The sequence below is a fragment of the Ptychodera flava genome, chromosome 15 (assembly GCF_041260155.1).
Source record: "Ptychodera flava strain L36383 chromosome 15, AS_Pfla_20210202, whole genome shotgun sequence".
NCBI classification, from domain to species: domain Eukaryota; kingdom Metazoa; phylum Hemichordata; class Enteropneusta; family Ptychoderidae; genus Ptychodera; species Ptychodera flava.
Genome location: NC_091942.1, coordinates 812826 through 1375571, shown reverse-complemented (window position 1 = coordinate 1375571; position 562746 = coordinate 812826). Strand labels below are relative to the sequence as shown.

The window sequence follows — 562746 nt, the reverse complement described above, 5'->3', positions numbered from 1 at the left end:
ACTTTAAAGGTATACAGTCACCTGTAATCTAAATATGCCCATATATGGTCAAAGGGGCGTTCCTTGGTATTCAAAATGCCCATGTGAGGGCGCTGTTTTAAAAAGCGGCCACCCGCTTAAAATCTGTGATTGGTTAGATTTTCTCTTTCCATGGTAACTGTGGCAAAATTCGAGCAGGTGACAGTGTACCTTTAACAGAGACGCAAGACGTGTCTATCTGCAACTTGGGGTCGCTAACTTCTGCACACATAGCCAGAAGTTGTCCGAGTCAATGTTAATTGGCTGTGTAGCGTTTGCAGGATTGTAGAGGGGAAAAAACAATTTATATCCATAAATTAGCCTGCAAGTCACCTTTCGTGCTCCTTACTACTTTGTGTTCGATGCGAATAGAACTTTCCACCGGGAGCATAGTGTAACGAGACGTTGTTAATATACTTCCGTGATTATCTTATTCTATTCAAGTTCAGAGATATATTTAAAATAGTTCAACAGTACAATCATGAGGTATTTACACTCGGTTTCAAAGCAGCAAATTTAGTTGTTAACTTCCATGTAGAACTCTAACGACCCTGACAGCATCAGATGTTTTCGATCACAAACACTCGATAAGTAGGAACATGATTTGTTTTACATTTACGTTGAAGCGAAGTCTATAAATTACACTGCTTGTATGCTGTGCTTTTCTGTACATCCTAATCATGCGAGGTTTCTACTTAACAGTTTTCATTTGAATCCCATGTTTTGACGGCAGTCATATTATTCCCGTATAATGGCTACATTGATTACCATGGTACATCTCATGATTGAGGCATAAGTTAGTGTGCACATTAATGAATATGCAAATGTACACTATCTGTCGTCAAAGCCCGGGGAGTAGTCCCTCTGAAAGGTTTACGGGCATGTGCTTCCCGAATGGATCACTCTTTACGAAATAAGTCCCAAAACATGGGTCATTTTTCATCAAAAATTCCAAATATGGGTCATTAACAAAGGAAATGTCCCCCTATTCCAGGACAACATTCACATGCAGTAGAATAATGGTAAAAATTCCATACTTTGTCAAGAAAATCCCTAACAACAGATCATATTTATGAAATAGTCATGATAGATATTTTCAACTTGGGCGCTACAACCCCATGTGGAAATATTTGGAGTAACCCCCTCACCCTTCGGAGTCAAAGTCGGGTTAAGAGTAATATAATTGTGGTGGCCATAAATGTGTCGAATTCGTAAAGCCAGGTATAAGCTTATAAAAATGCGATAGGTCTCTGCAATCCAACAAAAGTAAGAAAACTGGTAGACCCCGTGGCATTTGACCAATAGGATTAGACATTGTATATGTTAACGACGTCTCCTTAGAACACACCTCATCCAAACTCTTTGTCGTGATTCATCAATTTACGGTAACGTCGTGTACTTCATTTTACCCGGCTGTGTAACATTCTTGACAACTATTACCTGATAACTTTGAAAGCGTTATCTACGCGAGCACACATTCCAGAAAAGATATAAAGAAATGGCACTGTCGTCTGCGTCATGGACCAGCAACAGTGGAGACAGTCTCTTGAATTTTCCGTTAAGAAAATGAATGATTTGTCTTACAAAGCACCTACTGACAAGGCCATATTCGTGTAACAATAAGGTTTTGTTGCCCCCCCCCCCACGGCCCGCAGGTCTCTCTACACTATCTGCACCGTGTTTGAGGTAACTCAAGCTCTCGTGAAACGAACCTAAGCTGTGGCCCTTATGTGCAATGTGTGTACAATGTCCTCTGCTCTGTTTTGTTGCGTTAAACACCAAGATGTTTGGGCAAAACATACATGTATCGTTTTGTGGGCTAGCTTACTTCTCAGACCGTTGTGGCTCACAGTCTTTGCAATTTTATCCTGGACATGAACTTAGTTCGCTAGATGAATTATATGTACGCAGACCGAAAGTGTTTCAGATGTTTCGATATTATTTCTGTCAAAAAGTCACGCACATTTTTTATCGACATTGGCGCATCTCACTCGTTTCTGATTTCGTCAACCGGAAACTTCTGATGCCAGTATTAAGCTTACTATTCTGTTGACACGAACTCACATTTAAATTGTAAAAATTATAATGTCGCAATTTTTTTCCATTCCGTTTAATTGAATAATAAAAGAAAATCGATGTACTTGGATATCTTATGTTTTTTACGAAACGGCAGATTTGCTGTGTAACGAAAATTGATATTTTTGCACTTACATCAATTGAGAACATATGGGTATTATTGTGTAAGGCGAGATAGACCTCGTGCTCTCCCACACTTAATAGTTTATCTTTCTTTCATAAATGCTGCTGCGCTATAGTCGTGATCTTGTTTGAGCTTTTTAAAGCGCAACACTAACACAATACATGGAAAGATACAAAATGAAAGTGGATCACAGAGAATCTCGTTCCGCATCAATAACCAAAAAAATAGAATTTCCATCGATCGAAGTAGACCACCAGCCTCACCAATGAGTGGTATCAAGATGTCAAAAACATGTGTTTTCACTCTTGTTACGGGGTACCGTGATCTATTTAAGGCATGGTGGCTCCAAGATTCAGGGACTGGATAATTAAATGATGAGATGGGTATCATTAATTTTCCCTGTTACCTCTGAGGAACAAATCGCCAACAAAGAAAATATTCACTGCAATGTCTTTTTAGAGGCGTAATAAATGTTAGAAGATAACGCCGGTTTGAATTCACGCGTAACTCACTACAATATTCAAATTTCACAATCTACAAGCACTGAATTATAGGCTGAGTGAATACTTTACACTGAATGTCTGTCTTGTTTTCTTCTAGGTATTTGAGCCATAGTGTGAATAGTCTAAGGATTTTACCACAGATCCTTAAAAAAAAACAAAGCATGCTTTTATATTGATGTTATCTGAAGGGTGGATCATTCGATGTGCATTTTACTTTATTTACGCTGTCATTCAATTGTAAGATACTTTGCCCTCTGTGCTATCAACTTAAACGAATACATCAACCATTTACTGATCAGAACTTATGACCATGTTGGTCTTACTGCATGGCATTTTAATGTTTCTGTAGCTAAGAGTCCGGTTGCCTAGGTAACACTGAAATCAAGGAACACACAGGCTGGCTTGTCGTACGAGTCAAGAATTTCGACGACTTTTGTGTAGAAACTGTTGACATTGCGTCTTGGGAATATTAATGATTGACAGGAGAACAATGTGTAATTGTCTTGAACACGTACTTCCATGATGACATTTTTTGAAATATTGTATGTGCTTGTAATTTATGCTCATTTCAATTCCACTGTATGAGATTATTGTGTATATTTTAATTTATTGCAACACGAGCTATCAAATAAATTAAGTGAAAAGGTATTTGTCAAAGTTCTCATTTATGGAACCTACAACCTACCATGTCTCCAGTATGGAGTATCGTTTTGTGAATATTTTTATCGTTTCGGAGTATCATTATAACTTTTTAAAGCCATGCATTTTTTTGTAATTTATCGCTGATCGAAGGGGAAAAGCGCCCTCTTTGAACATAACCGTACCTGTTTTGTATGATTTAGGAAGTCAATAATATTATTAGGCATCTTAAAACAAGCTGAAAACTGTACGTCGGTAAAACATTATTCTCACCTGCTAACAGAACAGATAATGGATGAAATTATACATTTTCCTGAATAATTTTTCAAATTTTTTATCCAGCCAACAGGCGAACGCCCATCTACAGGATGAGGTACCCATAACCCCATCACTCAATGAATCAATGAGCAGTAAAAAGCCTTGCTCAACAGCACAACATGTATATATATATATATATATATATATATATATATATATATATATATATATATATATATATATATATATATATATATATATATATATATATATAGACAGATAGACAGATAGATAGATAGATAGATAGATAGAGAGAACACACACACACACACACACATATATATATATATATATATATATATATATATATATATATATATATATATATATATATATATACTTGTTTAGTTCAAGATCAGCTGGAGTAGCGTGCTCAATGCTAGACTTATATATATAAGTGTATACCAGAAAAACATATGCTAATTTACCTATACCAGTTGTTCTACCAAATTATGTCTTACCGTATGATGCATCAATATTTTCATTTGAGATTTTGTTTCTTTCATCAACTGTGTGTTGTTTTAAAATCTTTTCTTGGTATGAAAAAATACATAAAACAGTGGTTCTATTCTCTGAATCATAACGGCGCATAGGTCCAAAATGGTCAATGTAGACTGCAGTGTTGTCGGGGCGGCTTCTTATATTATCTTTTTATCAAATTCATCGGCAATATCTGGTGAACCATGAGAGTATTATTAAATAATTGTTCAAAACTTACATGCAGTCTATATATCACATACAGTTGCTCTATCAACACAGCTCATTAATATTCAGCAAACTCATTGACATTCATGTAAAGCACATTGAAGCTCAGTCAGACGCGGAGAGATGGAAAACTTTGTGAATCAGATCAGCAACATCAAAAGTTGATCGACAACAGTTACTAGGCACATGGGAAGCAGTAGACATTTAAGATTCTGGTGAAGTGGCCCACAGAAGTGTTGTCCCGCGCTAGGTGACGTTTGTCGGACCATGATGCATTGCTTCAAATGTCAAGAGTCACCGACCTCAACAAAATATCATAGAGGAAATGCGAAAAGTAATAATTTCATTTGCGATTCGCGCGCTGCCACTCTCACTGTCTAAACATCCTTAAGGCTGCAAGGGGTAAAAATCCTTAATATAAGACGAAAGTACATACACATGAACGTGGTGGGTTTATGCACTGACATAACATCAGCGACATAACAATTTACGTGCTCTATTAACTGTGTTTTTGTTATGAAGAGCTGCATTTTACCGCTCTTTCAAGTGGCGTTTAAATGCAGAGGCGACTGGAAACTGGACACCCAATTTGCAAATTACCCAGCTGTATTGCTGGCCATATAGTGAATTCACTTGGTAATTAGCAAGCGACTTTGGTAACTTGTCAGCGATATCGTTTTTCATTCAGTCAGGTGCAGACACTTTGTGCAAGCAGGGGGTATGTTGCCATAAAGCTTATCTGGTTTGTATAATTCAGTGTAGGGGTGGCTGCTTGTTGCTTCATGGGATTCAAAATGAATAAAGATAATCACAATATCTGGAATAATATCATACAGTGGAGCCAAAGTAAACCCACTCAATAAAGATATTTCATCAAGCTACATTTGGTCTCATTACTGCTGTCTGAATTTCAACAAAATCTCCATCATGTTCATGAACTGTAAGTGTTGTGTTATGAATGAGTGGTTTCTTCCAAATAGAACAGCCAATGATTGGATATGACTTTTTGGCGGCAAAACTTCAGAGGCCGATGATCAGTCAAAACAATGTGTCCCAAGCAGACAGTGTGTCTGGGGAAATTGAAAACAACTGCACTGCAGACAGTCTGTCTGGGGAAATTAAAAACAGCTGCACTGATCTTCATATGTAACTAACAAGACACTGTGATAAGGTCAAATATGTACAAGTAATTTTGTTTGGTCTGCAGAGGATAAATTACAGTGACACCAGTTTTTTCCTTCGATTATGGTATAGGTAGGACAAATAAGTTGTCTGAATAAGACTAGTGCATGGACCAGTGCGTGGTAATGTTATCTCAATCTTCACCACAGAGTGCCAATCATCAACTCTCATTTATAACCCTTGGCAGAGCTGGTTTTTAAACTCGTTTGGGTTGTTTGGGTGTAAACTGAAACCACGAATGAGGCCAGACAAAGAGTCTCCACATGACTACACCCCACTCAGAAGGGAACCAGCTGCACTATTTGGAAGAAACCACTCATTTACAACACGTGAAATCGACACAAACAAAAATAATTTTATTGAAATTCAGAGAGCAGTGAATGAGACCACAAGTGTAGATTGAAAAATTATCTTCATTTCAGTAGTGTAGTATATTATATCCCCATTATATCAACACAAATATAATTATTTTTATTTTATTCATTTTGAATCCCATGAAGCAACAAGCAGCCACCCCTATACTGAATTATACAAACCCAGATAAACTTTGTGGCAACTACGCCCTGCTTGCACAAAGTGTCTGCACCTGACTGAAATGAAAAACGATATCGCTGGCAAGTTAACAAAGTCCCTCGCTAATTACCAAGTTAATTCGCTATATGGTCAGCAATACAGCTGGGTAATTTGCAAATTGGGTGTCCCATTTCCAGTCGCCTCCGCTGTAAATGCAGAAAGATCTTTAAAGTGAAAACGTAAGCAGAAAAGAGTTGAGCATTGTCGATCTCTCTCTCACCGGCGATATGCCGACACCTTGACAGTGCATCTGGTGTGCCGGCAAAACGGTTGAGATTTACATTTGATTGGCAGTAAAATTTCGATTGTATTTAAATCTCGTACTTTCTCCCTTCATGTCAAAGTATTTATATCTTCGGAAGGGTATACTTTAGTTCTATTTCCCCGTCACAGATATCAAACTCAAGTTTATTTCATAAAATAATGGGGTTGTAAACTCTTCAGCTCTATTTTATCCCGTCACAGAGATCAAACTCAAGTTTACTCCAAAAAAACAATTGGGTTGTGAACTCTTTAGCTTTATTGTATCTCGACACAGAGATTAAGCTCAAGTTTACTACACGAAAACAATAGCGTTTTACCAAACCCTGGTGTCGAAAATATCAAAACGTACCGTGCAATCGTTACAGTATTGAAAATACTGTATTAGGCCAAAGTAATTAAATTCTTTGTTTTGCGTCCACTCTAAATGGGAAAAGGTACGCGTCTAAGCAGCTGAAAAACACACACAAGAAAATTAACACAGTGTAATTTGATTGCAGCAAATAAAAAATTGTAACAAAATTTTAGTTCAGAAAAGCTAAGCGGTAATGTCCTAAAATTTCCTATTCAAATACAGTGTGTGTTTTTCATGAAAACCTTAAAAACCTACGCGGGTGGGGACGCAAAACAAAGAATTTAATTACTTTGGCCTTACTGCGGTGCATTGCATCAACCAATGCTTAAGGACCTTTAGCTCACCCTAACTATCAAATGCATGCAATCATGCGATAGAGTGATGAAAATATGTTTGTTCTGTATCACTTTAAGTTATTATCAAGAACTTACCGAGCTATTTATGGCGAGCAAGATAACATCTGTTATATCATTACATTCAATGCACAGACTTTTGTTACCGTTTACCTTGAATATTGCATTTGCCTTTGATGTTGAAGGGAACGCCATTGAAATCTCTGGGAGCCATGAAAATAAATAAATGATGAACATGTTTTATCGTGTATTTTTTTTCAATTGGGAAGGAAATAAAGAAAAGAAATAGTCCGTGGGCTAGAGGGGTCTACGTGCACCCCCCCCCCACAGGATAACAAACCTGTATTTTTCAGAACCCTTGGGATCCCTAGAATACGAAATGGAATTTTAACAGAAAAATATAGGGACGCAATAGCTGTTATGGTCATGTTTTGAAGGGTACCGCAAAATCACGATTTTCCAAGCCAAATGCATTTTCGTCAAATCTGTCTTCTTGTAAGTCATGTGCTGAGCTCATTTTTGAACATAACCTCACTTGTTTGGTATCATAAGAAAGGGAATTTATTCTTCTTTAAGATGACATATTGCAATATGCAATATCTTCTACAGTTTTTGTCAAATATAACTAAAACTTACCCCTTACCCAAAATTTAACATTACAAATTACAGAAAATCTCAAATTCTACCAATTGTTTTAGCTAGGCATAATAAAAAATGCAATGCTTTGTCTGAAATCTGTTTTATTTGATACAGGGACATGTCAGAAATATGAAATAGACTTTTAACAGAAAAAATATTGGGAATCTACAGCTGTAACAGTCATATTTTGAAGGGTACCGCAAAATAATAGTGTTGCAGATTTGCATGCATTTTTGTTAAAATTGTCTTCTTATAAGTTATCTGCTGAGCTTGTTTTTAAATATAACCTGGCTTGTTAGGTATCATTAGAAAGATAATTTACTAATCTTTAGAATGAGATATTGTAACATGCAATATCTTCTATAGTTTTCATGATATATAACCCATACTTACCCTTACCCAAAGTTTACATTGAAAATTTCAGTCATAGCTAAAACCAAATTCTACCATTTTTAAGCTTGACACAATACATCTGGCCGTTTTTGCTATTAAATCTATTTTATTTGGTACAGGGACATGTCAGAGATATGAAATAGACTTTAAACAGAAAAAATATTGGGAATCTACAGCTGTAACAGTCATATTTTGAAGGGTACCGCAAAATCATAGTGTAGCAGATTTGTATGCATTTTTGTTAAAATTGTCTTCTTATAAGTTATCTGCTGAGCTTGTTGTTGAATATAACCTGGCTTGTTAGGTATCATTAGAAAGATAATTTACTAATCTTTAGAATGACATATTGTAACATGCAATATCTTCTATAGTTTTCATGATATATAACCCATACTTACCCCTTACCCCAAAGTTTACAATGAAAATTTCAGTCATAGCTAAAACCAAATTCTACCATTTTTTTAGCTTGACACAAAACATCTGGCCGTTTTTGCTATTAAATCTATTTTATTTGGTACAGGGACATGTCAGAAATATGAAATAGACTTTTAACAGAAAAAATATTGGGAATCTACAGCTGTAACAGTCATATTTTGAAGGGTACCGCAAAATCATAGTGTAGCAGATTTGCATGCATTTTTGTTAAAATTGTCTTCTTATAAGTTATCTGCTGAGCTTGTTGTTGAATATAACCTGGCTTGTTAGGTATCATTAGAAGGATAATTAACTAATCTTTAGAATGACATATTGTAACATGCAATATCTTCTATAGTTTTCATGATATATAACCCAAACTTACCCCTTACCCCAAAGTTTACATTGAAAATTTCAGTCATAGCTAAAACCAAATTCTACCATTTTTTTTAGCTTGACACAAAAAATCTGGCCGTTTTTGCTATTAAATCTATTTTATTTGGTACAGGGACATGTCAGAAATATGAAATAGACTTTTAACAGAAAAAATATTGGGAATCTACATCTGTAACAGTCATATTTTGAAGGGTACCGCAAAATCATAATGTAGCAGATTTGTATGCATTTTTGTTAAAATTGTCTTCTTATAAGTTATTTGCTGAGCTTGTTGTTGGATATAATCTGGCTTGTTAGGTATCATTAGAAAGATAATTTACTAATCTTTAGAATGACATATTGTAACATGCAATATCTTCTATAGTTTTCATGATATATAACCAAAACTTACCCCATACCCCAAAGTTTACATTGAAAATTTCAGTCATAGCTAAAACCAAATTCTACCATTTTTTTAGCTTGACACAAAAAATCTGGCCGTTTTTGCTATTAAATCTGTTTTATTTGGTACAGGGACATGTGAGAAATATGAAATAGACTTTTAACAGAAAAAATATTAGGACTCTACAGCTGTAGCGGTCATATTTTGAAGGGTACTGCAAAATATCAGTGTTGCAGATTTGCATGCATTTTTGTTAAATCTGTCTCTTTATAAGTTATCTGCTGAGCTTGTTATTGAATATAACCTGGCTTGTTAGGTATCATTAGAAAGATAATTTACTAATCTTTAGAATGACATATTGTAACATGCAATATCTTCTATAGTTTTCATGAAATATGACCAAAACTTACCCCATACCCCAAAATTACATTGAAAATTGCAGTCATATCTAAAATCAAATTCTACCATTTTCTTTACCTAGACATATAAATTCCGGCATTTATTTGTATGAAATCTATTTCATTCTATAATGGGTCATGTCAAAAATATAAAATAGTAACAGAAAAAAGATTGGAATTCTGTAGTTGTAACAGTCAGATTTTGAAGGGTACAGCAAAATCTCAGTATTCCTGACTTGCGTGCATTTTTGTTGAATCTATCGTCTTTTAAGTCATCTGCTGAGCTTCTTATAGAATATAATGTAAGTTGTTAGGTATCATTAGTAAGATTATTTACTAGTCTTTAAAAAGACATATTGTAACATGCAATATCTTGTACAGATTTTTATGAAATATGACCAAAACTTACCCCATACCCCAAAATTTACATCGAAAACTACTGTCATAGCTAATGTCAAATTCAAGCAATTTTTTACGCAGACATAAAAAATTAGGCAATTTTTTGTATGAAATCTGTTTTATTTTGTACTTGGCCATATCAGAAATATGAAATGAACTTTTAACAGAAAAAATATTGGGATTCTATAGCTGTAACAGCTGTATTTTGAAGGGTACAGCAAAATCTCAGTATTCCTGATTCGCATGCGTTTTTGTTAAATCTGTCATCTTATAAGTCGTCTAATGAGCTTGTTATTGATTATAACCGGGTTTGTTTAGTATCATTGAAAATGTAATTAAATAGTCTTTACAATGACATATTGTAACAGGCAATATCTTGTATAGTGTTCATGGAATATGACCAAAACGTACCCCATACCCCAAGGTTTATATTGAAAGTACTGTCATAGATAACGTGATCAAATTCCGTGAATTTTTAGCTAGACATGATAAAAATAGCTCTGTTTCGGTATTAAATCTGTTGTATATGGTACTGGGTCATGTCAGAAATGTGAAATAGACTTTTAACAGAAAAGATATTTGGATTGTATAGTTGTAACAGCCATATTTTGAAGGGAAATGCAAAATCGCAGTACCGCAAATTGGCACCTTTTTTGTTAAATTCTTCTTCTTGTAAGTCATCTGCTGAACTTATTTTGTGACACAACCTGGCTTGTGAGGTATCATTAGTAGGGAAATTTATTCTTCTTTAAGATGACATATTGTAATATACAATGTCATTCATAGTTTTCCTGGAATATGGTCAAACTTTACCCCATACCCAAAAAGTTCAAATCGCAAATTACAGCGTATCTTAACTTCTACCATTTTTGCTGCACATAATACAAAAGGCAATTCTTGTTTAAAATCTGATTTATTTGTTACAAAAGTATGTCACAAGTATAAAATTAACTTTTAACGGGAAGATGATACAATTTAGTAGCCATTTGGATCATTTTTGGAGGGGGAACCCATATATTGCAAATGTATGTGTTTCGGCAAATTTGCCCTGATACCTAGGTACCCTTCCAAATATGATCCAAAAGGCTACAAAATTATATTATGTTCCTGTTAAAAGTTAATTTCATATTTGTAACATACTTTTTTAACAAAAACACATATTTCATAGATTACATACAAGCATTGCCTTTGGTATATAAAGTTAATAAATTGTAAAAAATGGTAGAGTTTCAGATTTGCAGTAATTTGCTGTGTAAACCTTGGGTATGGGGTAAGCTTTGGTCCTATTTTATGAAACCTAAACAAGACATTGCATATTACAATATGTCATTTTAAAGACTAGTAAATTACCTTTCTATTGATACCTAACAAGCCAGGTTATGTCAAAAATCAAGCTCAGCAGATGACTTTTAAGAAGACAGATTTAACAAAAAAGCAAGCGAGTTAGCAATACTGTGATTTTGCGAGACCCTTCAAAATATGACTGTTACAGCTGTAGAGTCCCAATATATTTTCTGTTAAAAGTCTATTTCATATTTCTGACATTCCCCCGTACCAAATAAAAAGATTTCATATAAAGCATTGCCTTATTTCTTATGTCTAGCTAGAAAATTGGTAGAATTTGACGATAGCTACGAAAGTAATTTTCGATATAAACTTTGTGGTATGGGATAAGTTTTCGTCATATTCCATGAAAACTATATAAGATATGGCATATAACAATATGTCATTTTAAAAAGTAGTAAATTAGCTTTTCAATGGTACCAAATAAACATGGTTATGTAATAAAATAAGCGCAGCAGATGACCTACAATGGGACAAAGTTAACAAAACACATATGAGTCTGCACTGCTGTGATTTTGCAGTACTCCTCAGAATATGCCTGTTACAGCCATAGAATCCCAATATTCTTTCTGTTGAAAGTCTATTTCATATTTATTACATGTTCCTGTACCAAATAAAATAGATTTAATAGCAAAAACGGCCAGATTTTATATGTCTAGGTAAAAAAATGGTAGAATTTGGTTTTAGCTATGACTGAAATTTTCAATGTAAACTTTGGGGTAAGGGGTAAGTATGGGTTATATATCATGAAAACTATAGAAGATATTGCATGTTACAATATGTCATTCTAAAGATTAGTAAATTATCTTTCTAATGATACCTAACAAGCCAGGTTATATTCAACAACAAGCTCAGCAGATAACTTATAAGAAGACAATTTTAACAAAAATGCATGCAAATCTGCTACACTGTGATTTTGCGGTACCCTTCAAAATATGACTGTTACAGCTGTAGATTCCTAATATTTTTTCTGTTAAAAGTCTATTTCATAATTCTGACATGTCTCTGTACCAAATAAAATAGATTTAATAGCAAAAACGGCCAGATTTTATATGTCTAGGTAAAAAAATGGTAGAATTTGGTTTTAGCTATGACTGAAATTTTCAATGTAAACTTTGGGGTATGGGGTAAGTTTGGGTTATATATCATGAAAACTATAGAAGATATTGCATGTTACAATATGTCATTCTAAAAATTAGTAAATTATCTTTCTAATGATACCTAACAAGCCAGGTTATATTCAACAACAAGCTCAGCATATAACTTATAGGAAGACAATTTTAACAAAAATGCATGCAAATCTGCAACACTATTATTTTGCGGTACCCTTCAAAATATGACTGTTACAGATGTAGATTCCCAATATTTTTTCTGTTAAAAGTCTATTTCATAATTCTGACATGTCCCTGTACCAAATAAAACAGATTTAATAGCAAAAACGGCCAGATTTTTGTGTCAAGCTAAAAAAATGGTAGAATTTGGTTTTAGCTATGACTGAAATTTTCAATGTAAACTTTGGGGTAAGGGGTAAGTTTGGGTTATATATCATGAAAACTATAGAAGATATTGCATGTTACAATATGTCATTCTAAAGATTAGTAAATTATCTTTCTAATGATACCTAACAAGCCAGGTTATATTCAAAAACAAGCTCAGCAGATAACTTATAGGAAGACAGTTTTAACAAAAATGCATGCAAATCTGCAACACTATTATGTTGCGGTACCCTTCAAAATATGACTGTTACAGCTGTAGATTCCCAATATTTTTTCTATTAAAAGTCTATTTCATAATCCTGACATGTCCCTGTATCAAATAAAACAGATTTCAGACAAAGCATTGCATTTTTTATTATGCCTAGCTAAAAAATTGGTAGAATTTGAGATTTTCTGTAATTTGTAATGTTAAATTTTGGGGTAAGGGGTAAGTTTTGGTTATATTTGACAAAAACTGTAGAAGATATTGCATAATGCAATATGTCATCTTAAAGAGGAATAAATTCCCTTTCTTATGATACCAAACAAGTGAGGTTATGTTCAAAAATGAGCTCAGCACATGACTTACAAGAAGACAGATTTGACGAAAATGCATTTGGCTTGGAAAATCGTGATTTTGCGGTACCCTTCAAACATGACCATAACAGCTATTGCGTCCCTATATTTTTTCTGTTAAAATTCCATTTCGTATTCTAGGGATCTCAAGGGTTCTGAAAAATACAGGTTTGTTATCCTGTGGGGGGGGGGGTGCACGTAGACCCCCTCTAGCCCACGGACTAAAAAGAATGAATGTTAACTTCAAAAGTAGGATCTAATAATCATTATCTGTATGGAAACATTTTATCAAGACTGGACTTGCAAAATAGACGGAAATGACTGCAAGAAATAAGCTTAAAAAGTGCCTTGGGAAGTGTTAGATAGCGAATTCCCCAGAGACAGCTGCGATCCCTCCAGCCAAGTACAGATCTTTTGTTAGATCTTGACTATTGATTGGCAAAATAACATGCTCAAGTTTAAGTGGCTTTTCAATCATCAATACGCAGGGATTGAACACGTTCTGATCCCCTTATCCCAAACGCATACAAACAGAGTTCAAATAAGCACTGTCCATGTTAATTTTCGTTTGTAATGATGAGTTTTATCAGAATTTTGAATTTACATGTCACCATCTACTACGACCGTTTTAAACAGAAAGACTTGTAATGTTCCCCCTTAAAAACGAGACTATGCAATGCATGTTCAGTATATCCATTGTAACATATGCCATAGCATACTATCTTGTCATCATTCCGATATTGAACAATGGAAGGGTCCTCTGGTTTTCATGCATGAAGTGACATTCTGAGAGAATTTTACGTGAGCTATATTTGATATGTTAAGGACTAAAACTATGACACAAAACTTTTAGTAATTAAAGTACAGTTTTGCGATGACCTCACCCTTCTTGTTTTGTAGCGAAGAGGAGTGGGAAAATCGCATACAGTACTTTTGCTCAGCAATGAAATGCTCAAAGATGGAAACCCTTTCAGTGTTATTGCCCTCAATTATATCGACCAATTAGGGTGTCCTCTTTTAAAGCTATTGCTTCCAACTACAGTGACCAATTAGGGTATCCCTTTTAAAGCATTGCTTACAACTACAGCGACCAGTTAGGGTATCCCTTTTAAAGCATTGCTTCCAATTATACCGGGCATTAAGAGCTTTCCTGTTTGAAACTATTGCCTCCAATTATGCCTACCAATTACAGCACCAATCTGAAGCCACTGTCCCTAATGATACCGTCCAATTAGGATATCCCTTTGTACCTTAATGCCTTCCATTGGTATCGAAAGCGGAGTTTGGGGGATTGTGGAAGAGAAAAATATCATATATTACTCGAACCAACTGAATTCCAGTCCTTCTGGGTAACATATTTATGGCACAAGATCTTTTAAGATCACGTGTCTGGAGAGTGATTCATACGTACCATACGGCCACACAATGATTTATAATGGTAATGTAGTGCTTCCGTCACTCGGCTATTACGAATAATTTTCCTGCATCTATCTACCATGCAGGGTCAGTGAGGTCATGGCGCGTAAACGTAATCTGGTGTAAGGCTCTCCAAGCCTAAGGATGTAGGCGCGTTGCCTGCAGGCGTATACAGTGCGGTGAGAGTGAAAATTAGGCTGAGACCATAAAAGTGACCACGATGAGATTAAATCGGTAGCGTGTTATTGCCTTTTTTACCTTTCATGGCATGTAATCTCCATTTTATTCCAACAGTCAGACGTCAAGATTTAAAATTGTTGCCAAAAGACCCGTGCTAAGCCACCAATACGAAAGCTTTCCCCGTCTAAGACACTTTTCTCGACAGATATTGTAAAGTTATCGCACTCTATTCAAGCTAAATTAATATCCCTTACTGTTATCAAATTATCATAATTCACGAAAAGGGGCGAATGAAGCGATTTATTCTTAGTTGACAAGTGGTATTATAAGGACAAAACATACATCGACACATTTCCAACTTCACCTTCCATGAAGTAAATATGAAGAAAGTAAGATTACGAATTGTGGATTGATTTTAATATATCCTTATAAATGTTACTTAGAATTTATGCCAAAGTGGTGTTTTGAGTTTTTAAATATCTATGAAAAATTACACAATATTTAAAGATATCAGTCGTCTCTCCCATTGCTATTTTAGGTTTTGTTTTTGCTATATCGCATTTTCATAAATTTTCACGACTGCTAAAAGGTCAAAGTTTTACGAGGTCAGCACCCTGCTTTTCTTCGTGATTGCCTCTGTTTTGACGTCGTCGTCATCGTTACCTCGTCGCCATCGTTACTGCGATTGCACTTGGTTGCCACATAAATAAGTTTACGTTGCTAAGTATTGCCAGTTCTGGGTTATCTCTGGATCATTGCTTGAACAGCCACTTTGGGTAGTGACAGATGTATCCGGCATGATATATCAGACAAACACCGCTATCACGCCGCCAGCTTCCGTTTTAAGCGCTGACTAACCGCTTTGACGTCAAACAGTTGAACTTGATATCAACGCAGCATTTACACTCTGTGTAATGTGTATGTAAATATGATTCTTGATAAGGAATTATAAGAGTTAAAGTTGATATGTCGATAAACTCTCTCTCTCTCTCTCTCTCTCTCTCTCTCTCTCTCTCTCTCTCTCTTGTGTTGTATAGTTCGCTTCAGCCAGGGGTGTGTCTGACACACATGAATATCGCCCGTGCTACAGCTTACATATCTGAACCTGGTTTCCAGTGTGCTTGCATATGTAGCGTCTTCGTAGTTCAAACCTCTGATGGAGTTTTGGGAATGCTAATCTCTTATCTTGCAATCCAATCACAAAGAAGCCTTGCATTGTACATGTAATTTCTTCCAGAAGACATCGTTTATTGAGTTTTCCAGCCGACGTTACCTTATTTGTCTAACCCCAATTATGGAAGCCGATTACGCGGATTTTGTGGATGATTGTGAATACCATAAATTTCAACAAATTCGTCGCGTGTGTGAGTTTCCGAGCTCATCGCTCCATTTCAGAACTTTTCCTTCATTTTTTTCACCATTCCCTTTAAAAAAGGCAAAAGCAGCGTGAAAGGTTGTGAAATTTCGTCAGAATGGACAAGGATATCTTCGAAGGGAACACCGCGCCGTATGCAGATCACCGCGCGTACTTTTTATTCACTGATAAGCTTATCCCAGTCCACAAGTCGGTGAAAATTTGCAATAAACATTATTTGTACTCACTTCATCGATGGCACAAACTGGTTAGATGATTTAACGACAATCAACGACGTAACAAATTGTACTTTTCTGTGGTTCAAATTTGGAGTGTTCGAAGGTACACTTGCAAAAGGCGTGGTATATCTCTAGAGGCACGAAGTTTATGAAAGTCAGTGAAGAAAGGTAACCGATCTCCCTGCCAAGTGTACTATGTATTGTACTATGTATTGTACTATGTATTGTACTATGTATTGTTCTATGTATTGTACTATGTATTGTACTATGTATTGTACTATGTATTGTACTATGTATTTCATGACGGTTGGAAAAGGTAAAACCAATAAAATAAAATTCAAAGTCACAACAAAATACAGATGTAAAAGTTCACGCTATAACCAGTATCCAACCATAGATTGTTTAACTTGGATGGGTATCATAACAGGGTTTTCACTAGGATATCTGACTGGGCAGACTTTGAAAGTACAGGGGAGAACACGCGAGAGGTTGAGGGGAAAAGTGTCAGAGGGACTGTCCCCTATCTTGCATGGAAAATTTTGAGAAATTAATGTGTGCAATGGTGCAGTCTGGTGTAATCTCAGAGTTGTTTTTAATTTTTGTTTTTTTTTTCCTACGTAAAACTGTTAGAACACCCCAAGGGGGAGCACGAGAGGAGGGTCCCCTCTCATATCAAAAATTTTAAAAATTGATGAATCTGAGAGGTGTTTCAATTTATTTCGCACAAAAAATTGAGTAACCCCTTTCTTCCTCCCCAGATTTTGAGCAACACCCTTGAAGTTTTCAACTTTTTTGGTGACCCCTCACATTTCTCCGACCCCCAGGCCGTAAATTATAACGGCTCCCTAAAATACCTGAAAAATGTAAACCTTTAGCACTCACAGCCACTCTACAAATGGCTACAATACCGTTCTTTTAAATTAAAGTTGTCTGCATATACTAGGAAAGGGATATTTTGTGTGGAGATATCAAAGACTGGCATTGGTTAAAAACCATGTCTTATTCAATGGACAAAGGTTTACGAGAGCAAATATTTCTGAAAGCACCCATTCAATTAATTTTGCATCCTTAACTTTTGATATCTCTTATGGAAATTACAATTACTCTATTGTAATCACATTAATCTCTTTAATTAAATAAAGTATAACAACAACAATAATATAATGTCAAGAAGTCTGATTATGCTGGTATATATTTTGCTCTTAATATTTGTGCCACCATTGCTACATTTCTGCTACTACTAAGTTTAAAGAAAAACTCATTGTTATTCTAACCAGATACCATGTTCCTGACACTGTATATCCAGAAAAAGTAGCTATTCGCTTGGAATTTAGCGACAATATTGACAAAATGGAATAATACATTGCAAATTTAATCACAATTGACAGATATTTGTCGCTAAAAATATGGGAAAGCATCTCTTGTCTGTGATAATTCACATAGATCCCTTGATAAATGCATCAGCTTGGAATACAGGTCTCATGGTAACCACAGATGACCTTCTTGCTACCCAGAGACATAGTAATTTGTTTCGGGGCAACACCATTTCTGCATATATTATCCGTAAGGCCATTGACTGACCAAGATCAAGTTCATTACAGTATATCGTTTTCTCCGTTTTTTTAAATGTACTTGAGTTCACGGCATTCATCGCAAGAATAAAATCTAAAACATCTTAAGTATAAGACAGATTTGAAATTTGAAATATTCTGCCTGCCGTTTACAGCACCTATCTACGCTGTTCTATTTACTTGCTAGGAGGTCAAGGTCACTTGAACTGCTATGACGGGTGTTTTAGAGGAAGTGCATAGATACTGATTACTGTTATCAGTTTACACACCTATGAATTCACTCGCTCATTTTAAACGATCCGATAGCAGATCGGAACTTAAAGCCCTCCATTCTTCCCGACGATTTGGAGAATCGTGTTTCTGCGACGGACCTGTCTTAGCAACGAATAGGGAAGTAAGCTTTATATCACGATAGAAAGATTTAGCATCGGAAATGATCTCTACTGAGCTCGTGACATCTTCAAATTTATGAAAATTCAAGTAAAAAAACTTCAAAGGGAACATGTAACTTTGAAATTTCAAACACAGCCATGATCAACATTTATACTATCGGTGGGAAAAACGTCAAATCAAATCAAAATGAACTTGCTTCTCAAGTTCATAAAAATGCTTTATTGGGCAAATTTTTTATCAATTATATAAAGGCTGGTCATTGTAAATCGCACCTCTGGGTGAAGACAGAGTAGAATTTCAATTACGTTAGTGTTGATTAAAACTGTTAAACGGTCACCATGTGTCTTGCCCAAAAATACTCCTGTAGGTGCGAGAAACTGAACATAGCATTCATTTTGACAAAATAATTAAACTATCCATGAACAACTTGTAATTGTGTCTAACTATCGAGAGTTAGTTTCGGGATGTTCGTAGGTAAACTGCAGATTGTGTAATGCTCTAGCTTGCAAATACGGTAAAATACATTGTTCGTGACAGCGGTGATGATAATGATTGCACAGACTTGTGAAAATGATTAAACACGTGATCATGCCATCAGTTTCTTGCCTTTTGACAAACAAACATGCGCTGATGTGGTATATGATATGTTTTGAAAGAATGTTCCACGACACTACGATATCACACTGTGCTACAATGACCTGAGCAGTGACACTGTAGTTAGGTATCTGAAAATCGTCTGCTATTTTAGATATGTATCAGTCTGTTTCAGTGATTCTGCCTCGGCAATTCGGAGAATGTTGAACATCGTCTCCTTGACGCTGTGTACGCATCCATGGAGCAAATGATACACGTTTGTGGTGGATCAGGGATAAATTCAGGTCGCGACCTAAAATTGTTTCGGTGTCAGGAAAAGCCATGAATGGCACCACGTGTATGTAGAGAACGTGAACAATGCTTTTTATATCTGAGCAATATTCACAAACGGCGCAGGCGGTAGAGAGATACATATCGCACTGTGAAAAAACTCATCGCAAAAGAACTGAGCCCCAAGGTTTCTTTCACAAACCGCGCAATGACAAATTTGAGTTTATAAGCTACTTTAAGAATAACCGCCACCTGGCCTCTTTAAACTGACAGGGTCACGTTGTAATAGATAGTTGGTCCGCATCAAGTGATCAATAGTGGTGTCTATTTTAGCATCCCTCATTAATTTGTCAGGTGTTGCAAATCCATCGGGGATTCGTATCTTTTTGAAAGTCAACTATTGTCCTTGATTACGTGTGTTTTCCCTTCCGCATCGGCGTCATCATATCATGAAATATTAACCATTTGATTTCCGGTGACGAGGCTTTGTATCCTCTCACAGTTATACATAATAATGCGATGCGATCACAATTGAACCACAGTCCCCTGTGATCTATTCCGCTCAGGACTATGCGCCTCATAGACGTGTGTACATTTCTCGCTTATGTACACACGTCTATGGGGCGAATAGTCCCAGAGCTGAATAGCTCACGAGTGACAGTGATTGAACCCTAGCGGAAGGCAATGTCCGCGGAGTCACTTCATTTGACAGCATAGTATAACACCAGTTTTATGCAAACATTCACTCTGTCATGGTCTGTTCGATGCAAATGGGGGTACAGCTATTAAACACAGATGACAAAAAAATTCAAGATGCATTTGTATTTTGTCAGATTGGAAGCACTAACAAAAGTTTTTGGGTTTTTTTTGTCTTTTATTAAAATACGTACTTCAAAAACAAAGGCTTGCATTTAACATCAAGTTCAGTTTCCAAATAGCAAATCAATTACATTTATAAGCTTAATAGGACTGTCTGAATTCCATTGGATAGTTGTACCTTTCAGAGTAAACTCTGTATTTAGTTCTGCAAGTAAGCTGGTATTTTAGTAGACCACCAATTGAAACATTTTTCTCCATTTGCCAATGTTTACGGATACTCCATTTACTGATCAGTATAAGAAAATTAACAAAGTTTTCATCATCTTCATAAACATTATTCAGACAACAATAAAGTACGCAATTTGACACCGTGAAAATCTGTGTTTGAGGGTACTTATCTCCTTACAAACTTTACAATCCATGGACGTTCTTGAAATTTATTACACGGGGTAATCCGTGACAAAAAATTCCAACTAAATTCTATTAATTTCAACTCTTTTGTTGCTGATTTCGAGCACTAACTAAAGTTTTACCACAGGGGGCTCTTACTTCTTGTTTATTTGTGTTTGTGTTTGTTTGTGTGTATACGTTTATGTTTGTTTATGTTATTTTTAATAAAATAACAGCGAAAAGCTGTTTTGCTAATATTTATCATTAAAGAGTAGTTCATTTATTTATTTGTTTGTTTGTTTGATTGTTTGTTGATATGTATTTCCAATGGTTAGGGTTAGGGTTAGGCTTAAGTTAGGGTTAGGGTTAGACTTATTCACTCCTTCTATATAGTCAGAGGGAGTGAATAAGTCTAACCCTAACTTAAGCCTAACTCAACCCTAACTTGAGCCTACCCTAACCATCAGAAATACATATCAACAAACAAACAAACAAACAAATAAATAAATAAACTGCTCTTTAAATACAAATATTAGCATAACAGCTATTCGCTGTTATTTTATTAAAAATAACAAATAAACAAATACAAACACATACACACAAACAAACACACACAAATAAACAAGGAGTAAGAGCCCCCTGTGGTTTTACTTTGATTTTATAGTCAGTGTATAGGCAGCGAACAGGTGTCCGGCAAAATCAACTTTGATTTAATCTTATTATTTGAAATGTTTGGAGGCAAAATCTTCTTAATCTGACATCACTCAAGGACAATGAACCTTAATGTTAGCAGATCTTCCAAACAGCTTGGCACAATTTAATGAACTTGATTGTAACTGGCAATGTTGATTGTGAAACTTTTCTAATTAAGATTATTACATCAATAATTGAGGAGAAGGGTCATTTCTGGCAAGACCAGCTTCTCTCTGATGCATATTATTACATCATCATAATGCAACAGAATTCTGAGCCAAGGTTTGTGTCTCTGTGCTAAGTACACCTGTACACTTCCTACTGATGACAAGTCAAGCATTGCATAGTTTATCAGCTCACTGAATAATCTATTTTCCTATAAGTCTTCTCTCACAGGTTGGCCCTTGCAAAGGCTATTATTTAGGGGAAGCGTGGCAAGTTCTGTAAGCACATATACAGTTCCATTTCAATGAGGTTTTCCATTTTGTAGTTACCATCTGCTCTTTGTTGTTACTATCTTTTCAATGGTCTTTAGAAATTCACAATTTTAATCACCATCTCTGGTAAAACGCATCCAGTTATGAATTGCTATAGAATTGATGCCATCAATGCCACACAATGCAGTACAATTTACTTGAAAATATAAACCTTGCAAATTTCACATCAAGATAAATACATTATTACATGCCTTGATGTGAGTGCAAATCAGTGCATTGATTTCAATAGGAACATCCGCGGAGTTAGCGGGCCGATGAACGATGCACTGACTGGTTTCCATGGTTACCCAGCCCAGTGAAGCCCTTCCGATAATTTTTCGACGTCAAAGTAGACACTAGATGTAAAATATCCATGTCAACACTGCTATTTTGACTTTTGTTAAAATCTGTTTGATGCTGGTCGATAATAGTAAAATTGTTTGCAAATACCCTGCATGTAACTAAATGTCATATAGCATTAACTGTGAAGAGGCATGTAATTAAAATATTATTGCCTGAATACATGGGTTTATGTGCCCTCGCAGCAAGAGACAATTTGCCCTCCTAGCATCGGGCAAATTGTCACCTGCTCTCGGGCACATAAACCCATGTAATCAGGCAATAATATAGTACTTCTTGGAATTTGTTTCCTGATGTCACCATTACACTTTGCACAGCAAAACTGCCGTTTCCTCATCAACACATCATAAAGGGTAAATTGCTTCTTTTATAATATCGGGCAAACAGGTAAATGATTTCCTTTTTCACTGAACATAAAGTCCACTAATACATGTAATGCATGGTCTGGCTAAACATTTACCAGGACAAGAATACCAAACTGTCTATGGAATTCAATTCGCACCCATAAGGCACATCATAACCGCCCTAGGGTGTCTTTCATTGACATCTAAATAGCAGTGTACTCCCTGGAATGAGGTTATTAATGTTGTTAGGATAAACCAAGAATGCTTCAGTCCTGCCAATGGCTTTGTTTTGTCAATATGAAAACTGAACAATTCATCCAAAAAAAACCACATCACACAAGATGAATGATAAATTGAAGACACACATGTATTTAAAAAGTCATTTTATTTCCACGTTTGCTCCTACCTACATTTTGCTCACGGATCATTGCTACTCTGACAAGATACACATCATGCAAAGTATTTAGAGAGAAACTTAACTATTCACATCAGCAAAGTTTGGTACAATCTCAGTGTATACTGATAAAGTCGTCGTACCATTCCATTGGAGACTGGAAATAGAAGGACTTCACAAAAGAGAAATGTAGTTTCATTGTCTCAAATCCAGAGTACAAGTAATTCGTTTCAATGGTTTTGGGGAAAACACAGCACTGCCCTGTTTGGAAAGCACTTATTTGTATACTCAAAGTGTTCTATGAAACATCAAAATGTCTAAAGTCTTGATTTCAACCAAACCTTCTCAGCATAGGTTACTAGTACTACGGTCACATTCTGTCTCATTACATGTCCCTGTTGAAATCAGCCTTCCCTATGACATGTACTCAAGGCACAGAAAGTACCAAGGGAGACTGGTATCTGTGAATTATTACTACTGTATGAACCACGAATGCTTTGCTGTGACAAGACAATGAACCCTTGTCAGTCTTGTTGTCTGAGTCATTCCTCCACAGCATCACATATCAATTAAAGATGTTTCTCCATTGCAGTACATGAGTACAGTAGGAATGGCAGTGTCAACATCATTTACCCACAATCCCCCATGACAGCAGTAGTGATGACATCATTTACCCACAATCCACCATGACAGCAGTAGTGATGACATTTACTGACAGGTCTTCAGTGATGGCTTAGATTATCTTTATACACTGTTCCACCATAACAAGACTCCTAAACCTGGTTCAGTAATGGATCCCTGCAGTGAAGAAAAGACATATGTGAAAAAAAAAAAATTGAAGAAAATTTTGGTAAGGCATTGAACACACAGCTAACAAGATACTTCCCGAGAATATTATTAAGTGTCAAGACGTTGTCACTTATCTTGTTGCTGTCAAAGATGTAGAGATCATGAAAATGGTGATCATGGGAAGAATTACTAGCATGCATATTGATGATGGGGAATTATAAATGTAAGCAAATTTGACAGGATAAACTGTACAGACTGAACAACTGAATGATGGAAAATATTTTTACACAATGATATAATGTGTTAAAAAGTACATAAATAGTATGTGAAGAAGCAGGTCTTGCTTCTACAGTCTTTGATAATATATACCCGTATTTTGTAATCTTCCTAAAAAGGATATTCCCACATTTTAATGGTTTCATATATTGATACTATTTGTTTAGTGTCACCATTGGTTGTTTTCCTTTTCTTATTGAGAAGTGGAGGGTAAAACATGAAACAGCTTTTGTCCTCAATTGTTACTGTACAGCACAACATTGAAATGATGAAGGTAGACTAAGATTCAAAAGCTGGATCGTGGCCAAATTGAGAAGAGAAGAGAAGATTTGATGAATTTCCTGACTGTCATGGCAAGGGATCCCTCGTTGCCTGGATATGGGTAAAATGACCACAGGGCTTGCAAACACACATTCTAATATATCATTACTGTATACAGTGAAAACTGTTTCCTCATTATGACCTACCATCTTGTTTAATCTCATTTAATTCTTTTGAAACTCTATTCAACAAAAATTTCAGAAACAGTTCTGTCTGTACTAAACTGAAGTAACTTCTTGCATTGATGAGGTCAGATTTGATTCCTTGAGAAAACATGCATGCCTAATATCTCCATACTTTGTATTTCATTTCAGATCTTTCTGAAATTTCTATTACACATACTGTGTATTGTACATCTCCATGTAGCTTTTGTGAAATTCAATTTTTTAAAGTTTGGTACAACACAAACGCAATTGATTCAACTTAGCTACATGCATGCAGAATACAGACATGAAGATTAAATTCTTCCGCTGGTTTCAGTGACACCTAAGAGAGGTGTGATAAAATTACAACAACGACAATAAACCAATGAGATATCTGTAATTTTATACTGATAAATCTTCACCCACATTACACAGATAACTTTACCAGTAACAGTCTAATCCATGCTTCACTTACTTCACATTTGGATTAGTAAATCATTTACAAGGACTGTCTTACAGTTTTATGCATTATCTTAACATTCTTTTCTCATAAAGTCAAGCATACATGTATGCATCACTTAAATTGTGCCACATTAAAAATTTAATCACAAACCCTTGAGAATGTCTATGGTTTAATATGGTTTAATGAAATGTTACATGAAAGAAACTCACACATGAAATATTTGAAGACAGCAACTCTACATGAGATTTCATTTCTGAAGATCTACTTTTAATGTTAACAGAGTTCATCATGGCAGTGTTGAAATCCAACTGCTTGTTTGAAGTCAACTCAAATTTCTAAGTGAGTCATTTTGTACTGGAAACATTTCACATATTTAGACGGACATACTACATTGACTATGCTATCAACTTTTGAGCATTTACATGCATGTATTCATATCCATTAGTTCCACACATAACAAAATAATGTACAAATTACAAATCAAAAGTATCACCGGTACTGTACAGTCTTTGTTACAGACCTGGGTACATGTACCGGTACATGTCTGTATCAGCAAAGACAGCAAAGGGCTGTAACAGTGCAATGACTCAGTATGTATGTGTTGCCATAGAGAGATGTGTGTATCATTGCTGGGCACTGGATTCCTTGCATCAATGTCTGTTTTACATGAATGGATACAGTGTAAGACCTCTGACAGCCTCACTGAGACCTGGCAATCATAAAACAGCTCTCAAATCTTTTCAAAACTATAGGCCCCATAATAGAGGCTATCCTACACAAATTCTGTAGCAGGGACTGGTGAGGGACTGTTATGGGCCATGTTCATACTCTGCCTATAGATTTCTTGCTGTGTTATGAAATATTATGTCATGATGAAAATTTTGTCCAGAATCCTGAAATAATGCCACTGTGACTGGATAAAACATGATTTTAATGGAATAAGAGGCTGTTAGCTGGCAGAAATTGACACATGCCTGTACATGATGTAAATATTCAACGGTATCACCAGCTCTTGCAAAGTTTCCATGATTTTAATATTCCTAGGACATTTAGCTGCCAAACAATCAACACCTTATAAATTTAATATGAACTGCTTCAGATAAATTCATGACAACTTGAAAACGCTGACATTTCTAACGCTTCCTTTGAGAGACTTTCCAAATCCTCATGACGATTTAAGATAGCATTTGATTTGTACATTTGATCTTTATCACTTTGGTTACCAGGTCAACTGAGAAAAACAAAATGCCCCTGATCACCTTAAATGCCTTATTTTTGTAAAAGTAGCCATCTGACATTAATTACTTTTGACTATGATTGTGAACACAAAAACTACAGGAAGGGCATGGACACTTTCACTGGTGATAGTGCATCAACTCCCAGGATATGAAATGGAATGACGATGATTCACTGTGAGCTTTATTATCTTCGGAGAATTCCTTTATTTCACAGCTCAAGGAGCATTTGGAATTGATGGTGAAGTGGCTAGATGAGACGCAGAGAACACTACAGACTGTGCTTGGATGATGAGCAGTCAGTGCAGGTGACTTCATTTTCACCCACACAGTAATGCATAGAATCATCAGAATGAGACATTATGCAAATAGTACTGTTTCCTGAATAATAAAGCTGTGTGCATGTCTGTGAATGTATCTGTCAATGTACTAGTACATACGATGTTTGTGCATGATATGTATGGGCACATCTGAATAACAATGGGCCCAACCCTTTTTGCAGAAATCACTCCTTGTCTGAGGGTGCCTTTCATTGTAAAGAAATGCAAACATAACTCTTAAGATGATGTTGAATTTTAGTATGGCTTTTAACAAGCAAAGTATTCTTCAGTCTTGAGATCTGTGTACATACATGTATATGAATATATATGTACCTGTATGTGTGTATACAAATTATCTATCCATTGTACATATGTGTGTACCTGTACAGATGTACATATTTTTTTTAAGCACATAAGGACGTTTAGGCATGCATGTACATACAAATGTATGAGAGCTGTATTTACATATGTACTCTAACCTATTGCATGTGTGTATTTGCAAATGCATTTACCAGTAGAATATATCAATGTGTGTGTGCTGGGTGGCAGGTACTTGAGTTTATGTATGAACACTGGATAGGTATGTCACGTGTAAATAATTTTTGCTCATATGTGCATGAACCATTTAATCCTATGCAGGCGTTTTGTGCTTGTTGGCGGAGCTGTCACGTTATTTTTCAGACCAGCAAACTCCAATCAGTTTATGGTGACACAGCATATCAACAGAGAATTATTTGGACACAGCGGGAGATGCTTTAGTTCCTTCATTGTATCAGACACCAAGGCTTGTAAACTTCACTTTAGTTGCTAATGTCATGTGATTGCTGAAGTTCAAAACAGCATGAGTCATTAATTAAATAGTCAGATATTTTCCAAACCAAATGGTACTGAACAATCGTGAATTCTAGAAGTTATAAAGGGACCATCTCAGATTGTCACATATACTCAAGAAATGAAATTCCTATGTTTACTGTAGATGAACCCCTTCCCCCTTCCCCTCCCCTTAAACAAAATTTCAAAAGTGAGAAATGATATTTGGTGTTAATATTCTGACATTTTTGCTGAGAATGATGTGCCTTGTGAAGACAGCATTATTCAATGTTGTTTTGAGAATACACAGAGTAAAATGTCATGGTGCATGTCGGGTTAAAGCAGGTAGACAGCATACCGGTAATTCGTTATTTGATTAATGAAATGTTTAGGATAAAGAGTTACAATAGTGTTAGGGAATATACACAATAGCATGATACAAACAAGTTTGAAACAGTTACATGTACAGTATTAAAGGCCTGTGCCGGTGTCAGATTGTCTTGCAGCCAGAGAAATCTACTTAGTAGATTACAATTTCAATGGAAAACAAAAGGCTATGACACTCCAAAATCCTCTTATACCGTAGACTAAAACAAACTTGATCCCGGCGATCAAGTCCTTGGCCTTTAAACATTTGTTTGTACTAGTGTGAAGTTTTTGTTTATTTTTATACATACTGTAAAGAGAACTTGTGATCACAAAATAAAAGTGTGAACATGAAGTTCACTAATTGAATGGTGGTCAAACACCCCCACCCTCCCCCCCCCCCCCACCCCCACCAAACAAACAAAATTTCACTTTTTGAACTTATGGGACAATTTGAGACGGACCCTAACCCTGATGACAATTTCTTCAAGGCAATTGTTCTGCCATCAACCTGGTGGTTTATGATTTTCCTGACATAAATCTTTGAAATCACCCTTTTACCATCATGGTATGGACCAAGCCCATAGTTTTATCAATGGTGAATATGGACCTGTTTACAGGGAATTAGGGTATAGGGTGAAGAGTAGTGTGCCACTGTACAACTACATGTATGATCGTTGAATCGTTGAAAAAATTGACATTTCATTGTTAATTACACCAAAACACCAATAACAACTCCCAGCCTGCTTTCCTTATCAAGAACATATCATGGATACAACAAGGTACCGACTAGTTGTAACTTGCCTCATTGCCACTGTAGCCTGCAGAGGGCATATTGTCCATTTCAATTTGTCAGTGAATCTCTTTAATCAAGGCCAAGAGATTAAAAATGTTTCTGCTCTGGCAATGAGGCGTGATGATGGAACAGCCTTTCAAGAAATCCATCAACACTTTTACTGATAAACAAGGCATTTCAAAGCTTTCGTTTCTAGTTTGCGGAAGGCCATCATAGGAAGCTAATTAAGTGGCTCTGTCTACACATGATATTGGATGTTAAACTAACCCGAGGACACAGCTATAACACACAAGCTGATGACAATGTCTCATTTGAGTACAACAAATTAGGTAAACAGATGACAGTTTGTGAAACTGAGTACAGCCTTAGCAGAGAAATTCATTACAATGTTTGCCCTGCCAGTCATTTAGAAATTCTTTGGAAAAGGACAATTAACAATGTTTGACATCATCTTAATAAATGTCTACCTGGATATCACCATGGCAACCACAAAATACATATACCATTTACCGTAGTGTATTCTCCAAAGATTTAGGGTAAAAATATTATTCAAAGCCCCTAAAAATTAATCATCCCTTTTGATCCAACAGCTCAACTAAGAATCATTTTGTAAATGAGAAAAAATTAGTTTCTGAAGTTTTAAACATTTGCGTCAACTTTTGTCACTGTCAGTTGATTTTCTACTTAATCAAATCTACTAATACCTAAAGACATAATCACTATAATCATTTACCAGATTCTCATTAGTTTAAATCTCAGAAACCAACACATTCTCCTCTTCTTTATTATAAAATATGCTGAAGTACCAAGTATCAACAACACATATGCAATGTTATTGTTAACAAATGAACTCTGGTCTGGACTGAAATCATATGTTAACAGTAATTTTGGACATCAAACATGCAGATTGAACAGACAAGATGAACATTGGGAATTGTGAGTCAAACAAGACAACTGTTGACAAATTGAAAAAAAATGCTGGACAATACAATGAAAGTTACAGTTTACAGAGCATTTAGGCCATGAACCCAAAATGGGGACTTGAACAATGCGTATCAATATTTCAAGAATAGAAATCCTATTTATCCTGGAATCATTAATCAACAACAACAATAATACTATCTCACAGTTAGCCTTTAGCATACATTGTACACCAGTAAGTGGTGTCTGGGGAAATCCTAGCAATGCAGTATTTTCATAATTATTGCAAACGCAAGGTCATTATCACCTCTATAGTTGATTCTTTCATTTCTTGTCTTTTAAAGCAGTAAAATCTTAACAACTTGCCTCTTGTTATTTGCTTTTATCAAATTATTTTGTCTTATTTGGGCAATATTAAAAAACAGCTTACTTCAGACAGTTGAAAATTACCAACAACATTATCAAGTTGCCATGACAATTCACAGAATTGCAAAGAATTCAGCAATGTTGCCAAAATTTGCCATGTATAAAAATGGGTTTACATCTTCATTATGGCAAGTATCACCATTTTGCTGACTCTATATTCAAATTTAGCCTCAAAATACTCATAAAACATTCTTGAGAAACAGTGTGATATGAGAATGTGTACATTTGCTGCAAAGATAGTGACTTAACGATGGTTAATATTCTAAATTTAAAAAAAAATCAAATCATTATCAGGACTTAATGTACTTAGCTCAGCTCACTATAGTATCATGATTTCAAATATACGTCAAAAATTGGAGAGAGAGCATGAAGTGAAGATTAAAATTACAGATACTGTCACCACGGTAACCGAACTACATCCTCTAAATGGAATCTTCATGTTTCAAGTGTGCACAGTCACCATTTATTCAAGATTTGATTGATTGTATCTGTACTTATACCACAGATTAAATGTTCTTTCTAGGAACACAGTCCATTTAATCACACGTTAGCTTTCATATTGTGGGCGTGGGAACTAGGCTGATGTGGGGATGATCGAAGGTTTTTGACACGACAGCTATCTTAAATGTTCAATGTATATCATTCCAGGGCATGATAGAACACTTTTGCGTCAAGACCTTGGCTACTTATCAGCAAGAACAAAATGGTCTGATGGTTAATTGCTTTCTCATAACCAGCAGGAAAGAGAATATTGTTAATATTGACTGCACAGGATGGAGTTTGTAAATCATGAATATTGCCTCGGGTCATTGAAAATATGCACTCCATTCTGGTTGCTAGGGGTGACGAGAAGTTGCTTTGCTTTCATCCGCTGCAGACGAATACTTTGTTCATATTTCATAAAATGTGACTTGTCTACTATGTGTCTGTCTGCAATGCCAAAGATGACTTGATGAGCATGGAAATTGATGAGCTTGGAAATTGATGGTCAAGGATAGACACCAAATCAGAGAAGAAGAAATGATGTGGAAGAATAATTCTTATCTTTGACATCTCTGGTTGGAGGAACTACTTCAAAAACAGAATTGACATTGATGACATACTACATAAACAATGAACAGGGTATGGATAAAGGTAGGAAGGGAAAATAGGACTTGAAGAGTATGGCACATCTTAAAGTGACGATTCAATTTATGAACCAACTTGCTTCATCTTATTAAAATCCATCCTCAATTAAAACTGATTAAATATGTCTCTATTGTCAAGGTTTGTTCAAACTGATAATTGAAGTACGCCTTCAGATATTTTTGTCACATACTAAGGTAGTGATGAAATGTTAAAATTTGCTACCCTGGTATACCATATTCAAAAACTCACTGTGAGTTCAAAGACTAAAATTGCATTGCACACGCAGAGTTTAGATGTCTACTTCATTAAGGCAATACCGAAGGATTCAAAGCGGGCTTTGGTTGCTATCGCCGGCAGCGTTCCAAACACGCACTTTTGCCCGTGCAAAATCTTACCGTTCCGTTATTTTCTATGGATTTTCGATTCCTAGTATATTAAAAATGCATAAAATCTGTCAACTCACTCAATTGTAAACCAATTTAGCTTTTTTTGGTAGGATTATTGAAGTCATAGATGAGAATATAGATAAGCATGCGTTTCTAACAATTTCGGACAGTTTATGAGATATCGCCGTAAAACCCTTCCAAATTTTACAAAATGACACAGTAGATATTTTCCTGTTCAAAAATCATTTGTACTCAAACAGATAACCTAATCCATGCTAGGGGCTCTAAAGAGGTATCTCATGTGTTACATTCTGAATTTTTGGAAGATTTGGTGCAAATTTGTAGGAGCTGAAAAGTTTTAAAATAGAGCTGTGAAAATTTGTATATGTGTGACGTCACTGACCAATCGCGCGACAGACCTGCGTCTTTTGGAATCGAATGGTTCTGTAAATCTTTATTATGCAAAGAAAACCATGAATATTTTGCATTTTGATTGATTTTGGATATCACCCTTAGCAACCATTGCTTAGCAATTTGAATCCTTCGGTATCACCTTAAAATAAACTCAAAGTTCAACCTTCTTGTTCATATATTCAGGCCTTTCCTTTAGACATTTTAAGAAAACTTTGGCAAGCAAGACATTTTCATTCCAATAACAAAGTGCTTTAGATGTTTTTTTATGAAACCTTTTAGAAACAAATTAATAACATGACAATTATACTGCATGAAGTTTTCTTTTTTATGAATTTGCAGCACAGTGTCGATTTATATCAACACAATCTGTCATAGAGATACATTTAGTTTAGTCCCAGTGATATTGTAGTGACACTGGACCTCTACATTGGGAAAATGGGGGGCCACAGGATGAAAAGACGATAATTTCATAAAGCTTGTTGACTTGGTAGCTGACATAAAATGTGACCTTTGATGAGTGCGTTGTAATGGTGTATAATTACTGACAAATACAACAACCAGAAATCTGGCTTTTCTGTTTACATCATGTTGGGCATTATCTTAATTGCATGATTAACTGACTCTTATAGAATACAATATGAAAGGTCGGTTGCACTTACAAAAATGCTGCAAATTTATGGTACTGAGCTCAGAGAGAGTTAACAAGCCCAGACTGAAATTCAGCTTATGTACCAGTAATCTGTACTATAAAACTACCAACATGGCAAAATTACCTTCAGCGATGATTATTCCTGATAATACCATGTTGTGGTTGGGAGGAGTCCTCATTTTCATACAAAAGATTCTCAGAAAATGGATGGAAAAATTCTGGCAAGATTGACTCACAACTTCCATCATCAAATCTAAAGTGCTCAAAGGCAGTTTACGCAAAAACCTGGCATGTAGGCTTTCAATGCATTCAAAAAGTGACCAATTTCTTGTCTTTTATTGTATAATAAGAATGGAAAGATTTGAATTGTTTTATGATCAATTGTGATCAACTTCATTGCCCATGTATGATAAATTACTATGAAGCAGTGTTAACCCTTTTCCTGCCAAGTCCATATTTCACCATCACCATTGCATCAAATTGACTTTTCTCACCGTTGAAGAGACTGCAATTATTCAGAGCATGTCTACACTCTTGCTTTGATGAACTATGATCATGCAACACTGTATGCATGCTCAAATTTACGACAACTGCAATAAATGGTCATCCAGCCAGCTGCATGGGGAATAGACAGCATGCAAATCCCATGATAGCATCATCCAATTACATCAAAGTAAAAGTTACGGCATTCTTGGACAAAAATTCACTTCATTCAATTTGTTTGGCAGGCTGTTTTGGAGATTTTTGAATTTTACACTGTGCATTCTCTGAAAAGATTTTCTGATTGCATTTAAGATGAATTTTTCTCTTTCACAATTTGTTTAAGATGGTTCACTACCAAATAAACATAACTGAACCTTTAGCCTTTGAGATATGATTCATTCAAGTACCTTTAATAGACTATTTTCTCTCCCTATACTCACACTCAATGAAAGTACAGCAGTTCATTGACAGTGTTCTATGCTGTCAAACAATAAAGAACAGAAAACAGAGCCTGAATGTGATGGTCCTTGACAAAGATCAACTTATCAAAACTATATAATGTCAGTTGTTTGTAAATTCTTGGGAGTTCTATAGTTCCTAAACTGCTCTTAAAATTCCAGATTTAAAAAGAGCATTATGAGGAATTTCTCGTACAATATGACAACATCAACATCAGATCTTTTTGAATATTAAATTAAATGCATATCACACTGCAATATTCAGATACACAGATTGTAAAACCTGACAATTATTGATATGGCAAATAAAGCCCTGAAAATCTTCTGCAGCTTTTCTCTGAATGTTACAAGTACAACAATATGTCAAAGTTTTGATGTTCACCATCACGGTCAAAGCAGCGTTATCATAAACATCCTCGACTGTTTTGTGAAATATCTAAGGAACACACAAACTCTGAGCCAGTGGTTTCAGAAAGCTCTGAAGTATCTCTGGTAATCAACATGTGATAGAGAAGTTCACTCTCTGAAAAGATAATATATCGTAATTGATCCCTCAAAGGAAGAGGTTTGTTATCAGCTTTATCATAGTTCAAATTGACAGTGATTAAAGTGATGAAAGTTTCAAAGGAATAGAAAGGATTATAACTCTGTAAACAGCCAATGTTCGCTAAAACTAATGCAAGAACCAGTGAAGACTGGATTTAATCTGTTCACCCCCAATTCCCCGTAAACAGATCCACAAACACCACTGATAACAATAGGTTTGGGCTAAACCATGGTAGTGAAAGGGTTAGAGAAATATTGCAAAATCATTAATTTTCACTGGGATTTAATTTCACGATTTTGATGTTTAAGACATTTCAAAAAAGCATTAAAAGCATTTCATTTCACTAGAGTGGAGGCATCATGGGCCAGTGGCTAGAGCAGTGGACTCACGATCAAAGGATGGTGAGTTCGAGCCCCAGCATGGCTGTGGTGTTGTGTCCTTGAGCAAGACACTTTATTCCTCATTGTTTCTCCCCACCCAGGAGTGATGGGTACCTGGTAGGACAGAGATTGTAATGTGTGCGTTTAGCTCTGCTGCGCTTATTGGCTGCACATGTGAGCTGTTGTTTGCTCCCCAGGGAGTTGAGTGGTATCATAGGTCCAGTGACCAGGGGTAATTATAATTGTAAAGCACCTTGATCACATATCACATGTACTTGTGGATATGTGCGCTATATAAGAACCCAATATTATTAAATATTATTATTTTATTTAAGTTCATTGTTTTTGCCAGTAAAAAACAGATTCTATAATTGTTGTTTAACATTTTCACTGGGATTTAATTTAGCAGATTTTATGTTTCAGCAAAAAATAGAGAAATTGAATCACAGTGAATAATTAATACTTAGAGTTATGCAAAGAGTATCATGAACACAACACACACAGAAAACATTAATCACAGTTCCAGCATATTTCAAATACCAATATCATACTTTGCAGATAAATGCTAGATGATACGTTGTACATGCCAAGCATACATATTAAGTGATCTATTCTTGGTGAAGTATATCTACACTGCTTGTAATTTGTTATTGTTTTCAAGCTTAATAACCTGAGATGCAATCTGCTTGGTCAACAAATTATAAACCATACCAAATTATTTCAACAGATATGAAGATCATGAAGTTCATGAACAGGATTATACTTGAGCAGTTGTGTGAGGAAAGGGCTCTGGGGAAAATTGAACACAAATGTGGCATACTATAACAGACAATATACAATGGAGGACTGGGAAATGAAATAAATGATAGATATGACAATTGGCTTGACTGAATATTTGATTTCTTTTTCAATCTTCACAGTGATTCAACATTTTGAATCGCAAATGAGATGACTGTCACACATAAACATTCAAGATATGTCCAAGGTTGTCGTCTCCACAACAACAGCGCCCTCAAACTTCTAACATGAGAACTTACCGTGAGCGAGTACGGCGACCTCTTTGCATCTTTGTCTGTGACCTCTGCCCCTTCACCTATGGTCTTTGGCCCAACAGGAGTTGTATCTACAAACGTCTCATCGATGACTCGGAAGCGGATTTCTTCATTAATGTCCATGAATAAATCATGTGTGCCCTCTTCTGTTTCATACTCCCACACCCATAACTGCTCTGCTTCGTCGCTGCGTTTAAGTTATTTAAGGAAAATCTTGGATAATCTCAAAGGAATTGTATGGAGATACTTCAACTAAAAACATAAAGTACATTCGTTGGCTGTGTTCTTGCAAATATCCAATATAAACCAACACATTGGTTATCGATATCAATTTATCTCTACTAAAGCCACAGAGAATTTACATAATTCATATTTCAAGCTGTTCCGATGGACTATGTTACGTCAGTGCAGAAATCTCAAATGCATCCTAATCTATGGTTAGGTTCTGATGCCATATAACACAGATTTAATACATGCACACAAACCACAAAAATCCTTTTTTGAGATTTCTGACAGATCCAGTTTATCATTAATCCAGTATTACTTCTATCATTCAACAATCATATACTGGCACACTAAAGATATTAATTTTTTGGTATATCTCATATTGTTTGACACTAAGATTTCTGTTCAATAATAATTTGGACCCTATTTTGACATACTGTTTCTATAGCAGACAGTATTCATGGCTGTATTTATGTATTTTGAACTCTATTTTGAAGTATTGCTTCTTCAGCAGCCACAGTATTCATTGACCTGAGAAGAACACGTACAATCAAGCATCGTAAAACAGATTTCCCCTCACTAATGCACACTAACAGATTTAATGGTGACATAAAATGGTGTAAGTCAAGCATGACACTGTGTCTTTTATGTTTGACAGAAAATTTGTATTGCAGGTACTCTAAATGCCACGTTCCATCTATGACTTTTGCTATGAAACAAGAGAGGCACAGAGTGATTAGACTGAGCAGGGTTGTATTTTGTGTATGAAATGGTTAGCCTCAAGTTGAACTACCACCAGATAAAAGCATTTATGGTATTTAATGGTTGCTATTTAACTCAAGCAAGAAACTGGAATGGCAGTGACATAATAAGCCAAGTTTATTAAATTATTTAAATTTATGGCAAATGTTTTGTGGATACCGTAGATCATTACTAGAGATCAACTTTGAGAACACAAATTATTTAAGTGACCTTAAATTATTCCAGATGTGTAGAGGTCATCCATGAATCAATTATTTGAATTTTGATTTAAAATTACTGTCTTGCACATAAAATGAGTTTACACAACTGGAAGACTGGCAAATTGACTCTTAACCTGATTACCCTGAAAACTGTTTAAGTAGCCACTTCTACCTTTGTCATTTTCATCAAATTTTGCACATTGCTAAGTCTAAAGCAATCAAATTTAATGGTCTAGTAAATATTGTTAATATCATCTGTGCTCCATTTTGATACAAATTTCATGAAATGTTTATGTCTGTAAGGAAAACCACTGTCAAAGATAAGCTTACTTTTCACATTTTTTATTTAACTGTTGAATTCTCAGCATGATCTTACATCAACTAGCGCAGTGATTGTCATTGCAAGTCATACATGGAACAAAGGCATTGCTGTGATTTAAAATCAAGTTCACTGCCTTCCTTGGATTGTCAGTCAAATCTTTGTTGGGAAAACAGGTCATGATGACTTGCAAGCCCCGGTTTCAAAATCCTCAAAGCTTACAGATGATGCCATCTTAAACTGTACAGCATAGCACTGGGGAGTTACTTAATTGGCTACTCACAGGCCATGCACAACCATGTAATAGCACTTATCAATCATACAATTTACAGGCCTGTTCCACCAAGGAATGTTTTGAGGGAGAGACCCTGCAGAAACACACCTTGACTAGCCTAGAGGGTAAGCAACAAATGTATGCAGGCAATAATGGTTGATCTTTCTCCATTCACAGCACACCCTATGTTAACAACTAAGAATTGCATACAGTTTGCAAGTGAGTATAGAAAAAACTATCGAGGGCAATAGAATTATTGGTGAGACTACCATCACTTCAGATACATTTATACACATGGCATACAATCATACCAGTACCATAAAAACATTTTCATAATAGAGTGAGCAAGGCTAGACAAATAAATGAACCAAAGTCATGTTGTGATCATCATTTTCAAAGTTTTTGGCATAACAGTAGCTAATAAAATAGGGAAGCATACATTTCACAACCAAACACGGGTATATTTTCGTGTACAAATATTGTGTAGACACAAAATTAGTATACCCTCTTGACCAATCTGATGTTTCACTACTCAAGAAAGTTCTGTTAGACCTGGCAAATTTTATGAATCATACGTACTAGTAGTCTAGAATTCACATGTACTGGTAGTGTACACATCATATGTACTGGTAGTCCTGAGGGGGCTAAAACAAATTTCAAAAACATTCCAAAATTGACACAAACTGTTTACAAATCTTAAATGAGAAGTTACAGGACTGTGTGTGCACAATAAAGGAATTACGATGACACAGCCATTTGCATATGGAGGTGTGAACTTTTGTTTTTCATTGAAATTGTAAGTTTGTGAATTCTCATAGAATCACCTTGACCATATGATAAATTTGAATAATCATGATGGGCACTTTCGTGACATATGCAAAGAGGGGTAAAATGGTCATACAGTTAACACATTTTGAAACACATGCGTTATCTCCAACAAAAATCAGAACATTTTTTAGTTTATTTTGCGACTCAAGTTTAGTTGATATATATTCACAGATATTATATGGAAGATTCAAAGACAATCAACGCCTGAAACATGGCAAAATTATGGGATTCTGGGACCTAACACAGCACGTCTGATCAGTAGTGTGGCTTTTTTACATTTGCATAGATTTACGATAAGCCGGCTTTTATAGCGGAAGTTTCTGTTTAAAACGTATTAATCGTAAAAAGTACAAGGCACACTACAAAGTATACATTGAGAGATTATACAAATGAAGGCTCATTTAGATGTCAGTTCAAACCATGCAATGTTTGGTGGTTGTGCTGATCCTCTGTATAAAACACCACCAATGATTTCAACATGAGACAAGCATGTGATACTGAAGCTGAGGTTGATACATCAGTAATGGAAATGTATTTGTTTCCAGTACTGTAGCTTCACAGATAATAAATTAAATATGGCCATCTATGCAAGTTCTCTGTGTTGTCAGTTTTATCAATAACTATATGCTTAAATAGTGTCTGCATATGGCTGCAGGCAAAGCATTATTCAAACCTTGGTGCTGATTAATGGGTACAACAGTCTCCTCCCAGAAGAGGGCGCTGTTTACTATTGCCTATCAACTGATAAGTGTATTCAGTTTCATGAACTTCCTTGGTTTCACACCAAACGTCATTGAATTCTTGTGAGATGCTTGGTGATGCTAGCACTACTGTTACTGTACAAACAGTCAAACAATACATATGAACTAAAAGCCTACTATAAACACTTTAAACACAGCCATCAAATGATCAATAACGATTTGATTTCTTTGAAATGTAAACTTAGCAATGAAAGATCACTAGGGTGGAGACAGCTCTATCAACAAGTACTTGTAGACAATACATTTGTTGAACTACTTGCCAAACAACTTCAAAGACATGGCAACTGAGATTTTATAAATTGATCAAACGTTATAAACGATGCATCTTTTCCATCTCTCCTGGGTTGCCAGGTACTTGTGAAAGGTCACTAGTATTGAAGTTGACTTTCACAGATCCCATGTCTCGCTGAACATCACATTAAACTGACCTTCACACTTATATTGAGTGATACATTAGTTACACCAGTTGTTAAAAATACAGGAAATAAAACTCAAATGAAAAAAACCAACCAAGTGTTAAAGTCAAGAGTTACTGCTACTGTCACAGATATCTGTGAAATATATGTATGTACCTACTGTATACCATACTTTATCCCAAATGAATTTAATATAACTTGGAAAAAGTCACTTAAAACAAAGGATACAATCGTTTTGGTTCCTGTAAAGAATCTGGAGCTATAAGGACATCATCAAAGAAACCTAAAGAAACTGAAAGTAGAAAAAGAATCACTACATCCTCAATTTCAATCCAATATTTGTACAAGTCTTGCTCCGAGACTGCTATGATATAATATGATCATATGACATAACACCTACAGAATATTTTACAGACTTGATTATAAAGGTTCTTCAGTGATACATACTGGCTTGGTGATTTCTGTTTGAATTCTGCTACATTGTGAAAATCATACAGAGTGTGTGTGTTGAATATTCATATCAAATGAGTCACAGCAGACATGTTGTTGTCATAATGTTGATTGTGTGTGCCAGTACAAAGTAGTACCTCATGAATTCATTACAGGTTCTGCAGCCTGTGCAATAGCTGACCAAGACAACTAGTGTCACATACATGTACATTGTGTGCATGTACATGCACAGTGGCTGTGTAGAGTCAGGCATGATCTGTCAGCTCTCTGTTGTGTTTTGAATTTTCAAAAAATTACTTCAACACTGTGTACAGCTATCTTCTAATGAACAATTGATTCTTTTGACGGGAAAATCATCATTTTCTGAAACTTGTTGATAAAATTACTGTAAAAATTCTTTTGATTCAACCAGAAATAATGGATTACAAATCTAGAATGGAAGTGATACATGTATGTGCTTACACATTGGCATATAGTGTCCATTTCAAACTGTAAGTTTGTTTGAAACTTGGCTGCAGTCATTTTAATAATGATTAGTACATTAAATATTTATATTCTTATATCTCTTCTTTGGTATCAGAAAAGGTACATTTATTTTATAATGATTTGTAAAACCGCTGATGTGACATAAAGTATACTTACCATGTACTCCATCTCTACTACAGCTTCTGATTTTTCCAATCAGTATTTCATCCATAAATGGTCTGAACACAATGTATCTGAAATGCACCTTGGTGTGTGAAGCCCCATCACCAGGAAATAAGTAGGAATCTTCTAGCTTTGTGATGTCATGTAATGCTATACACAGACCAACATTGTGTACCACCTGTGTACGCAAGCAGAAATGTACAAAGAAAGTTTTCATGGCAGGCTTGACTTAGAGGTATGATTAATACATTTTTCACTTATACAGCTACAGAAAGAAATGCACAAAGAAAGTTTTCTATCCAGGTTTGACTTGGAGATTTGAAAAATACTTTACTTCATTCATACGGACTGATAAAAATTCTGACACTTTACTGTTTGTGTTTGACTCATTCAGCAACAATGGTATTCGTTCTTAAGTCTCACCTCCTTGAAAGTACCAACCAATCAAAATGGATGATAATATGCTGTAGAATGGCTGGCTGTCAACACCAAATTTTCTTTGAGTTTGAAGATGTATTAACAAAAGTGATTTTGGTGCAATGAGCCTTGTTCTTCAAATTTAAGAAATTTGCATTTTGTATGGTTCACCACATGCATATTTGTAAATTTACAGGTATGGGTTTTATTGTTTTATTGAAGTCTCTGTTGAGATTCCTTACAACATCTTCGTTTTCTTTTCTTCTCTAATTCTGTCAAGGCATTCCATTATGAAATACTGACGTTACAAAAGTGATCATGTTAAATTCAATATGTTTGCAAGTGACAGATAAAGCAATCAGTGCAGGTAACATTAGCTCTTGTCTTGAACAGTTTCACGTTTTACTTTTAAAAAAATTCAAAGTGTCACAAACACTGTTGCAAATTCCCATCCCAAATTGAGTATAAACTCCCCTCCTTCCTTTGTGTAACAATCTGGGATGGTACCTTAGCTGATAGGTATATGATGACCGGTCCTTTATAAACATCAAAATCTCAAAATCTCTGTGCTGTACTACTGGAAGGACATTGCCATTTCATCTTAGTATCTTTGCCCTGTCATTTGTCCATTTGCAATGAATGGCCTTCATGTACTTGTCTTGTTTCAGATTTCAAATTCTAAATGTATTATGTACTTTGATAATTCTGTTCTGTTAGCATGTGCTTTGCTTTGGAAAGATTGGACATAGTTTGCATAACAGCCAAACCGATGTTGACAAGCACAAAAGACCGCCTGCAAATGTCAGACAAAGGTTCATACTGGTATGACCAAACTTGAATGCCAATGCTTGATGATTTGTTGTTCGATGATTTGTTGTCAATGAGAGCATTTGTAGCATCACAAAGTTTGCTAATTTATGTGATGTTGCTTTTACATTTAAAATCATACGTTTTTCATGTCCATGTAACTGATAATCAGATATCAATTTATTCATATTCAATTGTTGAGGTGTCACACTTTGATCAAAAAATCAGGCTGTCGAAGTAACGAAGTATAACACAATGTAATGTAATACATCATGTCTCCTTTAACAGGTACATGTACGGTAGTTGTACTGTTAGAACAATAATAAACAGTGGAGCGGCAGAATTTACAACTTCCACAAGTATTAATGTCCCTGGCCTGCTTCCTGCTGCAAATGGAGCAGACATTAACATTTTTGGGTAGCCATTTCAGTTAACTGGCCATTTTGGCGAATTGCTGGTCTGCTATCCTTCCTAAATAATCACATTCTAGATTTGTCAAGTTCTAAAGCTGCTCCATCCATAAAACAGCCATTTCAGGCATGAACTACCTTCTAACTAATAGTTCTGTATTGATATCCAGCCAATAATGAACTTGTGATCAATGTACCAATTCAACAACATAAGTATCCGTTCTGTGATGACCTAGACCTTATCATTTTTCCTGACTGCTTTGGATTGTAAAATTATCTGGTTGTCATGAATAAGTTGATGCTGTCTCTTGCAGGGAAAGTTATGAACAAGCATTTCCTGTCAACGAAATGCATTGCAGAGAGTACGATAAGTAGGAGGGTAAACAAAACAACAGAGAATATGTTGACTGGTTTTTAAAACACAAGCCCAACTGTCAAATCAACCATGAAATTTCAGTCAAGAGCATGGAGGAGGCCAGAGCCAGAGTTTAATTTGAAAAGTCTCTGCACAATTACAACGTTAGGTAAGAATTTAGAAATAAAATTGATTCAGTAGTTCAGATAGGTTCTAGCCAAGCATTTATGACACCTAATGATGACATACATAATATTGGCTGAAATGTTGTAAATCCTGTATCAAATTATCAATATCAGCCCAAGATGTTTCAAGGCAGACAAAAGAAGTGATATTACAGTGTGTGACAAGGAAGTTTTGTTAGGATTTTTTATATGTAGAAAAACGATGTTCTGTTCTCTACAGGCATACCCATTACATTGGTGACGGACACAGTTAAGCACACGCTGCAGTGAAATACACCTACCATGACGAAAATATCACAGTTGAAAAACAGGATTGTATAAAGAACACATCCAGAAAAGGATGGGGGACACACCTGAGGAAGTTTGTGGAGGAGCACAAAGGGCTTTCAAAATTTAAAACTTTAAAAAATTACATATTTTTATAATTACATACATGTAGTCCTGTAAAATGATAACATGTATCTCACTGACAGGTTCTAGGCAAAAAACTAGAGGATGGATATGCCTTGATGGGAAGAAATCGTTCGACAAATCATCTCATGAATGCCTTCCAAGTTTTCTATGGAATTACTCTGTGGAGCACATTGAAAACAGACCAGATATGAACTGAAAATGCTCACGTGTTTCATTATATATTGCAGTTATGTGTAAATTTTAACCTTTGCCACATGTTTGCAACTTCATTGAAAATATTATGATCAACGTAATGAACAATAATCACCGCCGATTAGGTCATGAAGTATACAAATATGTAATTAGCTGAAATAAAAATATCAAAGTTCTTTTACTGCTGTCATTGTATCACCACTTTATATAGCAAGTGTAATTACCGTTGGTCAAGTCCTTCAAGCCATATATTTGTGGTATTTCCGCAAACCGTCAGGGTTTTAAACAGTTTCGATATGGCGGTAAGTTGATTTTCGTTGAATATTTTGCTAGGCAGTGTCTAAACGTTGAAGTAACAGACCTCTGTGATTTTAGGTCGTCTTTATGAAGGTTTATTTTACTTAGAAAACATGATGGAAACTTTAAAAAAGACGCGATTTTGTCTGTGCCTGTGTTAAAGCTAAAGTTAAAGCTGTACAATTGTTGATACATAGGCTTCTGCGCTATTGGTTCGGTTGCAATTTTTTAAAGTTTAATTGGTTTCTATTGACAGTCTGGTCTTAGCTTCGATAAGGGTACATTTTAAATTTCGAAACTATTATCTTCTTGGTTTGTGTGTGTGTGTATGTGTGTGTTTGTGTGTGCATTTTAAGCATGCATTTCAAAACTGGCAGATCGTCCATGTAGCCGACACGAACATGAAGTGTCAAGAATGAGCTACAAAGTCACTATCAGTTTTAAGTTGCTGGTGGAATAAGTCTGTGCCTTTGTATAAATTACTATAAAAATAGTAGAAAATGAGCAACCAGCTGAAAGTTAGTCGAGGAGACCTTAACCGCATATCATTTGCATCTCAGTGTCGGCTACATGGACTGTGTGCCTTTCAAAACTGGCAATCACAAAGAGCTGGGGTAAACAGCTACACCTGGCAAGTTTCCTGTGTATTCTTTGAAAATAGTAACCCATTAACACGTCTTTGTATTAAACTCCCTTTCAATCAAGGTCCCTAAATGGAAAAAACGTTGTTTACAAAATTTGTTTTTGTAACCTTGTCTTTTAATTTATCAAATTTTTGTGATTAAATGCTGCCAAAGTGTCTGAGCAACCACAGTGTTTGTTTTTCTTGACAGATAAATTAAATTTTTTAAATAAATTTTTTGTCAGAATTACTTTTTCGTACACGTTTTCTACGATAAACTGCACTAAACAATACATTCAAGGAAATCATTTGTAATAAAGAATGAAGTCTGTTTAGTTTTGCTATAAAGGTAATACATGTAGTAATTGAATGTCACTTTGATTTCGAGTTCACGTAATATTGGTAAAAAATCACTGTTAATGTTGTTCTGTTTTTATAATTGCAGGGAGTTTACAGCCATGCAGATGACGGAACTGCCTTAGATGAAGACAAGGTTGATGAATACCTGTGTGTTTGGCAGTGGAAATACCAAGGCTACACAACAGTGCCTTTATCAACCAAGATGAAGGGGAAGAAATTACTGGCATCTTTGAAGAGGGATTATATCAATTTCCAGAGAGACGGCAGAGTAGTGCCACTGAATATAGGCATTAGTGCACCAAATCATCCCACTTCATCTTCCAGATTAACAGGACAGGATCAGCACCAGAAAAGAAAAAAAATCTCAGCATCTGTGAAGTCTCCTTCAACAATATCCCCGTCCTCATCTTCATCATCTTCATCATCCGCACCCACTACAGCATCATCTACATCATCTACGTCCCCTACAGCAGCAGCAGTAACACGGCCAGCAATCACAACTCGTATGGACACTCTTTTCAAAGAAATGAACACTGAACATGTACAGTATACTGAACGCTTTCGTTTGAAAGGATGTAATGTCCGACAAAGTTGCCAAAAGGCTTTGAAAAAATGCAGGGATCTAAAGTTGAAGAGAAATGAGATTGAAGTGGAATTGAAACCTGATCCACACAATGCCAGTGATTCTAATGCTATACAGTTCAGAGCATTAATTGATGGTAACTGGTGCCTCATAGGTTTTGTAGCAGTAGCAAAAATACCCAAAGTTAGAGCTGCACTAGCTAAGGGAGAAATCACAAAGCTTGAATTGACTATGCCACAATTTCAAGTAACAGCTGTCATACCAGGTTATTTTGCCTTTGTTTTTGTTACAAAGTATGGTCGTTGGTTGCCAACCGATCCAACTAACACCTATTCTACGCCATTACGCTCTATGAGCTGAGTATTTTGGAAAGTGAATCCAACTGAATTTGTATGCATTTTCTGTACAAATGAAACAGATTATTGCCATTTTCATGTAAATGTTTTATTTCTGTAATAAATAAATTATTGATGAATTCCATATGATATTGTTGCATTGTGAAAAGCAAAGGTGTACAGTATATATGCCACACTTGTCATTTACAGATCTGGTTGAAGTGATAGGGGATCACAACACAATTCTGTTAAAACACCAGTATGGACTTAGAGCCTGCAGCAGTTCAGTCAATTTATGCCACTGAATATGACGTACAACCCGTGCTGGAGGTTCAAGAAGATTCGTTGGAAAAGGTGTACCTGCTGATTTGTCTGATTATGACAACACTGGTATAACCTACAGCATCATCATGGGTTCTACCCAGCGGCAAAAGGAGAAGCTAATAGACTCCAATGGCTACTCTTACACAGTAAAGAGAAGAACTAAGAAAGGTGTCTTATGGAAGTAAGTTAACATTTTTAAACCGAGATTGGTTATTAGATATTTCTACTAGGAAAGCTATTTAGATAATAATTAAATTCAATGGCAAACAAAAGACTGAGTGTTGATTATCACTTCAAACATCCACTAAATGCAAAATCCAGTTATAGGGAGGGATATATATCCTGCACAGCTGACCCTTTGTATTCTGATGACTAATTATATGCTTATATATTAAAACGTATCGTTTATAGAAATAGACAGGAAAATGACCAGAAAGCACCTTTTATCAAATGACATATGGTTCCCATCTATTATACATTTTGTTTCAAAGCTTCAAAAATTATTATTGATCAGTGATTGTGCAATTAAAAAGGACAGTGCAACAAAACAAGTACAAGTAAGTATTACCGTACATTAATAAGCTTATATGTATTCGTATTCATACTTATTTATGTGAACATACTTTTTTTGTGTCTCTAGTTGTTTGAAATGTAATAGCCGTATTTTTTGTCATGAGACAGTTTGGCAACGTGGGAAAGAAGACTTTCAACGTGGCATCCATGACCACATTCATCCATCTCAACCTGGACAGGAAACCGTGTCAAAAATCGTCTCAAGCGTCAAGGCCAAAGCAATCCAGTACCTGTTTGATCCAGCTGAAGAGATTGTTGAGGATGCTCTGCGGATTCACAACATTGATGAGCCACTACCAACAATGCCTGAAGTCAGGAATTTGGCACGAGCTGCAGAACAGACTTCGCCAGAAGTTGCACCTGTAGGACCCATTCTATCTGATGGGATTTCAGCTGTGTGATGACGCTATACCTCCAGGTATTTATGCAGTTATATTCTTGTTACATGGTTATGATTATTTCCACATGATATAGTTATTTCAAAAGTAAAGCAGGGTGCTCACAGAAGCATTAGCATTAGAAAAGATTGTAAATTTGTTTAAGCTTGGGATACCTTTTTTTGTTCTGGAAGAAAGGTTTATGTAAAATTTATTACATCTTATAAATTTGTGCCTGCCAGTATAAATGATTTGATTTGTGTTATGTTCACTATTGTATTGAAAGTAGATTTCCTCAAAAAAGTTGGCAACCATGAACAGTTAGGGCTTATTATTATGCATTTTATTTTTGCATGATAAAAATAATTGTCATTTGTTTTCAATAGTATGCTCATCTGCATCATTTTCAGATTTTATCATTCAGGATGTAGTGAGGAATCGGGCTGGGAGATTACATGTTATCTGTGCAACTCAGCAGCAGTTGGACTTTTTATCTTGAGGGCGCCAATGGTATATTGATGGCACATTCAAGCTGGTAATTACTGAGTATACATTGCTTCTTACAAAAGGACAGCGAAACAAAGCAAGTAAGTAAACTATTGATCTTACCTTACCACTTACCTTACCTACCTATAATCACTTACCGACCAAATTCAGTCACTCAGGGTAATGAAAATGTTAGCTCCCTGTAACATGCTTCTAAATATTACGCCATGTTCGATTTTACTTTTTGTTTGAGAAACATTGTATTAACATTGTCTTGTATAACAGTTAAATATGTCAACACAAATTTCAAGACTTTTCAACTCACTATTCCAGCTTGATATCTGTACACTAATTCATTTAAATAATTCCAGCATATTTAACTCTCACACTGATGATTATTTCTCTCTTATAATATTCCAGGTTCCACTGTGCTTTGTGTTCATGTCAGGTAAGAGTAGGAAAGATTACCAGGCAGTTCTGAATCAAGACGATGCTACCTGAAAGCACTGCCTTACAAGAATGCATGTTGGATTTTGAGGAAGCAATGTGGAGGGCATTGCGGAATGTGTTTCCAGATTTGCAGCTGAAAGGGTGTGCCTTCCACTGGAAGCAGACAGTCTGGAAACACATACAAGCAGCAGGACTCAGACGATGCTACCAAGAAGATGATGCAAGGTTCACGCTTTTGCAGCAACTGATTTCACTTCCATGCCTACCCCATGAAGTCATACAAACATTGTTCTAGAAACTGAAATCTGGGGCTAACACTGAAAAACTTAAAAGAGGTGAGTTCTTAGACAAAAAATTAAAATGTACAGTATTCTGATTGATTGATAACATGACCATTAATTCATTTTCGCCATGGTTTCATTCAATTTATCTAAAATCGGGGTCAAATATATGCATGGTCACCCATTCATTCAGTATCTTTCAATATGTCAAACAATATACGTAGTATCTCGTATCAAACAAAATTCGTGAAAAATGGGCGACTTTGTCCCTTTAACATATTACAAAAAAAGTTCAATTGCTGCAACAATGGGTTGATACTGAAAGTGTCATTTTATTAATCATGAAAATAATGTGAACTTGGTGAGCTAACAAATACAAACACTATTACGACATTAGAACAGCCTGAACAGAGGGTACCCAATTAGCATGTATTTATGAGGATTACATTTGAATTCAGACAGCGCCCTCTAGTCAGAGACTGACCGTTAGTAATTTTTCACAGAGATTTTCATCACTGAATTTTACCGTCATCGTTGGTCAATCGTATCTACTTTGTGGTGATATTAAATGATATTGTTGGTAAGTATTTTGTTAGAATTTCTATGCTGCGAAACTCTCATTTTAACGATATGATGGATTTTTGGGGATTGACCGTAGGCCCAAGTTTAACGATGCCGCAAATACATGGAATGATATTTACGCCCAAAAGAAGTCCTGCGATCGATTTTTCGTGATTTTAGAAATGTTCAGACATAATTTCAGTTTGGCTGGATACAAACTTACAGACATTTAAACTTGACCCGTGAATCGACGTTTCCATCATGGCGGCCTTCACTTCGGACGTACTGTCAGAGCAGGTGTTGCGCTTGTGTAAGCGTTCTAAACAGCACGCTGCATGCTGCATGTGTACGTTGGTTTGGTGACAGCCTGTAGGCCTCAGCTGTAGAGCTTCAGGTGTGTAGGTATATTCCATTTTGAACTTGCAAACTGGGAGCATTAACCTGGTTTTAATAAGTACTTATTTGACTCGAAGCATTTCAAGATACATTTCAGGTTAGCTGTGTGCATGTGTTTCGTGAGCGGTTCGAAACGGCCCAGCAGTGATCACGCAGTTGCACGTGTTCGTATACAGGCTTACAGTGTTGCACTGTAGTCTGTATGTATGCATTTATTTAATTTCGGCCTTGCAAACTGGGAGCATCAACTCAGTTTTAATCAGCAGTTATTTTTATTAGCTATTTACAAAGACTGTGTGTTTCGTTTTGCAGGTACAAGTTGTTGGTTAACAGATACTGGGTTCGTTGTGGTTGAGCATTTCACCTTTCACTGAAAGCTCTCTTTCTCTGAGTCTTTTGTGTGGATGTGGAGAACTTTTTTCATCTGAACTGTGTTAGTTGCATTCAAGTTTTTGTTTGAAGAGTATTTTCTTGTCATTTTCTTTTCATTGATAAAATTATAGGATTTCGTTATCATTATTGGTGTTGTAATTTTCATTTGTTGTATGTATACTCTATAAATATGGTTCAATTAAAATATTCATCTGTTCTGTCAGCAAAAAGTAAGGCTGTCCTGAATAAATATGTGTAATGTATAAACAATGTACAGAATGCCTATCCACTGACATACCAAGGATATTGGGTATCATACATATGCTGGTGAAAACTAGACTGTTTGAAATGTCTCAACATTCGACACTGACAGCTAATTTGAAACTAGCAAAAAGGGCATTTGTCCAGTTTCTTAAGGGTTTCCATACAAGATTTGTCCACTTCCAAAACAACACGATTGTTATGAAAAGAAAATGCATGATAAAAATTTGTGAAATCGTTGGTGGAATGAAATACCATAAAAAATGTTGGAAGAAAGTCAGATCATGTGGTGGACACGGAATCATACAAAGGGCTATTGTGAAACATAAGCGGCAACAAATAGTTAGTTTTATGGGCAAATCAAAGATCCACAGAAAGATTTTCAAAAGAAATATAAACACATACGAAATATTGTTAAAAAAGTTAAAGAAATGTGACAAATATGACAAAACTATACTTAATTGTGGAGACAAGAGGGAAAAAATAAATATTGTTGACAGGAAATCAAGCACTATATACGCGTATGTTCAATCAAATTTGGGGCTACAATTAACAAGAGTTTAAACTGTTCTACCAAGGAAAACCACTATATGACAAAAACACCATTGTGGTCCCTTAATTTTGTGATGTCTATGTCAATGTAAGTGGCCATGGTAGTGGTTAAAGTTGCTTGGAGAACAAGCTCACCCAGATAAAGAGTGGGGCCCATGTTTGAAATGTGGTATTGACAAAGCATCTCCATGGTACCAGTCTACTGAATTTCTAAACTGGTTGATTGAAACATATAATATCGATAAAACATGTTGTCTCTGTCCAAAATGTGTCAGACAAATTGACAGAGCATACGAAGATCGAACTAGCAGTTCCGCTAAAACTGACGGCCGGAAACGAAAAGTCAATTGTCATGTTTTATTTGCTCTGATATTAGTTTGAATAACACAGATGTTGATGACAAAGCATTGTTCATATCTACTTTCAACTTGCAGGTTACTAATGAACAACATTCTATTCCAAGTTCTGTATCTCTCTGTAGAGGCCATTACCAGAGATGGAAGCGGAGATGTGAAGTTCATTGCTGCATGCCCAACTGTCAAATAATTATTGCCGGTAGAATAAGGAATCCACCAGATATAAACATTCTAAATATTTTTTACAGGAACAGGGGGACTATCCTGATCTGAAAATGGACGAAAACGGTACATTATGTCAATCGTGTTATATGAAATTATATTACTGATAGAATTAAAAAGCAACAGGGAAGTACGGTCTCCAAAACGGACGATTTACTTTGTTATAGTTGAAAGACTTAGAGAAAGATGTGAAAACTATTCCACATTAGGAGAATTACAGGAGTATGCTTATTGTAAATTGTTATTGTTTGTAGGCGACAAACTTATTTGTAATGAACCTATCTTGATGACTGAGGTGAAAGAAAAATATGTACAAATTGTAACAAAATTGTACAATGATGACGAACAACACAGTAAACCAATCTCGTACTTCACTGAAAAGTCCTTGTTTTCCCTGAAGAGTGAGTTAACAAAAGTATTCTCTCACCACATTCAATTTTCAACTTTGCAGGAAAAGGGTAAAGTGAACAGAAGATATAGCACTTTAGTTCTCAGATATGGTGTCAACATCAGAGAAGTGCTTCACATACAACATTATAACTCCCTTGCAACAACTCAAAAGTTGCAAGAAAATTGTGAACGTACAGTGTATGGCTAAACAGATCGCGGATGCAACACTGTCCAGGGCTCCCGAGTTTACCTCAATGTTAGGTCTTGTGTGTGATAATATCTGTGAAAGACTTTACGAACAGGCTGCACGAATGATTGAAAAATATAAATCTGTGTCATCCCTTGCTGATATACAATTTAGTGAAGTGGCAAAAGACATTGACCCTGTTCTGTGGAATTTTGTGTTCTTGCTAACACAAAACAAATCTGAAAGATCTAACATGTACTACAAAAACACATTCTGTTGGAATGAGCACTATACATGTATGGGTTTTTATAAAGAAGAGTCGGTGAACAAACACAAAAGATTTTTACGAATACTTTTCAGTGTTTGTCATCTTTTGCTTTTAACAAATAACGAGTGTTCATATTGTTGCTTAGTGATTGTGTTGATGCTTATTCAGGATCAACAAAGTTAATGTCACTGTTGAACTCTTTTGGTATTGTGTCATCCAAGGACACAACTATAGTCCAGTCAAAATAGGGTTAGACCCACCACAAATTGCAACAGAATTTTTTTCTTCAGAATGCATTTCAGAGAGGTACCCAGAACAACATATTAAAAGTTTACTCGAATCCACCTTGGGGAAATATGACTAATTTGCATAAATCAAATATGGCGGCCAACCATCCGACAAAATAACATAATTGGCCATATATCACATATTAAACAAGCTATTTCAGTGATTTCAAAGTCTGACACTAGTTATTAGGCTCAGGGAATCATTTTGGAGGTATAATGTTTCATATAGGCACTTCATTAATTTGCATAATTCCAATATGGCGGCCAACATTCCTACAAAAGACATTTTCGGTCATATACCACGTATTAAACAAGCTATTTCAGTGATTTTAAAGTTAAAAGTATATTTCTTAGGCATGGACAAACGTTTTTCGAGATGCAATGATTTGCATACATTAGGTAATTTGTTAATTTGCATAAATCCAATATGGTGGCCAGCATTCCTACAAAGGATATTGTCGGTCATATACCACGCATTAAACAAGCTATTTCAATGATTTTAAACTTTAATATATTTCTAGGGTATGAAGAAACACTTTTAGTGGTTCAATTTTTACAAAGAACCTTTGATAATTTGCATAAATTAAATATGGCTGCCATATTAATGCCCCATTGCTTAATAGCTTCTCATATAAATAAGGGTTTGGTATAGTGTTTAGCGCTAGGAAACTATCTAGAAGAAACTGTTAAGTCCTTCGACATTCATTTTTAGCTCATATTTGGTATTGATATAAATACCAAAAGAGCTTATATGGTGAGTCTATGGCGTCTGTATGTCTGTATGTAGGTATGTATGTGCGGATGTATGTCCGTCACACGCAAAGGCTCCCATACCGCCAAAGCTACCATCTCAGTATTTGGTGTACAGGTAGATGCAGGAGTTGAGATGTGACGTTGTTTCAGTGTCGAATATATGCCAATGAGGTCAGAAAAAGGGGAAATCCTGCAAATGTGCAGGAGTGGTGGCAATAACTGAAACAGCGCACACATCTGAGTAAGAGGTTTTTGACCTTTAACCTATTTGTATGCAGGGTATCTATTATGTGCGGGAGTGGTGGCAGTAACTGAAACAGCTTATTATTCATTTCCTGTGATTGTTTATGAACTGTGACATATTAACAGACCTGCTCAAACCATGGATGTCTATTTTTGTACATCCATGGTTGAAACATTCTCTGCTATGCATGTTGCTAAAGTTGACCTCCAGTACCTAAAGTTTCAGACGTTATTTACTTTTGTCATTCTTGTTTTTCTGGTTTAAATATTTCTTGTTGTTTTTCTGGTTGTGCAGAAATCATTGTCATAACATCAACGTAGAATTTTCCTGCACTGAACAGATAGAAACAACACTTATTGTTGATCTTTGGTATGTACAAATTCTGATCAAATTTGAGCGACACCGTATAATTGTGGTATTTTTAAAATTTTAATTTTTCTATATATGACGACTGTTAATGATTGTTAGTCTTCTGAATAATATATTCTCTTTCTGAATATAACATTGGATTCATCTGTGTACGGCATTTTCGTAATTTGTATGGGTGTTTAACACTGTACAGTGTCAAAACATGTAATCTGTAATGTTTACTGTTAAAAAAAGACGTGTTCAAAATCTTTAGTTTTTAATTTAGACTGAACCCCCTTTTTATGGATGGGTGCATCTTTCTAAGATCCCCTAGATGACAGGCAAGAAGTCATCACACATAACAGCAAAATACAATAAACACAACAAAGCTTAAAAACAGAAAAAATGATTTGACCAAAATAAAAATGCCATAATTCACACAAATTGAAACTTAGCACTACTGCAAACAATGTCAGATTCATTAAAACTTTACGGACACATAGACTCAAAAAAATCAGAAAACTGCATGCTTTAGCAAAGGCTTACAATTAATCCAAAAACAGAATTCAACTATTACACAGTACAAACAAGTACATCTTGAGTCATTTTTCCAAGTGTCATTTTCTAGATGTACATGCTTGTATCGTGTAACAGTTGGATTCTGCAGGGCTGATGAGTTGTTTGAATTAATTTTAAGCCTTTCTTGAGCATGCAATTTTCAATTTTTTGTGAGTTTATGTGTTGATCAAGTTTTTAAAAGTCTGACATTTTTTGCATCAGAATTTTATTGCAAAAAAATAGTTGTTTTGTTATATAGCATTTAAAAACAATGTGAAAATATTAGAAAATTTGACCCAGCCAGACTAGAGTTATATTCTTTGCAAATCTTGAAATTCTGATAAAAGGGAAGCAGAAATCGGGTGATTTGCATAAATTTGCATAAATTACCCCTTCCTTATCATGCAACTTGCGACTGCTTGCCAAGCTAAAAGGTTAGCCTAACCAATTTTTAATCTTTGGTTAACAAATTAATCAAATGGGATGAATATTTGCAAAAAAATTATTTTGAGCAAAATACGCTGCATTGGATGCAGTGCCCTCATAACAGTTTTTTTCTTGATATTCCGGTTGCTAAAATCTCTACAGAACCTTATTTATATAAGAAGCTATTTGGTCATTAATTTGGCAGCCATATTTAATTTCTTAAACTTATCAAAGTGTCTTTTAAAAACATTGAACCGCAAAAGTTGTTTCTTCATGTTCAAGAAATATATTTAAAACTTCAAAATGGCTGAAATAGATTGTTCAATACATGAATTTGTAGGTATATTGGCCGCCCTATCGGATTTATGCAAATTAACGAAGTGCCAAGGCAAATCATTGCACCTCAAAAATCATTTGTCCATGCCAAAGAAATATACTTTCAACTTTGAAATCACAGAAATAGCTTGTTTAACCCTTTGACTGCTGTAATTATTTACACAAAAATTTTAATGCAATATTTTACCAATTTCTGTGAACTTTTCTGTACGTTTTTTCATAATTTTTGACCAAATGGACATCATTTTCCAGCAGCTACATTTTTTTATATAAATTTTGGCAAAAAGCAGAAAAATTGACTGTGATACATTTTATATAGTTGACAATAATAGACTTTGGCGCCCAAAGGGTTAATACGTGGTATATGACAGAAAATGTCTTTTGTATGTATGTTGGCAACTCTATTGGATTTATGCAAATTAACGAAATACCTAAGTATGCAAATCATTGCATCTCAAAAATTGTTTGTCCATGCCAAAGAAATATACTTTTAACTTTGAGAAATCACAGAAATGGCTTGTTTAACCCTTTGACTGCTGTAATTTTTTACACAAAAATTTTAATGCAATATTTTACCAATTTCTGCGAACTTTTCTGTACGTTTTTTCATAATTTTTGACCAAATGGATATCATTTTCCATCAGCTACATGTTTTTATCAAAATTTTGGCAAAAGGCAGAAAAAATGACTGTGGTACATTTTATAAAGTTGACAAAAATAGACCTTGGCGCCCAAAGGGTTAATACGTGGTATATGACAGAAAATGTCTTTTGTAGGTATGTTGGCCACCATATTGGATTTATGCAAATTAACAAATTACCTATGCAAATCATTGCATCTCGAAAAACGTTTGTCCATGCCTAAGAAATATACTTTTAACTTTAAAATTACTGAAAGAGCTTGTTTAATATGTGGTATATGACCGAAAATGTCTTTTGTAGGAATGTTGGCCGCCATATTGGAATTATGCAAATTAATGAAGTGCCTATATGAAACATTATACCTCCAAAATGATTCCCTGAGCCAAATAACTAGTGTCAGACTTTGAAATCACTGAAATAGCTTGTTTAATATGTGATATATGGCCAATTATGCTATTTTGTCGGATGGCTGGCAGCCATATTTGATTTATGCAAATTAGTCATATTTCCCCAAGGTGGATTCGAGTAAACTTTTAATATGTTGTTCTGGGTACCTCACTAAAATGCATTCTGAAGAAAAAAATTCTGTTGCAATTTGTGGTGGGTTAGGTGCCAAAATCTCGTAGATTGACTGGACTATAAAGAACATATGAACAAAGTTGTATTGAATATGGTAGCTGAGCAATTTGCCAGCATGTTTACGCCTTTGTTGTCGCCTCCGTGGATAACATACCGGTAGACGTAGGACAGCCATATGCCGCTGTCACTCCAAATTTAAAAATAGGGGGATTCACGCTACATCGTATCAGGCTATTGAACCAAAACCACAGTCTTAAAGAATTCAAATGACGATTTTATTAGTGGTAGCACTAGAATTCACATCTATGACGAACTTAAGAAAATCCAGGTAAAACCAGATGCGTTAAATCTTTTTAGGTGTATTGCATCATGTCGTGAACAACAATTACGTCAATGTGTTTGTATGGACGATGGAGAACCTGCTGTGAGGTAATGGTTCAGTTAGAATATGATTTATCAATTATGATAAAACAAAATATTGGTATGGAGTTGGATAGGGATCAGAACATTACTTATTTTGAAGAATATCTTTGTGAAGCTGACCAGTTATTCCTCTTGTCTCATGAATTCCCTGATTTCGTTGCAAGAGCCAATAAACTCCAAACTGCCGTCATTAAAGGAGACTATATTGAACTGATTTGTTTGTCATATACCGGTATGCTTAAGTGTCCAATCAATGTGTTTGGCCCAGATAAACAATTAATTTGGACAATGGGTAGCAAGTTCAATGGTGTTGAGCCATTCTCTGTTCTGAGATATCCAAATGGGCAGTACACATTACTAGTATCTGAACAAAGATACCACAATACATGTAGTTTGATTGACAAAGACTGTACTCAGTTACTGCATCCATGGTAACAGTTAATGTAAGGCTTCTGGGAGTGCGGGATCGACAGTGTGGGAAAAATCGATCCCACACTCTCAGAAACCATCCCACACTCTGCAGTAAATATTACACGAGCTCTGATTGGATGATTTCTCACGTCTGTTTGTTCCACACGCAAAATGTTATCCAATGGCACGACGAGTAACACACGGACCAAAACTACAAAGTAAGCAGGTCAAAGTACAGTGGCGCGGCATGGCAGACGACAGACTTGTCACGATTTTGGATAATGTTGTACGTGTCCAATGTGAATTTAAAGCATTTTGTGGTCATGTGAGAAAAAGAATCTCTCACACCAAGGACCTGGGGTCAGATTTCTCACACTCGTTGGGGATATTTTACCTCACACCCGCCTGCAGCTCGTGTCAGACAAAATATCCCCAACTCGTGTGAGAAATCTGATCCCAGGTCCTTGGGGGTGTGAGATTCTATTAGTCCCTTTTTTGGGCTATAATGTTTTTGCTACATGCCTCTTACGTTTATCGACAAATTATAGTCAAATGCTTTATTTTCATTTTAGACGAAAAACGCTTAAAAATAGAACGATTTTCATCATTGAATGGCGCATTGATATATTTAAACTACTGTTATGCGGTTTATCAACATTTTTATACGAAATTTTCCAAAAACCGGATTTTCTGTGCAAAACATGAAATTTCAAGACTTTTACATCTAAAAGGTTTCAAGTTGAAAATACTTCAGGTTCACTTTCAGTCCAGAGATGAATATGCGGCCTGCGACGTCATCGGTGAGTTACCATTGAATCCTATGGAGCGTGCGACGTTCGATATACGAGGCATGTAATATATATATTATATATATATATATATATATATATATATATATATATATATATATATATATATATATATATATATATATATATAATATACAGCATATATATATATTTATTTATTTATTTATTAGCCGTGTTCACAATAATGACATTGGCTCAGAAAGAAAGAAAGAAGGGGAAGAAAATGTATAACACTGAAAAGTTTTCAGATTCACTTCATTCACATTAGCTCAGAAGTGATTAAACTTTCTGTCTGAAAATCTGTAACAACTCATTTATGTATTTTGCAACAACATGAACAATGCAACTGTCAGTACATGACAAAAAGTACTTAAAAAGAGAATCATTGTCAAAGCATTTTAGCTGGTTCTGAATGTTAAAAATTATTTCTAAGTAAATTGTTCGTACAGTTTGTGCTGGTTTACTTGGACATAATAAAATACAATGGATTTCATCACCAACACCAGAATGACAAAGGGTACAAAGTCTAAGATGTCTTGGAATGTTTTTAAAACGACCAATTTCTATTGCAAAAGTATGATCAGAAATTCTTGCCTTTGTCAAAGCAATTCTGTGAAATGGAGACTTAACAAGTGATAGATAATTTTCACATTTAAACATGTTTTTAATACGACAGTATACATTTAATTTGTTAGTTTTTGACAAGGCATTTTTCCAGGCTTCCTTAAATTTAGACTTGAAAGACTTTTTCACAAGTTTGATAACTGTTGAAGGTTTAACATTTCTCACAATTCAAAATGCTAGAATTGCACAGTAGAAGAACAGACTCAACAAAATGTAAGAAACACGAGAAACCTTTCTTGTGTAAGCTTTTTCGAGTTCAAATGCAGTATACAGCAAACTGCCCTTGGACAAATTCTTAAGGCGAACCCAAAATTTAATAACATTCAAAATAACTGATATCAGTAACGGGTAACGCCCAAGTTCACCAAGACAAGCATGGATGCTGGCAGTTTTACTAACACCAAGAATGTGTTTACATGCTTTCATATGAATTGACTCAAATTCACTGACAGGTTTTTCAAAATAATCTGTAAATCTTTCCACACTGACTTTTCTGAATAAGTAAGCACCCCACACCTCAGATCCATAAAGCAACACAGGTTTTACTAATGAATCAAATAAATGTAATTGAACCCCAACTGGTGTTCCATTGAGAGAGTTGAAAGCTTTCATGTAAGCGAACAGCGCCCTCGATGCTTTGTTTTTCAAAACTGACCTGGCTTTTTTAAAGTTCGCAGATGAAGTAAAAGTAATACCCAAGTAGGTATAGGAGGGAACAATCTCCAGTTTTTTCTTTTGGATAAAGATACTAAATTTGTGGGGATTAAAATTAGTTTTGTAAATCATAACTTTTGTTTTCTTGAGGCTTATTGAAAGTTGCCATTTACTACAATAAGATTCAAGCGGTTGAAGTGAATGCTGTAAACCATGCACTGTGGTTGATAAAAGTACAATATCATCAGCAAACATAAGTATTGGTAGTTTTCTATTGACTAGTAATGGAGCATCAATACATTCTCTGTTAAGTATAGATGGCAAATCATTCAAAAAGAGATTAAACAATGTAGGACTGAGATTGCAGCCTTGTCTGGTACCAATGTGTGAATGAAAATAATTAGTAAAACCAGATGGTAACTTGATACAAGATGTAATGTTGTCATACAGAGACTTGATAATATTTAAAAACTTACTGCTAAAACCTTGTTTAGATAACTTATAAAACAATCCCATATGCCAGACACTGTCAAAAGCTTTCTGGAGGTCAACAAAGCATGTAAATAAATGTCTAGATCTACTCTTGTGCTTGTAGTAATTGATAAGAGATTTCAATACAAAAATGTGATCTGAAGTGCGATGACCTTTTTGAAAACCTATTTGTTCACAATTAAGTAAATTATTCCCGTTAATAAACTTGTTTGCTCTGTTATTGAGAATCACAGTAAAAAGTTTACCAATACAACTACTAACAGTAATACCTCTGTAATTTGTAGGGTCATATTCTGACCCAGACTTGTGGATAGGCACTATATGTCCTTTGGCCCAAACAGTAGGAAAAAGTTCAGAACTCAACACAGTATTGAAAATCTTAAGTAAAGCTGGCATCAAAATAGCAGAACCACTTTTAATCATTTCATTTAAAATTGCATCATCACCACAGGCTTTCCCTGATATATATATATATATATATATATATATATATATATATATATATATATATATATATATATATATATATATATATATATATATATATATATATATATATATATATATATATCCAGGATGGCATCAACAGGGGGAATTTTCCCCCTTTACCAGAAAATTTAGGGGGGATTTCACCAGTTCATGTGCTCTACTTGTATTTGTAAGGTGTGACTGCCAACATTTCATGGGGCTGGTCCCCCCTTGACAAATTGTTGTCAAAAGCTTGGCAAAAGTTTTTGACATCAAAAATATGTCACAACATGATCGAATTGCAAAAATTAAAGTTACGGTTTATACTTACCTTATTGGCAAGCTTTTTGTTCAACACTTCTGCTATTGCGTCGTTTAGTTTTGTATTGAACTGCCAGGGTGCGATACGGACAGTGTCTGTCATCTCCGCGAGAACAAACATGATGACTCACTCACTTACTCACTCACTCACTGAGAAAAGCAGTCAACTGGGAACTATCAATGCATTGTTGTGAAGTTGTGTACGGGGTATCAGATGCGGCTTGGTACACTTGTTGCAACGTTCAGCCTGCACGACAGCCGCAGGAACCCAGCCGAATACGGTAACGGTAAAGTTATTCTTGCGATGTTGAGACGTTAATGTTCCTTATTGATGCGTCTAAAATGTCCAAAGTCGAACATGAATCGGCTCTTACCACAGGGGACTTGGCGAAGTCAGAGAGGAGGCCGTGCAATCACGCTGCCGCGACTTAAAATCTCGTGCTTGAATTTTGCAACTTTGATGACCATACCCTTTTGCGTCATCGTACACTTTTGGATGTCTCTGGGTGAATGAAACAATAATTTTAATCTTAGCTGTATCCACGAGTACTTTTGTTTCAATAACATTGACATCCCTTGCACGAAAGTATTAAACAGCGATTGAACTATTAACATGCACAACTTTACAATTGTCGTAATTACCGTCAAAGGGTAGATATGTTTACTCTGAACAATTATGGCGGCGAAAAGGCCACTGTGCGACGTGGCTTTACTTTTATTTATTATCCCCGTGCTTTATAGACCGATCTCGACAACCGTACCAGAAGAGCTTGATAATGGGGGCTGGTAAGATACAATAAATAACTACCGATGAAAAACATTTGAGTTACGATACCTGCGCGGGGACCGTATGTCATCAGACCGTCTGCTACTTCCGCAACATATGGCCATACACTATGGTTCAATTGGTTGACCTCGCTGTGTAGCATTTGTCATCAGGTAGCCCTTTCAAACTGAAGTAGGGTAAACTCTGTTTGAAATATTTAGTGTTAAACTGTTTAGAACTCCATGTACTATTTAATATCAGTCAAAGCACAATTTATCACACAGGCGCGTGTGGGCTGGGTAGTGTGCTTGATCGATCGAATGTCAGCTTGATCAATCGATCGCATACTCTTAGCTCTGCCCTCTACCGGAACTAAAATATTTTAGTTGCAGTGGAGGACAGATCAACGAGTATGCGATCGATAAGTCGAGCAAGCGATCGATCGATCGAGCAGACAAACCAGCCCACAAAAGCGCCTGGGGTATTCAGCAGCTGTTCAGACTGAGGCCACGTCATCCGAATAAATAATATCTACAGTATAATAAAATAAATATTGCCAAAATGAACCATGAATGCAAACACAATATTGTTTTATCGGGGAAAAATGGGTTTTTGAAAGAACTCTATCAGCTTAAGATGCAAATATTCCAATGATGAAAATGAAAAGACAAAAAATATGAACGATTTAATTAAACAGATAATTCATATTTAATCATGAAAAGCTTAGACAGACTGCTCAAGTGAAGCAGAATGTACCTTGATGATGATTAACATTTTCTCTGGTAGAATTAAACAATTTTTTGTGTATGTACTTCTGTTAGTGTGGACTCATTACAATATCATTAAAAACACCAAGGTTCACTTTCTTGTTTTCCATAAAGTCAGATAAATTCGAAATGTAATTTTAGCCATTTTTCCACACCATAAAAGCCTATGTGCATTTCCAGTAATTTTTTGTTTGAAAGCAGTAAGATAAATCATAATATGCTAAGCTGGAACTCGGCAATCTGATTGGTTGGAGCTGGGGTTTATATTCTCAACAAGAAGACCTGCGCATTGTACTGTAACATTTTTGAGCTTGCACAAAATTTCAAACTCCAGTTTTAGAGCTCAAGATGCCATAATGTGGAACAAGTCTACGGCTTGAGATTTATTTTTATTGTTAAAATTTTAGTATGGTGTAGCTCGATGAACCCACAAATGAAGAGTTTGTATATGCAACAATGGCAATGTAGCGACAAAATAATTGTTTAATGTTCTTTTTGAGCTTTTTTCAAGAAAAATTCTTCAAGTATAATGTGTAATCGTGACTTTGATGTGTTGAATTACCGTGTTGTATAGAATCAACTGTGTATGTGCACGCGTTCTGAAGTGTTCTTTCGAGCTTTCAGTGTTTGTGTTGAGGCTGGGTTCCTGAACCCTCATTCCAACTTCGCTCCTAAATAACGACATTGTCCACTTCTATTTAACTTTAGCATATTATAATGAGGTTATAAATGGTGCGCTTGGGTATTTGGTTGCGGATATAAGATCTATGGGGTGAAAATTAGCATATTTGGTTGAAGTAATCACCTCCTTTCACTCAGTCGGTGATTATTTCTTGCCAAAAATGCTAATTTTCATCTCAGAGGTCTTTAATCCGCAACCAAATACCGTCGCTTGCTGTTAAACCTCTAATTATAAACTGAGAATATAGAATTGAGTGTAGAATATAAGTTTTTCTGAATCCTGGCAAAAACCTTGATATCTTTATTACAGGTATGACAAGGCTGAAGATTTGATTGCTACAGCTGGGCCATGTGACATAGAAGTTAGAGATTCATCTCTTACTTATGAAGAATTTATGAAAACGTAAGAGTTACATCTAACTCATGTATTTGGAAATTATGAAACCAAATGGAAGGAGGGGGAGGTTATGTTGTTGGAATGACCATTGTAAGACATTGGCAAGTATCATGTTACAAACAGAACATTAATTTAACTTTTTAATGATATGTTCATGAAAAAATTATTAGCCTTTCACATGTTCATTGCAACTTGTCAGTAGGCCAAAAAAAATAAATTGTGCTGTTCCCATAACATGGTTTTCAAAATTAGGGTAGGTAGTTCAATAGGGATTTTTTTTCAAAATATTTTTATTTTTAAATACGCATTTTTCAGGGGTTCAAACTCTGTAGCTGTTAACAGTTCATTCATCAGATTGGATTTCTGGTTGACATGTATAATGTTTGTTTGAATGTCATAGAAACTGAACTGGCTTAATCATAATTCTTTGACGTTTGTGCAACGATGAATGATGTCATAGGTTTCACGCCAGTTCTCGCGTGATTTTCTCCTTATTTCTTGTGTGCGTTTTTTTTCTTTCTTTTTTTTACTTCCGAGTCTACATAGCTCATAAATGTCTAGGGTTGACAGGTAAAAAATAGGGTAGGTCGGGTTATCGGAACAGCACAATTATTTTTGTTTGGCCTTATTTAGCTTGGTCACTGTCCCTGGACTATGGCTTGGTGTATTGTATTAAGATTACAGTAGAGCACCCTCTATGGCAGAATGATGCAAAGAATACTGGTTGTACCAGAAGTTGAACCCAGGTCTACAGCGTCAATGCTTAGCACTGCAAACATAGTCAAGGCCTGTAGGCCATCTCCCAAAAAACGTCAGTGAGGTACTGTCTTTAACAACAAACTGTTTTTCCCATTTTATTCAGATATGCATACAACTATCCAGTGGTGTTAAAAGATGTCACCAACAACTCAGTATGTAATTTAGAGACTTTTTATACATCCTCTTTACACTCTATTTTACAACCATATACTTTAACAATATTATAAATGAATCAGATTAAGCACTATGGTATGAGGATAATCATTTTAAACTTGATTTGCTTCTAGTTTAATGCATGTACATTCTGAAAAATGATAGTTTGTTTTTCATCATTTCTGCGAAATTATATCACTGCCTTATGCTGTTGGTGTAATTGATATGGAGAAATTCTGTTCCTTCATTCTTCATTCAGGTTTTTCGAAAACTCTGCAGAAAAGATGCTCTCCTAAGGGAATATGGTGATAAATTTGTCAAGCTAAGCACTGCCAACACATATTCTTACGATAAAGGTATGTTCGTTTAGTGTTTTATGTCAAACAATTTTTTCACAGTATTGTTTTACTTGTCACATGAAAAAAGACAGTATATTCACTTTATCTCACTTAGAGAACTAAAATGCAATTCTAGTTTTGTTTCTATGCGCCTTGTCTTGCAGAAAGACATATATTTGTTTACAGCTGACTTTTCTTTATGATGTCCGTTATTGTGTTTAATCATAAAAGTTTTCATCATTTATTCAAGGGTAGCCTGCCTTTATACACATGAACTCTGAAATGTCTCTTACTGTCATTCTACCCCAACTGATGAGATGGAAGAAAGTGACTTTGCTTCAGCAACAATGTAGAATCTTTAATTAAAGTGAACAAGGTGTTCTTTTAATGAACTTCTATTTCACAAATTTCGTATACAAATTATGGAAAAAAAAACAAAGTATATTTATTTCATTTGAAGAAAACATTGCTTAAATTAATTTTGTATTTTTATTACAGCTATTGTATCATTTGCTGAATATGTTAGTAAAATTTTAAAGCCACAAAATGTCAGTTCTCTGGGCAATGGTAAGTCTTCATGTCAATTTCTGCTGATTTTATAGAATAAGTAATGTTCCTGTTGTCATGGTTATTCAACCACTTCTAGTAATACTACAACTCTCATAAGTTGGAAGAGCATTGAAAGATGGCAAAACGCTATCCAACTCTGGTCAGTACCCATGACTGCTGTAGTGGTGTATGTGTAATCTTTAAAATATTCATAGTATATGTACAGTGTCTTACACGTATAAAACAGGATGAAATGTTGCAAACACTGTATGTGGGGAACAAAGCTGTATTGAGAACATTTTATGTCTTGAGAACATTTTATGTCTTGTAGGACTTATAAAACCTGTTTGGAATTTTCAAAATCACAGCAAACATTACAAGTATACAATAATATCCTCATCATTGGTTAGTTAACAATTGTCCAATGAAATAGCTATTTACCGTAATTTATTCATGATATTCTGCAGATCTGCATATCTTTGAATTGAATTTGACATTTGATTGTAAAACCAGAAGTATATGTTTGTCTGCAGAATTTCAGACTACAACCAGCAAATGTGCAATGCCTTTTTGCCCTTGTTTCATTCTCACTTTGCTAAACATTTGCCATTCAAAGAGACATATCAGATATTGTCTGGAATTTCTTTCAGAGACACACTACATGTTTGGTGATAACAATTACACTGAATGGGATTCACTATTTAGTGAATATAAACAGCCGCCGTTCATCTTACCAGAGACTGAAGGTGTTCTCAGTTTTGGTCTGGCTGGTAAGTGATGTCAGTTTTGGTCTGGCTGGTAAGTGATGTCATTGCCATGTCATATCACATGACTGTACAGTTTTGGTCTGGCTGGTAAATGATGTCATTGCCATGTCATATCACATGGTTGTACAGTTTTGGTCTGGCTGGTAAGTGATGTCATTGCCATGTCATACTGTATATCACATGGTTGTACAGTTTTGGTCTGGCTGGTAAGTGATGTCATTGCTGTGTCATATCACATGGTTGTACAGTTTTGGTCTGGCTGGTAAGTGATGTCATTGCCATGTCATATCACAAGGTTGTACAGTTATTTGCATCCATCAATTATGATAATACAGAATATGATCTAACAGTTAGCTTGTTCTAAAGATTGCATTTTTAATATCCTAATTTGCACATCTCTTCAATGATCTGGCAGCTAGGCTGTTTAAAGATCACAAAGCTAATTTCAGTGTCTTAATTGGCTCTGTTTTACGTCAATGTACTTGTGACATTTAGAGGCCTGCCATTGAACTTGTGCAATTACAAATAGTAATGACCAAGTCAACAAAGAGTCCTCCATCATCATAGTCATTTGCTGTATCAGTTTAACCTTGACAGTGAAAACAACGGCCACAATTATGAAAGGTTGGCATTGAACTGAGTCAATGTCATTTTCAAAATGTCTTTTCGTCTACTAGAAAACAATTTGTTGATGGTAAACTAAAGTTTCACGGTTAGTGTTCTCACTCAGCTTTTGAATAACATAATTCTATATTTAATTCATGATAGTCTGATTCATCCAATCAATGTGGCTGACTCAGAAATGTTGTAAAATTGAAACCCTAGCAATGTTATTTTTCCATCATCAGGGCCAGGCACAGGTGTACCTTTCCATTGGCATGGTCCTGGATTTGGTGAAGTTGTTTATGGGAGAAAAGTAAGTTCTCTGCTGGACATCCATGGTAATTGGTCATTAGCTCTGAAAAACAAGCTGATGAAAGCCCAGCTTTTACTAATCACAACAGAAGACTCTATCCAAATGACTAAACTAATTTTGAAGTCCTTCAATGAAACATATTTTCCAGAGGCTCATCACCAGTATTGGAAATTTTCAGCAAACAACATCTGAGTAAGAATTGAACAGAATACTGAAACTGTTCCCGTGATTTTTCAGGGGGCAATATCTTGTCATAAATCTCTTTTTAGTAAATGCATTTAGCACAATTATAGTATGTGTATTTGCAAGTTTAAACAAACAGCTGTTCCTTCTGGAAAGGTCATGTATCAGAGTGTTGTAATTAATAGGACTGCTCATTCTGGTATAATTACAGAGATGGTTTTTGTATCCGCCACACAAGACTCCATCATTTCATCCAAACAGAACCACCCTACAGTGGCTAATGGAAGACTATCCCAACTTACATGAAGCTGATCGACCTATAGAATGCACCATTAATCAGGGGGAGGTAAGGATTGAAAGGGTCAATATGACAAATCTTGTGCCCTATACATACATGTACTGTGACATCAGAGCTCAAATACTTGTCTTCAATATGTCAAGCAATAATACAGCAAAGTTCGCATTCAAGTGTCTTTGTTCCATCAATTTTAAGATATTACCACTGACCTGAAATTGGCAACATTTTGCTGCAGGGCACAAAAATCTTTCAGGACCATTGCCCTGTTGTCTGTCAAGCTGTAAAATTTCTGCAGTTTCTATTGTCATGTTACAATAGCAATATTTAGTAGCTAATACTAGCTTTAACAAAATCCCAAACAATATCCCCACCAGTAATGTTATACACATTCTCTCTGATGAAATAAATCATTATCATTTAATTTCATTTTATCAATTCAACAATTGCAAATTTAACGGACATATTTCTCTTTCTTCACTCCTCAGCTAATCTATTTCCCAGATCGCTGGTGGCACGGAACTTTAAATATTGACACAAGTGTTTTTATATCAACTTTCTTGGGACCAAAAATGGAGGATTAAAATTTTACAAGAATTTTTATTAGGGGCCAAAGCCCACTGGAGTTCAACTTTCTTCTTCATCCATCTCTTCTTCTTCTGTAACTGTTTTGCTGAGCTTGATCTCCAAAATCATTGCATGCATCTTTTTCAAACTAGCAAGGCATTTAGCCTGGGAAGTACTGGTATATCTAACCCTTTTAATTTCAGTGGGTCATGTTGTAATTCAAATTGTGTACTCCACCTAATTTGCATAAAACTTGACCAATCATAAAACTATTAGCACCTATTTAGGTTACAGTTCTAAGATGCCATAGGCTAAATTTCAAGGTCATTGACCCCATCATTTTTTAGAAGAGTTTTTACGGATTGTTTTTGCATATTGCATTCACCATGTAAAATCAGTGTAGCTCAGCAACAGAAGCAGGGGCTTGAGGTCTCGCTCCTGTTGGATAATAGTAATTATGGGACCAATTTTTTTTCCTTTTTTGGTTGTCATGATCTTTCATGACAACCTATCTCAGTGTATCTCAGCCGCCATTGGAACTCTGTTGCACCAAATGGCTCACAATTTGGCAAATAGGTAAAACTTGTTGCAAGTAATTTTCTGATAACATGACCATAACAATGGGTCACATGACCTACATGTACCTGGCCATCCTGTTTTAATTTTAAAATTTACCTCATTTGAATAACAATTGATCAATGACATTTCTGTGCAGAGGCTTTGTAGACCATATAGCCAGGTTGCTACTTTCTGAATGTCAAAATTATAGGCCATGTCAATTTTCAGAAGATATTTAAAGTGTTATTTTTCACAATTTTCCATGTCCTTTGAATTGCCACATATCTTTGCAGCTAAGCTATGGCACCATATCTTATCCTGGCCTATACAATAGTGCTGAAGGGCTGCTGTCTGATGGCCAATGACCAGTAGGGGACAAAAGTGCACACCTAAATTTCGGGGCTACCCCATGACCTTTGACCCACCATGATCCGGTATCTAATTGTAGGCTAACTTATAGAACTGGGAGTCTGATTTTTGGTGGATAGGGGCAAGTATGGGAGAAAAGTATCTGCCAAAATGTCACATGACCAGGGTGACCTTTGACCTTTATTTAACAAACATGACTTTAAGTCACAAGCGTAAAGTTGGCGTCATACTCATTCTCATCCTCAGCCTCAGGGGTCACGCTAAATGAGGATGAGGATGACGCTACAGAGTCAGCTTCACCGGCGTCAGATCCGATTATTCCCGAATGCGTCTGATGGAATGATAAGTGTAAAAACGACTTTAAAAATGTGCTCCAAGTTTCATATCACTGAAAATGTTAATCAAAACACAGTTGGATTTGTATTTCATAATATTTAGTAGCCTCTCCTCTTAATATCTGTTTCACACGATGTAGTTACAACGCAACATTCTTAGCCCTCAACTCCCTTAAAGTTCAAAGGTTGTATGTTTATTACATTGACTTTTCAGGCCTCAAGTCATAGTTATACAAGTTAATTGTTTTATATGTCCTCTGAATAATTAGGGCTTTCATATCACCTCTCATGGTGGTGATTTTTACACATTTCGGACCATATATACCTTTTTTGCACCAATTTTTTGAAAATCTTAATGCAAGAGCTGAGAGGATACCAACAAACACATCCGCGGATCCATGGACTGAAAATTACGAACATTTCCGAAAAACTAAGTCTATATGAGATATTCTAACGATAAAATATTACCTGCAAACCAGTTTTACGATTCAAAAGAAAGTTGAGAAAGAATGGAGATGTTATTTTCTTAAGTTATGGGCGAATTTTATCATTTTTCCGTCATCGGTTAGCGTAACTTAGGCAATCTTCAGATGCGACGCTGAAGCTGACGCTGAGTAGCATCATTTTCAGCGTCAGCTAGAAAGGTCACATGAGGCTGAGGATGAGGATGAGGATGACGCCAACTTTACGTTCGTCTTTAAGTCAGTAACTTCAAATGCTACCTACACCTTTCATATTCAGTGGGTTGAAAACCTAATGGTTCCACATCCTGTACCTCATTAATTATGCACATACCTAATTATGGGCTTACCAATAGAGCTAGAGGTCTGAATTTTAGTGGAGAGGGAGAAGTGAGCAAAATTTTTCAAAATTGTCACGTTACGAGGGTGACTTTTGACCTTACTTCAACAAATGCTCCTACGACACAAAATTTGTTTGCTAAATGTTAGGATGACCATACATGACCTGTGACCAACTTCATCGTATCCCAGAAGCTTAAGCAACTACAGGTTTTATTTCTAATGTATACTGGTATACATCACACTAAATTTTTTTCAATTTGATTTTATGACCTTGGATGACCCTTATCCTACTTCAGTATATCTCAGGAACTACAGGGATAGGAAATGTCATTCTCATAGCTTTAGCCAATGTATGCAAGTACTTGAGCCAATGAAGCTGCTTGCAGCTTTAATTTCTGATTGTATTTTATTTAAATGCTTAAAGCATGAAATAGTGAAGTTTCAAGATTTTGCAAATGTAAATCTAAATAAGTTTATCACATTATGCAATCAGTACTCAATTTATTTACAAATCAAAATCTCAGCTCAAGATTACCGGTATTACTTTTCCTACTTTGATATTTTGCTTTAACTGAGCAATTATTACCAGCTGAACTTTCTTAAAAGTGCAGGAAAGGTTTCTGCCAGCACTGAAAGCTATAAGCAATGGCTGAAGATATATCTCTGTCTGTGGACCAAACTATACAAGTGTAACTTTGTCAACTTGATTTTGTCTTGTAGGAAATAATTACAGATTGATCACTTCGAAAACTTTCCATTGGAATGTCCTGATTGACCTCAGATTTTGAAGTGAACAGCATTAAAATCACAACTGCAATCTTGAGGAAACTGTGTTTTTATTTTTGACAAAGTCTCTTTCATCAGAAGCTAATATTTGTGTCTTTCATACATGCTCATGTGTGTAAAATTGGTTACAAAACTTGTGAAATAAAGTGTAATTCACTTTTAATCTCTGATCAGTTGCTGTGCAGATTATTTAGTATGTGTGGGATCTCATGCAGTGTGACTGTGAACAGCTCTTGATTTTTATGATGTGAGGAAAGTTTTGAGATCATTTCATGATCAATCAGCAATTCTTATAACACATACAATTCTACGTGTTCTCTGAGGTGTCCCTTGGATGTAATTCCAACTTCCAGACATGACAATTTTTATATCCAAATTTATTTGAATTGATCTACTGTCTAGAGCATTCAAACTTATTGTCTGTCAGTCCCCTTTGTGCATTGTTTGAAGTTTTCACAATGTAGTTTGAAGTTTTCACAATGTAGTTTGAAGTTTTCACAATGTAGTTTGAACAATTGCATGTACTCATGATATAGGGTCAGGGTTGTAAAATTTTTAATTAAAAAAGAATATGTTCAACTGTATGAAAAAAGTTTGTTTTAATGAAGTTTGGATACACGTTCCAGCCCATACTTTACAGTATTAAAAGCTACATATATACACTATATGTATCTAAAATGACAAATAAATACAGCTCCAACATTCCTACAGTACTGCATTGCATAAATGTGTATATGCATATATTTGATCATTCATTCATTTACATGATACCAAAGTAATCTGTGGAATTCAATCACATGATACATGTATCTTCTTAAATCTACTTACTCTACATGAAATTGTACAATGCAGCTTTCATTTATACATTTCATCATTGATTCTAAAGAAATAAAAAACATAAATTATTTTCCAAAAATATTTCATATTTTCATCAATACAAAATTAGTCCATCATTTAGATGTACATGCAGATACAAATCCATGGACAGAATGAAATCAATATTCCTTTGTAAATTTGACCCGAATGTTCATACAAAAATTGTGCACATCAGTTGTCATTTTAGACAGCCATTCCATCCTTGTAGTGGTATGAATAATGTGTAACATGTTCAACATGGTGATATCAAATTTCATGAATGTCTCAACGCTGATTGTCATGACATATAAATATCTACACAATTTCATCAGAACTGTTTCATAAATTTTAAACATTCCAATTGAAAGCAACTGAGTTTGTTGGCAAATCATACAGAAAAAATCAGAACACTGGATGTTTGAAAAGTCCCTCAAGCCTATTTTGTTTGTATTGTCAGAACTGATTGTACAGTATTTATTATAAGACAGAACTCTACAAAATGGATTCTCATACAGTCTGGTGCAGAAGGCAAGAACTTAGGCCAAGTACTTGCTCCAAATGTTTTGTAGCCATTGAAACAAGGTCAAAGGGCTAAAAACAGATTCGGTGGCTGTCCCATAGCTGTGGTTTCACTGCGAAGTAGATTAGGACAGTGGGAGTTTTGTTAATCCCTGCATTCACTCACTAATAATATGACAAGGCATTTGGTTAGAAGTAACACAGACACGTTTAGCCCAACTCTATCGTTAAGACAGTAATTTCTATATTCACTTCAGACAGACCTACAAGCCATGTAATACTTGAAGAGTAACACAGCAATATTTATACTCATCTGTGCAAAGTGTATTGATCACAATGGTTCTACTCAGGAATAAGACAGTCATGCAGTGTTTTACACACTCATTACGCCCAAGGGATCATGTGATGATGGTACAAACAAAGCATGTTAACAAACACAAACGGAAATACACGCATTTCTATGTGTGTCTGTCCACATGGTTTTGTTGTACCACAGTCGATTAAAATTCCGGGTTCAGTCTATTGTTCAGATAAGCTGCATTCAATAATAATATTATCCATGGCAAGTATCAATATATCATGTATTCCACAGCTTTAGCTGGGCAGTTTACTTGAAGAGGAAGCTCTTGACACTAATCATAGATTGATGCATTAACCCTTTCACTGTATTTTCCTATGTCCAACTTTTCCATACATGAGATTGGTTCAAACCATGGTGGTGAAACGGTTAAACAGCCCTTATTCTTGTGCATTCTCTGTTCAAATCATCCTCACTGCTGTCATCGATAGTGTATCCAGATGTGCTTTGTTCTGTTATGGCTTTCATCTTCCGTTTCTTCGAAAAGGAGAGAAAGAATACAAGGATGGAAAAGGACACGGAGAAGAGGCACATTTCACTACAGACACTAAAACAAACACAATAAGGAAAGCACAGCACAAGGAATCAAACAGGATTCCAGTAAGATCATGCAAGTCCAGGTTATAGAGTTTACCTTTTATGCTGAGGATAGAAATATCACACATAAAACAGACAGGGTGTGAGAAAGAGAGAAAAAACCAAAAACATTAGCAAAACTGGAGAGTTTTATCTTTTCAAAAGGCGTTTACCACAGTATTGATCAAACATACATACAATAACTGCAATATCCACAGGTGAATTTTCAAGGTTGGAAAGTGTATCACCTTGTTAAATACATAACATTGACATCTGTCTTGTTTTAAATGCAATGTCAAAGAAATACTGTCCTAGATATACACAAAGTGAAGAATACGGCATGAGGACAGTATTAAATTTCAGATACCCAAATTTTAAAATAATTGTTTTGCTTTTTGTGTGGACAAGACTGGAAGATGTGAAAATGTTTAACCTTTCAAAAGGTACTGGTTGTTGTTCAACTTTGACTCTAAAGAAACTGATTTAGTTGTTAAAACAGTCAAAGGGAAACAAACATCTAATACCATGTACTGAGTAGTAACTGTCCGCTGATACTAACATGAGAACCAGAGATTCTATTCCAACCGCTAGCACTGCTAATATCACTTCTTTAAGCATAGACCCTTGAGGGTCTATGCTTTAAGGTAGTATGTGCCTCGAAAGTGAAAGACTTAAAATTTTGCTCAAACTTTCCTTAAGGAATCTTTCAACCATTCACTTTCAAAATCAAGAATAAAAATCAGGGGTCACCGTGCAAATTTTGGTACTAGAGAAACAAATATCTCAAGATTTATCTCTACTAAAACTTCAAAATGGCTGCCATTAACTCTATGGAGAAAAATAAAGTGTTTGAATTTCAAAAAACTAAGCTGGTGAGAAGTTTTCTTACACAAAGAGTTTTAAAATGAACCCCCACAACAGGTATATCAGAAAAGAATTGTGAAAGTTTGAGAGTCAAAATATCTGTCCCGATACATTCTACCTTAAAATCATAAAAAGTCGGAATAAATATGAATAATGCAAGCTGCGTCATACCTTCAAGCAGTTGAAGATGACTTTCAGAAGGATAAAGAATATTGGGATTCCAAGTTGCATCTGGAATTAGATGGAAAAAAATGCGTAGACAGAGTTACTTGGAACATTACCTAGTTTATGTAAAGTTGTAGTACTGTACACACATGGTATTAAGTCATTTTAGTGTGAGACCTGGTTGTAAATGAAATTATGACTGAGTTATCATTGAACTTTTGTTCTCTGGTTGGCAGTTACATGCACCTGTGGTTGTGGGTTACATTCCCTCATGCCATAGGTTATCAAGGGTCATAGTTCAAAGGGTCAAATAGCAATCTCAGCATTACGGGGGGGGGGGGGGGGGGGGGGGGGGGGGGGAAGCTCCATTAACTTTGGAATACCCCACTTCCCTACTTAGTTATCAGAGGATTAATTTCACAGACCTGCCTTTCCTACAATGGCATCAGCTGGATTAGATAAACGTACAATGGAACATTCGCACCTTGAGGGATTAAAAGTCTTCTGTTTGTCACCAGAGTCGGTCAGGCAAGGACGCGGGTTCCAGGTACAGGCAAGATTAATGCAGTCTTTCCCTATATGCCCTAATGGAGATGTAAATGTTGCCAATTTCTAAATTATTCTATTGGGGTGTAATGTGAGATATCAATGGAGTCGTATCAAAGCTCTGATGAACCAGGTGTTTTTCCAAAATAGCAGAAAACTACTGTATTAGTAATCTTGATGTGCTTGGATTGTTGATAAAAATATAGTGTTGAAGTAACTCCTTACTTCACCATTTTAGTGTGACTTATTATTTTATATCATACATAAACAAAGTATCAAGAATTTAAAAAGTGAAAATAGCTTACAAAGTTAAACATATCCGTTGATAGAATGTCTGAGTGGAAGCTGATGAAGTAAATTAAAAGACTGCAAAAGAAAAATATATGACATCAAAAATATTTTGTTAGCATTAAAGTATGCCATTCCTTGGAGATTTTTGTCACTGTTGTCCCTGAACTTGCACAGCCATAGCTGGTGGAATATCAACACCCATCGACAGACCTCGAGTGGTTTTCCACATTGTACATGTAAACTGTTAATGACTGATAATTGAAAACAAAAACCATTCAATGTAACAACCACCTGTCTCTTTGACATAATGGTTTAAAGGGTCCAAGCAAAATTGCAGATGTCTTGAAAGTTGTATACAAGCTTTACATTTTCCAAATGTCTCCCTGATTGGAAATCTTTCTTAAACAGAAAATTGTTATGTAAAGAGAGACAAATTACCTTATGCAAGGATAAACAGACAACTTAGCAGTCAAATAGCCATGCTCTCTTCCATTGTAACTTGCACTTGGATGAATTCTATGTTGCCTGGTGAGGAAATACGGATATGCAGTGTTATGTTTGTACTTTCCATATACAAAAACAAAACAAAAAAAACTATTTTTTTCTACCTCCCAACTTGTTCATTCGAGAAGAGAATGATATATGTTTCTCCTTATGGAGGAGCACTGTGTGGTCAAAGGTGTCCCTTGAAGCACATCATTTCTCATGATGGTCACATGATGGCACCACCAATCATCCTTTACATGAGTGCTGGCTTGTCAACTTTTGATGTTGCCATTTTAAATATCCTAGTAATGCATAGGCAGGGGGATTAACTGATTTTACCTCAACAACAAATGAAACTTGGAAACCTGGTACTAGTACTGTGTCACTCATTAATATTAATGTATTTATATTTTTATTAAAAATATGAATTTCACCAAAAAAATTAACCTTTTTGAGTCAAATCACAAGTGGCCTTGTACTTACGGTTTGCAGAGTGCAGTGACAAACATCATCATCTGGAAGATACTGGCTAGGAATAAGATGACACAGTTGAATTGAATTGCTATTCTCTCATTGTGTGCATAGTCAGAGAGTGCAAACTGACTTGTTAACTTGAAACCCAATGGTGCTACACCAATGCATGCCAGTGACTAGGGAGAGAAAAGATGAGAACTGACTTAAGGGTCAAAAAATAATTACTGATTCTATGAGATGAATGGTGAAGATAACAAGTTAGTTGATGTCGCCATGTCTGGAATTGGCCAAATAGGAAATGAAGTAAAACAATATAATTACGGTACATTACTATGAAAACTGGACAAGAATGGACAGTGTAATTGGTTTAAATGTTATCACACTTGTGTAATTGGTTTGTAAAGTTGTTTCAAAATTTACTACAGGATCGGTAATTGTAGTTAAGTTGCGGCAAACAACAGATGGATGACAGTGTACAGTAGGCTAAAACTGTAATTGTTGATAAAGCAACAAAGCCTGTCAGCCAGTGGGAATTGATTAGTGTCTGTGTGAGTAGGGCAAAGATTTCCTGACTTTCCATCCCCGTACATTTCGACAACTTTCTCATGTACAGTTTCTGGCATATGTACACCTCTTTTCCCATGGATCATTATTTTTTGCAAAAGAACTGCATACAATGCAAAGGCAACAAAAGTCTAACGACAACTCTCACTCTGCTGTGATACAATGTAACTCAGGGCGGCGATATGGAGTGTATTATGTGAAGTGCACCACAAACTCTCCTGGTATGTGTTTATCATAGCTCATTGTTTTTCACTGCAGTTAAAACAAGTCAGTGCAACTTCTGAGGCAATTTTTGGAACAACTTTACGAACCAATTACACAAGTGTGATAACATTTAGATCCATTTCAGTGTTGATTCCGGTTTTGACTGTAAGTCTTCCTATATATAGTCCAACACAATTGAATCACAAATACTTATTAGGTTGATATTTATATTAGATTTTGTGAAACCAGAACACAATTTTATTCTTCTCTCTCAAGTATTTTGAAGTACAAAATATGAGTCTTGCAGGAACAACACATACCGGTAGTGTATGATATGAAAGGTAATTCTTGACAAATGAGTTTTGGTCAGGACTGAAATTCACTTGTCAAATATTATACATAGACACTGCACATATGCAAGCTGTGTTGATAAGTTGAACACTGAGTAACTTGACATGATTTTTGTAATAGAACATGATACTATATTTTGAAAACAGAACAAAAATATTGGAAGAAAGTAGATCAAAAGTAACAGTCCATGGAGTTTCCAGACTCAAGCAAAGCTGTCAGTATCACACCTTTGGTAATGAATCATGACGGTGATACCATTTGTATGTAATCCTCCTTATACTGGTATATCAATTCTCTCACTCAGTCACTGATAATTTCAGGAGTTTACATGAGTATTTCAGAATGTTTTCATGAGTATTTTGGACTATTTTCTAGCGTTGTTTGTATGACTAATGTGTGGAAAATCTCTGTCATTTATCGTATTTAAAATTATGGCGGATTTCACAGTTTTGACTCTGGATTAATTTAAACTTCTAGGGCTTTCAATGACTATTATATATTCTATCAGGACTTGATGGAAAGGTTGAAGGTTGTGGCACGAGTGTCTGTGAGTGCATACTCCTCATCATGCCAATGCATGTAGTGATTTTACAAATGTATCAGAATTTGAATTCTGTACTTACCCATGTATTGAATGATGACATGAGCTTGTTACATTCAAGTAGAAACTGTGAAAAGAATGGATGAATAACAATTTCCAGCTTGGTGAATATTGTCTTCAGAAGATGACAAATGATCGTAAGTAGTTTTTGAGGAATGACCCTGAAAAATGGAAAACTTTATTGATGAGTATGTGGAGGGACCATGCCATGTGTCATAATTAAGGTGCCTTTGATGAAAACTTTGGGAATGTACTTGTGACTGGCAGTTGAAATGGAATCATGTTACATGTTATCAATGAGAGTGTCACCAGTGATGTTCATCTTACAGTCACATGCCAAGTTTTGCAGATTTGTTGATTGATGTCACTCTGATGTGACTCTGTCAATCATCAAGTCTCTGTGTGACATTAATACTCACATGACAGACAGAATGGTGAACAAACCACAGCATTCCCACTGTGATAAATGTACCCAGATATGCCAGGTATACAGCCCAGTCTTTCTGTAGAGCCACAACCAGATCACCGTCATGATCCTTCAGTTCCTGTTGTGTAGGGACGTTGTCTTCACTGTGAGAACAAAATATTTCACAAATGCTAGTAGTTGGAATCATGGATGTAGGTAGACAAATTTTCATCAGAAAAAAAATATTTGCTGATCGATCACACATGTCAATGGCGACAAGTTTCTGTAACTTTCTGTAACTATCAGTAAGTTCTGACAGTTGCAGGGACTAAGATTTTGAGATGAAAGTCTGATGCCATACCAGATATCCAGAATAATTAGTGTTGCAACAATAGCAAAGACTCCATCACTGAATGCTTCCACACGTTCCATGGAAAGAACTTCATTTGTGAATTTGTCCGGAATGAACTCGGCATCTGGTAAAGAAGTCCTACCAATTCCTGCAAAATTATAAGAATCCATGAAGACTGTTCTCAGACATTTGTAATTTAACAAGCGACCTAGCGGCCGATATAGCTCCGCTGTGTTTATGTAGAGAATAACTATTTTTGACACATGTTGATGAAGAAGGAGGAAATCTTTGATAGCTCAATGCAGTGGCCAGAAAAAAGTGGCTAAAATAAGCTGCAAAAATACACAATTGAAGATTTCATCATACTTTGAATATATCACATCGGATCATCCCTAGGAACATGTCAACCAAAGCTATCTGATGAGTAGTGTTTTGAGAATAAAATTTTCTGACCAAAAATGGCAACAATTGCCCCCCCAAAATAAAAATTGCAGATTTCATCATAATTTCAAAAGATCAAATTGAGTTCATCTATAGAAACCTGTATACCAAATTTCAAAGCTGTTAGACCAGTACTTTTTGAGAAACACATATTTTGACCAAAAATGGGAAAAATTGCCACAAAATTCAAAATGCAGATTTCATCATTATTTCAATAAATATCATGTAGTTCATCTATGGAAACCTGTATACCAAATTTCAAAGCTATCAGATGAGCAGTTGTTGAAATACACATTTTTGACCTAAAATTGCAAAAATTGCCCCAAAAATACAAAATTACAGATTTCAGGAGAAATTAAATATATATTACTTAGCTCATCTGTAGGAACCTGTATACCAAATTCAAAGCTATCAGACCAGTACTTTTTGAGAAACACGTTTTTTGACCAAAAATAGCAAAAATTGCCCCAAAATTACAAAATCGCAGATTTCATCATAATTCTACAAATATCATTAAGGTGATCTGTAGGAACCTGTATACTAAATTGCAAAGCTATCAGATGAGTACTTTTGGAAATACACATTTTTGACCAAAAATGGCAAAAATTGCCCCAAAATACAAAATTGCAGATTTCATCATAATTTCAATACATATCATTTAGTTCATGTGTAGGAACTCTATACCAAATTTCAAAGCTATCAGATGAGTAGTTTTGGCAATACACATTTTTGACCAAAAATGGCAAAAATTGCCCAAAAATACAAAATTACAGATTTCATCAGAATTCATATATATTACTAAGTGCATCTATAGAAACCTGTATACCAAATTTCAAAACTATCAGACCAGTACTTTTGAGAAATACATTTTTTGACCAAAAATGGCAAAAATTGCCTTAAAAATGCAAATTTGCATATTTCTTCACAATTTGAACAAATCTTAAATAGATCATCCCTAGGGACATATGTACCAAATTTCAAAGCTATCTGACCGGTAGTTTTGAAGAAGAAGATTTTTAAAGATTTTTTTACCAAAATGACAAAAATTGCCTTAAAAATACAAATATGCAAATTTCACCACGATGAAGAAATCTGACTGAAGTCACCATAAGTAAACTGCATATTAAATTTCAAAGCAATCGGACAAGCGGTTTGAGAAAAGAAGATTTTTTTACCAAAAACACCAAAAAATGCCCCAAAAATACAAATATGCAAATTTCACCACGATTTGAACAAACTTAAGTGAGGTCACCCCAAGTGAACCGCATATAAAATTTCAAAGCAATTGGACTTGCGGTTTCAGAGGAGAAGGCAATTGTTGACGGACGACGACGACGACGACGACGACGGACGACGGACGACGACGGACGACGACGGAAAATCAACCTATTTGATAAGCTCCGCGTCGCTGACAGCGGAGCTAAAAAGCTGAACGGTTTTCATTTGAAACAATAAAACAATCTCTGAAAAACTGGACAAAACAAAATAATTAACATTCAGCCCTTTTTCACTGTACCAGTAGGTTCAATGTCAGATTTTGTCTGATACTGCAAATTTGAGAAAAAAATCTGTAAAACGGCAAAGAGGGTTGACTGCTTGGTAATTGAAAATCTGAGAAATTTTTCTGATAAAAGATTGTCATTCATCTACTGAACAAGGTGAATTCACAACTGAAATTTCTAACATATTCTGTCTATTGTTAGTAGATAGTAGTCTCTGCTTGTAAAGCTAATAAATGAATGAACCAGCAACAATGCTAACCCATTCACCACCATGGTTTGGCCCAAACCCATCGTTATCAATGGTGAATGTGGACCTGTGTACAGGGAAATAGGGGTGACCAGCTTAAATATGGGTTAGCAACTTACTAAATTTGCATTTGTTGTAAAACCAGAACACAGTTTTCCTGACTGGTTGTCCAAACAACAGCAATAAAAGCAATGCCTGCCCCTGAAATGATATAAGAAGAACAAAATGAAAGATGGCAACAATTTAAAACTTCTCAGGTTTTGTTTTGGTTTGGTGTGGCTTGTCACTTTGTGTATATTTTATGAATACTGGTTGCAGAGGAAATAACTGAATACTATTTCCTTCAAAACCTACATGGAATCTATCCAATATGATACATGTACATGCAGTACATAGAAAATGCTATAGTCTGGGGAATTTTTGACAACAAAAATGATTGAGCATTTGCCGTCGATGAAAATATCACTGAAAAGGGACATCTGATATTTTGTTGTTCTTGGCACGACGCTTATAGCCTGGTAGCGTTTTGCCAAAGTATAGCATCACACACACAATATTACTGCTTTTCAAAAGTCTCATCAATAAATTTTCAACAAATCCTTATATGGTATTGGATGTCATAGTACTTACTGCAGCACCATCTATTGCTCCGACAACCGTGGCAACAAGACAGATCATAGGATTGGTCAACAACACTTGAATCAACGCTGCTCGTTTCTTGTTCTGAAGTGATTGTAGACAAATATGACACAATCAAAATCATGTTGTATAGAGTACTACTGCCAATTTGTCTACCACTCAGTCTAAACCTGTTCATCTCCTTTTCCCAGTGTATAGAGGTCCTACTTTACAATTGCAATGACAGAAATGGGTCAAACCATTGTGGTGAAAGGGTTTATTGGTCAAGCTGGGTCACTATAAATAAACTACTTGAAATATCTGACTCTGCCTTTACAAGATACTGACGATGCAATGATTTGAAATTTACCTTTGATGGATCTGTATAGATCTCTTGGGTAAGAATTCTTTCACCTTCTTTGAATGCGTACACAACTGTAAAAGTCTTGAGGGAAATATAAAGCAAAATAAATAATGTAAAGTTGTTTTTGGCATTAAAAATGTAGTTAAGAGCCAGTAGCTAGCAATAACAATGGACTACTGAACCTTTACTGACCAATACTGTTTTCACATTGTATGCTAAAATTACTACTCAAACCACTGCCTCCAACGTCCAACATAACATGGACAAAAACAGATAAATAAAAAGTTAAATGACAGAAAGGAGTTAAAAAATCCAATTACACCAGCTTTTCCATAATTTACTATATGTGAAAATGGAAAAATTCAGAACTGCTGAAACAAGGGGGTTATCAGAGATATGCAGTCTACTGAGTAAACCCACGGACTTTTTTCTAAACAGTTCGTCAAATGTTAAAATCGATAAGTTAACAAACAAAAGGCTGTTACTTTGCACATGATTGTATGTGAAACCTGTCAATTTACGATAAACCTGATAAAAGCTTTTCTCATTGTCTTAAAAACATTCACAGAAAAATTAGACTAAAGATACGTACAACAAGTCATCGTTGATGACACAGTCCCCACTTGTTAATGGGTACTTTGATTACATGTCCTAAGAGTCATTAATTAGGTCTGCAGGGTTCTGCCCAGAGTTCCAAGAGTGCTGGACGGCTCATTAATATTCATGAGCATTAATATTCATGAAAACTGTAACATTTATATGCTTGTATTTTTACATTCTTAGGGCTTGATATACAAATAATAGCCAATTCCACTGTACCTTCAAAGTATTTTTTCAGTTTAACTGAACAAAACAGAAAGAAAACAATCTTTAGTAGTTGTAAAGGAATCTTTTGAAGCTTCTGAAAAATAATGTACCACTTTTTTGTCATCATTTTCCTGTGCTTATATCATCCCTCACCACTATGAAGTTTGGATTACCATTGCACTGTACCAGCATCCAGTGTTTTTTCAAATGACCTAGGTGGTCTTGTTACTGCTCAGCGCAGACTCTATAGAGTTTAAACCAAGAACTTAGGGGTTGGCTAATCGGCCATAGTTTTGAAAGTGGAATTTCTCGATGTCAAATTCACTTCAATTGCTTCTTGATAGTCATTGTAGAATGGGAAAATTCACAAACAGAGAGGCTTGTTGCCACGGACAAGTAACTTTTGGCTTATTGACCTGAAAAATAAGTGAGTGTTCATTGATAATTCAAAGACTGGATTCGTTGACACCAAACTTGCTCGTGACTTTCATTGCATGCAGTCTTTCCACAATGCCACTCATTGAGTTTGAACTGAACATTGAAGAGTACGTTTTAGTTAGAAGTCCTGTTTTTTGTGCTCATTTTCGCTTCCCTACTTCATTTTGTGGTGTTATAAACCTTGATACAAAGCAAAAAAACTTCAGTTTTTCTCCTTCTTTCGATCGAACAGAGATACTGTGTGACAGGAAAACCGTGTCTAGTTCATTAGGGCGATGATCTTGTGAACGTACGTTCAACAGCTGAACAGCTTTTCATATGCAAAATCAGCGTACGGTAATCAACCAGTGTATTGTTTAAATAGCATTTTATTGAAAGGCATTCTATAGTACCATTGTTTTCATCAACTCTTCATGCAATTTTATGAACTGCTTGACCTCAAAAGTGTCACTCATAGACATTCATGTTGATTGTTCAAAGCATTGAACTGCAAGTGCCGGTCGGTCACTTGTCAATGCTGGTCGGAAATTCTGATGCCGGACGGGCCCGTCCAGCGCCGTCCGGCGTGGGCAGAACCCTGGGTCTGTGATAAAATACTTTGATACAGATGGCGCTCAATGGCCAAGAATGAGTTCCATGGTGATGAAAACATAAAACCAATGTAGGCCACCATCCTAAAGTTCATAAAATGAGTCAACTAGGAATTAATCAACAGGATGTTGCAAAACATTTTGCATACGATTCTAACACTTGACAGATTATCACTGGTACCATATTTCATAAAGTTTGATGCAGTATTTACAACACTATGAGATCAACATCGTATCAAGTTTCATCACATTTGACGTTGTATTAATTTGTGGCTATATCACCCTAATTAGGAAAGTTCATTACTTATGCAATTACAAATTAATTAAAATGACACTGATAAATGTCTTTTTCAATGTTAAAGCAATGTGACCTTAACATCAGTTAACATCTGTATAAAGTTTCATGAATTTGATGCAGTACGTATTTCTTGACATATCAGCCTACATACGAAACTTCAATAATTGACATGTTACTGCTACATGACGTGAAACAAATTGACGAGCATATGTATGAAATAGGTCAATGTCCTTGTACCAACTTTGAATGATACTGGTGGAAATATGTCTGAGTTATGGCTCTGTACATCTGAAAATTGTAACAAAATCACCGCCATGCAGCGATATTTGATCTTACTGTTTAAAAAATCAACATGTATATGTATGACGTAAGTCAATGTACATGTACCAACTTTGAATAAGATCAGTTGAGACTTGCCAGAGTTATGGCTCTCGACATGAAACAACCATAACAAAATTGCTACCATGTGGCCATATTGGACCATCTTGTGAAACCAATCGACATACATATGTATAAATAAGTCAATGTCCTTGTACCAACTTTGAATAAATTCGCTTGATACATGTCTGAGTTATGGTTCCAGACATGAAAAAAATCGGAAAAAAATGGCCACACAGCGGCCTGTATCATAAAACAAATCAATGTGCATATGTATGACATAGGTCAATGTCCTTGTACTAAGTTTGAATAAAATCGGTGAATAAAATTAGTTGAGACATGCCCAAGTTTTGGCTAAGGACACGAAAAAATTGTAACAAAATGGCTGCCATGCAGCCATATTGGATCATATCAAGAAACAAATTGACATACATATGTATGTATGACATAGGTTAATGTCCTTGTACCAACTTTGAATAAAATCGGTTAAGATATGCCTTAGAGTATTATGGCCCTCGACATGAAAAAATCGTAACAAAATGGCCGCAAGGCAGCCATATTGGATCGTATCACATAACAAATTGACATGCATATGTATGACATTAGTCAATCTCTTGTACCAACTTTGAATAAAATACGTTGAAACATGTCTGAGTTATTGCTCTGTACATGAAAACATCAGTAATAAAATGGCCGCCTGGCGGCCATATTGGATTGTATCACATAACAAATCGACGTACATATGTAAGACATAGGTCAATGTCCTTGTACCAAACTTTGAATAAAATCGGTTGAGATATGCCTGAGTTATGCCTCTGCATATGAAAAAATCGTAACAAAATGGCCACACAGCAGCCATATTGGATCGTATCACAAAACAAATTGACATGCATATCTATGACATTGGTCAATGTCCTTGTACCAACTTTGAATAAAATCGGTTAAAACATGTCTGAGTTATGGCACTGTATATGAAAATATTGTAATAAAATGGCCGCCTGGCGGCCATATTGGATCGTATCACAAAACAAATTGATGTGCATATCTATGACATTGGTCAATGTCCTTGTACCAACTTTGAATAAAATCGGTTGAAACATGTCTGAGATATGGCTCTGTACATGAAAAAATCGTAATAAAATGGCCGCCTGGCGGCCATATTGGATCGTATCACAAAACAAATTGATGTGCAATCTATGACATTGATCAATGTCCTTGTACCAACTTTGAATAAATCGGTTGAAACATGTCTTGAGTTATGGCTCTGTACATGAAAAAATCGTAATAAAATGGCGCCTGGCGGCCATATTGGATCGTATCACAAAACAAAATGACGTGCATATCTATGACATTGGTCAATGTCCTTGTACCAACTTTGAATAAAATCGGTTGAAACATGTCTGAGTTATGGCTCTGTACATGAAAAAATCGTAATAAAATGGCCGCCTGGCGGCCATATTGGATCGTATCACAAAACAAATCGACGTGCATCTGTATGACATATGAAGTAATCCTTGTACCAAGTTTGAATGAAATCGCTTCTTGCATCTCTGAGATATCTGCGTGAAGGACGGACGGACGCACACACGCACGCACGCACGCACACACGCACGCACGGACGCACACACGCACGGACATGACCAAACCTATAAGTCCCCCCGGGACGGTGTCCGTGGGGACTAAAAAGTGACATCACAGAAAACAGTAAACAGGTGGTTTTTAACTGAAAGCGATGCAAATTTAAAATCTTGAATAAGAGCATTGCCCTCGCATAAAACAGGCGAGTCTGCGCTTGAATGTCATCGTCATCTTTTATTTCCTCATAAGATTGGATAATAACTCTTCATAAGTTTTGAAAATGAGAAATGAAGATTGTATGCATCATGATATCTTTCATTGTTATACATCTGCCATCGAGAACAATAGAATTTTGCATGCACTGAAAAAGCCGTATGGAACGCCTGTTCCGTAACATGTACGGTTTCAAGGCGCCCCATCCCCTGCGGCTTTATCTGCGTGTTCACTGTTGAATGGTTTCAAGGGACTCAATGGACGAGTGCTCTCCGTACGTACCAGTGCAGAGCCTAGGCGCGTCCCAGACAGTGTTGCACATTTGCGCTATAAATCAGAAGAAAAATTGTTGACATTGCACGAAAACGGTCACTACTCTAACAATTTGATGCCCCAGTCAGGAATGTGAGATGTATAATAATGAGGTTCTTGCGAAAATACCAAAAAGGATGCACTCTGACATTGGCACCGCACATCGCCCTCTGCTTTCATGCTTCGTGTCGGGCGATATATTGCGCCAATGTCCTTGCGCATCTTTTGTGGTATTTTCATGATAACCTCATATTACTCTGTCTGTTAACAGTAGATTGTTAGGCTCTTCCATGCTGAAAGACGGGTACTAGCAGTGGGTGATTAGCCTCTTCTATGCTGAAAGAGGGGTGCTAGTAGTGGGTGATTGGCCTATTCCATGCTGAAAGAGGGCTGGAAGGTATGCTTTTCAAGACTAACCTGGAGGAGTCCAATGATAATGATGCACAGTGAATAGATCCCTATGGGTAGTCTGAAAAAGACAAAATTACCCAGCAAAGTAAACTGGGAAGGAAAAATAATGAAATCAATTCAAGACATGATCGATGACTCTGATGTAAATACTAACAGGGTGGAAAAATTCTTACTTGTGTCAGTCTATTGCTTCAAGAAAGACTGCTGGAAATACTTAAGAAAATTGTGATGTAGAACACCAACACCAGCATGAGGTATTGATTGCTGTGAAGCTTTATGTAAAGGGAATTAAGGCCTGGCTATCAAGAACACTGAATTGTTGCCTTTGGATGTACCAGACTTCTTAGATTGCGTCTGGCAAAGCCAGGAGGAACAGATGTCAGAAACACTCTGATAAAACACACAAGGTACAACAACTTTTACATAATATCTTACACAGCCCTGAGGAACAGACAACAGGAACACTTGTTGACATGTGAATTAGAACTTTATAGTGAAATATCCTGTAAAATGACAGTTCTTTGACATTTAAGGAAATTTAAAATATCAAAAGACAAAGGTACAATGGTAGACTTTCATAATTATTTTTCTGTGCCTGTCACTGCAGAACACCTGTACATGGCAAACTTACCGTACTCATTGTAATGTGCATGCACAGGTAATGCTCCCTTGTTGACTCAGCAACATTGCAATTCATTGTCTAAACCACGGTCCCTCCAGGGACTGTGTCTAAACAATGTCTATGCTAATTGAATTTCACACATTCTGTTTGTGGTATATCGACCGAACAGTACAGCTACATATGCTGAAGAAAAACAGATTAAAGGGACAAAGTTGGCCATTATCTACATATTTTTCGATGGCAAAAATCCCCTGTCAAATCAATAGGCGACCCAAACAAAGACCATAGATGGCTTCAAGCATATATAAAACCGCCTCCCTGCTCTGTACAGCAATGTTCAATGTTTGTCTGGGCGTCCATGCGATTTGAATTAACCGCCATGGTTGAACCCCATCACATAATGAATTACTACGCCCACTGCTTCAGATCGTCGTTTTTTTCAGAGTGCATGAGTGGCTGTACCTTCATACAAACTTAAGCACAACGAATAACGAGAAGCACAAGCCAAAACAATTACTGTATTATATAGTGAAAATTAAAGAGCATTTTCTTGTAGGTTTAACTATCGGATGACACAGACTATGAAACAAAACATAGCATAATACCTGATGAAGTTAGAGCAGAGATCCTTTGGCAATACAGTGTATTCTTATGGCAGGAGAACTGTTTCAGTATGGCTCATACTTACAGTGTCCCCTATAAACACAGACATTCATCAATAGCCAGCATAGAAAACTGCCATCTATGCCTATAAAAATGGCAAAAAATTGCCAAAAAAATACAAAATTGCTAGATTTCATCACTATTTGATGCACTATAAATAAGATAACCCTACAAACCTGTGTACTAAATATCAGCAGTTTTTGAGGGACAAATTTTTTGATCAAAAATGGCAAAAATTGCCCCAAAATTACAAAATTGCAGATTTCATCATAATTTTGATATATCAACTTCAGTTCATCACTACAAACCTGTATACCAAATATCAAAGCTGTCAGACGAGCAGTTTTGATGAAATAACTTTTTGACCAAAAATGACAAAAAATTCTAAAAAATACAAATTTGCATATTTCATCACAATGTGAAAAAATCTAAGTTGGTCATCCCTAGGGACCTGTATATCAAATATCAAAGCTGTCAGACAAGCGGTTTTGATGAAATAACTTTTTGACCAAAAATGACAAAAAATTCCTTAAAAATACAAATTTGCATATTTCATCACAATGTGAACAAATCTAAGTTAGGTCATCCCTAGGGACCTGTATACCAAATATCAAAGCTGTCTGACCAGCGGTTATGAAGAAGAAGATTTTTACCAAAAACGCCTTTTTTGAGCTAATTTGCATATTTTCAACAATATCAAAAAACAAAAAAAGAGTTTCTCATAATCATATTTTCCATCTACACAACAAATATCAAACCTGTAAGTATTGTGGTTCTCAAGATATTTGAGTGGACGAACATCTTCACAAACCGACATACATAGATACATACATACATACATACATACATACCGTACATACATACATACATACATACATAGATACATACATACATACATACATACATACAGACTGACGACGGACGCCGGACGGATACCCATCCCAATAGCTTCTATAGACTGTAGTCTACAGTAGCTAATAAAACCATAGATCCAATGGTTCTATGATAGTAAGATCTATTGCTACAGTGATGTTGATAGTGAAACAGTTAGCAGAGTAAACTAGAGTGCATATTTTGTATTTTATTGTGAGCAAAAATTGATAAACCTACATCTTGGTAGAGTTTTAGTTAGGACATCATGCTGCTATTCCGTGTTTTTGCAAACATGACATGATCCAGATGATCACTTGTTGAACTTTGAAACATTGCGGCTGGAAGTGCAACTGAACATCGCCCATCGGTGACATCGTGTCACCGCAGAGCGATACTGGTCACGATTGTTGGTTACCTCTTAACACAAAATCTGTACGAATGTTATTGGATGGTGGATTTCTCTGGGCCTCATGTAATTATTTGTTAAGTTGAACGGTATTTTGAACCACAAGTGAGTACATGGATGGCAATGACCGCAGCAATGACAGCAGCAGTCCCCCTTGTCTTCTGGTCACTCGCATCGCATGGCAGTCTTTGCAGCATTTGCTGCACTGACTGATAGTGATTTGCCTGAAGTCAAAGACCGCTAAACAAACACAAACAGCCGCTTACAGGAAATCAGCCTCTATCAATAATTGCTGTGACTATCGTAAAATTCATGCCCCGAACACCAACATATTCTTCGAACTTTTATCTGTACATTTTTGTGTTTGCTGGTCCATGGGAAAGTCTCCATGGAGTTGTACGAGATGGAAACAAAGCTGCCATTTGGGCAATAGGTCACAGTTAGAGAGACTGTTGTTGTCGGCTAACAGCGCCGCGATTGTTGCAGCTTGTAGGTATTTGAAATGCCCTTTCGAAAAAGGTCCTTTTCGCAGCAAAGAACAGTATATTGAAGAATAGGATTGGTTGTCAAGTTCTGCATGCAAAGCTGACCGTCAAAATATAACTTCAGGACGGCATCGATTGTAGGGGAATCCCAAACACTGCATTGTCGATCTGGCGCCATATAATTATATGACATGACGTGAACAGTGTTTTTTTTTCACATGCGGATGCTCACAGCGGTGAACAGCTGAATTAATGGTCATGACCATTTACTCTTTCTCGCGATGGTTTTATTGATCGTGTCAAAAACCGGGGTCGAATATATGCATGGTCACCTATTCATTCAGTATCTTTCAACATGTCCAGACAATATACATAGTGACTCGTATCAAACAAAATTCATGAAAAGAGGCCGACTTTGTCCCTTTAATGGTACAGCAAGTGTCACTCAGTGGATATTGAAACATAATAGATACACTTACACTGAAAGGTAGGAATGTCACCACCATCAGGATCCCCTGAAATGAACATAGAAATAGACATGATGATATAGATAAAGATAACAATGATGGTGATGATGGTGATAATAATGATGATGATGATGATGATGATGATAATGCTGATGATGATGATGATGATGATGATGATGATAGTGATACTGATAATGATAATGTTGACAATGGCAATACCAATGAAGATGATATTCATGATTGAGATACCAGTGATAATAATATTGATGATGATGAAGCTGATGATGATAATACCAATGATGATGATGATAATAATGATGATGATGATGATGATATTGTACAGCACAGATTGTACACTTCTTTTAACAGTCTATTATATTACCATGCCCTGTCCATTGCGTTTTAATTGGTCGAGCTGAACCACGTGACTGCCCACAAATACACAGTAATGGTTTGTTTTCATGCCCGTGAATATGAATAATATCGTAAACATAGTAACTTTACAGGCTAAAACGAAAATTGTGATTTGTACAAAGATCATAATCAACCACAAAATAAAATGGAGCACTTGTGGGCCAAGTTTAGACGCTTTTTTCAAAAAAAATCTCCGGATTTGCAAAATTTTTGCAGTGCGCGCACTACTCACTGACATGTTCTGGGGCCCTGTTGTCGTTCACACGGGAAATTTTCTTAAATTTTGAGGGTTTTCGGGATTCGTTGATAATATAATTGAAAATAACAGAACTCCGCGCTGACCATAAACGTTTATTTATGGGCGCGGGCGAGAGGAAAGCAAAATTAACAGGCTCGGCAAGCCTCGCCCATTAATTTTTGGCTTTCCTCTCGCCCTTGCCCATAAATAAAACGTTAATGGTCAGCGCGTCGTCCGTTATTTCTATAACATTTCATGCATTTATTGACACTATAAACAAGATTCACTTAACTTTTCCAAACCATCACTGTTCAATTCAGGAGTATAGACATATTCCTGTGTTAAAGCCTAGCATATTGGCCAGTGTGTGCGACATTTTAGATTGAAACACGCTTACCAGGTTGAGAAGTACAATTGCATCATCTGCATTGGCAATAGTCTGGAAAACCCTGAAAATTAAAAAAAAAAAGAAATGTTGATGGTCATGTAACAGAAAATGCATTCCAAAATATTTACAGAATGCAAAGTGCTGCGATATTTTTCTCATTGGCTGCTGCGTTCCTAAATGATCACAACACTCCTCTTTCACTACATACAGCGCCCCCCACCATACACTGATGTGCCCTCAACAGTCTGCCCTAGCCAGGCACACAATCCAAGTCACATAATTTCATAGAAAAATCTGGCAATGCCAACTCATTGGACTACGTAGAGCTTACTATTGGAGGAACAGGGTTCAAAAGTAATACATTTTTTGAGTCAAAAAGCCACCAGTATTTCATTTTAAATCAATGGCTCAGTTTGTTGGCGGCTGTTATAGTCTGCCACTGTTTACCATGAACATCAAGGATTTGTAAACTGACACAGAAACACAGATGTTCTTTTCAAATGGATCATGCAAAAGTTCCTCCATCATGCAATCTGATTGAGCTAAACAACATTTCACTACTGTATGAGATTTAGGCAGTCTTTTCATTCAACAGTCTGTTAAAGACATTTAGTTCAAGTCTTCACCTCATAGTGAGAGCTAAACATTGTCAGCACTAGTCCAAATGTAATTCAAGTACACCCTCTCACAGTCATTGGGCCCTCTATGTCAGTGCAATAATATATTTCTGTCAGTATAGGTTAAGGAGAAATTTGTACCAGATGTTGTCATAAACAGAGAAACTTTGACACTTTTTAGTATTTGAAGTAAATCATATTTAAAAGGGAGTCACTTGCACTCTTGAAATTTGATGAATATCCTTCAATATTCAAATTACCATGTCGTACATTTTGATAAAAGCATGAATATTTACTTTACTTCTTTCATATCAAGCCCAGAATATGATATAATAAACACACTTTTGAACCCATGTTGTGTAACAATAAAGGTGGTGGCGCCAGATCTGTTATAAGTATGTGAAATCGCCCAGTTTGTAGTCACCTTGATGATAATGACCCACAGGTCAAAGGTCAACCTACCATACATGACCAGCCCAGGCAGCACTCACAACAAAGAAAGACATAAAGTACACAACAAGGAGAGGCGATAATTCTCCCAATGTTTCATACAGGCTCTGTTGAAAATAAGAAAGTACATAGATTTTGCTTATTGTTCGCAGAAAGAATTGCACAATGGGAAAGATAGAAGACATACCAATTAAATGAATCAGGGACAAATACAAAGAGAGTGGTTCGATTAAAACATTGAGCATCAGTCAACACACTGACTCTGTTATTATAGTTTACAATCACTGCCAAATCTGTAAAAATATTGATTCATCTCAAAATTGGATTTTATTCACTGAGATAGAGCCTAATCCTGAGTGACTGTGTTTAACAAGTCAACATGGCACTATGAATTGTACCTTATTCATTTAGCTTATTATTTTGATTTCTTTTGAAATATGGATATACTCCAAAAGTTGGGTTGACTGCATATAACAGATAAGTTGCACAATAAAGGCAAATATTTTGAAACAAAAGAACTCCATTGTCATGCATCTATTCTGAAACAGTCATTTCTGAATCACAACATATTAATGGGATACATTATCCTTTCCCCTCTTAATTAATAAGTTTAATAATGTATGCATATAAATCACACTTTAGATCTGCTAAAACATTTACTGAATCCTAAACTATCTATTGAATGTAATTCACCTCATGGGACTTGATTTCATGGTGAGCAATTGGCAGGATCTGTACGGCAGAAAAAAATAATTGAAAGTTAGAGTAACGCATATTTTAACAAAAGTCAAGAAATACCAAGTTATGGATAAAAATGCATAGCTTTTTGTTTTATAACTCTGACCAACAGTGAAGTTTCTAAACTTTCTATCATCCATGATAAAGCATACAACTTGTATATGAATGAAAGATGAAATTAAAATCATTTGTAATTGTTGTGTATTAGAAGGATGAAATATTTCAAGATAAATTCCAGCTGTTTCACAAATTAGTGTTCTGCTCAAATGTCAATAAATTATGCTGTTAGCTTGTAATTATGAGTAAATCAGCTGCGTTGAAAGGGAAAGCAATATTGTAGTCATTCTTCCAGCAAGTTTGTTCACCTGAAGTGACTCTATGTATCGTATCTGCATATCTTATCTACATCCAAACTGTTGGTTTAATTGTTATGTAAGTTAGGGGCAAATTACAGAGGGGAGGGCTTGTGTTTTTGGAGGGACTGTCGCAATTTATCACGCAAGCATTTTTGAAGAGATATGGTATTTCATACATTTGAGGAACGGTCACCATATTTTGTGCAACTAAGAAGGAAAGATGTGGCTGATTTAGTGCTTCATCCAAAAATATCAAATCATAATACATGGAGTCTATCAGGCAAATTATTGACAATTGACCCCTACAAAACATGTTATATCTGTATATTATATATGTTTGATAAAAACTTTGCTTGAAGTGGGACGTAACATGTGCATTTGTGTACAAGAAATTTGGTTTGGGAATTTCATCTAAAATGTTGGTTCACTGTACATGGCAGTCTATGATGAAACTATGAATAATTTTTTTCCAATTCAAAACTATATGTAAATCTGTGCACTTATGTACTAGATTATTGGTATTTAATGTTCTTGATTAGACTAGAGTGGTTTAAAGTCCATGGTTGTGCAAGAAATTTGATTGGAATTTCACTGAAATGTTGATTCACTGTACCATTACATGGTAGTCTATGAGAGAACTATGCACTAATTTCCAATATAAAACTAATAATATCTTTGCATTTATGTTTATTTGAAGATTGATATACACTTCATCACAATGTTGCATATTTTTTGTCTCTTGTCTTTCATCAGTTTTGTTCAAGGTGTTTTAGATACGGTGCATCTTCTTTAATTGTGAAACTTAAGGTTTGGCCATAAAATCAGCTTCTGTCAAAAGTGACCCCCCTCCCAAGATACGTTTATAAAAAATGACCCTCCCCCTTGAACAGTTTTCTAAAAAGTGACCCTCCCCAATCCCCCCTGTAATTTCTGAAGGTTCCCTAAATATGGTTGTATTGCACTATGAATTTAGGAATACGGAACGGAAACAGTTTTTGGAATCAAGGGGGGGATATATGTATAGCGTAAATATTTTGAAGCAAATCAGGCAAAGCGTCAGGAAAATTCAAAATTCCAAACGTCAGGAAAATTCAAAATTCCCGCTTTAAGTCCTACTTTATTTAATATTTATTTGAATGATCTTCCTGGGATTTTTGACTCTGTTAATGACTGCCCTATCAAATTTGGTACACTCTCTATTAGTTGTCTCTTGTATGCAGATGACTTGCTATTAATGTCTGAATCGCAAGCAGGATTACAAAGTTGTCTTGATAAATTGTATCATTTTTGTTCAAAATGGAAGCTTACAATTAGTACTAAGAAAACTAAGGTGATTATTTTTAATAAAACTAACAGGTTCTCAAATTATTACCTTACTTTATAATGGTATACCACTTGAGTTGGTGAATGAATATTGTTACCTTGGCTTTGTAACAACTCCTAATGGTAAATTTAAGGGCAATTTTCGCAACCTCAAGTTAAAAGCAACAAAAGCCTTATTTAGCCTTTACAAGGGAATGTCTCACAATAATGGTTTTCCTGTCAAAGTTGCATTAGATCTTTTTGATCGTTTGATCGTACCCATTATGACTTAAGGATGTGAAATTTGGGGAAACGAAATCAATGATAAGAAGAATTTTATGAATGATGTAAGTATTTCCTTTTACAGGTATTTAGGCTGCGTTCACAAAAAACCGTTAGGGGGGGCTGGAGGAATTCAGGGGGGGGATTCGAAAATTTTGGGGGTAGTGGAGGGGGGACTTGAAAATTTTGCTCTACCTGTAGGGGGGGGGACTTGAAAATTTTTGGGTCCCTTTTGAGTTTTACATTTTCCAATTCCAAGTTTTTGTAGGTAATTCAATGAAAAATGAATACCATTTTTTGTCATCAAAATGTTGTAATGTTAGTAATGATAAAACAAAATCTAGAACCATTTTGTCACATTTCATGACTTTTATCTCGAAAAATCTAAACGTGTGATTTGTCGTAAAAAACAAACTTGAGCCTCGTAACAGGGCAGAAGCTACAACTGTTAATGATTTCTGCAATATTCCAATGCAATATAACAACTGGAGTTTCTTGCTATCTCCCTACAGCATGCTCAAACACACAATATTTAGTTTGTCGACAAAGCCTGTATATATAAATATGAACATGTATTTAGTGATAATTTAATTGGAGTCTAGACTGACAGTCAGTTGTCAGTGATACAAATGCACGGTACACATACCAGTACATACATGTAGGCTGTGATAGCAAGCTGAATACGGGACAATTCAACATGCTGTAGGGAGTAGAACAAGAACGCAGTTGTAAAACTGAACAAAAATATTGCCAAAATCATCAAAGTTAATACAGCTACTGCCTACGGGTATTGTCACTATCAGATACTACCCTGCTACTGCAGTGTCACTGTCACTGCATACCTGAACAGTGACAGAGACAGCTCTGACTCTGATGTACATGGTAGTTGAAGAAGAGTTTTGGTCAATGACACTCATGACAGTGAAACTCACTTGTACACAAGATCAGGCCAGAGAGCAACACATGGAAGAAAACATAGAAATGTTTGAATTCTGGCATTTGAGAATAATCAAATAATAAAGAAAAAAGATATGGTCACCATGCTTGATTTTCTAAATTTTCACACTCTTATTATAAAATGATACAGAAGTAAAACTTTGAATAGTAAAGACTAAAAGAAAAAATATGTGACCAAATGGAATTATTTATTTTTTGACCAAATTTGCAATTATCACACCTAAAATTTCAGAGATTAAAACATTTATTTGATGGAATATTTTAACCTTCCGGTATTGTAAATTTTGATTAGCATCTAATTCATATATGTCTTGTAGTTTTGAAACAATTTTTTGGTAGGTCACTGTGTAATACCGCAATTAGCCAGAATTCACAATTTTCCTACTCTCTCATGATTGCATTTTGTGTGCTCTTCAACAGGAGCAATTGACCTGGCCAGAGTTGGATTAACTCAAGTTGGCTTTTAGACCAATACATCTAAAAATTCACTGATGCATTTAAAGAACTTGCCTTGGGAATATGACTATACAAAGTGCTAATAATGTTGAACACCTGTGAGCAGAACGGCGCAATACATGTTTATTTTTTCTGCGCTCACATCCTTACAAATATGCGGGCCTGTGATAGTTGGGGGGGGGGGGACTTGAAAAATTTTGACCATATAGAGGGGGGGCATTTGAAAATTTTTTAAGGGTACTTAGGGGGGGATCTGAAAAAAATAAGATTTCAATCGAGATTCCCCCAGCCCCCCCCCCCCCCCCTAATCGTTATTTGTGAACGCAGCCCTTGGTGTTTCTAAACAAGCTCCACGAGCTGGTATTGTTGGTGAATTGGGTAGATACCCCATTCAGTTCACTGTTATACCACATATGATAAAATATTGGCATAGATTGGTTTTATCAGATGATATTCTACTACGTGCTGCATATACAACTGCTAAGCACCACTCCCAGTGGTTTGAGTATATTCAGTATATTCTGGCTAATTACGGTATAGTGGAAGATCTATCTGGTCAAATATCTGTAACATTAATTTCACTGTTAAAACAGTTCACAGAGAACTGAAAGAAAGATATCGTGTCTCATGGATTAATGATTTACATAATGATGTAAGGACTCAGAGTGTGGACAAAAATAAACTAAGAACGTACAGAAAATTTAAAACTTTATTTACTTTTGAGGAATACTTGATGGATATTACAAATATTAACTGCAGGAAATTGATTACCAAGTTTCGTATTTCTGATCATAATTTACAAATTGAGATCGGCAGAAGGTCAGTCCCAAGAATCCCGTTAAATGAGAGATTTCGTACTTTTTGTAAGTCTTCTGTATGAGTTTCATTATAATATGCTTAGCTGGAATCCGGCAATCTGATTGGCTGGAGCCGGGGTTTATATCCTCAACAAGAAGACCTGCGCGTCGCGTAACATTTTTGAGCTCGCGCAATTTCGAACGCCAGTTTGAGAGTTCAACGCGTCAACGCGCCATAATATCGAACAAGTCTACGGCTTGAGATTGATTTTGATTGTTAAATTTTAGTCTGGTGCAGCTCGATGAGACACAAATGAAGAATTTCTGTAAGCAGCGACGGCTATGTGACAACAACATAATTTTTAAAGTTTTTTTGAGCGTTTTTTTCAAGTAAATTTCTTCAAATCGTTGTCGCAATATCGATGCGTTACCTTACCGTATTTTATTGAATCAACTGTGCACGCGCGCGTTCTGAAACGTTCTTTTCAGAGTTTGTGTGAGGCTGTGCGCTCTTGAACTCTCGTTCCAACTTCGGCCTAAAAGAACGACAATTGTCCACTTGTTTTTAACTTTGGCATTTTATAATGAGGTTATAAACGGTGCGCTCGGCTATTTGGTTGCGGATATAAGACCTCTGGGCTGAAAATTAGCATATTTGGGTGAAATAATCACCTCGCTTCGCTCGGTGATTATTTCCCGCCAAATATGCTAATTTTCACCCCAGAGGTCTTATATCCGCAACCAAATACCTTCGCTTGCCGTTTATAACCTCTAATTATATTATTAAGTGTGACAAATATGTTCATAATAGAAATATCTCTTTTCACTAGTATGAAATCACATTTTGAGAACTTTGAATACTTCAGTGACAGAGAGAAATTCCTGTACATCATGAATTTTGAGGACAAGAAGCCTCTTTTATTAAAGGTATATTTCTTACACTACAGATTCATCCCTAGCAGCAGTCTTACCTGAACATGTGTGTAATGTTTGATTGTTTTGCTCTACCGCACTTCCCGGAGTGTGTTGTTATGCAATAAAGTATTATTATTTAACTTACATCAATGAATGACACACATAGTTACTCTGCATGGCAGGGTATGTTACCGGCGTTATACGACCTATCTCCGATGGGAGACCGTATAACGCCGGTAACACACAGCCCTGCAATGCAGAGCTAAAACACACAGGGTGTGTGTTGCATCTGGAACAGGGTCACCTTGGCCGGAACCTTACGTTACACCGGCAATATAGGAGCTCACCATGACTGTTGCAATGATGGAAAATATGGCGTCACTGTAAGCTTGAAGGCGCGATGAAGCAGTGAGTGAATGGTTACTGTCCTGTCTGCTGTATTGTATCGTTCCGTGAGGCTCAGGTTCGTCCGTCTTAATACTGGGATCGTGTTCGGCGACATTGCTGTCATCTTCCGTACTCGGCAGGCTCGCCATGATTATTATGTGAAGCGCCCTCATACTTTAACTTTGAGTAAGGCCGGGTCAAGGACCTTTGCTTGTCATATGACGGTGATGTCAAAAGATGCGTGACACTCACATGACTGGATCAGCCCCATACCAAAAGTTAGCCGGGAAACCGATTTCACAGAGAAAAGGTGATCTAAATAAACAGAAATAAGGACTAAAGAAAAAGAGTTACCCGTACATTGCATTTGTCGTTTTGTTTTCATCGACTGAAGAGTTTAGTAGTGATACTATTGAATATGTTGCAAGCGTTGTTCAGTCAATTATCAATTCTTATTCAATTTGTTTCTCTTATATTTCTTTAGTTAATTAATGATTCGTTTATTTCTTGTGTTTATCCATTTATATGGTTTGTTTTTGGTTGTTTGGTTGGTTGGTTTTTCAGGGTTTTGTTTTGTTGGTTTGCCCTTAGGGCCTATACTGGTTTACCTGAGGGTTTCCCTGTGACAAAACAAATGACTAGCCATGCCCATTATATGCATTACGTTGCTTACATCGCTTTGCCAACACAAATCACAAGGTCAGTTTTGTCACTTAAATATTGTAAGAACTTGTCTTTACTTGTTGCAATACATTGTACGCTCGTCAATTTTTTTTTCGCCAGCGCAGTTACGTCACACAATTTCATTCTGCAGTTGAGTTCACATATTCCACTACATATCTACTTTTCAGGGTGGTTTAACGTTTTGCTTGCTGACTGAATTCTGTTTCCTCTGCTAAAGTCACAGGGAACTCCGACGGAATAACTGTAAACAAGTAAATAAAATTAGAAAAAAATAGAAAAAACTGTCAAAAATAGACAAATAAAAAAAACGAGTCCACAAAAATAAACAAAAACAAGTAAACAGAGGAGGAACATTCCATAGCAAGGTGAATCTAGTCTGTTTCATGGATGTCTCACAATTGATCCGTCAATAGTTTGTTTGTTTGCTTGTTTACTTATTTGTTTGTTTATTTTTGTTTACTTATTTGATTACCGTCGGTCCTTTGTTTGTTTGCCGCTTGATTGTCTTTGTTTATTTTTTATTTTTTTTTGACCGTTTTTTCAATTTGTTTTTATTTTCCGATTTTTAATTTACTTTTTTACTGTTATTCAGAGTTCCCTGTGGTACAGTATGTGTGACCGCCTCTCAATCGAAGTCGTCGTTGTATAGAACCATCGGGAAAAACTTTTAAAAGTCTACTCCTGCGGCTCTTTTCAGTCATTATAGTACATGAAATCTTTTTAATAGACGCAAACTCGGCACTAACACTAACCCTACAGGCTTTAAAGCTAACTTGTGTATTTGGAAGTCCGAGTGGTCAACCATTTCCGAAAACCAGTTACTCGATCTATTTTGAAATCATAAGATTACTGTTTCTGAAAACCGTACCGGACAAATGATCATATGTTATGTAGTTTACTTTTGGTACAATCAGTCAGTCAGGTAATATAGCTGTACAGTGACAGTGCATGAAGGCACTGTCAAGCCCAAATGTTGTGTAAAACTCTACTACAAAATAGTAAATTTTCTTGTTACATAAGTTAATCAAACTGACAGTGTGTGAAACAATCAAATACAAGACAAAGAGATACGCCATTTTCCGTCAAAATCATGTGTTTTTTATCATTCTCAATAACCATTTAAGATTACTTAAGAATAACTTACAGCTGATCATCGATTGATCATTGTTGTTCAAATTCACCAAGTTTACACTCGATACAGTCATTACTAACCGTTGTTCGGAAAATTTCTAGCAAGTTGTGAGCAAATACACCCCACTCAGCTGTGCATTGCAGTTTCATTTCATGACACACGTGATCACGTGATATTCCATGAGACAACCATTTCCGGAAAATAATAGTCACAAGGCAACGTTTGGTTGTCCTGGGACTAGGAACCATCGTCAATTTTGATTCCTGTCCCATAACTGTTCAAAGTAGGATTTGCAGTGTCTACGATGAGAGATGTACCCATGCCTCTTCCATATCAAATTAATGAATGACTTCTTGCCGAAATATCTACTAACTTGCATTTGAATACAATCATTATGTCGGGCAAGGCAACGTTTTGAACACAAAGCAAGAGAAAAGTCAAAATAACAAAATCAAAAAAACTTGCAATGCAGAGAAAGCAAGGTGATGGCTTTCTTGTCCGACGTCGCACGTCTAGGAGGAATAACACTGCTGTGTCTAAGTCCCTCCACATATGAAAGGACTGTGGTTGTGTTTGGTTTTCACGAGAGAATCACAGGTGCGGATCGATATCAGCGAACATCCAACGCCAATACATGCGATGTAGTTAATCCGACGTATATGAAAATGCCGACGATGCAAGTGGAACGGTGCTCTGTGGGATGTACAAGGAGATTCTTTTTAGCTTTTGTCTCTAAAGGGACTGCGATTGACATTCAGAGACTATCTGTTGTAATACACACACGTATAGAATGGTAGTCATTGTAAATATACGAAGTCCGTAGGGATATTCGACTGTCTCTTCCAAATTTGGCTTTCACATACTGTAGAAGCAAGTGAGTTGCTGTTGCTGTTTTCGTGACTTAAGTGTTAAGTTGTGTCAATGAACGACTGTCCTATGTGGAGGGATTGTGTATTACTTGTAAATTTAACAAAGAAAATGGAGATTATTTTGAATTTCAAATTTATAGCAGTAAATTTAAAAGTTAAAGGGATACAGTCATCGGATTGCGCTGAACGGTAATATGGGACCCACACGACCAATGTAAACGCTGTATCGAAGGTACAATAGTGAATGATGAACGTCTGTCATAATCTACATCGTATAATTTAAATGTTGCAGCTATGATGATAAGTTGCATCTAGATAGCGTGCACGAAATACATTGTTTGTAAACAAGAAACTCTCACTGGCGCAGATCTAACGACTGTTTCCCTTTCAGTTGCTTCTTTACTCCAAACTTAGTATCTGCTACTGCGATGGCCTCTGATTTTTTAACCTTGACTACAGGTTAAAGTTTAACGACAAGTATAGCATAAGTTTCTTGCTTTATTTCATCTTAGGGTTAGTATCATCGTATGATTTGTCTATTACAATTACCTGTCTTCTCATAAAGCAAAGAAAGTTTGCCCAGAGGAAAGCTGCAGTTCCTAAATACACAAGTCTATAGACATGAGGTACGAATAGAAAGTTTATTGTCTGTAGAAAAAGAGTTGAGAAAAGGTTCGTATGGTTAGTGTAACATACTGAAATTTCTACAAAAGTTTTTATCTTAGTGTCAAGAGTATGCAATTTGTTCCCTTTGACGTTTATGGATTGAAGCTATTCACGACAAGAACAGCCTTTTAGACGAATGACGAACTGTTGAACGTGAATTCGATAAGTGTAACATTTTGTATGGATCTGTCGCTCGAGGACGCTCTCTGCGCTCCCCAGACGGGAAAGTGTAGAGAGCAGGGGCATGGCAGGGGCATGCTAAATAGAAAGAACTTGTCAAACATACCGAGGTATCGAACAAACGTATGATTTAATAAGAAAATTTATTTAGTAAGGGTTAAAGTAATTTGGTTTGAAAGTGTATAGGTGTCGTATAGAATGACAGAGAATATCGCAAAGATACCAACCTGTGCTGGTATCCAGAATGCACAGCCGACAAAATAGGTCGGAACCATTTTCTGCTTCGCTTCCGCAAAGATATCCGGCCTCCTTTCTAAAATGGATTGCACTGTATGAAAAAGTGAGAGGCGATTACCCGTATGTTAGGGAGCATTCGTTTTTTACGGGGGTGGGGGGACGGTGGAATTTGAGCGTCGCGACAAATGAAATGTAAAAAGCGACCAACTCCTCCTCATCAAATTTCTAAAATTTCACCCCGCCCCCAATTCATCAGTTGTAAAATGGGACCCCCCCCCCAAAAAAAAAATCATCAGATTTGATTCATTAACCCTTCGCATCCTATGACCCTAGGCTTAAAAATTAGGCCCTTCAAAAGTGTTTGCAAGAAAAAGAGTTACCCATCCCTTGAATTTTCATGCACAAAAAACAGCGTCCCCCAGATATCATAGTCCGTATCAATAATATCTTAATTGGATAATAATTTCCCATTTGACTTTTGAACTTTCAAAGAATCCTTTTTGAACTTCACAAATAACCACTGGGTGATATTCCAATATCATACGGGTTTTTCAGATCTGCTCTTTCAAATATAATATTCTTGTCACGTACATTTATATCAATTGTCAACCTTTTTTAAAGCACTGATTTTAATAGCTAGTTTTGTATTGTAAAAACATATTCAAAGTTTCCTCACATACCACAATGTATAGAAAATCAACATTTTTGGTGAAATTCCAAAATCAAATTTCTTGCACACACAGAAACTTGTAATCGCCCTAGTCTAATCAAGTACACTAATATCAATAATCAAGAGTACATAAATACACAGATTTAGCTAGTTTTGTATTTAAAAAGAAATTATTCATAGCTTCTCTTAGACTACTCATAGATTATGTATGGAGGACCAACCAACATTTCGGTGAAATTCCAAAGTCAATTTTTTTTCCATAACTCCTTACAAACCTTTGTAAAATTTGCCCTCCTTGCAATCATTGATTGTAAAATTTGATCCCCCCTTAAAAGTGGTTTCGTAAAAGTCAACCCCCCTGATTTCTACCGACCCCCTCCCTGTAAAAAACGAATGCTCCCTTATATTGCATAGATGACTTTTCAACATACGTCACTGATAGAAATGTTTAGATCAGGCATATACATATCGCTAGCCTGTAAAACAACCAGGGACAGTAAATCCGTAAATCTTCCAAGCCCCTATTCCCCCCCTAGATGTAAAGCAGCCCGCCCTACCTTACAAACATCATCTCGAGATCTGACGCGAGAATACCCCGATAAGACGATACAACGGAACTTACCGATATAAAACCCAGCGCACCAAGTTGGCGACACTGTCAACTTTTCAAGCACAACTTTCTTCAAGGCGACCTGCAACGATTTTCCAGGCATAAAGCGATCTAGAAATTTGTACCAGATGTAATTGCCAGGTCCATAAATGCATAGTCCCCATATCGCCGAATTCTGCATTTTGGTGACGTCATAGTTCTCCCCGAGAATGGTTTGCTGGGCGAATTCTGACGTCGCGTACGTCCATCCAACAAAGACAGCGTTCCGTACCAAGTGACTTTGCCATATTCTCCGTATAACCTTCATTGTAACGTTGATTTATACAATCATTAGAATCGTATCTGTGTTCCCGTGCGTCGCTTTTCGCAAAGAAATCTCTGGGTAGTCAGTTAAGTCGTCGTGTATGCCATGACCTTAGGGAGAACCATTTGATTTCTGGGGGGGGGTATGGAGGATTTGAGAAAAAAAAATTTGTCACCAGGTGAGAGAGAAGAAAAAAAAATTGATCCTGTCATGGCCTGAGAAAAAAAATTGTCATAACAGACAGAAGAGAAAAAAAAATTGTCACAATGCACCAGAAATAAGCAAAATTTGGAAACTTATTCTCATGTATTCTTTGCCGGCGCGCCGCCATAGGCGGCGCAAATGTTTTACCACAAGCAATTCTTATGTTTCTTTCCCAGCACTTATGATATAAGCATGCACTACATAGGTCTACTTTACACCTCAGTACACTCAATGTTTTCCTTCCCTTTTCTGACCCAAGAAATCATATTTCAGGATTTCTGTTGCAATATCTCAATGGCATAGGCACTATCTAAAGGGGACTATTTGACTTTCTGTAAATTGTGAAAATTTAAAACACAAGACAGGAGTCAATAAACTAGTATTAAACCAATATATTATTTTCTTGATATAAATTTGTTAGAAAGATGTACCTTGACAATGAAAAATTGAGGAACAACAAATATAATGAAATACAATGTGTGAGCCTTGTTTTTCTGACCACAAACACCGGATCGCAAACATACCATATTCAGGCTTTTTCATTAGAAGCTGGCAGCTGGAGAAATGACACAAGAAGGTCACAGATTTTACGTTCCTGTATATTCATTTGTCTTCAGTCTCTGGCAAACAGAACTGTTTTTCACAAATTGTATTGTCATTGTTTGGTTGTTGAATATTGTGACTCAAAAACTGATCATGCAAAAAATGTAAAAAATATCAGTGTTCAATGTCATTTTCAAACAGTTTTACCGAGTGCAAAATAAACTGAAACTCCTCTCAGATTGCACCATTAACACATCAATTTCTCAAAATTTCCAATACGAGAGGGGGAACCCCCTCTCGTGCTCTCCCCCTTAGGGTATTCTAACAGTTTCACTTAGTAAACAAATTAAAAAAACTCTCAGATTGCACCAGACTGCACCATTGCACACATCAATATCTTAAACATTTCCATGCAAGATAGGGGAAAGCCCCTGTGACACTTTCCCCCTAAGCCTCTCTCATGTTCTCCCCCTGTACTTTCAAATTCTGCCCGGTCAGATATCCTAGTGAAAACCCTGTCATAATATCCATCCAAATTAAACAATATACTATATGATTAGATACTGCGTGATCTTTTATATCTTTATTTTATTGTGACTTTGAATTTCATTTTGATGTGTTCACCTTTGTTGAACCATCATGAGATAACTGATGATAGTCTAGCAGGGTACATCAGGATTTGATAGGTCTTTACTGTTGCTGTATTTTGTGAATTTTACAATTACATGTATTGGTATTTAACTTTTCTAAGTGGGGGATCGGTCAAAATTTCAGAGTTAGAGAGGGAGGTTACTCAAATTCATCATGGTTGGCGAAGGGCGGGGGTCACTCGAAATTTCGGAGTTTCAGGCCGTAAATAATGACGGCTCCCTTATATACAACGCATTACAAACTTGATGACCAATAAAAAAAAAATTTGCACTGCTACTCCATTTGGAAAAAAAAATTGATGCAGGTCTGACAGTAGAAAAAAAAATTGCTGTCACTCTGACAGGAAAAAAAATTTGCTCCCTACCCTCTTCCTCCATACCCCCCCCCAAATCAAATGGTTCTCCCCTTACCTCGCAGATCTCACACGTGTCAGGTCTGCATGAGCTGATACAGAAGCTCCGGACTGACGTTCCATTGGTAGAGTGACCTTTGAACTTGAAGTTTAATATTTGATCAAGTTTGAAATGTTATTGTCCTCCGGTAGTTTTTATGAACTCAAACAATTCACCCGAAAACGACCTACAACAAGTCAAAATCAATACTCGTGGTGGTATGAGACACTGTCGGCATCCCCTAAAAATCGAACTGTAATTCAACTTCATTTGTACGGACATGGACATGTCGCAGGTCACGTGGCATATTTCTGTTGTCAACTCGGACGATACACAATCCAACTAGTACTAACATCGAGCCCATCTGATTGAGGTTCAATAACCTGTAGTAATTAAGATATATATCATGGAAGGAATCTCTCAGTCTGTACACCTGTCTGTGACTAGCATTGCTGATTGGACGGTTGAATGTCACAAGGAAGCAGGATGACTCATCAGTTTCGTGCCTTGACAGCAAACAGGAATAAGCTTACACCGTCACTGACACATGTAATGTTATCGAGACACGAACGGAAAAAGCGTTACTGATTATACTTGTGGCTAAAAGATCAACCGTATGTATGTATGTATGTATGTATGTATGTATGTATGTATGTATGCACGCCTATATGTGTATGAGGGTATTATGCATATGATGCGTATATCAGGATATTTTTGTGAATAAGCATTTGAGCTACATCGTTATGTAAAAGAAAACAGACATATGAGAGAGAGAGAGAGAGAGAGAGAGAGAGAGAGAGAGAGAGAGAGAGAGAGAGAGAGAGAGAGAGAGAGAGAGAGAGAGAGAGAGAGAGAGAGAGAGAGATATGAGGGAGGGAGGGAGGGTATGTACAGACATAGTAGATAGAAGATAGAAGATAGATAGATAGATAGATAGATAGATAGATAGATAGATAGATAGATAGATAGATAGATAGATAGATAATAGATAGATGGATAGATATGTAGATGGATAGATAATAGATATATAGATAGATAGATAATCGATAGATAGATAGATAGATAGACGGATAATAGATAGATGTATAGATAGATGTATAGATAGATGTATAGATAGATGGGTGGATGGATGGATAGATAGATAGATAGATAGATAGATAGATAGATAGATAGATAGATAGATAGATAGACAGACAGATAATGGATCTATTTGGGGAATTAGCGGTAGACAAGTTGAATGAAAGACATTCAGTTTCAGGGTCTGTGACATCGCTTTCGTTTCGTTTCGTTTTTTTTGTTCTCCGAATCAGACATAGCAGTATGAGTTTGCAATACTTGGATTTTACACGGACAGTCTTTCAGTAGAAAATAAATTCCAAAACCAGAGTACTGTAACGCCCCTCCCTGTAGAGATTTTATCTCGAAGCGTCCCTCGCGTGGCCAAGGCGTATGAAGGTCATTGACTCAGATCGTACGAGAAGCAGATAAGAGATAGTTGATAGTTTAATTAATTATTGGTTAAGATTTCAATGAGAACAATCGAGAATGGGATGTTCCATGGTGTGATCTTATTTAATCTTAAGAAACAATCAAACACTGGCGGGAAAATTACCACGTGATAACTTTTGTAATTATGTAAGTTTGAAGATGTATTTAACTTTGTAGAGAGCTTAGACTAGGAAGACTTGAGATCAGACCGTTCGTTGACAGTGAACGACACGGTCGCCATCTTGCAATAAAGTACAAGGTTGTGTTTACAATCTACATCTTGGTGTGTCAGCTTCAGTTACTGAAAGCATTACGATCCAGACTGGTACCTCAACTCGTAATTCCCCTAACTACGAGCGTGACAGTACTGCAACGAATTTTCCGGAAAAAAAAACATTTTGTATCGTACGAACTAGTGAATAATGTTGTAAAATACCACCGTCGAAGTAAAAATTGATGAGCGGATGACATCAGAATACAGTAGATCATAGATACTTTATTGGCACTTGAACGAAACATGGAAAAGAAATCTGTGTCAAAAGTCGCACATTTTCACACCAAAAAATACAAGAAATGAAAGAAACACAACAGACTGAGATGGAGACCTCGGAAAATTATGAACAATACGCTACGTGAGATTCTTTGATTAATAGTACATTTGAAATTTTTATTTAAAAAATATCACCTGCATGGACCAGTTCATGAAATATGGTTTCTAAAATCCGTCACAGCTAACATCATGATCTATGCATGGCAGTGATTACATTGTAATCAGTTCTCGGCAATCACCGTTATATATTCATGTATTTATGGGTTTCACGGAGGGAAAAGTATTCATTTCAGTGATCAGCTGAGCGCGATTTTGGCAAAAATTAATCAACTATGCCATAATTTTCTTCCAATCAATTTCATATATCCAATGTTGTGTGTATTCTGGCATCTAAATAGTTCGTCTGCCAGTGTTGTCAAGTCTCAAACAGTAAAATAAATTATAGCAAACCACACACGCTTCCTGGATCAAACTTTACGATGACGCTCTAAAGAAAAATACGAGCAAAGGCGTCTCTGTTGCATATTAAAGTCTAATCTACACAAGCATTGTATAACTTGATTCATGCATAAACCTTGCTCCCTTTATGCTTTGGACCAAACGTATTTCTTTAGACCCATCTGTTGAGACACGTCAAGAACACAGATGGCAACTCATTGCGCATGATCAACGTTCGAGTTTACACAAAGTAAACACCGGTGAAGCTTTTAAGGAAACATCAATCGACTTAGAATTACATGGCTTATGCCTTGCGAGAATCTAAAAACAACTTTTTCTCGCGAAATATTGCAATATATACTAGTATACGACATTAACTCCCTCATAGAGACGCTTCCGCTCGCGCTCGATACGCATGTATGTACGCCCCAGATTGGGCGCTTCGCCATGAGATGCCTAACGTGTATTGTGCCCCTTGGTACAAACCTACAAATCACCTTGACTACATTAATCATGTTTTCCAGGAGCTCTATCATCACTTGAAATCTTTGAAGTGGATATACTACGCCCGCATTAATTGCCGATTAAATATGCACAAGCTACACATCACAGGAAAGGAAGGGTTCCGAATAACTGAGAAACGAGTTTCAGCAGAGCTAAAGTACGCCTAAAGTACAATCAACACACATTTTACAGTAATTCTCAAATATTTTTTGAATGACGCAAGCAGAAATTCTCTTACAAGCAGCATTTGGTCAGGCAGAGTGTAGAATACATTGGTAATGTGAGTAATATAATACAGAATTATAAAGAAGGGTCGTTTATGTAGACTGTTCTTCAGGAATGGTCGAGACAAAAATTTCGACCGGCTAAAAACTCAAAGGCATCACAATAAAACAGAGAAAATGACGATGACATCACGGACTGACCCACTGAGAGTTTTTAAAATCAGTGTTTTTTTATATGTCCTAGCTACGAAAATGATAGGTATATTAAGACAATACGTCGTTTTTGTTATTTTGTTGTTTTTTTCCAAACTTTTAATTTTATGATTGTGTGAGTGGGAGTGTTTACGCGATTTTCTCTCGAGTACGAGATATGAAAACGTGAGCGTTATTTCGCGTTTGTTCCGCTTGGCCACATCCCGGTTTACTAATACTGGAGTGTAAATCCGTGCACGTTGCTAATTCAGCTCCCTACACACAGTCCGACCGTGGGCTGTAACAAGGCATTAGTAGAATGTTTTATAAGACACCACATTCAGTGGTGCGTACTGGCTGGAAAGTGTGCTGATTTGTTTCCTTTTAGATCCACACAGAGCGTCACAGACTGAGCTATCCAACCGATGTCTAATCTCAATTTCTTCTGCGTGCAGTAATGTTATATCCACTTATTCCGAGCTGTAAGCAACTGTTTGTGGCCTTAAGGGGACCTCGTCCTGTAGAGAAAAAAAAACAAAGAAAACACTAATTCGTATTTAAAACCAACATTCACTCTGAGTCAGTCTTGTCCGATCTACCAATTAATCTTCATCCTGCCATGCAGACCTGTCCCTTTTCCCATATACAATCAGTAAAATGCGGTATTGAGCCAAAACCTAAGCGTATTTTCACACACGTGCACAATCATGTACTTGGCATTTTATAGCGGGTTTAGTCAGTAACAGTCATCTTTGTTTCCCGGGGGGGGGGGGTTAAAATTTTAAAGTCCTTGTTGAAATGCAACATATTTTTATGGGGCACGTTATGCCTCATTGGTTTTAACATAGACCCTATTCCGTTTGTAGGGTCTATGGTTTTAATCAAGAACTTGACCAGATGGTTACAAGCAAACTTGGCAGGATAGAGTGTGAGGTTACATCGTCCTCGTTCTCGGCAGATAAATCTGCCTGGCGTTTGAATTTCCATGCACTCGCGTTTGTCGCATGCTATTAAAACTGCAACTAAGCCAATCTTGAATTCTTCTCCTAGCCACTGTCATACAAAGTTGACGGTCGTGAAGCACTCAATCTTGAAAGGAAGTCTTCCTGCATCAACAACATACCTGTCTCTTCATAAAGCACAGGAAGTTGGCCCAGATGAAGGCGGCAGTTCCTACATACACAACTCTATATACATTTGGTACAAACATAAAGTTGATAGTCTGCAGAGAAAAATGGAAAGACGTAAGTTAGATCAGACAGGAAATGGAGAATCTTCAATGATCCCCGTGTCACATTCATTCGGTGTATACCTTTCAATGATAATATACTACATCGTAAAACCAGTCTGACACTGCGTCATTGTTATTAGCCAAGATTATCTGTCGATATCTATGACAACTATCTATGCCTAAGTTTGTCGTTAAAACCTGCCAGGTTCTTTTAAAGGATTTCGCCTTTTTCACTGATTAATCCCGCTACAGATGACAAGGTATGAGCCCATTATGTGTATAATCGTGTTGAAATGATCGCGTAGGTACTTTTGGAAAGTTGACGTAACTCTCTACAAAAGTGAAAACAAGCAGCAATGATTTCAAGCAAAAAGGTTACATCGACATTTGCACGTAAATTACACATGAATGAATTAATACTACGAGAACAAAGTTCTTGCCCCCTCCCATCCTAATGATTTGATTTTCGTGACATTTTACATGTTTTTAAGGACAAAAGTCAGCATCTTTGGACGCTATTTTGATAGTTTTAGTTTCATCAAGTGGAAAGTTTAATGGAGAAATTCTAAAGATTGAAATTCACAAATATGAGAATTTAGTCATTTTCTCCATACATCCAGTCAAGCCCCATTGGAAGAATGGGCGATAACTGACTTCCATAGTGGTAACTTTTAATGTATTTTCAAACATTTTTGACCAAAAATTAGTCCAGGCAAGAATGTTGTCAACAGTAACTTTGCATTTAGCTCGGAAAGAAATGCAATGGCTTTAATATTCTCAAATGTTACATGTATTGCCCTCTATAACGATTTCAGCAAACCGGAAATGATGTCATCGCATTGTTCTAGCAATTCAATAAATTGGCTGACTTCATTGCCAAACCTTGCAAGAATTAACCAAAATAGCATCCAAGGACAGTGACTGTTTTTTTTAACGGGATTTAATTTGAATGCAATTATTTCAATGTGATTGAAGTCACAAATCAGACAAATACAGAAGCTAAATATCAACCAAACGATCATCGCTTCAGTACAGTTCAGTAATGCTCTATGGTGAAGTTAAAGGGGTATATTCCTGGTGACATAGACACAAAATTGAACTTCCATCGAACACAAATATTTAATTTTAGAAACTTTTAATGAGGTTAGTTCAAACATATAAATGGACAATTTGATGTCAACGCAAAAAATATGCCCCTTTAATCACATTCTCTCAACTCTTATGTTGAACAAAACTCTTCAATTCTGATGTGTGTTGACCAATATTGAATGCCAGGGGAATAGACAAACCTACAATTATCTATTATTGTCTACACCGAGTACAACATTCTCCTGTCTTTGTATTCCGGCACTGATTCGAAAATTTGCAAGCGGACAAATCTATTAACTTAAATATCCCTTTACTACGTATACACATAACGGTGACCGCTAGCCTACAAAGGTAGGACAGTCACGTTGGCAAGACAACGCCACCACCAACCTGTGCCGGTATCCAGAAAGCACAGCCAGCAATATAGGTTGGCACTATTTTCTGCTTGGCTTCAGCAAAGATGTCCGGCCTCCTTTCTAATATTGACAGCACTGTAAAATCACAAAGCAAAAAGTACAGACAGCGGCAATGATGCAAATGATGCGTCACATTTTGTTAATTTTTACGTTTCAGGCGCTTGTTGTATGCTATCAAAATGCAATGTGGTAAATGCTACTATATATAAATCATCGTTAGCGAGTTTCATCGCACACAGAAAAAAAAAAATACAATTCTTGGGAGCTTAGAAGGTATAACATTTTAATTATAATTTTAACACAGTAAGACTTGGATGAGGTCAGTGATTTCACTTTGTTATTATGAAAATTTGATATAGTTTTACATTCCGATTTATTTGCATCTGCGTCGGTGATTGGTGCAAATTGGTTGAACGCAATACGTCAGAGTTCACGTTGGAAATCGATTGAAACTTGCTATATTGCGTTCTGTCAAGTGCCCATACGTGCAGACTCTATACAGCGTTAGTGAAAAATGATATATTCACCATATAACAAACCATTTTCACATGAAATGAAAAAAGATACAAGAGAAACTATTGCAAACGATGTTATTGGTTTAGAATTCACTGCCTCGGCCCAGGTCTTAATTATCAAGTTTTCACGGACGCTATGTTTCGCCATATTTTATCGGTTAGCCCAAATCTGTGACTATTGATTTGAGAGGGTCACTTAACTTTGCGTGACACCTTTTCTTAAAGAAGCTCGAAGTAGACAAGACGTATTCACACAAAGATGGGAGAGCAAACATATTTTGCGCACATTTCGGGTAAGGTTTTCACCATGAAATCTAAATTCAGAAGGTAGGATAATTCCTAGTCTTTACATTTTCAAAGGAAAAGTAACTCAGCCTAGATTTTTTTTCGTTTCATATTTGCGGTTATGTATGTCACTCTGTTAACTTATATACAATGATTTTTGTTGCCATGTTAATTGTTCCTACTCGAACTATGTTAACATAAGAGAAATCTGCAGAATGAAAACTTTGAATTTTTTTTCCAATCCCGTTTTCTTTTAATATATTCACATAGCCAATCCCGTTTTCTTTTATAATATATTCACATAGCCAGAACGTGATATTAAACTTGAATTGAATCTGTCATTGGGGCATGCCCTGTGAGTAAGCCTAAAAAGGTAGTCGTGTGACCTCCCTCGGTTTCCAATGGCATACTCTGTGGCTGAGATAGACATGATAGATCATAGACAAGATAGACCATAGACAGATAGACCATAGACATGATAGACTATAGACAGTCTTGCGCTCTACCGTCTATGGCTATACATAAATGTATAGACATCGGTGGAACTATATCAGAAGTTACGGTAATGTACACATACACAACATTGAAAATCTAATGTCTAGGATGATATATATTGACACAGACGATGTTACAGTGGAGATCTGATGACAAATGTTCATGCATGGTTCTGTCAATAAGATCACTACACAACATAACGCCGTACCGAAAGCTTGAAGACAGTATGATATCCGAAGACAGCAAATTTGTTTCACCACGAAGGTGGTAGCTCTCCATGGTTTAACTGACCTCGAAAATACTATCGATTAAACATTTTAGATCATTTTGCTCGTAAATATGGAGCCTTTTCAAAAGACGTTCTACATCTCAACGACGGAATGCGATTGCAAAACCCCCTCCACATGACCACGTTTCAAACAATCTCTCTCTCTCTCTCTCTCTCTCTCTCTCTCTCTCTCTCTCTCTCTCTCTCGGCAGAACGCGCCATGATTGAATTTCAGAGTCTAAAACCAACGTATTGTTTTCGCGTGAGAAAACATACCACATATACGTAATGAACGATCCGTTATACCACAGCCGTCATTATCATCACGTGATCAGGTCAGAACGAACGACAATGCAATTTTCTAAAAAAGCTAATTATTTTCAGCCTTAACACTGTATTGGTGTTTTTAATTTTTTCTCTTTACGTGTAGACGCGTGTCTAACGATGACAAATGCCGTCATAATGTTATAATATCATTTAGCCAACAATCAAATCATTGTCAACGTATTACGACTACATAACGATTTATTCGATCTATTGTTGCCTTTATTGATATTTATTGCAAAAGGAATTGGAGACGACTGCGATAAAAACGAGGGGGGAATAAGGGGAGCAGACGGCTGAACAAAGTGTATTTAATTGCAAGGTCTCGGCAGTTGAGAAATAAAAATAGTACAACGTCACTGGTTAGACCCGAGATTCTCAATATTTTCTCGTTGAAGTATTTTGTGAGTATTTGCAGTTTTAGGGTTTGCGATAATAGTTTACAATTCGCTAACACTCATGGCATGTCTACAGTCCCTCGTATGTGGAGAGACAAGCGCATTTAGTATTAAATGGCAGTCTAGTATGAACTTTGACACTGTTTATATAATTGTGGAAGTGTTCCGTTTCGGCTGTAACCATCAGGACAGTTGTAGGATTGGGCATTTAAGTAGATCTTGTTGTGTATGGATAAATTACGATTGATTTTTCAGAACGAAACCAGTGGCGGTTCTTCTGTGCGCTGCCTCTCTGCTTGAACAAATACAAGCGCCTCGGTCAAGGACACGCGGTTCCGGAGTTCCACGCACGCAGCGTGCAAGCAGCCTTGACTACAGGATAAATTGCAAACATGCATTGTGATATCGAGTAACACATTTTCATTTTAGTCGGGAGATTTAAATGAAAATTGAATTTGCATACAATCACTATCGTTAATTGTTTTTCATATGCATTGTCCGTGGAATAAACTTTCGCCCACGTTTTTCCTCTGTCAAATATCATTTTCTTCCCAGGGTCCTATCACATTGATAGCTTTGTGGTGACCGTTGCATCATCATGTAGTGACCTAGAATTTACACCTTGTTAATAGTTCGCTTGAGATTTCACATTGGGACCATACTTTCAGCAATGTCCCCGAGCTGTTTGCTTTACCGGGCGTGTTTGTAAAATGGCACTCGCACGGGACATCATTACAGAGGTACAGCCAGGTTATCAAAGGTCATTGACACTGGTTGAGATCGTGTTTTGTTCAGCACACTGGCACGTGTGCCGCGTTTTTTATAAACAATATTCGCTAACAATGAGCGTTCCTCGAATTGAAGTTGTCAAGCACTCATAAACTTATATATGCCATGTCAGAGCATGGAGCTACTTTTGGTTGCTCCATGGTCAGAGAAAAAGGATTTACGATCAAGTTCCATGCGAGTATCGCGGATAGGGAGTGATTAATATACTCCGTAAAACCGTGTATTTACGAGTCAGTTCATCGCACCCTTATCCGATCTTGCAGTAAAGCGCAGTGATGACAACATTGTATAATTATTAGAGTTATCAACCAAACGATATGAGTAAATACATGAATGAATAATTAATGAGGTAAAAAACAGGATGAATAGGTACATACATTCATTAACATTGAACGCTACACCGTATGATGAAAGGAAGTATAGGCTAGACGAACGTGAAGGTCGTCCAGATTAAAGCCTGGGCATGTATGTCGTTGTCGTCGGTTTTGCAGTTATCAGTTCATCTTGTTGTTTTATTTGTCAAATGATAAAACATAATTGCCCATCAGATACAGATCATGGAATAAACGACAGTGTGTTTACAGCTGGGCACAAACTGCAAAGCATTCATTTGCATACAATGACGGGTGTGAAATCATACGTACCTATAAAGAATCCCCCGTACCAGATTGGAGACATCGTTAGCTTTTCTAACACCATTTTCTTCAAAGCAATTTTCAGCGTTTTTCCAGGGAAAACGCGATCGAGGAATTTGTACCATACAAAGTTCCCGGGCCCGTTGAAGCAAAGTCCCCATATCGCTAGATGTTGCATTTTGGTCACGTCATAGTTCTCCCCGAGAATGGTTTGCTGGGTGAATTCTGACGTCGCGTACGTCCATCCAACAAATACAGCGTTACGCACCAGATGGCTTTGCGACACTCTCCGTAAAACGTTCATTGTTGCAGCACCGAACAAAAGCTGTCGTCAAAGTCTCCCTGTGTGAACTCCTTTTCTAGAAAACACTCTCAAAACGGCAAGAGTCCACGGGCAAGCCATGGGTTTTCCCTACAGTCAGTCACTGTTTGTCCGTCTCCTCGATCTGAAGGCCATCGACTCACTGGGTCCCTCTCACAATACGCGCTGAGCAGTTCTGTAGCTGTGCGCAGCTGAGCATTGTGTGCTTGTTTTGAATGACGTAATATACCACGGTGTGACCTTTGAACCTAGCAGCTGTTGTGGAGTATCTGAAAGCGAATGTCAGACACAGGATGTTATGTGGCGTTGTTTCTAGTTGAAATTTTAGACAAATAATTGCGAAATATTAGAAACGATTTTTTTGTTTATTGAAATCCAGAATCCAAATACTCAAAAATGGCAAAAGGCGCGGCTCTTGCAATTTGCATGTTTGCTTCCTGAAAACGACATTGTAAGCTTATTTGCGTTACATTTCTTGAATGTGCCACAGACAAGGAGAAAACATTTCTCCAATGTGCACAGTGCAAACGCTCATACTGCCCTTTTCGGGTACTGATGAGACACCCATGTCATAAAACGTGTGAATGTTCACTTCAAAATCGATGTACATATTCAATGGCCAACCCACATCAAGGACTTATAACACAGATTCAATCAAGAGATACTAGTAAATGGCAACCTGACACTAGTCTACTAGTCCCATAGCAACACATGCATTCGAGTTTGGACAAAATACAACGATTTCGGAAGATTATATGTCGGGCTATTTTCTTTTATTGATAAGGGCTGTTAGCATTCATTATCTTCCAATGTTAAAGTTACAGGTCTCGTTTTGTAACTTGGCAGTTTGTACAAATGAAAGTAGGCTACTAGGTACTGAAGACGAATTTTGTCATATTTGTCCAAAGTACAGAATTGGATTTAAGATATTGTACCGAATCAAAGCAGCGGAAGCACCTGCCGATTGACACGTGGTGCGATCATCTGTTTGTCTCTGTTTTGAGAAACGCATAGCTCATCTACAGACATAACCATAACATGTATACGCAGGGAAAACATTTCTTTTCGTGACGATAGGTGTAGTAGGCCTACCGATGGGAAAATGTTCCTCTGTAATTAGTAATTAGCTTTGTTCTTTTTTGAGATTTTTGCTCTTTATTTGAGCCCCGACGAAAATTACTCCTTAAGTAACTCGGTCGCTCAGTAAAAGTGTAAATAAATAAATAAATAAATATCACGTTCCGACAAAATTGTTGGCTGACATTTACGCGCCCTTGTTATTATCACTGGTTGTTAAATTTCAACCATAGTTTACTGCCTTTACTGAGAATATTACAAGATCGTTACATTTACCTTGTTATGTCAGGCTAGAAGTATCTATAGACCCAACGCTATATATCTACAGAGATGCTGTTGGCTGCTTTGTGATTGCGTATGCGTTCCACCGCGCGTTCGACAGATTCTGCTTCGAGAAACAGAATGTTTTATCCGCGAGATTTGAAAAGTTCTCCATTTACAAGCACGACGAGATCGCCCAGTTCGAGATACGAGATACAAGTTACGAGAACGTTCTCGTATCTTGTTCATTTGCTTTCGTTGACGAAACAACCGGTGACGTCATAATCGATGTCTATCAGTCTTGGTAGATTTGGATCAAAACTTCGGATGCGCTCTTCTGTGATCAAGCTTTCCCGTCGATCCAAAACGCCGTAACAATGTCGAGCGGAAAGCCTATGGAGTTTGGCTTTATTAACAGCGAGAACAAGTATCTGACGCAGGAAAAATTTGGATTGAAAATCAATGCTCAAGGGAAAGCGTTGAAAGCAAGACAGAAATGGACGATCGAACAACCTGAGGAAGGTGGAACGTATCTGCGTAGCCACCTCGGCAAATACATGTCCGCTGACAAACGCGGCAACGTTCGCTGTGAATCCGATGCACACGGCGCCGATGAAAAATTCACCGTCGAAGTCAAGAAAGATGGTCGTTGGGCTTTCCGTAGTACTCATGGCTACTATTTCGGTGGCAAGGAAGACGACTTGAGCTGTTTCAGCAAAACCATCACTGACAACGAGCTGTGGACCGTCCATGTCGGAATTCACCCCCAGGTTCAAATCTGTAATTATCGCGGTCGGTTCGCACGGCTTCTGGAAGATGGCCTCAGCGTGTTGGAAACGATGCCATGGGGCAAGGAATACATCGTTACGTTTGATTTCAATGACGGCAGGTATTCGTTCCGTGCATGTAATGACAAGTACCTTCATCGAGGAGGCAACCTTGTCGATGGACTAAGTGAAGATACACAGTTCATTCTGGAAGTCCACGGTGGAAAAGTGGCTTTTAAGGATTGTGAGGGACGTTTCCTCGCGCCGGCAGGTCCTAAAGCATTCTTGAAAGCCAAGAGCAAGGCGGTTGGCAAGGATGAAGTCTTTACGCTGCAAACAAGTAATCCACAAGGTGTCTTTCTCGCTCCGAGCGGAAAATTCGTCTCTCTGAGGCAAGGTAAGAAGAGACAGTGACTGTGTTTTAATTCCGAAAGATTACTCAGCAGCGGTGCTTGCCTATCTTTGGCGACGGCAAAGTTTGCAACGTCGTTTGCGACCATGGATGTTGGCATAAAGGATATTACCAAAACAGAACAAATTAACAAATTTACAGTGAACAGACTGGTCATTTTTTGAGTTTGCTACCTAAACTTATCTTAACTTTTTAAAAAATCGCGCCATTCTGCATTCTAGATATGTCATTGTCGGCTCTGAAAAGCTCCCAGCCTTAGCCTAAATTCATCTTGGTCGGTTCGAACAAATTTTGCTCCGTTTATGTACGTCGTCGGTACCTATCCCGTACGTACAACAAGCAACAGGTCAAGTGTTGTTTTTAGGGTCAACTTCGTTCAAAACTTATTTGAAACTGTATTAAAGATTTCGCATATTCCGCGCATCAGGAACTAAAGATGCATTTCGACAGAAACAACTCAAAATCGAACAACGGTTAAACAGCGACTTTCACGCGCAAGAGTGCGCATAAAGTTCCCTGCCTTGGCCACCCGCTGTCTCCGACACTATTATGCGCGCCCTGCTTCTCCTGATTTGTTATCTTCGTAGCTACTCAACTTTAGTGGCAAGATGGTATACTCTTCACAGTTATAGCTGAAGTGCCATGGCAACCCACAACTTTCAAATTTAGGGGTAGTTTTTCTTCATAATTGTGACGATCATAAGTTGGTATCTCAGCGAAACACGTCCATGCGACATGTACAAGACAGTATAAAACTGAATTCAACGAAATACTAATCGCTTTTAATCAAGAGCCTTGGAATGTCTTCGATACCTTTACATTTGCCGCAATGATGAAATATTTCCAAGACATGCACGAAATTTAGCCTTGTAAACGGTTTTTTTTTCATTTTTATACCCAGGTCAGGATTTGTCAGCCAACCAGCCGAAGAGTAGCTTCGGAGAGTTGGAAACTTTCCAAGTAGAATGTGTTGGTGATGGAAAATGTGCCATACGTGCCTCTTTGGATACCTACTGGCTCCTCACGCCCTCTTGCGGTCTACAAGCAACGAAGACAAGCCCGTGAGTATTAGAAATTGGCTTTCTTCAAGTTTAGCTTTTGTCCTCGACATATTGATGCAAAAAAGTTGTCGTTTTTCGACCAACTAGAAGTGGTGACAACTTTTGGAATGCAATGTACTATTAAACACAGAAAGTCTATGATGGATAAACACATTATGAAATTTCGCTGTCGTCAAATATGCCTTCATCATACCTGTCAGATTTTCCCATTTATTTCGGTTTCAAAGTTTACTTGAACACCGTAGCCTTTCAGTCTTCCACACTTAAGCCCCCACTCAATTATCAGATTTATCTAATATAAATATTATTTACTTGATGAGATATTCGGTGGAAAACAAAAGAATGACAAACTGTTAATGGGCTGTTGACACATTCGCTAATGCGAGAACCTGGGATTGAGAAGGGCGCCTTTTTAAACACTTGAAGTATTTGTATACGCGAATAAGTGTGGCTCTATGTCATTCCGATCAATGTGCCAGTTTAACACTAGCAAAAAAAAATTAGTGTTTATAGTCTCAGCGTGTACTACTGGGAACTTTGGCTCCTTGTTTGTTTGTTTGTTTGTTTATACGTATTTGTTTGTTTGTTACTTATAATTATTTTCATATAAAATAAAAAAAACAGTAAAGAGTTGTATCTTTGTTCATGTTTGTCGTTAAAGAAAGGTGATTGTTAGGGTTTTTTGTTTACGAGACTCAGTACAGTAAATAAATAATACTAGTATTTTAAACTTAGAAAGGGTGAGAATTAAGAAAGAGTGGTGGACACACATGAGTGCTTACCCCTCATGGCAAGGGCGCGGATATGCTTATCATTTCGTATGTTGGATTGTATTAGAAGGTTTTTGATTGTACTTGTAAACAAAAACGAACAAACGCCGTTCTTTATTGACAAACATGAACACAAATACAACTCTTTATTGGTTCTATATTGTGTATGGAAATAATCATACGTAACAAATAAACAAACACGCATTAACAAATAACTAAACAGACAAGGAGTCAGTACTGTGTGCGTGGCCTATTTCCGATTTCTCTATGCTGAATGTATCACTGAACCTTTTGTGCAATGGTGCTACGAAGGGAATTGTATCTATGAAGAAATAACACTAATTGCATGAGCATCTTTTAAAAAACATCAAAGACATTTTTCTAGAATCTACGATGAAATACTTCGTCTTGTAAAACTAAAAGGAGTTACATGTACTGAGCTCGTAAAGCTTCTGTTGAAAACTGTCCCCTAGATTGGTTGATAAGAGTGAAAACACTTCAAACCCTTGAACTTGTATTTCTCTGAGAGTCACTCAAGCCGCGGCCCCCTAGCCGGCAGGTTCATGTACCTGTCACTTATGAAGAGCCAAGATATACTTCCATGTAAACAGCGATAACAATGTCTTCGATGTGAAAACACCCAAAACAAACTGTGCAAATAAACCACTTCAAAGTGGGAGGTCTTCGGTATCACAAATTTACCTTACAGTAATACTTCCGACAATGTGCAACGACTCGGAAGGTAATATCTGATTGGTTGATCGTCACTATTTACAGTAACTTAAGGACTCTGAAACTAGGATGATTCTCTACCTGATTGGCTGTTTGAAAATAACTCAGTGAGAACAGAGAGTTTCAGCCAATCAATTGGCTAAATGCTTCCGAGACCTAATACTTTCTTGATTAAGAATTCATTTTGACAAAAATACAGGTTTGCCCAATGTTTAAATGTCTACATGCCAATCTTATCAATCTGTAGAACCGTTCCTGAAGCGTTATTTACGTTTGAATACGATGAGAATGACATCGCCATCAGGGCAAACAACGGCAAGTATATCATGGCCAAACCACAAGGTCATCTCTTCGCCATCTCTGACAATATCACCGAGAAAGAGAGCTTCAAGTTTATGCTGACAAACCGCCCTGTCTTTGTGCTCCGAGGCGAACATGGCTACGTCGGCGTTAAGTCAACCAATAAAATGGAGTGCAACTGCGCCAAGTTCAATCCCATTCATGTTACGTACAAGGATGGGGCTTACGAAGTTAAGATAAAAGGCAAGTTACCATATTTGTCTGTGTTGTTTTTGTTGTTAATTGTTTTGCTATGCATGTCATCAGCATATTCAACCACTAAAAGATTCAGTGAGTGCTCCATCTTCACCTGTGGAGTTGGAGTTGGCGGGGTGTCCATACACCGTCAAGGCACCCATACACTGTCAAGGTACCCATACACCATGGAGGTATAGCACACACCTCAATGCATACATGTACGAATTCAATCACGGTAAAGTTCATTGGATGTAACCCGAACTCGTAACAGCAAACAAAAACTTCTAGAGTGCAATTTATATGCGTATAACGTCAAATGTTACTGCCTTTCTTATCTTGGTTTTGTTTTTCACTCCCCAGAGTGTGCTGTTTAGCAACAAAACCAGTGTTGATAGTGGAATTCTAAATTTTAGTCCAGAATTCATTAATCAACTGTAACTTTGCATATTGCAAACAAATGTACGTGGTTATTGAACAAAACTACGGTGGAAATTTCATTAAAAGTAGCAGCTGCTTTGAAAGACATCTTGGTTTACAATTTTATTTCACATTTTTCCATTCTATGGATAAATTTTGTAGGTGCTGACGAGCAACTTTGGACCATAAATGAAGACGGTGATCCTCAAGTTTCCAGCCAGGCTCCTGACAAACCCGCCGCTCAGTATAGGTTCGAATTTCAACCAAACTGCAAAATCTGCCTCCGTGCGCAAAACAACAACCTGGTAAAAGGTGAACAGAGTGGCATTTTTCGTGCAAATGGGATTAAAGTTGAGCCAAATACGCTTTGGGAGTACTAGGAAAAAAATTGTGGTTGTCTAATAAAAACCAGACCGATGATAAGCTTGTTTTCGTATATTGATGCTGAAGTGTAGAGTGCTCTACCACAGTAAACATTACAAACCTCGTTACCTTTAACCAATACACCTTTGTTGCTGCTAGTACGACCAAAATAAAACATTATCAGCTGTAGATCTTCTAGCCAAACTTGAAGTGCTTATGTTACGGCAATGGCAACATTGCAAGCGCGCACGCACGCACACATACAAGTAATACAAGCTCATATACCATATATATATTATATATATATATATATATATATATATATATATATATATATATATATATATATATATATATATAAATTACTTCAAATACAAAGTAATAGTATCTGTTGTTTCACGCATCCTGCGATCTTCAGATAGTAGGCCTACTAAAAGTATCCATAGCTCTACACTCTCTCTCTCACACACACACACACCCCCCCCCCCCCACACACACATATATATATATATATATATATATATATATATATATATATATATATATATATATATATATATATATATATGTCATAAATACACATATAAACACATACGCACAATAGTAGAACAATATACAGCTGCGTGGAATTCTAAACATGGTACTATAGTTTACAGGACTGGTCAATTTCTTTGACCTGGGGGCGGTGGATTCACAGGTGTCACCCTGCTTATGACTTTGGTGAGGCGGGGGTGTTCACGATGTTTTTGAAATGCTCAATCGGTCGGGGATCGGCGTGTTTTTGAATTATAACATCGACTCATTTTTTTATCTACTGCTGTTCTCCTTTGACATCCATGATTTATATGCACAACAATATTGGACATCTGGTTATGCATAGAAAGTGTGAAATACATAAAGATTTCATTCAAAATACTGTAGCTGTATTCAAACCTTAAAATTGAAACCTTGATATTCCTATCTTATAACTGACATGTCAACAATTTCACAAAAATACAATTGAATTTACATTTCAACTTTTGATATAACATTTGTCGTGGGGTCACCCTGTTTTCGACAGTATGAAAATGGGGGGTCAGCCACTTTTTGACGTCTGCAAAAATAATTCACCCCAGACCGAAGAAACTGACCAGTCCCTTATACATGCCACCACGGGGGAGGGACCGTGATGCCACTTGGCAACACAAGCAGCGCCCATGTTGATCGCAAGACCTGTTTCACACACTGAACACAGGTCACCGTTATCTCATTATCATAGGAAAGTTCAGAGGTCAGTTGCAGGTTTTGTCATCGATAGTTCGATAGTTTATGTCGTAATCAAAAACACATTGATTAATCAAGGTTGGCAAAAAGAGTACATCATAGAGGTAAAATAACTAGATAGCAAATGTCAACTGAAATGTCTTTTCATCATTAGAAAAACCACGGTCCCTCTATATAGAGGAACCGTGGACAAGCCAAAACCTTTATATTATCAGAGATTTGAAAACCCATCAATTTGTCGCATCCGCGCGTTTCCTCGTTCAAATAATATCGATCATGACATTTTCACAAATCTTAGCACTGTGCTTAAATGTCCATGATGAAGTTAGCAATCCTACGCACTGAGCAGCTAGTGTGCGTGCCATGGTAGGTACACAACACACCGTTTTGACTGTTCATTGCAAAGTTATCGCGTTTTCCTCTATTACGTAACATCCGAACCTTGAGAGGGGGGGGGGAGCTATTTATGTCACATGTTGAGAGATGATCAGACAGATATTAGGCATAAACAAATTCGTCCTTACTCGCAGGCCTGATCCAAATCCAAAACTCTAAGCATGAAATGATTCCCAAAACTGCTCCTATTTAGTCATATTTATACATACCATAACTTACTTTTTGATGTAAGGTTGATGTTTCCTTCGCTGTCTTACATGTAGTCGAGACGCACCATATACAAAAACACCTATTGATCATCTGTAACAAACCATACTCTGAAACCTCTATGGTGATCTGTTCGGTAAGAGGCCATTACGTCTGTTAATTCTCTCTATTTGCCCATGTGTACCTGTGATAATTAACTCTTATCCAAGCCGTATTCCGATAGAGTGTACCTATATCAGTACACAGCCCGTGTCATTTGTGTATACCTGGATGGTGGCACATACCATTTTCACTCTGGTGATGGTAAATTCATTATCTTGGCTGAGAAACTGTAACTGAAGGCTAAAAACCTTGGTAACACACTAATCTTGTCTGCAGTCTGTTCCCTTAGCACCTTGGGTAATGTTCGCCGTGTCAGCAGGGAATTTACGCCTATTTACCTGGATGTTAAGTGTTTGAATTACACCTCCAAAATAATGAGACCGCCGAAGCAGGGTGGACGGTATCTCAATAACACCATGAAGTTGTGTCAACAATGGTCACTCCACATGAATGTTTCAACTGTGTATACTAAATCAGACAGCTCAGAGTGATTAACACACGAAAACAAACCAAATTTTAAGAAAATACGAAAAGTCTTGCGCAAGCTCTAAAGGGAAACAGTCGTTGGAACTGCGCCCGTGCAAGTTTCTTGTTTACAAACAATGTATTTCGTGCACGATATCTAGATGCACCTCATCATCATAGCTGCAACATTAAAATAATTATAAGATGCAGACACGGTCCCTCCCGTGATGCAGACTGTGACAGACATGTTTGAAGTTTCATTGATCACCATCGTAGCTTGGATACAGTGTTTACATTGGTCGTATGCTGGGGCCATATGGGTCCCATATGACCTTTGAGCGCATATCCGTCTTCTTTATCCCTTTAACTTATTTTTTGCGGTCGTAAATGTGTACGGGACATTTTTATTCGCATCAGCCCTTCACAGTGATTGTGAGATCGAATACCAGAGAGTGGAGCCCCAGTTACGTAATATCAGCGACAGTTATAGTACACGTGTGTATGACACGTGCACGGTCAGGGCATGGGTCAGGGTGACACGTGAAAGGGGACTGGACATCGTCGTGCAGGGTCAATGACCAGAGCAAAAATAACACAAGGCCGCTCGCGTCCTTGCCCTATTTCTGCCGCTGGCTGCGCTGTACTCAAGCCTTTTCGAGACAACCCGTCGCGGGAAGACTTGAAGGAGAAGAATGCATCCTGAATGCATTCATATGATGATCTTTGTAATTAATCAGCTAATTATTTGGGGGTTTTTTCTTCCGACAAGACGCATTGTAATTTTAATGTATTCACAGTTATGAAGATCTGTTTTATTTGTGACAATGTGGAAATAAATTTATCTTTTTCAAAAAAAAAAAAAACCGTCGCGGGAATGGAGAGCCGGAACCGGGGTACTGGCCCTTGGAATGGTGTACACATATTTACGGCAGTTTTGACACCATTATTTTCGCCTCTTGTAGACATTTTACAAACAGTGTAGAGTTTGACTCCTGTTTTTGACTCCAGAACAACTTTAAGTCCCCCAAGTGAGCACTTTTGAATAATAATTCAGAACCAATGGGGGGGGGGGGGCTGAAAACGTTTTAGTTCCCAACATTTTAGTGTCATCCAATGATTCTAATGTTAGTAATAATTAAAATCTAGAATCTAAAAATATCTGAATGCTGTTGAATTTTCATAAAACAAGTTGGCCTTATAATGGGGTAGAATCTGCTAAAGTTGATATTTTTTCAATATTTCTATGCAATATATCAAATACTATATATACTGCTGTCTCCCTACAGCATGCTGAAACACACAATATTCAGTTTGTCAACAAACCTGTATATATAAATATATGTAATTGAATTAGAGTCCAGACTGAAAGTCATTTGTCAATGATACAAATGCACAGGATATATACACAGGCCTTGTTTGCAAGCTAAATACTGGACAGTTCAACATTCGTCTGTATTGCGTAGAACAAGATGCAATTGTCAATTGTATAAACTGAACAAAAATATTGTCAAAACAAGTCATCGTTGATGACACAGTCCCCACTTGTTAATGGGTACTTTGATTACAAGTCCTCAGAGAGGATAGAGTCATCTTCATTAATTAGGTCTGTGATAAAAATACTTTGATACAGATGGCGCTCAATGGCCAAGAATGAGTTCCATGGTGATGAAAACATAAAACCAATGTAGGCCACCATCCTAAAGGTCATTTAATGAGTCAACTAGGAATTAATCAACACGATGTTGCAAAACATTTTCGCATCCTATCATAACACTGATGGATTATCACTGGTACCATATTTTATAAAGTTTGATGCACTGCTTCTGGACATTCACCCTAAAAACAAAAGTTCATCATGTAAATGCAAATTGGCAATTAATTTAATTTATTGGATCGTATCACAAAACAAATCAACATGCATATGTATGACATAGGTCAATGTCCTTGTACCAACTTTGAATAAAATCGGTTGAGATATGCCTGAGTTATGGCTCTGTACATGAAAAAATCATAACAAAATGGCCGCACAGCAGCCATATTGGATCGTATCACAAAACAAATTGACGTGCATATCTATGACATTGGTCAATGTCCTTGTACCAACTTTGAATAAAATGGGTTGAAACACGTGTGAGTTTAATGGCTCCGTACATGAAAAAAATCATAATAAAATGGCCGCCTGGCGGCCATATTGGATCGTATCGCAAAACAAATCGACGTGCATATGTATGACATAGGTCAATGTCCTTGTACCAACTTTGAATAAAATGAGTTGAGATATGCCCGAGTTATGGCTTTGTACATGAAAAAATCGTAACAAAATGGCCACACGGCAGCCATATTGGATCGTATCACAAAACAAATTGATGTGCATATCTATGACATTGGTCAGTGTCCTTGTACCAACTTTGAATAAAATCGGTTGAAACATGTCTGAGTTATGACCCTGTACATGAAAAAATCGTAATAAAATGGGCGCCTGGCAGCCATATTGGATCGTATCACAAAACAAATCGACGTGCATATGTATGACATAAGGAGTAATCCTTGTACCAAGTTCGAATGAAATCGCTCCAGGCATCTCTGAGATATCTGCGTGAACGGACGGACGCACGCACGGACGCACACACGCACGGGCATGACCAAACCTATAAGTCCCCCGGACCGTGTCCGTGGGGACTAATTACCAAAGTTAATACAGCTACTGGCCTGCTACTGTCATTGCATATACCGGCAGTGACAGAGATAGCTCTGACTCTGATATAGTGACAGAGATAGCTCTGACTCTGATGTAGTGACAGTGATAGCTCTGACTCTGATGTAGTTGAAGAAGAGGGGGTCCATGATATACTTGTACTCAAGATCAGGCGAGAGAGCAACACATGGAAGACCAAGAGACTTAACAGTTATCAAGGATTATTAAACTCTGGCAATCAAATTTTAAAGAAAAACGACGTGATCAACTTGTTTGATTTTCTACAAATGTACGATGAAAAGTCACCGTTTTTTCACGAAAATCACTTAAAATCAATTTATAAAAACATTCATATTAAGTTCATGCAGTGAATGAAATTTTCACTTGTCTGACTAAATGGAATTATTCATATTTTTACCAAATTTGCCAATGTTACGCCGGAAATTTCAGAGATTAAAACGTTTATTTGATGGAATATTTTAACCTAAGCTTCCGTTATGACCACTACAATTCAACTAATTCTACACTTTACTGCACAATGTTGTTGTTTGAAACAATGGAAGACTTAAAACTTTTGCTCAAACTTTTCTCAATGAAACTTTTACCACTCTCTTACTAAATCAAGAATAAAAATCAGGGGGTCACCATGCAAAATTTGGTGCAAGAGAGACAAATTACCTAAAGATTTCCCGATATTTGAAATTCAGAATGGCCTTCACCCTGCGTTAACTTTATGGAGAAACACAAAATTTTCCATTTTCGAAAAACTATGACGGTAAAAAGTTTTTTTTTTCACGAAGAGCTTCAGGCCTAAAGTGAACCCCCATATGCCATAAGTGGTAGATCAGAAACGAATTGTAGAAGTGAACTCCAAGCTTTTGAAGTTTTGTTGTACTGCGTAAGAAAATGTATGCAATAGTGGAACTGTTCATAGCCGAGAAAATTGACAATATTTATATGGTTCATGGAAAATGCCACTATTGATTTCGAAGTCTGTTGTCCTGAAAGTAAGTCAATGTCAGGTTCTAAATCCAACCTGCCTTGGCCTTGCCTCGTTAAATCAGCGAGTAATAAAAATGAAGCCAAGTAACAAGTTCCCGAGTTTCATGTGCTTCTTTCCCAAACACTCTATTTATATAGATATTTTATTTTGTTTTTCTTTATAAATATTTAGTTTCTATTTTATAAATGCTTTATCTTTATTTTAACACTTTACCTTGATGGTTATCATGAAATGGTTTCTACAAGACAGTGATTTACTCATTTAGTGTTAATTTGTAACTATTGAAACGCCACTTATTCAGGCTTTCTTTGAATATCGAGGCATCGTGTTGAACTGAACTGTCCGCAATCTGTACTAGAATAGTGGACCAAGGACAAATCTGACAATTCCCTCCTGCGTGCTCTGAGTCACTTTTTGCTTTACAACTACAATTAGAAAAAGTTCACAGCATTATTCTTACCAGGCTATTTTGGTATCAAGCGATTTTTCTTACTTCTACATTTTAGCATGATAATTCGTTTCCTGATCAAACGCACCAACCTTGGCCGATGGGGCAATTCGATCAGAAAGGCGAAATATTTCCAATCACTCTCCCCTTGGTGAGTACATTTCCTCAGAAGTACCTTGAAATTCTCTCTTTAGGGTTGCATTCAACCACTGTGGAATCACCTACATCAAACGGTTTTATTTTGTTCATAAATGAACTACTATACTTCTGTCTACTTGATATCTTACTTGATATTCCATATCTTGTCATGGAATCTTGCAAGTAATGAAGTATCTATAAGTATTTCCTTCACTTTTCAAACAGTAACTATTTAAACTCACTGACTGACTTTCACTCACTCACTCACTCACTCACTCACACACACACACACACACACACACACACACACACACACACACACACACACACACACTCTCTCTCTCTCTCTCTCTCTCTCTCTCTCTCTCTCCCCCCCCCCCCCATTCGACCTTGCGATGGCAATTTCACAATTTTGTTACAATCCATGCCCAGAGGTATAAATTGATCTGGAAGTCGTCCAATGATACAAACTGGCACGCTGGTAAACAGTGTAGTAGACAGTGAAGGTCAATCCAATTTACACAAAAAATATTTTCAATGACCAACTGCATGTACATGTTCTTATCATGTTGACTAAATCGGCAAAACATAATTGCCACCTTTCTGATTTACCCATCTTTCTTGGTAAACAATCTGAAGGAATTTGCACCAGAACATCAAGGATATCTGACACTCTTGTCACTGGTAGCAGATCATTCTTTCATGCAAGCAACCAACCTTTGATTTCTTTGTGTTGGCAAACAAGGCTTCTCAGAACTGAAACACAAAGCGACGGGCTCTAGGAAATCTGTTAAGTAAAATTTTAAAAAATTTTGGATGTTTGCTTGTAAAATTTGAATTTATTTCTCCATGCTCATCATTGACATTATACTTGGATATTTGTCGAACAATGAATTTCATGACAGATAACATAAACAGTAATGTTCAAACATGCACACTTATTTTGTTTTGAATCAAGCTGTGAAAAAAAGATAATACAGAGGAGCTAGGGGATAACATTACCAGTTTGTTGTCCATGCAGTCATGTGTGATCATTGCTTCTCAGAATGATGAAGGGTGGGGACAGACTCTCCATACCTTGGCTGGCTACATGTACACGTATGCACTCCTAAAGCCTGGCTCAGCACAAACGTTCGGCAAGCTGGAGAGCCCCGCTTGCAGCATCAGTTCAATGAGCTAGCTAGGTTACACCAGCCACAGAGTGTAGCAAACCAGTGGCTGCAGGAGACTTGCGGCAGTCGGCCCGGGGGGGGGGTGTCTTTGAGATGATAAAAGGAATACTTTGTTGGCCTATGTGGGTAGTAACTGATGGGTTTAGGTGTACATGTAAAAGTGGGTCAGACTTTGTTGTTCAGGCACTGTTTTTTAGAAGTGCCTTGAAAATATTAGACGAAAAGAAGAAAGTACTATTTCTGCAGGAGGAGCAGGAAATCATTCAAAAACATCCATCAGTCCCTCCACCTCCCCACCCCCTCCAAAATATACCCTGTGTAGTATTTCTGAACTAAATAGCCTTGTCAAACACATTATACTCCCCAGTACTAGTCTATCCAAGGACAGTTTATACCAAATTTATTATCTTGCATTTTCTTGGCACCATCAAAATATTTTGTGTATGTTTTTAGAACCAGTCTTCAATGGTTGAATGATTATAGGCTGTGAAATTTATGTTAGTGACATCCTTATCAAGATTTCAAAGTTGTTTAAAACAAAGTAGATTTTGTTATTCACAAGTTTGTAAGACCTGCATATACTCAAACATCCAACGCATCAACTTATCAAATTTATACAGATATGTAAGTCAAAAAACATCTTTTAACAGAAATGTAAACAGTCAAAAACTAAATTATTTTTATGGACTGATTTCATAAATACATTACATTTTCTGAATAAGGGGGAGAACCATTTGATTTCTGGGGGGGATAGAGGATCTGGGGGAAAAAAATTTGTCGGCAGGTGAAGGACAGAAAAAAAAATTGATCCAACAATGGCTTGAGAAAAAAAATTGTTCCAACAGACAGGAGAGAAAAAAAAATTTGTCGCCATGTGCTAAAATCACCAAAGTTTGGGACTGATTTAAAAAAAAAACGCTGGAGGGCGGCCGCCTACGGCAGCACTAATATTTTCAATATTTTAGAGTGAATCCTGATGTAAAAAATCTGGCATATAAATAAACTTCAATACTACACAATGTTCAAAGTTTCATTGTGATGACAGTGTTTTAAATATGTTGCAATAAAGCATTGACACAGTCAGTATTAAAAGGGGAACCATTGGACTTGCTGTGATCTGTATCTTCTGAAAATTTAAAACAAACGACACGATTCAATGAACTACTTTTAAAAGCGATATATTATTCTCAAAATATATGTCTTTCCTTGCAATGAAAATACAAAAACAAATAATGAAATACAAACACAACTTTTGTAAAACATGACTTCTTTCCTGAAAAGTTGACAGTACTGATTTTATATAAAACACAGCTATAGTACTGACTTTCACAACTGTATGATCACTACACTTCTATACTAGTCACTATCAGCCTGGTTTAACCAGACGGCTGATCTGTTCAGTGGATGGAACAGATCAGCCATCTGGTTTAACCAGGCTACAATTACTCTACTGGAGACTATGGCAGTGGCTTCATGGATGACAGTAGGCAGATCCCATATCTTTTTGGTTCGGTACATGCAGGTACCTGCTGAGCACCTGTAAGAAAGGAAAATTGTTATTTTTATTAAAAATTGTCTGCAGTAGTTTTGTGTTTGATTAAAAGGTTTCTCACTTTGGAAAGGGACAAGAAAAGCGTTAATATTGGTGATTTTTATATGCATTTTTATATTACTCCAACATAAACAAAGTCATCACTCAAAATAATCTGCTGATATGACTACCTTTGTCTCCCCTTTCTTGTCTGTTGAATAAAGTGACAATGTCAGTTGAGTGGATGTCCTTTGCCATCTCTCTTCGGCACCTTGCCTTGACATGTGGATTGGTATTGAGTGATGCTGATATCGCAGCTCTTTTCTTCTTCTTTCTTTTTTCGTTAGCAGCTCTCCTGTTATTGGCTGCTGCCTGCTGGCTAGCTCCGTACAGTTCTTTGTATTTCTCATGCACAGCTGATATGGTGGCCATTTTCTCATTTACCATTTGCACAACTGCCTTGACCTTCGCTTGTAGAGAGTGGTAGAAAACCATACTTTCTTGGTATGACGCAGATTTCTTGTTGAGTTTTTCCACGTCTGCTACACAGCTTGAGTACAGCTGGTCAAGTTTGTCAGTCTGGTTTTTTACTAGTTATTTGTTGTACATATAAAATTTTAATAGCAGAACCATGAACACAACAAGTTATTAAAACATCCGGTTGTGAACCAATAACGTGTATGTATAGCATATTGTATTAAAAATTGGCAAGCGAGAAAAAAAAAATTTGCTTTGCCACTGCATACAGAAAAAATAATTCGATGCAGGACTGACAATAGAAAAAAAATTTGCTGTCACAGTCATGGGAAAAAAAAATTTGTTGCCCCACCCATTTCCTCCACCCCCCCCCCAGAAATCAAATGGTTCACCCCTTAGATAGTCACTTGCTTGTTTGCAACGAATCAACTAGCTCTGTGGGTCCATAGCTGTGGTGTTTTCGGACGGGATTCCTGCCTTTTACGGACTGGTTTTGACTTTTTACGATTTTAACCCCGCCACGGTTAAAATCGTAAAAAGTCAAAACCAGCCCGTAAAAGGCAGGAATCCCGTCCGAAAACACCACAGCTATGGACCCACAGCTACGAATCAACTTGCACTACAATGTCACTATTCAAGTCTAACAAGCGATGATTGAAGTCCTACAAATAGAAATCACCTTGACGTGGCCGTTTGTTATCTGTTGCCGAGTATCGAATAAGAATACATAGACCTACTTACCTGCAGCGCGACACAGAGTGCACCGATCGCGAGGGGGGCCCTCAATGCACACATGAGGACTTTGACTTAATAAGTAATCGAGTACATACCTGAACACACTGCCTTGGAAACATAGCCTTGCGGAGAGATAGGCAAAACGCACACTGGGCATCCGCTGACATAGACATTCCTACATACATAGCGCTGTTTAGTTGGCTTGTTTCTATGAACACCTTCACAGGGTGAAATTTACTTTTATTTATCATAGGCGACTCGAATAAAACACTTAGTCTATTAAAATCTATGTTTTGGACGCATTTACCAGCGTTAACTCACTGAGTGTCATGCTTTCAAAGTCACGTCCACTTCCTAAATCGATAAATATACAATAAATAATAAAATATACAATACAATAATATATACAATAAAAATGTTACAATAAAAGAAACGCTACTGAATATTACTTGCCGAGGATTGCACAAAAAGTTAAAAACTTATTTTCATTGTGGTCCTCAAAAGAAAACACAAAAATCACATGAAAACAGTGTCACTCCGAATATCAAATAAATAACAAAATGAAACCACCAGACAAACAAACTGTACACGACAGATGGAGCAGGGCGTAGGTACCCTAGCCATCCAATTTTGTGTACAGATAGTATTTGACCTTCTTTTTAAAAACTTGAGAACAATGACTAGAGTTGTGAATACTCAAAGGAATGTTATTCCATAACTTAGCTCCTGTAATCTGAAACGAATGTTGACCGTGAGAATCAAAGGCAGGTGAACGAACAGAATATGAGCTTGATCTGGTATTTAATATACGTATGGCAGTTCGTTGTCAAATTGAAATGTTCAGAGAGATAACGGGGTGCAGTATTATTGATCGCTTTAAAAACGTGATTCAGTTTTAGCAGCTGTACTCTTTGTTCAACGGGCAGCCAGCCAATCATTGTGAAATGCTGGGTCGAAACATGTGTTCGTGGAGGTAAATTTAGAACGAATCTGACCATTTATTTTGTGAATATTGTAAACTCGATTTCGTACGCTTAGTTAAACTGGCAAACCAAAATGAACATGCATAGTCGCAATGGCATTGAATGAGAGAGGAAACTAATAATTTTCTGATGTCTGAGTCTAAATATTGAGATTTCCGATAGAGGAATTTAAGTCTGGCGTTTACTTTGCTCAAAACAACACTTGCAATAGACTCGCCATCAAGCGATTGATCAATTTCCGCTCCAAGGTATTTCACTGATGTTTTCTGTGAAATTTCTGTACCATTACACACAACTGACAATTTTGAGTTAATTTTCAGTTTGCGTTTAGAAGCAAATAAGATTGACTCTTTCTTTCCGAGGTACAGAGACAATTTGCTGTCGATAAGCCATTCGTCAATACTCGAGAGTTCATGACTCAGCTGCTGCTCTACCTCTGTAGTATTCTTACCCGAAACTAACAAAGCTGAATCATCTGCATATAAAAACAATTTACACGTCACAGTGCATTCCATATCATTTACAAAATCAAGAATAGCAAGGGCCCTAAAATGGATCCTTGGGAAACACCGCTTTATATAGTTATAGTTTGAACATCAGAAAAAACACCAGATACATCGACAAGTTGCTTTCTGTTTGAGAGATACGACGAAAACCTGTTAATGGCAGGATCTGACAAACCGATGGCTTTTAGTTTACCAAGTAAGATCGTATGGTCGACTGTATCGAACGCTTTCTGTAAATCTAACATGACCATTCCAACATAATTGCCCTTATCCATTTCCATGCGAATGTAATCTGTTAAGACCAGAAGAAAGTCATGTGTCTGTTGAATAAGATGTACGGAAACCTGATTGAAACTTATACAAGAGATTTGAATCTTCAATGTGCTTAGACAGTTGATCATGAACTACTTTTTCAATAACCTTTGAAATTACACTTAATGATATTGACACTGATCGATAATTGCTGACATCTGTTTTACAGTTCTTCTTGTGTAATGGGACTACTCTTGCTTTCTTCCAATCGTTGGGAAATTTCCCAAATTGAGTGACAGATTAATAATATGTGAGAGTGGACAAGCAATTACATCAGCCGCATCTTTCACAAACTTGGCTGGAATACCATCCAAACCAGTAGCCTTTGATAAATTGATGTATTGAAGAACTTTGCAAAGGTAGTCCTCACCAACAACAGAGAACTGAAAAGAATCAGTCAGAACATCCTTGTTGGAATAAAATAAGTGAGTTAATAATAGCTATGTTAAAACGACCCATGCCAAAAGGGAGTTTCTCAACAAGACTTGAAGCAATTGTCGTGAAAAAATTGTTGAATTTACTAGCTACTCTTGATTTATCGAAAATGATGGAAATACCATCACGAAGTCCAATGGATTGGTAGCCGCTTTTGACTTAGTTGATGAACCAAAGTCTTTCAGTGTTTTCCAAAGTTTTCCAGGACATTTTTTTCATCGAGAAGCTTCGAGCTAAAATAAGAATTTTTTGCCTTTTCTATCAATTGACGATTTGAATTTCTAGCTTTTTTGAAATCGGTGAAAACACTCAAATCGTTGGACTTTTTAAACTTGGCAAACAATTTATCTCTTTTCCTGATACTATTTAAAATATCGGCATTCATCCATGGCTGAGAATTTTGCTTCAGACGAACTTATTTCAAAGGAGCAACCAAGTCCAATATCCCAATAAAAAGTCTTTAAAATTATTCCAGGCAGAATCAACACTGTCACAGTCGACAACTTTAGACCAATCAACGCCCCGCAATTTAGTTTGAAAATCATGCTTTGTATAACTCTTTATGGATCGTAATTTGACTGTATTTTGACAAAATGATTTAAAGTGTGTTATTTTCCTCGTACCATAGATAAGGCAATGATCACTAATACCAATATCGATCACCCAAGACTGGCTGATTTTGTCGGGGTCGGATGATAAAATACTATCAATTATTGATTTACTATTCACAGCAACCCTTGTATAGTCTTTAATTAACTGTAGAACGTTTAACATACCACAACAATCTTTGAAAGCTCTGAGTAGACCTGTTGAGTTACAAGCATTAGCAACATTGGTGTTGAAATCTCCTATATAGGGGATGATCAATCCTGGATTCACACTGACATTATGACAACATTGCTGTAGTAAATCATAAAAATTCAATTGCTTAGGTGGACGATAACAAGTTTCGACAATGATTGGCTTTGTTTTTGGCAAAAGAATGTCAACCCAGATTGTCTCTAGATCATCTGATCTCTCATTGAATGCTAAGTCACTCCTAATGTCAAATGTAATTGGTTTTGGAAAATAAATTAGTCAAACAAAACATGAGGAAACAAATTTAGTCTGAATGGTTCTGCTCAATTAAGGCAAATTTATCTATAGCTCCAATGTTGAATTATATTCATAAAATTTGGTTTATTACTCAGGATGCTTGATATGGCATAATTGTCCATGTCGGAACTGTATTTCTCTCTCTCTCTCTCTCTCTCTCTCTCTCTCTCTGGTTCAAAATATCTCATAGAATAGTCTCAGACTAAGATTAAGGAGATCTCAATTTCTTTTAACATATTTATTAGACTAGTATACACAGAAACCATGATACAATTTACAGTCTGATTAATATATCACAGATTTTTAATTCATATTACTTACAATTAAATACATGTACCTGTATCCTGCCAACCTTTGTAAGAACTTTATTTTACAACAATATAGTAAAGCTGCAGTGCATATGGCATCACTCACATTAAATTAATATACATGTACTCATTATCAACTGCACAGTAAATTCCAGATCAGGCGCTACTATACTGTGTAACTGCAATATGGTTTGCAAACGTGAAAATGATTATTTAATAGTATTGTGCACATTTATATGCATATGTATTATAGCAGCATTATTACTTTATACTTAAAATGAAAACTTATTCAACCAAAAAAGGTTATGTCATGCACACAGTAAAATATAATTCCTACAATCATCAGCATGAGTGTTGCAATACGCTTTTTTGTTGTACAGAGATCTGTGCAGATTAAAACATTTTCTATATGGTGGTGCTCCATCACATATGTTATGAATAGCATCTTAAGTAAAAGACTCAACTAGGTAATTTCAACAGCTCTCCAAAGTATTGAGTATAAAATATCACATGTGATGTCATCAGTGGCAAATCCTGTATGTGGATATTTCAAATAAGTACCCACCCCATAAACCATGATCAGAAATACACATTTTGTAAAACGCGAAATTAATTGATTGCACCTCTCTCTTCTTTAAATACCTGCTGTAGATTTACTAACTCATTTCCAGTTTTGTACTTGTAAATCTATGAAATCTATCTGTTAACAAGTATGATGATCCCATACAATATCTTCCTTTACCTTCACCTCATCCTGTAGTAAATCAACATAATTATTTCAAAATTATCATCATAATATTTGTGAGTCTCATCAACTAGAAATTTAATTGTATTAACTTGCTTGTTCATAAAGCAGGAAGAGTTGTAGAGGGTAATTTATGTTTTTACTGACTTAGACGGAATCGGATTGGATGTGACTAAACATGATAAAAAGTGATCATCAAATCTGGCACCTATAGAAGAGGATACACCATTATTTCTGAGTTCTGTGACTATAATAAATCGTCATCTACAACACTGCTGCATTGGTCATTCACAGATGTACATGTCTTCTGAATGCAGTAGTATTTTCTGTAGGCTAGCTATTTTCTTGCATGTTCTCCTCCTGCATAACAGACAAGGTGAAAATGAACACATTTTTGGGTGTGCATATGTATGCTGAATATATATATATATATATATATATATATATATATATATATATATATATATATATATATATATATATATATATATATATATATATATATATATATATTGTATACATTTTGTATATATATATATTATATATAATATATATATATATATATATATATATATATATATATATATATATATATATATATATATTCAATAATCATAGAAAAGAAGCGCCACTCTCTCTTAAAGGGACATAAGCTGTAATTTGTTGCAAGTTATTCAGTATTCTGCTTCTGTATAATACCGTGTCTGACCCTTATTGGTATGTCATGCTGAAATTTCAAGTATTCTTTTTGTCAACACAGCTTGTATGTGTGTAGTGGTTATTGTTTATTGCTTACAAATGAATTCTAGTCCAGATTTGATGGAGATTATACTCATATAGATTGTGTTGATATGCTAAATACTTGGCATTAAATTACAGTTTCGGGATTCAATGCAGAAAGTACAGGGATTCAACCACAAAACAAAAGTTCTGAACAAATAGCCAAAAGATATGGAGCTTTATCAAATTTTGTATTATCTTGTGCTTAACTACAAAAACTCTACTGTAAATCTGGTTTTCTTGCCTACTGAATTGTACTGAATCACAATAGTGAAATCTGGTCTTGGGCGTAGTAATACATTGGTGGGCAAATTCTTTTCATATCAACAAAGCCCCTGATCTGGAAACAAAAAGGATCACAAACTCAATCTTAGTTTCAACATACTAACCTACCACTTCAAAGTATGTGTTCAAGCCAAATTAAAAAATCTGAAAAGCTAAAATAAATACCTAGTTTGTGTACTTGGATTGGCCACTCATGGGTCAGCTTACACAGGTCTCCCTGATCCTAAATTAATTATTGGCAGGAGCACTATCAACAATTCTGTAAAAATACATGTATTAACAGTTGTTAATAATATTCATACACAAAACTGCCACAATCTGATCAAAATTAGCTGTAGAGAATGTGTCTTAAACTTCACCAGGGGGCTATAGGTCTCTGTTGATCCTGTCCTCATAATACTGCTGTGGAAAGGGTTATCATCAGCAGAATTAGAAAAGAAAACACCACATGGAGGTAAAGACACTGCCATTTTTACGTTAATCATTGCCATGGCTATTGTCACAGTGGATCATTTACACTAAAACAATTAATTTATATTGCAGTGTTGTTGATGATGGACTGCCCTGTGTAATGTAGCAAAGTCAGTGCTTGTACTCTTCATTAGGTGGAACATCTTGGAATTTTTACAACTTCTACAATTGTAAAATTGAATTCACTTCTAGAAAATTGATTTTGCTCTTTCTATTGCTGAAAAATAATGAGACTCTGACACTGCTTAATGGTTTTTAGCTTACGTCTTCAGATGCGGGCTAATGTCATAGCAATGTCTGCCTGTCTGTCTATGTGTGTGAGTGTGTGAGTGTGTGTGTGTCTGTCTGTCTGGCTGTCTGTCTGTTTGTTTACATGATAACTCAAAAACGCCTGAACAGATTTAAATCAGATTTGGTACAAAGGTACCATATGCTGCTTGCAAGAACTGATTAGATTTGGTTAGTGTGGCTTGCATATTAATGAAGTTATGCAATATCGTTTTTTTCCGTACAATGGTTTCCCTATGGAGACGGTAATGACAGAGTAGACATATATCAAGAAATACTGCACAAAATTTCATGAAACTTTCACAGATGACAATCTCAGAACATTATGATGATACTGTGAGTGTCGAGTCAATTATCTGCTCATTTACATATTAAATGAACTTTTGTTATTGGTGACATAACTCTAAAATTCCTGCACCAAACTTGATGTAGGATTTGGTCTTTTGGCCAGAGGTCCATATATATTTCTTTCATGAATTTGATTTTGTTTGTGTACTGTCTAGTTACTGTATGTTCTGTGCTGTTTTGTGTCTACGTTTACAACTATTGTCTTACAAATTCTGACCTAATGTTATGGGATTATGGATAGGTATGATTGCAATTATTGATCTGATATACATCTAATTATACTTAGAAGCATTGGGCAGTGTCAAGTTAATAAATAGCTCATTTGCATATTTTATGAAGTTTTAAAATTAGTCATATAACTCCAGTATAAGTGCACCAAATTTGATGAATTCTGCTGCAGATACTGATCTGACTGATATCACTAGTACAGAAATTTGCGAGAAATTTTGGTTGATTCAAAAATATTTAAACCAGAAAAACAAGAATGACAAAAGCAAGACTGATCTGCAACTTAGGTACTGGAAGTCAACTTTAGGAACATGCATGTCAACTTCTATAGCAATGGACAGGCAGGTTCTACATACATTTATATGCAAATGTCCTATATATATGCAGCCTTAGAAGGCTTGACAGAAAGAAAAGGTGGGAGAGTGGGGAAAAATAATGATCAGGTAAAAAAAAAAATTCCACCTCATTAATCTTCAAGATCTCCCCCCCCCCCCCCCCCAATATCAAATTTTCCACCCCTTGGTATTGACCATGTTTACATAAAGAGCTACAATGTGGCCAGATGGCAGGAAATGTTAAAATATTTGAACTATTTACAACCTTTAGGATTTATGAATTAATGCTATCAGTGCTATCATTTGAGTATAAACAGCACTTAAATTAGTTACAGATAGTGAAATGCCTTCCACTGTAGGGGTGATTATGACATCTGGAATTATCCTGGATCCAAATTTCTTAATTAGATCTTTTTTGTCTTACATGGAAAAGTTGCAAAAATTGGTCCACAATGAAAACGTTACTCTCAGCTTTGCTTTTTTGATCAAATTTTACTACAAATTGATACCAAATATGACAAAATTATGTTCACAGCCTTCAACATTGTCCCAGAAGATATCCTGGGTTGGAATAGGTCAATTGAGGTCACAGACATAGAAAATTGCCTAAAATATATAAATTTGGGGGGTTTCCCGACACTTTTGAGTTGAGCAGTAGATGTATCTAAGAACATCACTCCAGACTTTTACATCAAATTACAAAGCTACCAGACAAGTAGTTTTTGAGAACAAGTTTTCTTTCTTTTCAAAAATGACGAAATTGTCTAAAAAATACATATTTGCATATTTCAGGACATTTTCCACATATCCAACTATTGTCATCCCTGGACATTTGTATACTGTATATAAAAGCTGTCTGTACAGCAGTTTTAAGGAAAAAAGAATTTTTAAGATTTCTTAACCAAAAATGACAAAAATTGCCCAAAACGGTAATTTTGCTAATTTTGCATAATTTCAACAAATAAGATAATTTCAACAAATAAGAAAGGTTACACCCTTGCAAACATCCAACCTAAACTTGAGAACAATTGGGCTAGCGGTTTCAGAGAAGAAGAATTTTTACTTAAAATGAGGAAAATAACCAAAAAATTTAGGAAAAATACAAAATTCAAGATATCTGCATGATATACATAAAATTGTATATTGTCCACCTAAGGTACATGGACATTAATTTTCAAAGCAATCAAACCAGCGGTTCTTGAGTCAGTAACTTTTGACCATTTTCACAGTTTTTAAGTTCATTTGCATAATTTTGGCAATGCAGACTATTGAACAAAATCCCATCTAGAGCCCAAGATGCATCCACACACTAAATACCAAGCTAAAAGGTGCAGTGGTTTGCATGTTTTTGATGTTGGCTGACATACTATACATCCACACATACATACAGTATTCACATACATACAGACGCCACCAACTTCAGCTTATACGATAACCTCACATTGGTATACCAAATGTGAGCTAATTAAAACATTTAAACGTGTATCAAAATATACTTCATAACTGATGAACATACTACTTCATACAATAACAATGTGGGAGAAATCTTGCAATGTACGCACCCAAACAATCCCAACAGTCTGGCTAAAAATAGACTATTGTCAGAGGTGTCAACTCGAATTGCTAATTGGCCCTGTATTTGCATAGAGCTTCTGTCCTGAAAAAGAGCTCTGATCTTGTTTTTGGTATAGCTATGGTGCTCTGAAACACTGCTAACACACATCAACGTCACAGTTAATGACCCCTTGAACCCTGAACCCCCCAGTGATGACCTCCCGTACAAAAGATCGAACTTGCTACACTAGTACATATATTACCCTGACCCTCAGTAATGACCAGTGCCTTGAGGACTTCAATCAGAGCTGGATGAAGAGGACTACATAAGTTGTGATTTTTAAATTTTTTGATCAAAAATCAGCAAAAATTGCCTGAAAAAACGTTACAGGTTTTTTCACAGTTTTTCAAAAGTGGTATTTTCCCAGTAGATATGCATATCTAACTTTTCGGCACTCTGATGGGTAGCTTCAGTAGAGATATTTCTACAAAAAATTACCCCAAAATACAAATATGCAATTTGCAGCATGATTTTAAACTATGTAAGCCTCATGAAATCAATCCTAGCTCCAAGTTTCAAAGCAATTACATTAGAATTTTTACCAAAAATGGCATAATATACAAACATGTGAATTCTTGCATGATTTGAAGAAACCTTACTGAGGTTAATCAAAGGAAACGTCTATATAAAATTTAAAAATTAGACAAACTGTTTCAGCAACGAAGATATTTGCAAAAAATTAAAATTTCATAACTCTTTGAACAAAACTGACTAAATTTACCCATAACAATCTGCATACAAAATTTTAAACCTATGGGACTAGCTGTTTTAAAGGTGAAGCCTTCAATGCCAAAAGTTGATGGATGCCGCCATCACTGTTGCCCATAATGATATCAACAACATGAGACAAATGACAATTGACGGCAGACAATTATTCATTCTGTAAATGTTACAGTTTTCTCATTGTTTGATACAAATTAAATGGATTACAAGTGATAGGATATGTAATTTTGTAACTAAACACCACCTTTACAGAACATTTCTATTATACATTAGGTAAGATAATCACAGTTTTTTTCAAACATAGCGTCAACAACACTTGGCTCACATTTTGTTTGGCAGGCCAGAGTGAGTATACTATACCCCTGGGAACATGCATACAAAGTATCAAAGCAATTGGATGAGCAATTTCAGAGAAAATGATTTTTTGACCAAATATGGGAAAAATTGCCCATACAAACATGAAAATTTCACCACAATTTTGACAAGTCCAACAGAAGTAAAACCTAGGATCGAGAACATCAACTTTCAAATCAATCCAACAAGAATTTGGGAGAAGATGATTTTTTGACCAAGAATGGGAAATATTGCCCAAAAATACAACTATAAGTATTTCACCACAATTTGAACGGCATCATTTTACAAGTGGTATAGCCAATGTGATGACGTCAAATCGCAAAACAAATTGTGTATGGTGACTTGACGTCATCAGTTTGTTGCTGAACAAATCTAATTAAAGTCACCTGATGATAAAGAACCTGCATACCAAGTTTCAACCAAATCTGGCTGGTGGTCGATTTGCAGGAAATTCACTTTTTACCTCACTTGCATATTTTTGACACTGACATGTTCACACTGCGGGACTAACGTATGCCTGAATGTTTCGTATTCCGCAAAGGATATATTCTACCTGAGAGCGCTTTCGGCCGGTTGCTAGTGGCAACAGCGAACATTGTATCAATTTATTTTCAATAGAATATCGATCGAAATCTGATGGCGTACGGGCTCATGTGTCGGGGTCAAATCATTAATATGTCCACATAACCCATACATATATATTGACTTAGATAGCATAAAATCAACGTATCAGTTGGTTTCTTGTACTTAGATTGAATCGTCGACATTTTTTTACAGTTTTGGCGATGCGTTCATGTTTCAGCACATTTTGGCGCTCTTTGCAAGTTTGGCGCCATTGTGAGCTGGGAATGACCTGCGAGTGAGCACGACAATAATGTATCAATTTCCGATAAAAAGAATATCGATCGATAACGTTCACTGCACGATTACAGTGGAGAGTCTGCGCCCGTTCGCCTCCGTTCTGTGTTATTTTTCAAATTTACTGGAATTTTCATCGTTGATTTTCGCCAAAATTTGGTATAAATTACAACAACATGACATGCATTTGGTCTGTACACCTTACGAGACGCATACTGATTAAAATGTGTCAATTCAAGGCCTGTGTTCTGCATGTGTACACGCTGTCAGCTCACAAAATTATTGACAGCAACAGTATATTTCAGTGATCGGAATGAATAAAATTCAAATAAAACAATTTTCGTGAAGAAATTCAAAAATCTAAAACAATAGGAATTTTCTATATTAGTCAAAGGATCACCATGTCAATTTTCATCATTATTTGTTCAAAATTGAGGAATTTGAACCAACGAGAAGTGTGCATTCTGTTCGGTATATTAGACGCCATTGTTTTCTATGGGAAATCGAGCTTATTCGCCGCGTAGTAAAATGAAAAATATATCTGAAAAAACCTGTTGGTTTAACTTTTTCATTTCGCTGTAATTTCTTACGATAATTGAAATAGCACATCTCATGAAGGTTAACTAAAACTCTATCGTTTTACTTTTTTGAGTTTCCCTCTTATCTTTGAACGATCGTTTGGCTGTTGACTGTGTTTTCACCTATTTTTTTCATATGAATAATTATCGCATGTGTATTTTCATAATTCGATCCTTCATGAAATTACTGCCAAAATATCATAAATGAAAGGTCAACATATGAGGAAATTGAATCTGCAACTCTTCCATCAATATTAAGCTGTGCAGCGTGGAAATTCGGTGAAATTTAATACATAGCGTCAAAGGTGGAGTTGACTCCCTGTACGCGTACACGCCGTATGTATGGCAAAAGAGTGACACGCTAATACGAAACAAAATGGAGGGCCTTTGGGCCCGCAGTGTTCATTTGAACAGATTTACATCTCCAACCCTGGGTGCACTTGTACACCAAATAAAAAGATGGTAGGTGCTGCAGTTTTGGAGTTTATAATGTGGATGGACGTACATACATACATATGTCACGGATTTACTATATAAGCTCTCTTTGGTATATATATGCATACCAAATGTGAGCTAAAAATTATGAACATATACTACTTCACAAGATCACTATCTGTGAGAGAAATCTTGCAACACACGAAAGCTGCCAATCCTAACAGTAATCAGCCAAAAATAGACCATTGTCAGAGGTGTCAACTTGAATTGTTAATTAGCCCTAAATTTGCATAGAGCCTCTGCCTTGAAATCTTGGTTCGACTATGAACCTTTGAAACAGTTTGCAGATATACTCCCACATACCTTGGTTTAACCTTTGAACTCTGACCCAGTGGTGACCTGTGATAAGCAGAGACTCATCTGAGCTAGGTGAAGAGGGCCAGATGTAACGTGCACTTTACATTTCAATATTCTCTCATATTCATTAACACACAATGGCAGCAAATTGTTTGACGTTACAACATTCATTTCTGGGCAACTTGATAACACAAGATTTTTTATATTTCCTCAACTGATGCAAATCATATTTGTCTCAATAAAATTGGCTATGATTATGGGTATGATTTCCCTCTATGTGAGACACTAACATAAATTAAACAAGAAATATTTTTGTTACCCTCAAAGAAAATACTGTATAAGTTCAACTATTAATAATGAATCTGATGAATTAATTTTCGTCACTACCTACCCACTTCAACAATCATGCATATTCCATAGGATTCCTATAATTAATGTTTTTCTTGACATGTATTTGAAACTCACAATTTCTTTGGCTATGAATTATTTGACAATTTTAGAAATTCTGTATTATTAAAATTATGAAAACTTTGAATCCTGGAGACAAACCATAAGCTGTGATATTAAAGATAATTAAGATAATGGGAGTGGCTAGTTTGTCAATCTAATAAGGGAAATGAATGAACATGGGACATATGTGGACAAGAGTTCCTTTTAGGCCCCCAATGCCAAGAAATCACTTTAATCGTGGACTTTCCCTGGAAGAAGCCCATGAAATACAATTTTGGCAGGGTTTAGAATTAGGGTTAGTTTAGGGTTAGCATTCTTTAGAGTGTTGTATATCCTAGCCAAGAAAAACATTGGGGGATGGCTTCAACTCTTTCCCATATTTGAGTATATTTGAAGCAAATTTCTGAAAGTGACATAGATTATTATGTATTTTGGGATGGAACAGTCCAATCTGTGGTCATTTGCTGTGATTGCTGTCATACTTTGCTTGAGTACTAACATTGAACATAGCCAAACTGTCCTGAACATTTTGTCAGACTATATGAAACCATCCAAAATTCATCAAAAATATAAGTTTGCAAGTTTTGTCATAATTTCAACAAACCTGAGTCAGGTCATAGCTTCAAACCTGCTCACAAAAGCAATCAGACTAAAAAATTCCAAGAAGGTGACTTTTGGAATAGTATGACCAAAAACAGGAAAATCTACCAGAAAAATACAGTTTTGCAAATTTTCACACAAATCTGGTAGAGATCATCCCAATGGACCTTCATATAAATTTCGAAGCAAATCTGACGAGCAGTTTCAGAAAAGATGATTTATTAAAAATAAACATAACAGAATGCTAAAATATGCATAACATTACTGTTTGAACAAACCCAGCTAAGGGACTGGTCAGTTTCTTGGCCTTGGAGGGGGGGGGGGGGCAGTGGATTCATTAGGGGTCACCCTGCTTTTAACACTTTCACTGCGTAATTAATTTTTATACGTGCATTCCTGTGCGTAGTTTTCTATGGGTATACGGCCTTATAAATATTGATTTACATGCATGTGCTATATCTTTGTAATTATTTGAGTATTCGGGACAATTTTTTCAGTGAGTATTGCAATATGACAGTGCATCATAAAAATGCACAAAAGGTCATGTGACACGCCTTGAAGATCACGTGATCATGGCGGCCATATTGGATTTTACAAAAAAAAAATCAAAAAATGTTGCATTTTTTGTTATTTCAATATATAAATGTATTTTTCTCAGCGAAACACTTTAAAAATTACCACTTACGTTTTATCAACTCAAATTCAGTAAGAGGAACACATACGCTGAAAACATATTCCACGTGAATGAGATTAATATTCATATTTATTACAAGTTCATCTTCGAACAACAGGTATCATCTGATATTCAAAAGACAGCTATGTTCTATGTAAGCTTATATACTGGTTGCCAGTCCGATGTGTAATTGACATTGATAGACTGATGCCGTAAAACATCCACAGGATACCCCATCAACGTTTGTGATGTCAGTCACCGGTCCTTTGTCGCACTTTGTCGCATGCTCAGATTGCCAACCTTCCTGTCAGTGTCTTGCTTGCGATCTCTGTGTTTGCTCAGCTGGTTTGGGAACATATTCAAGTTCTGTATTAGAGTTGTAATTTGAAATTTTACTTCCACCATCTCGTCGAGTTCAGTTTAAAGATCAGTGACAATTCCACTATTAGTGTCTAGAAAAGCATGCTCAAGGGCTTTGTCGGTGTTAAACTGTGCCCGCATCGCCATTTTTAAATACCCTCTGAGAGAAAAACAACCACCGATCACATGATCCTTACAAATCACGGCCGAGAAATGACCGAATATGGCGGCATTTGTTTACAAATTTGGCGCGCATGCTCATTTAGGTTTGACCTCTACCTCGTATACTACGCTAGGCTTGAGGAAATAGTCAACAAACATGATGTAGATCAAACAAAGCCAACGTTTATCGACCGCATATAAACGTGTACGTTCTTGGCGCGTTTACGCGCCTCCCGCAGTCTGGCCGTTGGCGCAGAATGCGCCCTTCCGCGGTGAAAGTGTTAAGGTGAAGTACTACGAATAACGTCAAAATTAAGTTGTGGTGTCATTTTCTTGAAACTTAGCACAAATATTCTTGGAAGTTGCGCAAGTGCAAAAATGAAATAAAAAATGGGGGTTGCCATGCTCGTTTCCATGAAAACAGACGTTAAAATGGCGTCGTTACAAATAAATAAAAATGACATAATTGGCTTAAACTAAAGAAAGCAATTATAAAAAGCTTAGCAAATGAATTAATTTGAATAAATACCAAGACTTAAGATCTATATATCTATCAAATGTATAGTTTTCATGATGTTTGTAAAGAATTTTTTACATAAGTATTGATTACAAAATGACGATATCGAAATTATATCACTACATAATTTTCGAACTTTCTTCCTGTCGCTTTGAATGGTGTCATTTTGACCAAACTTGGCGAATAAAATCCTGACATAATAACATTTAGTTTACACTTTAATAAAAGGGTGTCACCACGCTACTTTTTACAATATCTCCAGGTGAATGGGTAATATGCGCCATGTAAATGGGAGAGAAATGTTAATTTTTCGTTCATATTGAATAAAAACCGGCTTCCTAGGGGGTCAAAATATGACAAGGCGATAGGTCACATGTATTTCTAAGAGACTGGGTCAAAAAATTAGGTAAAAGCGCAATTTCAACAATGACAGGTGATGTTAAATACATGCGCTACAAAATAACCAATTTGCGAAAGGCTGAAGTTAAATCTGCGCAGAAACGTTCTAAAGCGTGTGCGCGTCCGAATTCGTCGCCCTTTACCTTAACTTTGGTGATAGGGGGTCACCATGTTTTTGAAATGCCCAATAGGAGGGGTCAGTGTGTTTTTCAAGTTCAACACGGGCTCACACTTGCATAAAATGCATTGTGCCAGCCACAAATTTCATCATTTAGTTGCATTTTTCGTTGCGCCCTTTGGGCGCGTAACTTTAATAATAATAAGACATATTTTTCAGAGCCCTGTCCTTATGCAAAACTTTAATATATCAGACATATATATCTGAGATATCTGTATGTTTAAAATTTCTTGGTGCGCCCTTTAGGCTCATTTCTTTAAAATATCAAACATATTTTTCAGCATGCCTTACAGCTGCATGACTTTCATATATCAGATATACATATCAGAGATATCTGGATGTTAAATATTTTTCAGCACGCCCTTTTGGCGCAGTAAATTAATATATCACAGACATATGTCAGAAATATCTTGATGTCTGTAAATTGAAAGTCTGTTTTGCAAAGTGTACTAATCATTATGAAATCTGCAGTTCATATGAAAAGCATGACATGTTCTTGATACTTTTCTGTTTTCTCTATGAGAATTCAGTATGAGAAAGCAACATGCACTAATATTTCACAATCACATTTTTCTTAAACCAGATGCAGCTCTGGACATCTGCTTATGCATAAAGAGAGTTGAAATACATACAGCTCATTCAAAATACTGTTTTGAAACTTTAGAATTGACACTTTTAAGTTCCTATCTTACAACTTACGTGACAACAATTTCATTAAATCAAAGAATGACTGAATGTTTAATATATATATATATATATATATATATATATATATATATATATATATAATATATATATATATATATATATATATATATATATATATTTATACACTGAATTATTCAATTTATATTCCAACTTTTGTTTTACCTTTGTTTCTCGCAGGGGGGTCACACTGTTTTCAAAAGTTGGAATAGGGGGGTCATCCTGTTTTCAAAAGTTGGAATAGGAGAGTCAGCCACTTTTTGACGTCGGCAAAAAATAATCCAACCCCCCCAAGACCGAAGAAACAGACCAGTCCCTTAGACCACCTCAAGCAACAAGCATACAAAATGTTGTACTTATCTGACAAGCACATTTATTTGAAGAAGATTTTTTTGGCTAGTACCAAAAACAGAAAATACTTGCCTAACCTGAAATATTTGGCCAAACCTGACAAGGTTTAGCCTTAGCAAAATACAAAATTTCAAACCAGTCAGGTGAGCACTTTCCAAGATTAGCAGCTTGGAATAGAAAAGCTGATGGATGCCTACAATCTGTGAGAGTAATCTTGCCACACACACTGACAGTCCAACCAACTAGACTAAAAATAGACCATTGTCAAAGGTGTGAACTTGAATCGCTGATTAGCCCTGTATTTGCATGCCTTGACAAAAGGTTCTCATCTTGCAACTTTTTGGTATAACTATGCTTTGAAATATGGCACTCACACATCCAAACTACAACACTGACTCTAGTGGTGACCCGTAATAAGCAGAGGCTTTCATAAGAGCCGGGTGAAGTGTATTTAGATATAATATGCACTCTCTTTTTTAATTTTCTTTAAAAATATGTTAATACAGAATGGAGACAAATTCTTTTAGGGTTCATTTCTTGGCCATTTGATATCACACTTTTTGTACTGATTTTCCTAACAAAACCATGTTCAATAAGGATACATCAGTGCCATCTCTCTAGTCAAATTTTAATGGCTGTAATACTCTTCATATGATTTTCCTCCCTATGTGAAACTTTTTTGCATTGACAATGTTTTTATTAGAGTCTTTTCTCGAAGGAAAAAAATAATATTACTGTCAGAAAGGTGGAATTACATGAAGTGGTTAACATGTTACTTCTGTACTAAATAAATGTTCCTATTGGCCAACTATTTGCAAGTATTTCCTCCTTTCTTTATGTGTATGTCAATTTTGTTTTTTCTGTTTGCAATATAAAATTCAATTTTTTGTAGATTTTGCACAAAGTCTGAAAAGTTTATGATGTACAATTCCTTGGAGTTAGATTTAGCTATGTAGATATACCTCTTGGCAGCCAAAATTAAAAAGTTAAGTAGCTTTGGAAGATAAGCCAAGGTATGAGGTCCTGAGTCCTAATGGTGTTCCCAGTTTTTAGCTCACATGTTCAGACATGTGAGCTTATGTCGCAGCGATGTCTGTCTGTCTGTCTGTGGGCTCAATATTTAAAAAAATGGCTAATCAGATCAAAATCAAATCTGGTACATAGATTTAGTTTGCAAATGGCAAGAACTGTAATTTCGCATTTTCATGTCAGCTTATTTATGATTTTTATATCTGATGAGCTTTCAAGTTTGGCATATACAGCTTGAAGGACTTGACAAAAAGCAATTACACTTGCTATATAAAGTGGTGATACAATCACAGCAGTCAGGGAAATTTACTATTTTTATTTCAGCTATAATTACATATTTGTATACTTAATGACCTTAAGAATTAATCTGTGGAGAATATTTTTCATGATGTTGATCATGATATGTTTAATGAAGTTCCAAACATGTGCCAAAAGTTTAAATGTACACATACTTGCAATGTACAATGAAACATGTAAGCATTTTCAGTTCATATCTGGTTCAATGAAGGTATTCTTAAAAACTTTTACATGGTTATAGTTACAAAACAATAAAGGAGAGACTCCTCTTCATTTTTACAAAATGTACAAGCACTTTATGGAACTCTGGGTGGAGTCATTTTATGAAGCAACACGATAGTTGGTAAAATATGGTGTGTTAATTTTCACTGGAATTTACGCAATTTTGTGTAAAGGTTTAATTTAAACGGTAACTGGTAAATAGATTTCCATTCCAGAAAAAGCTGTCCAGTGCATTTATGAAAAATATTTCAGACCTTGGAGAGATAAAATAATGTTTCACAATACCTGGGACTTTGTGTTTGGTGGTACATTAATTTGATTGAGATGATAGTAGATATCTTTATAGTGATCTTTAGATAAAATACCTAACATTGGTATACTCTAATCAACAGTAAGGTTCGACATATCAGGATTGTATTTCCAATTTTTGGCAGTGCTAAGACCATAGAATACCACCCAAGAAATTGCTGGTGTTGCGCTCCCCTGTCAATTACTTCAGCTCATTGAAGGATGTTGCCATGGACATCAAATAGGTGCCCCACATATCTGAATTAAACCCAATTCAAAAAGATTGTGATAGAAAATACTTTTCTCTCCCACTAAGATATTTTCATTATTCCATATGCATCAGTATAAGTAATGGACCTCCACTCCAGGAGCAGATGTCACCATTTTCCATGTTTGAAGCATATAATGCAGAGAAAAGAATTCATACAAACAGGCAGAGATTTTATTTTAAAATTTGAGCGCAGGACGAGTTCAATACCACCTATACGTTGAAGTTGTTTATGGATCGAGAAACAACTTCCAAGGTTATACAACAGAATTATCAAAAAAAGCGGCGCAGCCAGTTTATGCATTGAGCCTTGAAAATTGCGAATATATGAGGCATGCCCAGACCTCCATCTCATACCGGTATATGCTCCAAATAAGTTTTCCTGGCAGCTCTGTCAGGGCCATTCCAAAGAAACTTGAACAGGAGGATGTCAATTTCTTTGCCATATTTTCCTTGATTGTCGGTGAGATTTAGGACACACAGGACTTGACAGATTCCCAGTGCTTTGATAATTTGAACTTTTCCAAGTAAGGTCAGACCCCTCATTTTCCATAGGTTTAGAGACGCTTGTAACTTGGCCAAAGGACCCACAAAGTTCATCTCTAAAGCCAAGTTTCCCTAAAATTTTTAAAGGAGTATTTGGCCATTTAATTTTGAGAGGTTTCTGAACCTGTATTTTCCAAGCCAGAGGCTTCACTTTTACTAGATTAACTTTAAGTCCAGAAATCTCACTGAATGCATTATTCAGCTTTTCAAAAATGGTTTGACAAGAGGTAATGACACTGAGGAAACATGTCAGATCTGACATCTGCATATGGTGATGATTTAACTGAACCAAAACCTGGCACTTCTCTCCCATTATATACTTTGATCTGACTTCAGGGAGCATAGAAAAACTTCAAGCACTAAAATAAACAGCATGGGAGAGAAAGGGTGTCTCACTCCACGACCCAATGTAAAGCAGCCTGTACTGAAATGTTTGTTCATCACACAACTTGAGATGTCAGTGTACAAGACTTATCCACTGTTGCAAAAAAGGGGCCGAAATCAAAATGCAGAAAATAATTGCCATTCAACTGAGTCAAAAGCTTTCTCAAAATTGATGGTTAACATAATACCAGGTAGATTGAAATCTTTTGTATAATCTACGATGTTTTCAGCAAGTCTGACAACATCACCGATGAAGCGATTTTTCCTGCGTGAGACTTAGCCGAGTGCAATTTAAGGAATATAAGATTGTTTTTCTAGAACCACTCTTGATTCGATCCCAATGGCGACACTGAATGTTGGGTATGCAGTATCCAATTTCTTTTACAACCATCCATCCATCCATACAGCCAGCCAGCCAGCCAGCCGTACAGCCATCCATTCGCCCATGCATAGATCCATCCATCCCCCATCTGGACCAGTCCATTCTTCCATCCATCCATCAAGACCTTAATCTCTCCCTCCCTCCATCTGTTCATCAATCCTTCCTACCATCCATCCATCCATCTAATATGTTTGGAGGAATAATCCATCCACCCTTCTCTCCATCCATTCATCCATCCCTCCATCCATCTGTACTTTTACAGATATACAGATGCCATATTGACTTACCCAAAAGGCTCTCTTTTGTATTATACATATGACATATGCGAGCTAAAAACTAATGGCTGTGAATGGGTAAAACTTAACATGTTAATCTTACTAATGTTACAAGTACCTCTGAGACAGCTCAACCTCATCAAGGATCTGCAGCAAATCAGATGCTCTGCTTCATCAAGCCTTGCACTACAATATCAACAACATTTGTATGTCTTCTCTGCAGATCAGTGGTTGTTGTAAAGAAAGCCAGGCTCACACAGCTTCTACACGTCTGCTCCCAAATACTGTAAATTGAAAGGTCACAGGTCAAAAGTCAGAGTTCAGACTACTTTCCAATGTTGTACCTGTTTTATTATCATTTAGGGACTGGTCAGTTTCTTCAGCCTGGGGGGGGGGCCGGTGGATTCATGGGGGGGGTCACCATGTTTTTGACTTTGGTGATAGGGGGGGTCACCATGTTTTTGAAATGCCCAATAGGGGGGGTCAGTGTGTTTTTGAATTTTGACACAGGCTCATCATTGCCTAAAATGCTAGTGTCAGCCACAAATTTCATCATTCAGTTGTATTTTTCGGCGCGCCCTTCGGGCGCGTAACTTTAATAATCAGTCATATTTTTCAGCACGCCCAACTTTAACATATCAAGCATACATACATCAGAGATATCTGTATGTTCAATATTTTTCAGCGTGCTCTTCAAGCTCATTACTTTAATATATCATACATCTTTCAGCATGCCCTTCAGGTGCATGACTTTAATATACAAGGCATACATATCAGAGATATCAGGATGTTTCATATTTTTTGGCGCGCCCTTCGGGCGCCATACTTTCAGAGATATCTTGATGTTTGCTAAGTGAAAGTGTACCATTATGAAATCTGCATTTCATATGAAAAGGATGACAAATTCCTGATACTTTTCTGTTCTCTCTGTGAGAATTCAGTATGAGAAAGCAACATGCACAAATATTTCACAATATATATTTGATACAGTGACTTATTTTAGAGATAGAAAAATGACAAGATATCTTTCCTTCTCATTGATGCAATTATTTTCCTTTGTTTCATAGGTTTTCTGTAGAAAGATGCTTTTTATGAACAAAATAACAGTTAAAAAAGGCAGTTTTTGTCATTATTAGCTGTGCTTTTATGGTTCCAATGTTACACAAGGAAAGGTCCTCTCAGACACTGTACACATCAGATTTGGCTAAAAAAGCTCTCTATGGCTCCTCAGTAGATTTAATTGGATGGTTGGCAAGTCTTAACACCCATCAAAGTTTTTGATTCACTGCTTTTTCCTCTTTGATATTAATGATTGACATCCATTTCTGTACAACAGTTCAGGACATCTGGTTAAGCAGAGAAAGTGTGAAATACATTCACAGCTCATTCAAAATACAGCTCATTCAAATGTACCGTATTTACACTTTAAGATTGACACTTTGAAATTCCTATCTTACAACTGACATGTCAACAATTTCACTAAAACATAGAATGACTATTTAAAATATAAATATATGTAAAATGTAAAATATAAATATATATATATATATATATATATATATATATATATATATATATAATTTATGTCCATCTTTTGTTTTACCTTTGTCGCGCCCGGGGGGGGGGGGGGGGGGGGTCACCTGTTTTAGAAATTTGGAATAGGGGGGTCACCCTGTTTTCAAATTTTGGAATAGGGGGGGTCAGCCACTTTTTGACGTCGGCAAAAAATAATCCACCGGCCCCCCCCAGGCCGAAGAAACTGACCAGTCCCTTATGATATTTCTCCATGAAAAAACATCACAGAATCTAAAATCTGTTTTAATCAAAGCCTGTTGCACGGTACATAATATGACTGACAAAAAATTCTCTCTTTGTTGCAAAATTAAACAATTTACATTTCCCACAAGAAGTATGATAAATGTGACATTTTGGAAATGAAAGTTCAAAAAAGGGTGTGACTTACAAAATAGCAAACTAATAAAACCATGCAATGAGAAAGCTTTTATGTACAAGATGTTCAGCAAATAATGGCCTATTATAAACAAGGTGCTATTCTTTGCAGTCATTAGCTAAAAATTTGTGTCACTGGTAGCCTAGTAGTATACATTTACCAAATACTATTATTTTTCAGCGTGTGCTTTAAGACATCGTATAGAAGATTATGTTCCATTACTTTAACTGAGGACAGAACATTTTGTTTGTGCCGCCGTGTACATTAATTGATGAATTTTTAAAGGGATACACCAGTGAGGATTATGTCCTCTTTTACAACACTTCTGTACAGTTAATGTATAGTCTCCCTAGCTCTAACCTGTGAATCTACATGTATGACAGCATTCTGCAGTGCAGTGCCCCCTCATATGGAAATTTTTGTGAAAACCCTCACAGTATTTCATGAAAGTGGGTCACTACCTGTGTAGAACATTTTTATTAAGGCAAAAAGCACCACTGTAACAGATAAGAACCTTTAAACTTTTAAAATACTTTGTAAGTCTTGCTACTTGTGCTGAGTCATTTTTATGTTCACAGCTTAAATAAAGTTGTTGCACCTTTTTACAGTGAACCCTTGATATATAGGAAAGTAGTTGCATCAATGAGAATGAAATTTTTGTCATTTTTCTCTTTCTAAAGTATGTCACTGTAGCAAATATATTGTGAAAGAGTAGTGCATGATGCCTCCTTATACTGATTTCTCATTGAGAAAACAGAAAAGTATCAGGAATTTGTTATGCTTTTCATATGAACTGCAGATTTCATAATGGTTAGTACATTTTGCAAAACAGACTTTCAGTTTACAAACATCAAGATATTTCTGTTATAAATTGAAGGGTGCACTGAAAAATATTAAACATCCAGATATCTCTGTTAATGTATGATATTTAAAGTCATACGATTGAAGGGAGCACTGAAAAATATGCATGATTATTAAAGTTATGTGTGCCCGAAGGGCGCGTTGAAACAGTATGATGAAATTTGAGGCTGGCACAATGCATTTTAAGTATGAGCCCGTGTCGAAATTCAAAAAACACTCAGAACCCACTCTATCGGGCATTGCAAAAAGATGCTGAGCCCAAATGAATCCACCACCCCCTGCCCCCTGGCTGAAGAAACTGGTCAGTCCCTTATCACACAGGGATGGTGACCAATTTGAATTTCAAGAGTCAGGAAATATTGTAGGATTTGTTTCTCTGGTACTAAACTTTGCACAGTGACCCTTTAGTTTTTGTCATGATTTCAAAAGAGAATGGTTGAAAGTTCCCATATAGAGATTTTGAGCAAGTCTTATGATTTTGAGGCACATATACTGCTTTTGAAGTTTTCCAGGACAAACATTGTGTGGCTATAGGGACAATACTTGGTAGATAATATCTGCAAGATAAACAAATTGTTTGATATGATATACAATTTCTCCTAATCAACATGTATACTTACAAAGTAGTATCACCCAGCCTTTAGAGCAATGTGCTGGATCATGGTTGTCAGTCCTGTTGCAATAGTAACCTATCGTACAGTTAACACTCATCTAGAATTTTGCCTTCCAACTCATCACGATACGTGCCGCTGGAAAAAGTCCATTACAACTTCTCAAAACCTTAAGAGCTTAGTACGATCCTCAAACTGAATATTTGGTGTCACTGTTAACTATTTTCTGGGAATTAAATTTGCTATTTCCCTGATAGATGAAATCCCCTAGGTTAAAACCAATAGTGGCAAGTAATGTTGAATGGCTAATTCTTTTTTTTTCATTTGGAAAATCAATGCATTTCAATCCCAGTGAAAGCGTCTCTTTCATCAACATAGTTAAGTAAAACTTGGCAAAATTTAAAGCATTTAGAGTGAGATACATTTATTAGTGGAGTTAATATTTTTTGCTCATTAAGAAAATTAGAATTTTGTTGAGTTCATTTAAAATTCTACCATTGGCTAGCTGAGATCTCACAAGTGTTGCCATCTTTTAGTATTTCATTACACTGAGGCAATGACATGAGTTTTAAAAATATATCACAATTATACAGTCAAATGGTAATTATGCATTTCCTTACATTTCTCTTTAAAATACTGTGGGAACTATCAAATGCCTGTTCGATTTCATCAGTTCATCATAATTTTATTTGTAATGACCAAAATTTTACAATGGCACATGACAAGTTTGTTGTTGGCCCAAAGTATCTGGAAACTATATCAAGAGCTGTATTGTCAGCAGACACTAGCATGATGTAGTATTGACTGAATTAACACAGTTTAATAACAGTTTAGGTTTACATGTACGTAGGACAGCTAGGGCAAAGTGTTGAGAGGAACCGAGACAACAGTAATGTCTCTCTGAACACTGCTCACACACTTCCCTAGCCCTGCGTACGATGCTGTGTGTTCCGCTACAGCTATTCGCCCCGCTCACCACAGCCCTGCAAAGACCTGTACGTAGAGTTGGTGACTTCAAATCCATTTTTGGACTTGACGTAAAAAGCCAAATTACTGCCGAAATTCAGCGTTCTTGGGCCCAAGTCGTATCCCTGCCTACCTCAGCTACTCGATCGCTTCCAAAAATGCCAATATTTTATTCTTTTTTCGTAAATAACCGTCGATGTCGGCAACTCTCTCGCTAGCTCTGCGTACGTACGCAGTGTACGCTGTGCATTCCCTGTGTGCGTTCCTAACACACAGCGTACACTGCGTACGTACGCAGGGCTAGCGAGAGAGTTGCCGACATCGACGGTTATTTATGAAAAAAGAATAAAATATTGGCATTTTTGGAAGCGATCGAGTAGCTGAGGTAGGCAGGGATACGACTTGGGCCCAAGAACGCTGAATTTCGGCAGTAATTTGGCTTTTTACGTCAAGTCCAAAAATGGATTTGAAGTCACCAACTCTACGTACGGGTCTTTGCAGGGCTGTGGTGAGCGGGGCGAATAGCTGTAGCGGAACACACAGCATCGTACGCAGGGCTAACACTTCCCATAAGATATTTCCCTGTCTGTTGGAATAGGTACCAGCATGGCATGATGGATACTGGGTTCCGGGATGGCAATTTACAAAAGTGATGTTGTAAAAAGTCTGTCATTTTCTCTCTTAAAATTTTCCATCTTCAAAAACTTGTTTGGATGACAAAAGTTGCAAGCTCCAAGTTAAAGAAATCACATTTTCTATCTGATAATATCCCAAAGAAAGATGTGTTTTTACATTATTACATACATTCATAGAAGTTGTCAGCAAGGTTCTGTGTATGCACAGATCTGAAACAGTTGAAATTTTGTGGATATTTGGAGTGAATTGCTTGTGTGCATCCACGAGTATGTTGTTTGTTCAAATGTGCATACCATTTTTGTCCAGGTGATTTGTGCCTTGAAAGCAAACACTTAAACGTCCGCTCAAACTTTCCACAATGAAACTTTGAACCATCTTCTCATGAAAGCAAAACTAAAAGTCAGGGGTAACCGTGCATGCAAAGTTGGTACTTGAGAAACAAACTGTCTAAAATTTACTTATACATAAATTCAAAAGAGCTGTCATCTCTGTGTTAACTCTAGGCAAAAGTATAAAACTTCTGATCTTTGAAAAACCAAAATGGTGAAAGTTTTTCTCAGTCCAGGAGCTTTAAAATGAACCACTACAATCAGTAGCCCAGAAAGGCATTGAAAAATTTAGGAATCAGAATATCTCTCTGGTGGCACATTCTACCTTGAAGGAGGTTCCACCTTAAGCAGTCTGGAAAATTAATTTCAGTTTAGCGCTTTTGTTGGTGAAGAGGCATCTTTGCAGTCTTCATAAATATAATGATAATGAGTTTGAGAAGCACCAATATCTTTGGTTTCTCTTACATGGAAGAGAGTAATGACCTGTTGGACACACATCTGTCAATTTTGTTGATCTTTCCATACAGAAGTAGCCTTTGCTGTACATACAGCAATCAGAAAAACTTTCAATTCAAAATTGCAAGTTTGTGAGGCTGCTGTAGCTGACAGAAGGACAAGTGAACTACTCTGGGTACTCTGTGTCTTCTGAGCCTTAGTGACCAGAAGTGCAAATCTTATGTGGCCAGCAGTTGCCATAGAGATGTACACAGTTGTTATTTGTCTGACTATTACAGAAGGTGATGACATTGCTGTTCAATGACACAAACTGTATAAACCCTTTGAGCACTGTAATTTTCCCCATAAGTATTAGGGCAAGATTTTACGATTTTTTATGAAGTTTTCTATAATTTTTTTCCCCACGATATAGGACTATATATCGTATAAAGGCAAAACAAATCGACTTTGGCACGCAAAGGATTAATAAGTACTATTTGTGTATGCAAATCAAATATTGTAGACTCATTACAAATACATATTCATATACATAATACAAATCTTGCACACCATACACAATACCAGTGCGCAAATTATATTTCAATAACTGGTTTTAAAAGCCAAATTTTCAAAATCGCATAATATACTATTCAGGACAAAATCTGTTCATTCTCTGAAGTTTCTGTAGAAAAGAAAATGCTACTAAAGGTATTACTAAGTATAGCTTAAAATGTTGCTATATATTCTGCTTTAAGAGCAAAATCAGTATTTTCGCTATGCAGCTTGTATAAGTCGCCAATAACTTTGGCCATGCAGAATCCACAAGTAAAATGCATTTATTCATGAATTCATTTATTTATTATACTTCCTCACTGGCATACATATATTACAAGATATAACAGAGACACCAAAAAATTAAAAAAAAACAACTAGACTGAGAGAGAAAACCCTTTGCACCACAGTTGAGCAATACAAAGTCAAGACTAAAACCTAGCCAGTATAAACGGGTGTCGAACATCTCCAGCACAATCCCACCATACATCAAAAATGGAAAAAATGTAAAGGACAACAACAAACAGAAAACATGACCATCAAACATTCACATGATATAAACAGAAAAAGTCCAATAAAATCTCACACAGGAGGAAATTACGTTGGATGGCAACTGTGACAGCAGCATGTTGTAATCCATATACAAGTGTCGGTGAAATTGAAACTGATAAACAAATTTACTTTAGATTTAAAAAGAGATTCTCTGAAGATCGGATCTGAATATACTTGGTCTGTTCATAATTTCTGACTACCAAATATTGGTCCATAATTTTATAAGGATATCAAAAAATACCCTACTGATTGTGTGATCTGATATCATACTGAAATAATCACATGTACCGGTAGTTGTTCATGATATAAGTATATGTTCCAAAACCTCAATGCCTTACTCCTCTAGCCCTGCATACCATGCTGTGTGTTTCCGGCATTATACAACCAGGAACACACAGCACGGTACACCTGTATTGCTACAGGAAACATGTTGCAAATGATTTCAAAAAATTCAGGACCTTCAGAAACAGCATATAAAGCCAGTTTTAGACAGACTAATTGTCAGACATTTTGATGGGAATTAAGACACACACTTCATGCCTTCACACTTCATGGAGAGCGAGATACAGCATATAGCTGTATTGCTTATTGGCCCTGCCTATCAAATAAAGGACTTCGTCATTGGGTAGAACTTCACATGTCATCTTTGCAATAATGGCTGCCAAGAAGCGGATGCTGATGATGCGGTACTGTTGTAAGATTTCTCTTCAAAGAAAGCCTGGTTCAAAGGTGTTGTTGGTTAGCAACAGTTCATTTTTTTTTTATGAATCGGAAGTGGTAATATTTTAAATTTGATGAGAAAAGTGTGTATCAATTGATTTGTTTCATTGGACTTTATGGCAGTTTGATCACAGTTACTAATGTTGGACCCTGTATAACAGTATATACCACTGGCAATGTGATAGACCAATACCATATAACCCTTTATCATACATTTGTAAATTGATCAAGCATATCCAGGTGTGAAAGTGGAAATTTCTCAGTTTAAAACAACCAACTATATCAAACATTTGACTATTTTATTATGAGTCACTTGGAGTAGAGTAATCATGCTCAAATTCAGTGTTTACAATCACAGTTATGGATGGTGCAGACAGCCTAGTCAGTAGCACATAGGGCCATAATCTGCTGGCAGTACACGCCCGTAATCAGTGAACAATAATTGTTCTGTGCGTATCATTTGACTAAGTTGTTCTTTTATTCAATATAATGCTCAAAAATTGTTGACATGCTATTTGATTAGACTTGATGAGACTTAAAATGATGAGAGGGTCATGTTCTGTCAGTAGTATCAATGAAACTGATACAAATTTGCTGTACTGTGAAAATTACATTGTCAATTTTTTTCTTTTACTTTTCACCCCTTTACATTGCTTCAGTGCCTCATGAGAACTCCACATTGAGAAATATCAACCTTGGGACCATGTATTGTCACAATGGGGAGGAAATACTAAATGTACCAAGAGCAGCTGTTTATGATCAGGATGCAGTACATGAAACTGTTAGTGCAGTGCAAACATAATTAGAAGTCCTTGGTATCGAACTCGACGAAGAAACGGCAGCCCTGAAACTCTGTGATTATTATGATAACAGTGGCAGTGACATTTAGGATGAGACTGAAGATTGTACGGACATGGTGTAGTAGTTTGTTTGTGTTGGACTATTCTATAACAAAAACCAAACAGACATGAAACTGCCTCTACTTTGGTTTATCAGTTGAATCTTCAGGTAATTTGTGCATTCCTCAATACCTCAGCAGAAATTCCCTCTGACTACTCCATTTTCACTCGTAAATTACAATTTTTGGCTTCCACTCTCCTGCTCCCACTCTCCCGCTTTTAGCTGCATTCACTGCACTTGCTCATAGTTACAACCGCCTACATTTATTATTTACTCTCCTTTTAAAACTAAGAACATCATCAACATTGCAGAAACTAATATCAAATCATATCCTTGGTATATAAAAGGTGTAACATTTCTCTGACTGCGACCTCTCCATATCGGACACAAACTTTATTGAAGCAATGAATACATTGCTAAAATAGGTGCCAAAGCTGGTTTAGTTTCATTTAAAAGTAAACTATAGTTCAGCAAAACTGCAAAGTTTCACTCTCTTGATATAGCTAGATAAATAGACTGACCATTGATCTGCATTACTATGGTTCCTGCCCAAAACAGATTTAGAAGAGCTTACACTGAATGGGGCCCATGCCACGAATCCAAACCATGAGTGACTGTGGTCCAGACCATTCTCAATCATGTATGCAAAACTATGGATATACCATTGGACATCCAACGGATCACAATATCCAGCTGAGTATCATTATACAGCCCATAAGAAAATGTTTAAATTATTCTCACTCTTACCTAAATGGTCTTTTGGTTTCTAAAACAGCAGTGATGCTTAAACCATACATCTCTGTGCTGCCTTCACTCAAATAACAGAGCTCAGTCAGAAGGATGCCATGTTTGATTGTGTGATGCGTGGAAAAGCCAAAGGTCATCAACAGCGCCCCCTGGAGCCCAGAAAAGCAAATCTTTTCCCTTTAAAGAAAACAAAAGAACACTACTTAGTTTTGCCATGGGGGCGCACTATCCAATTCTTGGATCAGAAAACAGCCAAGTCTATTTAATTATATAGTTTTGCCATGGGGGGCGCCCTATAACATTCTTGGGTAAGAAATTTAAGACAAGCAGGGTCAGGACCCTTTATCAATACTCAAGTCTATTCTTTTTTTGATAGGGAGTGTACCATGGACTGAATGCGTGTGTGCGAGCAGTGACTCATCCCTATTGCAGCAAAAGCTAAGGGAGGGGTATACCGGATCCTAGGCCATCGCACATGCGTATCCCCTGAACCTGCCCTCGCGGTACAGGCCTGACTACAATAGATCCTCAGTGCTCATGCGTTCTTGTAGGTAACATGCATGCGAAAGTGAATGTGTGAAAGTGTCTGTCCGCACACGAGTACAAGTACAAGTGTGCGCATGTGTAGGATTATAATTGGCACGAACATGATGGTATGTTCGTGGGCTGACCAGCCCCAGGCAGCCGGCCAGCTGATCATGGAGGTAAACCCCCATGATCAATTGACAAGATGTGAGATGTACTGTTACTTTAACTGTATTATACCATCCCCTAAAAAACTTCATCTGTGGTTTTGGTAAAGTGGCATCGAACATCTCATAAATTCCAACTATTAGCTTCAACTTTTGGTGAATCATAAACCAATCGGGAGAAGTATATATAGCATACGGAATATGGAACAAATAACAAAACTAAAGAATTTATTCATGTGCTTGTGTCTTTTTAGCAGATCAATGTTTTTGAAAATTGGGTTTTTGGAAAATGGGCTCATGGGAACCTCTTCAGTATTCACAGCAATCTAACTATAACTGTTTCCCTGTGCAAACTAGAGTGATACTGAAAGATTTCATGGAAAGGAGCCAGTTGTGATTCTTTACTGACATTTACATGTGTAAGTGTCAAGCGTTTATCACAATAACATCTTTTGAATAGAGCCCACGCTCTTTGTTCTCTGTTTTAGCAGTGCATATCATTAACAACTATTTGTGAAATTTATGCAAAGAGCTTTCTTTCACATTACATATGAGATTCGAACTGTTCAGGACTCTGTAGATAATTCCCTGGCTGCTCCAAGGACGTCAAGAAGTCTATTTACAGTTTTACATTTTACAGAATTCATGAAAACTTGCATGCTCCATGAGAGGCCGATTCGATGGGATATACTCACGTAAATTGCACACAGCCCGGACAGTGGCTAGTGGTATCCACTCTACATTTTCATGACAGAAAATCGCAATTACACAGTTATTTGGTTTTACTTGTAAATATTTGTATTTGTACCCGTTTATAGTTGTTGGAAAATAACTTGTTTGAGAAAGAAAATATTGTAATTCTGAGATGATGAACACTTCTTTTGGACTATCATCATAGTATTTACCTTTTCCAAAGTTCTATCAGATATTCACTAAACTTCCACATTTCAATTGTGGGTTGTTTGTGTACTTCATTAGAGCAGAAAGAAATGATGCTTCTGCCTTACCATTGTGCCATATTGGACAGTTAAACGTTGTTTAGGAAGGACCATGTGCAATATGTCCTCGACAATGAAAAAATGTTCTGCAACTCTAAGTTGAATTCATTCAATCATAAACAGAACCATTTCGCTTTTTCATCAGACAAATCCACAAAGGGTTCCACCCACTTTATCATGTCTTGTCCCATTTTTCTCACATGTTTGATTTTCATCCCTGACATTCTCTTATTTATTTATTTGTTTATATTTATACAGAGTAGATCCCTCGGTCAAAATGTACTGATTTCCATGGAGGACCAATGTAAAATAAAAACTCAAAAGACATTTAATGGAATACAGGCAAAATATCAAACATGAATTGAAAAATTAAAGTCACGTGGCAAACAAAAGGTGAAAAAAGTCATATAGGAGGAATTTTATGAAATATTCAATAATATTTCCGTAAAGAAGTGATCTCATGAAAAACAGCAGGTAAACTGTTGAAATAATTAATTGCACGATAAATAAAGGATGTACATGCTGTAGAAGGTAGAGTAAATCTGTGAGCATTTCTTGTCTGGTGTTGATATGCTGGTTCGAAACAAATGGAAATGGTTTCTAAATTAGCTGCATGCTTTTTGGCGATTTCGGATTTTCATTGAAATTAGGCTTTTAATTTAGCTGAAAAGACACATTGACCATAGTAAATACGGGGTAAAGTTTAAATTAGCGAATTTAAAATCTTAGCTAAATTAGCTAGAAAACAATGCGAGCTAAAAAGACTTGTTTTACAGTATATCCCCTCGATTAGATTTTAAACAATTGAACATGTGATACACATGGCCTCGACCTCTAAACTCGATCGTAATCCAGCCCAATGTAGCCATTAGCTGAGGCCTAGGATTAAAAACTATGACCATCGCTAGTAAAATCATTTAGAAAAATACGGGCTGCTCTGTGACGAAGTAACTGTAACCTGTAGATATTGGTTTGTTAGCCCAGTCTTAACCAATGTTCAAACAAAGGTTAAATCAAAGAGTTGTACATGAAAAACAAGTTTTAGTGTCGGTATTCGATACATATCGAGACGTGCAGAAATCCAGCCATGCATCCATAGGTTTATTACAACTGGTATGTGGACAAAAAATTTGACTTTAGAATTTCACCAAAAATGTTCTTCCACTATACATGGGAGTCTAAGATACAATTGTGAATAATTTTTTCCAATGAAAAACTTGCTATACTTTTTCATATACAGACGTTGAATAATTAACATAATTGTACTTGATTAGAATATGATGGTTAAAGGTGCATATTATGCGTACAAGAAATCTGATTTTGGAATTTCACTGAAAATGTTTATCCACTATACATGGGAGTCTATGAGGAAACTATGAATAATATTTTTCCAGTACATATAAAAATAGGTAAACCTTTGTATTTATGTACTCTCGATTATTAATATTAATGTACTTGATCAGACTAGTTTGGAAAAAAAATGGATGTTATCACCAGAAATTGGATTTTGGAATTTCACCGAAATGTTGATTCACTATACATTGTAGTCTATGAGGAAACTGAATTTTAATCTAAATCTGTATCTATGGACATTTGATAATTCATTTTAGAGTACTTTGTTAGACTAGTATGCTTAAGGTTGATATGTGTGCAATAAATTTGATTTTGGAAATCCACCAAACTGTTGATTCACTATACATTGGAGTCTATGAATCATTTTCTTACAATGCTAAAGTAAATAATTTTGTGCTTTTATAGTGTTTAATAATTGAAACTGTTTAATAATATCCCCGACAAACTTGCTATATCTCTAATATGTAAGTAATATGAATTGTTCATTGCCCTCATTGAGCTCGATTTACAATGAGACAAGTCTCAGAGTTGCCAAGTCAAGATATTCATGTGACAGATAATTATACTTTTGTTCAGATTTACAGTTAAATGACTTCAGAGAATGAAATCATGCAGCGAATCATTTTTATCTCCCAAAATATTTCTGAACACTGAAACTGCTTTTTGACGGGAGGGATACTTATGAAAATTAAGTGACCCCCCTCTAAGATGTTTGAAAAATACATGACCCCCTGCAGTTTTCAAATTAAAGATGACCCCCTTGATTTTGCCGGCCCAACCCGGCCATAATAACTGAATGCTCCCTACGACCGTATCTAGCTGCAGCGAAACACTGAACTAAATTAAGAAAAGTCACATAGAGATCAGTTGCAGTATTTACTTGACCTCGGGTTTTATATTCACTTGCCTCTACGTCTACGTAACACAAAACTACTAAGGCTGCATTCACAAATAACAATTTAGAAGGGCTGAAGGAATCGCAGTTGAAATCTAATTTTTTTCATATCCCCCCCTCAATACCCACAAATGTTTTCAAATGCCCCCTCTATATGATCAAAATTTTTCAAGTCGCCCCCCGCCCCCAAACTATCATAATGTTTGTAAAGGATGTACGCGCAGAAAAAATAAACACGTATTGCGCTGTTCCGCTTGCAGGCGTTCAACACTACCTGCTATTAACAGTTTGTAAAATAATATTCCTAAGGCAAGTTTTCTCAGCCAACTTGAGTTAATCCAACTCTGGCCAGATCAATTGCTCCTGCCAAAGAGCACACGAAATGATGATCATGAGATAGTAGGCAAATTGTGAATTCTGGCTAATTGCCATATTGTAAAAAAAAAAAAAACTGAGCACAGTGACCTACCAAAAAGTTGCCTCAAAAGTACAAGACATATATGAATTAGATGCTACTGAAAATTGACAATACCAGCAGGTTAAAATATTCCATCAGATAAATCTTTTAATCTCTGAAATTTTTGGTGTATTAATGGCAAATTTAGCAACATATTTTTTCATTTAGTCTTTACTATTCAAAGTTTTACTTTTGTATTATTTTATGACAAGAACGTGAAAATTTAGAAAATCAAGCATGTTGACCCCATCTTTTTTCTTTAATATTTGATCAAAGTCAAATGCATGAATTCAAAAATTCCTGATAATTTTTTAAGTCTCCTTGTCTTATGTGTTACTCTCTGGCCTGATCTTGTGTGCAAGTATTTTTCACTGTCATGAGCGATCTCTGTAAATATACCTAAAAAATGTTAGCTGTTGTGTATATTTCGCCAGATAATACAGGAAATAATAGTTTTGAATGCACTTTTGAGATTTTAGAGCACGAGTTGGCTAGATTTGCCAGTGAATTTCCTAATGCTCAGTTATATGTTGTAGGCTATTTTAATGCCCGTACAGCCAACGAACCCGACACTCCAAGTGATTGTGTAATAAAATATGTGTGTCCTGAAAAAGCAATTTTGATTAATGGTGATGTAAATATTCCTGTTCGTATTAAAAGAGATAATACTTGTAATTCTGCTGGAAAGAGATTTCTCGAGTTCTGTAAAACCACAGACTTACGTATTGTTAATGTTAGGTTGTTTAAAGAACTGGGTAGTGGTGATATCACATTTATAACTGATAGAGGTCAAGTGTCATTGATTATCTCCTTGCACAGCCATGTCATTTTTGTAATATTGTTAAATTTTATGTAGATACCAGAATAGAATCAGACCATCAACCTCTAATTGTTTCGATTTGATGTGAATATGCCTCAGCAAAATCAGTCAGGTTTGAGCAATGTAACTTTGAACACCATTGATGACTCCACAAATACAGATGTTACCACGCCCATTGTGAAGTATGTATGGCAAAATGACAAACATGCAAATTACTTTGAGTATTGGAATTCTATTCAAATTAGAAGACAGATGTGTGATTTTCATGCTCTTGTTGATGAATTGAATGTAGAACAAGCTGCTGATAGTCTTTTGAAAATCTTTCAGACAGCGGCGGTTGGAATGAAACGTACAAATGAGTGTAGTTTTAGATAAAGTGGAAAATCGTGTTTTGAAAACTCTTGGTTTGATACCGAATGTAGAAAATCTAAACGTATTTTAAGTACACGGGTAACAGATTTAGAATAATAGATCCTTGTGTAATTTAGAAGAACTTATAAAGTGTAAACGTGAGTACAGAAAGTTGGTCGCCCACAAAAAGAAAGATTATAATAGTTCTAATTTAGATAAATTAGTTTGTGCAGCCAGACAAGTAAATTCCAAGTATTTTTGGTCATTGGTAAAGGGGAGGTCTACCCCGCCATCTTGTAATATAAATACTGATGACTGGTATCAGTACTTTGCAACATTATTGAATACACCAAGTGTACCTAATGATAATTATCATCAATTGTATGATGAAATTACAGATTTTGTTGACAACTTTGAGCTAGAGCTAAGAAATGAATCTGCTGATCTTGAGTCTTTAAATGCTGTAATTTCTTTAGATGAAGTTGACACATGTATTAACAAGCTCAAGTATGGCAAAGCTCCTGGCATTGATGGCATTTTCTTCAGAATTTTATAAGAATTGTCCACATATAGCAAGAGTAATGATGTGTAAACTTTTCAATTCTGTCTTTGATTCTGGAGTTTTCCCCTCATGTTGGTCACAAGGTGTTATTGCTCCCATTTTTAAAAAAGGAGACCGAGATCTTGCAAGTATTTATAGAGGAATTACTCTGCTGCCAATAATGGGTAAGATTTTCTGTAATATTTTAGACAATAGATTGCACCATTGGATAGATAATAACTATCCTATAGTGGACGAGCGAGCAGGTTTTCGCAAAGCTTACTGTACTTCAGATAACCTGTATATTCTCCATACAATCATTTCTAAATACTTGGCACACAAAAAAGGTCGACTGTATGTAGCATTCATTGATTTTGAAAAAGCATTCGATCAGATTGATCACTACTGTATGTTTTTTAAAATACTCAAATCAGGTGTACATGGTAAGATGTATAAGGTACTTTTCTCAATGTATCAACATGTCAAATCCTGTGTGAAAAAACCAAATGCAATTACAGACTTTTTCAATTGCAGCCTTGGTGTTTAACAAGGCTCAGTATTGTCACCTTTATTGTTCAATATTTTTGTCAATGATATTGGAGAAACATTACAGAACACAGAGTATTTTTCTGGGGTTGACATCGGCCTTCTCAAAATCATCTATTTATTATTTGCTGATGATTTAACCCTTGTTAGTAGCTCTAAAATTGGTTTACAGCGTTCACTAAATCAGCTGTATGAATATTGTAATACATGGACATTATCTGTCAATACTGACAAAACTGAAATCATTGTTTTTAGAAGGGGTGGAAGTCTCAAAAAGTATTAAAAATGGTTTTATAATGGGCAACTAGTGACAGTAACTTCCTTTCAAAGTTACCTGAATATTGTTCTTTCATGGACTGGACAGTGATTTCTAGCCCCAAAAAGTCTAAGTGAACTGGCCAATAAGGCTCTTGTTAGTTTGAAAAGCTGTCTATATAAATTTGGTAATATTCCAGCGTCAATGGCTTTAAAACATTTTGACTGTAAAATCATGCCAATCCTCCTGTATGGTTGTGAAATTTAGGGATTTCATCCTGCACCAGATGTTGAAAAAATCCATAACAGTATGCTGCGTTATATCCTCAGGTTATATCACAATACAGCAATTATTGCCATGAGAGGAGAATTGGGCAGAGTGTCTTTAAGAGTACCACGTTATCTTAGAATTGTTAAATATTGGCTCAGAATTGTAAAATGGATAAAAACAGACTTACCCACAAATGTTATGAATTTCAGTTAAGCAATATTGATGTTAACAGGTACGATTTTTGGGCAAAAATGTAAGACACTTATTACAGAGTTATGGTTTTGGGGAAGTCTGGAACCAACAAGGGGTAAGCAATGAATCTGCTTTTTTAAATATCTTCAAACAGAGATGTATTGATATTGACATGCAATCATGGCTAGAGGATATGAGTAAATCAAAGAAACTGAGTACTTATTCAACCTTTAAAAAGCAACTTATTTTTGGGCAATATTTGAACTGTATTGATAAACCTGTATTTAAAATAGCATTATCAAAATTTAGAATTTCCGGACACACTTTAAAATTTGAGACTGGCAGATGGAATGATATTCCTAGAATTGATCGAATATGTGAAGTGTGTAATTTGAATCTTGTCGAGGATGAGTTCCATTTTCTACTTGTCTGCCCAAAGTATAGAGATCTAAGATGTAAATATATTGCCACATATTATTACAAGTCACTGCTTGTATATAAATTTGCGATGCTTCTTTCCACTTGTAATACTGCTACTTTGAGAAATTTAAGCAGATATATTTTTTATGCCACACAATTCAGGGAAAATATCTTGCTTAACCAGGGAAACAATCTGTAACGTTTCCAATGTTTGTACTGTTGTATATAATGTTATTTACTAGCGATCCTTAAAAATAATGCTAATGTTTTTACTTCATGGCCGGAGGCCAATGGTACTGAAATAAAGAATCTATCACTCTAATCCATACTGCAGTGAGGGATTAACAGTTAGAAAAATATCGTGCATGAAATGCGTCTTTGTAAACAGTAAAAGAGGGATGCTCATCCCACGAGTACTGAATTCTAAATAAGTACAAGTTGTGATCTTTAAACATTGCAGAAAAAGACCAATTAAATTTTGATATCTTTCATGCGAATTAGACATCTACAGAATGACTGAAATTTAAGCATCCATTGTTACTAAAGCTGACCCTTGCCAAGCAGTATATTAGGGTGCAATATGTATGGTTTAACATTGATGTTCATTACACTTAAATTAATCATGGCATCTCTAGTACAATATCACAGCAATAGGTAGTGTTACTTTAAGTCATCAGATTTCGTGCGACTCTCATGCCATTTTTTGCTCATGTGTTCACACAAGTGAGCATATGTCGCAGCGATGTCTTTCTGTCTGTCTGTCTGTGTGTCTGTTGGTCTGATATCTCAAAAGCGGCTGATCAGATCAGAATCAATTCTGGTACGTAGATTCAATTTGCAAATGGCACGAACTGATTAATTTTTGGTGGGTGTGGCTTGCATACTTTTTGTTCATTTGCATAATTAATGGTTTTAGAAAAAAACGGATATACCTTAAAAACGACTGCACACAATTTTATGAGATTTGCTATAAATGTTGATCACACCAAGATATATCAGCAGTGGGAACCATTGAGGGGTGATGTGAAAAATAGTTGCTAATTTGCATATTTAATGAATTTTCCTAATTAGGGATATATACCTGATTTGACTAGATCAAAATTGACCAAACTTGGTATGTATATTGAAGATACTATGATTTAACATTATTGAAAGTCATTATGCATTTTACCTTCACCCAATTCCTAATTTCCATATTTAATGAACTTTGCTAATTAGGGATATATATCTGAATTGACTGGACCAAAGTTGATCAAACTTGCTACATGTATTAAAGCTACTATGATACAACATTCTTGAAAGTCATTACGCATTTTCACTTCAGCCAATCCCGAATTTGCATATTTAATGATCTTTTCAAATTAGGGATATATATCTGAATTAAATTGATTGTAGTTGTTGTAACTTGCTTTTATACATCAAAGGTACTGTGATACAACATTATCAAAAATCAAAAGCATTTTTACTTCGGCCAATTCCTAATATATATATTTCATGAACTTTGCTAATTAGGGATATGCATCTGAATTGACTGGACCAAAGTTGATGAAACTTGCTTTATACATTCAAGATACTATGATACAACATATTGAGAGTTATTAAGCATTTCTTCTCCAGCCAATTCCTAATTTGCATTTTCAATGATCTTGTTTAATTACCAATATATACTGGTATTGACTTGATCAAAGTTGGCAAAACATGCTATGTACATTGATGATTATACCAGGTTAAAACAATATCGAAAGTCATTTCACATTTTCATGTCAGCTAATTTATAATTTGCACATCTAATGAGCTTTCACAGTTCAGCATATATGGCTTGAAGAACTTGGCCAAGGGTAATTACAATTGCCATATAAAGTGGTGATACAATGACAGCACTCAAAGAAGTTTATTATCTTTTATTTCAGCTAATTACATATTTGTACACTTCATGACCTTTTAGAATTAATCGCTGGTGAATATTGTTCATTATGTTGATCATAGTACTTTCAATCAAGTTGTAAACATGTGGCAATGGTTCAAATTTACACACAACTACAATATATAATGAAACGCGTGAGCATTTTCAGTTCATATCTGGTTAGCTCATGTGTGCAGACACGTGAGCTTATGTCTCAGAGACGTCTGTCTGTCTGTTGGTCTAATATCTCAAAAACGACTGATCAGATAAGAATCAAATCTGGTGCAAATTACAAGAACTGATTAGTTTTTGGTGGGTGTGGCTTGCATACACGTTGCTCATTTACATAATTAATGATTTTAGAAAAAACATGTATACATTGAGAACGACTGCACACAATTTCAGGAGATTGGCTACAAATGTTGATCACATAAACATTTATCAGCTTTGAAAGGTATTAAAGTATGACATTAAATATAATTCCTAATTTGTATATTTTATGAACTTTCCCTAATTAGGGATATTTATCTGAATTGACTCAATCAAAGTTGCCGAAACTTGCTATGTACATTGAAGATACTATGATATAACAACACTGGAAGTTATTAAAAATTTATACTTCATGTAATTCCTAATTTGCATATTTCATGAACTTTTCTAATTAGGGATACATATCTCGATTGACTCAACCAAAGTTCACGAAACTTGCTACGTAAATTGAAGATACTATGATACAACAATATTCAAAGTCATTAAGCATTTTTTACATCGGCCTATTCCGAATTTGCATATGTAATGAATTTCTCTAATTAGGGATATTTATCTGAATTTACTGGACCAAAGTTGATGAAACTTACGAAAAGTATGTACATTGAAGATAATATGATATAACATGATAGACGCTAAACACTTTTACGTCAGCAAATTTGTTTGCATATTTAATGAAATTTCCTAATTAAGGAAATATACCTTGATTGACTCGATTAAAGTTGACGAAACTTGCTATGTACATTGAAGACACTATGATTACATTATTCAAAGTCATTTAGCAATTTTTTCAGCCAATTCCTAATTTTGCATATTTATTGAACTTTCCTGATTAGGGGTATATACCGGGATTTACTTGATCAAGTTGGTGAAACATGCTATGTAAATTGGTGATACCAGGTACAACAATATTGAAAGTCATTTTGCATTTCCATGTCAGGTACTTTATAAATTTGCATATCTGATCGATGATGATATGGTGAACATTGTTCATGGTGTTGATCATGAACACTTTCAATGAAGTTGCAAACATGTGGCAAAAGTTTAAATGTACTCAAAACTGCAATATATAATGAAACACGTGAGCATTTTCAGTTCATATCTGGTTAAAACATAAAATTTGAAAACATGGTAAAACATCGATTTTTTTTCTTCAAAATTTACAGACAACAGAGTTGTGAAATTTTCAAATAAGTGCTTCGTTCACTCACATTTTACAAGAATTTAATGATGTATCTATGATAGCTATAGAATCCTCCGTAGGTCATAAGCACTATACATATCTACGTAAAATACGAAATTCTTAACAGGCGATAAGTAAAAATAAACAAACTTCAACATGATAAAAAATTTAAGAAGTGAATGTTTATTTGAAAGAAAAGGTTGAAGAGTGACTACACATATTTCATACAAATTCTAAATAAGTTATCGATTAGCATTATTGACTCACTTAAATCGTGCCAAGGGACTGATAATTGGTAGCCATGTGTCAACTCAGTCATTTCTCTGTTATGGTAAAATTGTTTCCATTGCAATAAGTAAATTCATTTGGTTTTTCACGTGTTTTAAACCCTCAGCATTATGACATTTTAACGTTATTCTCGGGCTCAAGTTGTCACTGCCCTAAGATTGTCACTATACAATAAAAACATTTCTTGACTTTGAGAATTGTCGCTTAGCATTTGTGTTTATCACAATATACTAGTATGTTTCGGTTAATTACTTTTTCCGGCTTTAGGAAAGTTCAAAGCCATCGCGAACATTATATCAAATATATGCACCTATCGATTGCTAGACCGTTGCATTCATCATTATATGGCAGTACTGTAGTACAATCCGATTCCGAACTTGATGCTAAACGTTAGTCGATGTCATTTCCACTAGAAAAACTATTTCACTTGAGAATTAGTTTTTTGCGCAAGTCTTCTCCTATATGGGAACAGCAACACCAAGGCTGCGGCAAAAATATTTTAAAAATATTGAACGCATCTAAGGTAAGGTCAACCACTCGGGCGTTGGCCCAGAAAGTCACCATTCTCACTATTTCACACATAAGTTAGGCAGTTCCAACATGATCCTATAAACACCTTTTTTGTCTATACAACTTTACATCGATGATAATATGCAAAGAGACTTGACAGATGTTAACAAATGTGGTTTTAAATTAAACACATGCTCATGAATTAGCTACAAACTTGTAACTCTGCGGTGAGGCGGTCGGTGATTTTTTGCTCACGTGTTCACGCACATGAGCATATGTCGCAGCGATGCCCGTCTGTCTGTGTGTCTGTCTGTCTGTGTGTCTGTCTGTCCGTCCGTCTGTCTGTCTGCTCGATATCTCAAAAACGGCTCATCAGATCAGAATCGAATCTGGTACATAGATTCAGTTTGCAAATGTTAAGAACTGATAAATTTTTAGCTCCCATTTGAAATACACATATGGCAATTGGGAGGTTATATGGTTGAAAAAAGTCTGTATGTGAGATGTCTGTCTGTCTGTCTGTCTGTCTGTCTGTCTGTCCATCCATCGCAAAAACTCCCGTACCGCTGCATTTTTTATGCTGATTTTAATTTTGGTGTAGTGATGCCTTAGATGGTCTAGATGTGCCTTTGTTAAAATGAACTTTTTAGTCTCATGGATATGCAAATGAGGTAGAAAAAAGGCGAAAATGGTCAAAAATCAATAACTCAGGAACTACTCATCTGATCGTAGTCATATTTGGTCTTTAGGTACCTTAAGCCCCACTCATTTAAACATATATATTTGATGTCAATATTTGATGCTTTCTATTTTTAATGAATTTTTTTTGGCTATTTTAGTAAAAATTCTCTTTCTCTTGAACCAATGGTCCGATCGTTTTAAAATTTGGTGTGCAGGTGCCTTGTGATAACCCAAAATAGAATTCATCAAAATTATGGCAAAATTTGTATATTTGTATTTTTGGGCAATTTTTGCAATTTTTGGTTTAAAAAATCTTCTTTGAAACTGTGTATGCCATTAATTTCTAATTGGGTGTGCAGGTTTTGCAGTGAACTGAAGGCGAAATTTGCAAAGTTTTGGTACTTTTTGCCATGCTTTCAAATTTGGTACACAGGTGAAATGTAGTAGGTCATTCTAAGTCAAGTACTGCCTGTGTGAATAAGCAGATTATGATTGTACTGTTCCAGGCTGAGGTAGTATTTATTGATAAGAATGATGCAATGTTAGATGGTAATTGATGTTTTAACTGAATTTGACTTACATTGTATGTAACTCATGTACTGTAAAAACCCTATCAATTTGACCAGAAAAATGATTAATATGATTTTAAATAATCGAATTAAATTGTGAAACCAACAAAACTAAAATAATTTTAGTGTAGAATTATTAGAAAGTTCAACCTTTTTGACAGTTCATAGTGAATTGCTTACCATCATGGATGATTAAAACATATAGAGGCAACTTTCCTGAATCCCAACTTTGACATATTCAATATCATCATGTATTGTTCTTTGTATTTTATCTAAAACAAAATTGCTCAAAAAAGTTTTACATGATACGTTGGTCAATTGCATAAGGATAGAGAAAGTTCCAATTTCCATTTGTGGTCAACTTGATAAGGATAAAATAACATTACATTTTGAGTACAAGAACAGGGTGGTCAATTAAAGAGTGGTCAAAGTGATAGGGTTTTTATGGTAAAGCTGGGCTATAAGATTCCTTATGTGCTATTTATAGCAATTATGCAATCCGTGTAAACTGTGCAATGAAATTGTTAAATGATTCTTTATAATGGTTTTGATGACCTTGAACTTCTTAAGTTGCAAACATTTGTCTCTTCAGTGTACTTTATCCGAGTACCTACAGTCTCAACTTATTCAACAGGACTTACTTTGTAGTTCTTGAAAAAATAGCAATGGTGATTTGAGAGTGCTTGGTTACTAGGGTGAAAATACTGATAAAGATAACCAGCTGAAGATTCTTTATAACCTGACAGACATGTTGTTTTACTTATGATGTAATCTTGATAAGCAAGGCATATTTACTTTAATTAGAATGTAATTAACTCTCGTTTATATTATTATAAGCAGTAGTATCAAGTTGAACAAGCTTATATTTATAGGTTGGTCCGCTGTTGCAGGTGAAAAGCTGTAAAAATAAATGTATGTTTGTATGCATATATGCTTGTATGTATGTATGTATGTATGTATGTATGTATGTATATCTGTCTCTCTGTCAGTCTGTATGTATGTATAGATACAAGTATATATGTATATACCATTATGTATGCATGTATGTAGTATGTATGTATGTATGCATGTATGCATGTATGCATGTATGTATGCATGCATGTATGTATGTATGTACGCATGTATGCATGTATGTATGTATGCATGTATGTATGTATGTATGTCCATCCACAGCAAAATCTTGAAAACAGCTGCATGGGTCGAGCTGATTTTTGGTCTAGTCGTGCTGTATATAATGTAGATATTAAATGAACATGTCAGCATCGTTTAAATTTGAATGAGGGACAAAAAATGTGAAAATCGTCAAAAATCAAGAACTCAGGAACTGCCCATCTGACCATTGTCATACTTGGTTACTAAGTAACTTAGGCCACACAGGTTTAATCGAATTGATGTGATGCAGATATTGGCTATTTCCTATTTTTAAACAGGAACTTTCCCTACAAAACGGTAAAACCCGGATTATCATAAATTGAGCAAATATAAAAAAGCCATGCTACTGATAGGGTGTGCCTTGTTTGGTCCTAGAATCCCATAATTTTGCCATGTTTCAGGCATTCATTGTCGTTGAATCGTGCTTATGATGTTTGTGAATATACAGAGACTAAACTTGAGTCTAAAATAAACTGATAAAATGTTCCGTTTTTTTGTCCGAGAACACAGATGTTTCAAAATGTGTTCCCTGTATGACCATCTGACCCCTCTTTGCATATGTCACAAAAATGCCCATCATGATTATTTAAATTTATCATACAGTCAAAGCAATGCTGTGGGAATTCAAAAACTCCCGCCCAGTGTATGCAAATGGCTGCATCATCAGTAATCCCCCTATTGTGTGCCCATGGTCCTTTAACTTCCTGTTTAATGATATTTTTCTCTATTTTTCCATTATTTCTAAAACTAATAGTCCTACTGCTTTAAAATGTATTTAACTGTTCGTATGGATGACCAAAATAGGATCCATGGAAATCATGGTGAAATTCACGTACTTGTAGTTAGGGGAATTTTTTTGTAATTTTTGGTCAAAAACTCTTCTTTGAAAGTGTCAATCCCATCACTTTCAAAGTAGGTCCAAAAGTCATTTTGAGTTGGAGCATTTCATATTGCTAGGGTATAAGATTAATTTGCACTTGCAATGGAACTTCTGAGTAGTCATCCTGTATGCTGCAATGTCATGTGTAGTAGTTGTTAGTATTTCTGTAAAATGGGAGCACAGTGTGGTTTTGTTGGGTGTGGCTTGCTCACTTTTTGCCCATTTGCATAATTTATGATGTTAGAAAAAACATATATATTGACAACGACAGCACACAATTTGATGAGATTTGCTAAAAATGTTGATCACACCAAGATATATCAGCTGTGAAAGATATTAAGGGAACATAAAAGGTACTGAATAATTTGCATATTTAATGAACTTTCCTAATTAGGGATATGTATCTGATTTGACTCGATCAAAATTGACATAACTTGGTATGTATATTGAAGATACTGTGGTTTCACATTATTGAGAGTCATTAAAGCATGTTTACTTCATCAAACTCTTAATTTGCATATTTTTTAAACTTTTGAGGTTAGGGAAATTTATTTGAATTGACTTGACCAAAAATGATGAAACTTGCTATTTACATCAAAGAAACTATGATATAACATTGTTGAAAGTCATTAAACATTTTTACTTCAGCCAATTCCTTATTTGCATATTTAATAAACTTTCCTAATTAGATATATATATCTGAATTCACTTGACCAAAGTTGATGAAACTCACTATGTAAATTGAAGATACTATGATATAACATTATTGAAAATCATTAAGTAGTTTTACTTCAGCCAATTCCTTATTTACATATTTAATGAACTTCACTAATTAGGGATATATATCTGAATTGACGCGACCGAAGTTGATGAATATTGCTACACAACATTATTGAAAGTCATTAAACTTTTTTACTTCAGCCAATTCCTAATTTGCATATTTAATGAACTTTCCTAATTAGGGATATTTATCTTTATTGACTAGACCAAATTTGATGAAACTTGCTATGTACATTAAAGATACTATGTACAACATTGAAAGTCACTAAGCATTTTTACTTTAGCCAATTCCTTATTTACAATTTTAATGAACTTTCCTATAATTAAGGGTATTTATCTGTCTTGACTAGACCAAAGCTGATGAATTGCTTTGTACATTAAAGATAATATGATACGATATTATTAAAAGTCATTAACATTTTTACTTCAGCAAATTCATAATTTGCATATTTAATGAGAACATTTCAGACAATTGCTTATTTGCATATTTTAATGAACTTTCCTGATTGGAGATATATACTTGGATTTAGAATTAATCTGTTGTGAATATTATTCATTATGTTGATCATAACACTTTCAATGAAGTTGCAAACATGTGGCAAAGGTTCAAATTTACACATAACTGCAATATATAATGAAACACGTGAGCATTTTCAGTTCATATCTGGAGTGTTTCTGCGACCTCGCTCCCCAGTAGCGCTACAATGCCGTGCGTACGTTCGGCAAAGGTCTCAAAAACAAAAAAATCGCCGACCGCCTCACCGTAGAGCAACAAGTGTGAAGCTAGTTCGTTAATATGGATATTTTTCTACAGTTTCTGAAGGTTTAAGATCAGTATAATGAAGCCTTATAGGTAGTTTGGCGTCAATGTTTCGGTAATGAAGATCATCCTCAAGGTGTAGCCCTTTTTTACCTTTGATATCGTTGAATTCAACCGATTTAAGCGCCATATGCGACAACCCACGATTACTCGACACTAGCATATAGGTTCAGTCAATGGCCCGCATATAATAATTGCACAAATTTCCTACCAATAGGACTTGTTAGTTCATGGTAGCACACTCACCGGAACGGAACTTCTTTGAATGTCCACCACGATTCTTAGTAACAGTAGGCAGACCGTAACGGCCCCCAAATTATGTTCCAAGTGCCCATATACGTAGAACAGGTAGGCCTATACTGAACTTGCATCTATATTCCACATCAGATAGTTAACTGAGTTAAATGACCTCGATTCACGCTGATCTCAGCAATGACAGAAGAACACGGCGACGTGGCAGCAAGCGAGCTTTTAAACTGTTAGAAATGAATAATTAATTAGCACACCTGGTTCATGTAATACTGAAGGTGCAAAGCTTGTTCACCTGTATACTGAAATATCCGTCGCTCAAGGAGCGTAGAAAGCGCCCTTGAGCGACATATCTTTCAGTCTTCACCTGGTCATGATATAAATCTACGTAACGTAACACAAGTTAATTTAATCTGTTGATAAAGCGATGGACGAGAATCTTAAACACGCCATCATTGGAGTTTGAATGACTTTGTGAAACTTTTTGACAGTGTTGTACATTATACTTACTGAAGTCACAGCCCAGTTTCTCAATATGTCAAGGTTTTATATGTATTTAGTTTGACATCATTGTAGACCCTGCGCAATTTTATTCGCTGAAACTACGCCCGACTTAAGCAGACCCCTCTCGCCGCGACAGTTTGCCAACTTTAAACTGTGACACGTTCAATTTTCAGGAAAAAGTCCGTCCATTGTGTTTTCTGGGTGTGATCTTTAACCTCTGCGTAAATTATTAAAACGGGTAAATTGTGTCGCAAAACTGTCGTCTCTTGTCTCATGGCTCAAGTTTATCTTCTAATGTACTTGCGTACATCATTTCCGTATTCTAGTGACGTCGAATCGACCTGAAATATTATATCTGGGCGGAGGCAGCTCTTTTCAAAATACACTGCGGGTTCAAACTATTGAATCGATAACAGGAGCGCCACCGGTTTCGTAATGGCACAGAAGAACGGAACCTCAGGTAAACGTAGCAATATCGTGGATACATTACCGGTACATACTCAGAGAGCACGGACCCGAGATGGTTGGCCGTAAATTGCATAACTTCACACAGTTCAAATAATTAGTTTGCCGACTTCAAATTTGTTGTGTTCAACATATAAAACTGCCATCAACGATCCGCATTATCCACCAAAAACTGCATTACCGTTATATTTGTAAATGAATTGACGGTATACTCAGATCGTGCAGTTTGACCTTTCATGGCCGTAGACAGTGTTAGGCAGACGTGCCTTGACGAGGACCGAGGAAATTGCGACCCAGGCGAATTACTGGCAACCGGCCCGGATATGGTGTTGCCCGAAAGGTAATTCGAGGAGCCGCGTGAATCTGTGCGAGACGACAGATGTGTCTGCCGAGCAGACAGGACAGCAGGATGATCTGTGTGTGAAATACGACGTTTTTACGGACATTGACGAAGATAAAAGAAAACGGACATGTGTAATATTGTTGTGACAATACGAGAATTAACCCACTTGACAATGTGCGACAACTCTCTCTGTTTCTGGCCTTTGTGTCGTGAGTCGGGTTCGTACAGGGCTTTACACAGTGAGTATATCTTAAAGTTGCAATATGGATCAGAATTGACCTTCATATTTCGAAGATTTGACTTTATAGAAAAATCCATAACAATTTCATTTGCAGATTCGACCATTAACAGGAACACGGGGGTGGCTCTAATTCGAGTAAATTGATTTAATTACCGAATAAATTGCTGTTTTAGTACGTACCGTTTGCGAGAGTAAAGCACAAAATTTGAAACGTCATTTTTACTATTTGAATATGTACGCATGCGTATTTGGTGCATGGTAACGGTTTGCGAAATTGCAACTTCGTGTCAACATGCGTAGCTAGCCTTCCCACGGACAAGCGGTCAGGTCTCTGCCCGCGCCCTGCCTGGGTCTCTGCTGACTGATTCAGCCCAGTAAAAATGGAAGAAATTAGCCAACAATGTCAGCAAAATAAACAACGTTTAGTCAGATCGAAAGATGGAACTAGAAAAAAGAGTGACACGCGACTAATGCACCACGTCGAGGAGGCAGACTGTGTCTACAGTTTCTCGCGAAAGCACCAACGTCGCCACCGTGTGATGACCAACTTCGCTAGCCAGCGGTGTTTCCTCGGGCAATTAACATCGACCTACCATCACCGTGTGGACCCCACGATTTGTAATGTGAACCGGGCAGTAGTCCCTCCGCAAGGAAATAACTTAGATCTGTTAGCATTCATTGATAAACTATATCCTTCAGGTCAAAAATGCATTTTTCGGAAACAAAGAAAAACTGCAGTTTCCATCATGGCATGGTCTCATTTACGACACGACGCGTCGATCGGCGCGCTGACATGGCCATGCAAGACCTGACTGAGGGGCAAGGCAGTTGCCAAACTCTTGCAGTGGTGGATAAATATTATATAAATATATAAATAAATATAGCGTGCAGATACCTCGCCTTTTAACATGAAAAATGTAACATGCAACGTGGAGAGGATTTCGGAAACGCTGTCAGGCACGCGGTGAACACAACCAGATCGGTGTACGTGGTCTGGACGCTCGATCGATCGAACGTACACAGTAGGTGCACACTGCACTGCGTGTCACTGACATACATGTATATGGGTGAGAAAACGATCTTTTGTAGAGCTGTACTGTATCATATTGATATACTTATATTTCTGGAACATTGTGGTGCTACCAAAGTTAGGCAAACGCAAAATTTACAATGAATTATCATTATATAGGCCTATGTCAAGTTCTGTCATCGTGTCAACATCGCCCCTCCAACGTGCACTCTATTGAGACGTCATCACTCTTGGTGGTACTTGTCACGTGCACAGCAGAAAACGCCAATGTTTTTGTTTTGAAAGTTTGTTTACAAAACAGCTTTTCTAGGCGGCCGAAACGCATCAAAATGAACGTATTTGTATGCCAGGATTGGTAAGAGGCTTAGCTAAGAAGAGTACTTCAACGCAGTATGGTCTATTTGCTTTAGTTTTACGAAAAAAAATCGACAATTTTGATCCATATTGCAACTTTAACAGGAAAGTGGTAGCTGGCCTGAGTAATACTACACTGCTTAGAGGCCCCGTAAGGGATTCTGACTTAATGGTACCTGCCGGCGAAGTTCTGCTGGGGTTAACGGCCCAACCCAGGCCAATAAAACACTGGGAGTCGTGTATTACAGCTCTCTGCCATTCGGCTTATATTTCTTTAATGGTTAAATACAGCATTCAACAGGAACTACAGCAACAGCTTACTGGAACTAAAGCAACAGCTTTACTGCTAAACTCTCTGCTCTCTAAACTCTCTGCTTACTTTACTCAGGATCGTACCATTAAGGTGCGGAATTGTGTTTTTTATCGTTTTTAGAAAGTTTAGCTGGAAGTTTAGAAGCTAAATTAGAATTGTCTAAATCTAAATCTACTTAGAAAGTTTAGCCAGAAACGATAATTATCGCTTTCTAAATAGCGTTCTAAATTTAGAAATTAGCTGAAGTTTAGAAAGTCGGGCCTTGGGTGAAAAATTTCTTCCAAGGATATATCGGATAAAAACGATAATTATCACTTTCTAAATAGCGTTCTAAGTTTAGAAATTAGCTGAAGTTTAGAAAGTCGGGCCTTGGGTGAAAAATTTGTTCGAGGATATATCGGATAAAAACGATAATTATCACTTTCTAAATAGCGTTCTAAGTTTAGAAATTAGCTGAAGTTTAGCTGAAGTTTAGAAAGTCGGACCTTAGGTTGAAAATTTTTTTCCAAGGATATATCGGATAAAAACGATAATTATCACTTTCTAAATAGCGTTCTAAGTTTAGAAATTAGCTGTAGTTTAGAAAGTCGGGCCTTAGGTTAAAATTTTTTCCCAAGGATATATCGGATAAAAACGATAATTATCACTTTCTAAATAGCGTTCTAAGTTTAGAAATTAGCTGAAGTTTAGAAAGTCGGGCCTTGGCTGAAAAAATTGTTCTAGGATATATCGGATAAAAACGATAATTATCACTTTCTAAATAGCGTTCTAAGTTTAGAAATTAGCTGAAGTTTAGAAAATCGGGTCTTGAGTGAAAAAAATTTGTTCGAGGATATGTCGGATAGAATCAGGAAAATACTGTATCAGTTTTTGCCAAGCGGCAAATCCAAAGCTCAAATGTTTTTTTCCATAAAACTCGCGAGAAAAGCACCCCTTATTGAATTGACCATTGCAACGGGCAAGAATTGAATGTCATGAAGTAGAGAAATGTGGCTCTGAGTGAGCGATGACGAAAAATTGTGAATGTTTATTCTTTGACCGTCAAAAACAAAGACTGTCAAATAGCCACCGCTAGTGTTAATGACAAATAAACCAGATGTGTGACGTGAAGACGAATGTAAATAACCATACTGCCACAATTCGCATGACCAAGGTGTATTCAGACACAGACAAGAAGAGGGTCAGATAGTTCCACGACAATCGTGTCCATTGTGGTGCAAATTAATGCTAATAGCCTTATCAATGCCTCATTAGCATTAACTTGAAGCACAAATTGACGCGCGCGATCGTAATTGAACACACCTTGGTCATTAGAACTGTGGTAGTATTGTTCCATTTTTGGTTTATTGGACAAGCTCATTTGAGCTTTGGATTTTAAAACTTACTTCTGGGGGAAACGGATAGTATTTTCCGGGTTCTACAAGAAAACTCCTACATACTCACACTTTTTACTTTAATAAAAACACTTGGGATATACAGATGACAACAGAAACGTTGTATCAGCCTTTTTTCGAGTTAGGTGCGAATTGTGTCTTTTCCTGAAAGCCATTTCTAAACTACGTGTATTCCCTATGGGAGCTAAACTAGCTAAAAACGATAAACATGGCAAAAACAACGATAATTATCACTTTCTAAATAGCGCTCAAAGTTTAGAAATTAGCTGTAGTTTAGAAAGTTTAGAAAGTCAGGCCTTAGGTTGAAATTTTTTTTCCAAGGATATATCGGATAAAAACGATAATTATCACTTTCTAAATAGCGTGCTAAGTTTAGAAAATAGCTGAAGTTTAGAAAGTCGGGCCTTAGGTTGGAAATTTTTTCCAAGGATATATCGGATAAAAACGATAATTATCACTTTCTAAATAGCGCTCAAAGTTTAGAAATTAGCTGTAGTTTATACAGTTTAGAAAGTCGGGCCCTGGGTTAAAAAATTTTTTCCAAGGATATATCGGATAAAAACGATAATTATCACTTTCTAAATAGCGTTCTAAGTTTAGAAATTAGCTGAAGTTTAGAAAGTCGGGCCTTAGGTTGGAAATTTTTTCCAAGGATATATCGGATAAAAACGATAATTATCACTTTCTAAATAGCGCTCAAAGTTTAGAAATTAGCTGTAGTTTATAAGTTTAGAAAGTCAGGCCTTAGGTTGAAATTTTTTTCCAAGGATATATCGGATAAAAACGATAATTATCACTTTCTAAATAGCGTTCTAAGTTTAGAAAATAGCTGAAGTTTAGAAAGTCGGGCCTTAGGTTGGAAATTTTTTCCAAGGATATATCGGATAAAAACGATAATTATCACTTTCTAAATAGCGCTCAAAGTTTAGAAATTAGCTGTAGTTTATAAAGTTTAGAAAGTCGGGCCCTGGGTTAAAAAATTTTTTCCAAGGATATATCGGATAAAAACGATAATTATCACTTTCTAAATAGCGTTCTAAGTTTAGAAATTAGCTGAAGTTTAGAAAGTCGGGCCTTAGGTTGGAAATTTTTTCCAAGGATATATCGGATAAAAACGATAATTATCACTTTCTAAATAGCGCTCAAAGTTTAGAATTAGCTGTAGTTTATAAAGTTTAGAAAGTCGGGCCTTAGGTTGAAATTTTTTTTTCCAAGGATATATCGGATAAAAACGATAATTATCACTTTCTAAATAGCGTTCTAAGTTTAGAAAATAGCTGAAGTTTAGAAAGTCGGGTCTTAGGTTGAAAATTTTTTCCAAGGATATATCGGATAAAAACGATAATTATCACTTTCTAAATAGCGTTCTAAGTTTAGAAAATAGCTGTAGTTTAGAAAGTTTAGAAAGTCTGGCCCTAGGTTGAAAAAATTTTTCCAAGGATATATCGGATAAAAACGATAATTATCACTTTCTAAATAGCGCTCAAAGTTTAGAAATTAGCTGTAGTTTATAAAGTTTAGAAAGTCGGGCCTCAGGTTAAAAAAAATTTCCAAGGATATATCGGATAAAAACGATAATTATCACTTTCTAAATAGCGTTCTAAGTTTAGAAATTAGCTGAAGTTTAGAAAGTCGGGCCTTAGGTTGAAATTTTTTTTCCAAGGATATATCGGATAAAAACGATAATTATCACTTTCTAAATAGCGTTCTAAGTTTAGAAATTAGCTGAAGTTTATAAAGTCGGGCCTTAGGTTGAAAATTTTTTCCAAGGATATATCGGATAAAAACGATAATTATCACTTTCTAAATAGCGTTCTAAGTTTAGAAAATAGCTGTAGTTTAGAAAGTTTAGAAAGTCGGCCCTTAGGTTGAAAATTTTTTTCCAAGGATATATCGGATAAAAACGATAATTATCACTTTCTAAATAGCGTTCTCAGTTTAGAAAATAGCTGTAGTTTAGAAAGTCGGGCTTGGAGTGGAAAAAGTTTCCCAAGGATATATCGGATAAAAACGATAATTATCACTTTCTAAATAGCGCTCAAAGTTTAGAAATTAGCTGTAGTTTATAAAGTTTAGAAAGTCGGGCCCCAGGTTAAAAAATTTTTTCCAAGGATATATCGGATAAAAACGATAATTATCACTTTCTAAATAGCGTTCTAAGTTTAGAAATTAGCTGAAGTTTAGAAAGTCGGGCCTTAGGTTGAAATTTTTTTTCCAAGGATATATCGGATAAAAACGATAATTATCACTTTCTAAATAGCGTTCTAAGTTTAGAAATTAGCTGAAGTTTAGAAAGTCGGGCCTTAGGTTGAATTTTTTTTTCCAAGGATATATCGGATAAAAACGATAATTATCACTTTCTAAATAGCGCTCAAAGTTTAGAAATTAGCTGTAGTTTATAAAGTTTAGAAAGTCGGGCCTCAGGTTAAAAAAATTTTTCCAAGGATATATCGGATAAAAACGATAATTATCACTTTCTAAATAGCGTTCTAAGTTTAGAAATTAGCTGAAGTTTAGAAAGTCGGGCCTTAGGTTGAAATTTTTTTCCAAGGATATATCGGATAAAAACGATAATTATCACTTTCTAAATAGCGTTCTAAGTTTAGAAATTAGCTGTAGTTTAGAAAGTCGGGCTTGGAGTGGAAAAAGTTTCCCAAGGATATATCGGATAAAAACGATAATTATCACTTTCTAAATAGCGCTCAAAGTTTAGAAATTAGCTGTAGTTTATAAAGTTTAGAAAGTCGGGCCCCAGGTTAAAAAAATTTTTCCAAGGATATATCGGATAAAAACGATAATTATCACTTTCTAAATAGCGTTCTAAGTTTAGAAATTAGCTGAAGTTTAGAAAGTCGGGCTTAGGTTGAAATTTTTTTCCAAGGATATATCGGATAAAAACGATAATTATCGCTTTCTAAATAGCGTTCTAAGTTTAGAAATTAGCTGTAGTTTATGATATGTTTGATGAAAACGTTGGTTCAGCATTTGGTTTTAAATGTGTATTTTTTCCCATTGTTTCAAGGGAAAATATGTGAGCTTGTAAAAGTAGTCTCGTAGAACCAGGAAAATACTATTAGTTTCCCAAGAAGTAATTTTAAAATGCGAAGCTCAAATATGACTTATCCAATAGACCACCGAGATAGTCTACTTCCTATAAAATTTACCATTGGGCAAGAAGTTTAAAGTTACTAAGTAGGGAAATGTGACAGTGAGTAAGCACAAACACAATTTGTGAGGAGTAATTGTAAATGTTTGTTTTGTCCCTCAAAAACAAAGTCTGTCGAATAACCACCCGGCTATTGCTTATGACAAATAAACCAGTTGTCTGTCTTGAAGACAAATGTAAATACCGTAAAAGTAACCAGACTGCCACAGTTCAAATGACCAAGGTGTGTTGGGATTATCTTAGTTCCACGACAGGAGCAGATTAAGTAATGATGCAAATTAATGCTAATGGCCTTATCAAACGTGTTGCCCCTGTGGTTGCCATCACCTGGCAGCTGCGTGCTCGCAGTAAAATATGGCGTCATTAAGAAATCCGGGCCTGAAGTGAAACTTTTTTCCAGAATAAATCGGATGAAAATCTGCGAGCTTGTAGCAGAATTATTGTAGAACAAGGAAAATACTATCAGTTTTCCCCTGAAGTAAGTTTACAATCGAAATCTCAAATGTGATGCCCGAGATACTATACCTTCTGCTCATTGCATTAGGCAAGAAGTATAATGTTACGAAGTAGAGGAATATGACAGTGAGTCAGCTTAAAACAAAATTTGTGAAGAAAAATTGTAAATGTTTGTTTTTCAAGGTCTGTCAAGCAACCTCCCGGCTAGTGTATATTGCAAATAAACCAGCTGTGTGACGTGAAGACGAATGTAAATAAAGTGACCATATGCCAAACTTAAATGACCAAGGTGTGTTGAGATTATCTTTGTCCACAACGATCGCGTCCAATTTGTGCTGTGTTACGTGCAGAGAAAACGAACAAAAGGGTGAACTCAGCAGTTTACGTTTAAACAAAATTTATTACAAAAATAAAACTAATTGCTAAGTTAGGGATAGAGTACAAGCTTTAAAAGTGTACAGACTACTTATCTCAGCTGGGACGGCAAAGCTCCAGTCTCAGAGTTGTAACAGTCAGTTGGATGAATGAACAGTCCTTGCAGGCTTGAAGCTGCACAAAGTCCACAGTATAAATCCAGCGTTGGCAGTGAAGGTCTTGAAAAGTCTTGAGAATGACTACTGCTGGAGTTTAGTAACACACAAGAGACACGATCCCAAAAGTCTGACTGGAAGCTGTGCACGTCCCTTTTATAAAGGCATATAAGAACAATCTAGAACTTTTATTGACATGCTAATTACTGTTCTAAAATTATCTCCCTTACACAACTAATCCACTTTCCAGAACATTCCAAACATGACTAATTGAATTCAAGGTTGTGAGGTCATCAAGGGCAGTGACCTTGAGAATGTTCTAGACCTAATTGAACTCAGGTCATGATGAGTGTGGGGGAAATGACCTACATAACACACCCCCTCTTCAAAAAAAAAATTTTTCAAAGAAAAATCTTTCTTTTGCAAATGTAATCTTGAAAAAGATTCAAGTACTCAATTTTTTTTTCTTACTCTAAAGTAAAACTTCTTGAAAGTGAACAACAATAAACTCTAAATACGAGAGAGACAGTCTGCAATTAAATTGTCTCTGCCTTTGATATGTCTAATGTCAAGATTAAACTCCTGTAACATTAAACTCCATCTTAGCAATCTCTGATTTTTGCCTTTAAATTTCTGCAGAAAAACAAGAGGGTTGTGATCAATATAAACCACTATTGGCTGATTTGAAGAAGTAACATAAACTTCAAAATGCTGTAAAGCTAATATCAAAGATAAACACTCTTTTTCAATTGTAGAGTAGTTTCTCTGAGATTTGTTAAACTTGTGTGAAAAGTAGCAAACAGGATGTCCCATGACTATCTTCTTGCCATTTGTTGTTGGAAAACTTGAAATGGCACTGAATTTGGCATAAAGTATGCACGGCAAAGTCCGGTTATTTTTACTGAGTTCGATAAAGTCATTGTTCGGCAAATACTTGGCTTCCTCCTGGAGATATTCCGCTTTCGCAGGATTCAGTCTGTCTCGATGTTGTTCCATTGAATTACTGTCGCAGACATCTTCGTTGTGATAGATGATGTTTGTCCTTGTTGGAATGTCTGGGAACAAATGTTCATGGATTGGTTCTTTCAGCTGTTGTTGTTGTTCTGGCTGGAGGTGTGCCAACTTTGTAGACTCCAGCTTCTCCAGGATTTCTGAGTTCTGAAGCTTGACCGAGCCCAGCTTTGAGTTTAGAGTATTTTCACTCAAGTCAGTTTCAGTATCACTATCTTCATAATGGTTTGAACTGACTGCACTGACAGGCTGAGTTATAGTAGGATTATCCCTATCCAAATATGGCTTAAGCATATTATGTGACATAGCTGTTTTTGTTTTCGCCTGTCAGGTGTTGTTATGATGTAATTTAAATCACTCAATTTCTTATCAATTAGATATGGCCCAAAGTAACGAGCATGGAGTGGTTTGCCAGGAACCGGAAGTAGAACAAGAACTTTTTGACCTGGTTCAAACTTCCGTTTTGAGGTGTTTTTATCGTATTTGGTTTTCATTGACTGCTGAGATGACTCAAGATTTTCTCTGGCTAATTCACATGCTTTAGAGAGTTTTGTACGAAAATCTGACACATATTGCAAAATATTCAGACAATCATCATCGTCTGATAGGAATTTCTCTTTAACGAGCTTAAGTGGGCCACGGACTGTATGTCCAAATACAAGCTCAAATGGGCTAAAACCAAGAGACTCTTGAATTGACTCTCTAACAGCAAAGAGCAAAAAATGAATTCCTTCATCCCACTGCTTCTCTGTGTCAAAACAGTAGGTCCTAATCATGTTTTTCAAAGTTTGATGAAATCGCTCAAGAGCACCCTGACTTTCTGGATGATAGGCGGATGACCTATACTGTTTAATGCCTAGCTGATCCATTACTTGTTGAAAAATTCCAGACATAAAGTTGGAGCCTTGATCGGACTGGACACATTTAGGGAGGCCAAATAAAGTGAAAAATTTGACTAAAGCTCTCACTATAGTCTTTGTCTTTATATTTCTCAGTGGTATGGCTTCTGGGAACCGAGTTGATGTACACATAATTGTCAACATGTACTCATTTCCTGATCTTGTTTTGGTAGGGGCCCAACACAGTCTATTAGTATCCTACTAAATGGTTCTTGAAATGCAGGAATTGGTTGTAAAGGGGCCTTTGGAATGGTCTGATTTGGCTTTCCTACCATTTGACATGTGTGACAAGTTTTACAGAAATGTGCTACATCCTGCCTGAGATTAGGCCAATAAAAGTGACTGAGAATTTTATGATAAGTTTTCCTGACTCCTAAGTGACCAGCCCAGGGGGTTTCATGGGCCAGGCGCAATATTTCAGCACGATAGGGCTTTGGAACCACAATTTGATGTTTTATAGCCCAATCGTCATCAACCAAAACGTCTGGAGGTCTCCATTTACGCATGAGAATACCAGATTTTGTATAATAGGAAACAGAGCTATCTGAAGTTTTACCTTCATCATCTACCCTGTCAAACAAAGACAAAATATCTGGGTCTTTGTGTTGTTCTGCAATGAGATTTGATCCAGAAAATGTCTGACTTTGGTCAGCAGAAGTTTTACTGGAAGTTTCAAATCCACGAGGGATAACGGAATGATCCGTGTCAAACACCTGACTGAGAAAGGTGTCATTTAAGTCAACATCTGTGACATTATTCTTGAGAGTATTTTGATTCTCGGAAGTTTTCTTTGACATGGCTCGAGTAATAGCACACGAAGGAAATGAATCGGGTATCTCTTGTTCAATTGGCTCTGGATCCTGATCTAAACTAGGATTATCAGTCACAAGTGGATTAGTAATGACCTTGTCCCCAGCAAGGTCGTTTCCAAGAAGAAGGTGAATCCCTTCAAAAGGCAAAAAAGGCCTAATACCTAAAGCCACAGGTCCAGAAACAAAGTCCGAAGACAAATAGACATTATGGAGAGGAACAGGAATGTAGTCATTACAATCTACCCCCTTAATAAGAACTTTAGAACCTGAAAATGACTTTTCAGAAAACGGCAGGGTATCTGCCAACAAAAGAGACTGGGAAGCCCCGGTATCTCTTAAAATTTTGACAGGGGTAGCGGAAGAAAAATCACTAGAAAGTGATATAAAACCATACCGTATGAATAAATGGTTCGAAAATACCCATAATGCTATCTTGAGAAGAATTGACCTTGACCTCATTAATTGGGGATAAGAGGGGTTTAACCTCAGAAAATGTGTTGCACACATTATTAGACTCTAATTGAGTTGATGAAGAAATAAAGCCGGTGGGCTTAGATCCACTTTGACCACTTTGACCTTCACGTTTTCTTTTCAATTTGAAACAATCTGACATTAAATGGCCGTCTTTCTTACAATAATTACAAGAAAGTGTACCGAACTGTTTGTCAGAAGGAGATTGAGACTTGGGATCTGATGATGTGGGAGTGTTACTTGAACTCTGTGAACTGCTGTCATTTGATTTCCTACTCTCCTTTGAGAAATTCTTGGATGAAAAGGAGGAGTTAAATTTACCTGCATTGTTTCTGTATGAAAAAGACTGGGATGGTTTGCTGAGAAATGAAGATTTGTGGGTCAATGAATAATCATCGGCCAAACGTGCAGCAACCTCCAATGTATCTGCCTTTTGTTCATTGATAAATGTTTGATGTCACTCCGGATGCACCTTTTAAATTCCTCAATCAAAACAAGCTGTCGTAATTTGTCATAATTCTGACTGACCTTTTCAGAAGAACACCAACGATCAAACAGTTGTTCTTTTGTTCGAGCAAATTCAACATAAGTTTGATCCTTCACCTTCTCACAATCCCTAAATTTCTGACGGTAAGCTTCAGGCACCAACTCATAGCCTTGAGAATTAATTCCTTCACAGAATCATAATCTGAAGCCTGCTCTACTGACAACTGAATGTAAATTTCTCTGGCTTTACCCACCAAAGCACTCTGCAAAAGCATAGACCAGGACTCCTTAGGCCAATCCAGACTCTGAGCAATTTTCTCAAAATGAAGGAAATATTTATCAACATCCTTTTCTTGGAAAGGGGGAACTAACCTGAAATGCTTAGTGATGTCAAACTTGTCTGAAGGGAAGAATTTTCCTGACTGTCCAAGCTCTAAACGTTTATTTCTACCTGTAATCGCTGTTCTTCTAATCGCAATTCTTTTTCTCTCTGTCTTTCTTCCATTTCTAATCTTTCCTGCCTTTCTTTTTCTTTCTGTCTTTCTTCCATTTGCAATTCTTTTTCTTTCATTTCCTTTTCTAATTCCAATTTCTTAAGCTCCAAATCTGCCTGTATTTCTAATTCTAATTTTTTGAGTTCGAAGGAAGACTCAGGCTCATAATCTTTTAAGGCAGACTCCTCAAAATGGCCAGAATTAACTAAATGTTTTGCAATCTTGAACTGTATTTCGCTTGCGCATAGATCTTTTGACATCTACTTTAAGGAAATTTGCCAGTGCTATGAGGTTGTCTTTTCTGAGGGAATTAAATGTGTCCTGATCAAGGTCATCCATAATTCGTCTGGCTTGAATTCCGCCATGATTAATTTCGCTGAGTTCACAGTGTACAGTAGTTTTGAAAAGGTAGGCAAAATGTTGTCAAACGGCTCAAAATATTCGTATCCCGGACAAGCCCCCAATTTTGTTACGTGCAGAGAAAAACGAACAAAAGGTGAACTCAGCAGTTTACGTTTAAACAAAATTTATTACAAAAATAAAACTAATTGCTAAGTTAGGGATAGAGTACAAGCTTTAAAAGTGTACAGACTACTTATCTCAGCTGGGACGGCAAAGCTCCAGTCTCAGAGTTGTAACAGTCAGTTGGATGAATGAACAGTCCTTGCAGGCTTGAAGCTGCACAAAGTCCACAGTATAAATCCAGCGTTGGCAGTGAAGGTCTTGAAAAGTCTTGAGAATGACTACTGCTGGAGTTTAGTAACACACAAGAGACACGATCCCAAAAGTCTGACTGGAAGCTGTGCACGTCCCTTTTATAAAGGCATATAAGAACAATCTAGAACTTTTATTGACATGCTAATTACTGTTCTAAAATTATCTCCCTTACACAACTAATCCACTTTCCAGAACATTCCAAACATGACTAATTGAATTCAAGGTTGTGAGGTCATCAAGGGCAGTGACCTTGAGAATGTTCTAGACTAATTGAACTCAGGTCATGATGAGTGTGGGGGAAATGACCTACATAACAGCTGATTAATGCAAATTTATGCTAATGGTCTTATCAAATGTGTTGCCGGCCAGGCCGCCATCTTCCAGCTGCGTGCTCACAGTAAAAGATTGAATCATTCAGAAAATGGGGCCTGAAGTGAAAACAATTTTTCCTTGATATATCGGATAGAAACGATAATTATCGCTTTCTAAATAGCGTTCTAAGTTTAGAAAATAGCTGTAGTTTAGAGAGTCGGGTTGGAGTGGAAAAAGTTTTCCAAGGATATATCGTATAAAAACGATAATTATCGCTTTCTAAATAGCGTTCTAAGTTTAGAAATTAGCTGTAGTTTAGAAAGTCGGAGTCAGTGGAAAACATTTTCGAAGGATATATCGGATAAAAACGTTGGTACACCATTTCTGTTGTCATCTGTATATGCCCTAGTGTTTCAAGGGGAAAAGTGTGAGCTTGTAGGAGCAGTCTTGTAGAACCTGGAAAATACAATCAGTTTTCCCCAGAAGCAAGTTCTAAAAGCCAAAGCTGAAATGTGACTTGTCCAATAGACCGACGAGATAGTACCTCCAAATTAATGCATTGGCCCTATCAAAAGTGTTGCTGGCCAGGCTGCCATCTCCAGGCTGCGTGCTCACAGTGAAATGTGGAGTGCGTGAGATGAAGTCCCGCAAACTTTTCCAAGAATATGTCGGAAAAAAGGCTGATACAACGTTTCTGTTGTCATCTGTATATTCCCAAGTGTTTTTATTAAAGTAAAAAGTGTGAGTATGTAGGAGTTTTCTTGTAGAACCCGGAAAATACTATCCGTTTCCCCCAGAAGTAAGTTTTAAAATCCAAAGCTCAAATGAGCTTGTCCAATAAACCAAAAATGGAACAATACTACCACAGTTCTAATGACCAAGGTGTGTTCAATTACGATCGCGCGCGTCAATTTGTGCTTCAAGTTAATGCTAATGAGGCATTGATAAGGCTATTAGCATTAATTTGCACCACAATGGACACGATTGTCGTGGAACTATCTGACCCTCTTCTTGTCTGTGTCTGAATACACCTTGGTCATGCGAATTGTGGCAGTATGGTTATTTACATTCGTCTTCACGTCACACATCTGGTTTATTTGTCATTAACACTAGCGGTGGCTATTTGACAGTCTTTGTTTTTGACGGTCAAAGAATAAACATTCACAATTTTTCGTCATCGCTCACTCAGAGCCACATTTCTCTACTTCATGACATTCAATTCTTGCCCGTTGCAATGGTCAATTCAATAAGGGGTGCTTTTCTCGCGAGTTTATGGAAAAAAACATTTGAGCTTTGGATTTGCCGCTTGGCAAAACTGATACAGTATTTTCCTGATTCTATCCGACATATCCTCGAACAAATTTTTTTCACTCAAGACCCGATTTTCTAAACTTCAGCTAATTTCTAAACTTAGAACGCTATTTAGAAAGTGATAATTATCGTTTTTATCCGATATATCCTAGAACAAATTTTTTCAGCCAAGGCCCGACTTTCTAAACTTCAGCTAATTTCTAAACTTAGAACGCTATTTAGAAAGTGATAATTATCGTTTTTATCCGATATATCCTTGGAAGAAATTTTTCACCCAAGGCCCGACTTTCTAAACTTCAGCTAATTTCTAAACTTAGAACGCTATTTAGAAAGTGATAATTATCGTTTTTATCCGATATATCCTTGGGAAAAAATTTTAACCTAAGGCCCGACTTTCTAACTACAGCTAATTTCTAAACTTAGAACGCTATTTAGAAAGTGATAATTATCGTTTTTATCCGATATATCCTTGGAAAAAAATTTTCAACCTAAGGTCCGACTTTCTAAACTTCAGCTAAACTTCAGCTAATTTCTAAACTTAGAACGCTATTTAGAAAGTGATAATTATCGTTTTTATCCGATATATCCTCGAACAAATTTTTTCACCCAAGGCCCGACTTTCTAAACTTCAGCTAATTTCTAAACTTAGAACGCTATTTAGAAAGTGATAATTATCGTTTTTATCCGATATATCCTTGGAAGAAATTTTTCACCCAAGGCCCGACTTTCTAAACTTCAGCTAATTTCTAAATTTAGAACGCTATTTAGAAAGCGATAATTATCGTTTCTGGCTAAACTTTCTAAGTTTAGATTTAGATTTAGACAATTCTAATTTAGCTTTCTAAACTTCCAGCTAAACTTTCTAAAGACGATAAAACACAATTCCGCACCTTAATGCTTTTTTCCGACATATTCTTGGAAAAGGTTTGCGGGATTCATCTCACGCACTCCACATTTCACTGTGAGCACGCAGCCTGGAGATGGCAGCCTGGCAGCAACACTTTTGATAGGGCCAATGCATTAATTTGGAGGTACTATCTCGTCGGTCTATTGGACAAGTCACATTTCAGCTTTGGCTTTTAGAACTTGCTTCTGGGAAAACTGATTGTATTTTCCAGGTTCTACAAGACTGCTCCTACAAGCTCACACTTTTCCCCTTGAAACACTAGGGCATATACAGATGACAACAGAAATGGTGTCCAACGTTTTTATCCGATATATCCTTCGAAAATGTTTTCCACTGACTCCGACTTTCTAAACTACAGCTAATTTCTAAACTTAGAACGCTATTTAGAAAGCGATAATTATCGTTTTTATCCGATATATCCTTGGAAACCTTTTCCACTCCAACCCCGACTCTCTAAACTACAGCTATTTTCTAAACTTAGAACGCTATTTAGAAAGCGATAATTATCGTTTCTATCCGATATATCAAGGAAAAATTGTTTTCACTTCAGGCCCCATTTTCTGAATGATTCAATCTTTTACTGTGAGCACGCAGCTGGAAGATGGCGGCCTGGCCGGCAACACATTTGATAAGACCATTAGCATAAATTTGCATTAATCAGCACAAATGGACCGCGATCGTTGTGGACAAAGATAATCTCAACACACCTTGGTCATTTAAGTTTGGCAATATGGTCACTTTTATTTACATTCGTCTTCACGTCACACAGCTGGTTTATTTGCAATATACACTAGCCGGGAGGTTGCTTGACAGACCTTGAAAACAAACATTTACAATTTTTCTTCACAAATTTTGTTTTAAGCTGACTCACTGTCATATTCCTCTACTTCGTAACATTATACTTCTTGCCTAATGCAATGAGCAGAAGGTATAGTATCTCGGGCATCACATTTGAGATTTCGATTGTAAAACTTACTTCAGGGGAAAACTGATAGTATTTTCCTTGTTCTACAATAATTCTGCTACAAGCTCGCAGATTTTCATCCGATTTATTCTGGAAAAAAGTTTCACTTCAGGCCCGGATTTCTTAATGACGCCATATTTTACTGCGAGCACGCAGCTGCCAGGTGATGGCAACCACAGGGGCAACACGTTTGATAAGGCCATTAGCATTAATTTGCATCATTACTTAATCTGCTCCTGTCGTGGAACTAAGATAATCCCAACACACCTTGTCATTTGAACTGTGGCAGTCTGGTTACTTTTACGGTATTTACATTTGTCTTCAAGACAGACAACTGGTTTATTTGTCATAAGCAATAGCCGGGTGGTTATTCGACAGACTTTGTTTTTGAGGGACAAAACAAACATTTACAATTACTCCTCACAAATTGTGTTTGTGCTTACTCACTGTCACATTTCCCTACTTAGTAACTTTAAACTTCTTGCCCAATGGTAAATTTTATAGGAAGTAGACTATCTCGGTGGTCTATTGGATAAGTCATATTTGAGCTTCGCATTTTAAAAATTACTTCTTTGGGAAACTAATAGTATTTTCCTGGTTCTACGAGACTACTTCTACAAGCTCACATATTTTCCCTTGAAACAATGGGAAAAAATACACATTTAAAACCAAATGCTGAACCAACGTTTTCATCAAACATATCATAAACTACAGCTAATTTCTAAACTTAGAACGCTATTTAGAAAGCGATAATTATCGTTTTTATCCGATATATCCTTGGAAAAAAATTTCAACCTAAGGCCCGACTTTCTAAACTTCAGCTAATTTCTAAACTTAGAACGCTATTTAGAAAGTGATAATTATCGTTTTTATCCGATATATCCTTGGAAAAATTTTTTTAACCTGGGGCCCGACTTTCTAAACTTTATAAACTACAGCTAATTTCTAAACTTTGAGCGCTATTTAGAAAGTGATAATTATCGTTTTTATCCGATATATCCTTGGGAAACTTTTTCCACTCCAAGCCCGACTTTCTAAACTACAGCTAATTTCTAAACTTAGAACGCTATTTAGAAAGTGATAATTATCGTTTTTATCCGATATATCCTTGGAAAAAATTTCAACCTAAGGCCCGACTTTCTAAACTTCAGCTAATTTCTAAACTTAGAACGCTATTTAGAAAGTGATAATTATCGTTTTTATCCGATATATCCTTGGAAAAATTTTTTTAACCTGAGGCCCGACTTTCTAACTTTATAAACTACAGCTAATTTCTAAACTTTGAGCGCTATTTAGAAAGTGATAATTATCGTTTTTATCCGATATATCCTTGGAAAAAAAAATTCAACCTAAGGCCCGACTTTCTAAACTTCAGCTAATTTCTAAACTTAGAACGCTATTTAGAAAGTGATAATTATCGTTTTTATCCGATATATCCTTGGAAAAAAATTTTCAACCTAAGGCCCGACTTTCTAAACTTCAGCTAATTTCTAAACTTAGAACGCTATTTAGAAAGTGATAATTATCGTTTTTATCCGATATATCCTTGGAAAAAATTTTTTAACCTGGGGCCCGACTTTCTAAACTTTATAAACTACAGCTAATTTCTAAACTTTGAGCGCTATTTAGAAAGTGATAATTATCGTTTTTATCCGATATATCCTTGGGAAACTTTTTCCACTCCAAGCCCGACTTTCTAAACTACAGCTATTTTCTAAACTTAGAACGCTATTTAGAAAGTGATAATTATCGTTTTTATCCGATATATCCTTGGAAAAAAATTTTCAACCTAGGGCCCGACTTTCTAAACTTTCTAAACTACAGCTATTTTCTAAACTTAGAACGCTATTTAGAAAGTGATAATTATCGTTTTTATCCGATATATCCTTGGAAAAAATTTTCAACCTAAGGCCCGACTTTATAAACTTCAGCTAATTTCTAAACTTAGAACGCTATTTAGAAAGTGATAATTATCGTTTTTATCCGATATATCCTTGGAAAAAAAATTTCAACCTAAGGCCCGACTTTCTAAACTTCAGCTAATTTCTAAACTTAGAACGCTATTTAGAAAGTGATAATTATCGTTTTTATCCGATATATCCTTGGAAATTTTTTTTTAACCTGGGGCCCGACTTTCTAAACTTTATAAACTACAGCTAATTTCTAAACTTTGAGCGCTATTTAGAAAAGTGATAATTATCGTTTTTATCCGATATATCCTTGGAAAAATTTTTTCAACCTAGGCCAGACTTTCTAAACTTTCTAAACTACAGCTATTTCTAAACTTAGAACGCTATTTAGAAAGTGATAATTATCGTTTTTATCCGTATATCCTTGGAAAAAATTTTCAACCTAAGACCCGACTTTCTAAACTTCAGCTATTTTCTAAACTTAGAACGCTATTTAGAAAGTGATAATTATCGTTTTTATCCGATATATCCTTGGAAAAAAAAATTTCAACCTAAGGCCCGACTTTCTAAACTTTATAAACTACAGCTAATTTCTAAACTTTGAGCGCTATTTAGAAAGTGATAATTATCGTTTTTATCCGATATATCCTTGGAAAAAATTTCCAACCTAAGGCCCGACTTTCTAAACTTCAGCTAATTTCTAAACTTAGAACGCTATTTAGAAAGTGATAATTATCGTTTTTATCCGATATATCCTTGGAAAAAATTTTTTAACCAGGGCCCGACTTTCTAAACTTTATAAACTACAGCTAATTTCTAAACTTTGAGCGCTATTTAGAAAGTGATAATTATCGTTTTTATCCGATATATCCTTGGAAAAAATTTCCAACCTAAGGCCCGACTTTCTAAACTTCAGCTATTTTCTAAACTTAGAACGCTATTTAGAAAGTGATAATTATCGTTTTTATCCGATATATCCTTGGAAAAAAATTTCAACCTAAGGCCTGACTTTCTAAACTTTATAAACTACAGCTAATTTCTAAACTTTGAGCGCTATTTAGAAAGTGATAATTATCGTTTTTATCCGATATATCCTTGGAAAAAAATTTCCAACCTAAGGCCCGACTTTCTAAACTTCAGCTAATTTCTAAACTTAGAACGCTATTTAGAAAGTGATAATTATCGTTTTTATCCGATATATCCTTGGAAAAAATTTTCTAACCCAGGGCTCGAATTTCTAAACTCTATAAACTACAGCTAATTTCTAAACTTTGAGCGCTATTTAGAAAGTGATAATTATCGTTTTTATCCGATATATCCTTGGAAAAAATTTCCAACCTAAGGCCCGACTTTCTAAACTTCAGCTATTTTCTAAACTTAGCACGCTATTTAGAAAGTGATAATTATCGTTTTTATCCGATATATCCTTGGAAAAAAATTTCAACCTAAGGCCCTGACTTTCTAAACTTTCAAAACTACAGCTAATTTCTAAACTTTGAGCGCTATTTAGAAAGTGATAATTATCGTTGTTTTTTGCCGTGTTTATCGTTTTTAGCTAGTTTAGCTCCCATAGGGAATACACGTAGTTTAGAAATGGCTTTCAGGAAAGACACAATTCCGCACCTAACTCGGAGTACTGGAACGAACTGTCTGTTAAGACAGTCTGGCAAGGCTACAGCAGCAACACCAGAGTTTACGGTGATACTCTGGGAACAGGAACGAGCAGCACACAGCCATTAACCAAGTCCTTAACTGGACTTACCCCTCTGCTCTGCTTAACAGGAACCGGGTCTCAGTGGGGTTGGCTGTCGGCACACTGGCCGCTGGATCAATGCTGAAGCCCCTCGAGGCTAAGTCAGCAGCTGCTCAGGATATCTGCAAGCCTTGCCGCCGAGACGTTTGAGATGTCTCGTACTCATACAGCAACTCCGTTCTATCAGCAACTCCGTCTATCTGCTTACAAAACTCTAAGTCCAGAGCTAAGAGATCTCTGCTACTACTGCTGGGCATAACAGCATCCTTCCCCTGTGCGTGGAGTAGCGCCCGATGCTAACTCAACAAAATCACACAAAACACTGGCTTAAGTATGACTTCTCTGCCAATCAGAAGCTACTTTTGCACACGAACAAAGCCTTAAGCCAATGACATACAACATTTTGCTCATTATGATTGCCTAATCTGTATATTAATATCCCTACTTAATATCATCTTAATACTAATACTGCCACGTTGGCAAAAACAACTGTCAGAAGAAGTGATAAATGACTACACACTCTAAGACAAAGAGACGCATTGGAATGCAGTCCAGTCATGTCATCGGATATGTCTACTGACCTCTTTAAGTGCATGTACCAAGGACAGTGCGCTACTCGCTACTATAATTAAACGTAAACACAACAATTAAAAGACACTTAACTAATTAAGAAACCATTACAAAGACGTTTACACATCCAGAAACGTCACAAATGCAACTCCTGTATATGTAAGTACCTGCTTGCCAGTGAACTGTTAGAAGCGAATATAGTCCGCGTACGAGTGAGAGATATAAATGACACTGAAACCATCATCAATGACTTTGTAATTATTGTTTACGAACGGACTCTGTGATATTGAATTTGAATCATCATTTGCGAATATTGACAACATTGAATTTAAAAGCGAATATACATCGAACTCTTACGAACTCTGAGAAATGATTGCAACTTCAGTGAACTCTAGTAAATAGTGTTTTGTAACACTTGTTTTCATTGATTACTTTCTGTTTTATTCTTATGATTTTGGACTTTGCTGATTTTGTTTTGTTTTGTTTTATTGTTTTGTTAATTTTTGATTTGTAGATTGAGCGAGGACGCCTTTCGATCTTGGTTGGGAGGTGTGATGTAGCCACTCGATAGTTAATATTATATGATATTTTATGACTTGAATTTATTTTGTATGACTGACAATGAACGACCGACAGTGACCTATAGTAACCCCTTCTGCACGTGGTACATCGTGAGAACGACTCCCTTGTTTATTTTCGTGACCTTTGATGTAACCGTTCATCCGTCTTTAGTGAATGTATTGTTTTTAACAACAGCTTAAGTCATTAACACCGACTGGAGGCCCGCGTTATGTTGACAGATGTACTGATGACAGCGAGCTTCCTGTCCTTTGCACGTATGCCGACTGTCTTTAGTTAATTCTTTAGATAATGATAGACGCATACCAGTCATGACAAAGCCAGATATTCACCCAATATAAACTCTGCATTTTAGTGTGTTAAAGTAGAAGCCGTTCAGAACCTGTTGCGACGCTCGAGACGACGTTGACCGAGACAGACGCCTAAGTACTAGACTAGTGTGAGACATAGAAGTTTTACCGTGTAACCTTACGTTACTCAGCTGAGTAAAGTCCTACGACTTAAAGTGTATTTCGGTGTATCGTTGCCGTCTCTTATACGTCTACTGCTATATCACAGCCACGCTACGTGACAATATGTTGCTTTTTGGGTTGTTGACTCGTCACCACGTGACTTCCTTTTTGTTTAAATGTGTCCGATTTACTAGTAAAGCGGACAGCTTTTTACAAAAAGAACTATCCGAGTTACTTGAAAATAGGAAAATTTAAACAAAAGAATTTGTAAATCGGACACTTTTAAACAAAAGAAAGCCAGATGGTAATTATAAAATATTTATATTTATATAAAATATTGACTGATTGGTAGGTGTACCCGTGCTACGATATATTTTTATTCTTTTTCTCTAGTAAAGCGGACAGCTTTTTACAAAAGAACTATCCGAGTTACTTGAAAATAGGAAACTGTTTTGCAGAAAACGACCATTGACCAACCATTTTGCAGAAAACGACCATTGACCAACTGCAAAAACGACCATTGACCAATCATTTTGCAGAAAACGACCATTGACCGACCATTTTGCAGAAAACAACCATTTTGCAGAAAACGCATACTTTTCACCCCTAGCTTATTTCAGCAAATGGTGGGCCTAGAGGTTTGTACTTTGAACTGTCCAGGGTATACCAATGCCGAGCCGAGTGCTCCCATCTCAGTCCCGATCCTCCAATGACAATCCTTCTCACCCATACAGAATGGTTGTAAAGATGTAGGCTTTATGTTTTTTTTCACAGTAGCTTGTGGTTAATATGGCGAATGGCTCTCAGTCTTGTGACCAAGAAAATGTTCCTGGGTCACAGCGGCTGTCTTAGTGTCTGCCGTGTACCTTAATAACCACAAACCACTGTTGGTTTATCTTAGGGATGGACCATTAGACCTTGGGAGGGGGGGGTTGGTCACAATGAAATTGTGAAAATTTTTTTTTTACTATTGTAAATTTCTGAAATTTTTTTTTCCAATTGAGATTAGCTGTGCAAATTTTTTTTTTCAGAGTAAATTTTCAGATTTATAATTTTTTTTTAGTTCGTCGCTGTCTGAAGATAAAGAGGGCAAAGATGTGGTGCCAAGCACCACAAGCAGCCACGACGCGGTCACGGGGCGGGGGGGGTCAGGAGAGGGGTGTCCCCCTGCTGCTGTTGGAGCTTTTGAAAAACAGAGATTAAAATGGTGTTATTTGGTGGCACTTGGGGAGTATTTTTGCGGGGGGAGGTCAGGAGGGGGTGTCCCCCTCCTGCCGTGGAGCTTTTGAAAAATAGAGATTAAAATGGTGTTATTTGGTGGCACTTGGGGAGTATTTTTGCGGGGGGTGGTCAGGAGGGGGTTTCCCCCTCCTGCCGTTTGAGCTTTTGAAAAATAGAGATTAAAATGGTGTTATTTGGTGGCACTTGGGGAGTATTTTCGTGGGGGGAGGTCAGGAGGGGAGTGTCCCCCCTCCTGCTGTTGGAGCTTTTGAAAAATAGAGATAAAAATGGTGTTATTTGGTGGCACTTTGGGAGCATTTTTTTCGGATTACACATCTTCCTCTGAAACATGGTCTTCTTGCTCCTCAGTAGCTTCCTATAGTTTTGAAAATTGACTATTTTGGTTTCCTGGCTTCCCTTTCTACTGCGTGGTGGAATGCCTACATTCACCCCACCAAACATCATGCATATCTCATGATTTACAATTGATTTTGACAAGCTGAGAAGCTAAAATAAGCTAAATAATATACTTAAATTTGCAAATTTGTGTTTTTAGAGCAATTGATGCACTTTTTTGATCAAAACATCTATTTCGCTGTAGCAGCATGTCCAAATTGATTGGATGTGTATAGATGTGTTGAAATTTCAATATTTGTCTTTTTAGGGCAATTTATGCCATTCATGGTCAAAAAATCTGTATTCTCTGAAAGGGCTTGTCCAATTTCTTTGAAATTTGCTACACAAAAACGATTATTCATGCAGATTTATTCAGTATTTGCCATCGAGAAACTTTCAAAGTTCAACCCTTTTGTGTGTTTTTGTGTTGGGATTTGTTTGATAGATGGCATTCTACGTAGTGTATTGTTGAATGTTAAAACATGTGTTGCTGTTGTTTTTTGAGAAAAAAAATTGAAAATGCCTTTTTAAAAGCAAAATAATACATAATGACTTGATATGTTATTTTATCATTATTGACGTGTTTCTACTTGTTCACCCATTCTTGCATTCATCATTGCAATAAAATGCTGTGAAAAAAATGAAACTGATGTGGCCTGCATCTGTTTACCTTGATCTTAAAAGGCAAATACAACTTTCTGTCTAGACAACCATACCATAGTTTCAATGTTTTACCTAGTGTACCTGCTTGGTTTGTACGCAGGAAACAAGTAGAAAACAGGCTCTATAATTTCATAATTTTCAAGTGATCAGAATACAAAAGTCCTGAAAAGATAAGATAATCACAACTTCCAGTATAAGGGATACAGTCACTCTAAATGTATAAATTACAATTAAAAATGTGCCTGGAGGATGTACTAAAAAATACAGAAAGTTGCTTTCTGTCGGTAAAATCTAAAAAAAATTCAAAATTTTAAAGACTTTTGCAGATTTTTTTTTTACGCCTTTGTCTTCTGATTTATTTTTTTTTATTTTGCAAACTAGTTTGAAGATTTTTTTTTTTCCTAACTTTCTGCTCTGAAAATTTTTTTTTTCTGTTTTTGACCACCCCCCTCCCAAGATCTAATGGTCCGTCCCTTAGCTCAGTCGCTTCGATACATATCTTTAAGTTCAACTTACGGTATATGTTATTCCAGTAGAAGTGAGCAAAGAGATCAAGAAGTTGTTTCGTATAGTGCAGGCACTGCAGCTATGTTAGAACAGATATTGCCCCGCTCGAACAGCCCGACCATAAAGGTCATTTCTCCCTACTGTGACGTAGCACAGCCAAACACTCGCAAATAGGGCTAACGAGAATGCAAAGCACCGACGCATTCTGTATCATATCTCTGTCATATCATCTGTCCCTTTTCCATTTCTCTCGACCTTGTTCTGCATGTAATGTCTAGCTCAAATGATGGTTTGCAGCAGCCGGTGTTAAATACAGTATTCCACAAATTTGTTCGAAGTAGAACATAACCTAACTTTACAGAAAACCCAAGAAATAACATTTACCAATTCAGCCGAGGGGGGCAAGAAAATTAATATTTTTACATATGCATGGTTTTAGTAAGATTTTATTACACAACAATAAGGTACAAATTCCTTTACACTTATTTCATGACGTCATAAAGCCAATCATGCTTTATATTCAGAAACATTTGGACGGGACTGCTATGAGGCAGGATTACGAAAATTTGGACAAATCGGCGATTGAAAAAATCTCAATTTTTGAAGACATATCCTAGGCCCATAGTGTATACAGAAAAGTACGTAACGCCACTATTAGGGCTGAAGTCGGTCAATTAATATATACTTCTATCACTGGGTCATAAAGGATAGTTAATCATGATCAAGGCTTATATTTTCCATGTTGTTATTACTTTATTATACATATGAAAAGTTCCATAAAAACATACTAAGTCTGTGGTCATAGTAGACAAGTAAATACCCAAATGCACTTCAATCTAATAATGTTCAGTATCTATGCCAAAGTCGCGCTGTTACATGAAGCATACAATGCTTACGACGGGCGTTCACAGTATTGTCTACTACAAGGTTTGTAAACAGTACGGTATACTATGTTGCCCGTGTCAAGTATTATCAATAGGCGTTCGACTATTCCATTTGCCTAGACCCTACACATCGCTCACGGCCTCCGTGCCGCCGACCACCTGTTCAGTGATTTTTTCAAATATTGCAGAGCGAAAAGGAAACTTGAATCTGATCAAATACCAAACTGATTTTATTAATAATATTTATATTTTATTATTTGTCGTATGTTTTTCTTACACTATAAACACTTATTGGCTGGCACCTCTCCATCAAACCCCGCATCAAACTCAACATCAAATACTGACTACATATCGTACAGTTCCCAATCTAACAATCTGACCATAGACTGTTCTCCTCTGTCTATTCTCTAACTTAAGAGACTTTCATGAAACAAATATCAAACCATTCTAACAGTGCGCTATGGTTTTACCATAGACAGTAGAGAGTTTCTCTACTGTCTGTGGTTTACTGATTAAAATACTTTCAATAAAAAAGTGGCATGAACTTTCTCCTTAAAACGATACACTACTGAAGCTTAGTTTATTTGCAAAGCAATGCTGGGCCTTAGCCCATCGCACAAATAAGTTACAAAAATTGACATACAATGAGACGGTTCACAACCAGAAAGTTTAGACAGAAACGATTCAAAAATAGCAAAGTCAATTACAATGTGTTTAAATCAGCAAGGAAAATCAAAACACAAAAATACATGCAACGAGGAAGCTGTCAGACCTAGAAAGTCTTCTCGTTTCTCAAATGCTTTTAAAAGATAGAGTGATAGACAGGATAGAATTTGCTTATTTTGTGAAGCTAGTATTTCTGAAAGTCTGTTCACATAAATATTTAACCTCCATGGTAAAGGAAAGTAAGTAGTTCTGATGTCTTGATAAAGCGGGCAGATAAACACAAAGTGAAATTCATCTTCTAATGCAGTTATATTTTCCTCAACTCTACAGTATTCACAAATTCTTTGTTGAATTGGCAAATTAAGGTGACGACCTTTTTCAATATTAAGTTTATGAGTAGAACAACGAAAGTTGGCTGAAATTCTCTTTCTTTCATAGCTCAGAAAATTCAAATACCTCTCTGGTTCAAGTAAGGATTTAAAAGTACAATACAAATTTAGACGCGAAGAGCTAGTTATACTAGTATGCCATTCTTGATAACAACAATCCTTAACCCTTTGTGAAAAATTTAACAAAAATAATTCTGTGTTACCAACTTGTTGTTCAAACCATACAATTCCAAAACACTATTTAAAAAGTAAATTTTTAACACGTGTAGCTAGCCCATGTAACTTTACCAGATTCATCCAGTTGTTTTAACATAAGGTAACAAGCTTTAGGGTACCTATTATTTTCCATTTCAATCAATTTTAACCAATAAGCAATACATCTTTTAAAATAAAAACAACACAATGGATTCCTGCCACATTCACCAAGTACAGCCGCAGTGTTAACACTACTGTTTACACCAGTTAAAAATTTACAAAACTTGATTTGAACACGTTCAATACACTACTGAAGCAAATGTAACTGAAACTAAGTTAATTGACCATTATCAAACTTTTTAGAAATATAGTAATAATAACTTTCACATTAAAAGTATATGCCAAATAGAATTTCATTACCAATTAGAATCATGCCTTAATACAACTATAATAATCACACGGTGATAAAAAAAAGTCAATGATAAAACCGAGAATAATTAATTGCGACCTAGCAGTGGAAGAGATACAATGCGTTTTCCCATAACCTCAATCACTGAAAGCTGCTCTACGAATACTTGCAGTGTATAGGAAATAAATTGTACATTTTGCTAGTCTCTCCGGAACATTAAGTCGAAAGCGATATTTTTTCAAGAAAGATATTTCTTCTAACAAAACAAGAATTTTCATTCAGCGAACGACTCACGGACTTTATTTTCACATCATATAAACTAAGATATAAGCTTTAATCAAGACATATTTATTATTTTTCTACACAAAAGAGATGTAAACCTTTCTTTACTGGCAAGCAATAAAATACTATTATTATTCAGCAAATATTTGATGATACAAGTGATAATAACGAGTCAACAAAATATAATGAACGTGAATGATAAGGGGGTTTAGATTCTGATTCACACTCTCCAAAGAAACCGCGCCTTCACTCGCAGCGGTAATCTGCTGCATGGCCATGTTAAAGCGCCACCATGAGGCAATTTCTCCCGAAATTCGTGCGTCCTCATCCGCCCTTCGCCCGCTTGACTGTCTTACCGGAAGATGATTTCATAAACACGCTCACGATGTCAAAAGGAGTGACATTACTAAGGAGCATCGGGAAAAGTGGACTCATTCGAAATGCACTGTTCGTTGGTGGCATATTTTCAGCCTCCGAATTCACTCAAGAGACTATCATCGGGGTTGAAAAGTATGATTTCGTCAAAATTGCACGATTCGGCGTGTTCGGTTTGTGTTGCAGCGGCCCATTTAACTACACATGGTTCAGAGTGCTCGAATTTGCATTGCCTGGGTATGCCAGGAAGACCGTTCTCAAAAAGCTAGTTGCGGACCAGCTGTTTGCAGCCCCCTTAATCACAGCAGGATTTTTCGTAGGTAGGTGACAGTAGTTGTATTTATGACATGTTCCGGATATTCAACTTTGTGACTGCACGACATGATGACCCTGGGTCTTGAGGTCAAGGCCATACCGACAGTATGGCGGTCTCGTGTCTAGGCCTAGCTATGCTACGGTTTGTTCAGATTCAACTTCGCCAGCCAACTTTAATATATACGGGTGTTTATTCGGGCAGGGACCACATGTAATACTCAGGGCAATGGACGTACAATAGGTACATACGCAGGGAGACTATATACTTCGCCGACCCAATGGAGGTACTGTTAACAGTGTAGTAGCTAGCATAGACTTTGTCCTACATCCAGTATCTGAATTTAGGACTGAACAAGGATCCAATTAATTTATCAGACTTAAGGCTAAAAACGATAACCAGATGCTGGAGAGTATAGAAAGGGACCACAGGCGCTCCTTAGCTGGGTAGTCTGCTAAGTAGATCGATTTTTGGATCGATCTATTGATCCCGTAGTCGATATGCCTGCCACTGCAACCTAAATACTCACAAGGTGTGCAACACAATCACTCAAAAAACACACCACCCGATTTGTCAACTGGCCGTGCGCTCGCACAAAACATTCAGAACTACACTCCCATATACCTAGTCGGATCACAAATTTAACCATCTCCTCGAAAACCACGCCAATGAACGTGTTACTCGCATCATCTTGAAGAAATTGGCCGTGTTTTGAGACCAAGCGTAGAGAAATGTGGCCTGCAGAACAATTCTACCATATGATGTAATTTATTCCACTACTGATTGGCTAACCAACGGCCAAAACAAAGGTCCTGGCAAGACGTCACTGGTTGAATCAATTAGCAGTGGAAAAAATGACGTCATATGGTAGAATCGTTCTGCAGACCGCATTACACCACGCTTGGTCTCAAAACACGGCCAATTTCTTCAAGATGACGCGAGTAACACATTCATCGGCGTGATTTTTGAGGAGATAGTTAAATTTGTGATCCAACTAGGTATATGGGAGTGTAGTTCTGAATGTTTTGTGCGAGCACACGGCCAGTTGACAAATCGGGTGGTGTGTTTTTTGAGTGATTGTGTTGCACACCTTGTGAGTATGTGGCGGGCATATCGACTACGGGATCAATAGAACGATCTGAAAATCAATCTACTTAGCAGACTACCCAGCTAAGGAGCGCCTGTGAAAGGGACATACCCCCAGTAGGAATCTGATTAAAATCAGATGTAGAGTACGGCGACGTCTCTGTACTTGTGCGATTTTCTCTTGACCAGGGACCACATGTAATACTCAGGGCAATGGACGTACAATAGGTACATACGCAAGAGAAAACCTCAGTAGTACCATGCTTCATGCTGTGTGTTCCCGTCATTACTTGCCTCCATCACCTATAACATCATATGCAGAGCTACCCTCGGTAGCTAATCTACCATTTCTCAAATTTAGGTCAATGCCAACGATGATTTCAAGCTATTCCAAAGTATCATTACAGAGTATAACCAACACTAGCTGTGCATTGGTGCTTCAATTTCTAGTGATTTACACTTTGATGCTTTATAAAATTTCTGTGTTTGTTCGGTAGTCATGACAGTCAACATTAGAAGACTTATTATGTTAAAACCATCTTCTTTCAAGAAACCTAACTCTATCTCTATTAGCTTTTAACAATGATGGGCGGCTTTCTTAAAAGAGCTGTCAAATGAATCTCAAAACATGTTTCTCATCAGTCACATTTAGGGAGCCAAGCCTAATGGATGTGAATGCTTTGTATCTTGTTTCTCAATTACAGGCTGTTTGCAACCTTGGCTTACAAAATTGCAGTTCATTCTCACACTATTATTAAAAGCAGCGCCTATGAAATTCTCAAATTTGCAGCTCAAGTGTTATCCATTAATAATTGTAGAGTGTACAATATGTCCATGATGAAGATCAAGTGTACCTGAGATCCAGCCGTCATTGTCATGTGATACTTTAATTTCACATATGACAGAATTTTTATGAAATCCTATTTGTAACAGGTCATATGACACCAAAAGTTTTTAGATTTAGGTACTGTAATGACAGATCCTGCATAGCAGAAACAGTGACATGTTTGGTTTGTTTTACTTGAAGCATTTTACAATGACCATTTAAGTCCTTTATGATAACTGGTGGGCCATTGTACTCACTTTTTAGCAGAAATGTGCGATCAAAATCACATGAAAAAAAAAAAACCAAGACCAAGGCATAATGATTCACAGTAATCTAACAGACATTAAAGACAATGGTATGATACTGTCCATGTCATTTATTGCAGTTATGGACTTCTTGGAAAGAAAAGAAGATGTTTTTGCCGAGGCAAAGAAAAAGACAATACCAACCTGGATGGCAGGTTTAGTTTTCTGGCCACCAGCCCAAGTGAGAATAATTATTTATGTTATTTAATATTATGTTTTAAGGGGGCGCTGCAACCAACACAGCATATTTTGCTCAAAAATCACTTTTTGGCAAATATTTATTCAATTTCAATTAAGTTGTTAACCCAAGATTAAAATATTTGTGGGGTTCACCTTGTAGCTTGTAAAGCAGTCGAATGTTACGTGATAAAGAAGTGTTAATTTATGCAAATGTGTGCAAATCACCTGATTTCCTGGGTTCTTTCTCCTCCCAATTTCAAAATTTCCAAAGAATTTAACTCAACTCAGGCTGAGTCAAATTTTCTGAAATTTTCATATTATGTTCTTTAAATGCTATATAACAAAACAGCTATTTTGTTTGGCAATAAAATTCTTACATTTTGAATAAGAGGCATTTTAATTTTGCTTATCATGATTTTAATCAATTTTTTAGAGTGTCACTGTCAGTCTTTAAACCCCTACCATTTTAGAATGAGGATAGATAATGCCAAATAAAATAGTCGTTTTTTTCTGCATATACTCTTCTTTCAAGTGAAATATTACATTTCAGAAAATAGTGTCTAGTTTTTGATTTAAATTAATTTTTATCATTAATACAAAAATTGAGGTTTTATACCCCAAATATACACCCACTTCATCCTTTGAGTAAACTACTGCTACCATACAAAAATTTAAAGTCTCTGTTTTTTGAAAATATGTAGTATGAGGGGGTTTCCTTGTCATCTTTGATGAGAAATATTGCTTTGAAAAAAAACTGTGTTGACAACATGAAGCTCCACCTTAATTGCATTATCAAAGACAAACGTCTTTTTCAAATTATCCATTGCAAACCTCCTGTGATTTTTGATATTATAGTTTGTAAACATATTTGAAAATTAAAAACAAACATGCATGCAGGGGAGTATCCATAACATCATACAGTCATACTTCACTTTTTTTGGTTCAAACATTGAGTTAATTACTGTTTCAACAAGGAAAGTCAGTGTGACCTATTTGAGTTAATGACGGCTTCAATGAGAAAAGTCAGTGTGACCTATATTTGAGTTAATGACTGTTTCAATGAGAAAAGTCAGTGTGACCTATATTTGAGTTAATGACTGTTTCGATGAGGAAAGTCAGTGTGACCTATATTTGAGTTAATGACGGCTTCAATAAGAAAAGTCAGTGTGAACTATATTTGAGTTAATGACTGTTTCAATGAGAAAAGTCAGTGTGACCTATATTGGAGTTAATGACTGTTTCAATGAAAAAGTCAGTGTGAACTATATTTGAGTTAATGACTGTTTCAATGAGGAAAGTCAGTGTAACCTATATTTGAGTTAATGACTGCTTCAATGAAAAAGTGTGAACTATATTTGAATTAATGACTGTCAATGAGGAAAGTCAGTGTAGACTATATTTGAGTTAATGACTGTTTCAATGAAAGTCAGTGTGACGTATATTGTAGTTAATGATTGCTTCATGAGAAAAGTCAGTATGAACTATATTTGAGTAAATGAGTGTTTCAATTTTTGAGGCAAATTTTGCTATTTTTGGACAAAAATCTTCTCCTTAATGGCTTGCTAGACAGCTTTAATACTTGGTACATTAAAGCTGTTGTGATGAAATCTGCAATTTTGTACTTAAGGGCAATTTTGACTATTTTTTGTCAAAAAATATTGTTTCTCTACATTTCTGAAATATGTTCTTTTATATAGATTCATAGTTTCTTAATCAGTTTTATTTCCTGTGCATAATCATCAATGTGTTGATATTGTTAGTAACATTTAGGCATTATTCTTTCTCTTCACAGTTTATCAATTTTATGTTTGTTCCTCTTCACTATCGAGTGGTGTATGTTGGCATTGTAGCTTACCTCTGGGCAAACTTTCTGTGTTATATGAGAAGGAAGGTGAGTTGAGAAGCCCGTAATGGCATTTATAATTTGTTTTTTATTGTTTCTTATTGAACAAGACAACCAATGTTACCATAACACTCCAGAATGATGGTTTTTGATTTTATAGGCCCAAGCCCATAGGGGCTTCGACCCTTAGTGGTTTTACTGGAGTTCTTCTTCTTCCTTGTCTTCTTCTTCTACTTTTTCTAAATTATTTGCCCCTTGGAAGTCAAGAAACTGTTGCATGTAAGTCGTTCAAACTTACAGGGATTATTGATCCTTAGTATTCTTGCATGTGACTTTTTCAAATGGCTAGGTCATGTGACTTGGCTGCCATTTTGGATTGAAAATTTGTAATCCACCTAATTTGCATAAAATTTGACTAATCAAAAAACTGTTGGGAAGTTATTTAGGGCACAGTACAAAGGTGCCATGGTTTAGATTTCAGGCTTATTTTTCTGCATTCTGTTTTTATGACTTTGGATGAACTTTATCTTCTTCAGTGTATCTCAGGACCTACGGGGATAAACTATGTCATTTTTGCAGCTTTAGCCAATGTATGCAAGTGCTTTGGTCCATGTGAAGCTGCTTTCAGCTTTAATTATAGTTTCTTTCATTTATCCTGTAGATGCATTTTCAGAGATTGTGTGTATTAATAACTATATATTAATAATAATAATATAATAAACAGCATATTTTTCTTGTTGTTCCCAACATGTTTTAAATAAAGTATGATTGACATTTGACACTGTCAGCTCAGTTTGACATGACAAGCATAAACATAACTTTTCTAGAATAATTAGAGATTATTTAGGCAATAAACCACCCCATCAACAAGTATACCGCAAGATTTTGAACAGTTCCTATCGGCGGCATGATAGCGAGTGCATATATGGAGTGAACTGGTCAAAATTGAGTGATACCCATTAAAGGGACAAAGTCAGCTACTTTTCATGAATTTTGTTTGATACGAGATACCACTTATATTGTTTGACACGTTGAAAGATACTGAATGAATGGGTGACCATGCATATATTCGACCCTGATTTTAGACATTATACATGAAACCATCGCGAAAATGAATTAATGGTCATGACCATTAATTCATTTTTATGAAATCTTTAATTGTATATTTTTTGCAGCTATTTTTGCCATTTTATGGCAGACCATCCTGAAATAAGCTATCAAAGATTTCCACCTTCATCAGCACACGTATCACAAATAGTTATTCTTTACATAACATCGCGAGTTCTGTCGGCGATTAGGTTGCTTGTCTTAGAACAAAGTGATAATCGCACATAACTAATATCATTTAAACAGTCAATGACAATGTCAATAAGCTTTCAGTCTTAGAACCAAAGAATTGAAGACTGTAACTTTCACTACATATGACTCAAAAAGATGAAGCAGGGATGTAGAAAATAGCTGGCAGCCAGCAAAAACAACCGGCTACAGCTAAAATTTGCCGTCTTTGAAAATTTAGTTTAAGTAAAAAATCAGGCATTTTAGACAAACTTAATGTGCACATACATTACTTATAACCACCTGTACTTTTATTTTTGTCAGCTGTAACCAAAATTTTCTACATCCCTGTGAAGCAGCCATTTATCTCACCATCTGTAATATCAGTCATACTGAGAAGATAGATTGTCAATTTGATATTTTTGTTTATAGACTCTTTACGGCCACTTTGAACAGCAACTTAAGGATCCCTACCAACATCAAAAACAGCTGAGGAGAATTATTTTACAGCATGTATTGTCCTCATGATCTTCAAACTTGAATTCACTTGATCAGACTGTAATTTATGTTTTGTGTTTGTTTCTGTTTTTTTCACAGAAGGATGTGAATTTCCTCAGTATAAAGTAAGGCATCAACTGACAAAATGGAACAACAACCATCTTCACAATTTCTTTTTTATTTTACCTGGTAATGAAATAATTCTTAAGCCATACTTTCGATTTCCGAAAGCTGTAAATTCTGATGAATTTTCATGGATTTTTAAGTCTGTAAACTAAGTGTACTCCCCTATTCATGTTGAAATTCCTAGTTATCAACTTGTCAACACAGCCTGTATTTGTGTAATGACCAAGTTTATTGTTGATGACTAAATTCTAGTTAAACATGCGTGATAGGAAAGCCAAGATCATGTGTTACCCACCCAACCCAAGGGATGGTGCTCATGACGAAAATATTGACAATGCCGTGAGACGAGGCATTATCAATATTACTATCATTAGCACCAGCCTTTGGGAAGGTAAAAAAGTCATGATCTTACCATCACTATAGGGTGTTATTATTTGTAATTACACTGACCAACACTGCTCCATCTGACAGTTCATGAGGAGCATAGTCATGAATTGCTGCTGTGAACTGCTCATGCAGTTCTCCTATTTCCATAACTGATAATTTCTAAAAACAGATACAGCCTTGATTGTCACTGATCTCAACTCACTGCGATAGTTTTCTGACAGTCACCCAAAATTTGATAATTACCGATAAATACAGAGACCAGTTATAATGCTTGTTTTAATGTTATTGTTATTGTCTTGACAGGCTGACATGACAGTACTAGTATTTTGGGCAGTCAGAGGTCCCAAATTGTTTACATATAGTTGGGTACTGTTAACCCTTTTAGTGCCACTTAAGTCAATTTTTGTTGCCTTTATAAAATATACCCTAATCAATGTTTTCTGACTTTTGCCAAAATTTTGATAAAAAACTGGCCAATGACATGTGATGTCCATTTGGTCCATAATTATCAAAAACGTTACAGAAAAATTCATATAAATTGGTAAAATATTGCACTGAAATTTTGATGGGAAAAATTACAGGAGACAAAGGCAACAGATGTACTAAAATTGTAAGTTGTAGTGGGGCCTGATATTTGTGATAATTTTGAATTATTTCAAAACTAGCAACAATCACCTTGGTATAACCCTTCAAGATATGTGTTCTGTGTCTTTTTGATTTTTTTTATATTTTATGCACAGTGAACAGTCTGAATTTTGATGTGTGACACATACCATTTGACTGAGATACTCAATGGGTACTGTATTTGAGTTAAATAAGTAACAGAATTTTTGTCATTACTGTGTAAAATTAAAAAAGTCATGCAAAGTATTGTATCTAAAAGACAAATTTCAGTTTTTTTGCAATTCAACTATACTTAAATGAAGTTTTTAAAAATAACGTGAACTCTGCTTCTGCGGGGATTTGTTAATAATTAACTTAAGTGCTGTTGATTGATAGATGACAATTTGTTATCATCATTGTAGCACCCTACATTGCGACAGCCAAACAAAAACCTCAGAATGAGCCAGTGACACATCTATCTGATGTAGTCAAATGGAATTGCTGGGGAAAACATTTATAATCAATGGTCATGTTATCTTTTATCTGCATGCTGTGGCTGTCATAGTTACCGGTAGTGTACTTTACACTCAGTATGAGTTCATTGATAATGCCAGTGGGAAGCTATGACAATATAACAAATGAATGAATCTGTGCACTCCAATAGTGTGCAGTAAAGATAATCTCAAGGTATAAGCTCGTGCCTCAAAAATGAAAGATTTCAACTTTTGGTCATACAATTTTTAAACTTATCTTTTAAAATCAAGAGTAGAAATCAGGGATCACTCTCCAAATTTTGGTAATAAAGAAACAAATTACCAAATATTTACCAATATTTAAAATTCACAATGTTCGTCATCCCTCTGTTATCTCTATGGAAGAAAATAAAATTCCTGATTTTCAAAAAATTAAGCTGTTGAAAACCTTTTTTACCCCAGAAGCTTCCAACTGAGCTGATACAAGTGACAGGCCAAAAGATTTGTAAAAAATTTGTAAAAATTGGAGAGTCTGAATATACCAGTATGTCACTGATGCATGTATTCTACCTTATCAACATGAGTTTCCTGTTGGCAATATCACCTCACCTCAGTGGCAGGTTAATGTCTCTACAACTTTGTCATATCACACTTCTCACTGCATAATGTGACCATTAGTCTCAGCCAATCATGACGGCCAAATTAAAATTGGTATAAGAATCTGCAGCAGTATAAATACAACTAAAGTTACAGCTATTGTACCTTTGAACAAATGTGATTACAAAACCTGTGTTGAAGTTATCTTCTAGTGTGATATTGGCAGGTGAAATGTCTTTGTGCAATATGTTACTGAAATAAAATAAAATAATTTTACAACAAGGTTTAGAGGCTTCATTAAATAACACTTTCAGGAAAAATGTTCAGTGTAATATATAGCTTGTGTTTCCCATGTGTACCGGTATATGGAAATGAGAGGTATTGGAATAAGTGCATTTTACTTAAGTTTTATATTGCTACTACCACCCACAGGTTCTCAAAACACTGCTTAGATGAGGTATCTGTGAGGCCCAGTGTTTTAGTGCGTATTGGCACTCTAGGCTAGGGCTGCATTCACAAATACTGGTGGGGGGCTGGAGGAATCCCAATTGAAATCTTGTTTTCAGATCCCCCCTTAATACCCTCAAAAAATTTCAAATGTCCCACTTCTATTTGATCAAAATTTCTCAAGTACCACCCCCAAAAAACTATCATATAGTTATAGCCAACTATATATTAAACATCTACACAAAGATATAAATAAAACATGGAGTTCTATTTGCAGATGTTCAATATAGCATTTGAAGACACAAACATAAATATGCTGTAGTGGTTACAGAAATGTTGTCAGCAGTTTGTAGAGCTAATTAGGCAAGTTCTTAAATTGATCCACTGATTTTTAAATCAATCAGTGGGCTTTTTGGATTTATCCGTCTATACGCGCCGACTTGAGTTTATATCCAACTCTTGCCAGGTCAATGTCACCCGCTGAAGAGCACACAAAATAACGATCATGAGAGAGTGTGCAAATTGTAAATTCCTGGCTTTGCTTACCAGTGAAAACCAAAAAAGATTTTTTTTAAAATACAATATATATATGACCTCAATGCTGCTTATAAAAATTTTAAAAATTTGCCATTCTGGAAGGTTGAAATATTCCATCAAATAAAACTTGATTCTCTGAAATTTTGGTTGCAATAATGGCAAATTTGGTAAAATATAAAAAAATTCAATTTATTTATTCACTCATTCTTTCATTTAAAGTAAGAATCGTACAGTTTAGTTTTAAATTTTGTATTGTAGTATGATTGTACGATTAGAATGTGAACATTTCATTCACTGAAAAAAAGAATATTGAATAGTATCTATCTATCTATCTATCTATCTAATTATCTATCTATCTATCTAATTATCTATCTATCTATCTATCTATCTATCTAATTATCTATCTATCTATCTATCTATCTATATATATATATATATATATATATATATATATATATATATATATATATATATATATATATATATATATATATTTATATACATGACTTTTCATTGCAGCTGCATGTTTAGAAAATCAAGCATGGTGACGTCCCCATCTTTATCAACTGCGTTCTTATTCTAATCCCTACAGCATGTCGAGCTGTCAAATATTTAGCTTGCCAAAACAGCCTGCATGCATATAGTCCCGGCATATAGTACTGTGTATTGTGCATTTGTATCATTGAACCTATTTGAAACTGTATATTGTGTGTCTCAGGCTGTAGTGATCAAGACAGCACAAAACTGTATTTAATATATTGCATAGAAATATTGAATAAATTATCAACAGTTGGAGCTCGTGTCCCATAATACAATGTCTTCTTGTTGTTTTTCTTATGAAAATTATATGGCATTCACACTAGTTCAGATAAATAGGGTCGTTTGCAACGCAGCCAGCGGTAGAAATGGGTCAGGGAACAACAATTTACCAAAACACGGCGGTATAACCTTTGGCCTTTGAGCATGTCACTTGTGTCAGGTGACTTGATGCAAAACAAGGAAGAAGACCGGAAATGTCAACGAGGCAGCTGTGATAGAGCGATACGGTACGCTGAACAGTTGACGGAGAGGCGGGCCGTGTGTAGTCATCATGGTGATAGCGTCTACCTTTCGTAAGATATGGAAAAGTTATCTGTTCAGAAATTCCGCCATCTTCGGAGCTGTGATGGCGGCGTCAGAAGTTAGTCAGGAAACAGTTCTGAACTTTGAACACTACGATGCCGCGCGGATAGCCCGTGTCGGGTTTTACGGGTGTTCATTCCATGCTCCAGCGAACCACTTTTGGCTGGTGTTCATCGAGAGAATCTTTCCAGGGTCGTCTTTTAAGAGTGTTCTCTTTAAAACTGGAATAGGACAATTTACTATCAACCCGTTCTTGATTTCGACATTTTACGCCGGTAAGTAAACTCCGAACTCAGTTGCATAATGGGATGGGAGTGTAACATTTATATGGGGTTATGTACGTCTTTCCTAAGTAATGTACTCGTCAAGCGATCACCAGCGTCGTGTCGCTGTCGGTGGGAGTGTGCGGCAGGTATCTTATGTGCGAATTAACGATCTTAAACGCAAAGAGCTACCAGTGATCTTTAAGATTCCAGTTTATCGCTTTGTTTCCATGGGCGTCAGGTTTTCTCAGGTCACTGTGAAGGCTGGTGACCTACTTAATACTACTCTCATACTGTGGAGCATTTTTAATGCAATCATGGCGGCAGCTACATCTGGTGTGATACGTCGATTTGCAGTCGCTCAGTCGCCGAGGGCGGCAACTTAAAACAGTCCACCCGAGGGAACCGTGCTTGAAGTTGTTTGGGAGGGGGGGAGGAGACTGAACTTGACCTTGAACCATCTGACCTTCACTTTACGGTCACCCTGCCACGGTCAAATTGTAAACTCGTCATTCATTCCTGACGTCATATATTGGTGACGTAGCAGGATGACTTATAAAGTTGAGTTCATGGCCAATGAATGTCTCGGTTAATATGACCTAAATGTACTTTTACTCATCAAAGAAGTGATTTCAAAACCATTGTAATTGTAGTAAGATGGTTCTTGTACTTCTACTCCAGATTGACAATTTTTACAAAGAAAACTGTCAACCTCAAGAAATTGACTGAGTGCATAGTTGACGAGAGCAAAAATAATTGTTGCACATATTTAAGACACAAACACCTGTCCAACACTGAGTTTGTTATAAAACTACACTATTTTCAGACTTTATGTCATCAGTTATAACAATTATGAATATACACAATTATGCAAAGAATAATTCTTTCATGTATGTGAATTATGCCTGTTGTCTGTGTGTCTTTATGATTCCATATGTATGATGCACAACATTATATTTTGTGAAGAAACACTGAAAACTGAATATTCTTCCGATGTGCAATTTGTACTGGACAAGTTTACAAAGTTTACATTTATAAATTGCTTGACATTCTTATGCTGATTAATTTTTAAGTTATGCCTATTAGAAATTTTCAAAACGTCCTCTTTTTTCCTCTGAAGGTTGAGGGCAAAAATAAAATGAAGGAAAACAAAACTTGGTTATTTTTATTCGCAAATCATTTCTTTTAATCGTGAGGAAAATGTTGATAAATGTTGATTGACTGAAACATGCAGCAGATTTTACTGTGTGTTCAGATGTTGTTCCATTACATAAATAATGCAAGATATTTCAGACTGCATATGTTTTGCTGTTATAATGCTGTCTTGAAGTAAATCTATGGAGGCCCTCAAAGATACCTGTGATGGTGTATTATTAATTTGTTGTAGGAAGTGTATTGATAAGACTCATTGTGAGGTATATTTGGTATGCACTGTCAATAACTCTGTAATGTGTATTGTAGTGAAAGTCATGAATATGATCTTAAAAGGACAGGTTTCGCATCAGCTTTATCTCTGAAAAGAATTGGTTCACTGAACACAACTTTCACAGAAGAACAAAGGATTGAAATCACATAAACAGTTAATGTCAACAAGCATTAATCTTAGAACACTGGATCGAGGACTGTTGCTGTAAGGCCTTTCAAAAGTTTTATGTAATCACAGGTCTTTTCTAGGCTATGAAAATGACTAAGTCATGTTCATTTTATGTGTTTCTGATGCTAATATTACCTTGTGGAATATTTTACTGAATAAACAAGTAAATATGTCAATAAATCAATGAGATCAATATCAAGGATTGCTGCAGTCTCTGAAAGTCACTGCATTTGCAGGGCTCGAAATTAACTTTTTTCCCTGGTTTTCCACTTGGGCTACCATTTTCTGAAGTTGGTAGCCCAGTGACAATGGTTAGTAGCCCATGCATATTTTTAGTTCAGGGATATCTTTTTTCGTTAACCAGACAAAAAAGCTATTTTTCAAGATTCTGCCCATAAAGTGAATTTTGTAGTCATTTGATGTGAATTTTGCACACCTTTAATACTGAAGGAAACAGAGATAATGGACGTTAGTGATACTCAAAAGTTTGGTTAGGACCCTTCAGTAATTACAGGGGGGGGTGGGCCGGGGGAATTTCGCAAACACCTGTACCGTAAAATGTGACCCTCCCCCCAATCCTCCTTTCCAAAATGTGACCCTCCCCCTTGTCCGACATTCTAAAACTTGACCTCCCCCCCCAACCACTGCGGTATTCTCCCCGGGAATAACTAAAACAGTATCAGCCAATTTACATAACAATTGGTTCAATTGTTATGTTAGGGACAAATTACAGAGGGGAGGGCTTGTGTTTTTGGAGGGACAGTCGCAATTTATCATGCAAGAATTTTTGAAGAGATATGGTATTTCATACAGTTTAGGGAGGGTCACCATATTTTGTGCAACTATAAGAAGGCAAGATGTAGCTGATTTAGTGCTTCCGGTTCATCCAAAAATATCAAATCATAATACATGGAGTCTATCAGGCAAATTATTGACAATTTACCCCCACAAAACATGCTATATCTGTATTTTATATGTTTGATAATGTATTTAAATCAAATGTACTTTGCTTGAATAGAGAAGTAAAATGAACACTTGTGTACAAGAAACTGATTTCTGAATTTCATCTAAAAAGTTGGTTCACTATCCATGGTGTTTATGAAGAAATTATGAATAGTTTTTTTCCAATACAAAAATAGGTAAATCTTTGCAATTGTGTACTCTTGATTATTGAGATTAATTTTCTTGATTAGACTAGAGTGGTTACAAGTCTATGGTTGTGTAAGAAATTTGATTTTGGAATCTCACCCAATGTCAATTCACTATGCATGGAAGTCTATAAGTGTGTGCGTATTTTGTTGGTGATTTCCTTATGATTCAGGAAATAGCACACGGACAATCAAAGTTTTGGCCATAGTATCAGCTTCTGTCAAAAGTGACCCTCCCCCCAAGATAGGTTTATAAAAAGTGACCCTCCTCCTTGAACTGTTTTCTAAAAAGTGACCCTCCCCCCAATTCCCCCGGCCCACCCCCCCCCTGTAATTACTGAAGGCTCCCTTACCTATTGACAACCGGTTTCACTGTCAGAGTTGTATGCAAATTTTGATAGTTGTCATGACAACAATACAACTTTCACAGCATTTAGACATACTGTAGCAGGGTTAAAATAGACCATGGGCTTTCTGTAGGGAGGAGGCATATAATTTTTGTGTAATTGTGATTGATATATTATGATCAAAATGCAACAAAAATGCATTTTCATTGGCTATCATTTCCTGTACCTGTCATTCAAGTACGGCAGTTCAGATATGGAAACTTTGTTGCACAGTCGTCATCATAACTTGCATAACAAAGTCATATTCTGGCGTTTCTGTGTCTACCTGGGTTGGACTGCATTAGCTGGTCCCAAAGTGACATACCAGACATGGCATGCAAGTACTGACTGAATTTCAGGTCCAAGGCTTTGGTAGTCCGTGTGGGCTACCATTTCACACATTTTGGTAGCCCCAGAGAAAAGTTAGTAGTCTGTGGACGCGGGACTACCGCTAATTTCGGGTCCTGATTTGATGTCTGTCTCAAGTTGTTCATGCCAGTTTTGTCATACATTGATGACCTACTACTCTATTCTCTGCTGTACAATGAATGGCTGGTGGTCAGACTGATGAGAACACATCATTCAATGATGTGTCCTCAATTGTCTGGCCAGCCAAAGCTAAGAGACAGCTAGGCTTTGTCAATCAAAACATGGCTTGCTATGCTTGGCAGCTTGACTTACAGGAATACAATGCCATGTAGAGGCATAAAGATTTGCTCCATTGTATGCCAGTGAAGGACAAAGAGTCTAGATCATAATCACAGCCCCTTCTCCACCATGTGTAGTTGATACTGTATGTGGCACTCATAGCTTCTAACACTGTTTGTTCAGGTTCTTATATGCTATGTTGTATTCATAATGACCAGATACACCTTGTTTTTGTTTTGTTGAAGTGCCTCAATAGTGAACAAATAAAGGAATAGAGTAGATGATATAGGAATAGAGTAGATGATATAGGAATAGAGTAGATGATATAGGAATAGAGTAGATGATATAGGAATAGAGTAGATGATATAGGAATAGAGTAGATGATATAGGAATAGAGTAGATGATGTAGGAATAGAGTAGATGATGTAGGAATAGAGTAGATGATATAGGAATAGAGTAGATGATATAGGAATAGAGTAGATGATATAGGAATAGAGTAGATGATATAGGAATAGAGTAGATGATGTAGGAATAGAGTAGATGATATAGGAATAGAGTAGATGATGTAGGAATAGAGTAGATGATATAGGAATAGAGTAGATGATGTAGGAATAGAGTAGATGATATAGGAATAGAGTAGATGATATAGGAATAGAGTAGATGATGTAGGAATAGAGTAGATGATATAGGAATAGAGTAGATGATGTAGGAATAGAGTAGATGATATAGGAATAGAGTAGATGATGTAGGAATAGAGTAGATGATATGAATAGAGTAGATGATATAGGAATAGAGTAGATGATGTACATAGGAATAGAGTAGATGATATAGGAATAGAGTAGATGATGTAGGAATAGAGTAGATGATGTAGGAATAGAGTAGATGATGTAGGAATAGAGTAGATGATATAGGAATAGAGTAGATGATACAGGAATAGAGTAGATGATATAGGAATAGAGTAGATGATATAGGAATAGAGTAGATGATATAGGAATAGAGTAGATGATATAGGAATAGAGTAGATGATATAGGAATAGAGTAGATGATATAGGAATAGAGAAGATGATATAGGAATAGAGTAGATAATGTAGGAATAGAGTAGATGATATAGGAATAGAGTAGATGATGTAGGAATAGAGTAGATGGCACAAATCAGCTGAGGATCTCCAGTTTTGTGAAAGTTCAACACTGTATTGTCTAAAGGACCCTAAGGAACAGTAACTGTCATTTAAATTTCTTTTTATGGTTTTCATTTTTGATTTAACTAGTTTCTTTCATGTAAATGTAAATGTTGTTTTACTCGACTCTGTGTGAGAAGAGCCTCTGGCTCAACAGTTTATCAAGTTTAAATAAAGTCTAATAATAATACATAATACTTCCCAAAGCATGTTGAGATACACAGTGATAAAAGCTTGTCAACTCAGCATGTACATGTTTAGACCATATTGTTGATGTTGACAAGTAAATTCTGATACTGACTAGATTTCAAATGTGAACAATGATATATCCTGTAAGCTAAATGGCTGGTAGTTCACCATGATTTGGGATCAGATCAAGAACTTGCAGTTGATATACAAATAAGTTGCAGTTAATATAGAAATCAAAAATAGTGAAAAAATTATCAAAAAGTACAGCTACTGGAGCTTTAATGCAGCTTCTGCCCTTCTAGGTAGGGTAATTCAAAACATAACTGCTTAAGCCAAAAAAAAAATTGTTTCTTGTCCTTGATATTCAGTGAAAGTGATGTAGCGCCACCGTTTTCTTTTTTTTTCTTTTTCTTTTTTTTCCTTTCTCTTTTTTTATTCCTAACAATGCTGGTTTGGCGTTATTGAATTGAAGCAACTGTTATTGTCTTTTATCACTGGCTGCATAATACTTCAGTTTTTTTTAGCATTTTTGGATATGTACAGTAAACAGGGATATGAAGGATAGCTGAACTGATGAGTATGTAACCCAACAAAGACGTGATGCGCAGGTTCTGAAACGATGTGCATGTTGACCAGAAATTTTGCCTTACATTGTGTATTTATGATACATATTACCGAAAGCTCTATCCAGACTAGCAGTTGCTCATAGATGAGCTTTACAAAGGGATTTAAAAATTTGACCTTTAAAAAAATTTTTCAGGTATAAATTTACTGGAAGGAAAGTCAGACATCTTTACTGAACTCAGGGAGAAATTCTGGACGACATATGCAGTAGGATTTGTCTTTTGGCCTCCTGTATTGGTGAGTTGTATTGGTTATTACTGTATATGCGCAGTTTGTTTATCGTTTGTTTTGGTGCTGTGTACAATGTAGCTGTTGGTTGCCACAGTGAATTCTATTTCTATGTAAAGATCCCAGATGCTGTTTGCCAAGAGACCATCACGATAGTGTGGACAGTTATTCAAATTTTTTTTTTAATTGTAAAGTTTGGCACCTTTGCTTTGAATGTGTGAATATTAATTGCTTGACAATTTACAGATACTTCTTGTGGCATGTTTTTGGCAAACATGTAATTTTTCCAATAGGAAGATGTCATGGAAAAATTAATTTGGTCTTACAATGTTTGTTTATAAGAATTGATAAACTTAGGACAATCCAATCCCTTATAGCAATTGACAAGGATTTATATACATACCATCGAACATTAAACGTGACTATTCTTTTTATAGATGATGATTTGCCATTCTTTGATGATTGTAGCATTTTGAAATATCAATGGAATTTTGACCTGTATTTATAGTACTTGAAGGTCATGCAAAAATTTGCACTGCCAAAATAGTCAGGTTTTAATGAAATCCCATGAGTAAACATGAGTGACACGCCTCATTAATATTGCTGTATCCAAATTTGCTTTGTGTTTATAGAAGGACAGTCATTTCATTTACCTCATACAACATTTTCTCTAACAGAGTATTTTATTCTTTTTTCTTGTCTTTTCAGTTTGTAGTTTACAGGGTAATTCCATTCAATCACAGACTGGCAGTTGTTTCAGTATTTAGCTTTATATGGGGCAACTTTCTATGTTACATGAAAACATTGGTGAGTACAGTTCAGCATTCTCATTAGCAAGGTCAAATTTTTCCCCACACACAATTCATTTCAGTTCATGACATAAATTTGTACAACCAGGATAAGTGTCACTATAAGTCTAGAAAGGAGACTGTCATACTATTTTTCACATCCATGAGAATTCAAAAATTACAGTTTTAGTCAAAGTTTACAAGTCATTGTACCACCAGATATTCCTGTCATTGTTCAAAACTCCATCTGTGATCTATACTTTGTGAACTGGACAAAATAAGGAGATTATAAAGTGGTGCAGGCGTCAACTTTGTTACCTTGCAGTAGCTAACATGGCTGTTTACATCATAAAGCTAGCCTTGATATTGTAGAGAGTGTCAACCAATATCTCATGTATGGAGGATGTTTCTTGACAAGTCCTCAAACTTCTAATCAGGACATTTTCTGCAGAAAAAAACTATTTAATTAGCAGATCACATTTCTTTATGAAATTGGTTGCCAATCTGGATAGTGCATGGCTAATTGAAGTATTTTTATCATTCATGTTGCAGGACATGCATAAGAATGGTGTGAAATCTACAGAAAACAAACAATTAGATGAAGCTGCTGTGAAATCTACCAGTAGATGATGTTATTATGATATGTGTAATATGTTAGCTACACTTTATCTGTGACATATACTGGGCTGGGTTACTTTCCATCTCATGGTACCATAATGGTTCCATCAATTCTATCAACACCAATAATTAGGACTAAAAAAATGATAATTTATTAACATCAGCTAATTTACTTGTAAATTTGATAACTGAGATGCCAAATGAAAGATAGACCATATACTTTTGTTTCTGAACATGTTTGAAGTTGTTTCAGATACTCCCTGCCAGAGGTACATGTTCTGCATGCAAATACATGTATAAACTTATCCTGCATGCAAATACATGTATAAACTTATCCTGCATGCAAATACATGTCATTGTATAAACTTCCCTTTTGAAAATGATCATAATTATACAGCATTGCTTGGAAGATAATGCCATAAATATTTAAAAAGGAAAGTGGGAGTCCAGTTTCTGAACATGTGATAATGTTCATGCTTTGCGTTGTCAAATGTTGGCAAGAATTTAGGCAACTTCAGCCATATTTCATGAAACAAAGTATTATGTGTATCCTACGTTAACAGTTTGGCAAGGTGTGTATATCATCATTAAATTTACATTGAAATTGTCTACTATAGAAAAGAATTTCTTGTATTGTTTATTTGAAGAATGAATGAAACTTGTCAATTGAGTAAATCAACTCTTTGTGACAGTGTCCTAGACACACGGTCAGTTTGTTTTTAACTTTGACTTTCATGTTTCTATAATGAATAACTGCAATATTTTAGCAAGAAACAATAAATACAAAAAGTATATAAACTTTTTAAATATACTTTGTACTTGACTCAAAAGAGGTGTTGAATTGATGGTCTTATTATGCTAATTTTATTACTTTACTCATGGGAGAAACTTGTAATATTTTTAAGTTGTCTGGAATATGCAGGACTGTCTGTCCAAGGCACCACCGGTGTATCGTATAATGACATCACTACTAATACCTGTACATCCCACAGTCAGTGTTGTGGTCTGATCTGTAAGCTTTTACAATGCTCAGGTGATACCAAATTGTGCTGATAAGAAGTGTATGACCTTTGACCTAACCTTTTCCCTGTGTGTGCTGGTAGGCCTTGTCAGCCTGTGATAGATTGTGAGACTCTACCAAAATCTGATTGTTAAATTGTCAGCAAAAAATGCTGAATGAGCTGTTGACTGAAGCCTTTTCTCGTGGAGCCTGGTGACAGACAATTTTGTGTGTTGCAGACAGCAACACATTGTAAATAACATATAATATTGTAAAAAAATGAAAAATAGGATTCACTAAATCTTTTTAGATATTTTATGGAATAGATTATTTCTTGAAAACTTTAACATGTACTAAGCATTGCTGCAATGTGAGTTGACATTCTCAAATGACAAAAATTCCTCTTAGTAACTAAGTCTAAAGATCTTTGATTTGAGACTGAAATAGCAAATTGTTTATTACTAAATGAGAAATATATCTTAATTATAAATCTTTCTAGACAATGTAGTGCCTTTTATCTTCTGGGTATTCCTTGTAATTATTGTATTAATACAGTTTACAGAGGAGTTACCCAGAGGCATGGAGAATCGTAAATGGCGCCCTCTCAGGCAGCATACAATTTCAAGTCAAGCTATGAAATTATGTTGATTATAGATGTACATGATAGCAGCAGCGTTAACACAGAGCAGATGTGATGGGTATGACCAGAGTCACCACCTGGCAGGTGTAGGATTTTGACATTAGGTCAATAAGTATGCCTTTCAGGTATAGAAATAATAGGAAAGATGAGCCAGCAATGTTTTCTTGGAAGGGATCCTAACGACTTAGAGAGTCACCAACATGTGGGTGGGTACTCTAGGAATTTCAACCAGTGATTTAGGTCGGAGGTCAAGAGTACCAAACAGGACTGAATTTTTAAGTGGTTAGGGGAATGCATTATGCAAGATGGCTTCAAATTAGCATTATTGGTATGATGGAAAGGGGGTATATACAAAGTGGCTTAACTGACAATTTTCAGCAATTGTTCATATTTTTGCTATGCCTCTGTCTTGCAACGCTTTGACATTCATGTGTACAGAAAATCCAAAATGATCAGTGGTTTCCTTTAAACCAGACCATAATCAAATGATTAAAAAACACATCCTAACAAGACATAACTGAGAATTCATTTCTTCTAACAATCAGTGCACAACTTTCAAACAATCAATGTTATTGATGGAAAAGTCTCATTTGGGAATTTGTCTTCACTTAAACACAAAAAGATGAAAATATTAGTTTGTATAGCAATCTTTGAGGTCAAATCAAGGTCAGCAAAGAGTATGTTAGTGAAAGAAGACATTTCCATGCATCATATCACTATTGGTTCCTTTAGTGACATCACTGATTACTCTACTTTGCATATGCAAATCTTGTGTTCAACGGAGGTGTCCATATCCCTTTCAGAGAGAGAAAATTTTGTCTGTAATAGAACAGAGAAGAACTGCAAGAGTCATGTACACAACCTTTTTTAGCAATACATACATTGCAGCTAGGGGCATATGTAAACCAATGTGATGTTATAATCATGTTCAGTGAACATCGCTAAAGCATAGAGAGTTGAGTTGATGATTTGACCATGCCGTGGTGTTTTTCTCCAATAAGTACACATCATACCATCCATCTCACATCTGCTTTGTGGTGCAACTCACATCTGTGAAGTAAAGATCACTTTTCAGAACTCCAAGTCATCTTTGATATAATTCAATTATACTGAAATGTCGTTTTCTCATAGAGGAAAATTAGTATATTATCTGTCTGTGTACATTCGTCAATGCCATTGTCAATTAATACCTGTATATTGCTCATACATGTAATATCACATGTAAGTCCATTATCTTATGTTTTTGATACATGCATGGCCATTCATGCTGTTCATAAAGCCATTGTTCAGGGAAGTTCAAAGAATTTTGTTCTGTAGCTATCAAGGTATATAGTGATTCATGTAATTGATACATAGGGGATTCAATCTCCGATGATGACGATAATGATGATTAAATATTTCAAAATGAAGATAAATAAACATATATTTGGACTCAGTAAATTTGTTGTTATTGTTGTTGTTATTGTTGTTGTCGTTGTTAGTCCCCACGGACACCGTCCGGGGGGACTTATAGGTTTGGTCATGTCCGTGCGTGCGTGCGTCCGTCCGTCCGTGCGTCCGTCCGTCCGTTCACGCAGATATCTCAGAGATGCAAGAACCGATTTCATTCAAACTTGGTACAAGGATTACTTCATATGTCATACAGATGCACGTCGATTTGTTTTGGGATACGATCCAATATGGCCGCCAGGCGGCCATTTTATTACGATTTTTTTATGTACAGAGCCATAACTCAGACATGTTTCAACCGATTTTATTCAAAGTTGGTACAAGGACATTGACCAATGTCATAGATATGCACGTCAATTTGTTTTGTGATATGATCCAATATGGCCGCCAGGCGGCCATTTTATTACAATTTTTTCATGTACAGAGCCATAACTAAGACATGTTTCAACCGATTTTACTCAAAGTTGGTACAAGAACATTGACCAATGTCATAGATGTGCACGTCAATTTGTTTTGTGATACGATCCAATATGGCTGCCAGGCGGCCATTTTATTACAATTTTTTAGCTACTATAGACTATAGTCTATAGAAGCTATTGGGATGGGCATCCGTCCGGCGTCCGTCGTCAGTCTGTATGTATGTATGTATGTATGTATGTATGTATGTATGTCCGTTTGTGAGGCGTCCGTCCACTCAAATATCTTGAGAACCGCAGTACTTACTGATTTGATATTTGTTGTGTAAATGAAAAATATGATTTTGAGAAACTATTTTTTTTAATTTTTTGATATTGTTGAAAATAGGCAAATTAATGCCAAAAAAGGTGTTTTTGGTAAAAGATCTTCTTCTTCATAACCGCTGGTCAGACAGCTTTGTTATTTGGTATACAGGTCCCTAGGGATAACCCAACTTAGATTTGTTCAAATTGTGATGAAATATGCAAATGTGTATTTTTAAGGAATTTTTTTGTCATTTTTGGTCAAAATTTGACTTACATTGTATCTAATTCTTGTACTGTATAAACCCTATTAATTCACCCAGAAAAAAATAATTAATAAGATTTTAAATAATTGAATTAATTAGGAAATCATCAAAGCCAAAATAATTTTAGTGTGGAATTATCAGAAAGTTAAACTTTTTTTGACAGTTCATAGTGAAATGCTTACCATCTTGGAGGATTAAAACATGTAAAGGCAACTTTCCTGAATCCCAACTTTGATATTCTGAACCACCATTTATGTTATCTGAAAGAAATTGCTCATAATAGTTTGTCATGATAGGGTGGTCAAATAAATAGAGATAGAGAAAGTTCTAATTTCCATTTATGGCTGGCTTGGTAAGGATAAAATAAGATTACTTTTTGAGGAAAAAAATAGAGTGGTCAATTAAAAGAGTGGTCAAAGTGATAGGGTTTTTACGGTAAAGCTTGGCTGTAAGATTCCTCATGTGCTATTTATAGCAATTATGCAATCTGTGTAAACAGTGCAATGAAAGTGTAACATGATTCCTTATAATGCTTTTGATGACCTTGAACTTCTTAAGTTTCAAACATTTGTCTCTTCAGTGTGCTTTCTCTGAGTACGTACAGTCTTAGCTTATTCAACAGAACTTACTTACAACGTTAATTTGAAAGTTAAAATGTGCTCGGTTAATAGGATGAAAATACTGATAAAGGTAACCAGCTCAAGATTCTTTATAACCTGACAGATATGCTGTTTTTTTATGACTTAATCTTGATTTAAGCAAGTCTTGTTTACTTTAATTAGAATGTAATTAACTCTGGTTTATTTGCTATTATAGACTAATATAGTCTGATGAAATATGCAAATCTGTATTTTTAGGGAATTTTTTCCATTTTTGGTCAGGCCATCCTGAAATGAGCTATCTAAGATATCCACCTTCTTCATCAATACATGTGTCACAAAAGGTTAACACAGCAGAGCTCTGTCAACTGTTGAGTCGCTTGTTTTTTCAAAACCGCTGGTCAGACAGCTTTAATATTTGGTTTACATGTCCCTACGATGACCTTAGTGAGATAATTTCATACAGTCAGGAAATACTTAATTTTGTATCCATGTCTATAGTAGCTTCAGGGACTTTGGCCCTATGTTTCATGTACAGAGCCATAATTCAGACATGTTTCAACCGATTTTATTCAATGTTGGTACAAGGACATTGACCAATGTCATAGATATGCACGTCAATTTGTTTTGTGATACGATCCAATATGGCCGCTAGGCAGCCATTTTATTACGATTTTTTCATATACAGAGCCATAACTCAGACATGTTTCAACCGATTTTATTCAATGTTGGTACAAGGACATTGACCAATGTCATAGATATGCACGTTGATTTGTTTTGTGATACGATCCAATATGGCCGCTAGGCAGCCATTTTATTACGATGTTTTCATGTACAGAGCCATAACTCAGACATGTTTCAACTGATTTTATTCAAAGTTGGTACAAGGACGTTGACCCATGTCATACATATGTACATCGATTCGTTTTGTGATACAATCCAATATGGCTGCCAGGCAGCCATTTTATTACGATGTTTTCATGTACAGAGCCATAATACTCAGACATGTATCAAGCGAATTTATTCAAAGTTGGTACAAGGAGATTGACTAATGTCATACATATGCATGTCAATTTGTTATGTGATACGATCCAATATGGCTGCCGTGCGGCCATTTTGTTACGATTTTTTCATGTACAGAGCCATAATTCTCAGGTATATCTCAACCGATTTTATTCAAAGTTGGTACAAGGATATTAACCTATGTCATACATATGTACGTCAATTTGCTTCAGATATGATCCAATATGGCTGCATGGCAGCCATTTTGTTACAATTTTTTCAAGTCCTTAGCCAAAACTTGGGCACATCTCAACTGATTTTATTCACGGATTTCATTGAAACATAGTACAAGGACATTGACCTATGTCATACATATGCACATTGATTTGTTTTGTGATACAATCCAATATGGCCGCAGTGGTGTCATTTTTTTTCTGAATTTTTCATGTCCGGAACCATAACTCAGACTTGTATCAAGCAAATTTATTCAAAGTTGGTACAAGGACATTGACTTATTTATACATATGTATGTCGATTTGTTTCACGAGATGGTCCAATATGGCCACATGGTAGCAATTTTGTTATGGTTGTTTCATGTCGAGAGCCATAACTCTGGCAAGTCTCAACTGATCTTATTCGAAGTTGGTACATGGACTTTGACTTATGTTATACATATACGTGTTGATTTTTTAAACAGTAAGATCAAATATCGCTGCATGGCTGTGATTTTGTTACAATTTTCGAATGTACAGAGCCATAACTCAGACATATTTCCACCAGTATCATTCAAAGTTGGTACAAGGACATTGACCTATTTCATACATATGCTCGTCAATTTGTTTCACGTCATGTAGCAGTAACATGTCAATTATTGAAGTTTCGTAAGTAGGCTGATATGTCAAGAAATACTGCATCAAATTCATGAAATTTTGTACAGATGTTAAGCTCACATTGCTTTAACATTGAAAAAGACATTTATCAGTGTCATTTTCATTAATTTTAATTGCATAAGTAATGAACTTTCCTAATTAGAGTGATATAGCCACAAATTAATACAACGTCAAATTGATGAACCTTGATACAGATGTTGATCTCATAGTGTTGTAAATACTGCATCAAGAAATATGGTAACAGTGATAATCTGTTAAGTGTTAGGATTGTATGCAAAAGTGTTTTACAACATCCTGTTGATTAATTCCTAGTTGACTCATTTTATGAACTTTAGGATGGTTGCCTACATTGGTTTTATGATTTCATCACCATGGAACTCATTCTTGGCCATTGAGCACCATCTGTATCGCAGTATTTTTATCACAGACCTAATTAATGAAGATGACTCTATCCTCTCTGAGGACATGTAATCAAAGTACCCATTAACAAGTGGGGACTGTGTCATCAACGATGACTTGTTGATACTATTTGCAGAAAAGAACAAAGTATGCGCTGCAAATTTCAACACAGCCTAACTATACATGTGCGTCGCAAATTCAATACAGCCTAACTATACATGTGCGTTGCAAATTCAATACAGCCTAACTATACATGTGCGTTGCTGCCTAACTATACATGTGCGTTGCAAATTCAATACAGCCTAACATTACCCAAGGGGTGTCACTTCATTGCCACACACTTTTTTCGATCGCCAAAAATGCACCTAGCATGCATCGAAATCGGTAAAATTCGACGTAGGGTCAAAGCACATTAGTCCTCAATAATACTCCAACATTTTTACCTCTTACCGATGAAAAGTCGAGAAATCAGCAAGTTTTTCAGCGTATCTGGACGTCTCTTACATTTCAGATTTAAAAGGCGCGGTGGTGTATTGAGTCACGTGGGCGCTTTTCAAATCGAACCAATAGCAGAGCTGAATGGACCAGCGTGAAAACCCGGAGGCAACGTAAGTTTCTCACATCTTTGGAAAGAACGATCTCTTGCTGCGGGTGAACTGGAACTGTTAAAGTTACCAGAATTTCGTATGCAGACGCACGCAGACAGTGTCACCCATAGTCTTCCAAAGACGTGAGAAACTTACGTTACTGCCGGGTTTTCACGCTGGGCCCATTCGTTCAGTACGGGCTCTGACCCTACATCGAATTTTACCGCTCTCGATGCTTGCTGGGTGCATTTTGGCGGGCTCTGCTATTGGTTCGATTTGAAAAGCGCCCACGTGACTCAATACACCGCCGCGCCTTTTAAATCTGAAATGTAAGAGACGTTCAGATACGCTGAAAAACTTGCTGATTTCTCGACTTTTCATCGGTAAGAGGTAAAAATGTTGGAGTATTATTGAGAAGGACTAACGTGCTTTGACCCTACGTCGAATTTTACCGATTTCGATGCATGCTAGGTGCATTTTTGGCGATCGAAAAAAAGTGTGTGGCAATGAAGTGACACCCCTTGGGTAATGTTAGGCTGTATTGAATTTGCAACGCACATGTATAGTTAGGCAGCAACGCACATGTATAGTTAGGCTGTATTGAATTTGCAACGCACATGTATAGTTAGGCTGTATTGAATTTGCGACGCACATGTATAGTTAGGCTGTGTTGAAATTTGCAGCGCATACTTTGTTCTTTTCTGCAAATAGTATCAACAACGACAACAACAATAACAACAACAATAACAACAAATTTACTGAGTCCAAATATATGTTTATTTATCTTCATTTTTAAATATTTAATCATCATCATCATCATCGGAGATTGAATCCCCTATGATTGATATAGTGTGTTAAAGAGGGTAACTGTATGTACTTGTTTCACCCCTCAAAGTGTCTTTTCTCTTTTCTGTAAACAAGTATTTCTCGATGCGGCATGCAGTAGCACCAGGAGAATTGTAACTGGCTCACCAGGGTGACTTATCTAGTCTTGAGGGAGTGAGAATGTTATGTTTTATGTTTACTTGCTCTGCAACCCACAGTGAAGATGTCTGTAGAGAATTTTCTACATAAGTTGGTGATCCAGGGACTTGTGCATCAGGGTATGTCGGTGATCCAGGGACTCTAGTTTCAGGATATGTTTATGGTATTCTTGCTTAGTTTGATAGTTGTGTCTATTAAAGTTTAAAATGACATTACCTTTTACCTGGTGTAACATAGTTTACACCCTAGAGGGTCTGTGTTTACACATGTCATTTTTATACCAATGGTCAAATGCCTTTGCACTTGTGCATGAATCTTGCAAAATTGAAGAAAAATTATGTGAAGTTTGCCTGTCAAATGAATTTAATTTTCAAAGAAGGTGCATTCGTCAGTGAGCTAAGCAGTATGAACATATTAAAATGTGGTGCGTATATAGGATTGCTCTGTGAAGTGCTTTGTGTCTTGTGGACTCCCTAGGATAGTGTCAATCTGTAGCTTCGTATGGACTCCTTAGTGTAGTATCGATCTGTATGATAACACACCTCTAGACACAGATTCACTCAAAATTATAAATGTGCAGGAGACGTCATGGAGGCCTTTAAACATTCTTTTTTCTCAATTTTGCACAATTAGACCTTAATTATAGGGTCAAGTACAGACTGTTGGCATCAGAATGAGATTTATAAATGATATGAAAGGACAATGTCACTTTATCATCTTCACCAGACTAGACAAGAAATTTGTTTGTCATAGAAATTTGATGCTTACCAAGTAGTGCGCATATTGACTGCTTCCAATCAAACTAGGTAGCAGTTTAAAGACTGTTCACTGGCTGTCTCTGTTTTATGCAAAGTTAACACAATGGATGCCACATGTGTGATAACAGAGCTGAAAAACAGCTTTTTCAACTTTAAGCATATAATTATTAAGTGAGTTGCATTAGACCTGAAGTCCCTCCAAATTTTGTGCAATGTTCTTTTAATGTAGTCCTCATTTTACACACTTACTCATTTTTGCACCTTATTTATCCATTTAGCAGTGGTTCTAATGAGTTAATCTTTTAAAGTGTAAATTCCAAATCACATGAGTAACATCAATGTGCTTTCCTGTAATCAATCTGATACTAAACTCCTATGCATACACAGCACACAAAGTACACATGTTGTCTCTACTAGACATTGGTGTGCTCAACACAATTTTTTTGAGTCATGTGACACAAGATAAATTCCTACATCAAGGCAATGAGCTATGCCCTGTTAGTCAAATGATTAGAGTGCATAAATTCACTGCTATGGAGCTCACAGTAAGTGAGGCTTACCACAATTCTCTATGATCTGTACACACGGAGATCACACACTGAACTGAAGCAAATTTCTTCTGTACACAGAACAACTCGGTCCATATTTCAAAATTCCGGCAACATTGTTCTGATAATCATAATTTTCTGATTTCTCACTGTGAATAATGAGAAGATCAACCCCTTTTCCGCGGAGGAGATAGCAATTTTGTAATTTTCTCGACATAGATTTTTGACAGCCATACACAATATTTTCCAGAAAACTAAGGGAATAAGTTGCATCTGTGTTGGCAAAAGAAAGGGTATTGATTTTTTTTAATGTTCGTAACAAAGGAAATTTGCATGTCTGACAGGTGGTTTGATGAGACCATCTTAGTTGCTGATAACTTTATCTTGACAAGTGTGCAATTTTTAGCACCTCCAAACATTGACTTCTCATTCAATTTACTCTTGAATTTTAAACATAATCAATAATTTTTGAACATAGTTTGAACAAATAATCCTGAACTTAAATTGCAAGTTAAAAATTTTTAAGAAACTGATTAAATTGAAAAAGCCTTTAGCAAAAAATGTCTGAGTGAACAAATCAAGGGGAATTGTGGGTAGCCTCACTAACTGTGGAGTAGTCTGGTTCCCTGACCCATTTCCCCGGTAGAGGGCGTGGGGAAATATTTCCCCACGCCCTCTACCGGGGAAATGGGTCAGGGAACCAGACTAACTGTGGAGCTGTCTTTCTGTGGCTTCAAAGCTGTTGTATTTAGCCAAATCTTGTCAGCTGTTAGTTCTGCTTGTCCAGGTCATCTTAGAGCTCTGTCATACCATCAAAGTCTAGGTAAATTAAGGTAGAATGAGCCTCGGGGACAGATAGCCGGACTCTCAAATTTCTACAATTCTTTTCGAATGTACCACTTGTTGGGCTCATTTTAAAGCTCTTGGAAAGAAAAACTTCCACTGTCGTAGTTTTTTGAAAATTCAAAATTTATTTTTTCCCGTAGAGTTAACACAGGGATGGCTGCCATTTTGAATGCCAAATAGTTTATGTTGGGTAATTTGTTTCTCTAGTTCCGAACTTTGCGCGGTAACCCCCGATTTTTATTGCTGATTTGGTAACAGAGTGGTTGAAAGTTTCATTCAGGAAAATTTGTGCAAAAGTTTAAGTCTTTAACTTTCAAGGCACATACTACCTTAAACTATACAAATGAACATACGGTCACATTATGACAAACTATTGGGAATATTCTGGATCAAACATTGTCTGTTTACATTTTTGGTAGGAGAAACAATGTTATGTTAACTTTTTAAAGTACTAGTTCACTGTAACATTCCACTGTTTTATACCTTCATGTAGGAGATGATTACATTGTCTTTATAATTGTGTAAGTTTTGTTTAATGCCTGACTACCTTGAGTACTGTAAATTTCTGGCACTATTATAAATACCTTGAGTGCCAGCAAATTCTGGCGAAATTCTATATATGGTTTATTTGATACAGAAATATCACTTTGGTTGTCAAGGGGTCAGTGAGTGAGCTTTATTTCATGTATGCTTTGCCCAGTGATTGCAGACGATGTCAATAATGAAGCAGCCTTTTCTTTCTCCTGATGTGCAGCATGCTCTGAAGGTTATCTCTTGTTGGTCAAATGTCACTATTCACAATGAATTAGGGAGTCTATTTGTATTATTCAATGATAACGGCAAGATTCAACCATCAAATTGGATAATAGCTTCTGAGACACTGCACATCAGCCCTTTCTTTTGGAAAAGTTATGTTATTAATGCAGAGCGCCCTCTGTGGCAGACTATGCTATCACTTCAGGACCTCATTGACTGCGTCACAAACCAGGCAACTTTACTCCCCATGAAAGATGAATGGGCAGTAGTATCATCATAAACATCTTTATGTCATGTTCATGTATGTCAACTGAAATTCAAAGATAGTCCTTCCACTTAGGACCGTACATCAGGCACATAATTTACTGATTTTAATTTTTAATAAAGGTTGGTTTTTCTACCAATAAATCTTCATTTGTGTAGGTATATAAAATAATATTTTAAAATGTTAAATATGAAATATTTATTTATCAGAAAATATGTAACAACGTGTGTGCAACCTTCATTCTTAATAAATATTTCAAGAAAAAGTGAATGCCATGTCTGTGTTTACAATTTTGTCAAATCATAGACAGCATGAAGGGGAGTCCTTGTCTACTGTCTTTGGTTTTAATATGTTATGGAGATGAGTACTCTATGGCTATAATCATCAGAATTATGTGAGAAAATGTTTAACATTGCATTTTGTTGCATAACTGTGCATGTTTACTATTCTGTCTTTCCTTGCACCAGTTGGATAATGCAGTGACACCTATTTCACTTCCATCAGTCTAATCCAAGGAGCTTTGCCAAATATTGTGTGTAGCGTATTCAAAATGAGCAAATTCATTTGTTGACATTGTGAGAGGGGCCAAGATCCAGAGTCACTGTTTTCTCCAAAGAAATGTTAGAGTGAATTTGTTCGAAATTTGTACTGATGAAGTGTGATATGAGATGAGTTGATTGGCATTAAAGTTGAGAGATGTGCATAATATATCCTTTGAATACAGTTAATATTTAAACACCATCCAGCATAATCCCATTACAGGTTCCATGATGATTTGGAGCTAAGGCAAGTAACTTAACAGCATTTTGGCTGATGCTATCCTGGTTTATTCATTGAAACAAAAAGCACCAAACTTTACTCAGCATTACAGGACAATGTGAAGCAATAAGACTACATTAACAAATGCTCATATTTTCTTTATCGAGTCCATGTACAGTTTTAAATGATTGCAGCAATGCATTGTGGGTAACTGGAAAAAGGTGAATATTGATACATCTGCTGTGATTACAATATGTGACCTACCAATTTGTTACTATTTGTGACATGAATTTGCTACAATTCATGACATACAGCAAAAGCTGCAAGGCAAGTATTGTACGAGACAGACTACTAAATCAAAGGTATCCCACCTTTATCAGCTGTTATTGCTACTACATTTGATTACAATATGTGTTTTGGGCATTTCACAATGGTTTTCTCAGTACTTTGAACATCTGGAAAGTAAACTATATTAAGTAAAAACTGAGCGTTGTTGGACAGATAGGCGAGCGGCGAATCCACAAAAAGGGCCTTATTTTAGGAGTTTAATGTACCCACCTTACATACGGCCACATCATACGTCATTTGAAAGCTTATTATCTCTACTTTAAGAAAATGACGATGTGGAGCTGCCAAGTAGGGCCATAATCTCCTAATTTGCATAATTAACAAAGGTACCCAATTTGCATAGATGCGATATAATATTTGAAATTTATTGTTAACTTCTTTAACGATACGTTTAAACTATCGAGTGATATATCAAATGAAAGGTCTTTCCATGTAGAATACAAAATGGATATTCAAAGAGATATTGAAATTGATTATACTGAAATATTTTCATGTTTATATGGAAAACAATATTTTCCCGTATTGAATAACAATATTTTAAAAATTTGAACACATACAGCAACAACACACAGCCACACCATACGTCATTTGAAAGCTTATTATCTCTACTTCACGAAAATTAAATTTGGAGCTACCAAATCGGGCCATAACCCCCTAATTTGCATAATAAACACGCATAACCAATTTGCATAAATGCGATATAGTATTATAAATTTATAGTTAACTTTTCTAAACAAACGTTTAAACTATCGAGTGACATATCAAATGAAAGGTAGTTACATGTAGAATACAAAATGAATATTCAAAGAGATATTGAAATGGATTTCACTGAAATATTTTCATATTTATATGGAAAAAATATTTTCCCTTAAGAATAACAATATTTTAAAAATGTTAACATATAGAGTCCTATCATACAGCCACATCATACGTCATTTGAAAGCTTATTATCTCTACTTGAAGAAAATTGACAATGTGGAGCTATCAAGGAAGGCCGTACCCCTTTATGTCTATAAATTACACTGGTAAGCAATTTGCAGAAATGAGATATGAAATTAGAAAATTCATTGTTAACTATTCTAAACACACTTTTACACTATCGAGTGATATATGGTCTGTGGTGATGGTATTTGCATGTAAAACACAAAATTGATATCAAAAGTGATATTTAAATTAATTTACGGAAATATTTTCATATTTCTGTCGAAATAAATATTTCCTCTTTTTAATAATGGTATTTAAAAAAATAATTTAAGTATCAATGCAACAAAAAGATCCACACGAAAGACACTATTGTAGTTGTTGAAATGTAGCTTTGTAGCGGAAACAATGTGTCAGAGTAAGCTACAGTCAAAGTAATGGCATGATTTATGATCCAAATCATTCATGTCATTTCCAGTAAATCTAGTAATTGTAGGAATTCATCATCCTCTTCTTCACCAGCATTGTCATGAGTAAAAGGGTTGCCACAGTTATCGCTGCCTTGGCAGGAACAAAGGTCTGTGCAGGGAAGATTAATTCAACAGCAGACACAATTGGTGACATGTAATAAGAGAAAGCAGCTCCGCAAATCGTTCATATCTTAGTTGTTTGAATTTGTGTACGGTACACGTGTATTTGTAAGTGTATATTATCTTATGTTTGGCCGTTTTATGTATAGTGTTGATTTGCCATGGCGAGACGTAACCCTAATCTACGTGTTCTGCCCTATGGGGTAGCAAGACTAATGTGACACTGCGATATACTTTGATGCTACCTTTCGAGAGTACTGAGTTGTCTTATCAGTCCTTCATTTTCTTTTGGTGAAACATGTGCACTGATTGAATGATTGTAGGTGTTACTAATCGAGTTGTTCCACTGAAAGTTCAGTTTGTTCAAGTACGGAAGCTAGGATGTCTACTGTTCGTTCAGGCTGTATTTGTGTAAGCTCATTTGAATCGGAGATCGGACTGTTGTAGGTTTTGTGAAGTTTGGCATCATCGTAACGCTTATATTACCGTTTCTTAAATATGTGATTAGGCTACGCTCACAAATAACGGTGAGAGGCAGAGGAATTTGGGTTGGAATCGAAATTTTGGGAGATTGTAGAGGGGTACTTGGAGATTTCGATCAGCATTTAGGGGACCTGAAAATGTTTTGGTTCCCTTTTACTATTTACGATTCCAAGGAAATTTGAAATTATTTAATGAAAATTTAATAACATTTAAATGTCATCCGATTGTCCAAAGTTAGTAATAATTTAACAAGATTTAGAATCGTTTGGTCGCATTCATTACTTTTATCTCGAAAATATCTTGTATTCTCTATTGCCTTGTTGTTGCATGATTGTTCTAATGTATCGTAATGTTTCGCGTTTAACAAGGCCCTTCAATGTTGCCGTTTGGTTCGTGAACCGCAATACCGGTATATCTGTTGGTTTTGTCTGTGTTTTGCAGTCGAGAATGTCCTCTTTGTTCCACCGATGACCTTTATAGATAATGAGGTCTAACGATATGATTTCTTGAGAAGAGCTTTCGAAAATTTGAAAGTATGATGCATTTTTTCATGTTTGATATGAATTCATTAAGCTCGTGTTGAGTTCCAATGAGAATCATACATCGTTTCTGAATCTCAGTCAGAGCGATATTTGTTCAGTGTGTTGCTGAATTATTCTCATTTTGTCTGTGAAATGTAATGTCGGGAATTTCTGGTAAAACTTGAGATCTCGTACCGCACCCAAATACATGACGGTAAAATTCACTGTTGACTTGAAAGCGTGTTTTTCAAGATTATTTTCAGCATAGCTATCATGTATTTTGTTGTTGGTTGTTTGATTATGCAATCATTTGATGATCTTTCCTGATTTAATGCTCTGTCGACTGATTCCATTGGTTCATTGTGCGTTGTATTAGTGTACATTGAAACAATGTCTAGTGTTACCAATGTCGCATTGGCTGGAACTTTTATTGTCTCAATTTTCCGTGTAAAATCAGTCGTATCTTTGATGTATGTTGTTTATTTCTTCACGATTTATTTGAGAAAATAGTCAATGAATTTTGATCTGTGAAAGATTGGACTGCATCATCCACTTATAATTGGGCGGCCGACGAACTTTCCTCGTGGGCGTCATTTTATTCACTTGTATTTTTAGCATAAGGTACCAACTTGTAAGTGGTGCTAGTGTGTTTACTCTTAACTAGAATAATCGCCATGGCTAATTAACACTTTATATAAAACAGCCAAACATAATATACACTGACAATATACACAATATCATACACAAAATGCAAATAACGAAGATATGAACGGTGTGTTGAGTTGCTTTCCTTTTTTATATGACAATAAATACAATAAATGAAATATGGTGCCTTCCGTCTACATATTCCACATAACTGAACTGAAAATACAGATGTAACACAGATGTAGTAACCAATGATATCTCCATCAAACAAGATTTCTAGAGAAATTGAAACAAAAATGACATCAATAATACAAAAGGGTCATTCAACACACAGCTATTTATAACAAGATTGGAACTAATTTGGGATAATTGGATGGTCAAGTAATGTCGGTTTAATTTGCAAATTTAAGCTCATCTGCTTTTCTTTTTACTTGTAATGTTTTTAAGAGTAACTTGTTATATTTCAACACTCAACTATAGAGCACAAAACACGCTTTAGAAAATTTGCAAAATATGAAGACCCAATTATCCCAAAACAGTTCCAATTGGTTTTATGTATTCTTGTTGTTCAGCTATATGGAAATTAGACAGAAAAATGTTCCAGTTTTCGTATCCTTAATAAACAAAAAATCAATTGCAAAACAAATTCAGATATTTATCCCCAAAACTTTAGCATTATTCGTTATTAGTACACAATATTTTGAATATTATAAACTAGTCAAAACGTTTACGATTTAATTGAAAATATTCAATAAGAATATTTTGAATACACGTTTGGAGTTCATGATTCTATTCTACATGCAAATACCTATCATTTGATATATCATTTGATAGCTGAAAAGTAAGTTTAGAGTACTTTACAATTGATTTTTGTAATTTTATATTGTGTTCATGAAAATTAGGTACCCGTTTGTATTATGCAAATTAAATCATTGCAGCCCTATTTGTCAGCTGCATATCGTCTTTTTTCGTGAGGCAAAGATAATAGGCTTTCAAATAACGTTTGATGTGGTTGTGTGATGCGGTTCTATGTGTTAAAATTATTATAATATCGTTATTAAAACGGGGAAAGTATATTGTTCTACATTAGTACGAAAACATTTTAGTAAAATCATTTAAATATCTCTTTGGATATCCATTTTGTATTCTCCGTGCAAATACCTTTCATTTGATATATCACTCGATAGTTTAAAGTATGTTTATAGTAGTTAATAAATTTCTAATTTTATATCGCATTTATGCAAATAGGGTACCATGAAAATTATGCAAATTAAGGGCCACGTCCGTACCTGACAGCTCCACATTGTCAATTTTCTTGAAGTACAGATAGTAAGCTTTTAAATAACGTATGATGATGCTGTAAGATTTGGCTTTTTGTATGAAATTCTTTTAAATATTGTTATTGAAAAGGGGAAAATATCTTTTAATATAAATATGACAATATTTCAGTAAAATGAATTTAAACATATTTTTAGATGTCGTTTTAGTATTCTACATGCAAATACCTTTCATTTGATATATAACTCGATAGTTTAAAAGTATTTTTCGAGTAGTGAATAATAAATATCTAATATTAATCGCATTTATGCAAATTGGGTACCCATGGGACTTATGCAAATTAGGGGTTACGGCCGTACTTGACAACTAAAGTTGTCTATTTTCTTCAAGTAGAGATAGTAAGCTTTCAAATGATGTATAATGTGGCTGTATGATGTGGCTGTATGTGTTCAAATTTTTAAGATATTGTTATTCAAAAGGGTTAAATATTTTTTTCAGTATTAATATGAAAATATTTCAGTAAAACCATTTTAAATATCTTTTTGGATATCAATTTTGTATTCTACATGCAAATACCTTTCATTTGATATATCACTCAATAGTTTAAAAGTATGTTTAGAGTAGTTAACAATGAATTTCCTAATTTTATATCACATTTATGCAAATTGGGTACCCATGTGAATTATGCAAATTAGGGGGTTATGGCCCTACTTGGCAGCTCCACATCGTCAATTTTCTTGAAGTAGAGATAATAAGCTTTCAAATGATGTATGATGTGGCCGTATGTAAGGTGGGTACATTAAGTGTGAAAAATGGGTGTGTCTGCCGCTCGCCTAAGAAACTCAAAACCTGAATTAGACCATTATGAACGGTATGTTGTACATATATTCCAGCCATGATGGTGTGACAGGCTATCATAGCAGTCTGAAGGTAGATTACAGGCTATCATTACAGTCTGAAGGTAGATTACAGGCTATCATTGCAGTCTGAAGGTAGATTACAGGCTATCATTACAGTCTGAAGGTAGATTACAGGCTATCATTGCAGTCTGAAGGTAGTTGACAGGCTTTCATGGCCTTCTGAAGGTAGATTACAGGCTATCATTGCAGTCTGAAGGTAGATTACAGGCTATCATTGCAGTCTGAGGGTAGTTGACAGGCTTTCTTGGCCTTCTGAAGGTAGATTACAGGCTTTCATGGCAGTCTGAAGGTAGATTACAGGCTATCATTACAGTCTGAAGGTAGATTACAGGCTATCATTGCAGTCTGAAGGTAGATTACAGGCTATCATTGCAGTCTGAATGTAGATTACAGGCTATCATGGCAGTCTGAAGGTAGATTACAGGCTTTCATTGTCGTCTGAAGGTAGATTACAGGCTATCATTGCAGTCTGAAGGTAGATCACAGGCTATCATGGTAGTCTGAAGGTAGATTACAAGCTATCATGGCAGTCTTAAGGTAGATTACAGGCTATCATTGTCGTCTGAAGGTAGATTACAGGCTATCATTGCAGTCTGAAGGTAGATTACAGGCTATCATTGCAGTCTGACGGTAGATTACAGGCTATCATGGCAGTCTGAAGGTAGATTACAGGCTTTCATTGTCGTCTGAAGGTAGATTACAGGCTATCATTACAGTCTGAAGGTAGATTACAGGCTATCATTGCAGTCTGAAGGTAGATCACAGGCTATCATGGTAGTCTGAAGGTAGATTACAGGCTATCATTGCAGTCTGAATGTAGATTACAGGCTATCATGGCAGTCTGAAGGTAGATTACAGGCTTTCATTGTCGTCTGAAGGTAGATTACAGGCTATCATTGCAGTCTGAAGGTAGATCACAGGCTATCATGGTAGTCTGAAGGTAGATTACAAGCTATCATGGCAGTCTTAATGTAGATTACAGGCTATCATTGTCGTCTGAAGGTAGATTACAGGCTATCATTGCAGTCTGAAGGTAGATTACAGGCTATCATTGCAGTCTGACGGTAGATTACAGGCTATCATGGCAGTCTGAAGGTAGATTACAGGCTTTCATTGTCGTCTGAAGGTAGATTACAGGCTATCATTACAGTCTGAAGGTAGATTACAGGCTATCATTGCAGTCTGAAGGTAGATCACAGGCTATCATGGTAGTCTGAAGGTAGATCACAGGCTATCATGGTAGTCTGAAGGTAGCTAGATTACAAGCTATCATGGCAGTCTGAAGGTAGATTAGGGGTGGACCATTTGATATCCTGGGGGGGGGGCTTGGAAGATTTGGGGAAAAAACAGATGCCAGGTGGAGTTGCTCGAAAAAAAAAATCTGGCTTTAAGTGGCTGATGGAAAAACAATTATGGACCATTGCGACTTGGAAAAAAAAATCTTGGCAATTGTTCGATGCACACTGCAGCATCAATAAAAATCAAGCAGTAGCTCTGGAGTTATATAAAGCATAAACCATTTCAAGCTTGAGGAACAATAACTGAATATGAACAATTGTACAGTATACATGACCTTCTGATTAGAGGAAGTATGCTGAAATTGAAATTTCTCACCAGTGTTTTCCAGAAATGTGTAAATCTGAATGTATGGATTTTGTCAAAATACCACAAGAAGAGAGACAGCCTGCAAACATTTTACTATTATCGTTTGCGTATAGAAAACTCATAACAATGAAAAAATGCATAGAGACTCAATCCAATGCGTAATATTATTACGCATTGGATCGACTCTCTACACATTTTTTCATTGTTATGAGTTTCCTATATACGCATGTTTTATTCGTAAATGCGAACACTGTTATAGTTAATTATCTTACCAAAGTTTTTTTTAACAAAAGCGAATGTGTTTTGATTACAATTGAATGAGTTTGATGGTTTTGGGGAAACTACTATGTGGTAATGAAGAATGGGAAATGGGCAATGAAATGAGCAGACAGCAGGTGATTTAAGATTAAATGTTACATCTTCACTGCAAATAAAACCATAAGTGTGTCATAAATAATACAAACAAAACAAAATCATGTTTGTTTGTTTTGTTGTATGTGAGCCACGTCTAAGACACACAACAAAAGTACTGTTTCAGTCTGTAAATGTCACCTCAGATGCCACCAGAGAAAACCATTTCCACTCCAAAATTTCATTTTTCGCCTTGCAATAGGGGGAACACCCCCCTCTCGCGCTCTCCCCCCCTCGTTCGCTACGCTCACTCGCCCTCAGTCGCTTCGCTCCCTCGCAGTCCATCCGTCAACTTTCTTAAATTATCCAGCTACTTTCAATTAAGGACAACACTGACAAGTAAATGCCATAAATGTACATGATTTTACAAATATGTTTTTGTAAAGTGAGTCAAAAATGTACATGTATTTACATATCTTTATTTAGTTTCTTGAATATAGTCTGTGTGCGATAGAACAGCATCTTGTTACAGAGTGTGAAAAACCAAGCAAACAAACATTGCAACAAAAACAAAAATCAACTCATTAAATGAATTTTTATGTGAGTTATGATATTATTGCACTGTGATTACACTGGAATTTTCATAATACCTTGAAAACCCCTGCTTGCCAGTAATTAAATTAAATTAAATTAGATCAAATTAAATAACAGATAAATTTTTGCAATTTCTGAAGCAATTATAAATATATTTTTTCTCTTACAATATAATTTACATACAAATTAAAATGTTTACAGTCTGAATTTATCTAGAATCTTGATTTATACACTGCATATAAACAATGCACATACTGAAAAACCACCACTCTAGTTCCATTCTCCAGAGGGCCAGTAGCTTTAACTTTTGATGTTTTTCCACTGTTTTCATTTCGTCTGTCAATTGTTCTACTCTCCAAAACATGTTGAAACACCTACTATTTAGTTTGTCAACACTGTGTCTGTATGTTTCAATGCACTGCTGTTTCCATTTCAATTCTTGTCTAGACCAGAATTCATTTGTCAACAATGACGAAACAGTCTAAACATGTACATGTACATGCTGAGCTGACAAGCTTGACATTGTATGTCAATATGATGTGGGAAGTAGGATTAGGCACTGTAGTTGACTTTAAAAAACAAGATAAGTGAAAAACATCATTGGAAGTTACAGTTACTGGCCCTTTGATGTCATGGTAAGTTTCACAAAATGGTCAAATAATGGTCAAATGAATATGCACATCTGTGTGGTATTTGTTGTCTGTAAAATTTCAATAGATTGACATCTATCTTTGTTTCATGGAAATTTAGAAAACAAATATATTCAGTATTTATCTGGAAGGCATGCATGGTATGAGCTTAGGTAGGCCTAGATAAACTTTATAAATTCATGTGATCATTGTCTCTGTGCATTCCAGATACCTGTAAAGTTTTGTTTGATTTTATGTGCATTACATTCATACGGCAGTATTATGGAAATGACAAGTTGTTAAATAAATGTTGGAATGATGCCAGTTTCAAAGCTTGCTTACAGACGGTTATGACTGGAAAATATGCATGACTGGCAGCACTATCTGGCAGGAAGCTATCAATGGTGGATAAAGTGATCAAGTTGTAGATGGAATCTCCCTTTGAGTTGTAAGACCTTTGTCATTGAATACATTTATATTATGCATGTATTATTATATTTTATTACCCCTCACACATATATCATCTATTTGGCTCAGTACTGTTGCTGCCTACTGGGTATGAATTTTGGTAAATATACCATTCAAAATGCACAGGGTCATTTCCTTATGGAAGCAACATTGGGATCAACTGCTGCATATATTGTCTTCTCAGCATCAAATTCATGTCTGACAAAGACCTATCGCTTATAATGTTCAGAAACTTTTCAGCAGGCAAAACTACAATCCAAGTATGATGTGCAGTATGTATGGCTGTGGAACTGCACAATAGACGCTAAATCTGGTTTTGATAATATCTTTGGAATTCATGTATACATTGTTTGAGTTCATGCATATGCATGTTGCCTGGTTTATGATATCATTGGAGAATCACTCTGATAAAGAAATGATATAGAGATATAATAAACTACAGTATGAGTTCTGTGATTCTTGTTCATCCATAGAGTAAATAGCTCAACTTACATGATGACAAAAAGATATGAAAATATCAGTACTGGCATTGAAGTTGAATACTGAAAGTCTTCCACCCATTAGTCGTACATGGACACACAATAATTGAAGTTCAAATCTGCTTATTGCTAATGGACACTGGGCTTTGTACAACTTTAAATCCAGAAACTTACAAAAACTTGAAAAAATATTCCCACCTGGATAAAAAATCCCTTCGTAAAGTAGCTTTTAGACTTTATATATTCTGAAGAAGTAACCCAACCCAACATTTAACACTAATCAGTTGCTGTGGTTTCTTAAGTATTGCTGAATACATTGAAACTTACAAGATAAAAATCTTGCTTAAAGTTTTTCTCAAAAATCTTGAAAACTAAATTTATGTGACCATGCATGCAAAGGTTTTAAATCCAGAAAAACAAAGGTTAACCCTTTGAGTGCTGTTATGTTTCCTACCAGAATTTTAATGCAACATTTTACAAATTTTTATGAATTTTTCTGTAATGTTTTTGATAATTTTGGATCAAATGGACACCACATTTCATTGGCTATAATTTTTTATCAAAATTTTGGCCAAAAAATAAAAAAACCCTGACTTGGCTGATAGGGCCGATAAAAATTGACTTTGGCGCTCAAAGGGTTAAATCTTCTACCATAAACAATTTCTGCATACCACAATCACTTACTGTGACCAGGGGAATGCCTGACTTATATGTTGTCAAATAAAGAACTCAAAAATCTGAAGATGATGGATGCTTACTGATATTATCACGTTGTCCCCATTGCTGTATCAATGCTACATTTATGAATGGAAAGTATAAGAAGACAATTTATCAATCAAGATCTTGCTTTAAAGCATTGACAAGCCAGTCTCCGCTGTAAACATCCCTAGTATATTCATCATCACTGTCTTCATCATCATCATCATCCATATCATTGCTATTTTGAAGTAGTTTTGAGTAGCTGAGCCGTCGTTTACTCCTGGGTGCGTACTTCATTATTATAAGAAATGTCACCGCCCAGAGCAATGCCAGCAGGGAAACACTGCGAAACAAGGCTTGAGGGCTGAGGTATCCATAGACAAAACCTCCTGTGATTGATCCAATGGCAAAGCCTACCTGCCAGTATAAGGTCCAGAAAATTAGCTGCATCATTCTGTCAAGGCCTGGTGGTGCTGTGATTTCTGCATAGGTCATAGACAGGCTCAGAACACCAGCTACACTAAACATGCTCAGAATTTCTATAGGAACAACTGCCCATGGTGTCCATAGAAATGAGTAGTAAAGGTACTGAATTGCTAGTGTTGCTAGTGATATTGTCATTACTCCAACCTGAGTCAAATGTTTTGTAAACCAGCTTTGCAAATGCTGCATTGGAACCTGGGACAGGGAGCAGACTGTTATAGCTAAACCCATGGCAGTTTCTGAGCCATTGAGGTCCATCACCAACCAAAACAGAAACACCAGTTTAGTTGCATTGATCAGCCCTGTCATGAACATAGAGATCACATATGCAATGGTGTGTGAGTCACTGTAGATAAGCTTGAAACATTTCAACAACTTGTTGCGACTGTGGTCCTTGCTGGGTGTCTGCTGCACTGGAAAAAACAGAACTACAAGCAAGGCAAGTCCTATCAGCGCTGCAAAGCCATAGAAGTGAATCATGAAACGATTGATGTTGAAGTTCAGAAGACACGGTGTGTTGTCCACTATGATACATATGGTGACTCCCCACAATCCATAGCCTAGCAGACTCCATAATTTCTGCCGTCCATATTTTTCAATATAGTCCATGTCATCTAGAAATCCAAAGAAGGTGTCGTCAAGTAATCTCTCAAATGGTGATGACACAACTTCCCCAACAATACACAGTAGCAATACAGCAATAAACACTTTGTATGTCACTTCCTCAGATTCTCCATCCCCCGATTTGATATTTTTGTTTTCCTTAGCCTCATCAACCGACCTCCGTCTTATATTTCCCAATTGTGGATCCAGTCTCTTGTCCGACAACACACTTAGCATTTCCTTGCTGTGATCTTTGAGCCACTTGTAAAAGTAATTCTGAGTTGTCCTTTCAGGCTCCAAGTTCATAGGTCGATTGCTATCAGATTGGTAAAGTCCCTTTAACATTGATTTCTGATAGAAGTCAATGTCTTCCAACTGATCTGATCTCTCTGGCAAAAATGTGAAAACTTCTGTTGGGATTTTCAGAAGATCACCTACTTCTTCAGTTGACACTGACCTTTTCCCAATATCTCTGTAGTTTTTCATAAGGGTGTTTGTCTCTATCTGGTTTCGTTCATCATCTTCCATTTTTGCATTTCCATGATGAACTTTATTTCTGCGTGCTTCAGTTGATGAGTCCGTTAATATTGGTAGTGATGGTATTTTAGAACCACTGTAACTATCATCATTGCTCTCTGTACTGTCAGTCTCCCATTTTCCATTTTCGTGAGACAATTTTCCCTGGCCTATCCAATTAGTCTCACTGTATGGAGAAGCTGAAGCTCCGTTCCACACATTTCCCAGAAACTTTGGAGCATTTGTTGTTATCTTCTCTGGTAGTTTGTTAGGCACTGCTTGTAAATTGCTAGCGATAACACCAGAAGACCCTGCTAGCTGGCTGTCCAGATATGAGAATGTGGCATTGCTGACATTGGAGCACCATGTGACCAATGAATCTTCATGAACTGGTGGAACTAGCATTAGTGCTAGATGTGATGCATTTATTGCAAATAACGATCCTATTATGATGACTCTGTATTTGTCAAATCTTCTTGCAAACTTGCTCCAAAGAGGTGTTACCAAAAAAGCTACAAAAGCCTTGGTTGCGAAGATGATACCAGTCTGGGTAGCAGAAAGTCCAAGCTGTCGGAAGTAGAGGGTCAAAAATGGCAGCAGGCAAACCTTCCCTGAGTTGTAAATGAAGTAAAATATGTTGGCAGTTGCTAAGGACTTAGTCAAGTTTACTTGCTCTTGTTTGGCCATCATTCACATTTGGTCCATTCTCAATGAGTGTTTTAGTGTTGGTTATGGCTGTACATCCTCAATGAGTGTTTTAGTGTTGGTTATGGCTGTACATACTCAATGGGTATTCAGTAGTGGCACAGGCTGTACACTCATGAAGGCACTCTTTAACTTGGGATTGTTATGTACATTTAGTTGCCTGACCATCTTCACAACAACATCTGAAAAAGGCAAGAAAACAAACTCATATATGTAATTGAATGCAATAGAATCAAAAACTGAATATATTGTCTGTATTGTGTTTCCCTTTAAAGATTCTTTTTCCTGGTATACCTGTCAGTACATGCTAATACCTGTCACTATTTGTGAACTATTAGAATGACTTAATCAAACGAAAAAGTTTCATATTTTTGGATAGACTCGCTGATTTAAGAAATACTAGTATTATACAGAATTATTGTTATCTATAGGGTAATTTCACATACTTTCAAAAATCAGAGTCTTGATTGGAATTCCCATTTCTTGCATAGAACATCAAGTGTTTCTCCAGAAAAGTATTCCTTTTCCACATATGTTTAGTTCACCCTCTGATCACAGCATCAAACATTTATAATAAGCAAAGAAAAACTGTGTCAAAATTTTTTCATTCCTACTTTGCTAAACTTCTCTCCTGAAATCCATTATCAAAATTGTTGATACAATTCCATAATATTTTCAAGCATGTAATGGTATTTTTTGTTATTTAACAATTTCCAAATTATAATTAATACATTGTTGTTTTTTTCTGATAAAGTTCACTTCCTTCTCAGTATAAACATCACACATATTCTATTCATTACACCATGGAAGTCTGATAACTCTGCTAAAAAACTGTTAAGAAATGTGTTGCATCATTGAAATGCTGAACCTTTTTAACATGTATCAGGGAAACATATACACTGCAGAAATAAATTGTGTTATCTGGAGAAGAATAAGATTATTTCTACAAAAGTTTCGATCCTACTGAAATGATTGGCATAATCTGAAGTAGAGTCAATGTCACACCTGCAGTTGTTAGGGACTGGCCAGTTTCTTTGGCCTGGGGGTGGATTATTTTTTGCCAACGTCAAAAAGTGGCTGACCCCCCTGCCCTATTCCAAATTATTGAAAACAGGATGACCCCCAGTGCGTGACAAAGGTAAAATAAAAGATGGAATATATATATATATATATATATATATATATATATATATATATATATTATATATATATATATATATAATATATATATATATATATATATATATGTTACGTGCAGAGAAAACGAACAAAAGGGTGAACTCAGCAGTTAACGTTTAAACAAAATTTATTACGAAAATAAAACTAATTGCTAAGTCAGGGATAGAGTACAAGCTTTAAAAGTGTACAGACTACTTATCTCAGCTGGGACGGCAGAGCTCCAGTCTCAGAGTTGTAACAGTCAGTCGGATGAATGAACAGTCCTTTGGCTTGCAGGCTTGAAACTGCACAAAGTCCACAGTATAAATCCAGCGTTGGCAGTGAAGGTCTTGAAAGGTCTTGAGAATGACTACTGCTGGAGTTTAGTAACACACAAGAGACACGATCCCAAAAGTCTGACTGGAAGCTGAGCACGTCCCTTTTATAAAGGCATATAAGAACAATCTAGAACTTTTATTGACATGCTAATTACTGTTCTAAAATTATCTCCCTTACACAACTAATCAACTTTCCAGAACATTCCAAACATGACTAATTGAATTCGAGGTTGTTAGGTCATCAAGGGCAGTGACCTTGAGAATGTTCTAGACTAATCGAACTCAGGTCATGATGAGTGTGGGGAAATGACCTACATAACACACCCCCTCTTCAAAAAAAGAAAATTTTCAAAGAAAAATCTTTCTTTTACAAATGTAATCTTGAAAAGGATTTAAGTACTCAAATTTTGTTTTACTCTAAAGTAAAATTTCTTGAAAGTGAACAACAATAAAATTTCTTGAAAGTGAACAACAATAAATTTCTAAATACGAGAGAGACAGTCTGCAATTAAATTGTCTCTGCCTTTGATATGTCTAATGTCAAGATTAAACTCCTGTAACATTAAACTCCATCTTAGCAATCTCTGATTTTTGCCTTTAAATTTCTGCAGAAAAACAAGAGGGTTGTGATCAATATAAACCACTATTGGCTGATTTGAAGAAGTAACATAAACTTCAAAATGCTGTAAAGCTAATATCAAAGATAAACACTCCTTTTCAATTGTAGAGTAGTTTCTCTGGGATTTGTTAAATTGCGTGAAAAATAGCAAACAGGATGATCTACACCATGACTATCCTCTTGCAATAAAACAGCACCAGCAGCCGTATCACTAGCATCACAGCTAATTTGAATGGCAAAGTGAAATCTGGTGCAGACAACACTGGAGCACTTTGCAGTATGGCTTTAAGTGTATCAAATGCCTGTTGGCATTGCTCTGACCAAACAAACTTTACTTTCTTTTAAGTAAGTTAGTCAAAGGCTCAGTAATTGTGGAGAAATTTGGACAGAATTTTCTGTAGTAACCAGCCATACCGAGAAAGCGCATCAGTTGTCGTTTGCAGTTTGGTATGGGAAAACTTGAAATGGCACTGATTTTGGCATCAACAGGTTTTACCTCACCCTGTCCTACAGTATGTCCGAGGTAAGTTACCCTTGCCCAACCAAACTCAGATTTGGCAAGGTTGACAGTCAACATTGCTTTGCTCAGTCTCTCAAAGAACTTCCGCATGAGCTTGATGTGTTCCTCCCAGGTGTCACTATACAGGACGACGTCGTCAACGTAAGCTGCACACCGTCTAGCCCGGATATGACGTCGTTGATCATCCGTTGGAACGTTGCCGGAGAGTTCTTCATTCCGAATGGCATCACCTTGTACTGGAACAATCCGTCTGGTGTAACAAAGGCGGATATTTCACGAGCACGATCCGTCAGAGGGACTTGCCAAAATCCCTTCAGTAGGTCAAATTTCGTCACATACTTGGCTTTTCCCACTCGGTCGATGCAGTCATCAATCCTCGGGATTGGGAAAGTGTCTGTCTTTGTTAAAGTGTTGACCTTCCTAAAGTCCGTGCACATACGATAACTGTGATCTGATTTGGGAACAAGTATGCACGGCGAACTCCAGTTACTTTTACTGGGTTCAATAAAGTCATTGTCCAGCAGGTATTTGACTTCTTCCTGGAGATATTTCGCTTTTGTTGGATTCAGTCTGTATGGATGTTGTTTTACAGGCTTACTGTCCCCAACATCAACGTCGTGATAGATGACGTTTGTCCTCGTTGGAACATCTTGAAACAGGTGTTTATATTCATGGAGCAGTTCTTTCACCTGTTGTTGTTGTTCTGGCTGGAGGTGTGCCAACTTTGTAGACTCCAGCTTCTCCAGGATTTCTGAGTTCTGAAGCTTGACCGAGCCCAGCTTTGAGTTTAGAGTATTTTCACTCAAGTCAGTTTCAGTATCACTATCTTCATAATGTTTTGAACTGACTGCACTGACAGGCTGTGTTATAGTAGGATTATCCCTATCCAAATATGGCTTGAGCATATTAATATGGCATTACTGTTTTTTTGTTTTCGCCTGTCAGGTGTTGTTATGATGTAATTTAAATCACTCAATTTCTTATCAATTAGATATGGCCCAAAGTAACGAGCATGGAGTGGTTTGCCAGGAACCGGAAGTAGAACAAGAACTTTTTGACCTGGTTCAAACTTCCGTTTTGAGGTGTTTTTATCATATTTGGTTTTCATTGACTGCTGAGATGACTCAAGATTTTCTCTGGCTAATTCACATGCTTTAGAGAGTTTTGTACGAAAATCTGACACATATTGCAAAATATTCAGACAATCATCATCGTCTGATAGGAATTTCTCTTTAACGAGCTTAAGTGGGCCACGGACTGTATGTCCAAATACAAGCTCAAATGGGCTAAAACCAAGAGACTCTTGAATTGACTCTCTAACAGCAAAGAGCAGAAAATGAATTTCTTCATCCCACTGCTTCTCAGTGTCAAAACAGTAGGTCCTAATCATGTTTTTCAAAGTTTGATGAAATCGCTCAAGAGCACCCTGACTTTCTGGATGATAGGCGGATGACCTATACTGTTTAATGCCTAGCTGATCCATTACTTGTTGAAAAATTCCAGACATAAAGTTGGAGCCTTGATCGGACTGGACACATTTAGGAAGGCCAAATACAGTGAAAAATTTGACTAAAGCTGTCACTATAGTCTTTGTCTTTATGTTTCTCAGTGGTATGGCTTCTGGGAACCGAGTTGATGTACACATTATTGTCAGCATGTACTCATTTCCTGATCTTGTTTTTGGTAGGGGCCCAACACAGTCTATTAGTATCCTACTAAATGGTTCTTGAAATGCAGGAATTGGTTGTAAAGGGGCCTTTGGAATGGTCTGATTTGGCTTTCCTACCATTTGACATGTGTGACAAGTTTTACAGAAATGTGTTACATCCTGCCTGAGATTAGGCCAATAAAAGTGACTGAGAATTTTGTGATAAGTTTTCCTGACTCCTAAATGACCAGCCCAGGGGGTTTCATGGGCCAGGCGCAATATTTCAGCACGATAGGGCTTGGAACCACAATTTGATGTTTTATAGCCCAATCGTCATCAACCAAGACATCTGGAGGTCTCCATTTACGCATGAGAATACCAGAGTTTGTATAATAGGAAACAGGGCTATCTGAAGTTTTACCTTCATCATCTACCCTGTCAAACCAAAACAAAATATATGGGTCTTTTTGTTGTTTTGCAATGAGATTTGATCTAGAAAATGTCTGACCTTGGTCAGCAGAAGTTTTGCAGGAAGTCTGAAATCCACGAGGGTTAACGGAATGATCTGTGTCAAACACCTGACTAAGAAAGGTGTCATTTAAGTCAACATCTGTGACATCGTTTTTGAGAATATTTTGATTCTCAGAAGTTTTCTTTGACATGGCTCGAGTAATGGCACATGAAGGAAATAAATCGGGTATCTCTTGTTCAATTGGCTCTGGATCCTGATCTAAACTAGGATTATCAGTCACAAGTGGATTAGTAATGACCTTGTCCCCAGCAAGGTCGTTTCCAAGAAGAAGGTGAATCCCTTCAAAAGGCAAAAAAGGCCTAATACCTAAAGTCACAGGTCCAGAAACAAAGTCCGAAGACAAATAGACATTATGGAGAGGAACAGGAATAAAGTCATTGCAATCTACCCCCTTAATAAGAACTTTAGAACCTGAAAATGACTTTTCAGAAAACGGCAGGGTATCTGCCAACAAAAGAGACTGGGAAGCCCCGGTATCTCTTAAAATTTTGACAGGGGTAGCGGAAGAAAAATCACTAGAAAGTGATATAAAACCATCATGAATAAATGGTTCGAAAATACCCATAATGCTATCTTGAGAAGAATTGACCTGGACCTCATTAATTGGGGATGAGAGGGGTTTAACCTCAGAAAATGTGTTGCACACATTATTAGACTCTAATCGAGTTGATGAAGAAATAAAGCCGGTTGGCTTAGATCCACTTTGACCACTTTGACCTTCACGTTTTCTTTTCAATTTGAAACAATCTGACATTAAATGGCCGTCTTTCTTACAATAATTACAAGAAAGTGTACCGAACTGTTTGTCAGAAGGAGATTGAGACTTGGGATCTGATGATGTGGGAGTGTTACTTGAACTGTGTGAACTGCTGTCATTTGATTTCCTACTCTCCTTTGAGAAATTCTTGGATGAAAAGGAGGAGTTAAATTTACCTGCATTGTTTCTGTATGAAAAGGACTGGGATGGTTTGCTGAGAAATGAAGATTTGTGGGTCAATGAATAATCATCGGCCAAACGTGCAGCAACCTCCAATGTATCTGCCTTTTGTTCATTGATAAATGTTTTGATGTCACTCCGGATGCACCTTTTAAATTCCTCAATCAAAACGAGCTGTCGTAATTTGTCATAATTCTGACTGACCTTTTCAGAAGAGCACCAACGGTCAAACAGTTGTTCTTTTGTTCGAGCAAATTCAACATAAGTTGATCCTTCACCTTCTCACAATCCCTAAATTTCTGACGGTAAGCTTCAGGCACCAACTCATAGCCCTTGAGAATTAATTCTTCACAGAATCATAATCTGAAGCCTGCTCTACTGACAACTGAATGTAAATTTCTCTGGCTTTACCCACCAAAGCACTCTGCAAAAGCATAGACCAGGACTCCTTAGGCCAATCCAGACTCTGAGCAATTTTCTCAAAATGAAGGAAATATTTATCAACATCCTTTTCTTGGAAAGGGGGAACTAACCTGAAATGCTTAGTGATGTCAAAATTGTCTGAAGGGAAGAATTTTCCTGACTTTCTAAGCTCTAAACGTCTCATTTCTAACTGCAGTCGGTGTTCTGCTAATTCTCTTTCCTTTTCTTTTTCCTCTCTTTCTTTCTCCCTTTGTCTTTCTTCCATTTGTAATTCTTTTTCTTTCATTTCCAATTCCCTCTCTTTCTGTCTTTCTTCCATTTCTAATCTTTCCTGCCTATCTTTCTCTCTCTGTCTTTCTTCCATTTGTAATTGCATTTGTATTTTTTCTTTTTCTAATGCCTGTCTCTCTTTTTCCATTTGTAATTCTAGTTCTTGATCTCCAAATTTGTCTGCATTTCTAATTCTAATTTTCTTAGTTCAAAGGTAGACTCGGGCTCATAATCTTTCAAGGTGGATTCCTCAAATTGGCCTAAATTAACTAAATGTTTTGCAATGTGGTACTGTATTTCCCTCTTGCGCATAGATCTTTTGACTTCTACTTTAAGGAAATTGGCCAGTGCAATGAGGTTGTCTTTTTTGAGGGAATCAAATGCGTCCTGATCAAGGTCATCCATAAATTCGTCTGGCTTGAATTCCGCCATGATTGAATTTTGCTGAGTTCACAGTATACAGTAGTTTTGAAAAAGGCAGGCAAAATGTTGTCAAACGGCTCAAAATATTCGTATCCCGGACGAGCCCCCAATTTGTTACGTGCAGAGAAAACGAACAAAAGGGTGAACTCAGCAGTTAACGTTTAAACAAAATTTATTACGAAAATAAAACTAATTGCTAAGTCAGGGATAGAGTACAAGCTTTAAAAGTGTACAGACTACTTATCTCAGCTGGGACGGCAAAGCTCCAGTCTCAGAGTTGTAACAGTCAGTCGGATGAATGAACAGTCCTTTGGCTTGCAGGCTTGAAACTGCACAAAGTCCACAGTATAAATCCAGCGTTGGCAGTGAAGGTCTTGAAAGGTCTTGAGAATGACTACTGCTGGAGTTTAGTAACACACAAGAGACACGATCCCAAAAGTCTGACTGGAAGCTGAGCACGTCCCTTTATAAAGGCATATAAGAACAATCTAGAACTTTTATTGACATGCTAATTACTGTTCTAAAATTATCTCCCTTACACAACTAATCAACTTTCCAGAACATTCCAAACATGACTAATTGAATTCGAGGTTGTTAGGTCATCAAGGGCAGTGACCTTGAGAATGTTCTAGACTAATCGAACTCAGGTCATGATGAGTGTGGGGGAAATGACCTACATAACAATATATATATATATATATATATATATATATATATGTGGGTTGCTGGAGAATTGATTTTACAATTTCATCTCTCACTCTACTTTGTATGAGCACTTTGTAACCGACAAGTCGAACCGCATACTTCGTATATATATAGATATATATATATATATATATATATATAATATATATATATATAATATTATATATATATATATATATATATATATATATATATATATATATAAAAACAAATTACTTCAAGTAAAAAGTAATGAAATCTATTACTTAAGTTTCATGCATCCCTATCCGAGGATTGCAAGATGCATGAAACTTAAGTAATAGATTTCATTACTTTGTACTTGAAGTAATATATATATATATATATATATATATATATATATATATATATATATATATATATATATATATATATATATATATATATATATATATATATATATATATATATATATATATATATAATTTTTGGGGTATCTTTTAAACATTTAGTCATTCTATGTTTTAAAGGCATTGTCATTGTCAGTTGTAAGATAGGAACTTCAAAGTGTCAATTCTAAAGTTTGAATACAGTATTTGAATGAGCTGTGAATGTATTCCACACTTTTTATGCATAACCAGATGTAAAAAACTGTTGTAAGAAAATATGTTATTGTGAAATATTAGTGCATGTTGCTTTCAGATACTGAATTCTCATAGAGAAAACAAAAGTATTAGGAACTTTTCATTCTTTTCATATGAACTGCAGATTTCACAATGATTAGTACACCTTGCAAAACAGACTTTCAATTTACAGACATCAAGATATTTCTGATATATATCTCTGATATATTAAAGTACCACATCCGAAGGGCACGCCGAAAAATATTAAACATCCAGGTATCTCTAATATCTATGTCTGATATATGAAAGTCATGTGGCAGAAGGGCATGCTGGAAAATATGTCTGATATTTTAAAGTAATGTGCCAGAAGGCAGTGATTCTGCTGCTGAAGTATATGCTTAGGACATATGTCCTAAATCGAGAAAAATCTTTAGGACAATCCCATAATCCTTTGTGGTCACTTGTTTACCTAATCGCAGCGTTTGTGTCAGAGAATATTGTTTTTAACACACACATATACACCATAAAGGTACCAGCCTTGTTGGTAACCAACAAGGCTGGTATCTTTATTCAGAACCTACAATACACTTGGAAATCTGGAACACAAACAAATGAAACAATAAATTTTGAATGTGAATACATCTCTGAGCTGTTTATCCCGTGAATTGTCAGAAAGATGAAATTTCAAGTCTCAAAGTGAGGTTCACAGACAAATTACAGTGAGGATATCACATAACTGTGGTATCTTCACTGTTGTTTCTGAAAATTACTTTAGAACTTTAAATTTTAACTGTCAGACAGGGTCATCTGCAACAGAAAAACTTTTCCATAAGATGGCCCTGTCTTCATTCAAGACACTTGAGAGATCCATCTCAAATATTAGTATTCCCTTAATTTTAACTCTCATCACCATATCTTGATGGTTAACAGTTAAACGATTTCTGAGGGGTGTGAGAATATGATTTTGTTCAATAAAAACTTTTGTGAAACAAATACTGACACTGTGTTGAATCTAGGATCAGAGAGTAGGGGCATTTTGGCCCATGGACTTCAATTTGGGGCTTTTTTCATTCATTAATGTCCATAAGATTAATTAATATTTATTTTCTTACTGTTATTATTTATCTGGTATTATACTGTAATTAAGCAGTGTTTTAGCCAGGTTTTGCTAGCATGAGGACACAGTGACCCACAGTAGGTTTAAATGGGGACAAAGGACCCATAGTAGGTTTAAATGGGGACAAATTACATTTTTAAGGGACATAATATTTTTCAATAAAATAACACTGTACAGTGTAATTGTGTATCATCATCACCTGGTACTATATTTGGTGTTAAATAGACTAGTCAGGTGAGTGCATTAAAGGTAAGTAATAGACCACTGGTGTTGTGTCAAATTGTACCAACATAAAACCTTCAGTATCATTTAGTTTACTGCATTCGCATAAACTGCAGGACTTCCCTAGATCACCAAAATGATTAGCCAACTCGTTAGCCAAATCAAAAATCTTGTAGCCACTTTGAACAACTTTTAGACAGTTTACGATTTCAAGTGTGGCAATAGCTTTGTTGGCATTCAGAAGTTCCCAATTATACAAATCAAGATGTTTTGTATGTTGTTCATGATAATTTTTACAGTAAACAAATATTTGTTCAGTTTTTATTACATTAACTATCTGTGTTTTTATGACATTAGAAGGATAGAAATATTTTTTCATTTCTGGTGGTTAACTTTTTTCACCAGAAATAAAATTAGGTGGCAATTCTATAAGTCTGGTAGCAATGTGAAGTGTATATTACCACAGATACAGAATACTTCTTCAGCATTTATTCAGTATTCACAGTATGACAACTTATCATATATGTAAGCTAAAAGCTCCTCATGTGGCTAATTTATGCAGTCTTTAAAGTCATGTTGAAAATTTTGTGAGCCACACAAATAAAAATTTAGATGAAGAAAGCATTGGTAGCATAGTGGCAGTATAGATACAAGTATTGTGGTGTTTAAGGCCCTGGTGTTGTGTCATACGGTAGTTGTGATCAAGCAGGCTCAATAGCATCTTAAGCATAATATTTTTCTTGAGGACAAAAAGGGTCAGGCCCAAATTATGTAAGACAAGCAAGACACAATGATATCGTTCATTTAATTTCCCAATGTTTTTAAAAGTACATATGTAATCATTGTATTAATGATTATGATAACATTTTAGCCCAGAAATATTTTCATTTGATATTTTGATATCATCAAGAACTGTCTGGTAATGTTCACTATTGCGTCATTAAACTGTTGGAATCTGCAAAATATTAAAATCATCCAGAATCACATCATTTCTTGTAGAAGTTATAGCAATTTGAAATAGGCCAAATGGACAATTTTCATACCGGTAGTTCTACTTTTGAATTGTTGCTTTGATGTTAAGTTACCATGCAAAAATTGCAGTTCTCAAATGTGACGATTTGAAAATGGATATGCTTATTGCAACTACTGTTCACAATGTCCCTTTGCCATGACTCTTAATAAACTTTTGATTTAAAACTGACAGTCAAGCTAAATACCATTAAATTGGAAGGCACCAAGGACCTTTGAACATAAGATTGTACCTATTGGACCTCCATAGGTGGTTTCTTTTGAACCATAATTGTGTACTTAAAGGGTCTTCATTCATGACATCACATGAGATGACCCAGATTTGACCTTTGAGAAAACCTCAGTTTTCTCCTCTTCCCTTGTATTATGATTCTGTTTGTGAAAGTTTCCTTTGAAATTATGGTTTTTACTAACAAACTGAGTAGTTACAGGCCAAATTTTTATTCAAGCAAAGTAGGTAAAATTTGGACTCATAGATGACCGGGACTCACATAAGTGAGTCAGTGTATTCATGGACGTATCGAACTGCAACAATGTTTGCTTCACGTACCAGGGAATTTGTAACTTTGTAGAAAGGAGGGTAAACTGTTTCAACATCTTACAACATTTTACTTTTAGCTGTAGTTTTCTGTTGAGGAGGCAGCCACTAAACTATAGCCGACGGGGATTGCAACTTTGTGCCTCAGGGCCTGGCCGATTGAAGTTGGTTTGTGACAATTTTTTCCGGCCATTTGTCAGAAATTACAAAAAAACTTTAGGACATTTTGCAAAAAAACCGGCCATTTGCCGAAGGCCGGTGAGTAACTGAATCACTGGAAGGGTGCGCCAAAAAATTTCAAACATACAGATATCTCTGATATATATATGTCTGATATATTAAAGTTTCACGCCTAAAGGGAGCGCTAAAAAATATGTCTGATTATCACTAAAGTTACGCACCCGAAGGGCACGCCAAAAAATGCAACTGAATGATGAAATTTGTGACTCAGGCACATTATGCATTTTAGGCAAGTATGAGCCCATGTCAAAATTAAAAAACACACTGACCCCCTCCCATTGGGCATTTCAAAAACATAGTGACCCCCCTATCACTGAAGTCAAAAACAGGGTAACCCCTCCCAAAGAAACTGACCAGTCCCTTATGCATTAATTTGTTGCAATACAGTGACATATTAGATTAACTGATCAAATCACAGAAGAGTCATCAAATGAATAGCGGGAGACCTGACCAGTTTTTCTCAGTCCCAAAGAACGCACACAAAAATTATTTAAGTTTTAACAAATGAGTTTCCATTACCAACCCACCATTGAGCAAATATTACTGAACTTGTGCCTCAAGTTTTTATGTGTGCCACAGGACTATGGATTTCTTGATGGTAGACAACAAGGAAGAACTGTGATTTGTACCAATAAAGCAAGGTACCAAACGATATTCTGTAGATGTTAATTTATGTAAAACCACGGATGTTAAAAAATCACATCCATGGTAAAACTAAAAGTGAATATTACCCATGTTCTAACACACCTATATACATTACATGATGGTGAAGGTGAAACAAAATTTTAAAATCAGTGTATAGTTTGTCATGACAGACATATTTCAGAAGGAGAAAAATCGCTCACCACTATATTTGACTGGACATCGCGTGGTATTCTCATTGCTAAATTCGGAAGACGCCATCATTAAATTAAAATAGGATGACTGATAATGCAACACGAAGGAGGCAAATGTTTGGAGCACAAATCAGTGGGTCCACAACTGTTGCCAGCGCACGAGAGATTACCCTCTGACGTCATCAAAACTTACGCTGCGCTGGCTGTGTTGTGGAAACATTCCTCCGCATACAGTAAAAGAAAACATTAAAATGAACATTCAGGCATAAAAATAAATCTATATACATATGTGCCAGAAATATATCTAACCAATTGCAACCGAAGCCCCGTGCTGTACCTTTCAAAATCGATCATTCGCTGCCAGCCGCACAACGGGCCACACGTCTGCCGATCCACCGTGTCGTGCGTCCCATCCCACTTCGTGGCCTGACAGGCCTACTTAACTTGCTTGAAAAATGTATTTTGTAAAGTTTTGCTTCAATCCGAATATGTTTCTCTTTTTCATCAAAATTTTGGCATAAAAATTTACTGATATTTGAATTCTGTTAAGAATAGACTGCAAAAATATTTATCACCGAAAATGAAGACAATAGCTCTCGATAAGTTCTCATTGTATGCATTAGAAACAAATAAGCTAAGGGGTCGGTTTGCCAGCGTGGAATCAAACATGGCGACAAACATGACTCTTGGAGAGGAGGCTGCAGCTGCTGCACCGGTTTCACCGGCTAAAATGGAGAAGGGAAGCGAAAAGAAGAAGCCAGTGACTATCGAAGATAAATTCGCCTCAGTGAGTCACACTAAATTTGTAAATGTTTTCCACCGAATCCGTTAAATAGCCCAATTCACCACGAAGTTCCGGGATGGGATGTTTTCAATGTACGATTGATTACTCTGCGATTCGCGATTGCTTGTCATAGCACGATAACATCAATCGCTCTCAAGAACAGAAGAACTGTTCTTTTTCTTATCATAGTTTTACTCCCCTTAAGATTGAACAAAAAATTGCTGTCATCTGTATAAGCTGTCAATTTTCCCTTAGCTTGCACTGGCAAAGTTTCGCTTCGTTTTGTTGACCTTACACTTACAGAACGTGCAACGGAGTGTGGGTGTTATTCTGTAGAGTGTACAAAATATGAGATCCCTGTCACGTCAGTCTCAAAATGATAGTGACTAGATACTTAGTGCAGGTTTTACGGAAATTTGACTCCAGAATGGGGGTCTTGCAACTTCTCTCGCTACATGTTACCATGTTGCTTTTACATAAAAATAGTTCGTGCCATCGCCCTAATTTCTACCGCCACATCATCAGTTCGTCTGAAGAAACCCGACTGTGACTAGTGACGTACGTTGCATTCATTTTGAAAGTGTAAACAACCAACGAACTTCTGCCCAACAATCAACAAATTTGTTTGTCCTACATTATCCAAAGAAAGCGGTGCAAATGACAGGCATTAGAATACAAAGGCGAATCATTTTAAATGTGCGTTTTTCAATTATGTCAATAGTAAAAGTAAAAAAGAGTTTGTACAGAGATTTTCACTTTCTGTAATGTTTATAATTATTTATGTTCACATTGTGTATTGTTTATAATGTAGAGTATTTATACATTCAGCATTTTAAGTTGTGCCACAGTGAATTTACTGATGAATTATTAATGTTCCAGTGTAGGCATGATATTTTGGTCTTTGTCTGTATATCCTTTTATATTTTCCAACTCCCAGTGGTAACAAGTCACCAGTGATGTGATGGGGAGAATGCAAATTTTTTTTGTTATACTTTGCACCTCTTGATGAAAAATCTGATAGTTTAATTTGGACTGACTCTCTGTGAAGCACCAGTGAAAGAGCGCATGTATAATCACAAACAGACTAAACATGTAGAACATTGTTGTTATGTTACTTTGTGGAATACTCACCAGAAACAAACAGAAAGACTTGAACTTATGTGTAAACATTTGGGAAGGAAACTTGAAACTTATCTCTTTTGCAATCAAGATTACACTTGTGGGGAAGGGTGGATGGGGGTCATCGTGCGAAGTTTGTGATTAGAGAAAGACATTACCAGAAATTTACTGTTATTTGACCATATCATACTCTGTTTTAGCTCTATGGGAAAAATTTAATTTGTGATTATCACACAAAACAAGAGGGTGAAGCTTTATTTACTCCACAGTCTCCAAAGTTACTTCACACACAAACAGCAGACAAGAAAAGTTTGTAAAAATTTAACTTAATGAAAAGCTGTTCATGAGCCACATGGACACACCTTAGAGTAAGTTTGGATTTCCAAAGTTTTAGAGCATAGAAATTGACAAACTGACAGTACATATCCTAGCTGTCATTGCATCAACACACAGTGCAAATCTACTCGTTAATTTTCAATATATCCTGCCTGTACAGTGTTATGATCAGATTGACCCTTTTCCTGCCAAGCTCATATTTCACCATCAGGCCTAGCTTGTTAATAAGCTTGTGAAGCCTAGTATGTCCTATTTGGTGCATTTTAACAAAAAATTGAACATTTGAAGAACCCTGAAATCATAGATACTGTTGACATGATTTTTATGGACTAAAGCTGTTTGAATGGACCAAACCAAATGGGTTGAAATTTGTATGGTTTTGGCTCAATGCTGCTTTTCACTGAGTTGGCTGATGGGGAAGTGATACCGTCTAGCAGATAAAAGGTTAAACATTGCTGTAAGGTGAACACCTAAGGGAGAGAACATGCGCTATTATTTTTAATTTAAAAACAGGTTCAATAACAATACAAGACAGAATGTTGTGATGTCACTTTGCATATAATTACCCACCTGGAACTCTGTCTGTACATTCATCATTGACTTTTAAAGATTCCTGTAATTTTAATTATCTGACATTTGTCAGATAGAAAATGTTATGTCTATAGTCAAAGTAAGCTTAAGAGGAAACGATAAACTTTAAATGCAGACTTGTCAACAATAAAGAGCTTTGGATTTTTTTGATTGCTGTATTAGGACAGTAAACTGTGTAGTATTGTTAAGAGTGGGTCAGTTGACAAATTTGGAAATTCAACAGATGTTGTAGACACTTAGCTGAAAAATTACCAGATTATTGTCATTATGATTGAATACACATTTAGGTGATATGTCCACGTATGTGATGATTTAATAGCACAAGCTAAGGTCAACCATGGACAGAGGGGCCAGGATTACTTGACTGAATGGAGAACAGTGTGCTGGTTACCACAGAATGCAATTCATACAAACTTGCAGTTTCAATAGAAAACAAATTGTTTACACAGTGTTATTTTCTTATGTTGTGCATTTTCAGCAAATTCAAAATTCAAATGCTAGAAATATACTTTTTGAATTGAACTTTAGTTTTAACAAGTTTTCAATCATTGTGTTTTACTATAGACCCTAGAGAAACTTTCTCTTGGATCTTTTTAGTGAGTTGCAAAATTTCTAGAGTATAGATGCAAGGTGGATACCAGTACATTTTGAAATAGGGTATAAACTGTTAAAGTATAACTATCAAGTATCAAAATGCACATCAGCAGCTTATACTGATTCAGTGAACTCTGATCTGATTCAGTGCTCTGTTATTAATTTCACATAGCCAACAGTTTAATTCCAGTCTCCATATGAACAAAAGCAGACTTGTACTCAGATGATTATGTATCCAGCAATAGGATATTTATTTGTTCAAACAAGAATAGAAATCCTCCAAGCAAAATTGCTCGAGATAATGTCAAAATTTTCATCTTGATTTCTAAAAGTATAATTTTTTAATTTTTTAAAGTATCTGTTATTTTTTTATTTTCTACAGAGGGGGTCAGGGTTGGGATAGTGTACCATGAGAATTCGTATGCTAGTTTACGGATGTGAGGGGTCATCATCAAAGTCTTTACATTTCAGAAACACCCCTCTTCAATCTCATAACAGACAGAGTATTTTAAGTTTTAAAATTTGTTATTATTGATAACATAATTTCTAACATGCTTTTATTGAATCAGAATACTGTATTTCCTCTGGCTTCTGAAATTTTTTAGTAAATTTACGAATTGGGTATTGAAACTTTTCGTAAATTTTGAAATTCATAAGTAAACTTAACCGTTCCAATACGGAATATCATTCAATCAAATTCAAATTAAATACAACATGTGCTTAGACAGAACTATTTTGAGGTTTGGGGGCCTTCAGCTCTCAATCAACCAGCTGCTTCCTTGCATTCGTATATTTACGAATCAACAATGAAAAAAATTAGTAAATCATCTAAAAAATTAGTAATTTTACGAATTTGAGAGTGGCAGAGGAAACACAGGAATATTTAGACAGTACCAGTACGATGGATATATTAATTATTGTGGTCCTGTATTGCACACATCCTTAAAACAAGAATGTCTTGCCATACTTATGTTCAGCACTTTCACTTAAACAGAAGTAACAGTGATACAAAAAATGTTATTCATTTTTTCATACCATTATTCATTTCCCTGTGAACGCATATTAATGTAACAAAATCAATGTATTACACTCAACAAGAAAAAATAAAAAAAGCTTGCTATTCAGCTTGTGCCGGACACTGTACAACTGTCACACATTCATTCATATTACTGTAGCAGCTGCAATGATCATTGCCATACACTTGTGTTTGTTTCATTGGTTGTAAAACTTTACCACTATTTGTTTTCTGAAAGTCAGCTAGTCACAGTAGACATCATCAAACATGATCAAAAAAGCTGCATAGGATTGTTGTTCATACATCTTGGGAAACATTCTGTCTTAAGGTTCCAAGACAAGAAATGAACCTTTTTAATCTAACAATTCTCTGGTGGTTAATAAGCTCAGAACCTCTGTAAATTGTACATTTTCTGAAAACCTAGATTTAGGGGAATATTTTGGTAACAACACTGTCATTGCATTGGTGTAGGATATATCCAGCAGTTAGCCTTATTTTTGTAAGTGATGTTTGTGTTTGTTTTTGAGGCACTGAATGTCCATGTACCTGTACATCACTCCCACGATAGAGGGCGCCTCAGGGACAGATATTCAGACTCAAACTTTTAGAATTTTTTCTAATCTATCACTTGTGGGGGCTCATGGAGAAAGAAAAACTTTCACTGGCTCAGTTTTTCGAAAATCTAAAATTTTATTTTTCCTCCATTGAGTTAACACAGGGATGGCAGCCCCTTTGAATTACCGTTACATGTTTCTCTAGTACTAGAGTTTGCACGGTGACCCCTGATTTTTATTCTTGATTTTGAAAGAGAATAGTTGAAAGATTCCTTAAGGAAAGTTTAAGCAACAGTTTGTCTTTCACTTTTGAGGCGCATACTACCTTAATCATGAAGACAGGTGAATTGCTGCAAATGTCACATTTTAAAAATATTGAATAATTGAAATATGTTTCTTCTTTTTTATTTACAGTTATTTATTGATCCAGCAATAAATAAGATGAGTCAACAAATGCAGGGTGCATTTAAAGAACTTGATGCTCTTAGCAAGTAAGTGACAATTTTAAGAACAGCGGTCTTTTAGGAGTCTTACAAGATTGTATGGATCTATCAGAATCAAAGGTAGCAAATCTTATAAGAGTTTATGGATCTGTCAGTGGACTGGTTTGTGATTTACCGCTTGATGTTCACATTTTATTGAAGGTTTAAAATGGCATACTATAATGCACTTGGTATTGAATTTCACAGATGCTCATATATGCTGTATACCACAGATCAATATAGCCTTGAACTTGGTTCTAAATTAGTATACATGGATTTTTATAGTATCTATGTACATGTAAAGCCTTGGTTGTGAAAATATTAGAAAAACAAAGAGCTTTCTTATTTTTACGATGTAGTCATTAAAGTATAAGATGAGGAGGAGCTTTGAAGTTCCTTCAGCAGCAAAGATAGACTGGTGTCTCATCTTGGGATGTGTGTTTAAACACTGATACTCAACAAATTTTCCAGTTGTCTTGAAGTACCTTGACACCATTACCTCATACTGATGCAGACAAGGAATTCTGCAACATCAAATTTCATTACAGTGTTACACAAACCCCAAAACATCAAATTTCATTACACAAACCCCCACACATCAAATTCCATTACACAAACGCCCAAACATCAAATTTCATTACACATACGCCCAAACATCAAATTTCATTACACATACGCCCAAACATCAAATTTCAATACACAAACCCCCAGACATCAAATTTCATTACACAAACCCCCAGACATCAAATTTCATTACACAAACCCCCAAACATCAAATTTCATTGCACAAACCCCAGACATCAAATTCCATTACACAAACCCCCAGACATCAAATTTCATTACACAAACCCCCAGACATCAAATTTCATTACACAAACCCCCAGACATCAAATTTCATTACACAAACCCCCAGACATCAATTTCATTACACAAACGCCCAAACATCAAATTTCATTACACAAACCCCCAGACATCAAATTTCATTACACAAACCCCCAGACATCAAATTTCATTACACAAACCCCCAGACATCAAATTTCATTACACAAACGCCCAAACATCAAATTTCATTGCACAAACCGCCAGACATCAAATTTCATTACACAAACCCCCAGACATCAAATTTCATTGCACAAACCCCCAGACATCAAATTTCATTGCACAAACCCCCAGACATCAAATTTCATTACACAAACCCCAGACATCAATTTCATTACACAAACCCCCAGACATCAAATTTCATTACACAAACCACCAGACATCAAATTTCATTGCACAAACCCCCAGACATCAAATTTCATTACACAAACCCCCAGACATCAAATTTCATTACACAAACCCCCAGACATCAAATTTCATTACACAAACCCCCAGACATCAAATTTCATTGCACAAACCCCCAGACATCAAATTTCAATACACAAACCCCCAGACATCAAATTTCATTACACAAACCCCATGATATCAAATTTCATTGCACAAACCCCCAGACATCAAATTTCATTACACAAACGCCCAAACATCAAATTTCATTGCACAGTCCTCTCTTTCCTTTCAGTCCTCTCTGTGTAGTCTGTGAGATCACATGATTCAGGGTGTTGTCAGGTGATATAGGTCACTGAACCTAGTTATATCTATAATGATCAGTATTCAAGTGTGCCTGTCATTTCACATTTTCCATTCTTTCATTTCATAGACAAATGGAAAAAGAAAGAGAAGAAAAATGGAAAATGAGACATATCAAAGGTAGACAAGATATTCCAGGACCATTGGAAGGAAGGTAAGAACTTATGGAAAATCAAAAGGGAAGTGTATAACCTGAGAATTCCAGGAATAAGTGCCTGTTTGTATTGGTAATGTCTTTAAACCTGACTTTACTTTCTGTGTCATTGAGAGAATCGATCATTATCAGATAATTCTTAGACAGAACAGTGTGAGTAGATCACTGGGGAAAGCAGCTGTAAATCCCACTGCTCTCACATGGAAGGGAATGTCATTCACACATGCAGATTGTGTGACACATTCTACTGGCTTTGAAATCTTAGAAGACAAGTGCTTTATCTTTAACATCACAAGATGAGCTTACTGGTATTACCTTCTCAGCCAGGCAATTATCACAAATTGATGCAATGAATCATAGCATCAATATTTCCAAAAAAATCATGTCTTTTGCAATGGAAGTGTTCAATCACAAATCATAATCTCAATCAATAAAAATCCTTCCTTTACATTCAGGGAAAATGCAATGTCAGTAAAAGTGTAAGTTGCAAAATGAGATGTGAAATTTCTCTTAAGCCTCAAAATTGAAAGACTTAAACTGTAGCCCCAATATTGCCAAAGCAAAATTTACATCATTTCCTTTTGGTATCAAGAACAAAAATCAGAAGACCCATGTGATATCTGGTACTAGAGAAACAAATTACCCAATCTTTTCCAACATTTGAATTCAAAATTGTAGCCATCCCTGTGTTAACTCTGTTGGGAAAAATAAAATTTTCAAAGTTCACAATACGGTATAAGCAGTGTTCTCACCAGAAAAAAAATATTTTGTGAGACATTTTGTCCCGCTGACCAAAAAAGCGGGACAACAGATGATTTTTGTGAGACAATATATAAATATGTTAAAAAAGTCAAACTGCAAATACAAACCTTATACTATGCATGGAAAAAATAAAGGACTCAATAACTCTTTCAGCTTATCAACTTTTTTATAAAAACTCTGTAAACATATCAACTGATATTGAATATCAGTGCCTTTTAATGAAAAGTCTATGGGACTTTTGTTCTTCCAAGTGTTAAAGTCCATTTCGGGGCCCTGTACCATAATAGTTGCTAGAGTGTCCAGCCATTCAGCACCAAGTTGATTTCTGTCATAAGTTAAATTGTTTTGCACACTAAATCCCCTTTCACAGTCAGCAGAAGGAACAGGCCAAGTTGGTGCTGTGGCATCTATTTAGATTAGGAAACATATCCCTATGATGTTTATAAACAATCATTACATTTTGACGCGAAATTTCGGTTGCCAGCCAAGGCTACAAATTTTGCCAATTGATCGAAGCATGGAAAAAAAAGACATCCATGTTCTCACGTACCAATATAATATACTTATCACATGCGCAAGCCAAAAATTGATAATTATTTACAAAATAACAGAACTTTTCTCCAACTAGTCCAAATTTAAACCTCTAAACTACTTTTGGAATAATATCATCAATCGGCAGTGGGCAAGTTGTCAATCATGTCCAGTTGTAGGTAATAGGTCGCTTGGGCGAGGAATGGAGCAAATGCCTGATGACATCACACAACACGTACCTCCCACAATTTTTATACATGATTTCAAACATAGCAAAGACCTAAAAATTATCTCAGACAAAGTTGCGTTATTTTTCGACAACAAAAATCGACTGAATCTCAACGGCACGAACACTGTAACGTCATGCCCGTCCATGCCCTGGTTGCCATGCAGAACCCACGGTATAATGCGACCAGCTTCGAGTTCGCTGTTTTCGAAAAATGTTCATGTAATCAGTGTTCTCCCTGAATAAGGTAACAGGGGCGTGGCGCCCTCTTGTAAATTCCGAGCGCCCCCTTGCCAGAAATGAAAAAGATTTATTTTTTGAAAAATAAAACAATAAAATGTACGGGGAAAAAAAGTTGACAGTGATTTACAAGCAAAATGCGAGCGTGAGCGTCGATCCTGCAGACTGCAAACGTAATTCTCATCGATCTTGCAAATCTCGCGAGTTTGTGATGTCATCCGAGATCATAAGCCCATGTGCAACTCATCGAAGGCAGCCATATTTGCATGGCTCAGTCCGTAACGTTACGTTAGCCACGGTCCCTCCATAGGGACCGTGCATTAGGTAACCGACTTAGCTGAGTAAACATGGCAAGGAGCTGGAGGGTAACCAAGGACAGCAGAGTACACTGAAGTTTTTATAGGAGGTTAGAATTTCGTTTGTGTATTCCTTCCAAAAGCAAAACAACCTAATTTTAGGCTCGGTCGGACTTGTATCAGGATGAGAACACGTGAGTGATGGTGATAATTTTGCCATCGATGAATAAATGTATGTCTCTAGACTCGCTATATTTTCGTTTGTAATAAAAGTTATGGAACACTGTTTCAGATCTCTTTTCCTTTGAGTTTTTTGTACGAAAAAAATCTGAAAAAATGCTCCCCAAACCTGAGTGTTATGGTGATAATTTTGACATCGATGAATAAATGTATGTCTCTCGCTACGTTTTTGTTTTCAAAAAAATGAAATCTTCATAATTGAAATCAGTGAACTGTAATAAAAGTTATGGTACACTGTCTCAGATCTCCTTTCCTTTGAGTTTTTTATACGAAAAAAATCTGAAAAAAATACTCCCCAAGTGCCACCAAATGACACCATTTTAATCGCTGTTTTTCAAAAGCTCCAACGGCAGGAGGGGGGACACCCCCCTCCTGACCTCCCCCCGCGACCGCTAACGCGGTCGCTTGTGGTGCTTCGCACCACGTCTTCGCCCTCTTCTCACAAAATCCTGGGGAGAACACTGTGTAATTCCTTAGGGATGGAGCTTTCATTCTTGTGTTTTTGTAGTTCAGATTATTGTTGTCGTAGCCTATGAAAATATTGATCGTGCCCATGACGCCTCGAGCTTCCGCAAATTCCGTGGATGTACCGGTATGCATGCGACGCGAACACGTCCAGTGTGTCAGACTACCACTTTCAACACTTTTACTTGTGGTTCAATACACAACGGCTGTGTGGTATACGTAATGCATACTTCACATCGGCCATCGTGTATCGAATCACAAGTGACTGTGGTTTAAGTACGCCCTCTGATGGACATTACTTCCAGATTGCCTCGGTTCCAACCAGGAAGTGTAATTATTCTCATCAATTATTTACGTCCATGGTGAGAAGTACTGGCTGTATAATATGGCCCGGCCGGCCATACGGCTGGCTCCACGAAAGTTTATAATTTCAATGGCTTGCCACTATTGGTGCGCACGCACAAGAAATCCGCGACAAAACAGAAATATATGTGAGAATGTCGTGGAATAGCGGCCTGGTGAGAACGCTGTATAAGCTTGTGAAAACTTTATGTTCTTTATGAGCCCTCTCAATTAGCAGACCAAAATGGCATTGTAAAAGTTTGAGAGTCCAAATATCTGTCCCAAAGCACACACTACTTAAACGCTATCATTTTTCATTTTATCAATATTATATGTCAACCTAGACCGTGAACAGATTGGATCTTTATATCCTTCATGAAACAACATAATGATGTTGATTTTGAAAATCATTAATTAACATATTTGCATATTAAATCATTGTCTTTGCCAACACTTGAACTGTTTCCACACTATGTATTATCAGCATATGGTCAATCACAGCTGTCTCGGCCACACATGATTTTTTGTACTCCTACAATTTCAAACAACCCTTATGGTTTTGTCAACATTTTCATCTCCTGACAGTGGTCAAAAGCTAGAAGATATAATTAGCCTTATAGAAGATTTAGTCATGTATGAAGATGAAGAAAAGGAAAAGAAAGCGTGAGTAGAGAATATAACTTTGTATTCCATGCTGGAAATTTCATAACATCATCAAGATCTTACAGTCACTACTGTATAATATATCTCACTCTAACACGCGATATAAATTCACTGTCTGCAATTAATAATACTTAACATGCAGTGATACAAATGTTTCAACTGGACATCTGGTCTGTACATTTCATGGAATTCTGTTTTAATTTGTCCCATTGTTGAGCAGATGTGACAAGCTCTGTACCGCCATGTGTAGAGATTTCCTGTTACAGTGTCTGAGAGTTTTACTGATATGAAAAAAGGATTGTTGCAAGACAAATAAATATTGCTATATTTAACAGCTTGGTTATTCTCTGTACTGCTGTTTGCTTTCAGCAAATTTCATTTTTTTGATCTTCTACAATCTTCTTTGGAACCTCACATTACGCTTAATTAAAACCATTTATAACAAGCCAATCCCAAACCTGCTATTTATGTGCAGATATTGTCTCAATATTAATTGTCACTTTTTTTGCCAAGATAGTGGTTGTAAATATCTGTTTTATATCAATACAAAATATGAATTTCTGTTAATGCATTAATTATTAATTTAAACATGCTGTGTTTTTTTCATGTAATTTTATTTAAATGACTCTTATTCTTTCACAAATTATTATAATTTTATCCAATTGTTATTTTCAGAAACAATGTCCATATTTAGACCGATAATTTATAAAATTTGTTGTATTTGTGAATAAATAAACTTAAACAGAAAACAGAAAATTGACAAAATGTGAATCAGATTTAAAGATACGTGCTAAAGTTTCAACCTTTTAGGATAAATGAAATATTTCAGAATTAAAATAATGTATGTATGAATTGTTTTTTGTGTCCCTAAATACTAAGTACAGCAGAATGTTGGAGGAACAGAAGTCTGTAAAATGTCTGATTTTGACATGGATACATTTAGGAACATCTGTTGCAATTGAGACTGTTTAGTGTCCAAGATATTTGCATAGATTTATTTTAATGTGGACTGTTACTAATGCCAGCTGGTGCATCGCCGTGTGTGTATGAAGAGCACACACTCCTAAATACAAAGTCAGGCTATTCTATAACCACCTCAGCTCAGGGTGTAATTCTTCTTTCACCCCCACCGCAACCCCCACACCCTATTTCTAGTGTACAGATACTGTCTTAGAATAGCAAACAAAAGAACTAAATTGGTTTGGTTAGAGGGTGAAAGCACTGCCACTACAGTTCATATGATAAAATGCTAGGGTATAGGATATTTTTATGTGTACGTCTATTACTGGAGTACTTGAAAATTCATGTTTTACCATTCACACTGTTTATAGGACCAAAATGTTACAACATTGAGTATTAAATACATTAGTCACTAACTGAGTGGAGTTAGGAAATCTACCTGTGTATTTGATGTTTGTCTCTTGATATATGTACCTGCATCTTATTTCCTTGCTACACATCACATAGCTACTTGTCTCTGTGTTTGTATTTCTCTTCTCCCTGGGTCCCCCATGCATATGGATCCAATTTAACTATCATTTGAATATATGTAAACTTTTATCAGATTTTACTGTTGTGTGAAGATAAGAATGGACAGTGAAATTGATCTAAATGTTATCACACTTGTGTAATTGGTTTGTAAAGTTGTTTCAAAACTTGCCTTAGAAGTTGCACTGACTTGTTATAATTGCGGTGAAAATCAGAGAGCTTTTATGGACCCCTAATAAACACACACCATGGGAGTACACTTTGCGGTGCACTTCACATATGCAGAATCATATTACATTCCGTACCGCTGCCCTGAGTGTCACAGCCACAGCATTGGCAAGTCATCCTCAGAAATGAAGACGGGCACTATCCGTGTTTGGGAATAGTACGAGAACTCGACTTTGAACATATTCTCGGCCATGGCCACTACTGAAATACAAGTGTGTGTACACTTGTAGGAAACATTTATCCCACACATAGACACTAATCAGTTCCTACCGGCTGACAGGTTTTATTGCTTTACTTCAGCAATTACAGCTGAAGCCTGCTGTGAAACAACACTATCATCCGTCTGTTCTTTGCCTCAAGTTAATTACAAGTACTGATACTGCAGCAAGTTTTGGAACAACTTTACAAACCAATTACACAAGTGTGATAACATTTGGATCAATTTCACTGTCCATTCTTATCTTCACACGACCATAATAGTGTCTGACTTATTCACCACATTGCCTTTCATAAATATTTGTCAGACAGTACATTTCCAAATACAAAACACAATTTGTTGCTTATATCTTTAATTAATATTTTTATTTTCAATATATTCACAATAGTTTGCTAGTCAGACAACCACAGAATATAGAATATGTATTCATCGTCTTCCTTTATACAGATCAGTATCTGCTCAGCTCGATATCTAACTTGAAGTATATTATCTATCAAATGCGTGTTCAACTGGTTGTAATAAATCACTTGTTTAAAACTGCAACATGTTTCAGTACTACAATAAACTTTGTGACAATAATTCCCTCCTTCCCAACACATTCATGATGAACTTTATGTAAATTACCTTCAGCGTCAAATTTAATATTCTTTTCAGAATGGCATCACCAGAGCATTTGGATGATGCAGCACATATATCTATGATATCCCAGGGACTTGCTGCGTACATCTCAACACTTGACACTGACCAACTACAGAAACTCAGTACAAGAGTTCTCTCTGATACAACACTATGGTTGTCCAGACTTTTCAGGTATGTGTACTCATGACACACTTCCCAGAATGACTTATGGGAATGTCAAAGAAATTTTGCACAGCATAGTTGAGTAAATTTTCATGCCTAACATTCATCAAATATTAGAAATCATTGAAAGAATCAACAGAGACAACAAACTATGACTGAACAAGTGTGGGAAAATTATAACTTGTTGAGTAATTCATCTTAATGTTTGATTAATTAATGTAACCAACCAACCAACCAATTAAACCATTTCTTAGTTAATTTATCAAATGATTGATTGATAAAAAATTATTTGTCTCAATCTATTAATGATTGATTGACCAATTTATTGATAAATGAATAATAGTGTGGTTTACCATGTGTTCAGGCAGAGGTTGCATAATTTTCAAGGTATACATGGATATTGTCACATGATGTGGATACAGCCAATGAAAACCTTTACTTACATGTGACATAATTTTCCATCAGATTCAACGATGCATCGGCATACTACCACAATGATGACAGGGAAGGCTTGATCCGAATTTGTCGCTTAGTTCTACATAATAAATATGAGAAATATGGTAATGAGGGATTCAATGCTTTGTATACAAAACCACCAGTGATTTATGTGAGTGGGGCAGCCAGGCCAGGTCTGGGACAATTTATATGTTTTCAGGTAAGCCACTTGGCTCTGTTTGCAATATGACATCCAAGGAAGAATGTATTTTGTGATGTCATAAAAAGAAGGAAGTAGTATAATGTAATAAATAATGAATTGTGATGTGAAGGCAGCTTCCTAGATTAATGACAGTTCTTGAACAATATTTATTAACCTGTGTTGCAATGGCTGATAGTCCAGTGATATGTTGCTCTAAAGAGCAATACATATTGATCATGAGTTGACTGATATTCATATAAAGAGGATCTATTGGGTTCAAATCTGTTTTCTTTTCATACTGCTGTCGAGTTTTTTGAGCTCCATCATTATAGGAATGAAGAATTTTTATATGCATTCATTTCAGCTTGGTTTACCATTATCAAGTCTCTGTACTGTACCTTGCAACACAATGTTTGGTTCACAGCATACAATGGTGAGTTAGCTTTCCAATATGATAAATGATAGCAGTAAAATATAATCATTTAGGCTTCACTCTATTGTTATATTGTGCATTATATAGGAAGATATATGTACAGTGGTAGTTGAATGCTTCTTCAAGAAATAAATTTGTATTTTGAAAGGGTCTGTCAGTTGCCATCAGAAGTGGTAATGATCATACAGATGTACAATACCATCATATCAACAACGCCAATCAGTAGATAATGCATATATACTTCTGCAAATCTCTGCCTGTTTTTGTGACAGATTTTAATAATTACCATATAATTTTCAATATTAAACAATTTCTGAATGTGAATTTTTTCACTCATTCTATTGTTTTTTCAGGACATTGCATCCTTAGAGAGGCTTATAAAAGATGACGTAGCTTCATCCAAGATTCCCCTCTTACTAGTAGCAAATGCAGGCACACCTCTAGCTGGCCATACTGATAATATCAACCGACTTAGGGAGATTTGTGATGAGCACAAAATATGGTTACATGTCGAAGGGTAAGAAAGTCAGTATTTTGATAATTATACCAGCAGGTAACAATAGATTCTGCTTGCAGTGTCAAAACAGTTTTTCGTAAGATTGTTCAAAAGAAAATGTTAATGTTTATGTATAATAGTAAGATTGTTCAAAAGAAAATGTTAATGTTTATGTATAATATTATCTGTAGATAAACATCTTCATGATGCAACATGCAGCTACAGTAAATTGTAACACCGGTACTGAAGATAAAATCTGATTCCAATGTGTTATAAATGCATTGCACCAGTATTTCAGATATCATGTGTGGTTTTCTGTAACTGGTGATATCTCATGGGTTTATTCAAAGCTGTAGACATGACCATGCTGAGTTTTTGCCTTGTCTGTGTTATTGGCCAGTGACAGCGAACCAACACACACACACAATATTTAATTCAGTTTTAAATGATAATCTCAGTTTATTGTATTCTTTTTTGATACTGACGTACTTTAATTTTTATCCACAGAGACAATCTAGCAGCGTTGCCACTGGGGGCGCCACCATCATCAGTACTGGTAAGGCCTTCCTTTGAATTTACATTGAAATCACTGTGATAATATTGGTACAGTGTGAAGTTTTCTACTAAATACAAATGAATATGTACTGGATGCCAATGTTTTTCATATATAGTAACAGTGCTTTTGAATTATTTTTGGTAGTTTCTTGCCAGTTTTCTTAATACAATCATGTGTATTAGATGTAAATTGAGATGCCATACTAACTTTGTCATCTCTTTGTTCTGGATTGTAGTCTGCCAAGAAAGCTAACAGCATAACCTTGACACCAAGTGTGTGGCTAGGACTACCTGCAGTGCCTGCTGTTGTATCCTTTCCAAACATAGCCATTTTCACTCCTTGTTGATAGACAGACACATGAGACCCACTTCAGTGATGTAGACAGAGACAAGTCATTATACTCATGAACGGTACAGAGAGAACAGAACATGCAATAAACAGAAAATAAATTGAGCGTACTTCGATAAATAGAGCATTAGTATTGACTGTACACACTTAGTAAAAAGCAGAGAAAAACTTTATTTCATCTTATGCCGTTTTATCTCAAGTACTTGCATCTGTACGATAATATTTTGTTATGTATCTGCATTGAAGAAAATTCAAAACTGCTATTCAGTTTGATGTAGAATTAATGTTAGTACAAGTTAGCAGGTCAGATTTGGATGATTTTACCTTAACAGATTCTTGACAGACACTTTACAAAGTTGCTGATCCAGCCACCGTAAGTTTCAACATAAAAAAACTTAGAACTAAGAAAAAAAGAGATAAAACAACTTTGTTGTCGATTTTATTATAGACAAAATATTAATGGAATCGAAGAGAGCAATTATTTCAAATTTTACATAAATGGTTTTTACATGGTGCTTGTAAGTATGCTCAAGGTAATAGGAATACTCAAAAAACATAAGTAGATCGATGTTTTGTAAAATTATAACCTGATTTGAATTGCTGAACTATATATGTATGTGAAAGTGTGACATCCAGAAGAAATATCCAAATAGCATGTCTTCAAAATAATATGTTTTGATTTTGAATCACTGGACATTAAAAGTGGAATGCTTTGTAAACCTCATTGATTTGTGATATTTTAGCAGTTACAGCATTTCATAGTTTTCATGCATTGCATACCCAATAATATTTGTCCCTGTTCAATTTATTTCCAGTCACTAGCAGCAGGACTGAGTTCCTCACAAGTCCATGAAAAGTTATCAGCACTGCCACTCTGGGTGACACTACAATTCATGGGTCAGAAAGGGATTGTTAAGAAGGTCAAACATGCAGCTGATCTGGTAGGTCAAAGGTTAAACAAAAAATACAGTGCAAGGGTCTCCATTCAATGATACTAATAGGCCAGGATAAATAATTTCATTATTCCTCAGAATCTACTTTAGCTAATTTACAATATTTTTTTGACATTGTGGCAAATACAAACCACCGCACACATTGTATTTATGTTAATGCTGTCGGTGAATGCGTCTTTTAGTCTCTGGAGTTTTCACATCTGTGGGGCTTTGAATGAGACTTTTTTTATGAACTCTTAGGAAGGGTTACTATCAACTAACTGAATGGCTTCAATCTTTTTTGTACAATGCGATGGAAGTCAACTTTAAACATTGCGGTAATATCCCTGTTTTGTAAAGGTTAGTTTATCATGAGTATTGACCAGTAATTTGATCAACAGCATATGAAATGATAGCCACTATTTCTTGGAGCGTGCTCACAATTTATTCTGTCAACACTTCTAGTATTTGTACAGTGTTGCAGCCAGGACGCGACAATGTCCCCAAAACCACACCGGTTGCACCACATTCTCACACATTGTGGTTCAACTCGGGCACACATGATCTTAGCCAAAAGGCCGAGAAGCAATATTTTTTCTCTCTCTCTTTATGTGGATGCAATTATTGTATTGACTAGCAATCTGTAATCAACATTACTGCTAATATTTGTACATATTGGCTGGAGGCCATAAGTACTGAATAAACTGAATTGAATTGAACTCGGGCACACTCATGACTCTACTGTGTCACAGACATTCTCCTTGTCTGTGACTTTATTCAATGAGTGAAGTCTGAAAGTAAATATGAGTTACTGGCCTTTGTTTTGCATGATTACCTTCAGGCTTATATTAAAAAATACTTTCGAAGCTGTGATTAAAAGTAACTAAAATGCTGCATTTGGTTGTAGTCTGACTGAGCTCTAAATGAAGGCAGATATGGTATATACTGGGTTTTTTGCCTGAAATTAAAGCATAGAGATGTGGTCCCGGTAGCTTGAACTTTCTTTTGTGAAACTAATTTATGATAAAAAAATACAAAATTTGATTGACGACTGATGCATGTTGTCCCCAAAATATGCAAATATCCCCCAAAATAAACAATGTGTCCCCTGCTTTAAAATTCCTGGCAGCAACAGTGTTTGTTATGCTTCTATTATTGTGGACAGTTTGTAAATCTGAACTCCATGTCGTCAGTAACTAGTAACTAGTATTAGATTTCACGTATTCGTAAAAAAAGGAGACAAGATTTTGCTTGACGCTGCTGTAGCCTTGCCAAAAACAGTCTATTAAAGGAACAATAACAGTTTCTTCTGGCCTTCATAACTAAAATCTTATGACAATTTGTAAAGTTGGCTGTTCAATACATGGTGTAAAACTCATCTCCAGTAAGATTAGAGGAGCTGGCAGGGCTTATTTGATGTCTTTCACAAGTACAGTGAAATAAACCAGTGTAGTGATCAGTTGAGTTTATAAGTACTTGCTAGCTAAGTTATGTCTGTATACCAGATAACTTCCCTTCTATATAGGAACACCTTTTGTGATTGACTTGATTTTCTGCTTCTTGACAAGTTTTTCTGATGTTGTACAATAAATATTCTGGTGAAAATTAGAAGGTTTGCTAAATACAACAAAGACAACTGGAACTTTATCTCAATTCTGTGTTGAATATTTAAAGAATTGTTCCGGATTTTGACAGGTTACTAGTTCCAGGGTTTTCTGTACCTTTTGACAGCTTGGACTTTTGAAGGGAAAAACTTTCTTCAAAGTCAAAAATGAATAGATGTGGTAGTGATGAATTCTGGCTACCCTATAAAATAGCTTTTGTCTTGTGCTTAGGGGTCAAACTTCATGATATTGCAATGCATTGTGGGTAAAAGGTTGACTTCTCACCACAGCAAGGGTATGAGATGGTGATCTCATTTAAATACTTCTAAAATGAATGTAATCACTGTCACAGCAAAAGTTCTCTTTGTTTGTAGCTAAACTCATGCATCTTTTTATCTTTTTATGCATTTCTAGCTTTACATTCCTGTAAAACCTAAAACTTTACTGTTGCTTCTGTAATCTTGTTTGTTTTACCTGTAGAAATCTGCCATATTGAAAGTATGGTTGACCATCTGAGATTATGACTCACTTAGGGGGCAAAATCATACTGAGCTATTGAATATGAAAAATTGTAAATTTTTAACATGAAAGTGATTTCATAGTGATATACATGTATATCATAAAATCTATCAATCAAGTGACATGTCATTGTACAGATAAGAATAATTTCCATGAAGTACCGTATAGAAGGATGAGTATTGAAGTCTGTGTCTTTTCTCTGGTTTATATTCTTACAGAGTTTACAAATGGCGCAGAGACTGAACACTCTCAGTACCATACACTTGAACGTAAGTACATTCTTTCAGTTACTATGTTCATGCATGTAAATACTTAGTCTATGTATTCAGTTGGTTTGTCTGTGTGAGCCAAGCATGGGTTAGTGTATCTGTCTTTGTGAACAATGCCATGTGTTAGTGTGTCTGTCTGTGTGAACCTTGCCATGTGTTAGTGTGTCGGTCTGTGTGAAACATGCCATGTGTGTGTCTGTCTGTGTGAGCGATGCATGTGTTAGTGTGTCTGTCTGTGTGAACCTTGCCGTGTGTTAGTGTGTCTGTCTGTGTGAACATGCCATGTGTTAGTGTGTCTGTCTGTGTGAAACATGCCATATGTTAGTGTGTCTGTCTGTGTGAACCTTGCCATATGTTAGTGTGTCTGTCTGTGTGAGCCAAGCATGGGTTAGTGTATCTGTCTTTGTGAACAATGCCATGTGTTAGTGTGTCTGTCTGTGTGAACCTTGCCATGTGTTAGTGTGTCGGTCTGTGTGAAACATGCCATGTGTGTGTCTGTCTGTGTGAGCGATGCATGTGTTAGTGTGTCTGTCTGTGTGAACCTTGCCGTGTGTTAGTGTGTCTGTCTGTGTGAACATGCCATGTGTTAGTGTGTCTGTCTGTGTGAAACATGCCATTTGTTAGTGTGTCTGTCTGTGTGAACCTTGCCATATGTTAGTGTGTCTGTCTGTGTGAGCCAAGCATGGGTTAGTGTATCTGTCTTTGTGAACAATGCCATGTGTTAGTGTGTCTGTCTGTGTGAACCTTGCCATGTGTTAGTGTGTCGGTCTGTGTGAAACATGCCATGTGTGTGTCTGTCTGTGTGAGCGATGCATGTGTTAGTGTGTCTGTCTGTGTGAACCTTGCCGTGTGTTAGTGTGTCTGTCTGTGTGAACATGCCATGTGTTAGTGTGTCTGTCTGTGTGAAACATGCCATATGTTAGTGTGTCTGTCTGTGTGAACCTTGCCATATGTTAGTGTGTCTGTCTGTGTGAGCCATGCATGGGTTTGTGTATCTGTCTTTGTGAACCGTGCATGGGTTAGTGTGTCTGTCTGTGTGAGCCATGCCATGTGTTAGTGTGTCTGTCTGTGTGAGCCATGCATGGATTAGTGTCTGTCTGTCTGGTGGAGGGACTGTGGTCTGTGTGAGCGATGCCTGTGTTAGTGTGTCCATCTGTGTGAACATGCCATGTGTTAGTGTATCTGTCTGTGTGAGCCATGCATGGGTTAGTGTATCTGTCTGTGTGAACCATGCCTTGTGTTAGTGTGTCTGTCTGTGTGAACCATGCCATGTGTTAGTGTGTCTGTCTGTGTGAAACATGCCATGTGTTAGTGTGTCTGTCTGTCTGAAACATGCCATGTGTTAGTGTGTCTGTCTGTGTGAAACATGCCATGTGTTAGTGTGTCTGTCTGTGTGAAACATGCCTTGTGTTAGTGTGTCTGTCTTTGTGAGCCATGCATGGGTTAGTGTCTGTCTGTGTGAACCATGCCTTGTGTTAGTGTGTCTGTCTTTGTGAACCATGCCTTGTGTTAGTGGGTCTGTCTTTGTGAGCCATGCATGGGTTAGTGTCTGTCTGTGTGAACCATGCCTTGTGTTAGTGTGTCTGTCTTTGTGAACCATGCCTTGTGTTAGTGGGTCTGTCTGTGTGAACCTTGCCGTGTGTTAGTGTGTCTGTCTGTGTGAGTGATGCATGTGTTAGTCAGTGTGTCTGTCTGTCTGTCTGTGTGAGCCATGCCATGTGTTAGTTTGTCTGTCTGTGTGAACGATGCATGTGTTTTTGAGGACTGAGACCTGGAATTCATGAAAAATTTCAAAACAGTCAGGGGAATGATGGAATTTGTGAACAATTTCAAAAGAGTTGGGGGACTGAAAAACTTATACAACTTAGTACCCTTGAAAGCAACTGTGAAACACAAACAAGTACTTTCATTCACTACCATGAACATACCTGCTTGTATTCCATATCCATATAATGACAAATTTAGAATATGGTTTAAACAAAATTTATGATAGACTGCATGCACTTCCAAAAGCTGTTGTTTATTTGTTTATTTTACAAAATTCATTCATCTCTTTCTGTGTAACATTGAAGATATCAGAACTTACTGCTGTTGAGTGTTCCCTGTGTCACAGTCAGGTAGCACAAGACAACATGTTTCCATCTGTTTTAAGAGAGCGTTTCTGTAAACATTAGTATCAGCTTAGAAGTAGTATTGCTTACAATATTTATTTATGAAAGGGCAGGAGAACAGATGGAAGGTTTATATCAACCAATCAAAGGCCTGATTTATTTCAAAGCTTGCATTATTTAAAAGAATATCCATATGTAGTAACAAAAATGAAGTTTAGTTTGACAATGCGAAAGATGTTGCATTTCATTTCTGCTCTATCACTTTTATGTCCAACCAACAACTTTTGTGTCTGTTTCAATGTGATGACCACGGCTTTTGCATGACATTTCTGTTTTCATTTGCATAATATTCATTTTACCCTCCCATTGCTTTTTATCAAGCAGGACAGCTCTAAGCCGAATGAAAATGAAAATGAAATAGTCATGCAGGGTTCACTAAAAGAGGTGCTGGGTCAGACAATCAAGCTATTTGTAAGTCAGCATGATCCTTGTGTCAGTCATGTCCTCATCTCTCTCACCACTTCACCTGCATTTGACCTTTAACCTTTGACTGCTCCTCTCCTTCCCTTTCTCTGCCGCTCATAGAGGATGTACAGTATAGGAACATGGAGTACATGTTGGCCACATATGATGTGTTGTGATCAAAATCTTGAACAGAGTGCTTAGATCAGGTTTCATTTGCAAATATGCTTGTGGGTGTTTGGTGATGGACAGTACAACGGTGGCTTCACTGAGCGTTGTCACTGTGCGTGCATGGCTTCATATTGCGACTGCTTCTCATATTAATGTAAATTACACCAGAGAATTGTGTCGTTTTTAAACTGGCCTCACAATTTCAGAAAACCAAAATAGGCATTCGTCCAGTGTTTGGCAATCAGAGTGCACCGGGTCTTTTTTCACGTGTTATGTTCCAGGTAGGTCAAAGGTCACCCAAAGAATGATGACGCTTGAGGTTTAGGGTGGCCACATGTTCTTATGTTGGTGTGGTAGTGTTTTCTAAATCGCCTGGCAAGCATGCTTGAAAACAAAACTGAGTTGGTATTGAACTGTGGTATAGTCCCTGCTGATTAGGCAATGAAAAATGGGACACAATGGTGTATTTAGATAGAGTGAAAGTTTTTGTTGCCATGTCAATAGTAACCTGGTAATCCCCACCTCCACCTTCTCCCAATAACCCGGTGTGATCCCTTCAATGATATTGTGCCAGCTTGGTTTTACTAGGACAATTGGATGATAAAGAGAATCAATATTTGTTGATTCTCCATGGCAACGTACAAGTTTTCAAAATAAATATTTCAGTTTGGATGTCTCCTTTGGGAAAGGTATTGTGCATGCATATTCAGACGGGACTGGTTTCAATTTTGCAAAAACTATCTCCGTGTTGCTCTCTTCAAGATTGAAAACAAAATTGTTTATTCCAACTTGTTCATTTGAAACACTTCGATGGAATATTGTCAATGAAAGATTAATCTCTGAGCATTCCATTCATTTCATTTTTATCCGTAATTCTGTCATCTTCTATGTCATCTTTCTATTATCATCACAAAGCTATTTTGTTGTGCTTTTGTGACACATTGACTGTCCAAAAGACAAATTATTTCTTTGCTGTGTTTCGTCTTTCTTTCTCAGCTTGTTCATATCATCCCATCCCTTCAAGCACTGTCATCTTTTCTGTTTTGTTATATTTATTGAATGATTATTTGCATTTAAATGGTGCTGTTTACTGCTGAATTTGCTTGAGAAAAAAATGAACATGAACTCTTTATAGTGAATTGAATTACTGACTGATTGCTAAATATGTGCACTCATCATAACAATAGGGGGTGTAATTGTAATTTGTGAAAAAATATCATAGTTGTCCAGTATGCAAATGTACAGAAAGCTGTACAGGTTTTGAATCAGCAATACCAGATATATCCATTATCCTGTGACAAAGTGAATTCAAAACTGCATTATTATTGTAAATATATTTTGTCAACCATTGGACAACACATGTAGGCAAACAAAGGTTACAGTCTGAATACTGGACCAACAACATTTTTTTTATAACAAGTGCAAGAACTGGCAATTTTGATGTGCAGGATAAAAATACTGATCATATATTTTACAGCATTTAAAGATTATGAAGTCTAAATGTAGAGTAGTGTATAGATGTGAGATGTGCAGCATGTGACAATGTGGGTAAAAAGTTTAAAATATGTGATCATATTTGTCAGCTGTTCTAGTATCTTTATTCAAGTGAAGTTCTTTGGAACCCACTGTCTTCATGGAATATTGAAGCGCTTTAAAGAACATTAAATAGAATAGAGTAGCCTAGAATAAAAACGAGTAAGAGTCACCAAATTGCTTTGATTTTGGCATGATTTATCATTTCAGGTGAAGCTACTGTTTGTTCAAAGTATTGTGATTAGCAGTTACCATGCATGCATTGCAGTTTGTTCCCTTGCATGATTCTGGGTTGATGCAGCATAGATCATAGATCTATGATGCAGCATAGATCATAGATCTATGATGCAGCATAGATCATAGATCTATGATGCAGCATAGATCATAGATCTATGATGCAGCATAGATCATAGGGTCTATGATGCAGCATAGATCATAGATCTATGATGCAGCATAGATCATAGGGTCTGTGATGCAGCATAGATCATAGATCTATGATTCATGCATCCGTCATTCATTAAGTGGCAGTCACTCATACACATTCACTGTTGCCTCATGTCTGCAGCTTCAAGATGATGTGGTGTCTACAGTCGTCGTCTTCCGTTATGATGAAGACAAAGGAAAACCCGGGTTGGAGAAAGCTCCGTATTCTGGACAACAGGAAAATGAAAACCCTGAAAAGTCCATGAGAAGTACATATGATAGCTTTAATAGATGGGTAAGTTGACAAGTTATGCATAAACATTTGTGATATTCTGATTGGTCCTCGGACAGCCAATCAGAATTTGCATATAAATAGCAATACACTGGTAATATTATCTTTGTTCTGGCATAATTTTATCAAAGTTCCTTTTAATGTATCAATTCATCTATGTGTCAGGAGTGCAGAAATGTTACTGAACTTCTCAAAACATTTACTCTGCTGTTTGGTCATGAAAGTACATTTGCCCACCAGGTCAGCATTTGTACACATTGAATTTCCATTCACGTTGATGAAATAAATGCAGAGAAAACAAGATAGCCATACAAATACCTGCCTGACATTTCAGTTTAAGAATGAACTTAACAGAGTTTTTATGACCAATAAAACATAACTTGTGATCATGGAAAAACATTGTAGAATATTTTCAAGGTAACACTAACTTTTTTTAACATGAGGTTGATGTCTGCCTGGTCTTGTGATAACCTGTTTAGTGATGTTACAGTCATGTGTTTTGTCTTCAGTTGAGTGAGAAACTCAAAGCTGCATCACCCAAAGTGAAGATTGACTTGATAGAGACTGATCATGATGGTGTTTGTTTGCGATTCTCACCTCTTCAGTCCGTAGCCTGTGAGTGTCTTCTGTTATCAATGTTTCCGCTGTATTTCAGAAAATTATTTATGACTAGCAATGATTCTTGTTAACATGAGAGGATTTTTGTGAATGTACATTGTACTCACTGAAATATTATAAACTGATGACATCATTAGCTATTTCTCACTGCAATTTTTCCCTCCGCTAAAAGACGAATAGTTAATCACACATAATATCATGATGAGTAACAATTGGGTCATAAATGTCATACATGAAGAAGACCATTCATCAGATGATGTTTATTTTGCATGTTCCACTTGTATAGTGTGTTTTTACTTGATTCAGGATTTTGATCACAGTTCTGTTCATTGTAAGGGTGATATAATATTGATAATAATTGATGAATGTTCAAATCTATCTGCATCCCTATACACATCTGGTATTTGTTTTGTTGGCAATGTTAACCCTTTGAATGCTTTCATTTTCTCATCAAAATTTTCGTGAAAAATTTTACCAATTTTTGTGAATTTTTTACAAATTTTTTGATAACTCTGGACCACATATTTTATGGGCTAGTATTTGATCAAAATTTTGGAAAAAATCTAAAATTTTCTCGGTTACATTTAATAAAGATGACAAAAATTGAAAATTGGCAGTCAAACAGTTAAACCATTTGAGTTTCTTTTGTTTTATTGCTAGATAAGGGAACCACCAGTGATGATGTCAATGAGTTCATTGAAGTTCTGGAAAAACTTGTGGTGAGTAACAACACAATGTTTTATGTATTTGTTATAGTTATGATAGCTAGGAAACAAACATCATCAACAATAAGAGCTTGTGTGCTCAAAAAATAATACAGAGATGAATGACTATGTATTTGAGTGATCATATGCTAAAAAGTACTCTGCAGTCAACACAGACAGTTCTTGTTAAATAGCAGATGAGAAATTATGGCTTCTATAGCAAATTTTAAATGACCAATAAATTGGGCATTTCTAAAATCTTATTTTTTGCATAGTAATGTTGATAAGGGAATATGTTATATTTGTGTACAGAAATTTTTTACCGAACCAGTGTGTTTGATGCTGAGCTAACCAGTTGTTTGTTTGTTTTCTGACGGTGTAGGTGCAATTAAATAATACACTGAAGAGTCGTGAGGCATTTGAGAAAGAAATTGAAGAGAGAGAGAGTCTTGCAATTGTTGAAGTCCCTAACTTTGCAGGGCTTGGTGCAGTGCAGTAAGTAAAATGTCTACTTCCCTTTCTCAACCCAATTCAGTGTGTTCAGACACCAACTGTGCACGCTTTCTCAACCCAATTCCATGTGTTCAGACACCAACTGTGCACCCTTTCTCAACCCAATTCCATGTGTTCAGACACCAACTGTGCACGCTTTCTCAACCCAATTCCATGTGTTCAGACACCAACTGTGCACGCTTTCTCAACCCAATTCCATGTGTTCAGACACCAACTGTGCACGCTTTCTCAACCCAATTCCATGTGTTCAGACACCAACTGTGCACGCTTTCTCAACCCAATTCCATGTGTTCAGACACCAACTGTGCACGCTTTCTCAACCCAATTCCATGTGTTCAGACACCAACTGTGCACCCTTTCTCAACCCAATTCCATGTGTTCAGACACCAACTGTGCACGCTTTCTCAACCCAATTCCATGTGTTCAGACACCAACTGTGCATGCTTTCTCAACCCAATTCCATGTGTTCAGACACCAACTGTGCAAGCCTTGCAATATTCATTTCATATTTTGTTTCATCAAATGCAGAGTGAACTGGCAAACTTGATGAAAATAACAATAATTGAAGTGCGATATGAGTTAAAATTTGGAGATTAGATTATGTTGTATGGCAACAAGAGATGACAGTGTTCCGAGAAAAGGCTCACGTTTTTGAAGTTTCTATGCAAAGCCCTGGTAACCAAATTTTCTTGGCATTTGACCAGGCATGCCAGCTATCAATAGAAAATGTTATCAGTGAATAAATTGTACCATACAGTGTTTCTAACAATTATCTTGGTCAACTGATTTTGCCTTTTGTAAGTTTTGTCAAAGTCAAGCCTACACAAAGGAAGTGTTTCACACCCATTGGAACCTCCCCTCACTCTGTTCTGCACAAATGTATCTTGCTGTGTTTATGTTCCAAAGTATAGCTGAATGGTGCATGAATTAGCGCACAGAGACCATCATAGTGTACAAAGTTCTGTCAAACTACATGGTAGATAGCTAGCTGAGCTGTAAAATTACAAAATCCTTCCAAACCAGGTGGTGTATGAAATTACACATTATGAAAATGTGTATATTACTACTTTTCCATAATACAAACATAATTGTAATGTTCCTAGAAGGTATTTTATGCCTAGGAAAATGGATGGAGACATTCTGCAAAGTAGAGATTAGCAAACGCCAATTATTGTTAAAGAATGTTTTGTTACAATGCTGAATAAAAGGAAGGATGTACCTGTGCAAGTGACTGTAATTGATCAGTTCAATGTGTCAGTGGTAAATATTTTTACAGAACTGCTAGCAACAGTAACAGTTTTCAATCTTGTAAGACGTTTTTAGCTACTATAGACTATAGTCTATAGAAGCTATTGGGATGGGTATCCGTCCGGCGTCAGTCTGTATGTCCACTCAAATATCTTGAGAACTGCAGTACTTACTGATTTGATATTTGTTGTGTAGATGAAAAATATGATTATGAGAAACATTTTTTTTTAATTTTTTGATATTGTTGAAAATTTGCAAATTAGGGCCAAAAAAGGCGTTTTTTGTAAAAAATCTTCTTCTTCATAACCGCTGTTCAGACAGCTTTGTTATTTGGTGTACAGGTCCCTAGGGATAACCCAACTTGGATTTGTACAAATTGTGATGAAATATGCAAATCTGTATTTTTAAGGAATTTTTTTGTCATTTTTGGTCAAAACTTTATTTCATCAAAAGCGCTCGTCTGACAGCTTTGATATTTGGTATACAGGTTCCTACAGATGAACTAAATATGATATATTGAGTATATGATGAAATCTTCAATTTTGTATTTTTGGTGTGATTTTTGCCATTTTTGGTCAAAAAACGTCTTTCTCAAAAACTACTTGTCTAATGCCTTTGATATTTTGTATACAGGCTCCTAGGGGTTGCCATAGTGTGATATATTGAAATTTGATGAAATCTTCAATTTTTGTATGTTTGGGTCAATTTTTGCCATTTTTGGTCAAAATATTTGTTTATCAAAAGTTACCCATCTGATAGCTTTGATATTTGGTATACAGGTTCCTAGGCTTTATCTTGATGTAATATATTGAAATTATGATGAAATCTTCAATTTTGTATTTTTGCAGCTAATTTTGCCATTTTTGGTCAGGCCATCCTGAAATGAGCTATCAAAGATATCCACCTTCTTCATCAATACATGTGTCACAAAAGTTATTCTCTACATAACACAGCAGAGCTCTGTCGACTGTTGGGTCACTTGTTTTTTTCAAAACCGCTGGTCAGACAGCTTTGTTATTTGGTGTACAGGTCCCTAGGGATAACCCAACTTGTATTGTACAAATTGTGATGAAATATGCAAATCTGTATTTTTAAGGAATTTTTTTGTCATTTTTGGTCAAAACTTTATTTCATCAAAAGCGCTCGTCTGACAGCTTTGATATTTGGTATACAGGTTCCTACAGATGAATTAAATATGATATATTGAGTATATGATGAAATCTTCAATTTTGTATTTTTGGTGTGATTTTTGCCATTTTTGGTCAAAAAACGTCTTTCTCAAAAACTACTTGTCTAATGCCTTTGATATTTTGTATACAGGCTCCTAGGGGTTGCCATAGTGTGATATATTGAAATTTGATGAAATCTTCAATTTTTGTATGTTTGGGTCAATTTTTGCCATTTTTGGTCAAAATATTTGTTTATCAAAAGTTACCCATCTGATAGCTTTGATATTTGGTATACAGGTTCCTAGGCTTTATCTTGATGTAATATATTGAAATTATGATGAAATCTTCAATTTTGTATTTTTGCAGCTAATTTTGCCATTTTTGGTCAGGCCATCCTGAAATGAGCTATCAAAGATATCCACCTTCTTCATCAATACATGTGTCACAAAAAGTTATTCTCTACATAAACACAGCAGAGCTCTGTCGACTGTTGGGTCACTTGTTTTTTCAAAACCGCTGGTCAGACAGCTTTAATATTTGGTTTACAGGTCCCTAGGATGACCTTAGTGAGATAATTTCATACAGTCATGAAATACATAATTTTGTATCCATGTCTATAGTAGCTTCAGGGACTTTGGCCGTATGTTTCTAAAATATTGAAGGCTGATCTAAATGTATTATGTGTACTTCATGATGGTAATTTATCCGGATAGTTATGATACTTTATAGAAGAATAAAATCATTGAACTAACTTTATGGAATGACAGTAATGCCGTCATTTTACCGCTTTATTCACTTAAATTTAGTCTGAACTCTATGATTTACTGTTAGGAAGTTTAACCTGCACACGGGATATGAAGGACATGATGAACCCAAAGATGAAATCTTTTGCGATACTTTCTTCATTGATGAGAAATATTTTTCTGTCTCTATTACTTTACAGATTGACCCCTCAACTGTGGAAGTCACAGCTGGATGACCAGCCAGACAGTGGCAAATCAGAAATTGATGCTTTGAACTCTGATCTGGTTTCACGGCTACAGACGATGGACGATGGCTACTTATTCAGTTCTCAGAAGAGTAACAATGATACAATTTGTGTGGGTATCGGAGTATTAACCAGTGCAGTAGAGGTAGAAGACTTGGTGGACGTCATTCAAACTGTCGGCAAAGAGGTTGAGGATTCATCAAAGGTTTGTCAGGATGCATTGTTTTGAACAGTTTCTGCTTCTTTCATAGACATAGGATTCTAAGTTCATCATTAAAAATAATTTGTTGATTGCAAGTGAATATAGATGATAACAATTATGTTGACGGATGTATTTGTGCGTCTTTCATCGACAGTCTCTTCTTACTGTCATAATTTGTATTGTATTGGTATTGTATTGTATTATAATGGAAATATAAAGAAACAAAGTAAACATTTACAATGTTAATATCAACGTCATTAAATGCATGAAAAACATAGATGAAATCCTGAGAAAGGACAAAGAATGGCAGATGGAGAATTCTTGAAGTGCCAAAGTAAGTGCCATGTACCTGCACACATAATAAGGAAGATCTGGCTGACCATTTGTGTATAAACACGGTGGACAAAAAATGAACTTTGCTTCTTTTGCAGTTATCACACCCAATTATTACTTAATGTGTGAGTTTTTTGTGAATTATAGAGAAAAGAAAAGCTTGATTTTCTTGTGACTTTAGTGTACTCTTATAGTGTACTGTACTAGATTTTCCCAAGGACCAGTTTGTGTATTCACTCCAGAGATGGGCATAATATGTTTCTTGAGACATATTGGATAAAAATTACAGTATGCCCCATAAAGAGACAAAGTCTGACATATTGAAAATACTGGGAACTGAAAACTTGATGATGATCATTTCTGTAATTTTTTTTGCAGTTCTTGGAAACTATGGCAGAGGTGATCAGGAAGGGTATAGATGCTGCAAATGAAGAATTGAGAAAAGAAAATGAAGAAAAAATCATGGAGGAGGTAAGATTTGTGTGACTTTGATCACATCTCCCACCCTCAACCTGACCCCCCTCAACGCAACTGCCGATAAAATTTGCAACATCCTCTTTCTATTTGTCTGTTTGATGGCACAAAATGAGTCCCATACAATGAAGTTGCTAAATTATGCTGTTTGCGCATGCAGAGGTTGATTACAAAAGTCTGGGTAATGTTTTTCTGTCAGCTCAGCTGGAGATATTTCTATGTTACTGCCACTCATGCAGACTAATTTGTAGCTGTCAGTATGTGTGATGTACACAAACACTGAGAGGCACTTGTACTGCCAAGACAATGGAAGCTTTTGTCAACATCACTGTAGATATGAATATGAATGGAGTGTATTTGGCTCGTCATGCTTTTCTGATGTAGAATAAATTTTTTTGGTAAGAAAAATGCCCATCAAACATTCAACATTGTATTTTTTGTCTGTGTTAATTTTAGTGATAGACTAAGAGCATTTACAAGTAATAGTCGCGCCAGCGGCTTACTGACTACGCATGCGCGTATTCATAATATACTATGCGAGTAACCGGAAGTGTACCCTTCTTTGATGGGCGCCGCCATGTTTTTTTTGAGTGCTCGTAAAAAAACAATTTCGAAACGTGCTCTCTATTATTTTATAACATGCCATTAATAAAATATATCTTTTTTATTAGCGAGTAATTATTATCAACCCTGTCGCTGATACAAAATTTATTTTTCACGCTAAAATTAAAAGAAGAGAGAAAACTGTCGTGCATATGAACGAGAACATTCGCAAAGAATGCTGGGATTGAATCTTAGAAAGGCGCCCTCTGTGTTAAAAATTATGTGCAAAATTTACCCATTTTTAGAAGTAACGCTGGTTTTCAGCTTACAATATCGGAAGTTTTGCGGTACAGTTACTATTGCAAAGTTAATGATGGCACAATACGTCTCATGTTAAACACAATAGATAGTAATCATGGTAAAAATTGCAAATTTATGTCAAAGTTTTTTACACATAACAGAAAATCTATACCTACAGGGTCTGACATCGTGTACGTAAACTGTCATCAGAGGGTAAACCGGTCATACTTGTACAAACGTATATAGAAAGTAACAATTAATTCTATTTTATCCTTTATGATTACTAATCATGAATCGATACAAATAACATTTTTAATCTCAACGCCTGGCGCGACACCAAGGGCTGAGCCCTATATAATATTATTGATTGATATGTGTGTCATTTGAATAACTTGTATCATGAAAAAAACTGATATGATTTCTCTCCACTTGTCCTCCATTGGACACGACAGGGTGTACTGCGTCAAATTCCATGGGTAGGACCTCTTGTCAACTGGTGGTCACCACTGCCTAAAGATACTACATTGAAAGGAAGGTCACTCAATTTAAGTTCAGGTGGGTTGCTTCGGGTACAAACTTACATGTATGGGCTCAGGTGGGTTGACTAGGGTACAAATGTACAAACTTATATCCATGGCTTCAGGTGGGTTGACTAGGGTACAAATGTACAAACTCATATCCATGGGTTCAGGTGGGTTGACTGGGGTACAAACTTACATGTATGGGCAAGTAGGTACAAATATGTATTGGTTCTAATGGGTTGATCACAGTACAATGGTTTCAGGTAGGCTGATCAGGGTACTAATATATGTATGGGCTCCAGTGTGTTGATGTTGGTGCAAACATACATAGGTTAATATTGGTGTAACTTTGGTTAGTTTTGAGTAATTCTGCAACATATACTTGATGATGTGGTGTGTTCTTAAAGTGCAATTGTATTCCTTACCAAACTATGAGTTCAGATTGGTGTAATCAGTATAAATATCAGTTCAACTAATTTGAATAGAATATGTTTTCAATATTTGGTTAGGGCCAAGTGCGGTCACCATGAATAATCCAAATAAGTTGATGTTTGTGTACTAAACTCATGGTGTCAGTTGAAGCTGATCAGTGTGACTTCTTTACTTTGACTACCATAACACAGAAAATTGACCTTTTGACCTTTTCAACTCTTCAGGAGAATTAGAAAGTACAGAGTCCACATACAAATATCACATGCAAATCCAACAAGGCAGCCCCTCTCCATCTCCAAAGAAAGTATCAGCAGATAAATTTGAGGAATCACCAAGTTCTCCTGACAAGGAGGAAATTCCTTGTGAGGAACAAGAAAAGAGTAATCCAGATCAAACCAGTGAAGAGACAAAAGAAATAGAAGGAACTGTTGTCACGGTAACATCCAGCAATGACACAGAAGAAACTGAAGCCAACGTTGAAGAGGAGAGGTAAAAACTACAGTGGTATTTCTCTGGTAAGGGCTCCCTCTTTGGTGCCTTACCTGTCATCTTTTGTTTTTCTTGTACTCTATATGCATGTGTTGTTGACAGAGTAAGGATTTGAGTATATGCATGTGTTGTTGACAGAGTAAGGATTTGAGGAGAGTTTTTTATCCTGTTGACGGAGAAATTTCAATGTTATCTTTTGATCATTTTATTGTGACATGTCCATGATAAAGTCATAAATATGACAACTGAGGAAAGTAAATGATAAGTCAGTCTTTGCATACTTTATTACATGTCAAAACATAATGTGAAGTTCATACTATTTCCCATTTCCACAAATACCTATCATGCACAACGACTGATCAGATGCAAAACTAGCTTCTATATTAACTATTTCTGTTCTTTTGCCCCTCCAGTTTCATACTTGGCTGGGAGAAACCTTTGGCATCCTACTATGGCTGGCCGAATGTCTAACTCTTCATCTGCATGTCTGCTTCTTTCTCCTCTACTACTACCTCCTTCCCATGGTGTTGTCTGTCTCTAACAGCTTCTCCTTGGCGTCGGTATCTAAACACTTACATTTTATTCCTCGGGCGAGGCTTAAAGGTGATGGTGATTGAACTTTGACCTCCGACCTTGTATTTTGACAGTGATAGAGATGCCAATATGCCACAAACTGATGTTGAGAAGGCTGTTGAAGCTGTGGAAAATGGAGTTCCTGTACTTAACCACATATCTGCCAAGGAAGGATGAATTTGGTGATACCACTTGACTTGGAAGTTGATCATGATGTGACGGAACCACGCATAGAGATTGATGGAACCATGCATAGAGATGCAATTTAGCTTTCCATAAACCTTTTGTTATCGTTTCTGTTCTGCTGGTTTTTTTCACTATCTCTGTCATTTCTACAAAGGAATTCTTTCATTCAGGAATCCTGTACATCAGTTTTACAGTTGTACAGAGGAGCTTTTGTGGTTTAGGAAGTGAAAGCAATACAGGATCAATATGCAGATGCATGTAGAGGGGGTAGACTCTCCTATCCATTCCACCCATATTACAATGGAATAATCTTTCCATATACAGAGTACAGTGAACATACCAAAACCTGTGAGCAGATAGGGATGTACATAGAACCATGTAGAAGTGATAAAAGATTTCCAGGAATGCCTTAAAACACAGGACTTTATGTGGTAGAAGTAGAAATCTATTCCGGTGATAGTCAGCTGACACCAGTATGTAAATATTTGGGTTTTTTTATGCTGTTTTGCTGATATCCAGCCAATTTAACAAAATGAGCATTTTCCATACAAGCACGGTGAATATTGGTTTTTCTTCTCTGCCTATCTGTGTGTTGTTTTTATGTCAAAGTGCAATGAAATCCTGAATGTCCCACTTTCCTTAGATCATTGATGTAGCTTTACCCAAATACTGAAGACTTGAAACAAGTTTCTTCAAGGTATCTAAGCAAAAAAAACACCGCGTGAAACTTAACAGTTTGTCGTCCACGTTTCTGAATTTGTGAATTTGTATTCACACATTGCACCTTTAAAAGCAGGCCGACCCAGGGTAGTTGTTTATTGTAGACAGAATCACAGTGCAACAGAGGTTCATATTAAATTCCTCTTTCTTTTTTGCTGTAAAGTTGTTCTTAGAGGGGGTTACAGGGTTCTTTATTATATTTTGAGAATAATAAACAAAGTATCCTGATATTTTGCAAAAGCGTGCAATCGTCCCTACCCTGTGTCAGGTAGGACTTTGGATATATAGAAAGATATTAATCTCATTCCTTTACTTTGGATGATAAATCTTACCTATTAAAAAACACATCAGTCATACAAAACTTTTTATTTAATGGTGTTTAGATTTTTTTCCCTATGTATTTCCAAGTGGTATGGATGGCAATTTGTTAAAGAGTTTTATTTAATATTTGGTCATTTTGATTCATAGAGATGGCCGGATGCATGAGGAATTAGAGGAAGATAATAAAACTTCTGTTTTGGGATACAAATATACTTACTGAGCTAGTGTTTTTTCTTCCCTATACTATCCAAACATTTACAACTGATCTAGATGTCTGTGTACCCTGAAAGGTAACTAGTCAATGTGCCTTCTAAGCCTATATGACACTCCACAATGCAAACAAATTGTCTGTGACACAAACAAATATTTTGGTTTACATGTAAAGATATAGGCCCAATGCAAAGAATTTCCCACAGTTCCCCAAATTGACACAAAGTTTCCAGAAAGTCATATTTGTTAGAGGGCACACTGTAATTGGGGATGCCAACTTGGCCAAAATGTTGTGTTTAATACAAAATAATTGTTTATGCAATGTCATATTGGTTGGAGGGACCGTGGTTACAGGCTTGCAGAAAGTCAAAATCAGCCCTTGGGTCTTTAGCATTATTTGGTTTAGAAGGCACAAGACAACACCTTATTGCTTTGAAAAGTAATCAATATAACTGAGTGAATGTATCCATGCATGTGTGTGTGTGTGTGTGTGTAGGTATGTATGTGAAGGAAACAATTATAATAATAATAACACTTTATTACCATGTGTATAAAAACAAAAATACAATGGAATTCGGGGTGGATCTGCAGAGCTGTGGCCAAAAACAAATAACGTGACACATGGACAAGTTAAAAAAGGCACCAAAAGTAACACCACAACTCGTTTAAAAGTTGAACAGCTGTTGGATAAACTATATTTTGAAACAAGTGGTTTTTGTCCGAATTGATCTATAACGGGTGTCTGACAGTAACAAATCAAATAATGTATGTGCTGGATGAGTAACACCTCTAATTATGTTTCTTAATGGTGCTGGTCTTACAATTCGACTCCAGCAACATCACCGATAATTTTAGATGATATCTTAAAAAACCCTCTGAACCCGGCTCAGAAAAAAATGTCCTTATGATGTCATAGGTCACCATGGGGTCATTGTGCAAAGGGTTAACAATCCTATTCAGTTTTGCGTGATACTTTTGAGTAGTGTCACTATACCAAACTCTGTTTGAAAATGTAAGGACACTTTCTACAACAACCCGGTATAATTTCTGTAGTATTACTTTGTTATCAGGAAAGCTTTTCAAATGGCGAAGGAAATAGAGATGTTGTTGTGCTTTTTTGACAATTTGATCAACATTGTTATCCCACTTTAAGTCGTTTGATAGCGGCGTGCCCAGTAATTTAAATGTGTGAACAATTTCAACTACTTTGCTGAGAATCCGTAATGGTATATAATCAATCTTCTTTCTAAAGTCAAATATCATCTCTTTTGTCTTGTCTACATTCAATTGCAAATTATTATGATTGCACCAATCAACTACTTGTCCACCTGGTCTCAGTGCGCTGTGTCATTGTAAAGAATGAAACCTGCTGAAGTCATGTCATCTGTGAATTTGACAATCAGAGAACTATCATTTTATGAAGCGCAATCATGTGTGACTAGCAAGTATAGAATAGGGGAGAGGACACATCCTTGGGGGTACCTGTATTTAAAGTGATAGATTCTGAAAGAAACAACCCCATTCTGACCTTTTGGGGCCGGCTAGACTGGAAATCCAAAATCCAGTGACAAAATGAATTATCGAGACCAAGGTAGTGTAACTTTTGTAAAGGTTAGCAGGCATAGTGTTAAAAGCTGAACTGAAATTGATAAAGAGCATTCTGGCATAAGAACTGGCCTTTTCAATATGACTGAGTACATGGTGGAGAGAAACAGAAACAGCATCTTCAACACAATGATTGCTGCGGTAAGCAAATTGATATGGAAGAGCAGACTTTATGTACTGTAAAGCCAGACGTTCAAATGCTTTCATGATGATGGAGGTCAACACAACAGGTCTGTTACTCAATAAGCTGAGTGATGGTAGCTTTTTCAGGAACTGGTATGATGATTGAGTTCTTAAATATATTCAATGTAATAATAATTTGATTCCATACTCTGCTATAGAATACTGTAGCAGTTTGATATTTCCTATCAGTGAAACACAGAAACAACAGCAGATCAACTGATGAAAGTTGTTTGGAATACCTTCATTAAATGCATATGGAGACAAGTTGACTCTTTTAACAAGTCCAAATCAACATCAAGTGTCGTCTTTTGCAACAGAGAGCTAAATCCTGTAGTGCACACACTTGTTTAATAAGGGGAAACACTCCGAAACAAATTTACAAATCTGCAGCACAATAAAGTGCAGAAACTGAGATTTACCATAATATGTAGTGAGGGTTAATTTTTTATTATGCACAAAATTGGTGTTGTATATATACTTCTGATTGGAACAAGTGTGAACTTTAAATTTGTTAAAAATCCTTGTATGTTGCATCTACATACAGTCACTAATATGATTGCAAAAGAAGTTAGATATTTCAATATTTAAGGTCAGAGAAGGATAGATCTAAAATCATTTTCCTTCACAAATGTTTTGAAGACCAATAATCATGATTGACTATGACAACATATGCATATTGAACTTTGGGAAAATTAAAAGACTAACAACGATATTTGTTTTTATGACATGTTTATAATTATTTGTTGGAATATAAAGCTTAATTCTACCGAAAATGACTTTTGTGATTGTGATAGATTGTTTAGATGAGTTTTTCCCGTCTGCATGCTGAGTTAGTATAAATATGCTACAGATTCAATTGCTCACATCCAACATCAATTCAACGAAACAGTTAACCCTTTGAATGCTGTAATTTTTCCCAACAAAATTTTAATGCAACATTTTAACAATTTTTATGAAATTTTTCTGTAATTTTTTTATCATTTTGTACCAAACGGACGTCACATTTCATTGACTGCAGGTTTTTATCAAAATTTTGGCAAAAATCTGAAAAAATTTGACTGGGGTACATTTTATATAGGCGGCAAAAGTTGACTTTGGCGCTCAAAGGGTTAAGTGTTTCGTTGTGGCAAACATTGAATTTTCACAAAACTTCTGAGTGCATTCAAAATTCGGTAATATCAATCCATCAATCATGTTATCGCTCAAAACACTCTGGGGATGTGTGGTTAAATGCAAAAATTACAAAGCCATAAGTAAAATTGACTAAGTTGTACTTCTGTGTTTTTGTTGGAGTAAATTTGTCTGAAACCTCTCCATAGTCTTGGTATACTTCCCCAATTTGGTAAAATATATCAAAACCACAAATTATTCTTGGTATATACACTTGTCAACACTATCTGTAAAGTGATTTTTTCAATCACATGCAATTCTTTCCCTTTTTTGAAAAATCAATAAATCATTTTGATACTTTGTTAAAGTTGTGCTTATTTAATCTTGTTAAACAACAGGACATCCTAAAATGTATCGAGTACATTTCGGAATGACCGTGGTTTAAAATAGAAAACGGAAATGCATACACATCTGCCCTTCCTTTTTTTTGAAAAAAACAAATTTATTTCAATCAAGTCGCAAATAAAACAAATCTTTATAACTGTGAGTGTGTCAAAATTAAAATGCAACTTGTATGAAAAAAAAAGTCAGTCATTTAACAAAAAAGGTCATCATGCAAATGCATTCAAGATGCCAGCAGCAGATGTCTACCCTTCCTCTTTTATTCCTCAATGCTTGGCCTTTTTAGCGCCCTCAGGGGCAAGACGGTAACTCCCATCGTTCTTTGCGCAGGTTTCAATGCGCCTGCGTGTTATGGTGTTTCCCTTAGCAACTGTTCGCCTCAGAGCCCTAGTGCTGTTGTCTGCGGTGGACGAACGCTCGAACGCTGGTGTAGTTTTTCGTGTGTATTTTATTGTATAGTGGATAGTTGCATTTGAAAATATCCAAAATGGGAGAAGAAGCTTGCACTGACATTGAAAAACTCGAATTAGACGGTACAATAGGCTATAATGGTAAGTTACCGCACAAAATTCACTTCTACATCGTTTGTGATCATTGGTTGTGAAGGCGACCCTTCTCAACGTGTTACTAGTAGCAGAGGAAAGAAAGACAACGCTTTACGAGAAATTAAGAAGGCTAGAATTAAGAGTAACCTATGGCACATCTCTTCTTTTCCTGTTGTATGAGAAATCATGTAAGATTAAGAGGTTCAAAGGGATTTGTTTCATGCACCGTTACAATATTTTTGCTCGTGTCAACAAATTTTCATTGTAACTGTTGCACTTTTTGAATTCCCCACCGGTCTCTCCACTGGTTGCACAGTACCCATACTATAGATATGTCTGAGATAACTTAGTACAGTAATTACATTTGTTTCAAGAAGTAGTTGTAAGCACAACAATTTAACAAGCATCAAAGGAATTTTGAAATATGTACACTAGACTTGCAACAATAATTGTCTTTGCTTGTATTACTAGTTATTGTTGTGATGTAGCTGTAACAACAACTAACCTAACATCAGTTCATTAATAAAGCCAGAGCAAAGGTTACCGGTGACCATAGGTTTTAAAATACACTGATACTGCAAGAAGTGAACAGTTCTACCGAAAGGATCAAAGGGAATAATGAAAGATGCTTATCTGCTTTTTGGTGGCCAAACATTAAAAAGAACTTGGGGCCTATCATGGTGGAGATCTTCCATTCCACTGTCTGTATCGGTCAGTATAACATAGCATGGATATTAGGGTATTACTGACATAGGGTATTACTGACACAGGCTATTGAACTTGAAGGACAAGTTTGTTCCAGGAGTGCATATCATAGGTTTTTTATATTCTTATACAGAAGTGTCATTCAATTGTATTTTTTACAAAAAGCTTTATCACTTGAGAAAGTAAAATCATGCATAAATGCCTAAATTTTCAATTATTTGAATTTATATAATGTTCATAACTGTTTTCTTTGGTTACATTATAGGCAAAGTACCCAATGGATTGAAAGTCCATCCAGATTGCAAGAATTTGATCTACCCACTTGGGAACACAGTCATCATTGAAGACGTTGTCAGTCATAAACAGTCATTTCTCTCGGGACACACAGATGATGTTTCATGTATAGCAGTTTCAAAATCTGGCAATTATCTTGCATCCGGCCAGGTCACACATATGGGTTTCAAGGTAAATATAGTGTGGAAATGTTAAATAGATTGGTAGTAGTAAATGCCAATTTGAAGTATATAACATGCGGAAATATAACATGTTTATAATAGTTCATCAAAACATCCATCTGAAAAATTATCCTGCTCATCAGATCTCGCCAAGTTACAGTTATGAGCATATGAGAAATCTTCCAAACCATAAATTATGATTAGTGTAGTTGAGTTTATTCTCAAGAAATTTAAAGTTACACAATATTGAGAGAAAAAGGCACCAAAAAAATCTTTGATGTATGGCTTGACATCACCCATAAGTCTGATTATTGCATAATGAAAATGAAACAAGTTGTCAAGAAATCTATCTTAAAGGTATCAACCTTGAAGTGCCTTTGTCAGGGACAGCAATGGATGTAAAATCATGATGCACCATTTACCAGTCAATTAGCTCCTTCGTTTTGTTCTCAGAACTCAAATGATGATCTATTCTTGGCATCTTAGCATATGGAAAAATGTGAACTGTCCAACTTCAAAGAGATAGCACATACACACACCTCTATAAATCACCCCATGCCCAATGATTATAGCAAGCCATAATCATCCACAATATTTAAAGAATGTAAGCAGTTGCCGCCCTCATGCCTTACATCATGCAATAGTGACAGTATGCATTCCCCATCCATTTTTTATTCTAAAATAACTCTGAACCATCCAATCTGCAGGCGAATATCATCATATGGTGCTATGCAACCCGCAGCATGCACGCTATGCTTGCCCTGCATAAGGTCAAAGTGGAGTCACTATCATTCTCAGTCAATGACGAATACCTTGTGTCACTGGGAGGTAGAGATGATGGCAGTGTGGTTGTCTGGAATGTAAAAAAGAAAGAAGCCATTTGTGGCAGTCCAGCAGCTGTACTCAGTGCCGGTGTCAGCCACTGTGTCACCTGTGCTAATACCTCAGATGATATGTTTGTCACAGGAGGGGAGTGAGTAATCTTTGCTTTTTAAACCAGTCACAATCTCATGGTCTGGTCAAAAACATCTGCTCATTTTGTGAGATCTCTTTAATGTACATGCACACGTGACATTAAGGTGTTAGATCACAATTTGTGGAGGTATTGTGGCTAGATTGATTCAAAAATAACCATGGCAACCTCGGATGTTAAACAATAGTGAAGGGATACCATGTAATTAGACTATCAGTATCATTTTTGTATTCTCATTGATTTAATTGTAACATTTATGATTTAGAAGCCCCAAGATGACAAACCCTCTGTAGTTATTACATTGACATGACCACATATGGTTATTGTTGTGTTCAAAAATAAAATGCAAAAGATGGGTGTTCAAGTAGGCTAGTACAGTCATTTGGCTGAGTATGGTAGTCTGTCTAAACTCTTAAAATAATTGACAGTGTTCACACAAGTTGGTGTTTTGTCAGTAATTTCATCATTTCTGGAGTACCGGTAAACAGTTTGTGACAAGATTGTCTGAGAGATGTATCCCATTCAGCCCAGAACACCATGGGTAGATTACACTACCCATTCATTGCTACTTCAACTTTTATCAATGTGACAAGTCCAAATGTAGTGGGATCAATTGTCCCATTTTGGGATTACAAATGCAGCAATATTTTAATTTTTTTTCATTTTTGCATTCCAATATTACAGCCGTACACTAAGAGTATGGAAACTTGACTTACGAAACAGAAAGACTAATTGCGCTGATGTGCAGATGGGTCAGCTGAAACGTGTTGTCAAATGCATTGTGGTAAGTCAGATTAATAATGTAGGATAAAGTATGCAAGAGTACCAGCTGAAATCTACAGAATTGTAGGTACCTTTAGAAATGAGAGTAAGGCCTTTACAGTTTACTTCCGTGAAAAAGCAGTGTAACCTGTGTGATGTACATCCACATCTATAAGATGACTTTGCCTTCAGAGACTGTCAGCAATATCATTGTAGTTGGCTGGTCTTGCTTGCTTTATTCTCCATTGTTGTTCATTAGAGATGAAAGTCATTCATCAGCAACTTCATAATGAGAGTCACAGCAAGAAAGTCATTCAAACTGGTGTACCACATTGTTTAGAAAAAGTTCTAAATTAATCAACCATTGAATGTATTTCAAAGCACATACCTATGAAAGAACTGAACCTATACCTACTTTCATAAATTACAATTCTTACAACTAACTAAAACTGCCCATATGATCATTTCAAAAACTAGATCCGTACTGTTGATGGTAAACATTTTTCCAAATACCTACGGTACATGTTGTTGCATTCCATTCTGTCTTTGCCGTGCTAAAGATATCAGCGTCCTCATGTATTAATTATATGTTTTACTGCTTACAGATGGATCAGAATGACAAATATTTCTATTGCGGTACAACTAGCGGTGACATCCTTCAGGTGAACACAGAGAGACAGATATTGGCTCGCTATGGCCCAGTTAAGGACATGTTTAGCCTTGGGGTCACTTCCTTGGCCCTTTTGAAGACAGATGATATCTTAGTTGGAACTGGAAGTGGTACAGTGGCTGTTGTCAGGGGAGAAAAATTCAAAAAAGTGAAGTGAGTACCTGCAGTTAAAGCTTGTTAGAGTTTGCCTTGTCTGGAAAACTTAACAACTTGACTACAAGAATGCATTGGAATTCTCATTACCAAATGTACTGTCATTTGTAAACACGTATGGGATCTCACCGGAACTTTGGGGCACTCACAGTATTTGACTTTCAAGGTAATAATAGGCTTTACTTAATAACACTTTGGTTTCCTGAAATTGATCACTGATATTTCAAGTGGAAACTATAGTGTCCAAACATAAATTAATGAATTGTGTGTTCAACCGGTGGAACAGAGCTTACTTTGAATGTATGATAATAATAATATTTTTATTGCTTGCTTGTAAATAATGATTGTTCATAAATACATCAAACAGTTTGATATTGTGGCTGTTCCTTTAGCTTATATGATGTTTACAATGCAAAACATGGCCCAGTAAAAATTACCAAATCCAAAATGTCTGATAAGAAAATGATGTATTGTTATTCTTACATTACCTTGTTCTCTATCATGAACCTTGCAGGAGTAGTACCGTCAAAGGTGGTGTTTTATCTATTGGTCTCAGAGGTCACGGTCACCAGGTAGGTATTACTGGTGTTGCTATTATGTTAGGTTAACTACAGCTGGTACAGTCTTTAGCATTGAAGGACTTATAATTATGTGTCACATTAATGAAGTGTTAGAATTGTTCAGAAACACTCTGTGGCCCATTCATTGTAAAGCACATTTGTTTAACCCTTAAAATCCCAGCATTTAATTCATCCTGATGTTCCTGGATGGAAGTTGGATCAGTGCATTTCAAAATGGGAAGGAAAGGTTAGGTGGATGATCACAGAGAATTTAACTGCCAGGTCAACAATTGTTTATCACTGACTTTAATATGTAAAGCATGACACAAGCGGGAAATTCAGTGGCAATAAGCTTGAATTGAATATCACAATGCTCGCTTTGTTTCAAGTACTCACAATTTTTTGTTGACACACCATGGCATACATACCATGGAATATATTTAAAATACCATGGTAAACACACCATGCATACACATATACCGTGGCATACGCACCATGGAATACATACCATGGAATAGACACCATGGAATACATAGCATGGCATACACACCATGGAATACACACCATGGAATACATACCATGGAATAAATACCAAGGCATACACACCATAGAATACATACCATGGCATACACACCATGGAATACATACCATGGCATACACACCATGGAATACATACCATGGCATACACACCATGGAATACATACCATGGCGTACACACCATGGAATACATACCATGGCATACATACCATGGAATACACACCATGGAATACATACCATGGCATACACACCATGAAATACACACAATGGCATAATCACCATGGAATACACACCATGGAATATACATACCATGAAATACATACCATGGCATACACAGCATGGCGTACACACCATGGAATACATACATGTACCATGGAGTACACACCATGGCATACACACCATTGAATACATACCATGGTGTAGACACTATGGCATACGGGTACACAAAAGTGTTGCTACAAGAGGCAAGGATGGATAGAATCACTGATGTAACACCTATTACTGCCATAATATTTCTTGAAGGTTCACTTTATGGTTTTATTTGAATTAACAGTTCTTTGTTGGCACTGATTCGGCAGAAGTCCATAGGTTTGACTTTTCAGAATTTACCAGCGAGCTTGTGAAAACCTGCCACGACTTTCCAGTCAATGATGTTGCTTTTCCATTGTAAGTATGCTACAATATTTTGGTCTCTCTCTATCTCTGTCTCACTTTTTTGTCTCTGTCTGTCTCTCCATCCCCTTGAATCTCTCTCATTTTGCTGATTAAAAGGAAAAAACTTATTTAGGTTTGATTACACTATCAAAAGTACATAACACATTAATGAGAATGAAGAGTTCAATTTCATGATGCAATGTAGAATAGTTACAAATTGCATCATTGTAACATTAGGAAAAGAACATAACAATTAATACTATCCTGATACTATACCATTCATCAGTATCTTCTCCACAGTTAATTATTTATGTCTTTTCCCATTTTATCCATTTATATCCTTTTTACATTTGCAATACTGTCTAAACTCTCCTGCTTTGCACATAATGTTTATCTAACATCTTTGATCTGCTTGTGTTTCTTTACAGTGGATCCAGTGAACTGTTTGCAACATGCGCTAACAATGACATCCGCGTTTGGGAGACAAAGAGCGGAAAGGAATTGAGACGTATCGTTATTCCCAACATGAAGTGTCATGCCGTTGATTTGATGATGAATGGAACAACTATTGTCAGCGGTGAGTCGATGAAAATTTCTAGGTCTGACATGTTCATTCAACGCAAAAAAAATTTGGAATGCTGCCAGAAAGGTTTGATAGCCTGGAAGACAGCAGATCTTTCCCATACCAAACTCACTGCCCTTCTAAATTTACACCCTTGACAAAAGCATGGACATGTTCACCAGTGTGTTATTTATTTATTTATTTATTTATTTATTTATTTAAACTTTATTTAATCTCGATAAACTGTTAAGCCAGTGGCTCTTCTCACACAGTGTCAAGAAATCATTAAAATATACAAAATATACATTAAAACTTGCACACATCCATGAAGACATGACATAACATCACATCACACACACACAAATACACACATCACACACATCACATCACATCACATCACACACATCACATCATTGTATTAAACCTTGTTTAAGATGGGTAGCCTGGTAAGCTTCAGTAAGATGCTTATCTTTCCCAGGACCCTCAAATGAACACACAAACATCACATCACATCGCAGACATCACATACATCACATCGCATGGCATTGCATTACACGTGTTGCACAGGGCTTGTGGTTCACAGGCAGAGTCTGCCAGACAGATATTTCTATTTGGAAGGGGCAATTCTATTTGGTCAGTAGGCCCTTGGAGGAGAGGACTCTGAGAACAGACAATTGACAGTGGCTTAGTGCCTTCTTGTAATTCTTATTGTACATTCAGAGGCTATAAACAGTATTTCCCATGTTTTATTTATCACATGACATCACACACATCACATTACATCGCATGACATCACATCACAGTTGTAATTTGAGCTAGAATTTTATTCAGTGTTTAGAACTTTACGTGGTAGCACAGTATTTCGCTCTAAAGGGCACAATTTCTGTTATTTTGCATTACTTGAAAATATTCATATGAATACGTTTTCAATGCAAGTTTTCTATCTGGTAATTTCACGTGCAGTCTGTTAAATACAGTATTGTATTCATATATTTATTGTATGTTCTGTTTTATTCTTTTATTGTATTTTGAATTTGATCCAAAACTTACATTGTTTTTACTGTTTGTTTTTCCGGCACAGCCTGGGATGATGGAAAGATCAGAGCATTCATGCCACTATCTGGAAAACTCAAATTCACCATCAACGATGCACACAACAAAGGTGTCACAGCCCTAGCAACCACCTCTGACTGTTTGCGTATTGTCAGCGGTGGCGGTGAAGGTCAGGTGCGTGTGTGGGACATCACAACAAACACCACATCTCTCAAGGAAGCCATGAAGGAACACAAAGGGGCTGTTACGTGCATTAAACTCCGCAAGAACGATAAGGAATGTGTAAGTGCAAGCCTGGATGGAACATGCATCATTTGGGATTTAGTGTAAGTGACTTGTTTTTTAATGGTAGTTCTCAATCCCTGGTTTTGGCATTAGTGCTTGATGACATTGGCCAAGTATATGATATAAGTCCTGTTTTCTACCAAAAAGTTATGTCCAGTTAAAAGGTTCTGAGGTAAAGCTGATAAAAATCCTGCCCGGTTAAACGCTATAAATCTTTTCTGTGAGAGCTTGACCGAGTTTGATTCAGGTAGATTGCAAAATATTGATTTTCATGTAGTTCTGCATAATGAAAGCTTATGTGCAAACAATTGTTAGTGCTACATACATATTCATGTTGCACCATCAAGTCACTGCTATGTGTGATACTACTGTTTATTAACTGTATTACTCCTTTGTTTGACAGGCGCTTTGTCCGAAACCAAGTCATATTTGCAAATACTCTGTTCAAGTGTGTAAGCTACAACCCAGAAGAAAGCCAGATCATAACAAGTGGTTCTGATAGAAAAGTAAGTCCAATATTCATTATGTTCAGAAAAAGAAAGGGTTGACTCAACCATAGTATTCTGGGCAGAGTAGTTGCTTTTTTTTTATTTATTTATTTATTCAGCTTTGACATAAAGTCAGGATGAGTCGCACAGGTGACTAGCACCTATATAAAAGCAACCCTCCACAAAAGCACACATTTAACAAGTTACACATACAAAATTAAAAACAGAAAAGACAAACGCAGAATAAAACAATGATAAAACAAGCGACCTAGCGGCCGATATAGCTCCGCTGTTTATGTAGAGAGTAACTATTTTTGACACATGTTGATGAAGAAGGTGGAAATCTTTGATAGCTCAATGCAATGGCCAGAAAAAAGTGGCTAAAATAAGCTGCAAAAATACACAATTTCATCATACTTTGAATATATCACATCGGATCATCCCTAAGAACATGTCAACCAAAGCTATCCGATGAGTAGTTTTTTAAGACTGAAACTTTCTGACCAAAAATGGCAACATTGCCCTAAAAATACAAAATTACAGATTTCATCAGAAATTCAATATATATTACTTAGCTCATCTGTAGAAACCTGTATACCAAATTTCAAAGCTATCAGAACAGTACTTTTTGAGAAACACACTTTTTGACCAAAAATGGCAAAAATTGCCCCAAAATTACAAAATTGCAGCTTTCATCATAATTTCAATAAATATCATTAAGTTTATCTGTAGGAACCTGTTTACCAAATTTAAAAGCTATCAGATGAGCAGTTTTGAAAATACACATTTTTTGACCAAAAATGGAAAAAATTAACCCAAAATTACAAAATTGCAGATTTCATCATAATTTCAATAAATATCATTAGGTTCATCTGTAGGAACCTGTATACCAAATTTCAAAGCTATCAGATGAGCAATTTTGGAAATACACATTTTTTGACCAAAAATGGCAAAAAATTGCCCCAAAAATACAAAATTACAGATTTCATCAGAAATTCAATACATATTACTAAGTTCAACTAGAGGAACCTGTATACCAAATTTCAAAACTATCAGACCAGTACTTTTTGAAAAAAACATTTTTTGACCAAAAATGGCAAAAATTGCCTTAAAAATGCAAATTTGCATATTTCTGCACAATTTGAACAAATCTAAAATAGATCATCCCTAGGGACATATGTACCAAATATCAAAGCTATCTGACTTGTAGTTTTGAAGAAGAAGATTTTTAAAGATTTTTTAACAAAAATGACAAAAATTGTCTTAAAAATACAAATATGCAAATTTCACCACGATTTGAACAAATCTGACTGAAGTCACCCTCAGTAAACTGCATATCAAATTTAAAAGCAATCGGACAAGCGGTTTCAGAGAAGATTTTTTTACCAAAAACACCAAAAAATGCCCCAAAAATACAAATATGCAAATATCACCACAATTTGAACAAACTTAAGTGAGGTCACCCCAAGTGAACTGCATATAAAATTTCAAAGCAATTGGACTTGCGGTTTCAGAGGAGAAGGCAATTGTTGATGGACGACGGACGACGACAGAAAATCAACCTATTTGATAAGCTCCGCGTCGCTGACAGCAGAGCTAAAAATACAAAAAATTTCAAAACAGAAACAAAACAAAACAAAACAGAGAAATTAACAGAGACGGCAATTTTTACAGTGGCACTTTCCCACCCAAGTACAAGTGTTATCAGGATAAAAATTATTGTTTCACAAACCTGTGTAATATTTTAATAAAATAGACTTGTATGACCTAACACTTGTTGAAGATTTGCCATGAAAGGGCATAACACTACTCGAGTAAAAAGCTCTGTTAAAAAACAAGTAACGAAAACATTCAGTTTTAAAAAGTGGCATCTTCATGGAAGTGTCATCAGGAGATTTAAATGTGACAAACTGGCTTAAATTTAAGTCATACATACCAGTAAAACATTTAGCTAAAAAGACACAGTCATTTAATTCTCTCCTGTAGCTGGGCTGGGTAACCATTTTTTTCCAAGTTGAAGACATGAGGGGAGGCCAGTCAGTAACAAGTGGCAGCTAGCTATAAAGGCACCTATCTATGACTTCAATATTACATCAGCTATTACTAGCTACAATAGACTGAGTTATGTATGACCATTAGTATTTTCACTGCATTTCTTCATCTAGATTTTAAAAAGAATACTTCTTATTTAGTGAAGTTAATAGATGGGGAGGGTAGGGGGAAATAGGACCAACCATGTAATGTGATAGATTTGCATAAGTGAAAGCTGATGTTAGCATTTAACAGTTTATAATCTTTACCTTTCCTGTGTGTTTGATGGCATTCCCTTTGTCTGTATGATAATGGGTATTCTTGATTATATTTTGCTTATTCTGATGTGAACTGGTCCATGACAAATAATTTATTAATGACATGAAGTGGTCGGTTTCAAGTCTCTGTAACATCTATGTGTTTCCCTTATTTGCTCTTCACGATAGATTGGTTACTGGGAAACGTATGATGGCTCCCAAATCCGCGAACTGGATGGTTCCAAATCAGGCTCCGTTAATGCTTTGGATATTTCAATGGATGGTAGCAGTTTTGCCACAGGTGGTGATGACAAGATTATCAAGGTAAGGATATGATATTGCTGTCCCTTAGATGAAGTCACTCTTCAGAAAACCTGTATGATCAACTTACCATACTTGATTCTTATACATGTATTTGGTGTCTTGCCTCTGGTCTGCAGGCCACACAGTGCCAGTCCTGGTCTGCAGGCCACACAGTGCCAGTCCTGATTACCAACTCAGCAGACTACTACATCAATGTGTCTTTAAATCTAATTCAATGTGTCATTGATTCCACAGTCTTCTCTGTAACTCAAGATGATGTCACTGGCTTGATATAGGGCTGACCCAAGGAAATTTTAATTAATGATTCTAAAATTGACCGCAAAGAGTTCAGAAATTTTGACAGTTTGAGGAGAATGTGAACTTCATCTTACCAGGACTTCTATTTAACAAGTTGACTTTGGTGCAGCCATTTTGGAATCAGAACTAGAATAGTATTATGATTTCTCACTACCATTAATTTGCATATCTTTTATAAACAGGTTTGGAAATACAATGAAGGCGAAGTGACTCATGTTGGCATAGGCCACAGTGGCAACATCAACCGTCTGAAGATCAGCCCTAACCTTGATAAAATTGTCAGTGTCAGCCAGGACGGAGCCATACTCATCTGGAAATACCCTTACCAATCATAGAGAATAACATTGCAAACACATGCCCTTCAATGTCAGAGGAACTGATAAAAAGACAACTGTATCTCTATATTTAATATTCTACTACACAATGGGAATGTCATTTAATAGCATGTATCTGCACAGGACATGCATATTGTCAATTTTTACATTTAAAGACATACTTAATATTCAGTTGTAAAACTTGCAATTCAAAAAGAAGAGTAATTATTCTCACATTTTTTATTGTATATACTTAATTTGTGAGGACTGCTGTACAAGGAATGAAGTGGAATGAAATAGAGCATCGGAATAGGAAAAAGAAAACAATACTTTATTTTTAAGGACTATTTTAAGAAATAAAGGTTGGCAAACACTTAAACTGCGAGTTGACAGAGGTAGACTTACTGTTTTTTTGTATATAATGTTTATCATTTTCATTCTTTGCATAGTTAATTGTCAAATTCCAAATATCATAGCTTTCCAACTCCAGGTATCATGTTGTCATTTTTCATACCAACACATCAATTTTCTTTTCCTTTTTTACCCAGTTTTTGGCGTTTCTGATATTTGAGAACGATCATAAATTGATATTTCAGTCGCGTGACTTATATGATAATACATTAAAGAATATTAAATAATCAAGCTAGGTTCACATAGACATAGGGACTTTTCTTCCAATACTGTTACCTGGATATTTTGAGTGTTAATAAAGCATGGTTGCAAAGTTTACAAGTACGTTTGTATCTGTTTATATCCGTTGTGTATGAAAGTATATGTAGCTATGAGTTTGCATATTTTCTAAAGAGCACACCATCACTGAATTACAGTAATACATGCCTCAAAACTGAAAGATTTCATTTTTTGTCTATTACTCCGGGATTAATCATGCAAGGTTTAGGAAGTATCTAAAATTTACCAATATTTGAAATTCACATTGGCAACCAGTACTGCAGTGCAATATTGATTTGAAATTTTCACAAAACAAGATGTACATCGTCATTTCACCACGACTTAAGAATTAGTCTGCATGAGTAACAGATCAGAAAAGTATTGTAAATATCAGGGTCCCAAAAGTGTTTCAAATATGCATTTTCGGAATGAATTCCTATTCTGAGTGCTAAAAGACCTAGTGAGCTAATTATGGTGGGTTGACGCTTCAAGAACTTGCAAATGTCACAGCTTTGCCATTAGACTTGGCAGAGGTTACATGATAACATTGTGCTCTCGCTTGTAAAATACCAGGAAATTCAGTTTAATATTTATGCAACAATAATAATGATATATCTCTATATTCTAACAGCCTGAAAATTTTTGCAGCAGTTACATATTCCATAGATTTTCCAACAACTTCCATCAACTCAAAGAGAGTAGTGATCAAGACGCATGGTTTGAAAAAGGGATACACTGAAATCAATCGGGGCTTAAACACTTTTTTTTTTGTATTTGAAAAAATAAAGATGGCCAAACCCTACCAGAGTAAGGTTTACAGATACGAGAACAACGGCTCATATTTGCATGTAATAGTTTATAATGTACACACCTATAATGCACAAACACTTTATAATTTTCTGCAAATAGAACATGAAAATCACCTAAGAGTGAATGAAAATATTGCTGTGAAGTTTTGGAACAGTTGTGATTGGGGTTTCAAAGAATTGTGACTTATGATGTGACAATGTATGACAAGTACGTTGGTTATTTAACTTGAGGAAAGTCAGCAGATGTGATAGCATTCACAATCAGACCATGGTGCATTCTCTATTGATTTCAATGGGAGATGGACATATGTACAGCAGGGTAAGGTTAAAGGTCAGTTTATAGGTCTACAAACAAAACAAAACAAAACGAAGGTGTTTTGTTCAGAAATAAGTTGTAAATGTTTACTTTTAAAGCAAAATTACGAATACATCTGTTTGATAATACACAAGTTTCCTAAAATGTACATTTTCACATTTATGCTGACCCCGTTGTTGTTCACAGTTGCCCATGCAGATACAACAAACTTTGTGTTGAAATTAATCAATTGTGCATTTGATTGTATGGAACTAGACTGTCACTACAAGCATTGTAATTACGGTACTCAGCCACTGCAAATCTATAAATATCTATATATGGTAAAAGGAACATGGCAGCCATGTTCACGAATGGAAAGTCTTTTTCAGCGCTTACTTATAGTGATTTGCTGATTTATGAATAACCAAATTCCTTTCATTCATCCATGAAATTGCAAAAATGAAACATTCATTATTTTGATAAATATTCTCCTCTTTTGATATATAATTTGAATTTTTTGTCTTTGCCTTTGACATTGATAGGCCTTTTCCTGCCACACCTATCACTTCACCATCTGCTAGATCAGCACAATACAGTATCGAGCCAAAACCTACAAACTCTTATTTTCACTGAAATGGTACAGTACATGTACCTGGTATTTCATTGCTGGTTTAGTCTGTAAAAATCATGTTTATAGTATCCATGTTTCCTCCAACAGCAACATCTTGGAAATTTGATGGCTCTATGGTTTAACCAAGCTGAACTGTTGATACTCTGTTGTAACGATCAATGATAAACACTTCATGAGCTAGTACAGAAATACCCCAACAATTTCAAAAGACACCCATCCTTTGCTATGAGCTGGTATGGAAGTACTAGAATACCAACAATTTCAAAAGACACCCATCCTTTGCTATGAGCTAGTATAGAAATACTGGAATACCAACAATTTCAAAAGACACATACAGTACATACAGCATGTGTACCAACAAAATACTGCTTTGATGATGTCAAAAAAGATACAAACATTAGATATCAGATCTTCATCAATAAGATATTACAATACAAATATGCAAATGAACTGAAAATACAGAAAAGCTGAGTTCAATCATCCCCATGCTTGTGACTTGCAATAGTGAAGTATGAGTTTTCCATCACTACCAAAACACTGAGAAAAAATAGAAAGAAAAAAAATGATCAATATGAGAAATGTCTAGTTTAATCGACACATATTCATAATCTTATGAAATTGGTAGTCAACAGGAATGATGATTCATCGAATACATTATTGATCATCAATTATGATGTCAGTCTTTGAAAACTTGAACTTTTTGTACATGTCAGTGTGTTTAAGAAACATAAAACAAAGAAGTCACTCAAGAATTGTGGCATCAACGAGACAATAGCCACTTTTGTTATCCTTATATGTTAAACAAATTGTGACCATGTACAGGATCTCATCAGAATTTGCACTCAAGGTAACCACTGCAAGTTTTCTGCATTCACATTCAAAGGGTTAATGAAAATCTAGGAATAGAAATACTTTTATCAGGATTCATCTGAAACTATTAGCCTTCATTGCAATCACATAGATCCTATCTCTGTTGATATCAGTCATGGCTTGTTTTCAGTTGAATTTGTTTCTCACATTGAGGTTACAGAAAGCACTATCAAACATCATAAGGTAATATTGATGTTGCATGCACTTTTCTCATTGCATAGAAGTTCAATATCTCAGTACACTTACTTCAAAAAGAGATTTTAAGTCTCGGTCAGGTGCTGGTGAGAATGACTGATTGACATAAATGAACTGTAAGAGATGTGAAAAAATAGTGACAATGTCACTGTTCGCTCCCATATAGTTATCAAAACAAGCCAACAATTGTATGAAACATGGACATACATAGTACAGACAGACTGACATACACAGACTGGCACAGAATGATGACATTGACCCCAAGTGTGCCTTGGCCCATGGAGAGTGATAAAGATATAACAAACAGCTGAATGTAATGATAAAATAGTTAAGTATAGGCCTATACAGGCACTGAGAGTGAATATGTTATACAGCAATTTGATTAGTTTCTTTTCCTTTTCTACTTCTGTGATAATCTTTAAGACAATCAATCTGCAATGCAGGTTATGTATTGACAAATATGTTATCTTTTACAAGCACACAGCAAACTGTTCTTGATTTTTCATTTACAATATTTGACATAGACTGAAATACATAACATGCAACCAATGTTTACTTTTTGCCCATACATGTACACCAGATACATGGAGAGATTTCAACATACAATCATTAGCTCAGAAACACTACAGTGAAAGTAAACATTGTTTTCTTCCAGAACAACTGGTGCATCCACATATGAAACAACTTACAAACTTAACCAATTACACAAGGATGATGACACAAGAGATAAAGTTAAGAAATTTAACTGTGGTGAACTTGATTATTCCTTCCAAATCCTTACCTAGCTTGACATATTGACATGGGATATAAGATGGTCCACCCCTTTGTATTGACCATCTTTGCATGACATATACAATGATTAGATGGCAGGAAGTGTGTCAACTATTTACAACATTGATATTCTTAAATATTGAAAAAAGTTTTGGAATATATTTGTTGGAAACCAAACCTCCTAAAATCACCTCAGCTATGTTTTCTAATGAGTTTTTACCGCATTTCAACACGAAATACAGTTTACCATATCAAATGCTTACTAAATCACCACATTATATACTCTTAGTTCCAGTGGGTATAAAATTACCAAAGAAAAATATTAAAAATACAAAACGAAAGATATCCCTGTAAAATTGAGTTTCGCAAAGTTGACCCCAAAATTCAAAATGCCAGATTTCAACCTAATTTCAATATATCATATTAACATAAACCCTAGGAACCTGTTTACTAAATACCAAAGCAATCAAACTGGTAAATTTTGAGACACAAATTTTTTTGACCAAAAATGACAAAAATTGCCTCCGAAATACAAAATTGCAGATTTCATCCTAATTTCAATATATCTTATTAACATAAACCCTAGGAACCTGTACACTAAATATCGTAGCTACCAGATCAGTAGTTTTAAGAGAAAAAAATTGTCAGTTTCAACCTCACTTCAATACATTTTATCCAGATGAATCTTAGATACCTGTATACCAAATATCAAAGCTTTTTGGATAAAAAAATTGTTGACCAAAAATTGGGAAAATTGCCCCAAAATTACAAATATGATAATATCAATACAATTTGTACAAACTTGACTGAAGTCATCCTGAGGAACATGAATATTAACTTTCAGAGGGATCAGACAAGCGATTTCAGAGAACGGGAATTTTTTTACTAAAAACGGAAAAAAATACCCTAAAAATACAAACATGCAAATTTTACCCCAATTTATGCACACATCATTAAGGATATCTAAAGGAATCTGCATACTAAGTTTCAACCAAATCTGACCAATGCTTACTGACTTTTAGCCATTTGCAGGATTTTTTCCTTTTTTCCCCTCATTTGCATATTTTTGACACTGACATGTTCACTTGAACAAATTCAGATCTCCACCCCTAGGTGCACCTGTACACCAAATACTAAGATGGCAGCCATTGCGTTTTAGGAGTTTTTGATCTGGACGGACTAACAGATATACATAAATACATACACAGACGCCATTTTGCCACCTTATAAGAATACCTCCCATTTGCATATATACATATCCATATATGGGAGCTAAAAACATTTGTCAGATAATTTTGTATGTATCGGAACACTGAAGTCCTGAAGAAATATCTGTATTCAAAATTATTGACATTGAGACTGTGTTATTATCAAAGCCTCCAATGTTTGAGAGTGAGGTCACTGAACTTTTTGATAACTCATTATGATCACAGATATTATTCAAGACGTCTCGTTTGTTTTTTGTTTTCAAGCATCTACTTCCAGATTTTCTCCAAATGTTTGGTTTTCTTGAGCTGAAATTTCACAGTTTCCATTCAGTGTTTTCACAGGGTTTAGAAAGATAGCTGAATAGTGTGCAGACTTCGGTACCCTTCAGTTGTTCTCTGATATGATTCCATTGATATCAGAGAGGACCCTAGTAACATGACTGTGAACTGAGACAAAAATTTACTGGAGTAGTGTTATTAAGAATCTGATGCAAATGTACCATTAAAGGGCTGGTGAAGAGTAAAACTGAAAATTTTATTGCTTGTTCATTTTGACGACTTAAATGGTCAAAAAAACATCAGCATTGGAAATTTTCAAAACTGCCCTCCCAGTTCCGAATAAAGGCCCTAGCGACGCCCTTGGATACCAAGATACAAATCTTCGGTAATCTTCGGCAAATGTCGGGTATGACGTCATCCGTAGACATCGATCGCTGACGCAAGCTATTCACGCCAGTGCTTTTGCACGCATTCTCCAAATCCATTGTGAAAAGTTGTAAGGCAGGGCTAGGGACAGAGAACTGCTAAGCGTTGTGTCTCTATGCATCGTTCTCATTCAGAATCAAAATTGTTTCAATGGCCGAAGGATGAAAATCTGGCCAGAAAATGGACCAAGTTTGTGGAAGCAAAGCGGATTAATTTTACCCCTGTAGCCTCGAGCGTACTTTATTACAAACACTTGCCGATTGTTTTGCCAATCGCACGGAATACGATCACGGATTTTCCAGAAGGCAAGCCCTAATTTATAAGATTATTAAGAAAACTAGTGATTGGCTAGGTTATTTTGGTGGTTTAGTTCTACCTCACGAGTTCTCGGTAACCAAAGACAACGACGACTACTGTGTAACCAAAGACAACGACGACTACTGTGCTTGCTTTCCAAGCATTTCTACGTGGCCAAACCATGTGTTGTGCAACATCGTATATTTACTGCACAGCAAACGATCTCATACGCCCGGGATCATGCCATTCACACTCGACGACGAATTCAGTGTACAAGTTACAACTAAAACACGCCTAAGCTCAAATTGTCGAAGAAATTCATCTGTGAAAAATATCAGAAATTCATATTTAAAAACGTGAGCGGTAGAATGTTTGACTGTGCGTGGCAGGGCGTGACCTTGGACACAGTACAGTCGGTCAATCTACATTTACAGATTGCTGGGAATATAAATGTACAGTGAAATACTGAGACAGGATTATGGAGAACAATTTTCCAAGTTTTATACGGGCATAAATTTGAGGGTTTTGAATCTCATGACAAACTATGTCAATGATTTAAAGTTTTCGGCTGTATACATGATTGGATTCGGAAAACACCACACTAGAACACTAGCAATAGATCATACACATTTTCCGCCGGTTTCTCGATGTTTCGGCATGTAGTAGGTTTCGGCCGGAAATTTTCACAACCCCGATTTATTTGGCCCTGACAGCCTAGCCGTTTCAACCTTTATCAGCGTAGCCTATAGTCTATATCGTCTTGTCAGGACTGACATGAGACGACAGTACGATAATACGGGCAGTGCGAGCCAGTGTTCTCTCTGAAGCCAGTGAAGGACTACCATAAACAGTACCATAGAGCGTAATACGGACAGTACGACTACGAGCGAGTGTATTGTCAGTACGACTGACACAATTTGCTAGAGACTTACAGCTACCGCATTTGTTCGTCCTCAGAGGACAAATAGACACTGTTTTGGTCATGGTAATCGATTACTCTAGTCGCCATCGTATTACACGCAACCACAGATCATGCAGATAGGCTGTCCCCCTATTGACGTCACACATCTGGGTTTGATTTTTCGCGGCAAAATGTGACTTAGCTTCGGAAAATGCACTTTTTTCCAGTAAATAACGCTCTTAAACCATTTTCCTGCTGGAAATTTTTTGCTTTTGCCTTTCCAAGCATTATTTAACGAGTGAAAACAACCTTTTCAGCGATTTTATTTTTACTCTTCACCAGCCCTTTGATGCTATCATCTTTTATGATTGCTTTTAATGTATACCGGTACAAGCAATAACTCAGATAAAATGGCAGAGAAGCACTGGCAAAGTTTACTCTTTAAAATCCATCAAAAAATGGCTTGCATTTAAATCAATCTTGCTCATACATATTCACATATTACATTGATATTAGTGTACAGATAATATCTTGTATGTTTTGAGGAAATGCCGATAAAATTTCTACATCAAATCAATTATGCTTACCACTGATTCATGAGGCTCACACTTGATGTACTTTTTGATAAATTCTGTTACCCAACCAACTTTCTTGCTGGGATCCACTGCCCATTTCTTCTTCTTCATGATTGGCGCATCTCCCGCAGCCTTTAAGAGCAGATCAACTGAAAACAGATCTCAGTGTTAATTTTGAAACAGTAAGGACTGAAATTGAATCAAATGAAACTGCCATGCTACAAACATTTGATATACACAACTATCAAGGGAGAGTTTGTGTCTTAAAGTCTACAAAATGTCTTTTTTTCTTTTCTAATCAAATTAATAATTAGCACATAGGATATTTCGACACATGAATCTCATGCTGGCAAAGCTCTGGGTACAAGATCCACAAACACACATCTGTACACAGACCTCGCCTTGTGAAATGTAGATCCATCAGGTCATGACACATGTTAAGGTTTAAAACCATAGGGACTTGACTAGCAGCGGCTGTATATTTTGCCCTGTGATTGCAATTACATCATCTCATTACTGGTTGTAGTCACCTCGACCCCATACCCTATTCACTTCAACATTATCACACTTTTTCTGTTATATGATAACATTTTAAATTTATCATGCAACTTGCCTGGGGAATTAATGGTTATTTCTGTAAGAAAATCCACTCGTGTCAAACAATAATTTGGCCATTTTGATAAGCAAAATGTAGGTACCATGGCCTAGTGCCTATGTGTAAGTGGCGATGATTGGCTGTGTACACCTACACAATGCATCTGCCAACTCTTGGCCATCAAGGTTTTTGGTACATGGTGCATTCCCAGCATGCATAGCATCCACTATAGCTTTGTGTACAATTCTATGCATTCCCAGCATTGTACCACCTCGCACCACAGCCCTGCTTACTGCCATAGACAAAACCTGTAACATGCAATCCCAATTTGGACCACGCACAAAGATCTCCTTTTCTAACTACTTTCAGCTGGAACCAACTCAATTCCAATCTATGCCTACATGTACCTGAATAACTCAACCGCTCACAGACTGCAAAAAAAATTTGCTCTCATGATGTCCAAAACCTTTAGTCATGCATGGTCAAGGGCCCAGTGGCTGGCCATATTTTGCATGAACGTATACAACAGGGAGCCCCTGGGCCTTTGACCACGCAATGCTGGCAAACTAATGGTTCAAATGTCATGAAAGCAAATTTTTTTTTGCAGTCTGTAGGCCGTTGAGTTATTCAGTTCAGTTCAATAAGGTAACAGATATCCTAAAGCAAATTTTTTTGAGTCAGCAGGGTTGGCTGTGATGGGAGGCCGTTGTTCTGTCATCTATACTCATTGCCATCTATACTTCTTTTGATCTTGACACATGGTCTGGCATGTCACTCAATTGTTATGCAAACAACTGCCAGTGCAAGTGTTGATGGCAGGGTAAGGTGCCATCTATGCTGTCTTGTATACTCCACTTTTATTTTCAGAAGAATTATTTTTTTCTCAATCATCTCAATGTTAAAGAAATTTCAACAGGAGATAAAATTTTTGATTTCATTGCAGAACTCACTGTGCACACCTATGCTCACCGGTCTTCCAGACCAATCTCTATGTACGTACTTAAAGGGGTTTTAACAGCGCAGTGAATTGCTAGTGGGGTCCCATAGCTATACTGGCGATGGGTTGATCAGCGGTGTTTTTGTGTGAATTAAATCACATTCCGAAGTTTGTTAGTCTTTTACTGTATTGATTTATCATGTTTCCATTGTTTTTTGTCTCCGTAATGTATAACAATAACAATAACATAACAATTGGGTGATATGCTAGTGCATGTGTCAAAGGTCAAAGGGAATATAGATGGCAGAACAAGGGAACACACTACAAAGTGCTAGCGGACCTTGTCAAGTATGCTGCCACGGAAGTACCTAGCGGACTGTACCATTATTTTTTAGGGGTACCCAAAAGGTGTCAGGGCCTGAATTTAGCCATTAGACAACACTTTAGCCAATTATAACTATGTACAAGTTCAATAAGTCATAAATTTTGTCTTCTCATTCTCAACACTCTGAACTAAGTTCAACAATGTACTTGTTCAAGAAATCCTGCATGGGAACAGGTTATTTATAGTCGTTAAAACTTTCTTGTGTTCATGCACATTGTACAGGTGCTGTAATAGAATGTGTGAAGAAAGGTGCCAAACGGCAAAAGACATTACAGGACAATAAAATTTGCATGGAGTGAATATGTCTTTCACATCTTCAGAAATGGCACAATTTCTCAAAGATGGTCACTGGTCTCTTGGCCTTCAGTGCCAGTGGTATTCTTACAATAATTGGAAAGAAACAAACTGTCCTATGACTTATTTTTTAATCCTCCAAAAAATGATTTTCCATTAAAACAACTACTGCCACAAGCGCACTTTGTCTACTGCTAGTCCCCTTCCATAAGTATGCGTATTCTGTCCCTCACAACCATCGACCACCCCTAAAAACTGACAATGTGCTTTCGAGATAATAATACAAGTTTGTCTTCTTAAAACCACCGTCCCTCCACCCACCAAAAGAAAGGTATGAGTGGGGTCGACGTGACAAGGTGGAGGGGTCAAAATGGTTGGGGATCAAAGTGCCAGCCCCTGTGTCTGTACCACAGACACCTGTCGTCTATGCACCCCATAGACGTGTATACGTATGCCTGAGAAGAAGAAAGTCAGGAAATCAAATGGCTATTTCTTATGGGGATTATGCCACCATCTCATCTTCGGCGTACGATTTAGCTTTGAAAATTAGCAAGTTCATCTATCGTGTAACTGTCAATCGTTCCCTATCATTCTCAAAATTCATACCTGATACTTACTCTACCTCAAAAACATTCATTTCGTGTGATTTTCGGCTGAATTCAACAGACACATCGGCAAAACATACATGTGAGCAACATTCCAGTCACCTCGCACTGAACGTTAGGCACCTAGTACCTCCACTTTACTGACATTAGTGCCTCCTACCCATGCAGGGTGATTGGAATGTAGCTCACGCTTAATGTTTTGGAGAGGTGTCTTCCGAACTTGGCCGAAAAATCACACAAAAATTCATACCTGATACTTTTATCTGCTTACAAAATGCTCATTTTGTGTGATTTTCAGCCGAGTTCGAGGGACACATCGCCAAAACATTAAGCATGAGCAACATTACCCTGCATGGTTAGGTGGGCCAACGTCAGTAAAGTAGAGACTGTGCCCAAGAGGTGACTGGAATGTTGCTCACGCTTATGTTTCGGCGGTGTGTCTGTCGAATTCGGCCGAAAATCACATGAAATGAATGTTTTTGAGGCAGATTAAGAATCAGGTATGAATTTTAAGAATCATAGAGGAAACGAGCGACGGTTACATGATAGATGATCTTGCTAATTTTCACAGTAAAATCGAACGCCGAAGATGACATGGCATGGTTTATATAGCGATTCTGTTTCCTGACTTGGTTCCTCTCAGGCATATGTACACACGTCTATGGGCGCATAGACGAACAGCGGAATAGACCACAGGTGACTGTGGCCTGTACCAGGGCTGTAAAGTCACAGGCGCTCCTTAGCTGGGTAGTCTGCTAAGTAGATCGATTTTCGGATCGATCTTTTGATCCCGTAGTCGATATGCCCGCCACTGCAACCTAAATACTCACGCGGGCATATCGACTACTTAGCAGACTCTCCAGCTAAGGAGCGCCTGTGTGTAAAGTGCAGCAAGTAAACGCATCACTGTCAAATCTAAGACAACATTAATCGGGGTCGAAGTTACCAGGATCGCTGGGGTCGAAAAGGTCTCTTTTCCTTACTTACTCTTTTTCTTTTCTGTGAGAGTTGGTGACGTTGGCTCGGAAGTTTTTGGCTCGTCTTTTTCGGCCGTCGAGTGAGCCTGCTCTTCCGAGTCAGCCATAGTTCTGTTTGTATGTTGGTTCACTGTGTTCTCAGAAAGACGCTTTTGAACAGCGCCATTGTCAATTACATTGAATATGCTGTCGTTTTCATGAAGAACTTCGAGAAAAACGAAAGAATACGACGGGGGACCGAGTGAGGTTGATTTTATCCCGAAAAACTTGAGGGGGAGAAACAACGCGGTGTAACTGTCAATCAGGAGCAGACGGGTTGCCGTCCACTCTTTACAATTCAAAAATTGAACTAACGAATCTAGTTAACTGAGGTAAATTATGTTGCTGTTGATGCTTTATAAAACGGAAGTTTGTTTTACGGTAGTTGTTTATGGTGATTTGAAGTTTTAAGGATCCAATAGAAGACATGACAGACTCACCGTCCCGTACCGGACGTGAACAGTCCAAGAAATATCATATTAATATCGTAATTCTGATATACGAACATTTTTGATAAAATTTTCTTGGAATAAATCAGGGCAGTTGCTTCCTTTCTGCTCTATGATACTAGGCACTGACCGGGTATCGTACAGATCAGACTCGATAAAGCTGTTCAAAATGCAGTATACTTGTATATATTTACTCTATTTAGCAAAGATCGTGAGATAGAGTAAAACAGGTTTTCACGTACGGACACGTAGAGGGGAAGACTGGATGTCAAAGCTCTTGTCCTAGGGAAATTTCAACACTTTTTTAATTACTGTTATTCATATTTCATAATATTTCATAATATGACTATTCACGCATTGTGAGCGCACTTAAATGATTATTTTCAAATATATCACTCGAGCAACTACAACCTACAGATCCAATGCAACTCATTTGTAGTTTTCTTAGAAAGCAACATCAAAGAGAAAATAAATTTGGAACTCAGATGTATGGAATGAGAATATTGTGTGGTAGTACCCATTGATGTTCTAGAGAGCTGCTAATGCTACCCATACCCACAGCAATTATTACAAATGAAATCAACACCACAGGTCTAACAAGGTGTAGAGTACTGATCTCGTTTCTGCCTTGCCTATATAGCCTCTTAGGGACCGTTCAGTTTTTACGGCCGGGGGGGACCGGCAAAATCCAGGGGGGGGGGTCATCGTAATTTTGGAATCCACCGTAGGGGGGGTCATCGCTTTTTCACTGGTAGGAAAGGGGGGGGGGGTCACCACATTTTCAAAAACATAATACCAACAATAAAGTTCACTTTATGCCATGGCCATGATCGACCCTCTTTACCGGCGGGCCGCCGAAGGCGGCCCACTACAATAAATATACATTATGTATTACCCATGACCCTCTTAACGGGCAGACACCTTTGGCAGCCCACTCCAATTAGGTTTACTTCATGCAATGGCCATGATCCGACCCTCTTTACCGGCAGGCCGCCTGCGGCGGCCCACTACAATAAATTGACTTTATGTAATACCCCACGGCAATCTTACTGTAAAATTCCCAATTGAAGCCGCGGCTTGTATTAGAAACATTTTTGAGGGACCCCTGGGATCACGCACTGAATAATGGTAATGGCCGCGCGCCTTCAGCGGCCCTGTCCAGTAAAGTCTACTTTATGCAATAGCCATGATCGACCCTCTTTACCGGCGGGCCACCTTTGGTGGCCCAATAGAATAAAGTTGACTTTACGTAATGGCCCATGACCTTCTTAACCGGAGGGCTGCCTTTGGCGAACCACTCCAATAAAGTTTACTTTATACAATGTCCATGGACATGAGTTGTCTATGGAAATGAAGTTATTACAGTCGTCCTAATTAACAGACGTTTCAATGGATGTGGCTGAGAAGTTTGTGCACTGGCATCTCTGCTACACGAATAAAGTGCGCCGTGTACCGGAGTTCAAATCCAAACCATGCAGGTAAATTTGACATATGGGTTTTGGTTATTTTCAGGGGGGGGGTCGTCAATTTTTTTCGTCTGACAAAGGGGGGGGGGTCATCTTTTTTTCACAAAAAAATGCAGGGGGTCTTTATTTTTTTGAACACCGGCGACAAGATTTTGCCGGCCCCCCAGGCCGTAAAAACTGAACGCTCCCTTATAGGCAGCGGCGCCGATAGCTAGGCATTCCAGGTATAAACCTACACATAGCAAACCCAAGGAATATGCTAGGCTTGGTTCAAGTCTGTGATTTGTGAATGTTTGAGTGTAGTAAACACGATGATTTGTCTTCTGTTTTCATGTGAAACGCGTGAGTTGGGTGAACGTTATACAGGGGAGTTTCTCCCGGAATCCGGCAGAAACTACTGCGCAGACTCAAAGGTAACACGTTCAATCGCATGGAAAATCTGGCCTTAACTGCCAAATTCCAAATAGCTTTGTATAAAAGACGAGAGACTCAAGAGAAACTATAATAAATGATTTTATTTTTTTAAAATTCACCGATTTGAACAAAGTCTACGAATATGCCAATGCCCAAAGGCGTGTTCATAAATTGGTGGGGGAGGAAGGGGGGGAGAGGGGTGCTTGAACTGCTTCTGCCTGACGCGAGGAAGTATCAGCAGAGCCAAATTAAGTTATGAAATTTCCTTGTATTTCTAAAAAGGTACTTCGTCCTTCTGAGAGAAAGTGTAAATGAACTTTTCCTTTTTATAGAATCAACAATGTTAGAGTCGTACAAATTCATTAGAAACTAAAATGCGAATGGGCTATAATGTTTCAGAAGGGGCCTTAAATGCATAAACGTATGCAGAGACTTTTATTATTTGGTCCCAATTCATGCTAACGAGTAATAGTTTCCGTATCACGAGTGGTACGCTTTGGTGATACGTCTTTGCCTTAATTTTGTAAGAGTGGAAATATAAATTTGCCCCTTAAATACTCGTGGAAATACTCGGTAAATATTTGCCCTGGCGATTTTCGGAATGCGATTGCAAAGTTGTCATATCATGTTATGATTGCTTTGCCGTGAAGCTCCAAAAGAAACCTCTGTGCCAGTGGCAGTTCCCTTCTTACCATGAATCGGTTTTACGTTCCAAAACTTGCTATGCACATCGTTTATATATGCAATGCAAAACAAACCCAATAATGCAAATCATACAAAGTAATGAAATTAGCAGGTTGCACACACAAATTCCAATTTCAGGAAGTACCATCTTGAATCACGAATATAAGTAATACCATAGACAAAGAATTCTTTTTCTTTGTCTGTGGTAATAAGTAGTGGTATTCGTTCATTTGAGAGAGTCGTTGGGGTGTCTTTTTTTGAAAAAGATAAATTTATTTCAACAAAGTCGCAAATAAAACAAATCTACATAACTGTGAATGTGTCAAAAAATACAATGCAACTTTTCTGATTTTTAACTGAAAGATCATCATATAAATGCATTCAGGATGCATCCTTCTCCTACAAGTCTTACAAGGCTTGAAAACAATCCGTGACAAATTACGTCCACCCCTTCTGATGTCGTGATTGTCACGGATTGAAAACTTTGTGATAAAATCCTCAGTTTTGTTCATCATCTTATAAGTGAAATGCAATGTATTCATCCATCAGGAAAGATAACATTTTAATTGCATTACATAGGATTGAAGGGAAACTTTCATTCCATTAAGAGTGACCGAATTTCGAATATTCCAAATTGTGTATTTTACAAAGGAAGTAATACAGTATATAAATATCAGATTTTGCATTATTATCATTTTCGATTTCCGCAATTGCTAATCTTTTTATATTGATATTGTTATCAAAGTTGTTTTTTCTGACAAAGAAAGAGATACATTTCTGCCAGATTTCTTTTACATATTTGCACTCAAATAAGATGTGTTCCAGTGTTTCTTCTTAGCCACAAATATGGCACTTCCCATCACTTAAATTGAAAGCTTTGGCCAAGCTTCCTGCGACTAGGCCTCCATGGAAAATCTTCCGATTTAAATCATTTACTGAATTGCAAACAATTCCTGTTGAATTAAGACGACTGAATAAAGTAGCTTTTGTAATTGTGATTGAGGGTAAGATTCTCAGCCCATTTTGACCAATTTGATCTTTGACTGCATGCCATTTCCTATCAACTAATTTCCAATAAAGTGACTTGGTTTTGACATCGCTTTTTGTCAGACCATAATTCTCTAAGTCTAAAATATCATAGTTTTCTTCATTTTGGATGTTTGAAGTGATGATTTGTTTCCAGGAATCTGGAATAGAATTGAGGAGTGTTTCATACTCTGTCTTGATTTCCTCTTGCACATGTCTATTTGTACCTCCTCTAATTTTTGCAGTTATTTCTTATTGTCCAAGCCAGTCATCTCTGTTATCATTCCAGATGTCTTTAAGCCTTAAAATTCTACTCTTTGTCTTTGGCCATTTTTCATAAAAAGGACACTTCCTTCATTCCTGATATTGTCATTATACCACAGGACTTTATAAAGAAGATTCTGTTTTGATGTTGGTAAATTCACTCTTGTAAGTCTAAGTGACTTCCAGGAATTCAACACATTCCCATACACCATTGGAATTCGGTTGTTGTTGACATTGAAATTGAGATGAAGATAGTGATAATCACTGTTCAGTTTAGTGTCAAAATTCGCTATGAAATACTTTGATGAGCTGGCCCGGTTAGGGGTCCCTTTATCTGGATTTTTCTTAAATAATTTCGTAAGCCACTTAAATTGGAGTGCATTAATTTTTCTTTAATGTCGACAACTTTTTTGCCACAGTCATCATATCTTTGAATGAAATTGCCTCTTTTTATAACTTCTCGTTTGCCTCTCCAAATAAAATTCCATAAATTACTATTTGCTTCATTAATTATTTCTTTAGGTACATGGTCAAATGATGCCAGGTACCCATTATTTTGATGCGGCCAGCATATTAGCTATTATTGCCCTGCCTTTAAAGGACAGATTTCTTGTATTCCAGATCTTAAGGCAGTTCGTAAATTTCTGCATCACTGTTTTCCATGAAGTCCACGACGGCTACCAGTAGAAGGGTGCCACCAACGTTGGAAATATGAGAATTCTGCACAACGAGACCTCTGTTTGAGGCACATGAATCGCGTTATTTGACGAGAGCTTACATTACATTCAGCTTGAACAGACCCGGCGCATAGAGATTGGGAGCGAAACTTTACGGAAGTGCACAAGAGACTTATCAAGTATTAGAACTGAACCCATTTTTGATTACAGACTACTCATAGAGGATCGCCTAAGCATGTTGATGAAGGAATACCGAGTGTGCATGCCGCTGTCCGTTGAGGAGGTAAGCTCAATGCTCATTGACTACTTGAACATATGAGTTGTCGCACGTTGGTTGAACTTCACTCGGAACTTCCTGACATGACACATCGGAGAGTGACTCAACAGTCCCGTGTAAATGCAGTAGAGAGTTTGCACGCGGTCGGAGGGATAGATACAAATCAGCAGTCAGGAGGTCTGCTCGCTACATGTATTTGATCTTTTGGTATTTGACATTTACCCCACATGGGCATGCCATGAAGTTTGTATCGAATGTACCCTGTATGCAGCTGTCCCGTCGACCATCGATCTCGCTGACCCCGCGCTGCGACGTCGTACATGTACATGTATCAGTTGTAATCGATTGCCGTACGTACATACCTGCTCATCATGTACGTCAGAAAATGAAACTGAAAATATTTATGCAATGAATCGAATCTGCACACTATGTACGTAGCGTGTAATCCATTTTACATGCTGTTTTTTTTTCAAATCACGAGGAAAATGCACCACTATCAATGACATTCATGAAAATCGCGAATTTATAGGAAATTGTAAATAATCACATGCATGTAGCGATTTCCTATTGCACTGTGACACACAGCAAGTGTGTGACGACCCCATATCGTCAAGTGACAATTTTCATTCTCAGTCTGAGGTGGAAGAATTCAACGTACAAGAATGAGGTCATATTCAAGTAAAAAAGTAATAGGAAAGTCAAAATCATTAGTATAGGAAGAGTACAATGCTCAATATATGAATGTATGCACTTCGCAAGCTTTATACCTGGAAAATAAAGATATTGATAATGTTGTATTTGACGAAAGTTTCACAGAAAAATGTTAATAACAGTGACTGTTCAATAATTGCTGAAAAAACCTTGTAAAGTTAACTTGAATCAGACAAGGTAACTTCTAGGTTTAATTGGTGTCGTCACCAGTATCACCATCATTTATTGTCTGAGACATGAAAAAATTGTCTCCAGAACATTCCAGTCGTCTGAAGATGCTTGACATCGCAGATATCTGTGCTGAGGTGAATGCCATCAAAGGGTGTCTGACAATTGCACAGGAGGTCGGGGATTGTGTGGGCGTTGATAAAAAAAATTAAGGTGTATACATGAAAAATATGATAAAATTGATGACACTTATACCTTGTCATATATTTTATTTATGGCTTAAATGAATCAGACTCAGCAATTGCTTCCTGCAAAGCAATATAATTACATCAGAGGAGATTACATCAGTTACATAAAATATAGAGAGACAATCCTTGGGTCTTACATGTGCAGTGGACAAACACCTTACCATTTTATCGGTACAGTGCCACACCAGTATTGTGTATTTGTATGACAAAAATGGTGGAAAATAATCTCATATTACAGTATCTTTTCTAAGATTTTGGAAGACAGATCAATAGGTTGGGAACCTGTATATCAATATGTGTACTGTTGTCCCCTTATAGGATAATTCTGATTCTAATGGGAACCTTGGTAACATGACTTTTGAACCAAGGTCAAATTAACCAGGGGTAGCCAGCCATAACAAAAACACTGTCTGTAGTATGTATATGAAAGCATGGATACGGGGAAAGGTAATGATCAGCATTGATGGCCAAGTATGAAGAGAACAACCCTCAATGCAAGGTTTCTAAAGAACTTCTGTATTCACATTAGTCCGTATGATGACAGGGAGATATATGAAAACTTCTCAAATTTTGTGAAGATGATGACTTCTCTAATAATCATTGGCAATTTCTGCAAGCAATACAATCTAGATGTAATTATTGTGGACGTGATAAATTAGATCTTATTGATCGCATTGTAATAAGAAATAGAATTTCACTGATGAAGATTGAATTGTAGTTACTGCAGGCACTTCTCATTTTCACTTAACAATAAACAGAAATTGTTCAAATTATAAGGAATCATTCCTTGGTTCACATCTTGAAGAGTCACGCTTTTCATGTCATGGATTTTGTGAAAGTCCTGCCAGGTAGGCATATTGGCATTGGAATTAAGTCAATTTACCAAGCTCATTATGGTTTTTCTGTCTCGTGGAACTTTTTAATGGCAAGTAATAAATCTCTCCATTCCATGTATCATTATCATGGTTATTGATGGTATCTCTGGAGTCTAATTTCTTGGACTCATCTGTAAACTTCATTCTTTCATTAAATATCATCAATAAATAATCTCCATTAACGTTGCAGGCACTTTGTATATTTCATAACTGTGTGTATCACAAATACACAGTACCTTGGATGAACTTTGCTATGAGAAGTCAAATGTTTGGTAGCTTAATGCTGAAATCACCATAAATGATAAAACTCAGAAGACAAATGTTGAGGAGTTCAGCACATCCCAGTTATTATAAAAATGACTGTCAATTCTTCTATGCCATGATTAGTTAAGTTGTTTTCTTGTAAATCATGGGAATCTTATCAATACTTCAGAGCCTGCAAGGCCTGGACATTAAAAGTTTGTTACAGTTGTGAATTAACATCACTATGACACAATCATGGCTCCTGTCCTTTTCAATTACTGTAACACACAGGTGTTACATCGTACATCTGTTGATATGGTGAATGAAAACAGCATTGTGCAAGGAGTGCTCATAGAGCCATGATTAATATATAAACTGTGACATATTTCTGAAAACAAAGATATCTTGATGGAAAAAAATTTCATTTCCATTGGCTGTTCAGTGTCTGTTACAACACTCAGTGACTGTAATGGAGAAACAAGGTTTTTACTGAAGTTTCATATAATAACTATAAATTATAATGTTGCCATTTTGTGGTTAGCTCATTCAGCTTTGGCCAGCAACCATCCAAAGAATTTCATATGCATATGTGGATCTTTGTTTATTTAAAACACAAACAAACAACATTTATATTTTTGTTATTTGTTTCAAATACTCCATGAAGAACATTTGCCAGATGCATGAAACTTCAGCAACCGATATGGTTACCTTGAACTTGAAGTAATTGGTCTTATATATATATATATATATATATATATATTATATATATATATATATATATATATATATATATATATATATATATATATATATATAATATATTATATATACTGTGTTACGTGCAGAGAAAACGAACAAAAGGTGAACTCAGCAGTTAACGTTTAAACAAATTTATTACGAAAATAAAACTAATTGCTAAGTTAAGGATAGGATACAAGCTTTAAGTGTACAGACTACTTATCTCAGCTGGGACGGCAGAGCTCCAGTCTCAGAGTTGTAACAGTCAGTCGGATGAATGAACAGTCCTTTGGCTTGCAGGCTTGAAACTGCACAAAGTCCACAGTATAAATCCAGCGTTGGCAGTGAAGGTCTTGAAAGTCTTGAGAATGACTACTGCTGGAGTTTAGTAACACACAAGAGACACGATCCCAAAAGTCTGACTGGAAGCTGGCACGTCCCTTTTATAAAGGCATGTAAGAACAATCTAGAACTTTATTGACATGCTAATTACTGTTCTAAAATTATCTCCCTTACACAACTAATCAACTTTCCAGAACATTCCAAACATGACTAATTGAATTCAAGGTTGTGAGGTCATCAAGGGCAGTGACCTTGGGAATGTTCTAGACTAATTGAACTCAGGTCATGATGAGTGTGGGGGAAATGACCTACATAACACACCCCCTCTTCAAAAAAGAAAATTTTTCAAAGAAAAATCTTTCTTTTACAAATGTAATCTTGAAAAGGATTTAAGTACTCAAATTTTGTTTTACTCTAAAGTAAAATTTCTTGAAAATGAACAACAATAAATTTCTTGAAAGTGAACAACAATAAACTCTAAATACGAGAGAGACAGTCTGCAATTAATTGTCTCTGCCTTTGATATGTCTAATGTCAAGATTAAACTCCTGTAACATTAAACTCCATCTTAGCAATCTCTGATTTTTGCCTTTAAATTTCTGCAGAAAAACAAGAGGGTTGTGATCAATATAAACCACTATTGGCTGATTTGAAGAAGTAACATAAACTTCAAAATGCTGTAAAGCTAATATCAAAGATAAACACTCTTTTTCAATTGTAGAGTAGTTTCTCTGGGATTTGTTAAATTTGTGTGAAAAGTAGCAAACAGGATGTCCCATGACTATCTTCCTGCAATTTGTTGTTGGAAAACTTGAAATGGCACTGAATTTGGCATAAAGTATGCACGGCAAAGTCCGGTTATTTTACTGAGTTCGATAAAGTCATTGTTCGGCAAATACTTGGCTTCCTCCTGGAGATATTCCGCTTTCGCAGGATTCAGTCCGTCTGGATGTTGTTCCACTGGATTACTGTCGCAGACATCTTCGTTGTGGTGGATGATGTTTGTCCTCGTTGGAACATCTTGAAACAGGTGTTTATATTCGTGGAGCAGTTCTTTCACCTGTTGTTGTTGTTCTGGCTGGAGGTGTGCCAACTTTGTAGACTCCAGCTTCTCCAGGATTTCTGAGTTCTGAAGCTTGACCGAGCCCAGCTTTGAGTTTAGAGTATTTTCACTCAAGTCAGTTTCAGTATCACTATCTTCATAATGGTTTGAACTGACTGCACTGACAGGCTGAGTTATAGTAGGATTATCCCTATCAAAATATGGCTTAAGCATATTTATGTGACATAGCTGTTTTTGTTTTCGCCTGTCAGGTGTTATTATGATGTAATTTAAATCACTCAATTTCTTATCAATTAGGTATGGCCCAAAGTAACGAGCATGGAGTGGTTTGCCAGGAACTGGAAGTAGAACAAGAACTTTTTGACCTGGTTCAAACTTCCGTTTTGAGGTGCTTTTATCATATTTGGTTTTCATTGACTGCTGAGATGACTCAAGATTTTCTCTGGCTAATTCACATGCTTTAGAGAGTTTTGTACGAAAATCTGACACATATTGCAAAATATTCAGACAATCATCATCGTCTGATAGGAATTTCTCTTTAACGAGCTTAAGTGGGCCACGGACTGTATGTCCAAATACAAGCTCAAATGGGCTAAAACCAAGAGACTCCTGAATTGACTCTCTAACAGCAAAGAGCAAAAAATGAATTCCTTCATCCCACTGCTTCTCTGTGTCAAAACAGTAGGTCCTAATCATGTTTTTCAAAGTTTGATGAAATCGCTCAAGAGCACCCTGACTTTCTGGATGATAGGCGGATGACCTATACTGTTTAATGCCTAGCTGATCCATTACTTGTTGAAAAATCCAGACATAAAGTTTGAGCCTTGATCGGACTGGACACATTTAGGGAGGCCAAATAAAGTGAAAAATTTGACTAAAGCTTTCACTATAGTCTTTGTCTGTATATTTCTCAGTGGTATGGCTTCTGGGAACCGAGTTGATGTACACATAATTGTCAACATGTACTCATTTCCTGATCTTGTTTTTGGTAGGGGCCCAACACAGTCTATTAGTATCCTACTAAATGGTTCTTGAAATGCAGGAATTGGCTGTAAAGGGGCCTTTGGAATGGTCTGATTTGGCTTTCCTACCATTTGACATGTGTGACAAGTTTTACAGAAATGTGCTACATCCTGCCTGAGATTAGCCATAAAAGTGACTGAGAATTTTGTGATAAGTTTTCCTTACTCCCAAATGACCAGCCCAGGGCGTTTCATGGGCCAGGCGCAATATTTCAGCACGATAGGGCTTTGGAACCACAATTTGATGTTTTATAGCCCAGTCGTCATCAACCAAGACATCTGGAGGTCTCCATTTACGCATGAGAATACCAGATTTTGTATAATAGGAAACAGAGCTATCTGAAGTTTTATCTTCTTCATCTACCCTGTCAAACAAAGACAAAATATCTGGGTCTTTGTGTTGTTCTGCAATGAGATTTGATCTAGAAAATGTCTGACTTTGGTCAGCAGAAGTTTTACTGGAAGTTTCAAATCCACGAGGGATAACGGAATGATCCGTGTCAAACACCTGACTGAGAAAGGTGTCATTTAAGTCAACATCTGTGACATTATTTTTGAGAGTATTTTGATTCTCAGAAGTTTTCTTTGACATGGCTCGAGTAATGGCACATGAAGGAAATAAATCGGGTATCTCTTGTTCAATTGGCTCTGGATCCTGATCTAAACTAGGATTATCAGTCACAAGTGGATTAGTAATGACCTTGTCCCCAGCAAGGTCGTTTCCAAGAAGAAGGTGAATCCCTTCAAAGGCAAAAAAGGCCTAATACCTAAAGCCACAGGTCCAGAAACAAAGTCCGAAGACAAATAGACATTATGGAGAGGAACAGGAATGTAGTCATTACAATCTACCCCCTTAATAAGAACTTTAGAACCTGAAAATGACTTTTCAGAAAACGGCAGGGTATCTGCCAACAAAAGAGACTGGGAAGCCCCGGTATCTCTTAAAATTTTGACAGGGGTAGCGGAAGAGAAATCACTAGAAAGTGATATAAAACCATCATGAATAAATGGTTCGAAAATACCCATAATGCTATCTTGAGAAGAATTGACCTTGACCTCATTAATTGGGGATGAGAGGGGTTTAACCTCAGAAAATGTGTTGCACACATTATTAGACTCTAATTGAGTTGATGAAGAAATAAAGCCGGTGGGCTTAGATCCACTTTGACCACTTTGACCTTCACGTTTTCTTTTCAACTTGAAACAATCTGACATTAAATGGCCGTCTTTCTTGCAATAATTACAAGAAAGTGTACCGAACTGTTTGTCAGAAGGAGATTGAGACTTGGGATCTGATGATGTGGGAGTATTACTTGAATTTTGTGAACTGTTTTCATTTGATTTCCTACTCTCCTTTGAAAAATTCTTGGATGAAAAGGAGGAGTTAAATTTACCTGCATTGTTTCTGTATGAAAAGGACTGGGATGGTTTGCTGAGAAATGACGATTTGTGGGTCAATGAATAATCATCGGCCAAACGTGCAGCAACCTCCAATGTATCTGCCTTTTGTTCACTGATAAATGTCTTGATGTCACTCCGGATGCACCTTTTAAATTCCTCAATCAAACAAGCTGTCGTAATTTGTCATAATTCTGACTGACCTTTTCAGAAGAACACCAACGATCAAACAGTTGTTCTTTTGTTCGAGCAAATTCAACATAAGTTTGATCCTTCACCTTCTCACAATCCCTAAATTTCTGACGGTAAGCTTCAGGCACCAACTCATAGCCCTTGAGAATTAATTCCTTCACAGAATCATAATCTGAAGCCTGCTCTACTGACAACTGAATGTAAATTTCTCTGGCTTTACCCACCAAAGCACTCTGCAAAAGCATAGACCAGGACTCCTTAGGCCAATTCAGACTCTGAGCAATTTTCTCAAAATGAAGGAAATATTTATCAACATCCTTTTCTTGGAAAGGGGGAACTAACCTGAAATGCTTATTGATGTCAAACTTGTCTGAAGGGAAGAATTTTCCTGATTGTCCAAGCTCTAAACGTCTCATTTCTAACTGTAGTCGATGTTCTTCCAATTCTCTCTCCTTTTCTCTCTGTCTTTCTTCCATTTGTAATTCTTTGTCTTTCATTTGTAATTCTTTGTCTTTCATTTGTAATTTTTCCTGCCTTTCCCTTTCTTCCATTTGCAATTTTTCCTTTTCTAATTCCAATTTCTTAAGCTCCAAATCTGCCTGTATTTCTAATTCTAATTTTTTGAGTTCGAGGAAGACTCAGGCTCATAATCTTTTAAGGCAGACTCCTCAAATGGCCAGAATTAACTAAATGTTTTGCAATCTTGAACTGTATTTCTCGCTTGCGCATAGATCTTTTGACATCTACTTTAAGGAAATTTGCCAGTGCTATGAGGTTGTCTTTTCTGAGGGAATTTAATGTGTCCTGATCAAGGTCATCCATAAATTCGTCTGGCTTGAATTCCGCCATGATTGAATTTCGCTGAGTTCACAGTATACAGTAGTTTTGAAAAGGCAGGCAAAATGTTGTCAAACGGCTCAAAATATTCGTATCCCGGACGAGCCCCCAATTTGTTACGTGCAGAGGATACGAACAAAAGGGTGAACTCAGCAGTTAACGTTTAAACAAAATTTATTACGAAAATAAAACTAATTGCTAAGTTAAGGATAGGATACAAGCTTTAAAGTGTACAGACTACTTATCTCAGCTGGGACGGCAAAGCTCCAGTCTCAGAGTTGTAACAGTCAGTCGGATGAATGAACAGTCCTTTGGCTTGCAGGCTTGAAACTGCACAAAGTCCACAGTATAAATCCAGCGTTGGCAGTGAAGGTCTTGAAAGGTCTTGAGAATGACTACTGCTGGAGTTTAGTAACACACAAGAGACACGATCCCAAAAGTCTGACTGGAAGCTGTGCACGTCCTTTTATAAAGGCATGTAAGAACAATCTAGAACTTTTATTGACATGCTAATTACTGTTCTAAAATTATCTCCCTTACACAACTAATCAACTTTCCAGAACATTCCAAACATGACTAATTGAATTCAAGGTTGTGAGGTCATCAAGGGCAGTGACCTTGGGAATGTTCTAGACTAATTGAACTCAGGTCATGATGAGTGTGGGGGGAAATGACCTACATAACAACTGTATAATACCATATATATATTACAGCGTTTCCGTTAACGCAAAATCGTGCGTATGTTACGCAAAATTGTTTGGAAATACGCAAAAATAAAAAAAAATGACTGCGTAAACTTATACGCATTGAGAAATGCTGCCCCATGACACGGACGTACTTGGCCTGCACTACATTGCTTGAACGTGGTTCAATGCGGGACAAAAATAGAACACATGCACCTGCTTTGAAGTGACATTTATCATGATATTGCAACATTTTAGACTTTAGCAGCACTTTATGCAACATTGTATTTCATCATCACAAAGCATCATGTCAATCAGTTCTGTGAAGACAATAACACTACAGAATTTGATGCAAAAAATTCGAGAATCAATCGAGTCTACGTTTTTGGTAACACAATACGTCATTACGTTGCGTCGTGTAGTTGGAAAGTGTTTACGGGTGACGATTTAGACTCTGTCGGGTTGCATTCTTGAGAGGTCCCGCTGGACTTTTATCAGTATCTGCTTTTTGTTGGCCCTTTGAAAACAGTAATTCCATAGTCAGAAATTATTTTCTTTGAACATGAAGTCATATAGGCTGCTCATCGACCATGGATGCATTACGGCATTGCCAGCGTTCAGCTATGTATATCTTGAAGCCCCCCAGGTTATTGTTTTTTTGTTAACAGAGCATGCGCATTACACGATGCTGAAGTTATTTCGTATTCGTTTTCGTATTCGTTTTCGTATTCGTATTCGTATTCGTTTGGAGTCACTGACAGAAATTGTTATTTTTAGTCCAGGTTTCAGGTATGAAACGTGCAATATACGATATTTACTGAGGTTTAAATATTGTGATAATTTGATTCGTAATTTCATCTGCCAAATTTGGTTAAATTTACATAAATTTGCATTTGTAGATTTTAAAGAATTTTGTTCACTTCATTTTATTTAAAAAAAAAATACTTAAAATCGGTTGGGATCTGGTAAGGCAGCATCTTCGCTTGCCAATGTCTCTTGACCGGGCAGCTGGATGCACCCCGAAATCAGGTGGTCAGTGCCAAGTAATGGGACTCGTGAGAGCGGATGCAAAGGAGCTGCCCTGGACTGTACCATTGTTTTGCGGGGAGGGCAGACTTTTGTGAGGCGCTGCAAAACGGGTGACTGTTGAAAGCTATGATGAACGGGGGACTTGTCCAGGACAACCATCTGAATAAAAAAATGTGAAAATTGTTATATCCGGTCATCCTTTTGGACTCACTTTAGAATGATCATATCCATTTACAATTTGTATTTCAAGTATTTTACTTGATTTTGATATGGCTCTACGTAGACCTGAAATAAATTATAATAACAATACAATACAATACTTTACAAAACTCAGGGAGTGCGGTAAGGCAAAAATTACAAAATTGCAAGTTACGACTAAGTTGTACGTGCTGCTACAGGGGAGAAAGTAACATAAATCAATGACAATAGGTATTTATCTTTCAGAGTAAAGATGTGAGCAATATTATACATAAAACCGGACCGACCGATAATTCATGTATTACATTCAATCAGGGCTCAAAGTAGCGACCATTTTCAGTCGCATAGGCGACCAAATTTTATGAGATTGCAACTGAATTTTTTTCAAGACATTTCTCCATACCGTATACGTGATCAAATACAACATATATTCGCTCAGTGTTCACGGAGCATTGTCCTGAAAGGCCACGACCCCAAAATACGCATTGAATAAGCATAGCCGTTGAGCGGAGTTACTCAAAGGTTTGAGCGCGTTCTCTCCTCTGCACAGCGCTGCCAATGTGTCTGCTGATGTTATCTTGATCTGTCAAAATATCCCATGAATTTAATGATAAATTTTACTCCAATCAAGTATCAGAAGCAGTTTAGTGCTGTCACATCATTTCAAATGAACCAATCATAATCCCAGCATAAAATGTCATCAAAAATAGCTGACAAGGGAAAACAAGCAACCAGTAACTGCAACATGTTTCATGCGTTCACGTGCGTAATGAATATTTGCGTTAGTGGCATGTGACCGGCTAGACCATTTCCGGAAATCGTCCTTTGGAAAGCAGATCAAAGCATCGATTTCATCAAGCTTGGACTGGATTATCCTGTTTCATAAAGGTTTTTGTTTTCAGCTAGATCTAAATAACAAGCAACTTTATTGAAATATCATGGCAAATCTGCCGGGTAGCGACTGCAATTATGTAGAACCATGGAGGTAGTAGAGAACAGACCATGGATGGGACTGTGGCGATGACCTCAATGACCCGAGCGAGTTCGATACACGCCACAAGTACCGCTGCGATATCACAGCTAGGATTAAATGCGCATATACGTTTGAGTTTTGTTCTCTTGCCTACAAAATATCTATCGAAAGTTGATAGTTGCTGCATTTCTATTCAGAGTTTTTGTTGAAAAAAGGAGCTATCTACGGCTAGCGGCTTAATTGGTCCCCAAAAATAGTACTGCTGAAAGTTTTCGGAGTGACCTGCAGAACGGAGTTGTAGAGCGGAGCAAACTGCGTAACACTGGATCGCACAGTAACAAATGACGGAAACCGATCGAGCCAGTTGCGACAGCTACTAGACTAGCTGAAGTCTATTTATATCATAGAATACAGGTATTTCTCGATATTTCGCGATACAAATTAATTTCCATGCATTCTGGTGTATCTTATCATAACGCAAGTTGATCAACATGTTCTGGCAATGACAGTTGACGCAAACGCAAGGAAAGAAAAAGAGATGGGCCGTACTGAAATAAAGACTCTGGCAACAGCTCACACATTAATTTAATCTTTATTTAGGGAAACAAATGTACCGATCGGGACATAGGCCTATGATACCATTTTATTCATCTCGTTTTCTTTTATGACGCTTTCCCACATCATATGAGATGATATTTTCTTTGCGACAGCAGTCTAAATATAGCATGTTATCGACTTAGGGGCATGCGATAACGTTGAGCCCTGCATTCACTGTCGTTATGACGATCACTTTCTCAGAGATATCAGTTTAAAACAAGAAAATTACCTTTTAAGTTTACAACTCGTCAAATTGGCGGGTCAGCTAAATTCCATTATCGATACTAATGATGTCAACAGAATGTTTAAGTTGGTTGTTGCATGGAGTAGTAGTCTCTACTAACCCATGTTGTTGTGATAAAGTTAATACGAATACGAATACGAATACGAAAATGATGTTTGTTTAAAAAATCTTTCCTCCAAAGACTACTACTGGCCCACAGGCGCTAATAGCTTGGTAGTCTGCTAAATAGATCGATTTTCGGCTCGATCTATCGATCCCGTGGTCAGTATGCCCGCCACTGTAACCTAGTGAGTATTTTGGTTACAATGGCGCGCATATCGACTACGGGATCGATAGATCGAACCGAAAATCGATCTATTCAACAGACTACCCAGCTAAGGAGTGCCTGTGTACTGGCCGTTTGTTTTTAAAATCTCTCCTCTAATTATAGCAACGATATCTTTCAATCTAGGGCCTAAAAAGATTGGATCTTTTTCAACTTACATTCTCAATGTTGAAGTATTGATATATTGTCATATAAAAAGCACTTTAAGTTCTGTAAAGACAGAACTTTTATATAATACGTACGAAATTTGGACTAAAAATAAAAATTTTGTCAGTGACTCCAATACGAATACGAATACGAATACGAAAACGAATACGAAAACGAATACGAAAATAACTTCAGCATCGTGCGCATTACAGGAAAAACCCCAAGTTCTACAGAACAGACTGCCCAACTCACTTCAGATACCGATTCCTACCGTACGCATTTTGAATACATTACGCAAATAAAAACTCAGTTGCGTAAAATCGTACGCAAGTTTTGAAATTGTAACGGAAACGCTGTATATATATATATATATATATATATATATATATATATATATATATATATATATATATATATATATATATATATATATATATATATATATATATATATATATATATATATGGTATATATAAAGAAGTGTCAGTAGAAAGCCCTGTTTATCTGTTTATAGCTTCTGAGAATGGGAGAAGTGTTCTACTTTATACATTAACTACAGTAGGCGGTAAAATGTTACAAGATAAGACCAGACATTGATATCAATCCTGATTGTAGAATTTCAGTTCTTGAAGATTGGCCTGAAGGTTTGCATAGAGCTTAGTGCACTGGATCTAATAATAGTTTTAATCAGTCTGTAAATGTAACTGTAGCTTCATGCTCTACGCTGGCATGCTATATAGAGATTTATTATCCAATGGTGGCTCCTGTCAGTTGCATTGCTTCTAGCATCTAGTCTGGATGGTGTTACATTGCGTAGAACTGTTCCTAAAATACCTGATGTAACATTTAAGGATTGGCATGCTTCTGAGTAAAGATCTATTTTTATACATAAACCTTAAAGCAATATTTTCTTATATTCGTTGTTCAAAATTGTGTGAAATATATACAATAATTTGCTTTTGGATAATTTTTTGTGGAACATGGAATTAGAATTTCCAAGCGAGGCCAGCAATGTCTATTTTCAAGGAATTGAGTCACTGTTGGTGCACTGCAACATGTTGGAAACACAGTAGGTTGTAGATTTCATAAATCTTGAAGTGCCAAATGTCCATATCTGTCAATGTCATGTCGTGCTTGTATATTATGAACCTGAGATTAATAATATTTTTTATCATGACCGCGTTGCTCCAACTGTTTAATATTCATTTGTATTTTAAAAATGAAAATGAAAGAAGTTCATGTTTCTTCTTCTGTTATGAAATTTATCTGCTTATAGTTATGGTCTTTATTTTCCAAGTATAATAGAAGGAAGTGTATCTGTATGAGTGTATACCATAGTCCCAAGGTGTATACCATAGTCCCCTGGTGTATACCATAGTCCCCTAGTGTATACGATAGTCCCCTAGTGTATACCATAATCCCCTGGTGTATACCGTAGTCCCGTGGTGTATACCATAATCCCCTAGTGTATACAATAGTCTCCTGGTGTATATAAATGCCATGGTCCCCTGGTGTATATCACGGTCCCCTAGTGTATGCCAGTCTCCTGGTGTATACCATAGTCTCCTGGTGTATACCATAGTCTCCTGGTGTATACCATAGTCCCCTGGTGTATACCATGGTCCCGTGGTGCATTATTGACCAAAAAAACCAAACCCATAAATTCAAGAGTAGTCAGAACATTTTTCACAGTGGAATGTCTTTTGCAAAGTACACGCTTTCAGCTGAGCTGTGTGTTGAAGAGTGGCAGTTTGAGATTATGTTAGAGTGGTTTGTAATGTGAAGCAATGCCAAGGTAGGAAAACAAGCAACAAAACTCTCTTGCCTACTGACCATACATGTACTTCTCTAGCGCTATGTAGTGCAACCATCTTTATAAAAACTCATTGTCCAGTGAACACTACAACTGAAAGTGCATAGGTCAAGAGGAAATCTTACGATCGCAAATAAAACATTACAGATACCACATCCACTTCAAAACCAGAAATGAAAGTAAGATTCAGTAAAATAAATGCAAACATTTGAGAAGTAACATAACGTGTTGTGAATCCAAATTTCTGATTGGGGACAAATCATTTACATGATGGCATACTACTCTCAATTGTACAGCTGTTTCAGTTTAAAATCATATTACAAAGGTTGTTATGAAACTAAAAAATTAAACAAAATGTGATTAATTCTCTGGCAGAGGATGGCAGTAAAATTTCATATGGGTTAGACTTCCAGGAGGAGTAATTAAATGAGATCCTATGAGTTATAAATCATGTCAATAGTTTAGCCATTTTGATATTGAATGGCAATTCAGAGATGAAACCTATTCTCTGTGGAGTTATTGCTGTTTTCAAGTTGTTTCCTTTTAATACATTTTATGTCAGTGACAGTTTATGAATTAGAAGATATGGACTTACTTTTCTATTGATGTTAAATTAAAACTGCAGGTTAAAATGACCTGCAATTTTTGAGAGTTAAGTTTTCATGTTATAATACTTGACTGCCATGTTTGGCGTATTGGTTTGTTCTCAATGGCTCACATATTGGATCAAATAAACACATGGAGATAATTTGACTCAAAGGGTCATTGAATTTTGTAATTCCGAACCTGAACTAAATTGAAGCCGTAAATCGTGAACTGTTATTTCCTTAGGAGGAGGAGTATCAGGTATTTTTCTCTCAGAGTTGACAGCCATTGAAAACTGAATCTAATTATTATAGAGGAAGAAGTTATACAATGTTGTAAATTGTAGAACTGACTTCCATTACTTGAGGTTCCAAAGTTTAATTTCACTTCCACAATTATTTGGTGATGCAGTGTTTCAATGTCTTAAAATACTCTCTTCTGATTTGAGGAAACACCTGTCATACTACTCACAAGTGTAAAAAATTTCAATGATTCCAGATTGTGTAGATAATGTTAACGTGTTTTTGAATAAGAAGGAAGACCTATCGGAAAATACCTGGGTATATTGCTAATACAATACAGTCATATACATCTTTGTTTGATAATTACCTTTCCAGAAAATTTATATTCTTTGTTGAAAATAATGAAATTACAAAACTTCAATGATATTGATACTGACAAAGAAGTTCAGTCCATTCCTGGAAATAAAGATTTACAAAATTGAACGTTCTTTTGAATGTTAAATCTTAGGTCTTGTACATTCAGAACAGCTACATTCAGTACTACATTCAGTACAGCGACATTCAATACTACATTCAGTACAGCAACATTCAGTACAGCTATATTCAGCTTTATTCAGTACAGCTACGGTACATTCAGTACAGCTACATTCAGTACATGAATTATAACATAGTCTTTCTGTTTCACAGAAGAGAAAGTCAAACACTGATCAGAGTTTAGAAACAAGATAAAACAAATGTACGTTGAAAAGGTAGAAAGCCTTGTACTGTATTAGTTTGTGTTGACGTTGACGTGAAATGATCATGATATTAATGGTGATCAAACTTCAAGCAAAGACAATTTACGAATAGAGACTGTCATAGCATGATTGAGGTGATATTTTACAGCATTGCAGTCAATGACAATCTGTTTCAATGTTTGCCTTGGTGACATTCTCAGCCGTGCAATCTTCTCATTGTCAAGTCAAATGGATTTCACAAAACACTTGTCTCTAAATATTTCAGTTCAAGGATGAGTAATGACTTTTTTCAAATGGAGAATATAATGCTTATATGGAATAGAAAATTTGTGATCATTCCACTGAATTTTGCATTGTATAGAGTATAGTGAGATAGACCATAGACAGTGGCGCTGCTCCAGTGCCTATGGATAGATCTATGGTAGGTATAGACCATAGATAGTGGTGCTGCTCCACTGCCTATGGATAGATCTATGGTAGGTATAGACCATAGATAGTGGAGCTGCTCCACTGCCTATGGATAGATCTATGTTAGGTATAGACTATAGACAGTGGCGCTGCTCCACTGCCTATGGATAGATCTATGGTAGGTATAGACCATAGACAGTGGCGCTGCTCCACTGCCTATGGATAGATCTATGGTAGGTATAGACCATAGACAGTGAAGCCACTCCACCGCCTGTGGATAGATCTATGGTACTCATAGTGATGGATATTACCAAAGCTGTCATGGAACTTCTTGAGAAGTTCGTAGCAGATTTTTTTAATCTTGACTTTCTGAGTTTCTCCTTCTGTCTTCATGTTTTGTTTGTTTAATCTGATGTTTGTGTATTAAATTGTCAGGGCAGTTTCAGATTTCTTGAACAGGAAATTATTTTTATCAAAATGATTAAAACAGATTTAATTACACACAGTACACTTTGCATGAAAATCTAAAGCTGTTTTAAAATGAAAAGGTTGTGCTTAGGTACACGTACAAATCTGGTCAAGGAAGTACTATAATTATGGTCTCATTTCTCCAATGCCCAAATATTCAAAAAATCTTATCCAATCATGATACCTATAAACAATCAGTTTGTTTGGAGTATTGTGTCTAGTTTACATGTAACCATGTTACACATGTAAGCATGTCTAAACTCAGAGACAAAGTATAAATAAGTCTTTTCAAGGTAGCGTCCATGCTAAGTACTCCCCATACAATCAAATAATACACTTTTACAAGATATTTTCCATGGATCAGATAATACACATGATATTTTACACGGGAAAAATAATAAATAATCAGATAATAAATACACTATTAAAGGATTTTTCCATGGATCAGATAATACATTATATTACAGGATATTTTCTATGGATTAGATTATACACCATAAAAGGTAAATTTTATAGAGTTATTATTATTATTATTATCATTAGACTTTATTTAAACTCGATAAACTGTTGAGCCTGAGGCTCTTCTCACACAGAGTCAAGTAAAACAACATTTACAATATTTACATTAAAAAAATAATTCAGGAAGAAAACTTTATACTGAAAAAAAATGTAAAAATGCTACAAGTAAAAAAAATCTAAAAACAAATTAAAAAATTACATAAAAGTAAGATTCACCCATCTATTTAAAAATATGGCACTTGCAATTTCTTTTGAATGATAGAAGTGAAGAACTAGATTTGATCTCTCCAGGCAAAGTATTCCATATTTTAACCCCTTTGTTGTACATAAAACTTCTTTTGAAAAATTGGGTTCTATGCCCTGGAATATACAGATCTTCTCTGTTTGCAGACCTTGTGTTACGTCCGTGGATCTGCTTTACACCTCTAAAAACGTTAAGATAATCAGGAGCAAGGTTATTCAGAACTTTGTACATTAAAACTGATTCATTGTATGAAACTCTTTCACGAATTGGCAACCACCTTAAGGATTTAAATAAAACATAACTTGGAGTATTAAAATCTTGATCTAAAATCACTCTAGCAACAGTTTTCTGCTGTCTTTCTATACGAGATAAAAGAGTGGTTGAACAATGACCCCATATGTTCAAACAATAATCAAAATGAGGTAACATGAAACAATTATAAAATGTCAACATTGCTTTTTTAGTTAAGAGTGATCGTATACGGTTAACTGTAAAAGCTTAGAAGCAACTTTACCACATACTTTACTGACATGTTTATCCCAGGTCAAAGTATCATCAATTGACAGACCTAAAAGGTTTTCTCGCTTAACGCATTCAAGCTGCTCGTCATTACAAACAACGTTTATACATTTGTCTGTTCTAGATTTTTTTAGATTTTTTTTTTCCCTTTTTTCCCTGTCAGGTTACCAAGGCTCCTCCAATAGCATCAATACAATTACAATATTATTACTATTACAGCACAACAGAAATGATATTGGGGTACCCACACCAACTAACCTATCTTCCCATACCTTGGCAAAAAAAACAGTGGTAGAGTAGAGGAAACAGCAGCCATCTTAAATATTCATAATTTGTAATAATTCTATCAGTATGTGTATAGAGACAGATTTATGAATATTTATTCAGTTACCAAATTATTTTATCAACTGTGAACTCTTGAATAAAAAATGAGGAACCATAATTGGTGCACTTGTAATACACTACCAGTCTTCCTTGTTACAGCGCTGTAAAACCAACAGGATTTCTAAGAAGTTCTCCCATGTCTTTGTGAAGGAACATGATCTAACTGATTTGTAAAATTGTTTGGGCCACGGTATGGTATTCATCAATCGTATCACAGTGCTATACATGCATTTCACCATAAAACAAACCTGCAGGTAGTGTCAAATTTCAAACAGGATACCATTATGTTATGGAAACTACAGTTTACATTAGTAATAAAAATCTTGCGTCATATTCAGTCTTATACTGTATTTCATTATGTACCAGGTGAAAATGTTTTGGCAATGTAATGACAAATTCATATGGAATCATTTATTATGATTTATGAAAAGTAAAAGAATATTAAACATAAGTCAACAAAACTGACTGAAGGCAATGAATATTTAGTCACTGGCCCAACACTGCACCAGCTCAGAACCAAGCAATTTGCTTACTTGCAAATTGCTATTCTACCAGTGGTACATGTACATGTAACTGCAAAGCACTTGGAAATTCTAAATGCATAAATAAATTGAATTGTTCCAACTCTACACTCAGTTTTCTGTATAAATTTGATGCATTTTAATGTTACCATTTCACGGAAACAAGAACATTCGGTGTTAGTGAGCAATTTCACAATGCTGTGTTTTCAGGAAAGGCAGGTTGGCCGGTTGCCATGGTAACAGCTCACATGCAGAGTCTAGTCACACATGCTCATTGAGTGACACAAACCGTGCTGAAGGGTCAATGACCACCAACCTTTGCATGACCATGTATTGGTAAAGTAGTAGTTGAATTTCTGACAGTATTGTCACTTAGTTGCAAGTTGTTAGTTCAATTAGTACATCATGCTCTGAACAATTCTTTTTGCTCACTTTATTCACACCAGTGAGATATGATGTGATATCTAGTGAAGGATGATAAACAGTTTTACCATCAGTAAATGATACAGTGTCAGGTCTCAGGTCTCAGTACCACCACATATCACAAATAATACCTGTTCAAGAAAGAATATATCATGCATATGGGACTATACTACTAGTAGACTAAGAATTGATTGGTAAGGGCACTGCCAAATACTAAATTGATTCGGTAAGTCCTGCTTTCTATTGTGCCTGCATCAGAAAGATTCTCCAAATTTGATGAAATATGGTCTCTCTCTGGAATCATTGAATCTTCAGTCTCTACAAATACCTCATCAATCAGCTTCTTCCATCATTCCACTTACAATGTACCTCCAGGCACTTAAAGATGCATTTCTTTGAGTTTGGATCTGCCAAAGGCTATTCATATCTTGATTTCATCGTATTGCAGATTATCCTGCATGGCGGTAGATTTTAATGGATTCCACTTCCCACAATTATTAATAATTTGATTTAATACTACCATAGATGAAGAGTCCTTGTGTTTTGCTCAGAGCAAGGTCAAAGGTCATTGATCACCCTGGATCAATCTTGATCAAATCAGTGTATTCCTGCTACATGTAAGTTGAAGGGGAGATGAATGATATCAAATACCAGGCAGATTTTCTGTGGTATGCCTGTACATGACTACATTCACACACTAAGAAAGAAGCAAGTTGTATCATTTACAGGGCTCACTGCACTGTACCTAGTACCCAGAACTTTTTGTATTATTTTCGTTTTCCTTTTGTTGTATTACCAACATAATGCACCAGAAATGCACCTAAACATGGTGTGTATTAATGGTCTTTTCTGGCGCTACATATTGACATCACTGACTTTCAGTGATATGGTACATGTAGGGCAGTGGCAACTGTATATCAGCTTATAGCTACCCTATATGCAATTTGCTGTATAACAGCATCATATAAATTCTAATTTGGATTCTGAATCTGTCAACATTTGTCATTACAAATATACAGGGTGTTTTGACAAGTTGAACGCACTATTCATTTCACTGTGCTTTGGAGAGTAGAACAAGACACTGTATGTACTGTACATACGCAATAAAAATATAGAAAATAAAATACATCAAAGCAACGGTGATGATCTTGAACATTAACATAATAGTTCAAATACGGCCCTCTTCCTATGCCTTGTCTTCTTTGGTCCAATAGTGCAAATACGGCCCCCTTCCTATGCCTTGTCTTCTTTGGTCCAATGTTAGCTTTGCGTTCTTGTATAGTAGTTTATCACAAGTTATTGCAGGATTTGGACAGTCCTTATGTAGGTCATTTCCCCACACTCATCATGACCTGAGTTCAATTAGTCTAGAACATTCTCAAGGTCACTGCCCTTGATGACCTCACAACCTTGAATTCAATTAGTCATGTTTGGAATGTTCTGGAAAGTTGATTAGTTGTGTAAGGGAGATAATTTTAGAACAGTAATTAGCATGTCAATAAAAGTTCTAGATTGTTCTTATATGCCTTTATAAAAGGGACGTGCACAGCTTCCAGTCAGACTTTTGGGATCGTGTCTCTTGTGTGTTACTAAACTCCAGCAGTAGTCATTCTCAAGACTTTTCAAGACCTTCACTGTCAACGCTGGATTTATACTGTGGTCTTTGTGCAGCTTCAAGCCTGCAAGCCAAAGGACTGTTCATTCATCCGACTGACTGTTACAACTCTGAGACTGGAGCTTTGCCGTCCCAGCTGAGATAAGTAGTCTGTACACTTTAAAGCTTGTATCTCTATCCCTAACTTAGCAATTAGTTTTATTTTCGTAATAAATTTTGTTTAAACGTTAACTGCTGAGTTCACCCTTTTGTTCGTTTTCTCTGCACGTAACAAATTGGGGGCTCGTCCGGGAGACGAATATTTTGAGCCGTTTGACAACATTTTGCCAGCCTTTTCAAAACTACTGTACACTGTGAACTCAGCCAAATCCAATCATGGCGGAATTCAAGCCAGACGAATTTATGGATGACCTTGATCAGGACACATTTAATTCCCTCAGAAAAGACAACCTCATAGCACTGGCAAATTTCCTTAAAGTAGAAGTTAAAAGATCTATGCGCAAGAGGGAAATACAGTACCGTATTGCCAAACATCTAGTTGATTTAGGCCAATTTGAGGAATCCACCCTGAAAGATTATGAGCCCAAGTCTACCTCTGAACTCAGAAAATTAGAATTAGAAATGCAGACAAATTTGGAGATCAAGAAACTAGAATTACAAATGAGAGAAAAAGAATTACAAATGGAAAAAGAGAGACAGGCAGATTTGGAGCTTAAGAAATTGGAATTAGAAAAGGAAATGAAAGAAAAAGAATTGCAAATGGAAGAAAGACAGAAAGAAAAAGAAAGGCAGGAAAGATTAGAAATGGAAGAAAGACAGAGAGAAAAAGAATTGCGATTAGAAGAACAGCGATTACAGGTAGAATAAAACGTTTAGAGCTTGGACAGTCAGGAAAATTCTTCCCTTCGGACAAGTTTGACATCACTAAGCATTTCAGGTTAGTTCCCCTTTCCAAGAAAGGATGTTGATAAATATTTTCTCCATTTTGAGAAAATTGCTCAGAGTCTGAATTGGCCTAAGGAGTCCTGGTCTATGCTTTTGCAGAGTGCTTTGGTGGGTAAAGCCAGAGAAATTTACATTCAGTTGTCAGTAGAGCAGGCTTCAAATTATGATTCTGTGAAGGAATTAATTCTCAAAGGTTATGAGTTGGTGCCTGAAGCATACCGTCAGAAATTTAGGGATTGTGAGAAGGCGAAAGATCAAACTTATGTTGAATTTGCTCGAACAAAAGAACAACTGTTTGATCGTTGGTGTTCTTCTGAAAAGGTCAGTCAGAATTATGACAAATTACGACAACTTGTTTTGATTGAAGAATTTAAAAGGTGCACCGGAGTGACATCAAGACGTTTATCAATGAACAAAAGGCAGATACATTGATGGTTGCTGCACGTTTGGCCGATGATTATTCATTGACCCTTAAAACTTCATTTGTCACCAAACAATCTCAGTCCTTTTCATACAGAAACAATGCAGGTAAATTTAACTCCTCCTTTTCATCCAAGAATTTTTCAAAGGAGAATAGAAAATCAAATGACAACAGTTCACAGAGTTCAAGTAACACTCCCACATCATCAGATCCCAAGTCTCAATCTCCTTCTGACAAACAGTTTGGTACACTTTCTTGTAATTATTGTAAGAAAGACGGCCATTTAATGTCAGATTGTTTCAAATTGAAAAGAAAACGTGAAGGTCAAAGTGGTCAAAGTGGATCTAAGCCAACCGGCTTTATTTCTTCATCAACTCAATTAGAGTCTAATAATGTGTGCAACACATTTTCTGAGGTTAAACCCCTCTCATCCCCAATTAATGAGGTCAAGGTCAATTCTTCTCAAGATAGCATTATGGGTATTTTCGAGCCATTTATTCATAATGGTTTTATATCACTTTCTAGTGATTTCTCTTCCGCTACCCCTGTCAAAATTTTAAGAGATACCGGGGCTTCCCAGTCTCTTTTGTTGGCAGATACCCTGCCGTTTTCTGAAAAGTCATTTTCAGGTTCTAAAGTTCTTATTAAGGGGGTAGATTGTAATGACTACATTCCTGTTCCTCTCCATAATGTCTATTTGTCTTCGGACTTTGTTTCTGGACCTGTGGCTTTAGGTATTAGGCCTTTTTTGCCTTTTGAAGGGATTCACCTTCTTCTTGGAAACGACCTTGCTGGGGACAAGGTCATTACTAATCCACTTGTGACTGATAATCCTAGTTTAGATCAGGATCCAGAGCCAATTGAACAAGAGATACCCGATTTATTTCCTTCATGTGCCATTACTCGAGCCATGTCAAAGAAAACTTCCGAGAATCAAAATACTCTCAAAAATAATGTCACAGATGTTGACTTAAATGACACCTTTCTCAGTCAGGTGTTGACACGGATCATTCCGTTATCCCTCGTGGATTTGAAACTTCCAGTAAAACTTCTGCTGACCAAAGTCAGACATTTTCTAGATCAAATCTCATTGCAGAACAACACAAAGACCCAGATATTTTGTCTTTGTTTGACAGGGTAGATGATGAAGATAAAACTTCAGATAGCTCTGTTTCCTATTATACAAAGTCTGGTATTCTCATGCGTAAATGGAGACCTCCAGATGTTTTGGTTGATGACGATGGGCTATAAAACATCAAATTGTGGTTCCAAAGCCCTATCGTGCTGAAATATTGCGCCTGGCCCATGAAACCCCCTGGGCTGGTCACTTAGGAGTCAGGAAAACTTATCATAAAATTCTCAGTCACTTTTATTGGCCTAATCTCAGGCAGGATGTAGCACATTTCTGTAAAACTTGTCACACATGTCAAATGGTAGGAAAGCCGAATCAGACCATTCCAAAGGCCCCTTTACAGCCAATTCCTGCATTTCAAGAACCATTTAGTAGGATACTAATAGACTGTGTTGGGCCCCTACCAAAAACAAGATCAGGAAATGAGTACATGTTGACAATTATGTGTACATCAACTCGGTTCCCCGAAGCCATACCACTGAGAAATATAAAGACAAAGACTATAGTGAGAGCTTTAGTCAAATTTTTCACTTTATTCGGCCTCCCTAAATGTGTCCAGTCCGATCAAGGCTCCAACTTTATGTCTGGAATTTTTCAACAAGTAATGGATCAGCTAGGCATTAAACAGTATAGGTCATCCGCCTATCATCCAGAAAGTCAGGGTGCTCTTGAGCGATTTCATCAAACTTTGAAAAACATGATTAGGACCTACTGTTTTGACACAGAGAAGCAGTGGGATGAAGGAATTCATTATCTGCTCTTTGCTGTTAGAGAGTCAATTCAGGAGTCTCTTGGTTTTAGCCCATTTGAGCTTGTATTTGGACATACAGTCCGTGGCCCACTTAAGCTCGTTAAAGAGAAATTCCTATCAGACGATGATGATTGTCTGAATATTTTGCAATATGTGTCAGATTTTCGTACAAAACTCTCTAAAGCATGTGAATTAGCCAGAGAAAATCTTGAGTCATCTCAGCAGTCAATGAAACCAAATATGATAAAACACCTCAAAACGGAAGTTTGAACCAGGTCAAAAAGTTCTTGTTCTACTTCCGGTTCCTGGCAAACCACTCCATGCTCGTTACTTTGGGCCATACCTAATTGATAAGAAATTGAGTGATTTAAATTACATCATAATAACACCTGACAGGCGAAAACAAAAACAGCTATGTCACATAAATATGCTTAAGCCATATTTGGATAGGGATAATCCTACTATAACTCAGCCTGTCAGTGCAGTCAGTTCAAACCATTATGAAGATAGTGATACTGAAACTGACTTGAGTGAAAATACTCTAAACTCAAAGCTGGGCTCGGTCAAGCTTCAGAACTCAGAAATCCTGGAGAAGCTGGAGTCTACAAAGTTGGCACACCTCCAGCCAGAACAACAACAACAGGTGAAAGAACTGCTCCATGAATATAAACACCTGTTTCAAGATGTTCCAACGAGGACAAACGTCATCTATCACGACGTTGATGTTGGGGACAGTAAGCCTGTAAAACAACATCCATACAGACTGAATCCAACAAAAGCGAAATATCTCCAGGAAGAAGTCAAATACCTGCTGGACAATGACTTTATTGAACCCAGTAAAAGTAACTGGAGTTCGCCGTGCATACTTGTTCCCAAATCAGATCACAGTTATCGTATGTGCACGGACTTTAGGAAGGTCAACACTTTAACAAAGACAGACACTTTCCCAATCCGAGGATTGATGACTGCATCGACCGAGTGGGAAAAGCCAAGTATGTGACGAAATTTGACCTACTGAAGGGATTTTGGCAAGTCCCTCTGACGGATCGTGCTCGTGAAATATCCGCCTTTGTTACACCAGACGGATTGTTCCAGTACAAGGTGATGCCATTCGGAATGAAGAACTCTCCGGCAACGTTCCAACGGATGATCAACGACGTCATATCCGGGCTAGACGGGTGTGCAGCCTACGTTGACGACGTCGTCCTGTATAGTGACACCTGGGAGGAACACATCAAGCTCATGCGGAAGTTCTTTGAGAGACTGAGCAAAGCAATGTTGACTGTCACCTTGCCAAATCTGAGTTTGGTTGGGCAAGGGTACTTACCTCGGACATACTGTAGGACAGGGTGAGGTAAAACCTGTTGATGCCAAAATCAGTGCCATTTCAAGTTTTCCCATACAAAACTGCAAACGACAACTGATGCGCTTTCTCGGTATGGCTGGTTACTACAGAAAATTCTGTCCAAATTTCTCCACAATTACTGAGCCTTTGACTAACTTACTTAAAAAGAAAGTAAAGTTTGTTTGGTCAGAGCAATGCCAACAGGCATTTGATACACTTAAAGCCATACTGCAAAGTGCCCCAGTGTTGTCTGCACCAGATTTCACTTTGCCATTCAAATTAGCTGTGGATGCTAGTGATACGGCTGCTGGTGCTGTTTTATTGCAAGAGGATAGTCATGGGGTAGATCATCCTGTTTGCTATTTTTCACGCAAATTTAACAAATCCCAGAGAAACTACTCTACAATTGAAAAAGAGTGTTTATCTTTGATATTAGCTTTACAGCATTTTGAAGTTTATGTTACTTCTTCAAATCAGCCAATAGTGGTTTATATTGATCACAACCCTCTTGTTTTTCTGCAGAAATTTAAAGGCAAAAATCAGAGATTGCTAAGATGGAGTTTAATGTTACAGGAGTTTAATCTTGACATTAGACATATCAAAGGCAGAGACAATTTAATTGCAGACTGTCTCTCTCGTATTTAGAGTTTATTGATGTTCACTTTCAAGAAGTTTTACTTTAGAGTAAAACAAAATTTGAGTACTTAAATCCTTTTCAAGATATACATTTGTAAAAGAAAGATTTTCTTTGAAAAATTTCTTTTTTTTGAAGAGGGGGTGTGTTATGTAGGTCATTCCCCCACACTCATCATGACTGAGTTCAATTAGTCTAGAACATTCTCAAGGTCACTGCCCTTGATGACCTCACAACCTTGAATTCAATTAGTCATGTTTGGAATGTTCTGGAAAGTTGATTAGTTGTGTAAGGGAGATAATTTTAGAACAGTAATTAGCATGTCAATAAAAGTTCTAGATTGTTCTTATATGCCTTTATAAAAGGGACGTGCACAGCTTCCAGTCAGACTTTTGGGATCGTGTCTCTTGTGTGTTACTAACTCCAGCAGTAGTCATTCTCAAGACTTTTCAAGACCTTCACTGTCAACGCTGGATTTATACTGTGGTCTTTGTGCAGCTTCAAGCCTGCAAGCCAAAGGACTGTTCATTCATCCGACTGACTGTTACAACTCTGAGACTGGAGCTTTGCCGTCCCAGCTGAGATAAGTAGTCTGTACACTTTAAAGCTTGTATCCTATCCCTAACTTAGCAATTAGTTTTATTTTCGTAATAAATTTTGTTTAAACGTTAACTGCTGAGTTCACCCTTTTGTTCGTTTTCTCTGCACGTAAACACAGTCCTTATTGGTCCTTGTATGAATAATTTCACTTCTTGTATATGAAAAAAATCAATTTGTATAAGGTCTGGCACAAGTATTATTTGAAGCTTTAAATATCTCTAACAGTCCATGGTTTAGAGTCAAATTTGTGAAAAGAAATAAAAGCTGAAACTATCTGAGTGACGGTAAAATGTTGTCAAGTGTGAAATACATCGCTGTTCAAGTGCCTGTACAATTACAGGTGTATTGGTCCAAGGTGTCAACAAATTCACTAATTTCCTGGAAATTTGAGCTGTTCCTTCTGATTTCAAAGATTTCAGGGAAATTAAATCGTATTTTGATCACAGCTGCAGTGTTGTACAGTCATGTTAGTCATTCCAGTAGCTGTATCTTCTTTGACTTGACTTTTTAAAAAAATTTTTTGGCTGAAGAAGTCGGTGATGAAGAGCATTTTGATATTGAACCATGACAACCTAGAATGTATGGATGGATGTTATCTGTTTTCTGATAAGAATGCTGCCTCCAATGGTTATTTGAAATCAAAAGATACAAGTTACAATGTCCATGAGACATGATTTCTGTGGTGTCCATAAATATTGCTTGATATGAAAAGATAACACAGCAGTATGTTCATTATCAGCGTCTTTGCATGCCTTATTACCATTTGCTGATTTAGATTGCCCTTTACCCAATCCACCAACCTATCTTCGTCCTGTCACTAGAAATCACCCTTGATTGGAGGGTATTGTGTATTCTCCCAGTAGACTAAGATGTGTTCAAGCACACTGTGTTGCATTCAGTCTTCATGTACAGTAATTTCCTTATTTAACACGTCAATATACTCTTCAGCATAATCTCCATCCAATATCAAACTTCAAAGCACTCTAGGCTCCAGGCCTGATATTGATAATGTAATACCTGTAATGTATGTATCCACACACACACATACACACACACACACACACCCAGATACAGCCCATTACAATACAGTCACTGAGATACAAATAACAGTTGTCAGTTGTAAGATACCAAGTGCACTGACGTTCCAAATGAAAATAACTCTTTATGATGGCTTTTGAAACACCATGTACCTGACACTGACAGTTGTTTTCTTGCCATGAACACTGCATTAAAGAAACCTTGTGACTTTACACCTGTACTCTGATTCTGACTGACATTGACCGCACATGATTGACAGAAATGTATACTTTACAGTTATGAATGGCAAGTTGACCCGTAAAGGAGATGGAAAATGCCTTTACTTTTCAGCAAATGATTGGAAATTGCAATTGGCTTTGTTCAATACACTTCCACATGAACAATTGAACATCTATTGACCAAGCAGTAATGCCTTATGTATTTGTGAAAACTCTGTGAATGGGAAAGTCCGTTAATTTCATCATGTATTGGTAATTTGCATCACAGACCCAGCGCTCTCATTGCTATCTATTGATTTGATTCATTTAGACATCAGTTACATCATGGTTGAACATTATATGAAAGTGAAAACTTCCATACTTTCAGAAGGCAATAATGTTAGTGTATTGATCTACCTGTAATTCTACATGCCAGCAAAGTGTGTTAGGACATAATTATCAATGTGAAGATTAATGAATGGTACAATTGAATCTCCACTTACCCCAAAGAAAATTTAAAAAAATAGAAAAGAGATGCGATGTTCTCATGTTATTGTTATAATAACAGTTGTATCATTATTTTGATAATAAAAGTTATTCACAAAATACTGGTATTGATATCTTAATACATCATGCAGTGGGGGAGATATTATCTGAGACACATAGTATCAAGGACAGTACTTACAAGGACATAAATGAAGTTTTTAGTCCCCACGGAAACCGTCAGGGGGACTAGGTTTGGTCATGTCCGTGCGTGCATGTGTGCGTGCATCCTTGCGTGCGTGCGTCCGTCGGTTCACGCAGATATCTCAGAGATGCCTGGAGCGATTTCATTCAAACTTGGTACAAGGATTACTTCATATGTCATACATATGCACGTCAATTTGTTTTGTGATACGATCCAATATGTCTGCCAGGCAGCCATTTTATTACAATTTTTTCATGTACAGAGCAATAAGTCAAACATGTTTCAACCGATTTTATTCAAAGTTGGTACAAGGAGATTGACCAATGTCATAGATATGCACGTCAATTTGTTTTGTGATACAATCCAATATGGCTGCCCTGCGGCCATTTTGTTACGAATTTTTTCATGTACAGAGCCATAACTCAGGCATATCTCAACCGATTTTATTAAAAGTTGATATAAGGACATTGACTTATGTTATACATATGTACGTAGATTTGTTTCATGATATGGTCCAATATGGCCACATGGTGGCAGTTTTGTTATGGTTTTTTTCATGTCGAGAGCCATAACTCTGGCAAGTCTCAACTGATTTTATTCAAAGTTGGTACATGGACAATGACTTATGTCATACATATACGTGTTGATTTTTCAAACAGTAAGATCAAATATCACTGCATTGCGGCGATTTTGTTACACTTTTCTCATGTACAGAGCCATAACTCAAACATAGTTCCACCAGTATCATTCAAAGTTAGTACAAGGACCTATTTCATACATACATGTATGCTTGTCAATTTGTTTCACGCCATGTAGCAGTATCATGTCAATTGAAGTTTCGTAATTAGGCTGATATGTCAAGAAATACTGCATCAAATTTCATGAAACTTTGTACAGATGTTAAGCGCACATTGCTTTAACATTGAAAAAGACATTTATCAGTGTCATTTTAATTAATTTATTATTGCATATTCAATGAACTTTCCTAATTACAGTGATATATCCACAAATACAACGTCAAATTTGATGAAACTTGATACAGATGTTGATCTCATAGTGTTGTAAATACTGCATCAAACTTTATGTAATATGGTACCAGTGATAATCTGTTAGTGTTTGGATAGTATGCAAAAATGTTTTGCCACATCCTGTAGATTAATTCCTAGTTGACTCATTTAATGACCTTTAGGATGGTGGCCTACATTGGTTTTATGTTTTCATCACCATGGAACTCATTCTTGGCCATTGAGCGCCATCTGTATCAAAGTATTTTTATCGCAGACCTAATTAATGAAGAGGACTCTATCTTCTCTGAGGACTTGTAATCAAAGTACCCATTAACAAGTGGGGACTGTGTCATCAACGATGACTTGTTGTGAGAAAACTTGTTGCACACCATGTTTAAAAGTTGAATTACAAGCAAAATTGAAAAACCTAGTTTTTTCAGAATGTGTTGTGTGTACAGTGGATCATGAAATCATCTCCAGACTGGGTATGAGTCCAGTGTATCAGCTGAGAGTAAAGAGCATAAAATTAATCGATGCAGTGAAGAATTGTTCAACAGAATTATTTCACTCATTGCATTTAGTTTTTGAGTCTTCCTTGTACACTGGGTCACTTAATGATTATGAAATGTATATATTTTAAAGATAATAATGATATAATGTCAGATTTTCCCACTGTTTACGTATTAAATGGTTTGTGAGGTCAAAGCATCTAATACTGTGATCCAATAATACTGAAAGTTCTTGGACTCGGAATTCAAGGATATCTTTATTCATTGTAAAGTGAAAGTCCACATGTTACAGACATAGGTGTACATGTATAATAATACATTTTACTTTCAAATTCAGAAAAATGTAAATTGTAAAGATTGTAAACTTTGACAAATTTCCTCATTGCATTATGTATATGACTAACAACTGTTGGGTGAGTGAATGAAATGAAAGGATATTTCATGTTTAAAATATGCCATGGAAAAATCCTATATCCCCAAGGTACTTCTAGAAATACTGAGCATTACAAGTTATGAAAAATTCATAATTCGTTTGAGGGAATGTCGTTAGCTATTCATTCTACTTTGGCCCCGCTGTTCTGAAAAAGCAGAATAAAATATCAGCCCATAGTTTTATATTTTGGTAAAATTTCATATTCAGTCATTCCATGTATGAGTGCACTACAAATGTTTATCAATAGTGTTAGGGTATTCAAATTTACTAAAATAACGTAGACATCCCAGGCAATTCTTATGATTTGGCTGGACTTTGGATTTCAGCCAATTAAGTGTAGTGGTACAAAAAATAATTAGGTAAAATAAGAAACATTCCAAATTATTGCCAAAATAATCGTAATCCGGTCACTTGTTTATGTTTCTTGAATGTATCGTAGGAGACAAGCATTAACCAACATATTGACCACCTGCTGAGATGTCATTATCAAAGAAATGTGGTATTGCACTGCACTGTACTGTACTGCACTGTACTGTACTGTACTGCACTGTACTGTACTGTACTGCACTGTACTGTACTGTATTGTACTGCACTGTACTGTACTGTACTGTACTGTACTGTACTGTACTGTACTGCACTGCACTGCTCTGCACTGTACTTTACTGCACTGTACTGTACTGCACTACTGTACTGTACTGTATTGTACTGCTCTGTACTGTACTGTTCTGTACTGCACTGCACTGTACTGTACTGCGCTGTACTGTACTGCACTGCACTGCACTGCACTGCACTGCACTACACTGTACTGTACTGCACTTGTACTGTACTGCACTGCAGTGTACTGTACTGTACTGCACTGCAGTATACTGTACTGCACTGCACTGCACTGCACTGCACTGCACTATACTGTGCTGTACTGCACTGCACTGTACTGTACTGTACTGTACTGTACTGTTCTGAACTGCAATGTACTGTACTATACTGTACTGTACTGCAATGTTCCTTAGTTTACTGTACTGTACTGTGCTGCACTATACCGACTTTACTGTACTGAATCTGGTAAAGTTTCTATCAGCTGGCATTGGGTATCCATGTATACTGAATAATTTCAAAAGTCAGTGTATCCTGTAACAGGTGTTCTTATCCGTTACATTTCCTGAATTGTATTCTCAGTCATTGCTTTTGTCGGCAGTATTTCACTCCTGGCTGAAAAGTAGGCCAATAGGGGTTTATCAGATTAGCATGTTATTGATAGACAGGTGCACATATTGACAGAAATTTCTAGTTGACTGACACTCAGCAACTATAAGGTTGTTAAAATTTAGCTCAGCTCAGGGTGTGTGAAGTGTTTTAATATAATGAGTGAGTTTTATTGCCAATTTAACAAGTATAGGTCAATTGATCAGTTGTAGCTAAGCTGTAGATTATTTCATGGCTGTCTGTAGATTTTATATCAAAGAAACACTACTCTTTCAAGGTCAACAACATGTTCATTACCCATACCAATTACCTTACCCTTATAGTGGGTGGTAATTTTGCATCTAATCAGCTGACTGCCCTCAACCAATTGGCAGTCACTTCCTATCCATGCAGGTTTGGTATTCAATTTAAACCAATTAAATCAAACAAATTGCGTCTCATTTTTCAAATGACAGTGTTTCTGATAAACATTCTAATAAGATGACAGGTGTGTTTCATCTCATGGCTTTGGATCTAATAGTTGATAATTTCAAAAATAGAAAAAACTGAATAATTTTAAGACCCCTATGTACATGTAGCACACACCTTCATAAAAGAAACCTTTTCTTTCATCGTTTGAATCCTACACCAAGTGTCAGTGACCAGCCTCAGATCAATAACATGTACTTTTATATTTAAACAGAAAACACCCACTTTGAAAGTAAACACACAGTGTTTGCATTGCCAGGTTAACCAGTCATTGGGTCACACTTTTATTGCCACAAATGTGATGTAAATCCTATATTTACAAGCAAGCAATAAAATATTATTATTATTATCATTGGGTCTATCAAATTCTCTTTGTGTAAAGCAGCCTTCATTGTACAGTATGTAGGTACAGCTTTCACTCTATCAATTCATAGTGTTTACCATATCCAACATTGAGTACATATATATTGTTCATTCTCTTTGCTTTGAGGTAACTCTTTCCTTTCAAGGAGACAGTTATAGCCCCTCTGAATTGTCTTTTGCAAAGTCATTTGACAGGTTTTGTAGATCCACACATCCCTTGTCACAAAGAGGGCTTGCGTTTGTTTCTCTCCTCTCTGACAACCAAACGGACTGAAAACAATTACTGGGTATCACTTCACTTTGTGTCCATTTATGAGTAGAATTGCAGACACAAAGTTTGCACACAAGAAGCATCTAAGAGAGAGCATATCTTACCATGGCCGTGTACAGGTTTCATTGTCCACATGATTGCACCTGGATATGGACTATGTATTGTCACAGTGTGTGTCATCATATCTGTCACCCTCTGTGTCATTGTCACAGTGTACACATCAAGATGTAACTTGCTGGTGCGCTCGTTGTTTACTTTGTCAAAGTTAATCCGGAGATAATCTGGTGACAGCGTCCACAGATTAGTAATTTACCCTTGCTTACTTTGGCAAGTTAGGCACTCAAACTCATCAGATAATAGACTAAATTACTACCTAATGCTTGCTTGGCAAATTAGGCAATCAAACTGGTAAGATAATAGATGCAGCGTGCTGTTAAAACGTTTACGCAAGATTGTCAAGGGCAGTGCAAGACCAAAACACCAAAGTTTGGTGGAATAAATCTTTATTAGCAATACAACAAAACACCTACCCACCCCTGGGGACGGAGATGTAGACAACCCCCATGGATGTACTAGAAAAAAGAATGTTACTTAATATCTGTAAATATTTGATCTGTAGTAGAAATACCACTCTCCTGACAAATTCTACCAAAACCATATGTATTTTCACTAATTTCGTTGGTCAGTTAATTAACCGTTTGAATGCTGCAATTTTTTCCCGCCAAAATGTAGTGCAACATTTTACCAATTTTTGTGAATTTTCCTGTACTTTTTAATAATCTTTGACCAAATGGACATCACATTTTATTGGCTATAGTTTTTTTTTCTCAAAATTTTGGCAAAAATCTAGGAAAAATGGACTGCAGTTTATTTTATAAAGGGGACAAAATAGACTTAGGCACTGAAAGGTTTAAAAGCAGCTTTTGTCTGAAAAAATCATGTTGACAGTAACTATTGATTCAGGGGCCTTCAAATCTTCAATTTTTATTAAATGCAACATATGTTATTCTTCACTAGTTTTAACCAACTTAACCTTATGGTGAAATATGAATTTCTCAGGATAAGGGTCACTGCCACATAAGCAGTAAGTACTAGTGAAACAAAACTGCGTAGAAATCAGTATTTCCAAAATGTATACATGTATCTTCTCAGCCAGAAACTCCAAATAATGTTTTGTTCATGGTTCTGGTGAACACATGGAGGTACACTGGTACATCCATATCAAAACAAGAATAGCAGACTGGCCATAGAGTAGAGTCAAGCAGTGCACATTGCATCAATCAAACCAGATTAAATTGCAAAAAGCACCATTTGTAATCACTTTTTAGTAGACGAACCAACATATATCTAATCTGAGTCACATATGTTGCAGTAGCTTGGTTGTCTACATTGCAATGCGTTGCCACTGTTGATAGTAAAACACTGTGACGGTTCACTGACCATCTTTACATAGGTTGCTGCTGTTGATCTGTTGCTGAACAAATAAACATGACATTGTTTACAGTCTGTCTATTTCTGACAACTCATCCAGGGTTCAATGTCCTGCAGTTCAGATCAAGGTGAAGAATACAACCTAGTTCCATGGCTAATCAGAGTGACCTTGTACTAAATACTTGGGTGACCTTTGTGCCATTTGTATGAGTGCTGCGATTTTGTTGTTAATCCAGCCACTTGGTTTGTGATGATGTTTGCAAAACTGTTCTTTGTGGTACAACTGGTATTTCACAAACACAACCAAACCAAAATTAATTGCAAAGTTGTTTCCAGAATCCAGAGTTATGTCGTCAAGATATTATTAGAATAATATTGCAAGTGTAAAACTTCAAAAACACTTCAAAATGGTAGCATTATCTTTATCATGACATTGAGTGCCAAAGTCAATTTTTTTCGCCTTTATAAAATATACAGAAGTCATTTTTTTTCAGAGTTTTTACAAAAGTTTGATAAAAAATTTTAGCCAATGAAATGTGATATCCTTTTGTTCCAAAATAATCAAAATAATTACAGAAAAATTCATAAAATTTGTAAAATGTTGTACTAAAATGTTGATTGGAAAAAAATACAGCACACAAAGGGTTACAATTTTATACCTGAGGTGTACAAATTTCAACTGTATCGTAAAACAGAAAATATAGAAATAATGGGCGACGCGCTGACCATGAATGTTTATTTATGGGCAAGGGCAAGAGGAAAGCCAAAACTTAACGGGCGAGGCTTGCCGAGCCTGTTAATTTGGCTTTTCTCGAGCCCGCGCCCATAAATAAATGTTAATGGTCAGAGCGGAGTCTGTTATTTCCATTATATTATCAACGAACCGAAGAAAACCGTCAAAATATGCGAAAATTTCCCAAGCGAACGACAACTGGGCCCAAGAATTGAGCAATACGCGACAAAATGTCACGCGCGCTGTAAAAAATTGGCTAATCCGGAGATATTTTTAGAAAAAAATATCTCAACTTAGCCCACAAGTGCTCCAATTTATTTTGTGATTGATTATAATTTATATTTCAGCTGTAAAGTTACGATACTTTGAGTTGTAAATCTTATTATTCATATTCATGGGCATGTAAACAGACTCTTACTCTGTATTTGTGGTCAGCCATGTGGTTCAGCTTGACCAATCAAAATGTGATAGCCAGGGCATGTTAATATAATTCATTTTAACCTGCATGCACTCCTGTTTGATGTTAACAAAATCATATTTTGACTCAAGCTGGTACATTGTCCATTTTGTTTAATATTGTCACCAAAAACTTGATTTGTGAGTAAAACGGAGATAGAGTTTTCCAAAATATTGTGTGGACAAGTTGGCAAATCATAGGAAAGATAGATGCTGTGATGATTAACTATTTGCATCAAGTGTTTAATAAAATGCAACCTATCTAGCATAGAGCTGCCTCAGGACCTGGCATAAAGTATTGTGCAGGCCTTTTTTTTTATTTCCTCAAGTCGATTTATCAGGCAGGATAGAAGTTATATTCCTTTTAACACATGATAAGAGATAAGTAATTATTGTGGTGGGTGCTCGTAATTCTATTTGAAATATTACACTTGTGCCCATCAGGTTGGTACGTGTTATGGAAAATGTAATTTCTGCCTTTTTGTCAAATATGAGGGAAATTAATGAATGGGTTGTTTGAGTTGAATTATGACACCAATACAAATTTCAAAGTGGAAAATATTGTGATCATGATACAGTTGTTATGTGAAAGTGTGAGGACAGAAAATTGAAGTTATTTATGGTACAGGAGGTGTATCTTTGTAATAAAGAGTCTAGCATTTAGCTACAGTAAATAAGAGTTACATGTAGCCTGCAGTCAATACAGATTGTATTAAAATATGACATGCACAGACCATGGCTGTGCTTTTTGGTTTTGCAGCACTATGTTTATGTACAATGTACCGCTGTTGTGCTAGCAATGAAAAGACTTATCTCCATGTCGGAATATGACAAGCATATTTTCAACCTTGTGCAAAAATTTACAGTGCAATTCCTCATTCCTGTAATTGTTTTTTTTAAAGTAATACCACAAATCATTAAAAACCCATCCTCAGTCAGCTATCATTGACATGATGAGCTGCAAATTACTGTTTATGAAGATACGTAAATTTGGTGATATTTTGATTTCTGAATAAAATTTATTACATTAATTGAAAATGGTTAGTGAAATACTGCAGTGTTTGTCCCATTTTGATTTTGTAGCTACAAATTTTAATGAATTTTTAGTCCCCACGGACACCGTCCGAGGGGACTTATAGGTTTGGTCATGTCCGTGCGTGCGTGCGTGCATGCGTTCGTGAGTCCATCTGTTCACGCAGATATCTCAGAGATGCCTGGAGCGATTTCATTCAAACTTGGTACAAGGATTACTTCATATGTCATACACATGCACGTCATTTGTTTTGTGATACGATCCAATATAGCCGCCATGTTGCCATTTTGTTACGATTTTTTCATGTACAGAGCCATAACTCAGGCACATCTCATCCGATGTTATTCAAAATTGGTACAATAACATTTACCTATGTCATACATATGCACGCCGATTTGTTTTAGGGCAGTTTGGTTCGATAATTATAAACCAAACAGGGACACCATGTTTCCTGTCTTATTTTCAAAGAGATGAGTTAGGTTTTCTGTAGGAAATAGTGAGCTAACTCATCTTGGAGGAACAAATCACCTTAAAAAACAATTATGTTTGAATTCGATGTTGTAGTTCAATGTGTTATGATATTAATACATTCAATAGCCCGATGACATGGATGTGTATGAGAATATAATAACTGTCAGGTGTTACAACCAATATTGACTTAGTGGAACAAGGGATTAGGCAATTGTATGCAAACCAAAACTGATCCAATGATGCCAGACATGTTCTCACACTAACTGAGGCTATTACAACCATTTGTTTCCCATTTTATCGAGGGACACAAAAACTACAATGAAAATGTTGAGTCTTTGTAAATGAGAAAATACCTGCTGAACTGTTCAACGTTCACTCTTATCCTTATAAAGTCATCAAAATGACAAGAAAGAAATTACATGTAGGAATACTATCACAGTATCAGTATTTTAAGAGATTTCTAACAGTTTAGAAAGTTGTTTTGCAAAACAATGAGCATTATTAGATTACAACTTAAATTCTTTCACACCAGCATTGTGACGATTAATGTTTTTACCATTATATTAATATGAGAGAGAGAGAGAGAGAGAGAGAGAGAGAGAGAGAGAGAGAGAGAGAGAGCATGAGCATGAGTGGGTGTGTGTTTGAATGTGTGTGTTGCAGTAGAATCAAAAGGGTGTGTCAATGGTTTGGCTGGATTCCGGCTCTGTCATCACTCATATCTGTGTTCTTTGTGTCAGGTATAATTGCACAATTGACAATGTTAATATACCAAAGCAATTCTTGAGTAGAAAAAGATTTGGGGATCCATACAAAATTTGTCTTCTCTGTGTGTGTGGCGTTGGGTGTTTGGCACACCTTGTTGGTGTGAATTTCATCTGAGGAAATGCCAGAAGAACAGTCAAGCCCTCACTGCATTTCTTCATTTCAAATATCATGACATGTAGGTATTTTAATCTTGACCCCAGGACTGTTTGGCATTTTCTAGATGGCAAATGTGAAGAGAATTATCAATTGAAAGATTGATCTGAACACCTGCATGACATTGCAAATTACAACATACATTGTACGATCAAAAGCCTTGTACTCTAGTCCCAAGTGTTGGCAGAAATACCCAGGAAATTTCCATTGCTGTCCACAATTATTATCTGCACGTACCAATAGCCGTCAGTATTGCTTCTGTGGAGTGCAGTGTCTTCGGCTTTCTGTTATGCTGCTTTAATGGTGTTTGACAATACCTTGAGAGAACCATGTCAACAAAAATTAGGTTTCTTGTAGCTTTGATCTGACGGAATTGTAGTCAGGCTTGAATCAAAGATGACATCAACAGGATGAGTGTTCCATTTGTTTCTACAAGTACCACTACCTGTAGCTGTGGATTGCATCGACTGATACAAGTATGACTCTAAATTTAAAAAAATGATAACACAACATTGGTTTCAGTTCTCATTCACGTTGACAGATTTCTATCAGAAAGTGCATTTAAGTACTCAAAGTAACGTTTACATTGGCGTTCTTCAAAACATCGTCTGAATGTATTAAGAGATTATGTTTATTTCAACACAGCTTGAGTGAACTGGCGTTGTTTTCATTGGTAATTGCTTGTATTGCTTTTAGTTCAGGTAGAGTGAAAAATGACTCAATGGGTGCACACTCATCTATTCCTATTTTGTGGAGTTTTGCCACAAGCAAGAAATGGAAAGAGTGTGTGTCTATATGATCTGCATCATCTCATATAGCTGTATCAAATAATCCACACATCATCCACTGTGATATAAAATATAGAAAAAAGTTCGTTATTTTGAGGCGCAAAGTCCAATTTTGATATAAAATGATGAAAATAAAAAATAGAAATCAGTTCCAAAGAGATGTAACATACTGTAGTGAGTGTAAGGTTCAGGAAAGCTTTCTTTCAAGTGTTGCGGTGGTTTTGAGTAAAGCAATCCATGTTTGAATCAATTTTGGAAGGAAAGTGAAACAGAAGCTCTTGGATAACCAATAGATCTCCTCAATACTGCATTTCACTCAGATCCATTCAATGTCAAATTGTTGTCACAGCTATAACTGTAGGTTGAATGTATACTGCCCAGCACATAATTAGATATTATTCCCAAATATTTTTCTTAGTTCAGCAAAGGAAAATACGAGTGATGTAATGACCGTGTCACCAAGAGTCTTCGACTCGTGGTGACATGGTCATTACGTCACTCGTATTTTCCTTCGCTGAACGAAGAAAAATATTAGGGAATAATATACTTATCACATGCACAAGCCAAGAATTCGTTATTTTTTGCAAAATAAAATAAGTTTTCCATGACGATTCCGCGTTTAAGCTTTTGAACTACTTTAGGAATAATATCAGTACGCCCTGCACAAGTTGTCAGTCATTTCCAGTCGTTTGTCGCGTATGTGAGCGTTCACGTTCGTTCGTGCAAATGACAGCTCTCGGTCTACACGTAGGCTGCCTTCCGCAAAGTTATACTCTATTTCAAAGATAGCATTGTCCTAGAAATTTATCACAGACGAAGATACGCTATTTTTCGGGAACAAATATCGACTGAATCTCGACGGCGCGAACACTGTAAACGTCGCGCCTGACCCTGTTTGCAATGCTTACGGAACCCACGGTAACGCGATCAGCTTCGAGTTCGTTGTTTCCGCAAATTATTCACTATTCCTTCGGAATATACAGGCGGTACACTCTTGTGTTTACATTGTTCGGATTAGTAATGTCATAGTCTGTGAAAATATAGATTTCATTACATGACTTTTGGAGGCATGGACACTGCACTTGACCCCGCATGTTGCAGTGGAAACCGTATGTCTACCGTGGTCTACCACATGAAAGTACACAGTGCGTCGAAAGTTCAGACGTCGGCGGGGTCCATACAAATACGAACCCACATGCATATCAGCGACAAAACTCCGAGGTCTCAAAAATTTGCCTAGTTGATGTATTTTCAGACTCTAATAATCATGACTAATGTTTGCGATATTTTCACGTCAGACACAGTTTGATCATGGGAGAAACATCGGCCGCCATGTTGTTTGTTTACATATTTACGAGCACACCGAAGATCGACAAAAAAGATCCGACGCACCAAAATTGATGACATAGACGCGGGCTGACGTGACGTAGAACGATCAGAGAATAACTCCCGTATTTTCTGTTGGGAGACGACAAACTTGGCTAATTGATTGCATCTTTAGTTGGTTTCAGAATAGACTCCCTAGCAAACTCAAAGATAGACTTACAACTTGAAATAGAACTTTTGAGTGAAGTGACTACATTTGAACAGTAACTGTAGAATCTGATAAACTACGTATTAGGATTTTATCTGGAAGAAATATGTCACCCTTCAGCAGCTGTACAGGCTGTTTGCTCTCAATAAACAGTATACATGTAAAGATTTTGAAGGTACATTTTCACTGGTGCTCATCAGTTTAGTGATTGGGTGTAATTGAAGTCATGCAGTAAAAGGTATACAGTCACCTGCAATTTAAATATGCCCATATATGGTCAAAGGGGCATTCCTTAGTATTCAAAATGCCCATGTGAGGGCGCTGTTTTTAAAAAGCAGCCACCCGCTTAAGTTAAAATCTGTGATTGGTTAGATTTTCTCTTTCCATGGTAACTGTGGCAAAATTGGAACAAGTGACAATTTACCTTTAAAGCTTGGTTTTACAAAATTCAGTCATTGTTCTGTATGGCAAGTGCTACAATGTGAATATTGTTGTGTGAGCTAAATTAAAGGCATGACTTCTATGTTCCGGTACTGTACTAATACTGTTTGCTTTTGGTAGACAATCTCTGTAAAATTGATTAATACCGTATATAGTTAACCGGGCCATTTTGCGTCCTGTGCACAGATGATATCAGTGTAATGACTCCAGAATAAAAACATTTTAGGCTTGAAAACTGATATATGCAGAAGAATATGTTGGTTTGAACTTCAAAAGATTGATGTTTTCATATTCCATCTAAAAGGTTTGCTACAGTTACCGTCAGCTGATCTGGTATGCAAATGAATAAAAATATGTGGGTGTACGGTAAGAGGCGATGAAAGCTTGTACTGCCAACTCTATTAGAAGTGATAGTCTTCAAATGTACTGCCAAAGCCTTTCAGATAAACTGTCGAGGCATTTCAAAGCTTAGCCAGGGGCAATTACAATCATTGCAAAATCCAGTGGTGTAGAAATTGCTCAATTATTGCCCCTACTGAAATTCATTTCCACTCATTCCCCAATGGGTTCACTCCACTCTGCTGTACATGTATGTAGTGGATGGCCTAGAGTTCTCATTTTCTGAAACCAAGCAGCTCTCACAGATAACCAGCAGCGTAATTGCATCCAAAGCTGTTCTTATCTCAACACTAGAAATGCCTTCAAGTCTTACCACTTCTGCTATTTTCTCTAAAGTCTACATCACACATTGTCGCACGAAAATGAAAATTTAAATGCTCTGAGTTCTGTGCCAGTTCTGTCTGAAATATGATTCAAATTTTTGTTTAGAAACAGTGCAAACTGTATTCCATCTGTAGGTTGCAGGAAAAACTCTGTGCAGGTGGAAGTAAATAATATGTAGTGCTTCTAAATGTGCCATGGGTGTTTTCAATCTGACTCAACCTGTTCACCCCCAATTCCATGTAAACAGGTCCACAATCACCATTGATATTAATAAGGTTGGGCCAAACCATAGTGATGAAAGGGTTCAAACACAAGTGAACATTGGTTGTAGCGTTTGTCAGAAGCACTCTTCTTATCATAGCACCGTGCCTGCACTGGTTTCAAATGTAGAGTCAACTTATCACAATGTTTTTATCAGATTTTTCCGTGTAGTGCACTGGACAGATCAGGGAAGTTTATTAAAGGGAATGTACTTCTCATTGCGTTGTGCCAACCATGGAGAACTGCTATCACATGGATTATGCTATGATGAGATGGTGACATGGCGGATCTGTTTTGTTTGACAAAAGAGTACAGGAAAGGCAATTCAAGTTTTACTCTCTGTGAATTATCAATATAATTCTCTTTTTGTGTCGTGTATTCTGATAATATTGATATAATAGGTGGTGTTTAATAGTCTTCTTGAAAAGTCAGTATATAATGTACAGATGTCAGAAGCATCTATTCATTCGTGGTTTAGAAGTCTACATGATTCTACAGGGTTGTCAGAAAGTAATGTGTACAGCATATGCAGATTATGAAATATCCTGCCACCAATATTCACTGTCAACTCTTGTTTGTTGATCAATGATAGATTAAATAGGTGGTACTGTCATCCATGTAGTTTTGGATCCTGGTTTGAAAACTTTACATTAACCCCTTGACTACCAAGGCCAATGTATTCCTATATACCAGGCCCCTTATGTAAATATTGATAAAATCTTGGGTGTGGTCATTGCATGAACACTGCTTAGAGTAAAAATTAAGTAAGTACCAATAAACCATATATTTTCTGAATCAGCATGAAATTTCCCACTTTTTCATACATAAGTTTTGTATTTCCAGGTCACGTGACTGATCACATGACACACCATGTGACCAGAGTTGGCAAAGAATATGAATATTTGAAGCATCAGGACGTGTTTTGAATCCATAAAATGACGCAAATTTGAATACAGTTGCAATTTTCATGGCATTGTCTTTACATATATGTAATAATAACTACCCTTACTTTATTTATAGATGTACATGTACCTATTTAAGATTTTTCTCACAAAAGGCAGAGTAAATGAACCACAAACATTGGCATCTGACATAATTCTGTATTTAAAAATTAACACATTTTTATTTGTAAACACCTGCTTATGTCTTCCTTGCAGAAACATGCATCTAAAATGGTTATGATTATCAAAAAATAATTCACAATATTTAAAAATACATTTCAGGGAACAACATATCACATGACCAAACACATAACCAGTCATGTGACCAGTCATATTGATAGTATGGCTGCTTAAAAATTTCACTGGCTTATAGTAAAAAATTGTATTTCCTCTAGTTTCATTCACGAATATTGCTGTTAATAGAACATATTTACATATAAATCATTTGTTTTCAATAAATAAGCATTTATTTCATTTAAAAAAACAAACCATAAAAATCTTCGCGATCGTCCGAACTTCTGAAAACTGTAAACAATCAGCGCGACGCTTCTGTGATCAGCCTGACCTTTCAGGGTCGAGGTCATGGGTCACGACATTTGCTTCCGGATTTTGGCCATACTCGGACGTACGGGGGCGCAATCACATTCAGGCCAGATCGGAATACATCAATCTTAGTCGCGCTGTGTGCCGACGCCGAAATTACGGGATTTTTAGCGACAAAAACGAAGCAAATACGCCTATTTAACTGTGCCGGATATTTCCGGCACTCAAGGTATATGGTAATTCAATATGGCGCCGGATATATCCGGCGCCATAGGTAGTCAAGGGGTTAAAGTATAGTATGGTTTGAAAGCAACATCAAAGTGCAATGCAAGTTCAATGGCTTTGAAAGTACAAATGGATTGGATTATAAATACCAGTAAATCACTCTTTTACACAATGAATGTGATATTTGTAGGTTTGTTGCATTGTCAACAAGGCAAGCCTTGAAGTGTCAACCCAATGCATGTGATATATCAAGACTTGTGACCGTCTTGTGAAGTTACAATGTATGTGTCATTTGTGCAACCATGCAATGATGACATAATTATTGATCTCAGAATAAAAAGATGTGGAGGTGACAACGACCACTCAGAAGTAATCAAACTTTCAAAGACAGTGAATTTGGCAATTTTGAGGACGTCTGCCCAAGAAATTAGAAGCAACAGTTTGGAAAATATTGAAGGGCCTGTGCTCACATCAGGCATTTGCACAATTACCTGTACCAGTGTGTCTCAGAAACCATCAGAAACTGAGACTAGGTATGACTTGACTGTGAACTGTCAATATCATGTGTGAATGTACAGTTTCAACAAAAGCTAATAGTAGAATAATTGCTTTGTACAGTGTAAGTACTGGTGACCCACGGATTGCTATATAAACAGCTTAGGTTTCCAGATTTGCGTCCACAAACATTGCAGACCACTTCATAGCAAAAAAAACAAACACCTTTTCGGTAAAATAATGGGAAATATGCTGCTCATACACACACTTACATGTCTGCAAGACAAGCAGTTAAAGAATCATAAGCTACAGCCAGTCATGGTTTCATTCGTAGACCCTGCGGTTAACACTCAATCATTCAACTCCTGGACAGTTGGATGTGAAGACCTGCTGTGGAGAAACTACAACCTGATGGAGCAGAGGAGTGTACAACAATTACAGGGGTCATCTGAGGTCACTGCATGTTTCAGAACTGACCTTTCACACTATCATGATCTCCAGGGCAAGAAACACTTATCTCAGAGAAATGGATAAGCTCCCTGTTGACTCCACAATTATTCAGATTGACTGGATAAGAATGTTTCCCATGGAGTTTTACAGTGGCTTTGGGGAGAGAAAAATGGTGTAGGTTTTGTTCAAATGCGTTGATTTCCCTAATTACGACTTTCCTCATGCATGAAGAAAGACTACATGTACCTTTGTGTTCAATGCTTGAAAGTTTGGAGTTGTACCCCACATTCTCTCATATCATTTCCACGTCAGTGGAATAAGATATGAGAGGTATGAGAGATTTGGTCTTCTAAGATGGGTATAGTTTTCTTGCAAATATAAACTTCCTTTGTCGTTCCACTGATCACAATGTGTTCATCATTTGTCGGTACAGTTGATATTGACATCTTTCATGTCTGTGTATCATAACACAGTTATCTTTTAAAACAGAAACTTGTAAAATTACATTTCATAATGAAACTAATTGCAAACAGGGTGGTCATTGATTTGTACTGGTACTTTATCTGCCTAGGATCAGTGCAAAGCTGTTTCTTACAGTAAAGCACTCCTGGGTCAACTGAACCATGAAAACAATGTGCCTCATAAGAACAAGGAAATAAAAATGTTGGAAGATAACCACTGATATTGTCAAAGTTTAAGGGCCGCTGTAGATGAAAGCAGGGTTTGAAGCAGAGAGCTTCAGTAAATTGACATCACTCACAAGAATAATTTGTCTGTAGAAATGTCATGCATTGGGAATTATATAATAGTTTTATCAAAGGGCGTGTGGACATATTGTTACTGCAAGTGTTTCATGTACACAAGAGTGTGTTATCCTTATCAGGTGAAAATGACCATGTTTTGTGTACACTAAAATCTGTATGCCCACACTGACAATTTTGTGTCATTATCGCTTAGTAAAATACTCTTGTGAAAGGTAGTTATTTTTATGAAATGAGAAATTTGATGTAATCATGACAGTAAAAGAAAAAAGACCTGTTATGTACTTGAATGCAAGTGTGCAAGTATACACACATGTACAGTATACAGTGAAAGTAGTCTTTGCGTATCAGTACTCATAAAAAGTTTCAAAGCACTATAATTAGCCAAGCTGTCTAGCATTTGAACATCCCAACTGAACTCATAGATCTCTTTCAACTCTGTCAATATCTTTTTCAGCCACTCAGTTGAAGTGCAGGTATGTTTTATGACGAATCAAGACTGCAGTGTCTTGACATTGTATATGATGAATGTAGTTCTTTCATATTGGAACAAAGAGGCTGTGCACATTCTCTGTAGAAAGTCAGGGTCAGGACACTGGTGTCACTCATCTCATAGTTATCAACACAAACCTGTAGGCTGTGATTTCCGCTGTATATTTCAAATAAAGTTACAAGGGTATTATAATGCATCTTACTGCATGCCTTACAGGAATGGTTTGAGTAGATACTGACAAACAGATCTGTTCATCCTCCCTAAGTCAGCAGAATAATGCAAGGGGCTGTTACTGTAAATGCATGCTCAATCTAAATCCTTTTTGTAGTTGGGTGGGAGAGGAATTGATAGATCATTATTTATTTTTTGAACATCGAAATTACAAAATGATAATAAAAAACTGAAATGCTGAGTGCTTTGAGTAAATTTGTTGGTACATAATATACATTAATAGGTAATTATCACGTAATATATTGTCATTTGGACTTATTAAAACCCTTAGCTTTCATGGACTTATTAAAACCCTTAGCTTTCATGGACTTATTAAAACCCTTAGCTTTCATTTTGACTACCGGTATATTCTCTTCTAGTATTTGTCCAATTCATAATTGAAATGAATAGCATCATAACATACATGCCTTTGCTGGTGAAAGTGTTTGTAGGGCACATACATAGCTGACATGGTGTACAGACCTGTACATAGCTGACATGGTGTACAGGCCTGTAGATAGCTGACATTATGCACAGACTTGTACATAGCTGACATGGCGCACAGACCTGTACATAACTGACGTGGTGCACAGACCTGTACATAGCTGACATGATGCATAGACCTGTACATCGCTGACATGGTGTACAGGCCTGTACCGGTACATAACTGACATGGTGCACAGACCTGTACATAACTGACATGGTGCATAGACCTGTACATCGCTGACATGGTGTACATGCCTGTACATAACTGACATGGTGCATACCGGTAGACATGTACATAGCTGACATGGTGTACAGGCCTGTACATAAATAACATGGTGCACAGACCTGCATGTATCAGTACACATATGGAATACCATCTGTTATTAAGTCACTATGAACATTTTGGTAGCCTTTGGCATTGATATGGTTATATCTAATACTCTTCACTTGATGATTGATGGAATGGAATCTTGTGCATGTACTGTGCATGCATTACGTGTAAAATTGTTTGTCAGTATCTTTATCCCCGGTATATAGAGCCCTTCACTTGCTTCATTGTAATCTGTACCTGTCAGCATAGCTGGCCAACATGCATGGCAATCTTACACAGTACAGGGAAACCATACACACGTCTCCATCAATACAGATTGAAAGGTTGAAGCAGGAAAATGCGGAAATTTACCCCTAATGAGGCAGACACCGTATTCCCCAGTCTTCATCATGTGAGTGTAATTACAGCCACCTTCAAGGAATTATTCCCCGTTGAGTCTGTCAGGTATCAAATTTACTCACTCTCTGAATATGGCGATAAGGTCATCTATTCTTACCCTAAGTCATCATTCATTCCACTCTAATTTTAGAAACTATCTTTTGCAGAGTGTTCAGGTTTCACTGTTCCATATTATTTCCCTGTGGGTGAATTAGGTGTTATTGCTGAGCAAGCAAAAAACTCTATAACCTTTGAATGTTATCAAGAATTGATGATTCCGCACTGTTCAGGTTGAAAACTAGTATTCTGCGATGCAGTTCTGAAGTAAATTTCAACAGTATTGTATCCTTAGTCATCAAGGAAAAAAGCCATTTACAAAATAAAGACAATAACGTAAATACTTAAAAAAGAAGTATACAGGATTTTCACAAGGTAGGATATTAAAAATAGGATGTCAAAAATCTGGGGAGAAACAGAAAAAGTAGAACAATAAATGTAATATTATAATACAGTGCAGCAGAGAGCTCATCAAAACATGGATATTGAAAAGTAATTATGAAAGTTGCAGTTTTCCCAAACGCATGGTGATTACATTGTATGGAACTAATAGAATGGAAAAAATTGCGTTATCCATGAGAACAGGAGGGGCAGTGTTGGAACATACCGGGTATGAAACATGGCATATAATCATTATATGCCTTATTAGAACATGCTGTAAACTTGAAGTACCCACAAATTCATTGGTTCAGTCCAACTCTCAATGCACCAGCTTAGGATTAGGCTGTGAGCAGTATGGAGCTTTGAAATGAAAGCCAGTGAGTATTTGTATTATGTTTGTTGAACTAAGTATTGCTAATCTGCATTTTGTGCACATAAAACATGTATGTCTGTATAATAAAATGAAAGTTGACAATACTTGTCAGCGTCACCCAGGGTTGAATACCAGGATGTTTGTGTGCATTTGCGCGATTACAAAATGTGCCAAAACAAAGCACTATTTGGTTCTTGTTTAATTTGTTACAAGGAAGATTAGATCCCAGGCTTCCTTTGGTATATCAATAAAGATGCATGAAGTGAGAGTGGAAATACAACTGCAATTAGAAATCCATTACACAAGCTGTGTGGCCAGAGTGAAATAAACAATGTCTTATCAGGAGAGGAAACTGTGGAAGGGACACTCACATTTCCTGTGGGTCATTTTGCTATCATACTGCACGATAATAAATGTTTTAAAAATTGCACTAAATACATAATAGCAGCAGCCTCCTCAAAAGAAGCATTCATTTGACTTCAAATACATGACATTTTATCCATTTCATTACAGTGTCAGGTCATTTTCACAAAAGTTATATTCCTACCATCTCAAAATTGATAAAAACACTAGAAGTGATTTAGCATTAATATCATTTTTCAAGGACAAAACAGAACAAATGAAATAACTGGAGAAAGGGCAAAGATTTGTTCCGCCAAAGCTCTTCAAGAAAGCTGCCCGTTGGATATATTTTACCAGGAATTAGCAGTGTTAGTGCTACTGTCAAGGCCATGTCAAGTTCAATGATAAAACAATCTCATGCCTGCTTTCAAGAGACAAGTCTATGATACTGTCCATAGTTTTACAAGTTCAAGGGCAACTCTACCGGGAGTAAAGGGGCCCTTATGGTATATTATGACACTGTGGCTTTTAGCAAACATTTCAGGCAAGAGAGATTTTCCAAGCAATTGAACAGCTAAACTAATAGACTTGCAGTTTAACTTTTCAGTTTAAGATGTAGGTCACACAGAATTCAGAAAGTGTGACAGAATATGCATGAAACGTGCACATGTTTGATAAAAGTAGGCAGAGAGTTGAACAAAGTCCCAAGCCATACCGCTGACATTCAATTGACAAGGGATCTTGGGGTCAGTTTTTTGATGTGTATAAAAAAAGATCTGAATTTGATTATAGAGACAAGACACATCACAGCACATCACAGGAACTGTATTAATCATCATTTTCCAAACAGGCCGGATTACTGAACAAGAAGAAGCCCTGCAGATATAGTGAAATATTAATAAAGATATGATATAATATGTAAAGAATAAAAATCAAAATAGACTTGATGAGCCCAAAAAACATCACATAGGTATGTCCCATGAGATCTTCCAACTTTACTTCAAAAACATATGCTGCGGGAATAGAAATTTTTTCTCCTTCAGATCTGTACTACCAAAGGCGTGGATTTCCCCTTATATGGTGACGAAGTATCCTTTTCTAGGAACTGTGATCAGAGACGGTAAAGTACATGTATGTAGGAGGAGAGTAAAGAGAGTGAACAACAGTAGTGATTTGCAGTTTTGAGGTAATTGATTCAGATGTACAAAATGATCGACTGATTTCAAATTGCCGTGCTGTTGAACATAAATTTGCAAAAAATAAAAAATTGTCAGACATTTTTGACAAGGCTTTAAAAAATCACAAGTACAAGAAAAACAAAAATGTTAATTTGTTTGTTGTTTACATATCCATGCATGTTTCTATAAAAACCATGAAGGTAATATGTAAAGGCTTCAACTGAGAGCTGTAGCATTGTATAACACACAAAAAATGTCTGAAATTCTTTGGGAAGCATCTACTGTATTGCACAGATCACAATCAGTTACAAAGCTATAATTACAATCGCAGTGATCGGATTACTAAGAGAAATTAATAATCTACTTATCATTAGTGCCAAAACACATGCCCCATGTTTGTACAACACCATCTCAGATCAGAAGACCCTGTTCATACTGGCTTACACATTTAGAACTGCAATTTACATACATGTACAAGGAAATCATGTTCCACACCTTTACTACATGTACATCCCAGCTCAGAGTTCTGGCTGACTATTGGATACTCTAATGCAACTTGAAACCCTGATTCCTACACTTTTGATCAAACTTACAAAGACAGTGTGTCATATCACATTGTACCGTATTATAAACCGATGTAGCTAAGACTTTCTGTGATGCCAAGATATTCAAAACATGTCATTGGTTATTTGTTACATCCCTCCTATAGTCTTACATGTCACGTCATCCGTACATCAATGTGGCTGCTGTCTGCTTTTGAAATTGTTGAGAAAGTTTTACCTGTAGCTGAAACATTTAATGTGATGTTGATGCTAGATAAAAAACAGATCTGTTATTTTAAATTTATTGTATGGTTATGCAGCATTGTTCAGGCTGTGAAGTACACGTCAATGTGAAATATGAGCAATAAGCAATGCACTGCCATGTTTTAATTCATTTGCCCCCAAGTCATTGATTTACTCCAGTACACACGAATTAACAAATCAATCTAGAGTTCTCGAGTACGGTAGTTGAACTTCTAATAGCCAATGTGTCAAGTCCAACTGTAAATCAATTTTTGTGGCTTTGTGTACATCTAACATAGATCAGCAGATGAATGAGTCCAGCTTTGAAGTCAATGCAATCAGTAGGGACAATGTCAGGTTAGCTGTGGGTCCATAGCTGTGGTGTTTTCAGATGGGATTCCTGCCTTTTACGGGTTTTGACTTTTACGACTTTTGACCCGCCACATGCTATGGACCCACAGTTAAACAACAGGTTAGCCAATGGATAGCAGGATTTTTATAGAGTTATGGGTTAGAACCTTGGTCTTCTAAACCTTTATGGCTCTATTGTCTAGACTACAATATCACTTTTCTTTTCTATTGTATAGATGGACAAATTTAAAGGGGTACATCACCCAATGTTTTCTATAGTATGTTTGGACCAATCTGTGGGGTACATCACCCAATGTTTTCTATAGGATGTTTGGACCAATCTGTGGGGTACATCACCCAATGTTTTCTATAGGATGGGTGCCCCAATCTATTGGGTACATCACCCAATGTCTCTATAGGATGTTTGGACCAATCTGTGGGGTACATCACCCAATGTTTTCTATAGGATGGGTGGACCAATCTATGGGGTACATAACCCAGTTGTTCTCTACAGGTGGACCAATCTATAGAGAAATAAGGATTGGTGTTTCAATCATCATACACAAACATAAAGCTATATGTTACTTGATGCACCAAAGCAGACATTTTCCCTGATTCTGAACGGTAGTATGCCAAGAAACAGTTCCGAGATTTTGTAGTATTTATGCTGCATAACACACCTTGGCAGAGCTAACCGCATTCAAACATGTATCGCTGGAGATGCAGATGAGATCTGCTGGAAAACTCAGTTGAATCTCATGAGATAGTTTGTTGCCACTACTGACTGCAGAGAAGATCTAGGTCATGATAATATATTAGCATCTCTAGAAACCTCTGTTCCTGTAATAAATCCATGTCTTAATCCAAACTTGTTCCGTAATCCATTCCTGCCAATTTTCCTAAACCATGCAATCACTCTGTGTCGACTGTGATCGATTTATATAGTCACCGAGTGCTAATTGTTGTAATGTGCCCCTAGCATTAGGATGGTATGACCTTGTAAATATGATGTATTCAGTGAAGTAAGTGGATTGTAACATTTGATCAAAGTGTGAAGCTATTTCCAGGATTAGCCTTTGTAAGCGTGTGAAATCTGAAATGTCTCAGACTTGTTCAAGAAATTTGTATAGTGTGACCTTTGTGATTTGGATGGAGCGGTGATTTCATCGTCCTTTGAAAAGCCTCTTTGTGATTGACATGCACAACATCAGCAAGGCTGTTGTGTTTTTTCTGCAAATCCGTGATTGTTAACAAGGTTACAGTAAGTAATAGATTTTGGATGATGAAATTGACATGGAAATGGTGGATTGTGCTAATGTTTTCAATATCTGATCAGTTGTCTGTGTTTTTCATTATTTATCCTGGAATTATTTGTCAAAATCAACCATGAACTCTGGTAAATATGATCATGCATGTTGTAAATGTTATATGTATAGTATTAAAAGCATTTTGTTCTACAAATTGCAGGAAAAGAGAATCTACACAAAAATTTGCATTTTATTTCACTTGACATTAAACATTATATTGAATTTTTTTTTTTAGCACAGTTCATTTCTAGTTTCTTTACATTGAGTTGTCAGGTAAAATCAACAAGCACTTTGGTTTTCAACTCAAGTTGGTGCAGAGTGTATTGTACTGTCTTATTCTAAGCATGTTCATGTGAAATGATTAATTTGGACTATAAATAGAAGCTCATTGCTTTCTGTTTATGTAATGTAAACTTGTAGCTCAAGTGTTGGTGATAGCTTGCTGTCACATCAGAAGTGATGCATCTCACCAAACTCACAGCTAATCACCAAATGAAAGCAAAATGTAATATCTTTAATATCTACCCGGCAGTAAATCATCACTAACATCCCACAGTTTCCTATGTCATGTTGATGGCTGCAAATAACTTTTACAGTTTTAATCAAACATACTCAAAGGCATAAAACAATAAATTCAAATTTAATTCTCAATGTTATTTTCACCAAACTGAATAGTTGCAGCAGCTCAGGTGTTCAGGAAAGCAACAAATTAATTATTTAATTAATTAATTAATCAATCGATTAATAGAAAAATTAATGATTGAGTACTGTATAGATTTATGTGACATCTATCTAGTAAGTATCCATATGTCTATCTATCTATCTATCTATCTATCTATCCATCAATCTATCCTATACTATCTTTCCATCCATCCTTCTATCTATCCATCTATCTACATGCATCTATCCATCCATCCATCCTTCCATCTATCCATCTATCTACATGCATCTATCTATCTATCTATCTCTCTATATGTGTCTCTGTCTGTCTCTATCCATCCATATTTCTCTGTCAAGTAATGTCACCAACCACTTCTTGATAGAATATTCTATAGAAGCCATCTTGCTTTCAGTTTGAAACTTGACAGTTGTTATAAACAAATCTAAAGTGATTGTGTTACTTGTGAGATTTTCCATCAAGAAACTTGATTCCTATTACAGAAGATAGTAACTTTCAAAGATTTCTAAAGCAGTCATTCTCAGTCTCTGGTTCTCACATTGGTGCTTGTTGACATTGACTTTTCATGTGATGTACAAGCCTGGTTTCTCTTTTGAAAATTGTGTTGAATCAGTTGGTTCAGAAATATACTGATGAAAAACCAGCCCCTGTAAATATTTTGCACATAGATGTATTATATATGCAATTGATTTTTTGTATCCTTTTCATCACCAACCTTTGTTGAAAAGTTGAATCCATACATAGATAGAGAAAGAGGGTGGAAAGATTAGTCTATTTTCACAAGCTTTGGTAGAAGATGCCTAGACATAAATGGCATTTGTTTCTGATATTAATCTTTGTGTGTTTCGAGGTAAACATCCAATTAATATTATGACACCAAAATTTGACTTTAATCTCAGACTGGAAAATACATGTATTGTAACAGGAGCAGATAGCAGCATTGGAGATGATAAAATTTTCCGTCAGTGTTTACATGTAATAATTTGTATCCCAACTATGGAGCATGTTGACGCCAGGTTCATGTACGTGCAAACATTGATGACATCATCCAGTCTGAATGTTCACTAGGTTCTATAATACTACAGAATGAAGACAGTTTTGATGGTACACCACCACCATCCCTATTTTCACACATATGCTCCAGTCATTCCATGGAAAATAATGCGTTTAATGTTAAAAGTCAAAAAGGGCAGTTGGAAGGGAATGTCGGTTGATAGATAATACTTGCACACCTTGTGAAATATGCCGTGACTATTACCAGCGTTAAAATCTATATTACGCAGCATTAAACACAGATTTACACATCGTTTGGTAATAAATTGACCATAAATTTGAGCGGCATATGTCAAAGGTGTGCCACCTGAATTGTAGATATCCTCTAATATGTCTTTTACATATTCATAAACAAAAAATTCTCATAGGAGGCTAATACATGTATTGATTTGGGGGGGGGGGGTAGGGGGGTCATGTTGGCATTGCTGAGCACGTACATGATAGAATTCTTCAACTAGAAATTGATAATTGCTGAACTACAGATAAGACATTCCAAAGTTATGATTAGAGAAGTTTATCAAAAGGTGTTATGTACTGTAATAATATTTTACAGTGAAAATTCTTTTCTGAATACAATCCGACCATGAATATGAAACAGAGCTGATTTTCGTGTTAAAGTTGTCATTGTTAAATTTACTTTACAAAATTTAACTTTGAAAATAACCTTAAGACGTTTCTGTTACATGGTGATAATGAAAGTCTGGTATAAAATGAAGTACTTAAAATAAATTGATAACCTTCCAGGTTTGTGCATTAAAATATCAAACTAATCATACAATTCATAGATGACGTCTAGTACAATTTTGAAAGTTGTCACTTATCATTTGAAATTATTAGTCCTTTGGGCCTTTGGCCCAAAGTACTAATGTGATGACGCGGCCTCTGTTGTTGCATACAGTGGGCCGTATGCTGTGGACGCAGGTATCTCAGAAACGCTTCAGTAACTTTTTCTGAAATTTGGTCTGGTGGTCACTTGGCATGTATCTCAAACGGTCTTTTTTCTTTTTTTGATTGAATCATTTTAAAGTCACTTTTTAGCTTTTTTGTGAAAACCACTATTTTCAAGTTTTCCTCAAAACCACTGATTTGATTATTGTGATATTTGGCATGGGTGTTCGTATAGTTGAAATGCCGTCAGAAATGTTCAAAATTTGGTGATACATGCCTTGTATTATTTTTAAACAATATTTTTATCCATTTTTATTTTATATTTACTTGATTTTGACTCGCTTTCGTTAAAGCTACCGTCTGCGCATGCGCACAACTCTAGGACAAAATCTGAGTTGAGAATCGAATCGGACGCCATCTTGTTTCTCGGTGTGGGCACATTTTTTACTTTGTGAACGTTTCACTGTGCATTTTAATATATTCTATAGTTATGACGTTGACAGTGATGCACTTTTGCGGCTGTCGTGTATTTTTTGGTACGAAAGGCGCCTTTGATCGACTGAAGAATGATGGTACGGCAGGCATATCAGTTCTACTGAGGAAGTAATCCACTGGCCCGCATAGGTCAGGGACTCACTTAGGGGAGAACCACTTGATTTGTGGGGGGGGGGGGGGTATGGAGGATTTTGAGAAAAAAAATTGTCACCAGGTGAAATAAAAGAAAAAAATAAGCCTGTAATGGCTTGAGAAAAAAAATTCTCATAACAGACAGAAATAAATAAAAAAGGAATTGTCATATGCAGTTGAAATGAGCAAAATTTTGGAAATTCATTCTCATGTGTTCTTTGCTAGCATGCTGCCATAGGCAGCGCAAATGTTTTTACCACAAGCAATTCTCATGTGTTTTTTTTTCCCAACACTTATGATATAAGCATTCACTACTTTACACCTCAGTGCACTCGATGTTTTCCTTCCCTTTTCTGACCCAAGAAATCATATTTCGGATTTCTGTTGCAATATCTCAATGGTACAGGCAATATCTAGATGGGACTATTTGACTTCTGTACATTGTGAAAATTGAAAACACAAGACAGGAGTCAATAAACTAGTGTAAAAACCAATATATTATTCTCTCAACATAAATATGTTAGAAAGATTACAAGTTGTCAAAGAAAAATTGAGGAACAACAAATATAATGAAATACAATGTGTGAGCCTTGTTTCTCTGACCACAAAAGATAACATCTCCCCTGAGAACTTAAAAGGAATTGACTGTTATAAAGAAAAGCAGGTATAGTACTGATCACTGTTGATTTGCCAAAAAAGTGCTCTATAATTTAAAGTTGTATATATACTAGACTTTCCATTTTGTTTTCATTCGTTGGAATGTAAAATGAATATATAAAACCATCCTGTGATATGTGAAACACTGGCTTAAATTTGAAAAATTGCACTGCTACTCCATTTGATAAAAAAATTGATGCAGGTGTGACAGTTGAAATTAAAAAATGCTGTCTCTCTAACAAAAAAGAGTTCCCATACCCACTTCCTGCATACCCCCCCCGAAATCAAATGGGTCTCCCCTTAATATGCGCATGCGCACATAACAAGTTAGCGTTGTTTTTCAAGGCCTGCCATCATGTTTCTCGGTCAGTTGCGGATTTTGACGTTTTAAAGGTTTTAGCGTATATTTGATGGCTGTCATGTATTTTTTGGCACGAACCGCTCCTTCGATAGACTGAAGAATGATGGGCTCCGTACTCCCCAGTACCGGCGAATCCATTGCTTTAATAGCGAGGCAATCCCACCGGCGGCCCGTACTCGGGGGGGGGGGGGGGGGGGGGGTACCTGTTCAGAGAAGTGGTAGGGGTGTGCGGCCGCAGGTATAAAACCCAGGGCCATTTTAGACCTAAATCCCGTTATTTTAGGACCCCATTTTAGACCTTTATGACCTTTGACCCAGGTCAAAAGTCAAAGCGTCAAAATTTTTAAAACGGAAAAAGCAAGTATTTGCCCCGGTAAAGTCTACCACTGTACCGCGTTTAGGGCTATGTTGTTGCTGGCCAAGCCATGATTTCCAAAAGGAAATACCAAAAAAATTTGATTAAAGAAAATTTTGTCTTTCACCCTCACCGAATTTTGGTCCAGCTTCTACAAATTATCAATTATCTGCAGTTACAGTCTGACTGGTGGGGTTTTTTTGAAATTGCAATTCACAACAAACCTCGCTGTTCATCTGTAACTAAAGCAACACTTCTTCATGTAGCCATGGTTGACCTGTCTGTCATGATCAATACTAGGAGCCACTTTGTTTGGGTATTTTCTATTGGGCAAAAATCTTCCATATATGGAGTTCTGACCAATCAGTGACGGTGTTTTACAACCAAGTCGATATTTACTTTGGCGTAAGCCAGGGGGGTCTCTTTAATGGTTCCCCTGCCACAGAAAAAGATATCGATGCTTATAGAGTGCAGCTCAGAACCCTGCTAGCGAGACGGGAACAGACGGTTGAAATTTGTTCTTGTGTGGCACTCAAAAATCAACCCCATTTTAGACCTTGGTTTACAGTGGAATTGATACCCCCATTTTAGACCAAGTTGCTGAAATACCCACCCCATTGGGCGGCACGTATACATATAGGCAAGTAATGGAAGTGACCCCCCCGGGGGACCCGTACTAATGCTGGGTGAGAGCGAGAGAATGCTCTGTCCTTCTACCTCCGGCCTCCATGTCATAACAAACTAGCGTCTTTTTATGTTGATATACTGTCCTTTCGACACAGCGATAACTTTTAGTTTTCTGTTGCTTATTTTGGGTAATTTCGACAGTTGTGCATTGATTTTGACATCATCTTTTCGTAAATAACCGTCTATGTCGGCAACTCTCTCGCTAGCCCTGCGTACGATGCTGTGTGTTAGGAACGCACACAGCTTACAGGGAATGCATTGCGTACACTGCGTACGTACGCAGGGCTAGCGAGAGAGTTGCCGACATGACGGTTATTTACGAAAAGTGAATAAAAGACTGGCATTTTTGGAAGCGATCGAGTAGCTGAGGTGGGCAGGGATACGACTTGGGCCCAAGAACGCTGAATTTCGGCAGTAATTTGGCTTTTTACGTCAAGTCCCAAAGTGGATTTGAAGTCACCGACCCTACGTACGGGTCTTTGCAGGGGCTTACACTGATTAGCGGAACGGAATGAGCGGAACGGAACGGAACGGAACGGAATAGCCACACCAAATAAAAAATTAGTTTTTTCTTAATTAGAGGCCATTTTTCGTCCACAAAATTTTTGAGCGGAAAAGAATGGAATTAAGAGAGGCATTTTGATTTAAATAAAATATATCATTTATTCAACTCTACAAGTAAGGCACCTTAATTTTTGAAGTTTCCAAAATGAAAATTATGTCAAATACCACAGGAAACTAGGCTGTAATTTCAATTTGAAGCTACATCTAAATTTACATCTAACCTGTAGCCCGCGCCCGTGAATCACGCCTCATAGAGGGCAGTACCATAGTGTGGAGGGGTGGTCAACCCAAAAGAGGGCGTGTCTGTGGCCAACATGTAGTTGTGCACTCTGTTTTGTACGATCGCAATAGCTCAACATACTTTTCAAACAATAATTGCATGTGTACGGCATACAACGACAATTAGGGGTGTAAACACTACCTGCCTTCAAAAACTGATCACAAAAGAATAACTTAAATTGCAAAACGGCGTAGTTTCATGTTAACGCGTTGATCGACTGTGTATGTAAGTATGAGCGATGCCTTTGTATGTATTACTGATGTCCTTCGACCTAGTTGTTTAGTCATTCGATAGATTGAGGGGAGAATCATTTGATTTCTAAAGGAGGGGCTGGAGGATTCGGGAGGGGGAATATTGTCAACCCCAACCCCCCCCCCCCCCACGGAGAATGATAAAATAATTTTCTGCAAAACCCCAAAGTGAGAAAAGAAATGTTACCACTTCCCTGAAAGGAAGGCAAAAATGTGATGCGAGGTGCTGGAATTACCAAAAATGAATGTTTAGAACCGACCTTAGGATTTTGATCTTTGAGATCTGGATATTTAAAAATTTTCTAACGTGGGAAGTGGTTAGATATGCAAAATTCTGCAATAAAGATTACAGGTTGCATGAATGAACTTTGACATGCAAAACATATGCACGTGCACTTCATTTTGACAACAAATGAAATATATTGCATTGCCTTCAGTTGTGCAGAAAATAATTTGTTTCGCGAGCATGCTTTTGAAAAAAAATGCCGTCATAATGGGTGAAAAAAAATTGTCTACACCTCCATTTTCACAATCCCCTAAATCAACTGGTGCTCCCGTAAGTCTGCAGACCCTTGGCAACAAAAAACGAAAAAGAAGTGGCATCCGCGCCAATTACAAACAATCAGCAATGCAGATCAATGTATCCATTTTAGAAGTTACGATCCGTCACCGCCTCCCTCTTTTTTTCACCTCCGCGCCAAAAATGTAATTAGGCGCCATGCCATCGAGGTGAATTATTACACAGACCGCCACCTCATAGGCGTTCTGTTGTGTGGGTAGTTTGTAAAAGTAACGTCGGAACGTAGCAGAACTACATTTTTAAAAGCTACCCACTCAACAGAACGCCTGTGCGCGATCTCACATGCCTCATGGTAGCCATAGCATCCTCCAGCAGATGCGATATCCAGGGTGATGTTTGGATTCAGGTGTAGTTTCAGATTTGAATTATAGCTTCAGTCCAGTAGTCTTATTCATTCCCAGCAGCAGTCTCGGGAGCAGTCTTGCCTGATTATATGTGTAATGTTTGATTTATTGTACTTGTTCTACCACAGTTCCTGAAGTGTGTTTCTATGGAATAAAATTCTTATCAGTAGTCTTATTCACGATTTTCATCACGGCAAGAGAAACGTCGAAAAACAGATGCATTACTTTAAGGGTTGAAAAGTGATATTTTATTTAAATCCAAATTTCTGTTTTAGATCCGAAATTCCATGCTGTTCCGCTCCAAAATTCAGTGAACGAAAACAAATGGACTCTAATTAAGAGAAACTATTTTTCTTTTTGGTGTGGCTATTCCGTTCCGTTCCGTTCCGTTCCGCTCATTCCGTTCCGCTAATCAGTGTAAGCCCTTTGCAGGGCTGTGGTGAGCAGGGCGAATAGCTGTAGCGGAACACACAGCATCGTACGCAGGGCTAAATCCGACATGGTTAAATTTGGCATGATCATCAGATCATACATGATCCGAGATTGCACTTTAGCAAGGTCACGATAACTAATGTTGTTTGTTTCACTGTCGTTTAATACCTATATTTCCACTAAAAGACCATTAGAATTTCCTCCTGGCTACTTTGAAATCGTGCACTAGCTGGCATGCATGTAGTTGTCAACATCACTATGCTTTAATGTACAGTAGACTCTCATACTATGAATATATCGACTGTCACTGCATGTGTGCAAATCACTCCATATCATATCAAAAAATGTAGTATTGCGACGTTTGAGCTGCCAGAAGCCAGAATTTACAGTTTACGAGAAAGTTATCTTACATGTAAAACTCAGTTCTACTATGAACAAAATGCAAACTATGTTGTATAACTATCGTGAATCGCATAATATTTGTACCTATCACCGTGTCAGAAAATCAGAAGGAAACAACCAGTCAGACAAACTGTGGTCAGGATGATACTGTCAGATTTTAATATTTGTCTCTCCGCACACACCAGATACTCATGACTGTAAAACAACATTTCCATATAATTGTATATTCAGTTTTATATTTAGTTTGCTTTTCACCATATTGTATGTCCTTCCCTGCACTACATAATTCAAAATTAAATATTGTTTTTGGCCTATACATACTTGAGGGGTAAGCTTATTTAGTCTCATACATTAAAGATGCACTGTTGACCTACAGAGTCCAAACTTTTTATCATTGTATTGTAGATAGGTGTACACTCCAAATACTAAGTACAAGTGTGGTGAGTGTAACAAGCAAATGTTTTTTAGTCAATGGTTCATATCAAGGTTGTTGATACTTAGAATCCACACTTGAACTTATGCTGGAGCGGTAACCAACCAGTTCAAATAACTTTCATTTATGTCAAAACAATTTGACTTTTTGCCAAATTTCACATTTATGGCAATTAATAAACAGTAAGGAGGTACAAAGGACGTCGGTGCCCCCGGGCCCCATGTTAAATTATGCTATTGTTATGGATCATCTCTTTGTGCCTGCTTTGATTGGTTCTCAGTTGTGCTGTCAGTTGACCTAACCCTCTAGTTTGATTGGCTTGTTCATAAATGTTTGACTGCTATTGGATGTTCATAACTTGTTAGCTACACTGCTATTGGCTACTATCACTCTCTTGTGATTGGCTGGTTCAATTAAAGCTGTGTTTAGACATTTCATCTAAGCTTTATGGTGATAGGTTTGTTCAGAGTAGTCATGTAGTATCTCCTTTCTGATCTGAACTCCAATCTTTCCACAGCTGGCAATGCACCATTTTTCATCTGTAATCGATCTCTTCAAAGTTGACTTCAATGAAACCATGGACAGTTGACTAACTCGGGTTTGACATCTTGTAAGATTCAGACTAATGATAGCTCTCCAAGCTTTGTCATAGTAAGTCTCTGATGTCTCCATCGTCAAGACATTGCAGATCTATCTTTGTTAATTGACATGTAAAACGTTCTGCCTTGACGATAATGGTGCTGGCTACCTCTAATAGATAGGGCCATGACTTTCCATGGTCCTACCTACAAAGCAGGACTAAACTTGTGGGAGTTGTATCATCCATACAAATGCCTTGCCTGTCAGTATCAGTCACAGAAAACCACTATATGCATGTGTGTGCATTTGTAGCATATAGCACATAGCAGTGTACCCACACAATTACCCTCTGAAATGTTACTGTACAGATAAATGCACATTGACAACAGGCTTCGTTGTATGGCTTCTGAGTCACTGTTTAAAATATCACAACCTATTATAGAGACTATCACATGATAATTTCCATTTGATTCCTAAGGTTTTTGGTGTTTCTTTTGTAAAAAGCGGATTTGAAATGGATTACTCTTTGATTTTTCAGCATCAGACATAGTTTCATGTAGATACAAGGAAATTTATCAAAAATCAATTTTCTGACTTTAGAAATCACAATGAGCAAACCTATAATCCTCTGCACCCAAACTTACCTGTTTAATTGTCACAAATCACGGTTGGCATAGTTAATACCTGTTCATCACCAGGACAACGAAATGCAAATTTTTGTGGCTTTGCTATAAAGTGTATATCTGTACATATTTATAGTAGCCTGTAAAGCATTACAAGGTTGCATTTAATAGTGAAAAATCTTGAAACATGGCATGAAGTTTGATTACTGTAACAATATGCCTGCCACCACTTTCCAAATTTACATAAAACAAACGTCACTTCACTGAAAATGGAACAACAGGAAAACTCATCTTACTTACTAATAATAGACTTGTTCACAATTAAAACCATACCATAAAATATCATACAGTACCAAAAATATTATATGCAGACTTATCGATGACCCAATATTGTGAACTCCTAAATATGTTTCTAAAATTTGCCACCAGTATCATAGCTTCCTGTTTAGCTTAGTAAACTGTACTAGCTTTAGGACATACTAATTTTGGAATAATGTTTTCTCAGAAAGATGAAATACTGAAGAGTTGCAATGTACAAAAAATGTTTGATATGTAAGCTGCAGGTGTGAAGCCCATGATTTACCGGTAAATATCTGTGACGTCTGTATGAAATCGTATATATGACAAATTTGATTGAATTTTTTCCAAAAATATGACAATATTAAATGCAACTGTTGTATGTTTTCCTTGTTTAGATAACATTGAGTTTGGAGTTTGGTTTGTGCAAAATGATTTGAAACATGGCTGAAACGTTGCCAATTTGTAGTTTTGGATAAAATTGAAGTATTTCACATTTTACATGATTTAACCAATCAATCATAAAGGTCAATAAATTCTGCCAAATGGCTGTTACAGTTAATGTACTTCACTCTGCATTAAGATGTATGAATTATTATTTAAGCAATAACCTCCGCTGCAGGAGGGTATACACGAGATTTTGGTACAATGCGCGACATATAGCACAAGCCGATAGGCGAGTGCTATATGGAGCAAATTTTACCAAAATTGAGTGTACACCCGACTGCGAAGGGGCTTATTGCTATTATACCGTATTATATCAACTTGCGTGTCTTTGTTGTCTTACTTGGGTATTTTCATCACTCTAAGCGCCAAATGCAGAAAACGGACGTCTGAGAGATCGAACGTCGGAAATTCTATGCCCGAGGCCGAGCATTTTTAGCTCACATTTGGTTATACCAATGTGAGTTTATCGTATAGGCTGAAGTCAATGGCGTCTGTATGTATGTGTGTATGTATGTATGTATGTATGTATGTACAGTATGTCCGTCAACATCAAAAACAGGCAAACCGCTGCACGTTTCAGCTTGGTATTTGGTGTGTGGATGCATCCTGGGCTATAAATGGGATTTTGTTCAAATGAAGTCTGCATTGCCAAAATTATGCAAATGAGCTTACAAAATGTGAAAATGGTTAAGAATTAATAACTCAAGAACCGCTTTTTTGATTGCTTTGAAATTTTGTGTGCAAGTACCATAGGTAAACCTTATAGAGTTTTATGAATATTGTGAAGGTATCCTTAATTTTGTATTTTTCCTGAATTTTTTTGTGATTTTTCTCATTTTCAGTAAAAATTCTTCTTCTCCGAAACCGCCAGCCCAATCGCTCTCAAATTTGGGTTATCTCTTTGCAGAGGTGCTACTCTTCTAATTTGTTGAAATTATGACAAAATTGGGAAAATTACTATTTTAGAGCAATTTTGTCCTTTTTGGTCAAAAAATCTTAAACAGTATTTCCTTTTTAAACCCTTGGACAGACAGCTTTCATATTTGGTACACAGACGTACAGAGATGACAATAGTTAGATATGTGGAAATTGTCCTGAGAAATATAAAAAATTGTATTTTTAAAACAATATTGTCAGTCTTTCTCACTCACTCCGTAGTAACTTACAGTAGCTATTCCTCTCACTTCTACCGCTTGAGGGCGTCCTTCCATAGTACTATAAAAAGCCTGAACAGGCTACCAGGTGTCATTACCTTTCATCACGCTTGAACGGTAACATCTCCACAAGTGTTACCGGTCGTTCCTTCACGATGTCCGACTCTAAATCGTCGTCGAAGAAAGGCAAGAAGCCCGGTAAATCTCCCGCTCCTGTTACTCAGCCGGAAGAAAAACGGGACTCTTTGCCATTAGCCAACGAGGATAGCACGCATAGCAGTGGCGGTATTGGTACACCGACTGAAGCTAGTGCTACCTCGCAGTTATGCGATAGAGAAAGTGCTCCGTCGTCTAGCTTGAGCCAAGACTCAATTCGCCAGATTGCAACCCAAGTGGCGCAGATATTTGGTCAGCAAGGTATGTTCGCCACACCTTTGCCATTCTATCAGCAGGTGATAGCGTTGCAGCCGGTTCAACGCACGTTGCTGTCAGTGGGCCGCCATCTTGTGCGTCTACGTGTCAGGCTCATCCTACGGTCAGACCTGGCTCCAGCCGCAAGTTTCCTACAGTGGATGCTCCAGTTCCTCACAAACGTAGGCGTATTATTGAAATAGAGGCTGATAGTTCCGATAATTTTGATTCAGATGCCTCCGAAATTTCTGACGTGCCGTCTTCGCTACCTATAACTATTACTACTATGAACGAGCCTGACCAGGACGAATCCCCGTCTGTGTATGCTGACGTGCCCGACTATCATACGGGCGTTCCTGGTTGGAATATGACAACGGAAACAGCTGAGTGGTTTATGAAAAGGGCAGACCGTCCATTACCTCAAGCCGTTATCCAGCAGTTGCAGCAGAAGTATTCTGTTTCTGACCAGTTTGAGCCATTTTTCAGGGCACAGGAGCTACCGTCATCGGTCCGCAACCTGATAAAGTCAAGTAAGTCTACTTACCGTAATCATGACCGTCCATATTACAAGGTTCACCAGGCTTTCAATTTGGCTGTGCGTCCTGTTCTCCAGGCCTTAGAAACCACCATTTCTCCAGATTTCAACCCCAGTCAACACGTACCCTTAGTCCGTGAAGCTCTTGGTGATGCCATACATTTAATGACCACAGCTAGTTATTTGCTGGCAGAAGTTCGCCAAGCTAGGTTGAAACCACTCTTTAGAGACGAGTATAAGGAGTTGCTGCAGGATGCTAAGCCCTCCGCACAGGGATTCTTTGGTGGGAATTTGGTTAAGGCCATAAATAATTCCAAGAAGTCAGTTAATGCTTTTCGTGTCGTCTCCAAGAGCAGTTATAAGTCCGACAGACAGCCATTTTCAAATACCAGCAGATCTGGTCGTTACTACTCGGGGAGGCAGAGTTTTACAGATAGCCAGCGATCCGATACCCAGGCTTCCAGTTCCAGAGGAGGTAAGAGGTTTCAAAAAGGTGGATTTAAGTCAGCAAAGGGCAGAGGTGGTAACTCCTCTACCAAACAGGATAAGCAGTGACTTGGCAAGTTCATCAATCCCAGTTGCAGGCAGACTACAGTATTTCACTCAGGCTTGGGACAATTACACTCAGAACAGTTGGATCAGAAACGTCATTCGGGGTTACAAGCTACAGTTAATGTCAACTCCATTTCAGACTTACCAACCTATCACCACACCTACCTCCAATACCCAGCATTTAATCATCCAAAAGAGATAGACTCACTTTTGCAGAAGGGAGCCATTGTGCCAGTAAGTCCACAGCAGGATCAGTTTGTGTCAAGAATATTCACAGTGCCCAAACAGTCAGGGGATTACAGAGTAATTATAGACTTAAAGGACCTGAACAAGTTCATCAAGAAGTTATCTTTCAAAATGGAAAGCCATCCAGTCATCGAGCACCTCCTAGGTCAGGATTATTTCATGACTTCAATCGATTTAACAGATGCATACTTCATGATTCCTATCCATCCAGATCATCACAAGTACCTTTGTTTCCAGTGGATAGACCAGCGATACCAGTATGTGTGTCTCCCGTTCGGTCTAACATCCGCTCCAAGAATATTCACCAAGGTAATGAAAATTCCAATTGCACATGCACGCTCACAGGGCATTTCTGCAGCAGTTTCATCGACGATATCTTCAACACAGCTCAGCACAGAGACAATTGTCAGACAGGCACGGACTTCCTGCTAGATCTCCTTCAGCGTCTTGGCTTCATACCCAACATCCGCAAGTCTCATCTCAGCCCAACTCAGAATCTGTTACATCTAGGCCGCACTTACAACACAGTGGAGATGACTGTTTCCCTACCTCAGGACAAGCTGCAGAAAATCAGGGACTATGCAGGTCATCTCCTAGACAACAGGTTAGTGTCTCTTCGTCAATTAGCAAGAATGTTGGGACTAATAGAGAATGCAAGGGGTTCTATGGTCATCGCTGCATGCCATTACAGACATTTGCAACACCAGTTAATTCACAGTCTAGCTTCAAATTCATGGGAATTTCAGATAATCCTGTCAGCAGAATCAAGGTCAGATCTACTTTGGTGGATTCACCAGGCACCCCTCCACAACAGTCGGCCTCTCCATCCACTACCTCCAGACTTGAAAATCCAGGCAGATGCCTCACTCAGTGGTTGGGGGGCAGTGTGCGGACACCAGTCAACACAGGGTCGATGGACTGTTCAGGAGAAGTCATTCCACATCAACGTACTAGAGACAAAGGCAGCTTTCCTTGCCATTCAGTCATTTGTACAGGACAGATCAGACCTCTCCATAACATTGCAGCTAGACAACACAGCAGCCGTGGCTTATCTAAATCATCAGGGCGGGGTGAAGTCACCAGATCTGTGTGCAGTAGCTCTTCAGGTATGGCAGTTTTGCGAATCTCACAACATAACCCTCACAGTAGAGCATCTTCCGGGGGTCGCAAATTCCTTGGCGGATCATCAATCCAGAAATTTCAGCGATCAGCACGACTTTCATATAGACCATCACATATTCCAGCAAATTTGCAGCGTTTTCCACACTCCAGAGATAGATTTATTTGCAAGTCGAAATACCGCTCAGTTACCCCTTTATGTGGCATGGAAACCAGATCCCAGGGCTTTTGCAATAGACGCATTCACTATCTCATGGACAGAGAGAGATTTGTACATGTTCCCTCCACATGTTCTGATATTGCGTTGTCTCAGGAAGATTCAACAAGACAAAGCAAGGACTCTGTTTGTTGCACCAGTGTGGAAAACCAAACCCTGGTATCCAGTACTGCTACAGTTAACCTGCAGTTACCCAGTACTTCTACCAGAACACAGAGATTTGCTTCTGGATCCTCACACAGGGAATCCACCCAGGTTCAATATGATTCCACTAGCCGTTTGGAAGCTCTCCGCGCACATTACAGAGGTAAGGGACTTTCGCAACAAGCTACTGAAATCCTCATTAAGGCAATTTGCATCAGAACATCAAGGTTGTATGACAGCAGATGGCAGCGTTTTGCAAGCTGGTGTAATCAACGGAATACCAATCCCATTTCATGCTCTGTAACACAGGTAGTGGAATTCCTTACGTACTTATTTGATTCTCATAATCTCGCATATAGTACTCTAAATGGTTACAGGTCTGCCATTTCTTCCGTCCATGAACATGTTGATAATGAGCCCATTGGATCTCATCCTCTTGTTACGACTTTATTCAGAGGGTTTTTTCGCATGCGGCCTCCTTTGCCTCGTTATCCAGCTATTTGGAGTGTATCTACAGTTTTGAACTATTTGAAGACTCTTCACCCAGCACAAGGTCTCAGCTTGAAGCAACTTACATTGAAGACTTGTATGTTGGTCGCTTTAACTTCTTCAGATAGAGGACAAACTCTGAGTTATTTGGACCTCAGATTCTGTGATATTTCAGATAGAGAATGTATTTTTATATTCCTAATTTGACTAAGACATCGTCTGTTACCAGGCCTTCCGAGTGGTGAAATGTCCAAGTTTTGGTGACAAGTCTTTGGATGTCAGACATTATGTTATGATGTATATAAAGAGAACTACTAAGTTCAGAGATTATGCTGTTTCTACGGGGAGTACCCGGCCTTCCAAGTTGTTCATTTCATTTGTTCAGCCATATAGGGAAGTTACTTCCCAGACTATTGCTAGATGGATTAAGACTACATTGGCCAGTGCAGGCATTGACACAAGTAAGTTTACTGCTCATAGTACCAGGGAGCAGCAACGTCAGCAGCATTACGACAGGGAGCATCTACTGCCCAGATACTTCAGCTTGGTGACTGGTCCTCAGAATCTACTTTTACAAGATTCTATCGGCGTTACACTGAGAACTCGGAAATTGGACGCCTCTCCTCAGGGCTGCACAAAATCCTGACAGTTCTACTCACCGCTAGGCATCCAGCTACTCAATCAGCTACTGTAAGTTACTACGGAGTGAGTGAGAAAGACTTAGAAAATTTGCCTACCTTAGGACGTCAAATTATAAGTCTTTGAGGGAACGTAGTAGTAACTTACTACGTTCTTCCCTCCCACCCAGCCGATGCCATCTGGTGAGTTGACTTATTATTCTGATTTTGTGGCTTGTTTTTACATGCTGTTGTTTCTCCTAGGTTCCACTGGTCCCTGCCTTTGTGCTGTTAGAGATTTTGGTTTCTACCACAATTTTTTGCACTTTGTTGCATAAATTCCGCACTTTATTGTGCAATATTTAGCTTAATTGCTTAATTGGGTCAGCTTTATTGCTTATGACCTTGGCACCAGCTTTGGTGATGTGGAACCTACACAAGCAGCTCTGAAAGGTAATGACACCTGGTAGCCTGTTCAGGCTTTTTATAGTACTATGGAAGGACGCCCTCAAGCGGTAGAAGTGAGAGGAATAGCTACTGTAAGTTACTACTACGTTCCCTCAAAGACTTATAATTTGACGTCCTAAGGTAGGCAAATTTTCTAATTTTTGGTCAAGAAAACTTTATCTCAAAATTACTTGTTTGATAGCTTTGTAGTTTGGTATAAAGTCCCGAAAGATGTTATTAGATAAATTTTCTGCTCAAAAAGTGTTGGAAAACCCCAAAATTTGTATACCCAGGTATTTTAGGTAATTTTCTCAGTTTGTGACCTTAAATGACGTACACCAACCCAGGATATAATGTGAGACAATTTTGAAGGCTGTGAACATAATTTTGTCATATTTGGTATCAATTTGTTGGAAAATTTGATCCAGAAAACAAAGCTGATGTAATTTTTTTCATTTTGGACCAATTTTTGTAACTTTTCTATATAAGACATACAACTTTACAAGAACTGATGAGAAATTTGGATCCAGGATAATTCCAGATGTTGTAATCACCGCCCACAGTGGAAGGCATTTCACTATCTGTAACTACCTTAAGTGCTGTTTACATTAGAATGATAACACTCATGGCATTAATTAAAAAATCTCCAATGTTCATGTACTTCTTCCTGTCATTTGGTCTTATGTAATACCAAGGGGTGGAACATTTGATATTCAGGAGGGGGTAGGGTCTAGAAGATTGATGATGTAGCATTACTTTTTTACCAGATCCCTTGTACATTTTTTTACCCACTCCCACCTTTTCTTTTTATCAAGCCTTCTCTGTTTGTTGTTGTTGACATTTGCTTATGTATTTAAGATCTGCTTGTCCCATCGCTATAGAAGTTGATATGCATGTTCCTAAAGATGACCTCCAGTACCTAAGTTGCAGACCTTATTTGCTTTTGTCATTCTTGTTTTTCCTGGTTTAAATATTTCTCGAATGGACCAATTCAAACCGAATGTGAGCACATAGTGTCCTTGACGGTATTTTTATAAGTTGGGATTACGTACAGCAGGGCTCCCGCTACCCGATCGCCAATTAGCCAAATGCAAAAGAAAGTTAAAAATGGCTACAAAAATTCCAGTTTGGCGAACATAGTGGCTAATGAATTTTTCCTGCCCAGGTGCCACCTCAACAAAAAACTACAGCTAAGAATAAAAAAGTTGTGAGATGTTGACCCAGTTTACCCTCCTTCCTACAAAGTTGCAATGTATTGAAACAGTTTACTCTCCTTTCTACAAAGTTACAAATTCTTATGTATGTATGTGGAGCAGACATTGTTGCTGTTCCGTCTTCGGTACATAGAGGCTTTGTTTTGCCTCCTGCCCGTGAGTCACGTTCGTCTATCTAGAAGTTTTACCTACTTTGCTAGAATCAAAATTTGGCCTGCAACTACTCAGTTTTTTAAAAGGGAAATTTCACAAACGGAGCAATAATACAAAGGAAGAGAGGAGAAAAACTTAGGTTTTCTGAAAGGTCAAGTCTAGGTCATCTCATCATGTGATGTCATGCATGAAGACCTCTTAAGTGTACAATTATGGTTCAAAAGAGCCACCTAGGGTGGTCCAATAGGTAAAAGGTAATTTTGGTGTCTTCCAATTTGAATGGCATTCAGCTAGTCTACTTGACTGTCAGTTTTAAATTAAATTTATCAAGAGTCATTGGAAATGGATATTGTCAACAGTAATTGCAGTAAGCATATCCATTGTCAAATCATCACGTTTGTGAATTGCAATTTTGCATGTAAGCATTAAAGCAACAATTCATTAAAATTGTTAATTCGGTCTATTTCAAACTGCTATAACAAGATATACAAGAAATATGATGATTCTGAATTATTTTAATATTTTTACAGATTCGACCAGTTTAATGATGTAGAAGTAAACATCACCAGACATTTCTTTATGATATCAAAATATCAAGTGAAAATATATCTGTGTTACAATGATATCATAATCATTACAACAATGTAATATACTCTCAAACAGTGAGTAATTTAAATGAACATATAGCATTGTGTCTTGTTTTACAAGAGGTGTGTTTGGCAAAACCCTTTGGTCTCAAGAAAAATACTCATACTCAAAATGCTATTCAGCCTGCTTGATCACAACTATGACATACAAGTAACACCGGGGCCAATTGTATCTACACTGCCAGTGTGCTACTAAATGCTTTCTTCTGCACCATTTTTTTATTCTTGTGGCTAAAACATTTGGTTATGGAAGACTGCATGAATTTGCCGCATGAGAGGCTTGTAGCTTATGACAAGCTATTATACTGTGAACACTAAATGAATGCCGCACAAATGTTCTCTACCTGTTGTAATATACACTTCACTTTGCTACCAGATTTTTAGAATTCAATCGATACCTTATTTTATTTCTGGTGGTAAAAGTTTACCACCTGAAATGAAAAAAGTATTTCTATCCTGGAAATGTCATAAAAACACAGATTGTTCAATACAAACTGAACAAATATTTCTTTAATGTAAAAACTGTCAGGAACATCATATAAAACATCTCGATTTGTAAAATTAGGAACTCCTGAATGCGGAGAAAGCTGTAATTGCCACGCTTAATTGACATCATAAACTGGCTAAAAGTTGCTCAAAGTGGCTACAAGATTTTTGATTTGGCTAATCAGTTGGCTAATCATTTTGGTGACTTTGGGGGAGCCCTGGTACAGATACACAGTATCCTACGATAAATATGCATTACGTTCATATCAACATTGCATTTTATTCACATGCAACACGAACACTATACTTGTCAAAAAATACCTGCTGCAGTCACACAGAAAATGGGTCAAGAGTTCAAATCAAAAGAAAAAAGTAACAATTTTTTTCTTAAATTTACTTTAGAACAATAGTCCTGGTTTTTTTGGCATACTAAAAATAGATTTGTCTCATTCTGTACTGCATACGCCTATATCTTATACGTCGACTGTCGCGACATTCCAGAGGTGGCACAGTGAAGTTACAGGATCTATTTTTGATGGATAAGTTGGACGTTAATTGTACCAGAAAACAAGCAGTTTTGAAATAATCCAGACTTACGATGACTGCAACTGTGATGAACAGTTGTGCAGAGTGTGTTGCCCGATGCAGGGAGAGCTGGACGCTGATACTGCTCGCTGCATTTGATGTCAACTTTCGTCGCAGTCACCAGGAGTCATCCCATTGTTATTTTGAACTTCTTGGTCTACATCGTTAGGACACCTCGGTCTGTTACAGCCGAAACTTTGGTAAAGAATATCTGACATACCGTTACTGTGAGGAAGTGTCAATTTATTTGTGTATGAACGAATACTATACTTCATTTTAAAGAGCGGTAGGATATATCGCGTCTCGACTCCCGCAATATCAAGCAAAGTGCACGGTGCGCTGTCGCCCTAATATTTGTGTGCATCACACCCCGAATGTGCTGCTTCAGCGATGTCTTTCATCATGTATCCCAACTTATTTACACCAAGAGGTGAGTTACAGACCCACACTTTATCTGTGTATCAAAATTTGGTCTTCGGTCTTTGAAACAGAGTGGACTGTTTCGGTTTTTCTCGAGGGTCTATGGTTTAGATCGGTACCTTCAAATGCACCGACTGGCAATTTTCGAAAATGCTTGTTTAGGGGCCCGTTTTACCTCTGCTATCAGTGCTAAAACAGTATTTTAGCATCAGTGGAATGAGCTCTCGTCCAATCAGAATGGCGCATGGTGGTATGATATAATATAATAAAACAATAGTAACTTTGTCTTGGTTTTGTAAGCATCCCAGTGCTTCTGTCATACTTATTAGAAGTGAGTACAAAATTTAGGAGTGCCCTATGCTGTACAGTACACATCAGTTGTGTTAAAGTGCAATTCATAACAAGATTTTCTGCTTATCATTCTTTGTTACCAGCATGAGACAAAGATCTGTAGCCTTGAGTATAAGGTTTTGATATTTATCGTACACCGATTGTTGAGCCATATGGTTACTTTTCACTAGTCGTGGCACATATGAGCCAGGATGTGCCCATGAAACACCATATATGGTATCAGTAGACACATTGTAAATCATACAATCATATCTTCTCTGTTCATGTCTTCAAGTGAAGCTAGCTTGATTTGTTTTAAAATACTGGAAGATCTCTTGATCGAGGTTGCTCTCTACGCTCCGCCCTCGAGTGACGGAGCTTTCAGTCTAATGGCATGTGCCATAGTTACAAATACTAACTAACAGGGAGCAGAAAAGTACGGTCTCTTGCTTTTCACACATGTCATGCTTGAATCATGACATATGAGTACATTCCTTTCTGCAAATTTTATCAATTAATGTTGTTTTGTATGCAAAGCAACCGATAATATGACTTTGATACTGCAAAGGATGCATGAGGGCATTGGTACATCATATTATATGACATCAACGTCCAAGAGCATCCTGTGCGGTTCTTATGAGAAATTTACTGTGTTACATCAGATATTAGTGACTGGAGCTTAGTACGTATTAACCTTATTCAACGTGCAATGTCAACAATTTTCTTCCAATGTATAGTGTAATTATGGACCGCTGTCTTGGACGTGCTTCTGGATTGTCTGTGCACTATATGTACAGAGCGTGAGACAATATTCAGTAGGCAGAAGCAGAATGCACTGCACATTGGGATAGTGGATACATGGAAATGGTAAATGTTATTGAACGGGCGTTTCATACGGCTTTTTTAAGTGCACGCAAAATACTATTGTTCTCAATGGTAGATGTACCGGTATAACAGTAGGCCATTTTGAAATATACCTTGGATATATGCTTTATATTACACACTGGTAATTAAGCAATAAACCACACCCAGTATCGGTATACCATGAGATTTTGACCAGTAACATATGAGTGCAAGCAATAGCGAGTCCATATAAGGAGTGAACTGGCCAAATCGAGTGGTATACCGTTGCCGGGGTGCTTTATTGCTATATTATATCATGATATTAAATTAACTTGAATTGAAATTGTGGAGTGAAATGTCAAAAAGGGAATATTTCCCTAGCTGAGACCTGCCTGTTCCAACTGTGCTATATTGTGAATATAGCATGATTATTTTCACGTCTTGACCAATCAGATCACAGTATTTGCGCCATCAATATATTGGTATGATATAATATCTGACGACACACTGTGATCTGTGAAGTGCCTCATCGTGATCCGTCAAAGAGAAACTTGCCAGGTAGATTAATTCTGAATAGAAGATCCAATCTGTTGCATGACACACACTACTTGTATTTCCATTGGTGGAGAGATAGTTGCACTTTTGTTAGGATCTATTTTTGTAAGGCAATTTAATGTCTTCATAACTTAATAATGGCAATATTGTTAATGATCATTGACATGTACTTTACGTCATCAATCTTTTAAAATGAAAAAAATTGAATCTTCATGTTTGCTTCAATCATATCTGCAAATTGTTGGCTAAATGCCACATTATTATTGAAGATGAAAACCGTCAATTATCCAGTCTTAATTTTGCCTTTTTCAACTTTACTGATCAACAAAATCTGAGTGAAATCTCCTGAAAATGAACAGTGTTTAATTAAATTAATTTAATCTTTCTTTGTATGAAACCTAAGTAACAGACCAAATGAAGCAAGGTTTCAGAGATTAAAACTAAAAGAGATTATTGCTGTTATTGTAATTGCAAAATGAACAATATCGCCAAATGACACATATTTTAAAATCTGATTAGATATCAGAATTGTAATTGGGCAGTTTAAGTTTGTCTTTTGAACACTAAATTACTGTGAAGGTATGATGTAATTTCCAATACTGAACAGGTCCAAGCTAACTGTTATCAATTTAGATCTTGTACTTGTACACTACAGAGTTTCAGTTTCACATACCATGTACTTATTATCAACATTGGCAGAAACAAATATCATTATCGCAATTGCAGTAATGAGATCAATCTGTGATCTTACTACTTTGAATTCGTAAGACACATGTTTGTAGCAGTTTGAAAATATAGATGTGTAACAGTCTTATTGGGTGTTTTACCATATTGTCAGTATATTACCACAATTCAAATACCATGTCATATTTGTAATGTTTTATTGCAATGAAGGAGTTTCCACGGTAGATTATTGATAACTGAATTATCGATAACACTACCCTGCAGTGTGTAATTAGTATATCATCAACTATTATTCTGTTCAAAATGGACTTTTATTTTCTCATTGAATATTTAGAAATTTAAACTTAGTATTCAAATTGAGCAAAGTGTATGACACTATAGTAGGTGATACCCACTGATATTCAGAAATTTTTCTTGCAAAAAAACTCATTCCTGTCAACAAAACCATTAGATCACAAATCCACTCTTGACACAAAACTGAATTTCACTGTTAAAAATGTGAATCATTGCAACCTTTATGAAAATTAAAGTTATTTTACAGCAATATTAGATGCATACCTCAACATTTTCACAATTTTATTGAATATTTTTTTGAATATTTTAATGAGACATAATGTTTCTCCTTGTTTACAATCCTTCTGAGACAGTGAAAAAGTGTTATCACTTAGCATGTTAGTGAACGAAAAGCTTGTACACTACATCTGATTGCTCAACAAATCGTAAAAGCAAAAGTTTGGAAAATCTCTATAAAGATGTCAGCTTTAACAGTATAATTTTTCATGTCAAGACAGAAACAGGAAAAAATATATTTTGCGACAGTTGTGATTTCAAAATAGAGTTGACGAGTTCATTCCGTGAGAAATTTTAGACAGGTTGTGTACTTCAGCCAAAGTAATTATTCATTTTCCTTAAGATATTTTGAAGGGCTTCTGAAAGCATACTTGTGAAGCAAACATTTTTCCTCCATCAGCACCTCCTCAGTGGAATGAGAACCTTGTTATTGAACCACACTTCACAGGGTATGCATGTAAGATGCCCAGTAACTGACACTGACCTCAATTGAACAACTCACAGAGGACAGGTGTCTTTTAAGTCCCAGTAAAGCTCCGCCAGATGTGATTTGTGATTCATTTTCTAGAGTTGTTATTCTGTTTGTAACATACAGTCAGTCTCCTTGTTATACTGCCAAATCATACTGAAATGCCAAGAGTTCAACTCACTGACCTGCCAGTGTGTGTGTGTATAACATCCAAATTTATTTACTACGGTAACTGGTATTATTATTTAGTCCCGGACTACAATTTATTTGGTCACAAGAACATTGCAGATATATTTCAATATATTAGGGACTTGTACCGGTACATGTACTCTTGAGACAAAAAGAAGACAAAATGTTCTTATTTTCGAGAAGACAAATTATGAAAATATTATGAAGGTCACCTATCCTGTCTTTTTTCATGCACAAAAGATTTGTTTCATTGTCCATGTAGATACTGACACTTGTTCACATTGGCAACCTGAAATTTGGGCCGACGCAAAATAATTGTCCTTTTGGGATTAAATTTGGTCCGTGTCCACACTTACCGGTACCAGAATTAGGGCCGACGTAAGTTTACCCTCCTTTGTGACCTCTGACCTGTCAAAGTTCACAATGGCACATTTGAATAATGGCACGCTGTTTCTACTGTTCATGATTTTCCTGCGTTTTTACGCACAAGAAGGGCAAATATGACTACCACTCACCCTTTTAATTATCGGAGAGATCTTCACTATTTATTGGATGAGCATATGGTATATATAAGACCGCGGTGGAGAAATAACCAGTGCGCAGCATTTTTGACATGCCTCTCTAGTCTATTACGTGCACTGTGGAATCGAATGACATGGTCTCGTTTGCGGAACAAAGATTGGTGGGAAGTTCTGCGTACATGGGATGATATTGAAATGTAAAGACTGGATTGAAAACTTTCGATAGGTGTAAACTTTAGTTTCAAACGTCGTTTATTTTGTGCGAATAGAGTGACTAGTTCAACTTCGATCCATGGTGGAGGCCTGGTCAACTGGGACCAAGGCCGACGCAACGTGTCCACACTGGCGATTTGCGTCGGACCAAATTTTGCGTCGGCCCTGCGTCGGCCCTGAAACCCCCCCCCTTCTCACCGGCACCAAACTGTGTCGGCCCAGGGCCGACTCAGCGTGTCCACATTGGTTTTTTACGTCTGCCCCGGCCCAGGTCCGGACCCAGGCCGACGCAAAGTCGTCAATCTGAACAGGCCAACTGTAGGTTTTAAAGAGACTTGGCAAAATCCTTCTCTTTGCTGTCATCCATTTGATGAGAAAGCCAGAAACAGCCAGCATATCAAGTTTATTCCTTTTCTTGCTAAGTTCATTGGTTGATGTCATTTCAAGTTGATTAAAACCAGTACAGCGTAGTCCCAAATAGCATGTTTTAACAATTGACCATTCGCTAAAATAAAAGGTGAACATGATTTTTACCGACCAGTCTCCTGCTAAGGCATGAACAAACTACGGTGATTTTTACTGAATTTGTCATTCATTGATAGTGTTTGTCTGTTTATGTGGTGAGTTGGTGACAGTTAGTAAAAAAAGAGTATTAAAGTCATGTCTCTTACATTTGGTGATTTATTCTGAAAAGTAAATTAAATGAATAATAAATAATAAATGAGTTAATATTTTGATATTTTGTAGATTCCGGTCAGATTCTGAATTTTCATTGTGCATTTTAAATTTGTTGATGATACTATATATATATATATATATATATATATATATATATATATATATATATATATATATATATATATATATATATATATATATATATATATATATATATATATATATATATATATATATATATATATTAATATAATTTACCTTGCTTTGATAAGTAGTAGTAAAGAATCATGGGGAACTCTGTCATTCGATTCAGTGTTGGCACTATTGATAGCAGATACCTAAAGTGATCACTCAGTACTCACGGCTACACAATGAATCTAGTTGATAGCAGATACCTAAAGTGATCACTCAGTATTCACGGCTACACAATGAATCTAGATAGGATCATTTCACCAAACACAATATAAATTTGACCGTCAAGTCTGCAAATAGCCGATAGCTTGTCCTCTGTTGATTGAACCTTTTTCACTGAGGGTGGCCATTCAGAATCTAGTCCATCGCATAAAGTTATGTCAGTCTTGGAAATTGACATGAGATCATTCACAGAGATTGTAGTTAATATTGTCAGAAATTATTGATATAAACGGCATTCTTTTGAATCTTCATTAGAACTGCCAAGATCATGATGTTAAATCCACCCTGTATGTGCTTTGCAAAAATAATTTTTTTGGAATTGTAATTTCCATGCAAATGCACTTTTAATAAATTGACACATACACATGGATGTCGAAAACAGCACAGTCATTGAAAATTTCATTTTTTGAACTATCAGGTTTGGATACAAAGTTTCATAGTTTATGTTTCACATTACCTTTTATGCAGTTAATTCATGTAATTTGTCATTTCAAAGTGTGATTGGCTCTGCTGATATATTGATTGGATTGGCTGTGTACATTTCTGCCAAATCTTACCCTTATAAGAAATGCAGGTTATATTCATTACCGGTACTTACAGGAATACTGCTACTGAAATCTTTGTTTACTTCATTTCTATAGTTACCTAAGATTTACTTACCATGAATGTGTGAATGTACTCAGTCAGAGAACAGTAAAGGTGTATCTCCAAACACAGTGATTTTTTCTCCTGTACTGCATCGACTTTATTCACTATTTTAAGCTCATATTTGGTATGTATATAATACCAAAAAGAGCTTATATGATGAGTCGGTGGCGTATGTCTGTATGTTTGTATGTGGGTACCGGTATGTATGTGCAGATGTATGTCCGTCACACGCAAAAGCTCCCATACCGCCAAAGCTACCATCTCAGTATTTGGTGTACAGGTAGACACAGGGGTTGAGATGTGACGTTGTTCAAATGAACATATTGTCAGTGTCAAAAATGTGCAAATTAGGTAAGAAAAAGGGAAATCCTGCAAATGAGCAGGAGTGGTGGCATGCCAGTGACTGAAACAGGCTACTCCACTGACCTTGAGTCATTTCCTGCCATCGTTTATGAACTGTTACATATTAACAGACCTGCTCCACAGTAAGTGTGGCTACCCACAATTCCTTGATTTGTGTGCTCAGACATTATTTACTAAAGGCTTCTTGCTTGTCTGATACCTTTGATATTTGGTATACAGGTTCCTAGGGGTTGTCTTAGTGTGATATATCGAAATTTGATGAAGTTTTCAATTTTTGTATTTTTGGGTCAATTTTTGCCATTTTCGGTCAAAATATTTGTTTCTCAAAAGTTACTCATCTGATAGCTTTGATATTGGTATACAGGTTCCTAGGCTTTATCTTAATGTAATATATAGAAATTATGATGAAATCATCAATTTTGTGTATTTGCAGCTAATTTTGCCATTTGTGGTCAGGCCATCCTGAAATGAGCTATCAAAGATATCAACCTTATTCATCAATACATGTGTCACAAAAAGTTATTCTTTACCTGACACAGTAGAGGTCTGTCAACTGTTGGGTTGCTTGTTTTTTTCAAAACTACTGGTCAGACAGCTTTAATATTTGGTCTACAGGTCCCTAGGATGACCTTAGTGAGATAATTTCATACAGTCAGGAAATACTTAATTTTGTATCTATGTTTATAGTAGCTTCAGGGACTTTAGCCCCTATGTTTTAACCTTTTTCCTGTTAGCATGTCTTTAAAGTAATATACAGCAACTCTGAAAATATACTATGTGATATTTAGGAGGAATATATCAATGTATCTCTTTATTTTTAATACATACGTACCGTACATCTTTATATTTCTTAATTGAAATGTAAAGATGTTCTTAAAAAAACAACAACATAATAATTCTCATGCATTTCCACTAGGCAGTGACTTTCGTTGAAATGGTTATTGTGTACTTGGTATTCCACACAATGTGCACAACTTAATATCGTTGTCATGTTATGTCAGATGATCATTTTAATGTCATCACTGGGGTCGTGATTTGCATATGACCTTTCGACCTTTCAGGAACACGGCCACAGTGAAGTGAGGTGAAGTGACATGGTTTGTGTTGATAATGCTATCTTGCTGAAATTGCTATACCCTCATATCATAATCATAACCATTACTCAGAGTATTGAAAAAAGTGAAGTGAAATTCCACTTGAAGAGCTGACGGCAGTCCAAGCTTCATTTTGGGGCCAAATAAGGATGAACCGATCATATTTGGGATGTTTTAACAACATACATATAATTAAACATCTTGGTAGAAAGCATTTTGATACAATACACTATATGTAAAGGTATTTGTATGAAAATATACAGAGTATAAAACAGTGTGACATATCTAGTAAAAGAATTTGTGCTACTCAGAATAGAAATGAGCAAAGGAGAAATCATAAATAATTGATTTGGTCAGTCAGTGTTGTAATCAAAGGCACGTATACTTGGCCGTGATAAATATTTTGTTCTGTAGAAACAGGAAGTCAAAAACATAATCTTTACATTGTAATAGTTCAACGTATTCATAGATTGTTATTGTTGAAACGTGAAATAGTAATAATATCTGTAAACCTGTGTGCCATAACTTCCTTGATTTCAAATTGAATGTGCAGTGGATATATATTACCTTCTCGTGTCTATTTATAGACAGAGAAGGTATTAGAGTTGAAAACCAATATGCTGCTGTCAAGAACTTCCGTCTGTCAAGACTTCCGTCTGTCAAGATCCGTTGACGTCATGCCATTGTGATGGGTCATATCATAAACTGGTGGGGGTGTTCATGGCTCAGGTTGAGGTGTGGGAGAACGATTTTGAGCTATGACAAAAATCAAAAGGGACTTAGCGGCATAGCCACAGTGTTAAGCCTTTCTCCAAGGGTTCTTAGTTGACTACAATCTATTACAGACTACTGAGCTGACGTTAGGGGTACTCACTTTGTGTTTGCTCACTCTGTGGGCGCTAGTGTTTGGTACTGAGTTGCGTGGATATCCCCTCATGGCCTCACGTGATCTGGGCCTGTTGCATAATCTGCAGAGATGATCATATGCCTCCGAGTCTGAAAACTGTCATTGTGTAAGCCTGTCGGCATTTTCCTTGCATTTTTTCTCATTTAATTTTGCAAAATATCGGCGAGTACCTCAATATTTCAAGATAACCCTTTCTTCCCAATCGTTTCCTGGAGTTCCAGAGTCATATGAACGAAAATGAGTGAAAGTTTTAGACAGGAAAATCGGACGTCGGCCATGTTCAATGTTTACAGTACAATCAGAAGTTTACGTGGAGGAATTAACCAACAAACACTGTTCATGATGCCCGCCCTCTAGAGGCAGACCCTCCTATATGAAGTACCACATTTGATGCTTGTGGAAAGCTTGACCACACAATGGAGCATTTAAACTTTTAGAAAATTGACAAACTGAATAGAGGTATTCAGGAAATGTCAAATACTGAGGAAAAATGCGCAAATATTCAAAATAAACAGGTTAACTGATTGGTCAGCTATAAAAAACAATGAAAATGTTTATGATCAAAAGTTTTTGAGATGCGCACATTTTAACAAATACAGAAATTATTAACATTATAAATATAAGACCAAACTATTTTTCAGGGATGGGACAGGTTGGAAATGAGGGGTGAGAGACAAAGGCACTCCTATTGCTGCATGTGGATGCAGCCACACCATTTCATTTACAGCATACTTATTCACTGTGTTGTGTTCAAGTTCCATATTGTACTGACTGTCATACAAGGATAACATAAGCAAATCAAATCAAATTAGAAAAGGATCAATGCTGTTGTGTGGATTTTGCTGAACATGGCTGATATTTTGCCCTATATATTTTGTATCCAGCAAAGGCATATTTTGATGTAAAGTCAAAATTAACACTACATCGCTGACAATATATTACTGTTTCTGCATGAACTTTTCTTTTTTAAATTATAGTATATTAGTACTTCAAACAGATTAACAGTTATCGTGATGTCAACCCATAATTTACATCACAAAGACTGTAATTCTGCCAATTTTTTTTGTTTTTCAGTCATTTTATAAATTTTGCACTGCACAAGATGATTGAACAAATTGCAATGTTTGAATTTGTAAACTCAAAGAATAAAAATCCTTGGTCACAAATTAAATTATTTTTTGAAAAGAAATTACTCTTAAACACTTTTAGCATATATTCTTTACACGGTCATGTATTTCAAGGAAAATATGCCTATAAAAACAGTAATTTCTTCACTTTCAATTTCTTTTCAATACTATGACAATTATCAGCCATGAGGTTATACAAACACAAGACCAGATAGGCGTTTTTCATCATTTCCACAGGACTCTTTGGAAAATCCATTAAAAACAGTTAAAAGTGACTTGAAATGATCACTTGGTATACATTTAATTTACAGATGCCAGGTTGTGTATTTCACATGCACTCAGGTCAGTAAGGAAGTGCGTCATTACTATTTTGGACTGTTAATTCTTATTTCTGAATTGTTTAACTTTTTTTCCACATTGAACTATCTTTAGGCAGTTTATACTGTAGCTTAGAATTTTTTTGATTGATGTATTTAATCATCTTTTGGGTTCTTTGGGTCCATATCCCACCTCATGCCCCTACATCATCAACTATTTACCAACAACTCCATGCACACAAACAATTACCTGACCTGGCCACACATTAGAGAAGGTACAGCGTCATTGACGGTATTTTTACTACATGTGATCCAGCATATCTGTCAAGTTACAGTATGTTGTGCTATCAAATGCATAGAATTCACACAGACATCACATGCTATTATAGAATGTCATAATTCCCCATGGTGCCCTGACAGGAACAATACAAAGCTGATGTCAGCTTTTGCCTTCCATGTCCCTGGGGAAAACTTCAAGTATTTCATATGCATTAATGTTGCATGAGATGCAAAGAGAGAATTTTATGGAAAATAGCATTTGTCACTAGGTATTTATCAATGTTCGAATTCCAAGAGCTGAACTTATAGAGATGTACATATTCTAAATGTCGGGAATTCATGTTTCTTAAAAGTTTAATGACTATATTGGGCTATAAGTAAATATAAATAGGTCCAAATAGATGTTAATGGATTTAATATTTTTAAAAAGAAGAAAATGCACAACACCATTTCATCACCAGGATATCCATTGTTGTACTCTTAAGAATTTCTTTCCCGGAAAAAATCCATAGTGATTTTCCACAATGTTGGAACTGTTCCATCAATGCAAATTTGACTTTATATGGCCAACATTCAACATGAAGTGACTGTTTTTGTACAGTGTTTGAACACCATTCCACTGTGTCTTTTATCACTTTGATTTTTATATCCTGGAACAATCAGATTCAACCAAAATTAGAAGCTATGGAAGAGTAATAGCTCTGTTTCTTCGACTACAACTTGTAATATGGAAGTGCCCATGGAAGATGGAATGTATCTTTTGCAAAACCAATGATTGTTATTAATGAGTTCCTCAATCTATTGAAGTAACATCAATGAATATATTTAAATTATTTTAATCATCAAAGTTGTTTAATTGGTCAATAATTATATGTAACTCTTTTCTATTGGGCACAAAGTTCCATATAACTGTGATTTATTTTGACAATAAATATTTTTAAAAATGACATCTTAGGAAAACATTAGACACAGATGATGTGAGTGCATTGTGGGATATCATACAGCTGCATTCCAAGACCGCTATAGATGGAAAATTAAAATTGACTTTATGTCAAATTAATGTTAAATTGTAACCTGATTGGTCTTATACCAGTCAAGATGTGAATGAATAAAGGTAGTTTTTTCAAATGCCATGGTAACACATGTAAATGTCAAGGTGTAAACTGATAAAGTTAAATTTGACCATTATACTAAATGAGAATTCAAGAAGGGAAGGGCCTGACTTTGCCTCCATAACACTTTAATTGTTCACTTTCACATTGATATTAAATTTTTAGAATAGATATTGCATATTAAAAGAGTTTCTTCATTGACTGATTAATAATACATTTTTATGTGCAATATTCAGATGGAACTAACATCATTGTTACAAGTACAGTATTTGCATTGTAAAATGTTTGCAGTTAAATGTGAATAACCCTCAGTGCTTGCCATACTGCCCTTAATTTTTACACAAAGATTGTTACCGATTGCCATCATAATGTGTATATGAGAACATATGGTCTGATGTAGTATGATATAAATATTGACCTCAAAGTTATTGTGACCTCTTTCCCTTTTCAGATCTTAATTTTCTACATTTCATACATTTCAGTACAACATTGGTCAACTGTACATGATAGCCAAACACAGTAACGAACAGAGTGAGAAAGGTGAAGGGGTGGAGGTGGTGCGGAATGAACCCCATGAAGATCCAGTACATGGCAAGGGACAGTACACAGAGAAGAGGATACACTTGTCCAAGTAGGCTACATTGTATCATTTTCACATCACATTGTATCATTTTCACATTACATTGTATCATTTTCACATCATATTGTATCATTTTCACATCACATTGTATCATTTTCACATTATATTGTATCATTTTCACGTCACATTGTATCATTTTCACATTACATTGTATTATTTTCACATTACATTGTATCATTTTCACATCACATTGTATCATTTTCACATTACATTGTATCATTTTCATATTACATTGTATCATTTTCATGCCTGTGTCAGATTAGAATTTGTTACTCACACAAGAGTGTCAATAAATGTGGAAGTGCTGTATTTGCATTGCAATAAATATGGACAGTGGACTCATAACAAGTGCTTTACTCTGTATAAGTGTAAAAGAGAAACTTCTCACATGGTTGCATGTACTCATGATTTGTTTGAGTTTTCATGCTGAGCTTGGTGAAAGGATCAACGACTTCCTAGGCAGTGGCATGTACAGCGCTCTCATTTGCCTTATAATGGTCAATTTGGACCCAAATTTGATACTTCCTATGCAGTGGCATGTACATAGCTCTCATTGGCTTTATAATGGTCAGTTTGGACCAAAATTGGATTCATACACTATTCGATGCACTAGAAATATGTAAAAATATAAGCTATAGAAATAGTACCCATGCAGTAAAATTACTGAGCCATCCAACTTTACCGATCCACTCAATTCTACTATCTGATAATTAATTTTTCAGATACTATATCGTCAGTCAGCCTGGCTTACACATCTGCCAGCAAGTTGTATTAACTAACTATTGCTGTTCTGAAATATCCGTACTCAGCCAAATCTGCAAAAGTGAGTGCAGATTTCAGATAAAGTACACTTCAACCTAATATATCCATGTCCATTGTCAGGGTTTCCATTTCTTCCCATACAAAAGACACACATGTTGTGATTTTTCTCTGATTGGCCATTTTCGGCAGCCAGTTTATAAACAGGTGTGTACCAGGTGCATGAATGATAAACCTTATGATCAATCGGATACCATGGTAGTGCATTAATATCTAAGTGACACCATCAAAATGGTATTGATATTAAAAGAATTGCATTTTGTGTTTTCTCCCTCTAGTCGACTACCAAGCTGGGTGCGTGCAGTCATTCCAAATATATTTTATATAACAGAAAAAGCCTGGAATTACTATCCTTTTACAAAAACAGGTGAGTTAACATTCAACTATTTTGTTTCTGATGTTGTTCTGTTTTCACTCAGAAAATTAATTATTTTCAGTTTGTTAGACTGGAAAACGAATGACAGTTTTGACTTAATTTTAATCAGAGGGTCATCTTGCGTAATATGTTTGTCCTGGAATTTGAAAAAAATTTAATATGCTAATGTATGGAATATACTTTTTACAACAAACTTGTTCACCTTGTGAACAGCTTCTGAGAGAGAAATTGCTGCTCATCTTAGAACTACCATTTGAAATATTATAAGTTGATTACAAGGAATTAAGAGCACAATAACAAATTTACTAAAAAAAGAAACTAATCAAGTAAAATAAGAGTTGACATCCTAATGGCATATTTTATCTGTAGAATTACATTGATTTATCAAGGCTTATCACTTGATTAATTAGGAATTCATGACCACTTTATTTCCTGGTATTTGAATTGTAATCTGCTTGAAGCAAGATACAGGAATGATATAATCTGTAAGTGATTCGAAAAGAAATGTTAGAGAAGAAGTCGCACTGTATCTGGTTTTGTGTTGAATACCTGGCTTTTCTGTTTTTACCCTGCTGAATGCAGACATGTAACTGGTCTTTCATGTTATTGCCCTGTGGAATGCAGACATGTAACTGGTCTTTCATGTTATTGCCCTGCTGAATGCAGACATGTAACTGGTCTTTCATGTTATTGCCCTGCTGAATGCAGACATGTAACTGGTCTTTCATGTTATTGCCCTGCTGAATGCAGACATGTAACTGGTCTTTCATGTTATTGCCCTGCTGAATGCAGACATGTATCTGGTCTTTCATGTTATTGCCCTGCTGAATGCAGACATGTAACTGGTCTTTCATGTTATTGCCCTGCTGAATGCAGACATGTATCTGGTCTTTCATGTTATTGCCCTGCTGAATGCAGACATGTATCTGGTCTTTCATGTTATTGCCCTGCTGAATGCAGACATGTATCGGTCTTTCATGTATTGCCCTGCTGAATGCAGACATGTATCTGGTCTTTCATGTTATTGCCCTGCTGAATGCAGACATGTAACTGGTCTTTCATGTTATTGCCCTGCTGAATGCAGACATGTAACTGGTCTTTCATGTTATTGCCCTGCTGAATGCAGATAAGACAAAAGGAAAGCGCTATGATCTACATGTGCATGTCAATTTATTTAGTGATACGATCGAATATAGCCGCAAGGCGGCCATTTTTTTTGCGATTTTTCATGTCTTTGAATCATAACTCAAACATCCATGTACTGAGTTTGTTCAAACTTGGCACAAAGGCAAGCACTATGACCTTGATATGCACGTCAAGTTATTTCGCGAAACGATCGAATATGGCCACAAGGCAGCCACATTTTTTGCGATTTTTTCATGTCATTGAACCATAACTCAAACAGCCATGAACTGATTATGTTCAAACTTGGCACAAAGGCAAAGCACTATGACCTACATATGCATGTAAAGTTATTTTGCGAAAAAGTTTGAAAATGGTCGTAAGGCGGTCATTTTTTTGCAATATTTTATGTCTTTGAAAATTGAAAAGCAGGTTTATTAGGATACCCACAGTCAGATTTGTTAAAATTGTGTTGCATTTTGCATATCAATATTTTTGGGGCAATTTGTGCTGTTGTTTTTGATCAAAAAGCCATCTTCACTGATCTGATTGCTTTCAAATATAATATGCAGATCCCTAGCGGTGACTTTCATCAAATTTGTTCAAATTGTGTTGAAATTTGCATATTTGTATTTATGGGGCAATAAAAAGAAAAGTCTTCTCTCAGTGAGATTTGTTCACATTTTGTTGACATTTGCATATTCATATTTTTCGGGGCATTCTTTGCCAGTTTTGGTCAAAACTTCGTCTTCCCACAATAACAGCCCGTTTGACTGCTATAAACATCTCCGTGAGTGAAGTAAGTCAAATCAAGTAAAAGAATGGTTAAATTTGCAGATTTCTATTTTGGGGCAGTTTCTTCCTAATGACATTACACTGTTACCATATTTCACCCGAAATTGCCTGTGTAATTCCATTGACTTTTGCTATGTATGTTTTTAAAGTTCACTCTGGAAACTTTTGTTTAAATCATTAAAGCTGCATGTTTGTGTGATTTCAAGGCAGTGTAAAAAATAATCAATTTATTAAAAAACTGACATCAGCAGTCAATACCCACAGAAATGGGTCATTCATTGAACATTCCACAAATAACATTAGTTTCCAAATCATAGGCCTCATGCAATTTGCATCAAGGTCATTCCACAGCAACCAAGACACCAAAGATTATAACCAAGCAGACACGCGGGGACTGTGTCATCAACGATGACTTGTTGCCCTGCTGAATGCAGACATGTAACTGGTCTTTCATGTTATTGCCCTGCTGAATGCAGACACGTAACTGGTCTTTCATGTTATTGCCCTGCTGAATGCAGACATGTACATCAAAAGTGTGTTTTCTGTGTGCCTAATGCAAGATATCTGTTGGTGTTGGAGAAAGCATATACAAAGAGAATCAGCTGTTAAAATGTGATTGATGTCTGATGTAGTCACCAGAAAGAGCCCCCAATGTTTCATGACGTACACTGTCTGTCTTTCCTCAACCTTTTTCCCTGACATGCTCTTACAAGCGACTCCCCCAATCACGCCAAGCGAGCACACGAGCACACATTCAGCAAAAGGACAGCCACCGTTTTCCTTGATCTGAAAACAAACACATCACTGCCACTAATAGAGCCTACAATTTGCTCCTGTCTCAGCCTTAATGGAAAAAATGTCGGATACCTAAATCTTTCAATTTGCAGGGTTAAGTGACTCGCAATATTTCATGATCATGTTATTGTCGTTGGTACAAATATATGAATTGAACTGATATCACAGACTCAAACTGAGTGGCCTTTGTCTTTCTGTTTTATAAAGTATATGGACAAGTACTTTGTCCCATAATCACCAGAGAGCATTGATTGGAATTTATCTCTGATTGAATAAAATTATCACAGTAATCTGAGGTTACTGAAAGGCATGACATCAGAGTTTTGAATAAATCATTTCAGATTATCAGTACTTGATCAGATAGGAGCCGATGTTATAAGATAGAAATACCACTTTGGCACGTATCTCATCAGATTGGTGGAGAAAAGTACAGTAAGACAACATGTATTGCGATGCATTACCTGAAAACAGTCTAAGCTAATAGGAATGACCTTTCTGAGATATTACAGTAATGAGTAAAAAGCTGTTCTCACATTTAATTTTTTTGTTGCTTGGCACAAAAGAAAAGGTCAATTCATGGCATAGGTCTTACCTTAGAACTTACCTTGTCAGAATGTATCACTAAAAGTGTGCAATCGACAATATTTTTTTCCTCCCAATAATTTTGCAACAAACACAGCTGTCAAATTAAGCAGTCAAAGCTTCAAGAATTGATATTTTGTCTGACATTTCAGTACTGCATCAAAAGTTTAACCAAGAAACAACAGCTTAATTCCATAAGTCATTCTCTTCTTTGTGAAACTAAAGAAGTTTACACTTTGAAAATTCTAAATTATTGCTCATATTTTGCAAATTGATATTTTGCACATTTCCTCTGTTCAAGCATAAATATTTCAGGGTTATTGTGTAGTAATTTTGGATTAAAGAAGCAAAGTAGGTCAAGTTCAACGACAGTTAAAATTCAAAGTTGTCAACAGTCTTTAGATTTGCTTTCTGGAAAAAATATTTATTTTCACAAAAAACAAGAGAGTTGAAAGTAACTTTCTCAACACTTTTTAGAATGAATCTACAAACACTTTGGAAAAGATAAGAATTTCAAGAGTTTGTTCATCTAATTATTTGTCCCCAAGGAGTGTTAATATGCTATAATCTGTAATACATTTATTTATAACAGGGCTTAAGTTGCACAAAATATAAAAAGTAAAACCTTTCCTCTGAGATACACATTTTTTTAATATAATCCCCTCATCCCTACCAAACAAAATTATTAATTTTTTTAACCATAATCAATTTGATGATGACATTGAAATAAAGACCTTTTAAGGTCTGCAAAAGGTAACATGTAAAATGGCACTCATCTACAACAAACATTGTACAATATCACTGAAAAGGATGTTGAAGTGGCTATGTATTTGAGTACGTGAATGTACTGAATGCCATTTGAAGATTGCGGAAACTCTGATAAATTAATATTTTGATCTGTAGTCAATCTAATAACATGTTACATTACTCTGCTCATATATATATATATATATATATATATATATATATATATATATATATATATATATTATGTGTGTGCATCAAATGTTTGTGTGCATCATATGTATGTACATTGTATGTATGTGCATGACTGTATACATACAAATTATGTACAAGTGAACAGAGTTGTTTGTTACCAATGCAATCATCATATTGGACATGACTAACTCAGTAGATTGTGGTCACATCTGTGGAAACTGCCAACATAAGCAAGTTAGTTTGATTGTAGGCCTGTGATACCTTGTCCCATTACAGCAATCATTCTGAAGCTTTTTTTTGCTAATTGACTCAAGAGAGCGCTACAATAATGCTCTGAAATTATTTCCCCAGCCACTGTAGAGTGCTTAATTTGACCCATGTCATAAGCACTGCACACTATGCGCTGAATGTAATGCCCCTAAGAGTGATAGAGTCAAGTCAGTAGGTGGGCATGATGTTTGGTAAATAACAAACCAGGGAGAAAATCAATGAAGTGTTTAAGGGTAGGGATTCCCACTGAAGGTAGACAGAAAGCTAGCTAGCCACAAAACGTGCACTGTAACCGTAGAAGTCTCCTTAATCAACAATGAGGATCTATGTGATGGTTTTGAAAATTTAACAACTGCCTCATGTGAGGATTTGGCTGTGATTGCGTTTGGAATTTTAAGCATTTATCTCAGTTATCTTGTGTTGTTCACGTTTTTTCAAGATGACAGCTGTTTTCAAAGCTGGTGTATAAAGTTATTATGATTATGGAAAACTATGAATATTCAAAATGGACTTTTTCACAAGTTACCAACCCTGAAATAGTGATCAGTTTTCAGCAACTTTGAAAAATATGACAAACTTGAGAAAGAGATAAATATTGACATTGAAACTTTATTAGGCTCATCGCTTTAGAGGTTGTAGTTTGTGTTATTGTATATTTTCATGTAATTGGAGTTATTTTGTTAGCGGTCCAAGAATATATTTAGTAATTCAGCAGACAAGTTCAAGGCTCCAAGCAGTGAAACATTCCTATGTGATAAGATTATTCTGTTGAAGTGTGAGGGAGATGTTTGGATAAAAATGTCATCACACACAAACTACTCACAAGTATTGAATTTAAATCCTATTTTCTTCTGTACCTAGGAATTAGACATTTGAAACCAAAAGAAAAATACTGCCGCTCTTGAAAGGGTCATATCAGAGTTTCAATGATCTATATCAAAAGTCATAAATGACCATGTGTTTATGCTTGACAAGAAATGTAAAAATATAGTCCATTGCAGCTTGGCTATTTGTGAAAAGTAGTTCAAGCTTACAAGGTTGCAGCAGTGTTAAATTGTTAGGCTTGAGTTCAGCACCAGAATTAAACTCTTTCAATCCATCAAATTGACTTGTAAGTCCAAATTGATAAAGTACTCAGTACAAATATTTGTAGGGCATGTTTCACTGATTTGCCTATGTCAGGACTATAATATAATTTCCGTTTTGACGGAAGGCTTTTCCAGATTAAAGCTGTTTTGCTGGCATTGTTGATATACAGCTGTGTTGAATCATTCTCTCATTCTCAAAGGTGATATTATTTTTGTATTCATTATTTTGTGGTGGAAGTTAAACTAGCAAATGTTAAAGGGATTTTAGGGTAATTTTTTCCAGAGTACTTTGTTGCACGAAAGCAGACACATCACATGATAGAGAAAATGTTACCACAGTTCTTACAAGCATTCACTTGTGCTACAGCAACCTTTGCATGAAATTTTCCCATCATATAAATATCGTAATATTACATGTATATCTGTCCTTGTCACAACATATGTACAATCAAGTGTGGGGACACTCTGCCATGAGCTACGACATTGGCAGCTGTATTCCATCTTAAATGTTGTATGCTGACTGTTGAATTATGGTCAATTCAGCTGCTTATGTCAGTAATTCACCATTTCTCATTCTTTTTATTCCTTTTTATTTCATGTTTTGATGTTTGCTCCGATGACAACCAATGCAGAGTACACAGTAAGTACGTCTCTCTCTTTCACTTTATTGATTTTGTTTGATGCTTTGAATGGCATCGTCATTTGTGTAGCTTTCCATTGAAATATGAAAGGTTTAGTGTATGAGTGATGGAATCTCCTTAAGTGGGGTAATTCTATTGATTCTTAATGATTCCATTGAGTTTTTAAAAATTCTATTGATTTTACTGTCAAAACCAACAGCTCTAGTGGTAAATTAAAAAGAATCCCTTAGAATCTACACATTATCCTTTTGCATCAGTCTCGTAACTCTACAATCCAAGTTCCTCAGTAGCTTTAACCCTTTGAGCACCAAAGTCAATTTTTGTCGCCTTTATAAAATATAGCCCAGTCAATTTTTCAGAAATTTTGCTAAATTTTTGATAAAAATCCGTAGCCAATGAAATGTGATATCCATTTGGTTCAAAATTATCAAATAACCAGATATGAACTGTAAATGCTCACACGTTTAATTATATATTGAAGTTATCTGTAAATTTGAACCTTTGCCACATGTTTGCAACTTCATTGAAAGTATTATGATCAACATAATGAACAATATTCACCACAGATTAACTTTATAGGTCATTAAGTATTCAAATACGCAATTAGCTGAACTAGAAATAGTTAATTTCTTTGACTACTGTCATTGTATCACCACTTTATATAGCAAGTGTAATTGCATGCCTTTGGTCAAGTCCTTCAAACTATATATTCCAAACTTTGAAAGCTCATTAGATATGCAAACTATAAATTAGCTGACACGAAAACTTAAGTGCGAAATGACTATCAATATTGGTATAACCTGGTATAATCATCAATGTACATAGCATGTTATGCCAACTTTGATCAAATAAATCCAAGTATATATCCCTTATTAGGAAAGTTCATTAAATACACAAATTAGGAATTGGCTGAAGCAAAAATGCCTAATGCCTTTCAATAATGTTAGCCTACATACTAGTATCTTTAATGTACATAGCAAGTTTTATCAATTTTGGTCATGTAAATTCAAATATATATCCCTAATTTCAAAAATTAATTAAATATGCAAATTAGGAGCTGGATGAAGTAAAAATGCTTAATGACTTTCAGTAACGTCGTATCATAGTATCTTTAATGTACATAGCAAGTTTCGTCAACTTTGGTCTAGTCAATACAGATAAATATCCCTGATTATGAAATTTCATTAAATATGCAAATAAGGAATTGGCTAATGTTCAAATGCTTAATGACTTTCAATAATGTTCTATCATAGTATCTTTAATGTACATAGCCAGTTTCGTCGACTGTGGTCTCGTCAATTCAGATAAATACCCCTAATTAGGAAAGTTCATAAAATATGCAAATTAGGAATTGGCTGAAGTAAAAATGCTTAATGACATTTAATAATGTTCTATCATAGTATCTTTAATGTACATAGCAAGTTTCATCAATTTTGGTCATGTAAATTCAAATATATATCCTTAATTTCAAAAGGTCATTAAATATGCAAATTAGGATTTGGATGAAGTAAAATGCTTATTGACTTTCAGTAATGTTAAATCATAGTATCCTCAATATGCATACCAAGTTTCGTCAATTTTGATCGAGTAAATTCAGATATATATGCCTAATTAGTATATTTCATTAAATATGCAAATTAGTAATTATCTTTCACGTCACCCCTTAATAACTTGCACAGCTGATATATCTTGATGTGGTCAACATTTGTAGCAAATCTCATCAAATTGTGTGCAGTCGTTCTCAATGTATAGCCGTTTTTTCTAAAATCATTAATTATGCAAATGAGCAAAAAGTAAGCAAGCCACACCCACCAAAAACTAATCAGTTCTTGCCATTGTAAACTGAATTTATGTACCAGATTTGATTCTGATCTTATTGAGCACACAGACAGACAGACACACAGACAGACACACAGACACACAGACACACAGACATCGCTGCGACATATGCTCACGTGTGTCAACACGTGAGCAAAAAATGACAGAAAAGTTCATAGAACTTGGTAAAATGTTGCAATAAAATTTTGATGGGAAAAAATTACAGCACTCAAGGGTTAAGAGATATAGCTGTAACTTTTGATGTTTTTATCATGTATTGAAGTACAGATGTGTAGTTTTGGACATGTAATATTACCATTTACAAATGAGTTCTAATCTGGACTTAAATTCAATGGTCCACAAAAACATTTGAGATTACACACATACAGGCTGTGATGACAAGTTGAACACCAGGTATTACAAAATGATTTAGGGAACAGAACAGGGAACTGTGTTGACAACGAAAACAAATGTAATGGAAGTTACAGTGAATGGAGCTGTAAACAGATCTGGGTTAATTTAAACTCCTTTCCCACCCCCCCCCCCCACCCCCTCCTACAAAAAACAACCACAGCATCATAATTTGAACCTTGTAAAGTGCAAACCATGCTATTAGCACTGCAGTGAATTCCCTGTAGGACTTTGGTCTTGGCTCACCCACTCAGATCAGTGGAGCATGTCACAGGTATTTGGAATATCCTAGGTAATTGCATTCAATGATTATTTGACATGTCTATTAAAAACAGCAATTTGAAATCAGTGATGGCAATTGTGTCTGCCAGGGATATTTTCTTTCCATCATGCACAGTGTTGAGTTTTTTCCACTGTAAATTGAGCTTGTGTGACTTCCAGGGAAGAAATGTACAAACTCTATAGCTTTGATGTTGCTATGGTATAAATGTATAATCTACAACAGAAAGGATATACTATCCACAAACTTGTGCCAGACAATTCTTTAAATTGCACTCTTGATATGAAAAGAATGAAAGAATTCATAGTTTCAAAATATAAAAATGTGCAAGTGTTGAGATAAAGTCTTTCCCAAAGAGGTCGTCTATATGAACCCTTTGCTCGAGCGCTGTTTTGAATAGCTCATTTCTTAAACTGGTGTATGACACGGTTTTGCCATAAATATTGAATAATAGAGGTGAAAAAGTTCAGGTCTAGCGTCATTGCCTGCCATGTATATTCAGTATTGTAACTGGTCAGGGACCTAGCATTAGTATCACAGCGGAGTTTTCACCCATCAGCTGTCAGTCATTGCTTACAAGAGTGCGTAATAGTCATCGTCCAAAATGCTTCCTAGGGTTTTAAGGTCAATGTGAAGGTACTTTAGCTCGGAATAGAACAACATGTAATGTCAATCTGATTATTTTTTCCATCACATTTGTCTTTCACTGTTTATATCTCCAATGCAATATGAGGTCGTAAGAACAAGTTTTATGTTATGTATGTGGTTGAGTTATCGCGTGTTAGTTTTAGTATCCAAGAAGATGTTTCATTGTTTTTACTGCGCCGCAAAATCAGAAGAGAAAGAAAATGAAACTGATGTTATTATGAGCAAATGTGCAAAGAAAGAGTTTTCAATGAAGTGTTGGATTGTATGTCGTTTTGAAAATAGGAATTTCTTGAAGCCTGAATGCATGTTCATTCACATGAATATTTCTCATAGTTTTACTCATTCAGTGTAGATACAAATAAGATAGTGTTTGATGTTAGATTTAGCCACTTTATGTATAAATATTGTGTTAGTCCAAAGAGTTTACCATTATTATGGAGTAATCTTCAGAGATATACAACAATTACTTTCATATATTTTGCAATTTTGTCAGTGTGTTAAAAAACGATGAACCTTTCACCTACTGGGGGGGGGGGGGTTGTACTTAAATTTGAGTGAAAATATTATGAAGCATGTTTCTGTTTTCTTGTCGAAAAATACAGCGTAGTGGATTGAGTATTATCATAGTGCATGAATGAAGCTAAATTGGCAGATGGTTCAAAGTTTTGCTGTGAATGTAAAGCACAGTGGAGTACATAGATTATTTTGCAGTCTTTTCATGTTGCAACAAAGGGACTTCTCTGGAACTGGCAATTCGATGGCGTGTCACCGATATTTCATTTCAACTGACATCTATTACTGTATAAAGGAGAGTGTCACTCAACATGAAGGGACCTCTTACATTGAACTATTGACAGTATTCTTCTGTGTTTGGCATAGTGTCATAGGATGGCTTGATATTGAGATGAAATCTATGTGTTTATTTCAGTTTTTAGCTCCGATATGCCATATGTACGGTATATATGAAATGAAAGCTATTCTCAGCGTTTTCTCAATGTTTCTCATACAATGGAGGTGATTCGTGCAAGCACGCTGTCTAGAGAAAACACTGTATTCTTATAGGCTGGAAAAATGTCTGTCATATATATGTATGTGTGTGTTTGTGTGTGTGTGTGTGTGTCTCTCTCTCTCTCTCTCTCTCTCTCTCTCTCCACTACTCTCTCTCTCTAACTCCCTCTACTCTGTAGGTATGTATGTACGTATGTACATACATATGTACATACTGGTATGTTCATACGTATGATCATATGTACATACATACATATGTATGTATGTATGTATATCTGTCCACTGCTGGTCTGATTTCTTTGAAATTTGGTATCCTTGTATCCTTCTGATGACCTTAGTTAAGTTCATTTAGATTGTTGTGAAATTTGCAATCTTGTATTTCTGGAGTAATTGGTCAAAAAATTCCAAAATAGTAAAAACAACGCTATCTGTACATGTACAGACTAAGTTTACAAGCTCAACACTGTGTACCTAGATATGCTTTGAGCAGGAAACAATACTTGATATTGAAAATAAAAAAAGAGGAAAAGAAATCATCAAAAGTGATAGCTACTTGCTTTTTAATGCAACTTGGGAGAAAGGGAACTACCGTTAAAGTCATTTTATAAGACGCATCTGCATTATAAGTCGCACCCTCCTTTGATTGACTTGAGTAGGATGAAATCCTTAAATTTTCAAAAATGGAAAACGTATGCATTATAAGTCGCACCCCTTTTCCAGCACAGCTGTCACACTACCAGCCACCATTGAGGTCGGCTTTATTCATCAAAAGTTGAAACTTTAAATTGTTTCACTTCACATATTTCTTAACCATGGGCAACTACATCCTCCAAAAGAGAACTACAATAAGCAAACTCTTCTTTTAATTATCTTTTAAAGTTATTTATTCAATAAAGGCAAACTTCTATCATTAGCCCCCCCACCTCCTTGAAAAAAATAATCTGAGAATTTTCATGTTATTAGTGGCAGGCCTCCTTTAAAAATGCAAAAAGTACATATTATAAGTCGCACCCCATCTCTTGAGAAATAATTCTGGTTCAAAATTTGCAACATCATAATAAAAGACGCGTCTTATAAAATGACTTTAACGGTATTGTAGTACCGGTATGTTTAGTTGAGTTTGCCACTTTTTCAAATTTGGTCTTTTTTGACTCATAATTCTAGCAACACCTATTATTTTAATTTTCTTAAATATTACAGCAGAGGTATATTGGGGGCTATTAAAGTCACTTGTTAAGTAGAGCAGGCTGTAGTTTCGTATCAGTTCAAGCAAAGCATATTTCATGAGTCCAATCCAGTGAGACAGGAAAATGTGAAAAGTGACTGTGTCCAATGAAGAAACTAAATCCATTATGAGCATGATAATTGAAAAAACTCTCCAGGCAGAAAAAAATTGCAATTAGATCGCATAATTAAAACGTGACAACATATAGCTGATATTAGATATGAAATGAGAAATATGAAGGAGTGATCACTTTCTGGAATAATGTTCATTTTCTCAATGTTTCACACATTTAATTGTCTACATAAGTATATCCATAGCAGACCAAATGTGTGCCTAGGGTCTTGTTAGGATATGACCAGATATAACAAGATTGCACAGCAGGATTACCATTACGAATGCATTAAAGTTAAAATTGAGTTCTTCATGTTTCATGGTTACAATTATTTCACTGTAAAACCATTTTCAAAATTTGCGAAAAAATTATATGATGATGAAGCGATTTGCTCTGTGATTTCTTCAATGGTATAGAAATCCATTTTGCCATGAAATTTTATGACATCCCGGTATACGGTAATAAAATTAAACCTCTTACAAAATGTCTTACAAGCTAACTGTTCTAAAGATACCTGTGGAAAACTTAAATAAACTGTCCCAAATATGTTTTCTTTTGATGTCCTGGAAGTCTTTCTCCAAATTCGTGAGTGGTTCAGTGAAGTAGAAACAAATATTGCTGTTACATGAATTCTTTGATCCATACTAGGGATGTGTTTGCTAAATAAAATAGCGTGAACCAAAGCATGATGTGGTCAGGGCAGAGATGGCAGTTCTGCATTGGTCATAAACGTTAAGTAATACTTGCCTCCAGAGGGCAGTATACTACCAGTATAATTGTGTTTGTATTTACCTCTTGAAGATGGATGTGAAAGTTGGAAGAGCAGTAATTTATCATTTGCAGAATGAAGGGTATTTTCATTTGGTTGTTTCTTTGCAAGAGCGAGAGACAGATAGACAGATAGACAGGCGAGCAGGCAGGCACATAGACAGACAGGCTGACACAGATAGCAGAGAGAAAGAGAGAGAAAAGAGGCAGGCAGATCACATTTAAACGCCAGTCTTTGTAGCTTTTATCAGTATTCAGTGTTCAACATGCAAAGTCAGACAGGTTCTTTGGACATTCATTCCATGTAAAGTCCAGTATCTTTATGGTCCCATAGCATTGATTATTGCATTGCATATCGTGTTACTATGGGTCATGGAGGGTGACCTTTTGCGTGTGCTACTGAAATGTCAAGGGGTAATGTCATTTTCTACTCTCAGCACGTAGACACAGTCTTTTTTACTACGTACAGTGCTTCATTACTGCATCATTACACACTCCTCTTTAGGGTTTGACTTAATTCATTGATCTCATAGGTTTCCTTGCGGTGTATGTTATCTGCTATTGGTACAGAAGCAATCAGGATTCCATTCATCGCGTGCGTTTGTATCACAGTAAAAATCGGCATGCTCAGATATAAATGATAAGTTCACGTAGACTTGCCAACAGCTAAATTTCATATCGACGGCATGTAATTATGATAAAATTTGATTATGGCATTTGTAATATTTGTTTACTTTAACCAATATGAAACCACTTTCTTAATTTCATCATGTACTGGCCCTGAGTGACCTGTTAAGAATGAATTTGCATGCACTAGAATTTAAATCATGTATACTATTATAGACATAACCAAATAACTTGAAAAGTTCACAGTATCAATTTAGCTTGTACTCAGTACCATTACAGGCTAACCCTCATGGAGGCGCTTACAATTGACAGCATATCCTGCTTCTAAAAATAGCGTGCTGAATTGTTTTAAGTTTCAAACCCTCTTCGAGTGAAAATTTAATAGGAAAAAGTAATCATAAAATGCAAATATAGCTGCGAGCAGCAATGACAAGGTTTCAATTCAATTCAATTCAATTCAATTACTTTATTATCCACAATAAATGTAGAAATTTGCCTTCAGGCTCATCATATACAAATTAAAATAGTACAACTAGCAAAAGCATTCTATAAAAAGGGACGCTATTACACATTGAAATGCTTAAAAACACACACAAGGTAGCGACATAGATACAAAAATTGAAACATAGACGGAAACAACAAAGGACCAACTGGAGGTTTAAAACAACTACATCGAGTTTGAGTTTAAAATTGAAACTGCTGATGGAAGAAATGACTTTTTGAAGAGGTTTTTCTTTGCACGAGGAACCTGAAAATGTCTCCGTGATGGGAGTTTCTGGAAGTAACCATGAAGAGGGTGATCAGAATCATTAACAATATTCTGCACTTTCCTTTTCACTGCCAGCTGGTAAAGGTTTACAAGGGAATTTTGACGACAGCCAATAATTTTTTCTGCCACCCTCACAATACGAGAAAGCTTGCTTCTGTTTCTGACAGTCAAATTTCATTACCACAAATGATATTATAGGTTAAAACACTCTCAATGAGGGATCTGTACACCATTTGTAAGATATTTTGACTCACATTGAACGATTGAGTTTCCTGAGAGGTATAATCTTTGTTGGGACTTTTTCGCTATATAGTCAGTATTTTCATCAATGTGAGTTTTTCATCTAGAAATGAACCTAAGTATTTGAAACATGAAACGACTTCAACAGATTCATCGTTGATTGTGACAGGAGTAAAATCCTGGCAAACTTTACAACCAATGACAAGCTCTTTTGTTTTACTAATATTCATATCTAAATAGCTATCTATGCACCAGTTCTTTAAAATTTCAACATTATGGAAATATGCAGAAAGAGAATCTTCCTTTTTGAGTAGCCCAACAAGAGCCATGTCATCAGCAAATTTGAACAAACAAGATATTGCAGTATTGCACCTCATGTGATCTGTGTAAATAGAAAATAGAGTAGGTGATAACACGCAACCTTGTGGAGCACCAACATTCAGTACAATTTCCTCTGACATGTAGCCATTTACACATACCCGTTGTGGTCTTTCTCTAAGAAAATCACTGATCCAGAGAATTATGTTGGCATCGACATTCATATTACTAAGACGTCTAAGGAGAACATATGGTTCAATGGTGTTGAAAGCGCTTGAAAAGTCTATAAAAAGAATACGAATGTATGCATTTGCGGATTCTAAATGTTGAGAAAGTAAATTAAAAAGAGTGATAGATGCGTCTTCAACCCCTCTATGAGCTTTGTACGCAAACTGAAACGGATCTAACTTATCAGCCACATTACAAAGCAAATGCTTCCGCACAATACCTTCCATACACTTGCTCAGAATTGATGTTAAGGCAATGGGACAATAATCATTCAGCTGCTTTGGGTTGGGCTTCTTTGGAACTGGAATAATTGTAGATGTCTTCCATGTACGGGGGACAACATGAAGATTTACCGTAATAACATCTGGAAAATGTAGGAAAAAATGGGACCGAGTTGTCTGGCACAATTTTTCAACAGAAGTCGCAGCATTAGAGCAATACAAGAATTAGATATGCACATAATTAATGAGGTACGCAATGTGGTGTCATAAGGTCTCCAATCATACCAAATATGAAGGGTATAGCATTTGTGGTTACTGAGTTATGCATATATATGTATATTCAAGGTCAAAGGTCATCGAGGTCACATGACATTTTGTCAAAAAAATTGTATTGCTAAGTTATCCCTATATACCAAAAATCAGACCTCTAGCTCTATTTGCTGGCTCAGAATATGTGCAAAATTAATGAGGTACAGGATGTGGCATCATAAGGTCTCGCATCATACCAAATATGAAGGGTGTAGCACTTGTGGTTACTGAGTTATGAACATATACTTATATTTAAGGTCAAAGGTCATTGAAGTCACATGACATTTTGTCAAAAAAATTGTATTGCTAAGTTATCCCTATATGCCAAAAATCAGACCTCTAGCTCTATTGGCAGGCTCAGAATTAGATATGCACATAATTAATTAGGTACAGGTTGTGGCGTCATAAGGTGTCCCATCATACCAAATAGGAAAAAGTAATTATAAAATGCAATTACGTGAAAAATATGTCATTTATTATTATTTTCTGTTAATATTGGAAAATGTGTGTCTGTAGAGTTTAATCAAATTAAAAATTTTCTGTGGTGGCATACTTTGGGAAAATATAAACACAGTGTTATAAATCAATACCATTAGCTATTTTACCACAGAAACTCCCATCTCTCAATGGTTGTGTGAATGGCTGTGTGGTTTTCATCATTTTACTAGGTTTTAACCAGTCATAGTGGACAGTTTGAAGGTACAGAATGGGTGACCAGTTTTGCATTTGTTTATATCATTCTATACAATTCAGCAAAACTGAACATTGAAGATATCTGGGTGGTCTACTCCAACGTGTGAAACTGGGATGAATTTGCAGCAATGTTGTTGTTTGATAGTCATGCATGTTAACAGTACAGTGTTTGTGGATTCATGTGTATCATTGAAAAGAGTCCAAGCCCCAACTTAACCTTAATCACCATGACAAACAATGATTTTGGTCCAAACCATGTTGGTGAAGGGTTGAGTTCATTTACTGAAATTGGCATCCAAGCATCAGTTCAAATACATTCAATGAGAAAATGAAATACACAAGTGTGCTGGTATGTAGTCATACGTAAGGATAATAGTCGCAACATACCGGTACTGTGGAGCACACAACAAATTTCCCAGTATTAACTCTACTTTCCCCATTCCATACATGCTAAGGGACCGTCTAAGATTGTCGCATACATTCAAGAAACGAAATTCTTTTGTTTGCATCAAATCCCCTCCTCCTCCCTAAACAAAAGTTCAAAAGTGCAAAATGTTGTTGTCTGAGAGTGCAATGTAGCATTTTGCTGTAGCTACTGAAGAATATGTATCCACTGAGCACATTACATCATCACGTAATCGATTAAATTTGAGTACCAACCATACATGAAACGAACAAGTTGAAAACAGTTACAGCAAAATTTGTGAGTACAAGTGTACACTTTTTTTATTTTTAAACACAATGACAAAGAGTACTTGTAATCACAACATAAAATTGCAAAAGTAAAGTTCACTAATTGAATGAAGGTCAAATCCCCTCCCCCGTAAAACAGATTTCGCTTTTTGAACTTATGCGACAATCTGAGACAGTCCCTAACTGTTGACATTTTTGCCTTTAATGTGTTATGTAACGGTATATGATGAAAATTTTGCACTTTTATCAGGTCAGAGGCCCAAGAAAACAAAATTGCAGGATTTCCTGTAACATCAACATAGTTTCAAGAAACCACTTCATAGGAAATTTTGAAAAACAAAAAAAAATATTTCAGCCGTGGTTTAAATTCCCCTGAAAGACATATAGTTTACCCTTTATAAATGTGTTTTTGTCCTGAGTCGAGTGGCTGTCATTTATATTATTTTATCATTCCACAGCATTCAGTGTTTGATTACTGCAGGATGTGTTTGGTTCATTGCTGATACAGTTAGTTTATTACTCATACTGAAACCAGTCTGATAGGCAGGGGAAAAATCAACTAATATACAAGGAAATAGTTTTCCTTATTTTTCCAAGTAATTTTCTGAAGTTGTTTGTGCCAACCACTGAGTCATTCATGGACATCATTCGACAGCTAGTGATCTCATTTAAACCTGGTGCTGTACTGTTAACCGCGCTGTAATTTATAAAGGTGTTCATTTTGAAAGCAACCATTGCAATCAATGTGGGAAGTTCAACATTTGGGGTTAAGTTGTGGGAAGTTCAACAGTTGGGGTCAAGTTTAGGGAAGTTGTGTTGTGAATCAGATGTGGTGGTTTTCTGTCCTAAAGTTTAAAATGTGATGTGATTTCATCTAGTGCTGAATTTCTTCAATAAATAAATCAATTTATGCAAAGTGCCTTAGTAAGCATCGCTTAGTTGTAAATCTAATGACATTGGCATCTTATCAATGGAGAATGATTAACCTAAAAATATCAGGCACTGTATGATTAATTTAGTGTTTGTGAAACTTGCTTTAAACTGGTAAACAGGAAACAATCACGGAACCTATGACATGTGAAACAGTTTCATTACAATTGGTTGACCCATCCTTACACTTCATATTTCTCAGTTTTACTCTTTCTCTCTGTAAAATTGAAATCTAATTACACACTATGTATTTTGATTTGTTTTGTTTCATGAGATCACTGTCACATATTCAGAGTCTTTTATGAAAGCCTTGATAGCAAAGCCTAAAATTTTATATTTCTAAATAAAAAATCTGCCACACTTTCTTGCTTTTATGAAATATTGACACCATATTTTGAAATAATCTCTTCTCTTTCTGTATTTCAGTGTTCCTTCTTACCTAGATTTACAATTGAAATAGAGACTAAGTACGAAAATAACAGTGGAACTACCGTCAATGTAAGTACATGACGTTGTGTGATCTAAACCTTCCATTACTGTATTTTGCAGAGGTAGCTATTGCTGTAATGTGCAAATTTAAGTTTACAGACTAAGCAATGGTAGCAAGTGTCAATTTTGTTGCAGTCAGCCATCAGCATTTTCATGTATCACAGTAAATAAATGTTGACATTCTGCTCTCTGCATTATTTGTGATTACAATCACTTGTAAAACAACTGAATTTCAAGACCATGCTATAGAGGGCGCTATCAGTAATGTCATTATTTCCTGTGATCTCTTTATCAGGTTCATAACCTAACTCAAGAAGAACTCATAAACAGAGAAGTGATAGATATAGACATCGCTTATGATGAATTACCTGAGAAATATTTCAAGGAAAAAGAAGTAAGATCACGATCTGTGATTTCCTCTTTCAATGAAATCTGTGCATCCATAATTTTGTGTGATGTCAGTGTCAGGAGAAACGGCATTGTTGATTGTAAATTAATTCCACAGAAGGGGAAGAAATACTCCAACTAGTATAGTATCATGCAAATCAGGTCAGAACAAAGAATGGTCAAGGAAATTGTTGTGAACCTAAAAATTGCACAACATTTATTAGAAAGAAAAAGTTTAATCCATTGGAGTTGCCCAGCCCTGATACTGTTGATGGTTTTTTAACAGCAGTATCATCAGCCAAACATGCAATTGACTAATTTAATGTTATATGAGACTTTTTTGTGAGTCTATTTGTCAGTTTGCTCTAAAACAAATTACACAGTGAGGTGAGCGGCCTTATTGAAAGTTGCGCCGAAAACAAAACACTGAGAATAGAGTCCTGTCAAGATATCTATCACTTTATGAGTGCAGAATACATCACTTCATGTTTCCCTGCTATGCAGTTGTGTATGTCATAATATTTGTAATTGCATTATGTGTAATCATTGTGTTCTGGTATTTACATAACTCACAACTCAAATAGACAAGAGTAAAGTTTTCAGTTAAAGTATAACATACAGTAGCACATTCTCAGATCTCAAAAAGACAACTTTCTGTTTAATGCTTGCGGCTCCGTCTTTAGATTGTAGTCCAGTTTGGCACACAGCAAAACTTAGCTGAAGCACAGTTCCTTCACACACAACTGTGGCTGAAGGAAACTCTGAACAGAGTTATCATTGATGCCCACATCACACTGTCAGATCATGCCAGCATTTAATACTCTGTTCTATTCTCAATTCCCATGCTGTGAATTATCACAAAGGGTGGTTAGTTCATCAGTGAGTCAGTGAAATGTCTCACTGCTTGGTTTTACATACCGCTTCAGAAGATACATATCTTCAGCATATGCCAGGGTTGAGATCACCAATAAATATGGTATGGTATGGTGTGCCAATGACAGCACGTGATCAATGAGGACTACAAAAAAATAGTTTACAATGTTACAGAGAGTGGATTTGTTTTACCGTTTGTAAGAATGAAGACATGACGTAGCCGTGTACTTCATAAAATCATGTGTTGTCTCGCTCTTGTAATTTTACAGGATTTAAAAAAATTCAAATCTGTCAAAACAGGCAGAGGACCGCTGGAGAAAGGCTGGCGAGTAAGTTATTACGAACTTCACGTTTCTGTAAATTTGACTTTCAAACAATAGATTTTTTTATGATATTCGGAAAAATAGCATCATTTTTCATCCAAAGCCATAATGATTCAATAACACAGTATTTGATTTTTTCCTTAATTTTTTAATTTTAGTTTTTGAATTTTTTTGACAGGCAGAAAGATAACGACAAAGATTTCACTGTACAGAACTCTACAGTCCATACTTGTGTACTGCATCGTAAAATTTGTTTGTGTCCAATTATTTTCATGCCAACATATATATGAGAAAAAGGAGAGATGCAGCCCGTCTAGATCAACACATGCAAGGATTAGGAACACACATTTTTCTTTGTTTTCGCTTATGCTGAATTTTTCATTTTGTGTTTCCCTTTCTTTACATGTATGTGATAAAAACCTAGAATGACCATCTTTATGTATGGTGATTCTTCATTCTGCATTGATAGTTTTTGCTACATCTCTTTGTATTAATAGTTAGTTTTGCTACATTTATTTGTATCAATAGTTAGTTTTGGTACATCCATTTATATTGTATTGGGATATCTAGATGTGTTTCATGAGTCCGAGTGGAATATCCAACATACAAGTACTGAATGACATGATAGCCTATTAGTGTGTGTTGACAAAACAAGTGTTATGCTTGCTGACAAGTCAAGGAAGTTAATTTGCTATCACTGGTAATACTGTCTGTGAACAATCATGTTTCTAGAGTATCTAAGCTTAGAAGATGTGCATTCATTATGTTTATGATGTAAAATAGGTTTAGGCATTTCAGGAGGAGTATTTTTTCTCCACGGGTACCTTTTATTTTGCAATGACCACAATGTTTTATTGTCCTGCAGGAAACATCTGACCCCATCATGTGTTCATACAAACTGGTCAAGGTCAAGTTTGAAGTGTGGGGTTTCCAGACCAAAGTAGAGAGTTACACTCATGCAGTAAGTACACCCCTCTGTGTACTGTCAGTATGCCCAGCAATTTAAAGCTGCTTTTAATGATAATCGGCATCCTTTCAGCTGTTTTCCATCATGGGTTTTCCCTCTTTTAATGAAGCATCAAAATGGTGATTTCCAAGGAATAACTGGATGAAAGCAAAGATGGTAGAGATACTACAGCTATATTGTAAGGCCAGGAAGAAAAAATAGATTGTTCATCGGAATCGCCGCTTCTACTTTGGCATATTTGGAATTTTTTTTTGATCGCTGCAAATTCTTACTTCCGCATTACAAATATTTTTAGTACTGCCGCTGGTGGCGCCCTACACTTTGTCGGGTTTTTGCGGGCACGGGATTTTGAATGAGACTTCCGACGTGTTTGGACTTCAATAGTTGACCGCCAACACGTTGTTGTGACGTCTGAATTTGGCGAATCACGGCGCAAAGTGGGTCGATTTGGCCAGAAATTTCCTCGTTTTGTAAAGGTTAGTACATGTCACATCATGAGTATTAATTTGATCGCCAACATTCGACGTGATGGCCAACAGTTAGTTCCAAAGACGCTATTCAGTGTTTGTCCTGATATTACGTTCGGCGATTTGTTCAACAAGATCGTGACAGCAGATGGACGGTGCATCCGATTGAATGAAAATTGCATCGAAAGTATAAAAATTTACGGCAATGACAAAACACATGGTTGCGTCGATGTTAAAGTATCATTTGAAGCTTGCTGTTTCTATTGTGGAGTACAAGACAGCCTTCTGAATGATGACTATATAACTTCACTCCGATCACAGAACAGTGTTGTTAGGCCATTGTGTAAAATGTGTAGAGACAGTGGTAAAGAGGCCAAAACATGGGGCAAAAGTAAAATGAAAAAACTCAGATGCTAGGTCCCACCAGGACAATATTAAAGGACAATACTGAATTGTTGGATTTCAGTGATTTGCTGTACATTTCAGTTTTGTTCTGAGAGAATGTTGAAATACTTAGAATATGTTGTGCAAACACTATGCTATTGTTGGGAAATATAGTATTGAATTCAGTTACCAGTATCAGTGTTTCATGTCTGAGATATTTCTGGTAAAAAGGGAAACAATTATCTTGCCTTGTCCGCATCTGTGCAAAAATGCCAGAGAACCACGTTTACCTTTGGCAAAATAAAAAATAAAAATAAAAATTTTCGCTCGCCGCTCCTGGAACTTAGTCCAAAAAATCCGATGTACAAGATTTTTTTTTCTCTGGCCTAATCAACATTTTTTTTTGAAAATTGAAAATAAGCTGATGCCTGATTCATAAGGAAGGGGCTGTAGATGATAAAAACATGTGCATGGTAAACGCAATTTTGTGTTTGGGGTTTTTCGATTACCGTGCACCAAAATTGCACTACATGTTTTCATATCGCAACATCCCTCTACCAACATGCCAGGGATGGGGGAGGTGGGGGAGGTGGCATGGGTTGGTAGTGTGATTTCAGAGCAACATAATTACCGATTGTAGGTATGCTTATACAGAATAAGGCTTGGTTGGATTTTCGCACTTCCAAATTTTTGTTTAGGGAAGGGGGAGGGTTGTGGCCAAACACACTTAGTTGCGTTTACCTGCACATAATTATCCACGGCCCCTAAGAAGTTATATGAATTCATGGGTCAAGGGTCAAGATGTCAAACAAGCCTGAACACATCAAGTTGAAGGGATTGAGTGTGTTTGAGTTTGTTAGTAGAACAAGAACATTGACATGATATATACAAAAAAAGACTGACATAAAAGACTTTTTCACTCTACCAGTTGATCCCAGTATATATGATTTCAAAATCTTTGTACTTTTGGACATTTCCGAACAGTCAATTTTGATGTGCTCATATTTGTACAACAGTCTTTCCAAACTTACAGAAGATGATGTTCATCTGTTTCCATGACAGACTCATGATGGCACCAGTTCATTTTCAGCTTCCAACTTCCTCATTAGTGCCATTTGTGAAACAGAAAATCTTTAGAGCTATCAGCTCATGACTGATCTGATGTGATTACTGGTAGTTACAAACCAAAGATAAATCAGAATCAAAGGTTACTTAACATCATGAAAATATCTGAAACTAAAAGGACGATATTTTTATTAAATTTTCTGGAATCAAACTCTCTGATTTGAAACAAACAAAGATTGGTATAGTGATATTGGCGGTAGCTAGCTACGAACGTAGTTAATAAACATGGGAGGGCACAGTCCTCAGGATTGAAAGTTGGCTCTTTAATTTATAGATATAGACATGCCTTTCTATCATATGTTCTGTTATGCATTATATTACAGCCTTGTCAATATCAGTGAATTTTGTGATACCCACCACCCTCCCACCACCATGATTATTACTGATAATGTATCCAATCACCAGTTAGTGTAGCCCAAATGTTTCTGCATCTAGAATCTAGAAATTCACTGGCACTGCCAAAACTGTACAATGATAGCAATAATGTACCCCTTCCTGGCCCATAATGGACTCAAGAAAACTTTGCACTCCATAATGTATTCAGCTTGGTACTCGGTCCAGAAATTAGTAAATTATTGTGTAATTATCCAATTGTTGCCATACAGCCAGTACAAAATGTTGTACAATGATTGCTTAACATTTCTGCATTTCCATAAAAGTAACTAGTCACTTCTGTACTCTGTGAGAGAGATTGAGCATTGTATTTATAACCTGTTAGAGTATTTAAGATAGATCAGGTCTCAGGGACAGATATTCAGACTCTCAAACTTTTACAATTCTTTTCTGATATACCAGCTCTTGGTGTAAGAAAACTTTTCACCAGCTTAGTTTTTAGAAGTTCGAAAATTTTATTTTTCCTCCATAGAGTTAACACAGGAATGGCAGCCATTTTGAATTTTAAATATCGGTAAATCTTGGCTTATATGTTTCTCTAGTACCAAAATTTGTACGGTGACCCCTGATTTGATTCTTGATATAGGAAGAGAATGGCTTAGCAAAAGTTTAAGTCTTTCACTTTTGAGGTGCATACTACCTTAAAAGAAGTGTTTAACACTTTCTTTGTCTTTCCTATAACACCAGGCCATACGGGATATTCTGTTACTTGGACATAGACAAGCATTTGCTTGGATAGATGAGTGGATCGGTAAGTAGAAACCTCACGGCACAAACATCAACAAAAACTAAAACCTACATCATGAAACTATTGAAAACTGCAGAGGATTCCTGGCAAGGTTCATTTGCCAAGATCTAAAAATAAATTACATGTCGGAACTTCATCTTGATATATATATATATTTCTCTATAAGAGATAAAATTTCTGAATCTGAATGTCTGTAACTTGCTGTAGATTGGTTTGTCATCTTTAAATATTGAAGTTGAAGTTATGACACAGTACAAAATGTTCCACAATTCTGCAGTAAATTTTTTTCTCAAATCCTGACGTATCCATTGTACAAGATTTTGTAACAGTGCTTTGCTTGAAGACAGTGTGATAGTGCAGCCAGTTCACTGATATGCTGTTCTTAAAAACCACTTTTAGCTGTTATTCTACCTATGTCAAGTGTAGCATTTACAGTAACTCTTATTTTCATTATTTTGCCAGCAAAAAAATGCACATTTTTTTTTTATTTCTCTCACTCGGTGTACTTTTGTGATTCCTCCATCCATATTTCCTTATCTTGATCACTGTCACCCTCAGTTTTATTTCAAGTTGCAACCATAATAGTAATGCATTGATGGTGATAAAAGTTACAATGATAACCAGATATGAACTGAAAATGCTCACGTGTTTCATTATATATTGCAGTTTTGTGTAAATTTGAACTTTGCCACATGTTTGCAACTTCATTGAAAGTGTTATGATCAACATAATGAATAACATTCACAACAGATTAATTCTAAATCCAAGTATATATCCCCAATCAGGAAAGTTCATTAAAATATGCAAATAAGCAATTGACTGAAATGTTCTCATTAAATATGCAAATTAGGAATTGGCTGAAGTAAAAATGTTAAATAACTTTTAATAATATCGTATCACAGTATCTTTAATGTACAAAGCAATTTGTCAGCTTTGGTCTGGTCAAGACAGATAAATATCCTTAATTAGGAAAGTTCATTAAATTTGCAAATAAGAATTGGCTGAAGTAAAAATGTTTGATGACTCTCAATGTTGTATCATAGTATCCTTAATGTACATAGCAAGTTTCATCAAATTTGGTTGAGTCAATACCGATAAATATCCCTAATTAGGGAAGTGGCTGAAGTAAAAAAGTTTAATGACTTTCAATAATGTTGTTTTATAGTATCTTCAATATATGTTGCAAGATTCATCAACTTCGGTCGAGTCAATTCAGATATATATCCCTAATTAGTGAAGTTCATTAAATATGTAAATAAGGAATTGGCTGAAGTAAAACTGCTTAATGATTTTCAATAATGTTATATCATAGTATCTTCAATGTACATAGCGAGTTTCGTCAACTTTGGTCGAGTCAATTCAGATATATATCTAATTAGGAAAGTTTATTAAATATGCAAATAAGGAAGTGGCTGAAGTATAAATGCTTAATGACTTTCAACAATGTTATATCATTGTATGTTTAATGTACATAGCAAGTTTCATCATTTTTGGTCAAGTCAATTCAAATAAATATGCCTAACTTCAAAAGTTCATTATATATGCAAATTAAGAGTTTGATGAAGTAAAAATGCTTTAATGACTTTCAATAATGTTAAATCATAGTATCTTAAATATACATACCAAGTTTTGTCAATTTTGATCAAGTCAAATCAGATATATATCCCTAATTAGGAAAGTTCATTAAATATGCTAATTATCCATTACCTTTTATGTCACCCCTTAATATCTTTCACAGCTGATATATCTTGGTGTGATCAACATTTGTAGCAAATCTCATTAAATTGTGTGCAGTCGTTGTCAATGTATATCTGTTTTTTCTAAAATCATTAATTATGCAAATGAGCAAAAAGTAAGCAAGCCACACCCACCAAAAACTAATCAGTTCTAGCCATTTGCAAACTGAATCTATGTACCAGATTTGATTCTGATCTGATGAGCCGTTTTTGAGATATCGAGCACACAGACAGACAGACGGACAGACAGACAGACAGACAGACACACACACAGACAGACATGCACACGTGAGCAAAAAATCACTGGTGTCACAATTGCCCTGCCTGATAATCACTTGTCCTTCCAATAGTAATCAGTGTTATGGTGTCTGGGTAGTTCAGGTCAAGAAGGGCCAGTCTGTATATTGCTTGCCTCAATCATAAAAGTGGACCAGAAAATCCAGTCATGAAATATTGCAATGCCATTGTAGCCTTCTTCCTCTTATTCACTTCATATCAAACATTATATGAAAAATCTTTCATAGTGCAGATTTTTATAGATTTATGCAAGTTAATATTTGACAGAAAATACCAGAAATGGAGACACAGAAGCAGTGAAAATCCACTGAGAGTAAACACTGATGAATCTGAAAGGAGGACAGTACATTTTAAAACCCTAATATGGCAATAAAACCATTTCCCTAGAGGAGTTAAAATGTTGCAGTAGTGCAAATAAAAACACAGACAAACCGGATATGCAAGATAAAAACCTAGCAATGGAGTGGTAAATAACAGAAGTTTTCAGTGCCATCCTTTATCAACCTGTTCCAACCTGCATACAGTTTGTCTTTTGCTCGTAACCTGTGAGTGTCCGTGTCTGTGTATGGTTATGTTTGTGTGTATCTATGTCTGTGTGTGTGTGTAGTGTTTACTATCTGTTAGACTTGCCCAAAGTTTGTTGGCATATAAATGTTCAAACAAAGTACATTGAAGGAATAAACATCAGCAGGCTGGTGCGTTGGTGGGGAGGTGATTGCGAAATTGCAGTGATATACATTGGCAGATTAGCATAGGTGGGAGACTTAATGCAAAACCCAGCTAGTAACTACTGCATAGACCTGAGAAAAGCCAAGTGACTAGATGACCAGTCTAGCCATCTGGGCATGTGTATATGTATCTGTTAATCTGGTTAATAAACAAACAGATTTTAGTTTTACTTTTTGAACATGTCTTCTCTAACCTTTGCAGTGAACTTCGGGGTCAAATAAAATATCCCCATGAAGTTCTTTTAGTCCAATCTAAGGGTTTGACAAGAATGTCTCCACAGCATGGGAAACTGATCAATCATGTTGATTTTAGTTCAGTGGTAAGAGCAGGTCCGTCTGATCTTTTGCAAAATACAAAACTGGTGCAACATTCTGCAAAATCTCAAAGTCATTATCAATCCACACTTTCTCGTTCAAATTCAAATTCATGCCATAAACTCAGTGCTCTTCTGAGACCTCTAACCATGACTGTGAAATTAGAAAGAAACTTCTATATAAAGTACTCCATGTTTGTTTCTGTGAGGTGGCAATTTTCGACTTCCTTGTCTGGTTTTCAATTTTGCATGAACACTATGCATGGGCATATCTCCCTCATTGATTTCAGTAAATGTGTTTCTCTGTCCCTATCCCATATTTCCCCGCTATTCTCTCTGTTCTGCACGTTTTTCTATTTGTGATTTATTCACTGCCAGTTAAAAAAAAAAAAAAGAGAAGCACAAAATATTTTTCTAAATTTCCAAGCAGACTGACAGATCTAGCCCCACTGTCTGCTGTTTTTTCCTTACCAGACATGACAAAGGAAGACGTGAGGCAGTTTGAGTCTCAGCAACAGACGGAGACCAATATCAAACTGGGTGGAGGGCATGGAGACGACAGAAAAACAAGAAAAGAAGATAGAAAGAAATCTCGCTAACACCCACTGCAAGCCTGCATAAAATGTTCAAACGCAAAAAAAAACTTTGTAAATAGTGTAAATATAGTCGTCAAGTCACACCAAAATTTCCCGTGTGTCCACCATCTTTTTTTCTCTTCGTCAGACATGACTAAAGAAGACGTCAGAAACTATGAGAAGAAACTTCAGGAGGAGACGAATCAGAAAGTGGGTTCTGGAGGTGCAGCAGATCAGTCCCAGGCCAAACCACTTGACGAAGAAACTCTCAGACAAGCTGAAGCATCCGCTGCTACACCTGCTACACCTACATAAAGATAAGACGATCCAAACAATGTTCGTAGATGAAGGACATTTGGAATTTTTTAATCCATTGAAAATTTGAATTGGTAAATAGGGGTTGGTTAGGTTAGATACAGGGAGGGAAAATAAACTGAAATCCAACAATCTTGAAAGTTCTTGTTCTGATGTTACTCGTAGGCTTCAGAAAGTTTTCAGGTTACAGTGGGTAAAATTTTTCTTCTTTAGTTTGCAAAGTCAGCTCGAACAAATCTTCTGAATTGACAATATTCCAGTGTCTGCATTGTATTTTGATGAATTCCATGGAAGCTATCACCAAACATAAACAAGTTATAATGCCACTTATATGATCTCTTCCTTATGAGCAATTATAAGCCAACATTAAACTGTTCATCCAAATTTCCTATACTACGTCCAATGTCGTTTGGCATAACCATTGTGATGAAGGGGTTAACAGATGCAGTGTGTCAGTCTTTTAGAATGAGGCTATATTCCATCATTTTCATTTGAGGTAGGGGGCGGGAGCAAATATATCAAATTTTGCACCATTCACAATGCAGTCTGTTATACCTCAGGACATCTTTAATTGTACCAATCAGAGAATTCTACCTGTTTATTTAGCAAGGACATCTTTAATTGTACTAATCAGAGAATTCTACCTGTCTATTTAGCAAGGAACAGTAAATTTTCACTTTCCACAGAAAGAATTATACCCTTACCTGTCCTAGGCAGGCAGGCTGGCATTTGTTTCCCACTGGGATTTTTTACTGTCCAAGTTTACCCACTCAGCACTACAATTCGGCATTCCATGTTTCTATTCCAGTGTAGGAAGTAGAAGGGCAATGTCAATGTTCAATGTATCTACCATATTTGCACAGTGATGTTTTCCTAAATGTTTTCTAAAATGAACAAGAGCAATGGAAAAGAAAAGACTGAAGTTAGTTCTGTGATTATCCGTTAGTTGAAACAATGACAATCTATGTCTTGTACCAACTTTATTAATCAATCAATTTTAAGTCTTTCCTTAGGTGTCACGGGCCTTGGGTGCAGAAATGTACAATACTTTTCTGGTCTATTGATTGTGAGGACTTATTTTGAAGCCATTGGAATAAGTAAATCTTTCACCATCTAATTTTGCAAAAATCCTAAATTTGATTTTTCTCATTGAGTTAACATCGGAATGGTGGCCATTTTGAATTTCAAGTACTGGTAATGTTATATAATTTGTTTTTCTTGTACCAAAATTAATGTTTGGACCTCTGATTAGTATTGTTATTCTTTATTTGGTAAGAGTGGTTGAAAGTTTCCGTCAGAAATATTTTATCAAAAGTTTGAAGTCATTCAGTTTTTAGATGGGTACAACCTTAACATTGAGAACCTGATTGTGTCAAATGTCTTTTGATATAACAATATGGCAATAATTCTTTGAATGTCAAAGTCTTCTAGTTTTTTTAAATTTGAAAACGTGTAGTTAGCTAGTTGAGAGTTTAGTTACCACACAGCTAGTTTGCAATACTTAGGTAGTATTGTTTTAGCTTGTATCAACCTGGCAGCATTTACCATAGTTTGTTTTATATAATATTAGCATGTAAAGACTTTAGTTGCTTCTAAAGACATTGTATACATGTATTCTTGATTCTGTTCACTGATTTGAACTTTAATCAGCAAATTCACAGTTCCTGCTGACCATAGACAGTTTAACCAAAGGGAAGTTAAATTCCACAGGGTTATAATCAACTCAGATTGATCATCACACTTTGAAAATTGGACACAAATTACAAAAAATGATTTCACTCACAAAAAAAAAAGGATTTCGTGAACCTATTGGAGATCTGCAGTTCTTAAATGACTTAGAAAATAATAGTCTAGAATTTTCAAATAATGTTTACTGATTCTTTAACGTTATCAAAATGATTCTATAACCATGTTTTGAGATTCTCATTATCAAAGCTAGACTATGTGTCCTTATTATCAGGTCCTATTTCAGTGCATCAAAGTTTAACAATAACTAAATGTCTTTTAAAGTTAAGTTGTTGTTCTGGAGATTGTGTTTTCAACGCAAGGGATTCCATACTTGTTGCTCTTTGAAGCACATAACTTCAGTTCTTCACAATATCTTTCTGCAGTGATTAAACAGAATCAATTCCACTTTTAAAAGTAATGCGGTTAGATCTTCAGTGGTCCCAATATCAGCCCTTCCTGGGTAAACCAATTGTGTGTGTGTTTGTAGGGATTACCCCCCTGGCCCAGTCAATTCAAATAATATCAGCCCTTCCTGGATAAACCAATTGTGTGTGTATGTTTGTAAGGATCACCCCCTGGCCCAGTCAATTCAAACATAATATCAGCCCTTCCTGGGTAAACCAATAGTGTGTGGTTGTAAGGATTTTACCCCCTAACTCAGTCAATGCAAACACTGAGTCAACAGTTTGCAATTTATGTATATTTGCAATAGACAGTTTACCTTAAAATTTACATGCTCATTAACATTAATATTTTGCATGAATGAATACTGATTAGGTGATGCTTGAAGTGCAAGATGGAAGATCTCTTGAATTAGTTCTCATAAATAAAATGATATTAAAATCTTGACAATTCATAGCAAAGGAAATCCAATAAACTGCAAAGCTTTAAGTCTCTTTTCCAGTTCTCGTTAACTTCTTGCAGTATAGGAAATTGATAAGTTGAGTTGTTAATATTATTAGCATCTAAATACTGAAAAAAGATCCTTGTCCTCTTTCAGTGTTTCCTTACGTAATACCTCATTATCATGAATGCACTTGACTGCACTGATCTCTTCTGTCCCTTGGACTCAAAATCATGAAGATAAACGTCCATACACTGCTCCGGTGACTTCTATGAATTGGATTCAACAGGCAACAAGCAGGTCCATTTTGCTATAGTCATGTGATAATGGTTCTGAATTCTGATTGGATAGGTCAATACATCCCACTTGTCTAATTGGTTATCGCCACGTCATGTGATTAGACTTCTGTGATGAATAGGAGACTGGACAAGCAGCTGAATGGCACAAATCAGTATTATTGGTCAAAATGTTATAGGACAATGTCTGTGTGGTCTGTTATGATCATTTGATTATATGTTATGAAAGACCTGTGGCTTGAAAAGAACATTTGTTTTGCTCCAACATAGTTTACCAATGTTGTCAACCCATAGATGCAGCTGTATTGGCTGTTAAACAATCATCATCATATTTACTGATCAGCATGTCATGACATAAGTATTACATTACAGAAAAAATGCAAATTTTAAAATATGGTATCTATCGACACGATAATATACATTGTATATAATCACTGACTTTTGTTGTTTATTTATCACCTCAGATGTTGGATGTAATAATGTGAATCTCTGCAGTGTACATGTTGTGAGCAAATAGCACATAGAGGACTTTAAATTGTTGAAATAAAGATATTTATTTTACTAGACTTGAAATGAGAACATATCTGTAAAAGATATTGCAAAGTAAAATGTGTACAAAAAATGACTTTGTTACAAATTTAGATCTGTATTACAGGTATACTGTCACCTGTTCCTATTTTGCCACAGTTACCATGGAAAGAGAAAATCTAACCAATCACAGATTTTAAGCGGGTGGCCGCTTTATAAAAACAGCGCCCTCAATGGGCATTTTGAATACCAAGGAACGCCTCTTTGACCATATATGGGCATATTTAGATTACAGGTGACTGTATACCTTTAATATTACATCATCTGGATAACAAATTCATCATTTTTTTCCTTCAGGAAAATAGTTTTTACGTTTCAAGCATAGCTTATTGAAAATAGGATCTTTTTTATCATAATAATATCTTTTGTGAAAAAAAACTCTACTTGTATTTATCAAAGTATTAGTAGGCACCTTCAGGAAAGAATTCTAAAAGAGAATTCACTGGTGTTTACATATTTCAACTCTTCCTGTAATGGTTGGTATTTATGAAAAATCTTTCATGCATGGAAAAGCTTGCAAAAAAACCTGGAATTTTTCTCCGTGGTTCTCAAGATGTGTCTATGCATTTTGTCATGTTGAAATAATTTTTACAGTAAAGAAGAGTTTCTATCATGTAAAATGAAAATCTATTGTGTAAATTTTCTGCTCAAATTTACTGTATATACTAAAATTATAGAGACGTGTTACACTAATACAGGTATTAAAGGGTGACCTTTTTAACTTCTCTGAAAATGATCAGTTTTTACCCATGATGCAATGGTTGAGTCCAATCTTGGACATGAAAGCAATTTCGCCAAAGATGTATCAGTTTAAAAGTAACAGCAACATATGAATGTTGAGGAACCATACCCAGTAAACTTCATCAAACTTTAAATGAAAGATCAGAGCCAGTCTTGATTAACCTGATCCATTTTCCCTTTGTATGGTTTGTCTTTGCCGTAGAAAGCATAGAATTGTACTTCACCTGAAGATGAAAGAGTTAAGCCATGATTGCAAAATGTTTAACAAACAGTGCTTGGTCCAAATAAATTTCAAAAAAGTAGCAATTGCACCATGGGAAGACAACGTCAAGGAGATAGAGAACTATCATCATTTTAGGATCCATTTTGAGACAAAGGCTGTCAGAGACTGGTACCAAGTGTGTGAGGTAGCAAAAATACCTACAGCAAGATAGGGTTTGGAATTTGTAAAGTATTCCATGTGAAGTGCTGAGACAAATTTTACAAATTTGACAGTTGGTTTATATTTAAGCATTTTCCTGAGTTCATATTCTGTATGTGAAATACAGTGTCATGTACAACTCAGAGTCATGCCTGATTGACCAAAGTTCAAAGTTCAACTTTATATCAAGACCTGAAAGTAAGTGTGTTGTGCTTTACCTGAGTGTCAGTTCAGACAAGAATTCATTCGTCAACAATACATTACACTGTGTTGACAAGGCTAATACTTGGCATTTCACTGTACAAGAGTCAGAATAGATGACTGTTGAACAGAAATGGTGAATAATTTCAAAAATTTAAGTTCTGAAAAGTAGCATATAGGATTGATTTCTAATCAGGGCTCAAAGTTGGTATCTTGTCAGTCTTGGTGATAATAGTCTGAGAGCAATTAGAAAGTCAGTGTATCTCAGCAAATATGGTATGTTGACAGTATTGTAAAGGCCATGTTGTCAGCAATGATATCTTGACCAGTATTGTAATGGCCATGTTGTCAGCAATGATATCTTGACCAGTATTGTAATGGCCATGTTGTCAGCAATGATATCTTGACCATGTTGTCAGCAATGATATCTTGACCAGTATTGTAATGGCCATGTTGTCGGCAATGATATCTTGACCAGTATTGTAATGACCATGTTGTCAGTGTGAGACTCAGCAGCAACAGGCAGTATTGCCTCCATCTTGTTATGCCTTGCCTTTCACAGATACCAACACAAAATTCTGCAGTTTCGTTGAAAATGTACCCTTATATTGGGAATACCAAGAGGCCCTTTTTTAAGCAGATAGCTTCTGATTGCCATATTAGAGTGTAGCAATCAGTTCATTTGAACTTTTCTTTCTGATGACATGAAACTGAGCTGTACATCATGTGCAAAGTGTTGCAGTGTTGAAAACTGATAGTCAGAATGATATTCATTCTGACATTTTTTAAGAATGTACAGAAATTCTATGAATACTGTGAGAAATATTTTCTGCAAATTTTTGGTGATGAACAAGTCTTTGGTGAATGCTTTAACGAGCTGTTATAATGTAAGAGTTTGCAAGAGTTTATAGTCAAAGAAATTTATCAAGACTTGTTTCACCCCATGTACATGCTTTGTGTGATCTTTGACCTAGCACATATGACCTAATGATTTCATCAAACGTTTAACACTGAACTCTGTAATATTTTCATCCAACGAGCTGTTTGAATTTAAGGGGAACATTGATTCTACTTTAAAAATATACAAAGACTACTTGTCCATGGAGTTTATATTGATTTTTCACGACAAGGATTGATGACATGTTTTTTAAGATAATCAAGAATTTTCAATTTATTTTGGTTTGGAGTGGTGTTTCAAATACTAGTTATATTTGTCGTCACTTTGATAACATTTCATGTGTAACTCAGAGCAATACAATTTTCCTGTGTAACCATAGTAACTGGATTTTTTGGATTGGATGGATTTCTCTTTGTTTTCAATAAATTCTACAGTCTTTCAAGAAAATTTGGTCAACATTCTTGATTCCCCTCCCCCCCAAAAAAACTGGTCAAAAACTCCTTTTCAACATACTGCTTTTTATATTTTTCTGTGATCTGTGTAAATCTTAGCTAGTTTTCCGATAAATTGATCTGTTCATCCCAGTACCCTGTAACTAGGCCCACAATTACCATGGGCTATAACTGGTTTTGGCCAATGGACCATACCATTGTAGTGAAAGGGGTAAAGGGATTTGGCACCTGTATTTACAGCAGCTAATCAGAGATTTGGGAAGGGGTGGCAGGCAAAGAAGTGTGCCACGCTACTTGTGATTTACATTAAATGTATGGCTGACATATCTCTTGTAACACAATATGGAGATCCACATAATCATGAAATTTAGAATCTTCAATTTTGCCAGCGTCAAATCTTGCCTGTGAACAGTAACTCTATTTTCAGATGCACATCATATATTTTTCAAATGGGCAGCACTAAATTGCATGATGTAAATGTATGACTTCTTCCAGAAGACTTTAGACAACACTAGGACACGCTTTCTTACTCTCCTTCACCAAGAAGACATCCAATGCTTTATTCTCTGCTTCATCTTGCTTCACCATTAAACAATCTAGCAGAGTGAGGATTCCTAGAAGTGACCAAGCTAGCCACTACAGTGATAGCTTTGGCCACACTGGCCAGTCAGGGCACAGCTAGCCACTACAGTGATAGCTTTGGCCACACTGGCCAGTCAGGGCACAGCTAGCCACTACAGTGATAGCTTTGGCCACACTGGCCAGTCAGGGCACAGCTAGCCACTACAGTGATAGCTTTGGCCACACTGGCCAGTCAGGGCACAGCTAGCCACTACAGTGATAGCTTTGGCCACACTGGCCAGTCAGGGCACAGCTAGCCACTACAGTGATAACTTTGGCCACACTGGCCAGTCAGGGCACAGCTAGCCACTACAGTGATAACTTTGGCCACACTGGCCAGTCAGGGCACAGCTAGCCACTACAGTGATAACTTAGGCCACACTGGCCAGTCAGGGCACAGCTAGCCACTACAGTGATAACTTTCAGCCACACTGGCCAGTCAGGGCACAGCTAGCCACTACAGTGATAGCTTTGGCCACACTGGCCAGTCAGGGCACAGCTAGCCACTACAGTGATAACTTTGGCCACACTGGCCAGTCAGGGCACAGCTAGCCACTACAGTGATAACTTTGGCCACACTGGCCAGTCAGGGCACAGCTAGCCACTACAGTGATAACTTTGGCCACACTGGCCAGTCAGGGCACAGCTAGCCACTACAGTGATAACTTTGGCCACACTATGGCCGGTGAGGCAAAGCTATAGCTACTACAGTGATAACCATAGGTACACTGTGGCTGGTCAAGGCAAAGTTCAGCTGACTTGTTTAGGGCAGATACCAGGCAGAAAAATAGGACCTCATCTTCATGTCAACAAAACGATGTGAAAGACTTGGAAAAACTAATCGTGAAACAAGAATTCATAAATTTGTGTGTGTGGCTCTGCGCAATCACACTTGGTTCAGCACAAATTAGAAAAATTGAAAGTCGTTTACTTTGTTATTTTCAGGCAATGTTTCTTTTTAAGAAGTCAATGGGAATGGAAACTGAAAGATGAAATCTTTGATTTAGACCATGATTTGATTTGACCTATGATTTGATTTGACCCATATTTATCATAGGGTATCTTTCCTCACATGTCCAACATTTCACTTAGAATTGTTTTTTTTGAAAGGTTAGGATGGGTTGGGTAAAGACTGCAAACACATCCACCCCAATGAAGACTGCAAACACATCCACCCCAACAACAACAACTTTGTCCAGCAATTTGCTATCGGTCCAATGACAACCAAGCCTAGAAATGTTTTTAACCCTTTGTGCGGCAAAGTCAAATTTTGTCGCCTTTATAGAATATACCTCAGTCAAATTTTTTTTCAGATTTTTACCAAAATGTTGATATAGAACTGTAACTAAGGAAATGTGATTTCCATTTGGTCAAAAAAGGATTTTAAAAATTACAGAAAAATTCATAAAATTCTGTAAAATGTTGCACTAAAATTTTGGTTGGAAAAATTACAGCACTCAAAGGGTTTTTTTATTGGTAACATTTTCTTTAGTAATTGTAACTTTAGTTAAAATGAAGTACAGTGCTTAGTTATCTACAATTTTGTGTAAAATTGAAATCCATTTATTTGCTGCAATGTCTCTCTAATTTGTCTTTTTCCAGAGCTATATCGTACTCTAGATGGTAGTTGAATTTCACTTGCAACATAAAAGCTGCAAAGAGTGATTTACTCTGTTTCATTTTCATGGCATAGATGTGTATTGTGGCTAACAGTAGCAAGTGATTATGACAACCAAGCCTAGAAATAAGTTTTTCTGACATAAATTCAGTAATAACGAAGAGTAGCATGAAACACAGTACAAACTTAGGAATCTGTAAACTTTCTTACTTTGTTGTTAAGAATTTATAATGTTCATTTGATAATCTTTATTGATGATATAAAGCTTAGTCTCTGTAGATACATGTACACTCTATAAGAAAGAACAATCTGGCTGTATCATGTCAAGCAGGTGAAATGACAAATGTCCTACATTTTCTTACTACCATACAATAATATTTAGAGGCAACCTCAAAGTACATCTCAGATCATTTTTCAGAAATAAAAAAATTTCATTTCTAGTCTTCAAATCTGAACACTTTTACAATATTTTTCAACAAAGTTTCAAGAAAGGTCACAGTTCATCAATTCCCAGATTTTTATAAATTTTTCATATTAATCTTTATCTAACAGCAAAGTTGGCAACATTTTCAAGTCATTTTAGAAACCTTTTCGAAAAATGATAGATTGTATTTTTGTCATATATCTCCAAAAGTTTTCATAGGCTCATTCAATATCAAAGGTTTATGTTTGACGAGGTTTGTCTTTCCCGTACCGATATGAATATTGATCTACTCCCTGTCAAGCATTGAGAGGTCAATGATTTCCATGGATACATGTAGTTAAATATTTGGTTGACCCGATGGTATAAAAGCTACCTGAAGTTGTTTCCAATTGTTGCCTTTGCCAAGGGACAACAGCCGTGGCTTTTCATAACATTTTCAATACATTTGTTCTAGAGAAATAAGTGTATTTTCCAGGGACACAAAACTGTAAGTGACGAAAGTGATGGAAAATGCACAATAAGATACAGCTATTGTAGCTATAAGGGGTTTAAATCAAGGAATTTCACAGCACATCCGTTGTAATGTAGAAACTTAAATTGCCAAGTAGGCACAGTAAATCTCACTGTACCACAGATCTGTCAACTGTGGCAGGATTTCTACTTCAGACCTTCTGTTTCTTTAGAAGGGACTTTTTAGTCCCCGCGGACGAAGTCCGGCGGGGACTTATAGATTGGGTCCCGTCTGTGCGTCCGTCCGTCCGTCCGTCCGTCCGTCATCAACAGTTTCTCAGACACTGCTGAACTAATTTCGTTCAAACTTGGCACAAAGGCATAACACTTTGACCTACAGATGCACGTCGATTTATTTTGTGATACGATCGAATTTGGCCTGCGAGGTGGCCATTTTGTTGTGATTTTTCATGTCTTTGGACCATAACTCAGACATCCTTGAGCAGATTCTGTTCAAACTTGGCACAAAGGCATAACACTATGGCTTTCATATCCTTGTCAAATAACTGTGCGATATGATCCAATATGGGCGCGAGGCGGCCATTTTGTTGCGATTTTTCATGTCTTTGGACCATAACTCAGACATCCTTGAACAGATTCTGTTCAAACTTAGCACAAAGGCATAACACTATGGCCTACATGTGCATGTCAAATTATTTTGCGATACGATCCAATATGGCCGCGAGGCGGCCATTTTGTTTGCGATTTTTCGTGTCTTTGAACCATAACTCAAACATCCTCAAACCGATTCTGTTCAAACTTGGCACAAAGGCATAGCACTATGACCTACAGATGCATGTCAAATTATATTGCGATACAATCCAATATGGGCGTGAGGCAGCCATTTTGTTGTGATTTTTCATGTCTTTAGACCATAACTCAGACACCCTTGAACCGATTTGTTCAAATTTGTCACAAAAGCAAAACAGTATGCCCTCCATATGAACACCATTTATTTCATGAAATGATCCAATATGGCTGACAGGCGGCCATTTTTTTGCGATTTTTTCATGTCTTTGAACCGTAACTCAAACATCCTTGAACCGATTTTGTTCAAACTTGGCACAAAGGCAAAGCACGTACTATGGCATGCATATGCATGTATCAATTAACCTTGCGATAGGATCCAATATGGCTGCAGAACTGCCATTTTGTTGGAATTTTGCATGTCTTTGAAGCGTAATTCAAAGGTCATTACACCCATTTTGTCCAAACTTGGCAAAAAGATCAAGCACTATGGCATACCGTACATGTCAATTTACTTCGTGACATGTTCCAATATGGCTGCCAGATTGTCATTTTTTTCCAATATCGCTGCCCGATGGTCATTTTTGGATTTTTTCATGTCTTTGAGGTTTAATCATATGCAAATATTCCTTAACCAATGTTGTTGAGACTTGGTACAAAGATAAAGTACTATGGCATACATATGCATGTCTACTAATTTTGTGCTATGATCCATATGGTCAATAGACAGCCATTTGATTTCAATTTTGGTGTGATTTTTTTATGTCTCTGAAACATAAACATAGGTCACTGTCCCTCGATGGACTGATTTTGTTCAAACATGATACGAAGATAAAATACTATGGCTGCATTCTTGTGCACATTAATTTGTTTCATTATATGATTCGAAATGGCTGATGGCTGATTACAACAACATACCCGATCCCATAGCATTTCGAAAATTCCACCAAACCATGTGTATAGTACGTGCCATCATGACACTAGAGGCAGTGAGGGCATCGTTATGTGTGATGTAATCAAAAGTTCCTTCAGTGGTCATTACCGGCAGAGATGAGTCATTTATTGAACGTTCCTCAGATTACTTTATTATGCAAGTCACAGGCCTGATGCACCCGTTGCATCAATGTCATTCCACAGCGACCTAGACCACAGCTACCTAGACACCAAAGATTATAACAAAATGGACAAGCGGGGACTGTGTCATCAACGATGACTTGTTCAAATTGTGTCCCAATTATCAGTGCAACCTTTCACCCTAAAACTAATAGCTCAATAAAAAAATAAGAAGTAATACATAATGTAGGAGGGTACCATTGCAGTCACTGCAAGGTAAAAAAACATCAATAGAATTTACAATGAGTCTTTGGAAACAATAACATTTTTATTTTTAGGACTTGCGTTTCATAGAGGATAGAAACTACTGGCTTTTCAAATATGACAATTCACTGGTTGACACTTGAAATATTGTACGAACACTTACTATTTATGTGTGTACTGTTATGTACAGAGTTTTTTATTGCAGATTCAGTCAAGTGTTTTACAGCTTACAGTCAAGCACCGATTGAACAAAGTTCCAGGGTCTGCCGTTTTCAGGTCAGAATAACTTCAATTACTCACTTTTTCAAACAATAAAAAATAAAGTAGATCACTTGTTATGTTGCTCTGATTCACAATCATCAGTCATGTGACTAAATGGAAATAATCACAAGAAATCAATTACGGCTGGCCACTAGTAGTTGCTATTAACATAAACACTACAACAAATGCTCATTCATGTGTCAGATGTCACACACACACACAAACAGTGACCTGTTTAGTAGTACGTATGTGTGCATACAGATTTCTGCATATTTTCTTCACCAGTGTTTCCTATGTAACCCTAGGCTTGTAACCATGAAACAATGTTTTCTCAGCGCTAAAACTAACTGAATTAATGCCAATAAAAATTCCAGCTGACAGGATATGTTGTACGTGAAATACATCTCATATATAGAATACTAGCATCTAATAGATTGGATGTTTACAATTTGTTCTTCGTACATTGCCTGGTCAAAACTCAAGAGTCTTGTTAGGTAAGCAATCACATAACTTACAAACTGCAATCAAAGTCAACAAGACAAACATTGCTTATACAGTTTATATAAACTCCATATAGCTTGATTTAATGGAGTGCATAAGTATATACAATTTCATATCATTTTCTACATTTCGGATTTTATTTTCTAAACATTCTACCATGCTTTACAGAGGCAATGCCTAGTCATGATGCTTTTATTTTCAGTATTTTCTCTAAAAGCTTTACCTTTCACAACAGATTTTAATTTGAATCTAAAGCGTTGGTCATTAGGCCAAAAAAAAAAGAGAAATGTTTCTGGTCAGGTCTTTCTTTAAAAAATGGTGCGGCGACGCGCATTTTATTTTTTTTATTTTTATTTTTTTTTCCCTCAAGGGAGGGAGGAGTGTCAGTATTATAGTTTTATCAATATAGTCACATATATACTGTTCATGCAGTCACTGATCATGCCCCCACAGAATTTTCTCTTTCTCTTCAGCCATTTTGGTTTGGTGTCAGCAACGGCTGCCGGCCACAAAACAGAAAAAAAAGGTGACGCGCTGTTGTTCAAGTGACGCGCGCGCTGACCAGAAACATTTCTTTTCCTTTTTTTGGTCATTACTGAAGTTGCATATTTATATGCAAATTAGGGTCATAGGTTACCTTACAAATACTGAACATGATTGGAACTAACTTGGGATAATTGGATCTTTATATTTTTCAAATTTATCAAAAATGTTAGGTGCACTATAGTTGAATGTTGCAATATTACAAATTACTCATAAAAACAAGTATATAACTTAAAAAGAAAAGTAGATGAGCTTACATTTGCGGATTAAACAGACATTACTTCGCCATCCAATTATTCCAAATTAGTTCCAATCGTGTTACTAGTACATAGAATAGCAAGATATTCAGCGTATAATCCAACTTGAGCCATGGAGTTACTGTTGTTAAACAAACTAGTGTAGCCATTGACCAATCACTATCAAAAAACTTCGTTCATTCGGGAAATGTCTTTTTGTCCGTCAGGAGCTCATTAAAATAGCCACACTGTCTTACACTTGACTTTATGTAATGCATAGTTTGATACTTCAGATTTTTGACATATGGAAAGCTCTTTCACCCTATGGCCAGCATATACTTGTATTAAAATTGATGAGCTTTCAAAAACTGAATAATCTCTTTGATTGTTGGGAGAAATTTTTCATCCTTATTCCAATAACCTTGTGGCAGCTAGAAGCTACAGTTGAATCAAACAAAGATTGCTGAAAGTTTTTTGTTCCACTGCGATCACTATGCTGCTCTTGATTATTTTTTGACAATTCCAAACTTTTGAAAAATATGTTTTGGAAAGATTATGATACTTGAAATGTATTAGCCAATAGGTTGTCGTACAGCAATAATCTGTCAATGCAATAGCCAAGATACTGTACCGTACTGTACATCACTGTTTTAATGCAATGGACGACAACTTCAACAAAATGAAACAGAGAAAGGCAACTTCTGCCATAGAAGTCTTTATGTTTTCTGTTCTATACCAGTCTAAAATTTGATCCTTACATTGATCCATTTATAGGTTCCTGCATATGCTGCATGGTATTAGAAGCCATAAATTTTGTTCCTACTGTACACAACACACCTCTTAGGTCAAGCTCTGCACAAGTGTACAAGTCACTGACCCATTTAGTGATGAATAAACAGTAAATCAAACACTTCACTTATCCATTGTAAGGTACACTTCCTGCTTGCTGGTACAATAGGGATTAGATCATAAATTAATTTTTTATTTCTGATTGATGAAATTTTAATCCATTCCTTCAATAGTGACTTAACCCTTACCGACTGGCTGTGAAAGTGACTTTCCACACTTGTTTTCTGGTGAGAAAACTAAAGCAATTTGTTCAAACAGAACATACCGTACTTCAACACATGTGACTTCTTGACTTCATTGTATTCTAGAATAATTACTTCCCCTTTATTTTTGTCAAGTTAGGAATTTACTGAACCTTTCATCAACTTTGCTAGTGTTTTGTTTTATAAAAGTTGCAAAATAATGACAAATGCTATGTTCTGCATTGCCTTGCTAAGGTTAATACTGGGTATTTCAACACCATGCATTGCCTTGCTAAGGTTAATACTGGGTATTTCAACACCATGCATTGCCTTGCTAAGGTTAATACTGGGTATTTCAACACCATGCATTGCCTTGCTAAGGTTAATACTGGGTATTTCAACACCATGCATTGCCTTGCTAAGGTTAATACTGGGTATTTCAACACCATGCATTGCCTTGCTAAGGTTAATACTGGGTATTTCAACACCATGCATTGCCTTGCTAAGGTTAATACTGGGTATTTCAACACCATACATTGCCTTGCTAAGGTTAATACTGGGTATTTCAACACCATGCATTGCCTTGCTAGGGTTAATACTGGGTACTTCAACACCATGCATTGCCTTGCTAAGGTTAATACTGGGTATTCAACACCATGCATTGCCTTGCTAAGGTTAATACTGGGTATTTCAACACCATGCATTGCCTTGCTAAGGTTAATACTGGGTATTTCAACACCATGCATTGCCTTGCTAAGGTTAATACTGGGTATTTCAACACCATGCATTGCCTTGCTAAGGTTAATACTGGGTATTTCAACACCGTGCATTGCCTTGCTAAGGTTAATACTGGGTATTTCAACACCGTGCATTGCCTTGCTAAGGTTAATACTGGGTATTTCAACACCGTGCATTGCCTTGCTAAGGTTAATACTGGGTATTTCAACACACCATGCATTGCCTTGCTAAGGTTAATACTGGGTATTTCAACACCATGCATTGCCTTGCTAAGGTTAATACTTGGTATTTCACACCATGCATTGCCTTGCTAAGGGTAATACTGGGTATTTCAACACCATGCATTGCCTTGCTAAGGTTAATACTGGGTATTTTAACACCATGCATTGCCTTGCTAAGGTTAATACTGGGTATTTCAACACCATGCATTGCCTTGCTAAGGTTAATACTGGGTATTTCAACACCATGCATTGCCTTGCTAAGGTTAATACTGGGTATTTCAACACCATGCATTGCCTTGCTAAGGTTAATACTGGGTATTTCAACACCGTGCATTGCCTTGCTAAGGTTAATACTGGGTATTTCAACACCATGCATTGCCTTGCTAAGGTTAATACTGGGTATTTCAACACCATGCATTGCCTTGCTAAGGTTAATACTGAGTATTTCAACACCATGCATTGCATTTGCAAGGCTTATACTGAGTATTTCCTGTGTTAGGCGGCCTTGACATTGAACATTAATCCTGTGTTTGTGGCCTTGAAGTTGAACATAGGTCCTGTGTTAGGTGGCCTTGAATACAGATCAGTCTGTTAGGCAAACAGAATGGCGAATTTACTAGCGGAAGAAAATTTGTAGTTGTGAACTTTGCATCACTGGATTAGCTCAGCCAATAATGAAATATGTTCTTGTTGATGTTATGTCAAACATACATTCAAACAATGTACATGTATACTGTATACACTTTAGTGGATTGTAGATTTTACTTATTAATTCAGAAATTTTATACAATCTTGGTCATCTTAAAATTTTGTAATACATTTGTATTGTTCAAAAATAAGAAATTCTATTTAGCATTTAAAATACAGTAATAAAAATTGAAAAGACAGACAGACACAAACAAACAAAAAAATGCTGTTTAAAATCATCATTTTATGCTCCAACATGGCCAGCCACCATGTTTAGATTTTTATGTTTGTCATCCAAATCATAAATTAACATGTAGACAAATGATTAAGCTACCTTTACCATGGTTGCACTCTTATTTTGTCTTTTTTAAAGTAATATTTATAATTTATTCTATTGAACATGAAAAAAAATCTGTGAGAATTTACGGCTGAATTGTGTCTGATAAATGCATCTCCAAGATACATTTATCAGACACAATGCCTTTTTCAGTACTTTGATAGAGATGTACAAATTGTGCTAATGCACATTTCTGTAAATTAAGACTATATTTGGAAACAGAAATCATGAATGAAAACTGTGAAGTTCAACATTGACCAGCAATGTTGTGACAGTTAAATGCTGTCAAAAATAAAACTATACAATATAGAACTATAGCAACAAAATTCAATACTTATCTAAAAGGGTGCAAGCAGAATTCTGGAAACTTTTCTGTACACTTCACTGTAATCCTTGTACTTTTGAGTCAGTTCCTGTACAAATGATTCTAATCAACTATAAATTGATAACACAGTTATTGTTAAGCTGGGGTGATTTTTGAACTTCTGTCACTGAAAATCATGTAATCTGTATCTAAGTACAGCAGCTCCCATAGTTATTTTTACAATGCATTGTATTTTTCATTCAGACATTTATAATTATAGTATTCCATGGCGTATGAATATTCATTTGAAATTGGCATTTGGGAGCAATTTTTGGTCCATATTCCTGTACTTGTACTCAAGGTTGAAAAGTCCATCATCACAACCTGTAAGTTTACATGTGGTAAAAGAAATTGTGCGTGTATAGACACAGCTTTAGCAGTATGGTGTTCACAAATCAATCACTTTTCAACAACTGCTGTTGTGTTTTGTATGAGATCGGGTATTAGGCTGTCACATCCATGGTTTGAGCAAATTGTTGAAATACAGTAGGAGTGTATTCAAAAAACCAGAAGATGAAGGTTTGAAATGAGTTAAACCACTGTACGTAGAAAACAAGTACTGCACTGTGGTATAGTGGTGACCTTATCTACAATGCTTCACATAATTGATGACCTTAGCTACAATGCTTCACATAATTGAAATGTCATCCTATACTAAGGCCAAAAAAAATAAATTGTGCTGTTCTGATAACATGGTTTTCAAAAATAGGGTAGGTCGGTTGGCAGGGATTTTATTCCAAAATATTTTTGTTTTTAAATATTCACTTTTCATGTGTTCAGTGTGATCAAACACTGGCCACATTTCCAGAAAAATGTATCATACATATAAAAGGAATAAATACATAAAAAACATCCTCTTTCAAGCAAAAACCAAATGCCAGGTAACAAACATGTGATTTTACTGTTTTTTCTTTCTTTTTTTTTACTTTCGTGTTTACGTAGCTCTAAAAAGTTTACGGTTGGCAGGCAAAAAATAGGGTAGGTCGGGTAATCAGAACAGCACAGTTTTTTTTCTCTTTGGCCTCATAAGAACAACAGTAAAAATGTCTTCTCTCATTAGTTGTAGCTGTCAGGGTCCTTAGAAGTTAACATGACTTAGAAGTACACAAATGGTCACCAAATGTAGACTGAGTGCAAGTTGACATCATTCATAGTCATGGACTTCCAGGTTCTCAATATGTCCAATCATATTCACAAAATTGATATTTTTTCAAACTGTTACACTGTCCATCAACAAAAAGTCATAGCTTTGTCGTTGGCATGACAGGAGGCAGTGTTGTAAACTCTGGTTGTCTAGTTGTCTTGTTATCTGGTTGTCTAGTTGTCTGGTTGTCTGGTTGTCTAGTTGTCCGGTTGTCTGGTTGTCTAATTGTCTGGTTCTCTGGTTGTTGTCTAGCATTATTTTGTGATTCCGATTGCACGCGAATATACTCTAGTACAACTCTTTTGACATCTTCCCGTCCAATTTTACCCATGGTCAGTGCTAGATCATTAAGATCTTTCCCTGTCTTTTGAAATGCATCAAGCAAACAGTAAGTGGGGCTGTCCTTCCTATTCAGACATTCAATGAATTCTCCGAGGCCAATCTGGTCAGCTAGTCCTCGCCAATCCTGTCCAAAGGCACAAGTGCCATCTAACATCGTCTGCAACTTGATTTTCAGTTCATGGGGAATGTGATGTGGATTAATTATTCCTGGGTTTCTTGGAAGTATTGGTGCTTCCCTAGCTGTTTCATTTTGAGTTGGCTGAGGTCTCTCAATGTCACTGGTGTGTACAATATCGTCATGGGGACAAAACTCATCAATAATCTTAATTTTTATACATTTATCCCTCCTGCTCTTCTGGTATGCCTTGAAGGTCGCATTGATTTGTGATGCGGAATTTCCACTTGGTTCAAAGATAAACTGGACGTGTGGGCACACACCGTGCCAGATTGACAAAAATGGAATAACTTCAGTCTTCTCATCATCTTTGTTCTTCCAACCATCGCTGACTCTGTCCAGTTCCAGACACATGTCCTTTTCATCACCAATGAACAGGAAAGTTTGTGGCGGTGTGAGAAGACGTGTTTTGAACTTAGCAGCTTCAGTCTGTATGGCAAACTGCAGGGCACAGGGGGTCTTGTGTAAAAAGTAGACACGGATTTCGTAGAACTTTCCCCTTCGTAGAGGACGGGCAAATGCTGCTAGTTGTAGCCATTTCTTGGTTTGTTGGATCGTTGTGAGGAGGCTGGTAAAGAGAGTGAAATGCGAAGTCTGAATCTGACATTCATCTTCAAGAATCACAACATCGTTATGCACTTTCTTTGCTTCTCTGTGTTCATTCCAACACTTTGCAGGCATGATGTCCGTCTGACTGGCCCAAATTGATACATCTTGGGCCTCGTCTGCACAGTGCTTATAACTCAGCATGCATGGCTTGTCAAACTTTAAACCATGAGGTCCACAGTGTACAACAGGACTGACAATGGCCTCATGTGGTTTCAATTGAGGAAAATCACCCAAGTCCCAATCTAGAATCAAGAAGATGGTCTCCTTATGGCCTTCCTTGATGGCACCAGGTGGTACTAGGAGGGATATACCCATGTCATCCAACACCAAACAGTCCCCTTCATGGTCCACAATGCGCGATATGAAGACCATTAGTTTCCCGTTGACAGTTCTAGTCTCACTGTGTTCCATATGGGTAAAGAACTCTTTAACTTTGTTATCTGGCAGTAATTCATGAGAGATCTCCTCAACTGGCCGTGATACTGGTGTATTATTGTCCTCAGTATCATTTGGTTGGTTGACGTTTATTTGTATGTCAGAATCGTGGGTGTGTTCTGTTGAATGCGACAGTGATGATGACGACTCGCTGTCTTGACCATCCACAACAAGTTCTGTCTGAGTAAACTCATCCGGATGTGGCGCTATTGTACCCTGGTAGTTATACACATAGCTTTCAGGAAAATGCATTCCCGGATCATCAGCATCATCAACACTGAAATTCACAAACACCGATTTCGGTAAAGTCTGGACAGCATCCCGCGCGTACAAACCATGATGCTCCGGTGCAATTTCTGTCACTAGTGAGCTTGGAAAGCCGTGCAAATCTAAAGTGTCCCTGGTTGAATCTGGAAGACTTGCTGTACTCGGACTTCTGAAATTCCTCTTTCTGTAGCAGCAGCAACACAACACCAGGAAGGCACCAAGGATTATAATCACCAAAGCAACAACAACAATCAATATAAATGCTTCACTTTCATCATTTTCCAGACCTTGATAGTTTTTAATATGTCCAAGGACAATGGGGCCTCCAGTAGCATTCATTATTGATAACATCTTTACAATCGCCATGGTAATTTATCATTCAGCCAATCAGATACAAGTATGAAGACCTATACAGATGACGGTACCGGTATACCACACCATACATACATCCATAACCTGGAGGATGAAAAGAAAAATAAAAGTCTACAATTAATATTTTGAATGCATTTTCTGCTTTCTGTAGTATCTTCATAATGTAATTGGTTTAGTCACATCACTGAAAAAGTAGAAAATAAAACAGGTTTGAAGAATTTGAACGGCCAGTACCCTGTAACCCCTGTTGTCATTCAACTGACCATACTCAAGACTTAGAATAAGATTCCTTTTGTACTTGTTCATTCCATTTCACTTTTGACAGTCTCTCATGCCTTCTTTGTCTAAAATAACACCATAATGTGAAAACAACAATCGAGAGTATAATGAACTGGAGCAACTATTATAACCTTTTGCATAATAGTAGCTTTTGCCCAGCGAATAGTTGAGCTAGCTGAAGAGCTGGCTAGCTTATAAGCTTACCAGCAAATGCGACAACAGCATGAAAGTGACTGTCAACAGACGTCAATGTACACAATTGAGAATTGCCCCACCTGTATTCACAACACCCCCCTCCCCAATCCCCCCATCCACTCTACTCTGACTATATGAATAAGTGGGAAAAGCATTAGCTCTGATATACACATGACTTCCTCTGTAGAGTACAAGATCAATGACTTTTGAATATTTACCAAACTTGGATATACCATCAGGGATATACCATCATTGATAGCATCATGGACATTACCAAACATAGGTATACCATCATGGATATGTACCATCATGGATATAATTAATGCATGGATATACCAATGTGAATATTTGCCAAACATTATTCCGTCAGAATGATCAGATTTATAGCGTAGTTTGACTGACATCATTAATAGATTTAGCATACATACATACAATATTGCACTTCAAGCATTTAACAATTATTTTCTATAAACAGTTTTGATTTGATAGGAGCAGACTAATGATCACTTAAACATTACACCAACAAACAACAAAATAGCATTCCTAGAATTATATTAAGTGTTGATATATATATTGTTAATTGCCGGAAGCTTTTGACTGATTTACAGCGCAGACAGGTAGTATGCTGATTGAAATCCACTGTGGTCAGAGTACAGACACGCAACTCTGCAAGCTGGAGTCATGTACAGACAAGACATGTTATCCACCATGATGAATTACACAATGATTCCTGAACATTAATTGTTTGTCTTGGATCACATGTGTCTCAATTTTATGTACATCATTTGCCGCTACATGGAATTCAAAAAGGAACTGCAGAATTCAAAGAATCTCAATTGTGTTCAGTGATGAACAAATAATGCAGTATGTAGCAAAACCACAGCCTGACGCTGAAACTTGTTTTAACAGCATATCTTTCCACACTATTTTCAATATTTAAGTTTCACCTGTACCTTGCACGTTTTTTCAGTTTACACACGGTGAAAAGTAGCCGTGATTTACAGAAACCAGCAGATGTGTGGATGTATACTTGCTTGCTTTTAAATTTGCACAAGAAATTACTTGGGTGCAACCCCAAGACAGCTCAGTGCACCAATGTGCACCCTGAGAGTTGAAACTACTAGGCATTGGACGTCTTTGCGAGTTCAGTAAAAATATAACAAAATGAATATGATAAACTGACTTGTGTTTTTCACTGAAAAACTCCACAGCGAACACAAGCAGATGGTGAATGAGATAATAAAGTCATGCAACACACACATCAGAATATAATAGCTTTGATCGATATTTACCACACTGATGGGTCAGTATGAAGAATAGATATATATCTGACACGTACACGTCCAGCACTCCCACCAGTATTTTTTGTTTCAGTGATGTGATTTACCGACACAAACACTTAAAAATAAAAAACAATGTTGCAGAAAATACAACACATGAACCGGTGCAATCTTCATAAAACAGTACACACCCTGCAAGGTGACATGATACTGTGCAACCCCTAAAAATCCTTGGAATCATGACAGATTAGTTTTTTGGGTTCTTCCTCTTTCACAGTCACAGGAAAATAGAATTATTCTACCGGTACTTCTCAGAATAAACTTTACACAGAATATCTGACTGATGTCATTAGTAGCTGATTAATATTCAGTTACCGTGGTGATCACCAATCTGAAAACTGATTTGATTCCTCTTATTGCCTCATGTTGGGTTTACAAAACCTTATTTTTCACACCTATCTTACAATTTATGATGCAATAGTAGCTAGTACAGTTTGATAATAATTTGCTCCATCAAGAATCTATATTATCATAGTAACAGAAATTCAAGAATCACCACACTGCAGCCGTTTGACTTTGCTTGGTTTAATTAATAGTTTCAAACTAGCATGCAATGATTTGACTTGACCCAGATGATAAACCCCACCCACTCATGACTGATAATTTGACTGAAAAATTGGGGAAATTACACAAAAGCAACTTGGTGGAGCTGCACGTTGCCAACACAATTTTTTTTTCAAAGCAATATTTCTCATTAAAGATGACAAGGAAACTCCCTCATACTATATACTCCTAAAAGCAGAGACTCTAAAGTTTAGTATGGTAGCAGTAGTTTACTCAAAGGATGAAGTTGGTGTATATTTGGGGTAAAAACCCTAAATTTTGGTATTAATGATAAAAATTAATTTAAGTCAAAAACTTGAGACGCTCTTTTCTGAAATGTAATATTTCACTTGAAAGAAGAGTATACGTAGAAAAAAAAGATTATTTTATTATGCATTATCTATCCTCATTCTAAAATGGCAAGGGTTGAAAGACTGACACTCAGAAAAAGTGATTAAAATCATGATTGGCAAAATTAAAGTGCCTTTCATTTAAAATGTAAGAAGTTTATTGCCAAACAAAATAGTTATTTTGTTATAGCATTTAAAAAAATAATGTGAAAATTTCAGAAAATTTGACCCACCAAGAGTGGAGTTAAATTCTTCGGAAATTTTGAAATTTGGAGGAAAAAGAAGCCAGAAAATTGGGTGATTTGCATACATTTGCATAAATTAACACTTCTGTATCAAGCAGCTTATGACTGCTTGACAAGCTAAAAGGTGAACCCAACCTAACCAAATTATTTTTATCTTAAAATTGAATGAATATTTGCAAAAAACTGATTTTTGTGCAAAATACACTGTGTTCAGTGCAGCATCTCCTTAATAACAAAAAAGTTTGCCAAAAGGAGATGGACCACTAGATTTTTATGTTTGAAAAATACAGGGAAAGCAATGGAGGTGAAAATCGATGAAATATTTTATAATAACATTTTTGCCTTTGCAAAAGATAAATTCAAAAGACTTGCTATGAAAGAAGTAGTGAATTTTTGAGAAAGAACATTATTATCTCTGGTTTACACTTGTAAAAATATGTTGCAAATTTGAGAGAGTGACAACATTAATTTGAAAGTATGTCCAAATATTCAACCCTTCCATAGATCTGAGAAGTAGAATCAAAGATGATATCACCTTCCTCATACTTGGATACTGCTGATAATATTTATAACAGCAAGATTTTCTCTCAGACTTATAGTGGAATCTAGTACTTTGGCTGTACACAAAGTATTCAAGGATGCCGTCAATGTGACTGACAAGCTTATCTAACAATGAGATACAGGTTTTGAATATTCAAGTCAAGCTGATTAATGAGATGGCTCTCAGCATGCCTTGGCCACCTGAACAAAGCGTGTACTTTCTTTATCTCATACATACTGGGTTGTTTGCTAATTTAACGTTGCCCTGAATGTCAAATTTACAAAAAAATATCAAAGAAAATTTTCTTTTATGATATCACCATTGGAAATTCAGTAAAAATAAAGGACACAGACGTCACTGATTAACACAATAACCCTGGAATGTGAGACAAAAAGACAAGATTATTTTGGTACAGCAATGTCTAAGCAGTGTTTCAAAAATCACAAGAAAAGTTTTTTCAGCCTATGTGATGACAGTCTGTCCATTGTTAGACAACAACTTTTTTGGTCATTTCTCATTGTTCATAACTGGACACTGACATTTCAAAAACAGTGAAAATGAGTTCTTTTTTTCTGTAGTTCCTGGCATATTAGTTTTCAGAGTTTAAGGAAACGATGACCACACTTTTCTTACATGGTTTTCCATTGTCGGTGATACATGTATTCAGTTGCAAAACTATTCAGCCATGACTTTCACATCATGACAAAATTGTTTGATCCTTACATCAATCATTTTACAACCATTAAACAATTTGGTAATAAGGTAATTTCTAGAACTAATAATGACAGGTTTGAGCAGGCTGTGCAATAAAACTGTCAATGAAAGATAAATCTACATGTACTTGGTGTTAAATTTTTGTGTACAGTTTATGTTTTTAACTGCTTACCCATCTTCCTGGAATCTTAAGGTGACATAAAGCAAAGAATTCACTTGCCTAATTTAGTCTAGCTTAAATTAACAAAATTTTTAGTTGATTGACATGCAAAAGCTCACTGGCAACTTACAGCTAATGATCCTTTTTGCACAAAACCAGCGGTTCAGAACTCACAAATTGTTTGTCAAAAACTATTAAAGATCACTGTCAGATGAAATGACCTACATCAGTATTTCTTGGACTTTGGACCACATAACATCACGACAGACACGTAGATCTATGACATTCATACATACAAACCAATGCTGGATTATTGAATTCGGCAAGCGTGGGTGGACATGATTTTACTAAATAGCTGAAAACCAAACTACTTGTTTAAAAAAGCTCACACATTTCTTTCTGAGGAGTGTCCAAATGTTCCAGCTTCCACATTTGGTAATGTTGTAGATGGTACATAAAAATGATCAGAATGTCACTTTTTGTAAGAGATTTCCCAGTTTACCATCATTCCAGAAATATGTATCATTGTAATGTTATGAATAAATATGTACAATAATGGCCAACCATTGATGGCAAATTTAACATTACAGAGCAGTATTGTCTGCTTTCTCTCAAACTTCTATTATCTTTAGTTTTCTTTCAGTAACATCAGTATTTTACCCACTTTAAAGATAGTGCACCAGACATCTTGTAAATTGACTGGTAATATTAGATACCCATAAATTGAAGCAAACTATCATGTTTTAACAAAAGACACACTGAAAGACTTACTGTGAAAATAACAAAATCAATTGTTCCATCAGACAGTGCCGTGACAGATTGTGTTGATGCCGGCATTGATGTCATTCTTTCTCCGGGAAGGAAAATGATAACAGTAAACTTGAATAAACACTGGAATCACATTTCCATCAAATTACTCAAGGATGTCCAGTCCATGATGTCAGTTGACATTGCCAAGGATGAATGAGTATAGAATGAGGAAGTGGCTGTTCTAGGTTAACAATGCTACCAGCTGCTATGCAAAGTGAGATGATCTTTGACCCAACAGCAGCAAATAGGCTTGGGTTATAACCTGCCAATGCAATTCCGGATGGTAAATGAGTTGATGTGGGTGTAAAGTGTGTTTTACTTTGAACCATACTGGTTGTATCAGTTTCTTCCACAATTGAATATTAAACAGTCCTCAGTTCCTTCATCCCTCCATTGTGATAGAGGGACTGTGGACAGTTTCTGCATTTTAGAGATTTGTTGGTACTGGGTGATGTTATAAAGTCAACCATGGAAGACTCAGAGCATTTCCGGACTTCTTCATAATTCTATTTGTACAAAAATACACAAGTAAGGACATACCTTCTGCATTGAAGTAAATTCATCCAACTTCTTTCAGGATTTTGGATCTTTTATGAAAAGGACAAACCTCTTCATGTTGTGTGTTGGTATGTGATAGACTAGGAAAACCAAACTGACCACGGAGACAAATATTTAGTTTATTTGTGACTCATAGTTATCTTATCAGAGTCATCTCCAGTAGAGAAGAGACCAAAGTTCAAACAAAGGTCAAAGAGATCTAGACGCAGTCATCCTAAGGCCAGTATCTTTGGCCAGTGTTAGGTCAGTGTGATTGCAACAAGACTTTTATCCACATAAACACATGTTACTATGTTTGACCCAAAACTTAAAGTGCATATTGCAGTGCAGATGTTGCAAAATATTGAATGAAGCTAATTGTTAATTCAAAGTGCAACGAATGCATTTCTCATACAAATGTTAAAATTCATTGATCAAATTTTTTTAGATTCTGACAGAAAATCAAGAGGAAAAACTGATTATTTTTGTCCACTTGCATAGTTGTATTTACACTGTGCTGTCAGGATCAAGTTTGTAAGAATCTCACCAGAGGAGGATGGCCAGAAAAGAAAACACCTTCAGCAAAACATGTATCAGATAACATGAGGCTGACAGGCCGTTATTGTTGTGTGTTCAGACAATCAAACAGGTGGTTTCCAGGAAAAGGGGTCTTACACAATACACTAAACATTACGTAATTCGACTTTGGTGGTCGATATAATCTCTTGTTTGTAACTAATAAAGTGTTCCTAGCAAGTTTAAAGACATTCCTAATCAGGTTTTTAATTAACTAACATCATGTGACTTCATTAGTAAAGATATGTTTTAATGGTTTCAGGATGTAAACACTCAAAGTATCTTAAAAATTTATTAAATCATTTTGCAAGTTTGATAGAACCCATTGTCCTTTAAGTGGTTATATAATTCATAAGTGAGTAATACATCTGTTACAAAGTACCACTTGGTGTCACCATGACGATTCGATAAAAATGTCTGATTAATGTTGTGGTCATGGGTCAAAGGTCACTCACAATGTCTCATTTTCTCCTGGAAAAATCCACCCACAATGCAATCTATCATTTACAGACTAATGTTATTAATGAAAGGATTCAATGAAAACTAAATGATCCCAAGAATCTATCAGAATACAAGCTGTGTGATTGATTCAAGGTATGACTGCTGTGTGATTGTGAATCAAGCTATGACTGACTGAGAAAAGTTAAACTTTAATGTTGTCATGCCATCAGTTTAAAAATAGAAACCTGCATTTCCAGGGTTGGTACTCATTGACCCAATAACATAAGACTGGTTAATGGAGAAGTTAATGTATTTGTTATCTGGCATTCCAATTCAAAATGTGTGTCACCATTGCGTTAGATCCCCTGATAAAATAGTGACAGACAGATTTATGGTTCTCAAGACTAAGTTTGTACGTACACATTTAAAAAAATAATTAAAAGTGATACGTGCCTCTCTTATACATTTCAAAATCTTGATGTCAATGTTAAGGTCAACATTTAAGTTGACCTTGCCATTATATACAGAGAAATGGCAAAATAAAAAACAATTTTTCTGAGTGCATCTACTGGACAACATTGTCTGATTTTATATAACAGTCTGATGGTTTCTATCAAGCCAACTGACACTATCCTAGGGGGTCCAAAAAAGGCAAGCAGCATACAGTGTACCAGTAAATGGTCCAAATTGAGAGGTACAATTGTAGGGTCAAAGGTCAATGACAATGGAAGATTTCTGCATCATGTTGCACAAAACTATAGATTAAAGTAAGATTTTTCATAATCCATTAACAAAACTTAATTCGCCTTTTTCAAACCATGAAGATCACAGTGTATTCAGTAATATTTTTCACATTCAAATATTGAATATCTCGAATATCTGTACTTGATAATTATAATTAATCTTTTCCATTATCCCATTCCACTTGATTGTCTGAACTGCTTTCATCATTAATTGATTTAATAATGTTGACCTGAGGCAAGATGTGTCACATCCTACAATCAGTGCTTTACCAACATCATCTACGAGAATTAACTAACTAAACTCTTACCATGTTTTTTATTGAGTGATCCAGCTTTGCTAGATAAAACAAAGGGGTTACACCAAAAATATGACAATGTATAGAGTACATATTTTGCATTACAGTGAACTTTTGACCTTTGGATGTAGAATTGCCTGACAACCTAAACAAAGTGATTAAGCCAGGATTACTAGAATGTCCTTTCATTGTGACAGTTATTTATGTTAATATTGAGACAATGTAACATTAACTAACATTTGGGTGGCTGTATGATTTGTTACAAGTTGTAAATTCTAATAATAACATCGGTAGATAATTGGATCTGATGTAACTTCAGAGGAGCTGCTTTCTAATCACATCATATTTGAGTTCCATCATTAATATGCAAATATAGCTACAACACTGATACTTATGGAAACAGACCAGATATTAATTTTGAAATGCTCCAATGCTGTCTGTACATAATCACTTTTTATTTTCCCTGAAAATATGCAAATTTCTTTTCATGAGCAACATCACCACAGCAACGATAGCAATGATCATCAAATATAAAATATACAAATTAGCAATTAGCTGACTTAATATATATATATATATATATATATATATATATATATATATATATATATATATATATATATATATATATATATATATATATATATATATATATATATATATATCATACAAATATCAATCAGGTCAACTGAATATTGCTATAAACATAACAAGCTTTATCAAATTTGGTGTGATTGCAGTCAATATATATATTGCTTCTTTGCTGCCTTTGTGTGGACATTGGAGAGTACTGAGTCAAGGTGTTTACTTCAAACCATCGTGCGTAGTATTACTCATGTATGTCTAAGGTGGTGTTGTATTGATCTACCGTGACCTTTGACCTAACTTTGGCAAATACAAAATTCTTATGGCAGCTCTCATCATTACTTTACCTTCTGCAGGATTTCGATGCTTACTGATAGTTGGACAAAAATCGAGATTAATTTTCACAATATTAAGTTCCCAGATCAAGTTTAAGCATATCTTTTTTTAGAGTCTGTGGTTTAAGCTTCATATATCATGATGCAAAACACAATTTCCCATTTCCCTCTCGACATTCATTAACAAGGGGGAATATTTGAATTTATAATTATACACACTGCATGAATTCAGTACTGAAGTGCTCATTCAATCAAAATTTTGCTCACTCGAATGAACCAATTCATGCCATTGCAACTTTAACTTTCAAAACTTCTTAGATCTAATTGTAGAGATTTTCTATTGACACAATTAAAGCGCAGTGGTCGTCGCGCTGCGCATGCTCCTGAGGGGGTCCCCCCTGTTGTCAACATATCCAAGAAGGCCGCAGTATACGTTACGGGTTGATTATAATGTTTGCGATATTGCCGTTTGTTAAAATGGCGGGTGATCTGTCACAAGCATACCATCTTACCGAATCTAGTAATTACACGCTGGATTGAGATCGCATTTGATCATGATTTTCTTGAATCAGTTGAATGGGGCTCGGCTACTGTTACAGAAATCTACAGCTGTCAGAGCAATGCCCGCTGCAGCAAGAAGCATATGTTCCGTTAGCTCTGCATGGCAGGGCTGTGTGTTACCGCGCTGTGGTGGGACACAGGTTATCGTAACGTTGCTTGGATAGTCGTTCTGAGGCGGGCGGCCGCAGGTCGCCGTTTACTTTTTTTCCAAGTAAACGGCGACCTGCGGCCGCCTGCCTCGGAACGACTATCCAAGCAACGTTACGATAACCTGTGTGGTGGGAGGCCGTATAACGCCGGTAACACACAGCCCTGCCATGCAGAGCTAATGTTCTGTGGTCTGCATGAACGTCCGTGTCAAGAGAACCGGGTATATGGTGCGCTACACTCGGCTGTGGAGAATCCAACTCCACTGACTCCACTACGAAGTTTACCCCGTTGGAGGATGCAAACAAGAATTCCGAGCACAGGTATCAAGTCAAGCGAAGGACCTTTCATAGGTCTTCTTGCTATGTGGGGGTTAACTCATTTGAAAGGGGATTCAGACCTACCCGGCAATCAGGAGGTACAACAACGAAGTTTCCGTAGCACCGGTAGGCCAACACTAGCTAGCCGTTGGATCACTGCCATGACCGTGCACAGGATCTCTCGATACGTCCCTATGTGTAGCTATACTGTGCAATTTTCCTGTCAAATGCCGCGAAAACCCGCTCGTTTCGTCTATTGTTTCATGTCATTTGACTGTTTCTTGCCACGTATTACTAGAAGAAGTTAGAAATGGTAATCAACAGTGGGTCGTGGGCCAAGCCGTCGCGGGGCGGCCGGTAAGTTGTAGGACCGGATTCTCTTATATCCGTGTACGTCAACGCGGTGACCGTCTCCCTTATCGAAGCAACAGCATCTCCCGTGCCCTGCTCTGGCTTGCCAATCATGCTCTTGAGTGTAATTTTTGTGTTAGACGTTGTGCTTGTTGCTAGTCTACATATACATACAATGTTGATCATTTTAGTGATGTATTTTTACTGTACTGTACATAGCATTGTGTACAACCAGTACTAGTGTGGACCGCGCGATCAAACCCATTTGTGACTGCGTGCAGTAAACTTAGCGACATAATGTGCAGAGTGTAGTGTCTCAATGTTCGTAGCCTTACATGAGTTTATAAATAGAAATACACCACTGAAGTTCGTTTCCGATCATAATATTTTACTATTTCATGCATGATGTTGAGTATTACAAAGGCGTTAACAAAGTGGGAGACCGCTCCCATCTCACTCAGATTGAAGTTGAGAAGACTTATGTTTACAAAAATTCATGTTTATCAACAAAAAAATCGCGCACGCACAGCGCAACGACCACTGCGCTTTAAGCAAGGTACTTTTTTCTTTTCATGTAGCTTTCATATGTAAATGACCTGAACTGGTGACCAAGCAAGTGATTTCAGTAAACATGCTGTGTTAGCAAGAAACCTTTTGCTTGTGCAAACAATGTCGATAGAAAGAGGCCAGTAACTTCAGAGACATATGTATATGCACATGAGTTTCAGTGACAAGTCAACTGGCGATTGTGGGATTACAAGCAGCATTCACTTGGAACATTCCAAGTCACCAATCAACATTTTCTTGATTTTGATCTCTACCTGTACAAGAGCAATTCAATATGGCAGATTGTCATGACGACTGCTATAGAGTAGATATTGACTTTTGTTCTAGAGCTAGCTGTGTCCAGTAATAGCAAATCCAGCCAAAATGTCCTCAGGCTACAATAGGTCAACAAGTCAACCATTCAGAATTCAATGCCACACAACAATGCCATGATAGTGCTATAGGATTCAAATTGTTTGAAAATGCCCTGCATGTAACTAAATGTCATTTAGCATTAAATGTGAAGAGGCATGTAATAAAAATATTATGCCTGAATACATGGGTTTATGTGCCCTCGCAGCAGGTGACAATTTGCCCTCCTGGCGTCGGGCAAATTGTCACCTGCTCTCGGCACATAAACCCATGTATTCAGGCAATAATATATAATGATATTGAAAAAAAAATCGAATGGAAAATTCCATTACTTTTGCGAGAGTAACAACAACGATGAGTAATGATAGGATGCTGTAGAGAGGACGCTGACATACTTTCGGTCTTCCTGGTTCACCAGTGTGGGACTATTGAATCTAACTCTAGTATTAAACTGCGTCAATGCAAGTTGTAGTGCGAACGTCATGGCACCACCTGACAAAGTAGACGTGTGATAAAATTCTCTTGTAACGTTACGATGTCGCAACTATTATCGTGTGCGCGGCATGTCCAGAACCTGTCCGTACCATTGGACACCTAAAATTTACCGATCAGTTGTGCCGTATCTAACTGCTTACCTAAAGTAGAGTTAGGTGCTAGGTAAGCACGGGACAGTTCTAGAAGAGAAAAACACAACTTTTGCGACACTGCTTTCCCTGTCGAAGAAATGTGGAAGTGGTTGCATTGGTAATTGCGGGGTTTGTTTGATTTTGGCTCAAGCTAGGTCGAGGTCTTCTAATAAAAAATAGGTACAAAGTAATTGTAAGTGCTATAGGTACGCAGCTAAACCTTGAAGGACCTGGCGCATGATGCGGCCGCTCCAAGACGCGAAAAGAGACAATATGCGTAACAAAGCTACGCCAAACAAGGCAACTTTTTTCTGTGTGACGTGGTGGCATACACGCGAAAGTTGCCTAACGTTTTATCGGTGAAAATGTCAAGTTATTTTGGCAAATACAGGTACATGAGTTTCCGAGAACCCAACCTATCCTATTTCAAACCCATCGACCATTTTTCGCATTTTGTTTTTATATCAGTGAACACATGATATTGCCAAATTTTGTTTTTCCTATTGTCTCTGTGCACCATGAAATGGTGGCCGACCAACACTATATTTTCTAAAAACATGTTCACAATTATTCATTTGGTCTCGGATTAGCCTTGAGCGACAGGTCTGCAAATATTTCAGCAACTTTGAACTCAAATTTGTCGACTTTGACGACTATCCTTTTCTCTTATACTGATATATGCTTGAAATATTGCCAGCTAGCGACAGCCTTTGAAGTAGTGCTTTAAAGTAAACATCTTTTACCACTACACTGTAAAGGTGAAAGTTATATCTAAATCTTTGATGGTGACAGCCGACATTCGCACCAAATATACCACAGTCCGACTGTGACCATGCATACCAGTGCGTACGGTATATTGTTTAGTCGAGTCGACGTGGGTTCAAAGTACTCCGTAGTCTACTGTGTATTCTTTTAAAGGTAGATGGTAAATGGCCCAGATTGAGATTCATCAACAAAAATGACCTAACAAATGGTCCAATGCGACGTTATCGAGTTTATCGTGCAAAGATAAGTATTTTGCCCCATGGGATTTACAAATTACATGCCGAGATTGGTACACCGAACAAATGGTTCGTGATGCCCTGACCACAGCTCTGAGGAAGTTTGCGCGCATGCTATTACTGTCTCAAAAATGTCGACAGAGGTTTAAAAAGGTAGTCTGGGACCTCTCCTCCTCCGTTACCACGCTACCTCCGAAGCTACCTCTTCTCGGTTAGGCCTACAGTGGGAGAAGGGCTACATCGTAACCGAGAAGAGGTCCTAGACTCAGTGGACTATACTATTTACTTGTAAAAAAAATCGGTGCAGAAGAAAAGACGTCAGGCATACGTGTAAGAAAACACTTACCATGGGTCGCGATAAGGACGCAACTTTTCCAGTGTCAGAGTTTGAAGCTCACTTGCTCCTCCTATTGGATCACACTTCAATAAAAAAGATCATCGACTACAGTCGTGAAGAAAGGGACCGAATTCGTCATTCAGGGTATCTCTGAAGTACACCTCGCTGGGCCCGGTTGCCGCACAGTTACTGCGAGCTACGAGCAGTTGTCGATATCTGAATGGATGTAAACTTCGATTTACTACTGAACGTCCGTCCGACCGCCAAGCCAATGATATATGTATATGATAGATACGACAGAGAGTAGCCTAACCCGGCCCGAGGCCTCATTTGCATTCCGTCTACGTGCTTTGTATGCTCCCTTCCGGGTGCAAATCCGGTTTCGCGCTCGAGGGTGTGAAGTTCAGCCTTGTTTGTTGGTGTTTCTTTGTTTGTTGTCAACTTTTCTTGTCGTTGTTCTTGATGGAAAATAACTATATACGTTGCCGCTGCATAATTTGACATCGTTGATATTTTATTTTCAACTATTTTTGTCTATATTTGTTGACTGTTCCTTGCATGAGTTTTCCAGTTTTCCAGAGTGCGAATGTTACCTGTCCTCGATACGTGCCATCGAGGCGTGATCATGTGTATGACCCTGAACTGAAAGATTCGCATACATTTCGATGACGCACACTTCATGGGGTTTTCCCAGGTTGTTGTCGCAAACTGTCACGTGATAGCTCAACAGAATGACCCAAAAGTATATTGCCCTGTGCCCGTATATCTACACAATCGTGAAGACGGCGATTCAGAATGGCGACCTGACAATGCGGCGACAAGCTTTCATTGTTTTTCTTCACTCCAAACATGTACAGAATAGGCCTAACACATCACTTTTTGCAGGATTCGTTTGCAATGAAAATGCACGGGAACATGGATCGATTGCACCAATTGTCTCGTGCTCCAATAAATGATTGTTCTGTCGTTGACAACATGCAATGCATGTGTTTCACTCATTGAACGGAAACACTCAGGCACGGGATCGCTCCACTTTTTATAAAATAAAATCAACCTTGAAAAGTTCAAACTAAGACATACTGTCTTATTTAATACACATAAATGAAACTTAGCCTAATTACCGTGAATGAAAACGAGAATTCTCCTCACTTTATAAAATTCTCTCTGCTGTTTGAATTTCTCTACTGTTTGAAAATTTTCTCTACTGTTTAAAATAAATTAAAAATTTCTCTCTACTGTTTACATTTCTCTACTATTGGAAATTTCTCTCTACTGTTTGAAATTTCTCTACCGTTTAAAACTTCGCTCTACTGTTAAAAATTATATACTGTTTAAAATGCTATTTTAATTGTGACACAGATAACCCTAAGCTTGAAAACTATCTCTAAGCGGCTAAAATTGAGGTAGCAAAAATTCCGTTTGAAAGCCACATCAGAAACAACATGACTCGAGCAGAAAAAACTGCTCTGAATCTGTCCAAAAACAAACAATCACAATCAAGCCCGTCGATAAAGGAAGAGGCAAAGCAATTGTGGACACAAAAGATTACATTAAAGAAAGTAATAGACATAAATTTTAAACAGAGGAGAGAAATTTCAAACAGTAGAGAGAAATTTCAAAGTGCAGAGAATTGTCGTTTTCGTCCACGGTACTACAGGAGCGTCTCAAGTTATTCCGGTACAAATACACGTATTTCCAGGGTTCGATCATGAAAGCGTCAATTTTCGGTGGCCTTGGTTTTTTATGCTTTCCGTTCTACAAAATTTATTTTTCCTGTGCCACCCCCCTCTCATATGTACCAATCCATTACGCTTTCCTGCTCAATAGGGAAATCCCAAGATAGCCTGAACGGCTAGCGGTAAGATATTCACTCAGTAAATGTACAGGTACATAGAGAGTAGGTACGTGAAAAGTTGTGGAGGGTTGCTTTTTTATAGGTGTCAGTCACCTGTGCGACTCATCCTGACTTCATGTCAAAGCTGAATAAATAAATAAAAATAAAAAATAAATAAGTAGTTTATAGACCAAAACGTACTATGGCTCCTTGTTTCTTTCAGGACAATTGTGGTTCAAAACATGAACGGATGAAGAATTTGATATCGGTACGGCGCTTGGAAAGTTTTGAAAAAACTGCCTCCAAGTGCGAAATGCTTATTCATTATGTAAAGAAGGAACACTTTGCTTTCGCAGACGCTTTAAAGAAAAAAGTTCCAATTTAACCTAAAGCATAGTCCCTCAAACCACAACATGACTGTGCCTTAAGCTTCAGTAGTGACCACCGGGTCGGGACCTGCACGAATGCAATCAATATAATCGTACCGGTATCTTCAAGTTTTGATAATATATGTGATATTTCCAATGAGAACTGTATTTTTTTATCAACGGTCTCCTATCTTTAACTGGAGTCCCTGATCACTTGACTACACACTGCTGTTACTGTTAGTCTGTAAACATTGCCTAATGAGCTACCGTGTTGAACTCATCAAGAGATAATGTAGTCGGTCAACTTAAAGGCCCTGTAGCTGTAACTCACGAAATTTGTTGACCTGGAAAAGGTTTTCTATTTTCTGTGGTTTTCTTTAATTTCTGCAAATTTAAAGGATACAGTCGTTTACAACTGAATATTTGACAAGTAAATTTATATTTTAACCGTTATTTTGATTTCCCACCATTTTTAAAAACTTGTAATACTACAAAGAAAACAAAGAACATGATGTCCAAGTGGAAACATTCAGCACTATGCATTATATTGGACTACTCTGTTGTTTCTGTGAAAATTTCAATGCATATATGCACACTGTACAGTGTTTTTGCTTTGTTTGCACGAAGGCGCCATTTTTTGTTTGGGCAAACATTTATTATTTATCTTGCTCCAAATTGCACATGTAGTCGATCTCAGTGGACAGTTTCTTATACTTGTATAACACCCCTCAATGAGTACATTCCCACGAACTTGTTTTAGTTTGGAAGTAAAATCACAAAAATAAAGATAAAGATACAACTATTGTGCCTTTAACATTGCGTGATAAACCATAGACCTCGAGTTTTTGTCGAGGGTCTATGGATAAACCACCGTCCCTCCACCCACGGACGGTGGATAAACTAATGACCTGAAAGAAAGGCAGTATCAGAACATCATCATATTAAATCAAATATTGTCATTTCTTGAAACTTTCACAGACTCGGATTAAGAAGTCGTTTTGAAAAAGTGATGTCATCAGGCTAGCCTTCAAGACCAAATGGCAAGATTATCCTTACAGTACAAAAGAACCCTTGAAAATGCTGACCGTGCAGTTTGTAGAGTGCTTAATATTGTTTTTCTTTTATACCAAGAGAAATTCATGTCTTGCATCAGTAGAGTATTCTGGCAATACCCTAAATAACTTATGCATAATACACATATTCAAATGTCCAAAATTACTATATGTAATAATAATAATTTATTTCTATAGCGTCTAAATCCACATAAAGTAGTGATCAGAGACGCTTAAAATACACTTTAAAAAGTAAATGAACAAAAGCAATTTTAAAAATGTCTACAAAATTGAAATTTCTGATATTAAAAAAAAATGAAAATCAAACAAAACCTAAAAATCTAATTTAACAATGTAAGTCTAAAAAGGTAGGTTTTGGCAAACGCTTAAAGTTTGAACATAAGGGGTGGACCATTTGATATCCTAGGGGGGTCTGGAAGATTTTTGAAAAAAAAAATTCCCAGCAGATACAAGGGGAAAAAAATTCTGCCTTAGATGACTTATGAAAAAAAAACCTGGCAAGCTAATGTGCAAGAAAAAAAAATCTATCACAGTATCAGCAAGAACCTTTTTGAATGTAACTTCTTCATTTCCGTGCACCTTTCTTGTCTTTCCAAAAGCCTCTTGAAATTAATTTTCAGTTACATTTGGCTTTTTGAATTGTTCACTGATATCATCTCTTGTATGTTGACCAATAAATAATATTGTTCTCTGGTATGATTGCGACATGGACAGATTGCACTGAGAAGTCAAATGACAGAATTTCAGAAGATGTTAAAATAAAACTTTCATCGTCAAGTATTATAATCCGTGGCACATTTCGGTCAACCAATAAACCAATTTGCATTTTCAAAAAGAAAATCAAAATGTAACTAATTTTCAATTTTCAAATGGTTTTATCATCTTGATTATTAACTTTTAGGCCTATTTCTAAATTTAAAATCTTTGGGCTGAGATTGAAATATCGGCAACAGGTATGTATACTGTATGTATACTGAGGATGGAACTTTGCGGCCATTCAAATTCCCTCTGACAAACTCTACTTCCCATAATGCACATTTCCATTTTTTCAATTTCCAATATACGAAATTTCCAATTTTCCGATTTCATTTGGGGCGTGGCCAAGTATCTTTTCATTACTATGGCGGAAATAACTGTATCGAATTGGAATTAAGGTGTAACATTTATTTTATCTCAGTGTGACCAAATATACTGGGGAAGGGCTTGGTTATGATAATTCGCACAAGATACTTTTAAAAAATAGCGGGAATGAGGGACTGGTCAGTTTCTTCGGCCTAGGAGGCCGGTTGATTCATGGGGTCACCCTGTTTTTTACTTTGGTGATGGGGTCACCTATTTTGAATTGTGTTTTTAAATTTTGACGCGGGCTCATACTTGCCTAAAATGCATCAAATGCATCGTGTTAGCCATGAATTTCATCATTCAGTTTCATACCCTGTTTTTGACTTCGGTGATAGTGGGGTCACCATGTTTATGAAATGCCTAATAGGGGGGTCAGTGTGTTTTTGAATTTCGACACGGCTCATACTTGCATAAAATGCATTGTAGCCACAAAGTTCATTATTCAGTTGCATTTTTCGGCGCGCCCTTCGGGCGCGTAACTTTAATGATAATTAAAGGTGCAAGCAGCGTTGGCGGGGCCCAAGCGGTTAACATGGTTTCAAGTTCTTGCACTGATAATATTATGTGCAAAATTTGAGTTTAGAAAAGTATTTTGTATCTTTCATCTAAAGGATTTTGAACATCATCTTATAGTTACTGAAGGTTTCACTGGTAATCATTATCTTTTATGCAAAATAAAGTATGGCGGCCAAACTACTTGACCGATCTAAATGCTTTTTGCAAACTTGGAAGAGATCTCACTTAGGATGACAGGAGTAAAATTTCATTTCAATCAGTGTTTTAGTTCCGGGGTAGAAGATATTTAAAGATTAAATTGTGATTTTCGCAAAATCCAATAAAGAAGAAAGTTGAACTCCTGTAAAAACAATAGGGTCCCAGCCGGTCGGCTTGGGCCCCTAATAAGACATATTTTTCAGAACCCCGTCCTAGTGCAAAACTTTAATATATCAGACATACATATATCTGAGATATCTATATGTTTAAAATTTTTCGGCGCGCCCTTCAGGCGCATTTCTTTAAAATATCAAACAATATTTTTCAGCATGCCCTTCAGCTGCGTGACTTTCATATATCAGATATTATGTATATCAGAGATATCTGGATCTTTAATATTTTTCGGCGCGCTCTGCGGGCGCAGTAAATTAATATATCAGAGATATATGTCAGAAATATCTTGATGTCTGTAAATTGAAAGTCTGTTTTGCACAGAGTACTAATTATGAAATCTGCAGTTCATATGAAAAGCATCACAAGTTCCTGGCACGTTTCTGTTTCCTCTATGATAATTCAGTATTAGAAAGCAACATGCACTAATATTTCACAATCACATTTTTCTTACAACAGTTCTGGACATCTGGTTATGCATAAAAAGAGTGGAGTACATTCACAGCTCATTCAAAATACTGTATTCAAATTTTAGAATGGACACTTTTAAGTTCCTATCTTACAACTGACATGACAACAATTTCATTAAAACACAGAATGACTGAATGTTTTAAATATACCCCCAAAAATTATATATATATATATATATATATATATTATATATATATATATATATACACACACACACTGAACACCGAATTATTCAATTTATATTCCACTTTTTGTTTTACCTTTGTCGCGCGCAGTGGGGGGGGGGTTAATATGTACAAGTCCGTTGATGTATGACAACAGATTGATTTTGCAACATCGCTGCATTAAAAAAATCTTTGAAGGAAGAATGCGGGAAAAAATTGCCAGGATTCACAAGGGGAAAAACCATCAAGTGGAACATGTGGCAAAAAAAATAATGCCCCCCCCCCCCCAATCTTCCAGACCCCCCAGGCTATCAAATGGTCCACCCCTAAACGGATGCTCAGCGGAAGAGTGTTCCACAATTTTGGAGCTGCGACACTGAAAGTTCTGTCACCATATTTCTTTGTTCTCACTCTGACCGAACACATCCTGCATTGAGCAGCAACTGAAATGGCAAAGTGACCTAATAATGACCGATGAAATGTATGGAGCGATTGATGCAAAATTGCGCCCTCAATATTGGCAAAAAGCATGATATAGAGAAAAGTCTTTGGTATTCCATGTTCCAGGGCACAATTCTGTTGTGGTATCCCCCCTCCAGTCTGCATATGGATGGCGATTTACAAATGAGTAGCGATGCACGCTATGCAATATTGTCTATTCAAAATCAGCCTTCCAAACGGGACGCAATAAAACAGGCGCTGGGAGGGGGAAGGGAGTCAGATGAGATACTTCCACATCTGCTATTGTGCATTATGATTGTGCTGGTGAAGTTTACCAGTTTTATTAATGTGACAGATTATTAATAATTTCTAGTGAATTCATTCTGCACGTGCACCATTTACCAAAAGAAAACCAAAAATGGTCGATGACCCGGGTTGACCCTAAATCGTAGACCTCACAAGTTCACCTAAACTTTAATAATTTCATACTTGGAGAGTCGACCCTGATGTTCTATTATTTGAAAGGCTAGAAAAGAGTTCAATACTCTTTTTATTCAGCAAATTTTACCTTAGATGAGACACTTATTAAAACCTCCCATTCTTTACAATACTCGGTCGATTTAGTACAACATGATCAGTCAGTTCATTTTAAAGGTCTTGAGAGTATACAAATCCTCCCCATCTTCTTTCCGTGAAAATCGAAAATTAATTTTTTCCATAGAGTGATCACAGAGATGGCGGCCGTTCTGAATTTCAAGTATCTTTAAAATTAAGGAAGGTAAAGTTGCACGGTGACCCTCGAGTTTTGCAGCTAAATTTAGAAGGAATGCGTAAAATTTTCTGATAGGACAGTTTGAACGAAAATTGAAGGCGCATTCTACCTGAAATGAGAGACATACCGATAGACATAGTTAACACAGGTATGGCGGCCATTTTCAATTCCAAATATCTGTCATATTGAGGAAAGTTGTTTCTGCGGTGCCAAAATATCCCCAAATTGTTATAGCCGACTTTGAAAGGAAATGATTGAAAGTCTCTGAGGAAATTAATTTTGAGCGAAATTTGACAGCGCACTTAAATTTAAATGGCAACCGAGAAAGATGGACTTGGCATATCGGGTGTAGCTCAATCCTGCAAGTTATTTTCCAAATGGCTACCATCATACCTTTGATATTATTATTTTGACGTAATAGTGTTTTACGGCTTAAATCACACCTGGATACGTATCAAGGTCCGTGTTTGTTTCGTTCTTTGCGTGGACAAATAGAGTGGGTCAGAAGTCAGCATTTTGATGGATATATTAAGGATGGATAATTACAGATTTCAGTAGTGGCGGATGACTTATCGACTATTATCTCTGCTTATATAATGTTACCGTTGAAAAAATGAAGTGGTTAGAAAAAGAAATCAGCATTTCAGCCATTAGGCCTATTGCGGAGTAATGATCGGAGATTTGAAGATCTGCCGATGACAAAATTTTTGAAGTGTTGAAAACATGGGAAACTTTGTTGAATTGCAGTAACACCGCCTCTCGAGCCAACTAAGGCGACTCTGTACCCATCTGAGCATAGATTTCGAAGGGTGTACAATCCGATTCCAAATTATTGTACGGGAGCCGGGGTTTTCGATTTACCCCCCCCCCCCCCCCTTCATTATATTGCATGTATTTAGCAATGTCGTTACATCTGGTAGGGGACTCATGGACAGCCCTAGTCACGTGACCATTCTAATAGTTTTAAGTGCTTATTACAAATCAATATTACGAACCATTGTTCGTAGATTTTGAGATCGGCCGATGACTACGTTTGCAATCTTTAAGACATCGGGAAACTTCATTGAACTTTAGATACCTAGCAAGATACCTACGGCCGTTTGATGCGACTCTGTGCAAATCCAATTGCAGATAATTGTATTATAGGGTTTTCTGAATTTATGAATTCATAAACAGCTAAGAAACTACCTTAATCAACAAGCCATATGAAAATGATCAAAATTTGAAGATAGTGTAGTCGCATTGTTTAGTCGACCGCTCTATTGAAAGTGAACCTGTGCAATAATAAGCTAAATCTCCAGAGTATGAATTTGACAGGCGCTAAATGATAGGATAAAGCTTTGTAAATTTCGGAATTGTCTGCTTTTCATCGTGTTTTGATATTGCGTGTATCTTAGCCGATTTTACAATAGAGGTGTTGTGTGGTGACGTAATTTAAAGCAAGAAGTCACGTGACCATCACAATACATTTCCACTGTTCATAACTTACTGTACGGGTTCACCGCTTGTAGGTACAGTCTTACGGTTCAGATTGAAGCGCTTAACGTGGAGCTTTCTCAATAGATGAAACATACAACTGTTTTTTTATATTCAGAAAAGAACTTTGATCCGATGTTTCCAAACCTTTTCAAACTGGGAGTTAAATCGGTCGAAAATTACGTTTCCTCCTCCTGCTAATAACTTATTTACTTGCAGTTTACGGCCAACAAGAGTGTCACTGTATGCACCACATATGCACACCATACATTTCTAAAGGTGTTTCATCTTGTTCTATAGTATAGTTACTATTGCTATGGCGACGCCAAATGGAGTCACGAATGATCAGTCGGCGATGACTAATTCGCATTCATCAAATCATAATTAAACTTGATGTCGTCGGAGGATATAAACTTGTATTTCTACGCTTTTCTTTATTACATTACGAAACAAAGATTAAAAATTTCGAGTTTGGCACAAGATGCTCTTTAGAGAGTTAAAAACATCGGAAAAGTTTGTTGAACTCCACGACGTGACGGGGACCCTACGGCCAACCAGAGTGGCACTGTATGCACCACACCATACATTTCTAAAGGTGTTTCATCTTGTTCTATAGTATTGGATGGGCTTGCTTCTAATAAATCTATGCACCCTGGGCTATCTCTTCAAATCTACCATAGAATAGATAAAAACAAACTCCGGATTTTGGGTATACTAGTAATAAATGAGGTAAACGCACTAAATGAGCTCAGACTCTGGTATAACTCTCGATTTTCTGTTATTAACTTTGATTAGATATTACAGTATTTAGGCAGTTTTGCTATACAGAGAGTGGCCGCAAGTGAATGGAAAGCCCGACGTCACGTGACCACTGCTTTATATCTCTGCTCTACATCACCTTGTCAAGGGTTTCGCCTCAGCTAGATGCAGTCTTATGGTTTACTTTATAACGCCAGACTTGGAGCAATCACGACCGATAAAAATTCACTCAGTAGTTAGTGTATTAGGAAAAGAAGTTGGGCATTATTGGTTGCCAATTTTTTTTTATTTTGGTGTAGTAAATCCGCTGTAAAGCTATGCTTGCCACTACTGCTAATTAGGTATTCACGTGCATTTTACTATAACGGTTCTATTTTCATGGACGACGGTCATAGCTGTAGTTCTCCCTTCACACTTCCCTTCACACGCGCGTGGATACTGCCGATGATGTTCGCGCATTTGCGATGACTAAACTTGGAGTCGTCATAGCAATCGTAACCTCGTTGAACTCTATGACGTAACACTGTCAACGGCCATCAAACGCCAACCCGCACGCTCTGAGTATATCATGAATTCATTCATAAATATAACCGTATTTTAAAGTAAAACACTATTTGTCGTGGACAACGTGGATCGTTGAACAAACAAACTTTGGTGTCGCCAAATTAATAATTTGAAGTGTGTTAAGAGACGCAATTTAGGCCATTAATCTTGGGTCCGTGCTCTCTGAGAATGCAAAGCATCAAAAAACAACTGGAATGGTAGGAAAGTCATCAATTTGCGGTATATTAGGGATGGATAATTGCAGATTTCCCCAGTAGTTGATTAGTTTTTTGTAGTCGTCAAATTATGCCGTCGCAGGATAATACATTGGTATTTTCTCCGCTTTAGTATAACGTGTGACCGTTGACTGAAAACAGTGATCAGAAATTCAGCATTACAGCTGTTGAACTTATGAAGCAATGATCCTCGAAGATTTTGAGATAGGGATAACCCCTAAGTATAGTTTTTTTATCCACAAAATATTGATTTTCTGACCATTATATTCTAATCGAATTCATAATATACTGAGGGTGTGTCGGTGGGGTTTAAAGTCCATAGACCGTGTCACAGTATGGAGTTCTACGAGATCATTATTACTATGACAACCTCAGATTTAGTCGTCTCCGGCATGAGAAATCTGCAATTACTGGCATCCAACGATTTTACCCACCTGGATGTGAACTGAGCACTATACGATACTTTGGTCCATGACAAGAGAACCGTTATAGTAAAATGCCAGTGAATAAGTAATTAGCAGAGGTCGGGAATATAAATTTTTCACCTGTTTAATTTCCCAAATTTGAAACATTTTGGCAACCGATACTGTCACAATTCTTTTCTATATGTACCACCTGCCATATAGGTGAAGCATCAGTAGTTAACACTGCTAGTGAGCCCTGTAAGCTAATCGGTAAGACTGTAGCGAAACCCAAGGTAAGTTATGAAAAGTAGATATTATGGCGTTGGTCCCGTGACCTTTGGCTTCCCATTCAGTCAACAGTACTCAACGTATCGCAAAAGAACCTAGATACAAGTACACGTAATATCTAAACAAAGTCAACAACAGAAATTGTAACACACCTCATCCGCAGCCTGTATTCTAATTCGCCAATTGATAGTCACGTGGGATGCGTTCTTTTTGTGCTGATCCACGTAAACGACGTCATCAGGCATCATTTGTTTGAACTGTTGCCTGCCAGGCATCAGTTCCGAAAAATGATGCCCGCTGACGTCAAAAACGACATTGACGCGAACGCGGACCGGAATGTACACAAAGATGTCGTCTGCGGCCGATCGAAACGATAGTCGAGAAATTTCTTGGTTTATCCTACTTTCTGAAGAAGAATTGAATGCTTTGGTTTCCAACAAGGACTCGATACGGACAAAACTATAATCAACGGTGTATTGAACGTTTTGCAGATCCTTTTTGGAAAAACTTTTTCTTTACTGAACCACTCCAACATATTACATCGTAGGCGTACACGCGACAAGTTTTGTGTATAGTACGTTCTTATGCATGGCTACGGATGAGATGTGTTACAAAACACATATTGACTGGCCATTAGGGCAACAGCATACGTCTTTAACCCCTCGGGCCTGTGAGTCATCCCCCAAAACAGACTGTTTCCCTCGGCCTACGGCCTCGGGAAACAGTCTGTTTTTGGGGTGACTCACAGTCCCTCGGGGTACAGACGTATGCTGTTGCCCTCATGGCCAGTCAATATGTGTATACTCTTGACTTGTAGGTCACAGTTGGCAAATTGATCACGTATATGTTGACTTTTTTCTTCTTGACAAGCATGAATGTCACTTACCTTTGGGATCAGCAAATGTGACTAAATTTCAATACAACTTTTTGAACATTTTGGTTATGGTTTATCGATTTAAGCTGAGACCACAGGGTCTATGGATTAATTTAGCCAATCCGTATAATCATTTAGAATCGGATAAACACCCGTAGAAATCTTTGCTGAGGTACGTCGCGCTGGACTTCCATTACTTCCTTGAGTTTATCTAAGATTTCCAATGCTTTCAAAAATTCAAATTTGATTATCGGCCGATCTCGAAATCGGCGAGCATTGCTCCACATATCAAATTTAGATTCTTCTTTTCTTATGGCGTTTTAAAACGGGCACGTTATATATTCAGAGCGTCAGACCATATATGAGTTATATTCGCCGCCTACAATTCGACTCCTAATTCGTCATCCTCAAATGCAAAAATATACAATAACCTGTCCGTAGTGTCCATCAAAATGCTCATTTTCTCAACACTCTATTTGTCAAAAGATTTAAAGTCGTAATCAAAAATGCACTGTGCGGGTTTGATTACATTCTCTTACAGCCCCTCGCAGGCTACACACTGTGGCTGGTGCAGCTAATATTGATTTGTGATCGGCCAGTTATACAAATATCGATCCGTATTATGCACCAAAATATTAACTTTCTGATCCCTATATTAGTAAGCCCTGTAAGCCGGATCACGGTATACTCAGGGTGTGCAGGCGGGCGTTTGAAGTCCTTAGACCGTGTTACATAATAGAGTTCACCAAGGTCACCTTTATTTAAAAGGGACAAAGTCGGCCATTTTTCATGCATTTTGTTAATGTCGAAAGATACTGAATGAATGGGTGACCATGAATATATTCGACTCCAATTTTAGACATGATCAATGAAACCATAGCAAAAATGAATTAATGGTCATGATCATTCATTCAGGGGGTCACCCTGTTTTCGGAAGTTGAAATATAGGGGGTCAGCCACTTTTTGGCGTCGGCAAAAAATAATCCACCCCCAGGCCGAAGAAACTGACCATAATATTAGGTATGCTGCGTCGATTTCAACAGACGTCGGAGTCCTTATGGATTACAGTGAACATATTTTATGTGTGCCTCCACATGTAAGTATTTTATTTGATGGCTGCCATCGTAGCTAGAAATAGAAATTGGCAACCTAAGAAATGATACCGAAAGAACACACCCAATAGATTGTATTATGTTTCAAGTGGTGGATAACCTGTCGTTAAACCTATAAAATACCAGATATGAACTGTAGATGCTCACGTGTTTCATTATACGGTATATTGAAGTTTAAAGGAGCAATCTATCCCAAGGTGCAATCTACCCTAAGGTACATTCTACCCCAAGGTACATTCTACCCCAGGTGCAATCTACCCCAAGTTACATTCTACCCCAAGGTGCAATCTACCCCAAGGTGCAATCTATCCCAAGGTGCAATCTACCCTAAGGAGCAATCTACCCCAAGGTACATTCTACCTGAAGTTACATTCTACCCTAAGGTACATTCTACCCCAAGGTACATTCTACCCCAGGTGCAATCTACCCCAAGTTACATTCTACCCCAAGGAGCAATCTATCCCAAGGTGCAATCTATCCCAAGTTACATTCTACCCTAAAGGAGCAATCTATCCCAAGGTGCAATCTACCCTAAGAAGCAATCTATCCCAAGGTACATTCTACCCCAAAGGTGCAATCTACCCCAAGGTACATTCTACCCCCAGGTGCAATCTACCCCAAGTTACATTCTACCCCAAGGTGCAATCTATCCCAAGGTGCAATCTACCCTAAGGAGCAATCTATCCCAAGGCACATTCTACCCTAAGGAGCAATCTACCCTAAGGAGCAATCTACCCCAAGGTACATTCTACCTGAAGTTACATTCTACCCTAAGGTACATTCTACCCTAAGGTACATTCTACCCCAAGGTGCAATCTACCCCAAGGTACATTCTACCCGAAGTTACATTCTACCCTAAGGTACATTCTACCCGAAGGTGCAATCTACCCCAAGGTGCAATCTGCCCTAAGGTGCAATCTACCCTAAGGTACATTCTATCCCAAGGTGCATTGTACCCCAAGTCTAGACAACTCACAAATCAACAAAGATACACATTCATTTATGATATCTTTGTTTATATGAATGAATTTAATATCACATGGGGACTAATAATTTTCTGTAGAAAAGTGCAAAGTGCCATGTTTAGTATTAAAACTACTTGAACAAAAACACAAACATATGAATACTACAAAACAGCAGTTGTATTTATCAAGCATCAGAAGAGAATACTGGAAAATGTTTTCTTCATCTGAGATATGTAGAAAGAAAGATTTGACAATGTACAAAGTTGTGACGAGAAATAAATCATAAACATCTCAAAGGTTTATCTGAACAAAGGCAGTGAAACTAACAAATTACAAAGTGGACAGAATATACAAGGAATAAACCATATGTTACATATCTAAATGCCAAAGGGAAAAGTGATCTCCCAAAATGTATTAGTTATGCAACTACAAACTCTTTGATTTATTGATGAATGCATCTACATGTACTACTTGAAAATCAAATGCCAAGGCAAGGGTTTTGAGAATAAAACAAATCTGTGTATTGTTTTTATCATTTCTTATCATTTTAACTAACAGTTCAGCAGTTATTCAAAAAAGTCCTTTCTTCTAGGACTTGTGCTGTTATCTCAAAAAAGATATTATCAATATTACTATAGATAAAAGCAATACCAGAGATACAATTTTTTCACAAACATTTCTCAGTTCTATAGACACTACTATTTTACAAATCTTCTGCAGCAATATTTGGATTATCAAATTTTGCCTCATTTCCCGTTGAGTACAAAGCATGTGTTTATGGTACAGTGGTTCTTTATTGACCGTGTATCACTTGTAGAAATGAGCAAATCTAGCATCTCTGTCAGTATATTGGATATGCTAGTCCTGCATGTACCACTGTTCAGATCACATACACATGTACATGTCACTTAGAAAGGCCACTTTTGTTTTTTTAATAATCTATTCAAACATTAATAAGTACACATAGGAATACACTTTTACAACAGAGAATATGCAAATTGTGCATTTTTATGTAAATTGGCCTCCCTTTTGTTTTTCAAGGCTGTGGAGAACACTGAGTGTCACAGTATTGACTTGTTTATTGAACATGTAGAATGGCAAATTCACTGATCTGAACAAGTCATTTGGTGGTTGACATCTCAGACAACTGAAGAGCAAACAAAATTATTTCCACTGTCCTTTTACTGCTATGGACAGTTATTTTTTAACTTGTCTGAAATAAAGTTGAAATAAAATAAATAATAACTGTACCAAAGGTTTCACCCTTTCACTATTAAAGTTTGCACATTATCATTGTTTTCCATTGTTAGGATGGACCTCTACACTGGGAAATGGGGGTGCAAGGGTTAAGAGTCACATGTTTTTCAAAACTGCAGGATTTTTCCCAATGTTCATTGAAGTTCATGAACTTTCGTCATTGGTTGGAAAGACGGTCCAAGGATTGTTCTCATCATAGGCAACAGCTATGCTCTTGTGATATTCCTCAACCTGTAAGAAGAGGAAAGATACTGAAAATCACGAACACCTATGAAGAGATGATGGCTCCATAGGATAGATTCTCTAAGGGATTTTGCATTTCAATGAAAAGCTATCAACCTCAGAAAATAACAAAATTGCATCAGACATCCATCACAGCGATCTTTTCAACTACCGGTAAGTATTATAGAGTACATGTATATCATGTTCCCGTCAATTAATATGAGAGTCAGTGCCATTTTGAACAACAAAGGTAAAAGAAGCATCTTTTTCAGAACCAAACAATTTTCTAAACTGTGGAGCAGCTTACGCTAATAGGTTGGATTACTGCTGGATTTTTACTCAGCAGAAGATAAACACACTGGTTTGAAAATATCAAACATTGCATAATAATTGCCAAAACTGCCTGTGAAATAACAATACAACACACAGATTTTTGTGCCTAAGAGACATCAATCAGAAATCATTGTTGAGCAAAACATATCGTTGTGAGATATGAAATAAAAACAAGGGGAAGACAACACTGAAATTTTATTTGCCTAATGTCATGGCAAGAGACCAAATGTCCTTTTTACATTTGGTAAGGACATTTTCTGAACAAATATACTCTCACATTCAGTCAATGAAATCTAAATAATGTAATTCTTATAATCTTACAGTCTGAAGAAGATCATGCTCATAGAGGTTTGTCATCTCTTTCATTTCTTCCTCATAACTTCTCTTCTTCAGCTCCATCTACAATGGAATGACATTGAATTCAAAGTTTGTTGTAACAAGGGCATACCAGACCAAAAACTTGCCATTATCTCTATTTCTCGGGACAATTTGTCCAGTAACAACCACTTTGTCCATCTGTCTATACCGGTATGTGCACGGTGAGGGAGGTAAATGTAGTAAAGTTTCATCAGGGTAGTTTGAAAAGGGTAAAAACAATGCTCCATATACTGGCTAATACTATGGTTTCTGTGGAATAGTCGCATGCTGAAGCATAAATCCTTTCACCAACATGGTTTGGCCCACAATCATTGTTGTCAATGGTGATTGTGGACCTGTTTTCAGGGAATTGGGGATGAACAGCTTAAAAAATGAGGCTAAATGTCACAGAGAATTTTATTAGATTGGTTGTCATGTATTGAAGCCAACAATATTACCAGTCAACCAAATCATTTGGATTGGAAGGTCTGTTGTGACAGCATGGAAGTACCTTTGTACTGAGGATCTTCAGAGGATTTTCCAGTCAAAAAGGTCATTTTACTCATTTCCCCTTTGTAAGTCAGATAGTTAGAAAAGGGGACAGCACAATAATCACACCAAATGTTTGTCAACATTCCCATACTAATAGTTAATGTAAACCTGTATTCAAAGATATCAGCAAATACCCTGGACTATTTTCAAGATACATTAGATCTGATCTCAGATGACACAGCATTACATGGAGGATCACTGATAAGAAAACTGAGTTGAAATCATCCAACACCTTTTCTACTAAAATAACTCTTAAATAACTCTTACTTCAAGTAAAGTTTAAAGAGTCTGAAATGCTTTATGTATATTCTGACCACTTTGAAACCCAAAGTTGATTTTTTGGTAATGGGATACCATGAACTTCATGAATTCAAGTACCGGTAGTAAAAAGCAGTATACATATACCTCTCTTTGAATTTGTTCTTTCTCTTCTGCATACTTCATAACTTCTTTATTGTTTTCACTTTTCTTTGCCATTAAAGCATCTCTCTCCCTGCAAGCAAATCAATACAGTATTTAAATTTTTTGTGACATCAATAAAAAATTCAATAAAATCAAACCTTTGAATTCCTGTTGAACTTTTAAATTTACAGAGTAAACGATCTTATTCACAGAAACTTATCCACAGATTTTACCAAATACCGCTACAATTTTACTTTATATCTGTGTTGGCGCTATCAGACATAAATTTTTCTTGGAGAGTTAAACAAATCACTCCTAAATCATATCAAATGTAACAAGTGTCTTATTTTCACTAGCCTGAGGACCGACACGACTGCTTTATTGCCTAGCTGTGACAGAGCTCTGAGTGTATGTACAAGTTGGCAGTTGTACAAAGTTGTCAAATTCTGTGTTAATGACAAATGTAGACTTGGCAGATTTTACACCAAATTATCAAAGCTGAATAACTTTACAATATGAAGATAGTACATATATCTTTCTTTCATGAATATAACTTTGTTTGTGTACCGTCTATTTACTGTCTGTTCTGTGCTGTTTTGTGTCTATGTTTACAACTAGTGTCTTACGAATTCTGTCCTAATGTCATTAGATTATGGATTGGTATGATTACGATTATTTTACTACGACCAGGTCGATGCTCCTGCTGGTGGACATATTGTCCCCGAGGGTATCATCCACCAGGTACTTGTACATGATAATGAAGGACTGTATAAGAGATATATTCATACCGGCTGGGACGTCGCCCGGGTTAACAAGGTCCCGACCAGCTACACGGGACACAGTAGCTCAAAAACCGTGTGTCCCTCGGATTATCCTTCGGGATGTTACTAAGACCTCATACGTGCAATCAGAGGGCAATTTTTATCACAGAAATGGAAAAAGCTACCAGACAATTAAACCATGCAAATTGCTACTGACGGACTGTTTAAAGTCATCTCCAGCTTGTGGTTATACAGGTTCCATTACAAAGTGTGGTATTAAAAACTGCAAAACTTGTAGTATGCTCATCACTACAGAACACTTCAGTAGTAGTTTGACAGGGAAGACCTATTCTACCAAATGTCTGGAACCTCTGAATTGCACAACCAAAAACGTAATCTATGGAATTGAGTGTTCTTTGTGTGGGCTCATTTATGTTGGTGAAACAGGAAACAGCTTACGATCTAGAATGAATGGACATCGCAGTGGAGTGAATCGATCTTTGGATGTGCAACTTTATAAGCATTTTAACCAGGACGATCACTCCACTTTGAAAAAATATACCATCCAACCAACAGCCCCACACTTAGTTCACCATTCCGTAGACAGAGGGAATACCACTGGATTAGACAGTTAGGTACCGCAATGCCTTATGGTTGTAATGACAACATCAAAGATATAGGCAATCTCTCAAGTCCTGGTTGTTCAGAAGTGAATGTGATGGGCCTCTTTGAGTCTTCTGTCCGTAGAAGACGTAGTCATGGACATAGGCGTTACCATCGGCCTAAATTGGATACATCTACCTCCAACTGCCATGATAAATTTCATGAACGGCTTCTTTTATTACAGAAGCCTTTAGGTTTCCATCACATTCGTACTTCATTATTTGCTCTTTCCATCAAGGACTTGAGAAGGTTGCATGTCTATGCATTGGGATTGTCTTTGACAGATCCGAACAAACAACCGTACAGACTGGTCAGTATTATTGCTGATATTGCACTATACAGACTATACAAGCCTGTTCGTGCTGAACCTATGACTGATGATCATCGTCATTTCATACATCTTCCATTTACTAACAAAGGAATTGATGCCATTAATATCAGCAATATACTTCACAACAAAAAGTTACACCAACTATACCTGTATACTTTAAGAACCAGTCTGTACCTATTCTGTCATATCAGTACACCAAGACAATCTCCAATAAAATATTCAATTACAATAAGGCATTGCGGCACTTAAAAATTGATGAATTCCTTCAACACCAGCATCCTGTGACTGCTCTACATCTCCCTTCAAATATACTCCAGTTGGCCATGTCATCACTGGTGATCTGAACTTGGTTGAACATCACCACCTTCGTAAGATATTATCTTGTGGACCCAAGTTCAGAGAACCTCGCAGGATCAACTGGAACCATAATTTTAAGATCATTATGGACTCTGTTGAAGAATATGCCAGGAAATGGGCTAAAGGGAGGATGTAGAGCTGGACACACTGTCAGAATGGGTCAAATCTGTGAGGAAAATAGTGCGTGGCCGTATTGGTCAACTAAAATCACATGTTTGCAGAAGACCCTATTCTGTATTTAAAGATCCTGATGCTGTTAAGTGTTTGAATGATATCCATGACAAATATGTTGTCGTCCCTGCTGATAAAGCTGCCAATAACATTGTATTTGTCTGTAAGAAGTCCTCCACCAACTCCACTTACAGACAATCAATGTTCAACAAATCTGAAATTTTGGCAAACCATAAGTCATTCATGGATAATTTTAATATTACAACAAAGGATGACCATAATAAGTTGCCTAGCTTACACTGGATACCAAAGCTCCACAAAACACCTTACAAAGCTAGGTTTATCGCAGGATCTTCAAAATGTTCAACAACAGAATTATTGAAGATACTGACTTCTGTTCTTTGTACTGTTAAACGGGGACCTCAAGCATACTGTGATGTTGTCTTTTCTAGGAGTGGTATAAATCAAATGTGGATATTAAAAAATTCGAAGGAACTCTTCGAAAATTTGAAATCAAGATCTGTTTCAAAAATAACATCTATTAAAACTTTCGATTTTTCCACATTGTATACCACAATACCACATGATAAATTGAAAGAACGCTTGAAAAACATCATTAACCAAGCATTTTTCTACAAAAACGGTTCACGCCGTTACAAATATGTAGTATTAGGGTATAATTCTACATATTTTGTTTAAAATGTTACTAACGCTAAAGTGTTTTATACCGAGAAAGACATTATCAGTATGCTTGATTTCCTCATTGACAACATATTTGTAGAATTTGGAGGACACATTTTCCAACAGTGTATAGGAATTCCTATGGGCACTAACTGTGCTTCCTTGCTTGCCGACTTATTTCTGTTCTCATACGAGGCAGAATTTATCCAGAACCTAATCAAACAGAAAAAGGTCTCTGTAGCTAGAACTTTCAACCTAACATATAGATACATACACGATGTTATTTTAATGAATAACTCTGAATTCAGTAAATATCTCGCTATGATTTATCCTCCAGAATTGGAGATTAAAGAAACTACAGAAACGGCCTCTTCTGCTTCATATCTGGACATTTTACTTGAATTTGACTCTAATGGTCACCTTCCTACTAGGCTATATGACAAGAGAGATGATTTCAACTTTAGTATCATCAATTTTCCACACCTCATAAGTAATATTCCACTCTCACCAGCTTATGGGGTATACATTTCCCAGCTTATTCGATATGCTAGAGCATGCAGTTCATATGGTGATTTTGTAGAGAGACATGGCCATCTCTCTTACAAACTGTTAAATCAAGGTTACACCAGAGCAAGACTTGTCACTACATTCAAACGCTTTTTTGGCAGGTATCGCAAGCTGGTAGACAAATACAATATCTCTCTTCGACAAATGATTGCTGATGGCATCGGTGACATTGGGCCTTAGTTAGTGACCACTACCTATCTGACTTACAGATTGATATATGGCGGGTGCCACATGTGGGGCAGGATGCGCTTACTATTTTCGAAACACCTGACATCACTTCTTGGTCTTCTGGCCAGAAGTCCATATATCTTTCTTTCATGAATATGACTTTGTTTGTGTACCGTCTATTTACTGTCTGTTCTGTGCTGTTTTGTGTCTCTGTTTACTACTATTGTCTTACGAATTCTGACCTAATGTCATTGGATTATGGATTGGTATGATTACAATTATTCATCACATAAAATTGTAACATTAAAAATCTACCTACCTTGTAACTGCCTCTATATCTTCCATGATAGATCTCATTTTGGTTTCTTGCTGAAGGGCAAGTTTTGAGAGTTTTTCTTGCTTTGTGCTTGCCTGTCTCTTCATCTGATTGGCCTTAGCACTGATCTCACTCAACACATCCTTCTGGTGGCATTTCTTGTCCTGGATTTTTATCAGCTCTTCTTCCGCCTCTCTGAAATTCAAAAAGGGTTAAAGAGATGCACTGCAAACATAATCATGAGGAGGGGTTAAAGGTATACTGTCACCTGTTCCAATTTTGCACCAGTTACCATGGAAAAAGAAAATCTAACCAATCACAGATTTTAAGTGGGTGGCCGCTTTTTAAAAGCAGCGCCCTCACATGGTATTTTGAATACCAAGGAACGCCCCTTTGACCTCATATGGGCATATTTAGATTACAGGTGACTGTATACCTCTAAAAACAGCTTCTTTCTGCATATGTCAAAATGGTAAGAAGGATTCTGGCATATGTATACATGTACCATAGTGTCTTGTTCTTGAACTCAGTTTAAGATGAATTGCTCAAGACATGAATTGGTCAAGACATGTCTAAGAAATGGCTATGGACAGAACCAGGGCTCAAAATTAGCGGTAGTCCCACGTCTACAGACTACCAACTTTTCCCTTGGGCAATCAAAATCCATGAAATGGTAGCCCACACAGACTACCAAAGCTTGAGACATTAGACTCAGTGAATACTTGGAGAGCGATGTTCATCACTTTGAGACGACGCTAAATACAAAGTCAACCCAGCTTGCAAAAACTAGCCAGACTATGACTTTGTTATGCAAATTACAAAGACGACAGTGCAGAGGAACTTTGCAAAAGACTTTCAATGTTTGAACTGATGTACTTGGATTACAGGCACAGGAAATGATGGCCATGAAAAACGTATTTTCATTGAATTTTGATCATAATGTATCAATCACAATTAAGGGGAAATTATATGTCTACTCCCCACAGAAAGTCAATGCTCCAGCTCCATTTTTATCCATGCTACAGTATCTCTACATGGTGAGTCATATTGTGGTTGTTGTCATGGCAACTACCAAAACTTGCATACAACCTCTGAGTACAAAAGAGATGTTCAATAGGTCACCAACTTCTGAGTGTCACTTTTGTTCAGTATACCAGTTTCCTTTGTGTAAAGGTCTGCAAGTATATTCACATCAAATGACTAGAAAATTCACTTCAAGGACAAAATCATCAGCTGACATGGAAAATGGGAAACAATCATACTTATTTAAATTTATGGCAAAATAAGTCTGTTAAATTAATTCTGAAACCAACTTTTACGATTGCATTAATTTGTCCAAACAACCTGTAAATCTGTTGTCAGATTTACCCATGAATGACATGTCCTGGTAAATTCAATGTCTTACCTCAATTTCTGTTGTTCTGCCTTGATAGCTGAAATCAGTTTCACTCCATGTTTGGCATTTTCTAGCATTGCGTGTTGTTTCTGTTTCAGTAAATAAAGTTCCTGCAGTTTTATACCGCTGTCTTCTTTCATCATTTTCAAACTCTGGATGTTGTGTTTCATGCGCGCGATGTCACTCTTCATCTTTTCAGGCGACTGTACGATGCGAGACCTGATTTTCTCTGCCTCTTCTTTGTTTGCGACTTCCCTACACTTTATTTGGTCCTGTAATCATGTACATAAGGTATCATTATATCACATGTTCTAATCTGGATGCTCCTTCAATATATTGAATTGATAAAGACATCTGGTGTAATTGGCTGTACAGCAAACACTTCTACATGTATGGCTACTGCTCATAGTTATACAAGGCCAATGAAACTTGTGATTAGCATTGTCTTTTTCTGAACGGCCACAATGCACTAGCAACGAAATTGTGTTCTTCTTATATTTTACTTCTTGCAATTTGCATTTGCCTGAATACATCATCGGACATCTCATTCAGTAGATTTAGCAATGTAGTTGACTATATGTTCTTACAATGAAAATTCAGACTCAGCCAATCAAATATGTTCTTACAATGAAAATTCAGACTCAGCCAATCAAATGTGTCCTTACAGTTCTTGCTGTCTTATCTGCTATGTCTGCTTTGATTTGTTGAACCTCAAGTTGTACTTCTCCTTGGTGTTTCAACATCTCTGCCATCTTGCTATCCATTTCTTCAATCTCTTGCTGAAGCTACAACAGATAATGAATCAAAACAATATAAACTCACAATTTCTGTGGTTGTAATAGTCAACATATGAAATATAGATTCTAGGTTTGTTCAAACTAAAACATTTTCCTTGAAATCATTTTTCCTTGTCCAGGAATTGTAAAATCCATGGGTCATGGCAAATGTGCATATGTCCATATGGAGGCAGTTAGTCATCTGTTTACTCATAGAATGTCACTGTACTTCGTCAACACATCTTGTGTGTGTGTGTGTGTGTGTGTGTCTCTAAATAGAATAATTGGTTTCTGAAACAGCTGTTACCAAAGTCCTTTTATCTTTCACCACCATCACGGGAAGGATAGAAACAGGGGCTTAGTAGGAATACAACAGAATTTTAAAAAGAAACTTGACGTTGGTATTCTCAAAACATATCCTCTATGGATTGGGCATATTTGAGACATAGAATTCCAATTTAAAAGTAGTTTTTTGCGAGAAATTGTGTGGAAAGCAGCCGTGGCTATCTTGATAAAACGCCCTCAGTGGCCATTGGATGCTATTTTAATGGTCAACTGTAAGTTGTGCAGGGTTTGTGGTGGGATCCAGATGTCAACTATTGGATTTTTCCCGTCCATTGCAGGTTTTTAGAAGTCAACAGGTTGGTTTCCATTCCCAACGTATATTTCAGTCCTACCCTTGACCATGGTTGGCCCAAAAATTGTTATCAATGGTAATTGTGGACATGTTTACAGAAAATTGTGAGGTGTACTCCCATTTCCAGGTATTTTGGTCCAAACACCTTTCTGAAAGCAGGAGTAGGAAAGCATTCAACATGCCTGCTCTACTTGAGGTGCTTTCTCAGCCTGGGCAGCTTTGATTTTATTGATCTTGGATTTGATTTCATCTTTGGCAGCCAGCAACTCAACGCGTTTCTCTTGTAACAATGCCTGTTGGATAAAAAAAGCAGATAGAATGACTGAATGAATCAATGATACAGTTGAGTTTATCATTGCAGAATTAAATTATACACATTCTGATATGAAGGTCCTTTCTTGCTTGATGTCTGTCCATCAAATCAAGCAAACTTTCATGAAATTACATTGAAATGCTTCATCACAGAAAAGTATAACTATGTGTCATTTATGGCATTGTAAATTTGAATCAAGTCACATTGCATCACATTTTGATTTCTGATATCTTAATGTTTTTATGTTTCCATGCAAACATTAAAATTGACTTGAAGTGATGACAGCCGTGCCATTACCAAATCTTCAGGTGTTTTGGAGTACCTTCATACCAGACATCATTGTCAATTTTATACAAGACTGCAAACATGATGGTTGAGATTAAAATCACATCAAACAACAGAAACCATCACCTGACATTCTGACATTTAAAGAGGTAACAAACATGAGAAACAGGCAACCTGGATTATGCTCAAAGCTACGATGGTGAATTACTACACCTACATGTATATGGAACTCATGGCTAACATTAACATTCCTTACAAGATTGAAACAATGTTAGAGCAACTGTTTGTAAAGAATATGTGTTTCTTTGCTGCAGGTGGCAAATTATATCCAGAGCTTGACAATTCCTATTGCCTGACGCCCGGGACAAGTAAAATTTATGTTCGGGCAAGTCGAAAATAAAATCTGGTTGCCTGCCGGACAAGTTGTTTATACCACGTGATCAACGTGAACCTAAGTTGCAGTTTGTGCATGTGTCACCTGCTTTGTGCTGTAGTGAACACGGCATAAAGTCAATCACAGACTTTTTTAGATACAACTGTGACGTTCTTCTGAGATTCACTTGCCGACTCACACAATGTTGCAATTTTCGATGATCGACATGAAAGTGTTCCATCATCTAATTAAAACAGTCGTCCAAAATTTGGCATACGCAGCATTTCTTTGTTGTACGCTGACTGCTCTGCACCAACAAACTAGGTAAAAAATTGCGAAAACCAATTATATTGCTTGTTGACGATCGATCAAGCTGTACTTGAAAATCATTTCTGCGGTCTCACGAGGTAGGTAGACATATGTTTGTTGGCAGACAGTTTGTGGAGAGGTGATCGCGATAAATATGAGTATTTTACGGTATTTTTCCACTAACATAAACAAGGCATTGTGTAACTCGGCGAAATGACGCTGTGATGATTTAGATGACGTTTTGACGGCGCCAGTTTGAGTGGGTCGTCTGAGAAACAACAATGTGATGATTCGAACAATGTTTCTGACAAAAGATCTAAACATAAGCGTTATGATGAGGAAAACCATCCTAGATGTTATCTCCTGAAATGGGAAGTGCAGTGGCCTTGGTTGAAATATGACGGTTCCAACATGTTCTGTACGTTGTGTCTCAAATACCCGACCAGCGATAGAAACTGACCAATCTGTTTGCGACGGCATTTATGCTAAGCTTGTCAAACACGGGAAGCCAATGTCTCATATGTACCTTCAATGTGAACTTTTGAGTAAAATCGGCGTCAACATCAGTGAAAATTACCAAAATAACGAAACCGCTACGGAATTCATTGCAAGTATTGCGGCTGTCCTAAAAAGAGGTCAAATGGATGACCGTCATGACGAAGACTTTATATCTGTACTAGCAGACAGAAGTGCTGACCTCAGTGTAATCACAGAATCATTGCTCAAGTAGCTTCCACAGTATTGTGTTAATGGTAACATATTGTCTGGATAAATAAATGAAATATGCTGCTCATGAATATTGGCTGAGGCTGTTTTCATTATTCATCAGAAATTTTTACTCAGTCAACTTCATACAAATGGAGGACAAGTATAATTTTTGTGAGGACAAGTGAAATTAAAAATCCATTTGTCCCACAGACAAGTGAACTGAAAAAAAATTGTCAAGCCCTGATATCTTACCATTAATTGACTTATGGTTGTCAACTATTAATCCTGATCTGAATTTACAGAATTATTGGACTCTTATGTTATATTAACAATTGGGAAAAGGTGAGCAATTTATCCTTTTTGCAAGAAAAAAACGATGAAAATACAGATTCACTGTCCACAGGTCTGACAAATTACTTACAGAATCCTCCTTGATTTTTTCATACACTTTCATCCGATCATCGGTCAGTTTCTTCCAGTTGATCAATGCACTTAAAAATCTTGCAGTCCTTTTGGGCTCTGTGTTAAATGATGGCAAAACTCTAAGAGTGTTACAATCAATTCAAAATATAAAGGTAAACACTTTAAACAGCAAGACTTACATGTACCATAGCAAGTGATTACAGAGTACAGTGTTCTCCCCAGGGTTATTATAGAGTGGTGGCCGCCACTCTATAAGTTTTGGTAAACAATAGAAACTCATTACCATAACAATTACATTCATTGTTATGCAAATTAGCCACCACTCTATCAGAAAATCCTGGGGAGATCACTGGAGTAACACAGATATCCAGGGATTGTCCCACTATAAGGTAAAATTTCTATATTAATTTACCAAACGTTAATATTTTTCATGATTCCTACTGCAACATAATGAGCAACACCACTAAGGCTTGTATCCTAACTGTCATTACTGTTTACTACTGGTATATCAAATGCATGGAAAAAGTACATCCTTTCAGTGCATTTAATTTGGAGATACAAATTATTCAGCATCTTTCCACATACAAAGGAGTGTTTGGGGAATCTATATTAGTGAGTCAAGTATGCATTTGTACAATGTAGTTGAAGAAGATACTAACTTGGACTGGTAATATCCCATATCTTGAAGTCATCAACTCCACATGCCACTAACACACGTTGCCTGTTGACAAAAATGCCAGGTGAAAAAACATGACTGTACATTTCTATACTGTCCATCTTCATTTTTTGTTGATGATTTCAGTTTTTTTTTGTATTTGAAATGAAAGTGTGCTACAATAATACCAACTCTAGGAAGTAAAATACACTTCATATTTTCATTAAGACTGCCTACTCTTTCTGAGGCTGTATCTTCCCAGTAGATGTATTATTGTATACCATCATTTCAGCAATGTAAAATATTATTCCTGACATGGAAGTACAGTGATTGAGCATATTACTTTGACCTGATGAAGAAATATCCAAAAAAATTACACAAAAAAAACCATTTGTGACAATAAATATGAGTATCATGTGCATAAATGTAGTGTACAAGACCAGGACTTTCATTAACCCTTTCACCACCATGGTTTAGCCTAAACCCATTGTTATCAATGGTGACTGTGGACCTGTTTATCCCTTTTCCTGCCAAGTCGGTGAAAATCCGCTTGAAATTCGGTGTAGCCAGAATCTAAGCACTGGTGACCATTATTCTCCCAACCCGGTGGAAATCGGGCCCTTTTTGGGTACCCCCTTTCCTGCCAAGTCGACGGCACTACGTTTTGCTATCCCCTGTGCGTTTAGGGGTCATCCGAGGAGAGGTTTTCTGACAAGGAACGCCTTTTCCCCTCGAAATGGGTTCGCAGGGAGTCGATAGACAGGGAAAGGTGCAGAAACCTGTCAGCCAGTCCCCCACACCCGAGGGGGGCTGTTTTTTTTTTACCGCTTTTTAGCGGACTTGGCAGGATAGCATGGTGACGTTTTCTGGCGGAGTTGGACGTACTTGGCTGCCTGGCACTATAGAGATTGCTGCCGAACTTGACCAACTCGGCAATGCTAATCTAGAAGGCTACCTCTTGCAAACGACTTGGCAGATATGCCGATGGTGCGAGACGAAAGTCACTTATTCAGTTGTGCGTGACTGAAAATTAGAACGTATTTTTGACGGGACGGCTTGACTTGTTCCTCCGATGGAACGGATATGAACGACTCGGAAATACCATTACAAAATGGTGTCCGACGTACTAAGCTGGGCTTCAGCTCTGCAAGTTCAAGCCAGGCAACGTCCTTCACCGCCTTGGCCGTGCCATTCAATGGACGTAGCTTTGGATTTTTTATTTATTCCATCGTCCGAAGTATTGGCTCTGGTTTGCAGGCAAACGTATCCTCTTGCCGACGCATTAGTAACTACGTACGCTGTTTGCGTACAGAGAATTCAAAAGGTGACATAAGGTCAATAGGCTACGGGGATACCGCCTGCAGTTAGCAGGGACTGCTTTTGTTATGCAAACCAGCTAGCAGTACAATATGGCTGCCAGGCATGTGGACACCTCGATGGCTAGAACAATGGAAGCATATTGCGTTGCACCCGTGCATCGCAAAAGTGAACTGAAGACTTGGGTGTAGTGACTGGTTATCACTGGTTAGCTGCAGCCAAAGCCATGTTGGTACAAACCCGTACCTGACTGAGGACCACTCGATTAAGTCAGTAATGAACGGTAACACTCGTAAGCCAACTCCCAACTGAGCTGGCTGAACTACGTTGAGCTGTGCTTCAATGGCTCAGCCATGTCGTTAATACAACAGCAAAAACGTAGTTTTTGTGCTACACTGCCAAGTCGTTTAAGGTACGTATTCAACTGACCCTACCCTGGGGAAACAGGACAGGTTTGACGGTGCTTCTGCACCCCTAGCACGACCCTCAGGGTCTCTGACTAACAGACGAGTGAGGTGATGTTTGTGCCTAGCGGACGTGCGTAATACTGAAGGAGTTTATTTCTGAAAAAATAAACATGAAACGGCAATAAAATGACGCACTCCCAGGGGCAAACAAAGCCGGTGACCTCAATTTTTTTCTGCAGCAACCCTTGAGCTCCTTCCCCTGTCTACGGGCATGTAGAAATTATCGAAGTCTAACACGTATAAGTACGGCTAAAACTACCCTGAAAATGGGCGATTTCTGCCAAAATGCCTGGCAGGATAACATGCAGGAGAGCCAATCTTTTGCAGGCACATATTATGGGGCGGTTTTCTACTGACTTGGGAGAATAACGGACAAGGGCGCTCGGCAGGAAAAGGGTTAAAGGGAATTGGGGTGAATATGTTAAGCCATATTCTGCCAGGTCTGTCACACCCCCAAGTGTGACAAGTCAGTCAGAGGGGATATTGCGCTGAAACCTAGATGTACTTTAACCTACTTGGCAGTGGCATAGTGTGTAACAGTGGGGTAAGTAGTATAAATCAAGTTTACTATATCTGTTTTCAAGGGCCTTAAAATGTTCAAGTGTTTGTTAATAGTATGCAACACTGCTTCACACTTAATCACAGGTTTAATAACCTGAATACCCTGATGCCCTGCGAACAGGTCTACAATTACCATTTATAACAATGAGTTTCGGTGAAACCACATGGTGATTATACTATAGGGTTAAACCAACTTGACCGGATGAATTTGGAAAGACATGGGATTCAGTTATGAAAGTTTGCTTTGGAAAATCAACTGGATATCAACATCAGTAAAGATTTCATTTATTACAGTGTTTACAGTTTATAAACACTGTAATAAATGCAGTTACAATGCCACGTGTTGCCACAAAATCCTTTGGTGAAAGGTCTTTTTCCCACTCAGGACCGAAAACTTGGACCAGTTTGCCTGTCAACCTACGCCACATGGATTCACATATTTCATTCCGCCATGCCCTCAAGACATATTTTTAAGGAATAGTGTATTTTGTCCTGTGCCTAGAGCTCCCTTTGAGATTACGTGCATTATAAATATTCTTTATTATTATTATTATTATTATTATTATTATTACGCATAAAAACAGACAAAAAAAAACAAACCAATAAATACTACATGTATATGGGTACTTACATGATTAAACTGAAGGTTACAAGTGGATAAGATTCCTCATGAAGTTCTGGACTCTGTACACTATGCATACCATGGACAGGCATTATGGTGAAATTCTCTGGCCGTACTCCAATATTTGACACAGACAACAAATCAGCATACAGCTGCCGAATTTTATGAGGCTGCAATGTGAAATCAGGAAACTTCAAGATAAAGCATGCATTATCATATTTATCAAGAGCAGTAAGAGCATAGGGGAAGACGGAAAAAAGTTTACAGATGTACCTATGGCAAATTACAGTACTGAATGCTAATTTGTGACACTGATAGAAAAGTCTATACCACTCCTAAACACATCAGTTTTGATACATCATATTCAAAGGTTTTGCTAAGATTTGGAGACATAGGTAAATGACGTGTGAACTCAGTAATATTTTTGTTGTCCTCTGATAGGATTGCATGGATATAAATGTACCCCCGGGGAACCCAAGTAAAATGACTGGGAAATTTGTGTTATACTGTATATAACTTGTGTAAAATTTAGAGGTGTGCTGGCCTTGGCAAAGACACTGACATTTTTTACATTACGGTACATTGCCACATTTTGGTTCTGAAACGTAATCCTGTGATGCTGGGCCTTATATTCAACACCGATTATATTGTACGTTCTTACCTGTGGTTTTAAAAGATCAGCCTCATTGTAGTGAACATCACCACCAAAAAACTCATCAAGGTTTGCCAAGATTTCAGGCGCAGTTAGTGTTGGGCATTCGTAATGTGGCATCTTGATCTTCAAGCCTGCTTTACAGAAAAATATTCCATATTAGAACTATGGCAGCTTCATAAAATAAACATTAAACAAGGAAGGCATGGACAAAAAAATTATCAAAACAACAAATCGCCGTCCCTTCATCACCAGTCTTGATATGACCATACCCTCTAATTTAATTTGACAATTAGCCCACGCTGCATGGACGGGGCTTGATACTGCGCAGTTCACCGAAGTGTTCAATGCGTGAAAAGATAAGCATCCCCGTCAGCGCGTCTGACTGCAACTTTTTATGAGCTGTCAGGCAGCTTGTCTCATGAAAAGTTTAACGCGCCAAACACAAAACATTGTGGCGCGAAACCAAAAACATCCACTCGCCAAAACAATTTTTTAAAACCACGCCTCCAAATGTATCATTTTTTTTCGAGAAATGTGGTCTTTGTTGTACTCAAGACTGACCATCAAATGCAAAGTTACGGCAGGAGATCTCATATACCGCTGTATTTCAACTGCTCTTTCGCCACGCAAAGCGTGACTATATCTGGGGTTGAGATCTTGGGTCAATTTTATACCAGCCTCATCAAAGAACTGGATTTTGTGCGGGTCTTGTTCGTGCAGAAAGTTCACGAATTCATTGCAGTAGGCAATATTCGCATCAGTGAATTTCTCATAAGCAACTGGCGTCAATTTTTTGAACGTCCAGGGCCCACCTGATAGACGTGTTCTCACAGCTCGTCCAATCGTACTGATGGAGATATCACCATACTCCGCTATCTTTTCTTGAATAGCCCTGTACGTCATAGATGGCCGAGACCGTTTTAATGTTTCAACCAGTTCAATGTCACCATCTTTAAGCTTCGGGTACGATCCCCTGTTTCCCTTTATTGGTTTACATGATACAAAGCGGCGCCATAATTTTCGTACCCCTTGATCACTAAAACGAAACTTTTCAGCGACCTCGCGAAATGGAGAAAAATTACCAGTAACTGGATCTCCAAGCAGCAGTATTTCCTGTACAATACAGTTCTGCAAATCTCGGGAGGTCGTTTTCCCCCTTTTCAATCTCCATCCAGTTAAACTTACAAAATTATATTCTGCCATGTTGCTAATTATGCCGGTCTGCTGACGTGAACGTGGCCGTCGAAGCTGTTTGTAAGCCTTGAAAGCGTGCAACAGAATATTATCATGGTGGGCGTGTCTTTGACTTTGCGGTTTGGCGAGTGGATGTTTTTGGTTTCGCGCCACAATGTTTTGGGTTTGGCGCGTTAAACTTTTCATGTGACAAGTTGCCTGACAGCTCATAAAAAGTTGCAGTCAGACGCGCTGACGGGGATGCTTATCTTTTCACGCATTGAACACTTCGGTGAACTGCGCAGTATATGGAATGTTTGTGAATTAGGCCATACTGCATGGACGGGGCTTGATATGGAATGTTTGTGAATTAGCCAACACTGCATGGATGGGGCTTGATATATGGATTGTTTGTGAATTAGCCCATACTGCATGGATTGGGCTTGATATAGGACGGATTGTCTCAGACTGTATCATTCCTTTTTTTCTCATCATTGAGATTTTAAAATCCCCCTAAAAAATTCCAGTAGCGGGGGCCCAATCCCCCCCCCCCCCCGATAGTAAGAAAAGTAAAGTAAACCTTTATTGAAATCGTATCCCAGTTGGGATCTTGATCATAAGGTACAATAAAGGTTTTGCAAAAAAATCCTAGATGAAACACTGAGTACAGCTGTTATTTCAACTCTACCCAGAGATACCTCTATCTGAAAGGGGAATCTTTGAATAACAACAACAACATGATATATAAAAGTGAACAATGAATGGCTCACTCTCATGTTCATTTGATGGAAAAGTAAAAATATCCTGATTGAAGGAACTTATCCTCTGATGTAATGCAACACAGCAACTTTTTCAGACTTTTTCAGATTTTTAGACTTCTTTATTATTAACTTATGTTCTAAGTGAAAAGTATTGTCTTTTTTTGTTTGTTGAGTATGTTTTGTCTTGTTCTAAGTGAGTACATTTTTTGAAATACAGAATAAATATAAATAATCAGTGTTGTGCTCATCATATTTGGAGCATAACTTTATAGCAAATGCAAGAGTAATCAATAAAAGTGTGAAGCCTTGTCAATATCAGTACATTCATAGCCTAATTACAACAATTTATACATTACGCAAATGAGTTTATAATTAGAACATTGTACCCACCAAACTTTTAGCATAAGTAGCCCTCAGTATGATTAATCTATATCAGCAATTCAGTCAAAATGATTACATTCAGTATTGATAGTTAGCCTAATTAAGGAAATTAATTAAATTTGCAAACAAGAAAATAATCAGCATTTTACTCTCATTCAACATTCAGCACATCTAGACCTAAGTTAGTATGACCAACATACCTCAGAGGTCTGATGAAATTTCATGCATTCATGTGCATTGTGTAGAATTAACCCTTTCAGGGCTAAACCTAAACCCCTATGTATAGGGCTAGATCTGGTAAGTTACCAGACAGTCACGCCTGCTATGTATAGGGGTAGATCTGGTAAGTTACCAGACAGTCACGCCTGCTATGTATAGGGGTAGATCTGGTAAGTTACCAGACAGTCACGCCTGCTATGTATAGGTGTAGATCTGGTAAGTCACCAGACAGTCACGCCTGCTATGTATAGGGGCACGCCTGCTATGTATAGGGGTAGATCTGGTAAGTTACCAGACAGTCACGCCTGCTATGTATAGGGGTAGATCTGGTAAGTTACCAGACAGTCACGCCTGCTATGTATAGGGGTAGATCTGGTAAGTTACCAGACAGTCACGCCTGCTATGTATAGGGGTAGATCTGGTAAGTTACCAGACAGTCACGCCTGCTATGTATAGGGGTAGATCTGGTAAGTTACCAGACAGTCACGCCTGCTATGTTTAGGGGTAGATCTGGTAAGTTACCAGACAGTCACGCCTGCTATGTATAGGGGTAGATCTGGTAAGTTACCAGACAGTCACGCCTGCTATGTATAGGGGTAGATCTGGTAAGTTACCAGACAGTCACGCCTGAAAGGGTTAAGTAGGATCATCACCCTGTATCATTGACAACTTACAGTACTAGACAACAATTGGTATGACATATACATTCCTTAAACAGGGCTTGTAGACTTAAATCAGCCTTCATGTTTCTTATTTTCACACACTCTATTTGGTGTGCATATTTTTCACATTTGTTCATCATATTTCATGAATATTCTCAATGAAATGTTTTATAAAAACAGTAAAATTTCAATTGGTTATAAAGCGAGAATGGAGTTACCCAGCTGTTAGAGTGTTTAAGATTGCTATATAGTCATATTCATGCTTATAATTTTGATAGTTCATGCACAGACATGCAAAGGCATGGTCCAAATAGTATTATAGCATATCATATGTAAACACAAACATGTTTAGTTTTAACAACCTTTATATTCTTTGATTTACCAACTGATAAAAAGAGGGTTGACAGTAACTTTGTAGTGTGTTGATGTGGACAGGCCAAGACCATGGGTCATTGGCGTAATGATAGCCAGATAGCTGATAGCAGAAGTCATGTCTTCAGTTAGAAATTTTATGGTACAAACATGTTTATCTTTTGGATGTGGAGGAAGGATAATATACAGATGTTTAATTCTATGCACATATAGCTGCACTAGACTAACTTAAAGACTAAGTATATAATTCCAATTTTTTCAAATTTGGATGATGCTGCTAAAAATGATTTTGGAAATTCTTAATGACATAATTTTTTGTCAATGTCTAACAACATCACATCACGACAAGCACTTTTGATTTTATCATGCAATTTATTAACCAAGGGCCCTAGTTTTTCTCTAGGGTCTATGTATGAACATAAAAACTGTCTAACCTTCTCAAAGTACAAGTATTGTGTTCTGAACTGAGAAATAACAGAAAATTATTCAGAAGGACAGCTGACTTTTGAAACATAATCTGCACAAATTTCCAAAATTGACAGAATGACAGTTAATCACATTCACTATTTTTCTAGTATCACTGCAGTATAAGTTCAATATTTTAACAAACAATGAAACATTGTTATAACCTTGACATCTTATAAAATACCAAACTTCTAAGTCTGTTTTACGTAGCTAGTCAGTCTCTCTGCAGCTACCAGTAGTACAAATGTTTTCCATGTAAAATATGGAGGCAACTCCATGATGGGCATGATGCAAAGTTGTGAACAAATAGCATTAACCAACAGACAGTGAAAAGTTCACACGTTATCATTTGGTCGTTTAATTAATGGCCCAACATCTTGCTATTGCCCACCCACCCTGCCTAGACTTGCCCCAAGTCTGTGGGTAGAGTGACTTGACGAGAGGCCCTCCTATTCCTTAACAATGGGGCTGACATGAAAACTCTGAGAGTGAATGCTCAAAATTGGAGGCTTAAAGTGGGGCTCAGGTAGTGATAATTTGTACAAATGCACCTTAAGAATGTTGTGCAATTGTGCACATTTATGTCTGTGAACAAGGTACTGGCGTCAAAATCTTGACACACTTTGTCAACAAATATCAGAGGGGACGCCATCTTGGAAGTCTTCTACTCACCCGCGAACAGCCACGATGAGAGATCGTGTGAAATTTCCCAAAAACGTCTGTTTTCTTCCAGGAAATTTTAACTTTGAAACGTCTATGACTTTTGGCATCGTTTTCCAAGAAGGGAAGGAATGGCCATGCGGACAAATTGTACCTTAGACATTTTTCTGCTGGTTCTGTGCTCTAAACAGGCTCAGCTATGCAGCGCAAATTAGCTCCCACGGTTTTCCCAAAGCAGGAAGTAAGGTTTGCAATAGTGCTGTACTTGATCAACGTGCTTTTTCACCCATGTGCACCTGTCATTGACCAGAAACAATGGCTTGTATCCATGATACTTGAAACACATACAGTGTAGGTCAGCAAGAGGACAATCTTCCATTTTCTTTCACTGGACTTATCTACCTATACAATATTCTCAGGGAAATAATTTGGAAACCGTAAATGCACCTTTCACTGGACTCATTATTTTACAGTTAGTCATCTCTCAGCCATTTTAATCATGATATTGGCTCCAATTTTTGGTCACATTGTCCTTATTACAATATTCTCAGGGAAAGAATTTGGAAACTTTTGATATTTCAGAGGCTGCCAAATTGTGATTATGCTAATTAGCCAAATTATTTTTCCAGATTTGCACTTTATACCAACACTTTCAATAGGTGCCATTAAGATTTTGGCAAAAGATTTGAGTTTTAAAAATCGTCAGGTCACCCTACTATGGGCATATAAGTACATGTATCAAAATGTGTGATAAATTGAAGGACAAAACATCAGCAGACCATCACACTAATGGTAGGCTGTTTCGTAGATCGTGGAGTGAACGCCTGCTCAGCCAACCAGTAACTCAGCTGCCAAGAAAAGCCAGGCGACTGGGCATCAGTCTACCCCTGCCCCCACCCTATAGTACCAAAGTTATCAGCTACTCAATGCATGTCTGAGAAACCACAGACAATGGGTGGACATCCATCTCCACACAGAGATTGAAGAGCAGTTGGGCAGCAGCGCGGCGTGGATAATTCGAACCAAGCTAAAGGGTCTCCGAGTCGTTGACCGCGCGCCCCCACCAATCTCTGCTGCAGGCAAATTTAAATATTCCAAACTCGGACTTCTTTTAGTCCTGCGCGCGCCCAACTGGCTAAATAAACGTGGCGGAAATAGTAAACGGATAGGAGCAATCCAGCTAGAGATCGCACTTTCTGCACACTGGTAAAAATAATACATTATACACTAAATAAAACTAATAAATAATCAGCTAAAACTTTGGCAATCGCGTCTGCAAAGCTGACAGCCGTTGGAGCATACATTTTGAATCATCAATTTACATCCCTATAACCTAGTAGAGCAAGGTCTAAGTTTTTGCAAGTATTCACAGAATCGAGGATCGATATTGAAACTAGTGTACTATTCATTTATCAAATTCTTTTTGGTTCGAAGTATTACATATAGAAGAGACAGAAAATGTATATCATGGAAAACGCGAAATACCCAAAAAGTTGGTGAAAACCGTCTCCTGTGGCAGAGATTAGTGTGGCTACTGCTGAGACTCCCCAGCTAGGTTATAATTTTCCACAGCGCTACAGTCTCTGTACGGAGATTGGGTGGACATATGCATCCATGGCCAGAAGTCGGGATTTTTTCATTTTAGACATTTTCACATTTTAGTAGTGCATGTTTGACATGTTAGGTCGGAACTTACGTGCCTAAAATGCCAAACGTGCAAACCTATCGTGTATCGTGCAGACCTAACGTTAAATAACCTATGTCTAACATGTATAGCATTTTAGGGCGTACAAGTCCTATTCTATCATGCCAATCGTGCAAACCTATCATGTATGGTGCACGCCCAACATGTATGCACCTATCGTGTCTAAAGTGTATATCATGACTGTACGATTGACATATGGTACCATTCGACTTATCTGGACATACACGTTAGATATTTTAGACACGTTAGGTCCGTACACGTTGGGTCAGCACGTTACACGATAAGTTTGCACGATTGGCATAATAGATTTTTACTCGTGGACAACCTAAAATTACATACACATTAGACATTTTAGACACGTTAGCTCCGTAAATCTTAGGTCGGCACCTTATACGATAAGTCTCAAGATTCACGTGATGGCCTACAAACACGGTAAGGTCTAACTCTATCATGCCAATCGTGCAAACCTATCTTGTATCGTGCAGACCTTAGACGTGTACGGACCTTAAGTGTCTAAAATGTCAAACGTGCATGTCATTTTAGGTTCTCAACATGGGTCAAAATCTATCATGCCAATCGCGCAAACCTATCGTGTAACGTGCCGATCTAAGGTGTACAGACCTAACGTGTCTAAAATGTCTAACGTGTATGTCATTTTAGGCTCTCAACATGGGTCAAAATCTATCATGCCAATCGCGCAAACCTATCGTGTAACGTGCCGATCTAACGTGTACGGACCTAACGTGTCTAAAATGTCTAACGTGTATATCATGACTGTACCATTCAACTTATCTGGAGACCCTAAAATGACATACACGTTAGACATTTTAGACACATTAGATCCGTACACGTTGGGTATGCATGATACACGATAGGTTTGCATGATTGCCAAGATAGTTCGACTCATTTTGAGACCCTCATTGGACATACACGTTTGACATTTTAGACACGTTAGCTCTGTCAACGTTAGGTCGGCACGTTACACGATATGTCTCATGATTGCCATGATATAATTCTACTTATCTTGAACCCTAAAATGACGTACACTTTTGACGTCTATAGACACAATGTCTAACGTGTATGTCATTTTAGGTTAATTGTCAACATGAGTCAAAATCTAACATGCCAATCGTGCAAACCTATCGTGTATCGTGCAAACCTAACTTGTACGGACCTAACGTGTCTAAAATGTCTAACGTGTATGTCATTTTAGGTTCTCAACATGAGTCAAAATCTATTATGCCAATCGTGCAAACCTATTGTGTATCGTGCACACCTAACGTGTACAGACCTAACGTGTCTAAAATGTCTAACGTGTATGTCCTTTGAGGTTCTCAACATGAGTCAAAATCTATTATGCCAATCGTGCAAACCTATCGTGTATCATGCACACCCAAGGTGTACGGACCTTTAACGTGTCTAAAATGTCTAACGTGTATGTCATTTTAGGTTCTCCACATTACTCCAATTTCTATCATGCCAATCATGCAAACCTATCGTGTATCGTGCAAACCTAACTTGCATGGACCTAACGTGTCTAAAATGTCTAACGTGTATGTCATTTGAGGTTCTCAACATGAGTCAAAATCTATTATGCCAATCGTGCAAACCTATCGTGTATCGTGCAAACCTAACGTGTAAGGACCTAACGTGTCTAAAATGTCTAACGTGCATGTCATTTTAGGTTCTCAACATGAGTCAAAATCTATCATGCCAATCGTGCAAACCTATCGTGTATCGTACGGACCTAACGTGTCTAAAATGTCTAATGTGTATGTCATTTTAGGTTCTCCACATGACTCCTATTTCTATCATGCCAATCATGCAAACCTATCGTGTATCGTCAGTGTAAAACTAACGTGCACGGACCTAACGTGTCTAAAATGTCTAACGTGTATGTCATTTTAGGTTATGAGTCATTGCACAGTAAAGTGCAACCACTTTGTGACAATAAGGTCAAAAATTAAATTCATTAATCTGAATCTAAAAGTTGAGTGGGTGGACAGTACTACAGGTGTGTCATCTAAAAATATTTTTTTCAGATAAATAATTTCTTTGTTTAAGGAAGAGGGCAAATTGTCGCGGCAACAGTAACGCGTGTAACATGGACAGACATGACATTGTATTGTATTTGATCACATGTATGCCATTGTCATCCCTGTGCCAAGTTTGAAAGAAATCCATTAGTCTACAAGAACTAGAAACACACTTCAGAAGATATTTTAATCTGAAATATTATCAGAAGAGGAGGATATCTGATGCAATGTTATGGCAACTAGCAACGTATGTAACATGGACAGACACTGGATTGGCTTTATACACAAATTGTATGTTTTCCAATCTGAATGAATGTACTTGATTGATTTATATTATGTATATGTCATGACGAAGTTAAATACCTCAGAATTATGAAGTGAATTGTCATAAATTGGCTCTGTGGATAATCATATAGACAACAGAGGGAAGACCCCTGTATTGTCTATGGGATAACGTATGTAACATTGGACAGACATCATCAGTTCTGTCCAATATTTTCATAAACGATATGGGCATCTGAGGTGCATCAATAGTTGTAAAGAAAGCTTTCAGTAACTTTCTGATACAGATAGAATTGTCACACTAAAAACAAATTAACATTATTCTATCCAGTATTTAATTAAACTACAATTACTTCCACGCGCGTAACACCGGTAACGCGTGTACAAGGAGGACAGACATCCTGCCATTCAGGTGCTTTCAGTAATGGTGGCCATTGGTTTATATTCAATTGCGCCATAATACATGACTTTAGGGCACCCTCAAATGACAACATTTCAGCAATGTATACCAAAAGAATTTTTTTTAAATCTTGATTTTGGAAATGAGGTAACGCGCGTAACATGTGGACAGACGCCTTCCAGAAATATTTTTAACTGCAAGAGAACCCAAGCTTCAATAAAGACAGAATAAAGAATGATACATAGTGGAAGATTTCATTGTTAGTCAAATGTATGAGTGGTTTGTTGCAGCTTACAGCCTTCACTATATTTATTGTTCTCATATTATCAATTCGCATAGAGTTGGACAGACATAGTTACGTACGTTGCCAATATTTTTTGGCATAATATTTGGCCCTTTCCCTAGTGTTTTTTTTTCCAAGAATAAATTTAGTTCGTAATTGCTTATAATACATTACTACTTTGCATTTGAAATCAATTCAAATGGTATAAATATTGTAAATGTCCCTTCCTAATGTAACAGGGGTACAAAATGTCACAAAATGGTGAGCAAATAGAGGCAATATTTACAAAGATAAAAATCTATAATTTTTGTTGAGCTGGACATACAGCTTTAATATTATTTTTTATATATTGTTACGTGCAGAGAAAACGAACAAAAGGGTGACTCAGCAGTTAACGTTTAAACAAAATTTATTACGAAAATAAAACTAATTGCTAAGTTAGGGATAGATACAAGCTTTAAAGTGTACAGACTACTTATCTCAGCTGGGACGGCAAAGCTCCAGTCTCAGAGTTGTAACAGTCAGTCGGATGAATGAACAGTCCTTTGGTTGCAGGCTTGAAGCTACACAAAGTCCACAGTATAAATCCAGCGTTGACAGTGAAGGTCTTGAAAAGTCTTGAGAATGACTACTGCTGGAGTTTATAGTAACACACAAGAGACACGATCCCAAAAGTCTGACTGGAAGCTGTGCACGTCCCTTTTATAAAGGCATATAAGAACAATCTAGAACTTTTATTGACATGCTAATTACTGTTCTAAAATTATCTCCCTTACACAACTAATCAACTTTCCAGAACATTCAAACATGACTAATTGAATTCAAGGTGTGAGGTCATCAAGGGCAGTGACCTTGAGAATGTTCTAGACTAATTGAACTCAGGTCATGATGAGTGTGGGGGAATGACCACATAACACACCCCCTCTTCAAAAAAAAGAAAATTTTTCAAAGAAAAATCTTTCTTTTACAAATGTAATCTTGAAAAGGATTTAAGTACTCAATTTTGTTTTACTCTAAAGTAAAGTTTCTTGAAAGTGAACAACAATAAAATTTCTTGAAAGTGAACAACAATAAACTCTAAATACGAGAGAGACAGTCTGCTATCAAATTGTCTCTGTCCTTGTTATTTCTAATGTCTAGGTCAAACTCCTGTAACACTAAACTCCATCTCAAAAATCTGATTTTTGACTTTTAATTTTTGCAGAAAAACAATAGGGTTATGATCAATATGAACCACTATTTGCTGATTTGAAGAAGTAACATAAAATTCAAAATGCTGTAAAGCTAATATCAAAGATAAACACTTTTTTCGATTGTAGAGTAGTTTCTCTGGGATTTGCTAAATTGGCGTGAAAAGTAGGAAACAGGATGATCTATCCCATGACCATCGTCTTGCAATAAAACAGCACCAGCAGCCGTATCACTAGCATCTACAGCTAATTTGAATGGCAAAGTGAAATCTGGTGCAGACAACACTGGGGCACTTTGCAGTATGGCTTTAAGTGTATCAAATGCCTGTTGGCATTGCTCTGACCAAACAAACTTTACTTTCTTTTTAAGTAAGTTAGTCAAAGGCTCAGTAATTGTGGAGAAATTTGGACAGAATTTTCTGTAGTAACCAGCCATACCGAGAAAGCGCATCAGTTGTCGTTTGCAGTTTGGTATGGGAAAACTTGAAATGGCACTGATTTTGGCATCAACAGGTTTTACCTCACCTGTCCTACAGTATGTCCGAGGTAAGTTACCCTAGCCCAACCAAACTCAGATTTGGCAAGGTTGACAGTCAACATTGCTTTGCTCAGTCTCTCAAAGAACTTCCGCATGAGCTTGATGTGTTCCTCCCAGGTGTCACTATACAGGACGACGTCGTCAACGTAAGCTGCACACCCGTCTAGCCCGGATATGACGTTGATCATCCGTTGGAACGTTGCCGAAGAGTTCTTCATTCCGAATGGCATCACCTTGTACTGGAACAATCCGTCTGGTGTAACAAAGGCGGATATTTCACGAGCACGATCCGTCAGAGGGACTTGCCAAAATCCCTTCAGTAGGTCAAATTTCGTCACATACTTGGCTTTTCCCACTCGATCGATGCAGTCATCAATCCTCGGGATTGGGAAAGTGTCTGTCTTTGTTAAAGTGTTGACCTTCCTAAAGTCCATGCACATACGATAACTGTGATCTGATTTGGGAACAAGTATGCACGGCGAACTCCAGTAACTTTTACTGGGTTCAATAAAGTCATTGTCCAGCAGGTATTTGACTTCTTCCTGGAGATATTTCGCTTTTGTTGGATTCAGTCTGTATGGATGCTGTTTTACAGGCTTACTGTCCCCAACATCAACGTCGTGATAGATGACGTTTGTCCTCGTTGGAACATCTTGAAACAGGTGTTTATATTCATGGAGCAGTTCTTTCACCTGTTGTTGTTGTTCTGGCTGGAGGTGTGCCAACTTTGTAGACTCCAGCTTCTCCAGGATTTCTGAGTTCTGAAGCTTGACCGAGCCCAGCTTTGAGTTTAGAGTATTTTCACTCAAGTCAGTTTCAGTATCACTATCTTCATAATGGTTTGAACTGACTGCACTGACAGGCTGAGTTATAGTAGGATTATCCCTATCAAAATATGGCTTAAGCATATTTATGTGACATAGCTGTTTTTGTTTTCGCCTGTCAGGTGTTATTATGATGTAATTTAAATCACTCAATTTCTTATCAATTAGGTATGGCCCAAAGTAACGAGCATGGAGTGGTTTGCCAGGAATTGGAAGTAGAACAAGAACTTTTTGACCTGGTTCAAACTTCCGTTTTGAGGTGCTTTTATCATATTTGGTTTTCATTGACTGCTGAGATGACTCAAGATTTTCTCTGGCTAATTCACATGCTTTAGAGAGTTTCGTACGAAAATCTGACACATATTGCAAAATATTCAGACAATCATCATCGTCTGATAGGAATTTCTCTTTAACGAGCTTAAGTGGGCCACGGACTGTATGTCCAAATACAAGCTCAAATGGGCTAAAACCAAGAGACTCCTGAATTGACTCTCTAACAGCAAAGAGCAAAAAATGAATTCCTTCATCCCACTGCTTCTCTGTGTCAAAACAGTAGGTCCTAATCATGTTTTTCAAAGTTTGATGAAATCGCTCAAGAGCACCCTGACTTTCTGGATGATAGGCGGATGACCTATACTGTTTAATGCCTAGCTGATCCATTACTTGTTGAAAAATTCCAGACATAAAGTTGGAGCCTTGATCAGACTGGACACATTTAGGGAGGCCAAATAAGTGAAAAATTTGACTAAAGCTTTCACTATAGTCTTTGTCTTTATATTTCTCAGTGGTATAGCTTCGGGAACCGAGTTGATGTACACATTATTGTCAGCATGTACTCATTTCCTGATCTTGTTTTTGGTAGGGCCCAACACAGTCTATTAGATCCTACTAAATGGTTCTTGAAATGCAGGAATTGGCTGAAAGGGGCCTTTGGAATGGTCTGATTCGGCTTTCCTACCATTTGACATGTGTGACAAGTTTTACAGAAATGTGCTACGTCCTGCCTGAGATTAGGCCAATAAAAGTGACTGAGAATTTTATGATAAGTTTTCCTGACTCCTAAGTGACCAGCCCAGGGGGTTTCATGGGCCAGGCGCAATATTTCAGCATGGTAGGGCTTTGGAACCACAATTTGATGTTTTATAGCCCAATCGTCATCGACCAAAACATCTGGAGGTCTCCATTTACGCATGAGAATACCAGATTTGTATAATAGGAAACAGAGCTATCTGAAGTTTTACCTTCATCATCTACCCTGTCAAACAAAGACAAAATATCTGGTCTTTGTGTTGTTCTGCAATGAGATTTGATCTAGAAAATGTCTGACTTTGGTCAGCAGAAGTTTTACTGGAAGTTTCAAATCCACGAGGGATAACGGAATGATCCGTGTCAAACACCTGACTGAGGAAGGTGTCATTTAAGTCAACATCTGTGACATTATTTTTGAGAGTATTTTGATTCTCAGAAGTTTTCTTTGACATGGCTCGAGTAATGGCACATGATGGGAAAAGGCCGGGAATGTCTTCCTCTATTGGCTCTGGATTTTGATCTAAACTAGGATTATCAGTCACAAGTGGATTAGTAATGACCTTGTCCCCAGCAAGGTCGTTTCCAAGAAGAAGGTGAATCCCTTCAAAAGGCAAAAAAGGCCTAATACCTAAAGTCACAGGTCCAGAAACAAAGTCCGAAGACAAATAGACATTATGGAGAGGAACAGGAATGTAGTCATTACAATCTACCCCCTTAATAAGAACTTTAGAACCTGAAAATGACTTTTCAGAAAACGGCAGGGTATCTGCCAACAAAAGAGACTGGGAAGCCCCGGTATCTCTTAAAATTTTGACAGGGGTAGCGGAAGAAAAATCACTAGAAGTGATATAAAACCATATGAATAATGGTTCGAAAATACCCATAATGCTATCTTGAGAAGAATTGACCTTGACCTCATTAATTGGGGATAAGAGGGGTTTAACCTCAGAAAATGTGTTGCACACATTATTAGACTCTAATTGAGTTGATGAAGAAATAAAGCCGGTGGGCTTAGATCCACTTTGACCACTTTGACCTTCACGTTTTCTTTTCAATTGAAACAATCTGACATTAAATGGCCGTCTTTCTTGCAATAATTACAAGAAAGTGTACCGAACTGTTTGTCAGAAGGAGATTGAGACTTGGGATCTGATGATGTGGAAGTGTTACTTGAATTTTGTGAACTGTAGTCATTTGATTTCCTACTCTCCTTTGAAAAATTCTTGGATGAAAAGGAGGAGTTAAATTTACCTGCATTGTTTCTGTATGAAAAGGACTGGGATGGTTTGCTGAGAAATGAAGATTTGTGGGTCAATGAATAATCATCGGCCAAACGTGCAGCAACCTCCAATGTATCTGCCTTTTGTTCATTGATAAACGTCTTGATGTCACTCCGGATGCACCTCTTAAATTCCTCAATCAAAACAAGCTGTCGTAATTTGTCATATTCTGACTGACCTTTTCAGAAGAGCACCAACGATCAAACAGTTGTTCTTTTGTTCGAGCAAATTCAACATAAGTTTGATCCTTCACCTTCTCACAATCCCTAAATTTCTGACGGTAAGCTTCAGGCACCAACTCTTTGCCCTTAGGGTTTTATTTCTTCACAAAATCATAATCTGAAGCCTGCTCTACTGACAACTGAATGTAAATTTCTCTGGCTTTACCCACCAAGCACTCTGCAAAAGCATAGACCAGGACATCCTAGGCCAATTCAGACTCTGAGCAATTTTCTCAAAATGGAGGAAATATTTATCAACATCCTTTTCTTGGAAGGGGGAACTAACCTGAAATGCTTAGTGATGTCAAACTTGTCTGAAGGGAAGAATTTTCCTGACTTTCCAAGCTCTAAACGTCTTATTTCTACCTGTAATCGCTGTTCTTCTAATCGCAATTCCTTTTCTCTCTGTCTTTCTTCCATTTCTAACTGCATTTGTATTTTTTCCTTTTCTAATGCCTGTCTCTCTTTTTCCATTTGTAATTCTTTTTCTTTCATTTGTAATTCTTTTTCTTTCTGTCTTTCTTCCATTGCTAACTTTTCACGTGCCAAATCTGCCTGTATTTCTAACTCTAATTTTCTGAGTTCAAAGGAAGACTCAGGTTCATAATCTTTTAAGGCAGACTCCTCAAAATGGCCTGCATTAACTAAATGTTTTGCAATCTTGAACTGTATTTCTCGCTTGCGCATAGATCTTTTGACATCTACTTTAAGGAAATTTGCCAGTGCTATGAGGTTGTCTTTTCTGAGGGAATTAAATGTGTCCTGATCAAGGTCATCCATAAATTCGTCTGGTTTAAATTCCGCCATGATTGAATTTCGCTGAGTTCAGAGTATACAGTAGTTTTGAAAAGGCTGTCAAAATGTTGTCAAACGGCTCAAAATATTCGTCTCCCGGACGAGCCCCCAATTTTGTTACGTGCAGAGAAAACGAACAAAAGGGTGAACTCAGCAGTTAACGTTTAAACAAAATTTATTACGAAAATAAAACTAATTGCTAAGTTAGGGATAGAATACAAGCTTTAAAGTGTACAGACTACTTATCTCAGCTGGGACGGCAAAGCTCCAGTCTCAGAGTTGTAACAGTCAGTCGGATGAATGAACAGTCCTTTGGTTTGCAGGCTTGAAGCTACACAAAGTCCACAGTATAAATCCAGCGTTGACAGTGAAGGTCTTGAAAAGTCTTGAGAATGACTACTGCTGGAGTTTATAGTAACACACAAGAGACACGATCCCAAAAGTCTGACTGGAAGCTGTGCACGTCCCTTTTATAAAGGCATATAAGAACAATCTAGAACTTTTATTGACATGCTAATTACTGTTCTAAAATTATCTCCCTTACACAACTAATCAACTTTCCAGAACATTCCAAACATGACTAATTGAATTCAAGGTTGTGAGGTCATCAAGGGCAGTGACCTTGAGAATGTTCTAGACTAATTGAACTCAGGTCATGATGAGTGTGGGGGGAATGACCTACATAACAATATGCTCATATGTAGTACTTACTAAAAATAATATCATTCTGTGTGAATGCTGTTATCATTCAAAAAGCTAGAGCTCCAAAATTGGGAATGTCAAATGTTGCGCTTTACTGTGGAAAGGCTCTTCTCCACATGACTCCAATTTCTATCATGCCCATCATGCAAACCTATCGTGTATCGTGCAAACCTAACGTGTACGAACCTAACGTGTCAAAAATGTCTAACATGTATGTCATTTTAGGTTCTCCACATGACTCCAATTTCTATCATGCCAATCATGCAAACCTATCGTGTATCGTGCAAACCTCACCTGTACGGACCTAACGTGTCTAAAATGTCTAACGTGTATGTCATTTTAGGTTTTCAACATCGGTCAAAATCTACCATGCCAATCATGCTAACCTATCGTGTATCGTGCAAACCTAACGTGTACGGACCTAACATGTCTAAAATATCTAACGTGCAGACTTTTACAGTGTTTAGTCATGCACGTTTGCCCTACACGTTTGGGTTCTATAATGTACAATGGCATACAATTGCCCATAGCATGACAGCTTCAACAATGTGAAACGTGCATTTTTACCAACTACTGGCCATAGCTCGACATATGTACTGAAACATGTATCTATGTGGGTAGAATGATGGAGGTAGCCAGGGACATCCATCTGCGGTACTGTAGCTGAAGGTTTTGTGTGGGTGTTTACGTTGGACAGTTTTGCTGTCAGACCCCATACCCAAATACCGTACCCATTGCCCCAAGCAAAACCTTGAGCTACAGCACGGTCACTGGTCATTTTGGCACCACGTCGTTTCAGCCCAAGTCAGTCGTTTCGGCCTCTCAATTTCTGGTCCCAAGTCATTTCAGCAACGCAACCTAAGATGTTTCAGCATCCCTGTTTCAATTTTTATTCAAACAATTTAGTTGTTGACTGACCCATCATATTCGTAATAATTGTTGACACTATACTTTTTAGTATTTTGATTTGTAACATAATCCTGCGGCACTAGCTCCCACAAGTAGCCTTTTAGAGCGGTGCCGAAACGTCTTGGGTCGCGGTGCCAAAACGACTTGGTCGACTTTGGGTCGGACGGTTTTGCCGTCCGACCCAAATACCCAGGCAAAACCTCGAGCTACTGTACTGCAGCTATGGTGCGAAGTGGTTTTGTTGCGAAGTGTCTGGGAACCTGTCCTGCAGCTATAAAGCCTACCTACATGATTGATGTGAACAACGAAGGGAAAGTGCAGCGAGAGTTTACACAGATGCAGTACTTTAGCAGTAGTACATACACAGGTAAACAATCGAGCAACATGTATACCAGACAGTACTACTACAGCCTAATGTGAGTAATGTACACAGCCATCGCTAAATCATAATGATCATAATGAAAGTTTAGCACTTACCAGTTCTAAATTTATCTAAATTTATCGGTTGTCTTGCTTTGAATTTTCCCGCGCAGGCGCACACTACCGGTATCGCTCCTCACGGTGAAATGTTTAGCTTCTTTTGTTTTATTTTTTGCTGTAATAGAGGGCGCTAACCACACACGAAATTGGCTTGTGCCACCATATACCGGTTGGCTTGTGCCACCATATAAAAGTGAATTTGGAAGTTTTTCTCTTTCATTCTGACTTGTTCAACTTGAAGTTGAATATCTTTATTGTATGTGCTAATATGCCAGAGTGGCATACAGTTCAATAAAGATCAATTCTATTCTACCGGTGGGTGGGTGGGGGGGGGGGGGGGGGGGGGGGGATATTTTTTACACAACTTTAAAACCCTTGTTTTAGCACTAATGACAATGTCACTTTAAAAGGATTAATGCTCTGATTGAACGAGTTGTCAAAGTCTAAGAAATGTATTCAACACTACTGTGTCATTTGGAAAACTATTAACCATCTCAGGGGTATTCAGGTCGAGCACTGTTCAGAGGACTGGAGGAAATCAGAATATGTCCACAGTGTGAAATCCCGGGGGGTACCTGTTCAGAGAAGTGGTAGGGGTGTGTGGCCGCAGGAATAAAACCCAAGGCCCATTTTAGACCTAAAATCCCGTTATTTTAGGACCCCATCTTAGACCTTTATGACCTTTGACCCAGGTCAAAAGTCAAAGCGTCAAAATTTTTAAATGGAAAAAGCAAGTATTTGCCCCGGCAAAGCCTACCACTGTACCGCGTTTAGGGCTATGTTGTTGCTGGCCAAGCTATGATTCCAAAAAACATCAGGAAATACCAAAAAAATTTGGTGAAAGAAAATTTTGTCTTCCACCCTCACCGAATTTTGGTCCAGCTTCTACAAATTATCAATTATCAGCAGTTACAGTCTGACTGGTGGGTTTTTTTTGAAATTGCAATTCACAACAAACCTCTCTGTTCATCTGTAAAGCAATACTACTTCATGTGACCATGGTTCACCTGTCTGTCATCATCAATACCAGGAGCCACTTTGTTTGGGTATTTTCTATTGGGCAAAAATCTTCCATATATGGAGTTCTGACTAATCAGTGACGGTGTTTTACAACCAAGTCGATATTTACTTTGGTGTAAGCCAGGGGGTCTCTTTAATCGTTCCCCTGCCACAGAAAAAGATATCTATGCTTATAGAGTGCAGCTCAGAACCCTGCTAGCGAGACAGGAACAGACGGTTAAAATTTCTTCTTGTTTGGCACTCAAAAATCAACCCCATTTTAGACCTCGGTCTACAGTGGAATTGATACCCCCATTTCAGACCAAGTTGCTGAAATGCCCACCCCATTGGGCGGCACGTATACATAAATACATAATTCAAATCAATGCGAGGAGTTAGGCAAGGTTGCAATATTAGTCCCATTCTTTTTAATCTGTTTGTTAACGATTTATCAGGTTATGTAACTTTGATGATAGGTGTGAACCAGTTAATTTAGGACAGTCTCTGATCAATTTCCTATTATATGCTGATGATCTTGTATTAATTTCAGAATCAGAGGCTGGATTACAGCGTTGCTTTGATAAACTTCATTCATATTGTAATGACTGGAATTTAGAAGTCAACACTAACAAAACCAAAGTCATTGTTTTCAACAAGAATGCTAGGGTCCTTCGTCATAGATATAACTTTTATTATAGTAGTATGAAATTAGAAATTGTTCAAAGCTACAAATACTTAGGCAATATAAGACTTCAAATGTAATGGGAAGTTTGACATTGCAAAGGAGACTCTATACAAGAAGGCACTGAAAGCGTTCTTTTATATTAGAAAAGTGGTCAGTTCATCAGCTAACATAAATATTCATGCATGGATTCATATTTTTGACCATGTTATTAGGGACCGTTCAGTTTTTACGGCTGGGGGGGGGGGGCCGGCAAATCCAGGGGGGGGTCATCATAATTTTGGAATCCAAGAAGGGGGGGTCATCACTTTTTCACTGGTAGGAAAGGGGGGGTCACCACATTTTCAAAAACATAATACCTACAATAAAGTCCACTTTATGCCATGGCCATGATTGACCCTCTTTACCGGCGGGCCGCCTTCGGCGGCCCAATACAATAAATATACTTTATGTATTACCCATGACCCTCTTAGCGGGCAGACGCCTTTGGCGGCCCACTCCAATTAGGTTTACTTCATGCAATGGCCATGATCGACCCTCTTTACCCGCGGGCCGCCTGCGGCGGCCCACTACAATAAATTGACTTTATTGTAATACCCCATGACCATCTTAACGGCCGGACGCCTTCAGCGGCCCTGTTCAGTAAAGTTTACTTCATGCAATAGCCATGATCGACCCTCTTTTTACCAGTGGGCCACCTTTGGTTGCCCACTAGAATAAAGTTGACTTTACGTAATGGCCCATGACCCTCTTAACCAGAGGGCTGCCTTTGGCAAACCACTCCAATAAAGTTTACTTTATACAATGTCCATGGACATAAGTTGTCTATGGAAATGAAGTTAAAAATTGCCCTACAGTCGTCCTAATTAACAGACGTTTGCATGGATGTGGCTGAGAAGTTTGTACACTGGCATCTCTGCTACACGAATAAAGTGCGCCGCGTACCGGAGTTCAAATCCAAACCGTGCGGGTAAATTTGACATATGGGTTTTGGTTATTTTTCAGCGGCGGGGGGGGGGGTCATCAATTTTTTTCGTCTGACAAAGGGGGGGGTCATCATTTTTTTCGCGAAAAATGCAGGGGGGGTCATCATTTTTTTGAACACCGGCGACAAGATTTTGCCGGCCCCCCCCCGGCCGTAAAAACTGAACGGTCCCTTAGGCCTATACTAACTTATGGATGTGAAATTTGGGGAACTGAGAAATATTCAGATAGGACACCAATTGAAAAATTGAATCTTAAGTTGTGTAAAATACTTCTCCAAGTTAATCAGTCAGCAACAAATTTAGCAGTGAGAGGTGAGATGGGCAGGCATCCTCTTTTAACTTTTATCAAGAAAATGATGGTTAAATATTGGTATAGAACATGCACTAAGAAAGAAAATACTTTGATCCATAAGGTGATGGTATTTTGTACTAACAATGACATGGCCTGGGCAACTGCAATGCAAGAAATTACAGGATTGGAGAGTGTTGGTAATTTTTGGCAAAATGATAAACATAGTGTGAAAAACTTAACAGATAAGCTAAGTAATGACTACATTCTAAAATGGAAAAATGAAGTTAATGCAGAAAAGACATCATCAGGAGAGAATAACAAATTACGCATTTACAGAAAGTTTAAAACAGATTTTAAAATGGAAAAGTATTTAAGCTGTATCAAGGATAAAAATGACAGAAAATACGTTACCAAGCTGAGAATAAGTGACCATAATCTGATGATTGAGAAAGGTAGACACATGAGACCAAAACTAAAAGCTGAGGACAGAATTTGTAATAGGTGTGATACTAACTCAGTTGAAGACGAATTTCATTATATCATGTGTTGTCCATGTCATACACAATCACGACAAAATTGTTAGACTCGATAGCATCAACAATGAAAACTTCAACAACTGGGATTTGCAAGCCAAATTTTGCTACATAATGAGCAATACAGATAGCATGATATACCTCACAACATTTATCCAAGAAACAGATGTTTTTTAAGATTACCCAACATTTCATATTCTCCATAAAGTTATATCTTATATTTATATATATATATATATATATATATATATATATATATATATATATATATATATATATATATATATATATTATTTTTTGATAAGTATCCTTTTCTTATTTTTGTAGTATTAGTTCTTGACTATGTTCACCTTTGAGGGAATAATGTCAATAAAGTTATTATTATTATTATTATTATTACATATTGGCAAGTAATGGAGGTGACCCCCCCGGGTGTGAAATAAATCCTGTTCTTCAAAAACTTACATTGTTTAGATTAGATGATTAGACAAACTAAGCAAATGAGTCAACCAGGTTTATGAAAAACAAATCATAATTCCAGTAGCCTGAGGAAGACACTTTATGTGCTAGAAGGAGCCGATGATACATGCTTCCAAAATCAGTAAAGACACTGTCGCTCTTAACTGAATTTGATTGAAGACATACTTTTGAACTTATCCTAAAAAATTTGCCTTGTGCACTGAGAGATAATGTTGCTAGGCATGTACACATTTTTATTCTTTATTGGGAGAGATACTGTTATTCTTTAAGGTGGGTCTACCAAAAATGAAAAGTATCGTCATTTTTCTTAATTTGCTTATGTTAACAATGTGTTTTAATTAAAAAAAAATAAACATGTAAAAAGGGGAGTTCATCACTTATATTCTTGTTTAGTTAGGAGTTTTGAGGTTCCCCTATCCCAAGCGTGTTTCAACATCAAATGGGCTTTTCGTCACTCTTGGGGCCACTACTTTTTGTTATGTTTATTAACGATATTTCACTACTGTTAGACATTTCTGCAAAGCTCAGCTTGTATGCTGACGATGCCAAGATCTATCGCACCATCACATCCCTCGCTGACTGTTACAGCAAGATCTTGACAAATTTGCTCAATGGTGTAACAACTGGAAGCTGTCACCCAATATCAGTAAATGTAAATTCATCAGTTTTACACTTAAGAAAAGAGTCATTTCCTCTCTTGATTACTCCATCAATGGTACTCCTCTTCAACGGGTCTTTCTTGTCAAGGATTTGGGCATTTTATCTTACTTCCAATCTTAATTACTCTTTTCAAATCAATAACATTGTTTCTAGAGCCTTCAAATCTCTTGGTTTTATTAAGCGTCTTTTCCAGCCATTCAATGACATTTCAGCAATTATTTCTCTGTATTTTTTTTATGTAAGATCTATTCTAGAGTATGACTCTCATGAGTGGTCACCCCACCAGCAGGGCCTGTCAGAAAAAAATGAGCAAGTACAAATTAAGTTTGTGAAATACATTTGTCGCAAACTCAATGTTCACTGCAGTAAATCCAGCTACCCATTTTATTGCAGAATTCTGAACATTCCTAAGTTATACAATAGAAGACCAACCCTTGACATGTGCTTTTTATACAAAATAATCCATTCACATTATGATTCACCAAATATTTAAATCACTGAAATCTGCTTTTATGCCCCCATAAGAAATTTATGCAAGAAACCCCTTTTTAAACCAGACTTGTGTTCTGTAAATTGCAGAAAATTCTCGACAGTGGTCAGATGCATGTCTGTTTTTAATGATATCTCTTTCAAATGTAATATAGATATTTTCTCTACGCTGTGTAGTTTTAAAACTATTTTATCCAGGCATTTTAACAGTTCTCTTTTTTGATTTGTGTATATTTTTTTCAATTTAATGTAATGTGTTACTTTTATGGTTGTCTTGTACATTTGTCTTGTGATGGTGTGACATTTTTGTTTCGCAGATCTGTTAGTGGGTTTGCCCGTTGATCTGTGTATCAAATAAAATAAAATAAAAAATGAAAAGGTAATAAAAATAAAATGAAGAACAAGCCAAATGCCTGTCAGCAAATATAGTTATTTTTCTGATTTTAGCATAATTGTGTTCTGATCAATTATAAAAAAAAATAAACAGAAAAAGGGGTTTCCTATCCTACATTTTGAGTGAGGGAGTCCCAAAATATCCCTCCTCTTGCTTTTTCAACTAAAAACGGATATTCTTTGTCATTTTGGATGATTTAAGCACAGAGCACACCCAAAACTTGTAAGGGAATGTCGTCATATTTCTGATATTTGCATATGTTGAGGTTTGATTTATTTAAACAACAAAAATAAACAGGTAAGAAAGGGGTTACTGTCTACCTTTTTGAGTTAGAGGGTCCTGAAGTATGCCTTCTCATGCCTTTCCAACTGTAGAGGGACTCATTTGTATGACATTTCTTTTATAATTTCAGGAAAATACAGACAGCTAAAAATCAGCTAATGTTGCTATTTTCTGATTCTGGTATAAGCTGTAGGATAGAGTGAGTAGATAAAAAAAAAATTTTGAGATACATATTATAGAGATATGCCATAACCTCTGATTTTATGTGGTTTTTACCTTGTTTTAAGATAAATTTCAGTACTTCAACATGTAGGAAGCTGATTAAGACTAAAATATATCCAGTATAGTTTTAAAAAGTTCCTTTACAAATGTCTGTCACAGTGTTGCAGCCAGGAATGTTAAACCAGGGGACACTGTGTCCCACTACCATTTATTTTTGGGGAAATTTTGCACATTTTGGTGACAACATGCGTCAGCTATCAATCAAATTTTGTATTATTTTATCATAACTTATTTTTACAAAATAAAATTCAAGGTACGTCGCTATTGTAACAGCTAGTATACTGTATCTGCCTCCAATCAGATCTCATCCAGTCAGACTACAACTAAGTTCAGCATTTTAGTGACTTTAATCACAGCTTTGAAAGTATGTATAAACCTCAAAATAATCATGCAAAACAAAGGCGATCGTCAATAACCGAATTACTTGCAGACTACACCTCCACCCATTGAGCACAGTCGACTCATGAGTGCACCCAAGGTGAACCATAGTGCGTGTGAATGCAGAACAACAGGTTCCATTTTAGGGACATTGTCACAAGGGTGTATCCTGGCTACAACACTGTTGTCAGATTGTATGAGGAAAATAGAGTGTAGCTGACCACTTGATGAGGTTATATAATAATATATTTATCAAAGGCATGGTTTTGCAGGTTCTTCTGCATAGAAACGAATTAGCACGATGACAACATCGCCACTTTTTGAATACCATTTTCAAAACAATTTGTTATTCCAAGTCTTTTGTGAAAGTTTCAAGAAAATAAATTTTTGAGGATGTTTTCTTGCATTGCTAAATGAAAACCGATGGAATTGGCTGATACTACACTATCCATGGGTGGATACTACCTTAACATCCTGTTAATACAACTTTAATATGTACTGGGTATGCTTATCCAGTGTTCATTTTGTTTACATTTACACTTTAGAGACAATTTAACACTGGTTTACACATTTCGGGCTCTATCTTAAAAAAGGGGTGTTTGAGTTGTCATTGATACAAGGAACGAAAATGCAAAATACATTTTCCCACTTATCTTTATCATATGCTACTGCTATACATGAAGTACATGTGACTTACAACTTCAAGTGAAATTCATGAAAGTAGACTTCTAAGCTGTATTAAAACTTGAAATTTTCCTTCAGCTCTTGGCAGTTCTCATTACATTGTACATGCTTCTGTCCTTTTTTTCATAGTGAATTTGAATATGGAGAATTTGTAGTCACTTAAAAAATATACAATTTGCAAATTGTACCCCCCCCCCACCAGGATAGGTTTTCAGAAACCTTCCCTAATACCCACGACCCACTTTCATAATAAATGAAAGCTCCCTTAACTGCTATCATGGGATACTTTTGGATGCATAAGTAGGACTGTACTGACTAGACTTTCCTTCAGTGTCTGCCTTCAGCAATGGAGATCATTCTACAAATATTGAGAAGAGCAAGGCCAGTTTGATTCCATTTTGTTTGGTTTTTCCAAACTGTCGATAAAGTTTTTGAATTTTTACAATACAAGTATTAAAACTCTTTCAGGTCACAGTCTAGTGAAGAGTAGAATGTTCTGTTGATTTTTGGAATGTTTGATTTTCTCATGACTTACAATGCGACCAATTGTAGAGATGATGTTTATTGATAGCTTTTCAAATCACTTCCATAACACTTAATGTGTGCACACTCACCATTTATCAACAAACCCACTAAGTATCAGATGGATCCTTGTATCTTTACTCATGAAATTCATACACACAAAATGAAATAATCATACAAAAACAACCATGAAAACACAGAGGTTGAATTTCCTGTGCATTGAGTAATCCATTCATATACAACAGTCAACAACGTCCACTCCACCAAACAAACATCTACAGTATTGTGTTTCTTGCCAGACTTATTTTTCCACATATGGCCATGACTATATGTTCTATTTTGGTCTCTGATCTGAAACCCTGATAGCAGAATTGAATTCAAGGATGTATGAAGCGAATTATTTCAACTTATAAAAGAAACTTTGGTCTTAGAAAGTAAGATTTAAACAATGCTGGAGAGGCAGATGACGTCAGGATCTGTCATCGCAGTAACATAAGATTCATGATAATGCATTTTATGAGATCAAAAACACAACACTTACTGAACAGCTTTGATCACAAGTTATACTCTCTAAAATTTGGCAATGACAGTAACTTATGATTAATGTAGGCACTTTGGGGCAGTGGTTAGGGTACTGGTCAATCTATCGGAGGATGGTGAGTTCAAGACCCGGTAAGTCCAGAGTAACGGATTCACTGTTGGAGGATGGTGAGTTCAACACGGTGTTGTGCCCTCGAGCAAGGCACTTTACTCCTCGTTGCTCCATTGGGTAATGGGTATCTCATCCTGTAATTGGGCTAATGCCCATTGGATGATGGATTGAATAATTAATAATATTATGTGTACTTCACAATGATACATTTTATTAGACCAAAAAACACACATTTACAAAGCAATTACAAAAATCAGCAACATCAATTCCTCAACATGTTACTGCCTATCCATGCACACTGGAAAACCAGAACATTTACTGTCTTTCCATGTACACTGGGACTGGAACACTGGAATAATATCAGTGCCTTCTTTTATGAAAATGATAAATGTTATAGCTTAAATGGAATCTATCTTTGATGAACAAAATTATTGTAATGAGTAAAAAGAAAAAATACAAAGAAAAATATCTAACAGAAACAGTTTATGTCATGGCAAACTATGTTTGGAAGAGGACGGCTTTCAAAGAGACAGAAAAATACACTTTTGTCCCATATCATAAGTTGAACAACAATATCATAATCTATTAATTTTGTAAACAAAAAACGGAAATGGTCTCTCTCACAATGACTGGAAATGGTCTCTCTCACAATGACTCTGTTAGAAAAAAGATCCTACTTCACTTTTACAAATTATTCTAATTTCACTTTACAAATTATTCTGATTGAGCTCCGTTCTTTCACAATGTAATCCCTATGCAATAATATAATTTAAAGTTTACATTTCTAACATATTTGTAACATTAAAATATAATTTTTGTTAGAATTCTTAAATACACTATGTTAATACAATGAGCTTTACATATTTTAAAACATTTCAAAATGACTGAAATACACAGAACATTTCTATTTGTATTTAGCAAAATACAATTTCATTGGTTCTTGGTTATAAATCTGCATTTTTACCGTTTATAGCACAATTCAATTTGGTAAATAGTGAAAGATCCCGAATAAAGAAAATATGAGCTTTACAATGGGACTTTAGTTGATCTTTATTGTCTTCCACATACATGTAGTTGGTGAATCCAACAAGCTAGGCAGTGGGTTGAAAATATACTGAGAAGTAACTTCTTTTACAATTTACAGAACACATGTTTTTAATGCTATGGTGACTGATCCAGAGTCACACAAATCAATCTTCCTGTCAATGAAAGTTCTACAGCATGTAATGGGACTCTCTATAAATTTTACTGGAGCCAAAACAGCAAAATGTAAAATGCCACAAAACTACAGTGGCTTTTAATGATTTTTTTTACTTTTCGTCTTGAAGAAATGAAACAGTATTCTTAACATCTTATTGCTGCACTGCAGTGCATTGGCAGAAAGGACTAAGTACAATAAGATTATTTTATTGACACCATCACACAAACTTTTGTGTCACAGACACTGATCATGGTTAAGTACAGTGAAGAATAAAAAGTCTGTTGTATCACAGATACACTGTACATGGTTAAGTACATAAGAAGAATACTGTATTTGATTTCAATTGATAGTAATGAATGCAAACATAAATAATGGGTACAGCCTCATACACCACATTCCACAATAATTTTGGCCCCTTATATTTCTGTCAATTCACACTTTAAATGGCAAATCTTTGACTAGGGAAATTCAACCTGTTTTATTTCAGCAGATATTTAACTTACCATGGGAATAAAATGTAATTTGAATAGACCGTGAGCTGGAACACATTTGCATATAATTTACATAGGATGAATTTTATGTATATCAAAATATTGATATTTCAGCATGTTCAGGTTAGAGCAGAATGTGAAATTGAGATCTGTATAGGAGATATATTTTATTTCTAACGATTGATACAAAGTGTAACTGAAACTGGAGTTGCTTTTGCATTTTTTTTGGTAATTTACTTGATAATCTGTCAATGCCATTTTTGAGGTAACTTAAAGATATCGTATTTAAGTTTTAATGTTGAAAATCCTTCAAGTTCAATGGCAGTATGATGGCCATTGCACAAACTGTAAGGTTGGTAATTTTGTCACCAAGGGACGTGCTCCTTTGTTTCTTCATAAAATACGAGGGAGATTCAAAACTGTAATACTGAAACTTCAAAAAACAAATGGAAACATGATACTGCGATGATAAGTACACATTTGTATGAAAATGAATAATAACACTATTGACTGATACTTAAGACATAATGAACCACACAACACTTTTGCAGGTATCTTCTAGTTTCTGATGTCTACAATCATATCAATCATAGCAAAGTTTCATAAACAGTGGAATCCATACATTTTGCTCTGAGGTAGGGTGGCAGTTTGATGACGAAGAATGATGAATTTAAGAAAATCACTCAATGATAGACATGGTTTGGGAGCCAAGTACCATTTTTGATGTTCCGTAATGTATTGAGCAGCCTCCCTGTATTGATTTTTTATGTTCTACATTGTACCATGTTGAGGGGCATCACTGTAAAATATCTAGGGTAACCACCTTACCATGATACCGCCCCTAACAAAATACTTTTGTCTTATAAGTAAAACTATACATATATTGTGTTAAAGCTGCCAAGATTGAAATGGTACAAATACACTTATTTCATTATACAGACACACTGACCCTTGATCAGAAATCTGATCTTGTGATTTGTCAGAGCTTGTCTTAATTCATGATAAGTTACACATACAGGAAAATTTAATTTTGTTCATTCTTACCCCAAGTTTAATTTATTAAACAAAATATTTGCTCATTTCACGACTTATCTGATTTTTCAAATAATGCAACTTTTCATTTACAACAAGATGGTTATCACAGATAAAGACTGCTACCATCTGAGAAACTGAAATCTGACATTTAACGGAACCATCCAAAGACTGGAATGTTACATAGCATTATCAAAATCATTCTTATTTTCCAGATTACAGTAAAGCTATTTACTCTAATATCAGCGTAATTTCATTTATATCAGAATTGTACCATTCCTTTAGAAAATATACTTTAGCAAGATTGTTTTTATATATATTCTTTGTAAGCGACTCTGGTAAATCCAAATTGGTCCATTAAAACTATGACTTTAATTCATTACTGGGTTAAAGTTTGATGACTTAAGTCTTTATGATAGTGGTAGAAGGAAATTAATGATGTGAATAATTCTGTGTAAGACATATAGCACGGGGGAAAGTAGTATTGTAGGAGATAAAGTGTGACAAAAATGACATGACATGTGACAGAGGCAGTGTTAATGGAGTTAGATTTTCAATCTCTTCACATATTCAACAGTTCTGTCCATGGCCTCTTCAACGCTGAACACAGGATTGTAGCCGAGGTAGCGCTTTGCTCCCCTGTAGCTGAAAAAGCAAGATGTACACAAGTGGTGGAGAACATCTCTGTTCATTGGAACATTCAACTTGATAAATGGACTCAGAATCCAGACAAGTATTTCGATGAAAAATGCCACAAAGTACATCATCCAGTAAGGAAGGTGATACTGCGACAGACGATAACCTTTGATCTGTAGGAAGGGCTCAGCAAAATCAAAGATGTTCATTGGCTCTGTGTCGTCACATATAAAGAAAGCCTGGCCTGCCACATCAGCTTCAATGGCTGGTTTCTTCAATTGCTGCGATGCCAGCACATGAGCCCACGCCACATTACCAACATATGACACCTGGAATAGGGCTTTTCTACCAATCCTGAGCAAAACACCACCTTGACGTTTTGCTGCCTTCAATAACGGTGGTAGTAGGTACACATCTCCTTCTCCATAGATCGTGGTGGGCCGTATTGCGCATGTCTTTAGCTTCTTACCATTGTCCAGGATTAAGTTGTTGGCCTTAAGTATGATCTTCTCAGCTTCATACTTGGTGCCAGCGTAACCTTCGTACAGGAATCTATGCGGTATACCAACACTTGTCTCATCTGCATCTTCAATGGGGTCGTAACCCAGCACTACATCCTGTGTACTTGTGTAGACTAGCCTTGTGACCTGATTGTCAATACAGGCTTTCAAGACATTCTCTCCACCAGTCACATTGATAGCTTTTAACTTCTGCAGATCTGGCAGTGCAGACACATCAACATAACCTGAAATCAATAAAGAAATACCAGATACAATCAGCAATACCAGACACATACTTCATTGAACTGACATTGTACAAAACTGAAAAATTAGAACAATTTAAAAAATTGAGCATACACAGTTGTAAAATATCGGCAGAGGGAGGAATTTATTCTTTCCATCTGGATAGTAATGACAAAATATGAAAATACTCTTCAAATTACTCCTATAGATTACACCATGTATAAAGAATGAATTACTGCTCCATTCTGCTAGTAGTTTCAGATAAGGTATCCACATCACTCTTTGTAAACTTGTACAGTATAGTCCAAGTATGGTACATGTATGTTAAATTCCATCCTGTATTTTTGGGGAGGGGAAGGGGAGAAAGGAGGAGGTGAGAGAAGAGACTGTGTTTTCATCTACAACTCTATCATATGTGACTAAAATTGTGAAGACTTGGTTGCAAGATTGCGCTGCATCATCTGAATATATATCACATTAGCTGCAAGAAACTTGGAGAGTTTACTGCAAATGATTTATCTTTACACAGTTACTTTACATAACCAGAGTAACTAATACTGGGTTCTGTCTTGTTTTGAACCACGTACTGATTGTTTCAATACCGAAACTTGCAAAGTATAATGTTGCAAGTTCCTGATGACATTTAAACTGTGACTGATAATGTCATATTTTGATGTTGGTTTACAAATTATAAGTCCTTTGAGGGGCGTTAATGCATGGCTATGACATGACTCATAATTTTTTGTACATTTTAATTTGTACTTGGTTTACTCTTTGAATAAGTTCTATTAATATTTCATGCCTGAACCAAACAAAAAGATATTTTTAAAGGCACATTCTAAGCTCTTTGGCTACAGGAAGTAACTACTTTGGTTTCTTCAAAGTAATATCTTTTGTTAATAAATGGTCAAAGATATTTTCCATCATTTCAAGATCAAAAAGAAACTGATCTTCTTTATAGTTCATGTTCAATTATTCTTCAGCACACGCAAAAAAGAAGGGTACATCAAGTGGTAGAGGCGGCGGGGGGGAGAGCCATGGGGTAGTTGGGCAGCCATCTTAGCCAGAGATACTTTTACCCATGTATAGGTGTTTGGGACAAAATTAAATTGGAGAGGAATAATGTATGGTATTCTTAAAGGCCTGTGTTGGCACCAGATTGTCTCATCAGGAAGTTTACCCACTAGATTACAATTTCAATGGAAAACAAAAGGCTATCACACCTCTGTAATCCTCTTACAGGCTGGAACAAAGCAATCCAAGGGATCGCCAAAAGGGCCTTTAACTGCACTCCCGCTACAATTCAACCAATTGCCCTCCCACCCATAACCATTTAATAGTCCCCCTCTAAAATCCAGCTCCATAACCACTGCCACCTCACTCCCCACCAAATCTCTCCACTGCTCTCTCTTGACAATATACCAACCTCCTCATGAGCAAAACTTTTTGCCTGTAGTTGCCAACTGAGCAAAAATATGAACTTACCCTGTTCACTGATGATAAAAACAACTGACTGTGAATCACATTTCCATTGCTAATAGAACACACTTTTCAATATTTATTATCATCTGTGATTCATGTATTCAATCTCTCTGTGTTTCTATCTTTTCTGACAATTGTGGATTTCATTGGACTTTGAATCAAATGATGTGAATGCACTTTTTTGTAAACAGGGGTATCACTATCACAGTATCAGGATAATGTTCACCATTACGTGTAAAGATTTGACCATTAGGGTTCAGCATGGAGCCAGCTGCATGGGTTAGGTAGAATGTGCCCCGGGGACAGATATGCGGACTCTCAGACTTTTTACAATATTCTTTGGGCCTTCCTGTTGTGGGGGCTCACTTTGAAAGTTGTGGATGGAACAAATTTTCACCGGCTTAGTTTTGTTTGAAAATTGGGAATTTTATTTCCATTTTGAATTGCAAATATCGGGAAATATTGGGTCATTTGATTCTCTAGTAGCAAAATTAACCCAGTAAGACCGATTTTGATACTTGATTCTGAAAGAGAATGGTTGGAAGTTCAACCTCCATGGTGTGACTGTAAGGAAAGCTCGAAAGTTTGAGCAAAAGTGTGAAATATTTCGTTTTCGCGGCGCGAACTACCTTAGACTTAGAGTATGGAGCTCTCTTTTTTGGTGCTTAAAGATACCCCAATAGTATACTTCAGCTCCCAGATCCTCCATCGTGCATGCAAATTCCGGTACAAACGGAAGGTCATCGACCGTTGTCTCAGACATGTCAGAGGCAAACCATCCACGGTCCCTCACCCGAGTCACCGTGGTACCGGTCTTTTCAACGTGTAAATAAATCAGCAACTTCGCTTACCCGCAGTATGAATGACCACATCCACTCCCCTGGACGCTTTGCGAATATCTTCAACCTTTGTAAGATCACCGCGAATGTGAATTAGGTCGATGTCGGGGTTAACGACTTCCATTCCTTTGAACCACTGGAACTCCCTGATGTCAAATGTCCGAATTTCTCGGACATCCTCTCCTCTTTCGAGAAGTATCTTGACAACATGTTGGCCAAGGAATCCCGCTGCTCCCGTCACCAAGACGATATCTCCCTTTGCACTCACCATATTGTGTGTGTGTGTGTCTATGCAACCGTGCAGCCGTCGAATGGAATGGAAGTCGTCTTTTCCCCGCCTCCGCACTCACAGACACTTTCACTTGAGTTCACACATCCATTCGCAATTCCGGAAGGACAGATATCAGCTGACAGCGGACAGCGTGATGATGTAAGTAACCTCTGACCTTTAGCATACCCACAATTCATGTTTTGCGCTTGCGCGTTATACGTTATATTGCTATTGCCTCTTTTAATAGGAAACTGAGAAAATTTGTCAAAAATATAACATATGTACACAATTTTTCCGATGTTATGATGGATTACGAATTAGAGGAAGATAAACTGTAAGTATAGTTGACAAAGTAAATAACTCCGTAGATGTTGTGGTCGCCAAGGACGACTTATGTTTCTCGCAATACTGCATGTTACAACTGTCTGTTGTTATTTTTAGAATGGTCCGTACATATATTTTCGGTATTAAAATTAGAATTAGCAAGTGAATGTCCCATTAATTACATTCAGCGCAGTCGTCCCTACCGTCATATATCACGCGCGACAACTGAGCGTATTGTATCGTATTCTTCGACCCGAAAGCTGGGTAACAAAAGTACATTGCGTTTTCGGGTTTCCTCACCGGTAATCGATTATCAACGTGTACCGTAAACACGCCAACATCAGCAAAGCATTGGAAGTATACCACTACGATCGGCACTGTCCCACGCAACCCACGCCGCTGACGCAGGCAACTACGTGGCCCTGCCTTCTTCCGTTATATAAGTGAGAAAGTGGTTACAATATTTACGGAAGGGATATACAAGAAAAATGGATTTACACGGACTCAGCGAAGAAGAGCTGGAACTTTTAAAGGAACTTGAACGCCCACCAACTCCACCGCAACAGGTAGAACGTGAACAACCGCAACGCCCGCTTCCGCACGCCCCAACGCGGCATCAAACACAAGAAGAGCGTAGGCCACAGCAAACACTGCCCACTCCGTACAGGGATAGCCGAGACCCTCTGAGTCGTTATCCAGCCTGCGTTGACCATGAATGGGACGCTTATGAGGATAAGTTGTATGTTATGTTTGTTCATAGACAGTGCCCTGTACTGTCTAGGTTTGTTGTAGTTTGTAACGAAAGCTGGCAAATTTAATAGTCTTTCTTTTAATAATTTGCAGTTTAGCTGCATGATGGTGCATATAGTGCTTCCAACTCATTAGATCAAGGTATTGCCTGTATCTGTGAACTTTCCATACAGGTATAGACATGGACATTTTAAACGAGCATTAAATTCCATCAACGAATACATGTACCCTCATAAAAGAGTGATCATAACTCAATCATACTACAAATGTTACCTATCTGATGGATTGTATGTCACCATTAACCCCCCACCCCCACCCGACAATTGTTTACAGGGGTGACCTCTAAACAGGGAAATAAGTTGAAAAACATTTCTGAAGCAAGGGTGCATTATTTAAAAAAGATATGTAATCAAACTCAATTCAGGACTGCTATGAGTAGTTTACCTTGTTTAAGTTTGCACTGTTGTATATTTAGATTAAGACATGTTTTATCCTGATATACAGCAATACTATGGTGTTTGAGCTAAAAATGTCAAGATTTTGAATAAGTACCACTTCATTTCAAAAATGCCATTTGCTTTGATAATTTTACATGAAATCAGTGACGTCCATGAAAACCCAACATTATTTAGCTTTCAGGCATAAACATATGACAATATCAATTCAATAGGACATGTATATATTTAAGGAAAAATTGCCACTGTGATGATCATAAAGAAGGCCATTATTATACATCAGCATTGAAAAGTTAGAAAAGATGTAGTACTCATATGTAGCAAAACTAGGTTGCCACTAAATAAAGGGATCAGGTAATAATGCAACAAGCAGCAAAAAAATGATGTAGTACCCTTGCATTTTGTACCAGTAAGTCACATTTGGATGGAAATGGTGGAGTTTACCCCAAATGTGTTCAATATGAAACTCTGCAAGTTCTGTAGTCTTTGGTATACTCACCTAACTGTGTCATCACCACACATCCAAAGATTATATGCCCTTTTAAAGTAACAAAAATGATGTGGTATGTTAAAAGTAACAACCACAGACGAATGAAAAATTACAAATAATAAACTAACAGGCTTGCTGTAAAAGGTGTACCGGTAATACCTTTAAGTTTTGACAAATATTTTCATTATTTATGTTGTACATACTCATTTGCTTAAAAAAGTACAAAAAGTGAAAAACATTAGTTGTTTGTATTATGGACAGAATTCACTGTTGGTGTAGACATGTTACCTCTGGTTATGACCAAAATTTATAGGATTCATCAACAGTAGGATTGACAGGATTCATCAACAGAAGGATAATACTTTGAGTGAAGTAAAGCCAATTGAAGCTAACATTCTTCAAAATTGACTGGACCATATTGTTGTCTCTGAGGTCAGAATAACTTCTGTTCAGTCATGTCATAGTCACAGATGGCATTTCACAAGTAAGGCCAAAGTTGGTACACAGACTGTCTAAGGTGTACAGTGCCAACCTGTTTGCATCTGTACCACACTTCATTCCCTGCTCCCTCCCCCCTTTCTTTTGAAGTTTTACTCACAAATTTTATCGGAAATGATATGAGAGTTTGTGTGCCTTCATGTCCATACATGCTCTCTGTTTAAGTGTGGAAATCAATAATCACTCACATCTGTGCTACAAATCTATTATAATGAACACAATTGTTTGTAATCCCATTGTCTATTGCAACAGGAAGAGTATCATGTTGTTTGTAATCACTCAAATTACAATGCACATGTACATCACAGTGTTCTGGTGTGTATGAATTATGATGTTAGAGGCATATAAAAATGTTATGCGAGTGTCTGAATTAGTGTGCTCATGATGTGTTAAGCTATGGAGACATTTTACATAGAAGTTAATGTTCTTATTATTGGCATGGACAATAATGACATGAAGTTATTTGACTTATGGAGGCACTAGTAGCTAATACCTCCATGTTTGACCAAAGATGCATCTGATAAATTGAAGCAAACATGTCTCTTTCCTGCTTCAATTTTTCACTTGTATCACATGGGCAATAATTATCAGCTATTGGTAGAATACAGCTGTGACAAATATCTGATAAACCATGAACACAAAGCTACTGTTTTAGATCCAATACCATCATTTGTTCTGAAAATAAGTGTCTGTACATGCTCAACCAGTGTCTGGCACCTTGGGGACAGATATATGGACTCTCAGACTTTTACAGTTATTTCTCATCTATGACTTGCAGGGTCTGATTTTAAAGCCATATAGTTAACATAGGGATGGTGACCATTTTGAATTTTGGTAAATCTCGGTTAATTTGTTTCTCCAGTACCAAAATTTGCACGGTGACCTCCGATTTTTATTCTTGACTTCGAAAGAGAATGGCTGTAGATTTCTTTAGGAAAGTTTTAGCAAATGAGTCTTTAACTTTCGAAGGGCACAAGAACCTAAGAGTATTATAGTTTCACCAGTTTAGGTGACAACCTCTCATTTGGTGTAGATAATTATTGTTTTTCTTTTGTTATACTTATTGACCTATATCACACCTCTGTGTATCCTTCAAGTCAGCAATATGACTCAATTTAAGAATTTCTTTGAATTCTTCTATGTCAGTCCTATACCAGTGCATGCAACATAGTGGTCTTGTACCTGAAATATTTACAGAGACATGGCACCAGACATCTGTCCAACGTATTGTGTAATCATCATATTGTCACAATGCAGCTTCCATTTATCATATTCATGCTATACTTGTGAAAAAATATTGAATATTTTATTTGACATTGTGTAGTAATTTACTTGTCCCTTTCAAGCCCAATGGATGCCAAGCTCCAAATGATTTGTGTTTAGGATGTTGTCACTCTCATTGTTAGCTCCCATAGCCATATGTATATATGGCAATGGAAGCTATTCTTATAGGCTAGGAAAATGTCTGTATGTATGTATGTCTGTATGTCTGTATGTCTGTATGTCTGTATGTATGTATGTCTGTATGTCTGTATGTCTGTCCGTCAACATCAAAAACTCCAAAACCGCTGCACATTTCATCTTGATATTTGGTGTGTACATGGATGATGGGCTGTAGATGAGATTTTGTTCAAATGAAGTTGTCATTGCCAAAAATATGCAAATTAGTGCCAAAAAAGGCGTTTTTGGTAAAAAATCTCCTTCTTCATAACCGCTGGTCAGACAGCTTTGATATTTGGTATACAGGTTCCTAGGGATAACCCAACTTGGATTTGTTCAAATTGTGATGAAATATGCAAATCTGTATTTTTAAGGAATTTTTTTGTCATTTTTGGTCAAAAATTTATTTCATCAAAACCGCTTGTCTGACAGCTTTGATATATGGTATACAGGTCCCTAGGGATAGCCCAACTTGGATTTGTTCAAATTGTGATGAAATAAGCAAATCTGTATTTTTAAGGAATTTTTTTGTCATTTTTGGTCAAAAATTTATTTCATCAGAACCGCTCGTCTGACAGCTTTGATATTTGGTATACAGGTCCCTAGGGATAGCCCAACTTGGATTTGTTCAAATTGTGATGAAATAAGCAAATCTGTATTTTTAAGGAATTTTTTTGTCATTTTTGGTCAAAAATTTATTTCATCAAAACCGCTCGTCTGACAGCTTTGATATTTGGTATACAGGTTCCTACAGATAAACTAAATATGATATACAGAATATATGATGAAATCTGCAATTTTGTATTTTTGGTGCAATTTTTGCCATTTTTGGTCAAAAAATGTGTTTCTCAAAAACTACTTGTCTGATGCCTTTGATATTTGGTATACAGGTTCCTGGGGGTTCTCTTAGTGTGATATAGTGAAATTTGATGAAATCTTCAATTTTTGTACTTTTGGGTCAGTTTTTGCCGTTTTTGGTCAAAATATTTGTTTCTCAAAAGTTACTCATGTGATAGCTTTGATATTTGGTATACATTTGTATATACATAATTATGATGAAATCATCAATTTTGTATTTTTGCAGCTAATTTTGCCATTTTAGGTCAGGCCATCCTGAAATGAGCTATCAAGATCTCAACCTTCTTCATCAATACATATGTCACAAAACGTTGCTCTCTTCATAACACAGCAGAGCTCTGTCGACCATTGGGTCGTTTGTTAGCTCCCATAGCCATATGTATATATGTTTACAAGTTTATATTTTATTGAAAATCTCAATAGCCACTGAGCAGATTAGATGAAAATTAGCATGTAAGTACTTTGGGCTGACCTGAAATGATTGTGCACATCTTGGGTCAGTATCATGGACTTGCTATTTTTCATGAATTTTTTTGTAATTTTCTCCCATTTTTGGTCAAAAAATCTTCTTCTCTGAAACCACAAGTCTGATTGATTTGAAACTTGGTATGGAAGTGCATAGGAGTGACCTTTCTCAAATCTGGGCAAATTGTGGTGAAATTTGCATATTTGCATTTTTTGGCTATTTTTTTCATTTTTGATCAAAAATTTTTTTTAACTCTGAAACCACACGTCCGATTGAGTTGAAACTTAGTGTAGAGGTTTTTACGGGTGACGTCAGTAAGATTTGATCAAATTCTGGTGAAATTTGTATAATTTTATTTTATTGGGGGAATTGTTTCTATTTGTGATAAAACAATCTTTTAGCTTGATTTTAGCTTGTTTTGATAACTATATGGGAGCGACCAGTGACATTGTCACTATTGTTTCAAATGCTATTCACTTTTTCTTTCTCGTTTGTTAACTTTCTACTGAATGTCTTTTGTTTTCTATCATAGGGGTATGACAGTTACCTCTGGTAGTGTCAAACTTAAAAAAGACAGTCAAAACCTGATTGGTATCAGCATAGGTGGAGGTGCACCTCTGTGTCCGTGTCTGTATGTGGTACAAGTGTTTGACAACACCCCAGCTTCAAAAGATGGCACCTTGGCTGCAGGGGATGAGATTGTTGGCGTCAATGGCAAGTCTCTGCGAGGAAGAACCAAAGTTGAAGTCGCAAGGGCCATTCAGGCAGTGAAGGTAGTAAGTTCCATTCATGTCTGAATGTACCTGTAGTCAAAACGATCTCATTTCTGTAACTTACCCTTTTTACCACTGTGGTTTGACCCAATCCCATTGCTTTCACAATTAAAATATACCTTTTTTGGTTATGTTGATAACAATAACGGTTGCTTTTTTCTCCCTGGTAGTAAGTTCATGATAGGCCTACAACATGGTTGCCCTATTATGTAAATTGCAAGAGCTTTTGCAAATTAAAGGGAAACCTAAGTCCAGCGACATTGACCGTTTATCCCTTCCAAAATCACCCTTGAGTAAAATGCAGCTCAAATTTGCAACATAATTGCACGCGCTGACGACTACGGCGCGACGAAAAGAGAAGTCGAAGTAGACGACATTTATGAAAATGAGCTCGGAATCCCATGGGTGCGAAAGGGCTCATGGGAGGAGCGTGCGTGACGTCATCGGCGATACAGACGATTGTAGCTTGCAGCTTGAAGAGTACCGTGAACAGTTCAGCGCGTTCGTAAGACGACTCTGGAGAGTTCGGACAGCGATATTTCTGACATCGAGTATAACTTTTCCGCAACTGAAATCAAACCATACTAATTTGAACCAAGATATGTAATAATGGGAAAGCATTTCCACACATCGTTCATAATTCCGCGGAGGGAGTCACTGTGCTTGTACAGACCCCGTACTGGATTGGAGACACTGAGTGACTCTGCGATCCTTCAGCGCTACGTTTCTAAAACAGAGTTTTCTTTATCAGTCGCTTAAAATTAATTTTTGGTTCGTGAATGATATGTAAGTCGAGCTTGGCCAGATCTTTAAGGTTGCGAAATCTTCGATATATATCGGAAAATATTTATTCGCAATTTGACTAATGTATAGTGTCATCTATTTTTCGAAGTTGGTGTCGAACTTAGGAAGTTGGGCTAACTCAGATCTACAAAGTGATGAAATCTCCGATATAATGGATATTTGCCCGCTATTTAAAAAAAATAGTATTGTCTATGTTGTTGTAAAGAATGTATTTCATACAAGACCAGCCAAAACTCTCGATGATGTCCGATATGTCCTCTGTTCAAATCTCGATCGCCAAGTAAAAATGTATTACATGTAAAGAATATGAATGTAATTCGTGCAAGGCGCTCCCCAACTCACGGTGATATCCGATCGGCCCTCTCGACGAAGTTCCGATTGTAGTGTATGAAAGTTCGTGTGGAAATTTAAAAAAATGCTTTGCATGTAAAAAATGCATTTCGTGCATGAATAAATATAATAATGTAAAACATACAGTATAGTATTCTTGACTACCGGCCACGGATGCTATGAACTAAGAGTCGGACAGAGGTGGTCGGGTGGTCAGATCTGTTAGGCACGTGGTGAGATTTCCGATATACATCGGGTATTTACCCACAATTTGACAAAGTATCGTCTAGTATATCAGAGTTAATGTCCTAAGTCGCCGATATTTATCGGATAAATATCCGTGATTTCGCAGACCCGGCGTGCCGACACAGTGCACGTAAATCTAGTATCGTCTGGTATCGATATTAGCCTAGGAGTCTCGGCGCAAATGATATTTATTGGGTAAATATAATATCGGCGATTTCTCAGACCCGGCGTGCCGATCGAGACACATCATTCTCGACCGCGGGCCATCCGGGTACTTGCGGATTCTTACGTCATTTTTGCGTCACAGCGCCGTTAGAAGTTCAAATTTTTCAACCACCGAAGAAATATTCAAAGTTTCAATATACATAAATGACATAACTTTTAGTCTGCTTTTTTCCACACAATTTCTGTATCATTCGCTCTTCTGTATCGTCTGATCTCTCATTCACCTCGCTCGTATGCGTTTCACCTACTGACGTCTCTCCGCGGTCGAGAATAGTCATTCCAGTATCTTGTAATATTAATATTACCAGGTGTAGTCACGAAATTGCCTATATTTATAGGGTATATAAGGGCGATTTCGCAGATCCGGGCTGTTGAGACGAGAGACGCTTTGTGTAGTTTCGTCTTCGGATTTTAGAGTCCCGAAATCGCCAATATATTAACATTTATCTGGTTAAAACCGGCGATAGTAGGCTGACTCAGCATGTCAAGATACAAACCGCATTGTGTAGTATAGTCTTGTATCGATATCAGAATCCCGAAATCCCTTATAAAACAATCTTCATGAAAGAAGTAGAACACAACTTTGTATCTTTTACAGATTTTAAAACTCGCCCAACTTTTTGTTTTCGAAAAAGCTGTTCCGTGGGACGACGATAAAAGCTGACTCCGTTTGTTCTTCCTTGTGTGATTTTTGCACTCAATTGAACAAGTTAATCATTTTTTATGCTACTGAGAATTAAAGAGTCGTAACGTGCAGAACTGCACCGCTGCAGTCATAGACTCCAATGCTTTGGTAAAGCGGTCACACATGTTCGTGTATCACCGATGACGTCACTTAAGCTACTCCCATGAACCCTTTCGCGCCCATGGGATTCCGCGCTCATTTTCATAAATGTCGTCTACTTCGACTTCTCTTTTTGTCGCGCCGTAGTCGTCAGCGCGTGCAATTATGTTGCAAATTTGAGCTGCATTTTACTCAAGGGTGATTTTGGAAGGGATAAACGGTCAATGTCGCTGGACTTAGGTTTCCTTTTAAACAGGTGTAAACCATTTTCCGGCTTTCTTGAAAATTTAAGTCTCAAGATGTTATACATGATTTCAATTTTTGCCGACTGCATTTTAATATATGATCAAGTCTCTCTATGACCCATACAAGCAGTGCATTGATGCATCTCAGCCAAGATTGCAGTGTACTAGTATCTCAGTAAAGCTACACAATACACTGCTATCAAGATATGCAGTGTTCCAATATCTCAGTCAAGATGTGCAGTTTACTGATATCTCTGTCAAGATACACAGTTTACCGATATCTCAGTCAAAGTACGCAGTGTTTTGATATCTCAGTGAAGATACGCAGCTTACCAATATGTCAGTAAAGATACGCAGTTAATGGCAGTGTAGGATATCTCAGTCAAGATGTGCCACTAACTCTTTCCATTCTACAACCTTTGTATACACAAAAAATGCACAGCACAACTACTCACCCTACTGTATTCTGAGCAGTTTCTCCCACTGATACTTTGTAATACTTCAAATAAAAATTTAAAGTTTCACCAATTCATTCAATTGTGGTACAGAAGTGGAACCATGTGCCTCATTTGTTTCGATATATTCTCTGTAATTCCTAATGCAAATGAATTATCTAATGGCAAAGCTTGTAATGCAAAACACAATCTTTTGAATTAATTTTCCCACAAATATTATTCTAAAATTTGCTTCTTTCCTTTAACTTTAATGATCATGTTTCTTTGCCTCATTTTCCTCAACTCATTATCTTCTAATAAATCATTTGATAGAGTATCTCCCAGCTTTTAAAGGGGGTCACAGTACATACCTGGCAATTCTTAGTTTTGCATCATGCAGTTTTGTCATTTCTGTAAAAACTGATTACAAATATCTCATCTATCAATTGTGAAAGAAATTCTTGTCATGCCATACTATTTGAAAACTCAACCTGCAACATTGGATCAGAATCTTCACAAATATTTGCTTATCAATAATTCATAAACAAACATACCTGAAATTCCTAAGCCAGATCCTTGCTACTGCTAACCTCAATTCATTCAATTTTGATGTTGTTTATTTTTTCTCCCCAGGGTGAGGTGACAATAAATTACAACAAACTACATGCAGATCCCAAGCATGGTAAAACCTTGGATCTTATATTAAAGAAGATGAAGCACAGAATGGTGGAAAATATGAGTTCTTCAACAGCAGATGCTCTGGGTCTTAGCAGAGCTATCCTTTGTAATGGTAAGATTCTATTTTCCATGTGAAAATTTCTGTATATGTACTAGAATGTTATGTTTAAACCAAACAATGCTTTGGTTTGTAAGCAATGCCATATTAGAATACAAAACTTAGATCCAAGTAGATTTCTTCATCACTGCAGTAATAGATCCAGTACTCTTCAGGTGTTCTTCCTCCCCCCCCCCCCCCCCCCCAAAGAAATAGTTGAATTTGACAGGTATGCAAGGAAAACGTAATTGTGTAATAGCTACGGTCGTATTATAAATGTGAACATGAAGTACAATACTCTTGCAAAAACAGTGTACCGGTACTTGAATTTGACTCCATATCACAAGGCATTCCCAGGCATACTCATGAGAAGACTACTTTCAAATGAAGAGATCAGGCGTGATCTGTTTCCACTGACATGACAAATGTATTTAGCAATACTATCCATACTGTAGGACATGTATTTTGGGGTTTTTTTCTCAAGTTTTACATTACAAATGAGTAACTGTAGTTCTTTATAATGTGAAATACAGAATTAGAATGCGCAGTAAATTTCTGCATGCTAATAATTGGACTCCAGACACTAGATAACATACTTCAAATATGTCCTGCAGCATTGAAATAATCTGCATTGACCTTGTTAATAAATTGTAAGGAACCACTTTTCAGTAGGTTGTATGTAGTCTTTGGAATTCCTCCTTACAGTAGTTGTAACAATGACAGCTCTTGTTAAATAGTGGTGATGTAACCCACTCAAGTGAATAAGGAGTCTATAAAAAGATACTGATTGGTCAATTACTGATTTAAACAGTAGATAAACAATACCAGTATGTTCAAGACTTTCAAATTTTGAAATATTACCTATAATTTTGCAAAATATCGTATTTGTTATTATTACAGACAGATGCTGAGGACAAATGATCAAATACATTTGCAATGCGCCTTTGGCTGTTTGTTTGAAATTTAAATATTTTAACTCTGTGTTGAGACAGATGTCCTGATTGTCATTTCTCTGTGATGCACAGCCTCATGTCAGTCACAAATAACAGGAAACTTCACACCAACTCTGAATACATCAATAACGTATTGTGGAGGACTGATTCATAATAATATAGCAATTCTATCATTAATATTCAAAAACCAAATATCTTTTGGAATTTTTAACACAGCTTTGAAAATTGCTTACTTTGTTATCAGCAGTGTAATCACAAGCTATGGAAATCACATGTTAATGGATTACAGCAGGAACAGACACAATTGTGTGAACACACAAACAGTCTATATTTGTGTGCAGCAGCAACCAATGTATTTATTATATCATACTTTATTTGGTAACAATGGTATGGGTTAACTCCTGAAGATGTGCTTGCAGGCCAAAACATTGAATTATTTCACCTTTTTCCCAGTTGATGCAATTGTAGATTCACTGCTTCCATGCAGGGCAATGAGGATGTACCAAACCCTGATGATGTAGGGTAAAATATTTCATTGATGTCCATTGTTAAAATGAAAGGACTGAAATTGCAGATGTTTTATATAAGTACATATACATTCTGTATACAGATAGTCTTGTCAAGAAACTTGAAGAGCTTGAAAAGACTAGTGAGCTCTACAAAGGAATGATGGAACATTCTAAGAGATTACTAAGAAGTTTTTATGACCTATCACAGACACACAAAGGTAAGTCTATGACCTATCACAGACGCACAGAGTCTATGACCTATCACAGACACACACAGGTAAGTCTATGACCTATCATAGACACACAAAGGTAAGTCTATGACCTAGAACAGACACACAGAGGTAAGTCTATGACCTATCACAGACACACAAAGGTAAGTCTATGACCTATCACAGACACACAAAGGTAAGTCTATGACCTATCACAGACACACAAAGGTAAGTCTATGACCTATCACAGACACACAAAGGTAAGTCTATGACCTATCACAGACACACAAAGGTAAGTCTATGACCTATCACAGACACACAAAGGTAAGTCTATGACCTATCACAGACACACAAAGGTAAGTCTATGACCTATCACAGACACACAAAGGTAAGTCTATGACCTATCACAGACACACAAAGCTAAGTTTATCAAACGTCGGTGACATGTAAATATTGAGTCAATGCTGTAGTTTTGCAGCCTTTGCATGAGAATATAAGGAGTCAAGAAAAAAAATCATTTGACGATAGATGGCACTACATTGTTTATATAAAAACAGGAAATATAACTTCTCGTGTAAATAATGAAGTATTCTTAAATACCCCTGATACTTGTACTATACTGACAACTGACTTGCATAAATACATATCAGTTTGTAGCTTGCTAGAAGCTGCCATTGTACAGTGCATCTGTGGACATACCGGTATATTTGACATGAATGTGAAATAAATGCTTTTTGAGATAGTTCATCATTCCTTCTTTAGTGTTATGGTAGGTTGTTACTTTTGAAGATGGGTTTTCTTGTAAGAGAACACCCAAAATTACACTGAAAATAATAAAAACTTAAAAACTTCTCGTCTAAAATCGTAAAATTTTTCCCCTTCATTGCAGTGTGCCAAACATGTATAATGTTTTGTACCACACAAGTCCTTGACTCACACAAAATTCAGTTATCTTCAACTTGATCAAAAAACAATTTTTTTCAGGGAACACTGATGGGGAGCGATACATGTGATAAACTTGAAGAATTGTTTGACCATAGACACTATAGACTGGGACAATTGAACTCACTTACACAAAATGCATTGAGTATAAACACATGAATGAACTACTGTACTTCTAAGAAAGCATTATCTTTACAAATAGTTTACTTCTTGACTTTAGCATTGACTGTTTTCTCCTTTTCAGCTTTTGGTGATGTGTTTTCTGTGATTGGAGCAAGGGAAACACAGCCCAAGGCCAGTGAAGCATTCATGCAATTTGGAGAAGCACATAGAAATATAGAAAAGTATGGTATTAGGATGTTGAAGACAGTAAAACCTGTAAGTAGAAGTCTCATCAAAAGCATTGAACAAGATGACTTATGTAACATTAATCATCTTTCTTACAGTCTTTGAAAATTGTTGTTCAATTTAAGTGAATATAAGAATCAGATTTCTGAATATAAGAATCCAGCTCAAAACTGTCAACAGAACTACCGGTAGCAATACAAATTTCAGTAGGCTATGAGATCCATTGAAAAGACATAGAAGGTATGGAGAGACAGGGAATGCATTGTGTACCTGTATGCCTTATTGAACTTTCAGTGAGGTGGCAGCAAACGTAATGAATCACTTTATTTGAGATCTTTGGCAGGGGTGTGTATCTTGATCAGATCCATGAGATAAAGTTTTGTGCAGCACGATGAAGGGCATCAACAAGATTTTGAATTTAATTCTAGCTTCAAATGGCAGCCAGTGTAGATCAATTAGTACATGTACGATGTGATTGAATTTACTAGTCCACAATGCAAGGCAAGCTGTGGCATTTCTAAAGTGACTGAGGGCGTCCAAGCTGAAACACCCAACACAATACAAAAGATTGTGATAAATGTGTGGACCACCATAATATGTGTATGATAAAGGTGAATACAAGGGGAAGTGAAGTTGGAAGGAAGGGACTTTATTAGTCTGCCAGTTGAGCAGCCTTATGCAAACTTTTCAAGAACATATCAGTACGAGTCAAGTGCACACATGCACACATGATTCTGTAGAACAACATATCACAAGTACAGGACGATCTATTGTTTAAAATCATTGAACTTGAAGAATTTCATTTGCAAAACACTCACAAGAAATGGAAAAAAGCTGTGGTTGTTTGATTGTTGTTGCTGCTTGTACAAGCTCTTCATCAGTAAGTTCATCAAGATGTTCCATACTTGAATCCATGGCAAAATTCACCCAAAGCTCTTAGTCCCACTTGATTGCATGTTTAGCTCTAAAGTTGGAATTTCAAAATTTTTCACAAGCTTCTGAATGTTGTGCAGAGTTCAGAGTTTTGTGTACAGAGTTAAGTGCAGGGAGTTTTATTGAAGATAACACAATCAGCAAGCAATGTTACACTTGTGAATCACCAGTCAAAGTTCCTTGCAGTTTTCTGAAAGAGATAGGAACACTGTAACGGATATTAATAGGGACATATCGACTTTGGTATCCCAAACATTATATCATGCACTTTAAGTGGTGATTTCACTTGGGAAGGCAGTTTAGTAGGATGTCTGTGTTTTATCAATACAACCATGTTAGGGAACACTAGAGTTACCATACTTTTGAAATCATTTCCCTACAATGTTCCTAAACCATATATTGAGAAACTATTACTTTATATTTTGTAGATGTGCATTGTGCCCTTTTTTATTCCATTCTTGAAAGTAATTATTTAAACAAGAACTTCCCCTATAAAAGCTGGATTATTGTAAATCTGTGCCAATGTAAAAAAGCCACGCTTCTGATCGGATGTGCCGTGTTTGGTCCCAGAATCATATAATTTTGCCATGTTTCAGACGTTCATTGTCATTGAATCTTGCATATGATGTCTGTGAATATACCAGTATACATGTCACGACTAAATGTTAATCGAAAATAAACTGAAAACATAGGGCCAATGTCCCTGAAGCTACTATAGACATGGATACAAAATTAGGTATTTCCTGACTGTATGAAACTATCTCACTAAGGTCATCCTAGGGACATGTTAACCAAATATTGAAGCTGTCTGACCAGCAGTTTTAAAAAAACAAGCGACTCAACAGTCGACAGAGCTCCACTCTATTATGTAGAGAATAACTTTATGTGACACATGTATTGATGAAGAAGGTGAATGTCTTTGATAGCTCATTTCAGGGTAGCCTGACCAAAAATGGCAAAATTACCTGCAAAAATACAAAATTGATGATTTGATCATCATTTCAATATATTACATAAAGATAAATCCTAGGAACCTGTATACCAAATATCAAAGCTATCACATGAGTAACTTTTGAGAAACAAATATTTTGACCAAAAATAGCAAAAATTGACCCAAAAATAAAAAAATTGAAGATTTCATCAAATTTCACTATATCACACTAAGACAACCCCTAGGAACCTGTATACCAAATATCAAAGGCATTAGACAAGTAGTGTTTGTCTGTTTGAGAAATACATTTTTTTACCAAAAATGGCACAAATTGCACAAAAATACAAAATTTCAGATTTCCTCATATATTCAATATATCATATTTAGCTCATCAGTAGGAACCTGTATACCAAATATCAAAGCTGTCAGATGAGTGGTTTTAATGAAATAAAGTTTTGACCAAAAATGACAAAAAAATTCCTAAAAAATACAGATTTGCATATTTCATCACAATTTGAACAAATCCAAGTTGGGTTATCCCTAGAGACCTGTATACCAAATATCAAAGCTGTCTGACCAGCGGTTATGAAGAAGAAGATTTTTTACCAAAAACACCTTTTTTAGGGCTTATTTGAATATTTTCAACAATATCAAAAATTTAAAAAATATGTTTCTCATAATCATATTTTGCATCTATACAACAAATATGAAATCAGTTAGTACTGCGGTTCTCAAGATATTTGAGTGAATGGACGCCTCACAAACGGACATACATACATACATACATACATACATACTGACGCCGGACGGATACCCATCCCAATAGCTTCTACAGACTATAGTAGCTAAAAATGTTCCATTTGTTGTCAGAGAATGCATATGTTTCAAAATGTGTTCCCTGTACGACTATTTGCATATGTTGCGAAAGTGCCCATCATGATTCTCATACGGTCAAAGCGATGCTATGAAATTCAAAAAAACCCCACCCAGTGTATGCACATGGCTGCATCATTAGTAATCCCCTATTGTGTGTACATGGTCCTGTAACTTCCCATTTAGGCTTTTTTTTCATGATTGTTGATTACCTTCATCAAATTTATCATCAAACGACTATCCTAAGCCACTACCACAATTATCAGTACATTCAGCTGTGAGGTACAAATGTCAGATAAACAGAGACAGAGTTAGGTGCCAAATGCCTTTCAATTTTTGTTGAATTTTGATGAAAGCTAGAAGAGAAGGAAGGTGCCACAAGTCACATCAATAATTACCTAGACTGTGATATTACAGAATTTCATGTTGCCATCTCCTTGAAACCATTGTTTAACTTTGATGTGGTAGAGCCTAAATAAAGAAAACAATGGTGAAAGAACTACAATGAACAGTACAGGCTTGTTATCAGAATACACATTGTACATACTGCCTAACCATATGGCTGTGTTTGTTTTGTTTTCAGATGCTGAGTGACTTAAGTACATATCTTAACAAGGCAGTGCCAGATACCAAGTTAACCATTAAAAAATACTTAGATGCCAAATTTGAATACTTAGTAAGTTTCTGGAACTTTCTATAACAATCTTGTACAATATTACCCAATGTACTAATATTACACTGAAGAAATGGACCATTATTCCAATGGACGTCTGGGGAAAATTGAGGATGAATATAACGTCTTTTAAGTATGAAAGATGGCAGAATAGACCCAACTACCAATATCAGTACCAGTGCAGCATTTTAATTTATGGAAGAAAAATGATGGTGATAAGTTCTATCCTGCCAATAATTTAGACTGATGTTCTACTCAGACATGTAACTTCGTGAATATGAGAGTTAATCAAAGAATGTTTGTTTATGAAAAGTGATTACTGTTCTGTTGTAAGGAGGTTGTTGCACACATCAAGATTCACCAGTGCTAATATTAGTAATAATATTTTTCAATTCACTTACTTTTAGTCATACTGTTTGAAAGTGAAAGAGATGGATGATGAAGAATACGCCTATGCAGCTTTAGGAGAACCACTGTACAGAGTAGAAACCGGCAACTATGAGTATAGGTAAATACATCACATCTTAATTTAGGAATACGGACATCGGTAAATACTTCATAAACTGGTAATAGTTGAGGAAAATAATGTGAAGTTGGCCTGTTGTCTTGTTATCATATTTTGTCTTCATATCTGACTAGTATGATGCTATCTTGATTGGTGACTGTACATTTATAAGTACAGTGCTGATTTATTTGTGTGTAAACACATATTTAGAACACCACCATCTGTTCATCTGTTTGTGTTTCTCAATATATCAAGAGATTGACCTATGACCTTTGACATGCCAAGCAGTGTCATCCTTGTAGCTATTTTAACTTCTTTATCCCCCCCCCCCCCCCCCCCCCCAGTAAACATATTAAACAGATCCACAATTGCCATTGAGAACAATGGGTTTGGGGCCAAACCATTGTGCTGAAAGGGTTAAAATGTGTAGCTAAAAAGCCACAGGAAATGAATAACATTTGCTTAAACCTTTGTGGACAATAATGTGCATAAGTAATAATTCATAATTGCAATACCCTTGATATAAACTACAGAGTATCTACCATACCTGAAAATTCATTGTGTGGAGTGACTTTAAGAAGTACCTTTATCAGCAATGTTATTGTCATTGACTCATTGATATTTATGAAGCATCTACACTCAATTTGACAAAAAGAAATTGTCTTTTGTAAATATTCAAGGCTAGTATTACGATGTCGTCAAGATGCCAGACAGCGCTTTGCCAAGATGAGGTCTGATGTGCTAGTGAAACTAGAACTTTTGGACCAAAAACATGGTATGTTGTTGTAGTTTTCATTCCTATTTGCTCTCTACATGTATGTAAAAGTTGCCATGTAAATTATCATGATGTCATGGTATTATCAGTTTCCTCTTTTCTTCTTGTTATGTGTGAACATGAGGAGCAGGGATTAGATTGTGCCTTGTGCTGGCTGTGAATATGTCAGTGTCAATGTTTATAAACACCATTCATTATGCATTGTACATTGATGTCTGTCAACTTTAAACACTGTAGAATCACTTCATGTTTTATGGTAGCTTAAGAAATAGGTGATTGATATTTTCTTCATTATGTTCAATGCAAAAAAAATTAATTTGTTTATTTATTTATTTTTATATTTATTTATTTGTTTATTTAATTATTGATTTAGTAATTTGTTTTTGTATATATTTGATTATGTGTGTGTTTATGTGTTTTGTTTGTTGTGATCGTTCATTCATTCATTGATACCTTTTGATCAGTAAAATAGGTGTTAATTTTTAATTGGTGCCTCAAACGTCGAATATCACTCTTTTTATTAATGTCTTTGATCTTCCAGTGCAAGATATAGAAATGTGTGACATAACTATTTTATAATCTTTTGATCTTCCAGTGCAAGATATAGAAATGTGTGACATAACTATTTTATAATCTTTTGATCTTGCAGTGCAAGATATAGAAATGTGTGACATAACTATTTTATAATCTTTTGATCTTCCAGTGCAAGATATAGAAATGTGTGACATAGCTATTTTATAATCTTTTGATCTTCTAGTGCAAGATATAGTAATGTGTGACATAACTATTTTATAATCTTTTGATCTTCCAGTGCAAGATATAGAAATGTGTGACATAGCTATTTTATAATCTTTTGATCTTCCATTGCAAGATATAGAAACGTGTGACATAGCTATTTTATAATCTTTTGATCTTCCAGTGCAAGATATAGAAATGTGTGACATAGCTATTTTATAATCTTTTGATCTTCCAGTGCAAGATATAGAAATGTGTGACATAGCTATTTTATAATCTTTTGATGTTCCATTGCAAGACATAACTATTTTATAATCTTTTGATCTTGCAGTGCAAGATATAGAAATGTGTGACATAACTATTTTATAATCTTTTGATCTTCCAGTGCAAGATATAGAAATGTGTGACATAGCTATTTTATAATCTTTTGATCTTCTAGTGCAAGATATAGTAATGTGTGACATAACTATTTTATAATCTTTTGATCTTCCAATGCAAGATATAGAAATGTGTGACATAGCTATTTTATAATCTTTTGATCTTCCATTGCAAGATATAGAAACGTGTGACATAGCTATTTTATAATCTTTTGATCTTCCAGTGCAAGATATAGAAATGTGTGACATAGTTATTTTATAATCTTTTGATCTTCCAGTGCAAGATATAGAAATGTGTGACATAGCTATTTTATAATCTTTTGATGTTCCATTGCAAGATATAGAAATGTGTGACATAACTATTTTATAATCTTTTGATCTTCCAATGCAAGATATAGAAATGTGTGACATAACTATTTTATAATCTTTTGATGTTCCAGTGCAAGATATAGAAATGTGTGACATAACTATTTTATAATCTTTTGATCTTCCAGTGCAAGATATAGAAATGTGTGACATAGCTATTTTATAATCTTTTGATCTTCCAGTGTAAGATATAGAAATGTGTGACATAACTATTTTATAATCTTTTGATCTTCCAGTGCAAGATATAGAAATGTGTGACATAGCTATTTTATAATCTTTTGATCTTTCATCGCAAGATATAGAAATGTGTGACATAACTATTTTATAATCTTTTGATCTTCCAGTGCAAGATATAGAAATGTGTGACATAGCTATTTTATAATCTTTTGATCTTCCAGTGCAAGATATAGAAATGTGTGACATAGCTATTTTATAATCTTTTGATCTTCTAGTGCAAGATATAGTAATGTGTGACATAACTATTTTATAATCTTTTGATCTTCCATTGCAAGATATAGAAACGTGTGACATAGCTATTTTATAATCTTTTGATCTTCCAGTGCAAGATATAGAAATGTGTGACATAGCTATTTTATAATCTTTTGATCTTCCATTGCAAGATATAGAAACGTGTGACATAGCTATTTTATAATCTTTTGATCTTCCAGTGCAAGATATAGAAATGTGTGACATAGCTATTTTATAATCTTTTGATCTTCCAGTGCAAGATATAGAAATGTGTGACATAGCTATTTTATAATCTTTTGATGTTCCATTGCAAGACATGAAGACATAACTATTTTATAATCTTTTGATCTTGCAGTGCAAGATATAGAAATGTGTGACATAACTATTTTATAATCTTTTGATCTTCCAGTGCAAGATATAGAAATGTGTGACATAGCTATTTTATAATCTTTTGATCTTCTAGTGCAAGATATAGTAATGTGTGACATAACTATTTTATAATCTTTTGATCTTCCAGTGCAAGATATAGAAATGTGTGACATAGCTATTTATAATCTTTTGATCTTCCATTGCAAGATATAGAAATGTGTGACATAGCTATTTTATAATCTTTTGATCTTCCAGTGCAAGATATAGAAATGTGTGACATAGCTATTTTATAATCTTTTGATCTTCCAGTGCAAGATATAGAAATGTGTGACATAGCTATTTTATAATCTTTTGATGTTCCATTGCAAGATATAGAAATGTGTGACATAACTATTTTATAATCTTTTGATCTTCCAATGCAAGATATAGAAATGTGTGACATAACTATTTTATAATCTTTTGATGTTCCAGTGCAAGATATAGAAATGTGTGACATAACTATTTTATAATCTTTTGATCTTCCAGTGCAAGATATAGAAATGTGTGACATAGCTATTTTATAATCTTTTGATCTTCCAGTGTAAGATATAGAAATGTGTGACATAACTATTTTATAATCTTTTGATCTTCCAGTGCAAGATATAGAAATGTGTGACATAACTATTTTATAATCTTTTGATCTTCCATCGCAAGATATAGAAATGTGTGACATAACTATTTTATAATCTTTTGATCTTCCTGTGCAAGACATAGAAATGTGTGACATAGCTATTTTATAATCTTTTGATCTTCCATTGCAAGATATAGAAATGTGTGACATAGCTATTTTATAATCTTTTGATCTTCCAGTGCAAGATATAGAAATATGTGACATAGCTATTTTATAATCGTTTGATCTTCCATTGCAAGATATAGAAATATGTGACATAACTATTTTATGATCTTTTGATCTTGCAGTGCAAGATATAGAAATGTGTGACATAACTATTTTATAATCTTTTGATCTTCCAGTGCAAGATATAGAAATGTGTGACATAGCTATTTTATAATCTTTTGATCTTCCAGTGCAAGATATAGAAATATGTGACATAGCTATTTTATAATCGTTTGATCTTCCATTGCAAGATATAGAAATATGTGACATAACTATTTTATGATCTTTTGATCTTGCAGTGCAAGATATAGAAATGTGTGACATAACTATTTTATAATCTTTTGATGTTCCAGTGCAAGATATAGAAATGTGTGACATAACTATTTTATAATCTTTTGATCTTCCAGTGCAAGACATAGAAATGTGTGACATAGCTATTTTATAATCTTTTGATCTTCCAGTGCAAGATATAGAAATATGTGACATAGCTATTTTATAATCGTTTGATCTTCCATTGCAAGATATAGAAATATGTGACATAACTATTTTATGATCTTTTGATCTTCCAGTGCAAGATATAGAAATGTGTGACATAACTATTTTATAATCTTTTGATGTTCCAGTGCAAGATATAGAAATGTGTGACATAACTATTTTATAATCTTTTAATCTTCCAGTGCAAGACATAGAAATGTGTGACATAGCTATTTTATAATCTTTTGATCTTCCAATGCAAGATATAGAAATGTGTGACATAACTATTTTATAATCTTTTGATCTTCCAATGCAAGATATAGAAATGTGTGACATAACTATTTTATAATCTTTTGATCTTCCAATGCAAGACATAGAAATGTGTGACATAGCTATTTTATAATCTTTTGATGTTCCAGTGCAAGATATAGAAATGTGTGACATAGCTATTTTATAATCTTTTGATCTTCCAGTGCAAGATATAGAAATGTGTGACATAGCTATTTTATAATCTTTTGATCTTCCAGTGTAAGATATAGAAATGTGTGACATAGCTATTTTATAATCTTTTGATCTTCCAGTGCAAGACATAGAAAAGAAAGTAACAAAATAGGACACATATTTATTTAGTCTTCATAAGCATCTGATGTATCTGTTTGGAAAGCTTCTAAAAATTTCCAAATTTTGTTTTGTCATTGCAGTACAAGATATTGTATTCCAGCTACAACGTTTTGTCTCAGCAATGTCAAACTACCATGAAGACTGCCACAAACAAATGAAAGATGCCGATGTTTTCCCCATCGAAGTTGACCTGCTGAGAACAACTTTCAACTATGACAAGTCCAATGAATTCAATGATCAAGATGATGAGGAGGAAGAAGAGATTTCAGAGCAAGGACCTGTGGAGGGCAAGATTGTCTCCACAGACTAGGACGCATATTCCGGATTGTCTCCACAGACTAGGACGCATATTCCGGATTGTCTCCACAGACTAGGACGCATATTCCGGATTGTCTCCATAGACTAGGGATGACATTCTGGATTTTATCCACAGACTAGGACAGACATTCTGGATTGTGTCCACAGACTAGGATGCACATTCCGGATTGTCTCCACAGACTAGGACGCACATTCCGGATTGTCTCCATAGACTAGGACAGACATTCTGGATTGTCTCCACAGACTAGGATGCATATTCCGGATTGTCTCCATAGACTAGGACGCACATTCCGGATTGTCTCCACAGACTAGGATGCACATTCCGGATTGTCTCCACTGACTAGGACAGACATTCTTGATTGTCTCCACAGACTAGGATGCACATTCCGGATTGTCTCCACAGACTAGGACGCACATTCCGGATTGTCTCCATAGACTAGGACGCACATTCCGGATTGTCTCCACAGACTAGGATGCACATTCCCGATTGTCTCCACAGACTAGGACAGACATTCTGGATTGTCTCCACAGACTAGGACGCACATTCCGGATTGTCTCCACAGACTAGGACGCACATTCTGGATTGTCTCCACAGACTAGGACAGACATTCTGGATTGTCTCCACAGACTAGGACAGACATTCTGGATTGTCTCCACAGACTAGGACGCACATTCCGGATTGTATCCACAGACTAGAACAGACATTCCAGGACAACGTCATATTGAATCTATGAGTTACAGATACCAGAGATTTAGTTCCACCCTGCATGAGAAAACTGCCCAACATTTTGCAATTCTCTACAGCCAAGAGCTTGCAACAGCAGATTGCACACAAATGTCTTTCAAGGTGAAGAGACAATTCTGTACTTCCAAGATGTTAAGTTACTGCCAGTGAAATCTTACATATGGTCTCCTTTGTAAATGTTGAAAGTTGTGAATTACATATGGACATATAACATCACATATTGTGAATGTGGAGAATGCAAAAAAAAGGGGCAGATGTTCCTCTTCCTGTTAGTGACATAATCTGTTATTTTCCCAAAATTTTAGGATAGTGTTGTTGGAAGTTAGAGAGGTGCTCATATATATTATATTTGTGTGGTTGTCAATGTAGTAATTTGCCATGTTTTGTAATGGTCAATTGAAGGGCAGTTCAAGGACAGTGCAGATACAGTGTCTATTTGAAGACTGACCATTCCTAGGGCTGTGTGCAATGTAAAAATTTATGAAATTATACATACATAATCACTTGCTTTCCAGGAAACAGAGAGTGACAGAACTGTCCATGATAACTTCCATTATATATAATGCATCAGGAGAGAGAGAGAGAGAGAGAGAGAGAGAGAGAGAGAGAGAGAGAGAGATCTGTTTGTTTGTATGTGAAGTTTTCTTGAAGAGATGGATGTGTGTGATCACTGTTCTAGTATGTGTGAATTTTAGGTGTGTGTAATAGAGAACTCTTGAGTCATTTGTTGTAGAAAAAATTAGACATAGACTTGGTAAGCATGGGATATTTCTGTGAAGGTGAATGACACGTGTCTGCAACCATAGTGTAGACAACCTTGAGCGCAGCCTAGTTTGTAGAAATACTTTATGAACTCTTCGAAATCAGAATGGTATACACTGCCCCCAGTAACAAAAGATGGGTTGAGGTGTACGGGATATACTTGTTTAGTGTATTTCTTCATAAACACAGGATGGACTGAGGTTTATGGAATATCTCCATGACAGAGGACAGACAGGGTGGTGTGTACAGGCATAATAGCTGTAACCTTTGATGAAATTGAAATTGTTTGTTTGTGAAAAAAAGGGTTTTTTATTCTTCTTTGTTCCTGAAATATGTTGAAATACTAAATATTAGACTTGCAAACACAACATTGTTTAAATTGTGGCACCCATTATTGTTGACAAATTGTAATCTTGAAAATATACTCAGTTGTCAGCAATGACATACCAGGCTGTGTTTACAAGTGTAACGCTTGGAATTTTCATCTTGATTTTGGAAGAACAACAAAAAAATATATAATCTACAAAGACAAAGAAACAATGGCAAATACATCCAATGTTACTGATAGTTGAGCCAATTTGATGAAAACATGATGTACAGTAGCTATTTATTATATGTAAGTTTACATAAACACATGTAGATGTAATAAAGCGAACTAAAGCAAAATTGAGAGTTGTCTTGTATGTTCATCCATGAAAATCTTGATAGCACCTAATGTGCATTTCAGATCATTTGCAGTTCTCACAAAGTGGTGATCTTGATGTCAAGTTCATCCTGTTATTAAACCCTAAAGTCTTTATCAAACTGAAAATTGCATTGAGAAATGGGTCCTTTTTATACCAAATCTTCAGAAGTTTTGATACTGCACCGTACTGTGCTACCTTAAAGCAACATAGTGCAATTATTCTGTTTCATCAACCCTTCAAACTATTAATAAGTATTGTGAATCTTTGTAACTATAAAGTTTACATGTAGTATTAAAACTCAGTCTGGTTGTCAATAAGGATATGCATTCTACATCTGACATAAAGGTGGAATGCATCTCAGGGACACATATCATACTCAATTTTTTTTTACAGTTTGTTTCTGATCTAGTTGGGACTTGTTTTAAGCTGTTGGGTAACAAAGATTTCCATCATCGTTAATTTTCAAAGATTGCAAATTGTATTTTTCCTCAAGTTAACACTGGGGATGGCCCCATTTTAATTTTCAATGAGTGCTAAATTTTAGGTAAATACAATTTGTTTCTCTTTTACCACACTTTGCAAAGTGACCCCTGGTGTTTATTCTTGATTTGTTAGCAACGTGGTTGAAAGTTGCATTGATAGAATAACCAAACGTTTAAGTCCTTCACTTTTGAGGCCTGTACTACCTTAATTTATCAATCAAGTCTTCATCTTTCTTAAAAATTCATATTTTAATTCTCAGAACTCACAACAAATGAATCCATGGCACTCAGACATTATATCGTTCCATTTTGTAAGCAAGAAGGAAATTTCAAAGTTTGATCCAGACATAGCATTAAAATCTCAAGAATCGTAGCTGTAAGCTTACCCACCAACTTTGCCACCAACAAGCTTTTTTTACCTCCAGTTCTATAAATTGCTCACTAACAGCTAGTTTTCAAGCACATGCAGCTTAGTAAAATTATCAACGTAGGAGCTCTCTTCTGTTTGTTGTCCTTACTATCTACCTAGAATTTCTCAAATGAAATCGTAGTCCCTTTTATGGGGGAGCCTTAATAAAATTTTCACGGTATACCCGAAGATTGGCATGAATACTGCCTCCATAAGTTGTCTTTCATATTTGTATTGTTGCACCTCTATATTGTTGTTGCTTTTTCATTAAGGTAGAACACGCCTCGGGGGTAGAAATTCGGATTTTCAAATTTTATCAATGATCTTCTGATCTACCGCTTGTGGGGCTCATTTTAAAGCTCTTGGTGAAAGAAAACTTTTCACCGTCTTAGTTTTTCGAAAATCGCAATTTTTATTTTTCCCCATTAACACAGGGATAGCGGCCATTTTGAATTTAAACATTTTAAATATCGAGAAATCTTAGGTACTTTGTCTCTCTAGTACCAAATTTTGCATTGGTGACCCGTGATTTTTATTTTGCCCTGGTAAGAGAATGGTCGAAAGTTTCGTATAAAGTTTGAGCAAAAGTGTAAGTCTTTCACTTAAGAGGCGAATATTACCTTAAACTACTTTGGTCCTATTTACCATAGCTAGCGCTTCTTACCATAGCCATACGA

At 36.5% G+C, this 562746-nt stretch overlaps 17 protein-coding genes and 1 long non-coding RNA gene across 40 annotated transcripts; 8 read left to right on the top strand and 10 right to left on the bottom strand.

Annotated features, from left to right (window-relative positions):
* Nucleotides 1–22988: 22988 nt before the first annotated feature.
* LOC139150821 (DNA-directed RNA polymerase III subunit RPC8-like) lies at nt 22989–59865 on the bottom strand. The gene is made up of 5 exons (XM_070723223.1): nt 59680–59865; nt 40257–40440; nt 39393–39456; nt 35365–35566; nt 22989–23814 (listed from the first exon to the last, which is right to left on the bottom strand). Exons 1-5 carry the CDS (start codon nt 59788–59790, stop codon nt 23761–23763), a joined length of 615 nt encoding a protein of 204 aa, XP_070579324.1. The 5' UTR covers nt 59791–59865; the 3' UTR covers nt 22989–23760.
* Nucleotides 59834–67937, top strand: LOC139150820 (jmjC domain-containing protein 8-like). 2 transcript variants are annotated; one of them, XM_070723222.1, is made up of 9 exons: nt 59834–59950; nt 62194–62286; nt 63143–63191; nt 63452–63548; nt 64029–64097; nt 64730–64849; nt 65695–65762; nt 66157–66291; nt 66729–66987. In XM_070723222.1, exons 1-9 carry the CDS (start codon nt 59850–59852, stop codon nt 66822–66824), a joined length of 828 nt encoding a protein of 275 aa, XP_070579323.1. In that variant the 5' UTR covers nt 59834–59849; the 3' UTR covers nt 66825–66987. The 2 variants fall into 2 exon arrangements, with proteins under 2 accessions (XP_070579323.1, XP_070579322.1); XM_070723221.1 differs by lacking the exon at nt 59834–59950 and adding an exon at nt 60311–60455 and having other exon boundaries at nt 66729–67937.
* A 1754-nt stretch (nt 67938–69691) lies between these two features.
* On the bottom strand, nt 69692–97577 carry LOC139150819 (endosomal/lysosomal proton channel TMEM175-like). Of its 2 annotated transcripts, none has more exons than XM_070723219.1 (17): nt 97241–97577; nt 91784–91822; nt 91103–91197; nt 90033–90084; nt 88996–89031; nt 85474–85557; nt 80449–80523; nt 80091–80183; nt 79580–79661; nt 77280–77418; nt 76932–77082; nt 76535–76579; nt 74802–74968; nt 74271–74357; nt 73847–73907; nt 73002–73061; nt 69692–71867 (listed from the first exon to the last, which is right to left on the bottom strand). In XM_070723219.1, exons 1-17 carry the CDS (start codon nt 97451–97453, stop codon nt 71760–71762), a joined length of 1587 nt encoding a protein of 528 aa, XP_070579320.1. In that variant the 5' UTR covers nt 97454–97577; the 3' UTR covers nt 69692–71759. The 2 variants fall into 2 exon arrangements, with proteins under 2 accessions (XP_070579320.1, XP_070579321.1); XM_070723220.1 differs by having other exon boundaries at nt 70233–72032.
* Nucleotides 97578–99599: 2022 nt separating this feature from the next.
* Nucleotides 99600–102740, bottom strand: LOC139150822 (mpv17-like protein). 2 transcript variants are annotated; one of them, XM_070723224.1, is made up of 4 exons: nt 102341–102740; nt 101039–101139; nt 100515–100613; nt 99600–99789 (listed from the first exon to the last, which is right to left on the bottom strand). In XM_070723224.1, the coding sequence occupies exons 1-4, from the start codon at nt 102633–102635 to the stop codon at nt 99742–99744; spliced, it is 543 nt and encodes a 180-aa protein (XP_070579325.1). In that variant the 5' UTR covers nt 102636–102740; the 3' UTR covers nt 99600–99741. The 2 variants fall into 2 exon arrangements, with proteins under 2 accessions (XP_070579325.1, XP_070579326.1); XM_070723225.1 differs by lacking the exon at nt 100515–100613.
* A 3646-nt stretch (nt 102741–106386) lies between these two features.
* On the bottom strand, nt 106387–123082 carry LOC139150818 (mpv17-like protein). 2 transcript variants are annotated; one of them, XM_070723217.1, is made up of 5 exons: nt 122851–123082; nt 114273–114854; nt 110529–110629; nt 108942–109040; nt 106387–108336 (listed from the first exon to the last, which is right to left on the bottom strand). In XM_070723217.1, exons 2-5 carry the CDS (start codon nt 114565–114567, stop codon nt 108289–108291), a joined length of 543 nt encoding a protein of 180 aa, XP_070579318.1. In that variant the 5' UTR covers nt 114568–114854; nt 122851–123082; the 3' UTR covers nt 106387–108288. The 2 variants fall into 2 exon arrangements, with proteins under 2 accessions (XP_070579318.1, XP_070579317.1); XM_070723216.1 differs by having other exon boundaries at nt 122861–123076.
* Nucleotides 116175–121170, top strand: LOC139150817 (fascin-like). The gene is made up of 4 exons (XM_070723215.1): nt 116175–117087; nt 118004–118163; nt 119913–120208; nt 120782–121170. Exons 1-4 carry the CDS (start codon nt 116301–116303, stop codon nt 120997–120999), a joined length of 1461 nt encoding a protein of 486 aa, XP_070579316.1. The 5' UTR covers nt 116175–116300; the 3' UTR covers nt 121000–121170.
* A 12143-nt stretch (nt 123083–135225) lies between the features above and the next one.
* On the bottom strand, nt 135226–178352 carry LOC139150815 (uncharacterized). 3 transcript variants are annotated; one of them, XR_011556288.1, is made up of 6 exons: nt 178070–178352; nt 161000–161176; nt 151858–152023; nt 137229–137322; nt 137027–137118; nt 135226–136358 (listed from the first exon to the last, which is right to left on the bottom strand). It is a non-coding gene; the product is annotated as an uncharacterized lncRNA (long non-coding RNA). The 3 variants fall into 3 exon arrangements; XR_011556286.1 differs by having other exon boundaries at nt 137023–137118; nt 178070–178350; XR_011556287.1 differs by lacking the exon at nt 137027–137118 and having other exon boundaries at nt 178070–178339.
* A 28081-nt stretch (nt 178353–206433) lies between these two features.
* Nucleotides 206434–215297, top strand: LOC139150894 (mpv17-like protein). Its single transcript, XM_070723341.1, has 4 exons — nt 206434–206823; nt 209114–209214; nt 211006–211104; nt 212929–215297. Exons 1-4 carry the CDS (start codon nt 206514–206516, stop codon nt 212956–212958), a joined length of 540 nt encoding a protein of 179 aa, XP_070579442.1. The 5' UTR covers nt 206434–206513; the 3' UTR covers nt 212959–215297.
* Nucleotides 215298–216976: 1679 nt separating this feature from the next.
* On the top strand, nt 216977–227865 carry LOC139150893 (mpv17-like protein). Its single transcript, XM_070723340.1, has 4 exons — nt 216977–217396; nt 223288–223388; nt 224088–224186; nt 224720–227865. The coding sequence occupies exons 1-4, from the start codon at nt 217090–217092 to the stop codon at nt 224795–224797; spliced, it is 585 nt and encodes a 194-aa protein (XP_070579441.1). The 5' UTR covers nt 216977–217089; the 3' UTR covers nt 224798–227865.
* A 17512-nt stretch (nt 227866–245377) lies between these two features.
* On the bottom strand, nt 245378–262659 carry LOC139150890 (major facilitator superfamily domain-containing protein 6-like protein B). 3 transcript variants are annotated; one of them, XM_070723335.1, is made up of 2 exons: nt 262564–262659; nt 245378–250272 (listed from the first exon to the last, which is right to left on the bottom strand). In XM_070723335.1, exon 2 carries the CDS (start codon nt 250073–250075, stop codon nt 247916–247918), a length of 2160 nt encoding a protein of 719 aa, XP_070579436.1. In that variant the 5' UTR covers nt 250076–250272; nt 262564–262659; the 3' UTR covers nt 245378–247915. The 3 variants fall into 3 exon arrangements, with proteins under 3 accessions (XP_070579436.1, XP_070579438.1, XP_070579437.1); XM_070723337.1 differs by having other exon boundaries at nt 262536–262629; XM_070723336.1 differs by lacking the exon at nt 262564–262659 and adding an exon at nt 262236–262374.
* A 196-nt stretch (nt 262660–262855) lies between these two features.
* LOC139150889 (putative pyridoxal-dependent decarboxylase domain-containing protein 2) lies at nt 262856–297312 on the top strand. 9 transcript variants are annotated; one of them, XM_070723326.1, is made up of 23 exons: nt 262856–263013; nt 267634–267710; nt 269398–269481; nt 273169–273246; nt 275834–275989; nt 276446–276635; nt 276982–277050; nt 277404–277567; nt 278054–278102; nt 278338–278409; nt 278794–278823; nt 279266–279391; nt 281724–281774; nt 284725–284799; nt 286617–286769; nt 287276–287381; nt 288045–288103; nt 288471–288583; nt 291962–292211; nt 292920–293012; nt 294311–294413; nt 295036–295300; nt 295948–297312. In XM_070723326.1, exons 1-23 carry the CDS (start codon nt 262894–262896, stop codon nt 296048–296050), a joined length of 2586 nt encoding a protein of 861 aa, XP_070579427.1. In that variant the 5' UTR covers nt 262856–262893; the 3' UTR covers nt 296051–297312. The 9 variants fall into 9 exon arrangements, with proteins under 9 accessions (XP_070579427.1, XP_070579433.1, XP_070579426.1 ...); XM_070723332.1 differs by having other exon boundaries at nt 295036–295326; XM_070723325.1 differs by lacking the exon at nt 284725–284799 and adding an exon at nt 284270–284356.
* A 3615-nt stretch (nt 297313–300927) lies between these two features.
* Nucleotides 300928–312970, top strand: LOC139150891 (cilia- and flagella-associated protein 52-like). The gene is made up of 12 exons (XM_070723338.1): nt 300928–301161; nt 302126–302325; nt 303023–303288; nt 303973–304072; nt 304656–304873; nt 305388–305445; nt 306524–306636; nt 307053–307201; nt 308268–308565; nt 308928–309030; nt 311490–311624; nt 312104–312970. The coding sequence occupies exons 1-12, from the start codon at nt 301098–301100 to the stop codon at nt 312254–312256; spliced, it is 1857 nt and encodes a 618-aa protein (XP_070579439.1). The 5' UTR covers nt 300928–301097; the 3' UTR covers nt 312257–312970.
* A 2021-nt stretch (nt 312971–314991) lies between these two features.
* LOC139150892 (ubiquitin-like protein ATG12) lies at nt 314992–324106 on the bottom strand. Its single transcript, XM_070723339.1, has 4 exons — nt 323965–324106; nt 320174–320310; nt 315756–315818; nt 314992–315176 (listed from the first exon to the last, which is right to left on the bottom strand). The coding sequence occupies exons 1-4, from the start codon at nt 324059–324061 to the stop codon at nt 315117–315119; spliced, it is 357 nt and encodes a 118-aa protein (XP_070579440.1). The 5' UTR covers nt 324062–324106; the 3' UTR covers nt 314992–315116.
* A 4944-nt stretch (nt 324107–329050) lies between these two features.
* On the top strand, nt 329051–443558 carry LOC139150814 (cytoplasmic phosphatidylinositol transfer protein 1-like). The gene is made up of 10 exons (XM_070723214.1): nt 329051–329256; nt 412413–412561; nt 413668–413756; nt 419989–419996; nt 431722–431793; nt 432080–432178; nt 433314–433373; nt 434233–434328; nt 437391–437454; nt 441250–443558. Exons 1-10 carry the CDS (start codon nt 329209–329211, stop codon nt 441414–441416), a joined length of 852 nt encoding a protein of 283 aa, XP_070579315.1. The 5' UTR covers nt 329051–329208; the 3' UTR covers nt 441417–443558.
* A 13533-nt stretch (nt 443559–457091) lies between these two features.
* LOC139150813 (UNC5C-like protein) lies at nt 457092–474429 on the bottom strand. 3 transcript variants are annotated; one of them, XM_070723212.1, is made up of 3 exons: nt 474046–474308; nt 466224–466524; nt 457092–461169 (listed from the first exon to the last, which is right to left on the bottom strand). In XM_070723212.1, exon 3 carries the CDS (start codon nt 461077–461079, stop codon nt 458983–458985), a length of 2097 nt encoding a protein of 698 aa, XP_070579313.1. In that variant the 5' UTR covers nt 461080–461169; nt 466224–466524; nt 474046–474308; the 3' UTR covers nt 457092–458982. The 3 variants fall into 3 exon arrangements, with proteins under 3 accessions (XP_070579313.1, XP_070579312.1, XP_070579314.1); XM_070723211.1 differs by lacking the exon at nt 466224–466524 and having other exon boundaries at nt 474046–474429; XM_070723213.1 differs by lacking the exons at nt 466224–466524; nt 474046–474308 and adding an exon at nt 466803–467817.
* Nucleotides 474430–487978: 13549 nt separating this feature from the next.
* LOC139150812 (kinetochore protein Nuf2-like) lies at nt 487979–521913 on the bottom strand. Of its 3 annotated transcripts, XR_011556285.1 has the most exons (13): nt 521823–521913; nt 504465–504589; nt 503813–503973; nt 500841–500902; nt 500180–500277; nt 497953–498063; nt 497023–497142; nt 496367–496629; nt 494965–495156; nt 490950–491037; nt 489957–490034; nt 489072–489311; nt 487979–489010 (listed from the first exon to the last, which is right to left on the bottom strand). XR_011556285.1 is itself a non-coding variant. In XM_070723209.1 (12 exons), the coding sequence occupies exons 2-12, from the start codon at nt 504573–504575 to the stop codon at nt 489225–489227; spliced, it is 1371 nt and encodes a 456-aa protein (XP_070579310.1). In that variant the 5' UTR covers nt 504576–504589; nt 521823–521913; the 3' UTR covers nt 487979–489224. The 3 variants fall into 3 exon arrangements, 2 of the variants coding, with proteins under 2 accessions (XP_070579310.1, XP_070579311.1); XM_070723209.1 differs by having other exon boundaries at nt 487979–489311; XM_070723210.1 differs by having other exon boundaries at nt 487979–489311; nt 504465–504592; nt 521823–521893.
* Nucleotides 521914–530324: 8411 nt separating this feature from the next.
* Nucleotides 530325–537017, bottom strand: LOC139150811 (3 beta-hydroxysteroid dehydrogenase/Delta 5-->4-isomerase type 3-like). The gene is made up of 2 exons (XM_070723208.1): nt 536577–537017; nt 530325–534245 (listed from the first exon to the last, which is right to left on the bottom strand). Exons 1-2 carry the CDS (start codon nt 536833–536835, stop codon nt 533410–533412), a joined length of 1095 nt encoding a protein of 364 aa, XP_070579309.1. The 5' UTR covers nt 536836–537017; the 3' UTR covers nt 530325–533409.
* LOC139150810 (PRKCA-binding protein-like) lies at nt 537017–561158 on the top strand. 3 transcript variants are annotated; one of them, XM_070723207.1, is made up of 9 exons: nt 537017–537169; nt 542649–542889; nt 546591–546747; nt 548296–548412; nt 549590–549723; nt 553014–553106; nt 553511–553611; nt 554289–554383; nt 558748–561158. In XM_070723207.1, the coding sequence occupies exons 1-9, from the start codon at nt 537138–537140 to the stop codon at nt 558975–558977; spliced, it is 1200 nt and encodes a 399-aa protein (XP_070579308.1). In that variant the 5' UTR covers nt 537017–537137; the 3' UTR covers nt 558978–561158. The 3 variants fall into 3 exon arrangements, with proteins under 3 accessions (XP_070579308.1, XP_070579307.1, XP_070579306.1); XM_070723206.1 differs by lacking the exon at nt 537017–537169 and adding an exon at nt 537302–537898; XM_070723205.1 differs by lacking the exon at nt 537017–537169 and adding an exon at nt 537342–537898 and having other exon boundaries at nt 542649–542892.
* The last annotated feature ends 1588 nt before the right edge of the window (nt 561159–562746 follow it).

Coding starts and splice junctions, on each gene's coding strand:
- LOC139150821 (XM_070723223.1), bottom strand. CDS start 59,790: ATGTTTGTTCTCGCGGAGATGACAGACACTGTCCGTATCGCACCCTGG. Junction 39,457..40,256: donor TAGTAGAGATGGAGTACATG/GTAAGTATACTT, acceptor TTCTACTTTCAG/TTTCTTTAGGTTTCTTTGAT. Junction 23,815..35,364: donor GGTCGCCGTACTCGCTCACG/GTAAGTTCTCAT, acceptor TCTTCACTGCAG/GGATCCATTACTGAACCAGG.
- LOC139150820 (XM_070723221.1), top strand. CDS start 60,346: ATGGCGGCGAAAAGGCCACTGTGCGACGTGGCTTTACTTTTATTTATT. Junction 60,456..62,193: donor GAGCTTGATAATGGGGGCTG/GTAAGATACAAT, acceptor TCTTTATTACAG/GTATGACAAGGCTGAAGATT. Junction 64,098..64,729: donor TGTCAGTTCTCTGGGCAATG/GTAAGTCTTCAT, acceptor AATTTCTTTCAG/AGACACACTACATGTTTGGT.
- LOC139150819 (XM_070723219.1), bottom strand. CDS start 97,453: ATGAGGGCGCTTCACATAATAATCATGGCGAGCCTGCCGAGTACGGAA. Junction 77,083..77,279: donor CTAATTATTCTGGATATCTG/GTATGGCATCAG, acceptor TTGTTCTCACAG/TGAAGACAACGTCCCTACAC. Junction 76,580..76,931: donor TTCACCATTCTGTCTGTCAT/GTGAGTATTAAT, acceptor TTCTTTTCACAG/TTTCTACTTGAATGTAACAA.
- LOC139150822 (XM_070723224.1), bottom strand. CDS start 102,635: ATGAAGGTTATACGGAGAATATGGCAAAGTCACTTGGTACGGAACGCT. Junction 101,140..102,340: donor GTGCGCTGGGTTTTATATCG/GTAAGTTCCGTT, acceptor TTTTTCATACAG/TGCAATCCATTTTAGAAAGG. Junction 100,614..101,038: donor CATTCTGGATACCAGCACAG/GTTGGTATCTTT, acceptor CTTTTTCTACAG/ACAATAAACTTTCTATTCGT.
- LOC139150818 (XM_070723217.1), bottom strand. CDS start 114,567: ATGAACGTTTTACGGAGAGTGTCGCAAAGCCATCTGGTGCGTAACGCT. Junction 110,630..114,272: donor GTACGGGGGATTCTTTATAG/GTACGTATGATT, acceptor GTGATTTTACAG/TGCTGTCAATATTAGAAAGG. Junction 108,337..108,941: donor TGTGCTTTATGAAGAGACAG/GTATGTTGTTGA, acceptor TTTTCTCTACAG/GACGAGGTCCCCTTAAGGCC.
- LOC139150817 (XM_070723215.1), top strand. CDS start 116,301: ATGTCGAGCGGAAAGCCTATGGAGTTTGGCTTTATTAACAGCGAGAAC. Junction 118,164..119,912: donor CAAGCAACGAAGACAAGCCC/GTGAGTATTAGA, acceptor ATCAATCTGTAG/AACCGTTCCTGAAGCGTTAT. Junction 120,209..120,781: donor TTACGAAGTTAAGATAAAAG/GCAAGTTACCAT, acceptor TAAATTTTGTAG/GTGCTGACGAGCAACTTTGG.
- LOC139150894 (XM_070723341.1), top strand. CDS start 206,514: ATGTCAAAAGGAGTGACATTACTAAGGAGCATCGGGAAAAGTGGACTC. Junction 209,215..211,005: donor TTTTCTGGCCACCAGCCCAA/GTGAGAATAATT, acceptor TTCTCTTCACAG/TTTATCAATTTTATGTTTGT. Junction 211,105..212,928: donor TGTGTTATATGAGAAGGAAG/GTGAGTTGAGAA, acceptor TTTTTTTCACAG/AAGGATGTGAATTTCCTCAG.
- LOC139150893 (XM_070723340.1), top strand. CDS start 217,090: ATGGTGATAGCGTCTACCTTTCGTAAGATATGGAAAAGTTATCTGTTC. Junction 217,397..223,287: donor GATTTCGACATTTTACGCCG/GTAAGTAAACTC, acceptor AAAATTTTTCAG/GTATAAATTTACTGGAAGGA. Junction 223,389..224,087: donor TCTTTTGGCCTCCTGTATTG/GTGAGTTGTATT, acceptor TTGTCTTTTCAG/TTTGTAGTTTACAGGGTAAT.
- LOC139150890 (XM_070723335.1), bottom strand. CDS start 250,075: ATGATGGCCAAACAAGAGCAAGTAAACTTGACTAAGTCCTTAGCAACT.
- LOC139150889 (XM_070723325.1), top strand. CDS start 262,894: ATGGCGACAAACATGACTCTTGGAGAGGAGGCTGCAGCTGCTGCACCG. Junction 267,711..269,397: donor GAACTTGATGCTCTTAGCAA/GTAAGTGACAAT, acceptor TTCATTTCATAG/ACAAATGGAAAAAGAAAGAG. Junction 287,382..288,044: donor ACCTCTTCAGTCCGTAGCCT/GTGAGTGTCTTC, acceptor TTTTATTGCTAG/ATAAGGGAACCACCAGTGAT.
- LOC139150891 (XM_070723338.1), top strand. CDS start 301,098: ATGGGAGAAGAAGCTTGCACTGACATTGAAAAACTCGAATTAGACGGT. Junction 304,874..305,387: donor GAAAAATTCAAAAAAGTGAA/GTGAGTACCTGC, acceptor TGAACCTTGCAG/GAGTAGTACCGTCAAAGGTG. Junction 305,446..306,523: donor TCAGAGGTCACGGTCACCAG/GTAGGTATTACT, acceptor TTGAATTAACAG/TTCTTTGTTGGCACTGATTC.
- LOC139150892 (XM_070723339.1), bottom strand. CDS start 324,061: ATGGCTGACTCGGAAGAGCAGGCTCACTCGACGGCCGAAAAAGACGAG. Junction 320,311..323,964: donor TCTCACAGAAAAGAAAAAGA/GTAAGTAAGGAA, acceptor ATCTGTTTTCAG/TTGATCTGCTCTTAAAGGCT. Junction 315,177..315,755: donor ACTTAAAATCTCTTTTTGAA/GTAAGTGTACTG, acceptor ATTTTTTCTCAG/TGTTTTGGTAGTGATGGAAA.
- LOC139150814 (XM_070723214.1), top strand. CDS start 329,209: ATGTTGATGAAGGAATACCGAGTGTGCATGCCGCTGTCCGTTGAGGAG. Junction 431,794..432,079: donor ACAGTGGAACTACCGTCAAT/GTAAGTACATGA, acceptor TCTCTTTATCAG/GTTCATAACCTAACTCAAGA. Junction 437,455..441,249: donor TTGGATAGATGAGTGGATCG/GTAAGTAGAAAC, acceptor TCTCTTCGTCAG/ACATGACTAAAGAAGACGTC.
- LOC139150813 (XM_070723211.1), bottom strand. CDS start 461,079: ATGGCGATTGTAAAGATGTTATCAATAATGAATGCTACTGGAGGCCCC.
- LOC139150812 (XM_070723209.1), bottom strand. CDS start 504,575: ATGCCACATTACGAATGCCCAACACTAACTGCGCCTGAAATCTTGGCA. Junction 500,278..500,840: donor ATGGGATATTACCAGTCCAA/GTTAGTATCTTC, acceptor CATTTAACACAG/AGCCCAAAAGGACTGCAAGA. Junction 498,064..500,179: donor AAAAAATCAAGGAGGATTCT/GTAAGTAATTTG, acceptor TTTATCCAACAG/GCATTGTTACAAGAGAAACG.
- LOC139150811 (XM_070723208.1), bottom strand. CDS start 536,835: ATGGTGAGTGCAAAGGGAGATATCGTCTTGGTGACGGGAGCAGCGGGA. Junction 534,246..536,576: donor TGTGGTCATTCATACTGCGG/GTAAGCGAAGTT, acceptor TATTGATTTCAG/GTTATGTTGATGTGTCTGCA.
- LOC139150810 (XM_070723205.1), top strand. CDS start 537,648: ATGGATTTACACGGACTCAGCGAAGAAGAGCTGGAACTTTTAAAGGAA. Junction 537,899..542,648: donor GACGCTTATGAGGATAAGTT/GTATGTTATGTT, acceptor TTTCTATCATAG/GGGTATGACAGTTACCTCTG. Junction 549,724..553,013: donor TGTTGAAGACAGTAAAACCT/GTAAGTAGAAGT, acceptor TTTTGTTTTCAG/ATGCTGAGTGACTTAAGTAC.